Source organism: Ceratotherium simum, chromosome 8 (assembly GCF_057802395.1).
Source record: "Ceratotherium simum simum isolate JZ-2026a chromosome 8, ASM5780239v1, whole genome shotgun sequence".
Taxonomy (NCBI): Eukaryota; Metazoa; Chordata; class Mammalia; order Perissodactyla; family Rhinocerotidae; genus Ceratotherium; species Ceratotherium simum.
The window spans coordinates 83,759,292-84,336,007 of NC_141907.1; the positions used below are offsets into that span (position 1 = coordinate 83,759,292).

The following is a 576,716-nucleotide window of genomic DNA, read 5'->3' on the forward strand; positions in this document are numbered from 1 at the left end:
TTCCAAAGAAGTATTCTACTTTATTGCTGAAATTTGCTTGCTTCAGTCTCTCCCTCAGAGCAGTGAGCTTAGAAGGCAAAGTCTTAGGCCTGGACTCCTATTTTCGTGATTGCTCTGATCATCTTTCAGATAACCAAACTTTTCTCATAATTAGAATGGGGCCGAGTTATACTTGGTCATGTGAGCAATTCTGCCTTCTGAGTTATTTGTGTTTATAAGTGTACCAAAATTATTGTAGCCAAAAATGTTGTGCTATGCTTAATAACAAAAATGTGGGTGTGAACATGTAAATATTATAAAGAACCAAAAAAAATCAAACCACAGAAGAGCACCATATTATGTCAGCAAACAGGTAACATACAGAAAGTGTAAGTCGGGAGTGTACATGATTGGTAAGGGCTGGATGTGGTGGAGTTGAGGGAAGGAAGGACGGGAAGCAACTGGAGGAAACTGACCTCAACAGAGAACCCAAAGGAAAAGAAAAATGAGACGTCCCAGAGCAAGAACAATTAACTCCGTGTTACCAGGTGACTTCCTAAGTGCAGTAGGATAATTAATTTTTTTTAATATTCCTTCTTTCAAAAACCAACAAGCTTGAGGAAATTGCTTTAATCACTGTGGTTGTAAAACAAGTTATAGATGAGAAGTTAAATGTGCTAAATTAAACAGAGCAACACATCATTTTTTTCAGTTACTCTATCTATGGACCTAAGTAGCTTAATTTACACACAACATCTACTCCTTGCGAAAAGCCTTGATAATAGGAGGTCAAAAACATTGTTACAAAATTAATTAACCATCTTCTAAGCGGGTTTCCCAAAGCATCAGCTTTGCCTTAGGGTACAGTCTGAGAGAGTTTAGAGCAGTAATGTTCCTTACAAGAGAAAAAGAATATTGGAAAAGAAATTAAAACTGACAGGGAAAAAAACAGTTTCAGCAGAGATGGCCCAGTTTGTGATGGGAAAAGAGGTCGGGTGTAATAGAGCATTCTGTTTCATTTCTAAAATGAAAAATGCCTACATATTGGCAGGAAAAGTCTGGTCTTCTGATTCAGCCAAGGAGGTCAGGTCAAAACTTTATCTTCTAAAGAAATAGATCATGTAATTCGTTGCTGGAAAGTAATTGAAAGTTGGCCCAATTGGAGAACCATTTCCCCTGAAGACTCACTCCTCTTAAATTGAGCAAATGTCAGAACCAGACATTAAAAAGCTAATGTTTGTCTTCTAATTCTCAAAGACTTTATTGTGTGTTTTCTGTGGACTTGTGTACATGAACTTTCCTAGGCTTGTGTAAATGGTTCATACCAGGCTGCCTCTGACCACTGATCCCTTAGATGGAAGCAACATTTCAGAAACTGTTAGTGGGCTCGAAATAGAAGGAATGGTTAGAACAGGGAATTGTAACTCTTTCAGACGCAATGCACTCCTTCTATAACGAGCGTCCTTTGTGTATTAGTATATGATTTTCGTAAATTTTTTATTTTTTTTATTTTTTATTTATTTTTTTTTTTTTAAAGATTTTATTTATTTATTTTTCCCCCAAAGCCCCAGTACATAGTTGTCTGTCATAGCTGCACATCCTTCTAGTTGCTGTATGTGGGATGCGGCCTCAGCATGGCTGGAGGAGTGGTGCCTCGGTGCGCACCTGGGATCCGAACCCGGGCCGCTGGCAGCGGAGAGCACGCACTTAACCGCTAAGCCACGGGGCCGGCCCCGTAAATTTTTTAAAAACAGAAACAAAATATAATACAAATAAGGACCTTAATCTCTTCAAGCCCCACTTTTTTCTTGTGTAAGAAAATTATATCTGTCTATATATCTATAGGTGATTGAATGTACCCGTCACACCGTTTTTTTAAAGAATGTTTGCATTGATACCATTTGGAGCTTTCTAGAAAAATATCACTAATTATGACATTACCAATGTCTTTGGGGGAATAAAGAGATTTTTTGTTATTTTTGGCTTTTGATCTTTTTTATAAAATATCTAAAGTGCCCCCATATGCAGCACTTTAAAAGTTTTAAAACTGTTAAAAGGCTTTCAACATAAGCAACATTATCATACTGTGTATCTTCCAACCCTCAACACTGCTCCTTAGAGATAACTATTTTCAACTCTTAGCTGTTTCTTCTGGTACATACCTCCATATTTATAAATAATATGTTTGTATTATTATTTCTTTTTTTAGCTTTATTGAAGTACAATTGATAAATATAATTGTAATATATTTAAAGCTTACATTGTGATTAGCTGATACATACATACATTGCGAAAGGATTCCTCCCCATCTAGTTAATTAACACATCCATCACCTCACACACTTATTTTATATATATATATATATATATTTTTTTTTTGGTGAGAACATTTAAGTTCTACTCTCTTATAAATTTCAATTGTACAATACAGCATTATCAACTACAGTCACCGTGTTATACATTAGATGCTCAGACCTTATTCATCTTAAAACCTTATTCTTCTTCTTTGTCAAAAAAATTTGTAACTATGTGTAGTGATGGATGTTAACTAAACTTATTGTGCTAATCATTTTGCTATATATATATATGTGTCAGATCATTATGTTGTACACCTAAAACTAATACAATGTCATATGTCATTATATCTCAATAAAAACATGAATAAAGTTTTATTAATTTTTTAATATTTTAATTTACATGCAGTAAAATTAGCTTTTGTTATGATGTACAGTTCGGCGTTTTAATACATGTATAGATTCACATAAGCACCAGCACAATCAGCTCAAAGAATAGTTTCATCACACCAAAAAATTCCTTCATCCTAACCCAACCTTTTTGTCCCCACCCTAACCCCTGAGAACCATTGGTCTATCTGTAACCTGTCACACCATCTTTGCCTTTCCCAGAATGTCATATGAATGGAATCAAACAGCATGAATAATCTTTTGAAACTTGCTTCTGTTGGGGGTCGATTCTCTGTTATGTTTCTACATGTCTTGTGAGGCGCTCTGCTATGGTGGTTTCAAGGCTGTTTGCTATGATAGAGGTAGCAGCTCCCTCTGAGGCAGAGGGCAGATTTATTTCCTGACATGGATCATAAAGATTAGTTCTCCCTATAAGGCAAAGGTTGGGCAGGATAGCTTACAGACTCCTTTATAAGACCGGGGTTTTCTAAGGTGGAGTTCCTCGGCTATGACAAAAATCCACTGTGTTGTTTTTTACCTGCATCTGCCTTGTGCCCATGGGTTGGGGGCTAAGGGAGCTGATTCGAATACAAAGCTCTTGTTGGCTGCTGTGCTGTGGATAATAAAGTCCTTTGTTGCTGCCTCAGGAGTCACCTGTCTTCTGTCCCCATCTATGAAGCTGTGGCGGGCTAAACTGCTAGCTCGCAAGCAGGGTAAGACCTCAGATCCTTCCCAATTCCTGACGCTTCCTCCACTTAGCATAATGCATTCTGATTCATTATGGTATGGTGTATGATCAGTAGTGTATTAGTCTCCTAGGCTGCTGCAACGAAGTATCACAAACCGGGTGGCTTAAAACAATAGAAATTGATTGTCTCCTAGTTCTCAAGGTTAGAAGTCTGAAATCAAGGTGTCGGCAGGGCCATGCTCCCTCTGAAACTTGTAGGGGAATCATTCCTTGCTCCTTCCAGCTTCTGGAGGTTTGCCAGCAATCTTGAGTGTTTCTTGGCTTGCAGCTGCATCACTTCAGTCTCTGCCTTTGTGATCACGTGGCGTTCTCCCCACGTGTCTCTGTCTCCACATGGCTGTCCTCTTACATGCGCACCAGTCATGTTGAATTAGGGGTCCGCCCTACCCCAGTATGACCTCATCTTCATTACATCTGCAATGACCCTATTGCCAAATAGGTACTGGGGGTGAGGACTTCAACATATCTTTTTTATGGGGGCACAATTCAACCCATAGCAAACAGTTTGTTTCTTTTTATTGCTAATTAGCATTCCGTTGGATTGGATGTATGACAGTTTATCCATTTGCCTATTGAAGGACATTTGGGTTATTTCCAGTTTTTGGTAATTATGAGTGATGCTGCTATAATCATTTATGTACATATTTTTGTGTGCACATAAGTAAGTGTTCATTTCTCTAAGATAAATACCTAGGAATGAGATTGATGGGTCATATGGTCACTTTGTCTAAAACTGTTTAACTTTATAAGGAACTATTTTCTGGAGTGGCTGTATCATTTTGGATTTCCACCAGCAATGTATCAGAGTTCCAGTTGTTCTGCATCCTCACAAGCACTTGATATTGTCATTTTAAAAAATTTTGCTGTGGGGGGCCAGCCCCATGGCATAGTGGTTGAATTCCATGTGCTCCACTTTGGCGGCCCAGGTTCCTGGGTTTGGATCCTGGACATGGACCTACACCACTCGTTAACCATGCTGTGGTGGCAACCCACGTACAAAATAGAGGAAGATTTGGCAACAGATGTTAGCTCAGGGCCAATCTTCCTCAGCAAAAAACAAAAAAAAAATTTTGCTGGGTGTATGTGTTGCCATTCAAATAGCCATATAGTGCTCACTGTGACTTTAATTTATATTCTCCAGTAACAAATGAGGTTGAGCATCTTTTCCTGTGTTTATTTGCAACCTATATATCTTGTCTGTTCAAATCTTTTGCTCCTTTTTAATTGGTTTGTTTGTTGTTGTATTTGGAAATATATATATTTATTCTGTACACAAGTCATTTGATAGAGATGTGATTTGAACACCTTTTCTCCCAGACTGTTGTTTGTTCTTTCATTTTTTCTTTTTTTGGTGAGGAAGAATGTCCCTGAGCTAACATCTGTTGCCAATCTTCCTCTTTTTGCTTGAGGAAGATTGTCCCTGAGATAACATCTATGCCCATCTGCCTTTATTTTGCATGTGGTACACTGCTACACGGCTTGATGAGTGGTGTGTAGGTCAGCACCTGGGATCTGAACCTACAAACCCTGGGCTGCTGAAGCAGAGCACTCGAACTTAGCCACTATGCCACTAGGCCAGCCCCTGCCCTTTCATTTTCTTAACAATGCCCTTTGTAAAGCAAAACCATTGCAATTTTGATGAAGTCCAATTTTTCTTGTTTTTCTTATGTAGCCTGTGCTTTTGGTGTCAATACATGTGAAATCTTTGCCTAACCCAAAATCATAAAAATATTCTCCTATGCTTTCATCTAAAGATTTAATATTTTGTTGAAATTTGAGTCTATGATCCATTTTGAGTTAACTTTTGCATAAGGTGTAAGGTTCAATTAATTTTTCTTGCCAATGGCTCTCCAATTGCTCCAGCATCATTTGCTGAAAAAGTTATCCTTTCCTCATTGAATTGTCTTTGCACATTTCTCAATTGACCACTTGTGTGGGGCTATTTCTGGACTCTATTCTGTTCCATAAATTTGCTTCTATCCTTTCATCAATACTATACTATTTTGATTATTGTAGATTTAAATTTTAAAATTGCATACTGTGAGCTCTCCTATTTTGACTTTATCAAAACTGGTTATTCTAGCTCTTTCTCCTTTCAATATAGATTTTAGAATCAACATGTCTATATACAAGAAAATTCTGCTCTGGTTTTGATTTGGATTGCATTAAATCTACAGATTCATTTGAGAAGAATTGACATCTTACGTATATTAAGTCTTCCAATTTATGAACTCCATTTACTTAGGTCTTGTTTGATTTCTTTCGTTAGCATCCTGTAATTTTACAATTTTTGCTTTCAATTGTCATACATATCTTAAAGAATTTAGAAGAACAAAAACCAGTCTATTATTTTAACCCAGATATTTATTGCTAACTCTTCAAAATTTACCTGATCACTCTTCTTGCTGTTTCTACCAATCTTAAACTATTATATGATAAACTTTGTCAAATCTTATCAAGATCCTGCATGGAAAGATCCACTTTAGCCAGAAAAAAAAAAAAACAAACCACTTCTAAATATTATGGTTTTGCCTTGCCTCTTCTAGATTTACTATGAACTCTGCCAATGTATGTTTACATGACTATGGTAATTTGCTTTACTTATAGGTTATTTTGCTGATATTTTCCAGAAGTCAGACACTGTTCTGTAAGGCAGTGATGCCAGGAGCTGTGACAGTCCTTTGCAACCATGAGGACAGAAGCCAACAGAAGAAGAGTATGAGAAAAAGTAAAGAGCGAGCCTAGGTCCTCGACAATAATGTTGAGCCACTGAACTAATCCTGGGACCACATAGTCCCAGATGTCCTTGTCAGTAACTGCAAATGTCTTCATGGTTTGAGAACAGTTAGTCAGGTACTTGCTTACTTGCAGCTGCAAGACCTCCTCATACAAATAACCGATTGGCTCCACACTTGCCTATCATTCTCCTTTTGTGCCCCACTCCTCTCATGCTTTAACCACAGCGGTCGACATATCACCATTTTTCTGGATCTTCTCTTTTGTTCTTACTTTTTCTCCCAGGCTGGAGGGCCTTCCACTCCCCTCCCCAACTTCCCTCCCTGACCAGTCCACCGTCGTAAGAAGGTTCCAACCAAATGCCATTTCTTCCAGGAGGATGTTCTGACTACATATACCTTCCCAACTCCTCCCACACTCACACACACACACACACACCCCCCTTCACCTCCCGAACAGTCGCTGTAAGCACTCACGTGACTCAGCACGCAGCTGACTACCCCAAGAGAAACTGCAGTTGACTGAGTGCTTACTTTGTGCCAGGATCTGAGACAAGTACCTTACTTGCATTGTCCTTTTTAATCCCCAGGAAAAGTTTACGAATGAATTACTCTCATTGTCTTCATTTTCCCAATGATAAAATGAAGTTTAAAGAGGCTTAGTAAGTTTCTCAAGGTCACACAGGCAACTGGTAAGCAGCAGAGCTGTAAAAATTTCAACTCAGGTCTCACTCCACACTGGAAATCATAGAGGCCACTACACAGACCTGAGCATGTGTGGCACAAAACATTCATTTATTTTCACTGCTATTGCATATTGTGAGAGGAGAGATTGTGTTTTGAACGTCATTGTATCCTCCTCTCTGCTGGCACGTGTGTAGCACAGGGAGCTACACAATAAACGCACCCAGTTGATCAGATGGGAATCCTCTTCTCTGAGGGCCAGAGCTCCCGCCTGCTCGCCCAAGTGCTGTCCCAGCTTTGGCCTTCCCTTCTCTATGAACACACCTACCTTTCTCAGCCTTTGGTCAGCGCCGTCAGGACTGTGGTAAGTGATTCTCACTAAGATCTTAGCAACTGACAATGCGGTTTCCTTCCCTAATGTAGATCTTTTACTAAAGGGCTTTTGGAGAAAGGGCTATTGAACCCAAAGGAATGACTCTCTCCTGGTAAAATTTCAGGTACATTATGAGACTCTTGAAGATAAACTGTGTTGAATATACATTCAAAATGCATTTTTTGAACAAATTATGGCAAGCCAGTGGTGATGGTGGGTGAGGTTGTTATAGCAGGAGGGGTGATGTGAAAGAAGCAACCTTTCCAATATGAAAGCATTTCATTCTCTTCAAGACACATGAGGTAGGGCTGGCCCAGTGGCTTAGCAGTTAAGTGCGTGCACTCCACTACTGGCGGCCCGGATTCGGATCCCGGGCGCGCACCAACGCACTGCTGCTCGGGCCATGCTGAGGCCGCGTCCCACATACAGCAACTAGAAGGATGTGCAGCTATGACATACAACAATCTACTGGGGCTTTGGGGAGAAAAAGGAGGAGGATTGGCAATAGATGTTAGCTCAGAGCCGGTCTTCCTCAGCAAAAAGAGGAGGATTGGTGTGGATGTTAGCTCAGGGCTGATCTTCCTCACCAAAAAAAAAAAAAAAAAGACACATGAGGCTTTTTCATTGATTCTGCACAGAGGAATGTCCAGACACTTTACCAACCTAATCTTTTCTGGATGAAGTCATAGACTCAAAAAGGCCACTGCCTCCTCCCCATAACCTGCCTAATTAGCGAATATTAAGGTTTACACAAATATTAAATAATTCCCATATTTTCATCTAAATTCATATTCATTAAGCAACTGTGAACAAAAATTAAATTCATTATGCATAACTCTGTATAGCAGCAATGTAGCAGTAAAATATTTGCCCATGCTAGAAAATTTGTTGAATTGGAAATATAGGACTGAATTTTAAATTTGCTACAGAAATAAACTAGGACATGGTTTCTCAAACTTGTTTGATCATAAGAGTTTTGGTGGATGCTCATTAAACTGTGTGCTCCACACCAGACCTGCAGGCCCTGAAGATGCTTATCAGAAAGAGTGGGAACTAGCGCACTGGGTCAGTGTTTCAGCGGTTCCTCAGTAAGGGTTTGCCACTTGGACTCTGGGGTAACCCATATCAGGAGGCCATCCATGCTGGAAAGCATTTTCGTTCTCTTTCCCTACCTGCCCTTCTTCCACGAAATGTTGTGCCAGGCACTGTTACATGCTGAGAAAACAAAGGTAAGCAACAATTCTCACCGAAGTGCCAGACAAAGACGATAAACAATTAAACACAGTGTATTAAGTGCTAAAATAGAGGTAGTACAGGACACTATGCACCTAGAGAGGAGAAAATGCCTTGTTCCAGAATTTAAGGCAAATTTGACATCTGCAATGGAGATGTCATTCCATACAGAAGGTGCAGGAATAAAGACCAGAAGTTTAAGGAGACCTGGTGTTTTCTGAGCATTGTTAAATGTCTGGCATGGCTGAAGCTCAGGGTCAAGTTGGAGAAAGTGGGGTGGATGAGACTGGAGAGAGTCAGACTGTGGCCCTACAGGCCACCTTGAGGAAGTTGCTCTTAGTCCTGCAGACAACAGGGAGCTGCTGGGAAGGAACCTAGATGTCTCCAACACTCGGTCTAAAATGATTTCAGAATACAACTTGAACATTGTAGGACTGGAGTTGAACTTTGTTCTGAGCTAGTATTCCATACCGTCAGTTCCCAGCTGTGTTAATCTAGTGGGGACTCTTCTCAGCTGGTGTCTTATATAGACGCTCAATGTGTGAAATAGAAAGAAGGGCTGCTTTGGTTGATGTCGAAAGCTCAGCCCATGGCAGTATTCCTGGAAACACAGGTTCTGGGGAACCGTTTGCAAACCAAAGTTCTATGTTCCCAAAAGCCTGAATTAAGTGAAGGATAACTTCAACGTTATCTTTGAAGAGAGCCCCTTCTACTGTGTCTAGTATAGCTCCTTCCATACTGCACTGCTCAGGAGATGATTGTGGCACCGAGTTGAGTCTGCCTGGTTTCAACACTTTCAGAGAAGGGGAGCCATCCACCTTCTCCTGCAGTTTACTTCTGGGTAAACAGCCTCAGCCGTTAGCAACGTCTACGTTATGATAACTGGGCATCTCTCTGATTGAAGCAAGGTCTTTTGGACTAACCAACACAATATTATAGCCATCATGTCTCCTGTTCACCTTGTAGCTTTCTTCAGTCTTCCTTAAAACAGACCCTCTCCTCTGCTGGGTCTCCATTCTCCCACATGCATTCCAATTTGTCCATGTTGCCTCTTAAAAATGTGATTGCCAGAAAAAGGCACGACATTTCTTTTGCTACTTCTTGCCTCCCGTTACTATGGCTGCATTTTTAAAAAATGAACTTAGCATGAAATAGCCTCGTCAGGGGCTTTTCTGGTTAACATTACCTTAAAATAGATCCGAAAGGAACCTCCATAAAACAGAGCAGAAGAATGGCCTTACAAAGCAGCTCAGTCTTAGGCCAGACACTGACTCACTGTTTGATGGAATGCTGACATTTAAAATCATAACGAAAACTGATATGCTGGCAAGACATTGCCAGACATTTTTTTGTGGAAAAAATAAGAACCTAGAACAGTGAGAGGAACAGAGGCTCAATGTTTGTGGAGTGAATAAGTGGAAGGCCACATCCCAGGAGGAAAACAAATTATCTTTAGTGTGGGGATCTCAAATCTGTCCCACTCAAGGGGCTTCTAGTCTTGAAAAATGTAGGCACTTAGGCAGGGCAAGCTGAAAAGTCCCTGTTTCTTAATGGAGTGTGACAAGAGGCGTCCAGTGAGTGCGAGACATGAAGAAGTCAAGGAAAAGCACGACACATTTAAGTAAGGCCATTGCCACTGCCCCTCCTATGGCGCCAACTTCATATACTGGCTCTGGTTTCTTGGCAGAAAGATGCATGTGTACTAACACGTATTATTTCACATGGATGTGGTGGGGTGGGAAGGAAAGAAACGTCTCAGGATGAGATCATTCTGGGGCCTCAGCATCACCATGACCCTTTCTGGGCTGACGTCACAAGATCGTTTCACTCTGACACTCTGCTCTAGGGCCTGCCACGTGATGCACACAGACGTTCCTCTGCTTTGTCCCCCTTATCATACAAGTTTAGTCTCTGAAGATTCTTCTTTCTTCAAAAAACGTTTTAAACAAATGTAAGTAGACGATATTTTAGATAAGAACAATTGCTGACCTAGGGTCAGTCAAATCTAGCTCTTAATCCTTGGACAGCTGGATGAAAATTCAGCACTGAGTTTGAACCCCATGAGAGGTAAGTCCCCTTGGGAATGGATGGAGGAGAGCAAAGGACATTGTTTCTATGTTTTTGTGTGTGTGTGTGTGTGTGTGTGTGTGTGTGCCCTCGTGGGAGAGCCAAGGTTCACTGGCATAAGCAACTCAAGAATTCAACAGTTTCTCCCAAGGTGAAGGAGACAGAGCTAAGAACTGATGATCTGGGAGTGTTATCCCTTTTGGAGGAATAACTTCAATTCTACATTAATCTCATTGCTAGACTGACTTATTACGCAAAAACATACAGTACTACTTTTCTAACTACTGATCAGAAAGACCAAGCAATACTCACATCCACTGCTTATTTTAATGTCAAATGTTTATTTCTATGCCATAGTTGCCTCAGCACAATTTGTAAAAGAAAGGACTCCAAAAAAATGAAATTTTTGTCAGGATATTTTCTCTGCAGTAATAAGAAAGAAAATAGACACCTTAGTACCAGAATTACCATTTCTTTCACATCATTGTAATAAGTTGCACCTAAATATTTTCCTTGGATGTAATTTTTTTAGGATGGAAAAATATCCACAGGAAAAAAAATGTTTGGATTCATTAAAATAAATTTGGGATAGTCTTTGTCAGAGAATATATCTAGAACATCTTTGCTTTGGTACACTATATCACTAATTGCCATATCCTTATTATTTAATATAACAGGCATACTTTATTACATAAACAAAGTGCACTAGAAACGAACAATGTTAGAAAGAGACCGCAATGTGGTGCATCTTAAATCTTCGGTGATTGGATATTAGCTGAAGCGCCAGGATACAAATTCCATATCAGTACAAACACAACTCTCTCCTGGGAGGAAAATGCACTTGGTAGCTTAGTTCTTTTTGCTTTAGCAGGTAGGGCATTCCATACAATGGAAAACAACCTGATAACAAATTAGTGGGTTTTTTTTTCTTCAATAAAAAGGAATGCTCTGGTTTCTTAACTGGCTTCCACTTTCAAGGGAGCCAGAAGATGGCATTTGCTTTTTCAATAGATTTCTCTTGTCTGATTTGAGACACAAATCCACCAAGAGTCTTAGAGTGGAAGTAGGCTCCATACCTGGTTCATGGCCCTCAGAGAAACCTGTGGAAGCGCGTCTGTGATGCGGGGTGGGGGGCCCAGCACCTTGAAGACGGCACGGGGTGTGTGCCCACAAAGCCCTTCAGCAGACTCAGGGAAAGGAGGAGAGTTCTTTAAGTTCATGCACATTTTATTGAGTAGTAATATAAAATGCTTTTTCTTTTTCATTGTTACAAGTGCATGCTTTGATTGCCAACATTTCAGAAGTCAAATTACAAAGGCAAGGCTTTAGGCTGTAGTGAATTACTTGGGCACTTATACAGTTGTTAAAAAATATGAATGGACTGTTGTTGTTTTCAGAATGAACCAGTTGTAACCCGTAACTGATATACAAAGGGAAAAAAGTGAAAAAAGTACATATTTTGTGGCACATGACAGAACAAAACAAAGTAACTAACTGTTATGACATTAACAGTTTCCATGCATTTAGAGTTCCAAGTGTAACTATAAACTTATTGAAATTTCACAAGGTTTGCTCAACATGCTAACCATCTATATGTGCACTGACAGCTTATGTTAAAAACTTTTAAGAATACTCTCCCCTTTAGATTTTTTCAAAGCTTTTTTGATTACAAAATTTCAAAGGCATTAAGCATTTTAGAGAATATAAAGTACGCCAGTATACATATATTTCCAGTATATGTCAGACCACTAAGCGCATTACAGTCCCGTAGAGGCCGATACAGCCATTTTTTTTCTTAAAAAACATGCATAGGCAGATTTTTTTTTTTACAGAATATAGATGCTTTATCACTGTACTTAATATGGTGTCTTGTTCACTATACTTAAAAATGCACCACTCATAAATATTTAATTCAGCAAGCCACAACCAAGACTTGATTTATCAACAAAAACCCCTAAATATAAACAGCAAAAAAAGATAGATGTAATTAATTCCAGTTTTTTTTAAACTTAAAGAAAAGATATTCATTGCCAAATTAATAAGATAAGTGTTATACGGAAAGAAGGGCATTCAAGCACACTAAAGAAACCTGAGGTGAGCACAGTCTATACAAAATTAAACTGTCCTTTTTGGCATTTTAACAAATTTGCAACATTCTTTTTTTTTCTTTTTCTGTTTTTTTTTTTTTTTAAGACTGCCTAATTCATTTTATAGCCATTGTCTGACAAGAGTAGCAAAACATTATCAATAAATAGTCCTTATTTAGTTTGTACATCGTTTTGTTAAAAATGTTTGATGTCATCCATTTTTAGTGCTGCAACTGTAAACGTACAATAGAGTAAGAAATTAGACAAAGTTTTCATGTCCAGTAACATAATAAAAGACCTTTCATTAACCTATCTATAGAAGTCCCCAATGCAGTAGGAAAACATGTTCATTCCCCTAACATTGCAGTATATACTAGCATTAGCTTTCTTTTTAAAACTTTTTTTCTATAAGCATTTTTAAAAGGCATACCCCAAAGAGGTGTTTAATAACCACTCCCACCAAAATATAGTTTATTATCTCTCTCCCTCTTTTTTAATGATAGTGTAAACTGAATTCGATTCCTGGCCCCCAGAGCAAACAAGCTACCGCCAGAGGCAAGAACATCCAACTGCTGATATGCAGCAATCCCCATCACACCCTGCAGCTCAAAAAAAAAAAAAAAAAAAGTGAACAGGAAGTGGTCACTGGATGTTGCTGCTATTGCTGCCATTGCTGTCCGTGCCGTTAGTCTCTGAGGTGAGAGCCTTGTGGATGGAGTTAAGGTTGGCGTCCGAGGGCATGGCATCTCTGCGAGGTGGCATCCTCTCGTTAATTCGGTCTAAGCCCTTGGCCTCTTCGAAGCTAGTGATCTTATGTTGTGGTGAAAATCCTTTGATAGCTAAACAGAAAATCATTAAAAAAGGAAACGTGGGTTAGGCGGAGGAAAACAAAGGGCACAGCTGCTGCATCAGGTGATGTTAGAGACTTCGCAGTGAGAGAGGGAATCCTTTAGTAGAGAACAAAGTGACGGGACCTGAACACAACACAACAGACTCCTTACCATACCCGAAGATAACCAAAAGGTTCGAAAGTAGCCAATGTCTCTTGCCAACCAAAATGTCCTCTTCAAGTTAGTGAGACGTAAACATTTCTCTTGTCTTCGTGAGAGTTTAGATCAACAAAATCTGAAGTGGCTATGTAAAGAGGAAAGCTGCTACTAGGGACAGGCCTCCAGACCCAGCATCATCTGGCCACATCACCAGCATGATTACTGCATCAATCACCTAACTTCGACCGGAACGTAGCCCTACTGTCCCTATTCCATTGTGCTAGTAACGGTAAATTCAGTGGAGTCAGGCAGACTGAGGCAGGCAGAGCTAAAAATCCAAGAAAGAGTTTAGAGCAGAAGCTAAACAGAGCTATAAAACGAGTTAACTTGGGGCATTTCCACGGCACCTCAGAATCCCAGAAAAACTTCTTTGGCAAACAACTCAATGGTGATGAAAAAAAAATTATAAACTCCTGCTTCTCTACTCAACTTTAGAAGCATGTGGAGTGGGTGACAAAGTAAGAGAAACTTGAAAAAATCAAGATCAGATCACTAAGTAGAAAACCTTTGTCTGCCCTTCAGCAGCGAACAGGTCAAACTGATGTTCATCCGGTACCCAGCACCGTCTACATCAAAGAAAAACTCTTAGTAGATCCATGTGGATGTAAGTGATGGTTCAAGAATACCAAGGGAAAAATGCCTTTCACAACTGTTAGCAAAAATGAATAGGACTGGTTTTGGCCATATTCAATGAAAATATGGAATTCTCAAAGGGGAGCATTGATATTTGATTTTTTTTCAGTAATCCTTAGTGTGCTCCAGAGATAGATAAGGTACTTGTGCAGGAAACCTAATAATTTTTTCAGTGAGTGCACCAAACAGTGAGCTGAAAATTAAGTACATACACGGGGAACCAGTGACATCAGTTTGCTTTACTTCTTGTGAAGTGCAAGCCAGATACTGAAGAGCCAATCACCAGCGCTGAACTGGGCTGCATCTCCATGGCTGATTAAGGACAATTTCGTGGTACCTTTATCCACCTCACCTTATTTGGGGAAAAAAGGAAAGCAGTTTCGAGCTGAAACTTTGCTAGCCACTCCTACACAAATGTGCAGTGCCTTTCATTAGTATGGATGAGATTCTTAAAAGATATACACAGTTGGTTGCACACATTAAACGAAGAGAAGTGGTTTGTCCCCCTCTGCATTTTAAAGGTGAGCATCATGGTGATCAGTCAACTGTGAGAGGGAGAAGATGGGGAAATGGGGAAAGACCAAGGCCCAAAGCAAAGCTTCTTAATTCTTCTCTAATTTAGTAAAAAATTGCAAAATAACAGAACTGTCGATTGAGCACCCACCCTGAAAACTAACTCAATTATTTTGAGGGACAAAATAATGGCATGAAGTGGTACTGTCTTCTTTTTCTAAACTACTGTGAATATCATTTCATCATAATTAATGAATATAAAAAGTTTGTCATCATGATAATTGATTAAGCAATTTTATTAATTTAAATGGTAAAAGTAGAATCTAGGTTTTAAAAGCCAATAGGGTGGGAGCGTAGAAATTCAAAATCTAGTTAGAACAATGGATATGTCCAGGATGGAGCTCCATTTCTAATCATTTTTGTCTATCCTGGTATGGAAGAACGTGCTCTGCTGTAGTTGCTGGTCAGACAATGGGTATTAGCAATTTACATTGGTGGTATACTTAACACAACACAGAGTCACAGAAACCACAGAAAACAGCCAAACTATCAACAAGAATGCACACTGCAGATTAGAATTTGCCAAGAGGAATAGAGAATTCCCACATAAATAGCAGTTTATTCACCGCTATTTAGGAAGCAGTTGTATTTTCTCTTACAGTTCTATCATTTCCCCTACCACATCCAAATCATGGACAAATTCAAGAGTCTAAAGTGGCACTTTATATATCGTATCAAAGGACCACAGGCACACAATTTTGGGAAAAATAAAAAGTTATCTTGCAAGAACAAAATACAACTGAAGAATTTTGTTTTAAAGGGGAACTTCAAATTATTCTTTTTAAAATTTCCAGAGGGTATGGTACGTATAGTATTAAAAACTATTTTGATATGCAGTTCTCTCATAACTACACATTTAAAAAGCACTCAATTCAAAAGTAATTGCTAAAGGGTCAACTCGCTTGTTCCGGAGCAGTGCTAGGACAGGGTCGGTGACAACATACTTCTCAATTTCCCCTGCAGCACCCAGCACAGGGCCTGGCGCAGAGCAGACCCTCGGTAAACATCACCGAGTGACGCCTGGGTATTCGCTCTGCAGGTTACCGGCCACCCCTACGGCCGCCTCGATGGTGTTCGCTGTCTTCAGACACTGGTAGGTTACAATTTGAAACGACTAGCAGAACTGTTCATCTCATATACATCTGTCTCATGTTGGAATATTTTTTAGAGACATTAGTGTTGAACTACAATAAAGCACTATTCAAATGAACATTTTTTTTCTTCTGAAAAACTTCTTCTGAAACTTCTGAAGACTAGAATTAACAAAGCTATTTTTATTCTCTCCTTTTCAGTGCTGACTTAAAGTGACTTGAGGGAGGGACATGGTTCAGCTCAAAGAATATTGTTTTATGTGTTATTTGTCAAAACAGCTGCCATAACCCCCACCCCACATCGTTCAAAATATAGAATCCTTTTGTTTTCTGTGATTATATTAGGTTCATTGTATACAAAGTCAAACATAGCTTTAAGGGAAAAAAAACAAACAAACAAACCATAAAAGGACACTTTCCCCTTTAAAGCAAGAACATTTCGGTTAATACTGAGCCACAACTGTTAGCCCAACGCCCACACACTCTGTACAAGCTACAGCAATAAAAAAAAAAAAAAAAAAAAAAAAAAAAAAGAATACACCCAGCAGAGCCCTTATCTGTTGCAGCACAACAGAAAGGGGACTGGCCAATTTACCTTCGTCAGCCTCAATAGCCTCAACAGTAGCTGAAGAGAAGAAAGGGGTGCAAAACGAATGAGAAAAATGAGCAGAGGGTTTTAACTCTACGAACAAATCAGTGACGATCAGGGAGCTACGAGATTAATGTTCCTGTAAGGGCTGGATCCTGGCACAGACAACAAAACAGAAATGCTAAAAAGAAAGAAAAGACACAACAAAAATGATAAGATTATTTTATGAGCGGGATGCACCTAAGTGATTTGGTTTGGTTTTTGCTCCCTAAATAAATGGCAGAATGATTAACCCTTTAAGAAAACACTTAGGAATGTTTTTGTTTTGCTTAGATTGAACTGATAAGGGACTAGGTCCATCTAAAACGTGCATTTGACTCACACCAAGTATGACAAAACCACTGCTGTGCTTGGTGATTTATGGTTTTACAATGTCAGACAAAATGGCAGAACTTGTCAGTGGCATAATTCACACTATTTAATACTGAATAGGACAGTTTCCTAATGCAATGGAAAAGCAGGGGGGTGCAAATTTAAAGGAAGAAGAAAATCAATGTATCTGAGTTGATATTGCAGGTGACTCTTTAAAGACAAACCCGGAGCATGTTAGAGAGGGGAGGGAGAGAAGGAAGAGGAAAGGAAGGGACAGACATGGTTAGGACTTCTTTTGCCAGGCAACCCTATTTAGAATTATTTTTCCTTACTGCAATACCATTTTTGGAAACAAAATTCTTGACATGTTACAATCAAGTGGTAACACGCCAGTAACAGCAATAATTCTACGGGAATTTTAAAGAAAGGCAGCCTAAATACTGAAATCTCAGCAGATCAGAGGCAAACTTGAAAAGCCCATTGCTTTATCAGTAATTTTTAAAATAAGGTTAGGGTCTATATTCTCACTATACAGGTGTATGAGTCTTTCTATGTTATTAAGCCTAGCTGATATTTCCCTAATTAAGTACTAAAATGCAAAACTTCTCTGTAACTCCAAAATGTTTAATATTAAAATTCTACCCCTTGACTTTAATTTGCATATTTCTTATAATTTAAGGTTTTAAAACTAGAGCAACTGCCATATGTGCACTATAATTTACTTACAGTGCACTCTAAATCCCTATGATAAAAATGTAGAATGGTTACTACCATGGCGAAGAGCTCAAGAGTAAAGCTTTAAGTAGTGTCCCTTTTGACAAACGGAAGGGCATCAGACAATGAATTCTGAAAATGTATTAATGTACATGGTTTAAGATATACACTGAGTTTTCAGATTCTCAGGACTAACGAGATTCTAACTCTATGTCTGCTATGGGTGTACGTGTTTGTGTGAGTTCAACACAGAATAACACAAACCAATGAACTTAAAGTAACAGAAAAGGAAACTGAAGAAACCTAAGTTAAAATATGGGCAAAGTTCTGAAAATCAAATAAAGAACTATAAGAACTTAAATAACTTAAGTTTAAAAGTAAAGCAAAAAAATATGGAACCACACCAGCACTGACATATTAGAACTATGTACTGCCCATTAGTGCATGTATCCTTCTAGAGCAAATGTAGTCCATAGTTTCTGATAATACACTTGATGTACCTTAAAATGTGCTTATCAGAAACTATGCAGATTTCAGTCAATTAGGAGGTTGTGCATTTTGTGCATATATATGATTCATTTATGCTAATGTTTTTAGAGAGCATGTTTACTTTGGTGGGGAAAATTCTGTGTTTTCTAAAAGTTATTAAAATAATTTTTAGCTATAAATTAAAGGGGGAATTTACTTCAATACTATGTATTTTCCTACCACCATTTAGAAATTTTTCTCTTTTTGTGGAAACTCAAAGACATTGATTTTGGAACAAATTCATACAAAATAAAGAAAATTATAGTGAGTCTACCAGGATGTGATCACTTAGCACTACCATATTCATGAAGTTGGAGATCACTTTCTACGTAGAAAGAGGTGTGTCTAAATATTGTAACCATAATAATACTGGAATCTTCTAGATTGAGAAATAGGGATAAAAAAGAAAACACAAAAAAGATCCAGGAAAATAAGAAAGAGGCTGAGATTGTTTTGAAAATGCTATAGTGTATTTTTGTTTTCATTTTTTCCTGTTAAAGTAAAATTTCCATAAAGTATTGTTAAAATTGGACTCTAATTAATGGTAATGTTAGTTAAAATAAATAACAAAAGTAACCAAAGTAAGAGTCTACAGCACTGTGCTGTCTAATATGGCAGCCACTAGCCACATGTGGCTATGTAAATCAAATTAATGAAAATTAGATAAAATAAAACATTCAGTCTCTCAGATGAACTATATTTCAAGTGCTCAATAGCCATATGTTGCCAGTGGCTTCTGTACAGATATGGAAATTTCCATCATGACAAAAAGTTCTATTGGACAGCATGCATCCAGAGAGCTACAAATTTTAATACAAAAATCTCTATCTCAAAGGAAACATTTTCATTCTTTTTAAAAAATAAAATATGGTTTTACTCAGTCTCTTCTGTTCTGGATGGATAAATCAGAGAAAAGACACATATGACTCTCAATTTGTATTCAAGTGGATAATGAAATCACCTTTTATATTCTTCTATTCTCCACCAAATTCTAGGCTTAGGGATGTATATTTATGTGCGTGTGTTTATTTCATCAAATAGAAAACCAGCACATTTAGTAAAAAATGTAACGAAACAGTTGTTTTTAGCAACTGATTGGCTCCAAGTGGTCAAACCTATTGTGCGTGCAGACAACCTAAATGAGTCGTCCTACAGGGAGGCCCGAGCGTGCCGTTCCCAGGTAAATGAGGGGACGGGGCGGTGGGGTCGCGATGCCGTTCCCGGGAATGGGGGAGCTATCACGGCGGACGGGACTGGCCCATCTGCGGGCCTTCAGCCCTTCTTGCACTGAGAAGAACTGAAGACCAGGGCCGAGCTCCGCGGATGGGCGCGTCAGGGCCCAAGCCCAGCGCTGACTGACATGCTCCGGGCACGGGCATGCCGGCGGCCCGCTTACCGCTCTGCAGCGTCTGCTTCCCTCCAGAGAGCACTCCGCTGGGGAGCATGCCCGTCGGGGTCAGGCCCTTCAGCGTCAGCACGCTCTCGCTCTCCTCTCTGCCAAGGCACAAGGGGGCGGCCGTTAACTTGCATTTCTTTCAGGAAAGAGACGAGACTAGGAGACAGTGCACATCGTAACTCACATTGACCTCTATCTTGGCTCCCGGAATTTTTTTTTTCTGCTTAAAACATACCATATTTTGATAGAGAAGTAATGTTACAGAAATGACATGACTGCTGTGGTCACGTTTCAGTCTCTTCCGAGTACTGAAGAACAGATCACAGTTCCGATCCTGCGCGCGCCCATCACGGGGCCGGCGACCGCGGGCAGCCTCCGCGACACCCTGCCTGCCTTAGAAACGAGCCACGGAGACCGCCGACGGCAGTTTCCAGCCACGCGCAGCAAAAATCAGTGGGACTGACTGGATTTGGGAGAGAACACCCGAGAGTGTACGGGAGATTAAAAGCCCATCTCCAGATTCGGGCACTAGGAGTTACAGTCGGGGCTATTAAGAATTTTCGACATTGCATAGCAAACACGCAAAATGGCAACTAGCCAAAGCAACTGGTAAAAATTTCCAGCTTTTCTTTTTCAGCCTCTTTCCCCACTGATTTGCTAATATAAAAATTATTGTATTACTCATTGTGACAACTGTTTTACAATCAGTTTTATGTACCTCATTACATTTCAATTATATTTGTTAATCACAGCACATTAGTCATTATTAACTAACCATAAATAGGAATAACCTCATATCTTTCCACAAAGCAGGCACTGTAATCTACATAACTAGAAAAAACAGTTACAATACATTTTTACATATATCTGGTGTCTCTAGTGTGTACAACTACCTACTCCACATTTTTATGAAGAGGTTTAACACGACGCAAACAGAATTCCTCAACTCTCCCAAAACCTGCTACTTCCACAGTCTTTCTCCAACGCCATCTTTCAGGTAAGCTCTAAGCATCACCTTTGACTCCTTGTGCCCTTGCTCATTCCACACCTACCAATCAGCAAGTCTTGAGGGCTCTACCCTCAAAATATTTCCAGTACCTTACCACTTCTCAAAATATTACCACCTCAACTCTTTTTAAAACAGCTTTTTTTTTAAAGATTTTATTTATTCATTTTTTTTCCCCCCAAAGCCCCAGTAGATAGTTGTATGTCATAGGTTCACATCCTTCTAGTTGCTGTACGTGGGACTCAGCCTCGCGTTGGACGGAGAAGTGGTGCCTTGGGGCGTGCCCGGGATCCGAACCCGGGCTGCCAGCATCAGAGCGCGCACACTTAACCGCTAAGCCACGGAGCCGGCCCAAAACAGCTTTATTGAGATATAATTAACATATTATACAAATTCACCCATTTAAAGTATGTGATTCAATCAATGGTTTTTAGCAATACTGACAAGAGTTGTGAAACCATCACCACAATCAATTTTAGAACATTTATTACATGAAAAGAAATTCTGTGTTCATTAGAGGTCACTCCCCATTTCTTCTGGCCCTACATAACTACTAATCTACTTTCTGTAGATTTGCTTCTTCTGGACACTTCAATAAATGGAATCACAGAACATGTAGCCTTTTGTGACTGACTTCTTTTGCTTCCCACCAGCCTCTTACTTGAATTGTTCCAGCGGCCTCTTACGTGGCCTCTCTGCTCCACCCTTGTCATGCTCCTGCCCCCGCCCCTTCCTCTCATGTCTATTCCCAGGGTAGCAGACAGGCTGAGCCTTTTAATACCTATTCAGAACCTGTCACTCCCCTATTCAAAACTCTCCAATGGCTTCTCCTCTCATTAAGAGTGAAAGGCAAAATCTTTAGAAGGTTTGACAACAGCCTTAAAAAACTAGCCCCCACCCCCCACTCTCCCATCCTCACTCATCTCTTGGACTACATTTCCGGCCAGTGTCCACCTCCCTGAGCATTCCTCAAACACCCAGCACCTCAACCTCAGGGCTCTGCAGGTGTTGTGTCACCCTCTTCCCCAGTATCTGCATGGCTCCCTCCTTCCCTCCATCGCCTCCTTTGTGAGGATTTTGAGGTTGTGATTTAAAATAACATGCACCTCTGTACTCCCTATCTCCCCTGGAAGCACTTATCACCCCTGGAAAACTATACAGATGATTTGTTTCCTTGGTTTTGGGGGGTGCCACTGCCTACTACATTGCACCCTGGCTGGAGAAGCTTCCTGGGAGCAGGCGTTTCTGTCTGCTTTGCTCCCTGCTGCATCCACAGTCCCTAGACCAGAACAGCACCTGGTTCAGAGTTGACGTCCAAAAAACGTTTACTAAACAGAGGAAAATAGAATGGAGAATGGCAGTGTTAATCCAAATTTTAGGTTTCTCTATCCTTTACCGCAGAGTTGACTTAATAACATTAGGTTTGAGATGGCCAAGCAATCATTGTTGACTTGCATATGCAGGTATTTCAACCTTTTCAGGCTTCTGCTGTCAAACCAGTAGAGATCACATAAAGAAGAAATGTCTTAAATGCTAATATATAGATTTGGAAAAACTAGAAGTATCTCTAAAGAAATGAACATATTTTTCCTTTACATTCATATTCACAATCAGGCTTTAACCTCAAAAAGTGACTATAATTCCTCTGCACAGGATCCAGGTATCAAATCCCCTATTAAACATGGAGCTGCTCATGCAGAACAGTGAAAACCGATGATGCTCAGACAAGGTCAACTGAATTATTAGTTTTTTACCTACAAAAATTTTCTAGTAATTTGAAGTATTTTTTTTTTTTAATCTTTAAAATTTTTATTTTATACCAACTGTGGAAAGATCTTTTTGGGGAAATCACAGCTTTGGGGTCAGACTCACCTGGGGTAAAATCCTAGTTATATGACTGAGGTTGGGTTGTTGTTTAACTTTTCTGGCCTTCAGTTTCCTTGTCTATAAAATCACATCGATAATTACAAGGTTTCTGTGAGGATTAAATGATATACTGTAGGAAAAAGGCCTCACACAGAAGATGGCCATTTTCCCTCCTTCCTTCCTTGCCCCCTTTCCCTTTTCCCTCCGCTATTTTCCTCATCTCCCTAATATTGTGGCTGCCGCTCCTGCCTCACATAGACCCCAAGCTCTCAAAGGTCCTGGCAGCTGCTCCATTCCTTAATCCCAACCATGGCTGCTGAGTTCTCACTCAAAGGGACACCTCTGTCTTATTTCCCACTGACGACTTTGCCCCCCTTCTGGAAAGACTCCTTGCCCCAGGTCTGTGACACTTTCTTTCCCAGCTCTCCTTCACCTTCCTTGGTATCTCCTCCTTAGTCCCTGGGTCGACCTCTTCCTCTGTCTCCAGACCTGTGACGTGGTAGCCCCCAGTCTGTGTGGCCATTAACCCCCGAAACATGACTTGAGATGTGCTCTAAGTGTAAGATACACGTTGGAGTTCAAAGACTTAGCACAAACACAAGAATGCAAAACATCTCTTTAAGGAGTTTTATATTAACTATATGTTGAAGTGATAAAATTCTGAATATATGTGTTAAATAGAATATATTATTAAAATTAATTTCACCTGTTTCTTTCTAGTTCTTTTACTGTGGCTTGTAGAAAATTTAAAATTATAGACGTGGTTCACATTCTATTCCTATTGGAAAGCACTGTTCTGGGGGATCCTTGTCTTTTCTCCTACTTTCCCTCTCTCCCTTAGTAAGAACATCTGCATAGGCGGCTTCAGCCTTGTGCTCACTCCTGTGTTTGCATTTCTAATCCTCACCTCACTCTGCAACTCCAGGGCAGAATTTCTAACTGCATCTACATGAATATCCTGCCAGCATCCCAGAGGAAAATGTGCCAAATTCAACTTATCATGGTCCTCCCAATAAACACCTGGTAGATATTTAAATGGAGTAATACTTCCTCTTTCTTGGATAATAGCACTATTCTTTTATTAACTGCACAGGCTAGTACCTCTGTGGAATATTTTTAGAATACTTCTTCTCCCTCATCACCCACTGCATAGGTCAGGGTTCTTTTAGCAAACAACAGAATCTACTCTGGCTAATTTTAACAGTAAAGAAAGGTATTCAAGGACATTAGAGAGCTCGCACATCCAGAGAACCAGACCCGAACGCTCTGTAACCAGCAAAAGTCCCAGTGCCTGTGCCCACTGTGGGATGCGCCTGCACAGTGCTGCGGCTGCTGCTTGGAGCCAACACCTAAGCCTGTGCTAACGCGTGGAGCTAGCCTTCAAACGCAAAAGGAGCTCTTCTACTGCCAGGCCCTCAGACTCCACACCTGACAGGAATCGCCGTCCTCGCTTGCTGCTTCCTCGTGAGGCTCATTTTGAAACAGAAGTCTTATGCGCATTCCTTTGATTGGTGGATCCTAGGCAACATGGCTGCACCTCTCCTGCAAGAGCTGATGAAAAGACAGTTTTCTGGCTCCTTTATAATGTTGCAAATTACCAAAAGGTAAGGAACGTGGTGGACAGCTATACCTGACAAATCTGTGCCACCATCCACATTCATTCATTATATGTTACAACTTCTAGCTTCACAAGTTCCTTATATTTGTCTCTTCCTTTGTACATTTCCTCCCAAAGCCTAGTTTTGCTTGGATTATTTCAATAGTTTCCTAAATGTTCTTCCTAACACCAATAAGTCATCATGCTATCTAATCTTCACACTGCATTAACACGCGGTATCTAAACACGGATTAGAGTGTGCCTCTCACCCTAGGAAGATCATTCCAGGACTCTCATTGCCTACACACAAAATGAAACGCTTTACCATGGTATTCAAAGCTTTCAAGGATCTGGACTTGAATATATTTTCAGCCTCATTTTGTACTAGATTCCTCACTCACCTTCATGTCTTACTACTCAGCTCTTTCAAATACTTAGGTTCATTGACTACCTGAGTTCACTTTCAAGTAAGACTTGCATTAGTGCTGCTCACTAACTGAGTCTGGACACGCTGCTTAGCCTCTCTCAGTTTTAGTTTCCTCATCGTAAAATGAGGCCAACCTGACCTTGCAAGTGTGCTGTGCGGATTACTGTCAAATGTGTCCACCACGGATCAGGGCACCCGGCACTTGGCAAGCACCACAGAAAACGCTGCTCTCAGGACCATGTGACTGTGTTCTTGACAATTTCTCAGCTTCCAGGAATGCCTTCGCCACAATTCTCCACCTAATGGAGTCCAACCCAACCTTCACAGCACTGCTCACGTCAACCTCTTCATGAACGTTCCTGTCAGGCAACAGAAGGGCTCCTTCCTGTCTTCTTCCAGAGGCAAGCATCTCTAAATGTATTTAGCACACATTTCATTGTCTGTAATGAGTTTATTGTCTAAATGTCTGTCATTCCAATTTGGTAACAGATTGCCTAACTCGGTATGTGGTGCATATTTAATGGTCGATTATTACTTACTAGGCTTAACTTACTTGTCTCTGGATATTGAGCCCCTGTACTCTGCAGATTTACTACAGATGCTTTATTATAGGAAAGCAATAACATCTACTTCATTTTTACTTTCTATCAATATGTGCACTCTTAGTCAAGTCATTGACCATCATGGGGTTCAAATGGACTATTTCTCAGCTGGAAATAATTACATCTTACATACCAACAGGCAGGGGCCTGGAGGGATCCTCCAATTTTAAGACCTACCTATGATTCTATAGCACTGCTCCTACACCTTCATGTGGTCTGAAGACTAACATAGATGGAAATAATTTTTTTTATTAAGAAAGATTTTTCCTTTTTCGTAAATGTACTTTCATATGCAAATTCTGGAGCTGTTTTTACTTCTTCTTGTAGAGACTCAGATAGAAAAAGAAGAAAGAGTGTTTACTGGTAAACTGGAGGCACGATAAATAACTGAGTGTTTGTGCAGAGGGTCCAGCTGAGCTTATGAACTTCACATAGCCTTTTGCCCCACAGGACACTTTTCTAGCCACACCGGCCTCCTTGCTGTGGTCCTCAAAACTGTTGCCCTTGTTGCTATCTGAGAGCTTGGCACTTGCTTCTCCCTTCGCCTTAAGTGCTCTTACTCCCTATCTTCCCACAGGTCAACCACACTGCTCAAGTGCCCGTACTCAGAAAGTTCTTTGCTGATCATGTACTAGAATAAGTGTCTCTTCTCATAATGCTTTCGGATATAGAACTTTTTTCCTATGGTAGCTCTTAATTCCTTTAAAACAGTGAAAATATTTAAATCTTGATTTCCAATATTCTGTTACAAAAGACTTTCATTTAGTCAAATTATTATTTTTCTGTGGCTCTTTGGTAATGAACTAATTCAACTTAATTGTTGGGATTACATGGTCACTTAGGCAACTGATTACCAGGATTTTAAAACTTAAAGATTTGTTATTCTAAATTTGTTGACTGTAGGCAAGTGAATTAAAAAAATGAAAAAGTGGGGCTGGCCCGGTGGCGCAAGCAGTTAAGTGTGCACGCTCTGCTGCGGCGGCCCAGGGTTCACCGATTCGGATCCCGGGCGCACACCGACGCACCGCTTGTCAAGCCATGCTGTGGCGGCATCCCATATAAAGTAGAGGAAGATGGGCATGATGTTAGCCCAGGGCCAATCTTCCTCAGCAAAAAAAGAGGAGGATTTATAGATGTTAGCTCAGGGCCGATCTTCCTCACACAAAATAAATAAATAAATAAATGAAAAAGCTCTATTTTTAACTGTATTTTACTATGTCTTACATATGTACTAATGCTCACAGAGACTGATAATTTAAAATGGATTTTCCCAAGTAAAAATAAATAAATAAAAAATAAAATTAGGGCCTCACCTCCCACTTGCTATCCCCCTATATTGCTTTACTTTTTTTCTTCATGGTACATAATCAACGCTTTAAGTGTTACTATATTTATTATTGAATGAATGAAGGAATGAGTCCAGAAAGGAATGTAAATAACTGTAAATTCCAGTCAGGAATGTAAAGCATCAGAGCAAAGGCTGCCTCACTCATCAGGCTGTAGGGAGCACGGTGCTCCAGTTTCAGCTGTCACAGGACTTTTCCACACCTGGCAGGCTACGCACTGCTCTCACTGACCTCCACTCGGTGTCTTTGGGAAAGGATGATAATGCTTTCCATCCTTCTCATGGCTCCCTACTCTCAGCCTCAAGTCATTTAGTTACTCTTCAGTGATTCGACCAGGAGTAGGATAGAAACAGCAAGAAGAGAAATCAAGAAAGCCAGTGTAGCTACTCTATGAGAAAGAGGTGAGGCAAAACTTTGGCAAACATTAGCTTCTGAAATTATAAAATATGTAGATGGACTATTTCCCAAGGCATTCCTATTTACCCTTGTTAATGTGTGATTGTGAATTGACTATATACTCCTCACATATAAACGTGCCATATTTTAAAGTAATTTTTTTGAAGAGAAATATAGTTATTTTGTATTATCTAGGAATAGATAATTGAATTTAAGTAAAAAAAAGTATAGTTAATTCTCTTCAAGAAAACACTTGTTTTCTAAATCCAGGCTTACTAATAACATGATTCACGGTCTATTTAAAAAATAACTACTACAAGGGAATTGAAACATTAAGAGACTATTTTTTTCTCTCAATGATTTATTAGGATAATATAGATTTGCATAAACAAGCTTTATGGTTGATATTCATTTCCTAGAAATCTAGTGAAATGTACCTGATAAATTCGACTTTTGCCACAGGGCCAGAATGAAAAATAAAAGGATTAAACAGCTTTCCTCTTTCATAACATGTTCAAACTGTTGTGAAATAAATGTTTTAAAGTCTGGCAGCAAACAGAGGGATAGAATGTGAAGCAGTCCATTTAGAGCCTTTCTCTACAGAAATAATTTAGTATATTTTAATTTGACTAAAATAGTGAGGAACTGACAATTCCATTTAAAAGAAAAAAGTAATTAAGGAAAAGCAAATATTTTCTAGTAAAATATTTAAATTACCAGATTAAAGTATTAAAATGTTTATTAAATGACACATAATCAAATTCAAAACAGAAATAGAGGAAAAATGACCCCACCTGAGAACGGAGAACACTCTGGCCATTTTGCCTATCGCTCGGATTTTGTTCCTTATCACCTCCTTCCGGGCGGCAGCTGTTGCTCCTAGATTTTAAAATAGAGAGTTGAGCAGTCAGTGATTTTTTATCTACTTAATTATTTTAAAAATTTACATGTATAATAGACCACTTATTTTTCCCCCCCAAAAGGATTTATCTGCAAATCAAGTTTAAAAACCTAACGCTTCTGGCCATTAATACTCGGACATGATTCTTGAGATGTCCCCAAAATGCCAGAGTGAGTTTTGAGATTTCCACAGGGCTGTGAGTAAGCTAGCTGAGGAATCACTGAGCAGATGGGTGTGTTCCAACCCGTGTCTTCTAACGGAGCTCCCTTCTCTCTGCTTCTACAAAGAGAGCCTGCACTGGCAGACAGAGTGAAGGGAGCCACCGGGATCTTCTACTCAGCCCCGTCTCCACTCGGGAGGAAACCGCTTCAGGAAACCGCTTTCTCAAAAGTTCTCCCAGGAAGGGATCAAAGTAGGGAGTCTCTTAGCTTCGTAAGTTCCGAGCAACATCGTGTATATTATTTCACGGCCATAAAGCATTTCTTTTAGTACTTGATACTTTTTCATCTTCTGATGGGTTCACAAGTTCTAGAGGAAAAAGTGGAAAACTACTGAATTGGATTTAGTGAGAGATGGGGGCACGTGGTTTGTATTTTGGTGCTTACGTAAACAAGTTACACATAAGATCTGTATGGATACATCTTACCACTTACTACATTTTCCAAACGGAAAAAACAAATCAATCTACATAGGTTATTGTCATTATAGATGAAGTTTCCTTTTTTATAATATTTAAAAAATAATACATGATCTTTAATGGATCCATTTTAATTTTTTCTTAAATTCCCAAGGTATGTTTGGAGAACTGCAAAACACAGGAAAACACCTCTCAAGATTTTTATAATCCAAGGTAAAAGGAATAAGATGTCCTCTTTATACATCAGACGGGACTTCGAAGAAAGTGTTAAAACAAGCAGATTGTCTTTCTAATTCTAGTGCCACTAATAGAAATACAACAAATATTCTTTTCAGATAATATCAGAAATGTTCCTAATCCCAATGAGCAGTTTAAGTCACATAATTTGCTCAGAGACTGCAGTCGACAGACGATAACTGGTGTAAATTTTGGTCTTTTAATTCGTGATAAGAACAAGCTTTCTAATCTTTTGGAAAGGAAAGATTTCTGCTGTTTCCCTTAGAGAGAATGCTTCCCTTTTTAAGAATGTGACTTGGAATCTTTTTCATTGTTTGATAAGGGTCAAACAATTAATCACCACCCTAAAACTTCTATAAGAAAGAAAACTCACAACAACACTCACATAATTTTGAAATGCTGGAGAAGGCCTCTGCTTTTCTCTATACCCCAAGAAAATAAAAACACATGGGCCCCTTTCTTCTCCTAGGTGGGTTAATCTTCAGAGGTGGCGCTAACGCACACCCATCGATATGCCCGGAGTGTCCCCAGAAAGTGCCGCAGGGAGCTGGCTTCCTCCACCTCCTCTCTGACCTGAGGGCCTCAAATGGCCCATATCTGTGTCCACTTCTTTCTCTCTGTGGCAATCACACCATGACAGGTATCTCCCAACACATCTGACTGGCAGGACTTACTACTGCCAGCCATTCTGCCTGAAAAGAATGGAGTCAGTTTAAATGCATACGGGAGAAAGCCGTTCTCCAATCCAGTCTTTCTGATAATCAAGTGCAACTGGTTCTTTGAATTATACTCTCTTCGCCAGAACACTGGAGGGAAAAATGAGCTGTGTGTAGACTCTGCCTCAAACTTTATTCTGAGTTTCTAACAATATTTCTTATCTATGATTTGTAATTAAGATTTTTATACAATAAGTTCTATCCTAGAGACCATCTAAAAGTCTGAAGTTTCCGTGCTTGGATTTTAGATGATTTACGATCAAGAGACTAATGAAGGACAGTTGTTAAGAAGAAAAAGTGGAATGGCAGTTGGTCACTTAAGGTGGTTTTCCTATATATTTTTTTTCAGTTATTCAGTTAAATCCTGCTTTCAGTCTAAGTGTAGAGTCTGCTATTTCTAACTCTGAGCTTAATATTCTCCAGTCTGATGGACACAGTCACTCAGAGGTCACCATGTAGTACATGAGGGAAAAGACACTGACTCTCTCCCAGACTGTAAAATCAATCCCATAGACGCAAAGAGTGGAAAGTGTGGGAGAGCTCCAAAAATGGTGACTATATTTAGAAGCACAACAAACAATGCAGCAAGAAGGAGTAGTTAAATTGTATATATTTTGAAATAAAATTGTATGTATTTAAGAGAAATGAGAAGGGGAAAACGTAAAATCAGTGAAAAATATATAAGAAGAATAATCTCCCAGAAAATTCTCAGTAAAGGACTTGTAAAAACCACAACCAGAGCAAAGAAAAGCAAGAAACTAAGTTGCAAGGGGAGGGAAATAAATGACATAGAGCCGTCCTTCTCAGCTCAGTATGAGCTGACGCTCAGAAAAACGCCCAAATAAACACTGAATGTTCAGTGTAAAATGAACATTCTGATAGTCAGAGCCAGTTTAGCCTTCCTTAGTTTTCAGATCGAATGACTCACTGGAGAGTTGTTGTTAGCACTGTCGAGTCGATTCCGACTCCCAGCGCCCCTGTGGACAGCAGAGCGAGCCCTGTCCGGGCTGTCTGCGCCATCCTCTCACCTTATGGAGAGTGGGTAACAGACGCCCTGCTTTATGTATTCATAGTCTCGTTCCCAACAAACGGTGACTCACACAGTACAGCACTTCTCTAAGTGAAGAAATGCCGTCCCTTTTTAAATTCCTCAATAACCCAGGAAAGTAAGAGGTTTTACTACCCCTTTTATAAAATTAGAATATATTTACTCAAAAAGTCAAATAACCTGATCATAAGCAGTAAGAAGAGACATTAAAAACTAATGCCTCTTAAAGTTTTATTCTGGAGATTGCCTTCAATGTTTTCCAAATAACCAAAGTCAAAATTAAATTAATACCACACATTTATAACCTCACAAAAATTTAAAATATCAAATAAAATGTCTGAATTTATATGTAATTGAACTTAAAGGAGCTGAACAATAGCAGGATAGAATTAAGTTCAGATACAAAGGTCCATATTTTAGTATTGCTATTCCTGGTTTTCAACATTTTCCAGAAATCATTAGAACTCTTTAAAAGATTACATGGCAAGTCGTCACAGTCCATATTCAATAGATTAAGGAAAATGCATGTTTTTCATAATTTTACCAGCTGCAACATGCAAATATAATGTTATATCCAACATCCTTGGTACTTGCTCTAAGTTGTGGAAATGTACCCCAGTAGCTCAACTGGAAATTCAGTATATTAAATAAGGAAGGCACATGAAATACTTTTTACATTAAAACTGTGGTAACTATTTTTCATTGAAAAGAAGATAATCTCTTATTTTAACTTGAAAGTCCAAAACGGAAAAGCAACATTTCATTAGTTTAAAAAAAGTTAGTAATTTTAAGTAAAATTTCATTTTGTGTTTCCATCAAATAATTATTGGCTTCTTTTTTGGGCTTCTCTCTCTCTTCAACTTTTAAGTTCTAATCTTCTTTTATGCCTGGAGTATTAGGCTACCACATCCAGAATCTAGGCAACCCTGCACACTCCATTCTCCTCAAAGTGGAGGAGTCTAATGTACAGACCGAGGGGATCTTGCAAGATTTGCTTCAACCTGTGTGTGTCTGACCTTACGTCCTGACCTTAACTCAGCACCTGGCTGCTTCTCATGAAGTCATGAGCTGTCTGTGCCGAGCGGCCTGGCGAGTGAGTGCTGCATTCCATAGGGGGATTCTGCCTCTGAAGGAACTGGAAAACGCAGCAGCGTCCCTGAGATGAGGGCCAGTGCCGGGGTGCAGAGATTCCGACCACGCGGGGCAGCTGCACGCACTGCGGACGCTGGCTCGGCCATCCGCTCACAGCTCCCCCCACTGAGCTCCTCCTATACATTCCTCATTTTTAACTGAATTAGGGGTGTGTAGAAAGTGCTATACAGAATACAATTTATTCCCCAAATCATTTATTCTTGACGTCTTCCTGTGAATCCCATCCTATATAGCCAGCCACGTGCTAACTGCTAGCGACAGAAATAGAATACAGCAAGGTCTCTGCTGTAGGCGATTGTGGGAATGACAATGGACTGTGACAGGCATTACAGGGGAAGCTGCAGTGGTGTGCAGAGCAGGCTGCTGTCAGCCAGGGTGCACCCAGTGCGTCTCTTCACTCACACTCAGTAACTTCACGCTGGGAGCCTGAAGTCACCTGCAGGCCAAGAGAATCTACGCCATGGAAATCTGCAAATGCTACAAACGCAGGCCATTTTCCCCCAGGTGAACAGGTTGTTGAACATTTAGCAGCCTGCCACTGCAAGTAGATGCTAATTGCTCGGAGGTATGACAAAAATGTTCACCGAAATAGTGATAGTTGAAAGATTAAAGGATAAATGAGTCAAAGAGTAAGCAGAAGGGGTATTCTCTGTAGAAGGAAGAGAACTTTCAAACATGTGGAGGCAGCAACATCCGTGTTTTGTTCAGGTGATGGGTGAGAAGAGAAGTCTGGTGTGAATGGTGTTGGGTAGTTGGGGTGAGAAGAGAAGCAAGAGATGCCTGGGGCTAAACTGTGAAAGCGTTAGCATAGAAGTATGTGCAAACAAGAAATTTACACACCAGCATGCTCCTAATAGGGATAAATAGAACCTACTTGTCACTTACCACCCCCCGGCCCCCCCCGCCCCCCCATCCCCCACCCCCCACCAAAAAAGAAAAAACTGTATTGATAGATGGGTAGAGAGACAGATATGTGACAAAGCAAATATAGTCAAATGTTAATTGTAGAAAGTATTAAGTAGTAAGTGATCAGTATCAACTATACAATTCTTTCAACATTCCTATATGTTTGAAACACTTTGTAACAAAATGTCAAAAAACACTTGGAACACGCTTGGTTTGGAGGGAAAATCGAGACAGGAGCTTTGAGAAGAGAGGTCTCCCTTTCTTTGTGGCACGTGGGGGATGCAGGAGCTCGCCAAAGGAGGCACGGAAGGAAAAGTCGCCATTCGGTTACTTCCAGCCTTCCCTACTCCAACCGGCTCCAGGAGAAACTGGGCCAGTAAGATTTTGTTTTATAAGCCCAACCCAACAAGTTCTAATTGCTTTCAGTATCTTTTTGCAACTATAAGAAATGAAGATGATCACCTACAGAAAAAACTTATATTCAAACATCTTATAAAATAGGAATATTTTCATATTATTAGAATATGAAAAAGCAGCTTTTAAAAAATTGAGTTGTTTACTCTTTAATGAAAAAGTAGCAGAAATTTTCTACTTCATTATTACACTGGTTTCAAATGTTTTGCTATTATTCAGGCTTCTTTTTTTAAAGAACTTTTCACTAATACAAGTGTATCCATAGCAAATGTTTTTAAAGGAAATATATAAAAAGCTGTGCATTTACTAACATTTCACACTTTTTCAAAGGAAAGATATATTTTAAGAACCCAATTTTGCTGGTAGGCTTTAAATCTCTTTAACTTTTTAGTTCAAATTCTAAGAAAATAATACAGGAAATTCACCACTTTTCCAAATATGTTAAAAGTTAACAAAGTTCATCTCTGTAGGAAACCTATTCTGCTTGAAAGTAAAATTTTATCATGGTTCATTATTATTAAGCAGAGTTTAGACATGACTCCAGATTTTATCTTTCGTCAAATAGAGCAATTACTGAATTTAAATAAAGGCTATTGATGGAACGAAGCATAAGGTGTTGAGATAAGAAATATCTTTTGTTGTGTTATATTAAAGACAAAAATTAGTTTGGTTTCCATCCAAAGTCAATACCTTTGAAATACAAGATATAGTGGAAAGACAGAATATAATTTCAGACGCCTCTAAAAGCCTTGCATAATTGGTCTTCATAGCTTCTTACAGATGATGATGAATTTATAAGGATACAGACTGTCTTTTTGGGAAAAGAAATGTCCCAAATTGGCCCCCATAGCGCTGCAAGGCCAACCACATATATAATCCCTAAATCTTACCTGTCCTGTCTTTTCTCTCCCTGACCTAGTTTAACAATAACAAATCTTGAGCTTCTATACCCTACCAAAGTGATGCTCTCCAGAAATTGCTTACACATCCGCCCAGTGATACCCCTGGCTATGAGTGTGACAAGAGCTTCACTCCATTTTCCCCCACCACCAGGTGCTCGTGCTTGGATGTACGGACAGGACCATATGCACTGAGTAACTGTGTTCACTCTGATGGACTGGTTTTAAAACTATAGCCTTTAAATTTTTACTCACACATCTGCAAAAGAATATCCTCCAAATAATACTATTCCCACCTCCAAGTTTAAATAGCTGTAAAGAGTAAAATATTGTAAACATTGTCATTTTACAATGAAATGACTACATTACTTTTTTTTTTTACCAATGGTATATAAATATCATAGCAATTTCATCCCACCATCATCCATTTAAAGAAAAAAATCCATGAACAAGACATTCATTGATATTTAGAAACCTCATGTTAGTTCTTTTTTTCTTTGAAATTGTATTTCCATTTCAATTTCCCTGATTTTTACTCTAGTGAATTATATATTTATACTTTAAAGCATTTTTATCACCACATTATACTTTGCTGTCAAAAATACATTTAGAAATGTAATGTATTTTTAAAATTTCCTGAGACAATAAGGCCTTAAGTGTTCAAAAATTCCTTTGTAATCAAGATCACAATTATTAGTAGCACATAATTGAGCTAGACAACACAAACATATGATAAATGTTTATAAATATTTAAAAAGCATAGTAATAAAATTTTATTAGAATGCATTCCTTAACGATAGAGATGGGAATAAGGTTAAACTGCCTTGATTAAGGAGACCTCCTAGACGCTGAGTTTTTCCAACCTCTACCTGTTTAGTATTCCAGCACTAAACATCTCAAGGCAATGTTCATAGTGATGCCATCTAGGGAGACCCACACCTTCCTTCCAAATGGGAGAAGGGCAGACGAGAAAGAAGAGGGGGCAGAGGAGGAGCTGCAGCGAGGCCTGCAGCCGCCACAGGCTGACCCCTTCCAGGAAGCAGGACGTACGGAAGCTGAGCACGTGAACACGGACTCTCTCAAAACTCCCCGTGAAACGTCTTCGGGTAACCCCAGCAGTGCAAATACTCTGGCATGAATATTGCTGCTCTACCAAGAGCGAGATTGCTTAGTTTCTAGAGTTGATAGCTGTTGGAAGATCTCCGTGACTAGCCATAACTTGGGAATCCTGTGTCATCCATTTAGGGTCAGTGCTGGTGAAATCCAGTCCAAAGGGATTGGTAGGTGCTGCCACTCACAAGGTAGCCGTGTGTGTGCTTACGGGGGTTACTCTACTAGGCAGAAGAAAGACCTTCAGGACAACAAATTTTAAAAATCCGTCTTTTTGAGGATTACAACCTAAGATGTCTGGAATACCTTTCTAATTTTGATTCTAGCTCTACCATATTACATATCAACAGGCAATAAAATTGGGACGTAATGGCTACTCACTTCAAATCACTCCAAACCACATATTCTGAATTTCTTCCATATGTTTTTTAGCTCAACTAAAAATCTCAGCAAGTAATAGAACCTGCCATGGTGTGATATTTGGCATAAGGCTATTCTGTCTCATATCCCAGTTTGAAAGCAACAGAAGATCCTTTAAAATATATTTTTTTACATAAAAAGTCTCTCCTGGGTAATGGATTTTAAGAAACGCCAGTATAGCCTAGACTGTTTTTTTCCCACTTCCCTTGTCATAAAACATAACTGAATTCTTGGGATAGGAAGTCTTAAAAATGTACAGACTACTCCCAAATGTCAAATAACTGTCATTATTTAGTTATCTTTCCACGTAGTTAAACGTTACTTTCATTTACAAGCTCTAATTTGATTCCCTGGACTTTTGTTCTCTGAGACATTGTGTTCCATCTGTTCAATGACTCCTCAGTAGAATCGCAGAAATTGGCTATAAGCATAATTCTAACTTGGGTAAAAACTAAAGGCTTTAAAGTCAATTAGGAAGCTTCCATTGATTTTTCAAGAAACTATCACATATTCAGCCTAGGCCTTACAAAGGACATCTCAGTTTATTTATATTTACCAAAGAAGAAACTAATAGCACGTGATATCCTACTTGGATTGACCTCTATCACGACAGAAACACATAAATTTTATAAATTGACAACTGAAAATAAAAGTAAAATGAAATGAAATAACAAATGTCAAGTTAATAATGTAGATTTATGGTCTAAATGAGAAACAATCATAATGGCTGGATCTTTAACTTATCAAGGATTATTCTGGATATAGATGAGGATATTACGGTTAAAAAAGGTATTTATTAAGGACCTAATTGTACATACATGCTAAATGCTGGAAGAATGCATTCAGACTAGAACTTAATTCTGGATTCTTATGGATGTATAAATTTATCAAATACTGAATGATATTTAAATGTTACTCTGAAATTATACAAATTGAAGGGAAAAAATGGACAAATACAGTAAAATATTATGTTTGATTGTTCCATGTGTTATACCCTAGATAGAAAGTTAACTGAGTACCATTTGACAGCACAATAACAAAGAAGACTGAAGGAAGTCATGCGGCTCCTTCATCTGGCAGCAGATGACGGCCGGGGCACCCTAGCATGTATTGAGCTTATCTGAAACAAAGCCACTCAAAGGTCTTCTGATGCTATTCAAGACCTAGGCAGAGTGTTTTGTCAGTACACAGGGGACGCAGTGAGGTTCTGCTCGACAAGGAGAAACAGAGACACGAGCATTAGGTTCTGGCCAGTGATCAGTGCACAGGCATGCACAGGCAACTTGAAGAGGCAGAATGGTTCCTAGGTCATAAGACTTGAACATCACCTAAATATATTATAATCCTATCAGCAGAAAGTGATATGCCAATCAAAAATGTACCGGTCAGCCACTGAGGCATAGTAAAGAAGAGAAGTTGAGGCAAACATCTGAAATGTCTAGGCAAGTACTGTCCAGGGGCCTTCAAGTGTTCTGGCTCTACTGCAAGGCTTCAGGTCATAAAAACCTGGCCTATCCACCTCTTGTAAGACATATGAATAAATTGGCATGTGAGAGGCAGAACAGCACCATGGTGAAGAACTTGTGCTCTGGAGTAAAAGACCTAGGTTTGAGTCCATCGAGTCTGCTTCCCCGTTGACTAGCTGCGCTACCTTGGGAAAATTACTGAGCTTCTTTAAGTCTCACCTTCCTCAACTGTAAAGTGAGGAATGTTCTAAGTGCTTTATTTGCACTATTTCACATAATCCACTCAACAACCACATGAGGAAGTACTGTTAGTCTCCATCGTCCTTTCTTTGCCTAAGGTCAACAGCTGGAAAGTGGTGATCCAGAGCCGGGGTTCATTCCAGTAGCAGGCTGACTGATCTTCTTCATAGGCAGGTGGAAGAATTAAAGAATGTGTTCATTCATTGCCAACATTCAACAAATGCACGTGCCAGGTCCTGTGCTCCCTGCTAAAGCATGTGGCACAGACCTCTGGTACATGATAAGCACGTACTCAAAAATGTTTGCTATTATTATTAAGAAGAAGGAAATGCTTGTGCAGAAGTGAATATTCCAGTTCTTTTAACAGTTACATTTCTCACTGTAAATTAAAAGATTGATTGAGTGATCTTCATTAATATCAAACTGCTAAGTTGGGGCGCCTCAGTCGTGTTTTGTGCCAACCAGTCTAAAGGCTGGACCCCAGATGATGGCAGATTCACCAGGAAAGAATGCTAGCAGCCAGGACGCTGCTGGCTTTGCTTTGAGAAAAAAATGGACCACTCCAAAAATATGGGCTGACCAAATCAAGTCAAGACTTCTATTTCTACCGAGTTCTGAGAAACGCTGGGAGAAAAGTTTTATAGCTTCTCATGAGCTGCGAGTCAAGATGAAAGAGCAAAATAGCTTTTTAGAAGAGTGAAAATAAACTACTTAGAAGACATTTCTAAAATTTAGATTTTCTGAGCCTTTATTTAACTTTTTCATATAGCCTTGAACCTGACTCTACAGAGAATGTTTACAAACTGGACTCACAACAATAACTCTGTCCGCAGTTCAGTTATGCTCATAGAAGTACAATCTGCAGGTTGAGAACTTGGACCGAAAAAATGCTTTAGTATAAAGAGAATAGTGAAAGCTCTGCCAAAAATAGCAGAAAAATATGTCTTAATTTCTCATGGTATCAATTTTCAACAAGCTGATGTTGCCCGCCATAATTCCCTCTGTGAAGAGCGCCTGTTCACGTGCCAATTACTTTAACCTGTGTGTGAGAAGTGACGTCTTTCCACAATATGGAGATACCCATATACACAACATCTCTGTCTTCATTGAGGAAAGAGAGCTCTCTAATTCAATGCCTTTTAAATAAAGAATACATAAAGGTTTATAGAGCACTTGCTTATTTCCCTTTTAATTATGCAACATGGATTTCCTTCTCAAATAAATTTTATAATACATTTAATTGAAGTATATGCTTAGATATGCAATAGCTAATGCTTAGTGTAAGTTGGCCAGTGTCATCATTATTTAAGGGAAGGCTCTAATGCTACAAAAATTAATGATTTTTAAAACTGTGTAAAAATACTGTACACATGTATAATGCATGTGTCTATGGAAATACAGTATAAAATCTGGAGTATTTTCTAGAGTATTATTATACTGTGAGCATAATATTCTAGCCAATGGCAGATATTATCCAACCAATTAGCTATAATAGCGACACGGCTGTTTTTTAACATTTAGTTTGTTCTGCAAAGTCTGCACTTTCACACAATGTGAAAATTATACCAGGTAATAAAGAAACACATTTGTGCAAAATCATGGTAGCATAAGAAGAGAAAGCAGTACTTTTGATACCTCTACTGCTGTATCATTTTAATTAGTAACTTAAAAGGATTTTAATTATTGTAACCAAATATGAAGAGCCAGACTCGATGATACTGATTAAAATATGATGGCGAACCAGGCACCTTGTGTGATCATCAGGGCCCCAAAACATCAGTAGCCATAAACAGGATGGGAATTTATACCCCACCACCTAGCAGATGCCTCTGCATGTTTTAACCATGTTTCAATGTTAATGATATACTGGATATAACGATTTGTTTCATTTTTATGTCATAACCGTGATGAAAAAAAGTAGTCGCCTATACTATAAACGGCACAAAGCACAAAGGATACATTCATTCATAGTGACAAAAATGACTTAGCTTCAAATTACACACTAAAATACTAGGTAATTGAAAAAAGTATAAACTAAGAAGATAATTAACAAAAGTCTCAGAAGAAATTACAAAGCTTTTTACAAATTACTGAATAATCTTTCCATGTCTTTCTTTTCACTTTCCCAATTACATCATGCAAACTCAGTTATTATACAAATATAAGAGAACTTAAAACTGGTAAACTGATATCCATCTTTGCATATAATTTCCTGAAAAATTATATGGATTTCTCATATGGCCATACTTCCTGAAGCAGGAAAATACATAAAGCGTTCTTTTTCTTGTTAGAAGTAGAAGACGGCAAGAAAGACGTTCTCAATGTTTCCTCCTTCAGTTATCAAATATTTCATCCCAATTCGTGCTCCCTCCCCCACCCTCTAAATCCTCTGTAAGGCCAGCAGACGTAGGATTGGGCTCTTGTCCACGAGACTCTCAGCCTGCTGAAGGCCGAGACCATGTGTTTGTCTGCCTTTGAATATGCAGAAAAAGATAGTCCATGAGAAAATATTTTGACATAGAAAGAAAAAATATATAAAAATAAAATAGAAATATAACATTATTAAAATTGAGGTACTGTGAATTTTATTTTGTCTTTTGGCCTTTTTTCAATGATTTCAATTTTCTTTTTATGCTATTATAAAAATAAAATAAATTTTGCTATTTGCCTCTTTTCAATAATCTGATACCTGACAACCAAAGTTACAGTCCTAATATTTCATTTTCTGGCCAGACTTATATCTCACAGTAACTTTTCTGCACTGGGTGCACTATGTTTCAACAGCTGCCGCCTGAGCTGCTGCACGGATCCTGGTTCTGGTGCGCTCTGCCTGCTCGCTCCTTCCTTCTTCTCCACTTGTCTGTCTCCCTTCTCCAGCTCCATCAAGAAGGGTTAATTTTAAGGATCAGTCCTCAATTTTCTGATATTTCCTTGCACATCGGCAACTTCAGAGGCCCGTTTCACTCTTAATAGATTCAACCACGACTGCTAGCTCCAAGCCTTTGTCACCAGCCCAGATTTCGTCCCCACTTCCAGCACTCCATTTCCAAATCTCGCATGGACACTTCCAGAGTTCCACGTGTCACGCTTACTCAAAACCCTTGTCTCTAAGTGAACTTGTCTTTCTCCTGAAACCCAGTTTTCCCTTAAATGTTATCATTCTTCCAGGCACCTAGGTAAGAACCACCCAAATCGACTTTTGTTTCCTTTGCCCCTTTCTCCGTGTTTCACTGATTCTACAGTTGTACGTCCCTGGACAGCTCTTTGGAACCCTCTAGCTCCCTTTTTATTTTATTCTTAACACTATCATTGTTCAGATGTAGTCATCTCAATTTTGAGATACTTTATTACGCTCCTAAATTATATCCGTACTCATCTTTTACTCAGGTTCCAAGTACCTTTCCAACCTTGGAAAAAGTATTTGCTTTTTCTCAAATATTGCTTTTGTTATGTGATTCCTCGGCTTACCAACTCCAGGTTATGCTTCAGTGCTGACAGAACAAGAATCAGATCACCACTGTGCTCCTCAGAGCTCTGTTTTCTATGTCTAAACATTTCTTTCTATTTTTTAAATTGAAATGTAATATTCCCCCCCATATTGTCAATTATTATAGAACATACAACTTTGTTTTCTGATTGCGTACCTGAAATATTGGATGCTAAAATGAGTTACTCAGAATGACAATAATTACACACCCAAGAAGAGGTCTAAGTTAATGGCTCTTAGTACACGTGCTGCCAGATGCACAAAGCGCGGGGGGTGGGGGGGTTAAGATGAAATTCATCTCAAACATCCATCATAACAAATAAATACAGTTTTGATAGAAAATAATAAGACCAATTATAGAGGTATTCCCCAAGAACAAATAAGATGCCAGGTTAGTCCCACTAATTCCCAACTTTGCACTTTTAAAAGTTGGGTATGACTTTTTAAAGCTAGACAGAAAGAAGCGGGGAGACACTCTGGAACCTATGATATCAGATATCAAGAATTATCTAATAATTCAAAGCAGATGATGGTAGATAATTTTCTTGTATACAATTTAGATGGTTTTGTAGAGGCATGCAAAAAACTGCTCTGATTCCATATTCAGTGACTTGCCTGTGGTTAAATTAGGATAAGGCACAAACGTGGAGAAAGGATATGAGTTCCACCATGTGGGTTGCTCTTCAGATGACAGCAGAGACATAAATTCTAGTTTAATATTAAGTCTTTCCAGTGCAGCCTGAAACTATATTTAGCTTGAAATGTAGTTTTATTATTAGTTTTATTATTTTTTCTTTCCCTTCTTATTCTATAGGATTTCAGTTTCACCTCCACAATTCTTTCATTTTAGCCAGATTTATCACATATTATAGTCTCAAACAAAATCTGTATATATATATATATATATATATATATATATGTTCAGATATATATATGAACTCAGAGTCTAAGATTTAGGACCTAAAAGAAAGTTTCAAATAAATATTTCTAAGTCATGAAACTGTCATTAGGTTTCTAATGCTTACCACTATTGCAGACTTCCTTATTATAATAATTAACAATAAAGAAACCTTTGTGATGCAGATTGCTTGATTTCTATCAGCTTTTCCCCCCACTTGGGGATCACTTACTAATCCTTGGTCTGAAATGAGTCTTCTTCATTAATGAGAATTAACTATCAAATGAGATACATCTACTCGGATTTCTTCCTTCTCTAAAATGTTCTGGCGAATAACAACCCCAAATTGAAACCAGACTACCATTTTATCATCCAAAAGCAGCAGTGGAAACAGGACACAAAGACCCCAATACATATAAATTAGGTCCTCAAAAGACATTCACCAGCATCAAACTGCTTCAAAACTTTTACAAGATAACAGAAGTTTTGTATTTTACTTTCCACATAAAAGAACCACAAACCAATTTAGAACAGCAACTTTTTTTCTAGATGGACTATCAGATTCCCTTATTTGTAAGGCAGAAGCTAAGGAGGGGAGATTCATGAAGTGATTTCCACCCCGCAGAAAACTAGGTGAGCCAGGGGACATTCTGGCTGCTCAGAAACACCTACATTTTTAACATGATGCAACACTCATAACTTCTTGGAGTAAACCAAGGCTAAAGAAATAGAATTAAACTATTTTATTTGCATTTATTTGACTTTCATGGGCCCTATTTCTTTATTTTACAGTATATTTAATAGAACAAACTAAAGTATATGATGTTTAGTTATTAGTGTTGTTTTGTTAAAAAAAAAAAAGCATCATGCTGTTTCAAAGAAGAAGATTTCAAGCATTGCAATCACTGGTTGTGGAAAGTTCATGAGTCTGATAGGCAGCCAGGCATCCATCTGAACCCAGGTCTATCACTTTCCTAGCTGTGTGGCTGGAGGCTTTAACTTCACCTCACCAATCTCAATCGCTTCCCACGTCAAATAGGGATAATCACAGCTGCTGATCAACAGTTGTTTTGAGGATCAGAAATAATATAAATCATCTAGAAAATTTACATATATATACTTAAAATGAATGACAGTTAATAATTATAAATTTTTGTTGGTTAAAAAGGTAAGATTAGAATGATGCCTAACACGTAAGTGTCAGCTGCCGTCATCATCATCATCTCTCAAGGTGAAGGGGAGCTGACAGAATCTGAAGCAAAAGAAGCAAAATTAATCCCACACCTTCCATCCCTCAAGGAAAGGAGAAGACTCTCTATTTACTACAGATTTTATGCAGACTAAGAAGTCAGCCTGATCAGACAAGAAGACAGTTATGGATTATAAAGGCCCCATTACCATCTTTGACTTTTCAGTTGACATTGGATATGGAGCAAAATATTGAGAAGGGTTTGATAAATGATTCATGAAGAGACGCCCTCTCCCTTAGAACAAGCAGCAATTTGAGGCCGAGCTTTAGTTAAGTCCTCCAAGGTCTCCTGATTCCTGCTTTCTTTCACCTCTGTAGCCAACAGGCCCAGGAGCCTGGTAGGCAGAGCTGAGGGCCAGCCCCCAAAGAGAGGCAGACCTGCAGGCTGCATGCACAAGGGACAGGGTGGGAGAACTGGAAACTTGATCCTTAGGGTGAAAATCATATTACCAAAAAAGAAAGAAACTATGTTCTCAAAAAACTGTAGTCCAAAGAGAGTCAGAGTTCTGGAAAGTTTTACAAGTTGCTCTTTGAGCACCTTTGAAGAACTCCATAGTTTTTGCATCGTGTTAAATAAAGCACTAAACAAAATTTCTGATTGTTTACTCTGAAATGTATAATATCCTAAGTTAAACATACTTTTAATTAGTACTTTTATTTCTGCTTTCTTTTTTTTCCTTAGAGGGCGTATTTATGAGATCTGAGCTAAAAGATCACGTTTAGAGGTCTTAGCTGTTTCTCTGCAGGTCTGACCTATGATTTAAGCATCATAGAGTGAGATTTCAGAGGTCTACCTAGAAAGGAAAAATTCTTCCAAATGCCTTGAAAAGGACATGCACTCCTATAAGTGGAATTAACAGGCCTAAAAGCAATTGCTGCTGAGCAGAGCACATTGATTGGAACTAATTATTTTAAAGCAGAGTAAGTCACAAAATACATCCTTTCACATAAGTGACTGAGAGAGTGAGTAAAGAGAACTCACTCTACGTGAAGTAAACACTGAGTTAGTCTTGGTAATGTTTAACTGTGCAGGAAATACCTGTACTGTTGAAATGTGCAGGCATTTTTCGCTGTAGTACCTGGTACACAGTAGGTGCTCAATATATGCTTGTTGAGCGAATGGATTAATGTATAATTACAAACCTAGGAAGGTCTTCTTATTCTATACAACATGTTATATTTTTATTATATTGTCTAAATTATAATTATTGGCCAATGAACTTGACTATGACAGACATTTGTTAACACAGGAGTATCACTATATTAATGCTAATTAATCCTTCTTTTAAGGAACAAAAGGAACATAGTGAAAGACATCTATTAAAAACGTTTGTTGACTTTTAAAATTTAGATTCCACCAGATTAGTATTCTTCTTTTAGAAAAAAGTCTCTGCCAAGGGAAATACTACTATCTCTTAAATGATATCACTATCCTCAGAAAAGTTAAGAGTAGCAAACTGTGGCTATAACATATGAAACATCCAGAATGTGGATAAAGCACAAAATATCTACTGATCTCCTGAATATTTCACAATATTTCAATATATTTACTTAAGTAAGTTCTTACAACTATTCTTGATGTAATTCTAACCTAGTAAAAGTTTTTATATATATATATATATATATTTTTTTTTTTCTCTCTCCCTAGATTGAACATCCCCTTGCCATGTGATATATTACTAAAGAATAGTATATGGAGACAAGTAATGAAAACAAGAGAAGTTACAGAAAGGAGAAAAACTACGAGACGGTAGGAGTAATTATACACTTTAAATTTACCTAAGTATATAGACTATTTATATGAGTGTACGGACACTTTTATTTTCCTTTTGCTTGCAGTATTGGGTATTTTGCATTTATAAATGTGACCTGTATTAAACCCAAGTAAACACTAAATCATGCTGCTCGGATACTAACTTTCAGAAAGGGCCACATTCTCTTTTCATTTTACGTAAGTGCAATTTTTAAAGGTAAAAATGTTATCAATTTAAATTTGCCACAATATCTAGTTTCCCCTGCCACCTTCACCCTTTATTTTATAATTTGTCTTCTTTTATTGATACTATCTGTTTACACATCAGTCTCTCTAACCAGACTGCAGCTTCATCAAGTCGCAGGTCTGTAATGCACCTAAGAATCCTAAGTGCCCTACACAGGGTACGACTTACTAGGTATTTATGGGAGTGAAGTTTGCTCAGGCACTTTCCTCCTCTACGGTTTTGTTAGCTTCCAATCATTTTGGGGTGCTTTTGTAAGACACAGAGTAATTTTTTCTCTCCATCTTTAATCTCATGGATATTTGTCTCTTATAGAGAAAGTGTACTCTTCCAGGGTAACGAATACCACATAATATCTTAAAAAACAACAATAATAAAAACTCATAGCATATTCATTACTTATTATCACAAATATGAAAAAATATGGGATTGATAGAAACACCAACATATCAACGTGTAATATCAATGTGTAAATATCTTTTTTTTATCACAGACATCAAAATTTGAATAATTGACAGGAATAACCTCACTAAAGGGCACATTTAAAAGTTACTCAGTAAACGGTAACATCTGATAAAAAAGAAAGGATGACATATTTTTTTTTTAATCAAGGAGCCAAAAAAGTCACTTAGCAACATGAGCTATTGAAAGATGGTTATTAACATAGTTCACTACTTCAACAATGTTTTCAAGGTAATGGAAAAACTCTCTCATGGTTTTTGATTCTTATATTTCTTCAAAGCAAATAGAAAATATAATAATATCTTTCATTCTAAATAGTATGTTATGATTTAAACGTAATCCAAATCTTAGAAATTTATTCTTAGGGTCACCTATGAGATGCTGGCAAATAGCAACAAGCACAAAGGCTAAGCCTCTTACCATCAAACCCGTCTTCTTCCGACCCTAGTTCATCATCAGAGCAGATGTTGAGGACGTTTACCAGCATCTCAGTCACTAAAGAGAAGAAGGAAAGAAAGAAAACAACGTTCAGATCTTCTATTACAACCTTAATTATTACTCTGGCACTGTGAACGAGCAAGTTCAGCAAATACATTTCTTATCTACAGTGTATACAGACTCTCCTGCGAAGCAGCTCCTATTAAATCCAGATTATAGAAAACCTGTCTTTCAGGCTTTGTGATTCTATGCACACTTTATGTCTATAAGATTATTAGCTCAGGGGCTGGCCCGGTGGCGCAAGTGGTTAAGTGCACGCGCTCTGCTGCGGCGGCCCGGGGTTCGCTGGTTCGGATCCCGGGCGCGCACTGATGCACTGCTTGCCAAGCCATGCTGTGGCGGCATCCCATATAAAGTGGAGGAAGATGGGCACGGATGTTAGCCCAGGGCCAGTCTTCCTCAGCAAAAAAAGAGGAGGATTGGCAGATGTTAGCACAGGGCTGATCTCCTCACAAAAAAAAAAGAAAAAAAAAAAAAGATTATTAGCTCATACCTATGAAATCTAATGGTAACATTTACTAGCTGTAGGTCAATAGACAATGGAAAAATCAAATATGTGAATGTGAATGAAGTATAACTCTAAGAAGGAGAAAATAGTTACTTTTGAATTTTTATTTATTTGTATAATGATGCTGCTAGATCTAGACCAGATTACAAACTTCTGTTCACAGGGACTAAGCGAATGCTGGATCTCTTTTTTAATTTTTTTAACCCCCCAGAGAACCCAGCACAATGATAGGCATGTGGTTTTGTGCTTAATAAAAATTGTTGATTGATGAACTAATATATTTGAAGTAGTTTTGAGAATAGAGATTTAAAAAATCAATGTGTTGATATATATATCATTAAATTTTATTTTCAAAAAGGTTTTAAAAATAAAGCATAGATAAGTTTAATAAGAAATTTATTTGAGTAAATAGATTACAATAGGATTATATAAAAGTGTTGTACACAGAAAATTAGTACTGCACCACTTTTACACTAAGGTGCATGCCATTTTCATTTAACATTTTTTAAAATTAGGTAGGGTTCTATCGTGAATGTGAAAAGGAGCCTGTCCACTATTTCTTCAAAAGCTCCTTTTTAAAATCAAGGTTCTAGAATTGAAGACATACGATAGAAAGTAAAACTCCAGTGGAGCTAACGTTACTCCAGAGCCTCAGTTTACTTTTCAAAAGTGAATTATGTATGTATACCAGTATGTTAATACGTTCTTCTAGAATATATGCTCAAAGCGGAATAGTTACTGGAAACGACTCAACGGAAGGGTGTTCAGAGAGTGGCCAGTAGCGGTCAGGGTCTGCAGCACTTCTGTCTCCAGAGAGGCCCAGAGGCGAGACTAGCACGTGTCAGGATCTGACAGTGCAAGGAGGGGGAACAGTTATCCGGACTGCGAAAATCTACTTGTGGCTTATTTTGGAATCCACAGGGAAGACTTCTTCATTGACAATTCATAACTGCTTGGTTTAATCATTTGAGGGCATTTAAAGAAAAAAAAAAGAAATATTGTAGGAAGATAAATATTACATCTATTAATATTAATATATTACATATTTATTAATATAAAAATATTTCAGAAAAATGTGTAGCTTTTCTCTAACCACTCCCCCAGGACATAATTTTTCTGAAACATGTGCAAACTCGTATCTTACTACGGTGCCCATCCCCCTCCTCCTGCGGCGCGTGAGACGGTGCACGAGCAGTGATCCCGTCTACCACCACGAGGCCTCCTCACCCAAAACCTCAAGCTCAGTGGGTGCAGACATGTCCGTGAAATTTTTGCCGAAGTTTAGGTCAAAATATAAAAACAAAACGAAGAGGGAAGGAAGGAAAGAAAAGGCCAGTTCTTCTGGAAAACTGGGGCAAGTGAATAGGCAAGTTTTAAACGTAAATTTGTCTCACTTTGGAACACACTAATGGCCACTATATTTGTAATGAACTGTTTTTGTTGTTGTGCGTGTTGTCTTTCAAAATACTGTAGCCGTTAGTCACTATCACACAATGACTATTATTAACATCAGAAATGTGAAGAAAGCACGGCTATCTCAACCTTTGAATTTGAGAGGTAGTTTGTAAAATAAAATACCACTTTTGAATTACGATACAAAGGGGTAAGAAAAAAGGCAGCCATTATAGTTTGAAGCTAGTTAAAACTATATATCTGTTATTTTTAAAAGAGCTGTATTAGTCTAAGGAGATTACATAAATTCTTCTAATATTCCTCATTTCTTTGGTTTCCCCTTAATTCGCTCTCTGTATTTCCTTAATAGGATACACAGTGACACACTTTCAAAACACTTCTCTCATGGTGCACCCTGTGAGCTTCACTGGTGAGGCCACAGTGCTCTCTTCCTGAGTGTTTCATGGTACGACAGCCCACATCTCCGCTCCTCCCTCCTGCAGCATTTTATTAAGAACCTCTCAGGGCTCGACAGCACACCTTTCTCCCCGACAAAGGGCAGGGACCACGTGAAAACGTCCATGAAGTTCGGAAGCCAGTACGGGTGTGGAGAACAGTTGAACTGCCGGATATTCATGACGTTGTTCTCATACTTCAAGACCGCAGCTGAGAACACAAAAAGAAGGACGTTACGCTCACAAGCTTCTACACGTGGCTTTAGCTGATCAGGAAAATTCAGCTCTTTGACTTAAGTTCCAAGACATCAAGGCATATAGCTTAAATCAGTCACGAATGTTTATATTACTTATGGCCTTCAACTTCACTCGGTGGAATATGTAACTGCACACTATATGGATATTAAATATGAAATGGCGTTATAATTCGGCAAACATTTACACAAAATAGTTAACCAAATGTCTGTCAGAAACTGGAGCAAGCTCCTCTTGCAGCCATAATGTTCCAGTCTTGTGTGATATCTGACGACACTAATAAAAGTGACATAGCTAAGTTAGTTTGATATATTTAATAATGTCCTCAAATATTTGAATAGAATTTATTTATATTTCTTTTAAAAAGCACACTTTTTTCCAGTAGCCTTCATAATAGTTATACAAAATAGTTTAAAACAGATTGTGTTCTTTGACTTAATAAAGTGAAATGTTTGAGTTGAATCTGCCAAAAGTAATATGTTAGTATCTCATTCTACCCTTGTCTTCTGCAAAGGATACACTACCCAATCTGCCTGCTTCACTCTGCTTTGTGTGGTGTCTGTGGATTAGATTCATAGCCACGTGGAACGCTACGGTTCCAGAGATCCTAAGAGTCTCACTTCTAACCAGATTCAGAAATCCATTCTAAGGGCCGGCTCCGTGGCTTGGCGGTTAAGTGCGTGCGCTCTGATGCTGGCGGCCCGGGTTCGGATCCCGGGCGCGCCCCGAGGCACCACATCTCCGTCCAACCCGAGGCCGAGTCCCGCGTACAGCGACTAGAAGGATGTGAACCTACGACATACAGCTATCTGCTGGGGCTTTGGGGGGAAAAAATGAATAAATAAAATCTTAAAAAAAAAAAAAAAAAAGAAATCCATTCTAAGCAATCCTGATAGTGGGTTAGCAGTTCTCTGTGAGTACTTTCCATGAAGGAAAAGCTATCTGTTTTAATGGGGTCATCTAGTCTATGGAAATTTTAAGTTGTGCGAAATTCTCAGGTTGAGTTTAAACCTTCTCTACCACTCACTGATTCTAGTTCTGCCTTCTGGGAAAATACAAAACAAGTACACTTCTAGGGGCTGGCCCCGTGGCTTAGCGGTTAAGTGCGCACGCTCCGCTACTGGCGGCCCGGGTTCACATCCCCGGTGCGCACCGATGCACTGCTTCTCCGGCCATGCTGAGGCGGCGTCCCACATACAGCAACTAGAAGGATGTGCAACTATGACATACAACTATCTACTGGGGCTTTGGGGAGAAAAAGGAGGAGGACTGGCAATAGATGTCAGCTCAGAGCCGGTCTTCCTCAGCAAAAAAAACAAAAACAAAAACAAAAGAAAACAAAAAGTACACTTCTGTTTCTGAATGACAGTCTTTTAAATACTAAGAACAATACTCTCATATCATACTTACCTGAGCTTTGGCAAGATTACACTTTTATTATCCTTTCATGGCATCATTAGCATTACTTTAGTGGAGATTATTGAACAGATCCTAGATGATGTCAAATGGCTTTTTCTTGTTTTTGTTTAGGGGTTTAAAATATAGAATAAATTAATCATTTCATTACTTTTTTATTTTTAGACTGATTTTTACATAAGGATATATTGTAGCATATGATTACGCATAATAGAACAAGCCCTTAAAAATCTACTTTTTGAAAAGTTGCTGGGTTTCAGGTTTTACATTAATGTCTGCGTTAACATCTTAATGACATCTTTAACAAAACATTGCTTTCATAACTTTATGTTTTCTCCTCCACCTGGAATATTTTCTCAGAAATCTCTGAATATCCAAATTCTTCCCATCCTTTGGTGCCCAGTCCAAACACTATCCCCAGTGAAATCTTTTCTGTTTTCTTCTGGTGGATGTAATCTCTCCTTCCTCTGAATTCTGGACTTAGATCTCCATATTGCATTTATTATTCACTTTTGCTCATAGCTATTCTATGTCTACATGTATGTGCCTAACTTCTCTCCATGTCTTTAAGGACAAGTACCATACAATAGGCTTTATATTTCTTTATGCTTCACGGATACAGATGCCCAGAAGCTAATGATACATCTTGATATTTCCCCTACAATCTTTTTCAAGAAAATTCTTCCTAATGCCTTTGACTCCTCCCCATATGAGATGGCTTCTAGAGCCTTTTCCTATCCTGCTCATCTCTCTTCTGGAGGCATGCCACACTGGCAATGCCACTGCTCAAGTGCTGCCCAGAACTAGTACAGTCTTCTTGGTGGGTTTGGTCAGTGCTGAGGACGGGGAGCATATGTAGTTTTCTGTGATTTGGCTACTACATACATCGTATTGCAACCTAAGAGTATGTTGATGTTTTCAACAGCTTACAGTTAACTAAAATCATACTTGAGAACAGTCTTTGCTTTGAATCATATTTCTGGCTGACCACCCAGTTCCAGGGAAAGGAATCACAGACACTTTGGGGATGAGAAATGCACACAGAGCAATCAACATTGACATGAAGGGATTATTCTCTTCTTCCCACGGAATTCTGTATCCTGCATACATTTCCGCAAACTCATTCTTCTTTACATTATCCTACCATTTATGCCATATGTCATTCGGCCTAAGGATACATTCATGCCTGTAAGTATTAAACATTTGCAAATATTAAAAACATGCAAATGAAAAAATCATGGCAAATTACCATACCAATACTTCTGATCTGCCAGATGAGAAAGGCAAAGTATCTCTCACCTTTGCTAAGTACCACCTGAGTACTGCCTCCGTCTAAAAGGTCTTTACTATTTTTGAATACTGCATATTCATAGCAGAAATGCATCCTCATATCTTCAAAAGAATCTTTTAAGGTTCTAAGTTGTCTTTTTGAAGAGTAATTTCTCCTTTAAGTTTCCCCCACTTTTTATTAGCATTAGGTTGGTGCAGCAGGAGGAAGGAAAATAAGTGTTCTAACTAACAGTGCTCTGGAGGAAAGGGAGAGGCTTTATGTAAGATGTCATTTCATCCTTACTGCAAAGCTAAGAAGCAGGGAGACTGCCCTTACGTTACAGACTAAGGAAGTGAGGCTGAGAAATGAAGGGACTTGCTGGCGATCATGCAGCCAGTAACTGGAAGATCTCACTCATATTTAAACTCAGCTTAAGTTACTGACACCAAACCCAGGCTCTTTCCACCATTCCGTTCTGTCTCTCATAAATAATAAACGTACAAATTCTAGTCCTAGCTGTTACGCTAATTTAACTTTGAATATGGTATTTACAACTAAAGAGGTTTAAGCTTTTTCCAAAACACATGTTTGAGAAAAATGAAATAGGATGCAAATTCACAAGTGAGGGTAAGGCTTGTCCAATAGATAAAACAGAAGTTCTGTTTTGCAGCTGGTGAGATAAAGCATTTATTCATTCAACATTGGCTCAACACAGTTTATCTGAGTGCCTACTGATAAAGCAGTTTTCAGAATTTATTTTTGTTTCTTAACAGCAGAAATAATAAATTTTAATAGTAGCTATATTTACTAAGCACCTGCTATACGCCATCACTATATTTGGTCCTTTACAAATGTAATCACAAATCTTCACAATATCCCTCAAAAGAGGTTCTTATCATTTGCATTTTGAAAATAATCAAACCCAAAAGTTAAGTTTTCCGCCAAGGTCAAATTTGAGAAGGAGCAAACCTCAGTTTTGGCCTGAATCTGAAGTCCCTGAGCTTTCCAGTATTCCATGATTCTCACCCTAACTGCATAAATCACTGAATGTCTACCAAGTTTTGGACACAGATTCTCCTTCCACATTTATTCTTTTAAAAAAAGAGCACTGGACTGCAAGGCCAGGAGCCCAGACTGCTAGATGGATTCTGTCATTAATTACTCAGGAGCCCAGAGGTCACTTAACATCTCTAGGTCTCAATTACCTCACCTAACTACTTGGGTTTATCTAGATAATTTATAAGACCTCTTCCAGATCTGAATGATGTTAACAAACTTCTGGAACAAAGACCTCATCATCAACACAATGATTAATTAATACTCTCAGTAATTCTAAAGGCTATTAATAGAACTTTCTTATTTTTCTATAGACTAAAAGAAGGAATAACTTAAAAATGCAAAGACACCAATATGTATTGTTTTTTCTTCAGTAGCATAAAATATTTATGCAAAGATACTTCTCGAATAACCTTACATTAATAAGTTACTCATGAATTAATAACCTTACATTAATAAGTTACTCATGAATTAATAAGTTACTCACAAAAATACACGAAAAAAAATTAAGCCAAAACAGCTCCAAATATCTACAGTCACGAAATTCACAGTCGACATTTCATCTCCCACTTCCCACACCCTCTGCCCCTGCCGCCTGCCTCTGACTGTCACTGGCACTACAAAACTCACTGGAACCCTGACAGTGTGCTCTTCTCCAAAGTCCCCGAAAGACGTTTATCTCCAGTGCAACATAAACAACACAAATGGCAGTACTTCAAGAATCACTCGAGACCACCTCTTGAGACCTTGTCTGAGAAATTGAGAGAGAAAAAAAGAACAAAGTCTACCATCAAGAAACTCCTCTGTTCTGCTGGCAATTACACATGACCGCATGTCATATAACAATTGTATCAGAGGCCTGGAGAGGGATTATGACATATATATGAGCCTTACCTTATTAACCATAATTTAGAGCAGACCAGACAGCACAGATACAAATGCTTTTCTGTTGCACATGCAGTTGTGAAGAATAGCCAGAAGGAAATTCGGTATAATAGAAAGAATACTAATCCCCACAAATCTGGAGGCTGACTGCCAGTTCTTTCTCTGATGTCAAAATTATGGTCTTAAAGTTATGCAATTACTTAGTCCAATCATTTTTATTGTACCTGCAGAACCCTACATTAGCATGTAAGGACGCTTATGTACAAGATATAAAATCAGTAATCAAGGGACTACTCCTACTTGGGAATGGGGAAGAGGCCCTGGACCTCTATTATTTTTAATGACACAACTAGGTTCCCTGAATACAGCGAAACCCAAGGAATAGATGCTAGATCTTAATCTGTTCTTCTGTCTACCAAACCCTGTGCTAAAGTGCTAGGCCATGTCCAAATCTGTAAATTAAAGGGGACTCTCCTACTTTAAAATTTGAAATTTTGATAAGACACAAAAACCAATATTTCATAAGAACCTGATAACATTTTTCAACATCTTTACAATTGCCATCACCAGGAAAGCTCATCAGAGTAACTGACAAAAATAGAAAGATCAAAAGAGAGCTTCTAATTTAAGAGACGTTATCAAAATATTGCTAGCAAGATGCATTCACTAGCTCCCCAAACCATGAGCTCAACACATTCCAAGTGGATTTCAAAAGCTCATTTTCTGAAAAGGACATTAGACTAGTAACTGTCAGCTCCCAACATACCTCAGGCATCCTCAACACCAGTAGGGCTGTTTTAAGATAGGGGAGAGGAGAGGCCAAAAGAATGGAAAGGACACACTTTATTCTCTTTCTCACCCTTTTACTAACATTTTTCATCTCCTTAACTTTAATTGACTATCCACTCCCATCTTCAAAAGATGGGACAGAGGGACAGAAAAGAAATGAAGATGAGAGGGAAGCAAACAGGGGCACTCCAGAATCATTATAATCCATCCAGGAAAAAAAAAAAAATGCCTAATAGACCCAGGATGTTTTTTCCTTTCAATTTTTCCACCTGCAGATACCCTAGCAAAAAAACAGTATCAGTATGTTCTTTCAGCAAAGTTCTACCAACACAGGAGGAAGCATGATGGTTTGACAGATAAAATTTTTGAGGGAGGACCTACATACTCACAATGTCCTTTGGCAGTATTTTAACATTATGTTGGTACACTGCATGAAAGGGTTTTCTGATTCTGGGAGAGATGCTACAGAATTTTTTAAATTTGTATTTTCCCATAAAGATTACGTTTTTGGGGTACAATTTTCATTTAAGATTTTGGGAAGATATACATGCTTATTCATATATGTGCAAAGTTTTTGTAGTACATATTATATAATCTATGAACACAATCTCTACCATTCTTCCCATTTGGAAATCTGACTTCTAATTCTTGCCTCCTTTTTCTTGTTCCCTCAATATCCTGTACTTGCCAGATGGGTTGTGTTTTAAAGATTCCCTTTTTATTATTATAAGTTACCCAGGTAAAGGGAAATTGACTAATTCCTGAGGGTTACTGAATTTGGTGAGCAAGGACCACACTTTCACGCCACAGCTCAGAAAGTTAGGCCCAAAGTAAGTGTTCAAGGCATTAGGAAGATGGACTTCAAGTTTCAATTTTTAGGTAATTTTGTCATAATCTTCAGCATGAGTTTCTTGAAAAATTTAGTGCTTAAACTGCTTGATTCAGTACTTAACACAGGGTCTTTCACCAGCAAATTCTCAGTAACTTCCATTTAATGACCTAATTTCAATCACTCTGAAATATTTTATTATTAATGGATACAAACAGTCTGTATATAGAATTTCCTTGAAGCTATGAGCTAATGCTTTTGTATTTATCAAGATACACACACTTGTTACTATACATAATCCATTATGCTCACATCTAGCCCTCGGCCCGCTCCTCTTACCTGGGCCACGCACCCTTCACGGCCCCCATAACACCTTCTTTAACTTTGTTACAAGTCTCCTACATAAAATGTGGATGATATTATCTTCCTTACATGAAGGAAAGAGACCGTACCAGATATAACCGTGAAATAATATGAGCCAATCTTACGAATATATGTGTGTGCATTATGTGTTTCCCTTCTTAATATCGTGTTAGAAAATTCTGACCCAGGTCATTATTCAAACATAGAATTTTTGGTAAAGTGAGTGGGAGGCAGATGATAGAAGGGAGGAAGGAGGCATAGATCTGTTTTGTTCTTTTATAGTGCTTGGTAACATACCTGGCACATGGTTAATACTCAATAGCGCTAGGTGAAGAAAAGATCTAAGGAAAGGAAATAGAGACAGGAAAGACAAGATGGAGAAAGAGAGGAAAGAAAGAACAAAGGCAAGTAGGCAAAGAAAAAGTAAAGAAAATTTTCAAAATCATAAAACATATAATTTGTCAGGACACTAATGATGTAACTAACCACATATGACAGAAGTCAGAAGGGAGCATGGAGGAATTTAGGAACAAGGTGATATGTTACTTGGAGGCTCAACTCTGTTTTAAAATTGTAAGAGTCTCTAAAATAGGTAAGAGTGCAAATAATATTGGCTCTGTCACATAGTAGCTGTGTGAACTTAGAAAACACTGCTCTTCTTTTGAGCTTTAACTTCCAAAGTTGTTAGATAAGAATAATAATACCTGCTCTGTCATTTTCAAAGTATGAAGATCGAATAAAATAATATACGTGATTAATACACAGAATCAGATAAAATATTTGGCACCTGAAAAATGTCAAGTATCACGACTCAGTTTCAAATTCCTCAAGCAGGGGAGGGCTACCTATTTTTAACAGTTTGCCATTTTATAATTCCCATCTAATGTGTCATGTCTAAATACTAGGGTCCATAGAATCTTGGCCAAAAACCAAAAAGTGACCGTTGGAATTAGCTCAAGTCCAGTCAAACATTTCAATTTCACATAGAGAATTTGAATTTCTTCCATTAAATATTTTTTGCTAAGTCAACAAGAATGAATTAGTTATGAGTTCCTTACCAGTTTTAGCTGGTACACTCCTTTAAGTTCTAACCCATATCATCACAATGCTAACACAAGGCTTAAGCAACCCTAGACTAAATGGGAGAGAGAGATTTGGCTGCTGGAGGCGATGGCATGCACACAGTGAACGCTGTGCCCGTGACTTGCTCTCACTCAGTGCAGCTGATACCAGTCCCAAATGCATGCCAAGGGTGACCACACCCCAGTGGGAGGCACCCCGAAAACTGGCGGTATCTGTGTGCAATCACAGAATCCCCTTTTCAACCTCAAGCTTGTAGTGGTGTCAGGCCTTGTGCTGTAGCTTGCAAGGGTCTAGGTTGCTATCTCCAAGATATCCTTGGCACTGACTTAACATTAAGCCCGTCCACTTGATATCTACGTTATTCTTCATGAAAGTAATGTCACTGCAGACTGTCTGACATTGTCAGGGTAAAGTTCAAGAGTCTCTTGAGGATCTAGAATTTCTAGATAACCAATAGCAAGTGATAACCCACTGAGCCATGTCTTTACCATTATATATATTGTCCCTGCTTTCCCCCTGTTAAATGCTTTACAGAGAATTAGATTTCTAGAGAAGCAGGTTTCAGTGCAGTGTAAGAATCTTCTAACCATCTGTCAGAAAGCGCAACGCAACACCTCAAGATGTATCCCCGACCTGATCCTGTCCACCTGGCAGCAGAAGAGCACTGACATGCATCTGTATGGAGGACTCAGCATGGCCCAAGTTCCTGTCTTCATCCCTATTTGAGGTGTTGTATAACTTGAGATCTGAAATCCTGTAATTATATGGGCAAAGCTTTGTGAAAAGCAAGGATTACCTCACCCACTGCATTATTACTTACTTTGTTGAAGTTCCACAATTACTTCACTGCTGAAAGTTACAATTATGTAGTGGTGATGGTTAAGAAATCAAGAAGGTCATTTGTTAGAACAAAGACACATAGATTATGTGTAGATTAATTTAATTAAAATATATAGAGAGTAATTTTTATACATGAAATATTGATACATTTTCTGTTTTCTATTTGGCCCTCTATCCCATTAATTAAACGTTCAAATGTAAGCCAGCTGACAACTGGACTGAAACTAATCTGTTTAGAAAGTGGCCTCCAGCAATGACACCTTCACAGTGGAGCTGAATAAACAAAAGCGAAAGTGTCAGCACTTTAGGGGATACGTTTTAAAGAGAGAAATTAATTATTTATTTTAGCATAATATACAAGATCCGCTAACTTTATTCTGTTGATAATTTATATATTTGAATGTATAACACTCATGTAATTTTAAAGTGATAACAAGTAACTCTTCATTTCAAAAGCTTTTCTTCTCTTACTGAAGAATAGTCACCTACACATAATGGAGCCATGAGCTGAACAGGGATCAGTGCAAACATGGCCCTGAAAGCTTTCCCAGAACAAAGCTGATGCAGAAGAGCACAGACAGGCTAGCCTGCGGGCTCTGGAGTCAGCCTGCTGAGTTTCAATCTCAGCGCTAGTCCCCAACCAGCTCTTATGAACCTTGAGGAAAGTGTGTAATCCTCTGTGCCCTAGTTTCTCATCTATAAAATCAAGATTGTAATATAATTCATAGAGTTGGTGAAAGATTAAATGCATCTACACATGGACACGTAGAGTAGTGTCTGGCAGTGGTAAGTGCTCAATACACGTTAGTTGTTATTACTGTTGTTGCTATAATACGCTACTTGTAGAAATAAAGCAAACAGCATTCGCAGAGCATGCTAGTCCATCTGAAGGGAAATATTCACATTTACTATTATTACCAACCTAGGACTTCAAAGAAAATATACCACGCTATATCCCAAAGTGACAATGATAATGACAATGGTATAGAAAATTATAATTACAATTAGATTGAGTCCACATATTGCAGAGTCCTGGATATAAAAGGCAATGAAAGAGGACATTCTGCTGAAACCTCTCTGCAGTTAATTTTATCCACTCATCTCAGAGCGGTGATTGCCCTGAAAACCAATCAAGACTTCCTAACCTCAAGTTCTCTTCCATCTTAAATGTCTACATAATTTTCTTTTCTACCACCTTATATTGATAATAAAAGGAGTTACTACTAAGAATTTTGTTTATGGTTTCTGCTTTGCACCTTCATAAGTTCTTATATTCCATACATTTCTCAGTAACTGCCCTAGGTTTAATAATCATTATGAAGAAGTTATCTTCCTAGTGTGCGTAATTCTATCAATACTCATCAGGCTAAAGAATAAAAATGTTTATTAAATAAATGAAGGGGAATGATTTTTTTTTTTTTTTGGTGAGGAAGATTGGCCCTGAGCTAACATCTATTGCCAATCCTCCTCTTTTTGCTTAGGAAGATTGTCCCTGAGCTAACATCAGTGCCAAGCTTCCTCTATTTTGTATGTGGGACGCTGCCACAGCATGGCTTGATGAGTGGTGTGTAGGTTCGCAACCAGGATCTGAACCCGTGAATCCCAGGCCGCCAAAGCAGAGCACGCGAACTTAACTACTATGTCATGGGGCCGGCCCCGGGAACGAATTTTTTTTGTGGGGGGGTATCTTCCTATTGTTTTGCTTAAGTATTAAAAAAAAAATACTTGGCCTACAGTGTGTTAGCAAATATCAAATAACAAAATGCTACCATGAGTATGTATTCACATTTCCTATATTGAAATAACCGATCTGGGCAAACAGCTGCTCAAGACCAATTAAAAGGATCTTTAGATTTGAGAAGAGGGCAGGAAAAAAGTAAGGGCTGGGAAAATTATTGCCACTGGACAAAATCTCTGGATTAATTTTATCTGACATGTAAAGCAACCAGTGACTATATACATGCCTGTGGCTGTAAAGACCCCCAAAACGCTTTAAAAATGTTTATGTCAATGCTAAAGAAAGCTTTATGTTTCATGCTTAAGACAGGCCTCAGACTGTACAGAAATGGCCCCTTGCTGTAACACATGGGCAACATTGTAGGGAAGTGAGCTTTTTGATATGCTGTAGAGAAAGACACAGATGCTACTCAGGGTTGCCTGGGCACTGACTCTACCCACTTCCAGAGACCACATATCTCCCTCTCCCATCCAGGAGGAAGATCTGATCTAGTTGGTTCTGCATTTGGCTCCTGAACCAGGCAGGTACCAGATATCTCTAAGTTGGTGAAAATCATTCCTGAATGGTGAAATAAGCTCCTGATGTGAGAGAACTGTGGTGCAGTGCGGAACGAGACCTGGGCCTGAAAACACCACACCGTGTTGATGGTGCCACCAAGGGCTGAGCGCTCCTGCTAGAAGGCAAGCTCGCTTCAGACGTGTTGCCTTTGCTCCTCTATGCTCACTCATGACTGTCAATAAGATTCCTACCTTGGGGTTCATTACAGTAGCAATTCAGTCCTCCCTTGGTATGCCAAGCCATAAATTATTTTTTTATTTATAAATGGTATTTTCCTGAAGTCCATGACTACTTTTTGATGGAAAATATTTGAGGATGTTGCAAATGTGAAGTTTGGTAAGACTAAAATGCTTTTTCAAAGTAATTCTCTCAAGTTGCCTACTTTAAAAGTCCAAAACATCATAATACATTTTCTTCTATCTAAAGGGGTATCTCAGAATTTTACCAAATGATGCTTTGCTTGTTCATCCTCAAAACCTGATTTTCCACCTCATTTTTCTTTAACCTACTTTAACATTGAACAGATTTGTTTCCTGGTTGTCATTTTACTCTCTGGTCTTGACTGCTAAATTAGTTTGGTTGCCATTTAGATTTTCCTCTCAAATCCAAGACACATTTTATGGAATTACTTAATTTTACTGTCAGTAGCTTTTCCTGGAACTGAGGTATAGACCCCTGGCACGTATATTTACATTTCTCTACGTCTATGTCATATATTCCTCTACCCATCTACTCACCACCTACATGACAGCTCATCTAGACTACAGAGCAGTGGCACCACATGGAAACCCACTGTAACTTACTGTAGGTTTTTTTTTTTTTTTTTGTGGGGAAGATCGGCCCTGAGCTAACATCTACCAATCCTCCTCTTTTTTTGCTGAGGAAGACCGCAGCAGAGCGCGTACACTTAACCGCTTGGCCACCGGGCCGGCCCCCTACTGTAGGTTTTTTGAAGCACAGGTGTATCACTAGAGAGCTCTACTTGTTTACAACAAGGTTTAAAACACATTTTCCCGGGCCGGCCCCGTGGCTTAGCGGTTAGGTGCGCGCGCTCCGCTACTGGCGGCCCAGGTTCGGAACCCAGGGCGCGCACCGACGCACCGCTTCTCCGGCCATGCTGAGGCCACGTCCCACATGCAGCAACTAGAAGGATGTGCAGCTATGACATACAACTATCTACTGGGGCTTTGGGGGAAAAAAAAAAGAGGAGGATTGGCAATAGATGTTAGCTCAGAGCCAGTCTTCCTCAGCAAAAAGAGGAGGATTAGCACGGATGTTAGCTCAGGGCTGATCTTCCTCACAAAAAAAAAAAAACACATTTTCCCAAAGATTCATTATAGTTTTCAGCCAAATTGAATTGATTAAAGCAGAGTTCACACCTGTCACTGTATTTCTCGATACTGAGATATTTTACTCCAAGGTTGCTTAAATGTAACTTTGTCAGTTAAGCTTTTGTCACCATAGACTAATTTCTAATCTCATTTTCTACCACTTTTCTTTGCAGTATTTTCCAAACATATTTAAATAATTATTGGTGGAATAATTTATTTAATGTCTGTCACACTACCAGATTATACACCACTAGGGCAAAGACCATGTCCGTCTTGTGTATTTTATGTCCCTAGCACCTAGCGTGGTGCCTGGTAAATACTAAGTTCTCAATAAAGGTTTGGTGGATTGGTGAGTGGATGAGGTTGAAGTCACTTTTACAGGTGGCAAATTATTTAAAAAAAAAAAAAAAAAGAAGAAGTTACGTTTCATTACTGCATTTGTCTTTGGTGAATTTGGGTAATTATGAAATAGCTTTTCCCTTAGGGCTACAGATTCACAGGAGAAAAACAATTCAAATTTGCAAAGTGCTCAGCAAATGCTTAACTCCAATTTGGAAAGGGTATCAGCATTGGTTAGAGCAGTCTTTTAAAGTGAGATAAAGCTCTGTGGGTCAATACTGACAGGGTACTGGGGGGCACTGCCTTGCTATTAATCCCCAGAAAGAAAATGCTTCCATCAATGCACGTATTGACTGCCTACCAAGTATAAGGCACGCTTTCTGGCTTTACAATGTATATCAAAAAGCGCCTGCTTCAAACCAATTATAATCTGGGAAGTTACAGAAATCCTAAATATAGGAAAAGCTAACTAGAAAAAAAAAGGAAATGATAAGTTCAAGGGCAAATGATTGGGATTGCAGGCATTCAGAGAAGGACTACCAACAGAAGTCTTCACGGAAACACAGCCTGGCGTGGGTCCAGTCCATTTGGATGGGCAGAGAAGAGTTAGACAAGTATTCCAGATGGAAAGCAGTGTGTGGGCAATGATGCAGAGAAAAGGAAAGCCACAGTTGTTCACGGCGATGAGTAGAACAATTTGGCTGAGGTGAAGGGCTCACCAAGAGAAGTGGAGAGAGCGGTCGTAAAGGCAGATCGACCCAGGGAGTGAAATTATAAGGAAGAAGCCGAGGAGGAAGGGTATTCTCCCACAGCTTCTGCGAAGCCCCACACTGACACGGGGCATAACAACAGCAACAGAAAATATTCAATGATGATGACAGCTTTTCAATACTGCACAGAATTTTGTTTCAAAGCTATTTCATCTACTATTCACAAAAGAAAATTTTTTTCTCATTTTACAGAGATGTCACCTCATGTCAATAAATTTAGATAAGCTAGTTGTTTAATGGCAGAGCTGTGATACAAATCTACATCTCTTCCCCTGGCATCTTGCAGGAGTCAGCAGGAGCTGTCAGAATGAGTGAACAGAAGCACGGAGATGGGTGAGTTGTTGGCCTGTGTTCATGCAGACTGGAAAGGATAAGAACTGAGTGAATTCATGTCGGCCACACCAAGGGATGGGGCACGGACAGTCCTCATCACTTTCTGGAAGCTGCTTCTAATTGCAGGCAAGTACTAACTACCAATCAGAGCTACCAGACATTTAGACGTAAAGCTGATCACACAACCATTATCGGTTTTAAGATGGCAGAATGCGCCTGTTTTTCTCATTCTTTCATTTTACTAGAGAGCTATTACTGCTGCTTTAATTCACAGGAGATGTAAAAATCACATGGTACCATAACTATTAGCTTATAATTCCAGAGGCCTTTCTGGTCATCTGTTTCTAAGCATCAAATGGTTAACGCACAGATTCTTCACTGCTATCTTTCTATTGATTGTGTTTTGAAGGTGCTTGCAACACAGTTTTATTGCAGTGCCTTTTGAAATTCTCATTAACATTTATTTTATTCAAATACAGTAATCCTGCCTTCAGCAGGGAATAGCTGACTCCCACCTGCACAGACAGTAGGCAGTGTCAGCATAATAGCTTTAAAGTGCTTCAGAGAATCACACAAAAGTCTTTTGAAATTATGCTCAAACCGAAGACTATATCTTTCTTCTTCCTATCAGTTCATCTTTTTCTCTCGGGAGAACTTTTTCTTCTGTGAAAATGTTCCCAAAATGAAACGCTTCTACCCTCTTCCTGAGAGACTATGATCTACCCTGAAGGCAAGAGACCCAGTGAAGGAACTACGACCCTCAGAGACAGCACGCGCTGATGTCTGCTGTGTTTTTAAGTTGGTACCTTGTTAAATCAGAACCACAGACAAAGAAGCAATGCACGAAAAACAGCTATTGGTCTGAAGTACAAGTCTGCTTTCATGGAGTGAAATCTCAATTTTCTTTCTTTCTTTCTTTCTTTTTTTTTTTTTTACTGTTTTGACTTTTTTACTCATTTAAAACCTTGCAAGCATAGTACATGCTACTTAGCAATCGGTCTCTGTCAAAAAAATTACTTATTTGGGCACTCCCTACACTAGGTAATAATAGAAAAAAGTTTTAATGCCACAAAACAATAAAAACATAAGTGTTCATATTTTATATACTTTTGGTAAATAAGAGGATCATGGCAGGACACGCAAGATGCCCTGCTGGGACATTCTTGCATTTCTTGCAGGAGCCACAGGGGACCTCTCTCAGATGCAAAATGAGGAACCCTCATCCAATCAAAGGGAATTAGCTCTTATTGGTTTTATACAAAAAGCTTCAAGATTCAGATTTTGTCAGGAAAAAAAAGTGTTTGTTGCTTAAAAATAAAAAAGTTTCAAAAACACTGGCCTTGACTTTATTTTTTCCTCTTTCAATCGAACGTAAACCATTCTTTAATGTCCAGATCATATTTCACCTTAAACAAGGCCACAGAACGACCATTCTAGAAAATCACTCCTTGTCTACTGTACTCAGTGTTTGCCTCTCTTTAGTTTTACTTAATAACACTGTGTCTTATATTTTTATTAAATCACCTAAAAGTCTTACTTTGTCAACTGCAAGCACTTGGCAGGCCAAGAACATGTTTTATTTTACTTTGCATGCTTCTTGCCACAGAGGACTAAAGGCAGCACCTCTTTCCTGGAATGAGGCAACTAGAAAAGTGGGGACAACTGTCCCTTGCTCCCTACCATCCAATGACCAATGCCAACTAGGGTTAAAGGCTTTTTGAACATTTTATCACCAATTCTGCCACACTCATAACACTTCCCGTCATTTCTGAATAAAGAGACGACCTTGATGAAAGAAGTTAACGTGGCCCTCCCTCCTCCTCTCTTCCCCACAGGTAGGAAATGATGCCCTCTTGTTTTCTGGTGTCTTGAGGCACACACGTATGGAGTTTCAGAAAGAAAGCCCAGGACTCTGAACCAGAAGAGCTGGGTTTGATCACAGTTCATCACTACCTGATTGAGTGACCTTGGGCAAGGCAATTATCCACAGAGACTCACTCTGCATACTAAAAGGGTTGGAGGGATAAGATTTACCTTGAAGGTTAATTCAATTTTTTAAAAATAAATGAATATGTACTTGCCTCACACAGGATTTGACTCAGGCTAGGTGCTCAGTAGATGCAACTTGAATTTGAATTTCAAGCCATGGCTTCTTTTTGCTTATTCTTCTTGATCTGTTATATGCATGATCGCACTATTCTTATTTAAATCCACAACCCTCTTAAGGAGCATGATTTTGGATTACTTCCAATTATTATTTCTCTTAAAGCCTATCTCTACCAGAGCAGTAGCTGTCAACCCTGCTGTACATGAGAACCTCCTGGAAGAACAGCTAAAATATACCAGTGCCTGGGTCCACCTCCGACAAGCTGAATCTGTTACTCTGAAGATGATCACAAAATCTGCATCAAACAATAAATGAAAAAGTAAGTGGAAAAAGAATGGTTAAAAACGCTTAATTAGGGGCCAGCCCAGTGGCATAGTGGTTAAGTTCGCACGCTCCGCTTCCATGGCCCAGGGTTTGCAGGTTCGGATCCCGAGCGCGGACCTACACATCACTTATCAGGCCACGCTATGGCAGGCATCCACATATAAAGTAGAAGAAGATGGGCATCGATGTTAGCCCAGGCAAAAAGAGGAGGATTGGCAACAGGTGTTAGCTCAGGGCCAATCTTCCTCACCAAAAAAAAAAAAAAAAGAAAAAAAGAAAAAAAGCTTAATTAAAACCAAACCAAAATAAAACAGCTTAACAATTATTATACATATTACACAAGACTGCCAGAAGGATTTAAAACACTCACCTTTGTTATTGTATACATCTAAATAATTTGGTGCTGAAAAAATCGTAATTAGAGAAGGGAAGCCTGTTGTTTGGCTTTTCCTGTACATGCGATACCTAAAAAGAATAAACACACGTTAAAACAAGGCTAGTGTAGAGGAAAGATGATATTACATTATAGATTTAGAAGTGGAAATTTAAATGAGTTAAGTTTTATCATTCAAAGAGGATCCAATTACATAACATTAAACAAATTTTTTTCTCTCTAAAGTCTGTTATACAGAGACATTAATTCATTTCCAGGGTGACAATGAAAACCTACAATTATATGTACAATTTCCACATAGGTCTTTCCTAAGTTTAGGAGTCCTAGGGGAGGGTGGAATGCAGTGAAAACTCATATCTCGTTTCCATGTGTTCCCCAGAGAGGACAGAGGCTACTTTTTGCACAAAGAAATCCTGTATCTACCATGTTTTTCAGAAGTTGACCAATATTTTTGACATAAAAAGAATGAATTAGCAGAGTAATATATAAATCTTTACCTGATTATTCTATGTATCCACAAGGTTCTGTCCTGGTTATATTTACTCATTTTGCCTAGACTGAGTGATCTGCTTTTCAAAGAATGTCTGGTTAAATCTATTGGTTTTATGAATTGAAACTGTTTCTACTTTAGAATTTTATCTAGTACCAATCTCTGCTGATGTCTGCAGGTCAAAGACTATTGTTTCAGCACGGCAATATTAAATCAATCAGTAATGAAACAGAACATCTGCCGGGTCTTTGGAAACAAACCAACAACCCAGGGACTTTTCTCCTACTAAGATAAAAACAGGACTCTAGTCCTCAAATAATCAAAAAATACAGGAAATTCTGGCCCTTTTCTATCAGGGTGAAAATATCTCATGACGTCTATGAAACAGATTTCAGGAATATCATTTAAGAAACGTTCTTATAAAGTGCAGAACAGAATTTTATCATTCCTTGGGCATTCTATGTCAGTTATTTCTGGCAGGCTAACCACACCTAATTTAGCTGGGTTCTAAAGATGCCTCAAAGAGTACCGTTAGATGGACACATAGACACCTTAAAATTTATAATTTTATAAATATTTTGATACCACTTTCTCACAAGAAACTATCCCCTTAAAAACCTTTTGAAATGTTCTATAAGTGTTTACTCTGCTTATGGGACTGGGCTTTGTTGGTGGAAAAATCAGAATGCAAAAGACATTAATACTCTTAATCCTAGCACCTTGACTTTATAAATTCTGGCTGGCTATGCCTGCTTGACAACAAAGAGAAACAAAGAAATGGGATGACATAATCTCAACTTTCCCCGATAATCAAGCAACTGCTCATTTTAGACAAAAATACTTGTTGATTTTAATTGATGCACTTAACATATTTTCAAATAAGCAGATGATTTCAGGTCTGTAGTGGAATTAAGATAAATCTGCCTAAAATGTTCAGTTGGAACAGTCAGTCAAAAAAACATGGGGACACCACTGCCCTGAAGAGTGAAAACAATGATTCCAGGACCTGACTAGTTGGGTGTATCAACAGGTTACTTCAAACATCAGCGGCAACATCACTGAGCACATAACACTGGGTCAGTTCAGACGCACTGACTGACTGCTTGGAAAAAGCTAATTCTGTAAGGAACTCAGGACCTGCCTTGATTCAGGGGCACTACAGACAGAGGCCCATTTCAGAACACAGGCATCTATAGTCCCAACTTCAGCACACAGGTTATAAAAGGAAGTGCTCCTCCTTTTTAGAAAATCCAAAATATAAAGAAATGAGTTTAAACATTTGAAGGCAAACAATGTCTTTAGGTGGAGCCTACTGGGAAAGTCATTGAACTTCAAATCTTAAAATTATTTATGCCTACTTCACCCTAACGCAGATTTAACGCACCATTAAAGAGAATATCTGATGTGTCTTAGGGTTTTCTAAACCCTTAAAATTGGTCTATGTTTTCAAAATTTACCAGATATTAAAAAACCATGCTATGCATTTGTTTATTAGAACATAAGATTTTCCCCATCATTTAAATGTCTGTTTTTGCCCTTTAAAACTTTACAGGGATCAGGAACGATATTCTTTAAACAAGAGTACAACCTGCAATATGTGTTAAATATTTATGTGTAATTCTCATTCACGTTGCCAACCAAGACTGAAAAGTAGCTGGTAATTACTCACTTATGAACGTTGATAAGAGGAAGAATTAAAGAAATAAGAGAAGGTGCCCTTACAGTGCTTAAGAAAGCCAGCTGAAAATTTACCTGTTCAAGCTGAAAATGGAACAACTTACAGGGACTTTCTAGTACATCTGCAGCCACTGATTCCCCAGGACCCTGCCAGATCTGTGTCATCAGGAGACAACTTTAAGATCTAATTCCCTCTGGGATAGAGCCTGGCAAAAGGGAAGCTTGACAGCCTAAGCAGAGTGAGGGGCTGTGACCAAGGGGCAATGCACAGTTTTCATAACCCACAAAACTGCTCACCCTGCATCCTGGGCTTCATGGGCTCGGAGGATAGATAACAAGTTATTGTGCTGCAAGAATTCACACACAGCTGGGTAACTGCCAAAAAAAAAAAGACAAGAGAAGCATCTGTTATGAAATCATCAGGAGTAGCACATTTATCTCTAACTTCCAGACCTATGTGATTTGATCATGCACAATCATACATCATTCACAAAACAAGCCTCTTGGCTCTAAGGACAGGTTTTTCCCGGTGGCAGAAAAAGCACCTAGAGCTGTACTTTTTACATAATCAGAAAGGAATGGAGGTGTGTGACCTGGATAAAGAACACAGGCCATTATATCACAACACCAGAAAAGTGTCCATTCTTAGAGAAACTCAATATTATCAAGTCTACATTTAAACACAAAGTGCATAAACACAGAAGCATAAATACAACATGAAGATGGAATTTAAATTATAAACCTCAATTTTCTCAAATATAGCACTATTTGTGTTTGTGCGCATGTGCGTGCATGAGTGCATGACAGAGAGGACTGAGCAGGGAGTGGGAGAAATTAAGTCTTCTGGGAAATCAAGTTGTCAACTTACTTATGGAAACATTAACTGATTATATCATGCAAAATCTAAACAGAATTCTGGAATTCACAAGGTTTTAAAATGTGTACTTTAAATAAGATCAGAACTTTATCTTAAGGTTTATTCTTTATCTTAATAAAAATATCAAATATACAAACAAGATGATTTTGTCTGTTAAGAAAGTCTCAAACCCAAAGATATGAACTTCATTAAAAATGAAATTTAAATTACAAACTAAACTTGAAAAACCCTTTGTAATCTCCTTGTCTCTGCTCTAAGAATTGTTTTTCCTTAAATAAACCTCTTCTATTTACTTATCTGGTGAGGAAGATTGGCCCTGAGCTAACATCCATTGCCAACCTTCCTCTTTTTGCTTGAGAAAGATTGCTGGTGAGCTAACACCTGTGCCAATCTTCCTCTATTTTGTAGGTGGGATGCTGCCACAGCATGGCTTGATGAGCAGTGTGTAGGTCTGTGCCCGGGATCCAAACCCGAGAACCCCTCAGCGGAGCACCAGAACTTAACCACTACGCCACCAGGCCAGCCCTCTTTTTTTTTTTCTTCCAGGGGAAGATTCACCCTGAGCTAACATCTGTTGCCAATCTTCCTCTTTTTTTTTTTCCTCCCCAAAGCCCCAGTGCATGGTTGTTTATCCTAGTTGTAAGTTGTTCTAGTTCTTCTATGTGAGCCACCACCACAGCACAGCAACTGACAGACAGGTGATGTGGTTCCGAGATTGGGAAGTGAACCTGGCCGGCTGAAGCGGTGAGCACCGAACTTTAACCACTAGGCCATCAGGGCCGGCTCTAAGAATTTCTAATGAGATAAATGTATGTCATAAAAATGAATAAACTTTATATAGTTCAAATCAAAGGACAGCAAACCAATGCTCGTTATAATATAAACAAACTGCAGATACGCACTAGAACCTAAATTACATAACATATAGGAAGCAATCCAGCAATTATAAAAACAGCACTTTGGGGAAATACTTAAGTATACGTCACTCAAATAATTTATTATAAAAGAGAATATGAAAATAGTTTCTATGCTGCAGATTTTGTAAGAACTCCTGGATCAACATGAAACACATATCATTAAGATGGCATACAGTTGATCGTGAAAAAGGACTCAGTTTCAATTCTTTGGCAAAAATAGCATCTGAAACCAAAAATAGTCTTTGTGCATGTGCACATTTGTGTGCGTGTGTTCTGAAACATTCTAGCAATTCGCTAGGGAGAGAGAAAGAAGGGACATACCTGAAAGAAGGGACATAAAGGCAAGGTGTGCTTTCTGTCCTGAGCGTACTTATAATCTTGGCAGGAAGGTAAAACATTTTTTAAAAAAAACTACATTAAAGATAAAATAGAGGCCTCCACTTCCCCATTGTCTCAGGTCAGCCCTGTAAATAAACCGTCTAACTGATGAACATTAGTGTATCTTATAATCCAGAGAAGATGCCTAGAGTGCCTCCATGGAAATGTGTCCATATGCTCCCTAGATCAAGAGCTGACCAACATGTGTCTTCACAGGCTTCTGCACTATTTTAGGAGAAGATGAGTAGGCGACCTTTCCAGATCAGTGTGTGTCAGCAAAAGAAACCTTAACTTCAGAGACACTGGTTGGTCTCTAAAAAATAGCACATTTGTTTGGTACCTATTTAGCTATAAGGTGCCTGGCCAAGGGGTGACAGAGCAGGGCTGCACTCAATCAATTCTCCTTCCCTGTCTCTTTAGGCCATTGACTTATACTTCTTGTGTCCTCAAAATGCCTCTTTACAAAAGTCGGTTTACCCTCCTGTCGTGCCTCTGTAAGACGGAGGTTGTTTGTCTACGGGTGTCATGTTTTTGCCCTTGGGCAAATGTCTTGGCTGCTCTTTTTTATTTTTTTTCTTCCTTTTGGAAGAAAGGAAGAGCTTATGTTTAAGCCAAGTCTTCCCCCATGGAAATATACATCTGATTTTTAATAGAAATCTGAAGAAAATAAATTAAACTAGCAGCATTCTGCTAGGTTAATAGCATTAAGTGAGGAACACCTGTATTATTACTTAGAGGAAACTCATTTTGAAGAAAATCTGTAGAAATTTAAAAGTATACATAATCAAACTTTCTAAGAATTACAAACATTTTTCTAAATAAATTTAAAAAATATTTGAATATCATCTAGATTCCCATTACTGGTGAACTACCCGCCGAGGATACATTAAAATCTCTAATAATGTTAGGAAAAAAGCCTCTGCAACACTTTAATGCTTTTTAATGGAAATGAGGATAAACTACAGTGTTCAACCTGAAAAGCATTAAAAAAGATCTATGTAGAATGGTAGGAAAAGCAGAGTTCACAACAACCTTAACACTAGAGAGAGAGTTGTAAAATCATTTATTCACCAACAGTTTATCAAAGACTCATGGTGATCATCTGTTCCATTTGTTCCACGATTGTATGAGGGGTGGCAGGAGGGGTGGCAGGATGAGGGCAAGGTGTGCTTTCTGTCCTGAGCGTACTTATAATCTTGGCAGGAAGGTAAAACATTTTTTAAAAAAAACTACATTAAAGATAAAATAGTAAAGTTTTTTTTTTTTAACTTTTTGTTTATTGCAGTAACACTGGTTTATAACATTGTATAAATTTCAGGTGTACATCATTATACTTCTATTTCTGCATAGATTACATCATGTTCACCACCCAAATACTAATTACAACCCATCACCACACATGTGCCGAGTTATCCCTTTTGCCCTCCTCCCTCCCCCCTTCCCCTCTGGTAACCACCAATCCAATCTCTGTCTCTATGTGTGTGTTTATTGTTGTTATTATCTACTACTTAATTAAGGAAATCATGCAGTATTTGACCTTCTCCCTCTGACTTATTTCACTCTGCCTAATACCCTCAATGTCCATCCATGTTGTCACAAATGGCTGGATTTCATCGTTTCTTATGGCTGAGTGGTATTCCATTGTGTATATATACCACATCGTCTTTATCCATTCATCCCTTGATGGGCACTTAGGTTGCTTCCAAGTCTTTGCTATTGTGAATAACGCTGCAATGAACACAGGGGTGCATGTATCTTTATGCACTTGTGTTTTCAAGTTCTTTGGATAAATACCCAGCAGTGGAATAGCTGGATCATATGGTAGTTCTATCCTTGATTTTCTGAGGAGTCTCCATACTGTTTTCCACAGTGGCTGTACCAGTTTGCACTCCCACCAGCAGTGTATGAGAGTTCCCTTCTCTCCACATCCTCTCTGACACTTGTTGTTTCCTGTCTTGTTAATTATAGCCATTCAGACGGGCATGAGGTGATATCTCATTGTAGTTTTGATTTGAATTTCCCTGATAGTTAATGACGTTGAACATCTTTTCATGTGCCTATTGGCCATCTGTATATCTTCTTTGGCAAAATGTCTGTTCAGGTCTTTTGCCCATTTTTTAATTGGGTTGTTAGTTTTTTTGTTGTTGAGATGCATGAGTTCTTTATATGTTTTGGAGATTAAGCCCTTATCAGATGTATGGTTTGCAAATATCTTCTCCCAATTGTTAGGTTGTCTTTTCGTTTTGTAGATGGTTTCCTTTGCTGTGCAGAAGCTTTTTAGTTTGATGTAGTCCCATTTGTTTATTTTTTCTATTGTTTCTCTTGCCTGGTCAGACATGGTGCTTGAAAATATGTTGCCAGGACCCATGTCAAAGAGCGTACTGCCTATGTTTTCTTCTAGAAGTTTCATAGTTTCAGGTCTTACATTCAAGTCTTTAATCCATTTGGAGTTAATTTTTGTGTGTGGCGTAAGGTAAGGGTCTACTTTCATTTTTTTGCATGTGGCTATCCAGTTTTCCCAACACCATTTGTTGAAGAGACTTTCTTTTCTCCATTGTATGTTCTTGGCAAAAATAGTAAAGTTTTATAGAGACATTATAAAGCCAAAAACAAAGCACATGGGTCTGAGGAAATCTTTTTGAAAAATATCTATGTTGTGTTAGCTCTTTTTTTTTTTTTCTTTTTTCAATAGTAAGGTGAAGCTCCTGTGCCCACCAAGGAGAAAGAGCCCCTCTGCCTCCAGGCGGGTCAGCCCAAGCCCGGTGCCCTGCCCCCGGCCTTCAGAGCAGAGGGCCCCGGATCTCAGTCCACTCATAGCCCTCCGTGGGCAGCCTCGGCAGGCACAATCTATCCGGATGAGGTGACCCTGGAAGGGCTTGTTTAACCCAGTGTCCTGAACAAGAAACAAGACTTGCCGCAAGGACTCGCGGAGGCCAGCGGTGCTCTTGGCTGTGCAGTGTTCATTTACCAGCATGCTCCGCAGTTTGGAGAAGTTATTGTAGTCTCTGAAAACGTTCTTTTCTTTTGGAACATGATTATTCCTTAAGCATTAGAGAATGCATCTTCTCTGAGTAGAAAGACAGAACATTTCCATGGAATAGTGGGAATCCTTAGATCTGGATTCTTATTCCAATCTCCTGCGTAAACTTCAGAAAATTGTTTAACCTCTTTGAGTCTGAATAACCTCATTTGTAAAAATGCAGACAGTATCCTTTAACTCATGGGCTTGAGAGAAAGATGAAACGAATTAGTAATGCATGTAAACTTTCTAGCTCAGTGCCGGGTGCCCAACCCAGCAGGAGACAGTTAACAACACTTCATTTCCTCCCACCACCACGGCATGGAAGAAAGAAGGCAGCGCAGCCCAGACTCCAGGAGTAGTTGCTAAGTTTATTAGTTGTGACTTGTCTTAGATCTTAAAGGCAATGATATACGGGGATTATTAGGTAGGAAAGGAGTTCGGACAAGAAGCACACTGAGCATGAACTAAGGGAAAAAAGGTAGAAAAGACAAAAATGTGAGAAATGGCAGAAGACTGGCTTTGCACTAGAGAAAATAGCTATCATTAGACTCATTCTGTTTATTCTCTTATTTTTGTTTCTTGCTACATTAAACTGTATTTTAGACCTTGAATTACATCTCCCAGATTCCAGGCTCTTTAATGATGATATAGCCAGAGGGCATTATTAAAATGCTTTGTTATACCTTCACATACACTTCCCCTGAGTATTTTTCCTCCTAGAAAGGCCTACTCTTCGCAAGCCTAAGCTAAACCATCTTGTGAACCCTTGCCTTCAAACCTACCTCACCTTGAGGTTACAAAACTGCTATATCCACCACGTTCCCAGAACATATGCATCTACTACATTACTTATGTTGTAGTGTAAATTATGTTTATACATCTGCTCTCCAGCAACAGAGAATGCCTTAAGAGACGGACACTATTTTATTTGTCTTCATATCCTAATCTAATTGTCAGCTTACTGGAGCTCACACTCAGTTGCTGGAGTAGCCTCAACAGGGGCGGTTAAGCAGGTGAGAGACGCAAACGTTTCTGTCCCTCATTGGCTCCAGCAAGGCAGAGGCAGGCAGCCTGCAGTCCCCTGCCAGGGACCCGGAGGAAGACTCCGCCTGCCTCCTTGGTGTCCTTACCCTCTCCTAGCCCAGCAGGAGGGAGGACTCTGCCTAAACATCCAGCTCCTCTTCTGCGTCTTGGGGCCTGGCTATGGGTACTTAGCCCTGGGGTGTCTGGCGTTGCTCAGATGCTGTCAGGCCTATCTTTTCCTAAGACTTGCTGTGTTTTTTTCTTTCCCCTAGGGTTCTCCAACTTATCTCATTTTACCCGTGATCAAGTCTGGAAGGGCTCCAACTGTTCCTGCCAGAACCTCACCAGAGCTGAAGTCCTCACTTGCACCTGGCTGCCGGCTGCCTCAGGAGCAGTGAGCAATTTTTAAGGCAAACTTTTTATTGAAGTACAACATGTATACAGAAAACTGCACAAATCAGAAGATTACAAATTGATGACCTTTCACAAAGTGAACACCCTTGTAACCAGCACTCAGATCAAGACACAGCACATTACCTGAAGCCCAGCAACTCTCCATATCTCCTTTTAGTCACCATTGCCCCCTACTAAGGGCAACCACTATCCTGGCTTTAACATTAGAGATCAGCCTTCTCTAATGTTGAACTCTTATTTCAATGGAATCATCCAGCATGCACTCTTCAGTATCTGGCTTCTTCTGCTCTCATTACACTTGTGACATTCATCCATGTTGCTATGTACAGTTTTGGTTAACTCTTTCTCATTTGCTGTATTTAGTTGAATAAATGTACTACAATTTATTATTCGTTTCACCAAATGGACATTTGGGTTGTTTCCATTTCTTGGCTAATATGAATACTGCTGCTATGAACAATCTTGCATATGTCTTTTGGTACACTATGTACACATTTCTAGTGGATATAAAGAACAGGAGTAGAATAGCTTAGTTATATGTGTGCTCAGCTTTAGTGTACACTGAAGCATCTAACTGTAATTTGGGATTAGAGGTAAAGTGAGACCATCTTTCTAGAATTCCCAGAGTGTTATGTCCCCTCATATTTTCATGAACACCATGTTCCCTGCCTACAAGAGCCTTCCCCAATGACTCTGGTTGGATATGCTCTAGTCACCCGCTAAAAGTCAGGTCTAATAACACTTCTATTGTGAGCAGTCCCTTAAACCCCAATCCATCCCTGTTTGGGTTAGAGCCCTCAACTCTGTGTGTGTGTCTGAACCTCCACATTTATCACAGCACTACCCACCTTGCATTTTATTTGCCCATTTCTGCTCATCAGTCTCTGCCACTAGACTGTCATTCCCTGGAAGGCAGGGACTCTGAGTATCTATAAAGCCTGACAGAAGGCATACATAGTAGGTGCTCAACTAATGTTCGTTAAATAATTGAATGAGTGAATGAATTCTCGAAAGGATGCCCATGAATGAAACAGTGTGAATTGTGGGGAGAGGGTGGGAAGGATGTTGTGAAATCAGGTGTGATTTCAACAGACTAAAAATGAAGGTCTTGAACTCAGAGTGGGAGGGAGGGAAGGCAGGATGGTCTGGATGCTGGTGATATTATAAAGAAAGAGTCAATAAGACGTGATGACTGATTGGTGGTGATTTTAAGGCCAGAAGAAAAAGCAAAGATATTTGCTAGTTGGCATGACTTGGAGAATGAACTGCTAATAGAAACAGAAAACCAGGAGGAACCCCCGGTGGGGATTAGGCAAGCGGCGAAGTAAATAATAAGGCTTTTCAGGCAAGGTGAGTTCAAGTTAAGGTGACAATGGGACATCTAAGATAAGAAATTCCAGCAGACAATGAGAAATAGAGACTTTGAACTCAGGAAAGACAGAGAGATGAAGAGAGTAGACATAGATCTGGTAACAAACCATAGAGTTTCTAGTTTACAGTGAAGCCAAGGGAACAGATGAGGTTCCTGGGACAATCATGAAGAAAAACATGTCAAAGGAGGAAGACAAAGGAAGCGGCAGCAGGAGAGGCAGGCATCTGCCTGATAAGTTAGAGGAGAACTGGGCCATGTGAAAAAGGAGGAGCCAGAGGGTCTCACGGGGCAAGGGGCTGAGAGGAGTGTCAACTGCAGAAGGGAAGCTGGCTCCCCGTGTGAACAGAAGTCAGGCTGCTGCTGTGTGACGGAAAGACCAGTAGCAGCTGCAGTGAGCTGCACTGGGAGCTTCAGGAACACTATTAAAAGGACTGCCAAGATGGTCTCCAAATCGCACAGCTTCGAGGAACTTTAGAATGTCTGATCTAACACACTCCTTTTATTTATTTATTTATTATTTATTATTTATTTTATTTTTTTGTGTGTGAGGAAGATCAGCCCTGAGCTAACATCCATGCCAATCCTCCTCTTTTTGCTGAGAAAGACCAGCCCTGAGCTAACATCTATTGCCAATCCTCCTCCTTTTTCTCCCCAAAGCCCCAGTAGATAGTTGCACGTCATAGCTGCACAACCTTCTAGTTGCTGTATGTGGGACGCGGCCTCAGCATGGCCAGAGAAGCGGTGCGTCGGTGCGCGCCCGGGATCCGAACCCGGGCCGCCAGTAGCAGAGCGCTGGCACTTAACCGCTAAGCCACGGGGCCGGCCCCTAACACACTCCTTTTGAAGCAAGCTAAACCAGAACACAAGGCTTCCATGATTCAGCGAAGGCAGACAGACACACTGACAACTCAGCACTGAATCCAGTCGACAGTTTTCTTTGGTCTACACGAAAATGAAATTTTTACCTCCAATTTGTCACGATCCTCACTAATCTTTACAATCTAACACTTGGCCTACTTCAAGTATCTCAATCACCCACCCAGATGTTACAGGCATATGCATACGCAAACTCTGGTGTAAGGTTGTAAAGACAGTGCAGAGTTCTTAGGGACTCTCTCCTCGCTGTCACATTGCCTAGCTTCTGTAACTCATGAACAGTAGTAATAAATTCTTATGATGCATTTTTCTGTATAACTTGTCTTTATTTAAATCATGGCCCAGACAATACGTTACACGTGGATAGGCTAGCACAGCAAACTCTATACAAACACGTAAAATGAAACACGAAGTTGTGGATCAAATAACTGCCAATAACTGAAACAGGTAATTGTCACCAAGTCTCTCTACCAATTTATCCTTCCCTTGCACTCCCTTAGGTCAGCTTTATAAACCATGACCACAGAGGAGGCCTCGACACCTTCAGAACGACACCTTCAACAAAAGGATCAAAAAGCCCTAGCAGAATGAAAGGGTCATTGTTCTCTTCCTCAGATACAAGACAATCTAGATAGCTTTGCCATTAGTCAGACTGTGGGTTGCAGATTTAGATATTCAGCATTTGTCACGGCCAAAGATCATTATCTATTAAGAACCTCTAATGAGAGGAGTTAAATAATCATTTTGTTCAGAACAAAAGTGTGAAAACATGCACAATCAATCCTCTAATTATCTAGTTGATGGACATCATCTCTGACGTAAACTGTGTCTATATTCACAAAACAAAAATACCATAACTGTATATAACCTCAGTACAGGACCCTATTTAGAATATGATTTATTTGAAGAGCCGACCCAGAAAACTAATAGAAGAACGTGATCCTACGAAGTAAAGAAAGATTAATGCAATATGGTTCAATATCAGAATCAAGGGGTTTGGATTCTGTGTGCTATTGTATTACTGAAGCACAACTCAGTGTTATCAGATAGGTAACAAACACTCACGGTATAATTAGGGATTTAACACCAGATTTGAAAAATTGAGCACTTGGCTTTGATATATTTCAACAATACTTAATTTTTCACTAAAAGTTTAAATTTCTTTAATAAAAGATTACTCCCAAATTAACAAATTACTGAAAAGAAACCTTAGGCTTTTCCGAAATACTATATCATGCTTTTTCGTTTCAGCCAAAATAGACTCATTAGACTTGGTGCCCAAATTTGGAAAACACAGAAATGAATTGTAAACTTTATGCTAAATAAGCCTGAAAGAAACCTCTTTATTAATATTCATGACAAAAACTATTCTTTGAATGATGCTTTACAGTGTACACAAGACTTTCTGCTCACAAACTTCATTTTCTCAATCACATCAACATACGAACAAAGGAAATCTTCTTTTCCCTCATGAGGAAAACAACGTCTGGAATACAATGTTCCACCGAGGAATAAAGTGATCGACGTTACGCAGAGGATGCTATCTGTTGGCTCAGAGACAGAAGACACACGGCTGGACGCGTTGACAGCGTTCTCCCAGCCTGGCTGCCTTCTGAGCTGCCAGGGCTAGAACTGAGCACACAGTTCAGTGAACATCAGGTTTGGTTTTTAAGTTAAAAAAAAAAAAGACTGTGTGTTCTAGAATTTAAAATTCTCAACTTCTCCATAACCTCTTTCCTCCTGTCACTCTGGCCGCTTTCACTAAATTGCGTTGTCTGATGATAAGAGAAACTAGTGAGACCGACAGTAACCAAACGCAACAGACTACAATTAAGGTGAGATGTCAGGAAAATCGTGAGGACGTGCAAAAACCCAACTGTGTTGCTGATTTCTTTCTGAAGTGCTCTAAAATGATATGGAATGGGCAAATCTCCATACACTGGCAAACATAAAAATTACCATAACAATTTTTTCAGTGTGGCTTGTCAAAGTGCTAAAAATAAATTTACCATGGTACCTACATACTGGGTTGCTAATTTTAATTTATCCAGAAAGTCTGATAAACTTAAGAAAATTTAAGAATAACTTGAATATAACTTAACCAATTTATAATTGTTTTTCCCATTTAAGTTATGAAAACTGATTAAAAAAAAAACTTTTAAGTCATTACATAATTGAATGAAAAATCAAGGCTGGCATTGGATTTTTTTCTACAGCTCTTGAAACCCAACAAATTTTCCACTAAATCCAGCTATCTTCTCCAGCTGCCTTGCCACCCTAACACCACATGCCTTCTCCATTCTTCACAGATATTATGTCTACATGTTTGTATAGATAGATTTCTTATGTATTTATGTTTTCATTTTGTAAGTGCTAAGAACCCATGTGAACCAGGCTTTCAAAATGAAGCTTTCAATTATACTTCTCTCCTAGAGAAGTTATACAAACATCATAGATAAATCAAACACATGGACTGATAAATTACAACATTTATGAACCAACTGTGCTCCAGACAGCGAGCTCCTTCCTCACCTGTAGAAGTATGAACACCCTCTGACTGTGTTGTGAGTGAAATGTTCCTGAGTCTTCTCATTGCCAAAATCCTCCAGGGGGTCTGACCACAGGATATCACACATAGGTCCGTAAGCTGGTGGTTCTTTGAATCGGTCTAACTAAGAAAAACAGAAGACAGAGAGCAAAATACTAATCTTCAGAAACTTGGAATTCAGAAAATAGAAGAAACCAGCATTTTGCAATACCTGACGTCCTCTTCCCACCAGAGAGAACTGCCCTCTCCCACTCTCTTCCTCTCTCCCTCCTCCCCATTCCTCACTCTGCCCCCTCTCCCTCCTCCTTCCTTCCTCCTCACTCCTCTCTCTCTGCCCTCTCTCCCTCCTCCTTCCTTCCCCCACTCCATTCCTCTCTCTCTGCCCCCTCCCTCCTCCTTCCTTCCTCCATTCCTCTCTCTCTGCCCCTCTCCCTCCTCCTTCCTTCCTCCCCACTCCTCTGTCTTCCCATCTCCCTCCTCCTTCCTTCCTCCTCAATCCTCTCTGCCCCTCTCCCTCCTCCTTCCTTCCTCCCCACTCCTCGATCTTCCCCTCTCTCCCTCCTCCTTCCTTCCCCCATTCCTCTCTGTTCCCCTCTCCCTCCTCCTTCCTTCCTCCCCATTCCTCTCTCTCTTCCCCTCCCTCCTTACTCCTTGCTTCTTCTCCATTCCTGTCTCTCTTCCTGTCTGCTCTCCCTCCTTCCTCTGTCCTCCTCATTCTTCTACTCTGCCTCTCTCTCCAATTATCCTTCCTTCTTCCTCCTGATGAACTCATTTATGATCGGCTTTCATACCTCCCTCTTGCCTCTTTAATTCCTACTCTTCACTCCTTTTTTCCTTTCTCCTAGTTTGCTTTTTCTCTTTCTTTCCTTCTTATTTTATCTATCCAAGTGTTTTGGTCATTACCCTTTGGTGAGACTCTGTCTGTGTTTCATTTCTTGAGGAGGAACTTTTATCTTATTTTATCTTTGGGGAAATTTCTATTACTGCCCCCATTAAAAATCTGGATGGGGAACAACTTATGCTGTTTGTATATAACAATATGACTTTGAGAACAGATGGCTTTCATTTTCAGAGTTGCCACTTGCTATATGACATTTTGGATATTCACTCATTAGGGGCTATCCAGGTTTCTAACTAAAATACACGCCTATTGTAGTTTATCTTACTGGGTACAAACCAAGAGTAATGGTAAACAGTAAAATAAACCCAAATTTAGCTGGTCATTCTTCAGCTCACAATTCTAAGCTTTATAGTTTTACCTGAAGCCCTCATATGAAATCCATTTTCCAGCCATAAATGTTTAGCAAAGTCATATTTCAATTTAAAAAGATGCATCAAGAAAGTATGAGCAATATAACAACTGGAAATGACATTTCACCAACAATTTTATAACAGTCACTTTCCTTAGTTTATCCTGATTTAACTTCAATTAAAGGATCTTTGGTGAAGTTAGCAGATAATATAGAGTCTCTCAAACAAAGGCATAAAATAGCTATGAAAATCCATTAAGAATTGATACTCTTCCTACTGAATACTTTAGTATTTTAAAAAACCACATAGGGACAGCTGAATATATAAGGCTGACAGCCAATCTAATTCTCTCTTTTTCCTGAGACATAAAAGGTGATGTAAATAATGGTTTTGCCACATACTATTTTTTACTAATACTGAAAAAGAATGAAGCAATATTTCACGTTTTCAACACTCAATGAAAAACTTCAATGAGACAAGACCCTCTATATTTCAACCACTATGTTACCTATAAAATATTCATTGCAAACTTAGACTTGATTAAGAGATTTAAATAATTTATGCTTTTGGAACAATTCATCCAAGAAAAATAACGCTTGTCCATAAAAATACAGATTTCTTTGTGAGAAACAAAAACTTATTATTAAGGCTAAAGCAGCAGAGGAGGAAAGACTTTCTGATTAATGTGAATTACCAGCTAAAGGTTTGATAAGGCAACTATAAGATAGAACTTATTCTGGAAAAGTTACAAAGTGCATTCTAAAGTTAATACCATCTATATAAGAATAACAACTACAAAATTAACTAAATAAAGTTAAGTGTGGTGGAAACTCTAATTGACATATGGCAAAATGCAAACCTAAAAATCATTTTATGGCTAAGTCTAGAGCTTAATGACATATATGAAAACTGAACATAATATCTGAAACATGCCCGAAAGTAAGCCCTGGGGATAGCAGATAATATTTTAAAAATCTACTTAAATTATGATGAAAAGTTTAGTTATTTATTTGAAGAGTCCATCAGATTATAGGGAAAAAAAACTGGTTACATTCATGCAGAAAGCAAACCACTCTATACTTGAACTCCATGACTACAACTCAGTGTCATGTCTCTATAGCATTTTAAATACAGAGCAAACACCAATGCTGTGTGTGCTACAGAACACCAGAAGCAGATGTGTAATAGTGTCTTATAAACAAGACACAGACACACAGAGCAGAAAACAAAGGCTTATTTAATGTACTTTTGTTTGATTTTAAAAATAAAAATTATGCATTTCCTTTCCAATAGGAAAGTAAATACAATATTACGTTTACCCTTGAAGACTTGAACCTTAATGAGTATTAAGGCAGAATTTGAATATTTGACTTCCCTAAATATAGTTTTTCTTTAAAAACCAATGAACTTTTAAAAGAACATTGAGCCTAACCAAAGAAATAAAAAGTCTGCGTCTTCCACTACATACAGCTATATCCCATATTATTACATTTTCACATGAAAAAGATACTCCCACATTCAAACTAACTTATCTTTTTGTTGGCTAAAACAACAGTAATACCCAATATTAAAATAAGTGGAAAAAATCTCTTAAAAAAATCAACTGTTTTTCACCTAGCCACTCAATACAATCAAATAGAATATATCATCATTGCCTTCGTTAGATTCTTACTTTAACGTTTTAAGCTGTAAAAATAGTAAATTTTTAAAAATGATAATATGGACACATTTTAAAGGTCAAATTGTGATATTTTCCTAAAAGCAAAGCAACATTTTCTAACTATAACATACTATGAATACACAATGGATTGTTTGAAACAAGCCCAAGGGAAATGAAGAGGCATCTGTTTTCTAGCGATCAGATATTTTATATTTCCAATGACACATGGCACATGGTAAGATGAACGGTGAAGTTTTACAGATGAAAACTCTTTCAAGTATAAATATATCTTTCTTTCTAGATGAAAAATGAGTACAAAAAAGAGATTAATGACCACTTTAAATAATTTTAATTCAAAAGGATAAAGTTAGTGATAAAGGAAGGGAAATGAATGTCTTCTATTTATTACCAAAGCACACAGAATGATGAGACTTGGAAAATAACAGGACTTACTTTTCTGATGTCATCTAAAGTGTTAATCTCTGGAGACAGACCGCCGTGGACGCACAGGAACTGCTGGTTCATCAGGGCAGCCAGCGGCAGGCAGTCGAAGGCATCCATGCAGGCGTCGTACACGCGTTCCGAATACTTGATTTTACCTTTCAAAACGTGATTAAAAAACAAATATTTCCTCTCATGATTTCATAGCTACCATCATGTCACTGAAATAGGTTGTTTTTTTTTTTAATGTTTTCTTGCCAGAATTATATTATTAGCATATAACTACACACTGCAAAGTTCCAAAATATGATTAAATAAGACTTTTTTAAGAGTTAGACATTAATCTTTATATCTACTCTTTTTTATTTTTGTTGTTCATCCATATTTTATAGTTTTTAGTAACTTTTGATATAGCAGAGGAGAGAACTTTTGTACACATCCTTGCTATTTATCTGCAGATGTATCTCAAAAAAATATACACAAACACCTAGGACACCAAGAGAAAGACGGCCATAGAGCTGGCTGATTTTCCTGAATGATCATACAGAAAAGCAGACGGCAACAAATTTTCTGAAGTTGTTTCTGTATCACTGCACATTGCTTTTCCCTCACTGACTTATAGCTGATATTTTGAGAGAAGTTTCGATGCTCCTTTGAATACAGGACTCAATGAGAGAGAGAAATTTAACTTTCACTGGACAATGGGGGAGGGGGAGGAAAGTGACATTTATATGAAGTGCTCCTCACTCCTCCTATTTCCGTCTAAAGGAAGAAGTCATCTTTAATCTTGTAAAATCCACTAGAGGCTGGTAAATCTACTGGGTCCATAAAGAGAGGCACAAGGTTGAACTTGCCCTCATTTGTTTTTCTTGAGTGATTTGAGATTAAAGGGTAGATTATCCCATTATCCCCAACGGTAGTATTCTAGCTATCTTTAAAAGGTTGTTTAACCACTTGTTTCTTAGGATAAATTCCATCAAATACTAATTCAAACCTTTAGATCACTTTATAGAGAATTTATAATTTAAAAAGAAATTCAGAATTCTCTTAACTGTCCATGCTTAGAAAGAACTATAGAATGACATAAAATAGTGTCATTTTTTGTTTACGACTCTTAAGCAGTGGATCATATTGTAATGTGCTCTTAGTATGGATTAAAATGACTATTTAGCACATATGATGTTAAAGGAAGAAGCCTGAAGTATACTTACATTCTTGTTTAAATGTGAAATATTCTGTTAGATGTCTACATTCATGATTTCCACGAAGTAAAAACAGGGTTTTGGGGTAAAGAATTTTCAAGGCCCACAAATACAGCACACACTGAGGAAAAAAAAAAAGAACAATATAAAAATAAATACTTTCCCATCATAGTTAAGCATCCCATTGCTCGAATATCAGGAAGACATGAACCAAATGTGCTACTGTGACCCCAAATACCCCAAAGGCTAGGCCCTTTCAAAAGGAGGATATTGAAAGTCAAACAGAAAACACCACTTTGGTACACAGCCAAGGCTCGTCTACACTTAAAACGCACCACTGCACTGAGGGTCCACACCCCAAGAACACAGGGGACTGCCCATGGTCTGCTGGAAGAAGCCTGAATGAAAATATACCAAAATGAAAATACACTGGTGTGAAAGTATGAGAAGAAATGTGGGGGGCCGGCCCAGTGGCGCAAGCAGTTAAGTGCGCGTGCTCCACTGCTGCGGCCCCGGGTTCGCCGGTTTGGATCCCGGGCGTGCACTGACACACCGCTTGGCAAGCCATGCTGTGGCGACATCCCATATAAAGTGGAGGAAGATGGGCACGGATGTTAGCACAGGGTCAGTCTTCCTCAGCAAAAAAAAAAAAAAAAAAAAAGAGGAGGATTGGCAGATGTTAGCACAGGGCTGATCTTCCTCACAAAAACAAAACAAAAGAAATGTGATTAGCAATTAATAAATAAAATAAAGATACTTCTCTTGAAAAAGCTAATTACTTTTTAAAAATCAGGTAACAGAAATGGAAGAATTGGAAAAGAAAGGCAAGACAAAATTTGGGAGCAAACACTGACAGGCTCAGGTTGACTTGGATTGTGTCTCTATTTCCTGTAACGTTCTCTCCTTCACTAGCCTCCTTCTCCCCAGTTACCTTGTCTTTTCTTTCAGTGCCTTTGGAACATAAAGCCTTTACCTTTTTTTGTTTTACATATTAATATAACTCAACTGAAGGCCAGGGAATCTCACTAAACATGCTGTTAACATTAGGGGAAACATTTCATATACCTTAAAACTCTCAAATTGGGTATTGCAGTTTGTGTAAAAATGAGGGCCCACTGTGAATTCACCAGGCCTGGAATGAACCTACATTGAGACAGTCTTCCCGGAGTGTGCACTAAGATAACAGGGCTATTCAAAAATTACCATCAATTTCACTATCCTCGACTGGCATTTGTTAAGAACCCACAGGGAACAGAAAACCACTCTGAAAACAAGTATGCTTATCTCATTAAGTTTATGCTTTGAAAGTGAAGCTAAGAAGCTACAGAACTACAAAAATACTGAGACAAGTCTTACTTTGGTTACTAAAATCTGAAACTAAAAAACACAATATTTACATTTTAATAAAGAACTTTCCAACATATAGTAAATATGCTAGATCATGTCCATAGGGAAAAGCTACTGGCAATTCATTTGTTGTGCTATGTATAAAGTATAATCATCTCCACCAGCTTATGTGATAGTTTATTAAATGAGTGGAAACAGTTATGTTTGAATACACAGTCCAAGTTTTGAAGAAAATACTAATTATCATAACAAGTATATATTATTGTGTTTTTCAAGGAAGATATTGTCTCCAACTATGTAATTATGATTGAAGTAAACAAAAATAATGGGTTGACATCAAATTATATATATGTTACATTAATTAATTTTCTAATTATAATTTTCTGATTGTATTAGCTCAAGTTCATGTGACAAATGATATTAATTTTTCTGAGAAGTTGACCAAATGGCCTATACAAGTGATCCTTGAAGCCCCACCATCTGTTGGTACATATACAAGCTCCCTATTACCTCAGCAGGTGGGATGGTGGCTCAGCAAGTGTCTGAGTGCTATGTATCAGGTTTCATAGGCACACTTACAGGTTTTCATAAAAAGAGTCTGTATTACTCACATTTGTCTCACATTTCATAGAAGATATTTATAAACCATCATTAATGTCAACGAGAGGACTATTCTCAATTAAAATTATAAGGTTGTACCTTAACATGAAATACACACACACACACACACAAATTCGTTGTTAACTTTAGATGTCTATTTTGGAATGGGAATGTGTTGTAGAGTCTTTTAAAAATTATATTTACTTGTTGAAATTGCTATATTTAATGTATTCTATTTATATATTGAGGGAAAGAATATATGTTTTGGCTTTACTGTACCTACTTTTCAAAAAGGTTTTCTCTGTTTTTTCTTTTTACTAAAGTGTAACTTACGCACAACGAAGAGCACATATTCCAAATATACAGGTCATGAACTTTCCATAAATGGATGCTCCCATGAAATGACTACCCAAATCCAGTTACATTTCAGCACACAGAAGGCTCCCCTGTGCCCCCTCCCAATCAATATCCTTTTGGAAATGTAACCACAATTCTGAAGTCTTTAGATTACTTTTGCCTCTAACAACGTATTTTAAGGCAAAGCTATTATCTCTCCAACTAAAATCTAAAATCAATTTTTTAACCCCACACAACTACTACTAGAGAAATCACATTCTAGGACCCATATTCCTTTTTTGCCATCTATTGATCCAGTTTTGACACTAGCACATGGCTTCATCACCTCTAGTCTTAATTACTACAGCTCTTTCATAACTGAAACTTCAAAGAGCAATACAGAAATAGTCTGTGATATTCTTATCGTCTGTATGTACCTTTTACATGATTCAATACACAGTTAATGTCCCTCACTATCTAGTGGATGTATATCACCTAGTATATAATAGGAGTTTAGGAAATATTAGCTCCTCTCTTGTAAATGAGAAGGAAGACAGGAATACAGAAAGGAGATGGAGGAGAGGAAAGAAAGAAGGAAGGAGGGAGGGAAGGAAGAAGGGAGACAGGGAGGGAAGGAGGGAAAAAAAGGAAAGGAAGGAAGGCAGGAAGGAAAGAAGAGAGAGAGATGAAAGAAAGAAAGCAAGAAAGAGAGAGGAAGAGAGAGAGAAAGAGAAAGAGAGAAAGAAAGAAAACAACTCAATTTCCAAATTCTTGGCTCAAAATACACTAAAAATAAGAGTCCTGTTTTCACATTTTATTTCCTTCTCCCCAGTGGCAAAAATAAAATATCTTCCCAAACACTGAATGAACCACAGATGCAGCCACTATGGAAGACGCGGCACAGTAAATGCAAGGGCAAGGGTGCACTGGAGACTGGAGCCCTGCGGCCTCCACCCTCAACATCTGGTGGGAGAGCTGCCAAGCACAACACTGTCTTGCTGACGTCTGTTTTGCCGTCTAAAGTTCTAACACTCTGGAAAGCTGAAAATCTTAAACAAAATCATAACCTGACACTATTTTTAAAAAAGAAAGTTTCTTGTAAAAAAATTGTCACAATCGGGGCCGGCCAGGTGGTGTAGTGGTTGAGTTCGCAAGCTCCACTTCAGTGGCCTGGGGTTCAAGGGTTCGGGTCCCGGGCGCAGACCGACGCGCCGCTTGTCAGGCCGTGCTGTGGAGGCGTCCCATATAAAGTGGAGGAAGGTGAGCAAAGATGTTAGCCCAGGGCCAGTCTTCCTCAGCAAAAAGAGGATTGCCATCGGATGTTAGCTCAGGGCTGATCTTCCTCACACACACACAAAAATGATCACAATCAATAAGCAATGAAACACAAGTTAGTTAAATGGTTATTTTCCTCTACGTGGTATCAGATGGTTAATTTGAATAAGATTTTCACTGAATTAACTGGTTAAGGTGGAAACAGAGAGGCAAGTTAAGACTGGCCTTTTTGCATGGTGAGAGGTAAATTAGTTGCACTAATCATTTTCAACTGGACCTCGACTGTCTTTCCAGTCTTACTCTCAATAATTAAACAAATATTTACAATTTAAAATTAGTTTGGATTACTCACTATGAAAGATTAGCATCCTCTCCCTTTTTATTAATTTTCATCACAGACATAGTTTTCTCCTATTTATCTATCTTCCCCAATGAAGCAGCACTAAGGGTATCGTTTTCTTCATTAGTTGAATTAGTTCATTAGTTCAAATAGTAGTGCAATGATTTACTTCATAATTCATGCCTTTTAATGATGAGTATTCTTGAAAATTTGCTTGGGGGGTAAAGAAGGAGGTAAAAGAGGAAGCAAGGAAGTAAAAAAGAAAATACATAGCTTCAGATACATATCGATCATTTCTCTAAAATAACTACCTGTGCTGTGAAACATTCCAATCAAAAGTGTTGTCTCAAGCACAGGACAATTGGAGTGAAGGATGTGCTTCGCTTGGGAAAAGATCCAACCTCGGCAAACGACAAGGGCAGCTCATGACTTGCCTGGTCTGATGAGCATGCAGGGCAGCAGCAGTGGAACAGCAACGCGTCACAGAGACGACGGGCTGCCGGGAGACGGGCAGACGTGTCTGCCCCGTGTCTCACCATCTCTCTGTCACCGAACATTGCTTGCCGTACCGTTCGCTTTTTATTATCAGGCAGAAGCAGGGAACATTGCCTGACTTGCTGTGGTTCACTGTAGTCCATGAGTTCACAGCTAATAAACACAACAACTCCTCCTGCTTAAACGTGTCTGAGGCCTGGGCTGAGATCTGGATGGGAGCATCGCAGGAGGGGCCAGCCTGCCGCTAGGCTCGGGGCAAATGCAGTGCGGTGTGGCTGGAAAGGGAGTGTGAGGAAGGGAACAGGAGACGGCTCTGCATGCCTCTGCAATTATGAGCTCTCCCCTGCGTTCTGAAAGAAACACACTCAGACATGGCCCTATATATACACATATGCTTCATCAAAGAGATGAGGCAGCATAACGCAATAATCAGAAAGAGGATGGTATGTGGTACGAGACAAATTATTACCCAAAACAAAATTACCTCTTTCATCACTCCTCAAAAGCCTGCTTGTTTTATTTGGGCCAACTTTGTGGGGAATGATTTCTAACCTTGCCAAAAAGGGAAGATGTGGGGGAGAGGCGGGGAGGGAGAGCATAAAATGCGCTCTCTCTGCTTCCCAGAGCGCACGACCTAGTGCCTGTAAATACCACCCAGCAGAGAACGTACGAAATCTGAACCTACTCTTTAAAGCTAATTTGGTAAAATTAAGTGCCCCTCTTTACCCAGAGGATAGCCAAAGCAGATACCTGCAGCAGAGCCCTGAATTATTGAGATGAAGCAAGACACTTGAAGCCTGTTAGCACAGTACATGCTGGAAAACTGAGCTCTTATTTTAGGATTTTTCTTAAACCAACAGTAACGTATTCAAAGAGAATATTTTATATTTAATGCTGTGACCTTCAGAATATACAGGTGTGGGAAAGGGTTGCATGTGAGTGTTTGCACATGCATGAGGGAATGTAAGAGTGTGTATCACTTTCTGCATTACTGATGTGTGCATTTTTTGTGGTTCGTTTAGTGAAAATATGGCTAAGGCATGGGGTGTAGTGGAAAGAGGACAGACTTTGAATCTCAGCACTGTTATTTCCTATGTGTGTGACTCTCTCTGAGCCAAGGTTTCCACACGCATAAAAGGAAGACATTTACATGTTCCTTGCAGAGCTGTGAGGAATAAATGAGATCATTCATACCAGGCAAACAATAGCATTTACGAATGCAACGTCAGTTTCTTTAATCCATAATAAAAAGCCCTAAAGTATTCTCAGTAAGTATATTTTATACAAATGTTTGTTCTATTTTAAAGATGACGGTATCACTGAGCCATCCCAAAGGCCTGACAGGTCACAGCTGAATCAGAATGGATCACTTTTACATATGAGGGCATCGCATCTGTGTCATTTCTATATGCATGTGGCGAGTCCCTAGGGCTGTACCCTCAGACTCTCGGAGTTTAATTCAAGAGCGGGTTTTAAAGATGGGGACTCTGATCGGTGAATCTCAGAACTTTTAATGTCCTATGATACCTACATTTGATACGTTACAACACTTGGTTTCATTTTTTTGATCCTTTGCTTGAAGGTGCATATTACACAAAATATCTCAACTTTCATAGTTCAAATATCTAGATTAATTGTGGACTAAAATAAAATCTGCTGAGGAACAAGTGAGTGATGACTATGCTTCTCAACTTCTTCACTTTGAAAAAACAGAGCTCTAAAACGTTCTAACTAGGGAGAGTTTAGGAAGTTTCAAATGGTTTGAGGCCAAAGATTCAGAAGCCTGAACTCTTTGAGTAAAAAAATCAAAGGAAATAAAGACCAATAAGATTAAGAAATATTATCCAAAGATGGAGTTGGTGAGATAAAAAGTAGTCAAGCTGTGTTGATTGTTACACAAGCAACTCATAATTTAGTGCTTTATCTTTATCACTAAATTAATAAGAGAGCATTATTGTCTTTGATTAGATTAAAAAGATGACAAATTAAAAGTTGTTAAAAATCACAAATATGTTATTAAAGAAAAAATTTCCAAGGTAGCACTCATCACTTGGCTGATAAAAATAATCACCCCAACAGGATAGTCTTCGGCTTTCTTTGCTTAGAACGTGAGCTTCAAGGAAAGTAGAACACCCATGTCACTCATCCTCAGAAACTTTCACAGGCACGCTACGTGTGTTACACGAATACGATGAAGTGAGTAGTTACTCAAAGAATTTTTAAAAATATTTACTTAGACTCCACACAACTGCAATTTAAGGGAAGTAGCAGAAACATTCTACCTCCCATTGCTGTTTTCTGCCTCCTGCAGTCTTTCTCAAATCTGGCTACACACTGAAATCTCGTATGGCCAGATCAACAAATTCTGGCCCATGGGATGCAAGTTGAAGTCACTGTGCCACTTCTGGGAAACATCCTTCAATCAGAGGACAAGCCCTTCCCTTTCTCCTTCTCCTTCTAGCTGAATGTAGCGTGGGGGCATGATGGCTGAAGCTCGTGCAGCCATCTTGGGTCATGAGGTCGACTCTGAAACGAGGCCATGCACATCAGAGCAATAGGGCAGAAAGAGCCTGGGCCCTGGTGCCATGCTGGGTCACACCGGCCCTGGTCTGCCCAGCTGCGGGCTTTTACTGCAGAGAGAAACAAACTTCTATCTTGTTCAACCAGCATTATGTAGGGGTTTGTTTTCTCTCTTTCTCTCGGCAGATACTAGCCCTAGTGTGATACAAACGTCTTACAAATTTTGTCCTTGATCACCCTTCCCTGCGAAGCTGGTCCAGTCAGCCCAGGAGTGAGGTTTACTAATTTCTTCCTCTGTACTTTTCTCGCTTCAACTTCTCTCCCAGCTAAATCTTACCGTTCTGCGATTCTGTCTCCTTCAGCCACGTATGTTCACAAAATTCTCCCACTTTCCCACATTCCAGTTGCAACTATTTTCTGTGCTTCCTTTATCACGAGATTTTAATATTCAATTCAAATAACTGAACCTAAATGACCACCTATTCAGGCTTCTGATTCTATATAGTTTTTCATAGTTATATTTTTCTACACAGATTTAGGTTTCTAGAAAGCAAGGATGTATATTTCTTCAAAGTCTCCATAGTCCCAATCATAGCGCATATACATCTTATGTGCTCGGTAAACTTTTTACCAAATGGAAGAAATACTAAAAATTTACCTTCTCCTTTTGGATTTATATACCAACATTACCCCTCCCTCCCTCATCATCATGAATAATTAAGAAAGGTGTGATCCTTAAATGCAGAAAGGATTAATATATTGGTGGAAATATTATGTATTTATAGTCAATGACTGAACAACCAAAAACTAGAGTGGGTATGATAGTTTTAAAAACAAAAGCCGTGTAAGAGGGACACGTTCTCAACATTAAATATTCCTATAGTAAATAAAATAATATGATGAAAATTTAAAAACCTAGAATCTCTTTTATATGACTACTATGAATATGTGATGCTGGTGTGAGACTTCTGTAAATTTGATTTCTCTCTTAATTAATTGTTTTCCTTTTTAAATGCTTTTTTCCCAAGAGCACATATAATGTCAGCTCTTACAGTACAAGCTCTGATTCTTTAAAACTTATTCTTATTTCAAACCATTTCTTTTAATAAATATTTAATGAGCCCTTTCTATGCATGAGACACCATGTTAAGCAGCAGCAAGAACAAAAACATGAATAAAACAAGGTCCTTGCCTTCATTTTGAATGTTAATTTCTACTAACCTGAAGCAGCCAAAGATGGGACGCTGAGGAAGAACCTCTACTCAAACGCTGTTTAATTAATGAGCTTGACAAATTACCCTAGTTAGTTGACAGGTATCAAACAAAGACAAAATACAGCATCTGTAAGTGTGCTCACACATACTCACACATACAAAATGCAGACACAGACACACACGCACTTGACTCAGTTTACAAAGATAACTTACACTCTCATAATTATAAGGCACAGCCATGCAAACACATTCCTGCTTATTTAATCACTTTTGATTAGTTCTCTCAACAGGAAACAGAATTGTCTAATGTAAAATACGATGTAATTTTTGCAAAGTTGCAGATATATAAAAGGTACAAAAGGCAAAATCATCATATTAGCCATGTCCTTGGCATCTCTATGCATTAAAAAGCATATGGGAATCAACTAAAAAAAGGCTATGTAATACCCCAAGAATTAAGTGTATTAAAGTTTATTGTTAGAGACTAGATATTTCCTTAAGGCAATAACATTTACCACTTTTATTTTACTAAGATATTGTTGATCCATTACTGCGCAGCTAAGAAGAAACAATGTGGACTTACTTCAATACTGAAGTACCCTCTGTCAACATAGTCCCCTAAGAAGAGGTAGCGAGTGTTGGCAGGAGAGCCCCCCACTTCAAAGAGCTTCATCAAGTCAAAGAATTGTCCATGGATGTCGCCACAAACTGAAAGAAACAAGGAAAAATTCATTTTATGGTTATACTATGTTAAGACTCTGAATTTGATAATAAAATTATAACATTTTTGAGCGAGAAGGAATTCTGAGGTCATCTTAGCTAAAATATTCTTTTGCAAAACAGGGAAGTGAGACAGAGATTCCAAAGTTAATTAGTGGCAGCTCTGGTTCTAGCATCCAGGTCTCCTAATTCACAGATTAACCAGAAAAATAAAGATAATAATAACAGTAATGCCTATTATTGTTGTGCATTTAACCATTCTCCACCAGACACTGTGCTAAGGAATTTAATTTATACACATTTTCTAATTTAAAACTAACAATGTGTGGGAAAGATGTTTCCTTCTGCAGATAAGAGATGAGGCAAAGAGAGGGTCAGGAACCCGGCACAATCCATATACAACAGAGGTCTGAATGTACAATTACTACGTTATTGCTCCTGAAGAAAAAGAAATGTAGATACGTATCATAAAAACTGTGTTTCGTTGAGCCTAAAATGCCATCAATTATAAGACACATCATTATTTTATGCATCATTAACAAAGAAAAAAACTTCAATTAAATTTAAATTATAAAAAAGCTTTTTTTTTTTTTTTTTTGGTGAGGAAGACTAGCCCTGAGCTAACATCCGATGACAATCCTCCTCCTTTTGCTGAGGAAGATTGGCCCTGGGCTAACATCCGTGCCCATCTTCCTCCACTGTATATGGGACGCCACCACACTTGACAAGTGGTGAGTTAGTGTGCGCCTGGGATCCGAAACTGCGAACCCCGGGCCGCCACAGGGGATCGAGTGCACTTAACCGGGACGGCCCCTAAAAAAGCATTTTTATAAGATGTACTCTAATATTAGATGTTACAACAAAAAAAAATGTGAAATAAAAAAAAAAATGCTGTAAAGCATAATACAAAAAAATCACTGGTAATTGATATATTCTTTCACTTTCTCACCTTCTCTTTTAAGCCAAAATTCTTGAAAGAGCTATGTACTCAATGTTTTTAAAAACCACTAACTCAGTACTTATTACTTAATTTACTACTTTCAAAGCCCTAAAAAAATAAATACTTCCTCCATTATACAGATGAGGAAATAGTGTAGCTAAGAGAAGTTATCTGGCTAGGCAAGGTTACTGTTAAAAATGGATGATACAGGATTTAAGTTCAGATTTGCCTATTTCAAAGCTTTTGCTGTCAACCACCATATTATATCTTTGATATTTTATATGTTTTATATATGTATATATATTTAATATTTTAAAATACTTTTATACTTGAATGATGAACCTGCTGTGGCTGTTTCTTGAATACTAAGGTTCACAGAATGAATGCATCAGTGAACAGGAAATCAGGAGGCCAAAGTATGTTATCTTAACACATTCTATGCTGCAATCACAAGCAAGTTACTGAAATGTTTTAAATTCATTCCTTTATCCGATGAAAGTTGATAGAAGGATGAGTCAAAGGAGTTCATTGATAAGACAATTGTGAAACAATGGATGAATAACAATGCCATATAAATTCCCATTTTTACCATCACGGAAGAGCTGATAGGGACTCACAGCACTACACGGCTGAAACAGGTATAGGTGGCCTCTATTTTAAAATGTCTGCGCTTGAAAATCTCAGAGCCTATCAAAAGACGTAAATTACAAGGAGCTATAATTGCTAGTGCATTCCTTTCATCACATAGCTGCTTCTCTCCATGAGCAAGAGGCACACTGTAGAAATATCAGAAACATATTCTTTCATTTTTGAAATATCACATTAGGAAATTGTTTATAAATAATTTTTTATCAGAGTTGAGTATTTTGCAAACCAGTTCTTATCTTGAACTACAGTGAGGAATTTGGTTCGTGACAAACATATCATGTACTTTCTTGTAATAACACAATATTTAACCAAAGGGAAAGAAAGAAAGAGCATCGAGTGTCACGGGTCAAATGTTGCTGGGCACAGACGCCAGGACCCACTTTAGAGGAGACATGCATTATATATGTAGAGCTGTGAAAACTGACACAAATAATAAAACAATTTAAAGCTTAAATGAGGTAATAATAATAATAAACAATTATCCATTTAAAAGACTGAATTAGCACATCTTGTATTACCAAATTTTTAAAGAGGCAAGGATAAAGCTTATTAGTTAACAAGTAATAAGATCATTCATCTTCTACTGATTTACCCTTTGAAATTACAGTTGGTGTGGATTACTTATCACAAGCACCAGTTGGTCTCAAGTTGTAGAAATTTTTATACCTGTCATGTGTATGTTTCAAACCAGAAATTACAAACAAAGATTTGGCCAGAAACCATGCCTTTACATGCCCTCCACTGAGTTCAGAAGTTGAAGGAAGGAGCTTCAAAAAAAGAAAGTATGAAGCAGGGTGTGTGTTACAACTGATCCGACGCAGCCCTGTGAAAGGTGAATGCCTGTGCCCATGACACTTCCTATAGCCAGTGTCAGGCCACTGGCCCTCTCTCTCATGGATCCTCTCGGAGGCACAAGGGTCAAGTATGGTGTAAGCCTCAGGTAAAACATAAAGCCAAGTGATGGGGTAGAATCAAGGCTTCAAACATTATTTGGAATTTTTATTATAGTGACAAGTTTAATAATCATATTTTAGGCTATTATTAAAAGGTTCCCAAGTCAAAATGGTTGTATCAAAGCCATAAGAGGCAGTGTGGGGTAGCACACAATGGCCTGGGGTCTGGAGCCAGACAGTCAGGCTCCAGTCCCTGCTGTTCTACTTACTATCTGAGTGACTTTGGGTAAGTTACTCAACTTCTCTGAGCCTCAATGTACTTATAAATAAATGGGGTGATATTGGTACCTTACCTTATTGGGCTATTGTCAGAATTAAATGTGTTAATATTGTAGCAGACTTAGAAGAGTTCCTGGAACCTGATATGAACTTGATAAATTTTATATCAAAGTGGCGTTTCAAAATAGTTGTTTCTGAAATATCAAGGTCCCAGAGAGAATGGGATTCTGGTGCTTGGGGCTGGGGGAATGAGGAGTGGTAGGCATTCTGGAGCATCTTCTTCACCTTTGCCTCCCTCTCCTATCTTCTCTTTCCTTTTTGATCCTTCCTTTTCAATTTCTGGCCATGGCTGAAAATTCAAGGATAATTATTTTTTATTTCTTCATGTCAATGATATAAATACCAAGACATTAATTCAAGTTGTGGACTGTGGATTAGGAATTAAGTGATTTAGCAAGTGACATACAACTGTAGCATAATCTGGCAGCCATAATTTAAAAATTTTATAAATAAACGGGTTCCAGATAACGCAAGCATTAAGGATACCTTTTCTTTCGCTGGAGTATAGAAGTACATCATCATGAATGCAATTTTATAAAAACTGAAAAGTAAGCTGTTCTTTCTGGCCTATAATAACTTTATGATAAGAGATAATCTCAATGATTTACAAGATCAGTACAATTATTGGATCTTGGCTTGATGATGTAAAATAGCAGAAAGCAATTGCTGTAAACTCGGTGTGGAAAACAAAATACCCTGAAATCCAGTTACTGGTGTGATGGCCACATTATCACTGACTGGACCTTAGAACAGCCACGTAATTCAAATCATGCTTTCACAGTAAGGACCACTTATGATAATGTTCAGCAAAGGAAAACAACTTGCACACAAAATTAGAAAAAAAATTCCAAGCCCAAAGAAAGAAAGTAGTAACTCAAATAAAATATACCTGAAAAATGGAGACATTTTGTTAAGAGATTTAAGAAGATTAGTTAAAATAAAGCCATGTTAGTCACCATCCCATCCCCCTTCTCGTTCACTGATGCCAGTCTTCCCTGTCTCAAATAAGCCAAGTTCCTCTCTTCCTTGGATTTCATAGGCTGACTCCTTTCCATTACGTCTCAGCTACATGCCACATGCGCAAGGTCTTTCTTGACCACCCTATATAAAGGGGCTACCTCTCTCCAAAATCATTCTTCATCTCATTACCTTGTTTTACTTTCATCACTGTACTTATTATATCAGGAATTATCCAGTTGATTTATTTGCATGTTTGTTTTTTCCTTGATTCTTCCCATTGGAATATAACCTCTGTGAGGTTGAGTACCTCGTCAGTCTTGTGCACTGTATCCCCAGCATCGAGAACAGTGCCTACCACCCAGTAGGTACACAAGCTACATGTGCTGCCCTAAGGTTCTTTCACTGGGCCTGTGCTGTGCTTAATTTGGAAGTCCATTACCTAAGAAGTCAGAGATTTTGCGATGCCCTTGTGAGTGACAGAGATGGACTACAGGTCTGTGGAGGGTGCTTTGGATGGAAGCTAAAAGCCCTCAACTTGTCTCAGATGGTGCTTGTTTTCAAAACAGTGTGCAAGACTGTGGTAGACGGTGGGACTTCCACGCATCTCATGGTGGTTTCCTTACCTTGTTCTACATCAGAAACACTTGGGGAGGGTTTGAAACTATACATTCCTGGGCCCTGAGTCAGAATCTCCAGAGAGGCAAATTTATGAGAAGCTCTTAGATGATTCCTATCAGGTCAGTTAAGACTAAAGAGACCTATTTGAGCCTCTGCCTCGGCACACTCTGCCCTCATGCTGCATGCTTATGTGGTTCCCCTCACAGGGATACACATTTGAAAGGCCACTTCTTTCAATGTTAATTCCAGGTGAGTGTGAGGCTAGGATTTCCTATTATGTGAAAGGATAATATTGAAGTGACTCTCTGATGGAGTCTAGGAGAGAGGGATGAACCTAAGAAAAGTGATAACAGAGCAAATTGTGGGGGGCATTTGAATGTGGCTATTGCTCTGGCCTTGTGCATTTCAGCTTTAAGATAAAGGATTTATCCCAAAATCTTGATATCTGGAAACATTTAGTATTTTGATATCAAACTCAGGAAGAAAGTGGTCACCATACTGAGGTACCCAAGTGGATGGAGGTGGAGGCCACGGCATCACAAAGAGGTGGCCTTACTTCTACTTCTTTGTGATGCCAGGGTCCCCTCCCTACATCTTCTTGGGTACTGAAGACACTGATGTCCAAAGAGAAGAACAGAATGAGAAATGCCAGCCAATGAGGCAAGCCATCCGCTTGGTTGCTCACAGCCTCCAATTCCCTAGAAGGCTAGGTCCTTTCATCTTCAATGTCACTTGGTTTTAACAGCACTTCGAGAACAACCGGCTTTGACAAGTTCTATTATACCTTCAAGGCAAGCTCATTCTTCACTAACAGACCCCTGCTTCCCACATTCTGATGCTTCCCATTATTTGCTTCTCATTTCCAACGGATCACTGCTGGCGGGCAGGGTACCCAGCACTGACAGAACTATGATGTTGAAAAAACACCAAAAACATAGAAACACAATAAAGATAATAAAAGCACTCCTAGTCGCTATGAAAATATTCATCCATCTGGCTGAACATTCCAAAATATATATATATTATGTCTTCAATAGATTATTAACCGAATTGTACATATTTCCATCAGAAATGTACAGAGTTATGGCATTTAATGACATTAATACATCAAAGATAATGAAATTAAACATAAGGGTTTTTTTTCTGGTCCACTGCTACCCTTATCCATTAGCAACCTAATGTGCCACAACATGATGGTTATTTTCCCTGTGAGAAGCAGTCTCCATTTGTTTTTGTTGTTGTTGTTGTTTTTTGTGAGGAAGATCAGCCCTGAGCTAACATCCGTGCTAATCCTCCTCTTTTTGCTGAGGAAGACCAGCTCTGAGCTAACATCTACTGCCAATCTTCCTCCTTTTTTTTTTCCCCCCCAAAGCCCCAGTAGATAGTTGTACATCATAGTGGCACATCCTTCTAGCTGCTGTATGTGGGACGTGGCCTCAGCATGGCCGGACAAGCAGTGCATCGGTGCGCGCCCGGGATCCGAACCCGGGCCGCCAGCAGCGGAGCGTGCACACTTAACTGCTAAGCCACGGGGCCGGTCCTCCATTTGTTTTTATACCAAAGAAGGAAGAACTACCAGGCACACTGAGCAGTTGAATCTATCTGGTGAGACAGTGGCAATGTCATCTTCATCTTCTTGGCTTTTCCCTAAATGGGGTAACTAAGTGGTTTTGAATGCGGGTTACTCCAACATCCTCAGGACAACCAAATGGTGCAAGAGTGACCAATGTCCTGTGATGCTCACACACTTACTACTTTTCTCTCTTCTACTATCAGGAAAGACACAAATAATGCCTAAATAATCAACTACTAAGTAATACCTAAGCAAACAATTACTTTTGAGTAACTGCCTTTTAATATTACTTCCCTCTCCCAATGACTCTTAGCCCACATTAAATAAAACTTTATTGGAAATGATTCTCACACTTGAGTGGTGCCAACAACTTTTGTTCTGAGCCTTCTAAAGGGGAAGACAGAATTTTGAAGTAGGAAACAGAAAATAACATACAGAAAGGATCTGTCTTTCTTAGGGAAGGGATAGCCTTTATTTTTAATATTATTGCTGGAGAGTTAGTTATTAAGCTTTGAAATCACAGGCTTAGGGGGTTCAAGTATATATAAACATAAACACAAATATCAATGTGTGGTGCGTGTGTGCATGTGCTCCTGTGTGTGCGTGTGAAGCCACTCAGCAGAAAGCAGGAATTATTTGCAGATGAGTGGTCAGTGTAGCAGTTAGGGAGTCATTAAACAAGTTCAAGACTTGACCCACTGCAGATTACAGCAAAGTAGTGCTAAAGAGAAGCAGCAATCAACAGCTGCGGCAGGAACAAGGGGCTCTTTGTGGTTAGCTGAGTAGGCTCCAGTGATCTACAGACTGGACAATGAGCCAGTCACAGGGCAAGTCTAAGAGTCCCTAAAACAAGCACGCTGCTAAGGAGAGAAGATAATGATCAGTATATGGAGGACAAACAGACCCTTCAGCAAATATCTCAGGCAGAGGAAGGAGGACAAGCTGGAAAGATAACTATGACCAGGACCAAGCCTTTGCCTTGCATCTCCTGACTACAGAAATGCTAGTAATTCTCTATTGAGAAAGGATCGGGGTTCGAAAAAACAACCATGCATATATTATGCATGTAATTAGGTATGCATGTCTAAATTAATTTAGTGAATCTGCAAATAAGCGTATCCCTATTATAACAATTATTTTTTTCCTAGAATTCCATTGTTTCTAAGTTCACATTGGCAATTAAATTACTACATTAGAAAATGTAAATAGCAGACAGCACTGAACACGTGAGGATGAGGTCCCAGTACAACTGCTACACAAGTGACAGCTTGACAAGGACTCTGATAGGGCTGCCAGCCTGAGTAGAAGACATATTAACAAATGGAATATAAATATTGACTTTCATGTAAAACTACTTACAACAGCTTTGAGTTGTAAGCTCAGACTTACACACCTGCTCCTGCTTACTTGCCTATGTAAAAGGAAATCCATCAAAGAACATCATTGGGTCAGCTTCTTACTGATACTAAGCAAAAATTTTATAATGTCATAGAATTCCAGGTTAAAGAAAGCTTATACAAATTAGGATGCCTGGGGACAGAGGAGTAAGTTGTTAAAAACAAACAAACAGAAAACTGTTAAACAATAAATTGAAAAATAAGATTTTTAATGGACCAGCATTTCAAAATTGCATAACTATTATGATTTAGAAGTCAAGCGCTTTTAATTCTTGACTCACTATCTTTCTATAAAGATCTTTTAGTTCCTCCAAAATACTGGCTTTTATCATCTTGGAAAACTTGCATGAAGTAGAATAACATCTTCTGCAAGTTTTTCTAGTTCATACCAAACTAACAGATTGTAATTTTTCTTTTAGAAAAGACATTACTGAATCGCCAAGCAATCTTCACGGAATTCCACTCTACTTTCAGCTCATTTCCTGCAACCCAACTGCATTTTTTCTGTAACAGCCACATTCTCCCAAGACAAGACAATTTCTAACATTAAGGAACTAACTAATTCTCAGCATGAGGAGATTAACATATTTAATTTATTGGTTTGGTTTTGAATCCTCTATTTGCTATAACTTTTTCTTTTCCAAAATCTGCAATTTTGCAAAGAAAAACCTTGCATTTAGAGGTTTTGTTAGAGGTTAAACACAGTGGGTATCACAAGTACATATCTGACTCCCCCTGTTGATAATCCAGGCTTATATAGCCTTTAGTGGATGACAAGTTCAAGGACAATTCAGCCAGCCGAAATATACGCAGTTCAGTAGCAGAACGTGTACACTTTTGAGGCAGGCAATTGCTGAGATAGAAGTGAGCTTCATTACAGCATTCACTTAGATCTAGAGATTTTCATCAACTGTAAAATAAACTAACCAAGAAATAACAGGGGTCTAATTCACTTCAAAATAATTAATAATTTCCCCATAGTGAATATTATTTTTCCAATGTTAAACATGTATTAGGTAACTTATAAAACATAAAATATGAATTTTTAACCAGAGCACTCAGGTTTGATAGTATAAAACAATAATGAAAAGTCTCTAAATCAAATCAAAATTTGCTACACACTGAAATTTCAAGAATTTTAAAAGAAAAAATAAAGCTATGAAATTAAATACAAAACAATAACAGCACCAGCGCAGATTAACAGCAATAATTTCAAACATTTTCTTTCTATTTATGATGCTGTCTTACAAACAAACAATCTGTTAGTCAGTGTTAATGAGAAGTATAATAGGACAAGTGAAAAAACAAGAGCAGAATATGCTGTAGATTACAATAGCTAATAATCACAACAACTCAGTACTAAATACTTCATGAATCCCTTATGTCTCAGTTTACAACTATAATCAGATGGAAAGAAACTAGAATAGTCTGCATTTTTAAACTATTTTATAGAAGGACCAAGCATACACAACATCATAGAATGTCCACAGTATATTCCAATCAATAGAAAAATAAATTACTGACACATGTTTATTTTTTCATCCTAAAGACAAGTGTTCTCACTATCGAGATTATTTCTGAAGTTTTTTTTTTCCTTCATGGGTTGAAGGCTTTACAAGGTTTTGTTTACTGGAAGAACTTAATTTATTGAATAAGAATGCATTTGTTCCATCTGTTATCACTGTTTTTGCATTTCAGCACCAATCTAGATTTTAACAAAATGCCTACCTATTAAGGATTCATAATAATATTATGGAATTATTTAAGTCATGGTCATGGCTGTGACTAATTAATAGTAACAATAAGTACATATGTATAATACTTATAGCATTATTTAATTAAATTTGGTCATCACTCTGCTCATGTGTCCAAGTTTGGTCAGTCCTGGAAACTACTGATTATTTGATATGTGGATTTATTTACATTATGTAGTTCACTAAACTCTTGATTTTAATCACCAATCAAGAGTATTGAATGAACTCTGAGTTGATGTAATTTCAGCCAAATGTAAATAAATTTGATAACTTATGTACTTATATATATTTATTAATAAATGAACAATTGTTCTCTTCACCTTTTGAAATACTGATCTCAGGTTTCAGATCTCCATGAACCCCCTCCAGGACCCTGAAAGATGGGCTCTCATTAGTGTAACCAGATCTGGGGGTTACAGATCTACACCTTAGCGTTCCCATTTTGGTTCTTCCAAACCTATATTTCTGGAGGATTTTTTTTTTTTTTAATTGTTTGGTAGCTGTGGCCACAGTATTCTTCCAGTTCTGGCTTTTTGCTTTTTCCTGGAAGTGTTATTATTTCTTCCTTGGGGAGAGGCAGTATAGTATAATGGTTAAGAATGCAGACTATGAAGCTAGACTGCTTGGTTTCACAGTTGCTGTTTGTTAGTTTTCAATTTGTATGTATATTCCTCTTGATTGACCTTGGTCAGTAAGCTGTGGCTTCTTAGGTAATCATTTTCTTAATCATTCTCTCTGAGTCAGTGTTACCACCTACAGAATGCATGGACTCTTCCAATTTGCTTTTCCTAATTTCTTCCTTTACATAGTCACACTTGGTTCCTTTTTACTACGTTTCTTTCGACTTTGACCATCCTACTCCGTAAATCGCCACTTGTGTAACTAGGACAAGATACTCAATCTTTGTAGGAGACCTCAGAGGCCTCATCTATAAGGGGCTTCATAACAGATCTTTTAAAATACTTTTCTAATTAAATGAAATAATATCTGGGAGAAAAAGCTCAGGATGCCGGCACACGAATGTACTGACACCACATGCAACGGTAGGCACGGCAGCTATTCCAGAGGCTGTCTACCTAAGACACATCTTGAATGTTTCGCCAGATTTAGATAGATGATCTAAGTACCTGTAATCAATGTAGCCATAAATAAAACACATAAAAAGTTTGTTCTATTTTTTTTCCACTTTTTATCCAATGTATGCTATCATACGTTGAAAGCTGTTAAGGCTGAAATCAAATAAACTAGGTCTCGTGCTCTGCAATTTACATTTTCTAAGAATGGAAATATCTCCAAATGGCTTTAGTGATACCACCAATCTTTCAGCGAGCAGCAGCACCAGGACAAGTTTCCACTTAGTTTTATTTTCTTTTGTAGCAAAGCTCATTTACAAGACCACTCTGTTCCATGGCTGTGTAATCGTAGTAATGTTTTAAAAGCTAAAAGTGACATAATAAATAGAAGAAATGTAAGGTATTTTCACCAAATGGATAAAAAACAAAATTCTTACATTTCTGGAAAACTCAGTTAAGAAAATTTTCCAAATAGCAAAAAAGTGAGTCATTTCTTATTCTTGTCATGATATTCCTCAAATTTTGACAATTTAAAAGATTATTTTGTTTTTAATATTTCAAAAACTCAAGGAAAGCAAGCTAATGATATTTAATTCTAAAACCTACATATTCGTCATTAATTTGGCAATTATAGACAGTGGGGATATCAGTAAAAGAGTTTTCCTCTACCACTGACTTTCAAGTAGTCAGCTGTATTCATGCCTACTAGTAAGTGAACAAAGCTAATAAGTGCAATTCCTAAAAGACAATACTAAATGACTTAATAGAAAGCAGAATTAACTTGATTATACGCTACCACTTCCACAGTCAAAATATATGTTTATTTGTTATATGAGGAATACTTGGAACTTTTAATTCTTAATTGAGTAGTTATTAAAAATATAATAACTCAGATGTGTTAGAACATATTCATTTGAAAATTAGTTGAGAAAAAGTATTTTCTGGAAAATAATTGTGACAAAGCAATAAGCCTATTTCTTTTTTGTTTTATTTTGTTTTTTGTGAGGAAGATCAGCCCTGAGCTAATATCCATGCTAATCCTCCTCTTTTTTTTTTTGCTGAGGAAGACCGGCTCTGAGCTAACATCTATTGCCAATCCTCCTCCTTTTTTTTCCCCAAAGCCACAGTAGATAGTTGTATGTTATAGCTGTACATCCTTCTAGTTGCTGTATGTGGGATGTGGCCTCAGCATGGCCGGAGAAGCGGTGCGTCGGTGCGCCCCTGGGATCCGAACCCAGGCTGCCAGTAGTGGAGCATGCACACTTAACTGCTAAGCCACAGGGCAGGCCCCTGCAATAAGCCTATTTCTTAATTCTGCTTAGTTTTCCTTAATCTATCTATCATTTCCTTATCTATCTTTCATTAAGTACATATTCCAGAATTATTTACTCAGTTAAATATCTAAAAAAAAGAATAAAACATTAAAATATGAATTATTTACTAAATTTGTATTAAAAGGATGCACAAACAATATCAGACTGATTACTTTTTTCTTGTGTTGGATTATATTGGGACAATGACGAAATGGAAGGCATAAAACTTGATCTCAAGAACCTTAGAGCATACTTGAGGAGACATACGTATATAAAATGGGATTAAATATTGGCTTCCTGACATCAAAGTGTTTCCCTCTCCATTCTGAAACTTCTGAGTGCTGGCTAATGGTCAAGAAATAAGGGTTTAGACTTAGGTCTCCCATTAACATCTTATATGGGCAAATCATCTCATTGTCTATTTACCATCTGTCAAAGTTCTTAACAGAGGCAGGAGCATATACAGTTTTTCCGAAAATAATTGTCAAATTATAAATACTTTACATTTACTTTTAGTAATGATCTTTTTATTTTGAAATTTCAAATTACATTAAGAAAAGGTATGAGATTGTTTGGTTTATCCAAAGGGGATGTCAATTTAAAAATCTAAAAACTTGTACTAGGTTATCTCAAATTTCCATGCCAGAACTAACATTGGTTCAGTTGAAGACTCCTCTTATGGAGTTGATTATATTCCACAGTGATACAAACCATCAACTTTGTTACCTCTATGAATAAAAAGAGGGGTCACAGTTACCTATATTAACTTAAATCACAGCATCCATAAAGTCTTCGTAGATTTTGTAATTTACATATGTGCTTGTCTCCAATTTGAGCATGAATTATGTTTTATGTTTCCTGTTTCTTCAGCATTTGACAAATAACTAATTAAATTATGCAAAACCATGTTTGCCTAATATGTTATATACAGCATATGAACTGAGTGATTATGGCAAATTAATGCAGGTGTTTGGAAAACAGAAAATAGCTGCTGATAACTCATCATAACTTGTGATTCATTAGTAGTCATAATTTCAAATTTAGTTTAATTTTCATCAATTAAAAATGATGAATGTTTGTTACATATTTGAATTGCTAAAAAGACCAATCAGGATTGTCAATCAACTCTTTCCTCTCCCTTGACAAAATATAAAAAATTGAAAAACATGTTCATAATGTGTTTGGTGAGTTATTAAACTGATTTTTACTAGGGAAAATGTGTTTTATAAAATCACATAATTTCAAGTTATATTGCCTTATAGACCTACTTCATTAAATTTCCAGAACCCTTTCCATCTTCTATATTCCTTGTGTAATGTATTTTAAACAAAATTTTTAAAAATGTTCTTAATACATATAAGGCTGTCTCTTTAAATATGAAATCACTTTGTCATTAATCACGTCACAAATTGAAGTACATTTTACAAAAGAACACTAGAATTTTCCTAAGATGATTTGATACTTTACACAGAAAGTTCACGTCAGAGTGGCCAAACTGTCTATAATCCTAAACAATAGCTAACTTCATAAGTCAGAATATTTATTCAGTCTTAATTAGCAGGTAGTTATTAAGTACCTCCTATGTGATAGATGTTATGGAGAATTTAACAATAGTCATTCTTTCAAACTGGTGGGAAGACAAGCTTACATAAATATGAAATAATTTTAAAATATATAATTTTGTAGTAAAGGAACAGAAAGACAATTAATTCCCTTAAGAAACATAAAGTATACTTGGGATATAACACTTACACATATGAACAGGGACCAGATGGGGCTTCCAACCTGCTTAACTGCTGCTGGTTTGACCTTTCATCATGAGGAGACACTGACCCTTGACCATCAACTTCACTCTGCGGCCTCTGGACATGTGAGATGTGGATGGTTACAAACATCTCAGAGGGTCAAGACTAGAGGCTCCCAAACATTTCAAATGCCCCCCAAGTTGAGAAAGGGATAAAATCAGACTCTACTCTCTGTGTCCCACAGATGTTTCCTGGGAGGTAGCAAGAAGCCAAAAACATGGGGCTTGAAATGTTTGCTGTGGCAGGCACGGCAAGTATGATCCTTTCCTTCTGTTTCATGAATAACTCATTTTCCTCTCAGCAGTGCTAAGTCACCCTGACTGCTTTTGACCTTTCCCTTGCTAACAGGTAAGACCAAGCAAAGACCAGCGCAGCTGAGGTTGCACATTAGCTTCAAATGTGTTCTGCAGAGCCAAAGGGTAAATGAGGAGTGTTAGGGGCCATTACTACAATAAGCTCTACTTTTATCATTTTTAATACCTTGGAGTTCCATGTAAGGTTTCTTTCTTTGTGTGTGTTGGGGGGGCCGGGGCGCAGTGTTGGAGTTGGAGTGAGAGTTCTGCTGCTTAAAACTTATTTACGAATACTACTGATGTAGACAGAAGTCTTACAGGAAATCAGAAATTATGGAAATGAAGGTTGGTTGACATTATCTAAGAAGACATAACCAAAGGAAACTGACTTTCAGTGTTGATAAAATGTGTAACAAACCGAGAATAAGAGGAAGGGATCTTTAGGTAGGAAGGCGCAAATGAACTAGAATAACTGGATTGCAAAAAAAAAAAGGATTGATTAGAAGGTCTATGTGAAACAGCAGGAGATAAATTAGAGTAGGAAGGTGACACTAGATCATGGACTTGGATTTCAGTACGAAATGTTTAGAGGAGAAGGAGAGCAATCCCAGTAATGCAAGCAGAGAACTCTGGCAGCTCCATGGAGAACCCAATGGTGTGGGGAACTTGAGAGCAAGGTTGCTTTCAATTAGAGGTTCACCACAATAATGTGGTCAGAAGACAATAAGGTCTGGTGCAACAACGGGTGAAGTGAAAAGATAGAAGGGGCCACATAGAACATTCTTATACTTCTATATGAACTTTATAAATTAAATAGTAACTGAAGTCATTCATTTTTGCCCTGATTCAATAAATATTAAATCCCCTGTATTAAACCCTAAGAAATGAAACAGAACAACTTAGACATAACCAATGCTCTCATGAAGTAGCATCTAATGAGGGACACTGAACTAAGGAAGTAATAACACTAGAGTACGGGCTATAAAGACAGAGATTTTCTCTGCTTTGCTCACTGTTGTATTCCCAGTGCCTAGGATAGTGCCTGGCACAAAGGAATCCTCAATAAATAGTTGCTGGATGAAGGAATGAACAACGCAATGGACATGGTGGACTTGGAGCAGTTCCTGGAGGATGTGGTACTTGAGCTGAAACCTGAAGAATAAAGAGCAGTTAGTCACAGAATGGTGGGAACAGGGAACATTGCACACAGCAGAAGAAACAACCTTTGGTAAATTTTAGAAAGCAAAAGAAGATCTGTAAACATGGAGTCTAGATAAGGACTGAAAAGAGATGAAGCTGTCAAGATTCACAAGGGCCAGAAGAAAGGTTTTGTCATCCAAGGTAGGAAGTCTGACCTTCATCCAAAGAGGAGACATTGAAGGGATTTGGGTAAGAGAAAGATATCTTATCTCGCCTCTGGTAAGTCCCTCTATATCTCCCGGCCTCAAGTTCCTAATGTGTAGAATAAGGACAACAGCAGCTACTATGCACAGTGGTCGTGAAGATTAGCTCTGACAATGCTGTAGACCTGGCACCGGTTAGTCACTCCACTGAGGTAAGTTCCCTATGTCTACGACAGCACAGCTCTCTTCCGCTCCACTTGACTGCAGCTGCTCCCTTAATGAATGATTACAACAATATTTCAAAGTTAAAATATCACTAGCATCAGTCTGGATAAAGAGTTTTCTATATCTTACATTAATATTTTGCCTTCTTTTATTTAATGCTAGGTAACGGGTAGCTGATGGTCCCAATTTTACATCTGTAGATGCAAAGTGCAAGCAAGGTGACACTGGCTTTCTTATTCACCTCTTTTCACACAACACGACTCAATCAGAAAAAAATACCTGCAGAAATATTTAAAATAGAAATTACATATGAATAAATTATATGGAAATTATTTTGGTGTTGAGTAGCACATTTTTATTACCACAGTTTTAAATTTCCATCATTCATAAAGCCCCTTCACTAATATTCATTATTAAAGTAGCCAAACATTCACAGGTTTCCGAATTCTTAATTGATGCACACAATGCTTTCCACTGTTTGTAAATATAATATATTTAAAATGAAGCAAAGAATTTCAATGTGTCTTAAAACACAGAGAATTAGAATTCATCAAAGCCTCAAAGACAGCAGTGAAGTCTACATGCTGTTAGCATACAGGTGAGAGTGTATAAGCTACCCTAGAACCTGAAGCCACATGAAGGATCTACTCAAAAGATCTTTGAAAATCCTGTAATTCACAAATATTACTAAGCATATTACTCCCCCAGAAAATGTAGTAAAATGTAAGTTCTGGCTTCAGGCACAAATGGATCTGGGCTTAAACAAAGCCTCCCTAACGTTCACTCTCCTATCAGCTTCTCTCTGGATATCGGTCTGATTTTCTCCCAGTGCAGTTAGACCTACTCCTAGTATCCTCAAATCACATTCTGCCAGCACGCTGACTGAAGAGGTAGATCCACCAATTCCAGCAACACTGAGCCATGGAATAACTGTGACTGGCTTCCTGCAGGTCCCCTCACGAATTTCACTCGTCAATCAATCACCGTGTCCAAGGAACGGTATGTGCTGACTGGCTGGTCCTGGGTCATGTGCCCACTCCCACCAGTTAGTGGGAAGGGGGCAAAGTCTATTGTCAAAAGGAATGGGGATGGGAAAAATATTCCAGGGGTTTGTACACTTAAGAAAAGAAAAGGTTGGAATTCTTGTACTTCTGTTTACCTTAAAGATCATTTCAGTAACCATTCCCGGGCTTTGCTAGAGTTTTAAGGTTTCATTTGAGCAATGTTGGCAAGACCCGCAAAACTCACTGAAAAACAGTTTAATGTTCACTTTATCTAGTATCTGCACAGCACTTATGATGACTTCATTTATAGTACAGACCCAAATTCCTGAAAATATGACATTCCACTCCTTAGTTACCTACAGCCTTTCTTTCTGGCAGTAAGTCATCACCTCCTCACTTCTCGCTTTAAGGAATTGGCTGTCTTTTCATGGACATCTTTTTTCACAGAAAATATACCCACATATTACACATACACACACACACAGACATACAGGTAAACATATGCACACAATACTTAAATAAAGAAAAAAGCCAACATGAAATCCAGACACTGAGGGGTCTGCTAGCCTAGAGCATGAGCTCAATTAATACATGTAATGAACCACTGAGAAAGGTAAAGTCTTAGAATGTAAAAATTGTGAATGACATGACTCCACTCTTCTCCTACTGTATCCTATGATGTCTAAAATATGGTGAAAACATTTTAAGTACCATGACTCATGTCTCTGAAGATGGCAGCCGATTTCATACAAAGATCAAGTGTTAGAAAGGCATGGAAAACTGGAAATGAAACAACGACATAAAAACCCACTTAGGGGATGATCTAATCTTAGTTGATTCAAATTCCTGTAAGGATTAGAAAATTCTACGTTAAGCACACTTTCCGTATTTCTCTTTCCACAGTTGTCATTAATATGGTATTTACAAAAGACTTTTTGACTAAGATACAAAAGAGATGAGTTTCTCAATATTTCAGCCATATTGCTTCTTACTTGCAGTCAGAATCCTCTACTATGGAATCAAGACTGGTTACTCTGGAAATATTGATGGTATAGACATGTAGATGATCATAATAAACCTCTATTTATGACGCACCTTTCATTTATAGCATCCTTAAACACTTTACAAACCTAACACACTCACGCTTATCCACCAGTAAAGAGCTCTCAAGAGCAGACAATGCCTAACGGCTATACAGAGCAAATTCTTAGTTAAGTGTTTCAACCAGAAAATGAACACATTCTCATCCCTAGGAGACTTCAAATGCATGTCACATAAGCAAAATCTATGTGTGTTGGAAACTGGCCAGGCAATCAAAATCTACAATGCTGCTTTTATGAAACCTGTTAAAACTATATTAACACTTCAAAGTTGTTAAGATGTTATTTATTCCATGTTTGAGGAAAGGCACTTCCAAAAGTGAACAGGTTGCTCAGTGCCAACTTTGAGTTTACAGCTTCTACCTTGGTAACCAGCATGCAGGTGCTCTAGGATGTAGGTCCAAATTTGTCCCTACAGGGGACTGAAATCTTGTCTCCCCCTATCTTAGCCCAGGGGTTTGTTTTGGGCTGTATTACTTATTCACAGAAACCCCTGGAGCCTATTCACTGGTTAAATCTCAAAGCCATCAACTGTTCTTAGATCTCCCACTCCCCCACTGCTGTCCTTTGAGACATCCAGATCTTCTGTTTTGAACTTCTCTGTTACCAGATATTATGAGTTGAATCGTGTCCCCCAAAAGATATGTTGAAGTCCTAACCCCTGGTACCTACGAATGTAAGTTTATTTGGAAATAGGGTTTTTGCAGATGTAACCAGGTTAACATGAGGTCATACTCCACTAGACTAGGCCCTAATCCAATATGACTGTAGTCCTTATGAGAAGAGGAAAATGTTCACACAGAGACACAGCGGCCACATAAAGACAAGAGGCAGAGACTAGAGTCATGCTGCCACAAGCCGAGGAAGGCCTGGGCTACCAGAAGCGGGAGGAGGTGGGGAGGGCTTCTCCCCTAGAGGTTTCAGAGGGAGCCTGGCCCAGCCTACACCCCAATTTTAGACTTCTGGGCTCCAGAACTGTGAGACAAAAAATTTCTGTTGTTTTAGGCAACTCAGTTCTTGTTTTAAGCAACTCACCTTAGTGGAACTTATGGCAGCCCTAGGACACTAACACACTTGATTTATTATTCAATTATTTGAATTCTACTCACACACACACACACACACAAACATTCTGAGTTCTTAAAATATGTCAAGCTGTGTTTCTAAGAATTTTAAATGCTTAAGTTCAATTAATCTTCAAATAACCATAAAAGTAGGACTACTGTTTATCATCATTTTCCAGACAGGGAATTGAGAAGCATTATGTAACTTGCCCAAGCTGATAGGTGGCAGAGGTGAGATTCAAACCCAAGCAGTCTCCCTCTGGCACCTGTGCCAGCCAGGATCTCTGGCCCCAGACAGGACTTCCTGCCACCATGAGCATCTGAGTCTTTATGGTGAACCATTCTCCACACACACATGTCCAGGCCACAAACCTTTCCAGTCTGTCTTGATAAATAAATGGCAAGCAACAGGACATATTGGAGTACATGAGGAGCCATTTGGTGTAAAACTAATTCGGCCTGACCTAGTTTTTCCAAAGGGCCAGACGTGGCCTTTGAGCATGCATTGTATATCTGCTTTAAGCATTTACTATGTCCCAAAGACAAGAACAAATGCCCTTAAGATAAAGTAACTTTCCCCATATCCACATTTCCTTAAGGATAAGCATCTCACTCTCTAGGCTAGGAATTGATTGCTGACCTGCTGTGACCATCCAACTGGAGGCCACAGACCTGCTACCTACTGTGTTCATCAAGTGCCATGTGAATCGCTGGGCCAGTGAGGCAATCTCATGACTGTTGTAAAACGGACATTCCAAACATATGTGATACATGCTCTTTGACGGTATATAACCACTCTGTACACCCCACTTCTTTGGTCCCCTTCCTTCCCAAGGCCCTGGGTTATATGGGCCTCAAATTTGGCTCATAATAAACTCACCCCAATTTTGATTTATAGATTGGTTATGGACTATTTGCATTGACAGCCCTATCCCAGTAAGGGTTAGGCTATGTGTCCTGAGAAGTGACATAAAAATCCTTCTTAAACATCAGGATGAGGGGAGCATGGGTTGATAATCGTTACCTTGAAAGGGTCCTGGAAGTTTCAGATGACTGCAGACTCAATATGTCATGACTGTGCTGAAATTCCTAACACAATAGTTCATTCTGAACTCTGTGTTTTTAAACATACACTAACAAAATAGAATACCCTATCCTATACTCTATGGAATATGAGCAACATTATTTTGGGCCTTGAAAACACGTTTTATGAGAAAAACAGGGGCTATCCGGTCCAGAAAAAAAGAAGACATCAACATGATAACTGTTCTCGAGTGGATGAGACATCAGACTTATTTTCTGTTTGTTTGTTGTTTTTTGGGGGGGCAGGGCAGAATAAAGGCAAATGAGTGCAAGTTAAAAGGAGGCCTATTTGTCCAACATTTTTTAAAAAGTATTCATTTCTAACAAGAAAACCATTCAGAATGGAACACCTGGTGTTGTCGTATCATGAGCTCACCCACACTAGAAATATTTAAGTCAAATGAGAAGCACCAAGTTGCTATTGTTACTTCATCATATCCCTGTGTCCTCCTTTCCTTTTCTTCTTTTTGATTAATGATTCTCATCACTTGGGGCAACTTACTGTGGGTAAAGAGCTTGAACTCCAGTTCAAACGGTAGCCACCACTAACCAGCTATTACTTTCCTAAGCACTATTAGTTTTCTAAGATGTTGAGATAGTCACTTCAATATTTTCATCTGTAAAACTGAACTAACAATATCCCACCTTGGAGAGCTGCCTGAGGATTAAAAAGCATATTGCATTGTGATTGTCACTATCATATTTAATGATCTTCAGACACCATTGACCATAAGATACAGCAGTATTTTATGTATTACTAAATTAAACAATGAAATGTTTTCTTATGGCTTAAAATTTTTATTTTCTTATCACTTAAAATCTTCATAATTTATAAGAGAAATATTGATTAATATATTTCTAAATCTTCTTTCCACTGAGTTTGACTCAGCAGAATCCTTTTTCATATCAGTCATTGATGTTTTTTCGCCAAATTTCATTATCTGTGCTACTAAAAGTATTCATGATGCAGTGTTTTTTAAAGGAGTGCTCCAGTATTATAACCAGGATGTTGTTGCTGGATTTTCTTGTTTGGTGTATGACAGGCAATCCTCTGCTTGTATGTTGATAAGAAAATATAATGGGCTTCATCAGATTATGGTAATCTTTATTTCTCAGGTCCTGTAAAGCAGATGGTTTTTGATTCGCATGAAAATAGGAAATTGCAGACAGTCCTCCAATAGTGAATATTTTCTTCCCTAATATTAAAAGTGTATATATTTCACTGCCCTGTTTCTGTGCCTTTCTATACAATAACATTTAGTTTCAATGCCAAACAGTATTTTTGAAGACGCTGTAAACAGCAATTACACTCAACACATGGGGTTCCAACAATGCATACAACTAAAAGAGACAAGAATGTGAACAGCCATGACCAAGTCTGCGCAAGCACAGGCAATGACAACTACATAATGACTATTGTTTGACCAGTGATTGCGAGGTCCTGGTGAATTTCAGTGAAGTATATTTTAGAATATGAAAAGAGAGCATTTTAGAATTGGTAATGATACCGGCTCAAGACAAGGCTGACATGAGGGAAGGCATATTGTAGAAAAGAAACCCTGTTGTAACTTTGAATGACCTCTGACTAACTAACCCAGCTGGATATGCACCCTCCAGGAGATCTAACTGCTCTGTAGATTTTACGACCCCTGCTTGTGCATGTACCTCCCAGCTGCAATAAGATGATAACTTTGTTCTTTTGAGTTCCTTAGGAATGTGATGACCCCTGAACAGAGAGTCTATGCTTATAGCCATCATCAATGAAAACTGTGGGGCGACTCCCAGTCTGTAACACCAGAGGGTCAACATTCCTAGCCCCCTCCTCTATAATCCACCAGCCTACATAACTGCTCTAAGATTTTGTGCCCCTTAAGGTGGTTTTTTCAGACATTAGTCAGCCATCTTCCCTCTTGCTGGCAAGCTGTGATAAAGTGCCCTTTCTCTGCCACCGTCTTGCCTCTTGATGATTGGCTTTTGTCTCACGGTGAGAAGATCATGCCTTTGTGTTGTAATAGAAATCTGGCGACTCTGGTGGGATGTTAAGTCCTGCTCACGGCCAGCCGACCTCAGATGGGCGACCTGTTGGGTAAGTCCCTAGCAGCTGCTGAGGCTCTGTTTGTCTCAGGGATCTGCCCTTCCTGCTCTCCCATGCCGACGCAGGCTTCCTCCTAACGCTCTCTATGGTGGAAAGAGAAATGGCTATTTCTGGTGCGTCAACAGGCTCACATATGGAGTAGGGTAAGTCACCTTGGGGGTCCACCACTGAGAACTTTCCTTCCCCTCCATCTGGAGTCCCCTCTTTGAGAGGGGGGACCATCTGGTTAATAGGCTGCCCTGCCAGAGTGGGAAGAGGTATAGGACTTCACCCAGGATCTAGGAACCAGTTCAATGGTGTATGATTTGTCTGTGTCTGTAAAGAGCTCCAGGATCAGACTTCTTTTGGGTCTGGGTGAGTGACCTCACGAAAATGGGCGTGTACCTACAACTGTCTAATATCTCACCAGGACAGTAGGTTAGAGGCCCCACTGATGAGACTTGGTTGCTGGGTTAAAGTCCCAAGGCTAGAATTGTGGGAGACAATATAAAGGTCACAGTTGCTGGGGCACTCAAAAGGATCAGGTTAGAGTCCTGAGCGCTGGGGTAGGGTGCCAAAGTATTGGATTTTGGTGTCTGTTCATGTTTGTCTATGTCTGACTGTTTTATTTGTTAAAATTGGCTGTTTTGGAACTGAGTTTATCGGTGATCATAACGATCTCTCTTTAGAAATTACCTTGTTCGTTATGGCCACCTTGGGAAAAGCCCCCTAAAATGGGAATAACTGTAAACAGCTGGCAAGATAACCCAGGATAATTTAAAATTACAGTGGCCATTTTGGGCTCTTTTTGAGCCTCCAAACCAAAGAACAAGGAAAAATTTTTAATCTTTAAAGAGTCAAAGGCTCCACCTTTTGACGGAAAGTTTCCAGAAGCTGTAAATGTGTGCAGAGAACAGCAGAATCTTACCAAGCTAATTTTTGTCCTAAGGGCTTGGCTTGATAATTGTCAGATTGTGGGGGAGAGTCCCAAAATACAGTCGGACAAAAGTATGGTTGCACCTCATTCTGCAGTCAGAGATAGTCAGACAGAAATGCACGTTGCACTCCCGTCTGTGGCTAAGAGTCCTACCAAACCACCATCAGCCTCAGGGGAATTATATTGGCCATCAGAAGAAAGCCTTGACTGGGCCTTCATTGTAAGGGTCTTGATTCCAGGGATGCTTGAAATTTTCACGATCTAATTCTAGCTGCAGTATAAATATACTTTTGACCAGCGATGTCTACATTCTGAAACAATGGGAGATGCTAATTCGATCTCCACCTGAAACCCCTTGGGCTGCATTCTCCTGAATTGGGCGACTTTCAGCTACAAATAAGCAGGACGGGCTACTGAGTACTCACTGGCTTATTGATCCTTCTCCACCCAGAGATAACGACTACATTTCCTTGTCTCTGTTTTTTGTGTCATTCATCATAAAGGAAAATCCATAGAGCAAGATCTCCATAAGCCTGTTGTCTGGGGCGGGGTCCACAGCAGACTTTGCCTTAGGGCCTGCCTATGGAGTATGTGCATAATGTGGAAGCTATTGCTAAGGGTATATTGGAAGCCAAAAGAGCCAGAGTACTGGTGGGTCCAGGTCAAGCAGTTAAGAGACATTAGGGTGCTTGCCACCTCAAGAAGTCTCCCATGAAAGGATAAGTTGGGTCACGGAATGGAGTAGATGACACAGGTCCCCCGCCAACTTCAAGAAAATGTCTGTGCAACGATGAGGTACTCTGTGAAGCATACACAATCCCCAAACCTGCGGCACCTCCCCTCTAGGTATTAGTCTGGCTCCGAGAGACCCAAAGCATAGCTAAAGCTGTTAATGTGCTTATAAGATGAGGTTTTTTTTTTTCCCTCTTTTTGTCTTGTTCTATGTCTTGAGAGCTTGGCTTTGTGACCTATTTGGTCATGAGGGGTCCCAGTCCATCGGGGGCCTTTGTCGTCTCAATCTTTGTTGTTTGTTAGTGCACTACCACCTGTGCGTGGAAGCCTTTGCTTTCTTGGGCTATTTTTTTGGAGTGAACACTCTGGATTTTGTGAGGGCTACTCATTTTGCACTCTCTTTTGGGGATGCCTCTTGCATCCACAGTTAAGCCATAAATGCTTGTAGATTTGGGGACGTTAAAAACTGACAAGGCAAATATCCCCCCGAAACTCCATCTTGGAGAAAACTTGAGTGGTTTCTCTGTGCCTTTGTGATGTAGTTGGACAGGTAGATCAAACTATAATGTCATTTTAGTTACAACCCAATTTCTGAGAAATTAAGAGCAACTGTCCTTAAAAAAAAAAAATCCTTGCAAGACTGGAAATGCAGCTCTAGAGGCAGTTCAGAGTCCACCCAGTTCCTTTATCCCAAAAAGGATTATCATCTCGCCTCTCTGGAAACCGTTATCTGGCCCATCACTAATTCCTAGGCCTGAACAAAAACAAGTAAAAGGGCCAGAAAAATGGCCATAAGGGCACCCTTAGCAAAAATCTAGCAACTTGAGTGTCTTCTCCAAAAATATGAGTAAAAAAGCCTTAAAACAAAATTTGGATTTGTAACTAGGGAGATTTATATTACTGTACCTGATTCACGGCAGTAATTTTTAAAACAATAGCTGTGGAAACTCCGTGTATGTGTGTCTATGTGTATGTTACATATGTGTGGTATTTTACCTCTGGATGGTATGGTCAAAATTAAGAGCTCTGTTTAATTGGCTTAAAGTAAGCAGTTACATAAATTCTAAATGTAATAAAAATTAACCTGAATGTCAACATGATACAAATTAATCTTTGGTAACTGAAAGCTTATTTAAGATTGTTGGTTTGATTGAAATCAGCATTACTCAGAGTTGTCAGTATTTGGATATGATGTAGACATGCAGTCTACATTTACTGGTTAAATATGCTCATGTTATCTGTTACAAATTTGTCAGCAAAAAATAGCTTAAAATGATAGCTAATTTTGTCCAATGTCTCATGAAGTTTTCTTGGGTAATCTAAACATAATTGCTGGGAACAAATGATTTAGATGTAAGTGATTTAGAATTTATAGATAAACTTTTAGCAATAATTATAGTTTCTGACATGTGTACTCAAAATAACTTAAAAAATCTCTTTGGTAACTTGAAACTTGGAAGTTTTGCTAAGTTAAATTAAATTAAATGATAAAAATTCATTGAGTATTTAGATCATTTTGAAATAAGATATTAAACATTAATTACTAAATATAAATTTACCTGCTTCTGTCTTATTACAGAAAAACTAAAAGGTGTTTTAGGTCTATTGGTAAACATGTTTTCTGTTTTATTAAAAGTACATAGTAACATGTTTCCAGAAATTATGAAAAGTATTTATAAATTTGTCAAGTATTTATAAATTTGTCAAGCCACAGGATGGTAATGTAAAAGAAATTTTATGACTGCTTACTTATTTTTTACTTAGAAGTCAAAGTCTATAAGGGTTAAAAATTCTAATTAATATATGTGATTAAAGTTACTAAAAATTAATAAGGGAAACATCTTTGTATTCTAGGAAAGTAAGATGTATATTTTCAGTAAAGAAGGTATAAATAATGGAAATATTTTGTTTGGTTGGTTAAGAAAGATAAATTTGTCCCAAAGTACTAGCATGGAAAAAGAAAGGCATAGGACAAATTCTGAATGTAAAAAGCAAATTATACAAGGTTTGTGGAAGAGGAATTCTAGAAAAAGAGTTTTTTGCATGGTCAAGTTGGCTAAGATTAAAATCAATTTAATTAAGTAAATAAGTTTTAATATCAATACGAAAAGTAAGCTGGTGCAAAATTAAAATTTGGTCTTCTTTCTCTTAAAAGGATAATTCTATTGAACTTGATAAAGAGGTTATAAAAGGTTTTTCTTTACCTATGAGTAAGTCTACCTGAAAGATAGAAAAACTATGTTAAAATAATTTCCTATGTTCCAAAGACTGAGATCTCTCTATTAAGATCCTTTTGACTGTTGTAACTCTTTGTTTGCCCTTGACTGTTTCTGCTGTCACTTTAATTGAATGGATAGCTAAGCACTGTTTCATGGGGACCTATGATATCGCACAGGTGAATGTTATTGATACAGGTGTTTTGAAATTATATAACATTACAGAAATTCTGATCTGTCCTGCTTATCAGTCTGGTTCTGGTTATTATTTTAATTTGTCTGGGGACAAATAATCAATAGTTGGCTTTTGACTAAATGACAAAATCCAAATTTCTTGTCATGGCACTGCCATATCCTTTCTTCTCAATCCAATCTGGTTCTATCCATCTCTCCAGCCTCCTTTCCAGTCAATTCCTTTGAGAAGAAGTTGGTGTTGTGGTTAAGTGTGTGAGGTTTAGTGTTTATTAGACCTGATTCTAATCCTGGCTTGACTGCCATTAAATGCATAATTTTTGGACAAGTAACTAACCCCAATGGACTTCAGAGTTGTCACCTCTAAAATGGGGATAAGACATCTACTCATTGGCTTATTGTGTGGTATGATATTTAATCACCATGCACACTATCTGACATATAGTAAGTGTATGTAAATGGTAGCTATTACTTTGTTAACAAAAGCATTCCACTAAGACCATCACTTATCTGAAATCTTATTTGGCTTGCTCTTTCCCCTACTCATTCCATACTTGTAATAAATACAAATGTATTTATACATAGTTATATATAAGGTTACATATGTAACTTTATACATGTAAAAAAGCTCCCACAATGGGCAAATACAAGGCATAATATTGGATACTGTTGAGAACACAAAAAAAGCTACCTTATACCTTATACCTTAAGGTATACATACATATAGGGTTACATATATAACTTTATATGGTTAATAATTTCATATTATATGATATGAAATTGAAATGAAATGAAGTTATATATGAATGATACGAAATGATATAAAAATCTGACATGAAAAGAATTTTTAAGCAAGCTTTCACAGTAAGCAGTCTATCTATTTTATAAAACTGGAAAGTAAGTCTTAAATTTAGATGATCTGTTAAAGGTGATTTGGCTGGTTAGTGACAGAGTCAGGCCCAGGACTCTTCTAATTCCCAGTATAGTAGTATTAACAGAGCCCAAATTTGATTAGGCAATTAGAGGACAAAGACAGCTTTTTTGTGTTCTCTACAGGATCCAATATTATGCCTTGTATTTGCCCATTGTGGAAGCTCAATAATACTTTGCTTCATCTCTACAAAGAATATGGCAAATGTATAAACAGAGCTTTAGGTATAAACCAAGAGAGAGTGAAAATGAATAGAGTCCTGATGTTTTTACAAAGTGGAATGGATTCTCTACCCAAAGCAGATTTTTCATTTGTTTTTGTCCCATAACGATGGAGCAAATAAAGGCCTTTGAGCAACTTTATTCTGTTTTCTACCTGCTTTGAGTTTTCACCTGTTTCAACAACTCCTACTACTTGAAAAGATATGCTAATATAAACAGGACAATACCATTAATGCTCTAAAGTCTTCAACATTTCATTTTCTCTTATGGTATTTTTAAGCCTTTTGGAAAAATGACATTACTATATAATTCTAGGTTTTTGTCACAAATTATGTCTTTTGCACTGCTTTTCCAATGAATTTCACACTTTACTAACATAGTTTTCTGACTGGAAGTGAACGAGTAGAGTAAGAATTCCCCATTCCAAGCTATTTATTTATTTATTTATTTATTTATTTACATAGTAGTTTTTAAAAAGCTAATTGATAATTACACAAACCTCATTCCATCTCAATTTACTGAAGGAGATTACTTATAAAAATGTTTGTCTTCAGTAAAGTGGAACTCATGCTATATTTCTCTTTGCAGTTTACTTTTCAAACTAACCTTGATTTTAGTGTATATTATACCATGCTGAGTTCTGGGTGCAGAATTCAGCACTAAGGACTTAATAAGATTCTCATTTGCAAAATACTGCCCTTTCAAGACGTAGACCTCAGCAGACAAACACACGTCCCACGCAGATACCTGGGCATGTTAGTGGCAGGTGCGTGCTGGTGGCCTGGAGCCACTCTCCTCGGTGGGACTTAGAACAGTGGTCCTGCACTACTGGGCATGAGGACACTTTCCTTACCCTCCTCTTCCCTTTTCCAGCACTATCTTCGCTGAATAAGAGGCATTGCCTATGTGATTCAGAATAACTTGAAAAACTGTGCTCTCACTTTTGCTTTTATTTGGAAAGGAAAAAAAATTCAAGTTGCCCTTTCCTTTTAAACTCACTTTTAGTAAAAATCAAACGTATCTGTGACCAGAGTGTAAACACCGTATTATGGAGAAAGAAAAATGATGCCAGCATTATCATGCAGGTAGTCTGCAGTTCCTAAAGTATTCCAGCACGTGTACACAGCTCTGGAGCTACGGGTCCGCCTGTCTCTCTATCCTCAGACACACATTTCTTTAAAGCACGTGATTAGCTTTAACAGAAACAATATTATCTGTTTCTAGCATTCTACTCATAGGAAGTAAATAAAAGTGGGCAGACTTAGGGGTTTGAGCTTAAACTGTCTATGAGACACCATTCCCTAGCAGAACATTTTCATGGAAGACTCAGCAACTTTGATCAGTTGCTCATGATTTAGAAAAGAGGCTACAACATAATGGGGACAGAAACAACACAATCTTAAGATGTCATAGGACCAATATTTTACTTCTCTGCTCAAAACCCTGCGGCACCCTACTTGAATTCGGTAAAAGCCAAGGCCCTGAGTGTTCTGTCCCCAGCTTCTTGTCTCTCCTCGGCTTCCCTTTCTCCTGGACACTAACGTTACTCCAGCTACACCGGCCTCACTTTCCTAAGGACACTAGGCCAACTCGCACCTCAGGGCCTCCGCACTTGCTATCCCACCGCTGGGAGAATTCTTTCCTAGACAGGTGCTCATCTCTCCTCTCCCTTTACTCAGTACCGTGCTGATGTGTTATCTTCTCAGAGACACCTTCTCTGATATTCCATCTCACATTTGCTACTGGACACATTCCATCCCTTATCCTTCTTTAGTCTTCTTCATAGCACTTGTTATATCATCATATAGTATGTATTTTTTAAACTTATCTATCCTTCTTGGTTTTTGTCTTAAGTCTGTTAGGGCTGCTATAACAGAACACCAAAGACTGGCGACTTACAAAAACAGAATTTTATTTCTCACATTTCTGGAGACTGGGAAGTCCAAGATCAAAGCACTGGCAGATTCAAGTCAGCAGCAGATTCAGTGTCTGGTGAGGGCCCACTTCCCGGCTCTTTTGGATAAATCAGATGGGCTGCTCCCATCTTCTCGCTGTGTCCTCACAAGGCAGGAGGGGGCAAGAGAGCTCTCTGATGTCTCTTTTATAAGGGCACTAATCCCATTCATGAGGCCTCTACCCTCATGACCTAATCGCCTCCCACAGGCCCCACCTCCAAATACTATCACATTGGGGATCAGGTTTCAACATAGGAATTTGGGGGGCACACAAACATTCAGTCTGTAGTAGTTTTCCACTTACTTTTCTAGCTGTAACTTCTCAGTCTCTCTGTGGCCCCTCTTCCTTTGACTGTTCCTTAAATGTAGGCATTATCCCCAGCTTTCTCATTACTCTTCTACTAGCTTTCCCTTAGTAAACTCACCCATTTTGATGATTTTACCACTGCCTATGTAATGATGCCTCCACAGCAGCATATCTAATCCAGATCTCTCAGCTGAACTTTAGAGAAATGTATGCACAGCAGCTAACTGGGTAACTCTGCACAGACGTCACATAGACGCTCACATTCCACCTGTCTAAAATGAATCCACGTCTTCTCACAGAAACCTGTCCCTACAGAGACATCCTACCTTGGATGGTGGCATTACTGTCTATCCAGTCACATAAACCAGAAAGCTGAAAATCATCCTAGAAAAGCACCCTAACCCTAACCCTAACCCTAGCCCTAGATATCACTTCCTTCTTCAGACACCAAGTCTTAAATATTTAATTAAAGTCCATCCTCTCTACCACCGCTGTTGCTGCTGCTGCCGCCGCCGCCTCTGGCTTGATTTGGACCCTCATCTGGACCATTATCATGGTGTTTTAGTTGGTCTTTGTCCCTTCAGCCTTTCTCCCTCCAGTGCTGCCTTCAGAGTGATGTCCAAATGATTAAACCATCATGGCAACACACACTTTATATAAACAAGTCTTTTCCTTACTAAACACCCTTTGGAGTGTCTGCACATAATACAGTTTGAACTACTTATTCCTAGTGTATAAGACTTCTTGTTGCCAAACTCTTCAGTTTCTCTCCTGGTACCTAAAAATTCTCCAGACACACTAAGACACACCAAGCTAAGACATCCCTCTGCTCCTGGGACCACATGACTCCTTTGTCTAGAATGTCCTCTCCGTTTACCCCTATGTGCCTGATAAGCTTCTATTTGTCCTTCAAAACCTAGATCAGAAGTTACTGCCCTTGACCTGTACCCATAGAGTTACTCACTTTGTGTCCTCTATCCTTTGCAAATAGTTCTTGTTTTACACTTACCATATGTTTTATATCAGGTTTATTTCAATAAACCGTTGAAGGAGACTACTGTCTCCTCTAGTAGCCTATTACATTATCAAGGGCAGAGACTATATATTCATCAATACTGTGCCTATAGATCCTACAAACGTAAATGCTCGATAAATATTTCTGAACCAAATAGAAGAACGAATATTCTATTTAGTTCACTTTAATCAATTTCTAGACATTCCCTGAGGTTAACTCTTCATGCTTACCTTAAAGAAACCTCTTTCATGGTATATCCTATCCCATCTCTCTCTGAACAATGGGAAGTCTATGCAAGGTTCTGTGTTGTAGGCAGTGTTTTCTAAAATTATTTGATCACAAACCAAGGTTAGAAATATATTTTACATCATAAGCCATTATAAATATACATACATACAAAAATTTTATGAATAATTCCCCTTATTTTATATGAAAAGCTCTGACATTTTCTTTCTTATTCTAGTATTTTGCATTAAATTAAAAAAATACTGGATTGAAAACAATAAATTGCTATCACGTCTCATGGACTGTGACACACACATTTTGAGAAACACTGTCGTATATATAGTGTTTTAGAAAAAAATCTTACCTCAAGGAATTTAAACTTCTGAATTAGGTAAGCATTTCTCTTACTTAACATTTAACTATAAATGTTATTGGAAAACATTTATTATTTGTCCAAACTGTAAGAACATCCATGTAAATAAGTGGAAAAATTATAGAATATTTAAAAAGAAATAACATGCTACTTCTTTGAAGTTCACACATTGCAGCAAACTATAAAAAATATGTGAAGGTCCTGGCTTTAATGAATATATACACACTTTGTTTATAAGCTATGAGCTTAAATTCATTAAAAATATCATGTTAAATGCTGATCATCTCCCTTTGAACTATGTTTCACATTTTATTTAGTTTAATAAGCCCTTTAATGCACAGACATTTTCAAAGTAAACTTCACTCTGGTCCAGATCTAATTATGAGGAATCTAAATTTAGGAGGTTTCAAATTTACAAAGTTTTTCTTCATTCACATTTAAAGCTGGAATATTCTTACCTACATATATGTATTTTCCATGCTTAATTTTCTGCTACTGTACAAAGTTCCTAAGGGCATAAAATCCATCTTCTCTGATTTACCCAAAACACATCACAGAGTAGTGGAAACTGGGCAGGAGCTCCGCAGTAGAGCTACCAGTCACCAAATGTTTCTGCATGTCAGGTGGTCTGCTAGGCAGCTTATGTCATTCACAATTCTCACAACAATCCTGAGGGCCGGTGTTGTCCTCTGCTTACACAGGATGAACTAAGTACCATGATTCAGAACATATGGTTAGGAAGCACAGGCATCAGTATCAATACCAGAGAAAGAAACACATTTTACTATGTATTTACTATCTGTCATTACTGTGATTCATGTCTAGTATCTCCTTTAATTGCACAACATCCCTCTGAGACAGGTGCTATGTTTATGCCCATTTTTCAGGTTAGGAGACTAAAGCAGAAAAAGATTAAATGATTAGTGCAGGGTACAAAGCTCCCCAGTGGAGAGCTGAGGCTTGAACCCAGATGTCTCCCAAAGTCTAGACTATTCCCATCGGACTCTTTGCTGTTAAGTAAATATAGTGAATTGTCAAAAAGTGCTAAGGTGCTGGATTTAGAGCTCAGAGTGTTTCCTTTCTGGCTGATAATTTCCCATTTCTTCAATTCTTCTTTAAAGCATACAATAAAATTCTGGCTTAATTTCCTTGACGCTCTGTAAAAAAAGTCACTGTATTATTAAATAATTTAAAATGAATTTGAAGAATACGAGTATCTTTCAAAGGTGCCATGAGTGAGAGTTTGCTGGCTTCCTGTAGTGTATGATCAAAGAATTCAGAAGGATGCCGTTTATCTGAAAGTATCAAAGGTCATGAACTATAAAAAGATACAGAGTTCCTATTACACTGAGGAGAAAAAGCTGGATCCACTGAAATATAATACAAGAATGCTGGCATACAGGTAATTCATGGCTATTATTACCTTTGCTACTTGAAATTGGACCAATCTGGATTCTTTCCAAGAGCTCTTCTTTTAAAAGTGCAATACACTCAAATCATCTGTTACAATTGCTACTTTTTTCCCTTGGTACTCTCCCACACTTCATCCACACCCTATAAATACACATACACACAAACACAAATTTACAGATTCAAATCACACATCCATATATTATGCTCCTTTTCCTCTGTGGCTAACAACAATCTGTACTGTAAAATGGCTAGTATTTATCATTTTTAAAACTACAAGATTAAAATTAACTGAATTATTTTTCCAAGTTGTCACAGTTCTTTAGTCACTGTGAGGGCAGATGGACATTTCCAAAATCTAGTCAATTAAGTAATTTGGTATCTTCAACTAAGGTCTATGTTTCTGCCTGAAATAGACATAATCAGGTAATTTCACTGGTTTTGGGCATATTGCAGGCAATAATAATCACTCAAAATACTTATCTCAACTCTCTTATCCAAAATATAAACAAAAGAACAACGTTTTTCCCTAGGATACATCAAAAGCAGAATTATTACTGAAATACACTAAGAGTTAAATCTCATTATGATATCAAAAAATCAGGTCTTACAGAATTTTTAAAACACAGCTAGAAAAAAACATTCCCTTTGAGCTAGATATGAAATAAAGTTAAGGGCCAGGAAAGGTGAATATGATTTACGAATTATCTGGCTCCTTAAATTAAATGTATAGTTTTAATAACTATATCAAGGTAAGTATTCCTATTTACAATTTGTCTTAGTCTGCTTGGGTTCCCATAAGAAAATACCACAGACTGGGTGGCTTACATAACAGATTTATTTTTCACACTTCTGGAGGTTGGGAGTCCTAGATCACGGTACTGGCTAATTCCACACCTCTCTCTTCCACCTCATATAAAGCCACTAATCCCAACACAAGGGCCCCACTCTTATGACCTCATCTAACCCTAATTACATCCCCAAGGCCCCACCTCCAAATATCATCACATTGGGCATTCGGGCTCCAATATATGAATTTGGGGGGGATACAAATATTTATTACATAATTTGTGACATTTTATAGTTACTCAATATGATTTTTTTCATGTAGAATTATTTCTAAACATTTAACTCAGTTGCCCCAGTTAGGCTGTTCATAAATTTATTAAATGTCTCGATTGTGATAGCTAATTTATCTTTCTAAACACAGGAATTTCAGATGTCATAGAAAGAAACATTACCATAATTTATTTTTTATACTTACAAATAATGGATTTCTTAGAGATAGTAACCTCTTGATACCCTCTTCAAATGCAGAATCAGTAACTTAGTTTTGTTGGCTGAATCAAATTTGCAGAGACATTTAAAGGTAACAAGAAAGCAGTTGGACTGCCACCAGTTAGGATTTTGATGGCGCTTCCTATAGTTCCGGGGAGCCTGGTGCCTGGGTATGTCTTCCGCCTCAGGCGGGAAGTGCATGACCAGACCCAGGAGGGGAGAGGAGAATGAGGCTGTGTGTGTTAAGGGTGGAAGGTCCTCATGAAGGGGACACCTTGACTGTGCAAACTTGTATATTTAATTGTTAAAAGGGGTAAAGCTGAATACTCTCTCAGGATATCCTGTTACCAAACTCCTAATTAGAAAAAAAAATTTTTAACATAATATATTCATATTTTTTAAAAAAGCAACCTATCAGAGCAATGGTTCTTATTTTCTTTACTAATATATCATGTTAGTGAATAAAGATAAATTTTAAAAATGTGTCTCTTGTCGAGGTTTCCTACTATATTTTAAAAAGTGATGAAAAAGTTTATTTTCAGAAATTGATACTTTTGAAAATGGTGCTATTGAAAACCGCTGCAATTCAATATCTTTGAAACCATGAGCACATATAAAATAAATTGTTAAATCCTAAAAAAGTTATTTAAGGCAAAAAAAATAAATACTATGGAATTAGGAATAATGGTAACATTTTTGAGCACTTTCCTTACACACAGCGCATCAGACCCTTACAGCAACACCCGCAACTAGATGAAACTACAGATCATGCCTGCTGAATGTGACTCAGGCTTCACACACTTTCTTACATTATCCTCCCGCCTTAGAAAACATTGCTTTTTGAGATATTACCAATGAACACAGGTTATAAGCCAACCAAGCATGTATTAATCAGAAAATAAGGAGAGAAATTGGTTTCATTCGCTTGCTTGTATAACTAAAAGATTAGCATTTGAAATAGTGTGTTAATTCAACCCCAGGGAAAGGAGAAAGTCAAACATTAACCAAAATGAAAGATTTTTGCTATAAGTTCTAAGTTCAGTATCAGAATCAAAACAATAGCAATGTTTGTTTTGCCTTTTCTTGTGTTTTTCACTCCATTTAAGGATTAGGCGTTAACCATTCCAACAATCACGTGCTCCTCTGCACCTCAACTGACAGGATCTTCTCTAACCAACAGGTAAGAATCGAGCAGAGCAAACTCAATCCTGATCTTCTCATTCCTAAAACAGTTCTCGAACACTGAGACTATCAGGCACAGTTGCTAGGTTATCATCTAGACCTTCCGTGGTTGATGACGGCAGTATCTGCGGGACTCCTGAGATCGCAGCTATCTCATCAGATCACTACCTACCAGTGCTAGGTCACTGAGTCTGCAGAGTGTAAAACCCTGCAGTATGGTCTTCACATAAATTATCTCATTTAAACTTCACAATAATTCTATTACCCACATACAACTCTTACTCCACACAGACGTGAGTAAACTAAGGCTGGGAGAGACAGTGTAATGGCCCCCAAGTCACAGGACTGCTCCTGGTGGAGCCAGGACTTGAAATCAGGCCATGTGACTCCACAGGTTGTCTAGCCTATCTACCCACATCCATACTTTGGGTAGAGTGTTAGTGCACATACACTTTCATATAACTCCACTATACAGAGACTGGAACAGAAGGAATAAGATCACCAGAATTTCAGAGGAGGTAAAAAGATTCACAACAGGCCCATAGTTATTAAAAATCCAAAGGTCAAAATATTATACTTAGCAGACTATTCTAAAAGTTAAGGAGTCCTTCCTCAGGTCTGACTATCTGGAGATATGTCCAAATTCTGTGCCTACACCCGATAATGCGTGAGCTTTCCCTGTGCTTTGAAATTTGGAGGGCTGCCAGCAGCGTCATGTAGTATGAAGAGAGCTCAACATGGTGACAGAAGGCTTCAGTGTAAGACTGCTTTTGCTCTTTACTAAGGTAATACCTCTAACTTACAGGTGTCTCACTCACTACGTGAAGCGAGCTCCCACCCTGCTCACCTCATGTACTAAACTGCTTTGAGAACACAGCTCTGGACGTGACTGTTATTACCACTACTAGAATATAACACTATAGACTGAGAGAGGAGTTGAGATCTATCATTTTTTCAACTAACTCACTAGAATCAATGTACTTTTTACTGGGGTTAAAATATTGCTAAATAAAGCATTATGCATGATATATAGTGCATAATAATAAAGCAGTAAAGAAGCAAAATACAGAAAGTCTACACAGTTATCACAAACTGCGAGTAAATGTAGATGAATACAGATAATAAGTCAATTTAATTTCACCAAAGCTCTGGAAAAAATTTAAGAGTTTGTTTAAAGAAAAAAACACAAAACCATAAAGGAAACACATGTGAAATCTCTTCAGTGGGAAAAGTTTCAGAAGTTAAACGAATTTAAAAGAAGTTCAGAAGTTAAAAGAATTTCTGCTGGAAGCAAACTTCAGTTCTCCTCTTACACTTCCCCTCGTCCAATCTGTTAAGCTGTCCTGTTGATCCTTTCTCCACCACACCTCTCAACACTATTTCCTTCTTTCCACATCCACTGCCATCGCCCGACCTTCAGTATTTCTTTGTCAGGATCAATCCAACAGCTCTTAAGTGGTCCCTTTACCCCAGCTATCTCTTCTTTTCATGTATCTACTTGATGCTACCAGGACTGTCTCCATCCCCGCATCAGTCAGGACAGGATAGACTGGGGTGTACCAATAAACCACTCTCACATCTCTGTGTGTAGCTTACAACAACAGAGGTTTAGATGTCTTGCTCAAACTATCCATCCATCGCTGGTAGCAGGGGCGCTCTACTCACACGGGGCAACCACTACCTCAAACATGCCAAAGGAAAGAGAGAGGGCTCAAAAGAGTCTTTTATAGGTCATTAAATGCTTCTTCAATTCCAGTACCAGTACTCTTCTCAGAAGTAGCTACATGACCCCATCAAACCAGAAAGAACAGGGGAAGTGGGCTGTAAAAAAGTGCAATTTTACTAAGCGTCTGGGAGGGAAGAAATATTTGGTGATCATTATCAATGATTATTACCTAGAGTCTCTTTTCAGTTAAAACAATCTTTAGTGGTAGCTCCCTATTACCTACCTAACAAAGTCCAATTCATGTAAGGCTCTTTTCACTTTGGACATAATCAGACCTGCCATTACCACCTCTAAGACCTATCTCCAAACATTCTCTGTCCAGTCCCACTGGATGGTCCCATTACCTGAAAACAAAGTACACCAAAATTTGCTCCAGCGGTTCTGTTCTACCTGGAGTGTTCTGTCTCCCATGATCTGCCTGTTGAAATGGTATTCAACCTGCAACTAGCGTCTTCTCTACGGAGTATTCTCTGATTCTACAAATTCATATTAATCACTTCCTCCTTGGCATTCTCATATTATTTTGTTTTTCATTTAATTTTTGGAATCTATCATGGCACACAACACATTATTTGGGGAAACATTATTCAGATTCCCCAGAATCCCAGTCCTTCAGGACAGTGACTATGCCTCTTTCATTTGTGTATCTTCCAGGCCTAGCCTACTAGGCTATATGCAGCCAATGAAAGTTGCCTCTATGTGTAGTCAACATATGAAGCTGAAGTATATCCAGTATAGATATATGTGTGTGTGTGCGTGTGTGTGTGTCTAGTATAGATATGTGTGTGTGTGTGTGTGTATGTAGTATAGACATATATATGAAGTATATGTAGTCAACACAAGTTTGCTTAAAAAAAGAGTTCTACAATTAAAGTTTAAAATGATGATAACTAACTACCATGCCACAAAATTAGAAGAGTTTAGAAGAATGTGCTTTTATTTTTAACATTAGACATTAAATATTACTTTTAACATTAGTAGTTCTCCACAGAGCACTACTTCACCCATAGAGAGCTACTGCACTGCTGGCCCACACACCAGGACCAGGCACCTTTGGTCAGGATTTGAATATAAAGGTGGAAAAATACTTTTCTGACCAAATACTCATCTATTAATTTATCTTGATGAGGCTCAACAGATTTATTTCTACATAGAAATGTTTACTCTCATTTTTCTACACCAAGGAAGAAGACATACAGATTATTCTCAAACTTTAGTTAGGGCAAAATTTTATATCTTTCTACATATATTCAAATATTCTAGTGTTCAGGAAATACAATGTAGCAAAACTTCACTATTTCAGCGTAACTAGAACAATGGAGTATATTTGAATTGCTAAAAATTTGAAACTTAAAAATATTTTCCAAATATTTTTAGAAGGTAGAGGTAGTATTTAATATTTCTTTTCAAATACTTATAACTTAAACCTAGTATTAACGTTTTTTAAATTAATTAATTAATTCATTGTTCCACTCAATAAGCACTGACTAGACAGATCAATGATTAAATAGATATAAAAAATGTAATTAAATACTTGGAAAATACATATGGTACTTTGATCTAGGATGAGATATATTAGTAGACGTCATTATGGGGCTTTATAAGGAATAGATAAGAACAACTGAGAATTACTGGCACAGTCGTTTAAAAGTAAAATAACATATCTATAATGCTCTTGAGTACTTGAAAAAGATTTTTCTTTTCATGAGCTATCTTTAAAAATTGTTAATTCAGACTGTCTAACTGATCAGTTTCTAATGTAGTAGGTGCTTAATGAGGATATTTTACTTAATAAATCACAAAATGTTATAACACTATTATACTGTTATAAACACTATTTATAATTTAAAGAAAGAAGGCAATTGTTAATCCAGATTATGTAATGGAAAATAAAACGCATAAATATAATGAGTTAATTTCTACTAGAAACAGGTTTTCTCATCATGTAGTAAGCACTTGCACAATTTTTTTTCTTATCAATCAATCAGCAAGTATTTCAGATAACCGGCAGGCACAGTATTACACACTGGGGAAAGAGACAAAAAGAGATGGATACAGTCTTTTCCTTGCAAGAAATAAACAGTCTAGAATGGGACACAGATAATACGGCCCTGAATGCTTGAATAAAACTAAATTTAGGTGCACTAGTCTCAACAAAAGGAAGAGTGTGAAGGCAGAAGATCGACTGCTTCTGTGGATAAGGAAAGGTTTCCCGCAGGAGACACATTTAAGTTGAGACCAGAAGGGTGACTAAGACTTGTCTGGGTTAAGGGGGAGCTTAACAAATCCCAGGAGATAGAAAGTATCTAGTACTATGGCTAGGACATGGAGAGGAGGGGGAAAGGGCTCAGAGGGGGCCAGAGAAGAAAGCAGCCCTCTGGCCATCTGGTGCTGTAAGGAGTCTGGATTCTATCCAAAGGGTGAAGAGAAGCTTACTGAAGGGTTTTGTGCAGGAACAGGAGACAGACGAGTATGTGCAAAACTCTCTGTGCGTGGATCTGAGTGAGGCAGGCATTACGTGAAGAAAAGAATTCAGGCTTTTCCCAATATGGAACCTAAACAAAGCACGATATTGTACCAAATAAAGGAGCACCTTCTGTTAAGTTCAACCATTAGCAAGAAATAAAATACTTTGTTTCTTTTTAAAATAACATTCATTTCAACAGCACACATACAGCAAAAGATTTCTGAAGATATCCTACATTAGTGGCAAAAGAGAATTGCATGTTGGGCACATGGAATACAAAATTCTAGACATCACCCCACATTTGTTTGTTTACCTGCTAAAAGATCTCTGAACAAAGAGTCAGGTCAACAGAGAGAGTGTCAAAACATCAAGAGAGAGGGATCTTGTTAGAGCTTAATTAGGGCTTCCAATTAGGAAACCAAAACAAGGATCGTATTAGCACTCAACTAGGCATTCTCCTTGATGTGAAGAACCAAACAGCACCCACTTCTAATCCAGCTAACAAAAAGAAACTTTTTGCCTGTACAATGACCTCTTCCTGGTGGGCTTCAGTCAACAAAGACAAGCAGCATGAGAATCATCCTCTCACACCACAAGAAGAGACCCAAGGTGTGCGCTTAGGCACACCTCCTGCAGTGCCCGCAAGCTCCCTCGCAGTTCATTCTTTAATACTAGAACAGTTTGGACAAGGCATGGCCTTGTCTGCTGCTCTTTGATAGAAATTATTAAATAAAGCCCATGGCCACTTTTAACAGCAAAATAATGTTGCAAGTCACAAAGAGGAAACTTCCTACCTAACAATGGAGTTAACTCAATTTTTTGTGAAGTACCATATTTACTTGTATATTTCATCTGTATCATGACTGCTGCTTGCCTGCCTCCCAGTTTTGAAGAAGAAATAGTTCTTTCCTCCTCTCCAAATTATTTCATGGCCAGAGTGCTTTAAGAACTGTAAATGGTCCTACTATATAGTAAGAAAAAGTTAACATTGTTGAAATAGTGTTTGCTGCTCTGTACAGAGACTTTACCAATGAGTAAATAAAGGAAAATTCTCCAACTCAAAAAAACATAGTAACATAATTCTAGGTAAAACTTACAAACAGGATCAAAACTTAAATTAATCCCAATAATCAAGCAGCATGTGGCTTATAAGGCATAGGAATTTGGAAATGGTTCTTTTCCTAGGCTGGCGGAATGGCTGGGACAAATGCTCCAAAGTTACGCTATGGGGCAATAAAAATATTTTCTACACATCTAAAAATTATATGGCCTGGGGGTAACATTTAAACTCCAACATCTCATCAAAGACATATAGATGGTCTGGGTTTTAGAAATTGCTCGTTAGGGCCTACCCCAGAGGCATCTGATCGTCATGACTCCATCTCTGACGGGGTTTCTTCACCTCAAGAAGAGATTCTCAGCTGCTCAAGTGCTTCCATTTTATGAATTTTAAACACGCATTATATTTGTTCCACCTGGCACTGAGTTTAGCAAATGTATATCCGTTTCATAAAGTATTCATTTTCAGAAGAAATATTTTAAGATTTAATCTGACTTGCTATGTTAAAACACACACTACCAAAAAAATCTCCCTAACCTCAAGGCAGAAAATGAAATCTCATTCTTTTCCTCTAAATGTCCAATACCTGGCACAGTGCTCATCATCAGGTATGTGCTCAATAAATGGTTGATGAATTAAATGAATAATAAAAGAGTGCACGAATAAACGAATGAATCAATGAGTACATTCACATGTGTAGGGCACCTTCATTGGCCCTTCTTCCCTTGAAGAGCTCAGGCAGGCGTTTCTCTCTGGATCTTAGGTCTCAGACTGGCTTCAACAAAGAGGAAAGGTCCTTCTCGCTCTTGCTGCCTCACCTATTCTGCTTTCTCATGGGAGACGCAGGCAGGCATTCCAAGATCGGGGAGGCAGCCATGATCAGAGGGTGGATAGCCTTTGACTCAAATCTTTCTTCAGCCAGGAGAGAGTTCCTTTCTCCTGGGAACAGATCCATTTGGCCCCAAGCTTCTAAGAGAAGGGATAATTACATGACTAATATAAGGAAGTTAAGCTTAAATGACTCCTTTATTGTAAGTTCCCACTTTGGGAAGCACATAAGTACCTCAGTGCACTAGATGCTTCATTATTGCTGAAGGGTATATTAGACGAATTTTTATTTTAACTTGAAATGGATTTCATTTGCAAAGCAGGAAATATGTTTGAACTCAAAATTAAATGTGGTGAAGTAAACTGCTGAAAGAAAAAATATCAAATTCATCAGAAAATAGCTCTATAGGGCCGGCCCCGTGGCTTAGCGGTTAAGTGCGTGCACTCCGCTACTGGCAGCCCGGGTTCGGATCCCGGGTGCGCACCGACGCACTGCTTCTCCGGCCATGCTGAGGCTGCGTCCCACATACAGCAACTAGAAGGATGTGCAACTATGACATACAACTATCTACTGGGGTTTTGGGGGAGAAAAAAAAAGGAGGATTGGCAATAGATGTTAGCTCAGAGTTGGTCTTGCTCAGCAAAAAGAGCAGGATTAGCATGGCTGTTAGCTCAGGGCTGATCTTCCTCACCAAAAAAAAAAAAAAAAAAAAAAGGAAATAGCTATAATACTAACAGCAGCAACTAATATTGACTGAGCTCTCACCGTGAGCTGGGTCCTATTCTTATTCTCCCAGCCACCCTAGGAGGGAGGGAGGAACCATTATCATACCCATTTGGGGGCATGGAAACTATGCCCAAGATTAAACAGCTCAGAGTCAGAGTGAGGTTTCACCTGGACAGTCTGATTCTGGTATCTTGTCTGACTATGGCTTTTCATATGAAAAGATGAAGCCTGCTTTACTAAAGCAAGAAGGATTACCAAAGATAAGCAATTGTGGAATGGCTTCAATTATAGAATTATTGAGTGGTTCTTTTCAGTGTGTGGTCAATCCCTCAATCCTAATTCAATTAACTTTTTATATCAATAAACATTAATAATTGAAATAATGACATTCACTTATGTCATGGAATTCTCCCACATTTCAACTAGTGTGGCCTTTACAACCACCCAGGTCCCTGGCCAAGCCCAGAGGGCCTGAACACAGACACAGCAGAGACTCGAGGAAGAGAATCTGATTTGAAATCTATTCTAAAGACAACTCAGAAAAAGGCAGAGATAGGAAAATATATAGTAAAGGGACAAAGACCAAATCCATTTGGCTAGATTTGAAAGGTTTACAAAGGAAAACAGAAGATAGCGGGTATGGGCCAAATTGTGGGAGGCCTGAAACCAGCCTCATTAAGGCCTTTGAATCGATTTCTAAAACTAATGGTGAGTCACTGCAGGTTTTTAAACAGGAGATGAGGAATGCAAAATGGTATTTTAGCAAAATCAATCTAGCAGACTTTTAAAAAATGAATTAGAAGAGAAACAAACTACAGACGAAATAGGCAGGAAATAAAACAGCCCCTTAGCAATCACAGATTTAACATCCACAGTTTCAGCCATTCCCAAGCGATCTCCAAACGTTGTTCTCACTTCTAAGTTTTCCAGGGCAGAGTCACGAGGCCGACTGTGAAAGCGAGTTGTCAGCTCAGCACCGTGCTTCTGCTTCTCAGGGAGGTGGTGTTTTCTTCCCCTGAACCAGGGTCCTGGACTCAGTCTACCTCACTGAGTGATGGACTATGTCTCTCCATGCAAAGCGCCTCCACGTAAACCACAACTACAGGTGTGGAGGTGAAGAGTGAATCCTAGTGAGGAGACTGGTGCTCGGACTGTGAGAGCTCCACACATTTAACCCCTGGGGAAGGTCGAGGCACTGTGGATTTGTCACATTCCAGGTACTGACTCAGGAAGGAGCAACAGGAATAGTCAAGGAGAAGAAGGAGAGACACCAGAAAGGAATGGGAGGACTTAGTGGCTGACAGTGGTGGCAGATGAGGGAAAAGAGGAAATGAAGTCGAGCCCCAGAGTTTCAAGTCTCAGAGACAGGGAGCACATCAGTCCTGGAGCAGAAATCAGAAATCCTCGAGGGAACCCAGCACCTAGAAACACCCGACAGGTGTCTGGGCGCACCGGATAAAGACCTCAAAGGCTGATGTAAGTGAACTCTTGTGTGGAAGAGGGACTTTGCTAATTTTGGGGTTCTCTGAAACCTGTCCTGCAGGATGGGAGTTTATTGAACACTGTCCCGCTCTTTTAATGCTGCAGATTTGGGACACTCTAATTTCTTGATTCTTCAAATCAAAACTGTATACTAGTTCTGCCTCTCATTTCAGAACACACTTTATGAACCCCGAACGGCTCCCTGACATGCACAAGAACTCCCAGTTTGGATGACCAGTTTGTAGAAAGTTCTATTTCCAATCAGTATCTAAGAGCTACAAGTGCTTCAACTCTTGTGCATTTAAATAATGACATACATCATAAATGGAGAAAGAAAGGCCACTGGGGAAATAACTTCACTATGTTAATTTTTGTCTTTGTTTTGCAAGAAAAGCTTCAGGGTGACAAACATTCCGTGAAATAATTAAAGATAGATATACACCAAGAAGGTAAAAAAGAAAAAACGGGAGGGAAAAAAAACCACCAGAAACTGGGTTAATTGCTGAGAATTCAACTGACAGAATTATTCACAACGACAAAGAGTCATTATCTCAGTGTTCCCTGGCAGCTCATGGGGGTCTCCAGCCTCCTCTGTGTTCCCCACGGGAAAGAGTAGCAGCGAACAGAGAAGGTGTGATGTGGAAATGGCTATTTCAGATGGATCACAAATGGGAGCCCGGTGAGAAGAGAAGAGCCGGAGCAGTGTGCAACCGTTTTAAAAAGCAGTCCGTAAGAGGAGAGGGATTTTTTTCATTTTAAAAAATTTTTGGAGCATCAAATGAAAGATGGATGTCGGAAGCAACTGTGCAATAAGGGAGCTCTCCTTTCAGTTTCAGTACTTGGGACTTCAGGCCTATGCACAATATCATAATCAAGTAAGACGTCTGAGAAACAGTCCGAGTCCTTAGAACCAGGGGTCACACAACAGGTCACAGTTCTCTGGGGCTTAGGGACGTCACCTGCAGCCTCTGCTGCCAGTTCCCGTGGCAAGTGCTTGATCAATAATGTCGGAACAAACCAGTCAACTGTAACATTCAATAACCAAATACCCAAACCTGCACATCCTGTGAATAAATCGCAGTTTACTAAACACAGTAAAAGCTTGGTTATTCAAATGTTTGAGACAATGGAGAATGCAAGTTAGTAAAAGCATTTTAATCAGTTAAAAGTCAATTCACTTCTCAGTAATATTTGCTAAGTACTTTTAACCAATATCATCCATTTTATTTAATCTTCACACTACCCATGATATTCCATTTTATGAATGAGAAAAACTAAGGCTCAAGGGGTTAAGACATTTAAACCATGATAGTAATATCTGGTTTGGCTTACTCTGGGGTTTGGCTCATTTAATCCTCACAATTCCCCCAGGAATGTGCTATTATTATCTCTATTATGCGGACGAGGAAACTGAGGCTCAGAGAATTTTAGGCAACTGGCTCAGATTCTTAAGGCCAGCCAGACTCATGGTCAGCCAAGATGGAACCAACCCTGGCAGTCTGGCCTCATGGCCCAGGGAGAGCTCGTGAGGAGGGGACATTTGAAACTAGGAACAGGCATCCTGATTCAGAAGTCAGTGTGCTTCCCAGCCCATGCTGACCTAAGGAGGCACTCGATGGCTTCCTCACTCCACACTCACTCGCTGGCCTCGCCCTCCCACCCAGGACACGAGCTCCGCCAGCCCTGATTTCATCTGGATTTACAGGATCTCAGGGGATGAGACCAGGGATTTTACAGATTTTATAGGAAGCCAGCCCTTCTACTCAGGAGACAGATTTAGTCTTATGAGAGGTTTTCTTTTTTTTTTTTTGGTGAGGAAGATTCACTCTGAGCTAACACCTGTGCCAACCTTCCTCCACTTTATATGTGGGTCGTCGCCACAGGATGGCTGATGAGTGGTGTAGGTCCGTGCCTGGGATCCAAACCCACAAACCAGGCCACCAAAGCGGAGTGCGCGAACTTAACCACTAGGCCATGCAGCCAGCCCCCCATCTTGGGGGAGGTTTGTTACCAGAAGTTTTTTTTTTCAATTCAGTGAACAAGATTGGCTTTCTTTCTAATGTCAATAGAAAGACAGCTTTGTTTATTAATAGTCAATAATGCTCTAAATGAACAGCTGTATTTTCATTAAGTAAAATGGATTTAGAAAACCCCACAATGACCCGTCTTAAAATTATTCCTATAGTATATGCTGTATTGTCACTACTTAAAAAATTCACAAAACAAAATTTAGTCTTATTACAAGACTGCATAAATCCAGAACTAAATCTTGCAAAAATATACATTTATGGACGTAGGGCTAATTCTAAAATGGGTATCAATCAGGACGGCCTTTTTCTGCATTGCTCCAGATACCTGAAATATACACATCAAGACCATCTGTACACAGAAATGGGGCCACTGCTGGGAGCAGTACTATTCTTAGCGTTACAAAAATTGGAGTTATCTATGAAATGTGCTGTCTGGTTCTAATGGAAAATAGCCTAACAGAAAAGAATACTCACGTATACATTGTTATAATAATCAAGATAGGATAAGGCAACAACTACCTTTGGAAAGTAGCAAAGGAAAACATAAAAGAGAAAGCAGAACAGAAAAGGATGGCTGCTGCGTGCACATTCCACCCTCTATGCTGAACTGCTACGTGCCATGGAATTTAACAGTGTGGTAAGCATCAATCCATACAGCAATCGCAATGATGAAGTGGCTAACAAAACTCTGAAATACCTGTATCTATTTCTCCACATAAAACCCACTGGCAAAGACCATTAACAGTCAATGCTCCCATTCCTTACAAACAAGGCTTGGCTCGCCTTAGGCAATAATTTATGCTTTCCCAAGTATTTTTTTTTTTTTTAAAGGTTTTTGTCCAGCTTTATTGAGACATAATTGCCCAAATAACATTGTACTATTTAAGATGTACAACATGGGGCCGGCCCCGTGGCTTAGCGGTTAAGTGCGAGCGCTCCGCTACTGGCGGCCCAGGTTCGGATCCCGGGCGCGCACCAACGCACAGCTTGTCCGGCCATGCTGAGGCCGCAGCCCACATACAGCAACTAGAAGGATGTGCAGCTATGACATACAACTATCTACTGGGGCTTTGGGGAAAAAAAGGAGGAGGATTGGCAATAGATGTTAGCTCAGAGCCGGTCTTCCTCAGCAAAAAGGGGAGAACTGGCATGGATGTTAGCTCAGGGCTGATCTTCCTCACAAAAAAATAAAATAAAATAATAATAAGACAGGGCCGGCCCTGTGGCTTGGTGGTTAAGTGCGCGCGCTGCAATGCTGGCGGCCCGGGTTCGGATCCCGGGTGCGCATCGAGGCACCACTTCTCCGTCCATCCTGGGGCCGAGTCCCACATGCCGCAACTAGAAGGATGTGCAGCTATGACATACAACTATCTGCTGGGGCTTTGGGGGGAAAAAATAAAATAAATAAAATCTTTAAAAAAAAAAAAAAAAATAATAAGATGTACAACATGATGTTACCCCAAGTTTTTCACCTCAAGAAGCAGGAGAAGGGCCAACCTGATTTATTTAGTCTCTTCAAACATATATTCATCATCCTGGCAAAAAAATAATACCCCCAAATTTATGTATAAATAAAACACGTGGGAGTCAATCGCGTTAATGCAAAAAGAAAGCTCTCTGTAGGATGACCATGGGGAATTCTTTAGAAGCAAAACATGTCTTGCCAGAGGGTCCAGATGCCCCATGCTGGTTTCCGTGATGGCTGGTTTATTTGGGTGCCTCCAGCAGGCCCAGCAGCCCCGCAAGCCGTGAACACCGCTCCACGACTCTGCTGGAGAAACGCGTGGTGCACTCCCGACTCGCAGCCGCCCACAGACGTTGCTGCTTCTTGCACACCCAGAATATATCTGTTCCTTAAATATATTCCGTAAATCAGAGAAATGAGGGCGTTCTTAGAATACGTGTGAGGGGGAAAGTATCCAAATAGGTGCTGAGGGGCAGGCATTAGGAATATACAGAAAATGAGCTGGGACACTTAGACCCGCCACCATCAAGAGTAAACCTGAATGCTTGCGGAAGTTCCAAATAATGACTCAGCTTTCCAACGTTTCTTTCTCTCTTACGAACAGAGAGACTAATATTTTTACTGATTATTTGAAAAAGTTCCCCTCACCCCACCTCCCCATCACAATGGATTCAATCCCCCATGAGTCCCCTCACTAGTGCTATAACATGGTATATACAGTATACATTTTCTCAGGCTATACTTTTAGTATCTAATGAAACTAAACAGATTGCCTAGTGCTGCTATGGGAACATTTATCAGATGGGCGGGGGCTGGTAGTGAGCTCTCTGCTGCCATGCCAAATGGGAAAGGATTCCTTAGCTCCAGAAGACTGGCAGCCCCAAAAATCACTTCAATATAGAGATTAAGGAAAAATGCTGAATTGACAATTTGGTTACATAATCCTAACATCTCTTTTAACACATAAAGGTGAAAGCGGTGTAGATCCTGCAATACTTAATAAAGGATTCTGAACCAATTCAACCACAGTTGCACATTTCTGAAGAATCTAGGAAAAGGAACAGATGGGGCTGGCAGAAGAAAACTCATTTGCTCCCCAAAGAAGGGGCAAGTCAGTGTCTTCATCAGCACACCATAATAGGAATTGCTCTGAAGCAGGCGAGCTGATATCTTTTTCACAGGCAGAAGTCTGTAAGTGACTTGGCTATACATTCATTCTGCAGGAAAATTCTACCTTTACAGTCAGTCCACATTTCTTCAAAAAAAAAAAAAAAAAAGTGAACTATATCAGTTAGCTGTACAACTGATTTCTACTCTTTTGACAGTTTGTAGAAAATAAATGGGACCCCCCCGCCCCCAATCCTTGAAAATTACTTTCTCAGTCAGTCAATACACTCATATGAGGGGCATTCCCAGGCACACACGCATGAGTGCAATTATATACACAGTTCACAATATCATGTCCTGGGATTAAAATTTCTCACTAGCAATTTGATTCATCCTCTCCCTTTGAGAATTTCAACGTAGCTTTCACTTCTTCCTTTAGAAAATGGACATGCCTTTGACAAACTCCTTATTGTCAGTCAGCACTCATTACCACCCCCTTCTGGACTCTCCCCTGTATTACAGGGGCTGGAAGACCAAGAACTACATTTCCCAGATTCCCTTGCCTTTAGGGTTCTGGGTAAGGCTTCGATTCAGCCCAAGAGATGTACTCCTGTGATGCTCACAAGTGAAGGAAGGTAGAAGTCATTCTTACCCCAGCACCTGACGCGGCTATGCCTGTGGGCTTTGGTAAATACTTTACAGGGACTGACAATTCCCTGTCCCACTCCCCGGGACCAGTCTAGAGACTGTGGAGCAGTCACAGCTGTCTCACGGTTTCCTTCATTTGCAGATGCAGCGGTAGTTTCCTGGACGCCATTCACAGTTTGCAACGCAGTGAACAACTACAACAATGGGAAAACTCTTACTGATACTCTATCCTTTCCAACAATTTTGTAGGTACTTAATTCATTGTTTTAAATTCCTTCTCAGTTAGAAATATCTAGCATTTCTGTTTCCTGCTCTAAACCCTTTCTCCCAAGAAAAACTAGTGATTTGGACCTAACAAATTTCAGGATATTTATTAGCCCACAAGTCAAGGTTGTGGGGTTTTCAAAGAGACCCCACAAAAGCATGTAGGATAAGCACGTGTGGTCTCTGCAACTGTTTGGTGGGGGCTTTAAAGAGGACAGGCCACTATCCTCTTGTCCAAGGCTTGAGTGACCTGCTGGACAAGGTGTGTCCTTCTCATTCCTAGTCTCCCCTGCCTCTCCCTGGCTACTCCTTGCACTGGTGAAAGGCCGAGGCTGGCTTATGGAAGCACAGCTCAAGGTGTTGGGAAACACACTTTGTGCCTGATTTTCTTCCTTTTTCTGGTTTGTCTCTGGGTAGATATACTACAGGGTTGAATTTAGGGATGGAAATAGGTAACGCAGATCTACACTGTGTTAAGTCCACTGCAGGGAACAGAAAAGAGTTCTCCACTTGGCTGCGCCCAGCTCTTCAGGCACTACACAGCTTTAGGCCAAAGGCTCCCCTCCCCTACTTATCATCAAGAAACGGACTTCTCTCATGGTCTCAGGGAAAAGCTGGCAGGTGGCAGGATTTTGGTATTTGTAATTCCACATCCAGGCCATCATTCTTTTTACCTAGACATGTCCACTGAAACTCAAAAACCTCTATTTGGGGGGGAAATATTGATAAAAGTGTCGTTCTTTTACACGTAGCATATTATATAATTTAATCTAAATTCAGGGTTAATAAATATTCAAGTTTCCATTTTTACCAAAACAAATAAATTAAATAAAAGTAAAGTAACTCAGGATGTTTAGGCTGACAGACTCCTAAGGACGATATCAGAAGAGTCGATGGCCGTGCCTACCGTTGGCTTGCTCCCTGCGTGAGGCATACTTGCTGCCTGCTGTTCCTGGACCACGCGGCGTCTTTCCACCTTCGAGCCACAGGCGAGCCATTCACTCCAGGAGGAGCCTGTGCTCCACAGGCCCCCTGGGCCCCTGCTCACCTGTTTCAGGTCTGCTCACACCGCACCTTGCCAAGGAGGCCTGCTCTGACCCCGCTCACAGCGCCGCCTGCGTGCACCTGGCACTCCTTCATCCCCGCCTTTCTATCTCTGTGGTGCTTGCCACTCTTATGACGTACTCATTCATACTCGGTTGCATTTATTGCTCTCGTTTTGTCTCCTACTGAAAGGACAGTAGCGACTGGGTGTGGCTACGGTCATGTCCCCCTCCTGACTCCACGTTCCTCTTGGCTTAAGGGCAAAATGCTTCTCCCAAACATGTCGATTTTGAATTCTACAACATGAAATTATGCCATTCATTAATACAGAGTAAATATTCTCTATACAATGAGTAAAACAACTGCAATGTCAGTTTGGTATCTGCACAATCTTTCAAATAGCTGCAGAAACTTGATGCCATCAACCCTTTAATGTGCCTCTTGCAGTTCCTTATGCCTTTATCCACTCGCCTAACTCTTAACTTTTTAAAATTTGATATTAAGCCTTTTCTCCTACTGCTTTACCCCAAAATAAGGAAAATCCTTGAACATCTGAAACTACTTCCTTTTTTTGATATCTGTTCTAAGCTGCCAAAATATTAAAAAATTTATACATGTATATCAACAAAATTTACCTAATCTCAAGGTTATTGGCCATATAGAAGCACATAGCAGTCCTTTATGAGACAGTGAGCATTTTCACATTAAAATAAAAGGACTCTATCAAGTGACATTACTGAGATATAAAAACTGGCACTAGCTTTTTTGGTAATACCACCCAGGCAAAATATAAATATACAATTTTCTAAATAACACCACCACAACAAAACGATTTCTATGTTAAATAAGACTCGTGTCACCTGGTTAGTTAAGAGAAAGGTGATGGATGATAGAATGGTGGAATGAGCAAAGGCAGCGGACTGCAGAGCTGCTAAATAAGTTAAACGTGAAGGGTAATAAGAACACAAGCAGGCAGAAGCTGGAACACATGCTCATTTAGCAGACTTCAAAAAGATGAACTTGAATTTGTACACGTATTCTGACTTAAAAGTATTTTAGGATGAGATATATGCAACAACCATTCAGACATCCTAAGGAAGTACTCCCAGGCAAAGAAATTCTTCTCACTACAGGTAATCAAACACCACTATTCCCTCTTCCAGACTCAGTCGAGTTTCATCACTTAGATAATCCTTTCACCTCAACCAACTGTTATCTTAGCTTTTCTGAAGTACACAATCCAGGTGACTCATAACCCGTTTTCACACCCAAGTCCTATGCAACTGCCCACAGGAGCAGCACAGCGCTCAGCCCCCAACTCCACAAAGCAGCTTTCGTCCTGCGAAACCCAGTCTCAACACAGACTTTCCATCTTTACTTATTTTAGACAATTGCTTTTGCTTCCTAAGGATATTTTTTCCTGAACACTCTCCCTCCCCCAGAGAAGAGCTAAAAAAGAGAAAAAAAGAAAAAAAAAATTTCCTAAACTCAGTGTCTCATTGTCTAAGTCATATTTGCAAGTAGTACTTTGTGTGGCATGCCATGTCACACCCTGCCACCCTGAGTCCACACTGGGCGGTTTCTTTCCCAGGAGACTATCCTCTGTTATTCTGGATTTTCATAGTGTTCCCTTCTCCTAAGTCAATCACCCGAAAGTACCCAGTCTAGCATTTAAAAGCTAGATAAAAAAGGGGCTGGCTCGGTGGTGTAGCGGTTAAGTGCTGGTGCTCCACTGCAGTGGCCCAGGGTTCGTGGGTTCGGATCCCGGGCACGCACTGACGCACCACTTGTCAAGCCACGCTGTGGTGGCGTCCCATATGAAGTAGAGGAGGATGGGCAGTGGACATTAGCTCAGGGCTGATCTTCCTCACACACACAAAAAAGATGAATAAAAAGATGCTATCTCTAAGGATTCCTGAGCAAAATTAGTAACAGGAACATGTTTATTGACTGCTACTTACATTTTATATCTCCTTAGGGTACACTGATACATTTGAGAGCCTGCTCCATTGTGTCTAAGCCAAAACACTATGACTTGTGTGCCCTGTACTATTGATGTTAACAAGAACTAGATTAGAGAACAATAAGACAATTTTAAAAACTGAAAGCACATAGCCAGTCTCTTACTCCTTCTGGCCCCTCCTTTTTAATTATACCTGCAATTAAATAGTTTAACCTGAATTCAGGAGAAAATTAGGTGAGAAATGATTTGCCTTAAGTCAAACTCTAAACTTCCATGCTTTCAACTGAATAAATTTAGAGTATCATTAATTGAAGTACAATGCTAACTGAAGTACAATACTAAAGTACATCCATGTGGGAGAAATAACTTGGTAGGCTCTGTGGACAACTGTTACTACGATAGCCTGAGTAGCCACATTCTTTACTGGGCAGTAGAGATGATGATCCCTGCCATCACTCCAGGGGCTCCTGGTTAAGGTAACTTAAGATCAAATCACTTCTGGATACACATAGAACAGCATGCTTTTTGGGGTAAATCCCAGCCACATGGTTTTCAGACAGACAATTTTGTTCAGCTAGATAGTTCTAGTATAAAACATCAAAAAAGGGCTTAGTAAATATATAAATCATTATTAATTGAGTAAACAAGTATTTGCCAAGTGCCAAATATATTCCAGATACTATTCTAGACACCAGGAATAGAGCAATGGAAAAAATAAATTAAACATTCCTGCTCTCCTTGAGCTTACATTCTAGTGAGAAAGAGAGGTGATAAATAAAAAACTGAGCTACAAAATGTATCAGTGGCTGATGAGTGCAATGGAGGAAAATAAAATAGGAGTGCATGACAGCAAGCACCTGAGCAATGGTGAGGGTGGGGAGAGGAGCCGCCACTTCCCACAGAGCAGTCAGGGAAGGCCTCGCCGAGAGGGTGACTCTGGGGCAAAGATACGAAGGAGGAGAGGACTGCACGGACGAGTGGGTAGAGAGCTCTCCGGCCAGTACCGAGCACATGGGAGGAACAGAAAGGAGGCCAGTGTGGCTGAGGTGAACGAATGAGGGTGACGGGTGTAGGAGCTGTAATTAAAGACAAACCTGGGCAGAAGGCGGGGACGGGTCAGAATCCGTAAGGCCTGAAGGATGAAGGCAAGCAGCTGTCCTCTTAATTTCTGCAGTGGGAAGGGAAGCCACTTGAGGGATTGAGCAGAACAGCGGTATAATCCTACTTATGTTTTACCAGGATCACACTGACTGCTGGGTTGAGAATGCGGGGCAAGGGAGAAGCTGGAGATATTTACATACAGGCCACCACAACAATGCAGGGAAGGTAGCCCAGGCCACGGTAGAGGTAGAGAGGACAAGACGTGATCCAAGTCTGGACATACTTTAAAGACAGAGCCATAAGAATTCTCAGACAAGGGCCTGCCCCGTGGCTTAGCGGTTAAGTGCACGCGCTCCGCTGCTGGCGGCCCGGGTTCGGATCCCGGGCGCGCACCGACTCACCACTTCTCCGGCCACGCTGAGGCCGCGTCCCACATACAGCAACTAGAAGGATGTGCAGCTGTGACATACAACTATCTACTGGGGCTTTGGGGGAAAAATAAATAAATTAAAAAAATTAAAAAAAAAATTAAAAAAAAAAGAATTCTCAGACTGATTCTACACAAGATGTGAAAGAGAAAGAGATGTCAGGAATATAGTTGTTGTGTACTGAGAGAAAGGACAGAAGGAATGGCTGATTTACGAGGGAAGTTCAGGAGTGTGGTCCTGGACATGTTTAGATTTGCGATGTCTCTTGCACAGACAAATGGAGACAAGCAACCACTTAGAAATAGGAGACTGGACTTAGAGGAAAGGACTGGGCTGGAGACGCAATATTTAGGAAGCATCATCAGACAGAGGGTGGTTTTGAAAGCAAGAGAACAGATGAGATGTCCAAAGGGACTGCCTGAAGACAGAGGAGAGAAGCAATCTAAGGACCAAACCCTGGGACACTCTTAAGAGGAAGGAGAACCATTAAGGAGACTAAGGAAAAATGGCTGTGAGCTAAGGGAAAAACAGGAGACGGTGGTATCCTGAAAACCAAGTGAAGAAAGTACTGGAAGGAAGAGGGAGGAGGGTCAGCTTGCCAAGAAGTCCACTAAGAGGAGGACTAAACATTGGCCAATGGCAAAAAAATGTCCAGGTACTATAAAACTGAATCTTATCTATTAAGACCACAGATACCATTCTTTGGAAATTGGCTTTTAGGAGCTGTGCCATCCTATCCACATGTCTAGCATGTAAAATCTCCTAGTATTATATTAAATACTTACCTAAGTCTTTTGTATTTGCTACATCTGCTTATACAGATGCAATGATACATCTGCCAAATCCACCATCTTAGCCTAATAAAGCAATGGCCAACTCCAGGAACTAATTCTCAATAATTCTATCTTCTCCTTTACACTTATTTGCTGGATGATCAATAACATGCATTAAATGAAACAGTGATAAAGCTATCTCATAGACTTTAATAACAACTGCAAACAGGAAACTGAGACACTCACTTTTCCACAAGGGCAACTAATTATAATAAGGAACCACAGATAAGCCGCTACGCAATTATATCTAGACACAAGAGTCAACAACCAGGCTTCCTGCTCACTGAAGATCACACTGAGTGTCTGGTATGGTAATCATGTGTAGGCAATTTAGGAAACTAAATATTTTACCTAAATTCTAATAAAGCTGCTAGGTGAAATTCATCACTCCTACTCTCTACAAGGATTTAGCACAGTGCCTAGAGAAGGCACTCAATGAGCAGTGACGACGACACTGAACCGTGTGGGTGTGCATGCCCAGAGCTACAAGGACCCTGTGGCTTGTGCCCCATACCACTGCAGAGGGCGCTGCTCACTAGGCTGCCATCTCATGACATGCATGGTGCATACCTGCCCAACCACATGTGGCAGCCCTGGGAAGCATCAATCAGCTTTTAAACCAAAGCTGAAAAGCAATCATAGTAATGGCACACACATGCTAAATTTCCTTTGCGATCAATATAAACTGAAAACAGGCCTACAAAGATGTGTCACGCAGGAAGAGACAGTTACTAAATGCCTACATATGGGTTTGATGATTTTCACCTTGCTATACATGAATATAACTTGTTTTCAGTATTTGATTATGAACAGCTAGAAGGCAGGGACTGATCATGCCAACGCCATATGCCAGAGGCGGCAAACACCTTTTCTAATGCTGACTGCCATAAGTGATGACTGCAACCTTAAAGCAATTCATAACAAGCGCCTTTAAGAAATGCTAATTCAGAAACCACTTAAAAGCCCTGTTTTTAAGACATGCTGGTCATTTTTATCCTCTCTAGGGAGTCAGTGTTGATTCTGAAGAGAAAAGACTGTTCATTTTACCGTGATCGCCATGCAGCGTATTTTGATTAAAGGCAGTAAATTATCAGGCAGTGTCTGGTATGGTAATCATGTGTAGGCAACTTGATGTGTATCAAGTTGTTGGCTTATTTCCCCTATTTCTATAATTTTCCATGTAAAATCCAGTATTGATTTTCAAGCATTTTCTAATCTGCATCATCCTCACCACAGCCAAATTAAGAACCACAACACAAGACACAACAGTGACTTTGAATTACCTGCAGACAGTAATTTAAGATTTCTGGATTACCAACCGAAATCACAAAAGAATAGTGGCCTTAAAACAAATGACACAAAATCTCAGTTATTTAAAGCCTCAAGGTATTATTTGTCCCATAATTATATAAAACTACCTAGAAAAGTGGAGAAGATACCCTCTTGATTCTTATTGAAACTCACACATCAAGATCAAAAGCCAGAAGAGACTGGGAAGTATCCGAGGTGTGCGGCTTTATCTCCCCGCCCCTCAAGGCCAGAACTCCTGTCGCTACTCAGGCCACACCTAACAACGCAATTGGAAAACAAAAGCAATGAACATTTTATATGTTAGTTCAAGTAGTTAAAAAGAATGTAGCTAACTGCAAAGGAGCTAAGAGCTGGGAAGGAGCACCTCGGGGTGAGGTGAGTGGTGGAGAAAAAATGAGACCTTTGTATTTGCCAAGAACTCCACCACGCTGGAACCAAGCTTGCACCTGGCATCTCTTCTGTCTCTGCACCTTTCTCAGACATATCTATACCAAGATTTTACTCAGGAAGATAACAGACTAATCAATATTTGTTTCATCTACCCTCATCAGAAAATTCCCACACAGGCTATACTTCATCCTTCTTATCCCTTCCAAAATATCTTGAGGCTTTAAAAATCCACTCAACTCATTTCAGCTCTTACTTCCTGAGCATCTACGATATATCAATATACCAGTGACATGGACGAAAAAATCCCTGAGCTCCAGGAGCTCACATTCCAGGCTAATCAAACTTATTCGGGCAATTAATAAATCACTTTGAGGGCCGGCCCTGTGGCTTGGTGGTTAAGTGTGCGCGCTGCAATGCTGGCGGCCCGGGTTCGGATCCCGGGTGCGCATAGAGGCACCACTTCTCCGTCCATCCTGGGGCCGAGTCCCACGTGCCGCAACTAGAAGGATGTGCAGCTATGACATACAACTATCTGCTGGGGCTTTGGGGGGAAAAATAAAATAAATAAAATCTTTAAAAAAAATAAAAAATAAATCACTTTGGTATTTTGAAAAAGTATTAAAAATTAAATCCCATTTGGAAAAACAATTAACCAGAGTCTACAGAATTCTTAAATATTTATTGGTTTCGCTTACTGATGACATTTTTCCAGGTGCCTAGCAATACTCACTCAAAGGCAGGTACACAGAGCAAAGTCCTGAGGTGGCTGTCAGCAGTTGACATTCCCACTCTGCTATGTGTGTCATCTCCTTTCTGTGTCATTTTAAAACCATCAGTTTTTACCTTGGGGTGTGAATCAGGGTCACCTGTGAACCTTTCGGAATTCAGAGTTCCATCCAGACTTACCGAATAAGAACCTCCTACAGTGAGGAGTGAGGCCTGGACATGTGTCTTCTTTAGAGCCTTATAGTTGGTTCTGATGCACACTCCAGTTTAAGAACAATCCTTTAACAAACTCTTAGAAGAAGGTTAACAGCATAGGAGGTGAACACTATGGGTGGGTAAAAGAGAATTTACTTATTGTATGTCTTGCACTCTTCTAAACCGTTTCCTGATATTCCTTCATTCGGCCCTTACAACAACCATTATTATCCCTATTCTGCAGGAAACCGGAACATGGGGAGGCTGAGTAACTTGCGTAAGGTCCCAAAGCCCAGTCAGCAGCAGGGTTGGGTTCTGAACCCTGGCATGACGACACTCAGGTCCCTGGGCTCAGTCGCCACTTTGTACAGCTTATTCTAACCATTCATTTACTAATTCATTTGGTAGGTAGGTGCAACTTTAAGAGAGACAGACATGTATCTACTTTTCTTCTGTAATACTTATCACAAGTATAAACAATTGTGTGATTTGTGTAATACCCATCTCTGCTAGGAGGTAAGGATCATGTGAAAATAAACATGTCTCTCATTTACCAAGGCACCCCCATATTTAGCACAGTGCCTAATGCCTGGCAGCATTCAATAAATATTTGTTGACCAACCAACTGATGGAATGAAGGAATGGCAGTCTGTAGAATGCAGATGTGTATTTTCTACTGGAATAGTCATAGCTGTAAACAGATTTACCCTGGAGTGTTAATGCTCTATCAGAGCATCAATAGAAAGCAGTGGGAGACATGGAAAAAGAAACTAAACCCACCACGTCCAAAGTACCCCTTCATTCTCACAATAAGCCCAAGAGATAGGCACAGATGTATTGTCAACTGTATTTTGTAGGCAACAACACTCAATAGGAGTGTGCCTAGCAATTTATGCTATATTCCCCATCCTTGGACTGTGCAATCAGTTCTGTGCTCAAATCCCATTTCTGACACTACCGTCTGTGGCTTTAGGTGAGCTACTTAACATCTTTGAGCTTCAGCTACCTCATTTATAAAGGGAGGTATGTACTGATTTTGCCTTCTGTTCACTGATAGATTCCAACACTTAGAATAGGACCTGGCACATAATGCTAAATTTATTACTGAATTGCTGTGCTGCTGAAAGCCTTAAACATCAAAAAAGGTAGAAAAGTGCCTAGCATTGTGACTAAGACACACTGTTAGTCACAGTGCCCTTGTGACTAAATGTCCCTAACCCGTATTCCCACTTCCCCTGCCCTTTAAAATCTTGAAGGAGACTCTCTGTCCCCCTTCCCTACTTCATATTCCTTCTAAGCCATGTGGCCCCCTCTACACGAGTTTTAGGAAGTTTACACCTATTTCCATGAAGTCACCTGGTTCACTAATGCAAAGGAAGGCAGATTTAATCTTTAAATCAGGACAGACTAACTTACACCAGGAGTTCATTTGCTTTCTCATTCCCATAAGACATACTAAACATAAGTCTCTTAAGTTCTCCTTCTTTCTAAAAGCCATGACATCACTTTAATGCAGTCTATAATACATTCTATAATGCAGTCTATAATACAGTCTATAATACATTCTATAATGCAGTCTATAATACAGTCTATAATGCAGTCTATAATACATTCTATAATGCAGTCTATAATGCAGTCTATAATACATTCTATAATGCAGTCTATAATGCAGTCTATAATGCATTCTATAATGCAGTCTATAATACAGTCTATAATACATTCTATAATGCAGTCTATAATGCAGTCTATAATGCATTCTATAATGCAGTCTATAATGCAGTCTATAATACATTCTATAATGCAGTCTATAATGCAGTCTATAATGCATTCTATAATGCAGTCTATAATGCATTCTATAATGCAGTCTATAATGCAGTCTATAATACAGTCTATAATGCAGTCTATAATGCATTCTATAATGCAGTCTATAATGCAGTCTATAATACATTCTATAATGCATTCTATAATGCAGTCTATAATGCATTCTATAATGCAGTCTATAATGCAGTCTATAATACATTCTATAATGCATTCTATAATGCAGTCTATAATGCAGTCTATAATGCATTCTATAATGCAGTCTATAATGCAGTCTATAATGCAGTCTATAATGCATTCTATAATGCATTCTATAATGCATTCTATAATGCATTCTATAATGCAGTCTATAATACATTCTATAATGCATTCTATAATGCATTCTATAATGCATTCTATAATGCAGTCTATAATGCATTCTATAATGCAGTCTATAATGCAGTCTATAATACATTCTATAATGCAGTCTATAATGCAGTCTATAATACAGTCTATAATGCAGTCTATAATGCAGTCTATAATGCAGTCTATAATGCAGTCTATAATGCAGTCTATAATGCAGTCTATAATACATTCTATAATGCATTCTATAATGCAGTCTATAATGCAGTCTATAATACATTCTATAATGCATTCTATAATGCAGTCTATAATGCAGTCTATAATGCAGTCTATAATACATTCTATAATGCATTCTATAATGCATTCTATAATGCAGTCTATAATGCAGTCTATAATACATTCTATAATGCATTCTATAATGCAGTCTATAATGCATTCTATAATGCAGTCTATAATGCAGTCTATAATGCATTCTATAATGCAGTCTATAATGCAGTCTATAATGCAGTCTATAATGCAGTCTATAATGCAGTCTATAATGCAGTCTATAATGATCCTATAAAAAGGGTTTACAAAGTTGCAGCACTGCTTTTTCATCACCATTCAGACTAATAAAATCAATTCACTACATATCTATGCATTAGATTTCTTTGTGCTGAGGCACAGTTAGCTGGACATTTAAATTCAACATTCCCAGATTTGTGATAATCCACTGAGCTCCATGCACCCACTTCCCTCCTTGGACTCCTCTCTACCACCATCTCAGCCTCTTAGTGCAGGAGCAGAGCCATTGGGCCAGTGCAGCAACATGGCTGAGATGTTGAAGACAAATTCTGGGCACTGACGATGGCTTTTAGGGATGAATGGAACAGGGCTTTTGTTTGGTTGGTTGTTATTATTTTGGGGGGGTGTGGTATGTGAAAATGTCCCGTAGGCCCAGCCACATCGCTATGAGTGATACATGGATGTGTGGTGGGCAGGGTGTTTATTCAGCCTGTGGTAGGAGGGAGAAGGCAGGGCTTGCATGGACAAGACTTAGCGAACCTGGTGTGCCAAGGGAAAAAATCCAAACTTTAGTGGGCTTATTTTCCCAACAGTAAAATGAAACACCAGGTGATTTCCATAGTTATAGCCAGCTTTAGCAATCTACATTTTTATTAACAGCTAAAAAACAACATTGTTTTATTTATACCACACACTTATTCTTATGCATCAAGAAAGGGAGTGATGTCAGGATTTATATAGATCAAGATATGGATATAGATACAAAGAAGATAACCCTCTGTGAGCATAAGTTTTAAATAACGGTTTGGTGAAGAGGTTTTTCATCCAACTTAATTTATAGTAATTAAGCTTCATTTTCACTTTTGAATCAAAATAATTCCTGATTTAGTAATTAGCCTACTGAATATAATAATATTAACAATAACTACATCAATACTAATAACAGATGACATTGATTGATGTGGCAGCATTACAAAAACCCACTGAAGTATATGCCATTAGCATCACTCCTTCACAGATTAAAAAATCCTATCCATAAGATAAAGTGCAGAGGCTGTAGGTTGTTTAAGTGACAAAACAGGCGGATCCAGAATTTGAACCAAGATCAATCTAATCACAAAGTCCCAGCTGTTACAATCTTCCAAACCATTATAGGTAACTGTAACACTAATGTCATAAGGCAAAAGAGGAATGACGGATGGAAATCATGTTTACATAGGAGTTCAGGCAGCCGATTTCTACTCCCATTTCAGCTGTTAACTAGCTGAATGTCCTTGTAATGAAACAAATCTCTCTGAGCCTGTTTCTTCAGAGGCAGGAGAAGTTTAGCAGAGCTGACATTCCTCAGCTCTGTTTCTGTACAGGCTTTGTCTGGTCACAGAGAAGGGAACGATCATCTGTTAACCAGGGCCTCTCTGTTTTAGATTTGGAGTTTTGCAAAATATTTCATTAAAAAAGACTTGTGTTGTTAATAGTTTGGAAATCACTAAATTCGATGAGCTCTAGGTCTTCAAACTCTTGATATTCTATATCTCTATTAAATACTATGTTTTTATCAATAAGATTGGCTTCTTCAGTATTACTTGTTTAATACTAGCTCTTTTAAAACATGAACATAGAAGATTTGTATTCAAAGAACCAAACCACCAAACTATTTGGTGGATTAACTTTTTCCAATAAGATATCACAAAATTAATTTGAGTCAGGGAATAAGTCACCAAAGAGTAAAGTCTTTAGGTGTCTTTTAATTTTAAAAAAAGAACTTAAGTCCTTTCATATTTACATATTCTTGTGATCTGGCTTAAATCTTTTCTAAAACATTTGCTTGAATTAACATTTATATATACATTATAGGTATAACATTTCCTCCCAAGACCATGTGAAAGCCGTAAGTATCGTGAGAATGACTTTTAGGACTAGAGGAATATGAAGTATACATGCTCGACGCTAAATGGGAGATTATACACAATTTGAACTGTGTGAGGGCAGCCTGTGGGCCCTAGTCGATGTGTCCCTTCTGACCTACAATACCACAAAAGGACATGCAGTCCGAGTGTGGCGAAGAGCAGACCCTCGGCTGGTCCAGAGGAAGAGCACGGCAGAAGGGGCAATGCCTGCAGTGACACGACAACAGCCGGCAATCGCACAGCACCTACTCTGTGCCAGACAGAGCCTTATGAGCTTTACAGATACAATTCACTAATCCCCACAGCAATTCTGTGAGAGACACTGAAGCACAGAGAGTGTAAGTAACGTGGACAGGCACAGAGCTGGAAGGTGACAAAGCTGGGAACCGAACTGGACACCACGTAGCTGTGAAGGGGTGTGCTCTGTGAAACAGCAGTGGAGGGGAGAGCCAGAGGATTACAGTAAGATTTAAGGGCCTGAAAAGTCTTGGGAGACATGATAAAGATCTAAGAACTCTATAATGATGGAAGAAAAGGAGATGGGAATGCTCTGGAAGCAAAGATTAAAAGAAAGGAAATAAAGACTTTTTAGAAGAAGCTGGAATGATACTCTCCTTGTTTTTGAAGCCATAGAAATCAGCAGGGGCTTATAGAAGAAAAAAGTCTTACATCCGAGAAATGAAAGGGAGCATTCAAGGTGATAGCTTAAATTAGGATTTAGGAGCTGACCTGTGGAGACTCCTGGGAAGGAGGAACAGCCAATTTTAAGTGAATAAAACCAAAGAAAAGTGATGACCGCGTAATTCTTGTACCTTGCAGTCTGGCTCATTTTATTAATGAGAAAATTGAGGCATAGTGAGTTGAAGTGACTTGCTTTGAGGTTATTCCAGCTGATTAGTGACAAGTCCACCATTCTTTTCACTGTACTACTTGAGTGGTTTTTTTCCTGAGTGTTTCTTCCAGATTTAGTACTTTTTTATGATTCTATCTGAGTGTTTGCTAAAGGAGTATCTAAGGAGACCAAAAGGAGTTAAAGCCGTTTATGATACATACACATTGACTTTTTTGTAATTCCACAGCTGTACGCAATATTAAAAGACGGTACACCTGAATCTGCTCTAAATGCCAGATGAGAAAGAAGAAACTAGGAAGTAATGGTCTTTGGTGTATGAAACACCTTCTATTTTCAAATTAAGAGGAATGGCCAGGAAGAAACCTCAGCAAGGAGTGGGGAAGAATGTTGTTTGCTCTTTAGGCAGAAATATAACGAATAAGGTTCATTCTACCACACAGAGGAGTGAGTTTGAGAAACTAAAAACATTCTATTCCATTTTCCACAGGAAATAGAGAATGGAGATCTGTGGTAGACTCCCATTAGCATTATGTGGTCTCCACAAACCCAACTTGCTCAAGTCCAAAGAGGTTTAAAGGTAATTATGCAGGAAACTGAGAAAAACTTTCCCAGCAGTTAAATAGGGATGGTCATGGAATGGACAAACATCACCCTTGCAGGTCATTACCTCTGCCCTGCTGCCAAATACGATGTCAGAAGCAGAAGCAAGCCCCCAGTCAAGGGCAAAGTGAGAAGGACATGAAGGGCTTACTCTATTTAAAGGTTAGTGGAGAAAAGTGAGTCAGCGTGGGAGCTACAGGGTATGTAAAAGTAGAAAACCTCAAATTTATTGCTGAAGTATGACTGTTAAAATGCACTTAATGTTTATAAATATACATTAAATTCTACTAAAGGCAATAGAAACCAAATCGCAAAAATAACACTGACATGCTGCACAAGTAAAATCATGAATGTTCTCTATTGTTGTTCAGAAAGAAACAGATGACAGAACAAACAAGGGCAGTGGGACATGAGGGAGGAGACCAGAACTCCGGGCCTAACTCAGCAGTGACCAGCTGTGAGGGACACTGCCGGGACACGGCCAGACCACGCCAAGCCCTGCTCCTCAGCGTCCTCACCTGTGAGGCTGGTAGCGGGAGGGTCTCTATGTCTCTTCCAAAATAAAATTAGATGACTATTCACAGCAGGAAAATAATCACACACAAAAATTCAAATATTTTTTAAAAGTCAAGAATTTAACAATAGGGATTGATTAATAATAGGGATTGATACGATCAGTTATCAGATATATGAGCAAATCATTAACCCTTAGAGGAATAATGGAAGCGTACATTAAATTACTACTATTACTAAATATACAACTACTATGAAACCTCCCTCCTTCACCCCAAAAAAACATAGTAAGAGAGGCCAACATCCAACAAAACATAAGTAGCCGTGGGATTAAAGGAAACTGCTTCTCTCCTCACACACTACTGATACCACGCGTACGGGGTTTTCTTCCTCACACTAACCGATTTCCCAACCCGCCAGACATCAACTAGGTGCCCGGCAATTTAACTCAATTCTGATACTAACTACCCAAAGTTAGTGGAGTACTTCAGATGCCAGTTCCAAATAATGGGTCCCCAGGGTACTCACCTTTTGTCAGACTTGGTCACAAAGTCGGGAGCTCCCACAACCTGCCATTCCCACTCCAAGTTGAATCATTTGCTGAAATGGCTCACAAAACTCAGGGAAACATTTACTTCTACTTACTGGTTTATTATAATGGATATTATAAAGGATGCAGATGAACAGGCAGATGAAGAAGTACATATGGTGAGGTCTGGAAGTGTCCTGAGCACAGGAGCTTCCAGGAGCTTCTGTTCCCGTGAGCTGAGGTGTGCTGCCCTAGCAGCAAGTGGATGTGTTCACCAATCCAGAAGCTCTCCAAACCCTGTAGTTTAGGAATTTTTATGGAGGCTTCATCACATAAGTGTGATAGATTATCAACTCAATCACCAGTCCCTCTCCCCTCCCTTGTGGGTAAGGCTGAAAGTTCCAAGCATCTAATCATGGCTTGGGCCTTCGAACAGCTCCCAGCCTGAAGCTATCCAGGAGCCCACCCAGAGTCACCTCATTAGAACACAAGATGCTCTTATGACCCAGAAAATTCCAAAAGGCTTTAGGAGCTCTGTGTAGGATACCCCTACCCCCCATCACTCAGGAAGTTACAGGGTTTTAGGAGCTCCGTCAGGGATCCGGGGCAGGGACCAAAAATGTGTTTCCTATTATGTCATAGTAATATATCAGAATATTTTACTTAAAATTCACAAATCCATTCCCTTTTACCATGCTTTTTTTTCTATAGCCACAATAAAATTATTCAAATAAAAAGAAGTTGATTCACTTGTTATTTATATTAGAACAGTGTAAAGAGCATATACTTAAAAGAAGAAAAAACATTTTGGTGAAATAGCCTTTCTATATGTTAAAGGAAAAAAGAAAGCCACGTGCAGAAGAGTGGGGAAGCTCCAGCTGCAACAATGCAGATCACACTGTTAACGACAGAAGTCATCTGATAGTGAAGAACTAACAAAATAAAACTAGTGGTTCTGAAACATTCAGGAAACCATCATACAGTGGGAAGTGAAATCACACAATAACAAAAGTTGGGTTATCTGCTACTTTGACACAGAGGTGTTTTTAAAGGGTGGCAGGAGGAAACCCTGATAAGGTTAAAGAAGTATCTAATCAAGATACTTACTTTGAAGTCATGTGATATGTACTCTAAATAAGAAACAGATCCATAGAATCAAAACTGCAAAGGGCTTTGAGATCACCGAGAACAATCTCCTCATGAACTGCGGGAAGAAACCGTCGTCAGAACTGGTACCTCGTCTCTGATCCCTGACTCACAGTCCTGTACTCTTTCTCACTGGTTCTAGACAATAGTTTTCAACAATATTATTATTTTCATCTTAGGCTCAGAAAAAGGTATTCTTTTAGTATAATAATGACACGTAGATCCTAAACAAAACAACTATACTTTTACTTGGAACCAAAACAAATGCCAAGTAACTCATACGTGAGTCAGATGGAAAGTGGAATTTAGGTGATAAGAAAGCACACCAAACAAGACAAAACAAAGAGTTTATGGTACATTCTCTGACTTGAATTTTTGACCATAAATTATTTTAATGATTTCTGATTTGCACCAAAAGGGCAAATATGAATTAAGTGCTTAATAAATCAGCAAACGTTTGATGTTTCTTACCAAACATGATTGTTAAGTTTAGCAGACAAAATAACACAATCCCTATAACCATGACTATCATTGTCCAGGGTAGGCTACTACATAAGGAGAAATACAATTTTTGTTTTCTTACTAAATATGAACGTAGTTATCCATCTATGTACAGAGGGTTTGTGGGTATGAGTATATATGCATCAATGTTAATGGTAATAAATGATAATTTTTTTTCACTGAGTTCCTACTACATGTCAGCATTGGGTAAGGAACTTTTCAAACATTGTCCCAAGTCTCACAGCAGTGTAAGGTAGAAATTATTTCAACTATTTGTACAGATGCGTGAATGGAGAGGGATGTGTTAGGTAACCTGTCAGCAGCAGGAATAAACTTACGTCCATTTGACTCTAGAGCCAGTGATCTTTTCACTTGGCGACAGAGCCTTATCCTGACAACACTCCCATTACATATGGAATGCAGATGTTACCTGAAAAAGTCCAGAACACAAGATCGAACACATACACAAGTTCAAATTTTATTATTTGCCAGTAGTATAGTGAATACTTAACATCTTTAGCATTAGGCCTTACTTAAACATAAAATCAAAATCTGCTCAAAAAGAAACCTTATCTTTACATTTAAAAAATTTAAAATCATGATCATTACTGACTCTTTAAATCATTTACTCTATCTGACAAATACAGTCACACTGTCTCCTATTGACCTCTGCTGACAGACTGTGGGTACTGTGCTCAATTCCCGGGGGCACGTCTGGCATTTCCGATTCCTTTGATCAATCAGAATGCTTATTTTGCTATCACCCATCCTCTCTTTCCCTCCACCATTCTAAATCAGACAATTACCCATTGTGAGTCAACCTCCGAACCTATTCCAGTCTATCCTCGCAAGGGTCACGAATGTTTCCGTTGAAATTTTACCACCAGCCCCTTTCTTGAAATGAGCATTTGTCATTACACTTATCTAGCCATCAATCCAAATTCAACACAAAATCCCCAAGCCACTATGAGTTCCCCAGACAACCCTCATATCAATGGAAATGTCCCCATTGGCCCTCCTGGCCTAATTCCTCAGACTCAACCCAACCAAACATGAACCACCTCTAACAAGTCCTTTCTCCATCCTCAAAATTTGCATTCTTTGGTCACCTTCACAGCCAATAGATAATTATTTCTATGACCCCTGGCTAGCTCCTGATGATTCTTGCTTTGTCTGTGGAACCCAAGCCTATTGGCTGTTCCCAGCCAACTGGACTGAATCTTGCTAACTCACCAATCCTGCTAATCCCTTCATCATACTCAATCCTCCAAAATTTTCTTCCTATCTTTAACTATCTCTAAAACAATCACCCACTCTCTCCAGTTCACCTTATTCTGACTGTAGAAACCAAAAAGGTGTCCAGGACATTACAGGTTCCCTTGTAGGGAGGCACGTTAGAAAAAACAGCTACAGAATTGAGCCTAAGTTCCACCCATGACCTCACTACTTTTTGGGAAAAGTTTGCCAACTTTTGGATACCATCCCAAAGAATCTATCTACTGGCTGAAGAAGTTTGACTCAACAACAGTCATCTATTCACTGCTGAAGCAATTCACCTTGTCCCTGGACAACATCACCACTGGCCTCGAATGTGTGACTTGCCAATTACAAGAAACCCAGCGTACTGTCCTCCACAACTGCATCTCCCTGGATACGGATGGAAGCGACTGCAGCACCTTTTTCCCAGTAATTTAACTGATATCTTTGTCACAAGCAGGAAGGTTCAAGAGGCGAACACAGAAATTCCTTGTATTACTGCCATAGAGCTGATACACTGAGGAAAGATAACAGGTTCTGGGACTTCTTCTGGAGAATCCCTGAAGGCCTACGAATTGGACATGTAGATTGATGCAGGCTCTAATCTCTTTCTGTTTATAGGTATCCCTCTCACTAAATGTCTCAAGGTTGCACAGTATAGCAACTGGCAACTATCGCCAAGTCTCAACAGATGGTTCAGCTGGTCCTTAATGAACAAAAGGGTAACCAGACAAAAAATGGACTTACGTTGTTCAGAGAGAAAAAGGATGCTTTTTCTTTCCTTGAACAAGAGGAGAGAGTGAGAAAGATGCTCTCCTTGACCAAACTTTAGACAGGCTCCTCTGAGCTGTCTTTTCGTCTAGGCCTCGTCCTTTGGGCCATGTCTTCAGCCTGCCCAGTCCAGTTGTAGCAAGAATCCCCCATCCTTGATATCTGATCACTCCCGGCCTGCCTTCAACAGGAATCTCCCTACCCTTGACGTCTCCTCTTAGTAATTTTCCACCCACTGACCCCCTCGCCCTGCTCTTTGGCTATAAATCCCCACTTGTCCTTGTTGTCTTCCAAACTGAGCTCAGTTCTCTACTGGTCTCTTTTCCCCTAGTGCAATATTTAGAAATAAAATGGAATCACTTTAACTGGTGCCTGGTTCTCCTTCTCTTTGACACATGCCATGTGTGGTCATAAGAAAAATTAATAAACTTTATAAACTGAGATAATGCATGTATCACTTCATTGGACAAATATTAATGAATATCCATTAAGAGGAAGTCACTATGCTACATAGGAGGATAAAATGGTGGGCAAAGCAGGTAAAGGGTCTGCCTTCATGAAACTGATAGTCTAGTGAGAAGAGAGACTTTAATACAAGGATCACCCAAATAACGTAATACTATTCCTATGATAAATATTTTGAAGAAAAGGTACATGGTACGATACCGGGGTAGCCAGAAAAGACTACCCCAAAGAACTAATGAAGTGACATGTAAGCTGAAATCTGACTATTCAAGATTATTGGGTGTGTGTATGGGGGTATGGGATAGTCTAGAAAGAAGGAACAGCATGTGCCAAGCCTCTTATTGAAAAGGAAGGTGACACATTCAAGGAACTGAAAGAATGCCAGTGTAGACAGGTCACAGAAAAGAAAGAGATAGTAAGGGAAACAGTTATTAGACAAGACTGAAGACATATATAGAGAATGGAATATGCAAGACTTTCTAAACCATCTTAGGATTTGCAACTTGATGCTTGGAGCAACTGGACACCACTGTATGTATGTGCTTAGCACAGTGCCCGTATCAGGGTAAATGCCCAATAAAGGAAAGCTTTAAAAATATTTGAATCATCTTAACTGATGTCAATGTATGTTACTTGTCTTATGCATAAGACAAATTCCATTTATCAGTGATTTTTGGCCCTAGGATGGCCAGTGAGAGGAAAAAAAAAAAACCACTGGAAATCCCTGTCACATTTTTCTGATTTAAATGCCAGAGAGCAACCTCCAGTTGCATGTTACTTGGGAAATGTAAAATCTAGATAATGTACGCTTTGTTAGTAGTTCCTTGAACTGTTCTTTAAAAAGTCAATTACCCAATTTGAAACAAAAAGGTATTTGCGTCAGAATGATTCTCAGCCATCAAATATGAAGAATTATTCCTTGACGTGGGAAGCTTGAGGAAGGCCCACCCTCCCATATTTGGTTAATTACTTCTACCTTTAAAAGACATCTTAATAGCTCGTGTTTCAGTTTTTTTTATTTTTTCATTTTCTTCTTTCTAATTGATATACTGACAGCATGAAAAATGTCCACAGAAACAATTTATTTTTCTTTAATTAAAATTGAAACTCATTTGCAATTTAGAAAGGATGAGCAGTAGAGAGCTGTCGGCATAAGGACCTGTCTTGCTCCCTCTCCCATCCCACAGCCCTCTCAGTATTTATTTACATCCACGAAAGGGGAAATGCAATGTCTGCTACATCATCCAAATTAATATGGTTAAAAGCTCTCTCTGCTTCTCATCACCAGACAATTGGAACTCATCACCAGAGTTGGAATATTAGCTACACAACAACAATAACAGCCATGACAAAAACAGCTGTAGCAATGACAACAAAGCAGCTACTGTTTCGCAGGCACTTACTCTAAGTGCTGTGGCCGTGCATTTCACTTCATCTGAGCAGCAGGCGTGCGACTAACGCCATCTCTTCACAGAAGAGGAAGCTGAGGTTTACAGAGGTGAAGTAACATGCCCAGCGGCAAACAGCTAGAAAGCTGCAGACCCAGAATGCTAATCTAGAGATGCATGATTTTTAACATGATACCAAGCTACATATGATGGAAATAAAGTTATTGTCACACTGTCATGAGGCAAGGGCACTGTCATTAGGAGACGCAGCTCAGGTGACCAGCACAGCAGGGACTCTATCACACTGCCTTTTCTCATCTCTTCTCACTCCATTCTTTTATTTTTGTTTCTTTTTAGACAAACTGGCTGGACCAGAAGTTTGAGTATAATCTGAGAATGTTAGACCACAGGGGAAAAGAATCTATAAATTGGCTCACTGCCACCATGCCCTTAATAAACTAAGCAAACCAGCCACAAATAATTTTGAAAGGGCCTAAGAAAAATCTCATGTATTTTTAACATTTCCTCAATTCAGATTCTCAAGTGGAACAGGTATTTTATATCAATAATGCAGACAATTAACTTCCTAATTTTCACCTGGCTTTGATATATATTTAATTAAGTGTTACCAGCTTATCTCTTGAAGAAGGCAAAGAAAGCAATAGCTAAGATTAAGCTAAGGTCCACCTTTGAAGGAGTTGGTCTTTAATGTTTAAAACATGAGGAAGAGAATTTCAAATGAAAAATCTCTGTTTCATATTTATGGTTATCTGATAATCTCCTATTCATCACATGATATTCAAACAGCCAATCAAATTTTACAATTTAAAAACTAAATGAAAAACATATGCAATTAGGATTTTAAAGGGGATGCTGAATATCTACAAATTTCTGTGAACTAAATTGAGTTCTTAACATTGGAGCTTGACTTTCAAAGTCAATGTTTTTTTAAGAAAGAATCAGATTATGCTAATAAAGACCAAAGCAAACATGCATATTACTTTCAGAAAACAGAAAGTAAGGTACAAAGGATCCTTTGTTTGAAATGGAAACAAATGGCTGCGCAAGTTATTTCAAAAATATTCTCCTTCATAAGCAATAAAGGATATAAGACTCTGATGGCAGACAGAAGTACAACTGGATATATCAAATGCATACCAGCAGATGGCACCGGAAGTCAGACAGCACATTCAGAGACCGTGAGAGACTTTATAATACTGCATTTCTGAAATGGAATCAAATTCTTGAATTCCAAATAGATTTTCTATTATTAAAATGTCTGACACCAATCATAAAATCCAAAAAATGCCAACAACAATACTGTCTTGAATATAACAAACAAATATGAATCTAAAATGAAAGGCACTGTAAATAAAATGGGGATCTCGACGTCAATTTTTATTTAAAAAAAAAAATCATTACAAATGGAGCCATAAGAGAAAAAGAAAGTTCAGTTAATAATTTTGTTTCCCCCATTTTTACCTATAATTTTCCTTCCCACTAATGCTAATTTTACTCTGTCACAGGGCTTTGTTTATCATAAACATGAAGAAAGACAGTTCAGAGTAGATAGAGAGTATTAAAAAAAACTAAGAAAAGTTTATAGAAAGAAAAAAACAGGTCAAGTTTCCTTGTACCTACACATATGAGACTCATGAAGTTGAAGTTCAAAAGCCGCAGTGTCCAAACCTTAAATTTTTTAAGGAAAAGAATGAAACAATGCTGCTATGTCTAAGCCTGTCTGTTACACGGGCCACAATGTCAAATACGAACAGAAATCAATTACAGAGAAGCAGATTAGACACCAAACTGGAGTCAAAAAGTAACCATATGATAGCAGAAATTGAAATCTTGTTAAGAATGTTAAAATAGAATGTTGTTTCATAAAAATGAAACAGGGTAAAGGAAATGCCTCAGGGCAGAAGACCTGAATAGAGATTTTTCCAAAGAAGATAGACAGATGGCCAACAGACACATGAAAAGATGCTCAACATCACTAGTCATCAGGGAAATGCAAATCAAAACCACCTCACACCTATTAGAATGGCTATCATGAAAAAGCAAGAGATAACAAGTGTTGTCCAGGATGTGGAGAAAAGGGAACCCTCGTACACTGCTGGTGGGAATGTAAATTGGTGCAGCCACTATGGAAAACAGTACGGAGTTCCTCAAAAAATTAAAAATAGAACTTCCTTATGATCCAGCAATTCCACTTCTGGGTATTTACCAAAGAAAACAAAAACATTAACTTAAAAAGATATACGCACCCCTATGTTCACTGTACTATTATTTTCAATAGTCAAGATAGGGAAGCAACCTAAACCTCCATCAATAGATGAATAGATAAAGGCGATGTGGTATATACATACAAAGGAATATTACTCAGCCATAAGAAAGAAAGAAATCTTGCCATTTGCAACATAAATGGACCTAGAGGGTGTTATGTCAAGTGAAATAAGTCAGACAGAGAAAGACAAATACCATTTGATTTCACTTACATGTGGAATCTAAAAAAACAAAAGAACAAACAAAACAAAACAGAAACAGATTCACAGATACAGAGAACAAACTGGTGGTTGCCAGAGGGGAGGCAGGTGGGGGATGGGCAAAACAGGTGGAGGCGATTAAGAGGTACAAACTTCCGGTCATAAAATAAACAAGTCATGGGTGTGCAAGGTACAGCATAGGGAATATAGTCAATAACAGTGTAATAATTTTGTATGGTGACAGTTGGTAACTAGACTTATCCTGGTGATCATTTTATAATGTATATAAATGTCAAGTCGCCATGCTGTACACCTGAAACTAACATAATATTGTATGTCAACTTTACTTCAATAAAAAAAAAGAAAAAAATCTCTGAAAAAGACTTGACTATTCCCTGGATGTAGGGTTTGTTGGCTGTTTTATTCTACCATCATAAAACCAGTAAAATCTTGTGTTTTTTTTTTTTTTACTTGAGGAAGATTTGCCCTGAGCTAACATCTGTGCCAATCTTCCTCTACTTTTTATATGTAGGATGCCACCACAGTGTGGCTGACGAGTGGTGTAGGTCCGTGCCCAGGATCTGAACCTGCGAACCCGGGTCACAGAAGCGGAACACGCCAAACTTAACCACCATGCCAGGGGGTTGGCCCCCAGTAAAATCTTATTTTTACAAAATATATTTCATTAGAAATGTTATTCTCATACGATGAAAGCAACTTAAAGGAGACTTGTGACCAGTTTGTAATTCTTCTTGGATATGCATTTATGTATATATACAGTATCTTGCATATACCTTTTAGGGTTGAACATGAGGAAGAGAACACTGAACCTTTCTGAGAGGTTTTCTCCCCTCCTCGGCAGACTCACTTAGGTCTCCAACCCCTCCATGGACTTGCACGTTCCTTCACGAGGCAGTGCTCACTCAGCGATACCGGGGGAGAGCCGGACAAAACAGCAGGAGAGGACAAGCTCTCCGACCCCCGAGACAAAAGTAAAGCCAGGACTGAATTGCCTCAAGGCCTTCTCTCAGGGAATGTATTTTAACATTACAAGATGTGTGCATGAAGTATTTAATTAATATTTTAAATAACACATTTTACATACCAAGATAGTCATTTTAAGTAGTGCTAAAGCAGCTGCCTTCAAATTTAATATTATTTTCCCTTACTAATCCACTAATTAAACTACAAATTCTTCTATAAGAAACTATGTCTCACAAATCCATGTATTTTATTTATCCAGTATCTCACATGTCCAAAATCCTCCACTTAAGACAGAAATCAACAAATAGCTATTCAGGAGAAAAGAAGAGAATAAAAAGATAACTGCTTTTTAAATGATTACACTGACATCCACACATCCACACATATATATAAATACATACTCTGTTTTAGAGGTTCCTACATATTGCCATTATATTATTACCATAATGTACTATGTGCAAATAAGCAGTGCATTTACATTAAAATTGTTTTGAAGTAGGAACATCCACAAAACCAAAACACAAAATCCATGTCCTCAGATGTTAACATTTAAGAGTATGATAGCATGAAACAATAAAAAATCATCAGAACAATATTGTTAAATGCCGTGCTATATGATTACGACCAGATTTAATGATTTCATGGACCTGTAAAATTAACTTCTACCCCCAAATAAAATGGGAACAGATATGGTTGAACCACCTAGGTTTTAATACCAGTCCTGGCACGTCTAGTGGGGTAACCTTAGATATCAACTTCTCTGAGCTTTAGTTTCCTCATTTGTAAAATGGAACTGATAACAGAACATCCTTCATAGGATTATGTGAAAACTAAGAGTGAAACAATAGTTTATAGCTTTATAAAAGTTTATAACTTTAATAAAACAAGAACTTAAATGTTAGTCTTACAACAACAACTCATTAATTTGTCCCCCAAAAAGCTATTAAAAAAACAATTACCATCTACTATCACCATTGTTTCATATACTAAAAGAAAGCCTTCTCACTAAATGAAAAAGATAATTTCTCTCTGGACCAGTGCAAACTTTGCCATAGACCAGTACCAGTCTGTGGCCAGTATTTGGTAAACATCTGTTAAAGCCCATGAACTTTACTGGATTTCAAGAGAATTAAATCAATGACTCTGAAATTATTAGGGACACTTCAGTGAGAACATGGAACATGAGATGAGATGGGGAACATGGATAGAATCTGGGGAGACAAAGGGAAGTGCCCCTACATCTTTCCTTTCAGGTACCTAAGAAGAATGCTCTTTCTTCATCTGGAAGCATTTCAGTATTATTTGAAACATTACTTCTCTTAAAGCCACTGCAGCATTAATTATAACATATTTCAGTCTTCTCTAAAGCCATCAAATTATTATTACTGCAAGTGACAACTTTCAGATATTAAGAATAATAGTTTTGGGGCATTTTTATCTTCCTATGAAAACAACCGCAGGCGTTGCCTTACCAATGGTGCTTAAACACTATTTGTGAAGAGTACCAACTCACAGCAAATTGAAATCGTCAGGTACACTGTGTCTTAAAGTAAAATATCTGTTCACGTAATTATGATGTTTCCTCTGGATGGTGGTATATGTTTATTAATGTTAACAGATTATTATTGACTTGTATGTTACACACAGTGCCAAATTACTATGGCTCAACTGTTCTTAATATAATACTGTATTCTTTACCACATAATTCACTTAAAGATGCTTTTGATCCCAGTCTTCCTTTTTTTCCTTTATAAACTGTCCCAGCAGTAGCTTTCTATAGTCAACTCTCAAAGAGCTTGTAAACAAAAGCATCGAGAAGGTTTTTCACTGGAAAAAACTATATAGACAACTCTGTGCCCCAAGTATGCTAAGCACTATTGTTTTGTCTTGCTCCTTGTAAAACAGCAATACATTTTTGTTGTATACAATTATCTTTAAAACATACTAAATTATAATCAACAGTCAAAATAATTTGTTCCTTGTATTTCTTGAGAACCTTTAACATTCTTGGTGTGTTTTCTTCAGTAACAAGCAAGAACAAATTCTAGTCAAATGAACAGAAAACACCTGATTTTTTAAACCTTCCTACAGAAGCGTGTAAACAGTACGGTGTAAGAGCTAAGCGTGTATTACGTAGATGGACGCCCATCAAAGCAAGGCGTTCAGCTTACTAGCTATGAGACCTCAGAGCAGTTACTTAAGCCAGTGGTTCCCACAGTGTGTTCCCCATCAAGGGTGTCATCACGACCTGGGGAACTGCTAGACATTCCAATTCGCACGCCCAACTTCAGACCTACTGAATCAGAGCTCTGCAGGTGGTACTCAGCAAGCTGTGGTTTACGAAGCCCTCCAGGTGATTCTGATCCAGGCGCAAGACTGAGAAACACTGACTGAAACTCTGAGACCAGCCTTGCAAAACCAGAGTGGTAAACAGCTCAGGGAAAAGGACTTGGGCTCTCATGCAGTAAACTTTTATCAGCATTATCTTTTTTTTTTAATCAAGGGCCCAAATTAAGAAGAATAAGGACATCAAAATGATGTGTTGCTGCCACAGGCTGGGACTGAAATGTGCTGACTGCCAGCAGTGGGCCTGGTACCAAAATAGGCCTCTGGCTGCTGGGCAGGCCCTAAAGATTTGGTCTCTGAAATCACAAGTGGGCAAAATGTCCCAGAAGTAATATTTTATCCCCTTATAAACCAAAGCTACGTTGCTCTTAAGTGACAAATGATAGTATGGGGAGAATGAACACTGATCTTTAGCTCTCAAAAGACACTGGATTCTTAGCCCCACTTAACACTCCCCAGAGGAAAGGCATGGGGAATTCTCCTAATTGACGTCAGCTGCTGTAAGGGAAGGAATGCCATGACCTTAAACTTGGCCACTGGTCCACTCTCACACCCAGGAACGAAGCCAGAGGGTTCTCCTGGCAACTGCCTGATGTGCTAAATGGCAGGCACAGCCACTGAGGGAATCCTTTGCTGCCCCAGGGACAAATCCCCCACTGCAGGAAACAGACAAAGCGGAGAGATCAGCAGTCTGCCTAAGCTGATGCTGGCCTATCCCCTCTACCCGGAGACCAGAAAATGAGCTCTAAATCACTCTGTTCAAAAACCTAAGCTCCTGCTCTGCATTTGCTTTACAAATGAGGGAGATGTTCCTCTGCCAGTCACAGGGAAAACAGGAAAATATGAGAACTTAAGGAAAAATGTAGTAAATTGGATCCCTGCATAAAGCATCCTACCATATTCCAGAAGACTTTAATAGAAATCAAGTACAAACGAATCAGATGTTTTAAGATCAATGTTAACTACTATTTTTTAAAAGCCCTGTAATCAAAATCGAACCCAATCCTCCTACCCTGCCAAAGTCCTCACCATGGCTCCCCTGGACAAGCAGAAAAGGTTCTCAATCAACTCCTCTCCCCACTCCATTCTACTCATTTCACCCAAGATGCTATTCTAGCCACAAACTTAGTTAAGTAATTCCCCTGCTCAAAGACCCCCTTGACTCCCCAGTACCTACAGAACAGTGCCAAATGTTTACATGCTGCTACGAGAAGGTCGTATCCAATTCTGACCGTTCGACCTCAGACCTCAGGCTCACCCCCACCGCTCACACCCTACTGAGACCCTGTCCTCCCACAGAAAATCTCCAAGAGCATGCCTTGCCACTGAACAAAACATACCAGTGCCTTTAATATGCTATTATCTCTGCCCAGAATATCCTTCCCTAGCTTTTTCACATAAAAAAATTTTACTTATCACATATGATCCAGTTCAAATATCATGTAATCTGTTAAGACTTTTCTTGGCTTCCCTGCATTCCTTTTTCTGAGTTCCCACACTAATTTGTGGGCGCCTCCACTATAGCTCTTAACAAATTATATAGTAATTCTCTGTTTATGTATCTGACTCCCCAGCTAGACCTTGAGTAGTCCAGCCAAGGACTACGTCTCAGGTGTTTTATCATCCCTGGTTCTTGACCTTCTGAAAGAGTTCTCAATCCATGATCAGGACAGGTAAAATCCCAGCTATTTAACAGTTTCTTTAACTCAAAGATGGAATATAATAATCGTGGGCACTCGCAGGAAAACCTTAGCCATTTAGAAGACAGGAAAACTTTTTGGCTTGAAATTACCTATATCCAGTTGGACACTTCTTAATTTGCTTGAATAAATCTAGGTCATATCCTTAAATTAATCAACAATTTGATGTACATATCTTTGGGTAAATATCTGTTTCAGCTTTCTTGTTATATTCCGAGCTCTTGGAGAGCAGAGACCAGGTCTTACTCACCTGTACATAACCCATACCACCTGTGCCAGGTAAACATTCAATAAATGATAGTTAAATCGAACTCCCAAAATGAGTTGTGTCTTAGTTGGGGCTGCCATAACAAAATGCCATAGACTGGGTAGCTTAAACAACAAACCTTTATTCCTCACAGTTCTGGAGGCTAGAAAGTCCAAGATCACAGTGCTGGCATATTCAGTGTTTGGTGAGGGCCCTCTTCCTGGTTTGTAGATGGCCATCTTCTTGCTGTATCCTCACATGGAGGAGAGGGAGGGGGCTCTCATCTCCTCCTCTTCTTATAAGGTCACTAATCCCATCATGGGGGCTCCACCCTCATGACCTCCCCTAAACCTAATCACCTCTCAAAGGCCCCACCTCCAAATACCATCGCATGGGGGATTAGGGCTTCAACATATGAATATTAGGGGGACACAAACATTCAGTCCATAGCAAGTTGCCACAATGATATCTGGCCACATGTTTTAATGTTCCATTTGTATGTCTGCAAGGAAACCAAGATAAATTCAACTTGATTTTCAGAAAAGAATCAAAGAGGGAAAATACTTTCCCTGACAAAATGCCTCCAACACAGAAACACATTCTGCAAATTAAATCTCTGAAACAGCTACCATTCTAATCAGGCAAGTTAATTTAGAGAAAAGAGCAGAACATGCCTCATACCTCCCTTGTTTTGACTGGGGACCCAGAATCCTCATCTCACTCCCATGAGGATGATTCCTGGCTTATCTAAACCACCCCCCAGGAGGGCCAGGGACACACTGCTATATCTCCTCCTCCAGAGGGACACATGCGGGGAGCAGGGACTAGGCAGATCCCTTGTCCTTCTGTCCTCTCCAAAATAAAATGTACAGTATTTTAAGGGAAAAAAATCCTATATGAACACAAACTTTTCACTACTTTATCAATACTTGAAGGGGGTGAAAGGGAGTGGGGCAGCTTTGTACATTTAAACATTAAAGAAATGCCCATGGAATGAATCAATGTCCAGATTTCAAATAACTAGAACACTAATTTCCAGGTTTTTCTTAAAATGGCTGCAAACCATGGTACAGATGTTAGCATAACTTCTCTATAAACATTTAAGAGTGAAACACTTTTATTAATGAAAAGTAGGAGGGGGAGGAGTGGAGGGAAAGCTGGTGAGTGGATTTTGTGCATAATTATAGCATACTTGCCACTGGCTTCATTTGGAGAGTTAACATATTCCACACAAGGATTTACTGGCCAGTTTCTACCCAGACAGACACACCTTGTCAGTTTTAGGAATCTGACATCTGCAGGTGAGAGACTATTTCTAATACACTTGAAAGCCACCATATAGCCAGGCTTCAGGCTACATTAAATTCCTTGCTTCCTTCCTCTTAGTCTTTTTTCTCAGGTTTTCATTTGTAATTGTATTATTTCCTTCTTCTTCCTCTTCTTTCCTCTCCTCTAACTGTTTATTAAGTTTTCCATCTTTCTTCAGCATGGAATTCTGAACTCTATAAAGAATACTCTACCCTCAAGACTTTCAGTGTAAACTATGCGTATTATTGCATAGCCTAGTATCAGTAACCCAAACAACAAATATTCTGAATTTAAAAATAGATATTACACTGCTGGTTTACCTGTCCAGATATAATAAAGTCTCAGATCACAACCATACAAAATTTTACCAATAAATTTTAAGAAGTTTAATACAAAAATTAAAAATTAAAATTTGAAATACAAAAATATTGTAATTTTTTCTGATCAATGTACCCTGCTTTTATTTTGCAATCTTCCATGTTTCAGCTTTTTCTCAGAAACTCATAGGTTAAACATGAAGCTATGAATTTAGCTTTCTGGTGAATTATATGCAAAAGGTTTTTTTTTCTTTTCCATTTTATCCAAATGTCAAAATAAATATTTTTTTCCATTCCTCTGCCACTATTATTCCATGTCCTTACACTGCCAGAAAAGGGGGTAGGAGGTCACTGCAATGGACTCTACTGGAGGCTCCTTAGATCCTGCCTTCGTCATGAAATATAAGCACTCCTCTAGAGAAAGGTTTTTCCTGCTTGGGTTATATTCCACTAGTGTTACATATTCTGTGATATCTCCATAGCTGCTTCTGTCACTATCTAAAATACTTTAGTTTTTTTCTCCCCCAGGGAAACTTATACATAATTGAGTCCTGATTTCCAAAGTCTCTTTGTATCTATATCCCAAAATTTGCCAAAATGTCATCTGGGATCTTACTGGAAAGAACAGGTGATCTGTACTGAATATGAGGGCAATTGCTCTGGACTCCAGAAAGGTTCCAGGATAAAACGTCATAAATCTCACTCTTCTAGAATCCTCCCTACGTGTTCTTTCAGGACAGAGGCTAATTAATCAAACAGAAGAGCTGACTGCATCCCAGAAAATACACTGCCCTAAATATCTATCTTACATGTTTCTTTTAAGTTAGAATTATCACTTTCATTAACACCAACTGGGCTCATTAGTGAATTTAACATGAATTCTTTATTGGAAGTCACACATTATCATGTGAAATGAGAAAAAATAAACTCATAATAAAATATCAAGCCATGCATTCTTACTAAAAACAAATAAGCTTAATGAGAAAGATATCATTTACAGCTAATATTTTACCATTAATTTATAAGTGGAATTTATACTCAATTTTTTTTTTTATTTTATTTTTCCCCCCAAAGCCCCAGTGGATAGTTGTATGCCGTAGCTGCACATCCTTCTAGTTGCTGTATGCGGGACTCGGCCTCAGGATGAACGGAGAAGTGGTGCCTCGATGCGCACCCGGGATCCGAACCCGGACCACCAGCATCGCAGCGCGCGCACTTAACCACCAAGCCACAGGGCCGGCCCTATACTCAATTTTTTAAAGTAATTTGTTTTTGCTGGTGGATGCCAAACTAGTATTTAGATACTAGAAAATTTTAGTATTTTAGTATCTAAGAAAGCAAAGCGTGTTCACATTTGTTTTGTTCTTATATTTTCACAGTGTCCATGAGTTAGAGATAATAACACGACTCCATTTTAACACATGGAAAACGGGGTTCATCATGAGAGACACACAGGGAAGTCTGGGGCTTGATTCATTCACCACTGGCCAACACCAAGTTAACACCACTAGAGCCAATTTCTCCTGCCGCCTGGTCCCAGACACATTCTGAATTACAAACGAGAAAAAGAACATTGCCAACCAAAAATAAAATGTAACTAATGTAAATTTCTTTGGAATAGGAATCATCAGGGACATTTTGACCAAAGAAGGTATAGCCTGAAACTCAAGAGAGCTTATCTCAACAGTAACATTCAAATACACAACTGAAGGCCAGAAAGATAAGTAATGAAGGTTTGGAAGAAAGAAGCAATCAGTAGTATATATGAAATATTTTTAAATGTCCCATATATTTTGAAAAGGACAATATTCTGTGTCTAAATTTTTTCCCTTTGCCAGAATGATAATAATTAAAGAGAAAAAAAATGTTTTTTAGCTTCTCTAAAAATGAAAACTTGCAAGTTTAGCAAACTCCACAGAGGGTAGATCAAAAGTCTCTAATATTTGATACTCTGCACCATACAAAATTTTTTGACAAGATGTAATTTTTATAGTCTAAGAGACTTAACGCAAAACACGTATCTGCCCACAAGAAGTAAGAGAACAAAAAAGCTCAAAAAGTAAAGACATTTTTAGACACAAAATACTATAGGAAGAAGAGAAATGTGGACTTCTTCCTAAAATTCAGTGGTTCTCAAACTTTCATATGCATCAGAATCATCTAGAAGACTTGATAAAACAGATTGTTGGGCCTCACCCCAGAGAATCCGATTCAGTAGTTCTCGTGTAGGGCCTGAGGATTTACATTTTAACAAGTTTCCAAGTGATGATGATAATGATGATGATGATGATGCTAACCTGGGGATGACACTTCGAGAACCACTGCTTTAAAACTTAGTCACTTACTCAAACACTGTAGCAGTCTTAGTATACTTTGTCTAATCTCTCCCAATGAATATCTTGTATTCTTTGTGTCAGCTAGTGTTTCTACTGACAAACAACATCACTTCTTAATTAAAGTATTACTTCAGAATATCCTCCTCATCATCTCTAAGTTGCACACCACTTTTTAGAGCATCACAATCTCATAGATAATTAATACACAAAAATAAAAATATTGTTACATATGTATAATAACTTTAGTTCTCAATGTACAAATTTGACAGTAAAAGAGTAAGATGAATAGGGTATTTGAAGACTCATTGGTAGCTAGGACTTTTGATTTGATGCTAGAAACAACAAAGTTTGGGTACAAGTGAGCAGCCTCCATCCTCGGGGCTTACCTGTGACTGGTGCATCAATATCCAGCAAATTTTTTTCCTGTCGAAGGATTGAAGCCCCCTCTGTTATTATTCTCAATGCAACACTCTCTTCCAGCCTGCCTTCCTTCATGAGATGTGCCTTTAAGATATCCACACGAGGTTTCCCATCATTATCAAACACTTCTTTTGCTGTAAGCCGGTGACTTGGAGGAAATGGGACAGCTGAAAGAGAAAAAGACAAATTATTACTTTAGCCAAAATTCAACAACAAAAGATTCATTAATAACCACCAAAGGGCCGGCCCCATGGCTTAGCGGTTAAGTGCGTGCGCTCCGCTGCTGGCGGCCCGGGTTCGGATCCCGGGTGTGCATCGACGCACCTCTTCTCCGGCCATGCTGAGGCCGTGTCCCACATGCAGCAACTAGAAGGATGTGCAGCTATGACATACAACTATCTACTGGGGCTTTGGGGGGAAAAATAAATAAATCTTAAAAAAAAAAAAAAAATAACCACCAAATATCTATTCCTAGCACTAACCACGTTTTGGAGTATTTCAAAAGTTCCCACATTAAAATATGATCAAGGGCTATCAAGAATTAAAGACTGCCTTCTTCCTTTGATTCTAGACATAATGTGGTTGCTAAAAGGACATTCATAGTTCTTATTCATCCAGTATCTATCTCTTGCATCTAGAAGATCCTGATTGAGTTAATAAAGAAAAAAGAGGGAGATATGTTTCTGTTAGGCAATAATCAATTCAGCACAGAAAATACTTCCTATACATTCACCCATAACTGACTCGGGAGAAGATGTTTCTCCACTAGAAAGCAGGCTCCTCTACTTGGATTAGAGCAACGGGAAAAGGTCTGCCAGACCCGATTTGTCCCTTCAACTAGAGTAACGTCTCTGAGTAACCTGATTGCCTCACTGTTTAAGGAGAGAGCAGGAATCTTAGAGCAAAAGGCAAAAACACACTGAATCTTGGACAGGAAATCAGGATTTGTGTGAACAGGGAGGGGCAGTACCTGGCAGGGAGGAGACACAGGTATTTAGGAATATGATACAACGACAAACTCCCTGTACTGCTCAGACTTAGAACCAACCGTTCTCTCTTGCACCCCATGCCTTCCTCACAGTAAGGAGCTCTCTTGCAGCTACTGTCATTCTTTACATCTGTTAATACATTCATTCACTCACGCAGCCAGGGGATAGTCACTAAATTCATACAGTGTGCAGGACATCCAAAGGTCCACGGTCAGAGATGGCAATCATGAATGTTACATTTCTGATAAATAGCTCATAAGCCCCTTCAGTGAGGGAAACTCATCATTTCTGTTTCACCTGTGAGTTCATTTACTGGACAACTCAGATCTATTAGAAATATCTGAAAGCAGCACCAACACAGTTTCACATAACTTCCATCTACCAGATGCACCACGCCATATGCATGAGAACATCTCCACAGGATGGTTCCTCTCTTAAAAATAACACCTGATGTTAAATAATAAACCTAGCCCTCTCACTTCCTAGAAGTGTCTCTCAAAGAAGCAAGATTTATGGTAGACCTATGCCAAGAAATTTGCAATCTAATAGCACAGATTTGTTACCCAAGAGAAATTATAACTCTTTAAGGAAAAAGAAAACTCAGGAAGTGAACCTGTGCTGATGGATGCACGCTTGATTGTCCTAACAGTCCAAGCGTGTCTGTTTAACTACGCTGCCGAATGAGGCAGCCGTGGCAGACTCAGGGCATGAGGATGAGGCCTGCGTAGTCAGACGAACCTGGGTGCAAACTTGGCTCTGCACACTCACCAGCTGTATGACCCTGGGCAAGTCAAATAACCTCCTTTGGCTTCAGTTACCTCACCTATATTTATCTGAGGAGTGTCATAATAACTAAAATAAATAGTAACAGTAGTAGGTAACATTTATAGAGTGTTTATTTTATGCCAGGCATTGCTCGGGTAATAAAGTCAGATACAACAGAAAAGCTGTAAGATGAGTAATGCATAGGTACACGTGTTTATATATAAACGTATTTAGTCCCCATAACGTTACTGTAGAGGAGAAACTTGAGGCTCAAAAACATTACGCGCCTTGCCCAAGATAATCACCTAGTGATTTATATGCAGACCCAGTGAGCGTAAACCCCGGCAGTCTGGTGCCAGAGCACCTGTGTTAACAACCACACTACACTGCTCTCCAGAAAGCACTTCAGACATTGCTTAATAATTAAAGAGTGATGGGCAAATTATTTTTTAGAATTGAAATTCTAATACTGAGATGTGTTTCTTATAAAAACCACTTTTATTTTCAAAAATTATTTTAGGAAGCTTATAGTAGAATAGATACTATAACACAAAAGCATGATGTAAAATAGCAGACAAAACATATAATGCCAAAGCATAGCGTGAAAAAGAAAATTTAAGAATTAAACAAAGAGAAGAAAAAAGAGGAAACAAGCCCGTTAGATTTCAGGCATTTGGGGATCATCTTGTTCATTTTGTTTCCCTGCCCTCCCTGCTTTCCGTGGCTAACATATACACTTGTTAAGAAAACATGGAAACATTTCGATAGCCACATTTCTTTACCTGGGTCTTTATGTATGGTTTGAAATTAGAAAATATCCTACCTGGCAACTCTTCAGAATTCCCCAGATACAGGATGGGGGATAGAGCAGGGGATGCCAAAAGGACGCCAGGAGCGGGGCCAGGAGCTGACTGTTTTAGAATGATGTCCTAAAGTACAGGCAGGACAACTGTGAAGGTGTAAGTGGTTCTGCACAACTGCCAGGCCAGAGTCCTAAGAGCCTGGAAGGGAAGGAGGCTGATTTATGGTCAGACAGATAAAAGCAGTGGGTCTCTGCCACCCACCATAGCTGGCCTTATGAAACTGAAGACAGATCAAAGGTTAAACCTGAAAGAGCCCAAGTATTGACAAAGGGGAAAGGCAAAAGGAGAGCACCACAGGGAGGGCATCACCTTCATGGCTGGACTCTCTCCAGGTCCCAGACTCCCTCCAAGCCAAGATCACTGCAGTAACAGATGCTCCACCCCCGCTACAGATCCTCCTAAGGTACCTGGCTAAGGTAAAGCCACCTGCTGAGATACTAGAGCTGGTTCCCAATAAACAGGGGCCAGAAAAGAGAGGAAAAATGCCAGTCAGAGGGCTCTGTTTTCAATTGGAGGATGGGGACACTGATGAAATGGGGCCCTTTACCCATTGAACAGATGGCAAGGCCTGCAGGGAACCGAGATGGGCAGCACCGATGCCAAAGTTTGAACACAGAGATGATATCATCAGAGGGAAGTTTTCTGGGACAAAAATAAAAGTGGGCTAATATTTGTGTATTTGTGCACCTTTCGGCTTCATAAAGAAAATACAAGCCTTACAAAGGTCACATTTATGCACTTTCTCTATTCACCTGGAATCCTACATGCAGACCTATGCCAAATCTTGAGGAAAATCTGCTTGGATTAAAGAATTCAATGTGCTCAGAAAACATTTCTTTCATTAACTTGTTGTAAAAGTGGCTGTGCTCAATACGATAAAATTGGATTTCTCTCCCTCCTTTGCTTGAAGTATTACAGGTTGCCTTCATTGATGCATGAGCAGGCCAGGACTGGAGGAATTAAGTGTGTGCGTGCTAGGAAAAATTCAGAAATAACTGTTGATATCTCAGCTGACTCTTTCCAAAACAATTTACTTACAGTTGCCTATTAAGTACAGAATATGGTGTTATAATAGACTTCTTAGAAGCATCCTAAAAATTGAGGTATTTTATTTCCTCAGCTTTCTCCACTTCACAATTCCCACTCAATGTCACTTTTTTCCCCCAAATGCAACAGCAAAGTAGCTAAAATCTGGGACACGTAAGTCCTTGGCTGACTCCTAACACAAACCACCACAGAAGGCTTTAACAGTGAACAACATGGTGGATTGGGATCACGTTCCCCTGGCCTGGACTGCGGAAATCGGCAAAGACTGATTTCCAGTGAACAAGATCTGATGTTGTTTCTTTTCTATTTGTTGTTGCCACCAGAGTTCATCTATCTGATATGGAGAAAGGTTACTACTCTGGGAACCAGAATCACGTGCAACTAATACTGCCATCTCTATAACAATCATTGGAGTTGTCAGTTACGCATTCACCGGTAGAGAAACACATTTCCCGTCAGAAAAGCCTTGTAGCCAGAGGAATCCCAGCCCTCCGGTCTGCCTGACTACGGGGACCACACCTCAGAAGGAGTCAGGGGTCTCCTCTTGAGATTTGGGCTGGGTCAGTTTTAGAAGACTGCTAGGTGCCTCGGTAGCCGTAAGTGATCTGTTACCACTCTGGGGTGGATCCAGGTATCAGAGATTTCTGTTCCTCAAATCTGAGCCATTTTAGCCACTGCTATTTGATAGGAAACATCCAAGAGTCTTGTCATGGTGACACATTCACTGGAAAGAAGGACAGGACTCCTGCTGCCTGACCTCTTCCTGCAGCCGTCTTAGAAATGCTGACAGGAGAGAATCACAGACTGAAGAAAACACTTAGCCTAGCGATCTTTTTCAAACCTGTGTTTTGCTTTAAAAAATTTTTTTTTTGTTTTTATCCTCAAACAAAATGACACCTGAAAACTCAAGTACATATATCCCGAGGAAGAAGAGCCTAAAGCAGCTTGCTTGCCTCTCCTCTTCTCTATGCTGGCTGTTCAGGCGTGCTCACCAAGGCCTGGGGCACTTGGGAGCAAAATCAGAAAACTCCCAATTTAGACCGATTCTTGACCCCCCTCACATTAAATGAAGGAAGCTGAAATCCAGACCGAGGATAAGTGCAGCGTCCACGGTCAAAGCATTAGTCAGTGGCAAGACCAACAGTACGGCCTCCCGTTTCTGCTCCAGCACTTCGCCCTCTAGATCTGCTCCGTCCAGCACAGAGGTGACCAGACACAGGAGGCTGTGGAACATCTGCAAAGTGGCTGGTCTAAACCAAGACGGCTGCAAGCCTGCAATACGCCCTGGACGCAGAACACCTGATACGAGGAAAAACAGAATAAAATATCTCCTCAATTTGTTTATACTGATTACAGGTTGAAATAACATGATTTAGGATATATTGGGCTAAATAACATTTATTATTAAAATTGTTTCGACCTATTCCTCTTTACAGCTACTAGAACATTTACGATTACATAAATGGCTTGTATTAGATTATTCATGGACAGTGATGCATCCTTCTCAACAAGTAAACCAGAACAAAAGGAGTGGAAATCATACCCTTTAATCTTTCTTCTCTTCCAAATTTGGTTCCTACAAAACTTCAAACTATCTCAAAACCAGCTCTACAGCGGAATTGTTTTTAAAAATGAATGATGCCCAGGCCCAACCTGCAGAGATTCTGACTTGACCTGTCTAGGGCAGGGCCAGGGCAGTGGCATGTTCTTAAAGAAACCCAGGGCAGACTAACGTGCAGTCCAGATTGAGACTTGCTGATCTACACCATAAGGAAAGGCACACCAAACGCCAGGCAGTTCACTTTTCCCCCAAACATGCTCCACAGTGTCAATCAACTGCAGCAGATGCAGCGCCTTTGCAAGTCCAGACACGTTTATTCCCTCCCTCTCTGTGATCAGAACGCGTATAGGAACAGCTCTTGTCCCACATTTCATGTGGCTACTGTCTGTACAAGGGCTGTCTAAAATACTCATGAGGATATCACATGTCAGACACAACTTAAAACACATTCTGGCCTGACCTCTGCAGACTGCCACTCCATCTATTACCTCCCGGACATCTGTATAATGTCACAAACTACTATTCTAATCAAACCACATCAGTCAATCAATCAATCATCAAGCACCTATTAGGCACCTACTATGTGCTATATTCTATGCTAGGTAGTGAGAAGGGCCGGGGAGAAGCGAGCAACCAAAAACAAAGAATAAGCAGATCTAGACTCTGAAAGGCTTACTTACCATGTGGTATAAATATTAGCTTTTGCTTGAGATAGATGGAAAAGTGTTAAACTGCAAAACTAAAGAATAAAATTTGAAGAAAATGAGAGACAACATAAGCAGCGAGAAAAAAAATGTCTTTATCTACCTTAAGGTTATGTCTGGGTTCCTAGAAACTCTTAGATGCAGTGGCGTATCTCTTTTATCTACAGTATATAATAAATATCTCAATTTTTCGACGATTCCAGAAGATGAGATTGTTTTTAAGGTATTGAAAAATAGGATATGCTAATTTTAAGGTACAATGTTAGCTAAAATATACAAAAGTAGCTCCATCATCAGTAATTAAAATATGTGAAATCTGATCCTACTTCTGAATAAAGAGTAAAGGGATACATAAAAGGAAGAAGAACTAGTGACTTTTCACTCAATTTTACTTGGGTTCTAATATTGAACAATTAGGTTTGACTTATATTCTTCTGGGTTTAAAAAAATTCTATGAGTATGGGGATACAGGTTTACCCGTGTACCTAATGTCTACATGCAAAGACATACAAAACATGTTGTGTGGGTGAGAGAGCTCAAAAATTAATCATAGCTAGCCTCTAAGAAAAACTGTAGGAATTTATTTATTCGGGTCCTACTTATGCTACTCTTGTAGACACTCATCACTTGTTTGTTTGAAAGTCTCTGGCTTTCATTATAGATATTAACATCTGTCAAATTAATATATGCTTGCCCATCTCAATTGCGGTTGAATATTAATCTTGTAAACAGAAACATTCGGTCCCAGTTAAGCTAAAAAAATTCTTCACAGTAGGTCTATAAATAAAACTCCAATTTATTAATTTACTGGTGTTTTTTTCCTGCTGCTATGATGACCTCGTCTGTCCTTAGCAGAGACCTCCTTACCCACCCCTCTGAATACAACCACACAGATGCTGAGCCTTAAAATGCATTCAATTACTAGACACAGTATGTGTACTGATTATTTCACTAGCAAACTGAATACATCATGTGGTTTTCCTGAATGTTTACATGCAATATAGCACAACAGTATTTTATGTAACATCCCAAAAGTGTTAGTAAAAGGGCACTATGGTACTTGAAGCATTTATGAAAGTAAGCAATCTTTCTTCCTCCGGCTTGCAGACTGTATATTATACACAGTACTTTTTGAACCTAAATCTGAATGTACTACAAGCAATTCTTTAATAAAGATCAGACACTAATTACAAGAATTACTGTTTCAACTACAAGGGATTAATAATTAATTAGTGAAAATAAGTACCTTCACAGTACAATCAGAGCTCGTTTCATTATCTGAATTTCAAAATACTTTTCATTTAAGTATGTTTATTGCTATGTAGCTACTCCTTATCCTTTCCATGTACAGCTTTTCTCATTCTCTGGCCACCATGCATTCTTGAGTCTAGGATTCAAGGGCATAGAAATGGTGACAGTCTACAACCCCTCCGCATGTAGTCTTGGGTAGGTCTATCACAAAACTCCTTTGAAGTTTTGATATTTTGGTTAGTTCATTTAATTACTAGAAAAATTACAAATAATTCAATATGAAATATTATTTGACAAAAATTTTATTTTTAGAGTTTCAAAATATTTCAGCATTACTGAAAAATAAAATCTGATTTTTTTGCTGTTAAAATAAAAAGTTATATGCACAAGTCCAGCAATTAACATGGGGGCCATGCCAATCACAGATAATTTTATACAGTAAATGATAAAAGCAAAATTATATCTACTGGTTTTGATATATGATATTAAACTAAGAATGTTAATTAAATACTAAATGTTTTAATTTAAATATTTAAGTTAAATGCTTAAAATTTTTTAAATCTAGAATTAAAGATGTGTTGTTTCATAAGAGTCTACCGGGTTTTTTTTCAATTAAAAAATACATAGGCATATTCTGTTATATCAGGAGGAACCCCAACTATACTGGATCTCAGTACCTGAGGAAGTGATTACAAGTGATTACAGCAATATTTTCAGGAAATGCTACTTACAGTAATCTCTAAAATACAAACTCACAGTAATGCATAAAATTCTACTCACTGGGATGAATTTACGCAGAGGGCTTTTTATTTATTTATTTTTTGCCTTGAACATTTTCTTTTCCTCTGGAGACAGATGTCACAGGAGGAAATTAAAATCAAGAGACAAACAAGATACTTGAAGACAAGTGGAATTTATTTCCCAAGTGAGCAGGTCCCTCTGAACATGATAATTATCCCTCAAAAATGACGAGTGTCCAGGGATTCTAAAACTTTATTTAACCCAAGACACACTCTACCATTGAGAAATCCTCACCTCAACGGCCTAGACATGAAGTACGAGCAAGGACTTTGCCTCCGTTGGAGTTGAACTATTGATTAGAAACTCTTTAATAAATATAAACTTTAAAAATCGCTGTATTAAAAATAGCAAACCTGCAAAATATAATATGTGCCTTCTTAGTCTTCAATCCTAAACTTGTAAGTTAATAGGAAAAAATTAATCTATGCCCACACACAACTCTTTCCTTTCAAGTTCATCATTTGGCTCTAAATGCCCACACATTTTTTATGCCCACGTGCTCACCCATGGTCCCCATGAAACACCTACAGGCGTCAGAATAATTTTTTTTAAATGAATAGACTTTCTCTTTTTTGAAAGGTCTTGATGAAAAGGCAAATCTATGTCCCAAATGACATCGAATAATGTAAATCCTACCTGGCAATTTAAGGTTGTTACCGTCTTACTACTTTTGCATATAAAGGGTGATTGTTTAAAAAAATAATAAATTTGGCATACAGCTTTATATCTACGTGCCACAGTGAAGCAAAGATGGAAATATTTTGCCTCAGAGTCATCCCTCCAGAGAGCCAAGGGCAGGCTAAATTCCCAGGTTTGCATTTAATTCCCCCTTGCCCTGGCTCTGGATTCCCTACTCCCCAAAGGCTCAGTAGTGAAACATCAGGTCCTCTGGGCCTCTCGGTGTTTCAGGAATGCTTACACTGTTGGCTTCACTCTGATGACCAGACCTGCTCCCATTTCTAAGAACCACTCAATCAAATAAATAACACAGAAGCATACAGGAGGTCCCAATTCCCAGCACCTCAGATGTGTACTCCCCAAATCATAATCTTCACACATCTATTTAAAAATTAGAATGCTTTAGTGAATATCACCTATAAATGCACCTTCTTAAACTCCATTTTCATCTGTTTCATTTATCTTTAAAATGTACTTGTCAATTTTGATTTTAAATCAAACATGCATTTCCTAATCTATCAAATGGGAAATGGCTAATTTCATAACAAAGCTACAACAGATTGCACTCCCTTCATCAATAAAGAGCCACTCTTAACAGAGATTCTCCATTCTTATATGGCATATTTTGGGCATAAAAGAAATTCTCAAATAACCAACGAAGCAGATTGCTGGGATTATAATGCCACTTGCAAATTTATAGGTAACAGCAAGTCTTACAGATCTTTAAATGAGTCAATCAATCATCACTACTCAAAAAATATCAGAATAGTTAAGTAGAAAGTTGAACAATCAAGTTCCACTGAGCATTTGATAGATATTCCATCAATGTTTTTGAATGAATGAAAAAAATGAATGAACTTATTTTTCCTCCTTGCTCACTCAGAATTTGAGTAAAATTTCTGTGCTACTAGAAGCAGTCTAAGAAGAGAGAATAGGCCTTGCTCAGATCTAAAAGTATGTAACTATAAAAAAAATAGTCAATAGCCAAAATAACTCAGAAATTGAAACCTTCATTTAGTAAATGTCTCTTTTAAAGTACTCATTACAGGAAAGAGACCAGGGAAGCCAGATGGTGGGGTGGGAGCTAGATGAAACAGACAGGTGGGAGAGCTAGACAAACTACCCAAGATGAAACAGACAGACAGGGTCAAAGTGAGAACAACACAGAGAAAACAGAAAAAGGAAGGGGAAAAATCACTACCAAAAGTTTGAAGCACTAAATGTTTTTAATCCCATATGTGAATATAGGCTCATAGATAAAATTTGTTATCTGTGATATAAAACTGACCCAATAACAATAAAAATAATACTTTATCAGTACAATAGAGCTTTGGTGCTTCTAAGCTCATAAAGTGCTATCCCATGGAGTTTCAGAAAGCAGTACAAATAATTCCTTTAAAAACATTATTTTTCTAGTTTGTAAGAATGCTATTAATACATATTTATTGAAGTATGCTTCAGTAAAAAAGACATTTCTTTAATTGTAAAACCTAAGAAAACTGAGACTTATTAGACTAACCCTTTCTCAGCATCCCTAAGTGTCAGAAGTTCAGAAGGAGAAAGGCCTCTTTTCCCCTCTTGTTAGTATCTGCTTGACAAACTATCCCTCTAGGCAGAGCGAATCCAAATCTTACTAGTAGGCACAAATGAAAAATTTATTGTGAAATGCAGCTGTCAAGAATAGCAAAAAACTAGGTTATCTAATGCATTCTAAACACATACAGAATGACAAACTGAACAACATAATTCCCATAATATATGACTTTGGGTTATGATTCCCCAAAACATCCAAAAAGCTTCAGTTCCATAAATTTTTCACCGTCCAAGTTAAAGACACTCCTCGAGGCATGATGGTAAGTCATTTAGGCAGCACTGTGAGTGCTTTTCTCTAGGTTACATGTGCAGAGTTCACAACTGGCAGACTAAAAATATAGTACTCTTTTATTGTTGCTGTTATTAGTGCCATAGAGTGGATTCCAACTCGTAGTGATCCCGAGAACAGCAGAGCAGACCCTGCCCGGTCTTTGTACTCTATCCTCTCACCTTCTGGTGCTGTGTCAGACAGTGCTCCGCTGCTATTCGTGGGATTTCCATGGCCAACTGTTTCAGAAATGGGTGGCCAGGTCCTTCCTCCTAGTCTGTCTTAGTCTGGAGGCTCCACTGAAACCTGTCCACCATGGGTGACCCTGCGGGTATTTGAAATCCCAGTGGCATAGCTTTCAGCATCATAGCAACACGCAGCCACCACAGTGTGACAACCAACAGACCGGTAGTGTGGTCCCCTGACTGGGAAACGAACCCAGGCCATGGCGGTGAGAGCGCTGGATCTTAACCACTAGACCACCAGGGCTGGGTTCAATTTTTTTATTACCACATCATTTAAAATCAGTCCTTGCCTTAAATTCCCACTCAAGAAATAATCATGATTAAATGCAGAACTACCAACAGGTTAACATAAATGTAAGACACAGGATACGTCCAGTGAAAAGTAATCACACACACACAAATCAAATGGTGTAATAGTGTATATTAATCTAACAATGGACTTGTGTGTATGTTTTTCAAGTCCCTTCATACGTGATAATTCTCCACTTATTCAGAGCTCTGGTGCCCATCATCCTCACCAACCACAGTGCAATCACACACCCAGAGGTAAGTGAAAACTGAGCAGGGTTGAGAACACTCACCACAAAATCTATGCCCCTTACTCCATAGGACAGGAATGGAGCCATTCTCAGTACACTACATAGAAAAGGAGGGAGCATGGTGTAACTGAGCGTACATGTGTACAGCTCCATACTTCACAACCCCCCGGGGATATCAGGGCAGATCCAGAGTGTTCATGATGGCGCATATTCCACACTTCATAAATATCTCTTATTCCAGAGTGTCAGACAATACACTCTGTAACAAACAGGCAAAGGCATAATATAATTTTGATGTACTTTCATTAAATAGAATTTTAAATGATTTAATGTTTAAAAAAGATATGTCTCAGTTATATGATCACTTCACTTTCAGTGAAATGTATCCTTCCCTGATCATAGCACATAAATGAAGGTTTATATATATTGTCAATTCTTTTTTAGAATAAAATTCAAGTCATGAAAAGGTCCTCATTCCCAAAAGCGTGCATTCATTCATTCATAATGAAACTCAAAATCATCTTTGATTTGCTAATACTCTATATATTAGAGTACATGCATTCATTAGGTATTAGAAAAAGAAAAATGTCCTAAAGATTCTATCCATTCCACAAATCTAATACACTAAAAGCCACTTTCCTTTAAAGCCTAAAATCTGAAAAGATATAGAAATCTTTAAAGTTGTTTTTCTGATAACTTCCTTCTTCAAAACTAACTGGTCAATAACATCATGATTTTTCAGGATATTTTCATTTATACAAAGAAATAATTTTACAAAGAAATAATTTATACTTTTGCAATGGGGAATTTAACAGTCCAAAGTGCAGTAGAAGTTCAAGGAAAAGAAAGAAAGAAAACAATTGGTTTTCATCACCTGAGGAATATAAATTTGAGTTCAGCTCACCAAATTGCCAAGTTAGATTGTATTTTAAAAAACAAAACAAAACAAGATCCTAAATAGCATGTGAATTTTACTAGAGCAGTTTCCCACAGGTATTGGCAATGCTTAGTCCCCACACAGCCAAGGGGGATCCAATTATTACTCTCACACCAAATGATAAACAAAACAAGCGATAATCAGTCACCCAACCTCTTCTGAACTCCCTTACCTCCAGACTTTAATTACCCTAAGGGTTTCCACGCTCAAGAGACAAAAAACGGTGTCCTAGAAGCAAAGACAGAATCTTGGATCTGATTCTCCACAAGAGGCCATTTCAGTGCATTTTGGAAATAGGATTGATCTTTTTATTTAATCACCGTTATTTTTTTTATTGTTGTGACAATAGTTGATAACATTGTGAGATTCCAGTTGTACACTGTTAATTGTCAGTCACCATATAAAAGCGCCCCTTCACCCCTTGTGCCCACCCCCCAACTCCCTTCCCCCTGGTAACCACCAAACTGTTCTCTCTGTCCATGTGTTAGTTTATATTCCACATATGAGAGAGGTCATACAGTGTTTGTCTTTGTCTGGCTTATTTCACTTAACATAATACCCTCCAGGTCCATCCAGGTTGTTGCAAATGGGACAATTTTGTCTTTTTTTATGGCTGAATAGTATTCCATTGTATATATATGCAACATCTTCTTTATGCAATCATCTGTTGGACACTTGGGTTGCTTCCACATCTTGGCTATAGTGAATAATGCTGCAATGAACATAGGGGTGCATAAGCCTCTTTGGATTGTTTATTTCAAGTTCTTTGGATAAATACCCAGAAGTGGGATAGCTGGATCATAAGGTATTTCTATTTTTAATTTTTTGAAGTATCTCCATACTGTTTCCCATAGTGGCTGCACCAGTTTGCATTCCCACCAGCAGTGAATGAGGGTTCCCTTTTCTCCACATCCTCTCCAACATTTATTTTTTTTCTTGGTGATTATAGCCATTCTAACGGGTATAAGGTGATATCTTAGTGTAGTTTTCATTTGCATTTCCTTGATGATTAGTGATTTTGAACATCTTTTCATATGCCTATTGGCCATCTGTATATCTTCCTTGGAAAAATGTCTGTTCATATCCTCGGCCCATTTTTTGATCAGGTTATTTGTCTGTTTGTTGTTCAGATGTGTGAGTTCTTTATATATTGTGGATAGATATAAAGATTAACCCTTTGTCGGATGTAACGTTTGCAAATATCTCTCCCAGCTGGCAGGTCATCTTTTCTTTTTTTTCTTTTTTTTTTTTGTGAGGAAGATCAGCCCTGAGCTAACATCTCCCAATCCTCCTCTTTTTGCTGAGGAAGACTGGCCCTGGGATAACATCCATGCCCATCTTCCTCCACTTTATATGGGACGCTGCCACAGCATGGCTTGATAAGCGGTGCGTCAGTGTGCGCCCGGGATCCGAACCGGTGAACCCCGGGCCGCTGCAGTGGAGCCTGTGCACTTAACCGCTTGCGCCACCAGGCCGGCCACCTGTCTTTTCATTTTGATCCTGGTTTCGTTTGCCTCACAGAAGCTCTTTAGTCTGATGAAGTCCCACTTATTTATTTTTTATTTTGTTTCACTTGTCCAAGTAGACATGGAATTTGAGAAGATCCCTTTATGACCAATGACAAATAGTGTACTGCCTACATTTTCTTCCAGGAGTTTTATAGTTTCAGGTCTCAGCTTCAGGTCTTTGATCCATTTGAACTAATTTTTGTGTATGGTGAAAGTAGATGGTCTACTTTCATTCTTTTGCAAGTGGCTGTCCAGTTTTCCCAGCACCATTTATTGAAGAAAGTTTCCTTTCTCCATTGTATGTTCTTTGCTCTTTTGTCAAAGATTAGCTGCCCGTAGACGTGAGGTTTTATTTCTGGGCTTTCAATTCTGTTCCATTGATCTGTGTCTCTGTTTTTGTACCAGTACCATGCTGTTTTGATTACTATTGCTTTGTAGATGTTTTGAAGTCAAGAGATTGTGATGCCTCCAGCTTTGTTCTTTTTTCTCAGCATTGCTTTAGCTATTCGCGGTCTTTGTTGCCCCATATGAATTTTAGGATTCTTCGTTCTATTACTGTGAAGAATGTCATTGGGATTCTGATTGGGATTGCATTGAATCTGTAGATTGCTTTAGGTAGTATGGACATTTGAACTATATTTATTCTTCCAATCCATGTACATGAGATATCTTTCCATTTCTTTATGTCATCATCAATTTCTTTCAATAATGTCTTATAATTTTCATTGTATAGGTCTTTCACCTCCTTGATTAAATTTATTCCTAGATATTTTATTCATTTGTTGCAATTGTAAATGGGACTGTATTCTTGAGTTCTCTTTCTGGTAGTTTGTCATTAGAGTATAGAAATGCAACTGATTTTTGTAAATTGATTTTGTACCCTGAAACTTCGCTGTAGTTGTTGATTACTTCTAATAGTTTTCTGATGGATTCTTTAGGGTTTTCTATACATAAAATCATGTCGTCTGCAAACAGTGAGAGTTTCACTTCTTCACTGCCTATTTGGATTCCTTTTAGTCCTTTTTCTTGCCTAATTACTCTGGTCAGAACTTCCAACACTATGTTGAATAACAGTGGTGAGAGTGGGCACCCTTGTCTTGTTCCTGTTTTCAGAGGGATGGCTCTCAGTTTTTCCCCGTTCAGTATGATGTTGGCTGTGGGTTTGTCATATATGGCCTTTATCATATTGAGGTACTTTCCTTCTACACCAATTTTGTTGAGAGTTTTTATCATAAATGGATGTTGGATCTTGTCAAATGCTTTCTCTGCATCTATTGAGATGATCATGTGGATTTTATTCCTCATTTTGTTAATGTGATGTATCACATGATTGATTTGAGGATCACTCCATTGATTGATTTGAACCATCCCTGTGTCTCTGGCATAAATCCCACTTGATCAAGGTGTATGATCTTTTTAATGTGTTGCTGTATTCGGTTTGCCAATATTTTGTTGAGGATTTTTGCATCTATGTTCATCAGGGAGATTGGCCTGTAGTTTTCCTTCTTTGTATTATCTTTGTCCGGCTGTGGTATCACAGTGATGTTGGCCTTGTAGAATGTGTTAGGAAGTGTCCCATCTTCCTCTATTTTTTGGAATAGTTTGAGAAGAATAGGCATTAAATCTTCTTTGAATGTTTGGTATAATTCTCCAGAGAAGCCATCTGGTCCTGGACTTTTATTTTTTGGGAGGTTTTTGATTACTGGTTTCAATTTCTTTACTTGTGATTGGTCTATTCAGGTTCTCTATTTCTTTTTGATTCAGTTTTGGGAGGTTGTATGAGTGTAAGAATTTATTCATTTCTTCTAGATTGTCTAATTTGTTGGCATATAGTTTTTCATAGTATTCTCTTATAATCCTCTGTATTTCTGTGGTATCCGTTGTGATCACTCCTCTTTCATTTCTAATTTTATTTATTTGAGCCTTCTCTCTTTTTTTCTTGGTGAGTCTGGCTAAGGGTTTGTCAATTTTGTTTCTCTTCTCAAAGAAGCAGCGTTTTGTTTCATTGATCATTTCTACTGTTTTTTTGGTTTCAATTTCATTTATTTCTGCTCTAATTTTTATTATTTCTATCCTTCTGTTGACTTTGAGCTTTATTTGTTCTACTTTTTCTAATTCTGTTAGGTATAGTTTAAGATTGCTTATTTGGGATTTTTCTTGTTTGGTAAGGTGGGCCTGCATTGGGATGAATTTCCCTCTCAGGACCGCTTTTGCTGCATCCTACATGAGTTGGTATGGTGTATTTTCATTTTCATTTCTCGTCAGATATTCTTTGATTTCTCCTTTAATTTCTTCAATGATCCATTGGTTGTTCAGTAGCATGTTGTTTAGTCTCCACATCTTTGTCACTTTCCCAGCTTTTTTCAGGTAGTTGATTTCTAGTTTCATAGCATTATGGTTGGAAAAGAAGCTTGTTATGATTTCAATCTTCTTAAATTTACAGAGGTTTGCCTTGTTTCCCAACATATGGTCTATCCTTGAGAATGTTCCATGTGTGCTTGAGAGGAATGAGTAATCTGTTCTTTTTGGATGGAGTGCTCTATATGTATCTATTAAGTCCATCTGGTCTAGTTTTTCATTTAAGTCCACTATTTCCTTTTTGACTTTCTGTCTGGATGATCTATCCATTGATGTAAGTGGGCTGTTAAGATCCTCTACTATTATTGTGTCATTGTTGATATCTCCTTTTAGGTTTGTTAATAGTTGCTTTATATACTTTGATGCTCCTGTGTTGGGTGCATATATATTTATCAGTGTTATGTCTTCTTGGTGGAGTGTCCCTTTTATCATTATATATTGCCCCTCTTTGCCTCTCATTACCTTTTTTATCTTAAGGTCTACTTTATCAGATATAAGTATGGCAACACCTGCTTTCTTTTGTTTGCCATTAGCTTGGAGTATCGTTCTTCCATCCCTTCACTCTGAGCCTGTGTTTGTCTTTAGAGCTGAGATGTGTTTCCTGGAGGCAGCAAATTGTTGGGTCTTTTTTTTTAATCCATCTAGACACTCCGTGTCTTTTCATTGGGGAATTCAATCCATTTACATTTAGAGTGATTATTGATATATGAGGGCTTAATGCTGCCATTTTATCTCTTGTTTTTCAGTTGTTATGTACTTCCCTTGTTTCTCGTCCCATGTATTTTGGACTGCTAATTCAGTTTGGTGGCTCTCTATGATGGTTTTCTCAGTTTTCACTTTATTTATCATTTGTGTCTTTGTTCTGATTTTTTATTTAGTGGTTACCGTGTGGTTTGTATAAAAGATCTTGTAGATGAGATGGTCCATTCCCTGACAGCCTCTTGTTCCCTTAGTCTAAGCAGGTTTCATACCATTCCTCTTCCCCTTCTAAGTTGTTGTTGTCACAACGTATTCCGTTATGTGTTGTAAATTTGTGGTTAAAATGAAGTGATAATATTTATTTTTGATGTTTTCTTTTCCTTTATCTTTAGAGTTATAATTAAGTGTTCGCTAATCCGTTCTGATAGAGAGTTGCAATTTCTGATTTTGTCTGCCTATTTATCTGCTTGCTCAAGGCTTTGTAAACTCTTTCTTTTTTTTTTTTTCCCCCAGCTATGAGAGCTTTCTAGATCAAATCTTGTAGCGGGGGTCTTCTGGCAATGAACTCCCTCAGCTTTTGTTTATCTGGGAAAGTTTTTATTTCTCCAACATATCTGAAGGATATTTTTGCTGGATATAGTATTCTTGGCTGAAAGTTTTTTTCTTTCAAAATTTTGAATATACCATTCCACTCTCTCCTAGCCTGTAAGGTTTCTGCTGAAAAATCCAGTGAAAGCCTGATAGGGCTTTCTTTATAGGTTATTCTCTTCTGCCTTGCTGCCTTTAATATTTTTTCTTTATCGTTGACTTTTGCCAGCTTTCCTAAGATATGCCTTGGAGAAAGTCTTGTTACAGTGATGTAATTAGGAGTCCTGTTGGCTTCTTTTACATGTAATTCCTGCTCCGTCTCCAGGTTTGGGAAGTTCTCAGTTATTATTGCTTTGAATAAGCTCTCTGCTCCTTTTTCCCTCTCTTCCCCCTCTGGAATATCTATAATCCTTATGTTGCATTTCCTAATTGAGCCAGGTATTTCTCAGAGAATTTCTTCATTTCTTTTTAGTCTAAGTTCTCTCTCCTCCCCCATCTGAAGCATTTCTGTGTTCCTCTCCTCCAGATTGCTAATTCTATCCTCCATATTATCAGCCCTGTTGTTTAAGGACTCCAGATTTTTCTTTATCTCATCCATTGTGTTTTTCACCTCTAACAATTCTGTTTGGTTTTTCTTTATAGTTTCTATCTCTTTTGCGAAGAACTCCCTCTGTCCAGTAATTTGATTCCTGATTTCATTGAACTGTCTTTCAGAATTCTCTTGTAGCTCATTGAGTTTTCTTATGATGGCTGTCTTGAATTCTTTGTCATTTACATCGTAGATTTCCATGCCTTCAGGATTGGTTTCTGGGTGTTTGTCTTTTTCCTTCTGGTCTGGAGTATTAATAAATTTCTTTATACCAATTGATGGAGTGGATTTTTGCCGGCACATAGTGATAGTTTCTGGATGCAGGTTTCACCTACTGCCACTTGGGGTGGGGGGCAGGAGCTGTGTAATCTGAGCCCACTGCCGTGATCCCTGTCAGCTGTGCCTGCCCAAGCCTGGATACTCCTTGGGATCACAGTGGCCCTGTGGGGTCTCCCACCGAATGGGAAAGTAGTCACGTGGGAGGCTCAGGGCCACTGCCGCCTGGTCCCAAAGACCCAGGGGGTTGTGCTCCCTGCTTGTGGGCCACAGCAGTACTAGGGGTGTTCACAGCAGCCAGAAGCTTGTTCACCTGGACTGGGATCTCAGCTGCCCTCTGCTCCTAGGTCGCACCAGCCATTGTGCTTGGTGGGCGGGATTTCCCCTCCAGGACTGAGCCAAAGCCACTCCCTAGGACCAGGTGGGATTGTGGATTCTCCCACCAGACAAGATTGTGATCACACAGGCCTCAAGGCTACTGCCGCCAGCTCCTACAGTCCTGCCGAGACACGCTTCCCCCACTTTGAGGCGGCAGCAGTACTGTGGGTGTCCATGGCAGCTGGGAGCTTATTCACCTTAGCGGCAACTCAGCTGCCCTCTGCTCCTAGGTAGCACTAGCTTTTGTGCTTGGTGGGCAGGGCTTCCCCACTGGGTCCAAGCTTGTGCTGCTCTCTGTGGGCTTTGTGGCCCTGAGGGCTCGCCCACTAGACAGGGAAGTGAACACACAGGGTGCTCAGGGCTGCCGTCACCTGTTTCCACAGTCACACTGAGGTACACTCCCACCCTCAGGGCCACAACAGTGCTGTGATCACTCCAGCCGGAAAAGTAGTCGTACATGTGCGCTGGGCTTCCTGGGGTCCAGAGGGTGCTCACCTATCTCCACCACCTCCTCAGGGAGGGGTAGGGTAGTCCATCCACCTTCAGATATACAGCTGCTCGGGTCTCTCAGGTGTCCTGGTGTGCTGTTTGGGTATCCTCTGCTGATCGATGAATGTCTGTTTAGTTGTAGTTCTCAGGGGGAGAGACACAGGAAACAGCTCACTCTGCCATGTTGCTGATGTCACTGAACTTTTTCTTTTTTTAAATGCAAATATTCTTCCCATCTCAGATATAGCCATTCTATAACAAACTGTTCATGAATAAACAAATAACGATGTGGCTCACTGTAAAGACTGGCTACTGGCAACAAGGCCCATCACCACTTTTGTACTCAAGTAACAAAGGAAGAAAACTACAGGAAATTTCACTGCAATCATTTATTTATATATATTCATGCAGTGGGGATACAAAGTTGATTAAGTCACCAAGAACTCTCCAAAATTATATTTTGTGAAAGTTAGTAACAAAAGAACAGGTATCTAAACAAAGTGAAATACTAAAAAAAACAGCATTACTGAAAGAAAACATGTAACACAAAACAAACACAAAATAAAGAAAACTGCAGACTTTTACGAAAATATACAATTATTACAAAGGAGGAAAACCAAGCTGTGTAAAGCATCAAACAAATTAAAGGGTTTGTGAAACTGTTGAAATTCTGTGGTGATGTTGTATGTTGCACAAATTTGGGGGGAAAAAGTCCACAGTTTAATAGATTCTCCAAAGGGTCCTTAACCCAAAGAGGCTAAGATTCCCTTCATCAAGGTTTCCTCACCATTACTATGGTAACCATTCTAATCTAGAGAGTCAATTACACTCTTCTCTAGATTATTAAGATAATGGTCAGACTATTTGTTCAAGTGCCCAGTTATCTCCCCTTAATCCACCTTACCCCAAACCCTGTGGTCTGGTCACGCCCAATCACTCACTACTCCAGGTATCCCACACCTGTCTTCAAGTCTTTCTGAGACAGTAGGGCAAGAGGGCCAAAAGCATCAACTCAGAAGCCCACTTCACCAACTTTATGACTTTGTGGAAGTTATTTAACTTCTCTATGCTACAGTCTCCGGGTCTGTAAATTGAGGATTAAATAAACTAATATTTGTAAAGTGCTTGGAACGTTACTGGCACGGTAAACTCTTTGTAAGTATTTGTTATGATTAACAAATGCCTTGCTCCCTTCCTTAAGCATGCAGCCTCCTCCTCATCCCTATTCACAAGTCACAACTTCTGAAAAGACCCAGAGCCTGCTTTCCACTTGAACCTCCACATCCTTGAGTACCGAATACTTAATAAAATGTCCTTTGATTGCCAAAACACAGGTTTTTTTACTTTGTCTTTGTTTTGTGTGGATCTCTTTGCCCTTAAAATACAAAGCAATTGCTGCCTGTATTAATTTTCATATGCTTATACTTATACCCCATAAATCATTAGAAGAGTTCTATGCTAAATTCAATAAATGTGTACAAATCTGAAATTATATTCTTAAGTATCATTTACTTTCACCCCCTAATTTTCTAGTTGAAGAAACTAAGGCTCAAAGAGAATAAGAGTAGTAGCGATAATAAGTAAAATAATAATAAAACAATCACTAAGACATAGCACTTCCTACATCCCAGACACCATTTCAACTCATTGAATCTTCATAAAAATCCTGTGACGTGGATACTATTGTTCTATTTTTCATATGCAAAAATTCAGGCACAAAGAAATCAAATGACTTTACAGAGTTCACATAGCGAATAAGTAGGGGACACCAGGGCTCACACCAGATCCCCCTGGTTCTAGAGTTGTGCTTTCAATCCTTGCTACAGTGTCTCTGTAGATAAGAGGTGACTCACCCAACACTCCACAGGTAATTAAAGGCTAAACCTGAAGGACACACCTAGTTCTCTGGACTCCCTGAACAACGCTCTTTCCTTCTGAGTTCGCTATTCCCTACCCAGAGTGATGGACACAGCAAGCATTCAAAAACATTTCTCCAATGATTCACTCATCTACGATTCACATCTCATCACATAATTCGCTAAACGCAATAATATTTATCCCAAATGCACAGTTTGCTCCTTGAACATCTTACTTCTGTTTTCTTATTTAATTGCTCCCAGCTTGAAAGAGACAAAAATATTACAAGGAACAACCGATTCAGTATTCAGCTTGTAAAAGGCACAAGGTTTCTGCTGTAATTTGGTTTCTGATGGGTTGGCCCAAAGGCAAGAGAAGCCTCCGATATGTTCAATATGAACATTGAGCTTGGGTTCTATCCAAAGCCCAAAAGTTTTCCATCAATGACTATTGTCCTCCTCTCAGACTGGCCTGTGATTTTGTGTAAAGGGTGCCTCCCCAACTTTTACTCCTTACAAAGCCTGGTTAGTTTACCTCAATGACAATTTTCAGCAATATGGAGCATAACGTGAGCTCTAAATGCCACAAAGTGTAATGGTTATGAGTTTTGATTGCCTATCTTCACATTCGCAGTTTAACAGCAATGTGTCCTTAAGAAATCCTTGAGGAGCCAGTGTCCTCACCTGTAAAATGTAGATATTTACCTCAAGAGGCTGTTGAAAGAATTAAATGAGACCATACTTGCAAAAGTGCTTAGTGTAATATTTGGTGTGAAGAACAAACTCAAATTTGTAAAGTATATATATATTTTTATTATTACTTATTATTGCATTCAGTGAATTTCCACAGGATTTATTTTGTGCTGTATACCAGCATTTTGTCATATCACCTGAAAACTCTCATTTACACTTGGCATATTTATGCCTCAAAAAAACCCAAGTATTATGTAAATGTTTGTACCATATATGCAATCTAACAGGAAGGAACTTATCTTGCCAACTGACATTAACTATGGCCCCAAGATGGCTGTCTAATCAAGGACTGCCTTCATCATCAAGGGCATATAAAATTCTTACTATGAGTATAATGTGACCTTAGTGGAAGGTTCAGAGGAACAATACATATAGAAGCCCAGGGACTACCGGGCTTTCCAAGAACATCAGATTTTATGAACACAGCAGCATTTCCTCACAATAGTTCTGGGCCAATAGATGTTTTATAAGAAAGCATTTCTGGGGGAGAAAAAAGCTCTGCAATGTCTATCTTAAACATGGTTAAATGGGCTTTGGCAAGTTTTCTTAGAGATCTGAATATGCTGTTATGCCTTGTGAGTATCTAGGAGGAAGATTAATCACACCTCAACTCCCATTTTCCTATAAAACCCAGTCTTCTTGACACATCATGTTTTGTAAAAGCTTACTATAAACAAATAACCAGTTCAACTATTTTGACAAAGTGAGTCAGTTCATACAAACATGAATATTCAACAGTAGAGGACAGCAGTAAAACCGGCCAGCAATTTTAATCAAAGTCATAAACACGTTAGTCTGTGTAAGCTGAAGATATACTACATTTGTCTATCAATTTCCAAAAAAAAAAAAATAGTGGAAGCTTACTTATTTTTGATTTCTATTTACTCATATATGCACCATACTGAACAGTGTCCTACCGTGCAGTAAAAGTTAACATCTTTTAGTCTATAATGCACATAGTGTCTGCTTTAATGGTACATGACTACGGCAACATAATATTGGCTTAAGTCAAATATGATTTGAAGATACTAAATGCTATTAGGTACCTCAAATCAATAATGGATAAAGAAATTCCTAATATTTTATCTCAATTCAAAACCACTCTAGCTGTCTTAATTTGACTGCTCTACTAGGCAGGGAGAAATGTTATCATTTGAAACAAAGAACTATTTTATATAAGATTTTCAACTGTAAAAAATTAAAATTATCAAACCTTAAAACAAAATCAGTGCATGCTTTACATTTTGAAACACTTTCATATACGTCATGCATCGCTTAACAATGGGGATACATTCTGAGAAATGCCTTATTAGGTGAATTCGTTGCTATGTGAACATCACAAAGTGTACTTACACAAACCTAGATGGTACAGCCTACTACATACCTAGGGTATACGGTGCAAATCTTAAGGGACCACCGTCGTATGTGTGGTCCATCATTGACCGAGACATCGTCCTTATGCTGCACATGACTAAATAAGATTTCATTCAATCTTCATAATAATACTATGTGATAGGTATTGAAATGTTCATCATTTTATAGATCAAGAGAATAAGAAAAATGAGTTTCCATTACATGTTAAAGATAACACAGCTAGTGTGTGGGACCAATACCTAATCCTAGAGTCTGGACTTCAAATCCCATGCCTTCTCCACTAAAGCTCAGGACATTAATCTGAGAATGCCTGCAAATTGTAGGTTGTCAAAGGCAGTTCCTATTTCTCTTTAAAAAGCTAATTAAGGATGAAAGAAACCAAAGAATTCTTAACCAAAGGAAAGAAAACTTTTGGTTTTTGACATTGACAGGATTGCGACAGCCACAGGCATCTCCCCTGTCTTCCTTCCCCTTTCAAACCCAGTGTTTGGCATTCTAGATCTGTGATCGGACGGCCAGACAACCTTTTAACATATCAATTGGATATTACAAAGACCATCAATCATTTAAGTGTCTACTCAAATCAATTACAATGGATTTTTGCTCTCAAATAAAAGGTTTGCTTCTTCCTATTTTACCGGCTGATATTGAACTGTGAGTAACGCAGTTGTGCCTGCCCCAGGGCTCTGGACCCCCAATATCTAGGTGTAGGTCATTTTCTGCTACCTGACAGGTCTAGGTCTTCGGTGATTTATCTAATCTCACTGTGCCTGAGCTTCCCCATGTGTAAAATGCGGAAAACAATAGCATCTATCACACAAGGCTATCCTGAGGATTCTATAAAAACTGAGAGCAATGCCTGACATGGATCTACTAAGGGTTCAATAAATGCTTACCGTTATTATTACAAGACTTGTTAAAACGAGATGAAAAGCAGAAAAACACAGTAGCTCTGAGTTGTGATTTGCCAGGAAAGAGACAAGAATCATTACAAGCCTTCATTCAGAGATGACCCCTATTCCATAAGATAGGCTGGCTTTCAGCATTGATAAATGTCTCCATGGAGGAAGTTCTATTTCTACCTATTAGATGAACAAAATCTAAAACTCAGGAAGGCTACTCCTCCAATAGCAGGATGATCTGTAACAGCTCCCTATACGAGGTTGATGTACTATGGGGAGTTGTTCACGTAAGTTTACTAATATAAGTAGCCAGCAAAACCACCTAGGAGAGTTCACTGAAATAACCAGTGATCAAAAGCAAAGGACCAAATTGTGCTATGAAAGTCTACTTCTGATAAACTGTGACTGCAGAGAAATCTAAAATTACTGGCGCACTCATTAGGCACATGCCTATAATTAGCCCTAGCGATTTTCCTCCTAGTCATTTCCCTCATTTTCATTTAAATTTATATAATTCCTTAGCTAAAATGAAAGAGAAAAATGTTAGAAGAACACAATTTATTCACCCTAATAACAATAATGAAGAGTTTTTATCCTTATGATGTAACAGTATAACCATGTACCTCTTTGCTAAGAAAACTCTCATATCCTTTCATTAGATTTTATCCTGTATATATCCACTAAATTGAGTCTGCATTGAGGGATGTCATTTTACTCAATGTAATATTTACATTTGTAATGTTTACAATAATAACATTTACAATTAATAACGTAAATAATAATGTACAAATATAATATTACATTTACCAAATCTAATATATGCCTCCAAGCCAAGGAAGAGAAAACTGTGTCTTGAAAATTTAATAAATGCAAATTACTATGAAACTAAAGAAAAAAAATTATTCAGCTATTCAAGATATATTAAGCAAAATATAAGAGCATATAAATAGACTTCTCTTTCTAATGAATACTTGTATGTAACCGAGTAAGGTTATTACCAAAACACAGAATGCTTTTATTAATATACATTGTATCGGTTTCCTCCAAATTCCTCATTTCTAATATTAAAAAGGGAATCAAAAGTTTTCTCTACTTATTTTCTCTTGAACCTAATGACCTATTAACCATCCAGTTACCTATTAAGCAAAATATACTTCCTCCTTAATTTCTCACAGTGCAAGCATTTCCTTCCCTTTGGTGAAGACAGATAAACAACAGTGAAGAGAAAGTTAGTTCAGTTGTGCGTTCAGAAACAAGGACTCATTCACCATTCTAATCCTAGTGTCCCTTTTAACTAAATAAAACTAACCTCCAGTTTTTTTCACTTAAGCATTTTTAAAACTCTTAATTTAATAAAGCTAATGTAATTTGCTCCAGAACAAATCCCATATTGCTGATACACCGAGTTTATTCTAAAATATTTAAATTTAAATATTTAATCTATTTAAAACTTACGACATGGTATATACTGTATAGTATAAAAAATGCTTGTTATTTAGCAAAGATTTAGAAACGTATCATGATCAGTTTAAGATTACAGCTGTGTCACCACAGGTCAACAAAAGCAGCACTGAGCAGTGGAGAAACAGAAGACATATTCCGCAGATGGCAGGCAGACTGCAACATCACCGGGTTGAGAGGATCTTTTATTTAAAGAAGCATCTGGCTCAATTAAAAGAAAAAGTCCCTAGGTCTTGAACTTTTGTGCCAACAATGAATATCTAATAGAAAAATCTAAGAATTAAGGTGCTTTTTGAGGTGAATTTTTGGCTGACCTACATATGAATGGAAAGGAAAGACATTTCAGTATCATTAAATTACACAGCATTATGTATGATTTCTGACTTGGAAACATTATTTAGCCATTGTACCATATAAAGGAAAACAGTAACATGGTCCCCAAATAAACTTCAGTTACATCAAGTATTTTCCTCTCATTTGCAGAATGAAGGGCACTGTCCCAGATTAAGGAACTAGTGGCGATAACAAATAAGTACAATCACACTGCTGGGAATCCCGAGTTTTCATTACTGGTCGCAGTCACAGTGCTATGAACTATATTTCACCAGCTGATTACCAGACTGGGGCCCTGTTTCCAGAAACCTAGAGTCCTTCAAAACTACCTTCTAGAACTACTGACTTGCTATAAAAATGCCCTGTTGATTATAAATTATAACAGCCTACTTGTCAGAATTAAATAAAAGTGCCACATGCATCTATGGTAAATTATATCAGAAAACATTTTGAAAGAGAAGCTACTGGAAAATCCTTTTCCTAAAGTGTTTTCCAAATATTAGTAATATACCTTCAATGATCAGGGAAAATAAAAATGTTTCAAAATTATATAAGTAAAGAATGCTATTCTGGAGCACAAATCCATTAAATGGTGCTAGCACTTAACCACTATTGAAATTTGTTGAAGAAATGAGCTGCACTAGTGGGTAAATTGAGGCTGGACATTCTACATGGATTTCATTTATCCGTTGGTCTGGTGTCAACAGTTTTGAATACTTGGATTTGAGACCTGGTTTTACCATAACCATATAAAATAACTGTTTATTGTCCCCATTTGACAGATTAAGAAAAAGAGGTTCAATATGCCGTCCAAGTCACCTAATATTAAGTGGTGGAGTTTGGATACACACTGGTACAGCTGGTTTCAATTCTGCACACTAGATCATGTGAAAGTACCTAATTTATTACATAAAATCGGTATTCTAAATAACTTTCAGAAACATACTCAACTTTTAGACTATCAAATCTAATTTTGTCTACAAGCTGAGTGAAGCCGTGTGGTATAACGACGACTGGTCCTCAAGTTAGCAGATGGAGTCAGGCAGAGCTTTGCCACTAAACGGGGACAGAACTTCACTTTTCCATTGCTCGGTTTCCTTGTTTGTAAAATGAGGGAATAATACCAGTAGGCTCCAGATCCTTCTCCATTTTGAAAATACAAGCTGCATAGGGGTTTCAAGTATTCACCTCTGATATACAGTCATTTTACCTCTTTAACAAATCCCAGGGGCATTCACCAGACCTACAGTTTTGGAATGAACTTTTGTGGGTGTGTGAGGAAGACTGGCCCTGAGCTAACATCTGTTTCCAATCCTCCTCTTTTTGCTGAGGAAGATTGTCACTGAGCTAACATCTGTGCCCGTCTTCCTCTGTTCTATATATGGGAGACCACTGCAGCCTGGCTCGATGAGTGGTGGGTAGGTCCACGCCTGGGATCCGAACTGTGAACCCTGAGCTGCTGAAGTGGAGCACAAGAACTTAACCACTATCCCCCTCCCGGCCACCCCCCCACCCCCGGGCCCCTGGAATGAACACTTTTAAAAACAGGAATCAGCATAAGGCAGGCAGGTGTGCTCAACTATACAGTGTAAATATTGCACAAAAGTGTCTGGATGAGTCAGACAGTGGGGGCCAAAGTCCTGTCCGCACTGAATGAGTCGAACACTGTGCCTTTTCTACTTCCTGCATGGGATGGGCACAGGCCAGCCAGAGATCCCGAGTGATGCTAAAGCAATCTGCATATCAGCAAAGGATCCCTTTGTCCAGGTGGGACCAGAAAAGAGAGATGCAACATTTCTACCAGTCCTCTCCACCTTCTGGAGCTGAAGGACGAAGGGCCTGTCTTGAAGAAGAGCTCAGAAGGAGCAAATTCTTTTTTTTTTTTTTTTTGTGAGGAAGATCAGCCCTGAGCTAATATCTATGCTAATCCTCCTCTTTTTGCTGAGGAAGACCGGCCCTGAACTAACATCTATTGCCAATCCTCCTCCTTTTTCTTCCCCTTTTCTCCCCAAAGCCCCAGTAGATAGTTGTATGTCACAGTTGCACATCCTTCTAGTTGCTGTATGTGGGACGCAGCCTCAGCATGGCCGGAGAAGCGGTGTGTCGGTGCGCGCACGGGATCCGAACCCGGGCCGCCAGTAGCGGAGCGTGCGCACTTAACCGCTAAGCCACCAGGCTGGCCCCAGGGCAAATTCTTAATAAACACTGAGGGAAGGAAAAGGGGAGAAAAGAGAGGAAGAAAACGACAGTGTTATGCGAAAGGGGGGAAAAAAAGGGAGGAGGAGGAAGAGAAAGAGATATTAAGTGGAGCTATGAAGCCTATAGAGTATTCAAGTTTTCCTTCTCAAAGTTAATGGAAGAGGGCCAGCCCTGTGGCTTAGCGGTTAAGTGCGTGCTCTCTGATGCTGGCGGCCCGGGTTCGGATCCCGGGCGCACACCGGCGCACCGCTTCTCCGGCCACGCTGAGGCTGCATCCCACATACGGCAACTAGAAGGCTGTGCAACTATGACATACAACTATCTATTGGGGCTTTGGGGGGAAAATAAATAAATAAATCTTTAAAAAAAAAAAAAAAAAAAAGATTTGTCAAAGTTAATGGAAGAGAAACCAATGCCCTCCACAAAAGAATAAGATTTACCCTCAGCAAATCCTGAGTTGAATCAAAGGTGTTTGATCCTTACTAACAAATATTATTTAGATAACATCAACTACTCTAAGAAAAATCCCTTAAAAACTGCATTATTTTATTGAATAACTCTTTTTATTTTTTTGAACTTAAAATGTGGAAAAACTGAAGCAAACTCTCCCGCCTTCACTGTTGAATTTTTTTCCCTTCACTTTTAAAAAAATTTGTTACACCCAAGTTTTCCCAGAGCTCTTCACGGTATAAGGTCAACTTTTATTTTCGCAAACACTAGGAAAGTTGAATAATAATTGTTCACAATTTAGATTCCTTTCTAGAAACAATTCATTTAGAGAAAACAAAGGAACAATCATGTGTAACAATGGAAAATATAGTTCATCCATCATCCAGATAAGATAGGAACACAAATAATAAGACCATTTCAGCAGTAGGATAAACTGTAAAACAAACTGCCCTCTGGATGAACCAGAGAACTAATGGAGGAAATGGATGTGAGGGGAAAATAACAGGTTCTGAGGGCTGAAATAGACAGAAACATACATTTTTTTAAATGTATACATATTTTTTAAATGTATACATTTAAAAAAAGTCTCAAATCAGACATAAGCAATCAGCAACCAATGAAGAATGTTCTCTACCACTACTTATCCTCTACAGTTTTTAATGGACATCCATATGCTCCTTCACATCACAAATAAACACATGGTCATTTGAGAACATCTGCTGAAGATCTAAGTTTATCTAGCCATTTGAAAAGCTTTTGTTAAGTGCCTATTATGTGTCAGACACTGAGCTAGGCGTTACGGAATCAATGTTAAAATTCCTACTCTGGGGCCAGCCCAGCGGCTTAGCGGTTAAGTGCGCGCGCTCTGCTGCTGGCAGCCGGGGTTCAGATCCCAGGCGCGCACCGACACACCGCTTCTCCGGCCATGCTGAGGCCGTGTCCCACATACAGCAACTAGAAGGATGTGCAGCTATGACATACAACTATCTACTGGGGCTTTGGGGGGAAAATAAATGAATTAAAAAAAAAAAATTCCTACTCTGCTCAGAGCATGAGAATGGGGAATAATGGAAGGGTGGGATTGGGGTGCTCAGATGCATGGCCCAAGTCTGACAGGCTACCATTTTATCATCTTGTGCTCAAAATTTTCCTACATAGTTCATCAATACATCTGGAAAGTATAATATTTAAAGAACAATTTGAAAATCCATTAATAATGCGGGCTCACAGAATAAGGAGGAGAAAATAAATTAGGAAAAATGTCACACTAAGAAATAGTTCAAATATACCTGATTTAATGACAAATATCCATGTACACAGCAGGCACAACCCAGCTCTTAACAGAAAGGTACAGAAATGCCTAAAATCACAGTAAGATATTTAAAGAAAATCTAAAAGTAAAATTAGTAGTTAAAAAAATACATAGAATATTTGATGATATGATTTCCATAAAAAAACTATTATTATTGCCTCAATGATGGTCATTAGATATATATATGATATTTTCAAAGCATACTTCCTTAATGACTTCATCAATATTTTATACCCAGATTCTTCTACTTATAGAAGAGACCACCCAACAATGAACAACATATGCATGAAATTTTAATAAAATCTTTTCTCTCCTTGAAAAGCATTCTACAGTACTATGAACATTGCGGATAAGTAAAAACACAATTAAAAGTAAAGCTCTAGTAATATTATTTTCGAGACAGCTTCTGAATCAAATCTTAAGAATAATATTAAAAACTAGCATGGAGGCAAAGACAGTAGAGAATTCATCTCATTTTAAAAATAATTAGATTGTCATAAAAAAAAAACCTCATCATTGAGTTAAATACCTATTCTCTCTTTCGTCTAGCTTTCAGTAGACCAGCCTATAAGGAAATGTCATTTATAAGTTATGCAAAAGGGAAATAAATCATATTATTCTGAACCACCCATGGTGAACAATAAAACTTTTATTCCTAGGAGCTCTGTTTTCTTTAAATTAAAGCAATCTTAAAAGTAGTCAACACCTATAATGAAATGAATATTCAACACATATTATGGTCTTCAGTACTGTCATCTTGGGAGAGGCCAGTTAACAAACTGTATACCATATAACAATGCAGACTGATTTTCTAAATGTATTATTTAAGTTGCAAAATGAAATGAGAGAATTCAAACTCAAAATCAGAAGATTTCCAAATTTCCTTTGTTAATGAGATACACAAATGCATACCGTTATAGCATTTATACAAATGCATAACTTTATAGCATTAAGAATGGAACTAACTTTACTTGAAATGTAGCCAAATGAATGTTATTGAACATCCATAATGATCATTTTCCATGAAGTTAAATATTTATAATCATGAGGTTTGATTAACATGCTCTGGTTTCTTGCATGCCATGTTATCATTATAATCAGAAAACTGGAAGAAATTTTCTCCAATTAAATATAAAACAGATGATCACACTTAGGAAGAAAACATTTCACTGCCACTTACACAGTTAAGATTACAAATACATATGAATAATTTCATCATAAAGGAAATCAGATTATTTAGTATCTTAATTTTTACAACAGACAAAGTTTCAAATCTTTTGAGATAAGTTTGAAGAATACATTCTTAAAAAAATACTATGTATACCCAATGCTTTGTTTCTCACAATTACTGGACAGCACGTTTTGGGGTTTTATTCCTTCTGTTTTGTTTCTTTTATTTGTTAAAATAATAGTCCAATGAGAAAGGGAAAATAACCTATTCCTTTTTCACCAGAAACATTCATACTTCTATTTTACTCCCTTTTTTATTATCAAACTAAAATATAATCTCTTAAATAGTACTGATACAATTTTATTTAACAGAATTACTGATGCTTTCTCAGTTGGAGATTAATAGGTTTTAATAAAAAGATCTAGCTTTTCTGATACTCAAGGAAAAATATATTTGTCTGGGTGCAACTAGCACTATGAAAACAGCTTTTTTTTCCTGGTGTAATTATTCTTCCTTCCTACCACAGGCAAATGAAACACCTTGGTTATTTTCCCTCTCTAGTTTCCCAGTTTGCATGAGGATAGTGTCTGGGATCTATCAGCTCTCTTGTACATTCTCACCATAACTCACATACACACATGCACACACTCGAAGGTTCATTCATATTAAATTATAGCGTGTATGCTAGTCACTTCAGTAAGTTTGATAAACTTACCAGTCTTACCTTAAGGTCTCCACTATAACATGTTGGCTAAACACAAATGACCCCCTTTGTCTTAAATTCTTCCTGTGATTTTACTGAAACAGATGGTCCCGTTTGAATTAAACCATGAGTAAGTCCAAGTATTCTATTCCAAATCACTCCACACCCATGTTGTATCAGAAATTCCAGTGAACAGGAAAAGTTTATTATCAAAAATACTATCAAATAGAATTCAACAACTCTAAGCTAAAATCATTCATATGATAAGAGAAAGTCTCCCAAATTCCTCCTATGAAATGACTTGCTTCTATAGATTCAAGGTATCACATATATTTTCCATTAGTTACTAAGTGCTACAAAGCACTAATTTCAACTGTATATTGTATAAATATGAAGTGCTGTGATAGAAAGGCTATCTAAGGACCATAAAAAAAGTCACAATATAATGCCTCTTATCAGGGGCTCATGCGGACAGCTGCCTCTGTAGTTGTTGTGTATAACAGAACTAAATAAGTCTGTTATTATTAACATGCTTAGTCAAATAAAACATCAATGTAAAAGATTTCTAATTTTGTCAGATCTGATATATTCTAGGTCACATTACTTAAAAGTTCGCTTCAAAGAGAAATCATTTTTTGAGAATTAAAAGGCATTCTAGTCAGCATCCCTTCACAGTTGCAAAAAACAAACAAAAAAACCTCACAACAATTCCAAGTTGGAATTCTAAGTCTTATCCTCATTTTGCTAAAAAACAAGAACGTATAGGAAAATATTTCAATCTGCCTACTTTTTGAAAAACCACATCCAAAATCAAGCCCCATATCAGCATCAGGCACATGGAAACGTAAAGCACATTTGTGTTCCTGAGTGCCCAGTTTTAGGGATGACTGCACACCACCAGAGCAGACACATATGTAGCATATAATAATGTCCATAATTCCAAACATATTTATTGTAAAAAAATAATATATAACAGCATCAGCTAGTAACTTTTTAAACGCCTTCAAGGAACAAAACACACTTCCCTCTGAAAGCAAATGTATGTCTTAATCACTACCTGGTAGCCAAGATAATTTAAAGTTCACACATGCTGTCTCTTCTAGATGGTGCTCTTAACACTATCAAAACACATTTAAAAATAGGAGATACTCAACCAAGATGAGATATCCAACTAATTTTTAATTTGTTTTGGCTTTCTTTAGAGATCTACCCTACTGAATTTTTCTTATTCCTTCTCACAGATATAAAAAAACCTGCATTTAAATTTAGAAGCCCAGATTATAAGCGAATTCTGAAAGTACCTTAAATCATCATAAACATTTATCAAACTTCTTAGGCCACTTGGAAAATCATTGCTCTGTTAGTTTGTATTACTTGAGGAGTCACCTGAAGTAACAGTGGTACCCTTGTGGCTAGCACATTGTTCCATAACCCCTGGATTTCTACTAGGTACCTAAGATGAAAAGAGGGCCAGCATTACTGGGCTCACCAGCCAGGCACAGTGCTGCTGCTTCAACACGCATTATCTGATTAGATTTTCAGACAACTGTATTAGGGAAAGCTGAAAAATACATAGTAGGTCAGACAAATCTACTTTCTAAATAATGGGATAGCAGATACCTAAAATCAATCTTTTACACCCAACATAGAGATCTAGTTTTAGAGCATTTTCTGGACAACATTGGGCAAAAAAATAAACACCCTTGTATTATTTTCCATAAAAATGAACATCAGTTGAGAGAATAATATTGTAAGGCAAATTATTAAAATATCTATATATTAAAATATACAAAATGCTTAACATTTTTTACTTTTCTCAATTCAATATGCTTTTCAGACAATGCACTCTTGCAATCATGCATATGACTTTCTGTCTGCTTGGTTCAGTGATATGTAATATTAAGGATGAATTGTTGAGAATTACAAAATCTTTACCTATTGAAATCTTCACTGTTAAACCACACCACCAGGATCAGTAAAACAAAAACCAGATCTGGAACAAGCCAGACCAAAAACCCATCCCTTCAGGAGCTTTTGTTGATTGTTCCCCTTCTTTCTTTTTTCTTTTCCTTTTTTTATTTTTTCTTCTCTCTTAGCGTCAGAGAGAAAGCCATTTACTTTCAATAAATATATAGGAGAAACACATCATAATATAAATGGAGAGAACTCACTTCCACACTGAATCAGGTATCCCAGCTTGTAAAACTTTCCACCCCCAGCCCCACCCCAAACACATATTAAAAATACACTCATTAACAATGGTACACCATAATTGCCCTTTTCAGTCGTTGTTTTTCCAGTCCTTAAAAATAATATCACACAAAAGATTAACTGCATTTTTCCTTCATCTCTGTGTGTTTGAGTAAATGTGCACTAGAGAAAGGGCACACTTTATACTCTTTACACTGCCCAACATCACATATGGAAATCTGATTATTTTTTCCCAATTGTTATTTTATCCCAAGGTTATGACTATCTATTGGCAGATATCCAGGAATGGATGATTCATTGCACTGATGAAAATGTTGTTCATAAAAATATCATTTATATCAACAATAGGCCAATTGCAGGAGGATAGAATAAGGATCTACTCTTAATCAAACAATAAAAATATGAATGAACATTATTAAAAAGGAATATGCTTAAGCCTATTTAAATACAGTCATTCTTGTTCCAATCTCTCTGATGAAAGCTGTGTCCTACGTTGAAACACAGATATCAAGCTGGAATACCTGTAAAGACACAGTCACAATTTAATTATCTATGCCAATCGTGCAGGTCTTTGGTGCACATAATCCAAAAAGTATTTGGTGTGAAAGACAGACATTTGGGTATCTCTGACAGCCTATTAATGCACATTATTTTCAATAAAGTAATGAAGTCATTCTGAAGCTATTCAGCCTATTTGCCCAGGCTCCCAAACTTGTCAAACTGTTCGTATGAGCTCCTGCATCCCCTCCATGCTAGGGATGAACTGAGTAGTCTCCTCTACTCATGGAAAGATTGGTTTAAATTTGACCTTGGCTCTCTCTCTGTAATTAGCTGATTCATTCGCTAGGGGAAAGAGGTAATTAACTTACTGGTTCAGAACTTCCTTAGGAAAGAAATGTAACTGTCTCACTTAAAAGGGCTTTCCTTTTTCCTGCAAATCTAATGCAATCTTAGATTTAGATAGAAATGATAATTTATAAAATTCTTTCAAACATATTAGCTCCTTGGCTCCGCACAAGAGCCCATGACTTCATTTAGGCCAGAGAGCCTTAAGGCACAGACAGGATAAAGGATACCGGTAAAATCATAATGCCACTTACTAGATAAAACAAAACTAGAATTCAAGTTTCCTGACTCTCAATGTAGCTCTCTTCCCCTGACTCCACAATGCCATGTCCACAAGAATGTTACAGCAATATTTACATTGTAGTGACGTTTCCAGTTGAGATAATGTATTAGCAAAGCAAATCTGGACACACATATAAAAGCATCCATTCCAGAAAATTCCCTTTAAAATCAAACCTTTACTTTTCTCCTCAATCTCCTTCCACAAACCAAAACTCTAATGCTTTTAAATAATACATAAATAATAACATATCACAATTTTAATATATAATTATTTAATATTATTTTAATAGCCACACTTCAGTAACTACACATAACTTTGAATCTAAAATAGTATCTCATTCAATAGATAAAAATGCAAAGTAAAATAAAGAAATATTAAGCATCTTCTAAAATAAGTGCATATTTTTCTGAATTGCCTCAAAAGTGGACAGTCTCCGACATCTTTAAACACAAATCTATAAAACTATTCCCATAGAGGAAAAAATTTTTAAAGAGAAGACAAAATATTGAACTAATGAACACTAATAATACCCCAAATCAAACTAAAATTACGAAAATACCAAAAACTGAAATGATTTAGAATAATATAAAAGGTATGAAGCACAAATACTTATGGACCTCTAAGTTGAGTGACCACATAATTTAGCATCTAAATCAGGACACTTTGGGGAATGGAAGAGGTGCTATTAATAATGACACTGGAACGACAGGCATAAATGGGATTGTCCTGGGAAATAAACAGCACATATGGTCACTCCAATTTTATGTCTTCACCAGCTGGATTTTTTCAAGGATTCCCAAGCATCTTAAATTTTTTTTTTAGGTCAGAATTAGTTTTTTCCTTCATTCCCTCCTACCCCTACTCCTCTTTTATAATCCGGGAAAATATTAGTCAAGCCACTTAACTCTTTCTTCTCTGCATGTCCTATTTTGTCTATTAACTAGGGCAAAAAATGTTTATTAGTCTCAAAAATCTCCCTTAAAAGTTATAACTTCTACAGTCTCAGCTTTACGACCTCTGTGTTTCCATTTCAAAACGTCACGGCCAGAGCCCTGAGGAGAAAGCAGCAGGCTGGTTTCCGCCTGTATGGGCACACTGCTCTGTATTTAAGGCACCTGAAACTGGACTTTGAGACATCTGCTACAGCTAATTCAAGCTATGTGTATACATATGTAAAGTCTTCTCAAATTCAATATTTGGAATAAATAAGGAAATTTGGGGAGGAGGGGTAGAAGAACTAGTCAATATTATAAACAAGAGATTTCACTGCACAAAGTATGGTCAGGGTTTCTGAAGATTTTTTCATAACTCCGCATGCTTAAAGCCTTCCAACATTTTCTCATCTTCTGCAGAGAAAAGCCAAAGCCCTCACACAGTGTTACAAGATTTTCCCCATTCCCCACACTCAGTACCTCCTCTTCTCCTTCTCTCCCACTCCATTCACTCGCACCAGCCAACCCAACCCTCTGAGCGTCCCAGAACCACTGGGCATGGGGCATGCTGCTGCCTCAGGGGTTGACAATCTGCTCCGGTTGGAACCCTTTCCCCCATGCAAGCACTTGGTTACTTTATAACCTTCTGCAGGTCTTCCTCCAAATGCCACCTCCCTGAGACCTTCCCTGAGCACTCTATATTAAATTGAACACCCCCTAGCACTCCCTGTCATCCTTTCTAGCTTTATTTTTCTCCATAAAATCACTATATATTTTACTTATTTTTTTCTGTCATGTCCCCACTAGAATGCCAACTTCATGAGGACAGAGATGTTTTTGTTGAATGTGTTCACTACTGTGTCTCCAGAGCCTAGAAAAATGGCTAAAAATGGCTCAATATAAATTTGTTGAATAAATAAACAAACTAATGATACAAGAAATGTAACCCTCAATTTGTGTAAACCCACAAAAATGGCTGGCAATCTGGCACATTGATCACAAATCATTCTACAAGCCTTGGTTGCCTAAAGATGATTTAAAATTCACAATTAAAATGTTGGCCATTTTGTCAGTGTCCCCTTAGGTGTCTCTGAAAAATAGAATTCTTTGGATTTCAAAGAATTTATTGGTTCCAGAATGTTTTTATCATAACAGGCACAGCAAATTAGATTTTTTTTATGTGTTCAAGTATATTTCTAAAAGCAATATTAAACATACATTTTATGACAGCTAGGAGGAATTTAAATTATAAAAAAATAAAGATTCCTTTATGTGTCTTACATATAAAAAAATACTCACAGGAAATTATATATAAAATAATAATAGGAAGACAAAGACCTTCCCTTTTAGTCTCTAAAACATCTGGGATAGATGTAGATTTAACAGTGAGCACTTTGTGTCAAACTATATAAAAATGCAAATATCAATAATAGAAACATTGGCAATCAAGATTTCAGTTTTTTCCATCAAAATGAATGTTTGTGTATGAGTGTGGGGAACAAGGAAAAATGGTGATGAGCATCACAAATTTGTATTTGCTTTGAATAGAAAAATACTTATGGAAAATAAACTGTGCTATATAATACACTCATGACATTGATGTTGAAATATCTGAAATGTTGAAATTCAAACATTAAAGTAATATTACTCTTATATGAAGAAAACCTTATAGATATAGAACCTGAGCTTAGAAGGATTTTAAGGTTTAGAAGGTGAACAAATTTGTGCTGAGACAGCTCTGCCAAGACCTGAGTTGTAACCTTTCTGATAATCCAGGCTCCTTGCAGTCAGCTCACACATACACACACACACACAGACTCCTTCCTTTCTCCATCCTACTTGTTATCACATCCAGCACCTAGGCAAAATTTCCCAAAAGAAGTAACGAAATTAAAAACCTCCTGACATCCTGTTTGGTATTAAAACAAAAACAGATATTTGGAGGAGAGTGAAATGCCTGCACGACTTTTTCATATAAAGCCTAAGACTTCAAAATATGTTCCCACTTACGAAGCCCTCTCAGAGCTCTCTCTCTCACGCAACCCAGAAGAACACCATCATTCACATCACCCACCTCTACAGTCATGGTGTCTTGTGAAAGAAGTGTTTGAGAAATATTGATGTCATGAAACATTCTCACTTCAAGAAGAGAAAAGAAAGTAGACAAACAACCATGAGCCTGTCCTGGTTCAACGGCATTATTTTTGTATGTGACAGATGGCACATAGTATTGAAAACACAAATGTTTACAGTCCTGTATAATTAAACAGGGCCTACGATACATAAGCACCCCAAAAATAAAATAAATGTGGTCCTATTGATAAGTTCAATGTTGAAAATACAGATCTCTAGCGTAATGGTATATAGGTTTGTACATTCATACATACACACACAGACACACATTTACCTATAATATAGATATTATACACACACATAAATGATATCATTTAATAAAGACAATACACTTGTGGAGGAAAAGAAACTCACATCATACCAAAATTCCTCTTAGGAAAATAAATGTTCATCAATCTTAAGAGATTCATTGGGTTATGTATAATTTAAAATTCAACTAAATCTTTCCTTTATGTCTAACCCCTGCTCATAATCTGTAAATTCTCCCCTCCTGTTTTATATGCAGGACTGTGTAGTTTTATCATACATAATGGTACAATTATTCATTAATTGTCTTTCTCTCACTCTACAGCGTAATTGTTGAAAAGGCAAGAAATACTTCAGGTATTGTTGACTATTTAGTGTAGTACCTAGCACATAGAAAGCCGCTCAATAAGCATTTGTTGGATTACTAAGTGAATAAATGAAAGAATAAAGAAATACTCAATTGTAAATTCTCTTCCTCATGTTTCCATCACACCAGTAAGGCTTCAAGGAGAGTGAACAGAATTCCTTTCATCATCCAACAGGCCTTTTCAAGGGGATTCTCTCTTCAGTGATTCAAGCTGTACTTGACCAAATAAAGTTAAGTTCTATAGCACATAAAATTTAATATGATAATTTTAAATAAACCTCCTTTTCCTGAATAAAGAACAAATATCTAAAATACTTGTGTTTCAAGGGAGCCAGAACACACAGTTTCTTTTTCATGATATGAATCCTCTTGTCACCTCAACACCAAATTATCTCTGAAATTACCATGAGGCTACTCTTTCAGGGTACATCCCAGAGACTCTGCCTCAGAACTACAAAAATCTCAAATTCTAAGTGAAAACTGTTGAAATGCTGATATGTGGAAAGTATTACGAGAATTAAATCACAATTCAAAATTATGAACAGATAGCATCCACAGTGACTGCAGAAATCCTTACAAAGTAATGAAATTTAATTTAAATAAAAACTTAGATATGGAAACAAAAAACAAACACTTATAAAAAAGCCTTGATTAAAGACACTATGCAATAGGGAATTTTACATTTTATCTTTTCAAATTGCTTTAATTTAGGACTCTTTCATTTGGTTCATGAGAAATCAAAACAAAATCTTTCCATGCATATCTGAAAAAAAATCTTCATGCCAAGGGACTATTTTTCAAAGATGCTTCTGTGAATTAGAAGCATTTGCTGAAATTCACAACGAGCCAACTATTAAAGATTTAAACTTTGGAACCAGAATAGGGCCCGGCAAGCCTAACAGAGGTGAAATTTATCCCTGGTAAAATACTTTCCTTTATGAATTGCCAAGAAACAATGGCAAGGGCAAATAAACTGCTGTGAAAGAGAGCTATTTAATTAGAAAAGATCTGGAAATAGATATAAACTCTACAGAGATAACCTCTCCCAGAAAGTCCTGTCAGTCCTGTCCCATTAGATGTTGTTTTTGATTTTCCAACTAACGAAGTGTGAGGGACTCCGTAGGGAATTTACTTTTGATTGGACAGAGCATGTAAACTACCCCTCCACTTACCAGCACTGAAACAATAAGCCCGTTTCTACAGTAATATTATATTGGCTTGCAAAAGACCAAAGCATAAAGTAGAATGACAAATTGAGTCTTATAAATAACTGTATCTCTCCAAATATGTGCTGCAGGGTGGTACAAAACACAGAATTTTTTTTTAGGGACCAACCAAAAAATAATTCAAGACAAACTGAGAAATAAAAAACAGAGAAGCAACACTTTCAAATATTAAAAATGTAATATAATTTTTAGACAAGATTTTTATTCACTATTTTATGTACATTATTTACATGGACACAAAAACAACACATCTGGCATGACGTCTGGAGTCTCTGACTGGAAGTGCAAAGGTCCAGTCCCAGGGAAGACAGAGCTCGAGCTTCTGCGCCAGTTCTCTCTAGGAAGCCAGCTACCTATTCAGAGGTCTTGCTGCTGCAGATTCCTCTGTGCCAAGAAACAGAATGTTCAGGATTCATTTACCAAGTATACGGGAAACAGATAAGCCTTTCTAGCAAAACTGTGTGATTTTGTGATGGCCCCTTCTCTCTAACTGGCACTTTCCAAGTACCGTATTTGTTTCCTCTTTTGATCTATTCATTCTTTGCAAAGGTAAACCTTGACTTGAATAAACAACTAGGAAGTTTGGCAGTATGCTACCAGGTGGAGAAAGGCAGCACTAATATAAATTGAGCCCTTAGGAGTTGGGCAAAAACTAGTCAGTCTCCACTAGAATCCCTAGGCCAAATGTTGAGCTAATTGTTCCCTTCGGTATTATAGATTATTCCCAGTGCTGTCCACAAGGCAGTGTGGGAAAAGGACAGCAGGAAACGGGAGAGGGAGTAAAGGAGGGAATTAAAGAGTAGGTAGGTGGTGCTTTCGCAGTAAAAGTTGTTTTTTCAGGCAAAGGGGACAAGAAAAGAAATTGAGAAGATAAATTGGGGAAGGATAGAAGAAAAAGCCCAAGGAACGGGAAAAGATGGAAACATGTTCAAGGATATTCGAAGTAGGGGGAAAGCCTATATCTGAAACCATTTATATGTATTATGTACATATACGTTATATATATTATATACATATATTCTTCCTCCATTAAAAATTTTTCAGCTACAAAACTGATTTTTAAAAAATCCAGCTCCCAGGAAATCATATTGATCTGAGTTATAAGAGACTTTAATCAAAGTACTTTGATAATTCTTAAACATTAAATTCTAACAATCTTTAGAAACCTTTCAGCATAAGTCAAAAAACAAATTTACTATATCAGTCAGATTTTTCTCCTCCAGAAATGGGTTTTAAATTCTATTATCCCCATTTGCAAGTCTCACAGTTTTATTATTGTTAAAATAAAATTTTAAATGAGATCCTTTTTTTTGCCCATCAGATTGGCAACAAATAAATAAATAGCATCCAGCACTGCTAAGCGTGTAAGGAAAGAGCCAATTCTGTACACGGTATTTAATGCAAAATTTTAAATATGCACAGCCAATGACCTACCAATATTCATCCTAGAAATCAGATGGAGGTCCTGCTTCTAAGACCAACATCACCTCTACTCGAATTACAGTTTTCACTGACTTTAAAATATATCATTATTTTGTGTCTAAGAAAGAAAAAACAATGCTGACAGTTTACTTATCACTTCCATTAATTACAAGATGCATTCCAATTTGAGAGATATGTGGTAGAAAAAATGTTCATTTTAGAATGGATGAAATCTCCCAACCAGGTATCTGCTTCCTATCTCATCTCCTAACTTTCCCCACCCCATCCTTCTACATGTAATAGCACTGTCCAGCTAAAAAGCCACTGTGTCTCCCTGTGCCTGCACATATAAGACCTAAATTAGATATATTAATATGCACGCAAAGTTTTTCACAAACGGAACCCAATCAGCTCTCCAGTCTCATCTTCTGCCACTCTCACAACAGAACTCGATCCCGAAGTCACGATGAGGAGCTCTACTCTCCATAAATACAGCATGCTCTTTTCAAGACTTTCTCTGTACTATGTGAACTCTTCATTTCCATGAACTGTCTCCCCTCCCCACGTTCCTCAGCTAGGAAAATCCTACTCACACTTTATAATCTGTCTCTTACGAAGCATTTTCAAAACACAAAGTCATTCCAGGGTGCGCATGGGTATGGATAATTTTATAAGAATCAATTTCCAGATCTTTAATTCCCAAATCTCTTCGGTCTTAAAACTATCTCCTTAAGAACACTCCAGTTCTTCTTTCCCACAAACCCCCCTACACCCCTTTTCTTTCACAAATGTCCTTCCCCACTTTACAAATCTTACAATGATACACTGCCCAGGGCTTAAAAACCTCCAGAGCACCCAGCAACGGGAGACCACTTCAGATCTCTAGTCTGGAGGGCAAGTCCCGTAAGAGCAAAGCAAGAGATGTGGAAGGCAGAATCTCAGTTCATCTAGCCGTTAAGTCATGGCCAGACTCCATGCCTTTATCTACCTGTAGGTCGGACTATTTCTCTATCAGTCCATCTAACTCAGAATCAGAAATCAAAATGAGATGCTTGGGGAAGGAGGTCTGGTTCATTTAAATTGAAAAATAGTCATACTTTTTCTTACCAGAAGTTAAGTCTGATTTGGCTTATTGGTTTGACAAATCAAGACTAGCTTTACTTACTAGATAATCTGTGGTGGACATTTTCCAGTTTGAACTAAATCTAGTGTTAGAGGCTTTGACCAAAAAAAATATAGATATTTGAAGCACATATATAACATACTCTAAGCAAGAAATTATATCCTTTACAGATGCATTATAATACTCATCAAATTTTGCTATAAATACTTGTTATCTGTCTCCCTCCATTGAGCCATGACTTATTTAAAAAATTTAAACTCTGTGTTAGTCACCTTTTATTCTCTTAAATATCTCATTTATTCTAGGTATTCAATAAATTTTTGATGGAATATTGGATCAATCAGAGCTGCAATTAAATCTCCTTGTTAAAAATTCCTACTAGAACACAGTAGTCATTACAGTGTTGAATAAATAAAAGAAGCCCTCCCAACCAGGAAGTGTTCATTCCCTCCTCTGAACTCCCATTTCAGATTACCTGTAACTCACACAGCATTCTATGCTAAAAAAAAAGTTACTTCAGTATATTCATATTTTCTACAAGATCAAAAGCTCCCCAAGGTTAGGACCCATATTAGATTGACTTTTGTCATCACCTCAAGCACCTTAGTCAACATTTTTGAGTAAATGACTAATCTGAAGTAAACATATCACCCTTCGCTCTTTGGAACACTGATACCTAATTTAATTTTACTGCCATGTGCTTTGGCTCAGCATAGACAGGGTAATTCCTAAAAAGAAAAAACTGCTGTCAGTATATGAACATGATGCCACTGACTCACCGTGAGCAGGGCAGGCAGGCTGAGTTATTTTTTCCAGTAGTATGATTAATTGTGCTGACTGAGCCACTTGGCTCCTCCTGGGACCAATAGCACAAATTTTTCATATAGTTGCCAGGATTTCAGATATAATTTTTGGCCACTGAGTAGGGTTGGCATTTTTTTTTTCTTAAAAATATTGTGGCTATTTCACTCAAAGTGACAATATCAAGAGCAAAATAAAATAACCAAATGCATATGCGGTAGCAATAAAAGCTTAATCTCTCGTTGGGAGACTTTAAGACCTTCTGATCATCTCTAGTCCCTTCATACATGAGCCAGTTTTGGGTCTCAATATCTTATGACTGACCACATGTAAATCAAATATTTATAAGTTGAATTTTACATGCTTTCCTTTCAATTGCTTACTGGTCATACAGAGATCAGCTTCATAGAAAAAGGAACATCTCACTGCTTTCTAATTTCTATATAAAATCTCCTTCCTAACACTCAAGTTTTAAATTAGTTTCATGACCTTAAATAAAAAATACTATTACTACTTGTTCATTTATTCTGAAAATGTCAATTTTAAAAACGGATGTTATTCCATTGTTAATAGTTTCTTTTTTTTAACTCTATGCCTACTTTCAAAGGAAAGGCCACCTTCCAAATCAGTAAACTTAAAGAAAACACTATATTTAAAGTACAAATGAATCTGTAAAAATTTATATTAGCAAGAATTTAAAAATATACAGACATGAAGAAAGGCTATCTAGAAACATGAATCGAACAGTGTGCAGGCAAAAAAGATTTTAAACTTGACATCAGAGTAGCCAAACATCCCGGTTTGCCTGGACCTGAGGAGGAAGTTTCCTCAAGGCAGGTCTTTCCAGGCTAGAACCAGAGAAGTCTTTGGGCACACTGAGAACAACTGGTCTCCCTGGTTGACACACAAGCCACAAGAGGTCTTCAGTTTCTCTTCATACAGCAGTGAACTAAAAGTAAATCATAAACATTTTAAACAGATGCTTTTAGCAATTTGATTTTTTATAACATTTGAGAATAATGCTTGTTTTGTTTGCATATTTTAAGGAAAATGCAAATAAACCCTAAAAGGTTTTTGAATATCCACTCTGTAAATTAGGGAATTTAGCCTACAATGTTCACTTTTTGCTTTCTATTATCAAGTTAACTGGCCTTTATGTGTAAGTTTAAAAGTCAAGAAAAATAAATAAAATGAACTAAATTATTAAGTATTTAACTCAAAATGAAAACTTTGTGAAGTCCTAATCTAGGAATTAACAGGTCCTTTTTATTAAATGCTTTAGGTTATGTGAAGTACCCATTAATCAATTTTTATCTTTTGTACCACGAAGTGGTACTAAAATGCTTACTAAATTATTAAAAGTAATAGAAAGTCTGTCCATTTTAACATGAGTTAAGGCAATGAGAAACTTACATGTTCAAGTGAAAAATGTACAAAGATAAACACTGGCGTGGCATGATCACCTGTTACTTAGTCATAAATTTTTGTCTGAAAAACAAATTCTCCTCTGGCTTGTTTTCTAACCATAAACTCACAGTCTGAATATTATTCTAAAATTATTAAAGAAGCAAAGGACTAATCTGCTTAGAAGAAATATAAAGACTTCAAAAGAGTTACGAATAAACAGGCAAACAGGCTTCCTTACAACAAACTTTTCAATCATACGTATACTACAATGAATGAAACACAGGGATAGTTGGCTTTTTAACTTATAATTTATTAACACATGAAAGATATTGTTTGAGATATTACTTCTAAACAATAAAACTTTTTTTATTGATATACCTGAATTTTAACTGCCCAAATTATACATAATTTATACAATTTAAGAAACTAAACCCTTTTTACAACAAGCCAAGTCTGTCTAACTCATTGGGCTTGTGGGGCTGAACTGCCTTAGAAGAAAATTTAAATGAAAGTGGCTTTTAAAGGCATCTCATTTAAGGCTCAAAGAACATTACTGAGGTTGACTATTCTCCTTACCAGTCAGCTTCCATCTGTCACTTCAGACTTTTCAAAGTGTTACCAGACCCATAAGTATATAAACAATATCAGAATTCTACACACACCCAATAAGGATAAATAATTTGTGCATTTGCATCAAGGTTAACACTGACATGAATGTAAAGTCATGTGCAATGGAAAATGATTGCTAATTGAAACATCTTCCCCTCTCTGGACTACAAGCTTCATGAGAACAGGGGTTGCTTATGTTTCTCTGCCATTTCCCTAAAGCCTATACAAGTGCCTGGGCACACAGTAAATGCTCAGTAAATATGTTTAATTAATATACAGCATATTATGGCCATTGAAATCTTGTCTTTTGGAATAATCATAAATGGCAAACACTTTAGAACTTTAACAACTAGTTGCAAGAATCATTTTTTTGGGTAACAACTTCTCATATAACTAATATTTGAGATATTAGTATAATAATTTGACAGCCAGCTTGTCTAAAAATTGTTTTACCTCATCTTTAGACAGATGCTTCTCCCACTGATATTACAGAAGGTAATACATAAACTTTTAACTAAAATGAATATTAACTCTTTTAACAGTAATACACGCTTTGCACTGTGCCAGGCCCACATGACTTTCCAATAAAATCAACAATTTTTTCTATATTTAAATTTAAATCTATGTTCTACATTTAAAGGATCTAAAAAACGAGAGTGAATAAAAAAGTCAAATTCACTGTGGCTTGACTAGAAAGACCATCACAGTACCACAGCTGATGGCTGATTCAAACAACACAGAGCAGCACTCTGCCAGGCACTGGGCCAGGCTCTAAAAACACAAAGGGAATAAGAGAAACACCAGCCCTATCCTCACAGAGTTCGTAGTATTGCAGAGGACCTAGACAACAATAACCAAAGGAACAAATAAAATAATCACAAATGATGGCAAAGCCTATGGGGGAAATGGGCACAAAGATAGAGAGTAAAACAGGAAACCAACTTTCAACAGTAGGGTCTGGAGAGGCTCTGCTGAGGAAGTGACAATTCAGTCAAGATCTGAAGGATGAGAAAAACGCAGTCATGTGAAAAGCAGAAGGAAGCACATTCGAGGCACAGAACACAGCAAGTGCAAAGCCTGAGGTGGGAAGGAGCTGAGCATTAGGAGAACTGAAAGAAACCTTGTTGACTTGAGCAAAGAAGAGGAGGACTGGGGTGGGGACACATCTGTAGCTGAAGGAGTAGCACCAAAGAATGCACAATCAAGTGTAAGAGGAAGCCACGAAAGGATTTAGGGAGGTGGGTGGTAACATCCAGCAGACTTCTGTCTTCCCATGTGAAGCGTGAGTGGGGAGCAAGCATGGGAATTGACGATGGCCAAACTCTCCCCACATACATTTACTGTTTTACCATCTCTATAAGGCAAGGGAGCACTTTTTTTTTTTTTTGGCATTTTGTAAGAAATTTTATTATATATAATTTACAAGTGGTTGTTGTATATAAATGTTATGCTGAAACATATTTGTACTTAATTGTTTTAACTAAACGCACCTGTTAAAGTCAGAGTTTTTTGGATGTTTGCTGTCTTGTTTTAAATTTTAAGGTGAAATAAACTCCCATTTTTTTGCTTCCTATGTTTTTTTTTCTTTTAAACCAGCAGAAACAAAAATATCCACTCTGAAGCAGAAGTTTTTTGAAGTGGGAACAACGTGTTTGCCCCCACTGGAAGGCAAGCAGATCAATTTTCTTTCTTTTTTTTTTTTCTGGTTAAAAAAAGATATATATTTTATTTTTTTTTTTTTTGCTTATTGTGGTAACATTGGTTTATAACATTGTATAAATTTCAGGTGTACATCATTATACTTCTACTTCTGCATGGATTACATCATGTTCTTATGTTCACCACCGAAATACTAACTACAATCCATCACCACACACATGTGCCTAATTATCCCTTTCACCCTCCTCCCTCCCCACTTCCCCTCTGGTGACCACCAATCCAATCTCTGTCTCTATGTGTTTGTTTGTTGTTGTTATTATCTACTGCTTAATGAGTGAGATCATAAGGTATTTGACCTTCTCCCTCAGACTTATTTCAATTTGCATAATACCCTCCATGTCCATCCATGTTGTCATAAATGGCTGGATTTCATCGTTTCTTATGGCTGAATAGTATTCCAGTGCATATATATACCACAACTTCTTTATCCATTCGTCCCTTGATGGGCACTTAGATTACTTCCAAGTCTTGGCTATTGTGAATAACACTGCAATGAACACAGCGGTGCATGTATCTTTATGCATTGGTGTTTTCATGTTCTTTGGATAGATACTCAGCAGTGGAATAGCTGGATCGTATGGTAGTTCTATCCTTAATTTTTTGAGGAATCTCCACACGGTGGCTGCACCAGTTTGCACTCCCACCAGCAGTATATGAGAGTTCCCTTCTCTCCACGTCCTCTCCAACACCTGTTGTTTCCTGTCTTGTTAATTATAGCCATTCTGACGGGAGTGAGGTGGTATCTCATTGTAGTTTTGATTTGCATTTCTCTGATAGTTAATGGTGTTGAACATCTTTCCATGTGCCTGTTGACCATCTGTATATCTTCTTTGGAGAAATGTCTGTTCAGGTCTTTTGCCCATTTTTTAATTGGGTTGGTAGTTTTTTTGTTGTTGAGATGCATGAGTTCTTTATATATTTTGGTGACTAACCCTTATCAGATGTATGGTTTGCAAATATCTTCTCCCAATTGTTAGGTTGTCTTTTCATTTTGTTGATGGTTTCCTTTGCTGTGCAGAAGGTTTTTAGTTCAATGTAGTCCCATCTGTTTATTTTTTCTATTGTTTCTCTTGCCCAGTCAGACATGGTGCTTGAAAATATGTTGCTAAGACTGATGTCGAAGAGCGTACTGCCTATGTTTTCTTCTAGAAGTTTCACAGTTTCAGGTCTTACATTCAAGTCTTTAATCCATCTGGAGTTAATTTTTGTGTATGGTGTAAGGTAAGGGTCTATTTTCGTTTTTTTGCATGTGACTATCCATTATTCCCAACACCATTTGTTGAAGAGACTTTCCTTTCTCCATTGTATGTTCTTGGCTCCTTTATCAAAGATTAGCTGTCCATAGATGTGTGGGTTTCTTTCTGGCCTTTCGATTCTATTCCATTGATGTGTGTGTCTGTTTTTGTGCCAGTACCACGCTATTTTGGTTACTATAGCTTTGCAGTATATTTTGAAATCAGGGAGGGAGTGTGATACCTCCAGCTTTGTTCTTTTTCCTCAGCATTCCTTTAGCTATTCGGGGTCTTTTGTTGTTCCACATAAATTTTAGGATTCTTTGCTCTATTTGTATGAAAAATGTTGTTGAAACTTTGGTAGGGATTGCACTGAATCTATAGACTGCTTTAAGAAGTATGGACATCTTAACTATGTTAATTCTTTCAATCCAAGAGCACAGAATATCTTTCCATTTCTTTGTGTCTTCCTCAATTTCTTTCAGCAACATTTTATAGTTTTCAGTGTACAGATCTTTCACCTCTTTCATTAAGTTTATTCCTAGGAATTTTATTTTTTTTGCTGCAATTGTAAATGGGATTGTATTCTTAATTTCTCTTTCTGCTACTTTGTTGTTAGTGTGTAGAAATGCAACTGATTTTTGCATGTTCATTTTGTATCCTGCAACTTTACTGTATTCGCTTATTACTTCTCCAAGTTTTTTGCTGGATTCTTTAGGGTTTTCTATATATAAAATCATGTTATCTGCAAATAGGGACAGTTTCACTTCTTCCTTTCCAATGTGGTTCCCTTTTATTTTTTCTTTCTTGCCTGTTTGCTCTGGCAAGAAAAAAGTATTGGAAGCTAGGACTTCCAATACTATGTAAAATAGGAGTGGTGAGAGTGAGCATCCTTGTCTGGTTCCTGTTCTTAGACGGATAGCTTTCAGTTTTTCTCCAATGAGGATGATATTAGCTGTAGGTTTGTCATATACGGCCTTTATTATGTTGAGGCACTTTCCTTCTTTACCCATTTTATTCAGAGTTTTTATCATAAATGGATGCTGTATCTTGTCAAATGCTTTCTCTGCATCTATTGAGAAGATCATGTGATTTTTATTCTTCATTTTATTAATGTGGTGTATCACGTTGATTGATTTGCAAATGTTGAACCACCCCTGCATCCCTGGAATAAATCCAACCTGATCATGGTGTATAATCTTTTTAATGTATTGTTGTATGCGATTTGTTAGTATTTTGTTGAGGATTTTTGCATCAATGTTCATCAGTGATATTGGCCTACGATTTTCTTTATTTGTGTTGTCCTTGTCTGGTTTTGGTATCAGGGTAATTTCGGCTTCGTAGAATGAGTTAGGGAGCTTCCCCCCCTCCTCAATTCTTTGGAAGAGTTTGAGAAGGATAGGTATGAAGCCTTCTTTGAATGTTTGGTAGAATTCACCAGGGAAGCCATCTGGTCCTGGACTTTTATTTTTGGGGAGGTTTTTGATTACTGTGTCGATCTCCTTACTGGTGATTGGTCTACTCAAATTCTCTGTTTTATCTTGATCCAGTTCTGGGAGGTTGTATGATTCTAAGAATTTATCCATTTCTCCCAGATTGTCCAATTTGTTGGCATATAGCTTTTCATACTATTCTCTTAAAATCTTTTGTATTTCTGAGGTGTCCATTGTAATTTCTCCTCTTTCATTTCTGATTTTACTTATTTGAGCCTTCTCTATTTTTTTCTTGGTGAGTCTAGCTAAAGGTTTGTCAATTTTGTTTATCTTTTCAAAGAACAAGCTCTTGGTTTTATTAATTTTTTTCTATTGTTTTTTCAGTCTCTATTTCATTTATTTCTGCTCTGATTTTTATTATTTCCCTTCTTCAACTGCTTTTGGGCTTTGTTCTTCTTTTTCCAGTTCCTTCAGGTTCATTGTTAGATTGTTTATTTGAGATGTTTCTTGTTTGCTGAGGTAGGCCTGTATTGCTATAAACTTCCCTCTTAGAACCGCTTTTGCTGTTTCCCATAAATTCTGGCATGTCGTGTTTTTGTTTTCATTTGTCTCTAGGTATTTTTTGATTTCTCCTTTGATTTCTTCATTGACCCAGTTGTTGTTCAGTAGCATTTTCTTTAATCTCCACATATTTGTGGCTTTTCTGATTTTCTTCCTATAGTTGACTTCTAGTTTCCAACCGTTGTGGTCAGAAAACATTCTTGGTACTATTTGAATCTTCTTAACTTAATGGAGACTTGTTTTGTGGCCTAATATGTGATCAATCCTGGAGAATGTTCCATGTGCATTTTATTTTTTAATTTTTATTTTTTTTTAATTTTTGTTTATTGCATTAACATTGGTTTATAACATTGTGAAAAGTTCAGGTGTACATCATTATACTTCTATTTCTGCATAGATTACATCATGTTCACCACCCAAATACTAATTACAACCCATCACCACACACGTACCGAATTATCCCTTTCACCTTCCTCCCTCCCCCCTTCCCCTCTGGTAACCACCAATCCAATCTCTGTCCCTATGTGTTTGTTTATTGTTGTTATTATCTACTACTTAATGAAGGAAATCATATGGTATTTGACCTTCTCCCTCTGACTTATTTCACTTTGCATTATACCCTCAATGTCCATCCATGTTGTCACAAATGGCTGGATTTCATCGTTTCTTATGGCTGAGTAGTATTCCATTGTGTATATATACCACAGCTTCTTTATCCATTCGTCCCTTGATGGGCACTTAGGTTGCTTCCAAGTCTTGGCTATTGTGAATAACGCTGCAATGAACACAGGGGTGCATGTACCTTTACAAATTGGTGTTTTCAAGTTCTTTGGATAAATACCCAGCAGTGGAACAGCTAGATCATATGGTAGTTCTATCCTTGATTTTTTGAGGAATCTCCATACTGTTTTCCATAGCGGCTGCACCAGTTTGCACTCCCACCAGCAGTGTATGAGAGTTCCCTTCTCTCCACATCCTCTCCAACACATGTTGTTTCCTGTCTTGTTAATTATAGCCATTTTGACGGGCATGAGGTGATATCTCATTGTAGTTTTGATTTGCATTTCCCTGATAGTTAGTGATTTTGAACATCTTTTCATGTGTCTGTTGGCCATCTGTATATCTTCTTTGGAGAATTGTCTGTTCAGGTCTTTTGCCCATTTTTTAATTGGGTTGGTAGGTTTTTTGTTGTTGAGATGCATGAGTTTTTTATATATTTTGGAGATTAAGCCCTTATCAGATGTATGGTTTGCAAATATCTTCTCCCAATTGTTAGGTTGTCTTTTCATTTTGTTGATGGTTTCCTTTGCTGTGCAGAAGCTTTTTGGTTTGATGTAGTCCCATTTGTTTATTTTTTCTATTGTTTCTCTTGCCCGGTCAGACATGGTGTTTGAAAAGATGCTGCTAAGACCGATGTCGAAGAGCATACTGCCTATGTTTTCTTCTAGAAGTTTCACAGTTTCAGGTCTTACATTCAAGTCTTTAATCCATTTGGAGTTAATTTTTGTGTATGGTGTAAGGTAAGGGTCTACTTTCATTTTTTTGCATGTGGCTGTCCAGTTTTCCCAACACCATTTGTTGAAGAGACTTTCTTTTCCCCATTGTATGTTCTTGGCTCCTTTGTCAAAGATTAGCTGTCCATAGATGTGTGGGTTTATTTCTGGGCTTTCGATTCTATTCCATTGATCTGTGTGTCTGTTTTTGTGCCAGTACCATGCTGGTTTGGTTACTATAGCTTTGTAGCATATTTTGAAATCAGGGAGCGTGATACCTCCAGCTTTGTTCTTTTTTCTCAGGATTCCTTTAGCTATTCGGGGTCTTTTGTTGTTCCATATAAATTTTAGGATTCTTTGTTCTCTTTCTGTGAAAAATGTTGTTGGAACTTTGATAGGGATTGCACTGAATCTATAGATGGCTTTAGGAAGTTCCATGTGCATTTTAAAAGAACATGTATTCTTTGGTTTTTGGATGGAATGTTCTATATATATCTTCTAGGTCCATCTGTTCTAGTGTGTCATTTAAGGCCAATGTTTCCTTATTGATCTTCTGTTTGGATGATTAATCCATTGGTGCAAGTGGAGTGTTAAAGTCCCCTACTATTATTGTGTTACTGTCTATTTCTCTTTTAATGTCTGTTAATAATTGCTTTATATATATTACATGCTCCTACGTTGGGTACAGAGATATTTACAAGTGTTATATCCTATCCTCTTGTTGGATTGTTCCCTTGATCATTATGTAATGCCCTTCTTTGTCTCTTTTTACAGTTTTTGTTTTAAAGTCTATTTTGTCTGATATGAGTATTGCTACCCCAGCTTTCTTTTCATTGCCATTTGCATGGAGTATCTTTTTCCATCCCTTCACTTTCAGTTTGTGAGTGTCTTTAGGTCTGAAGTGTGTCCCTTGTATGCAGCATATATATGGGTCTTGTTTTTTTATCCAATCAGTCACCCTATGCCTTTTAATTGGAGCATTCAGTCCATTGACATTTAAAGTAGCTATTGATAAGTATGTACTTACTGCCATTTTTTAACTTTTTTTTCTTGGTGTTTTAGTAGTCCTTCTCTGTTCTTTTCTTCTTCGCTTGCTCTCTTCCCTTGTGATTTGATGGCTTTCTTCAGTATTATGTTCGGGTTCCTTTCTCTTAGTTTTTTGTGTATTTATTATAGGTTTCTGCTTTGTGATTACCATGGGGTCCACATACAGTAACTTATGTATATAGGAATCTATATTAAATTGATTGTCTCTTTAGTTTGACCTCTGTCTGAAAGCTCTACTCTTTAATTCCCCCCCTTCCACATTTTATGTTTTTGATATCATATCTAACCTCTTTTTTGTGCATTTGTATCCATTACCCCCTTATCATGGAAATAGATAATTTTTTCTATTTGTGGTCTTCTCTTTTCCCCTTAAATAAGTCCCTTTAGAATTTCTTCCAGTACTGGTTTCTTGGTGACAAACTAAGGGAGCACTTTTGAAAGGTGTTTCTTGTCCTCTGAAATGCTGAACATGTATTTTTTTCAACCATCCCTGATTTTCCTACTACTAATACACTATTTCAAATAAACATAATCACTATGTCCCTAAGAAAAGCTCTGCACTCAGAATGTCCATTTTTTAATCTTGACTTTTCTGCTTCCTAGTTTTGTGAAGACTCTAGTTTTAGTGTCCTCACCTCTAAAGTGGGGATAATAATAGAACCTGTTTCCTAAAGAAATTATGAAGATGATATCCGATAATCTGTGTAAACCTCTTAGAACAGTAGGCTAATACGAGTTAAAAAAATAATCCATATAAAGCACTTGACAACTAGATCATTATAATTAGAAGTAATAGTTATTATTATTTTAATTATAATTATTAAAAAGCAGCCTCAGAAGTCTTCCTTTATTGGCTATCCTTTTTCTATTAGTTTGAAAACATAATCTCTCCTGGAAATTTCAAGTCCAGCAGAAAGTATCACAACTGCAATGGTGACTTCCCAAGTCATTCAGTCTAATGTTCACATAGTGACACTTTTCTGTGAGTGGGTGAATATGACATTATCATTGTGTCAGCTGAATCATCTGAATTAGATTTATCCAGCATTCTGGGGAGAAAAGGGTTTGGGTGTTAATGGGGAGATTCGGTTACTAAGTATTTCAACATGTCCACACAAAAAAGCATGAAAAATATAATACAGGATAAGCTTATATTAGAGAAGGTAAAACAGTAACAAGCTTGCATAAGGATTAGGTAGACTATCATCAATATGGATCAAAAATGTATTTTATATTATATAGCTTCATAAGAGATTCTTAGCTTCTTAATCTAGCCTTTCCTAATACAATGTATTAGCATCTGTAACAACTATAAGTTTGTTTTCCTTTGTGTAGCTTTTGAATAATGTCTCTTCCCTATTAGACATCAACTTCTTAAAAGAACAGAGCATGTCTGCTTTTGCTCAATATGGTGTCCCCAGTGCCTGGATCAAAGTGGGATTCTTGGTGGTCAGCAGCAGTAGATGCTGTGGTGCCCCGCCCAGAGGCCCCAGTCAGGACGCCCTTTCAGAGTCAAGGCTCTCCTCCCTGCCAGCTTCCAGGAAGACTGGCTGCTGACTGCTCATTACTGAACCACTCAAAGGCTGCACCACTTCCCTGGTCAATGTAGACTGCAAAGGCCCAGTCCCCTTGCATCCATTAGGGACAACCCTGAAGGGCCATCCTAGCCTCAGAGCTCACCATAGAATCGGCTCACACCTCTACTGCAACTGCATCACAGATCAGCTTCTCTTTCCAATCCCCACTCCCTTCAGTTCCCCGTAGGTCCTGGTCCTGAGAGCTCACCAACAGACTCCCTGCACACAAATATCAGCAACACCCCTAAGACATCACCCACCAAATCCCTGTAGAATAAAGGAATGATTCTGCCACTAGATCCATATATACCTTCTTCCAAAAGAAAAATACATTCTTAAAGCTTATATAAGCCAAGAGTTAACTTGATAATAAAAATGTGTGAATAAGCTTTATATAATCATATCATTTCATTTCACCATTTATTTTATTTAATGTTAAGTTGTCAAATAAAAATAATTACTTCTTGAACTAATTTAATATCTTGTCCTTCACTCTGAGACCACAAACCAATTAAAAGGCTGATGACATTAGTTCTATAGGAATCTCAAGAAAATTATTTTTATTTTTATGGAGAAAATAATGTATAGTTAAAATAGATATCTTAGACCAGTCCATTTCTTTTAAATTTCCACACTCAACTACTTTTTTTATAAGAATAGACCTCATATTTACTTACAGGCAAAAATGGTTTAATTCAAGAAATAAAGAACTCAGTTTCTTTAAGACAAGTTAATATCCTATTTTTAAATAAAAAAGGAGCAGCTTGCAAACTCTTTAGTATAATTCTAATTTTATCATACAAAGTGATGAAAAAATTGAATATATAAGAAAAAAAGTTTTAGCTTGACGATCAAAAAATAATGGGAAATATGAAAAATGGAGGTGCGGGAAATACATTCAAGCTTATTTTCATCCATATAAAATACCAAACTCCCCTGGGGCTATTTACAGTCTTAAAGTGCATAGCTTAAAGAGTTGGGATTCAAAAATTAGAGTTTTTCTACTTCGAAAATCAATACTTATCTCAGACCACAAGGTAGAATCTTAATTGTTTTGGTGAGAACCTCTTCAATTTTAATGGATATAAAAAAAGCACTGACTCTGTTCATCAGAAACTAGAATTATGTTCTCAAACCTATCCTATCACCTATCCCTCAACTAGCCTTCTGAGACTTAATTTTCTCTCTGACCTAAGATGTTTTGAATGTCTTATACAAGTATTGCTTTACTGGCACTTTGATGACTCATAATTATTTTTAGGATCAAAACTCTAACATAACCATCCTCCTGTTTGCCAGTACTCCCTAGTATAACTGAAACATACACATCTATCGCCTACAATTAAATTAACTTCCTCTATCTACAAACCCTGTTATTCAAAGAAAGTTTAATGAAGGTCAGAAAATAGATTGTGAGGAGTTACTGAATCTCATTAGCAAACTTTAAACACAAGTTTATTTCTGTCAATAACAGCAAGAAGTTATATATGTAACTGAGATTGCTCTGTCCTCCCTTGCACCTTATAGAAACATCAGAAGCAAATAAATGAATCACTTTCTTAAAAAATCATGGTCTCACTGAATTTTACTTTCCAACAAAATTTAAGCATCTTGTTTAATATTATTCCTTGAAGCACTAAAGCTCTTTGATGTTACTGTTGATTACTCCCCTTCTCTTTCTCAGTAATGTCAAAATCTCAATAGTCTAATTTAAAGCAAACAAACCAAGAAGCAAAAAACTGAATTTAAAATTCTGTCTTTACAAACAGCAGAAAAGCAGTTCCAGAAGAAAACAATTCTACTCACCTATAGGAGAGGATCCATCCTCTTAACTGTCCTTAAGTATTGCAATTTGGAAGAAAGCAGCAGCAATGGAGAAAAGCAAGTAGAGGGTAAGCATGACAGTAACAGTTAAATACAAACTCAGGAGTAGACAGGAAACATGCTAAGAAGCACGGTCATTTTAATGATTCATCTCTGCTTTCCCAACTCTTCTCCAATCACACTATTAAGATAAAATATGAAGACATACTAAGGCTGCCCTGGGCCTTGTACACAGAACAGGCACTCAGTACAAGAAGCTGGTAGCCCAAGACTGGCTAAAATTGACTCATCAGACTCATTCCTTCCTTCTTCAGGTAATCAGTTACCACAGGGAGTCTACATGCATGGCAAGCCAGGCCAAACTTCCACTCTTCAGACATAATAACAGCTGAAATGCAGCTCCACTGTGGCGGTGGTGGTGGGCTCCAACTGTATGCTGATATCGGCTGGATCTTAAGCGAATGTAATCTTCTAGAAGAGTTTGATCTGGGAGGTTTAGGGTAAAAGGAGGCTACAGCAACCGATTTTGGGGTAGCTGCTGGAATCCAGGAACAATTGGTTTGCACATCATTTACAGTTCTATACACACTCGTGTTCAGAAATACAGCCGAGGAAAGCATTTCCAGAGCGAGAGTAGAAGCAGGATGACAGCAACAGTGAAGATGGTGAATGCTCTGAAAATCTTTTGGCCCTTTTAAGTATATGTACACAACAGAGCTCTCCTCTCTCCAGAGAACATCACTACACAAAACCAAGGGGGACCACAGGCATCAGCAGCAGCTACTGGGACTTACTAAACTACACAAAATTAATGGGACGTTGCTCTTCGCAATGAATAAATTTATAACTAAATGATGAGTTCCTTAACGCATTTTATTCCACTGGTGAACCGCAAGAATAATCCATTCAATCAGGTCTACTGGAGAGGCCCATTACATGTCTGACAGGCAGCTTTCCTTTTTTCCCCTCCTTATTCAGATTTCTTTCTGTGACAGAAAAATAACCAGGTTGGTCTCTGAATTTAAATCTGGAATGCTGGGAAGTCAGATATGCAGAGAGAAAAAAAAAAAAAGGAAACTAGGATTTGGATAAGTCAAAGACATAAAAGGATAGAAAGAAATATCAGAAATATTAAAATATTTTATGAATAAATCAAATATTTTCAATTTATTAAAAAATGCAAAATTTGGTAATTTTGGAAACTCTTTCTAAAAGTTAAAAAAAAAAAAAAAAAAAAAAACTTAAGGATGGAATTACTGGGCTCCAACCTTAGAAGAATCCAAACCAATATGGATACTTGCCCCAGGTCCAGGTGATCCACATATAAACTTGCAGAGGTAAGCTCTGTAGGAATGTAAGCAAGGCTCCTCCAACGAGGAGAGGGTGGGGTGGAGTGAAAACAGAAACGACCCAGGCTTTACTTCCTGTAATGGGGCAAATCTTTGCACCCCTATAAAAAGTTCTTCGTCTATAAACTGGCAACATCATTTTCTTAGCTACCTCATAGTTTTGATGGGAAAGCCACATAAGACAATACACGGAAGGGCTCTGTAATGTTAGAGCACAACAGATAAAAGGTGGCACTGATACTGGGGGCAGAATAGGTGCTATGGTCTGTAACATAGAGCAGGTGCTCAACAAACATCTGTTGAACGAAAGAATGAACACTTTAAAATAATTTTTAAAACCTAAGATCAAATCACCACGATTCTAATATGTAACATTATATTAATAGACATTATATTCTGGAATGCTCTAGTTCTCTATAATAATTGCCAATATTAATCCAGTGCTTACTATTTGACAGGCCCTGTTCTAAAGACTTTAGAAATATTAACCTGACAACAACTCCATGAGGTGGAATCTACTATTAGAATCTACTTGATCTATAAATCTTTATTTACAGATGAAGAAAATTAGGGCTAAATAATTTATCAAAATCAGAGTCTGTAAGTGGAGGATTCAATTCAAACCTAAAAAAATCTAGCTCTAGTAACCAAGTTTTTAAACTAAAATGAATCCATTAACACATATACTCAGTGGCAAACTGTAAGAGTATCTCTGCAAATGTTACAGTACATGACTGACACAGTATCTTCAGATAAAGCCAACACAGGAACACTGTTAACTGTGCTCCACAGTCATAATCATTTTATATTCTGGAGCCAACGCAATGGCATCATATCAATTATATGGCCTCCTGCTTCACTCTCTTCTGCCTTCAAAATACTTCCCCAATCGCCAAATATACTCATAACTGCATATTTTAAGCAGTTTTGTAAGATGTGAAAATGCTTAAACATGTGGAATTCTTAAAGAATCATAGTAGAAACACCTAGATTATATGAATGTTTACAGACAGTCATTAGTTCATTGACAATTTATTTACTACTGACTGCAATGAGCATTATATTAGGTACTGAATGGGGACAGACTAGCAATTAAAGACATAACCTCAATCAATTATCTTTAAAATCTAATTAAGACACAAAACATACTTATGTGAGATAGCCTGGAAACAGTATGTTTTAAAAACCACTTATCTCCAATTGAAAAGTGATATGTGACTAGGTGAATAAAAAAGTTCTGAAGAGAAATAGGCAGGGTCAGACTCTGGGGAGACAAGTGCCAGAGAAGAGAAATGAAGTTTAATTATTCCATGTGCTTGAGATGGTTCAGTAAGAAAAATATACTTAATACAAAATAGTAAAACTGCATTCTCCACCTATTTCTTGCATCGTGGATGCACATGACTTCCAGGCTATCGGTATGTGTCATTATCAGAATTAAATTAAGAAATCTGTGTTTCTGATCCCTTGAGCAAGGGCCCCTGCTGCCCCTGAATCTGTACTCTATTACCCACTAACACAGCCGCAGCTCATGCAGTGGAATAACACGGGGGTAAAGAGAGCAGAAAGGTTGATGTGACCATGGTAGTGGCTCTAAACCAAGAATGGTTCAAAAATGTGGAAAACATTTCAAACAAAACCATGTTCTCTTATATCCTAGCCTTCACAACCTACAAACTAGAAGAAGCTTCTTCTGTTTTTTCTTTCTGCTCATCTTCCTAAAACTGCCCAACTCCCACCCCTGTCAATTTATTTCAGGCAGCTGCTTGACCCCCTGACACCATACATATGCACACACACTCATACACACAAATGCACACACGCATGCACACACATCTCATAAACCAGACATGCTCCATTCACACACCTAAGGATATAGACAATACTACCCATTCTGAACCACCTATATAAGCTCTAGGCTGAGAAACAGCACACTGAGTTACAGAACAGAGCTGTGAAAATAAGTATATGGTTAACCATTCTCAGCCAGGAGTTATACATCCTGAATCAAATCCCAGATCTTTCCCTCATGCCTGTGTGGTCTTGGGTAGTTATTTAATCTTTCCGACCCTCACTTTTCTCATTCACTGAATCTTGGATGAAGAAACAGCTAACATACTTTCCAGTTCAAAACTCTTAATTCTTGAAAAAATAAAAGTGAATTCAAAGGGAGACAGAATAGTTTTGATTTATATGATAAGGTTTTGGTATCTTTTCTTATAGGATCAAAAATGTTCTATCTCATGATGGTTGGATCACAGTCTCTTACTGAGTAACACGTTGGCTTCCCCACACCAAAGGCAAGATAACATTTTCCAAATACTGCTAACATTTGAAACCCTAGAGGAACACATCAGTCACTCGGCCTTTAAACTATCTGATTTTTAGTTCCAATGTGCTATTTTAAAACACGCTTCCTATATACAAGTTTATTTCTTAAAACATCTTTTGTAGAAAAGTCATACCAGGACCAACGTCTTATTCTCCACCAGACAATGTCTACTCTCCAAGACACAAAAGTAAATTAGAGGCTACACACTGCTACAGGATCTCCTATTTGTGTTGCTTAATCATTTTTGTCATGTTAATGAGAGAAGAGTGAAACAGTGAGGCTAGATAACTAACCTCTTCAATCTGTGAGTTGAACAACCCAGAAACAGCACACAAAGAAGTCAGCACACAGAGTATTCTACTGATAGCACGCAACATACTGATTTTAATCTAGTTCATGGAAGATGAGTAAGTGAGAAATCACTTTCTCACCACAGTGCTGACACTAAGAGCACAGTTACAGAGTATGCTGCCCCCAGGCAGACAAGGGAGAGGCCAACAGCTCCCATACACAGGGACATACTAAAGCTATGCAGGACAACAAAACAGAATAGATCCTATTATTTGATGGGACACACACTTCCTATATTTTAAAAGTTTAAAATATTTTAGTAGCTGCTCCTTGAAGAGGTACCAGACATGATCCAGTTTAGTTAAGTATAGAATGAGCTAATATGGAATTTCAAGTCAAACTAGAGCAAAGTCAGAGCTCTCTATTCTGCATCACAGCACCGCCTGTAAAAGGTGAAATGCCAAACACATGGCTCTGTAAGAAACAGCTTTAAAGGAAACTATTTAAAATCATTTCCAAGCTATGTCATAATTTTACACATGTCACTGACAAAAAAGAAAAGAAAACGTTGAAAAATTGGTTCTACCTATGGAATCGGACTATCGTAACTGTCAGCCTGCATATATTTCAAAGAAATCTAGTGAAATTTAATGAGATTGGTGAGGAGCTTCTCCGTACTTGTTTGAATGGATTTTTTAAAACTGGTTTCCCAACAAGGCTTTTACAAAGATAAAAAGAGATGCAATCTGATTACACAAGAGAAAGAAGGCTCCCAGACTGCACAGGACTATCTCCAACCCTGAGCTGCACATTCCCCCCGGTCTCACCACCTAACTGCACTTGCTCACCTCGTGTTGAACTCACCTCTCCTCCCATGCAGCACCAGCTCCTCTTCACCACTAGCTCAGTCTTATCAGTGGTGCCACCACACCTGCAATATCCTTGAATAGAACACCTCGGACTCTTTTCTGATTTTCACCGTTTTATCACTAATAGTAACAAGTATTGCATTCAATCACTATATACCAAACACTTTTACCACCATTGTATTTAATTCAATTCACTACCACATCCTGTAGGCTGTTTTGTTTGTTTGTTTGTTTGTTTGTTTGAAAAAAGTCTTAAACTTACCTCTCATCCTCCAATGTCATTGCTACACCCTAGACCAGGCCACCTTCCACACTCTCTTGAAGTACCTCAAGAACATTTATCCTTGACTCTTCTATTGATCCAGGTTATCTGTAGAAGACTTAGCTTCCTAAAACACTATGCAATATGTCCTCTAGAACCTACACTGCTTGTATCTATCTTCTATTACAATATTTCCCAAAGTGTATTTGTCACAAGAAAAATAAAAAAAGCACCCAGGGCCAACTAGGTTTGAGATACTCTGCTTGCTCTGGCCTCCACCTGGAATTTCACCATGTATAACAACATATTAAAATCTCTTTAGTCTTGAGGTGCAGAAATCAGTTTACCTTTCTTTAGCATATTCCATACTTGTTTAATTAAGGTGCCCTTCTTTCCCCTAGGATATGCATTAATGGAGCAATTTGGGAAATGCTATTATCATGTATCAATTCCAAACACTTCCCTGGCTCTCAATTCCCTCCTCCATCCTTGTGTACCAGTGTCCCCCATTTCCCCTCAGTTTCCTTTGCCTCTGATGTAGACAGCCCAGTTTCTTTACGTATATCATACTTCTCTCCTTCCCAACCCAGCTGCTCACGTTGTCTCTCCGCCTCCTCCTTTCTATGCAGTTAAATCCTGCTTAGTCTTCAAAGCCTGGTACAAGTCATACCTCATCCATGAACTCGCCCCCAACTCCACATCCCACATCTGCCTCCCTTTCCCAATTAGAGCACAACCTCCTGAGAGGAAATACTACGATTTATGTGTCAGGTTTTCGTCACTTCCAGCAAATGCACATGTAGCAGGGACTGAATGAGTTTGTGTTGATGGCATTATTATTGACTATCTGACCCAAAGAAATGCCCAGTTGACAGTGAGGTATCAACTGCAACCCACTCACTAGAATACTAGTATGTTTTTAAGAGAGGAAGAGGCCAGTGAGATGCTATTTTTTATTCTGATCCTCTTCGGCCAGTGAAGTCATAAGAAGTACGGCAAATCAAAGTGACGTGAAAACAAAGCTTTAGGCTACTTTTGCACAGGAGAATAAAAAGCACATCCAACACCACCAGAAGGATTTTCAAAGAGAAGAAGCAAGACATACACATACAAACATATATATATATGGCCATTTCGAGGTCTCCTGCTCTACGTATAGAGGTAAAGGGCTTTGTCACCTGGGATTTATAAATATATTTAGTTAAACTGTGGTGCTAATGAGGCAAAAGTAAAAAGGGTAACTCTTCCTAAGCCAATTGGCTTAACTTTGAATTTGCAGCCTTTTCCTGTAACCCTCATCTTGGTCTTCCAGGTCCCCCATAAAATAACAGAATGAGAAAAATTCACCAATCTTACCAGAAAAACGAAGTATATATAGTAAGCACAACATATGCACGTCCTTTAAGCAAAAATCAGTTTGCACTCAACTGCAAACCACACACAAACTCACTAGCTAGAACACAGTACTCCCTACCACAAGGCCAATTTGTGGAAAATTGGATATTAAATCTTTTCAAAGCCTAGATGCAAGGAGGTGTGGTAATCTCCTCCTTATATCCTGGAAGAGACGTACGGTCTTAATATACTTCTGACTCCTTGCCATCACCAGAGCTCTGTCCTCACCAACCCTTTCTATGTTACATCACAGTATTCCGCCTTTTCTAGTAAGAACAGTATGAGCATCATCTCTGTAATTATCAGGAGCAAAGAATTCAAAAAATTTAAGTGAGCCAGCTTAATATGTTTTCCCCATATTTAATATTTTCCCTCAGTGATTTATTTTGTATTAGGATATAGTCAAGAAACTAGAAACTATAGTAGATACTTCAACAAAAGAAATTTAATATAAGAAATTGGGTACAGTTGGAGGGCTGAAAGAGCAAAACAGCAACACTGCAGTAACAGGGAAACAAAACAGTAGTAATCCACTAATCAATATTTATCGAGTGCTACTATATATCTGCCACTTGACTAGGCATTGCCCAAAGGACAAGAAACTCTTCCTTGCCTTATAGAAGCTTACAATAAAATGAGAGTGACAAATACACACACACACACACACACACAAAGTTGAATAATATAAGCAATATCCCAAGTAAGTATATGATTAATTGCTCCTGAATGGTATTGGAAAGGAGCTCTGAAACAGCAAACACTAGGAATTAGAAGACTAAATTTCTAATCTAGCCACTATCTAAGTCCTCGAACCTCTTTTGGCCCTCCCAAAGACATAAAACTGAAGATTTTGACTACATGACCAATAACATCCTATGATACTTTACAATTCAGACTACAGGAGAAAACATAGGAAGGCAGTACAATGTGAAAAGAAGTTGAGTTTTAGAGCCAGACAGAGGTAAATGTGCATTCAGCTTCTACATTAGAATTTCTTCCTTGTATTATTCTAATTAGAATTAGAGATGATGCATTTAAGGCATGCAAAACATAATTAGTACTGCAGAAATGGCAATTAGTGAATTAAAAGGAAAACACTGTTCTTCAGAGACAGTCTGCTCTATCACAAAATGTAAGATGAATTCTCATCTCTCAATGTTTAAATGTATATATTTATCATTGCTCTTAGTAAATAGTAAACATCCTGTCAAATGCCACTAAACATCCCACTGCTCTGGGGAAAGGGTTTTGTCATCACCACTTACATTGACTGACATATAAGATCAACTCAACCAAGGCTGTTGATTTCACAAAGATATGTGCTGGATGACCTTTTGTATTTCTAGGTATTATCTGTCCTTGTTTTCCAAAGGCACTAATGATGCAGATCTGGATGTCCAATGGCCACAGACTGACCAAACTGTCAAACTTCTCATTAATGACATTCTATTCATTTCCTTCTGTCTGTCCCTCATTAATAGCTACTCTTTATAATCAAAACCTGAATTGAAATATCCTGAAGACATCTGTCAGAGATTCTTAAGTGGTGAGTAACACTTAGGAAAAAAATAAAGAAATACATTATTGGTTTTTTGAGTTTTCGTATATTTTAAAACAATGCAGGCATTACTACAAAGTTATATGATTTCAATTTCTTCTTTTACAGACATTTTATCTGCCTTTGACATAACTTTAATACACTGCTAGCAAAAATAAGACAAATAAGTTTGGTTTTACATTTTTATTTTATGTCATATAATATAAAATATTTTTTAAATATTGCCTTTGCTATCATTTAGGAAAGATGAGTGTTCTTTTTTTACTGCATTCATTCTTAATTGAAATCCCAAGGTTAAATAGAAAGACGAGTAAGCACAGAACTTAAGGAGCTACTACTCTGTGAGCGGGCAATATGTTACCATTCCCAGTTCTTGACGCACTCACTTCAGTTATCAGATCTGAGTTTTAAGAACATGATAGAGAACTTGTAGCAGACATTAGCTTTTAATTTCATTTTATACAGATAGACTTTTCAATATTTACAGGTATTTGCCTTATTTTTAGCGTAGGACAACGGTGACATTATACTATCAACTTTCTCTGGTAGCATGATGCGTTAGCAAACAGAGTTTTAATATGACAAACCTAAATTATCACAAAGCAAGTAAGTTTAAAACATTTTTATATTATATCACATTTTGAAGAGTGTCCCCTCAATACAATGCAAAACATAAACTAATTTTCTAGTTAATTTTTCATAAATTAAATAGCAAATTACTGTTTCTCATTTTTCTCAGTGCTCAAGTACAACTGAATAGCCTTTTAATTGGATTCTGGATAACTGTGGACTGTGATTCTGAAACGCTGCATAAGGTATCAAGGTAACAGTTACTGAATATATTATTTAATATATAACCTTGGCAACACTTCACGGTCTCAATTTTAAAAACAAGGAAAACTACTGAGTTAGAATTTAAGAGGCAATGAGATTTCTGCTATAAATAGTCTAAATCTTCTCTTCATAGATGAAGAAATTGTCCCCTAAATAATCATGCCCCTTGGTCAAAGTCACACAGTTAGTGAAGAGGCCTAGAATTCAGAGTCAGACAGACCTGGAGACTAACCCAAGCTCTCCCCTAACTGTGCATGTTCCTGTATCTTTCACGGCCTTAGTTTCTGCATCAGTCAAGAGGACATATTAATCAGCATTTCATATACTAGTGTGATGATTAAATTGAACAGACCATTATCATGGAACAAAAAAGGCTGGTAAGCACACGTGAAGTCCTGTCCTTATCGAAGAAACAGCTACATACAGTCCAGGTTCTTGTCTTCTTGTCTGCAACTCACCAAGAGGACATTCTGCTTAACTTGCTAGTGCTTAAAATTTAAAATTCATACAGTTTTGAATCTCATCCTAATTGTGTGAATCTCATGAATTCAAAACTGTACCTTCTGCCACCTACAAATTAAGTTAGCATAATTAGCTAATCTGAAGTGACTTTAACAAAGCTTTTTCATTCTATTCATTAGCCTCTGCTTTTTTTTCCTAAGCGAGGGTAATATTTTTTTCCAACTGCAAAATTTTTAATAAGGTTACAGAGTGGGTGTAGTTCTCTCTGTAAATACAAAGGACTGCTAAGCTTTATATTAAGGGGAAATAAAATTTTTTAAAGTCAAGTAAAATGTCTCAACTGTGATTACCAAGTGTCCTTTTTCCTGAACAATTAGTTTAATACACCAATTAGAAAGAAAAAAAATAAGGTTGTTCATTCTTTCAAATAAGGTATCTTTAACTACAGCCTATAAAAGAAGAATGCTTTTAATTTTATAAGAGAAACTGTACTTCTACTTAATTCAAAGAAAATTTTCATACTACTTATCTTTAACTTCCTTATTATACATTAATATTAACTTATGAGAAAGAACTAGCAATGATGCTCTTAGTTCTCAAACTATCATAAAGTTATGTCTATATGGAGACAAGTGTGGAACAGTGAGAAGAAAATGACAGGAAATCCTTCACAGTTTCATATATCAGAGAAAAAGAATATGCATAATAATATATAAGAATATGTATACATACATACGTATATATTTTTTTGATTTCTCTCTATGTTCTCCCAAAGATAAATTTCTTTCATTACATATGGTACCTATAAATGAAGGGCCTTAGACATTTTTACTTATGTTTTTCTAACCACAAAACTCCATTACAGAGATTTTTCTACTGTGTGAAAATGTGACTGACACAGAGTATTCCTAGTTGCTGAAAGTAAATGTAAAGATCTCCATAAGTTACACAGGACAAACATGAAGTTGGCTCCAACAGTGATCATTCGTTTGGAATACAGAACACTGACATCCACTCTCTAGAATCCCAGACCATTTTGTTACATGTCCTATAATCGCTAACCATCAGCATTTTCTAATGCTCTTCCTGAATAATAGAAAACAAAAATCTTGTAGAGATTAAAAGCAACATGCAAGTCCCAAATGAACTAAAGGTGTACAATAACAATTTCCAATTCAATAAAAGTACATTCTAACATCTTCTTTCTTCTTTTCCCAAGAGATTCAAAGATAAAGTGTACATCGATTTTAACCAGCTGGAAGAAACTTTTGCCATTCCCAAAAGAAAAAAAGCAAAATAGGATCTTAATCTCTCGTATGAGCAAGCTTGTGTGTGAATACCAAGGGTAGTGTCTGTGGAGGTAATGAGAGTCACAGGACAGTCATAAGTCAATTCTCTACACCTCCTGGATCAAAGGATTTAACAGGTGTCCCTTCAGAAACTCAAAATCAGATTTTCCTGCAAGAAAGGTGCTCCTTTCAGAAAGGAGCATGCCCATAGTACAACCCAGGTACATACCCATATCCTCATTTCTCACTCCTGAAACTATGGTTTTAAGACAAAATGGGTTCTGAGGAGTAAATATTATTGTCCCCAATTTCCAGATAAGGAAACTGCCTACATGTCCCATTTTGAAAAGCCTGCTTACGTGTCCAATGACAATCAGTAATGTGCAGCTGAATCCATACCCAAACCCCAAACGTCTGATTCCAAAGTCCATGCCCTTAGCCAAAATTACCATTCCAGTCTCCATATTACCAGTACATCGCCATTTTAATCTGTTCTTATTTTTCCACCTTAGTCTCAAAAGAATTAAGGTAAACATGAATTTTTTCTTGGTTTGTCTGTCGTATAACTAAGTATAGACTTTGGTAGGGTTATAAATACAGTAGAGAATTACTAAAGGAATATCAACGTTCACTCAATTGAAACATAATTATTTCTTACCTTTTTTTTTGATTTATATATAATTTTTTTCCTCGGTTATCGATAACTCAACAATGAAAACTAAGACACACCACTATGGACCTGATGAAAGAAAGGGTCTGATGGAAATTCTTCTCCTCACACGTGTAACTCCACAGTAATGGTTTTACCTGTGAGCACCTATATAAAAAACGCTGCAGGGAATTTTAGAGTTCCCAGACCCTCTAAAGACCACATATTGGCTCCATATAGCTCCAAGTATAACCCTGTTTAATGGATACCTGAAAGTGCAAAGCAAATGATTGTTACTATTAACCTATTTTTGTACATCTGCAGCCTGGCTCAGAGGCTCAACTCCTCATGTCACTTTTTCCCTCCTTCGAAGTGCTTCTTAGCGATATACCTCCCCTGCTTGTCAGACAGCTGCTCTGACATCAGTTTCACTCTACCCCTCAAGCTCACACTTAATGTCCGGGGGAGATGACACAGTGGGGGCAAGGCTGTCCCCGGCGGCTGACTCCAGGGCTTTGCCTCTTGCTAAGGCATGTGCTACCCACACAGAGAGAAAAGGATCATGAGAGACCTGACAGAGGGGCAGCTCTCTGAGGAACTGGAAAAGCAGCCCTGACTAAGAGGGTAGGGTCCAAGAGTGCATCTACGCTCTCCTCACCCATCCCCACTTGTCCTATGTTAGGAGGACCTGGGTTTGTTCCTGATCAATTCTGAGATAAATGTGTTCAGAAACCTCTATTGTTGTACTACATATTACGTGTAAGAATTAACTGTTGTTTAACCCAAACCCATCTTTCCTTTCATCCCAGCTTAAATTAAGCCTGGAAAAAACATGCTTGCTACCAGTCTAGGGCAAAGACACTACGCATCTGTAAAGGCATTTGGTCAAATGCAACCAACTGTCAAATATACTAAGATTCCTGGTCTTACATCAAGTTTTCATCAAAAACAACAATGAAGTTTCATACATGCAAATAATAGACAAAATCACATACTGAGACTGATCATCAAGAAAAGTTATTTTGCTTATGTTTATTTAATGAAGTTATTCAAGTTGAAATATGATTATCCCAAATGGTACAGCTTCTCTAACCAACACCACTAAATAGAAGATTCCTGCTCCACTATCTCTTAGCCTACAATATTACACATGAGAGGCAGTCAGGGAATGTCAACATGGCACCTTTCCACCATCTGCTCTTTGTATAGCTGGTCAGGTTCAGAGCGTTACTTAAAGATTAAAGACAGACAGCAATATTGTTGAAGCCAAGAGCAGCCTTCTTCCTTGAGCTCCCCCAAAATGTGAAACACATATACCCAAGCAACTTCAAGAGTAAAAACTTATGTATGACACATAAAATCGGTTTTAATTTCATTTTATTAAATAAAAACATTTATTTCTATACTGCCCCACAGGTATTTTCTGGACAAGAAAAAAACCAAAAAGAGTATTTTCAAAAACCTGCACTAAAAAGAAGATCTAGAACACAGACTATATATACTGCAGGAGGACACACAACAAGAAAAACAACAAAGCATAAACACTACTCTTACTGAGTCTGTGTTTTATTTGCTCCTAGAAAGCATAAAGCACACTAATGAAGAAAAATCTTTGCAGCAAGCTGGCTTCATATCCAATTATAGTACAAAGGTGGGTAATTTTGCACCATCACATAACTTATATCTTATAAATATTTTTTACAGTTATTGTACTAAAAAATCCAAAAATGAAATCTGTAATACTTACTAGACCTCATATATTTTATATAAGACCAATTAGAGTGTATCTTTTATTTCAAAATGATCTATTTCCATCTGAATGCAATAAATATTCCTGACATGTACAAAGAAATTATACTAACTACTCCTTTTTATAAAGTTATGTTATATAAATGTATTATACTACATATAATTAGTCTTATAAATTAACTAAATGATATGCTAGATACGTAAATATGCTAGATACTAGTGACAGCAAACCTTTCCACAGCACCTACTGTATGCCAAGCATGGTTCTAGTTGCTTTACATCTATCAGTTCTTCAGTCCTCAAAGCACCTATCCAGAGTGGGCTATGTAATTTGCAGGGCCCAACGCAACATGAAAATGCAGGGTCCCTTGTCAAAACTGCAGGATAAAAGCTTTTTCCTTTCTTCCATGTTGTCTCTCAGATATATCTGCAGGGCAAAGGCAGATCATAAGGTATCTGCAGGGCAAAGGCAGATCTTCACAGATGCTCGGATCCTCTCCTGTCCCTGATGCTCAGCACATGCATCCTGGCTGATCCGACTGCCCCGGCCCCCAAACCCAGGCCCCAGTGGAGGCAAAGAGAGGCAGAGGAGGCAGGAGAAGGGGTCGCCAGACCCCCTCCAAAGAAGTGGGGAGGCTGTAGCAGGAGGGACCTCATGTGAGCCAAGGCTCCAAGCCCCCAGTGCATGTTTCACTGTTCCATCTGACTTCACTACAAAACATAAATCCAAAGCTAAAATTGTGAAGAACGTCAAAATGGTAACTACAGAGCATGAAACACGAGGCACAGGGCCACATTCCAAGTGCCAGGCTATGTGCAATGTCACTGGCTGCATGCCCATGAAGCTGCCCCTGACCTAAACGAGAAACACTATCATTATCTCCATTTGACAGATGAGGAAACTGAAGCACAGAGAAGTTAACTAACTTCCCCCAGAGTTGCCCAGCATATAAGTGGCAGAGCCAGGATTCAAACTCAGACAGGATTCAAATGAAATACTGACTCTAGGATCTATGTTCTTTATACGACACCAAAAGGAAATTTAAAGACATATATCTTTTAGTCCCTAATAATCTATCTGGTCGACTATTTCTAGTCTGTCTATGTCTAGAAGGCACATATACAATTATTAGCTATGAAATCATATACTAAAATACCAGAAAAAAATTCTATACCTCATTCATGTATGTAAATAAGACCCAGATATAAAAAAGGGGCTATTTGCTAATTTTAATTTCCAGAAAAGAAGAAGGGGGGCCTATATTATATGTATGAGCAGTATATACATGCCTTATATAGTGATACCGGCATTTCAAAGATCTGATAAGTTATATTTAATGTCATATTTACATGAATACTTGGGTCCTAAAACAGCATTCTAACTATGACTCCAAGATTTTCAGAAACATGAGAATAACTGTCACTACTTGAACCTCAAGCAATCATATGACATCTTTGTGACACTTTCTCATCTCTTTTCTGTACACCTTTCCTCTTTGCTGGCCACTATCTCCCATGACCCTGAACACCTGTTGTCATCACCCTATCTAATTATAAAAAGAGTTTTCTCTTAAATTTCCCCATCACTTATAGCAATAAAAAATTCCACTGTCCCAATCTGTTCGTTCATTTTAGTGAATATTTATTGAACAAAAATCTGATTTTCTCTGTAGACTTTAAATTGCATGTTTGCAGACTGTCTGATTAAGTTAACACATTAACTGACAGGTTATGATTTAAATAAGAGCTCTAGCACTTACTCCAACCCTGACCCCACACTCACACTATTCTGGGCTTTCCCATGAATGAATCACTCTTGTATCATATCAGTATGCAAGGGCGAAAGGAAGAGGGAAAAAGACACCTCTCTCTCAGGAGTCACCTTAGAAAAAGAGAAATCAATTCCAGTTTCCTTGGTGGGGATATGGCAAAGAACATATCCTAGAAAATTTTAAAGTACAGACAGTCACTTTATCTCTATGTTTACACCTGGCCCCACCCCCTCCAATTTGTAAGCATTAGACTTAATTTCTACAGTAACAGGCATTTTACAGTTGTATCATACCCAGGCCAGATAAGATAAAAAATCATTCTGTCTTTCAAGCTATGTATCCAGAGACCTACTCAGCATGACTCAATCTCCTCCAACTCCCAGTAGAGTTGGCTCTTCCCGTTCAACTTAGCAAACTGCACTGAAACTGTTGGTTTACATACCTGCCTGAAGCACCAATACTGCAAGGCCAAGCGCTGGGTCTCTATTATCTCTGCACGCAGCAAGAGAACCTAGCACGTAGGAAGTACCTCATGAGTAAGGAAAGAAAGAATTATCAGACATAATTCATAAGTTCATCATTTCAATTTCTAAACTGGGTCCACACCTGTCACTAGCAAATAAACCATAAATATGCTCCAAGTGGGGAAAAATAATTTTAATTTCCATTAAAAAAAAAAGTCTTGCATTTTAAATTTTTAAAAAGCAAGAGACATTGCTTTGATGATTGTGCTATAACTTTCTTCAAACTCCAAAATGTTAATTACTATAAGAGTTAATGGCGATAGTTCTTGGCAAAGGCTCTACGAATAAAGATTAAATAATATAATTTGTATTTGAAAGGAAAAGTATGCCCTCATACCACTAGAAAACAGCAACAGTGTTCACCGACATTTCATACAAAAATGATCAGACAGAACATTGTCTAAATGGACTTTGAAGATCAACTTCACTTAGTAAATTTAATGCGATAAATCAATATGCATTAATGGACTGTTCCCTCAATTAGGCTAAATGTTAAATATCGAGTCTTGCCCTTTGCAAGTTTTGCTCCTATAACCACTATGATTGTCTAGGAATTTTGTCATTCAGTCACTCAAACAACATTTAATGACCTCAGCTTGTTTCTCTCTCTAAATTACACCATTCTTAAAGACAAACCCTTTGTCCAACTAGTCTTTGTATCTTCCATTATGCAAAATGCAGAGCCTTATGTGTAATTAACAGAAGATGAGCAGTATGGGAATGAACAAATGTTTCCACTCCACAATTCGTGAGTCCCAGGATCAAGACAAAAAGTTATACAGGAAAATGTTTCCTTCATTTTTTTGAGGAGCCAGAAACCTTCAAATTTTACAAATTTGAAATCACTTAAGTGGAAAAGCCTATCTCTGGGACTTCTGATTTTGCTTCTTCCTACCCTGTTCCTCTGCCCTAACCCACTGCACAGCCATCTGCCAAGGCCGCTCCTCCAAGACAGCTCTCATAACAAACCTCCCAAGACACCCTCCTCTTTACTTCTGATCAAAATATCCACCTCTTCAAGGTAATCTAAATCACTTCTGGAAAAGAAGAACTACCTCACACCACACTGCAATATTTAATAATCAGTAACCCAGGTATTTGTGTTTATTAACTCTTGTAAAACATTGAGGCAGAATATCTTGCTCTGTAAAAAAAAAAAAAAAAAAGTGTGGGGAGGATGTCAACAATTTAAAGAGATGGTGCTTTGGGGAAGGAAAATCAGCTTTGGGGAAGGAAAATCAGCATTTACATGTAATTTCCAACTTGACACCTCTATAGTTCCTCCCATCTCCCTTACCAACTCAGTAAATAGTTCTGATCCTATTTCACCAGAAAGCAGAGGTTCTCTATTGTCACTGCTATTTTTAAAGAGGCAAAAATACAATGTCTCTATCTTATATAAGCTGCTCTTAAGTGAAAATTATATTTTTCATTTTTTAGTTATTACATTTTTCAGTGTGACAAAACAGTTCACCGCGCACTTACAAAATACAAAGGCAGCCCTAGAAAAGCAACGATGGGGACAGAAAGTGAGTCAAGACACAGACCCTCTTCTCCAATATCTTATCTATCATTTTTATAATGATCAGTTTTATTTTTAAATCAATAAAACAATAATTCTAACATCTTACTATCAACTAAAAGTGATGAATTCTGCAATTATAAGAATAGTCTGTTATTCAAATGTCAATCCTCTGAAGGTAAAAGCAAGCTTTTAAAAATGTTAACTGAAGATTTATTTATTCCCTCTCTTCTTTTTACATCTTACACTTCTGTATGGTGCCACATGTATTGAAATACTCTGTTCAAAAGTGTACTGATACATTAGAGGTATGCTTAGTTGGCCCTTAGTTTTGTTACTGTAATCACTGCTGGTACTGTGTTAATGTTACTTTTTCATAAGGAAATCTACTTTATTGTAATCACATCTACTTCATTGTTTAACTTTCTCTTCCCCTGCTCTTTTTTTTGAGTAGAATAATCAATCTTTTTAAATCATTTTCCTTTCTCTTTTGTCTACACTATGGTCATGAAATGGTTAAAATAACTGGTGAATTACCAATATGTCTAACAATTTATATTCTTTTCTGCCCTGGGGACTGCTACTGATCTTCTATGCACCACTCTTGCTACATCAAGACTTTTATTGAAAACATGTATTACAATTTGTAACAAAGATATACGCACGGATTCTTAATAGAGATTTGTTACTAGCCCAATATGGATACTGTATTATTTTGCTATCAAACCAGAGTCAGAACCGATAGAGTTAACCTTTTCTAAATCATCTAATGTCAGAAGAGTTTCACACCAAGCAGGAAAAAGGATGTTATTTTTCAGGTTACAATATTAAAGTCAGCAATGCACAATCTCAGCTATTGTTCATTCTAGCAAATCAGCACTAGCTGGATGATTTACAACAGGTTGCTAATTATATGACAGCACATAAACATTGCTGGAAATTTGAAATGTCCACCTGCTAGAAGTGTAACTGAGTGTGTTGTAAAAAGCAGAGCTGTCATGATTCCCGGCCGACTCCAAAGGCAAATACTTGGCTAGCAAGGCTGCCTGTTCACTGGTGCTAGTATTCACTGATATCAAATAAACCATATCCACAACAGAAATTTCCATTTAAATGACTGCTAAGAAGTCGGATGAAGTTAAACTGAGATATGATGATTGCAGAATTTTAATGATGGAAGGAGTCAAAAGACCTGTTATGAAACAGCTGTGTGTGTTGAGAATGTCTGCCCGTGGGATTGTTTGGTCCTGTGAGTAGCATGGTAATCGTAGGCTTGTGTCCTAGGTTAGCAGGTTAAGTCATAGAGAGGAAGAGAGACAGCGAGGACAAAGGAAAATTGGCATTTATTGTGTGCCTACTACGAAAGAAAGCACTGAACCAGACACTTTCAAGTATATTGATTTGTTTAGTACTCTCATTAATGCTGTAAAGCAAATTTTATCATCACCATGTTTTTCACACTTAAAGAAAGAGAAGCTGTGAAAGATTAATTTCTCGGGGTCACTCCATTGGGGAAGGGGTGGGATTTGAATCTCAACAGGTCGGACTACAGACCCACGCTAGCACTGCTGTGTGCCCTTCCACGGGTCGCTTCATCTTTCTGAGGTTCAGTTTCCACATCCGTGCAAGGAGCTCTAAAGATACTTCCACGTTATCCTTTACTCCTGATTCTTTTAGTTTTGTTGTCTTCTTTCTTATTCCTTCATAAATGCCTGGTGGAGGGTTGCTCATAGAGATAAGAGTATTAATGTTCCAAAGGGAAAATCCTTAAATAAACGGGTTGGTTGGTTAGCTTCCCACAAGTCAGCGAGTGAGAGGGCTCCACCTGCACACAGAGGACCTGCTGTCAGTGCTCGGGCTCACTGGCTGCATCAGGGGCAGATCTTTAGACATTTCCTCTGATATTTAGAAACTGTTATCAGTTTGTTGTGAAGGCCACATATATTTATTGTTTGTAGGCTGTGTTTACCTTGCCTATTGTGTGCAAATCAGCGACTACTGGTTTAGTACACAAACAGTATTTATCACACAGGGTTATTCTAATAATTAAATGAATCAACATACGTAAAATACTCAGAACAGTGTCTGGCATGCAGCATGCTCTATAAAGTACTATTTATTTTTAGTAAGTTGGATAATGTATCCTTTCATCCATGAAACATATGGAACATTACATAACTCCGGACAGACAATTTTAATGGTTGTGTAAAAGATTGATGATTAACCATAAACATACCTTTTATTTATTTCTTTATTTTTGGTCTAAGAGCATTAATTACTGATTATGCATTATTTGTATTTAGAATGCATCCAGGAACATTTTCAACCTTTTTTCTCTATCTTCTATCTAGAAAATTCAGAATGTATCATCGTTTCCCAAAGGTGACCAGAAATAATTCTGCTTAAAACCATATAAATAAATGTAACAATGTTCAAAACAAATTTATTAATATCATGTCCTCCTTGCACAGAGGCAGGAAAGCATACAAAATGGCCTGCAGGGAATAGGTATTTGATAAATATTTACCGGAAAAATAAATGAATATCTAAACGAACATATAATTCTTTAAAAAGAAGGCATGATCCCAGTAGTAGGGAAGCATTCAAAACAATACAAATCAACTGGAAAAACAAAATCCCAACTTTAAACAAGAACACTAAATCTGAAGTACCAATACTAAATTCTCATAAATTTATTGGAAAAAAACACTGTAGAATATAGTAGCTAAGGAAAACTTCACAAAATTTCACTAAAGTGGACACTGAAGGGGATACTTAAGGAACTACCAAAATGAATTATCACTGAAGTGAAGGAACTGTGGCCTACACCTCCACAGTCAAGTTGCCCAAATTTTCTGATGAACCAATGAACCCCCAGCAAACAAAGACCAGAGGGGAGGGATGCCCCGCCCACACAGAAGTCTTCCTCTTGGACAAGAAGGGAATCTGCGTGTTCCCTCACATCTATCATTGTTTTAGACACTAACTTCCCAAGTGGAAAAAGTAAATACCACATAAATCCCTCTGCTTTGAAGGGAAAAGTGTGATTTTGACCCAGAACCATTCATCTCTCTCCCTGGGGAACTGTTCATTCCTTTGCACTTTCTCTGTCTCTCATTTACTTACCGTTGAGCTAACCCATTTCTCTGCCATCACTCATTCTCAGGTCTCTTCCTCACCCCTCTCCCCAAAAAGTCATAGTGAACTCTCCTTTGATAAAACTCAGCAAGGAAAAAACTTGGCTCCTCTCTCAAGCTTGGCAATGAAGTCTTCAGTTTCCTTTCTTAAAAGAAATTAAATCTCTGAGAAATTAAGCCTCTTTGAAAAGAAACCAGACAAACATACTGTTGATTCTGGAAACCCAACAAACCACTCCAAATTAGCATTTTCACCAGGGTCTTCCCAGTGCTCACGGGAGCATCTAGTATATGCCCAGAGTCAGAAGATCAGGCTTCTGTTTTTGAGACTTCAGCTGACTCCATCTGGAGAGTAGATTATAACTTTTAATCTCTGCTCTGGGTTTCCCCATCTACCCAAAACGGGAACCAGAGGTTTTCTTCAGTTTATATTTAAATATTTTTATGACTCTCAACACTTCCTTCTCTTTACTCTGAGGAAACAACACTACAAGTACTGCCCTCCTCTTCTACCATCGCTCTCCACCACCTACATGTCAACTCTTTCCTCTCACGTGTCCTGGAGATAAATTCAACTTTGAAACTAGTCAGAACATGGGTCATGAACCCAGCTGTCACGAATCCTACTGCTGAGCATTTTCTTTTCCATTTCATGGTTTCCTTCTTCCTCTCCCAGTTGACACGTAGGCAATCATTCATTCAACAAACGTCCACAATGAGCCTGGATACATACAGACCAGAACCACCAGGGAGAGCAAGAAATCCCAGCAACTTCCACCCCCTCCACTCCCACAGACCAGTCCCCACACTGCGGACCCCACGCTCACAGCTGCAGGCTTTGTTATACCAGGTAAGAGTTTTCTTTCATGAGAGCTAAAAATGAGGTATCTGAGTAGTAGCTTAATAAATGTACTCATCTGAGGGTATTTGGCATGATATAAAAGTAACCTGGTTAGGATTATAAAACACATCACTACAACACCAGATTTATTCACAGTGCTACACTGAAAGCATTATATACATAACAACTTAGAAATTCTGAAAGGTGTTTTAGATTCCTTGGATAAAAAACAATCACACTATCCTAACAGATGCTGACATTTTACCCAGGCTGTAGATCTAGGCTGGCAAACTAAAATAAGCATGTGAATCTCCTGGCACATGCTCCCTTCTCTGAGACTGTGCACTCTGCGTACGCTACCCATCTACTAGCCTCGCGTACCTGAGATCTTCTATGTGATCCACACAACCTGTCTCCAGAGTGTATGCTAACAAAATGCTAAGAGCTGTCAAGGCACAGAACATGAGAAACTTCCTGACCAATTTCAATACTAATTACTCTTTCCTTTCAAGGCAGAAACGGCTGTTTTCAGCCTTAGCCAGTTTTAGCTAGATGACCAGTTTAGAAAGCATTATTGTAAAAATGTGTTCAACTGGTGCCAGTTTCTTGTAATGACTCATCTTCAACTGCACAGGCTTCTGAAGACAGGGCAAATCATCCCAACAAGAAAAGTGCAAAACTGCTATTCTGATAAAGATCTTGGCATCATGGGATCTCATACAGTCTCTAATTTAAAATTTCTCTTAGATAATTCTGAATGACAAAGAAATTGTGGCCTGTGTGTTGTTCTAGAAATGTAACAACTTAAAACTTCCTTAACGAGCTGGCTTCCTTTCTGGTTTTACAGAGCACTTCATAATCCAAAAAAGAGAATTCAAAGTCTAATACAAAATTCAAATGACCTAATAAACTCATTCCTCAAAATAGCATATCTGGCTTCCCAGGAAATCTTTTAGTTTCCTAGTAATATTCTGGTCCATATGGGACTACCCAAGATCTTTCTAATGATAGGTATGTCATCTAAATAAACTTTTATACGAGAACTTTCAAATGGTCTTTCATCAGTACAGGCAAATTCTGTTTCAACCATTAGGTATGACTCCAATGAGCCAAATTATTAACTAAAGAATGAATGCCAGCAACACACCATAGCTTCCTCTCTCTCTCTCTCTAAATGTAAGTCCAAACTCGCTGCCTCTTCCTCTGGAACAACCTCTGACCATAAAGAAATTCATTCTATAAACTGCCCTCTGACGATCCTATAATCACTTCTTAATTATTGTCATCACATAAGTTATCCTCATAAAAGATGTTAATTTCTGTTTCTAATTAACACTGTCACCTACTTTCTGATTATTCCTATCTAGAATAAGCTAGAAGGGAAGATCCATTAAGTAAACCACTTAATTACTTTCACTGTCCCAGGGATACATGCGATTTTAAAAGAAAAAATTTTTAAAAAGGTTGGAGGCATCACTTTCACAGAGAGAGCACCAGCCAATAGCAAAGGAACAAAGGATTTTTAGCACACAGGCAAGATAGCAACAACATTATCACTAACTTTTACTGATTATGTATTATAGAGCAGTCTCTAGCTTAACACTTTATGCATACTGCTTTACTTAATTTTCATAAAACTATATGAGGTAGATACCATTAATTATCTCCAATTTAGAGACAAGGAAGTTGAGGTCTGGCAACCTAAGTGACTTAACCAAGATCAAAACAGGTCAAACTGGTAGAGTCAGGACTCGCTTACATAGTATTGGGGGTAACTCCTTCAAGAACGATAAAAGTCTTATAGTCAGTATTCAGTCACAGTAAGAGGATAATGTGGAAAACTCCATAAAAGGAGGTAACAGTGCACATATCTAGCCTTGAGCACTCCAGAACTAAATCCTTAAATTTGAAGCCATAATATGACTCTTTATTCTTGAGTATTTGTTACAAGATACTCTATCTTAATGTAATATTATACCTCCACAATTTTTACAACTGTTTCAGACTTTTTAAAGGCATATCCCAAAAAATTGCCTTTCTTCCAAAGCATTTGCAAACATCACATAGTAATTGCTTTTAGTACATCAGTCTGAAAAAAAGCATACATTATCCTTTATAAATTACTGATGTAGCACAATTCTTTTCACTTAAAAAAAAATCAGAATTTTATTTTCTGCACACATATTAATGATCCCATTGCAATGCATTGGCCAGAGATTTATATATTAGTTTAGAAATACCTAATTAACTATGGGCTCTGCAAATTCCTAAATTAATTATAGAATCACCATGAGTTTTCCCATATATTCTTCTAAAGATCTCATTTTAAAAGCACTTAAACTTTACGTGTGTTGTTAATCTCCCCAAAAAGATATCAAAAGAAAGAATCAAGCAGTAATGTTTATTCTCCACAGAATTATTTAAATCAATCTAATCTAACTACTTATATCTTTCTATAGGATTAAAGTATGAAATATGCAAGGAAGTTATTAACCTTGCTATATAATAACAAAAAATGATTTCAAAGACTTTTCTAAAAATTATTCATTGCGTTTAATATCGACCATGAACTAAGGCAGAATACAAAGACTGACTTTTTAAAATAAGTTTTCATATTAAATTTTCCTTTTTCTTAAGTAGAAGAGGAGAAATCCACCAATCCCCTCCCCATTTCATTAATAATTACCCTGCAAATGGGCAATCAAAGGTAATATTATCCATATTTTACAGAAATACTTTAAGTCAGGGCCGGCCCGGTGGCGCAAGCAGTTAAGTGCGCATGCTCCGCTGCAGCGACCCAGGGTTCGCCGGTTCGGATCCTGGGCGCGCACCGATGCACCGCTTGGCAAGCCATGCTGTGGCGGCGTCCCATATAAAGTGGAGGAAGATGAGGCACAGATGTTAGCCCAGGGCCAGTCTTCCTCAGCAAATAAAGAGGAGGATTGGCAGATGTTAGCACAGGGCTAATCTTCCTCACTAAAAAAAAAAGAAAAAGAAAAAAAAGAAATACTTTAAGTCATATATAAAGAACTCATGCATCTCAACAACAAAAAAACTAACAACCCAATTAAAAAATGGGCAAAGGTCTGAACAGACATTTTTCCAAAGAAGATATATAGATGGCCAACAGGCACATGAAACATCACAACATCACAAATTATCAGGGAAATGCAAATCAAAACTACAATGAGATATCACCTCAAGCCCATCAGAATAGCTATAATTAACAAGACAGGAAATAACAAGTGGAGATATCATACATTGCTGGCAGGAGTGCAAACTGGTGCAGCCACTATGGAAAACAGTATGGAGATTCCTCAAAAACATTAACAATAGAACTACCATACAATCCAGCTATTCCATTGCTGGGTATTTATCCAAAGAACATGAAAACATGAATGTGTAAAGATATATGCACCCCTATGTTCACTGCAGCGTTATTCACAATAGCTAAGACTTGGAAGCAATCTAGGTGCCCATTAAGAGATGAATGGATAAAGACCTGGTATATACACACAATGGAATACTACTCAGCCACAAAAAAAGATGAAATCTGGCCATTTGTGACAACATGGATGGACCCTGAGGGTATTATGCTAAGCAAAATAAGTCAGAGGGAGAAAGTCAAATACCATATGATCTCACTCATAAATAGAAGATAAAAACAAGAACAAATAATCACATAGAGACAGAGATTGGATTGGTGGTTACCAGAGGGGAAGGGGAGAGGGAGGAGGGCAAAAGAGATGATTAAGCACATGTGTATGGTGATGGATTGTAATTAGTCTCTGTGTGGTGAACATGATGTAATCTACACAGAAGTCGAAATATAATGATGTATACCCAAAATTTATATAATGTTATAAACCAATGTTAGCACAATAAAAAATAAATAAAAATTTAAAAATAAATTAAAAAAATAAAGTTTCCATCTTGCCATAAAAAAGGAACATAAATTAGTATCATGAATTTAAAATTGAGTTCATTACTATTTCGGTTACATTAAATAACTTGGTGTGTTAGCAATCATTTCAAAAAAATTAACATTGTACCCAGCAAAGATTTACAGATCAAAAAGAAAATACTTTAAGTCAAGTCAATAACAAGAGTACACACATACACCCACAGCCTTCACCCTCACCCAGATTATAAAAATATTTCTAGACTGATATAGTCTTAATTCATAACACTAAGACATATTCCAATTAAAATTCCCCCAAATTAAGGGTATGTATGAAATTACATAAATTGTTGAAGTCATTAATTTTTATTTAGGTTTTGCTTGGATATTTTGTAAGATTTTATTTTTTAGAACAGTTTTAGGTTCACAGAAAACTGAGAAGGTAGAGAGCTTTCCCATATACCACCTGCCCCCTACACATGCATAGCCTCCCCCATTATCAACATCACTCACCACAGTGGTATACTTAGCTGGATTTGCTTTTTATGTTGGGAAAATAGTATTTAGCAACAAGTGGATCCTTATTTTTTAAACTAATAACAAAAATAGCACTTCATATTTTAAGAGCTAGAAGGAACCTTCATGATTGCCTAATTTGAGCTTCTCATTTTACAGAAAGGAAAATGAGGCAAAGGCAGGTAAACTTTGCACAGAAAGTCACCAAGTTAGGTGGCCCCTAACATCTGAGACCATGATACAGGTCTCCTGACTCTCACAGTTTTAATTTCCTGGGACTACAACATGCTCCATAGCTTTCAACTATACATAATGCCCTCTAAGAATAATTAGAAAAATGCAAATCAGGTTGATGTTAGCTATAACTATGCACCTGACCACCTCACTCCCTTAGTTAGTGGGCCAGCTACCTTGCTGAGAAGAAAATTTGCATTAAGCTCTATGCCCATGGTTGACCCAGTGGCCCTGGTAGGCTCTCAGGTGGTGGGGGCTCAGAGGACCCTGAAGGGAGGGAGGGATGCTGGAGAGCAAGCAACTGGAGAGAAACCAGGATGAGAATGCACCACCATAATCTACAGCACACATGAAGTTAACGCGTTTTTGACACACAAGGCACACTACCAGGTGTGCTGTATGTCCTTGGGAATACACATTTAAGCTGCAGACTTATACCACATATTCTTACGGATATTTTCATTTTCATCAGCTCTCAATCTTATCAAGAAAAACCTTGGGACAAATATATATCACTAAGCAGTAGTTGCTGCACAGGATGTGGGAACATGTAATCTTCCTTCCATCTCAGAAAATCTTAGACTTGTACACGACTTAACTAGTCCAGTGGCTCTTAACCCTAGTTGAACATTCAAATTATCTGAAGAGCTTACCCAAAACACTAATGCCAGGACCCATCCAGATCAATTACATCCAAATTTCTAAGACTGGAGCCTAGGCATCATTGTCATTACTGTCCCAGTTACTCCAAAATACATGTTACATCTCATTCAGTGGTAGAACCAACAAACGTTTCTGAACACCTCCTTCACAGAGGGCAATATGACAGGCATCAAGAATATTTTTGAAATAATAATAATAAGACAGATAAGATATGTTCCTTACCTTCATGGAGGGGAGCTTTCTAAAATCCTGGTTCTTATTTTCCTCTCTCTATTTCTATTTTGATGTATCTTAAGGTTTTTTTGTTTTTTGTTTTTGCCACGATTAATGGCAAAAATGCCAACCCTCCACCCCCAATACACACAAAGCTCAGAGCCCTCTGCTCACCATGAGAAGCATCTCTCCAGACTAACAGTGATCCATTAATTACACTGTCAGCTCCTTCATTCTAACAGGAAAAATCCATTTACCCACATTATCATCTAACTTGCATTAGCTTCACTGTATATTGTGTCCATTAAGGTACCATTCAAGGGTTTTATACAAATGGAACAGAAATCTAGACGTGCTATACAAACTTATCTTCTTCTGATCACTCTCCTCACTTTACTAAATTATTAAGTGAGGTCAGTGGGTGGACACAGAAGGCGGTGAAGAGTGCTTTATTCGGTGTGACACAACAGCTCCCAGGAAGAGTCTCGTGCAAAGCCATCTTCCCACAAGAGTGTCTTCACATATGGATGCTCATACTCATTAGCAGTTCTGCCCTTAAACACAGACTTTGAAACAGGCAGAAAAAAATTAATATACCTTCACATAAAGTATTTCATTTACATCAAGTAAATCAAATAAAGCATAAATCTCTTTTCACATCATTTGTCCATACAACGAGTTCCTGTAAGGGAGGTACTGTTTCTGTTTGTTTTTTTGTTTTTAATGACCCAGCACTTGCTTAGTAAATGAGAAGTTACTGTAGTTCACAATTACACTGGAATTCTTAGAGCTTTTACTTTCAAGAGGAATTGAGCTTTTTTAATCTTTAAAGCAAAAACTGAAATGCCTTCTGAGGGCTCTGAAGGAAAGAAAAAATTTCCTTTCGAATTTCCTTCTGGAACTACTTGTCGGAAACCAGCAAGCAATTACTATTCAGCACATGGAACAACGCACAACGCACACAGAATTCAGTCTGCCGTGCTGACCTTCGTCCCTCAGTCTCAAAGCTAACCTAGATTCTGAATGCCCAGGTGCACAAGCCAGCAGGCCAGTGGCCCTCAATTTTGCACAACGGTTTGTCAAATGCAAATAATCATTAAACAAATGTCTCACTTAATCACCCAACAAAGGGTAGCAAACTCAAAACACCTTTCAAGTCGGGGCAGAGTAACTGAACGTGTATATGGAGGGAGGAGGGGATGGAGGGGGCACAGCGGGCTTCTGCCAGTACACACCCTTATTAAAGGAGGCAGCTAGGAAAAGTCAGATTGTACGTGAAAACTTCTGAATCCGGCATGTTGGAAACTAATGCAAACTACTTAAATCTCTTTGAAGGCCAAACAATTCTCTCTGAGCTGAGAGGCAGCCTTCACGTCTCATCTGATGATAAAGAAAGACAATTCAGGAGAGGAACAAAAAGCTTACATTCCTACTGTTTTCCATAAGCATTCCGCCGAACCTTATTTTCTCCTGTCTACAATTTGTCAACCCAGATGCCATAACACATTAGAGTCTGCTTTCTTCAAGATATTCAAGACGTTTCATCTTAAGTTTTTCTAACTAATTTGGCCTGAACCCCTAAGAATGTTCTAACAAATACAGAACATAGGCAAAAAGAAGACTGAAGCATTTTTTTTGACGAATGGTGACTCAGGCAATGGATAACGGAACATGAATCACTTGGAAACACAAATAAATATAAACAGTGAGTTTTTGCTCACGCATGCTCTCTCTGTTTTTGTCAACATTTTGGAGGAGGAGCGGAATGAAAGATAAGGAGTGGCTAAATTCCAATGTAAAATGATAAGTCAAATAAAAATCACACAAGATTAACAACAGATACAGGAACACTGCCTCAGACCAAACGTGACCCATTTACATGATTCCAAAAGCAGGAAACTGAACTATCTGACAGACTTCCTTGGTCATCTGCTCACAGAATAGAGAAGGACTTAATTATTCATACAGGTGAATAAATGAAGAAAAGTGACATAGATAAATGTCTCTACAGTAACACAGTTTGCATGTTCTACCTGGAAAAAAAAAAACAACGTATTTTTACAAAATGTATTTCTGACAGCACAATAGAGAGAACATGGAATTTACATGTTACTTCTGCCTGTGGATGAATTACCTTTATATATAAAAAGAGAAAGTAGAATGATTTGATACTTCTACTATAAAAAGTCTACTTTCTTACCAAGTGCCTTAGATAGAATAACTGATAATTTCACATTGTTTTTAAAGCTTCTTACTTCCTCCCATTTACCCTACTTTTCACCAAAACTCTGTATTTTCTTTCATCAGTCCCCATACGCTTATTCCTTTCCTTAAACTGTCAAAATACGTAAAGCCCGTCATAACTAAAAGGAAGAAAATAAAAATAATGGTCACATACATTCCTATACTTTTATGATTTATATGCAGCATCAAAAGTATAAAAAATTAGACAGAATTACAAAGTAAATATACTTCTTCAATGAAGTTATTAAATGCAGATATGGCCCTGGCTATGTGATGGTTACTAATAAATTATAAAAATTAGTTTCACTACTATAATTAAGTGACTATCTAACGTCTCTCATTTAAAATCATGGTATTATTAACTCAGTCTACACCAATCACAGGTTAAGGACAAAACTAAAACCCTATAACTAAGAATTACCTAATAAAATCTCAAGGAAAAGTCAAAGTTGCAACTAACACAAAGACAATGGCTTAACATCGATAGGCTCAGAGACGACATGAAGAGGAATAAGGGCACAGTCCACACTGAAGTCTCCCCGTTGAACCTGAGTTCAACTAGTGAAAGAATTTTAAATCAGGGGTTATTCGTATCAAAGACAAACACATTCACAGACGAAAGGTAAGAGAACAGACATTCTGAAAGGAGAGAACAGATCTAAATGCTCAGTAACTGCTGATTACTCACGTTGTCCTCGCCCACCTATGGAATCCGACCAGCTAGCTCTTGTCTTCAAAGAAGCCAAACGCTCTAGGAGCACCAGGCACCCTGCACCAGATTACCATCCTGGCTGGCCCTGTCGGAACACTGACAGGACTGTGGTGCAGTCAGATAAACATCTCACCACCTGCCCAGGCCCCAGGGCTTCATCGGTCACCTAGGCATGAACTAACACGTATGAGCAGATCTCCACACCCTTCGACTGAGTGAGAGGACTGCGAAACGGAACTCAGCTGCCTGACTGGTAGAAAAAGAAATGTTAATAGATAACTCACGTACTGCACAGAATATACATTAGATATAGAATAAGTTAATGGTTCATTTAAAAGTTGAATAAAATTCTACTCCCATTAAATCAAAAGGTTTTCATATGTCAGTGTAACACGAATTATCCATAAACGCGAATAAAGATTTTCTTCAGCCACTATTTATTCAGGGCCTAGGAACTGCTAGGAATTGTGTTACATATTTAGGATTACAATGCTCCTATACTCCAGGTGTTTATAACCTGGTGGGAAAGACAATCAACGGGTCAAACAACTACAGTACAGGAAGCGTGCCATGGTGCCTACTCAGAGCCCACAGACATCAGGCTTCACGACGGAGGTGCCTGCAGCCCACACCATTCTGAGTCTGGAGGAGGAGGTGTGAGGGCTTGAAGGAATGGTTTCTAAAGGAGGTGACGCTGAATCTGGCAAAGAAGTGGAGGGAAGTGTGTTCCAGGCAGACGTAAGACCACGTGTCAAGACTCTGAAGCAATAGTGGGCTTGGTAGAGAAGAAAACAGGGACCCAGCAATGGGGGAGCACAGACTTTGTCCTCTAAGTAAGAGAAACCACCAAAAGATTTTAAGCATAGGAACACTGCACAAGACTACTTTCAAACGGCACACTTCAGCCAGTGAACTGCCTCAAAAATTGCCTTTTCATGAAATACTGGCCTAACAGTTATATCCATACAACATCTAAAATCAGATTCCAATTAACCTCTTAAAATCTTACCCTCATCTCTTATTAAATAATTAATTGACTCAATCAAAATTTTCTGAAAGTAGAAGTGTGTTTTGCAGGGGAAAAAAAAAAAAAAACTTTGAGAACTGGGGTGGGAGTGGGCAGTCAAGATGAACAAAGGCCCCGACACGGGGACAGGGCAAGCACGCGGCAGTTCTGGGAGAGCCCACAACCGAGGCTCCGTCTACATGCAGCAGGATTCAGTCTCCAGCAGAGTCAGCACAGGGAACGACAGGCAGACAGGCAGAGGCAACGCCTTTAATTGAAGTTAGAAGCTAATGGAGAACAACAAAAGTACTGTAAACTGAAGACATGACGATCAAGAAATCTTACTACATCTGCAGACAGTGTGTAGGGAAACCAGAATTGTATAAGAAAATGTTTAAGGTTTTTTTTAACTTTTTTGGTTTAAACAAATGATTTCCTCTTTTTTAAGGATACACTAAATGGCCTGGAATAAAATCAATATGGAAAAGAAAAAAATCTATAAATTCTCATTAGTTAGTCTATTTTTGACTAAAGCAAATGGGAAGGAGACATTATTCCTTTCCTGCAAAAAGAAGAAGGCACAACTCTCCCGTTTTAATGATGATGCTCTTCAGGTGGCACACACTGATCAGCCGGCCATCAGCAATGCGAGGAGAATTCTGACCCCTCAGCTCTCACTCGGACTCTATCATCTATGGGCCCCCAAGGCTGGAACCCACTGGAACACACAAAGCCATCTTCATCTCAAACGGCACCCTAGACACGTCAGCACCACTACAGAGAGCTGCAGGTCAGACAGGGAACCACTGATGACACTGCAATCACGTCACTCCTCATGAACTAAACAACACTTCAGTGTCATCTCCCCTCTGTACCTAGACATGCCTGAAGAAGATTCAAATCCCACGACATCCCAATAGCGTATCATTTAAAGTGCTGAGACACGTTAAGATTAGCATTTTAGTCACACATGGAAGGAACATATCTATAAACCAAACGTCCGAGACTTGAGTGTATTCAAGATAGGCTCCTTAAGCAGCTACAGGGAAAAAAGCCAAGGACATTATCATGATTTGATTTCTATGTCATATTCATGAACCCCATCTTGGCATTTGATCCTTTAACTGAGTTGGCTTATGAGACTTACTGCTATATATGAGCTGCCCAAAGTTCATAAACATTATTTGTTCAGCCCAGGAGAGAACTGCTATAAAAATTATAGAAGGGCAATCACCAAATTCATTTATTATGTCTACTACCACCAAATTGGTCAGCATTTTTCATTTTGATTGTTACTTTTTAGCAAAGCTGTATCCTGCCTTCAAAACCTTTGCCAAGAAGATTGAGCCCCACTGCTGTGGGATCCTACAGTGCCATCCACACCAACTCAACATCCCTCTGCTTCCTCAAGTCCCTCTCCATTCACTCCTTTCTCTGATTTTTAAGCATCCCTCCTCTTTGCCAAGGCGAATCTTCCACCCGTTTTCCTGAAAGTGCCTCTTTGCCTACTCTAGTCCATTGTTTTATCAATTATGCAGAATAGTTCTCTTACATTTTCAGCTTCTCCTGTGGATTGGCTCTTTTCCGTCTTCCTGCAAAAACACTTAGGTCTCCTCTATGCTAAAAAAAGAAAAAAACCTTTTCTCTGCTCCTGTTCCTCTCAACACAATCCCTTTCCGATTGCTTCCCCTCCCCTATTAATGTCTTAAAAATGAAGACTGCCCCAGCAGGCTCTACTCCTCACAACCCACCCACCTCCTTTACACTTTGCTTAAATACTTCTCCCAACTCCTTACATCTCTGTTTTTCCACACACCCACTACTCTATCTGCTGGCAAGTCAGCAACTTTGGGTCATCCAAGCCCCATCCAGTTCTGTCACCTCATGCATGCAGTCAGTTACTGAGTGCCCATGCATATGTGATATTTCTACTATTTGTCTCAAACATATCTCTTGGTGCCAGTATGTTGCTTTGGGGGCTTTTTACTTCCACCTAAAATATGGTGATGCCCTCCTAACTGGTCTATCCACCTTTATCAATCCATTGCCTACAACAGGCTATAATAAATCTTTCCAGACATAAATTTGACCATCCTTTACTTAAATTCAGACCATAACTTACCCTATACCCTATACCCTATACCCTCCGGAACAACCCAGTAGCAATCACACCACTGGCCTGCTCTAAATCTTCACTAGCTCCACATTTGCAAGTGAATCAAATGCAATCTTCTTAGTTTGTAACTCAAGGCTTTGCACAGTATGCCCCAAACCATCTTTTTAAATCTACTTCTAACTTATATCCTAGGAGTCAAATAAACAACATTAAATTGTTATCTCCAACCACGAGGGCAGAGATAAAATGCTATTCACTTTTGCCTTCTCCTATCATATACAAAAGTGTCATTATACAAAAAAAGTGCTCAGTAATAATCATTCAATGGACCACAAATAGAATTAATAACCTAACCAAAAGAAAACCATATATAAGTTCCATGCAAGCAGGAAGTTTTGTATACATATATATTTTTTTACCTGCTGTATCCTCATAACCCAGAAAACCTCCTGGTGTTAACAGACATGCATTAAGTTGGACTGTTGGAAACACAGGTGTGCTGTGGTGCTATCTACTTTGTTTTACAGCTGTGACACACAGAAAGTCACTGCTGTCATAATTAAGCACTTAAACATGAACATCATGAGGAAGATAACACACAAGTATTTGCAAGATAAGAGTCTAAATATGGCAGTCCTCCGGAAATGTACGATCAGTAGAAGGAAGGCCGTTACTGAGCCAGCCTCTATAAACTGGCCATAGGTTTCTACTGGAACATGTAACGTTTCATAAATTTTCATTTTTCTCATGGTAATCTCTGTGGCAGAGAGTTGGCTGCTGAGGACTTCATTAAATGTTAGGAGGAGTTCCTACAAATGGACTTTAAGGAACATAACACTTGAGACAGTAATGAAAATACAGTTCACATGCTACATTGCAATCAAATTCTTTAAGGAATATTGTGCAAATACAGAAATTTTCAAGAGGCCAAATGAAAGAGAAGGTGCTGAATTTACAGCATTTCTATTATCTAACATCTGAAACTTTCAAAGTGGCTATAGTTATCGCTTAAAGAGAAGCATCTACGAGACCCATGAAGAACACAGGCAAGTCATACACACGCATATGCACCTACACAACCAAACACACATTTTACAAGTAAAAACTTTCTAAGTTGTTGTAAATGTCTATCTCAATCTATTGTTCTATCACAAGGCAGTGGATGATAAAGGTGGATTAGAGGAAAGTCTAACACCAGTACTAGATAAGGATGTTCAAACTAAGCTCCCTTCAAACTCTGAGATGCAAAGGAAAGGCTCACTGCACAATGTGAGCACACTACATACAAGTATGTTTAGAGACACAAAACAATCGCTTACCAATTATTTGAGATGCACTATGCTACAAGAAATGAGGTACCGGGGCCAGCCCGGTAGCATAGTGGTTGAGTTTGTGCTCTCTGCTTCCCAAGGTTTGAGGGTTCGGATCCAGGGCATGGACCTACACACTGCTCATCAAGCCATGCTGTGGCAGCGTCCCACGTACAAAATAGATGAAGACTGGCATGGATGTTGGCTCAGGGCCAATCTTCCTCAAGCAAAAAGAGGAAGATTGGCAACAGATGTTGGCTCAGGGCCAATCTTCCCCACCTCCCTCCCCCAAAAAAAGAAGAAATGAGGTACCAAAAGCTGTTTTCAAGGAGACCTTCTTGATCTATTTAAATGGTTATATTAAGATATCCCAGAAATGGCATATCTGCATAATAGCAAAAAGGACCCATCCAACTTCTTTTATACTCATTTTATTTAACTTGATTGGTTTTTATCTCTTAATTTATAGGTTGGCTGGTTCGGTCCCTGATTCCCTACATAAGCTTTAACAATTGGATAAGATCCATTTTTAATTAGCAGTGTCATTATCATTTGCATTCAAGTAAAACACGGCCTAAAAGTCCTTTTTGTAAGTTCGTACTTCAAACATTAAATATAGTGTGACTCTATGGACTTTTAGGAACAGTTCCATAAACCACATGTGAAAATCATTCTAACAGTTTTTTGTTAAACCCCTGTATTACATGGACTGCCAATTCCCTGGCTTCCAAAACAGGCAAGACCTGTGGTTCTACTACAAAATTTACTCATTTTACCTATATCAAGCCACACTTCCCTCTAAAATAGATTTTGTTACTAAGTTTATAAAATATAACATGCAGGGGCCGGCCTGGTGGCGTAGCAGTTAACTTTGCACGTTCCTCTCCCGGTGGCCCAGGGTGCCCCAGTTTGGATCCTGGGCGCGGACCTACGCACCGCTCATCAGGCCATGCTGAGGAGGCATCCCACCCAGACGAGCTACAACTCTACAACTATGACACACAACTATGTACTGGGGCTTTGGGGAGAAAAATGAAAAAGAGGAAGATTGGCAACAGATGTTAGCACAGGGCCAATCTTCCTCAAAATAAAATCATAAAAAAATATATATAATATGCATTATATTATAAAAATCAAACGAAGAAATTCTGTACCTGAAGCGTACGCAGATAGGGGTGATTCTGTCAGGATGAGGGATGGCAACTAGTTTTAGCCACTGACAAATCTACCTACTTCATATATGTGCTCCTCAAGGTGCCTCAGGGAATTAGCATCACACAGACACTGTTCTCCAATTATCAGTGCTCCCTACCCATCTTTTCAAGTCCCCTCAATTTCCCCTTACAGGACTCCATATGTTTTCTAAATCTCAGTAATTAAAAAGCAGCATTTAGTCAACAGCATTGGTCAAACTCATGACAAATTCTAACAATTCATGCATTTAGCTAGATTGTTACAGCTATATAATTAAATCCATTCAACAATTATTTCTTTCATTGAACCAATAATAATTTATTGGTGCCAAGCACGACTGGTAAGTGTTAGTAATCTATTTCCCCACAAACACACCACTAATTAGAAGTGGAAGTTGATATTTTATGTGTAAACACAATATTCCCCTTTCACCTTCTAATTGGAGAAAGCAACCGTAAATTTAAAAGGCAGTAAGCATCAGGAATTGTTTCCTCACCGGGAAGCCAGCGGAGCAAAAACGAAACACAAATAAAAATGCTGTAAATAAAAACAAAAACTTCTGACCCTTGGCTTACTTACTATCATACACACTGCTTTGTAGCTCTGGCCTGAATCTGTCCCCTTTTGCGGGGAAGGGGATCCCATCCTCCCCTTCCCACTGCAGGCGTCCTCTGTCTTCCTGTGGCTGCAGGAGTCACTGGCACTGGAAGGGGACAGCTTCCTGCTATTTAGTGAGAGGAAAAGTCTTCTCCCCACGCAATGACACATGCAGCTAAGTCACAAACAAGGGTAAAGGATGGGCCCAAAAATGTGGTAGGAAAAATTAAACACACACACAAAACACAAATAACAAAAATGCTATTGCTAAACAAATGTCATGTTGCTTATTGATACATTTACCTTTTTAAAACACAATTTAAAATATACTGCTATTATCTTAGTCATTCCTAATAATAAAACAATGATATGATTGTTAATTCACTTAATAATTGGGAATAAAGTCATTGTCTTTACTAGTAGCTAGGCCTAATTTGCTTCAGAAAGACTTCCCTGACACCCCACTCCCCACACCTGCAAGTTAGGTTAGGCTATCTTGACATTGGCCTGTAGAGACCTCACGCAACATCCTTCATTGATAATATGATAATTTTGAAACTCTGTTTTTAGATTTATCTCCTCCACTATAGGGCTTCTAGTCTGTCATTCTACTTATAGCACTTAAGACTACACACCATTTAGTGAATGCCTTCAACATACTTGGCCTGCCACATTCATTATCTCATTTAATACCATAACTACCTTATGAAGTATTATTAGTTCCATTTTACATTTGAAAACATGTACCTAGAATTACAAGGAATTATAAGAATTATAAGTAAGTAGCAGTCAGGATTTAAACCCAGTTCTGTTAACCACCAAAGCCTGGGTATCTTCCAGAGATGGACTGCCTCACCCTACAATATACAAGTATAGGATAATACATAGGACAATAAGGTAACCACATCAAAATTCATTTATCTATTCAATACAACCTAATCCAAGAAAAACGTTTTCACCATCACAGACCATTGGCATACTTCTCTTTAGTACTGACACTTCTCTCACACTTAAGAGAAAAAGGTAACCAATGCAGAACAAAGATGATAGAGTCCGACAGCCTGGGTTCTGATCCCCATTCCCCTACTCACTTCTCTGGACCTCCATTTCCTCACCTGCACACTGTCCACCTCCTAGGAATAAATGAGCTGATATCTGTAAAGTAACTGAAACAGTACCTGGCAGAATAGGGACTGGGTAAGTGTTTTTTAAAGAAAAACATTCTACGTGGGTAGAATGTTTCAAATCTGCTTAATGGCAAACTCTGTTGACAGCACCACATGTACTTTATTTAGAGAGAAACACCTTGTAACCAAAACATTTTAAACATTCCCTTAGGGCAAGGGAGCTAGTGGAAAGGGTGCACAATGAGCAAACTGTTCCTAGTCGGAATGAAGAGCTACCAGCTGGAGGGAGAAGGGAGCAGAAGAACAACGAAAATGGCTTCAGACCTTCTCCAAAATAACACTTCTCAGGTTAATTTTAGATCATCTGAGGTGGTATCAGACCTTCAGGTCACCCTCATTCAAAGTAGGTGGATTTTGTATATTTGGACTATGATCCTCCAATTGATAACTTAATCAATAGATTTACGCATAGTATGTATTAGTTGATATTTTGAAAACACAAACTGGTATGTGTTACTTTCTAAATCAAGATTATTTTTTGTAACTTCCCAACACTTGCATACGGTTTTCTATTACTCTTATTTTAAAGAATTAATATTTTTCCCCTCTAGATTCTATTTTTAATAGAGAAAAATAATAATTAAAATCATTTGCTTATTTTATTAAGACAACTCAGATTTATGAAACTGAATACCAAGTGTAAGTAGTTTTACTTCCCCTCTTTTCAAAAATGAGCTTAATATAGACCAATCCTCTTGGGCCAGAATGAATGAAGGAGCAGAATGGAAGAACTCTTTCAGAAAATGGCTAGGATGCTCCCACCTCCACAAGCATGACAATACCTGCCAACACTGCTGGCTACAAGGAAAAAAGATAAAGTAGGAAAACATCCTGGACCAAGAAGCAATAGAAAATTGGCTATTATAGCTTAAATTTTTTCTTAATTTATTTGAGCAAGTAAGACACCTGAAAAAACCTTTATATAAAGAAACTGCAGAATAACTCTTTAAATGGCACAGAGGAGATAACAGGAGAACACTAGAGATGAGAAAATAGATTCAAGTTTCAGTCTGTTCTGTAGTCTTTACTCAATTAATATTGAAGGGCGTCCAAGCTCCAACTTCCAAAATCTTCAATTATTTTATTTCAACTAATCAGATCAAAGATTTGTTGAATCGTTTAGTAATTTAGGGCATAATTTATTCTGCAGGAATACTAACCCAACATTACTTTCTGATTTCCCAATTTCTTCTTTAGAAATGAGATTCTTCCAGAGTTCACAAATATGCCTTCTTTCTTTTTTCTTGTAATCCCTTCTTCTCTGTACTATATTATGGCATGAAAGTCCTGGACTATATGAAAAGAATAGTTGATGCATTTTCCACATTAGTAAAATCTTTGGGAATTTTTCTGCCTTTAAAGATAGCCCTCCTTCCCACAAATCTAGTCTACATAATTCATTTAAGGTTTCACTTCATAAAACACTTTAATCAAGCTCAAGTGAAGTTTCATTCAGATTATTACAAATCTAACAGGTGATTTATTATATTCCAAGTCATTTTGAGTAATAAGACAACTTATATCAGGTAAGATGTGTGAACAACAGCATTTAAAGCCTTTAAAAATCAAGCACTAATATCTAATTTTTATTTCTTAATCACAAGACGTTCAAAAGTTCAAAAAGAAAACTGAGTGGCTTTTAATGATTGGGCTCCAAAGGTTAATTACTTAACATAGCTTGCAGGCCTTGCATCTGACCCTATTTCCTCATTAACCTCATTATTTCCTCATAAGCCTTTCACCTAACGGTACATATTCCAGCCACAAAGACATCTTCCTGTCCTTCAACCTCGCCCCGGCCGTGACTCTAAGCATCTGCACAGGCTATTCCTTACCTGTATGCCCCTTCTGTCCCAGCACCTCCTCATTTGACTAACTGCCTCAGGTCCGTTCAGTTGTCACTTCTCGTAGGACACCTTCCCTGACTCCCCAGGGCTGCAGGTAAGCATCCTCCCTCTGCTCCTACAGCACCGTGTTCTTCTCTGCACAGCCTATGGGAAGTTATACCTGCTTTCACGTCAAATCCTGCAGAAACACGGGCAACATGTTAACAAGCTTGCACTACCCACATTCGTATAGACCACTGCAAAGAAGAGATAAGGCTGGGAAAAATATATTTCTACCAAAGAGAAATCATTACAAAGCTATTTCCACAATTATTTCCACATACAAAAGGCTTACTTGAAAAAAATAGGAATACACCTTCAACATATTTGCACTTAATATTATTGAAGGTAAAACCAAAAAACCAAGGTCATTCCAAAACTTACCCAGAACTTAACAAAAGAAGCCATAAGTTTTCTTTAGACCAAAGACCCAAAATTATAAAATATTAGCAAATGATAGTCCACCTATCTATTTCTTTTAATTGCCTTTCAACCTTCTTTGCTGGAAGCTTGTTATGTAAAGAGGTCACTTGTACATCTTATTGCGGTTTTATAGCAAGGTTATGGAAACCTGACCACATTAAACAATAAAGGAAACAAAAAATACCTCCAGAGAAGGGCCCCCTCTGAAACCTGTAACCTGAAACCTCTAGAACACAATCAAATACAGAGCAGTAATTTCAGTCCTGAGGATGTCTCTACTTCACACAGTCTGGAAGCACAGGTATCAATCTTTATTTAAAGGAAACTATATTAATAATTTTTTTCTGAAGATTAACCTTTTTAAAATAGTTTCAGTCTTTAATTCAAATTTAAATTCCTCTCACGCCACTTCAATCTTTTTCACTGAATTTTTTTCACAATTACACTTTTTCATTTTTCTTTATTACTTCTTTTTCTCCACATTTATGAAGTAGTTTATTGTTTCTATGGTTCTTTCACATACATTATCACTTGGTTCATGTCTTCATTCATCCCATCTTGCATTCATGTACCACGTATTAATTAGACATCCACTGTGTACTAGGAAACAGGATTTTCCCTTTTTAAAGACCTATTAAGACACTATTTTTAGAGCAATTTTGATTTACAGGAAGACTGAGCAGAAAATACAGAGTTTCCATACATCTCCTGCCCCCCTAACAGTTTTCCCTATTATTAACATCTTGCATTACTGTGATATACTTGTTACAATTGAGCCAATATTGGTACATTACTATTAACTCAAGTCCATAGTTAAGATTAAGGTTCACGTTTTGTGTCGTATAGTTCTGTGGGTTTTGACAACTGCATAATGTCATGTATCCACCACTAAATATCATACGAACAATTTCAATGCCCTAAAAATTCCCTGTGTTTCACCTATTCCTCCCTCCTACTCTCCTATGCTCCCCTGAACCTCTGGGAATCACTGAGGTTTTTAGTGTCTATAGTTTTGCATTTTCCAGAAAGTCACATAGTTAGAATCAAACAGCACATAACCCTTGCAGATTGGCTTCTTTCACTTAGCAATAAGCATTTAAAGTTCCTCCACTTCTTTTCCTGGGTTGATAGCTCATTTCTTTTTAACTCTGAATTATATTCCACTGTATGGATGTTTCAGTTTGTTTATCCATTCACTTACTGAAGGACATCTTGGTTGCTTCCACGTTTTGGCAATTATGAATAAAGCTGCTATAAACATTCGTGCGTAGGTTTTCACATGGACGTAAGTTTCTAATTCATTTTGGTAAATATCAAGGAGCGTAGTTTTTTTAAATAACAAAGGTAACGATTTTTTTTTAATTTCCTAATTCGATAGGACTCTCTTTCATTTGCATTTAGTTACCAATATTTAGATAACTAGGTATGCAAGAGTTGAAAGGTTCTCATCTCCTCAGAGGTTCATCCACTATCCGGGACAGAGTGGGGTGCACATTCAATTCACACATGCACACAATTCCTGTTAGACAGAAAATCAGCCACCACTTCCGTAGAGGAGATGTACACAGCCTTGCAAAATGGTCGCCAAAGATGAAACAGATTGGGAACCGTGCACTGGCTTCATCTTTTTCCAGTGACAACCCTCAACCAAATCAAGTCAATAGTATTTATTGGGGATCTAATATGGACAAGTCACTGGTTGGCTGCAAACAGGGTCCCCAACTTCTACAGCTCAGTGGCTAAGAGTGGTCAGAATTCTGTCTGTATCAATGACATCCCACGTGTTCCTTACACAGAAATTTCCATGAAAACTGAAGCGCTGAGTCAGAGCTGTAAGACAGTGACTACATTATAGTTTTGTAAGTTCTCCTCATAATCTTCCTAGGATCCATCTTGATTTCTCTTAAAGCCTAAAGAAATCAGATATTTTTCCCAAGTCACAACGTGGAACCTGCCTAATACATAAAAACACATTTTTTTAATATGAAGAGAGATCTACTTCTTAATTCTTACATGGCAGCAAATATAAAAAATGAATAACAAGTAAAAGCCATTACTGAAAAATTAAGAACAGTTCTTTTAACTGTGACTTTAAAATTCAATGTTTTGGAATAAATTTAATACTGCATTTATTTCATCCTATACTGTTTAAAAAGAACCATAAGCTTATAATGAGGTAAGAATGTTTTTTAAAATGTATTTTATTTTATTTAAAAATTATTTTGTTTATGATCTCTTTGTCATTTGCCAGCCCTCTGCTGTTACCACACTACTCCAAATTTTGCCTCTCGCCAGCCCTCAGAATAAGCTCCATTAACTGCCCAAGGAGAAACCCAATGCCTCCACAGCATTCCCTCCACCATGCTTCCATCCGCTGAGGCTTAGGATTAACGCCTGCTCAGAAACGAACCTCTCCCTACTGACCTCGGGGCTCCTGAACCGCCTGCTTCCTGAGTGTCTCTCTGCTATAAAGCAGATCATGAACACCACGCAGGTGGGGTGTCAGTTTCATTGTGTCCTGAGAACCTGAAGGCCAACCAGGCCTACCCACAATTCTGATGCGTGCTGGCAACGTCATACGTCAGGTTTGCATAAGGCAGCCCCGGCCGGCTTCTGCATGTGATACTTTTATCTTCAAATCACCCTGATTTAGACAATAAATTATATGGTCACCTGGTCATATAGAGGGTCACCTCCTCCCTCTACTCATTCACTTTACCTAATTTCACCTAATACCTACCATCCCTTTAAACAACCACCCTGTCGACACCCAGCCCCTTCACAGCGCTGACTGTCAGAACTCCCCGAGATCTGACTACAAGGATTCTGCAGCCACTGCTTTGCACATACACTACATTCTACGCAAGACTGTTTTAAAATATAACAGGTTTTTTTTCACGAAAACTGAGTGGTTTCCCAATAAAGCATTTTTTCAAACTGAAAAATGTAATTAAAATGTCTCCTCTCAGACTTAGGAGCATAACACTCTGCTTCAATGAAAGAATCTCAAGCCAATCACCGCCTCACTAAGAAAAGTTTGTTCAAGGTTCTAAAGTCAAAATAGGAATTATTATAGGGAACCCAAGACGAATAGTAAAGATGAGCACCTAGAATTCAAGTCAATTTAAAAAAAGAATAAAGCCACAAAACACACAACTCCATTTCATTCTACAGATGGAAAGCCCCAAAAAAAATATGTGCTCCAGGAGCAGCAGAGGGATGAGTAAGAACAAGGCGGGAAATAAGTTTTGGGTAGCTTAATTAAGGGTCTGAAGGATGACACGTAGGGAGCAGAAGGAAGTAAGAGCAACAAAAACGCTTTAGGAGCTACTGGAGGGGTGGGAGCAGGGAGACCAGGAAGCAGATGCACAGAGCATCGGACACCTGACCAAGCCGCACGTGTACGCACAGCCAACCAGCATGTAGAATGTCCGTCAGTAAGGAGCAAGTTCCTGTGACTCGCCTGTGATAAATGCTCAATGGTCAGTGCTGTATATAACTTGTTGTTTTGTGTCAGAACTAGTCTGGCCCCGCAAAAGATGACTTGCAGAGTCACTCACCAGCTTTAGCTGTGCTCAGTTAGAAACCTGATTGAAACCAGCTGAGCCAATGACATCACCACAGGCTTCTTACTATAAAAAGGGCAAGCTCTGTGAGGTCAGGAAGAGAACTAAGCCCGGGGAACGGAAGCCAAGCTGGCAGAGGGAAGGGCCAAGTGAAGTTCAAAGGAGGAGAGACTCATTCCAACAAGAAGCCAGGATGAGATCCGCTCAGAGACAACAGCAGAAGAAAAAGACACACAATGGAAACTTCCCTTTAAGACCACGATGTGTTGTCTCTCACGAAGACGTAAGTTATCTAAAGCAAAGGCTCAAACAAGAAACGGATTGCAGCTCTATCAGACTGTCAGTTCCTGGAACTGGATTGAACTGTGGCATCACCATGGTAACAGTATGCACGTAGTCTTTCACTCAACATGTATTAACTGAGCACCTACTCCTACTACAGATCAGGCACTACTGTAGGAACAGAATACATTAGTGAATAAAATGGACAAAAGTAGCTGCCCTCAAAGAGCATATATTCTTGGAATGAAAGACAATTAGTAAAAGACATATACAGCATGTCAAATAAGCCTTACAGAAAAAATTAACAAGAGAAAGTGGGTTGAGCGTGGTGATATTTGAGCAAAGACTTAATGAGGTGGGGAGACAAGTGTGTGGCTGTCTGGGAGAAGAACACGGCAGGCAGAGGTAACAGCACACGCAAAGGCCCGAGCTGGCTGCGTGCTCTCTGTCTCAGAGGAACATCAAGAAGGCCGGCGTTGCTGGTCAGAAAGAACAGAGGCAAGCAGCAGTTTGATCACGGACGAGTTAATCTGTACAGACAAGCAGAGTGTCAAGCAGTTATCTGGATATAGTATGAGACTAGTGGCTCTGGGGGAAGATTCAAACAGCAGACAAAAATTAGGAACCATGATGCATGCACGACATGACAATGGATCATGTCACTCCACAGTGCATATACACAGAAAAGAGAAGGGGACATCTCCATGGTTAGAGGCTAGACAAACGAAATAAGAACCAGCAAAAAAAGACAGAGTGAGAACAGCCTATCAGGCAGGAGGAAAACCTAGCGAGTGTGCCATCCTAGGACTCAAGCACAGAAAGTGCTCCCTGGGAGACGGTGGGATGGATTGTGTAATTTTCTGCTAATGGGAATCCTCCTATAAGGAGCGAAAACGATGCAGAGGAGAGAGGGACTTGCTGGGGCAATGCCCTCGAAGAAGCACAAGGGATGGGGTCTGGTGAGGAAGGTCAGCCCTTCCCTGGTCCCCGGAAAACTGAACGTGTGCGGTTACAGGGTAATTCGGTTTGTTCAGATCTTTTTTAACGAAATTATATTGGCTATGAGTGGGAATGGGTGAAAAAAAAACTTGCCACAACTTTCTGAAATTCTTAAATTATTTAGGCTCTCCACAGCTGGGCTCTAAATGAATCAAATGTAATAACGAGAATGTGGCAAAACAGAACGGCACCCAGCTCAGGTGGGAAGACAAACTACTGTTTGTATTTAAATTTCTTTTCCTTTTCCCTTCCTTCCATAACTTCATTTTAATTTTATGTAGTAAAATAATCTTCTGCTCAGTTAGTGAAAATGCTTGACTTTATATAACAAAGGCAGGCTTGCCAGTTACCAAGGGCATCTCTTCTTGTCCTAGGTTCCCAAGCGACAAATGACAAGGAGGAGGGAAACAGGAGACGACTGTCATCAACACACACTCAATTAGACCTTAGAGGGCCTATGAGCACATCTTCATGCAGCTTCCACATCTACAAAAATGGATATTTAACTTGCATAGCCCTCCACGCCGTAGCTCTTCCTGGGAAAAGCTAGTCTGGATAACAAGAATATTTGATTACCTTCTCATCTATGACAAGCTTAAAATTGACTTGCTGTTATTCTGGATGAGCATAGATAATCCCACTACCAAAATCACTTAAATCTGGCTAAACTGCTAAAACCTATCTCAAGGAGGGGTGTTTTTGACAGTCTGCGCACTGATAACCACTTCACACCCATCTGGTGGCAGCAAAGCCAGAGCCAGGTGGTGACAGAAAAACAGCAGTTTTTCTATCCTATCTGTGAAAACCAGAAGATGGCAAAGAAGATTAGGATGGGAGAAATGTGATGGATCGACCTGAAGGGAACGGAAGCGAGGACTTAAATCTATGAGGTATGTCTCGAGAGCTCTTCCCAGATTGCTTCAACTTGGTATAAACACACGCAGAATCCAGCCCGGAATTCCCCAAGCCCTGTTCTAAATGGGAGGGTGTGCAGCGTCTTCTCTGTGATCCCACTGACCTCTGGGCTTCTAGGGCTGCCCTCCCACCTAGAGCTAGTGCGTGACTCACACTTCCTTTGGATTCTTCTCCACTGAACCTCATTTCTTCTCTGACCTATTTATCTGTTGATTTTGCACCCCAAATAATTCCACTGTCAACAGATGTCCATAGACTGCTATTAGGATAATTTAACATAATGGATGTAAGTACTGAGCACCTGAGCAAGCTTCCCTCCCGGAGCCTGGTGAGGTGCAGGCATCAAGCAAGGCTCCCACCCCCCCACTACAGAAACACAGCCGATCCACAGAGAGGGCGGCCCGTCCTGGGGGAGCCCTCAACACATTCACCATGGGCTTGTCAACAGCGACTCAGACTCAAGACTCTCATGCACACAGGACAGTCATCTGAAGCAGGTGCCTTGCCTGTCTAATTGTCCTTGGCTTAGCTGGGTCAAATTACTCGGTTCAAATGTGTTAAGTAAGAAGAGGTCATTTTATAAATTTACATGACACAAATATCACATTTTCAACCAAACCTCTTTGTACCTTAAAAAATTAGAAAAACAAAAAACTTGAAAGTCAAAACAGGCACTACTCAGGTTTCTCACAAATTTCTAGCATTACCATTTTACAGAAAAATAGTAATTTTCAGGAAAGACCTGAATTTCAAAATGTGGTTTGCAAACACCTGGCTGTAACATTTCACTGGTCAACAACATAGTTCAGAGGAAAGGGAGCATCTGACCCCAATGTGGCCACTCGTCGTGACTTGAGGCAGCGCCACACACGGAAGCCTGGGTCCCCTCCTCTGCAGAGAGCGCACTGGCTGCTGACTCATACTGCTGCCCACAGCTGTGATGGCCCATGACTTCCTTCCACACAATGGTATCAATTACTAGTCTCCCAGGGTAGTAAATTTTATCAATATACAGTGGAACTATTTTAATTTGTAATAAAAAAAGGAAATAGGTGCAATACGAGCGAATTAACAAAATTAGAGTATTTTAAATTTGGAATATCAATGCTCGCAGAGAAAAGAAGATTTAAGTAACACAGTAGACAATTCTGAAGACTGCTGCCTGCCTCACTGTCCCCCTCCCCTGAGGACTGTCATCAGCACCCCATATATACACTGTAATTCTGCAACCCAACTGGATTGACTCAAGGGAAGACACCAGACCCAAGCCAAGACAATCAGATTGTCTCTCCCTGGAAGTTGTCATTTTGATTTGATAAACACAGGCTGCGAGCCCTAATATCCAAGTCATGGTAAGAGCAACTCTAACGAGCCCACCACTCCTGCTCCTAAAGACCCCAGAGCAGTCCTGAGTCCCTAGCGCCACTCTGGCTCCTTTCTACCCTTCTTAAGATTGATGGCCGTTATTCCCAGGATTCCTTTAAATACTGAGGATATTAAATTTAAATTAATTAAAACTAAATAAAATAAAAAATCCAGTTCCTTAGTTAACTCACCATACATCAAGTGCTCAATAATCACTATGGCTATTGGCTACCACACTGGACAGCCCGGATTTACAGAACATTTCCATCATCAAAGAAAGTTCTGTTGAACTGCCCCAGACCCTTCTAATAAACTTCCTCTTTTCTTAGGCTGCTAGGATCAGGATTTGTTCTGGGGGGTGTGTGTGTGTGTGTGGTTTTTGTGTGTTTTGTGATTTGTTCGGGGGGGGGCTGTGGTTTTTGTTTGTTTTGTACTGACACCCGTAAGAATCTTAACAGGAGGTATCACGGTAACTGTCTGGAAATCTTATAAAGGGTTTCTGGGTACTCTCAAGGGTTCTGAGTCTTGGAGTTAATGTCAGTTCAAAACTTAAAGTTTATTCACATCACCCCTGGACTCCTCCTGGGTCATGGAATCACGGCATTTAAGAATTTGGAAAAATCTTAGAAATATCTAATTCAATTTCCTGTTTTTTACACATGAAGAAATTAAGATCCAGAAAGCCTGTAACTTGCTTTTGTTTCTGAACAGCACTTACGTTTGGTTTAACAGGTTATTTAAGACAAGATAAATAAGATACCAACAAAAATGTAATATACAACACCACTGCAAATCTCATGATTACACAAGAAACCAGGCATGAAGATATTTATTTATTCACCAAGCTGTTACTATACCAACTCCTTCCCACTCCCCACCCCCATCTCTTTTTTTTCCATTTATTTTCTAAGGTACATTCGCCATGGTTACCATTGTTTTCAATGTTATAGTTCCCCATATCTAAAAGGCACAGAAAACATTCTGTACTTTCAAATCAGGGAGCAGACAAATACATTTTTATTGTAATTTTTACTTTTCACTAGAACCTTATGTTCAAATCTGCCACATGATTAGTCATCTGTACAGACTGAAATCTGGATAGCTGGAGATATTTTTATTCAGTTGCTTTCAAACAAACATGGTTTAAAATATGTGGATTAAAATGTCGTACCTACACATCAATAGACTTAAACTTGCTAAAGCAAGTTCTCTCGGCACCTTCATAAAGCAATGTGTTTTTTCTAACCAAAAAAAAACTCCTCGAACCACAAATCCAAACACTGACAGTAGACAAGTATTCTGATGCTCTGCCATACTCACTGTCTCACGCCTAACAGCAGTGAAATCTGTAATCACCCACCCAGCAGGGAGAATTTACAGGTTGCTTTCAGGTAAACATAGAATTCAACATTCATGTAATATTAATTTTGACATCAAGGACTATTTTTATACAATTCTTATACTGTACTTGCTTTCCTGAAGTCAAGTGCTGCCAAGGGTTAGAGGAGTCCATGACCTCCCAACCATCCCTTCCATTAAAGATAAACAACTTACACGTTTTCCCCTATATAGATCTGCAGCTAATGTGAGTATCAAGAAATAGAGTCAAATGGTTACAACCCCTGCATATATCAAATCATTGCAGACCCATATCTTTGTATGGCTTTTCCTTCTTAAATGTACACAACCAAAGATTTCCCCCTACTCGTATCACATCACATAAAACAATATTCCAAATCTTCAGAAACAATAATACACATTTCAAAAAATTAACCAGGACTATTTCCTTTTCCCTTCCCTTTCAAACACCAGAGTGTGTGTGTGTGTGTGTGTGTGTGTGTGTGTATTTGTTTCACAACATTTTCTAACACACAGGGATGTTGGCCATTACTATCTAGGGGAAAGGAACACCTCTCCCCAAATCGTCAAGCATGACCCACAAAGTCAACAAGGGGAGGTCCTGAACTTAGCGGCTGCTGCTCTGAACCGTGCCATTGATCAGCGGTAGCATGAATCACTGAGAAGCAGTCCAGGCAGCAAAGACCAAAAACCTGCACTCCTTCAACAAAGGTTTTGGCAGATAACTTACACAACAAAAACAAAAAAGCAAAACAGCATAAATTCCAATACCTAAATCGCATGGCTATAGTACATGCTCTTCAGAGAAAGTGCGCTCAAGTCAGTAAGTATATCTTAAAGCAAATTAACACAAATGCCAACCACAATCCTGGCATGGCTTTCATTCAGACACCTGACTCCTTTGAAACACCTGCACATCCCATGGGAGAGAACTATGAATTAGTTAGGTCACAAAGTTTTGCACCTGGAAGTATTTACTATACTAATAAGTTACCAAGAAGGTAGAAAAATCATGGTGTCTTATGAAGGGAAGTTACGGAGTTGATTATTTTAATAAAAGTTTAACTTCATTAACCACTGATTAAAAAACAAAACCTTCCTCACACAGCTGAAGGAGCTCTATAACCAAACTCACAGCATCTTCATTTTGAAATGGAACTCAAAGGTGTCAGAATTTTGCCAAAGGTTCATTTTAACCATTACTCCAATACTGATTAGTTACACTAAAGCTACAAAAAATTAAGTAGAAGAGATTCAGCTTCGGCAGCCCCAGTCGGCGACAACAGGCCATCGAGGGAGAATCCAGAGACCTACAAAAGGCACCTGGTCCTTTAACAAGGTCTGAGTAAGTGGGTCAGCTGTCACCTGCGACCGAGTGCAGCCTCTCGAAGGAGTGTGCATTAGCTGTGGCAGACCAGGATCAGTTTTCAACAGCTGGGCCTTGAACCTCTAGGCTTTTAAAAGTGGTTGCTAATTTTTTTTCCCGTGTAAAATATATTTTTTTTATCGATTTTAGGTTGTACACAGGGAGAAAAAGTATGTGTGTGTGTAATATTAATATTTCTTTTTTCTTAAAATAAGGGAAAAATACTTTAAGGCTATGTTTACTAAACATTTAATATTTAAAGATTAAATAAAAAGGTCATTCTCAAATCTTTTGCAACTGCAGGGAAAAAAATAGCTACTAGCAGAAATACTTTAATTTATCTTGTTTTAGCAAAGTTTAAAATTTTTGGAATAGCCATAAGCTTTACATCTTTGATTAAACATATTTAAACATACGTACTTAAGCATTAGAAACACAACTGAAAAGTTACACTCAATTTTCTACTCTCCTTTTAACGTCTACATTTAGTACTGCACCACCAAAAGAAATAAAGGTAAGAGTCTTTAGGAAGAGCTAATGTTGACCTTTCTTCTTGACACAGATCTTGTTTTGAAAGTATTCAGCATGGAAACATGAGGTTCTGATCAAAACAGTGGCAAAGGCCTTTAATTTTCTTAGACAGTCCAGCTCTCCTCGAGGGAGGAAGAAGCTCAGATGCCCCAGGCAGCCTCTTGGTCAAGTGCAGAGTCTTCTGCTGAAAGGACCCTCATCATTCTACATCCAGGCAAGAAAGGGGCTCACCATGTCAATTAGCACACGCACAGAATTATTTTTTTGCCTTAATTGAGGTGGAGAAAGTACCTAAATGGATTTTCAGTAAATTTGTCCAAGGACAAACTGTAAAGTTATTTTGCTAATCAATGGTTGATAACAAGTTCTACACAATCTCAAAAAATGCAGATGAAAACAATAGTTTCCAACAGCCCAGTTCCTGCCGCCCTACACTGTTGTTTCCCTCATTGGCCTGGACTGTTGAAGTCAGACACGTTGAGGAGACAGTCACCTTCAAGAAAGCCCTTTGCCCTGCCAGGTTAAAGCCATGCCAGCAACCCAAGTGGAATCTGATACAAAAATAGGAGTCGAAGGGATCCAGGGAGAGCAGAGCACAGAGTGCAGCCAACAGTGCAGAGGCCGGCCACGCAGCAGAGGTGACGGAAGCTTAAGGCTGCATCTGGAGGAGCTACAGAAGCAACCTCTCCCACCCCAGCAGTCGGCTAAATTAACCGCTAAAATGGCCAGGTGCTAGGCTGAAAAACCAGTGAGTGGATTGTTCAGTGTTGCAGGGCCACAGGGAACAGACATTAACATGCTACTTTTTTAGCTGTCTTAGTTTATAGATAAAGACCACTTATTTTACTGAGGTAAAATAATGGGTACTCCCCCAAAAAAGATTACAAGTCTATCAATATAGAATACTAAATATGAAATCAATACCATTTAATGTCAACACAGGATACTAAGTACAAAATCAATTACTCTTATGTCCTCTCAATTTTCAGGCACCCTAAGGTCAAACAAATTCATAGATAACAATAATTTTTTAAAAAAGAAGACTACCAGAAGATGAAGAAGAAAGGGATTGATATCAAAATAGTGCTACTAAAAGCAGAAATCAAGTTAAGGAGTTTACAGGAGTCAAAAGCAGGCTGGTTACAAGGGCATAATGTTGTCTGTGAGGTAGTAAAAACACTATTTGTATATTTTTAAAAAATAAAGGAAGCAGCTGTCTAAACATTTTATCTTTTTTTCCCCAAAAAAATGTTTATACACTTTTCTGAGGATAGAAATGATCCAAACTGAGGCAATGTTTTAACCCATTAGAGCACACAGGCACACACAGTGGAGCGCCTGGTGCCCCTTTCTTCTTCCCCTTTTTGATCTGAGGCACTTCCTACCAACCTGGCTACAAGAAGGAACTCTCGCAAGTGAGGGTCATCAACAAATATCTGTCACTCCACAACTGTGCACAATAAAAGAAAAGAAAAGCTCTTACTGGCTTTTTGCTAGAAAAAGAAAAATGATGTAGGAATGCTATCTTTTTGTGTGTGTGTGTGAGAGGAAGATCAGCCCTGAGCTAACATCCATGCCAATCCTCCTCTTTTTGCTGAGGAAGACCAGCTCTGAGCTAACATCTATTGACAATCCTCCTCCTTTTTTTCCCTTTTTCTCCCCAAAGCCCCAGTAGATAGTTGTATGTCACAGTTACACATCCTTCTAGTTGCTGTATGTGGGACAAGGCGTCAGCGTGGCTGGACAAGCGGTGCGTCAGTGCACGCCCGGGATCCGAACCCGGGCCGCCAGTAGCGGAGCGCACGCACTTAACTGCTAAGCCACGGGGCTGGCCCCGTGGGAATGCTATCTTTTGTAAACCACCATTATAAATTTAACACCAATCCAATTTCATTAAAGAGATATATCTACATTAAAATAAACTTACAAAGTAAAATTACAACAAAAATAGCTCCAATCTAGAACATGCATTTTTATTTTGTGTATTTCCTTCACCTTGATTCAGAACACATACATACTGGTTGCATAGCTGTAATCATGGTTCCCTTATAATTTTCTATTCTGCATTTGCACATTTTATCATAAACATTTCTATATGCTCCACATATTTGTAGTTATAATTTCATCAAGAATTCCAATTTTTCCTCCCATTGTAGCTAAACCTGCAACGAGCAACTCCATGTAACACCAGCTCCCTTTCTCAGTTGAATTATTTCTTCCTCATGAGTCAAAGGTTGTAAACAACTTCTTAGTAACTGTAATGCCTCACTGCTTTACAGAACGTTCCTACCCACTTATAACACCACAACTGGTGAAGTAAGACAAAATACCCAGCAACTATTTCAGTACTGAGATAACTCCGGGGTCAATTTTTAAAACACTTTTTTCACTCTTTAGAATAATGCACGCTTCTGGATAAACTTCAAAATGTATCTGCCAGAGTCTAAAGTCAATATTCTCCCGACTCCTAAACCACTCTGATGTGAGCACTGTTAGCAATCTGGTGTGTATCTTTTCACACTTTTTCTTTTATATATATAATTGTATATGTATATATGTAAAATTCCTAAACATCTTTCATTTTACAACACTAAATATCTCCCTACCTTCAAATATGAGCTCATGATATGACTTCTATAATATGATTCTGTCTCATTCAAAGATCACTTGATTCCAGTTATATACTCAGTTTAGCAACATCACTAAGTACTGTGCCAATTCTTGGTTAATTACCACTCATGGATTAACCTAAAACAGAAGATAATCCCCAAATTACTTTAAACACTGGTGTGTGTATGTCTGTGTGTGTGTGTGTGTGTCGGAATTACCTTCCCAATTATGTTTAAGACCACTACTAAAATGGGCTTGCATGCCCTAAGATCATGTTGCTGGGGTGGTACAAGGAAGCATTTAGGAAGAAAGCTAGCCTGACATCATAAATGTGTCACCAACATGTGGATAACCAGGACTGTATAACACCGACATTGTACCTAGCAAGACAAAAGTGACCTACAGTTTTAAAAGAGAGGAGTGACATAGAGTTAAAATTCAAAAAACCTTCATGAGACTTGCCAGGAAGAAGCTAGTAAAAATTGTGGTTTCTCTAAAGGGTGTAACTGTGTCCCTAATCTGATGAAGCCATAAGACACCCTCCGTAAGGAATACCATTTTTGTTATCTCTGTATCAGTCTGACGCTTTCTGGTGCGGTTCCAGGAAATCTCCCTTGGCAACCCTACCTCTTAGGTGCCTTTTGAGCACCTAAATATGCTGGACAAAGGGGTCATAGTAGTGACCAAAACAGGTCACATTCCAACAAGGAGAGAGAAAGAATCCACTACCAGAGTAAAATATACAGGATGTTAGAAGGTGACGTGTGCTGTGGAGAAAAATACAAGAAAGGAACACGGCGAGTGCCAGGGCGAGAGTGAAGGTGGGCAGCTGCAGTGTGAACACTATCTCCAGCACCCACAAGAGAACATGCAGGCAGTCAGTAAACCCTGGCTCAGGGGATGGGGCCAGACTGGAGAAAGCCAAACAGCATATCCCCATTCTCTGGATACGGTAAGTGGTTTTGAGATGTGCAGAGAACAAGATCCGAGTCACTCGGATGCACGAGACCCTGGGGCAGGCAAGCTCCACAGTATCTGGGGCTGTGAAGACGTAAGGGTTGGCACTATGGTAGCCATCCTGCAATCATGAGAATAAAGCCACCACAGTAGGAAGGCAGAGCCCGAGAGAGCAAAACAATCAGCACTGGGTCACACACCATGTGCCTGCCCAGCTCAAACGCTGTCTGAAGACCTGCCCTGCCTGGGCTAGTCAGTTCCTGAGGGCAGTAGGAGCCTCTAAAGCAACGAGACCCGCTCCTCCACGGGAGGCTAGACAGCTTTCTGCCTCGCTGTCATGAACACAAGCTTTCTTGGGGCCACTTCCTCGTTTGGAAGAGTCAGAGTTACTGCTGCGGTGTTATTTAATCCACGTTGAGCTGCGTTTCCTATTACTTGCAATCTACTGAGTCAGTGCTGATGTGCATTCCAATTTATGACATAAATCTAACACAAACTGTCTTCCCAGCACATGTTATGCTCATCACTATGACCTCGTTCAGGTCTGGAATGTTTCCTCTGTCTTCCATTCCCAGCTCAACTCTCTACCAATCCATATCCTACTTCTCCATCTCTTTCACAAAGCTTCCCCTAGTAATCAATTAGTTATTCACTCAGTCATTAAATCCAACGCATGTTTAGCAGGCACTGACAGGCACTGAGAAGAAGGAGACTAATAAGGTACAGTCCCTTGTTCTCAAGGACATTTCAAAAAGGAAGGGAAATACTTGAATAAGAGCTGCAGAAGCAGATGCAGGCTAATGCCTGCTTGCACAGTGACGTGTAGGAGACAATGGCAGTGTGAAGGGTAGGGTGATCAAATACACTTTTCAGATGGCCCACAACTTCCCCCTACCTCCTCTAGACCCATGACAGTATCGACTTACTGTCCTCCACACAGAGGGCCCCCACCTTGGGAGTCATCTCATCGCTAAACACTCTTCTAAGGCCCTTGAGGGCAGGAACTGTGTCCAATCCTTCTTTTATATCTTCCCAACTTTCTAGCATACAATACAGAATAAGCCTCCAATAAATGTTTATTAAATTCAAACACGAGTGTTTTGTACTCAAACTTTTGAAAAGGACCATAGATGCTATTTCTAGCCCTAGTTACGTTTCATTGCTTTTTGACAGACTACTAATTTTCTCTTATCTGTTCTGACAGCCGAAAGCTTACCAGAATCACTCATCCTGAACTCCAGTGCAGGCACCTCTTCCCATGGCATCGCCACGTGGCTTCCAAATCAGCCTCTTCTTTGTGGGCTGACATAAATTCCTGCTTTGCTTTACTAACAGGAGTTCTCTTAGGAGCCAAGGACACAATTACTCTAGAGTGTTACACTTTTGAGCACCATATACAGGAGCCACCATGCTATGGCAACGAATTAGAGAATTTCTACTGCCACAATACTCCTTAATCAGGCTGTTCTCAATTTAGAAAAAAAGTTTTAAAAGAGTGATGAACTAAGTGTAACTAAGTACAGCTTTTAGTCCTTATGATAAAGCAAACAATTAACCAAAAAACAAAGGGAGGGGGGAGGACATGTTTCTGAACAAAATTTTATGAATTCTTAAGAGTTGATGTGATTCAAAGGGAAAAAAAATGTTTTTCTCATACGGTGAATAGTAAATCTAGTTTGTGTTCAAGTGTTTTTCCATATGATAATCTCATGTATCAGATCATAAATTTAAATATTTCTAAAATCTTTTTCCAAATCTATCAGGTCATTTACAGGCTATCATTTATAAGTTTCAAAAGTCAATTTGCTAGCCATACTGCCCAAATCTCACCCACTATTTCAAAATGTTATAGTATTAAAATTCTGGTACTATAGTGCTATAGTTAAAATGCATTATAGGTGACGTAGGCTACGGGAAGCTGGCCTAGAAACGAAATCCACACTTACACCACGGGGATCTAATGTACAGCATAGGGAACACAGTCATCAATACTGTGGTGACAGTGGTAACTAGTCTTATCAGGGCGACCATTTTGTCATGTAAATAAATACTGAATCGCTATGTCGTACACCTGAAATGAATACAATACTGTATGTCAGCTATACTTCAAAAAAATAATTACTTAAAAACAAAAACAAAATCCACACTTATTATGCCTGTGGACAAATGCCCTCGGAAGCTCAGGGCAGGAAAAGATGAGCAGCGTGGAAAACGTGTCCTTGTCTTTTCTCCCTTCTAATCCACTAGCCTTGTGTGTTCTCCTCCTTCACTTCCCGGCTCCACCCCAGGCAATATTATAATCCCCCCTTTTCCACCTCCCCACGTTTCCCCTTTTCCATAAGACAATCTGGGCAGCTACTGACTACCAAGAGCCCAGTCCAAGGAGGGAGACAAGCTCAGGAACGCTTCATTCTTCGGACCACCAAGGGATACCAACCAGCCCAGCTGTGGCTGTGTCTCAGAAAGGAAGAGGCACTGGTCACTTCCTCTTCGCAGTACCTACTCCTACTCCAGCACATTCCTTCACATTTTTCCAGAGCTAGAAGATGCACCTGTTCCCAACCTTCTTGTCTGCCAGCGTGGAGTGGGAGAGTAGAACCGCGTCCAGAGGTCCACGCTTCCACCCCCACCGCGATACGTAATTAGGTGACCTTGGGCAAGTCACTTCACTTCAACTCCTTGGGTTTCAGAGGATCCAAGTGATTACTAAGTCCCTTGCAGTTCAATATTTTTGTTCCTATTTGTTAAATATTGCTACATTTTTGCTTCCATTGCATTTGCTTATTTTTCTTCTGTCTCTCTTCTGCTCCATGAGGGCAGGGAGAATGTCTGTCTCGTCAGACACTAACTGCTGGGCCTGGCAGGCACCTGGGAGGCATTCTATAAACAGAAGAAGAATAAACGTACACGGATAGGAAAATCAGTATTTCAACATTTTAAAAGCAAGTCCATTAAAGCAACAGGGAAAGAACAATGATCTGCTTTTTTCAGTTCAACGTTCACTAATTAACTAGTTATCTGCCAGATGCCAGCATCTTTGAGCATCCAGGTACCATGGGGTAGAAGAGAACAGTGGTTCTCAAAGAGGAAGTGGAGTGGGAATGGGAGTGAAGTCATCACAACCACTTACAAAAAGCACCTAGAAAAATCGAGTGAGCTTATAAAATGTACTCAGAGTGGGACTCTAAGCATTCTTTTTTTGAGGAAGGCCTCTCCTCAAGTAATTGTGAAGCATTGATGGTTATCGCCTCAACTATGAACCATCAAATTAGATGACCATTAAGGCCCCTTCCAGCTTTAGCAATATGTAAATTTAGGACTCATACTAAATTTTACCAAATCTCTATTTATTATTTTTTCCAGGTGTACTTCAGTATTATAATTTTATTTTCACATGTCAACCAGATGCTCTAATTTTTTGCCCTATATATAGCTGATTTAATAATTTATTTCACTAAGGGCTAAATTTTAGTCTCTAATACTACCGAATTCTAAGAGTATATTTTGTGAATTTTAATGATGAAAAAATAAATACATTATATATGGCAAGGAAGAGCGAGAGACAGTCCCTTCCATCTAGGGTAGGGTTTCTCAACCTCAGTACTACTGACATTTTGGGCTGGACAATTCTTTGTTGCGGGGGCTGTCCTGTGCACAGTAGGATATTTAGCGGCAACCCTGGCCTCTACTCACTGGATACCAGCACCTGACCCCCATCCCTAGTTATGAAAACAAAAAATGTCTCCAGACATTGCCAACACCCCCACCCCTGCCACATTGGGAACCACTAGGGGAATAACATTAAAATAATGTAACTAATTATCTAGGGTCTCAGAACACAAATCATCCATTATACACAAGGTAGGACCACGGTACCAATAGGCAATTACTTAAAGGAAAGAGCTACTTATCTGAAAGAATATTCACTCATTTCTTAGTGGCTTAGAAGCCTTTATGAATAATCAGACAAACGAGTTTTATCAAAATAGGCAACTATTTTCTAATTTGTAAATAAGGCATACACAGGTGGAAAACCTCAAACAGGAACACGTGCGAGTTCTAAGACTATTAAGGAATTCTAAATAACAATTCTTGAACATTTCTGGAACTTTCCTTTTGGAAAACTGGACACCCTCATTCAAAATCCCATTGTAGATCTCATGATTTAAGACCACCTCTAAACAGAACAAAACAAAATGGAGGTTTGGCAATTCTTTCGATATGATTACTTTGCTTCAAACTTTTCTCCTTGGGGTCTAAATTATACCTTTTTGCTGTCAACACTAATAAATTTAACCAGATAGTTAGTAAATCTACAAATAACTTTTTGCCATGTAGGCATTACCTACTGTAATGATTTAAAGATGTTTCCATATCTTTCCATGAGTCCTCTTAGCTGGTTCTGAATCCCAAAGGAAAGTGTAAAAAGGAGTCTCTTAGCTGGTTATGAATCCCAAAGGAAAGTGTGAAAAGAAAATTACTCAAATTCTGCAAGTCTAACACTAGATAGTGGGATCTTTCGCTTTGATGGACCAGACCCAACATCTTATGATGTTGAGATCAACTTCTTTGCAATTGTAAGGCCTCAAGAATAGCTCCTTCTCACTGAGTTTTCCTTTGTGACAGATTTGAAAACAGGCAAAGGTTTTTTTAAATTTGTTAATGAATATTATATGTCTTGCAAGCAAAATGTGTCAAGAGGAGAACATATTGACCATTTAACCTTAAAAAAATAAAATTATGCATTTAAAAGATGTTTTTACATGGTAGCATGAGAGGAATTTCCAAACTTTGTTAAGAATTACTAACCTTGCTAAAGTGGGTAATTTTCTCAAATAAAATTCAATTGATTTCAATTAAAGTAAACTTTAAATCATTTTAAATTCTATTCGTGTCTCACTCATAGTGGAAGATAGGAGTTAACCATTATCTATAGGCTAGTATGCTTGTTTCTACAATTAAATATAGGCATTATATATATGCAAATTTTTAAGTTTATTATTCATCTCAAGTCTAACATAGTACCAATTTCTCCCAGCATCTACTTTTGTTCACTTTATTGCTCCTTAATAGCTGTATGAGAAAGCTAAGGAGGAATAAAAGGAAGATGAATGAACTATTTCATTAGTTCATACTTCACTCCAGGTTTTGATAAAACCAGTTAATCTTTTTTTGCTTTAAGTTAAACTCCTCAAAAATAATCAGAAGGTAATTAGGATAATATGTACATTCTCTCTTTAAAGATGAAATTCCACATATCCCTATCATTCCTATAGACTCTGGTCACTATGTTATTTTATTTAAGAGTTTTAGTCACAGGCTTATTTTCCTGAGAGTTTCAACTTGATTACTCTGTTTCCCAATAACGTTTTTTAAAAATAAGGGATAGCTTTTCTGAAGTTTATTTATTATTGCAGACATATGAAAAAATTTACATTTATGCATAGGTGAGTAACACTGATAAAGTAAACAATCATATATCTAAAAGTTAGGAGACTTAAAACTATAGCCGAAGTTAGTCAGTGACTTGTAGTGAAACAGTGGTAAGTCATTTAATGTGTCCTTCTTAATGGGCCTTCTACAACACAAGTCTGCAGTCAAGCCACTGTAAAAATGTTTTCAAGTTACATAAGAATATATGAAATAACAATATATTTAAAATACTGAGAGCTTCTTTAGAAAAACTGTAATATTCGCACAATTGGACACAATATCATTCCAGGAACTTATAAAGTTCACATCAAGATATCACTGGTTCAGAGGCAAGTAACATAATAGATAATGGCAAAACGGAAAATACTTATACATTGCTGTCTTCCTCATTTCCTCTCACTGTAAGTGAAATCTGGTTGCCTTCTGTCAATGATACTGGCAAGTGACAAGTTCGCTGAGCCTCCCTCATCTTCTCTAATCTATTTCTTTTAGATTTGCAATGGGATATATTCCAGATAAGAAATACTATCTATTTTAGCACAGTGCCTAACACACAGTACGTTCAAGAATAACTATAAGCTTCCATTTCAAAATGAAGAGCCCAAGGCATAGAGCAAAACCCATCATCATCATACTTTTTCTACGTCTTAAGTGATTACTGTACGGCCATCAGGAATTGGCTTCGTAATACAGGTCACTGCTTAACTTAACCAGGATAACATCAGCAGATCTATACAGAGTGACTGAAGCTGGCCCAAGGTCTTTTAAGAACCATACAGTATGACTACGCAGAAGGCATACTGGCCAACTGCCTGGGTTGCCAGGAAAGAGAACTCACTAGGTGACCAGCCCTGGGAAAGGGTCAACCATGCCAGCCTCCACACACACAGCCAGCTGTTAGCAGAAAATTCTGAACATAATCTACCATGACAGAAGCTTTTACAGGCTTTTCCTCCTGTTGTTCTGTGTAGGAATACTGGTCTAGGCAATGAGGATAACCTAAATCTCAGATACTGAAGGTCTGCTGCATACTATTTTAGTCATTTTTAAGTAAAACCATGAAGGTAGTTTTGTTTGATTCGTTTTTCATGTCTTATCATAATGTTTTGATTATAGCTCCTTTTGTTCGAATAGTTCAGCTGTTTTTACTTTTATCTCCACCATTTCAGGAGTGACAGCATACTGCTCCTGATGCAAAGCAACAGGATCAGGAATCAGAGAACCAGCTCTTAAAGGAACTGGCTCTGCTGAGACTTCTTTGTGTGCCAGGGGAAATCCCTGCTGGGCTTCTCAGCAGGGACAGGCCAGTTCCAATGAGTGACTCCAGAGGTTCATGCAGGTTCCTAGGTTCTAGTACTTCCCCTCCAGGTCTTAGAATCTGCACAGGCCAGTAGGTCTCACAGCTCCTGCTATGCCAGCATTACAGAAAGGTGTTCCCCCAGACAGTTTCAAGAGTCCCTAAGGTGCAACCCAAAGTCATCCAGCACCACAAAGTCTCGTGGACTGGACTGAGGCAAAGAAACCTTCACTCAAGGTCACCTAACAACTGGTTGTCAGTACCTACCCTGACCAGGGGTTGTTTGTTTTTTAATAAATTTCACATATTAGAATTTTATAGTTTTGTCTTCTATGTCTCTGAAACGCTGGAGGACAGAGACTTCTTTTTTTATCTTAATACCCCATTGTAACAAACATGTAGTAAGCATCAATAAGTGACACAGTAAATGATCTATGATTTCTATTACAAAATGTCTAACTTATTTTCACTAGGTCATAAGCATTAGTAGATAAAGACATCTTTACACTACTGTCTCCCTGACCATCAAGCACTGGCATCCTACACATCCCTACCGCTACTTTACACGGCATTCTGGCCACACACTGCCGTAGCATACCTGTGTGCCCAGCCCCGTGCTTGGGTCTAGGATTGTAAAGTCGATTAAGACAACGGGCTCTGCCCTCCAGGAACACAGCCTACTAAGGAGGAGAAAAAACGTAAAGTGAAAAGACAACAGACTAACATGCTGAATAATTTGGGTCATAAGGACAAATAAGCTAAAATATTACCAACTTTATTTAACAGAGAAAAACTAATAAGATTAGTGCACATGCATATTAAACATTTCAAGCTGTCAAGTCAAACTACCCATATAAATACTTCGTATCCAGAAGATGTGAATCATAGGAATATTACAAACATGTTTAGTCAGAAAGCCTGTTTGAATCAAAGACTGGCAAAGTCTCACATCTTGGCTTAGGTTTTCCTGACACATAAAGGGCAAAGATCAGATCGAAAACATAAATTGTGATGACAATCTACTAGGGAGAAGGCATCAGTGTTACCAGAGTAATGAAACAATTTTTTGTAATTACTTTTTAAGTTAATTTTTTAAATCATTTGATGCCACATAAGACAGTATTTCTTGTAGAGGTCTTGTTATTCCAGACTGCACTGTATATCCACCTCCCCCAAAGTAATGTATTTCTGAGTAATTCTGAATTTTCTCCATACTGAGAATATCATTTTTATCACTATTCATGGATAATTTGGCAGTAAACGAAGAGAAAAAATAAGGGGAAAAAAGTATTAAACTAAAAGTATCTCAGTGTTAGGAAACAATTTAAGACAGAGGATTTTACTTTAAACCATTTCAAAGGTCCTTCACATAGGTCACCATCATTCATCACAAAGAGAATCATCTCAAATGCCAACACAGTAAACATATTTATACACACTCTTATCTATAAATTTACATATATACATACATTTATATATAAAATATCTCACATAAATAAATATCTATATAATATAAATTTATACATATAAAATACACACACAAACTCTGATATCAGGCATATAAAGCAAGCATCCGTGCCTTCACATGTTTAAAACATACTGAGACTAAAAAGCTCAATTCATTTAATATCAAAAACATGACACTCACTGCTTGTTACACAGTAGGGCCTCCCTACTCAAACACTTCCAACAAAATTAGTGTATGAGTCACCCAATACTCTGGATCATTCTTCACACAAGTAATGCAACAACCATGCCCACTTATGGGAAAAGTAATCCTGATCAGGTTTTTAAAGAGTGGCTTACATATTTTAAAAATTACCTTGAACTTTTATATATACTTAATGACATGGTGCTTACATCAAATAACAAGTTTCTGTTTTTTAAAAAAATATTTATATGTATTTTTTAAATCACATATGAACTCAAAGGAAACCACCAGATAACAGTCCAATTAAAATAAAACATGCAAATAATTAAATATTACTTTTGTATGTTTTCTGCAATAATTGGTCCATGTAATATAGTTTATAGAACCTCCTAAAGAAATTTCAGTTTGAAAGAAAAAAGGTAACAATGAAAGCAAAGCTACTCAGCTTCTAAAAGGGTACACCTTTTCTTTTTGACAGTAATTGTACTGGTCAAGATTACCTAGATTTCTGAATAATATTCATTCCATGTATGATAATAAGGACATATTAAGTAAAAAGTATAAATGCTATAGAAAGAGCCCTAGATGGAGAGTAAAGAGACAAATTTACTAATTCATTTACGCCAGAAATACTTCCCAGCATGTTGCTCAAATGAAGTCCCAGCTCTGTCATTAACCAGCTGTGTAACCACGAACAAGGAATTCACCTCACTTTGATCATCTTTAAAATGGAGTTGCAGCCTCATCTTCAAGGTCCCTTCTGGCTCTAACACTATGAGAAGATCAAGCTGTAATGATATATTCTTATAAGCATCTTAGTGTTACATAATCCCATAAGCAAAGACAAACTTTTCTAAGTTAGCATACTACCAGAGAGTAATAAATAACTCGATTTGTAATCACAGTTTGTTATAGCATTCACTAATAAGAAGATAATTAACAGAACATGCCGTCTCTAAGTCTGTCATTACCATATACATTTACACAGAGCTCCAAATAATCTAAAAAACTAACCAGTTAATTCTCAAGATTATCACTCCCATTTGACAAAAGGAGAAACTGAGTCTCAGGGCCATGCATGTAATCTGGCTCTATGTCAGCAAAACAGAGCCCACGTGACAAGTCAATATTCCCGGCACCGGCGCTCAGCCACCACCTCTCACGAGACACACAATAAGAGCTTCTGGAATCATTCGAAGGCAGAGTTATAAACCAAACGCAGCAATCGGGTTGAAAAGTTTAGGGCCAAATTTATGTCTCACTTAAAAATTGGGAGTGGCCATTCAATTTAGTTTGAGTGTTATTCAAAGCTACATCCCACTTCAAAACTTATCCCTTCATTAAGAAACCTCGGAAGGATGTTTCATAATCAAGAAGGGCTTCCATCTCCCCCATGACTATGTCAAAATGAGAAGGAAGCATAATGGCAGAATCTATAGTTCTGTATATTTGCCTCTAAATTCAGTAATAATTTGTTCATAAAATGTGCAATCCTGACTTTTTTCAAAATAACATGTTTCCTTAAAGTGAAATGGTCAAAATTTCTACTTAAAAATTTTATTCGTACTTTGAAAATACGAATGTAATAGACACGAATATTTCTCCACCTCTCCAACAATCTCACATTAACCCACCCCAAGAGAAATAACCACACTTTCTCTACGTGCACCCCAAAATATACAAATGTATGCATTTTATAGGATAATTGTTTTTAATTAACAAAAATGATATAAAATACATGATCATATGTTTATATGTACATAAATATCTGCAATTTCCATTGTTGACTTAAAAAATATAATGTACGTTTTCCCAAGGATATAGCTATCTACCAATGATTTTTAATATAGCTGCATGATATTCCATAGTTTGCATGTACCATATTTGATTCAAAAAGTTTTCACTGATTTTTTAATTCATAAAAATATATTTTTAACGACTGACTGACAGTAACAACATATAAGTTGTTACTTATATACAGACGTCCATGTACTCTCTCCTCACGTACTGATACTTTCTGTAGGACGGACTCCTAGAAGGACAGAATCACTGAGACAAAGAGTAATGACATCTTAGGTATTAAAAAGTCACAGTCTTTTCAGCAGTATATAAAACTGTCAATTACCTCATATCCTTACTAGCGTTAGACACTATAAGTCCTTTTAAGATTACCAACCTGATGGGATAAGAATGACATCTTATTGTTTTCATCTGTTACCCTGACAACTCACGAGGTTGAGCATATTTATCAGTCTTCACTGGTCATGTCTGCATTTTGCCTACTGTTCATCCTTTCCAAATTACAACTCACAAGGTTGAGCATATTTATCAGTCTTCACTGGTCATGTCTGCATTTTGCCTACTGTTCATCCTTTCCAAATTAAATTGTTTTTCTTTTTATCAATGTGCTGAAGCTCTTTACATAATAATTATATTAATTTTTTGCCTACCAAATTTTTTGCAAATATTTTTCTGCCTTTGTTTATGGTGTCTTTTGCAAACGAGAATGTTTTACTTTTTATGTAACCAAATCTGTCAATCTTTGCCTTATGGATCAAAGTTTCTCAGCAAGTTTACAAAGACCACCTTTATCAGGATATTTTACTACACTTCTCCTGTTTTCTCCTAAATTTTTTTATTTAGATTGTTTTTTAGTTATATTTATGTTGTTAATATATTTGGAATTTATTTTTATATAAGATGTTGAATAAAGCTAAAAGCTACGCCATATTTTTTTTAATAATCCACGCCTTTTCTATTTAATTGAAGTGTCATGTTATCATTTAAGTAAGTTTCACTATGCCCTAGAACCTGTTTCTGGATTTTGCCTAATTATGCCCATTTCTGTGCCAATACTGCCCTGTAGTTTCTAAGTTTTAATTCTTGGTATAAGGACAACAATCTCCTGTAGTTTCATTTTTACTTTCATTTCTACAGGTGAAAAAGTTTTCATTTATGGTTTTTAAAATTCAAGCAATAAAATCTAAACATAGAACGTTGTGTAGAGTGTTCAACTTTGCTCCTCTAGATAAGGAAGCCACTGATCCATCTTCCAAATTCCTCATGTGAAGATTTTAACCAGCAGTATATTCAAAAATGAATAAAAATGTATATATTTACATATCTAGTACATTTTAACATAAAAACTTCCAACTTCTACAGGTTCTAAACTCTATACCCTGTTATTTAATTTACCAACACAAGTAATTAAAGAATATGAAAAAAAATTCTCTTTGACCTTACCTTTTTTAAATAGGAAAACAAATTTAAAAATCTCTAATAAACGATCCTCACTTTTATATGCTACAATTTATATGAGACTGTCTAACTTTAAACAGGCCCAGCAGTCTGGCACAATTTAAGGAAAAACATTGAGGCCATTGAAAACTAACTGAAATGTCAACCCACTTTAGAAGAAAGCTATTGGTAAGACAAGGGTGAGGTTACAAGCACTTGTGAAAAGCACAATAAATAAACAATGAGACCCATTCAAAGACGTCGGGGAGACATTCAGGCTGTGCAAAGCTAGAACAAGAGACAGCAGAACCAGTTCCCACATGGGCAAGAGTTTGTTTATTTTATTTTGCTTATCTGAAATCAGACCAAATGATCCCAGAGGTTTGGAATGGCTTGAAAATGTTTCTCAGCATGTAGGCGAAAAAATCTGCCTGGTTTTCAAGTAGTTTAACCGCTTTGTACTAATAGTTTTGCTCCTGTGAACCCTAAAGCTCATGTTTGAAAACTGAACTATTTGAGACCACAAAAGGTGTTATTCTTCCATTCTGTCATCCTCTACCATTTTTAGTCACATTTTAAGAGGTGATCAAAAGAAATAAAGAATACTTTCTACTACAAAGTACTACAGTCTGCACCAGTGAATTACGGTTTATGGAAATGATTTTACAGAATTAGTGTGTTTCACACCTCAGGAAAAGATGTGAAACAAACTTAAATGGCTACTTTTAATCATAACTGAAGTTTTCTAGAAAAACAACAAATGTTTAAAACATGAATTATAATGATCTGTTCCCATGATTTAATTTGGGGCCAGGCGAATTGATGAGAAAGCCTAGAATAAACTTCTCTTAGAGTACAAGTATGGAGAGATGATAAAAATGATCCCTTGTTCACATAAAAGGTGGAAGGTAACTATATTGTTTGAATAGGATAAAATGAGATTAGTAATACCAAAATTTTCTATTCAAGTGCAATTTCAGAATGAAAACATTTGTCATAATCTTCCTACTTCAAAAGCAGAAAACAGCAGGTTATCAAAAGTTTTGGGGGAAGTTTAGGAAAAAAAATCAACGATGATAAAGTTTTTAATTTCTATACCTATCTTCTTCTAGCATCTGTAACAGTATAAAAAGTATTTTTAGGAACATATACTTATCACTAAAATATATCTAGCCTAACAACCAAATAGTCTTCTAAGTGTTTTCCATGGTTCACAAAAATGATCACATATTCAGTAAACCTTAAATGATGGAAATACATCCATCTCCAGTACCTGAGAACTTGATTACAATTAAACAAGTTAATTTCAAAGCTTTACATGATGCTTTGAGAGCCTAGGATTTACTGGAAAGGTACATCTAAGTAACAGACTTTTTTTTTCCCCCAATGAGACATCCTCAGGAGGAAAAAGTTTTAACTCAGCCTCCAAAAAGGAGAACGCACTTTGCCTTCATCAGGCCATGAGCCAGTCCACCGCTAATATAAGAGGTAAAGCTACAAATTCTTTAGTGCAGGAAAATTAGCTCTTTGTCGTGTCCTTGGAAGAGCTATTGTTTGGTTAGCTTACTCTGGAAGAGGTTTCTAAATTGGTTGGCTGTCATTAATCTAATTGTATATTGGGGCAGCTAATTAGAGAGGGCACTTTCCTGTTTAAAAAACACTGCCCCAAGTGAGGCTTGAATTAGCAGCCAACTTTCACCCCGCAGCCCCACTTACTCCAGAATCAGCTCTCTGTCTGGAACGCCGACCATGCCACTGCTGGAACTCAGCCTGCCTCCTCCACCCGACCACGGAGCTTCCCTCTCCGGAAAGCCACAAATTACAGTGCGGAATTTCAGCCAGCAGAAGGCATTTGGAGGTAAAGCCAAAATGAGGGTGACAGAAAAATTTCCACTAAGAGACCAACAGAAATAATTGATATATGAGCGACATAAAAAATAAGTGAATATGGGCTATACACCCACTACCATCCTCACTTCTCAGAAGAAAGAATACAAAAAGACTAGTATTCTGATCTGAAAGGAGAAATATTCAGCAGAAGCAAGAGTAAACAAGCTAACAGATTTCATTCTCTATTGCTCTACGTTTTACGGTAATTCTGAAGTTGATATGTCAAGCATTATAGAATTACTGACTAAAGGACCAAATCAACTCCCTTACTTCATATATGCTGGTTTTGTGAAGGTGTACTCTCGTTTCTTTTCTTTCGGTTTAGTCACTGTCACCTGCTTTAGCTTAAGAGGTGAGAATTACGGCACAGATAAGCAAGACAGAAACAGTGAGTGAGGGCCGCAGCCTGCGGCCGAGCGTTCAAGTTCCATCAGCTTCACTTCGGCAGCCCACGCTCACAGGTTTGGATCCCGGGCGCGGACCTACTCCACTGACCAGCCACACTGTGGAGGTGTCCCACATACAAAAAAGCGAAAAATAGAGGAATATTGGCACGGATGTTAGCTCAGGGCGAATCTTTCCTAGTAAAAAACAAACAAACAAAAGTGAGTGAAGTCTGAGGCTAGAGCAGGGCGGAGGTAAGGTCAGAGCTCTTTCCCTCTAGGTTGCCTTCACCCGTAAGGATGTGTCAAGGGTCTCGGTGAACCCACCACCTCTTCTCTCAAGTACTGACAGGGGCATGGCACCGTGGGCATCATATAATTTTTCCCAGCAAGCACACTAAACTTAGATCATGGTGTACACTCAAAGAATCTAAAACAGAATTAAAAGAAATCACTGCTCTAATTTCATTTTAAATCGAAGAAAACCAGATTTTGTTGGCATACAATCTTTATACAAATGACCCCACATTACATGGAAGACAAGCAGGTCTGAGGGGACAGAGTTCTGCCTCATAAACTTCTGCCCCAGTCAACACTGTGATTACAGCTTCACTTTTCCTGGTCCTCCGGAACTCGAAAACAGAGTATGTTGAAATGAGGATGAATAATTGCCATATTTCCAGTGTTTCTGGGCTTTTACCTCTGTGAAACAATCCTGAGAATGTAGTTTGGCCGCACAAACCTAGGAAACCAGATAGGTCACCATGGTTAGCTGACTTATCAGCTGACAACGAACCTTCTTTAGTGGAACTCTAATGTCTGCAGAGAGAGAAGCTAACTCCTACAAAAATTTTCTCCTAACAAATGACTTGCCTCGATTACGTGACAAACGGTTACTGTCTTGATTATAAAATGTACTTATAACTGGTCCAGTGTAAGAAAGTTAAAACATGGTCAAGACGTGACATTTTCGGTTGGCACGGTCTCTTACATTTCTAAATCTCCCAGATGTGCCCTAGGGCTAGCACTTGGACACTCCGTGCCTGGGATGCGAAGCCTTCCTTTGGAGCAAATGCTATGCTCAACGTTCTTTCACAGACCAAAGTCACCAGCGAGCTTATAACCAAAGTACTCACTGGTCTTTTAAAGATACACTTCTCTTCTTTAAAAACCTTATTTATACCGCAATTTTGTGATGTCTGTTTTCTTTAAAGCACACAAACTGCCACTTCACAATGTGAATCCTGACAGTCAATGATAAAGACGGCACAGTGGTTACTGAGTACCCAGGGAGAATTTCCTAATTACATCTCACACATTTCTCAGCCTTTTCATCTCCTGGGTGTGCCCCAACAACTTAACAATACATCTTGTAATGACTCACGTCTGTATGTCACGAGGACGCCTATTTGTGCCCTTAACGACTCATACCTCAAAGTCTGGCCTGGAATGCAAAATTAAAAGTAATTTATCAAGATTTTTATGTATTTCTCACACTGAAAATTCTTCATGCTATGCAAATGGAATTTTTAAAAATTATTTTCTTCCAAGATGACTATACCTGAGCCAACGTAATCCTAGATTTTAAAACTGGAAGGGAGAAACGGCTCTGCAGAAGCCTAATATTTTGTGTTATTATCATTGTCCAGTATATACAGTGTACTTAGATATAGTTTTGTTATCATGATACCTGGCACATAGAATGTTCACAAAATCCCCTTGAATGTAATATTTCAGAATTATTTTTAATAAAAAATATATTAGTCAAAACTTTATTTTGTATTCACAAAATACTTCATTATTGAATTAAAGCCTGCTTTCTGAAACGTGAAATTTTATACATATACACACGAGATTAAAACTTTTATGTTAGTGAGAGGAGGTCATTTCCCAAAAAAAGAACTCCAAAGATTTATATAAAGAGCTCTCCCAGCCCCCAGCCCCACCTTGCTCTGTCATTCTCTTTCTACACCTTGAGAGCAAAGCCTTGTCGTCTATGATTTATAGAACTAGGGACCAGAAAGGAAAAATAAGATACTACACATCAGGTGTTATCTTGCTACTTCCTGTGGCTTCCAGTTGTAAGGGGCTTTATTCCTGGGGATATTTTAAACTGACAAAGCTTTCTACTTGACAATAATCCATAAATAATAGAATATAAGAAACATCATCCTTCTGAGTGGGGGCAGCCAGGCTCTGACGCGGTTATGTTGTGATGTAGGTTTCATATAAACATTTGAAACCCAAAAGACAAAGTGTGTGTGGGGCGGGGGAGGGGGTACTTCACAGTCCCACAAACTTCATCTCGTTCTAGGGCTCAGGAAAGCTTTCTTAAATATAGTTAGCTGGAACGCTAATTATAAAGAAAGAAAGATGGCCCTGCCTGAAGAGAAAATAAAGCACCTAAGAGAAAAAATGCATATCTGCCATGTAGGGCCCTGGGGAAATCTCAATTGCATATGTTTAAAAAAGAAATCCAGATATACCTGCACGAAAGGCATCGACTCCACTCTGTTGACTGATCTTCTCCGGCGTCTACACAAGGAGGGCAGCAGTCAGGTGAACCCAGAGGGATCCTGTTATCCAACACGTGAGGCAACTGAGTGTTCTTATAGAATATTCTCACACTGATCCAATAGGAAAAATACTTTTACAAATGCTACATATTACTCCAATTTTAAAAAGAAAGCATGTATTTATCAACTTATCCTAATGATTCAACAGACTCAAACACCTCGATTCTGTAGTCCATGTCCTACATAAAAAGATCAATATATGGGGCCAGCCCGGTGGCATAGCGGTTAGGTGCTCGCGCTCCACTGCAGCAGCCCAGGGTTCACCGGTTCGGATCCCGGGCGCGCACCGATGCACCGCTTGGCAAGCCATGCTGTGGCGGCATCCCATATAAAGTGGAGGAAGATGGGCACGGATGTTAGCCCAGGGCCAGTCTTCCTCAGCAAAAAAAGAGGAGGATTGGCAGATGTTAGCTCAGGGCTGATCTTCCTCACAAAAAAAAAAAAAAAGATCAATATATAAATAAAGATTTGCTTAGCTAATTACAATTATGAAACTCACGCAATTATAAAGTTCCCTAAAATCTACTTAAGTTTAACTAAAGTATGCCAGCTGTACTTTCTTCAACTGTAGAATTACTGATAATTGTATTTGTACAAGTAAAAAGAAAAGCTTTCCATGATTAACTTCCTGTTTTTCTACATACTAGTTTGTTTTTCATTGCCAAGGTTTTTTAGATCTCTCACAACTAATACAATGCTACAAAAATAAAAATAAGGCTTACACCAAAAAACCCACGAATTCTTAGTAGCCAATAATAATGATTATTAAGCTCTATTTTAATAGGGATCAACTTGGCTCACAGGAATTATTAATGTAATCATACAAGCCCTCAAACTTTTTCAAAAGGAGTGATACTTGTCCTGCAAGGATAATATTGAAAGTAACTATAGAAACTCCATTTTAAAAGAAAGAAGGAATTTATGTTTGATTTTGTAAATTAATAGTATGTACTTTAATCAAAAAGAAAACAAAATTACTTGGGACTAATACATGAAATCCACGACAAAATTCAGACGGTAAAAGCATGCATAAACATTTTTTGATTGAAGGATCTTGTTCAAATTAAATAAAAATTATAGATTTACTCGGCAAGATACAATTTATATTAACGTATTTGAGAGGGAATACTAGATTACTTGCAATTCATCATCCTAAAGATGTGAGTAGAAAATTTAATTAATACTAAATGGAATGGTAAAAAATACTGAAATCTTTTTTTAAGCGAAGGATAAAATCACAAAAAAAATTAAGCTTTATGAAAAGCCATTAATTTAAAAATCAAGAATTAGTCAGATCTCACTCAGGTTAAATAAGTCATAGCACTGAAACAGAAAACCCATCATCTCAGGATTTCCTATTTGCCAGTGAACCCAAGTTCAGCTAAAATTCTAAGAGATCAGTGTATATTTTTTAAAAATTATGAAAACATAGTACCACGTATTCAATTTTGCTCTTCTAGTACATTCCTGCCATTTTTCTCCTCTCTGTCCTAGGAGGAGGAGAACCGAAAGTGGTTGAGTGCCTGCTGTGTGACAAGGCACTGCGCCTGCTCTCCACATGTTAGTCATTTCAGTTCATCTTTACAGCCAGCCCTATCAGCCTGCTGCTAGTACTCCTATTTGTTTGATGAGGAATTTGAAAATTATAAACATTGAATAAGTTACCTAAAGCCACGCAGCTATTTATTCAATGTTCTGGTCCCCAACCCAAGCTGCATTTCTATATTATAAGGCAGTGCTGACCACTGAGACACCATCTCTCAGGAGGATGCCGCAGTTTTTCTGCTGGTAAAGCCCAGGTTCTGAACAAACACATACATGTATGCCTTGTCTAAGAGCCAATTTGTTGTATCTTTTTAAGTTTATCTCTTTCCACTCAAGGTGGGTATGGAGACACGCAGCAAACCCACTCATAAATTACTCAACTCAACCCTCTACCATCTACTACATACCATTTAAATATTAACACCATAATAATAGTTGGCATTTAATGATGCTTACTCTTTGCCACGTGCTGTTCTAGGTGGCTCACACAGATAGCTCATCTAATCTATAAGCAGTTGAAACAGACAATCAGAAGTGAAGGAGGAAAGTGTAAGAAGGTCACGTGTCTTTGATTTAAACTACACTCTCTTGAACTAAACACATGATAAAGGAGGGAAACATCTACATATTGTGTGATGCGAATACTGCAATTATGTAACATGGATCTCTACAATAAATTCTATTTCATTTTCATTATAAGTGTACACATTATAACTTTAATTATGTGATATGAGACATATAAAAGAAAGCTAGAACTTATCAAATATTATTTTGTGAATAAACCATTAATGGAAGAACTGACCTTGGAGAAGAGACTTTCTCTAAGATGAAAAAGCAAACGGCTGACATAAAGTATGCAGAACCCTACTTTTACATTCTTACAGAACCACCACTCATGAACTACTTCAGCTGTGGGACTGGACGGCTGACCACTCACTTTGTTAATGTACAGAGATTCTGTGTAAAATGAAAAAGTTCAAATAGCTCCTCCTTTAGTAAAACGTTTGGAAAAATTAAGCTGTATAATCCTTTTCTAAAGAAATTTCTAGTAATCTTTAATTATAATTTTAAAAAAGAAAATGTATAGATTAGTACCACAGAGACAAAAAGCAAACAAAGAACAGAATGTATAAAACAACCAAAATGTGAAACAGGTGAGCACGAGGCTGCACCACGGCCGCGCTCGACAACAGCATCGGAGACCACGCAGCGGTCACAGGAAGGCCCAAGACGAGACACTCTGGCTGCAGCAGACCGGGAACACACACAAAGTACTGTCAACCAAAACCAAGACAAGTCACTGGGGAGAGCATTCTAACACACTTTCAAAAGTTTATTTCTTCTTTCCTTCTCTTCTTCCTATCTAACCAAATCCTTCACCTTAGACCTCTCAAATTTCTGCATTTTCCTGAAGTTCCATCATTCTTTATTACAAAAGATCCCACAAGTGGGAATGCATTTTATTCTATTACAAACATCTCTTAGTTTTTAATACTAAGATTAAATTTTGAGTTCTCAGAGGATCCAATTAATCTCTGGGACATACCAGTGAGGTTCTGACCTCAAGCAAAGGGAGAGGCATCTTCCTGTCCAAGATGTACCACATTTTAGAAGGTCATTTTTTTGTGTGTGTGTGAGGAAGATCAGCCCTGAGCTAACTAACATCCATGCTAATCCTCCTCTTTTTGATGAGAAAGACCAGCTCTGAGCTAACATCTATTGACAATCCTCCTCCTTTTTCCCCCCCCCCAAAGCCCCAGTAGATAGTTGTATGTCATAGCTGCACATCCTTCTGGTTGCTGTATGTGGGATGCGGCCTCAGCATGGCCAGAGAAGCGGTGTGTCGGTGCGCGCCCGGGATCCGAACCCGGGCTGCCAGTAGCGAGCGCACGCACTTAACCGCTAAGCCACGGGGCCGGCCCCAGAAGGGTCATTTTTTGAAGGTTGAAATTGATGTTCCTATTTGTATAGCTGACACCTGCAAATACGGGAGACATGGATATTTTATACAACTTTCTCTTCATTTCAGTTTATGCTCTGAGTTGCAGCCCTAACCTCCCCAGCCCACCTCTTCAGCAGGGTGTGGGGCTCAGCACCCATGTTGGTGGAGGCCTACATGTGAAACGTTTTCAGAGTCCAGGGCTGCTGAGACGGCATAGCTGTCTACTCAGGAGTCCCACTAAACAGACTTTAAAAATTCCCAAAAGAAGGCATGATTTATTATAAACAAATAGCTATGCTGGCTTTTCAGCAACAATTTTAAATGAAAATAAATATAAGATACACCTTGTTTGGATTTTTTAAAACTCTATTAAACTTAACTTTTGAATGGCTGTGAATATGAGGGCTGGAATAATTAACTGTCAACCCGAGCTGATTAACGAACACATGAAAACGGGGGGACTGCTCCCCAAAGCTCTTCTTTCTCAGCAGAGCCTCCTGAGGGGCAAACAGCAGGAGCACACACGCTGTACCATGGGGAACCCCAGTCAGAGGCTGTCGAGCAACCGCGAGAGAACACAGGAGGCATCTGCGGTTCCTAAGAGCACTTCATATGCCCAGCAATTTCATCACCTACCCTACATTCAAAACCGGGACACAGTCCAGAAACTGAAGGGAATCAGATATTTACAAAAATATGTTTGCACTACACTATCCAACGCGTATACTGGCAACATTACTGTAGATATTGCAACATACATTGATTTTAAAGAATAACTTTTGGAATTAGGCTTCTAATTTATCACATTTTAATTAAGGAGATATTAACAGCCAAGTTACTGAAAGATTTAATTTTCATAATAGTAACTCTTAAGTTGCTTGCTGTGAAAACTACATGGCACTGTAATACCCCTCGCCATTTATCATCTTAAAGAATTTAATGAAAAATATCTAACTCAATATAGTTTTAAGAGAATAAAAGTAATCCCTATGAGATGCTGTCTACATTTTTCATGTGAACACAGGAGGAGATTGGAAGCAAAATACAGAAATTCCTCCCATCCGTTTCCTCAAGCTCTCTGAATGGCCCGCTTCCTTCACTGTAAGAGTCACTGCTTACTTTTTTATAAAAACTGCTCTGCAGCAGAACAACATATTTTATTTGTAGTTTTTCAAAACATAATTAGAAACAATAGCTCTTGATTTGATTGAATTTTCATCTACGAGTCACAGTCCTACTTAGTGAGAGAAATCTTAACGTACATCATTAAACGGCTGTGCCCTGTAAATTAAGCCCTGAAACTCGCCTTAGAACGTAAACATTAGGTCTGAAAAGCCCGATTTTCCCTCCACATTGCCTTCTGCTCCGTCCCCACTGGCTGTCTCAGGTGGAGGCCCCCCCATCTGGCCTAAGTTTTTGTCACTTTTGTTCCTGCCAATAACAGCCTTAACACGTTCCATTTTCTGGCTTCTTTATTTCCTCTATGCCATTAGAGGAAAACGCCATTTGACATGATCTCAAATCCCCTCAGATAAAGGAACAATGGGAAGTAACAAATGTAAATTCTGAGCCCACCATGTGCTACACTTTGGGCCAAATATTTATATTTTATTCAATAATAACCTTTGGACAACACTCCAACTCTAGTTTTACAGAAAAGGAAACTGAGACTCAATGTGGTTAAATAACTTACCAAGACAACATAATCAGGAGAAGCTGCAGTCAAGTTCGTGCTCTCCCCTATGTGTACTCTGCTGCTTCTGATTCTTCACTGACATTAACACGTGGGAATCACAGTCTCTCAGTCACGATGCAGAAATAAGCCCATGAGAATACAGTCAATCAAGTATCCAAGAAAGATCCTATTCTCTGGCCTTTTTGTACTGGAAGGAAATTATATCTGCTAGAATTAGATTCAGCTGCATATGACAAACCCAAAATACCAATGGTTTAAATAAGATAAAAGTTCAATTCTCTCTCACAGAAAATAAGTCAAGGTGGATAATTCAGACTTAGTATGGCAATTCCACAGAGTCTTCAAGGACCCAGACTCCTTTTAGTTAACTACTCCATATTCTCTGGAGTGTAACTCTTATCCTCACAGTCCAAAATGGCTGTCAGAGTTCCCGCCATCACATCTGTGTTCCAAGAAGCAGGATGAAGGAATCAGGAAAAGAAATGTGTTACCCTTCCTTTTTAAGGGTATGTCTTAAAGTAACACTGAGTACTTCAACTTCTGCCCACTTGACAGAACTTAGTCACATGAACTCACCTGGCTACAAAGGAGTCTGGGAAATGTAGGTTTTCTGCCTGGACAGCCAAGTGCTGAGCTGAAAACCCGAGTTTTATTATTACGGAAATGGAAGGTAAGAATGGATATTTGGAAGCAATTAAAAGAACCTGCAATAGAAATTTGCATACATTCTCCAATTTATTCATTGTATTATCAAAGTTTTCAAGCAAATCAGAGATAAATTGCGACTGACAGACCCAGGGTTATTTCCTAGGTACACTATATTACCCCACTGGATTCATCTCATTCTAAGCAACAAATGAGTAAAAGCGGTTTGCATTTTTGGAAGTTACTTTCAACATTTACATTAAAAAGAATCACGGGGTCTGTCACACAGAAGCAAGTGGGATTTCTTTCACACATGGTGATCGTCCCGAGTTGGGACACAGGCACTGGATTACATGACAGACCCCACCAGTGGGAGGGCCACTGGGTTTAAACGGTCACTTAGCTTCTAAAACTGTTCTAACACCCCGAGGCCAGGAGCGCAGAACAGAGAGCAGGGGAGCGCGCAAACGCCGAGAGGGAGCGGATCCGAAGGCGCGGCCCGACCGCAGCGCCCGGCCCGCCCGAGGCCTGACGTCCGCGTGCAGCTGCGGCCCGCGCCGCGGCCGCCACAGGCCAGGGCCCAGCGGCGCCGCCGCCAGCAGCGGGATCCGCGCCCGGCCCCGCGGCCGCACGCGGGCCGGCCCTAGCCCCGGACGCCAGTCTCGCGCGAGGCGGCGTCTGAGACACGGCACCCTAACTGCGCACGCGCCGACCACAAGCCAGGCCGCTGCCACGCGGGCGCCGGCCGGCCGGAGGAGCCGCCGCACGCGCAACACGGCAGACGGCCCTGGAGGTCGCGGGAGAGCGGCCGCCCCCGCGCGCCACCCCACGGGCAGCGTCCGCCGTCCCTGCCCCGCCCCGCCCCGCCCTCGGAGCGCGCCCCGCCGCCCGCGCGCGACCACACACCACACGCGCGACCACACACCACACGCGCAACCACGCACCGCACACGCGCGACCACACACCACGCGCGCAACCACGCACCGCACACGCGCGACCACACACCACGCGCGCAACCACGCACCGCACACGCGCGACCACACACCACGCGCGCAACCACGCACCGCACACGCGCGACCACACACCACGCGCGCGACCACGCACCGCCCACGCGCGACCACACACCACGCGCGCAACCACGCACCGCACACGCGCGACCACACACCACACGCGCAACCACGCACCGCACACGCGCGACCACACACCACACGCGCAACCGCACACACGCAACCACACACCACACGCGCAACAGCGCGCGCGACCACGCACCGCACGCGCGCGACCACACGCCACCGCACACGCGCGCAACCACACAGCACACACTCGCGACCACCCACCGCACACGCGCAACCACACACCACACGCGCAACCGCACACAGGCAACCACACACCACACGCGCGACCACCCACCGCACACGCGCGACCACACGCGCGCGCGACCACACACCGCACATGCACAACCACACGCGTGCAACCCTTCAATTCCTCAGTGGTAAAGTGATGTTATTTCTAAGTCAATCCATAATCAAGACAGTAAAATTTCTCCTTCCCTTTCATGTATTGGTGAAAAGTTATCAGACAAATGAATTTCCTTATCTCCCCATAATCTTAAACGATAGGTGACACATTCCCTGCCTCTTCAAACTCTCTTTATATGGGTTTAGTTTATGTGTTTTAGTATATTTTGTCATTCTTTAGATTTCGATAGATTTCCACAGATCCTAACTAAAATACAAGGCTCAAAATTAAATATAAAAATAATGGCATATCATGGGACCGGCCGGGTGGTGCAGCAGTTAACTTTGCACGCTCCGCTGTGGTGGCCCAGGGTTCACAGGTTCATAGGATCCCAGGCCGCACCGACGCACCGCTTGTCAGGCCAGGCTGTGGCAGTGTCCCTTATAAAGTAGAGGAAGATGGGCACAGATGTTAGCCCAGGGCCAGTCTCCCTCAGCAAAAAGAGGAGGATTGGGATCGCATGTTAGCTCAGGGCTGATCTTCCTCACAAAAAAAAATAATAATGGCATATCAAAATACATGTGATATAATGGTATTACTTGTCACATCAGATAATACTTGGATGCTGACAATATTATTTGTTCACTTTTTAAAACATCAGACAAAACTATTCAATAAACTGCATTCTTGTGGATCTAGTCTCGGCAATCTTACAGTCTTTTGAAATGCACACTGCACACTAAACAGTGGCTCACGAACTACAGTCTCTGGGTTGAGATGCCAATGTCACCATTTACCAATTGTGTGACCTCGGGCAAGTTACTCCCTCTGGGAGTCAGTTTCTTCATCGGTAAAATGGGGATAGTAACAGTACCTATCTCTTGGAGCTGTTCTGAATATTAAATAAACTACTACATGAAGACTAGGTTGTAATAGTACTCGATACACATAACCACTTCACAATTGCCTATTATTCTCACTTTCTAAAAAAAAAGTTTAGTGTAGTAAAAAACACCATGCAATTTTGGAATATAAATAGCCCACTAAAAATAATAGTATACATGCATGCTTTGGAATAAATACTGGATATGTATTTTTAAGAAATGGATTCAGAAAAACTTAAACCATTGAATGGTAAGAAAAAAGTTCAACTACTGAAATAACCTACTAATATTTGCTTATAAAAGGCCTAGCCTCAGAAAACCCCAGCAGTGATTAAATTATTCCTTTTAAATAAGTTTACAGCATACTTCAGAAAAGGATCTTCAGGTATTAAATTTTTTTTAAAAAGTAATGATTTTCCCATGATAGAAAATACAGAGAAATGTGTATTCTTCCTTGAATAATGAAATATTTTTGCAAGAAATCATGGAAGTGGTAAGCAAATAGGCTTTATTAAGAACATGCTTAGATTCAGGTTAGATCAATCGATAAGAGGCAGGCATCAGGCTTACCTAACCAATCTTAAAACAAACCATTAATCTCGGAGCCTTAGTACAATTATTAGGCTTATTAAAATTATATTTTTAGGACTGTGTATATACATTGCACTACAATAACTGCTGTTTGTACATCCAGTACATAGTACTAACATAAAAATACGCAGTAGATACCAAGAACAGAAATATGAAAGATGTCTCTCATCCACAGAGTCATTAAAGTATTTATTTATAGCTAAAGAGGCAAGAGGTTAAGATTTGGTAGGTTTCTTGAAGTTAGGGTCTAAAATCTTATGCTTGAGTCTAACTTAGCATTCTCTGACTGTTTTCAGTGTGAACATAAAATTCACTACAAATTCAAGAGAAGTCTGACAGTCCCAAGTTCTGCCAACTCTGCATCACCACTTGCATGTAACTTTGGAATCTAATTTAAAAGCTAGTGATATGTGATAAAGAAGATGTGGTGTGTATATATATATATATTCCATTGTGATATACACACCACAATGGAATATATACTACTCAGCCATAAAAAAAAAAAAAATGAAATCTTGCCATTTGCAACAACACAGATGGACCTTGAGGGTGTTATGCTAAAGAAATAAGTCAGATGGAGAAAGTGTATGATTTCACTTATATGTAGAAGATTAAAAAACAACAACAAGCAAACACATAGACACAGAGAATAGACTGGTGGTTATCAGAGGGCAATGGGCAGGGCGGGCGAAGGGGTAAAGGGGCACATGTGTATGGTGAAGGATGGCAATAAGACTTTGGGTGGTGAACACGATGTAATCTACACAGAAGTTGAAATATAATGATGTACACCTGAAATTTATATAACGTCATAAACCAGTCACCTCAAAAATTAAATAAAAATTATTAAAAAGTTAAAAATTTTTTTTAAAAAGCTAGTGATATGCTATTTAAAATGTGACTAAGGTTATATTCTGACTATTGATTTTTAGCTGTTTGGCATGCCTCCAAGGAAAGGCTACAAATTAGCAGAGGTGCCCCAGCTAAGGTTCACTCACGCTCATAAGCATCTGTTTAGTGTTCATTAAGTTCCACAAATTTCTAGACCAGCTACAAGTTGTATGAACTAGTCTTACTCAAGAGTACACAAAAATCATTAAATCAGGAAATGGTATTCTACCTTATGGAAACTACTAAGAATTTACACTCACAACACTTGCAGTATATTAAAAACAAATCCAGAAGTAACCTATCCCAAATTGTGATTAAAAGACTTTACATTTGAGGTTAGGTATTAGCATTAGGGAAGCACTCTCTGTAAGCTACCCAAAACTGCTACCCTGAAATGTAATCAATTAAAACTAAATTGTTCACTCACACATTATATTGATATTAAAAGAGTATAGGTACTAAAGGAAGATATTTTAAAAACAGATCAGCACAGCCATAGAATAGCTTCAATGGCATATAAAAAAAAAAGACGTACTATTTCAACGTGTTTCCTACAGTGGAGCGGGCTCAGATTTCAGGTGCTTGGTCAGGGTTAAATATACTTGTGGTAGAAAAAGGACAGCGCCTCAGGCTACAAGAGCTTGACCAAACACGACACAATCACAGCTATTCCTTCATCTACTCGAGTTCAACATGCAACACTCTCACCTGTAATCAGACTGCCATTACTTTGTAGACAGGCCAGCCTACGGGACCTGGACATAACGACTGACCCCAGAAGAGTGGGCATGTGATGGAGTCGGAATCTTGAGAGAGATCAGATGGATTTTGATGGATCCTGAGTCAGGCCCATTCTGAGATCTCTAGGGAAAAGATCATGTAAGTCTAGATTTGCTCCAACACAGAAAACACCTGCGTTGATTGTAAAGCCAACTAAGCAAACCACCACAGAGGGCTGAAGAGGAGAACCCTGCTGTGTGTTTACAGCAAATCCATCCCTTGGACTTCCAGTCACATGACAAGCTATTTTTGATGGGATTTCTGTTATCTGCTCTCAAAAGACTCCTTTCCAACACAGTAGACATGACTGTGCTTCTGTGTCCATCAGTGTGACCTGTGTGCTCCAAAGCTGTGATTCAGTTTTCTCACCTGTGTGTCACAATGATGATGCTTATAGCCTCCGGGACAGCAGGTCTACAGAGAGAAAGCTGTCCATATGTGTTTATTTGTTATGCATTTTTAACTCTGAAATAAAAAGTAGAAACACAGGTCCTCTGGTACAACTCCCTGAGTTACGTTTTTTTAAAAATAGAGTTGAGAAACCACATACGTTTATTTGAGAAAACAAACACAAGAGCATTTCAGAGTAAATTAGTGCTGGGTGTTACCTTGGCATGCATTATTACATCACTAAGGCAAGGAAAAGCAATCCTTACCCTAAAGGCTTAAAAATATCAGCAGGGACCAAGTTCATCGTGGGAATGAAAGGCATTCCACCTTCAGTGTTGACAGGACAATTTTTTTTTAATTTTCTTTCTCTAAATGTTCTTCCCAAAAAAGGTAACTATACAAGGACCAAGGAGCAGGATTCATCTGTTGTTGTCATCTGGCATGAAATGAGGGAACCCTTCCAAGGATACCAAGTACCAGTGAACAACCCCCAAGATGGGAATAACAAGACAAAAATAAAGCCAGCAGCTTAGGACCAAGGCTGCACAAAGCCCCACAGGTGAGAGCAAGAAAATGTAATCATACGCAGGAAACAATAGAAAACCAAAGAGTCAAACAGCAGAGGTCAAGTGCTCAGAGAAAGGTGTTGTTAGCAGCAGTACTCTGTGAAGAAAGGGGGAAAACAGGCCACCCAGAACGGCAGCTGTTGCAACAGAGGATGTCTCAACTGTCACAACCATGTACAGTCATTTCCCTGCATAAGGGGGTCCTTTCCTCCAGCCCTGATGAGGAATAAAATTCCTGGCTTCGTTTGTCCTTTAATACTTCTGACTCAGAACCCTTGTCAAACGAGCTCTTTTGAATACATTTTGACTTTCAGGTTAAATGTTAAATAAACAATAGTCACTCTCTTCACATAGTGACTTTTTCTATGCCAACAAAAACACGCCTAATCTTGCCCATAAAAAGATACCACGGTCTATTCCAAAATGCATGCAATCACTGTGATAAAGAAGTAATACATTTTGTTGACATCACAACTTGGAAGAGAGATATAAAAACGGATGTAAAAATATTTTATTGTAGAAAAATATTCAGTGTTGCTATTACATTATTTTTTCTACACTTGACATATATATGTATATATGTGCATAAAATGTATTAATGAGAAAAGTATCAAAAATAAGTAAAAATAGAATGTGCATTTCTCATGAGAGCATTAAAACCCTCCCATTTCAGCCACAATTTCACCATCTGTGAAATACAGGCACTGGGCTAAAATGTCATCTTTAGGTCCCCGGAAGCATCCCTATTTGATGATTCCAATATTCGGTGCCTCCAGGCCTACCGTGCTTGCCTCCTCATCTGTCAGCCACATTTCCTCTATGTCTAAAGCCATTCCTCAAATGAAACCAAACTATAAAATGCTACTAATCTAATGAATAGCTTTAAAATTACTCAAAGGTGCTACTACAGGGCTTTGGGGAAAGCAATAATTTTAAAGACTAACATTTGAATTTCTTCAGTGCCTCTCATTCAAGGAACATAAAGTACTTCCACAAACTCAGGTTAACTGTGCCCGTGTGGTAGTGTTACTCATCCCACTTCAGTCAAGGCTGGACTGACAAACCCATTTACCCAAAGGGACGAGGAATAAATGGAGTCAGAATCTCTGTCTAAACATCTCGTGTCCCTGCTCTAACCAGGGACCCAAATTACCCTGAACAAAAATCCTTTTTTAAACTAAAGAATCTCTCAAATAGTAAAACCATTAGGTTGAGTCTGTGTGTTCATATATAAGCCACCTTTTCTCTCTGAGGTAGGGAATATTTAATAACAGTAATACTATCAGCAAATACCTACCTAGCACTTAGTGTATGCCAGGCATTCTTCTAAGTGCTTTACACACAGATTAATTCATTGAATTGCCACAACTCTACAGGTAGGTGCTATTATTACCCTGTTTTACAGAGTTAAAAAAACAAAAACAAAAACAGAACAACTGAGGCACCTGATTAACTTGCCCCACCCCCACCCCACGGTCACACAGCAAAGCCAGGATTCAAGGCAGGGAGCTGGGCTGCAGAGCCCACGCGCTAACCACTCCACCATATGCAACTCAGGGGCTGGGCCACGGCTATCCATTTCTCTCCACTGTTCCATTCCCTTCTTCTACATGTTCACATGGCTGCGCTGACTAAGCACTCAGTAACTGCAGCTGAGTGAACAGAATATATGCCTGGAATTGAACTCACTGACCTCAAGGAAAGCAAATGTCCACGTACACATAGAAAAACAAACTAAGAACAAAATTAAAATACTTAGACTCCTATTCAGTGCAATCTCATGAATGTATTTAACGACTCCTAATCCAGTTTTTATCCATCTGGTATTCCATATCTCCCTGCCTCCCTCTGTATAAATCCTTCTTCACCTGAAGGAAAAAATGAAACAAAAAAATAGGCAATGAATTTTGGCGGCATTTTTATTCCCTAGTGCCAATGAAGAGTAAGAACAATGAGGAAGTCCAGTCTGCATAAAAGGGAATTACTGTCTACAGAGTTCTCAATGAATTACCATCACCAAAAAGATTAAGTGTAAGCCCAGAATTTCTTTCATCTTCCATTCTCATTTATATTGATAGCATCATTTTCAATACAGGATTTACAAGTTCAGGGGTAAGTAGCTGAAACAGAATGGAAAGATACTCTAGTCCTATTAAACCAGTACATTTTACAGCCTGGCTGAACTTAAGAATCACCTGGGAGACTTAAAAAAAAAAACCGATGCCAGGTCTAGAGAGTCGAATTTAATTGCTCAGGGCTAGGCGCTGGTAGCTGTGAACGTTTTCCAGGTGACTGGAATGTGCAGCCATGCTTGGGAGGCACTGTTGAAGTGCTACCCAGGGCTTCTCAAGCTTGAACATGCACCAAGATCGCCTGAGGAGCTTATTTAAAATGCAGATTCTGACTCAAAAGGTCTGGGGTATGGCCTGAGATTCTGTAGTTCTAACATGCTCCCAGGCAATGCCAATGCTGCTGGTCTATGGGCTACACTTTTGAGCAGCAGCCTTATATCCCTCCATTAACACATTATTATAACTAGTATTAAAGGTAAGAAGAGTGGAAAAGATATTACAATTTAAGGCAATGTAGAATATTTCACTTTTATGTAAACAGATACTTATTTTTAAAAAGAAACTTGAACCCCCAAGAAATGATTATAGAACACAGGGTTATTGTGAACTAAAAGAGTTAAGATGCACGATGCACGAGGGTGTGTTATAGCCCAGAATCAGTACTCAAGAAGTATTAGCTATTTCATTACTATTTCATTAATAAATTAGTAAATTATGACCACCCAGGTCAAGAAAACTGAATGTGGATACTGTATATATAACTTGCTTTCTAGAAAAATATGATCTCTACTGGTTTACAGTCTTCATATTATGTTCTCCTATAATACATTCTCTCCTATACTTAGAGCGTTTGGTATAGAGAGAAAATGTTTGCCCCAGAGTCTAAATTTGCACATTTGATAACATGATGTCTGGGATCTGCTTTATAATACTTCAGCAAAGAAAAAAGGAATAGATACAGCAAATGTAGTGAAACCTGACTATCTCGATGATTAACCTGTGGGATAGGTACATGGGGGTTAATTGTCCTCTTCACTCAGCTTCTATGTATGTTTGAAATTTTTCAAAATAATTTTTAAAAGCTCAGTTTTTGAATCTCAGCTTGACCACCAGTTAGCTCTGTGATTACAAATTATTTAATTTCTCTTATCCACAGACTACTCTTCAGTAGAACAAGTTTTCATATTAACCACCTCAAAAGGATTACCGTAGGGATTAAAGGAAACAGCATTTACAAAAATAACTCACACCAAACAGGTCACATCATAAATTTAATTTTAATCCAAATGGGTCCAATTTAAAAGAAGCAAAAAGAATGGTCAAGTGTTTCTAAAACAGAAACAGGTGGGTCTGTGAAGACTGAAGATGGTGTGCCCTCATCCTGCCATTTCAGCCCTTTCTATTGCCTTTCTTAACATTCCAGACCAGATTCCCCCAGAAACAGCAACAAGTAGCATATAATGAATTCTCTAGAAAGCCACATCCTGGGATAAATGCACAAAAGGTTTCTTGCATGACAACACAAAACAACTATGGGTGACCTACAGACAAACACCACTTCCAGCTGATATACTATTGCCCGGACTACAGGTAACAGCTTCTCTTCCCACTCGCTCCCCTCACTATGAACCTCTCTGAACAGTAGCTGGGGACAGCAGTTCAGAAAAAAGTAATGTCTTGGATACATGCCACATAACCAAAAGCAAAATATCACTTCTGGTGCTCTCTCTTCAAAGGACAGAAGTTCAAATAAGAACAGATGGTACCTTTATTATCTGTAACATAACAATAACATAATTATATAAACATTTAAAAATATATGTTATTAGAGACAATTCCATCATTCCAGAAATAAATCACTCACAAAGCCTCATAGTTGGAAACCTTGCACAGAAGGAAAGTGCACAATTTCATAATACACAGTTTAGCATAAGAGTGAAAGGGAAAAATTACCAAAACTAGTGGATGTACAGAAAAAAAGAAAATGTGCATAAATTGTTACGAATATGTAGGAGCAATGGCACACTGCATCTCACTTATGTCTGTTCTAACTGAAGTCTAATCAAATGTTGTGACTGAATGGGACTCCAAGGGCATACATCTGTTCCATTAGAAAAAATTCTAAAACCTAGAATGTACTACAAATATGCCAGCCTCCCTCATTAGTTCAAGAAAGAGCAAAAACAGTGAAGTGACTTCAGAAGCTGTATTTATTAGGGGAATTCTTGAAAGACACACTCTCCATGCTAATCTTTTGCTTTACAATTTCACTCTTAGGACACAAGTTATTGCCACATTTTAGAAACGGTGTCCGAGCACGTCTCCCACGTATTTCTCATAAGTTCACACATGGAACGAATGGAATACTTAGTCACTGGTTATTGCACTTAGATATTCCTATCTGAATACACACTTACCTGATATTTTTTCCTATACTAATAACATGCAAATTATCTATGTGTGCAATAGTAAACACGAGGCATAATCATATCTCAGTATCAATTTCCTTAAAAGGTAAAGCTTATTTCAGGCAAGGTCTGGATCAAGGATTAAAATAAACACAAACAGGAGGAAAGTTGCAATGTATATTTTGTCTTTTCAGGCCATGAAATACTTTACATTTGTATACATATACATAAATTAACAAAACAGGAACTGTCAAGAAAACACCCTAGTTGTACTCCTATTTAAGAATTAAAGTTATTCAAACTTTTTCTTCTGTGTCAGTGAACACCTTTAAACCACCACCAAAAAAACATCATATTTGAAGTCCAAGGTTCACAAAAATGTTACAAGGGGAAAAAAAGAAAGGAAAAGGAAATACGAACCCAAGCTGATGCCAGCAGAGAAGAGTTTCATGCACAGAGGTATTAACCACAAAGAAAGGAAAGCCCGAGCCCCGAGGATGAAAGTGGGGTCCCGGAACGTACCGACTTGGGGCTCAGGCTGAGGGCCAGCCCCGCTCCACCGGAGCCTCTGACTCACAACTCCTGCACCCCCAGGGCCTCCCCAAGTCGAGTAGACCAGGTTCAGCGGGACCAGAAGTGTGTTGAGCAATCATGTAAACAAAGAAATAAATTTCTCTAATCACCTGCCCACAAGAAGTATTAAAATTCTGAATCTGAATCATCACCCTTTTCTTTTAGATAATCAGAACATCAGTTTAAAAGTGCAACTAGGCTGGTCCTAAACATTCGTCTTAGCACGGCATAGTTACAAGCAGTAAGTGAAAAATTCTGATCTCAAAACAATTCACATTTGCATCTAAAATGTTACGATGAAACCACATAACTCCCTCCTCAAAATGTTTCATGTGACGTCTCCTTGAAGTGGCTTTCACTTTAGCTATGTGTGGCTTCCTTTATTTGCTTTAGTGACAAAAATATGAAAATGAATATAAAAAAGCAGTCTCTAAAACAAAGGCCAACAGTATACACAAGAGCCAGCACTAGGATTTTTTTTTCAGTTTTAACCTAGAGGAAAAATTCAAGGTCCAATAAAAATACCTTCTTTATGTAACTCATAGTTAGCACTTCTTTTTCGTTTTAGATTAGTTTTCAAGCGCTGCTACGTGAGGTCAGCAATGCCCAGCAGCGCCTAGCTCACAGCCAGTCTCCCTGCTTGTGAGCCTCAGCTACAGACTTCTAAAAAGGAAGCACAAACACTTGCCCCAAAAAGTGCTAGATTTTACTCCCACAGAAAAGTCCAAGGATGTTCCACTAAAATGTTGTCCAGCAGCAACAATATTTCTGATAAAAACAAATCCCCAATAAACTCTACTTTTTTTTTTTTTTTTGCAAAGATCAGGCACATGCGTGGTGATAGACTGTAATTAGTCTTTGGGTGGTGAACATGATGTAATCTACACAGAAATCGAAATATAATGATGTACACAAGTCCACTTCCTATCAATCCATTGATACTACCTAAGGATTTGGCCTGGCGTGCACGTCAACTTAGTGTTAGGTGGTGACAGTCCAGCATCTGGAGTCCAAACGTCTGTTCCACCACCCACACGCTGTGTGACCTCGGACAGTCGATGACCCTCCCCAGCCTCAGAGTTGCTGGAAGGATAAAATCAGGTGATACGTGCGCAGGGCACAGACATTAATGTTACTAACATTTTTAGAACAGAAAGCTCAAAAAAAATATCAAGGCACTTTACTATTTATTTAGTTAGTTTGAGCAAGATCCTATGGAGAAGTAAAGCAGCTGACAAGTTAACGAAGTATTCTCTTTAAATGTAATCGTGAAATAATGCATTACAAAACATAAGCCAGTAATATAAAATACCAACTCTCTAATCATTATCCCTGGAAAATTCATTTCTTCCACTCCCTGAAATGAAAAAAGATTAAAATAAATCTCAGGGTAGGCAAAGGCATTGAAGATTTTTAGAAAATGTATCATTCCCAAGTAGAGCTATAGGAAAATACACCAATCAGGTAAGGAAAAGATCAAGGACAATTACTCAAGCACCTCCCTTTTTTCCTACAGAGGCCACAGCTTCTTATTAACACAGGTGGGATTTTTCCCCATGTTACAGATGCAGAACCTAAACTAAAGGTTTGTGAACTCACTCATCCAAATTGACTGGCTCTAAAAATTCATTTGGTTGCCAGGCTCAGGTAAAGGCCTGTGCAGATCTACTAAGGACATAAATTGGGGCAAATAAATAAAGGGAAGAGGTAAAAGAATCCAGAGATTTAAAATAAAAGATCTAAAAAACTAGGAGCAGATGACAGCGTAAGCAAGATTAAATCAAACTGAGGTGTTACTTTAAATTTGTGCTTAGAATTATATAAAATAATTACAAAATCCAGAGTGAAAGAGACCTGGCTTATGGTTTTACATGAAAATACCTACAGAGGGGGATGAGGAGGTCAGATATTCCAAGAGTCAAGGGTACTATAAAAAGAATTCAACTTGGGCTACATTAATAAAAAGCATGATACTGGAGGGGGAAAAAAAGGAAGTACTAATATCATTAAGTTTTTGTGATGAATAGGTATCTTTTCCACCAATTCTGTTTGCTGCGGGGGGCATGATTAGTTAGTTATGTGCCAGGCATCATGCTGAGCACTGGGGAGATGAAGTGGATAAGGCCTTGCCCTGGATGATTTCACAGTTACAGAGAAACTGTATTGTGCTTATTTGTGATACACTGTATGTACAAAGTATAAGAAGTAGCGCAGACAGCTATACCTGAGGGCTCAGCGTTTTACCCAGAAGACAGACACAATAATGAGCTGGAGTGTTCCATGCAGAGGTAAAGCAAATACAAAGCCTGCAAGGTATGGTTGGGATTTTTAAGAAGTTCAGTTTAGTTCAATCAACTTTATATAGACCAAACACAGATAAGCATTCAGAATACACATATGAATAAAAAATGTTCTCCCTGTTCTCAAGAACTTACATCATAATAAATTGGAGAGACTTAAATTCAGTACAATGTGACATACACTATATTATAAATATTTTCAAAATTCATGCAGTAAGGGTCAAATTCCACAACATCTGAAGAGTTCCTACAAATCAGTAAGAAAAAAAATCAACCACCAGACATGGGATTAGTATAATCAGATGTTCATTTTAAAATGATCACTCTAGTGACAATGTGGGAAAATTCATGTATAAGAGGGGACAAGTTTGAAAACAAAGAGACTAATGTTGGGAGGCTACTGCAGCACTAGATGAAGAATTTAAAAGACCTGAACTGAATGACAGGTTTAATTAACTGATGGATGGAGGTAACATCACCCAGTAGGAAACACAGGAGAAAAGCACCTCACTTTATTTTCACCATACCCATCAACAGCAACTGCTGTAAATAGGGTTTCAGAGAAAGCTCCAGAGAAAAGACGAGGTTGCAAACACAGGTGTGTTAGTCAGCCTATAAGCAGTAGTCAATCCTATGAGTGTAAGGAGATGAAACTGCCCGGAAGAATTTGTAAGGGGATAAAGGAACATCAAGACGTAGGATTCAGTCAAGAGGAGGTGGCAAACAAGTCAGAGAAAGAGGAAATCCATGCAAGACAGTGAGAACAACGTTTCAAGAAGAAAGAGATGGCCCCTCATGTCAAATATCACAGAAGCCAGCAACTAGACAGTTGCTGGTGACCTTTGCCAAACTGTCTCACAGGAATGGCAGAGGCTCCCAAACTACAGTGATTTGACAGTGAGTAGAAGGTGAGGAAGTGTATATATTAATCCAGGTTACTTCCAGAAGCAGAAAGCTTTGCTTTCAAAGGAGCTGTCCAACAATTAAAAAACAATACCTAACCTGTATCGAGGACTCTTTTTGAGCAGGCAGTAGGCCAGGCATTTCACATACAATTTGTCTTATGGCTACAACAACCTTGCAAAATTAGTATTATCATTTCCACTTTTCAGTAAGACAAAATGGGTTCCGGGTGCTTACATGACTTCCCCATGCACACACAGCAGGCACACAGAGAAAGCAGGATTTAAGTGCAGGTTTTGTCAAACTGCAAACCACTGTTCCTTCACACTCGGATGCTGCCTCCCTATCACTGGAAACACTTGGAGGAGTCGCAGGGAGGCTTATTAACCATTTAACAAGAAGGTCTTTTTTTTTTGGAAGACAGTTCAACTAGTTGACTTTTAAAGCTTCTCCCACATTCAATAGCCCAGGATTCTATCTCATACACCTTGCTGGCAGGTGAGCTACAATAGCTACAGAATTCCAGGTATCACTGGTATCACGCCTTTTGCAGCACCTTTTATGACATCTTCATTTAAAAATAAGCCCACATCCTAACAATGTGCCTATATATACTATACACAGAGAAAATTAATAGTGGTTCCATTTATTTTTGCCAAAAAAATGAAAAACAGTCTATGAAAACAGTTAACCACTCCCTTTTCTGTACTCCACAGCATGCTGCATCTTCTGCTATTAAAATAATTACAACTTATATTGCGATTTGCTTTCGCACCCCCAATGCTGGACAGTAACCTTCGGAGATTGCCTACTTTATTTTAAGCCTCTAGAACACAGCCCAGAGCCAGGCAAGCAGACAGCACTAAACTCTGATGCACGCATGGACAGGATGGAAGGATGGATGGGTAGATGGATGGTTTGGTAAGTGAAGGAAAGAGTATTTTTTCAACAGCCATTTTACACTCAATAATGGATTATTTAATCTATTTACCAACTGGGATATTACAATTATATCACGCTTGAGGGGAGCAGTATGGAAATTGAGTGATACTTACAAGAGGTACGGGATATGGATTTAAAAAGAGACACGAAACTTCACTCTCAAAAAGGCTCCTGAAATACAGGATTTTTCCTGGATTCAGTATCACCCAAAGGTAAAAAAGTTTAGTCGATTCACCATTTTTTAAAGATCAGTTACTTTTGAAACTTCTTTCAAAGAAGGCCAATCTTATCCTAAATAAATAACTAATGATGGAATTTTAGGCACGGCCCCTGGGAGACGTCTGAGGCCAGAAAACTTCATGGCATACTTTGAAATCTCCCCAGAGGTGCCAATCTGTATGTCTCAAGATCCAGTCAATCCACAGATCTGGCTGGCAAAGGCGTATTCCCTACTCAGAGGCCTCTGCCTTTTTTTCTATCAAGATGCACATGACATGACATTCACTTGCACAAAACACTAGTGTGAGTGAATCCAGACTCGAATAGACTATCCCCAAAAATGTTCAGCGAAATAAAGCAAACACTGCCACAGATTACAAGAACGTATAGTTCCCACTGCAATGAAAGGCCTGTGGGTCAGATGGAGAAGACCGCAAGCTCTGCCAGACACCCACCACGAAAGCTCAACTCCACCCCATCCTCTCCCGCGTGAGAACACGCATCAGAACGCACGCGCAAGCAACATTTGACGGTTGAACTTGAATCCACCCTAGTTTACATACAGATATTTTAAAATAAGTCATTTGCAAACTTCTGTAGGTTGTTATCAGTAGCTGTTAATACTGCACAGCTGAGTGTAACACAGAACCGTGTTGTGACACCATAGCTGGAAGTCACTGGCTTCTTTTAGGCCTCAGTGAAACTCAAACTAGTTATCCAATTACAATATGAACTCACCGGGTTAGCCACATTCCATGGCCTTATGAGCTGTTCATCAGCCTTCAAAGACCAGGTGTCAGAAGCAAGAGCAGGCAGAGGGGGCAGGCTGGGCTCTGGTCAAGTGGGGTGCCTTCTGAGCTGCCTTCCTGGTGGGATTTGAAAAGTGAACAAGGGACTTGGCCTGTCCTCAATGACCCCCGTACCTCCACCATGGTGTCATGCTATTATGCTGTCTTTATTACTTGCCTGTACTACCAATAAAAGCAAGCAAAATGAAAGCAACGCCTCTAGAAAGTCACTTAAAATGTATCTGTTATCCAGGTTTTCTGGAAAGCTCCCCCTTATAGAGCAGATTACATATTTCACACCTTAGAACTGCAGGGGGACTGGGAGAAGATACAATTAAAGGGAATTTCATTAGGAGGGGCATGAGGAGCAAGCTTCATGACGGTGACAGTCCTCATCCAGCCAAGTGACATCACGGGAGAGATGCTGGACTGGGCCTGCCAGTGAAGGACCTGCTTTCCAGGAAGTTTAAAGGTTAGCATCAGGACACAGGATGGCAAGGCACAGTACTGATGCAACCAAGCCCAAGGTGCTGGAGGTTCCATGGGGGCAGGTGAGCCAGAGTGAACCTGCGCTCACTTCTCCATCTTCAAGAGACCCTAACAACCTAAAATGGTTTTAAAGGAAGGCTACTGGGATGGGGAAGGACCCATAAAACCACGACATGTGGGGAACAGCTAGAAGACTTAAGAACAGGAAAGCAGTTTTTACTATTATGGAATCTCTCATGGAAGACACATAAGGCTAAGGCTCATTTTATGGAACTCCATAGCGCAATGCTAGAACAAAGGATGTGAACATTGAGGTCAAACATAAGGAAACATTCTGGCAAGCAGAAATGGCCAGGACAGAGCAGGAGGTCTTAGGAAACAGGGAGCTCCTCCTCACGAGATGTGTTCACACAGCAGTGGGATTGCCACCCATCAAGGAGGCTGGACAGGGCGTTCACAGTGGGGATGGCCTGAGCTAGACTTCTGATGCACCCTCCAATTCTAAGGGTCTGATTTGGTTTTTTGCTCAGCCTCAGACATGAGCAACGGTAACAGATGAAAGGTTACCCACATCTCCCAGGCCCTCTCCCCAGGACATCATCAGAGGACTGGCTCTGGGCCACATGGCCACACTTCCAAGGTTTCTTCCAACTTCAAATTACGTAATTTTAGATTTAGATCACATTTATAACCCAAATAAATGAGACTCACTTCTTCTCTCCATTCAAAACATCCCCATAATCCATTCCCATGTTAAATGTCCTTGACTGGTTAAAAAAAAAAAAACCCACCAAATCCATGATGCTTCCAAACAGCATTTTCTCTCCTTCAGTTGATAGTGGTGAACACCTGAGTGTGATCCACTGCAGAAAGAGACTTTTGCAATACTTGAAATCTATAGTTAAATCACCAGTCAACCTCTTCTTATTCAGACTGAATCATCTCTCAGATCCTGTCACAATTTTAAGTCCTTTAATCACTCAGGGGGGAACTTTTTTTTTAACATACTCCAAATTTTCCACATCTGTTTCTGGAAATGCATGTGGAATGAGACAGAGTACTCAAGTAGAATTCTGACCAGAGGTGAGGGCAACAGAGAGATTCCCTCCAAGCTGCTGAAGGCAAACTGGCAGAAGTTGACAATGATGAGATTTTTTGTAGGAAACTACAGTTTCCCTAAACTCCTCTGAAAGAAAAGTATTTCTACACTAGCGGGACAGATTAAATCCTGGCCCATAAACCAGAGCTTGGAAAGCCCCGGCCGGCCTCCTTTAATGGTGGCCATACAACCAAGTCTGGGATAGTGCAGGTCCAGTGGTCCCCTGTAAGAACCGGGCTGAGAGCAGGTGCCTCGCTATACTGCCCCCCCACCTCGTTGAAGTGGATCCCAGGGCTGAGTCTTCTAAAAACATTCACCACGAAGACATGCCATCAAGAGAGCTGACTCACAAGCAGCCTGTACTCATGTGATTAGCCTGAAGATCTCTGATCTGGGCCTGCAGTATGTTTTACATCTCTGTTTTGATTCCTAAATGTATTACCTTTATTCATTTGCATTTGTGCATTTCTCTAAGTAAGCAATGTAACTGTGATGTCAAATCCGGGCCTCCCAGATGCTTGTCACAACAGCTGTCTCCCAACCTGGTACCATCACCAGTCCTCCTGAGGAAAAAACCACCACCCACCTTTGAGAAAATCGACCTGTATGCCCTTTGACTGACACAGAGCCACTGAAAACCAAGCACCCCCTGGGTAAGGAAGCCACTCCTCCAGTTATGCTTCTGCAGGCCGGCTACTGGGCAAAAAGCATATGATCCCAATTAATGACACAGAGCATTTCAAAAACTCATGTGAAAAAACCCTTCTACAGGACTGGCACCTACAAATCAAGACATTCATCAGATGTTTGTGGGGTACCCATGATCTAAGATCCACAAAACTTGAAAAAGAACTCTATCATTTAGAAATTTAAATTCCTCTTATCCTCTTATCCTTTATCTGTTATTTCATGCATTTAACAACCATGTATCAAATGCCTATTCCATAGTAGAAACTGTGCTAGGGCTAAAGACAAAAGGTAAATGGAACCAGGCCCCCTTCCCCTGGACTCTCCACTTCCTGCGGAGGAGAGGCAGACAGGTAAAGAAATTGTCACAGAACATGCTGTATTCAAGGTGTCCTCTGTAAGAAGGAAGAGGCTGAGTCCCTTTACTCCAGCTGGAGATATCAGGAGATGTGGATCCCAGGGGAGGTGACATTTGAACAGAAGCTTGAATGATGAGAATTAAATGATAAGATCTGTTATCACGCAAGTAATCAGACCCACACAGAGAAAGTATACACATACTTTATTAGCACTGAATATGCAAAACAGACCAAAAATGCCAGTTTAATAATAAAAAAATTTTTAATTCCTTTGTAAAAAGCAAAAAAAATAACTCAAATTTGAAGTCCTGACTCAGGTTCTGTCATTTTAAGAGAATGTACTGTGCTTTTAATTTAATTTGATAAAATGGCATAGCCTACAAGATGCTTAAAAACAAATGTCAATGGATGGCTTAAAGCCCACTTAGGAGACTATAAGGAGTCAGCACAGTTGGTGCCACTTAACTTCTCACAGCCCGTGTATCTTCCCACTGGATAGCATCCAATGACATTTTGGGGGCCAGCGAAGGGCAGGAGGTTACATTGGAGAAGGCTACATTTCTGGATTACAAAAGCATTACAGAAAATGATAAATTGAGATGTAAACAAAGGAAGAGGGTTTTGTTTGGTTTGGTTTTGTTTTCATGAAATTTGCCAGGTCATTTTCTCTTCAAGTCCCAGTCTGGACAATAATTAAAATATATAAATCACCCAACAAAGCAAACACTGAATGATTAACATATCTTTTCTCATTTGTCAAAAACTGACCAGCCTAAGTGGAAATACAACAAAAACTGAAAGAAAGCTTTCAAGTTCAAGCTAATATGCTAAGTTGAAAAGGATTTAGCCTTTTAAACTCAGGTGGCATAAAGCCAGTCCAAATGACCAAACAACAGAACTGCCGTCAATCTAATTGTGTCACCTTATTAATGCCTCCTTCTCATACTCCATTCTCTGATATGGCTGGAGAAGAAAGCATTCCAATTAACCAGTCACCATACAGACCCATTTACAAAGAATCAGAACTTAACATAATGTACTCAAAATAAACATAACTTGTTTCCATTTATTGTTTCAGGAGTCATGTGAGAACTGCAACGCCCACATTATTCAACAAGAATCTATTCACTGCATAATAATCAAGGCATTAAGATAGGCACCACTGACTCAACGACCATATTTTTCAAACTAAAACTGTGAATACACATATTAACAAATAATTTTATGTAACTTCCAAGTATATGCAGCAACCTGGGAGCCATAGTTTAAACAGTGACATACTAGAATTTCCAAAACATTCCAATGCTACACAAAGACAACCAAACATTTTAAGTCAGAAGTAGTAGCTCCTCGCAAAAAAAGAAAAACTGGAGCTATACAGTCACTGTAGAAAGAGACTCTTTAAGTCTTAGAATCTTAGAGCTGATGGGAATTTTTTTAAAATTTAGCTCCATATGAATAAAACTCTTTGAACATCAACCATCATTCTGGTGTCATCACCACAGAAAGTGCCTGAGGCTTGGGCCGGCTCCGTGGCTTAGCGGTTAAGTGCGCGCACTCTGATGCTGGCGGCCCGGGCCCGGATCCCGGGAGCGCCCCGAGGCACCACTTCTCCGTCCAACGCGAGGCCGAGTCCCACGTACAGCAACTAGAAGGATGTGAACCTATGGCATACAACTATCTACTGGGGCTTTGGGGGGGAAAAAATGAATAAATAAAATCTTTAAAAAAAAAAAAAAAAGAAAGTGCCTGAGGCTGACAGACAACGTAAGGTGCTGTGGACATAAACCTCTGACATCTCCTTGTTTGCTTTGCTCTTCTGCAGACGCGTGCAGAATTTCCAGTTGCAAGGGATAGAAGTTCATAGAAGTCAGACAGACCATCTTTTAAAAGAGTTGTAATATACTTTACTGTGAGGCAAAAGCATGGATTAGGGGAAGCAAAAAACCAAAAACGGGCCGGCCCGGTGGCGGAGCAGTTAAGTTCGCACGCTTTGGCGGCCCGGGGTTCACAGGTTCAGATCCCAGGCGTGGCCCTATGCACCGCTTATCAAGCCGTGCCTGTGGAGGCATCCCACATATAAAGTAGAGGAAGATGGGCACGGATGTTAGCCCAGGGCCAATCTTCCTCAGCAAAAAGAGGAGTATTGGCAACAGATTTTAGCTCAGGGCTAAGCTTCCACACCAAAAAAAAAAAAAAAAAAGAGAGAGAGAGAGAAAAAGCAAAGAAAAACAAAATTCTATTCCTCTCTAGGATGGTCTCAAAAAGGAATAAATCTAATTCCAAAAACAAAGCATTTTAATAACTGATTACTGCTTCCTTAGTCAGGGTTTGTATTTTTTAAACATCTAAGGCTTCAGCTACCTGAGTGTACATTTATGAAATGGATGTGAGATCCCAGCAACAGGTCTAGGTCCACAAGCTGACAGTCCCTCTTATTTAAGCCACCATTCAGAACACCTAACCATGGAGGAATATGAAATTTTTTATTTTACTTCTTACATGAAATATAATTGATGGCTTATCAATGAAGACGGCCTTATGAATACAGAAGATGGAAATATTACAAAATAAAATCGGTTAAAAATGCTGAAAATGTTCAGACTACTGAAGACTCAGTTTACAGACCACAATCTTGTTTCAGTGCCTACATCATTCCCACCTGATGACTGTATTTTAGAAAAGGAATGGAACACCTAAGAAGCACTAGCTGATATTTTCTCTTGAGCTTTCTCCACAAATTCAAAAAATCCTCAAACCAGAGCAACAGCATAAGCTATTATCTGTAGTTCAGACAAAGAGACCTACCATAATACCTTTCAAAATACAAGTAAATAAAACTTAGCAGGAGAGTATGCTATTTCTATTTCTCTATATATATTTACATGAATAGAAAACAATGTTTAACAGTTTTCTTTTGGTAAACCTCACGCCAAGATCAAACCAGATTACAACATTTATCATGAGAATTTATATTTCTGCTAAGTACAGAGATATAAAAGCTTCTCCTAACAAAACTGTTTTATATAGCTAGTAATTCAGTAAAGCAAAATTCGAAACAAAATGTGATACCTTAAATATATCAAAAGAAGTGACAGTTTCAAACAGATTTTCAAGAGAAGAGCATCTCTGCTAAAGGAAAGATTTTGCTTACACTTGGCTGCATTCTAGTCCCACCCGTGACTGACCATTCTAACTACTGCCTCCTTTTCTTCATCTATAAAATGAGTGTCACCATAAGCCACTGTTGTGGACACAAAGTATTCATCGATTTCAAGATTAATGGTTCTGACTATTCTTGAGTGACCCTGAAAATACATGAACATGTTGTCACTTGTAATTCTATGTCAGCAGTGACTGAATTGCCATTCCCAAGCGATAGGACCAAGTGTAACGACTCCGGCTCTCAAATCCCATTTGATGATCCTCTGGTTCTCACAAGTGAGTAGTGAGTACAATGATTACCCTTTCATGTATGGGGAAAGTAGCGTGTGACATTACGATATATAACAGTGGAATTATAGCAAGTTAGAATTCAAAATCTCACTATATTTCTCTTGAATATCAAGAGAATGTTACACCAGAAAGTTACTGAAAAAACTGACAAAATGGTCTTTTATTATTTATCAAAGTTTCATATTATGAATCATCATCATTCTTTCTAGTTCTGGAAGTATGCAATAGTTTCACAAAACTTTCAAAATGGTAATTTAACTGTATTTGCTAAAAGAAGAGAATGTCTAGAAAAATGCTGTTTTCCAATAAGGTCACTCTAAACGGATTCTTTATTTGGTTTCATAATTAGTTTCAACTTTACACATGGCTGACACAAAAAAGATAAGGAAAACATAAGAGGCCAATTATAAAAGGTATAAATGCACAGTTTATCAAAGTCATATTTCATATCTCTAAAATTACAATAAAAACAGGTCATAAAGAAACAAATAGATTTAAAAAGGCATATTTTTAAACTAATATAAACAAACGTTAGAGTAAACCTCTAACTAGATTCTAAGGTGTTACTTTTTTCACATTTTAACTGGGTGTCTTCAAATAGATTACTCATTTAAAGTAGAGGTTCTTCCCCACAGTTCCCCCAAAACTATTACTTTTTAAATGTTAATTCTTCTAATTGATGGCATTTTAAAGATTTTATTTATTTATTTTTCCCCCAAAGCCCCAGTACATAGTTGTGTGTCATAGCTGCACATCTTTCTAGTTGCTGTATGTGGGATGCGGCCTCAGCATGGCTGGAGGAGTGGTGCCTCGGTGCGCACCCGGGATCCGAACCCGGGCCGCCGGCAGCGGAGAGCACGCACTTAACCGCTAAGCCACGGGGCCGGCCCTGATGGCATTTTAGAATCACTGGAATTTCTCTGAATCCCAGTCTTAATTGTTGCCTTAAGCCTTAAGTTTACAAAATGTTTTGAAAACAATGCACTTGTGTTACATTTACTTTATAGTAGAAATCCTGAAAGGAAATATTAGTAAACAGATCAATCTAATTTGTAATTACAGCATTAATTCGCATGCTGTTCACTAAGTCCTAAAAAGAATTTGTTCTCTCAAGTATACTGACCATGCTCCAATCGTGCTGTGCATAGTACTAAAAACCAGATTAGCAGACCCCTTTCTCCACATCCAGCGCTGACATAAACTTCAGCATCAACAATGACGTTTAATCACTGTAAGTTTCAATTAATGACACTGAATTAACAAGGTTTTATTATACTCAAATGGAAAACCAGATACATGGAATAACTCAACTGATGGTAACAAGTCAGTAAAATAAATTCACAATGAGCTCTTCTTGACACACCACAAAGAAAAGGCATTATTTACTACACCATTTCAAGATCCAAACACCACTCTTATTACTGATGTAACATATTTTTGTTTCTTTTTAAGTAGTGTTACCAGTCTCATTAAGCTAGAAACACCGGTGGCTTGAATCCTTATTTACTTAATATTTTACTTAGCTACCACCTTCTCGCTTACATGTTCTTAGATATCCTTCCTGAATTTCCCTACATGTAGTTTGTCTACACAAACAGTATATAAATTGACAATACACAGGAAGACAGCTCCTTTTTTGCATTCCCTGCAGCCAAAAGCAACCTGACACAAAGCACTCGAGTTCCCCACCTAGAGTTTTTGAGAAATTCCCAGGAATTTATCCCTCTAAACAACCTGCCATGGTATCTAGAACTTCTACCATTAACATCAGCTTGCGTTAAGGTGAAACGCCCATTACAAAATATTTAGAGACGGGAACACAGGGAAGGGCAAGAGACGTAAGGAAGCAAGGCACTCATCACACAGTTTGATTTCCTCCAAGTATTTCACTGTCATGTAGCAAAATCCCATGGCCAGGAGGGAAGGCTAGGGCCAGACGAGGAGTTAAAGGCAGGGAGAAATGAAGAGAGGCCGAAGTTTGGACCGAGGCCTGTGGAGCACCACTGCAGAGAAAAACCAGACTATGGGGTGCATTGAGGGGAGGGGAATAGTTATTCTTCCATTTACGGCCCTAGGTCTTTTGTCTTACAGTTATGCAAGACTGCTTTAAAAGAAAATGTAAATGGATCAAATTATTCTGATTTCCAACAAATGGCATTACCAAGACATTTTCTCTGACTTTTTATGCTTTCTATTGTTTTTATCCAAGAACAGTGAAAAAGAAACAGCACCAATTTTGCTAAATAAAGTAACTTTTTTCTGAGGTAAACTAAATGAATGCTTTTCATCTCCAATGCTGTCATTCCCTTTCATTTTTAAGGTTTAGATAACTGATTAGGGTCTCTGAACATATTCTAGAAGAAACTGCAAGCCTGAAAAATTACATAGTTAGTTGAGAGACTTAAACTCAACCTACCTTTCTAAAGCTGCATTCTGGAAGCACAAACCAAGAAAGCCATCACATCATCATATTACTACAAACAAAACCACAAGCACAGCTTTATTTGTAAAGAGCAATTATTAGACAACAAAGGCCAGATCACACTAATGACAATGACTGTAAACAAACACCATGGCCTGCCATGGTAACGACCATCCAAATACTTCTCATTTCTGTACGTAAGCAAATACTACCTGTACTTTGTAAAAGGAGAGAAAGCTTAAAAAGCACAAAAATCTCCTGAAGGATACCTTTTCCTGCACTAAAGAACGAGTCAATTTCAGACCAGTGAAAGGAAGTTCTAACAAAATTTAGAGTAAAGTCATGTTTTCATGAACTATGTCTTGTCTAATTCCTGTAAAAATGAAAAATCATTTGTTAATCTCTTTTCCATTCACCATACATATACTTTCTACTCGTGTGTCTACATATCCAAGGGGAAGTGCTATTTCACAGAAGACTGACCATCAAAACAGATTATCACCTCAAATAACTAACTGTAAAAATCATACATATGACAAAATGTTGAATCCAATGTTTGATAAAGCCTTTTAAGCCAACAACATAAAGTTTATAAGAAAGCATAACAGAAATAGCAACAGTGTGTCCACCTTAAAATGAGAATTCATCAACAAACCTTTTTTCTATAAACAAAATTTACATTTAAAATTTCACATCAAGATCCCTATCAAAACAAATACAAAATTTATTTTTCCTATTTTGAGTATATTACCCACATTTGCAATTCAGTTCTGCAAAAACTAACGTAAACCAAATTTTTGGAATTATGGGTGGGTATGCATACTTATAATGAAAAATCATTTATAGTAATATATATAATACAGCATTGGAAGAAAGCAAGACAAAACAGCCATGGGATGGTTGAACGGGCTCTTGCACTTTAACTGGTAAAGACACCAAGCCAGAATGTATGAACAATTATTTTTACATTCTTCACTTGATAACAATTTTACATTTACTTTAAGAATCCACACTTTGTAATTTAAAACAGGGAACATAACCTTATGTGCACACATATGAGTGATTATTGCTGTCATCTGAATTGCAAGCTTTACATTAATTGTTTTGAAAATAGGTGATCTTAACATACAGATGGGGGTTACACCTAACCATCACACATTAGATAGATATTTGTTATTCTCTGATACTTCAGCAGAGTCTTAATTTTTGAAAATGTCAACAGAAGCCCTTAATGCAAAACATAGTTTTTCTGAATGACTCTGAATTCACTGTTTACATGAGGATCCATGCCTGCAGAAAGAATAGCTGTGCATCTGTAGTCCTATTTTGAGTCATTTTTGCAAAGATATTTCCTCCTTATTTTCATGGATCTATGAATACTGCACTGAAGCAGGAATGATTCTAATACAACCAAAACAAAAGAAGATATTTTATTCTTTCTTAAAAAAGAGAACACAATTTCCCCCATCATCACGAACACACACAAAACACACACACACGCATTACTTTAAAAACTGAGCAGACCTGACTGGAACCGATGAACAGTTCTGAGCCCCAGAAGAACTTACGATTCCTGGTCTTCAGGCTGCGGGGTTACTTCACCTAAGTGCTCATGGTGCAAATGACTTTATTGCCTCGCACTCTACTTGCAATCTCTGGCCACATCAGATAACTATCTCTGTTCTACATACAATAAACACATACACACACTCTCTCTCTCCCTCTACACCAGCCAGCGCTGTTTCCAATTTCAGAGGCCCGCTCCGCACCTAGCCCATGTCCATCCCTGCTTTGCTCCGCGTTCTGACCCCAGGAATGAGGAACGCTACTTAATCCTGGCTGATCTGCTCTGTTGTCTCATCCTTCCAGGATTCGTAGGATGCTTCCTCCCCCACCCAACAGGGAAGACGAGACGACTGCGGAGTCCCCCGTGCAACGGAGCAGGAGACCACTGCCTGTCCCCTTCCTCACCCCAGGCCCCCGGCTTCTCTTCGCCAGAAACCCCAGAGCCATCTCTGCCAAGGGTATGTGATCCGCGGCAGGGGAGAAGAGCCAGTATTAGGAATCAAACAGCCCGTTAACGAGGGGGTGCCGGAGGCCCGGAGGAGGCGAGGCTACCGCCGGGAGGCGTGCTCCAGCCGGGACCATTCAAGAGCGTGACAGGCCGGCGGGGGAGGCGGCGGGGGGAACTGCCTCCCGCGTCGGTCTCAGGCCTGCGGGGGAATCCCGGGGCGGGGGCGGGGGGCCCCGGGAGGCTCCCCGCCCCGCGCGCCCCCTCGCCGCCCCGGCCCCGCGCCCCAGGGAGCGCCCGGCTCCCCCACGCTCTCCCGCCCTCTCGCGAGTCCTGTGCAGGCCCTTCCAGGGCAGGGCGAGGCGGAGGGGGCGCCGCCGAGGGAACTGCTGCAATGGGGCGCCGAGAGAACCGTGCCCGAGCAAGGCAGTCGGTGGAAAGCCACGGCCACATAAAAATGCCACATTAATTTTTTTTCAGCCATAAATCACCCCTCCCTCTGCAAAAGAAAACCATAAACCCGATCCCATGCAAGCCTGCGAGCAGCCACCCACTTCCTATTTCTGTCACAGCAGCTACACCCTGCCAGCAACCACCCCCCGGGCGCCCCCTCCCGCCACCGCCACCCCCGCCGCCGCCTGCCCGCGGCTCAGCCATTTGCCAACTGACGCCCCCGTCAATAAAAATGCCCCAAGTGGGCAGGGTGGGAGGCGTGGGGGAAGGGGTTTCAGGGTTGCACAATATCCTAGAAGGTCGGCGGCTGGAGCAGGAGAACCCGGGCGGGGGAGGGGCAGCGAGCCGCCCAGGAGCCTGCGGCACCCGGTGCACCCGGCGGCCGCGGCGCGCCGCTTACCTTTCACCACCCTGTCGGTCGTCGACAACTTGGGATCAATTGCCTTGGGCTCGGACATCTCCAGCCGCCGGGGGACAGCGACGCGCTGCTCGTCCGTCCGACTGCACACCCCGACCGGACCGGCGGGCCAGACACTCAACGCCGCCGCCGCCGCCGCGCTGCACGCCGCTCGGCCGGAGCTCCGCGCTGTGAGCTGGCTTCAAAGTTGCTGCCTCTCCGCGCGTCCCCGCGCCGCCGCCGCCTCACTCCTCCGCCGCCGCCAGCCCCGCCGACTCCGCTCCGGGCTGCGCGTGTGTGCTGCTTATTTATTTATTTTCTGAGCACGCCTCTCGGTTCTTCTTTTATTCTCGGGGGAAGGGGGATGGGGAGGAGAAGCGCACACCGAGCACCCACCCTGGCACGGAGACCGGGCACCGCGGAATGGAGCCCCACGCGCGCACACTGCCGGGATTAAAGCCGATCACATGGGGAGGGCCGGGGGCGAGGGAGGAGAGGCAGGGCCGCGATGTCAGTGCCACCAGCCGCGCCTCGGCGTCCCCGGCGGCGGAAAGGCGGCCGCCGCTGCTGCTGCCGCTGCTTCCCCACACCCAGCGCCGCTGTCCGCGCCGCCGGAGACGTCCCGCGCCGCGCTCGCCGCGCTCCCCTCTGCCTCCCGCGCTCCTGCACTCACAGGCACCGCCGCGGAGCTCGGCAGACAGTCCCGGCGCAGCCTGCCCTCCGCCGCCTCCGCCGCCGCCGCCGCCTCCTCCCCTTCCTCCCGCCGGCCCCCGCCTCCCGCGCCCGGGCCGCCGCCTCCTCCCCGCGGAGCCCACCCGCTCCCGCCCCACGTCGGAGCGGCGGGCGCTGGTTGGCTGGCGCGCGCGTCACTCACTGCCTCCCGCGCGCCCCGCCCCTCCTCCTGGCCGCCCCGCCCCCGCTGTTTTCTCCGAGGCCAGGCCGGCGGGCCTGCGCCTCCACCGCCCGGTCCCCGCTCAGGTGCTCGTGTGGCTGCAAGGCCGGGATTAGGGGAGCAGCGTGGGCAGGGGGTCGCGGCTGGGAGGAGAGGGGCTCCAGCCCAGCCCGCTGGGCTGCCGCCCCTGCGCCCCGCACGCTCCCCGAGCCGCCGTGGCCACGGTGCCAGGTCGGCCGGGCTAAGCCGCAGTGTGAGCAGCCGAGTGCCGAGGGTGTCCCGGCTGTGTGCGTGGCCCGCGAGAGGGCAAGAAGGGAGGAGGCAGGGAGAGGGGAAGAGGTGGGGGTGCGGCGGCCGGAGAGGGCGGAGGAAGGAAGAGCGCCGAGCTGGCGGCCGCGCAGCTGCTGTCGCTGCCGCAGCTGTCCGGGGGAATCGCCGCCTCGGCGGCGAACGAACAGCTCACCTTGGCGCCGGGCCCCGCCTGCCATGGGTGTACAGCGGTTTTTGCTTTGGGGGCTTTTTTGTGGGCGGTGTGGTGGTGGTTAATGTTTCCCACCCGTGCACCCACACCTTCCGAGGAGGGGGCCGCCCCCGAGCGCCGCGGGCCGGGGACGTGGCGGGTGTGCGGGGCGCTGTGGGACGCGGAAGCAGGCTATCCAGGGAGGATGGGGACGGGCATCCACGCGACCCCGGGCAACTCTGAGTCACCCGGGACAGCCCTGGCAGTGTCTAGGGAGAAATGAGAGGCGGGAGAAACACGGGAGACCGGCGCCTTTTCCCTGTTCACGCGCGCGCGCTGCCACTGGTCGGGACTGGTGACACCACATCTCCCTTCCCCACTGCTTCCAATCACCCGACACCCACTTGGTGCTCCCGATGCCTGCAGGACCTTGAAGCCCAAGGTGGATCCCCACTCCCCCCCGTTGGAAGGAGACCAAAAGAGAGAATTCGAGGCGCGGGAGGCCAGAGAGTGACAGTGGCCCAAATCTCCTTTCTGACCTGCCTGCCGCGCTGCAGAATGAGGAGCGGGTCTCCCTCTCCCAGAAGGTCACCTCCGCACAGCCCCTCTCTCAGAGCAACCTCAACACCAAGGACGGGCAAGGAGGTTGGAGCTTCTTGGGGAATAATGAAGAGAGCTGAATAAATTTCTCACCCTTCATCCTTCCTGTTTTATTTCCAAATTCCTTCAATATCAGGTTTTTCCTATTTCCTGAATTGGATCATGAGCCCAGTAAAAGGCCTAATAAAAGACTTAAGGAGCTAGGAGGTGCAGCCAGAAGTGTTTTGGGGACAGGGATTAAAGTTCAAACTTGAAGATAAGTTTTAGCAATTAACTGATGCTGCTGGTGTGGCCTGCAAAGACTAGGAGCTCACCCTAGAAAGCCGGTGAACCTCGGTGGAGGCCTCCTAGCAAAGGAGACCATGCAGGGTGTGTGCCACTGGCTCCAAGATTCTGCTGCCCAACTCACAAGCCCAGGATAGCCTGTAGCAATTAGGCTGACAGTACATTTAATATGTATTGTGCTCCTTTTATGTGCCGGACACTGTGGTAGGTAATTTGTGGGGGGTGGGGGGGTGGTTATGAGAGGGTGGTATTTGAAAATGGCACTTGCTCTCAGTAAAGCCTAAAGTCGAGTAGAACTATCATAAAATATGAGCTCTGAGAGGCCACTGTATCGCCTCAGGAAGGGGTTGTTGAAAACAGCCTCCTGAGCACTGCAGAGCTAGTTGCTAAGGCAGATTTGGGAAGTTGGTCCCTAGCCAGATGGCACAGAGCAGAGCGAGGCAAGGATGCCAAGCCCTGTGGGTGAAGAAGAGGGCCTGCTTGAGGCAGGACCAGGAAACCCTGTTCAGGGATGCCCACTTCCTGGGCCAGGAGGTTCTCTCCCACACGTTGCAAACAGAGATGCAGTTCCCACCGTTAGTTGGACTCACTTTTCAGGTTTAGGAAAAATATCTTTGAACCGAGATCAGAAGGCTTACAATGTCAGCACCATAGAAAAGTTTTATGATACAGATAGGAAATAAAGGCACACCTTTGAGGCACGCCCTTCAGTCTGTTGCAAGTCTGTGACACCTCCTAGCTGAGGTATGTGTGGGAAAAAAGTCATGAATTATAATCACTTTACAATACATCTTATTATCACCAGGTGCGTGTAATGTGTGTGTGTGGTTCCATACTGTTGCAACACAAGCACATCTTAAACAAAATGGGACCTAGGGACTAGTTACGTCCACATACGTGGCCTACTGCAATAGCCAAATCATCTTTCTTATTCAGGTATTTTTTCAGATGTTCTACTATCTGCTACTGCCATTTTTTTTAATTCTGTTAGACTGTCCAAGTAGTCCTTGATTATATTAGCATTTGCATAAAATTACCTTACACTTTTCAAGAAATTACTGCATTTCCTGATTGCTGACTTTGACAATGTCCTCTGCTTATGAACAAAAAGAAAGGAAAAAAACCTTGGTGAAAAACAACTTGCTGTACTAAGAAACTGTATTTCCCCTTTCTTAGTCTACTCTCTGGCAAGCACCTGCCCAGGTGGGGATTCCATTGTCTGGCCTGTGCCTGCTTGTGTCTAAGTAGGTCCGTGTAACTAGTTCTGGTCAATGGGCTGAAGTTTTCATCACATTCGGGCCAAGGCAGTTAAGCAGCAAAGAAGCATTTGTCAGCCTATGGGCGCCCATCCTTTAGCTCAGTGCAGATGCTTCTAGGGCCCAGGGAAAGGCATAACTCCAAATGGAAAGAGCTGAGTGTCTGAATTACCACATAGAGGAATGCTACCCACCTACTAGGAAAATCTGCGTTAGACTTTACACCAAGAAGAAATAAACTCCATTGAAATTTGGGGACATGTTTGTTAGTGTAGCTAGTATTACCGAATGAATACACAAAAGTTATTTATTATGTTTGTTCAAAAAAGTAAAATCCAGAATTATTGTGTATCTGTTATATAACAAAACTACCAGAAGATTAAAAATATTTCTTTTCATACATGAGCATTGAATTTTGATTTTTTTGTAAATGAATTATTCATTTACCAGTTGTGTTATGAACACCTATTCTGTGCAAGGTACTGTGCTGGATGGTGCATAAATGTATAGAGTAAAGGATTCAAAGATTTAGTCGTTTCATTAAAGGATCTCAAAGTCTTGTTTTACAAGAATTGTACATATATTATCTTTGCGAACATTTAGGTTTAAGGTGCTACTTCCTCTCACTATTGGAGAAAGCAAACTATTTTTACTATTTATTTCACCAAAACTAGTTATGACAATAAATATATGTGGAAAAAAAGAAAACTGAAGATTTGGAGTCATCTATGCATTCAAATGCTCCAAGTCACAGCTTACCTCCATTGGTGCAAATCATAGTATATGAACAATATTTTAGTTTGCTATTGGTGCTCTGCTATATCTAGAGGCATTTTCTTAAGAAAAGAAAATAAAGATATTGTATTTTATGTCCTGTTTTCAGAATAACCTGCTTTTGAAATTTTGGACTTTCCTTTGGTTCTTGGATGAATTTACTATTATTGTGACATTGAGTTGAATAATAACTTCTGGTTTTGGCTCTTCTGAGGCAGCTTTTTATTGTTTATCTTTTGGATTGCTCTTGAAATTTTATTGACTTGTTTTTTCAGAAGGCAGTTTTACTCATTTAGAAAAATTATTTCTCAACGTAAAAATTGTTATACCAAATGTGTTCAGGAATAAATTTAATTTTTTTTCCATCAGGGACCAAACTATAACTTATGGAATTGTATGCTAAGTTTAATATGGAGAGGATATGTTTTGTATAAAATTTGGCAAGACTATGTGTGATCATTTTTCATTTCAATTTAATAAACATATATTCATATTGTTTTATTTATATTTGTATCTTCATTTCATATCCCAGTTCTGGGCACAGGGTATTTGCTCAAAAAATTTTGTTGAGTGAATTTTAAAATTTAAATTTAAAATTTAAAAATATATTGGCATCCATTACATCCATTACTAGGCTAAGTACACAGTCCCTGCTCTCAGGGACATTTCAGTATTACATACATATATACATATCTCTGTACATATATATACACACACAGGAAAGAGCTCTTATTAGCCCTTTCTGGTAGATAGTTTGAATTCTGATTTTATTATTAATTTTAAAATTATGAATAGATTAAGAGTGCCAAGTCATAAATGTTTACATTTAAAATAGCTATATATATGCTATTATATTGAACATCCAAGAAATATTCATGCTGTAAAACTTTATGTATTTTGGCTTTTCTAAACTCAGAATTTCAGAATATTTGATCTGAAATGAGCTGAAGTTTACATTTGAGGTGCTTTGAGAACAACTTCAACAACAACAGCAAAAGGCTTAGTAATCAAACTAGAAGGACTACCAAATTGTAGGAGACCTGGTAAATCAATTTAGGAGAAAGTTTGTCAAGCCCTTTGAAAGTACATTTGCATATACAAAATCAATATATTAATTAGAAATGAATTTCATTCATCAAAGCTAGCAGAAATTTAACTTTACTGGAAGTAAGTTTTGCCCATTATTGATTGAAAATTCATGAATTTGCAAGTAAATATTCTTCAATTAGAAAAGAATCTTGCTCTCAGACCAGCCATCTTTCTATTTACTTCTAACTAGTGAGGTTTTCTTTTGCTAGTATTCATGGTTACTGGAAAGCATATATTCGATAGGCATTTATTGAACACCTACATATATACATATACTGGGAATATAGCATGAAAAAACCAAAGTCTCTCCCCTCATAAACCTTACATTCTAGGGAGGAGAGACAGATGATAAAAAGGAACAATTAAAAACAATGGCACACATACACACATACACATGGCGTGTCAGGTGGACTAAGTGATAAGCATAAAAATAATCTTCAGTGGTGAGGGCGCTGGAAGAAGCGATGGGCAAAGGGGTGCTACTCACTGTCGTACACAGATTGTTTAGGAAAGACCTCTCCAAGAAGGTGATATTTCAACAGAGATTCAAATGAAGGGAGGGCGATATCTATGCAGCTATCTAGAAACAGAGGGTTCCAGGTTAAGGGAACAGAATGTGCAAAGGACCTGAAGTAAGAGTCTGTTTGACATTTTTAAAGAATTGTCAAAGGTCAGTATAGCTGGAGTACAGTGAACTAGAAAGAGTGGTACAAGATGGGGTCAGAGAGATGATGCAAGGCCAGGTCGTATAGGGCCTCGTAGACCATAGAAAAGATTCTGAATGTTATTCTGCTGAAATGAGAGGTGTTTTATTAGGAAAGTGATATGATATGATTTAAGCTTAAAGAAAATGGTCACTCTTGTAAGAACTGACTCTGGATGTCATGATGGGAAGGGAGAAGGGGTAGAAATGGGAAGACAACGTAAGAGACCATTGTCATAATCCAGGCTAGAAATAAGGTGGTTTGGATTACAGAGTTTGGATGGAAGTGGTGAGAAGTATCTGATCCCAGCTATATTTTAAAAGTCGAGTTAACAGATTTGACAATGGATTGGATAGAGGGTGCGGGAAAATAAAAAGAGGAGTCAAGAACTCCAAGATTTGAGATCTGAGCAACAGAAGATGGAGTTACGGTTTTCTGAGCAAGGGAACGTCGGAAATAGAGAGCATATTCTGTGGAGAAGATCTAAAACTAGTTTTAGATATGTGAACTTTGAGGTGGATACTATGCATGGAAGTGGAGATGGCACTTAAACGTAGTTGGATACATGAGTTGGGCCTCGAGAGGAGAGAGCCAGGCTGGTGATGTACAAAATCGGAAGTCATGGCATCTGGGTAGTACTTTGTTTCAGTTAGGGGGTAGGGAGAAGAGGAGGGCCCAGCAAAGCCAACTGAAAGGAGCAACTTCTGGGGAGGGATGGTGTGTCTCTGAGGTCAAACGAATAAAGTGACTTGTGTCAACAATGCTGATGGATTGAGTAAAATGACAACTGAGAATTGGCTATTGGTTTTGACAAAAGCGGAGTTCACTGGTGATCTTAACAAAGCAGTCTTTATACCTACCTGAAATAGCACCTCCTCATTTTCTGCCCTTTTATACTGACTTAGCTCCTTTTTTGTGTTTATAAATACTTGACATTACATGTGTGGGTGTACTATGTGTGTGATGTGTTTGTCTGTCTTCCTGCAACTAGATGATATGATTCTTGAGAGCAGCGGCTTTGTCTTGTTCCCACTCGAATCTCCAGTGCCTATAATATGCCTAGCACAATGAGGTGCCTAATAAATATTTGTCAAAAGAATGAGTATTCACTTACAATGCTAGCCCAGGTTAGTTTTTCTGATTTTCTCAATAGTTGAAATAAGCATTTCAAGGGGGTGAGGAATGGGGGAATTAGGTGAAGGTGGTCACAAGATACAAACTTCCAGTTATAGGATAAATAAGCTCTGGGGATCTGATGTACAGCACGATGACTAGAGTCAACAACACTGTATTGTATATTTGAAAGTTGCTAAGAGAGTAGATCTTCAAAGTTCTGATCACAAGGAAAAAAATTGTAACTATGTGAGGTGATGGATGTTAATCTTATTATGATAATCATTCTGCAATATATACAAATATCAAATCTTGTACACCTTAAACTTACGCAATGTTATATGTCAATTATATCTCAATAAAACTGGGGGTAGGGGCAGAAATAAGCATTTCAAAGCATTTATAGGAAAAAATTAAAATTCATGCTTATATTTTTTTAAGTTACAAAATCAACTTTTATACAGTAAAAAGAGTTGACTCAGGCCTTCCCGGATAAGAAGTGGGATGGGAATTCAGGAGCACACGTTTAGCATGAGCTGTGTCTCTCACCTACCCCACTGTAGGAGTAATTACCTGTGTAATCCAGGGGAGGGCACAGTATTACTCACAGCTCCTCGCTCTCCAAATACACACAGTTCTATTGTTCGCAACATCTAAGTTATTCCGTGGTGATAAATTAGGCCAGACATTAGCAATTTTTAGGAAGGAGGTAGGCAGGGTTTGGGTTATGGTTGTTTAGAAGCAGTCCCTCTAAAGAGTTTCCTTCTCTTTTTCAGAGTGTCCCTGATGCCCAGCCCAAAGAAATCAAGAAAGTCACGGAAATTGTGCTGGATATGCTTTAGGGCACCTATCCCACCCAGACCCTGTTTTAGATAAAATGCCCCAGCCACAGCATCTGCCGAGTGATCGTTAGGTCACAGGTTCAACTGCTGCCATCGCAGAGGATTGGCCCAGGGTGGGTGAACATCTAAACTAGAGAACACCCAAGGACCAGTGACCTTTAACTTCCCTGACTTAATTTGCAAAAGTTAACTAGGCTAATCCGGTACCCTGTGGGAAAAGCTTGGCTTAAAAATTCAGAGGCAAGTTGGTGGTGGTGGTTTGAATGAAAGGTCTTGCAGGCTGGGACTTAGATGGCCACTAGCAAGTGATTCATGTGCAAGGTGAGTAAACAGATGAAGCCATTCAGGCCCATAGGTCAGATTTAGCAGGAGTGAAGTGAGAAGAGAGGAGAGAGAGAGATTACTAAATCTGTTTTCCTTTTTGTCCTTCCTAAGGCTTGGTTGTTTGAATTTTTCCTGGGTTTATGGGACCCCTCAGTATCCTTACAATAAACCCTGTTTTCTAGAGCTGGTTTGCGAGTTACGTTCCTTACAGCCCAAAGACCCCCCACTAAGTCATACGGAAGATAAGAAGAGCAACTAAGATTGTTACTCCATGCCCTTTGTAGGTTTTTGAAAGTTTACACCTTCTGATTCTGGTCCGTAGAGAAATCCTTTTCTTCATTCAAAAAATGCTCCCATCCTTGTCCATCCAAGTTTTTTCTACAGCACACCCAATGCCAAAAATAAAAAGAGCAAAACAGTATAACTGGAGAGAGAGACTGGGGAGTCTTGGTAAGTTTTGGAGCTATTTGATTGAATATTCTCTATGCCTGTTTCCATGTCACCATCAGGCAAGTGGATTATAGGCTATGCTGCAGTAAAAATGGAAAAATCTCAGGAGCTGAACAAAGTTTGAAGTTCTGTTCGGGTCTCAGCCACCCTCCAAGGCAGCCACCCTCCATGTGCTGACTCAGCATTCCAGTCTGCTTCAATCAGACAGTCAGAGAGCGCCACACCAGCAGGTGCTTTCCCAGCACAGAAGGAGAGCCCCAGGGAGCTGAGCTCCAGCAGTCAAGGGCTTCTGCCCGCAGTGACACTCGGGAAGGACCACACTCACATTTCATTGGTGGGAACTCCGAATTTGGCCACACCTAATTTCAAGGAGGACAGATCCTCCCATGTGTCCAAAATTAGAGAGAGGCCAAATATTTATAAAGGGTAATAATGCCAATTAGCATTTCTAAATAACCCATCTAACCCTGTGAGACCTCCATGCGACTGTTTGACACCAGTGACTAGAGCCTGTGTCTCATTTCTGTCTTAATGCCAAGATCTTCCTGCGTGACCGTGGCTCCTGGTCTGCTTCTTGTGGTGAACCTCTCCTTCCACCCCTGTTGCATGGACTCTGCTGGACTGAATCGGATATACGCCACTTGGACTGATTGTGATGTTACTACAATTTCCCTGGGCCCTGCGGTCCTATGCCGGATTCCTGGTATCAGTACTACTTCTTGGAATCATGCTAGCTCCCTCGGAGGCCAAGGCTTAGTTTCTCCCTCCGCCTCAGCACTCTAGTGCCTCTGTAAATGGGTGGTGTAGGGCAGTAGTTCACAATTATTAATATTGTACAATCTGGACTGGAAAAAAATGCCCTCTTAATGTGTCTTAGCTACAACTAGAAGCACTAAGTTCTTTTCTAATGTTCAAAGATGTGAGCAGATTACCCAGAAATATGAATATGTCTATATATAGATGTACAGCATATATAGTTTATTTTTGTCAGTCAAAAATAGCCCTTTGTAAGAAGTTAATATGACCAGTTTAATAATATGCAAACTTATTATGCTGCATAACTGCCAAGCAGTTTCTGTGAAGGCCATGTTTTGGTGCTATCTTGACACAGCAAAACAAATTTTTTCTCTTCTTACTTTGTCAGTCCTCCAGTGTGATGGGTAGTCTTTTGTGTCAACCTGACTAGGTTATAACACCCAGCTATTTAACCAAACACTGGTCTGGGTGTTGCTGTGAAAGTATTTTGTAGATGTGGTTAAGATCTACAATCAATTGACTTTAAGTAAGGAGATTGCCCTCAATAATGTGGATGGGCCTCATCCAATCAGTTGAAGGCCTTGAGAGCAAAAACTGAGGTTTCCTGGAGAAGAAGGAATTCTGCTTCAAGACTGCAGCATCAGCTCCTGCCTGAGTTTCCAGCCTGCCAGCAGTCTGTCCTACAGATTTCAGACTCACCAACCTACAATTTTGTGAGCCAATTCCTTAGACAATTCTCTTTATAGACACATGCATACACACACATAAACAGCAATATATAGATATATATTTATATGTATTTCTCCTAATGGTACTGTTTCAAACCCTAACTGATACCTACAATGTATATTTTTCTTCTAATTCAAGGTCAGCAGTTATTCTAAATATCATGAATGAATGTCTCTCTATGCATCCATCTCTCTCTGTCTCTCTCTCACACATGTGCGCACATACACGCACACACACACACGTGCACAACACACCACATAGGAACACATCATATATTCATTAAAAGATAAAGTCTCTAATTTAATTCTCTAGGGTAAAAATTCACTTTGCTTTTCTCACTCATGGCCTGGATGAAGAATTTCTATTCTCCCAAGTACACCAACTTCCCAGGTAATTCTAATGGATAGTCGGTTATCTAACGTTGGGGTCCCAGATGTAGACCCTGAGGTGAAGATTCATATAAAAATGATTTGTTAAAGAATGTTCCAAGGATAAACCAAAGGAAAGTGGGGCAAGTGGCAGGGAAGGGAAGGAAGCCAAGCAAGGGTGAGACGTCAAGCGAAGACCCAGGGATGGTGAGTTTGGTGGAATCTTGCACGGGATGTCTGCAGACCTTTAGACCACACCTCCAGGCTCCCCAGCAGGCACCAGGGAGCTGCGTATATATGCACCCAGCAGTCATGGGTGGAGATGTAAATTCCTAGGCACTGCCGGCTCTCTCCTCAAGCAGGCAAAGGCCGGAGAAGTCTGAGGACAGCACTCCAACAGAGCTGCAGGTGAAAGCACACGGGGAGCTGTTGTGCATGGAAATGGAAAAAGTTTGGAGAGGATATAGGTGGGCACTGAGAACATCTACTAGACAGGATTGAAACCACTAGGATAGAGGGATAGTGCAAGCAAAACAACCAAATCACCTCATTGAAGGTATGCAGTTTTAAAAAAAGTGCATACATCTCTTCTCATATCACTTCATGTTAGTCTCCTTCTCCTACCTCCACAGTGGACTTTTATCCTAGGAGTACGGATGATGTGATTTCATAGCAGGTGGCCTCACTCCTGCCCCATTTCCAATCCCCAAATAATGTCCCTTTTGTTGTATGAAATTCTTACACCTTGGAATATAGCATTTAGTCCTTTTAGAATAGACTAATGTGAAAATATTCCTAAGACAGGAAATACATCGACTCAACTCAGAAGTGAGATCTGTCCTGAATGTTTGTGGCTAGGTCCTCTGCCCAGCCTTGGAAGGCACTGGGTGTGTGCTAGATGTTTTATCTGTTCAGAAGCCTCATTTCAAACCTGACTCATCCCCGTGATTCTACGTGACTCACAGGGCCATGGTTCCATGGATCAAGATTGGGGACATGATGCCACCTTCCCCCATCAGATTCCTTTCTTTAGAGAATTGGATTCAGTCTTTCTCTTGAAGACAGGTCATATTTATCCTAAGGCATTTTGAGCAGCCATGTTATTCCACCCATTAGATCAGGAAAGCAGAGAAAGAGTTTCTACAGGAAGAGAGAAAGAAATACAAATCAGACATGCAGAGAAGAGCAGAGATGAAAGACAGAAGACAGCTAGTATTCCATGTCCTCATTTCACTAGGTTCCTGAAGCCCAGCTGCATGATGGCTCTTGGGGTCCATGAGGCCCCAATATATTCTTATCATTTATTCCCATTTTGTGCTGAAATTGGGTTGAAGCTCAGTTATATGCAACCAAACAGTAATAAATAACAAGGGGAAACCCAGAGTCACAAACGTTCTCAGCTGTGGGCTCTGCATGGGTGGAAGACTGGGTAGAGGATTCTGGAGCAGCGGCAGGTGGAGATCCCTTACCTCCACGCGTCTGGCTGGACGTGGGGTCACCCAGTGGTTAAGGTGTTAAAATGCATAGCCCTGGAGATATAAGAAGGCTTTCCGGATGTTACTTAGGTAGGAACACTTTTCAGAGGACTGTTTTCCAGATCTTCAAAGTTCATGCTTTTTATTAAAACCTATCTGTCAGAGAATCTTCTGTGATCTGCCGCTTCTCCTTTCCCATATCTCTCTTCACAGACCCTTTTGCCTTCCCCTCAGTCATTTGAAATCAATATGGTGCATTAACCCAGGGTGTGAAAACTTCTAGGGTGCCAAACAAAGAAACGATCTGGGAAGTGACACTAAGGGAGCATCACAAGATGGGGAAGCTCGAAAGGCAGCGGTGAAAACACTGGAGAGCAAGGCCCTTGCTTGTTTCGCTGAAAGACTGATGGTGACGCTCCTGTGACTTTGTCTGTCGCCCGAAAACCACGTATTACTTATGTATCTTAGAATTCAGAAGTGAGGTGATAGTGGATACATATTTACATGTTTATTGTGATTTAAAAATAAAATCAGCGTATTTTTTTCCTCAGAGAAAACCTAATTTAGATTATTGGTTTCACCATCAAGAACTGGCTTCGCCAATTAAGTTCTTTGGCAGATAATTTTTCTCTAAATTAAATAAGTTAAATTTGCCACTCTAATGGTTTGATGAAAGCTTCTATGTAAAACTTCAGTTAACAACTGAAAAATGTAACTTTAAAAAATTGTTTTAGAAGATACTCAAGCAAAAGCACTGAATACCCCTAGATCAGCGAAATACACTCACCCGGATTAAACCACTCTGTCCAGGGCAGGCTGGCCAAAACCACCGTTTCCCTTCACGCTCTCGAACGCCTCGTGACCAAAGACCACACACCGCGACTCACCAGCTGACTGACCAGGGGTAAAAGCATTCTCTAATTTCTTGTTTTGACCTGTGAGAGAGAAGAGAGGACAAGTGTACTAAATATGTGAAAAGCAGTAGTTTTGATGTTCAAGGGAAAAAGGAATAAAAACAACGAAGTTTACTTGTTTCATACTTCATGAAATTAATATCAAACTTTTATAGTACTCTCAGGTAATAAAATGTCTCCTATCTATTTATTTCATTTTAATCTCATACTGTCTGAAAGGATGTTTTTGTCTTAGGTTATCTAAAAGCAAAGCCTGAGCCGGAGATTCTTTTCAAATGATTTATTGAAACAGTGCCCTCAGGAGAAGGGGGAACGAGGGAGGCAGGGCCGGACAGGGATTAAAAACTCCGCAAGAAAGAAATCTCAAGTGGCCGTTAGCTTCAGCCTCACCTCCTGAAAACCGTGAGCACCACCTGCACCCAGAGTTGGACCCCCTCGATGCAAGGGGCTGGCCTGTTGTACCCGTCAGGCATGGCCTAGCTCTCTGGGGACAGGTGGGGTTGCTGTTTGACCAGTACTCTGGGGCAACTCTCTGGAGAAGAGGCCATTGTCAGTCAATACTCAGCAGATGGGGGGATGGGTGTTCTGGACGGTAAAGGGAGCTGGGAGGGGCTCCAACGTCATCTCCTGTCTTCTGTTTTAGAAATGAGGAAAGGAAGGCTTAGAATGGTTAAGTAGCTTGCTCCAGGGTTCTGCAGGCAGTAAATGATGGAGTTATGGCACAAGTTCCAGTCTTTGGACAATAAAGGCAGACAGTGAAGTTCAGATCTTTCCCGTGTCACACTGTTTCCTATCCAGTGTACACAGTCCGTGGAGCTAAACAACCTGATATGAAATCAGACTCTGACGTTTACTAGCTATGTCCTTGGACATATATCTTTTGGATATATGACCTTAGGCAGGTTATTTAACATTTATGAGTTTCAACTTCTTAATCTGAAAAATGTGAACAATAACACCTACTATGGTATTCTGATGATTTAAAAAAACATGTAAATCACCTATCGTTGTGCCTTACATAGTGTATCTACTCCAAAATATCCATTGCCTTTACTTTTCTCTTTTACCTATGAATAGAAACATTAAAGCAATGTAGAGAATATATTGGGTAACACACAAATATTTACACATGTCACTAAGAGGGAACATTATCAAACTGATTAGATTTTCTAGAAAGTCCTTCTAGTCCAAGTTGCCACCAGAAAAGCTTTAAAATTGCCTTCTATAACTTGGTGATCACCTTTTTCCTCTGTTTGAATCTGTGTAATTAAAAAAAAGCTGTTGAAGTATAACATAACATACAGAAAAGTGAAAAAGTCGTAAGTGTATAGTTTAATGAATTATTGCAAAGTAAACACATGACAGACACAAGAAACATAACATTACCGGCAGCCCAGAATTGCTTACGCTCCGTCTCAGACCCCCTCCTGATTATTAATCCTTTCCTTCTCCCTGAAGGTAAAGAGTCTCAGGGCTTGTACTACCACAGATAAGTTTTTGCCAGTTTGATGCTTATGGAGATAGAATCAAACACTATTAGCCTGATGTGTCTGCCTTCTTTCACTCAACTTATCTGTTTTTTGTGTGTAACTCTGTTTTTTTCATTTTCACTGTGGAATAGTGTTACTATGTATGTATATTTAAATATTTTATTGTTGGTGACCATTTTGGTTGTTTACAGTTTGGAACTATTACCAATTATGCTGCGATGATTATATATTACTGATTTTTTCATTTGATGCACGTGTGCATTTCTTTTGGCTATAAAGGGTAGGATTGAGTTGTGGGATTAAAAGTATGTTTATGATCGACTTGAGTAAATACTGGTGAGCAGCTTCCCACAGTGGCTATAATGATGTATACTCCGTGCCCCAGCAACTTAGAGCAGCTCTGGTAGCTCCATATTCCCACCAACACTTGGTTTTCTGTTTTGTTCTGTTTTTACCATTTTGGTGGCATACCACTGCACACCTACCAAAATTATGTTTTTGCTTTCCGTTTCCGTGATGTCTAATGATATTGAGCACCTTTTCATATGTTTTTTGGCTATTTTGATATTCTTTTTTGTGACTGACTTTTCAAGTTTATTGTCATATTTCTATTGGATTGTCTTTTCCTTACTGATTTTTGGAACTTCTCTCTATATTTTAGATACCAGCCCTTGTTGGTTATATTACCCCCCACTCTGTAACTTGCCTTTTTGCTCTCTTAATGGTGTCTTTTGATACAGAGAAGTTCTTAATTTAAGGTAGTCCAATTTGTCAATCTTTTCCCTTATGGTCAGTACATTTCATGTTTTCAGAAATCTTGATTACCCCGCATTTATGACGATATTGTCTATGTTATCTTCTAGATATTTTATTCTTTTACATTTCATATTTTGTTCTATAATCCATCTGGAATTGATTTTTATTTATTGTGTGAAGTAGTGGTTAAGCTTTATTTTTTCCGTATGGAAAAATAACTCTATTTATTGAAAAGATGTCCTTTTGTCACTGTTCTGCCATGCCACATTAGACATAAATCAAGTATTCATAGATATTCAGTCTGTTTCTGAATACTCTCCTCTGACCCGTTAGTTTATTCATTTATCCTTGCAGCAATACTGCACTTTCTTTATCATTGTAGCTATTGAAGAGAGCAGGTTGCCCTAATTTGTTCTTCTTCAAAGTTGCCTTGATTATTTGCATTTCAATATATATTTCTACAAAAAAAAAATTACTGGGATTTTAATTAGGATTGCATTTGATTTTTAGATTAATTTTAGGAAAATCTTTACAGTATTGAGTCTTCCAATCCATGAACATGGTATATTTCTCCCTTTGTTCAGGTCTTAATTTCTGTCAATATTGCTTAATATTTTGGGGGAAAAGGCATTGTACCTATTTCCTTAGATTTTTTAAAACTAGATTTTTGAAATTTTTTGGTAACCATGTGTACTTTTGGGGAAGAATTAACTGACTTGGAATTTGCCCCTGATTTTCTTGAAGCCACAAGTCAGGCTAATGCATTTGCACACAGGTGTAAGGTAATAAGGCTACTGTGAATGTGCTAATTTCCTGGCATTTATCATTTTAATTTTCTATGGTAATAACTTCAATGAAATACAAGTCAGTATTAATTCAGTATTATGAAAGGTACAGAAAAATGGTTCTATGAAGAACACTTCACATGTTCAGTCTATCATATTCAGTGTATTTTAGGTGAGAATTTATTCATGCAATAAATTGTTTCTAGAACTTAGTGTGAGGACAATATTCATTTTTGTAATGAAATGATATGCTACCTATATTAGTCAAAGTTACTTCAGGAAACAGGTAGCAAACTTAATTTGAGTACCTTGAAGAAAGGTTAATAAGGAAACTCTTTCAATGGTGTAGGTAGGATGTGTGCTCTATCGTGAAGCTAGTAACAGCAAAGCATTATTACCGCTCCTCTTCCTGAAATGACAAGAAGAGGGAATAATTACCAAACCCTGAGAGACTGGGCTCCCTGAAGGTCCTGGGCCCTTCAGAGCAGATATAAACCCCATAGGAATGGGGTTCTTCTTGCTCATTCTTCTCCTTCCAGTGATCCCGTTGGCCAGACCCAATGAAAAGCCAAAGATCAAGAGAACATTTGATGCAGTTCATACATTCCTGCTCTGCTTTGGGCTGTAGAGAAAGATATAGAATGGCTCCAGAAGGTCAAACAGAAGACATCCAACATATTACTTTAATAAGTCAAGAAAGACTTTAAAACCCTATTTTCCTTGACTTCCAGGAAGCTAAACTATTAAACAGTCGATTTCATCACCAATAGTACATCTAGACCTCTTGCGTGTATCTCACCTCTGCTCTGTATGTAGTGCATGCTGTTGGTGTAACACTGAGGTTGCCTTTACCCGTCTGTACCCATCACCCTCTTGCTGGATTGTTGACAATAGTAATTCACCATCACCCCTTATCCAGAGTACTGCTCTTGGCCAATAGGGAGCTTCTTTTTTAGGGGGCTGACTGCCCCTCTTCCTTCCCTCAAGAAGCCCATAGTGACGCACTGACACAGCGGTACCATGGCTGGCCCACTCACCATAATGTGGGACTAACTCTGTGGTGCAATTTGTGCTTAGAAATTTCCCCAAGGAATCAGACTGAAGCTAGTGTGTAACTAAGACTCCATTCTTGGTTAGTCTGTTCCACTCCCCAATCCTGTTTCCCTCCCTCTGCTCTCCTGAGAGCACTGCCCCCACAGATCACTGAAACAAGAATCCCTGTCTCAGGCTTTACCTCTAGACACCTGACCTAACATGTTCTGTACTATGATACATATGTGCACATGTAGCATATGACAGCATATCTGGTGGTGTCTTTAACCCTTTATTTCAAAATAGCTAGCATTTATTAAGCACTGAAAAATAGACTGGCACTTTAATAAGTACATTACATGCATTTTACAACTTTATCATCTCAACAAACCAAAGAACAGTTATAATTCTCACCCTATAAATGAGGATATACTTAAAAGTTAAAGAACATCCTGAGGATACACAGATAGTAAAAGGCAAAACTGATATTCAAAACTGACTTGTTCAACTCCAAAAACCAAGCTCCTAACCAGTAAAATATATTGTATGCTTTTTGAATTAAAAAAAACTAATATTTATTGAGAACTCACTAATCACTTTACCTGTATATTATTAAATCGTCATAATATTCTATAAGTTGAGTACAAAAATTATCCTATTTTACAAAAGAGGAAAACAGAAATAGACAATATATAAAAGATATACAACCTGGAAATAAAGGTTCCCATACGCAGGTGTGGGCCTCTTTCCTCAGTGCCTCATCTATGTGGATGGCCTATGTTACCATATCACAGAAGATCCCACTAAACACGCAGAGGACAAATAATTATTTCTGTATTCCTAGCACCTCCTACAATGCTGGGCACACAGTAAGTGTTCATTAATTTTACATAAATGAATGACTGAAAGAATTGATAGAATGGGAGAATTTACTCTTGTTTTAGTCAGTTCAGCCTTCTAAAACAATACCATAGACTGGGTGGCTTAAACAACAAACATTTATTTCTCACAGTTCTGGGGACTAGGAAGTCCAAGTTCAAGGTGCCAGCAGATCCAGTGTCTGTTAAGGGCCCAATTCCTGGTTTGCAAATCGTCATCTTCACATTGTATCATTGCATGATAGAGGTCAGAGGGAGCCAGCAAGCTCTAGTGTGTCTTCATATAAGGGCACTAATCCCATTCATGATGGCTCTACCTTCATGACCTAATCACCTCCCAAATTCTACACCGACCAACACCATCACTTTGGAGGTTAGGATTTCAACATTTACATTTTGGAGGACACAGACATTCAGCCCATAACCACTCTTTTTTCAATTATATTATAATCTATTGTTGAGTCCTTGTTGCTCAGTGAATTTGGCTAGAGAAACTCTCTTTTCAGCTTGTTGTTTTCCTTTCTTGAGAGTCACTTTAATCTATGACTCCACATACTCCTATTTGATACTATAGGTATATTCTAAAATTTAAAAAATGAATCATTGACTATTAGGACTGGATTGGAACCATAAAAATCCTCTCATCTACATTCTCATCTTACAAATGGGAAAAATGAGACGTGGAGAAGCTGAATTCATCAAGTCACAAAGCCGCTGGTCAGAAAGCAAGCCTGGACCTTGTCCAGTGCTGTTTCTGTTGGTCCAGTTTGCTTCCTTAGCACAAACAGTGAGATGTGTGTGTGTATATATATGCGTATACACACACATTTATGTGCATATATAAATATAATGTATCTTTATATGTATACAAATAGTATATGAATATACATATTTATACACATATATATTTATACCTTCATCATCTGTGATGGCCATTTTTAGACTACATCATTTAAGAACAATAATAAGAGCTAGCAATGATTGAGTCTTAATACATGTCCAGCATTCTGTTGGGAATTCTACACACCTGATCCCATTCAGTTACCCAAACAGTCCTATGAGCGCAGTCCGGTCACCCTCTCCTGTTAGAGATAAAGACTTTGAGGCCTGGAGGGGTTGGGCAGCTTACCCGGGTCACAGGACGACTGAGTGGTGCTTTGGAATCACGGTGTTGATTCTGGAGCCTTTCCCACTGTAAACGCTAATACTAAGGAGGTTTGTTCTACCTTTTACCATCCATGGAACTTCTCATAGAAGATAAACGTTTCTATTGTTTAGCAAAAGAGTCATTAAAACCATGAAATTTCAAGTTCAACTTTCTCCTTCTTGCACTGAAAACCACTGATGGCATAATATACTCTGTGACAGTTTTCATACCAGCAGGGAATCCAAAACGAACAAATATTATGTATAAAAACAAAAATCACTGAAATTTTGCTACTTAATAAGAGAAAATCATATTTTCAGTATAGTATAGTTCTAACCATTTAAAATCAAAGAACTCTTACTTATATCTGTAACTTATCATAGTTGTTTTTCTAACACAAGAACTTTTTAAATTTAAAATAAAGTAGAATTATTTCTACTAATTAGACTGTTCATAAGAAACAGAATATAAGGCAAAGAAATTGTTTCATTGAAAATTATCATCAACATACATGCTTGATGTTGTTGAAATATTATCAGTGTGAAGAGTAAGAAAATGTTTAATAAAAAAATCTTCGAAAGTAGTACACACTTTATTTACAGATGTTGCTTTCATTAAGAATCACATATTACTATCTACATTTCCTAAGGAGAGAGTCAAAAACAGACGTGTATTTGCCAAAAAGCATCAAGCCATTCTCAGTACATATCTAGATGTAAAAATGAAATCGATATGGGAATTTGTCTTTAATTCACTTTTTTCTCTAAGAAAATATTACCATTTTTCTTTACCTAAAGCCAAAGTAGAATGTATGCAATTAAATGTACTATTTGAATTTGGTTGCTCTGAAGCAACTCTTCTGAAAACAAACAAACACTGTATTCCAATTTTATTTATAAGCGATATTGAAGGGAATGGAAACAGATAAGTCGGTTTTAAGCATATTGAATGTAGTAGAGATATCCACGGTGGTGCCTCTTATCCTTTGGAAATTTGAATAAACGTGGCCTGGCTTCTACTTGTAAGTCTAGTAGTAGCCCCCAAGCTCCCTCTAAAGTTTATGTGTTTCTTCACTGTGTTTTCTCACAGTTCTCTATGCCTCTGGGCTTCTGTCCACGTGTCCACATGTGCTATTCTAGTTCTCTGCCATGTCAAACTCTGACGTGAATATCCCCTCCTTCACTATTTCCTCAAAATTTCAATCTCAGTCAGCATTTTGTGATTTAGTGAACTTGCTGAATATTTTCGAGTTTCTGAGGGAGGACCGTTTCACACGATCCACAGCATTCTACCATCTTGCCTACTCCTTTGTTTGCCATTTTATTACCTTGGGGCCCCCTGATTGTTCCCCTCTTCTGTATCATGTCCCGTCTCCGGTGGATTTTCACCAGTGGAGCAGCCCTGCCAGTTGCTCTGCCTTCCCACTCACCACCTAGAATTCCAGTAAGCAAATATTCTCAGTTTTTTTAACATAAAGTATAAATCCTCTAAATCCTTTTGAGTAAATGCCTCTTTCTTTTTATTTACATCAGTTCGAAAATAAGACATTATTTGAGTAGAGAAAAATAGATCAAATGTAACCAAATTTACTGAATAATATAAAAGTCACAAACAGAGATAACATTATCCAGTTAAAAACATAGAGTTCAGCCTTAACCACACCTTCAAAACCGTAAAAACAAACCCACAGCAAATGCATATGTGGGAGTTTCAGACAGGTGCTTTAAAATAAATGATTAAGATATTTAAGAAAATAGAAGAAAAGAAGAAGAATTTTACCATAAAATTAAAATTCATGAAAAGAAATATAAAGGAAATTTTGTAACTGAAATATACAATAATTACATTTTAGAACTTAGATGAGCTTCAAACTGATGAGCACAGATGAAAGAAGGGTTAGTGAATTGAAGCAGCAAGAGAAAAATATGGAAACACACAGAAAAGAGACACATGGAGACATAGTGAAAAGTTATAACACACATGCAAATGATGGTCCAGAAGGAGAAGAGAGAAAATTGGGAAAGAGTCAATATTTGAAGAGATAATAGCTGAAAAATTTGCAAAATTGGTGAAAAATCTGAAGCTACATATTTAAGAAGCAGGACAGATGCAAAGCAGGATAAATACAGAGTATATCACATGTAGAAACGTCATAGTCAACTTACCGAAATTCAAGGGAAAAAATTCTTAAAATCAGCCAATTTTTTTTTTTTTTTTGCGGTTTGAGTCTTTCTATTGCCCTGCTCCCAGAGGCCACCTTCTGTCACCTCAGGGTTATGGGCCAGGGGCTAAGGAGCAGCAGCAGCAGCAGTGACAACTGGCTTAGTTGGTTCATGGCTTGACCCACTCAACACTGAGGATGAAGTAGTCACAGCCACATGGGGATGCCGAGGGGGTGGCGCCTGCGATGTCCTCAGGGCCGTGAAATCTGATGACAGCAAAGGCCTTGGACCGGCCAGTGGTCTTGTCCTTTGCCAGGTAGATGCACGAGATGGAGCGCAGGGGCCGGAAGAGCTCCTGCAGGTCGGTCTCACGAGTGTCTTCTGATAGGCTGGGGACGAAGAGGATGGCATTATCGTCACCCTGTGGTTGGGCTGCACGGACTTCCCACAGCGGCTGGCCCTGACCCGCAGGCTTGGTGGCACATACTTCCCTGTCTTGTTCTGGGCAGTAGGGGAGCAGCAAGAGGGCCAGGGCCGCTTTCTGCTGTAATTCTAGATGCTGCCTAGGCACCAGCAGGAGTTCCCTTAGGCAAAAAGCCACATAAATGCTAATTTGCCCCAGGGCAGATTCCTTCTTTCAAAACTTGAGATTGCTCCAGATTTCTGTTTTTCATCTCTCTTTAAAAGATAGTTTTTATTCTTTTTTCTCAGGATTCCTTTAGCTATTCGGGGTCTTTTGTTGTTCCATATAAATTTTAGGATTCTTTGTTCTATTTCTGTGAAAAATGTTGTTGGAACTTTGATAGGGATTGCATTGAATCTATAGATGGCTTTAGGAAGTATGGACATCTTAACTATGTTAATTTTTCCAATCCAAGAGCACGGAATATCTTTCCATTTCTTTGTGTCTTCTTCAATTTCTTTCAGAAATGTTTTATAGTTTTCGGTGTACAGATCTTTCACCTCTTTGGTTAAGTTTATTCCTAGGTATTTTATTATTTTTGTTGCAATTGTAAATGGGATGGTATTCTTAATTTCTCTTTCTGCTACTTCGTTGTTAGTGTACAGAAATGCAACTGATTTTTGTATGTTGATTTTGTATCCTGCAACTTTACCATATTCGTTTATTACTTCTAAAAGTTTTCTGGTGGATTCTTTAGGGTTTTCTATATACAAAATCATGTCATCTGCAAATAGTGACAGTTTCACTTCTTCCTTTCCAATTTGGATCCCTTTTATTTCTTTCTCTTGCCTGATTGCTCTGGCTAGGACTTCCAATACTATGTTAAATAGGAGTGGTGACAGTGGGCATCTTTGTCTGGTGTCTGTTCTTAGAGGGATAGCTTTCAGTTTTTCACCATTGAGGATGATATTAGCTGTGGGTTTCTCATATATGGTCTTTATTATGTTGAGGTACTTTCCTTCTATACTCCTTTGACAAAGGAGCCAAGAACATACAATGGGGAAAAGAAAGTCTCTTCAACAAATGGTGTTGGGAAAACTGGATAGCCACATGCAAAGAAATGAAAGTAGACCCTTACCTTACACCATGCACAAAAATTAACTCCAAATGGATTAAAGACTTGAATGTAAGACCTGAAACTATGAAACTTCTAGAAGAAAACATAGGCAGTACGCTCTTCCACATCGGTCTTAGCAACATCTTTTCAAACACCACATCTGACCAGGCAAGAGAAACAATAGAAAAAATAAACAAATGGGACTACATCAAACTAAAAAGCTTCTGCACAGCAAAGGAAACCATCAACAAAACGAAAAGACAACCTAACAATTGGGAGAAGATATTTGCAAACCATACATCTGACAAGGGCTTAATCTCCAAAATATATAAAGAACTCATGCATCTCAACAACAAAAAAACTACCAATCCAATTAAAAAATGGGCAAAAGACCTGAACAGACATTTCTCCAAAGAAGATATACAGATGGCCAACAGACACATGAAAAGATGTTCAACATCACTAACTATCAGGGAAATGCAAATCAAAACTACAATGAGATATCACCTCACTCCCGTCAGAATGGCTATAATTAACAAGACAGAAAACAATATGTGTTGGAGAGGATGTGGAGAGAAGGGAACTCTCATACACTGCTGGTGGGAGTGCAAACTGGTGCAGCCACTGTGGAAAACAGTATGGAGATTCCTCAAAAAATCAAGGATAGAACTACCATATGATCCAGCTATTCCACTGTTGGGTATTTATCCAAAGAACTTGAAAACACCAATTTGTAAAGGTACATGCACCCCTGTGTTCATTGCAGCGTTATTCACAATAGCCAAGACTTGGAAGCAACCTAAGTGCCCATCAAGGGACGAATGGATAAAGAAGCTGTGGTATATATACACAATGGAATACTACTCAGCCATAAGAAACGATGAAATCCAGCCATTTGTGACAACATGGATGGACATTGAGGGTATAATGCAAAGTGAAATAAGTCAGAGGGAGAAGGTCAAATACCGTATGATTTCCTTCATTAAGTAGTAGATAATAACAACAATAAACAAACACATAGGGACAGAGATTGGATTGGTGGTTACCAGAGGGGAAGGGGGGAGGGAGGAGGGTGAAAGGGATAATTCGGTGCATGTGTGTGGTGATGGGTTGTAATTAGTATTTTGGTGGTGAACATGATGTAGTCCATGCAGAAATAGAAGTACAATGATGTACACCTGAAATTTTTGCAATGTTATAAACCAATGTTACTGCAATAAACAAAAAATTTAAAAAAAAAAAGATAGTTTTTAAAAAAATATATTTTTTCCAGAATTTATAATTGTTATAAGTAAAAATGGTTAGTCCAATACAAGCAACTCTAGCACTATTAGAAACTTGCAGTTAAATTTTTATCTTGATCTTATATCAAACAACTTTGCTAAGCTTTCTTGTTATTTTAGTAATTTTTTAACATGCTTTGTGAAAAAATGTATAATGGATAATATCTGAGAAGTAGAACAATTGTAGTTTCTGCTTTTTAATCTGTATGCCTTAGTTTTTAATTTTGTTTTTGTATTACTTTGCCTAGAACCTCCGGAAAAAGATGTAAAAATAATCACCGAAAGCAAATGTCCTTGTCTTGCTCCTGACTTAAAAAAAAATTCTAAGTTTTCACCATTCAATATTATGTATGCGGCAAAATTTGCTGTTGTTTATTAAGCTATGGAAATTTCCTTCTATTCCCAGTTTGCTAAGAGTTTATTTATTATCACATATAGAGTATTGAATTTCATTAAATGTTTGATCATCTATTGTGATATTTATATGATTTTTCTCCCTAAAATTATTATTATAGAGAATTATTATATGGATAATCTACAGTTAAAGCAACCTTGAATTCCAGGGATAAATCCAGATTTGTGATAATGTATATATGAATATATATATGTGTGTGTGTGTGTGTGTGCAGTAATTTATTATTTCTGTATTCAATGGCTAATTTTTTAAAAAGCTTTTAATATTTATGTTATACATGAGCTAAATCTTAATTTTATTTTTTTATGTTTTTCCAGTTTTGGTATCAAGATTATCATAGTCTCATAAAATCAATTTGCAATTTTTTTTCTTATCTTTATTATATGGAACACAGTACATAAGATCAAGATTACCTGTTATATAATTCTTGGAAGAACGCCACCGTAAGATCATGTGACCTAGTGTTTTATTTGTAGATTTTTAACTACTCTTTAAATTACTTTAATGGTTATAGGTTTATTCTCCTATAGATCTATGTTTTCTTAAAAGAACTCTGATAAAGTACATTTTTTATAGCAATGTGTCCATTTTGTGTGAATTTAAAATATACTGACATAAAATATATTATTATTAAATCTTTTATGTGTATAACTGTCTCTTTTTAATGTATAATATTTTTTGTGTGTGCCTTCTCTTTGTTTTCTTGCTGTGTCTTGCTATGAATAATGCCTCCCCATTCTTCTTTTCCTTCCTTCTGTGGCGCCTCATTAGATAGATATTGGTCCTTCTGTCACCAACTAGGCACCTCGAGAAATTCAAAGGTGGGTGTGGAGGCAATTAACTGTTTTTCCAAGTTGTTTCTTTTCCTTTGGAATGTTAAGGAGAGGTAACCACCAACCATCCTGAAACCGACCAAGACTCACCACAAGAGCTAGGCGCATGACCTTTGCCTTATCTTTAATGCAAAGATCTCTCCAGGAGGAGCTTAGGCCTCATTATGTGGAAGCATGTTCCTCAACTGAGCCTGTGCAAGTGAATACCCGCCTCTCCCTTTTGGAAACTCGTTCTCCAACCAAATAAAAGTTCCTGCTTCCCTTTTTTCCGGGACGCCATGACTTTGGAAATGATTCCTCATGGCCTCCTATTTGCCGCAGATATACTTTACTTTGTGAGACAACTTGCACTGGTGTCGAGTCTTATTTAACTCACCAGGAGCCGAGCCTGCTTGGTTTGGTAACATTTCCACTGTATGTTTCATGCAACTTTTTGTCTCTTTCCCCTTTCTTTTTTTTTCCTCACGTGTTGCATCAAGTAATTTCTCCAGGTATATATTCTTCTTCATTAGGTTCTTTTCAATCTGTTTTTAACCTAATCCATGCCTCTAAATATTTTATCACCCATTATATTTTTCATTTCTCACATTTCTGTTTATTATTCCAAACTGCCCGGTCTTTTTGGATAACATCTTATTTGTTTCCCGTGTGTTTAATTTCTTCTTTTATGTCTTCAGTAATTTTAAACATTGTTATATGACATATCTGATAAGACTTGTATCTGAAAGTTTTAGGAGTATATTCCTGCTATTTGTTTGTTTTTTGTTGACTTTGGCTCATTGTGGATTTTTTCCTCCTATGTTTTGTAATTTTGAACTGGGAAATCATGTTCAACTGGCCTGATCTGTTAGAATCCTGGAAAGATGGCTTGACATTTTATCCTTATAGAGAAGTTTTGGGTTTGTATCTGCAAGGTTTAGAAACATTACCACTTTGAGAAACACTTTTTATATTAATTTTCCAGGCCATGAAAACTGTGTGAATTAAAATCCATAACCTTTTTAAAGCAGGCCTATGGACACAATGTTTTAGGCGGATTTTTTTTCCATCTAGAGCTGAGGATGATACAGAGTTCCTTTGTCATATTCATTTTCAAGTGGAGAGATTTTGACGAAGTTCGAACTTTCGTGGTGGATGATGCCCATCAAGGGTTGTAGTTGTCTGAGTCATCTTCATTCCAGCTCATCAACTCACAGGTGCCCAGGGCTGCCTGCGGCCTTTAAAGGCCGAGCCTCTTGATTGCTCAGCCTAAAGAAACCTCTAGGACAGCCAAATCGACAGTGCCTGATTGTAACACTTGTTACAATTTCTCCTACCTTGTGAGACACTAGAGATTTCCTTTAGTTACTTGTGAACTCAAACATTGATGTTAAAGAAACTTATCCAGAATTTTGACAGATCTGCTTTTTTTCCCACCATCGAATACACATAATCCTTGAAAAGAAAAGTTTACCTTCTCAAAACTCTTCAGTGAAAAACCATAAACTAGGTTTTTCAGTAGCTGATGATCACTGCTAAGAAATAGAAAGTATTGCTCGGTTAAGAAAATGGCTTAATATATTAAACTATACTATACTAAACAAACTATTGTTTTCTTTGGATAAAAAAACAAAATATCATTTATGAAGAAATTATACTGTTCAAAATTATGGAGGATTTCAAAGACCTTTTATTTTTGTGGGTTGTAACTATCATTGTTTTCTATGTTATAAATTAAAACTAAGAAATTTAAAATGTTTTATTTATTAACTTATTTTAAAATAGTCATAATAAGCACATTAAATTTTAACATAAATAAGATATTTTCATTAAAATTATATTTTCCAAACCAAACAGTAATGGGAAGAGCAGCATTGTTTCATATTTTGCATGTCTCCTTCATGTCTGCTTCGTAGAAACAGAGCTGGATCCTCGTATGTTTATGCAGTCAATGTGCTGCAATGTATGGTCACACATATTAAAGAACTGGTTGCATATATTGCAATTATATGAAGAAAATCCAGTCTCATAGAGATATGTAGTTGGAAAGGGGAGGCATAGCTTAATAACTTTCACAGATCATTATGGAGGTTCTTCTTTGATTCAACATCTTTCTGGCCTGCCAAATTTAAAGGGGCATGGCCAAACACTTGGCTACCTACTTGGAGTAGTGTGGAGTAGAGGGGCAGAGATGGAAAACCACTGTACCATCCATCCCTGTGGTCCTGTAGTTAGAGACACAACAGGGAGTGCATAAGTTTCCAAAGCTCCTTCCTTACCTCAAGGCTTCCTCTTCCCTGCCTTTTATTGTAGTCCCATTTTCTTCCGCAACTTTCCTCTCCCAGAGAATTTCCAAAACCTCAAATTACAAGGGTTGAGAGAAAATCGGAGGGAAGAGAAGGTGCAGTATGGCTAGAATACTGGAGATGGAAGGAATTATGAAGAGCAGAACTGAGAGACAGGATGACAAAGAGGCCTAGAACACGCTGCTGGGGAACAGAAAATGAAACACATTGCGAAGAGAAGAGAGAGGGAGGGCGAGCAGAGGGACAGCAGAGAAACCAGAGAGGAGACGAGCCCAGAGCCCAAGGGCCAGAGGCAGAGGGCGAGGCACGTCGAAGGAGAATTGTTTCACTAATTTATCAGATCGAGAGCTGCTTTTACAGAACAGTAAGAACAATAACATAAGAAAATAGCATGGTATATCCAGCTTAATATTTTGTTGGTAAACGAGGCCCCAGGAGACTGTGGTGGTCATCCACGGCTGTCCTAGCCCAAAGATTGAGGAACTCCCTGTAAAAACCTGCTCCTCCCCGTTTCTCTTTAGAAAGAAAAGGTCATCATGTGACCACTGCTCATGGTGGTATAAAAACCTTTCAGAATGTTTTCATTTTTTCTTAACTTATAACTCTCAGGATACAATATTAATTTATTTCCCCATTGTGTAAAATAACTTTTATTCCCATCTTATATCTTTACTTATTTCACATTTCAAAGAGTTCTATCTCGTGCCAGTATCTCATTTTTGCAGGTTGAAAAATTTTATCTTTGGGTTCTAATATAATTAATCAGTTCTGCCACTCCTTAACGCTCTGAGATTCCCATTGTTGGGTTTCATTTCTATTGTGTCCTTTTTTTATGGCTTTGTGCAATATCCAGGCAAATTTTTATACTTTAATTTTCTTTTAAGAATAGCTAACTTTTGATTTTTTTTCCTACAATATCACAGAGAACCAATGTCTTCAGAAAAAGGTTTATAACGATTGCCTAGTCCTTTACCTGGACTGTTGCTGTCTCTGAGTTTGCCATTCCATGAGTAAAGTCTGGATTATCCTTCCATAAGCAACTTTTTGCGTTTTGTTATATAGAAGCTCATTTGCCATTTTTATGCCCTCTTGTACCAAAAGAGATTTCTGCAGTTTATCTCCTTTAGCTTTACACTGTAATAAAATGTCTACACCACTTACAGACTTGGAGATTTGACTATGGGCTGCTTCCTCCAAATTATTTATAAATTTATAGAAGAAGACTACAGAGATGAGTTTATTTAATATCCTGTAATTCCAAGTCACTGTAAAACCGTGGCTCTCATCATTAGGTGACTCAATGCATTTTAATAGTATCTAATATAGAAAAATATCTGAAAATCTAAATAGATTATAAAACTACTCATTCTCATTTTTCTCATATTATTGCAACTAAGCACCAGTTCTCTTAAAGAAACTGTGTTAGCTTTTGCATAACATATATATATAATATAGTTACACTGTATTGTCTTATATTTTCAATGCTCCAATCCCTTATTTTAAATTCTAACAACCTCTGTGAAATGGAAGAGAGACTTAGTAATTGGTACTTCTCAGTATTCCCTCTGTAGCCCTGTTATGAATTATTATCATGTTGGAAAATCACTAGCTGTCTAGTATAAAAGCTTGAACATTCTGAGAAATATTCCACAATTGCACATCTTAAATTTTTCTGATCTTATATGTCAGTGACAGCCAGGTGAATTATTAATGTTTTCTTAGTGATTTGGTATAGAATAACCTGTAGTTTTACTTTGATCGAACTTAGAAGTTCCAAAATATCAATTTCTAAAACAATTTGGGAGTGAGAAGCTCCTTAAACTTTTCCCCAGTAAAGACCTAGACAACTAATTTATTGTTCTCCAGTTGCTCTCTCTTTTCCAACTCAAATTCTCCTTTTATACCATGATCCTCAAGTAATTCCACGGATTTCTTAACTGAGTTTCTCTCTTTATTACATTATTAGTTTAGAAGCTCCTATAATAGACTCTTCAAAACATATTTTGTCCCACCTTGTTTGTAATTGTGAACATTTCAGTTAAATATGGAACTAAAATTATCCTATGAAACTACCTTATTAGAAGAAACAATGGCTTAGATAGCCGGGTAAGGGCAGGGATCCCAGACACCCATCCCCATGTCCTGCCCTGTACATGCTGCCTCTCGTCAGCTCACAGTTTCTCCTCAGACAATAGCTTCATAGAACAACTTCATGTCTGAATCACTGAAGAGGAATGGTCTCCCTAAGGCAATGTAGGGAGAACTCACAACTTTCCAGAGAAGTTTTTTTTTTTCATCTTTAATACAATATCTTTTTATTCTAGAAAGTCTTTCTTAACAGAAGAATTTGAAGATCTAAAATGAAGTCTTCAGCATGAAGGATAAAAAGGCGAGTGTACAAATAACTTTTCACCTAAGTCAGTTCCCTAGGAACTGATCTTCACAATGCAAGCTTTGCTGTCTTCAGTGTGTTTGGAAGGCATGATGGATCTGGGCAATGTGGCTTTACATAGACTAGGTCTGCGTTCCTCCAAAGGCACTTATATCTACTTCTTTCTTGGTCTGCTGCAGTCTCTGTAAACTAACTTTGACTAGTTCTGTTGGAACACACAGGAAGGTAAATTCCTAGAATCTTTCAAGTCTCTTAATGGCCGAGGCTTTCCATTGCTCTTCAACAATATTCTCAAATCCATCCTGCACCACTTTGTTTTTATTTTTTTGATTATAAATTTTGTTTATTTTTGAAACAAATATGTTTTATAGTTTATTTTTGCAGCATTCAATTCCTACTCCTCATGTTTAACATAAAGTTTAACGGAAATATTTTTTGTTGTCGTTGTTTTTTAAGCCAAGAGTTGACTAGCTAATTCATTTAGCAAATATTGTTTGCTCACCCACTATGAAAAGCACAATTTAGTCCTGACAATACAGCAGTAAATCAGTCAAACCATCCCTGGTATTGCCTTTCTTTTCTTTTTACTTTTGACTCCCTTCACCCATTTCTCCCACTATCCCCCACCCCTGGCAATCACCAATCTGTTCTCTGTATCTATAAGCTTGTTTTTTTTTTTTCAGATTTCACATATAAAAGAGATCATATGGTATTTGTTTTTCTCTGTCTGACTTATTTCACTTAGCATAATGCCCTCAGGGTCCATCCGTGTTGTCACAAATGGCAAGATTTCATTTTTTTTTTTATGGCTGAACAATATTCCATTGTGTGTGTGTATGTGTGTGTGTGTATCACAACTTTTTTATCCATTCATCTATTGATGGGCACTTAGGTTGTTTCCATACCTTGGCTATTGTAAATATTGCTGCAATGATCTTAGGGGTGCACATACCTTTTTGAGTTTGTGTTTTCATTTTTTTCGGATAAATACCCAGAAGTGGAATTGCTGGATCATATGGTAGTTCTATTTTTAATTTTTTGAGGAACATCTATACTGTTTTCCATAGTGGCTGCACCAATTTACATTCTCACCAACAGTGTATGAGCGTTCCCTTTTCTCCACATCCTTGCCGACACTTGTTATTTCTTGTCTTTTTGATAATAGCCATTCTAACAGGTGTGAGATGATACCACATTGTGGTTTTGATTTGCATTTCCCTGATGATTCGTGATGGTGTGCATCTTTTCATGTACCTCTTGGCCATCTGTATGTCTTCTTTGCAAAAATGTCTATTCAGATCTTCTGCTCATTTTTTAATTGGATTGTTTGTTTTTTGCTATTAATTGTGTAGGTTCTTTATATATTAGAATATTAGTCCCTTATCCGATATACGATTTGCTAATATTTTCTCCTATTAGGTGGATTGCTTTTCATTTTGTTGATGGTTTCCTTTGCTGTGCAGAAGCATTTTAGTGTGATGTAGTCCCACTTATTTATCTTTGCTTTTGCTGTCAGATTCAAAAAATCATTGCCAAGACTTATGTCAAGGAGCTTACTGTCTATATTTCCTTCCAGGAGTTTTGTGGTTGCAGGTCTTATGTTCAAGTCTTTAATCCATTTTGAGTTAATTTTTGTGTATGGTGTAAGATACTGGTCGAGTTTCGTCCTTTTGCTTGTGGCTGTCCAGTTTTCCCAGCACCATTTATTGAAGGGACTGTCCTTTCTCCATTGTATATTCGTGGCTCCTTTGTTGTAAATTAATTGACCTGATATGCATGAGTCTATTTCTAGGCTCTCTATTCTGTTCCATTATTCTATATATCTGTTTTTATGCCAATACCATACTGCTTTAATTACTATAGCTTTGTAATATAGTTTGGAATCAAGGAATGTGATGCCTCCAGCTTTGTTCTTCTTTCTCAAGATTGCTTTGACTATTCAGTGTTTTTTGTAGTTTCATACAAATTTTAGGATTATTTATTCTATTTCTTTGAAAAATGCCATTGGAATTTTGATATGGATTGCATTGAATCTGTAATTGCTTTGGGTAGTATGGACATTTAACAACATTCATTCTTCTAATCCATGAGCATGGAATATCTTTCCATTTATTTGTGTCTTCTTGAATTTCTTTCATTAATTTCTTGTAGTTTTCAATATATAGGTCTTTCACCTTCTTGATTAAATTTATTCCTAGGTATTTTATTCTTTTTGATGCAGTTGTAAATGGGATTGTTTTCTTTATTTCTCTTTCTGATAGTTTGCTATTGGTGAAGAGAAATGCAATCGATTTTTGTGTATTGATTTTATATCCTGCAACTTTACTTAATTCATGGATCAGTAATAACAGTTTTTTGATGAATGGTTTAGGATTTTCTATATGTAATATCATGTCATCTGCAAATAGTGACAGTTTTAATTCTTTTTTTCCTATTTTGGTGCTTTTTTATTGCTTTTTCTTGCCTAATTTCTCTGGCTAGGACTTCCAATACTATGTTAAATAAAAGTGGCGGGGCAAGCCCTGTAGCTTAGTGGTTAAGTGCACGCGCTCCACTACTGGCGGCCCGGGTTCAGATCCTGGGCACTCACTGATGCACCGCTTCTCCGGCCATGCTGAGGTGGCGTCCCACATACAGCAACTAGAAGGATGTGCAACTATGACATACAACTACCTGCTGGGGCTTTGGGGAAAAAAAGGAGGAGGACTGGCAATAGATGTTAGCTCAGAGCTGGTCTTCCTCAGTGAAAAAGGAGGATTGGCGTGGATGTTAGCCTAGGGCTGACCTTCCTTGGAAAAAAAAAAAAAAAAAAGTGGCAAGAGTGGTCATCCTTGTCTTATTCTTGATCTTAGAGGAAATGCTTTCAGCTTTTCATTATTGAATATGATGTTAGCTGTGGGCTTGTCATATATGGCCTTTATTATGTTGAGGTACATTCTCTCTCTACCCACTTTGTTGAGAGTTTTTATCATAAATGGATGTTGAATTTTTTCAAATGCTTTTTCTGCATCTATTGAGATGATCATATGATTTTTATCCTTTATTTTGTTAATGTGGTGTATCACATTGTTTAATTTGCAGATGTTGAACCATCCTTGCATTCCTGATATAAATCTCACTTGATCATAGTGCATGATCCTTTTGATATATGGTTGAATTCGGTAGTAAGAGACAAAGATGGTGTTACATAATAATAAGGGGTCGATCCAACAAGAGGATATAACATTTGTAAATATTTACACACCCAACATAGGAGCACCTAAATATATAAAGCAAATATTAACAGACCTAAAGGGAGAAATAGACAGCAATACAATAACACTAGGGGAATTTAATACCCCAGTTGTATCAACAGATAGACCATCCAGACAGAAAATCAGTAAGGAAACATTGGCCTTAAATGACACATTAGACCAGATGGACTTAACAGATATATACAGAACATTCCATTCAAAAGCAACAGAACACACATTCTTCTCAAGTGCACATGGAATATTTTCTAGGATAGATTGTATGTTGGGCTACAAAACAAGTCTTAATAAATTTAAGAGGATTGATATCATATCAAGTATCTTTTCCAACCACAATGGTATGAAACTGGAAATCAATTACACAAGGAAAACAGGAAAATTCACTAATATGTAGAGATTAAACAACATGTTACTGAACAATCAATGGGTCAAAGAAGAAATCAAAAGATAAATTAAAAAATACCTTGAGGGCCGGCCCCACGGCTTAGCGGTTAAGTGCGCGTGCTCCGCTACTGGCGGCCCAGGTTCGGATTCTGGGCGCGCACCGATGCACCGCTTCTCCGGCCATGCTGAGGCCACGTTCCACATACAGCAACTAGAAGGATGCGCGACTATGACATACAACTATCTACTGGGGCTTTGGGGAAAAAAAAGGAGGAGGAATGGCAAGAGATGTTAGCTCAGAGCCCGTGTCCCTCATCAAAAAGAGGAGGATTAGCATGGATGTTAGCTCAGGGCCGATCTTCCTCACAAAAAAAAACCTTGAGACAAACAAAAATGGAAATATACTAAAATTTGTGGGATGCAGCAAAAGCAGTTCTAAGAGGGAAGTTCATAGCAATAAATGCCTACCTCAAGAAACAAAAAAAGTCTCAAATAAACATCCTAACTTTACACCTCAAGGAGCTAGAAAAAGAAGAACAAACAAAGCCCAAAGTTAGTAGAAGGAAGGAAATAAAGATTAGAGTAGAAATAAATGAAGTAGAGACTAAAAAGACATTTTTTTTGGAAAGAAAATAAATAAAATAGAGAAGATCAATGAAACAAAGAGCTGGTCCTTTAAAAAGATAAACAAAATTGACAAATGTTTTGCTAGACTCACCAAGAAAAAGAGAGAGAGGACTCAAATACATAAAATCAGAAATGAAAGAAGAGATGCTACAACTGATATCACAGAAACACAAAGGCTCATGAGAGACTTCTAGAGAAGTTTTGAATACAGAAGAGGAGAGAATCCAGGGAGAATTAGAGTAGTGGTTTTCAAAGTGTGGTCCACAGGTCAGCAGCAGCACCATCTGGGAACTTGTTAGAAATACAAAGTTTTGGTCTCCCTACCCCAGCCCTACTGAATCAGAACTCTACAAGTGGGATCCAGAAATTTGTGTTTTAATCTCCAAGTGATTCTAATGTCCACTAGAGTTTGAAAACCACTGCATTAGCGACTTAAGTCCATTCATCGAAGGGCAGACAATGTCCTGGAGTATGCTTCTCAAACATGAGGTGGATAGGAATTGTAGGTTTCAGGTAGGACTGAAGAGTCTACATTTCTAAGAAGCTCCTGGGTAATGCTGCTACTGGTGCTGCTGCTGTTTTGTAGACTACATGTTATTGTAAGGCTGCTGATAAAATCTAGGGAGAAATCATATAAGGAGGTACCAAAAAAACCAGGCTAAATGGAGTGATTTTGATGAGTTTAGCCTAAAACTGAGGGAGATCAACTAGACTTGGCTTTATTGGGAATCTTGATAGCTGACACAAAGGAAGGCCTTATCCTAAGCCCAGCATTTTAAGAAAGGTGATCTGACATGAAAGGTTAGTAAGTAAAGAAAGGAGTGTAAAGCTTTAAACTTATGCCAGATTAGGTTGTATGGTTTGAAACTGCATGATATACTATATCTCAATTCTGTATAGTAATTTTTGGAAGAAATAGATGTACACTTGAACTTTCCAGAAGCTATACTGAGTAGACACAGTGGGGCAAAGTGTACCTATAAAGGACAGGAAGCAGGCCCATGTCATGTTGGTGGAACCCAGCTTAGAAAGCCTATAGTTTGGAGACTGCTGTGTGACCTTGGGCAAGTTACTTAATATCTCTGTTCCTCTGTTTTCTCCTATTGTAAATGTGAATAAAAATAAAATCTATCTTACAGAATTCTTGTGAAGCTTAAATGAAGATTTGCAAAGCACCCAAAAGAGTGCCTAGCACATAATAAAACTCTATAAATGACTTCTTCTTCATCATCTGTATTTTTGTTTTCGCTTTTTAATTTTCATTATTGTTATTATTACATCTGCCACATTCATCTTTCCTCGAACAATAAGGCTGAAGAAATTATGAGCACATCAGGATCATAAAAAGCTAAGTAGTGGAGAACAAATTAAGGTGATTGAGAAAAGGCTGTTTGACAAAGGGGAACATTAGCCACAATAACAAATCTTTATGGCAAATGTTTTCATATAAAGGAACCAAAAGTCTCCTTATTTTATGACTAGGTCCCAAAGGATAAATACTTGATGCAAAGCTATTGTTATTCAAGTTACCTTCAGAAATGTCAAGACAGTAATGGTTAATGATACCTGAGAGGAGTAGCAGGTCCCAGCATCAGTTCACTTCCTTTGGCTTTTCTGAGGTCACCATAGATCAGTTTCCTGTCCCATCAATCCTTTGGCATGGTGAGCTGGTGAAGAAAATGGAGAGCTCCTCTGGGGAGCATATCTCTGGGTTTTTGTTTTTCCTTGTTTTATTTTCATTCTTTCTAGCAAAGTCATAAATGTGTCAGTCTGCTGCAGGAAAAAATTGGTAAAATCCTTTCTGCAACCATCTTTCAGAATATGAGACTAATGTTTTGGGCTAAGAGGCAGAGGAAGAGAATTTTTCCTAAAATTTTGTGCTGATCACTTAATGTATTCTCATGATTATTTATTTAGTATTGGAGTAATTTGATTTCATTTCTGAGAATACAGATTGATTACCACAAAATAAAACTTAGGAATTTTTTTGTTTTTTTTTGTTGATCTTAATTTTTTTCTTCTGTTTAGAAAACACTTACTGTCTAAAAATGACAAGCTAATTTAAAATACCTTAATACATATGCATGTGGCTCTAGTCCCTCTCTCTCTTTTCCTTTCTCATCTCTCTTTCTCTGTCACACACATATACAATATTATTGATTATTCTTGGCAGTAATTTTGATTCGCATAAATTTTTGACACTCTACACATTCAAATTCTCAATAAAAGAAAATAAAACTAAAAATCCCTGAAAAAAATATAAATCAGTTAGGATTTTTCAGGATTTACTAAGTACTCCAAAAAACAGGCCTTTAGAAATGATTTTCAGTATTTAATGTTGTAGAGAAATGTACCTATTTGATGCATAATTAGGAAGAATTTCTTTATAGCCCTCAATGAAAGCAGTGCGAGGTAACAATGTACATAAATCTCTTTTACTCAAGCAGAGCTGTTATCTTATCCAGTGGTTCAATCAGCCACTAATATTTAACTCCTATGCTTCATGTAGCAATAAAACAAATAAACGGCCCTCTCAAAAGTTACATCCTGCATTATATAAATATTCCATTATATAATACAATATTAGTACTTTGTAACCTGCCTAGCTACAAAGTATTATAGCCTTCTTACACAAAGCAAGTACTCTCCTTATTGAGGCCTAGACATCTTCATTGATTTTCCTCACATCACAGTGAAATAGTCTATGCCAACAAATTAAGTAACAACATTTATTTAAGATTTCCAAAACATCTTATTATCAACTAGTATCTAACATAGCCAACAATAGCAAATGCAATGGATCTTCGTAAATGAATCAATTATTTTGTACTTCAAAAGTTATTTGGCAATGGAGTAGTGATCAAAGAATCTGCTCTGCTGGATCATCATGTATCCAGCTGATGTGCAAAGCTCCCAAAAATTAGGCAGAGGAATTTTGAGATACTCATAGCAACCTGGCTATGTGAAATAGGCTGGCTTCTGCCTCCCGTCAGTCATGCTACAGTGTGAGCAGAAGTGAGCCCAGGAAGCTCAAAACCAAGAAACTATGGTCATTTTTCTTTCTGAAGGGAGGCTGATGAGAGTGAAATTATTCAGGAGATTCTCCACGTGGATAACAATGTAATCTGATGACAAAAAAAAAGGATGGGTAATATCCTGCCCGTAATGTTGACCTTTTTGCAACTCACTTTTTTTTAAACTTCAGTTTATGCATGGAAATAAATCTACAAACCTCCTCCCATTCTGAAAGAACAAAGTGAAGCCCTTTACCATCTCTTCCTTTGGTAATTAATAAATAAATCCACTGTAAGTAAAATGGCTTAAACTTCTCAGAATATAGGTAAAAAAAAAAAAGAGTAAGTCTTGTCCCTAGAACTGATCTTTGAATTACGAATATAAGCTGTTTTGTTCAGACTTGATATAGATGGCTTTGGATCTGCAAATAACTAAGGTGCTAGTTAGAGTAATAATACTATTCTAGAATATCGAGAACACATGCAATTTTATATACCTAGGGTAGGATCAAATGCCTTTAAGAAATCATTGAAAATGGGAGAAAGAAAGTGTGCGGTTATTAAGTCACCAGGTTCAGGTTGATCACAAGCTTTCAACCTCCATATCTACCTGCAGCCTCAGGCTCACTGGTCCCCAGGCTCTACTCGACAATGCCGGCTGTTACTCCTCCTCGTGGTAACCAGCTTATGCCCTGTTCCAGAACTGAAACTGGGGCTTCTGATCGGCTCCTGGGTCTCATATCTGCATGATACTCCTTACCTACGAGCTGTGCGAGACTGACATGAGCTGGGACCGTCAAATGTCTTTGGATAGTCACCAGCTTCAAAGTTGGATTCACATTTTTGCTTCATTTTTTCTTGTAAGATGTCCCTCACTTTCCAGCTGCTTCAGGAATGCATTTTAAAAATTTTCAAAATATTTTGCCCATAATTTTTAGAAGTTTTGTGACGGATGAAACTGTTAGCTTGTTTGTTAACATGTTAGCTTGTAAGGAGATTGTAAAATCTGAGAGTCTTCACAGTTCGTATGTATATTTTATATTATTATTTGTTTTCACCTCATCTTTTTAGATTATCTGACCAACTACTGCTCCTAATGTTATCAGATACTAGTGCTTTCACTGTATTCACTACGGTGGTATGAGGACTTTTCTTCCTTCCTTCCTTCCTTCCTTCTTTCTTTTTAAATTTTTCTTTCTCTAATTGGAGTGAGAAGGCATTCAGAATGCTTTGAGTACTTCAGTAACACTCCTCTCCACTGACCCCCATTTCATGATGTACCTTTAGGCTACGTGATAGCTCGTTTAGTTGTTTGATAGTTCCTGTTTGACAGCTTCTATCCACTTTTCCATTCCAGAACCCCCAACTTCAAATACTTCTCCAAAATCAGTTATTAAAACAAACACTGTTGCATGCCCACCACTCGTGGCAATTTATATTTTAAATTTGTTTGAGCAGATTTGTATCATTCCAGAGGTGGAGACTTTAATTGCAATCGTATAATTATTGGGTCAATGAAGATGAGACATTGTGGAGAAAACAAGGAGAATGAATAAACTATACATTTTGAAATTTAAAAGTCCAATTATATTATAGAGGACTTAAATTATTTCTTTGAAAATCTGTGAGAATGAACGCAAATAGGGACTACTTTTATGTACTAGACAGCGTGTCTTTAGCTCTCATGTTAAGTCACGTTTCAACCTTGCTTTGCCGTCGTGCAACTTTTTTTTAATCCCAAATCATCTTTGAAAGATTTCCTGGAAAATTATTTATTTTGAGAGGACACTTGGTTTAAAAAAAGTTATTTTTTGAGAAATACACACATTAAAATGTAGTCTTCCTGTGCCATAATCTTTATTTCCTCTCATTTCCCTCACCTCCAATACTTTTTTCCCCTGTCCACTGTCGTATTTTACCAACATTCTCTTAATCTATCTTCTCAAATAATCACATTCCTTCTTTCTCTGGGAAATTTCAGGCTGTTTTTCTAGAAAATTTCATCCCACTTTTGTTTTTCCCTGCCTACTCTATAAATTTCCAAGAGACAATTACATGACCAGGAAGTGGAGGGAAATTCCATGCCAGTGACTGAGACAATGTCACAGAGAATTAGAGAGAGCATGTGAGGTGTTGATGAATGGAATGAGTCTAATTTATGAAAGTGAGAGGGTCAGAGAGTAAATATATTTGTCCAGGGAAGACAAGCTCAGCTTCAAATTATGCAAAAAAGGGTGGAAATATTCAAAATCTTTTTTTTAATTAATAAACGTTATTTTTTAGAGCAGCTTTAAGTTCATAGAAAATTGAGCAGAAAGTACAGAGTGAGTTCCCATTTACCTTCTATACAGAACATATACACAATCTCCCCTATCAACATCCTCTACACGGTGCTACATTTGTTACAATCTGCAAACCTATACTGACACAACATTATCCCTCCAAGTCCATAATTTACGTTAGGGTACACTCTTGGTGCTTTACATTCTACGGGTTTGGACGAATGTATAATGTTATGTATCCATCATTAGAATATCATACAGAATAGTTTCCCCACCTTAAAAATCCTCAGTATGCTGTCTATTCATGTCTCCTTCCCCAAGCCCTGTCAACCACCGACAGTTTTAATGTTTCCATAGTTTTGCCTTTTCCAGAATGTCACATAATTGGAGTCATACAGCATTTTCAGATTGGCTTCTTTCACTTAGCAATATGCCTCTGAGTTTCCTTGATGTCTTTTCACGGCTAGATAGCTCATTATTTTTTTAGCACCAAATAATATTCCATTGTCTGAACATACCACAGTTTATCTATTCACCTACTAAAGGACCTCTTGGTTACTTCTAAGTTTGGCAATTATGAATAAAGATACTATGAACATCTGTGTGCAGGTTTTGTGTGGGCATTAGTTTTCAACTCATTTGGGTAAATAACAAGGAATGTGATTGCTGGCTCATATGGTAAAAGAATGTTTAGTTTTGTAAGAAACTGCCAAACTGTCTTCCAAAATGACTGTACTATTTTGCCTTCCCACCAAGAATGAAGGAAATTTCCTGTTGCTCTCTGTCCTCACCAGCATTTGATGTTGTCATTGTTTTGGATTTGGCTATTCCAATAGGTATGTACTGGTATCTCATTGCTGTTTTATTTTATTTTATTTATTTTTTGTGAGGGAGATCAGCCCTGAGCTAACATCCATGCTAATCCTCCTTTTTGCTGAGGAAGACTGGCTCTGAGCTAACATCTATTGCCAATCCTCCTCCTTTTTTCTCCCCAAAGCCCCAGCAGATAGTTGTATGTCACAGTTGCACATCCTTCTAGTTGCTGCATGTGGGACGCAGCCTCTGCATGGCTGGAGAAGCGGTGCGTCGGTGCGCGCCTGGGATCTGAACCCGGGCCACCGGTAGCGGAGCTCACACACTTAACCACTAAGCCACGGGGCCGGCCCCTCATTGTTGTTTTAATTTACAAATCCCTAATAACATATTATGTGGAATATCTTTTTGTATGCTTATTTGCTATTTGGATGTGTTTGGCGAGGTGTCTGTTCAGATCTTTGCCCATTTTTAAATCAGGTTGTTTGTTTTCTTCTTGAGTTTTAAGAGTTCTTTGTATATTTTAGATAACAGTACTTTATCAGATGTATCTCTGCGAATATTTTCTCCCAGTCTGTGGCATGTCTTCTCATTCTCTTGACAGGATCTTTCACAGAGTAGAAGTTTTTAATTTAATGAATCCCAGCTTATCAATTATTTCTTTCATGAGTCATGCCTTTGGTATCTATTGTATCTAAAAAAACTCATCACCAAACTTGAGGTCACCTAGATTATCTCCTATGTTATCTTCTAGGAGTTTTATAATTTTGCCTTTTCCATTTAGGTCTATGATCCATTTTGAGTTAGCTTTTGTGAAGGATGTAGCATCTGTTTTTGATTTATTTCTTTTTTGCACGTGGATGTAGAGTTATTCCAGCAGCATTTGTTGAAAAGACTATCTTTTCTCTATTTTACTGCCTTAGAACCTTTATCAAAGATCAATTGACTGTATTTATTTGGGTCTATTCCTGGGCTCTCTATTCTGTTCTATTTCTCTATTCTTTCACTGATATCACAATGTCTTGATTACTGTATCTTCATAGTAAGTCTTGAAGTTGGGGAGTATCAGTTCACAGACTTTGTTCTTCAATATTGAGTTGGCTATTCTGGATCTTTTGCCTCTACATTAAATTTTAGAATCAGTTTGTCAACATCCACAAAATAACTTGTCGGGATTTTGATTGGGATTGCATTGTATCTATATATCAAGTTGGGAAGGAAGAACTGACATCTTGACAATATTGTGTCTTTCTATCCATGAACATGGAATATCTCTCCATTTATTTAGTTCTTTGATATCTTTCATCAGAATTTTGTAGTTTTTGTGGTATAGATCTTGTACATATTTTGTTAGATTTATACCTAAGTATTACATTCTTTTGGGTGTTAATATAAATGATAATCTGTTTATTATTTCAAATTCCACTGTTCATTGCTGGTATATAAGAAATTAATTGTCTTTTGTGTATTAACCTTGCATCCTGCAACCTTGCTATAATTGCTTATTAGATCCAGAATTTTTTTGTTGATTTTTTTGGATTTTTTACGTGTTTGATTATATCATCTGCAAACAAAGAGTTTTATTTCTCCCTTCCCAATCTGTATAACTTTAATTTCCTTTTTTTTTTCTGTTTTGGTCCCTTTTCATTAGCTAGTATTTACAGTATGACGTTGACAATCAGTGGTGAAAGGAGACATCATCCTAGCCTTATTCCTGATCTTAGTGGGGGAAACTTCTAGTTTCTGACTATTAAGTATGATGTTAACTATAAGTTTTTTGTAGCTGTTATTTATGAAGTTGAGGAAGTTCCCCCTATTCGTAGTTTGCTGAGAGGTTTTATCGTGAATGGGTGTTGAATTTTGTCAGGTACTTTTCTTCATCTGTTGTATGATCATGTGATTTTTCTTTGTTAGCCTATTGATGGATGGATTACATTAATTGATTTTTGATGGTTGAAACTGTCTTGCATACCTGGGATAAATTCTACTTGATTCTGGTGTATAGATTTTTATATACATTGCTAGATTCAATTTGTTGATATTTTGTTGAGAATTTTTGCATCTGTGTTCATGAGAGCTATTGGTCTGGATTTTTTTCTTGTAATGTCTTTGTGTGGTTTTGGAATAAGGTAATCCTGGCCTCATGGAATGAGTTAGGAAGTATTCTCTCTGCTTCTATCTTTGGGAGGAGTTATTGATATAGACTTTGTATAATTTCTTCTTTTAATGTCTGGTAGAATTCACCAGTGAACCCATCTGGGCCTGATGCTTTATATTTTGGAAGGTAAGTAATTATTGATTTAATTTCTTCAATAGATATAGGCCTATTCAGATTGTCTATTTCTTCTTGAGTGAGTTTTGGCAGACTCTTTCAAGGATTGGTCCATTTTTTCTAGTTTATGAGATTTGTGGGCATAGATGTCATATTTAAAGCAGATTCTTGTAGGCAACATATAGTCAGGTCTTGTTTTATGATCCACCCTACTATCTCTGTCTTTTGATTGGTTTATTTAGACCATTTGCTTTTAGAGTGATTATTGATATAGTTGGATTAATATTTACCATATTTGTTATGATTTTCTACTTGTTGCCCTTGTTCTTTGTTCTTATTTTTGTCTTCTATACTTTTTGTGCCTTTTGTGGTTTTAATTGAGCATTTTATGATTCCATTTTCTCTCCTTTTTCAGTGTATCAGTTATAACTTTTTTTTACATTTTATTGGTTGCTCTAAAGTTTGCAACAAACATTTACAACTAATCCGAGTCCACTTTCAAACAACACTATACTTCTTCACAGGTAGTGTAAGAAACTTATAATAACAAAGTATTCCTAATTTTCCCTTCCATTCCTTGTATCATTGCTGTCACTCATTTCACTTATATATAATCATATACTATATATACACACACACACACACACATACGTAATCAAATATATTGTTGCCTTTATTTTGAACAAACTGTTGTTTGTGATCAATTGAGAATAAGAAAAATAAAAGTTTTTATTTTACCTTCACTTAATTGATTCTCTGATGAATGTAGACGCAAGATTCTTTCTTTATGTATCGAAGTTTCTGGCCTGTGTTATTTTTCTTCTCTCTGAAGAACCTTTTTTTATATTTGTTGCAAGGCGGGTCTACTGGCAACAAATTCCCACAATTTTCTTTGCCTGAGAAAGTCCTTATTCCTCCTTCACTTTTGCAGGATAATTTCAAAGGGTACAGCACTCTAGGTTAGTGGGTTTTTTCCTCTCATTACTTTAAATATTTTACTACACTCTCTTCTGGCTTGCATGGTTTCTAAGGTGAATTCGGATGTAATTCTTATCTTTGCCCCTCTATAGTTAAGGTTCCCCCGCCCCGCTACTGGTTTCTTTCAAGATTATTTCTTTATCTTGATTTTCCAAAGTTTAAGTAGAGTATACCCAGATGTAGTGTTTTTGGCATTTATTCTGCTTGGTGTTCTCTGAGCTTCCTGGCAGATCTGTGGTTTGGTATTTGAATTAATTTGGGGAAAATTCTCAGTCATTATTGCTTCAAATATCTCTTGTGTTCCTTTCTTTCTTTCTGGTATTCCCATTACACATATTTTACACCTTCTGTAGTTGTCCCCTGTCCTTGGATATTCTGTTCCATTTTTTAAGTCTTTTTTTCTCTTTCTTTTTCAGTTTTGGAAGTTTCTATTGACATATACTCAAGCTTAGAGAATCTTTCCTCAGCCATGTCCAGTCTACTACTGAGCCCCTCAAAGGCATTCTTCATTTCTATTACAGTGTTTTTTTTTTTTTTTAATCTAAAGCATTTCTTTTTGATTCTGGCTTACCATTTCTCTTGCTTACATTATCCCTTTGTTCTTGCTTGCTGTCTACTTTTTCTGTTAGAATTGCTGGCATATTAATACAGTTGTTTTGAATTCCTGGTTTGATAACTCCAACATTCCTGCCATACCTGGCTCTGATTCTGATGCTTGTTCTGTCTCTTTAAACTGTGTGTTTGACTTTTAGTACACCTTATAAAGATTCCTTGATAGCTGGGCATGGTGTACTAGGTAGAAGGCACTGTGACAAGTAGGCTTGCAGTAATGTGGTGGTGAGGTATGGGGAAGGGGGCACTTTCTACAGTCCTATGATTGGGTCTCAGTCTTTTGGTGAGTCTGTGCCCCTGGACTGTGAACTTCATGATTATTTCTCAGTCGTCCGTGACCCCTATGCCCCCTGCTTCGGTGGAGAGAATGGCTAGAGGGCCTGGGGTTTGGGATTTAGTTCCTCTACATGGAAGGATAAAGGGAAATGGCATTGAGTATTTCCTTTCCCCAACATGGGAGGGGGAAAGGGTACTTCCCGTTCCCCAGGTAGGTTAGATTTTATTATAATGCAGCAGTTTAGGCTATGGCAAAATAGTTTTATCTGAGGGCAGACCTTGTTAAGAAGAACAGAATGCGGTGGTATATTTCAAAATGGTTACATTTTCCTCCCCCTGCAGGAAGCAAGAGAGGATTTTCACTGTGAGGACCTAGTAGTGCTCCTGGAGATAAAACTCACAAAAGCATGGGGGCCTCCTATGACTGTGTCCCCCTGGAGATTTAAAAAATTTTTTTTCAGATTTTATTTATTTGTTTTTTAGAGAAATTTTACGTTCACAACAAAATTGAGAGGAAGGTATAGAGATTTCCTGTTTAGCCCCTGTCCCCACACATGTACAGCCTCCCTGATTACCAATACTATCCACCAGATGGTACATTTGTTACAACTGATGAAACTACACTGACACATCATTATCACCCAAAATCCATAGTGTGCGTTAGAGTTCACTCTTGGTGTCGTATGTTCCCTGGGACCCCTGGATTTTTTAACCCTCAGACTTGTCCACACTGAGCCTCCAGCAGTTCATCAATTACAGTCAGGTTTTCCTACCCAGCACTGGTTCCTGTGGAGGTTTCTGCTGGTGGGTTTCTGATCTGTTAAGTTGTGATTTTCTGTCCACCTGTCTGTCTCTTCAATTTTGGGGGCAGTAGTTTGCCCTGCAACCTCACTTCTCTGATGAATCTAAGACGAGTTTTTGATTTTTCAGTTTGTTCATTTTTCCACTTGTTGTTAGGACAGAGTGGTGACTTCTAAGCTCCTAACTTGCTGGACTGAAAACGGGATTCACCAACACTTTTTATTGTCTGTCTTTTTAAATTTTAGCCATCCTTGTAGGTGTGAGGTGGTATGACTGTAGTTTGATTTGCATTTCCTTAATTACTAATGATGTTGAGCACAGTACATATAATTTTAAGTAGTATTTACATAATTTTTTATTGAACTGAATTTCATTGTTTTAGGATAAGAAGATGGAGTCGTTCAATGATGAGATTATCCCCCATTAATTTTGCCAGCTGGCTTCCATTCAGATACTTTTGAGAGACTCTTTCCTCATTGGTTTTGATTAGGTTTCCAGCTTGAGCCTTTCTTCACAAAACATGTTGCATAAGGAATGAACAATAGATGCCAAAGCTTGTATCTCACTGGTATCAATACTCTTTTTAGCCAGGCAAATGTTGATGTCATGTGCTTGGGAAAATCTGGATCTAATAGTGAAGTTGATATTGTAAGGGTATCTGTCATGTGTTGTTTTGGGCTGCACAGCCACTGTTCCTTGGGGAAACCACTCCTCCATCAGTTCATGTAGTCCTGATGATGCCCACAGTCACATCCACTCCTTGTCCACCTAAAGCCTCCCTTCCCCAGGCCACAGGATGAGCACAGAGCACATAACCCTGACATGGCCAATCACAGTGTCTTACGCATATCTTTTTCACCATATTTTCCTGAGATCCTCTCTTCTCCATCCAATGTACAGCTTCTTCAAGATCTTTGAGAAAAAAATATTGGCTCTCTAGGCAAGCAATAAAAGCAAAATATTAAATTCAGCATGATTTGAGGGATACCACAAATACTTCTCAGTGAATACACACATGCATCTCCCATTCAATCATGCCTTTATTTCTTTTCAGGTGAGTTGTGCCTTTTGGTGAAGATGTTACCTGAAAGGATACTGCTAAAATATCATCTCAGAGAAGTGATTTGTTTTCACTTATCAACATGTCATATAGACAATCCAGATTCCATGGCCTTGACTGACCAATATTGGAGATATATATCATTTCTTCACTTCTGTCTCAAGGTGAGAGAAAGTAATGTGACTTTAAAGCATACTTTAACATGCACATGTGTAAGGCATTGAAAAAAACCACACCATGTCAAATCACTACAAGAAAACTGGTGATTTAAAAATATCAGGAGCTATTGAGACGAGATGTCTACATGAGAATGAGGTACGTGCCTTTTTTGTCTCTTTGAGGATAGATAAAGGCCTTAGTGAGTTAAGCTCATTTTGATGATCTCCCATGAAATCAATTGCTAATGAGCAGTGTAACACAGGGGATCAACGTGTGTGGAGCACCAGTCCTGAGCACTTAGTGCCTCCAAGCGCATGATTTCATTTCATCTTTAGAAGAACCCACTGAGGAAAGTATTATGATACTGTTTTTTATAGATTAGCAAACTGAGGTTTAATGACGTTAAATAAATTGATTAATCTTTTTCCTCTCTACCAGAGTCTCCCAAATGCCCGTCTGTGAACAGGTGCATGGCTGTGATAATCATCCTGGTGAAACTGTTTAAAATATAAAATGTAGGACCATCACTCCCAAAGATTCTAGTTTGATAGATCTAGCTTAGATCCAGGATTCTTCTTTTATCCCAAAGTGATTCTGTTATACAGCCAAGTTTGGAACATCTCTTCTATACCCCATGTTCATGGCATTAACTAGGTTTCAACTCTTACACCTAATGAAATAGATTGGAAAAGCCTGCTCAGAGTCCTGTGTTGAGAGGGTTCTGAGGCTGCTGGGGACACATTCTGTGATCCATCAGTGACGGCTGTGATGGCCCAGAGGGAGCGAGTAGGGTGCCACTGCCAAATGTCGGCCACCTGTGATCTAGATCATGACAGTTGGTAGGTGGGTGAGGAGAAAAAAAAGGAAATTAGAGAATATCAGTTACATTTTGATTAAAAATTGCCTGAGAATATACTAAATATTTTATACAGCTATATAACCCTCTTAGCTATACCAGAAATCTAAATGTAGCTCTTGGAAAAATACTAGTGATGACCATAGTGTGGAGAGCCAAATAACGGAGAGGAGCCAAAATATTCTCTCAAATCTCCAAGATGCTGGATTCCTGCGCTATCCCAGTCCTGTGGGAATGCTGTGCCAGGAGTACTGGGGACTCTGTATAAGAGCAGCTGCCCCGTGCCCGTGTTCTCTCTGTTGCAATCTTATTTCTTGTGGCAGAAAACAATGTGGCTCTATGTATTTTAGCAATTGATCAACTATTTCTTATTATTTCAAAACTTTCAAGGAGAAAGCAAATGTATTTTGTAGTTCTAAATCGTGTGTGCTTATCTTTCGTATTTTAAATTTTAATATTAATGTTTACATTCTATTTGGAGAAACAGTTTAGAAGGTGGATCTATAAAAAAATTTATGTAAGTAGATACGACGGCTGTCATTGCTTAGATTATATTCATAGAAAGAGGTGGATAAAGCTGTGCCATCCAACAGAAAAAGGCTTCCTTTTACGGTTTAGTTTTCCACGACAGTGTAGCCTTCTTTACGGGAGAATGCCGTCCTTGGGATTCACTTAGTCCAGGAGAACTGTGCACACAGCTCCTTGCTGTAACACCAGCAACACGGGTTCCTGCAATCCTCATTATTTCCGTGACCATCAGCAGGTAACCTGTGGCAGATTAAATAGAATCTTAGGAGCCTTCACTGATTCTTACTTTGCCTTCTACTCTTGTGGACACTGTTATTTCCTTTTGTCCACTTAGAGTTGAAAAGAAATGATGCACAAAGTCACTTCCCACAGTCAGTGTCAGGGAAGACTTTTGAACTGCTTGTTACCTCCCTGCCTTTAGAAGAGTTGTGAAAGAGACACATAGCAAATATAAAGAGAAAAGTGTTGCAATTGATTAGTGATATCCATCTTCAAATCAGAATTGGGAAGCTGCAACACATGATTAGTATATTTATCATCTTTGATTCACATCAGAAATGGGGCTATGTGAGTGGGGACAAATAAAAACATGTCACGCATGATGTCACTTTATCAGCATGAAGGTAGGAAAAGGAAAGAACTGGATAAGAGGGGTGGCATGAAGCGTTTGGATATAATTTCCACAAAACTCAAACTGTGACTTCACAAATCTCTATAGTGCCAGAATTATTGGAAATAGAAAAAAACTGTCTCAGAAACAACTGCTAATGCATTTAAAAAATATAATTGACTTTGAGTTGTGCATGCATTATTTGTTTCTGTTAATAACAATGTTCCCCATTTCAAAAGTCATAAGATATGAGTTCTTAGAAAAATCAAATTGGAAAAATACTTTATTACTTTGCCATTCATTCACCATGGCTTGGAAATTGGTCATTACTTTGGTTCACAGTCTGAAGGTCTGGCATTTCTCCCATTTTATCATTGTAACAACTGAGTCTCAGTGTTTTAAAGATAATTATATTTATCATAAAAGCTAACTGAAAAAGTGCTGAATAATTGTCACTGTTTCAGAGATTAGATTTTTTTTTTATAATTTTATTTATTTATTTTTCCCCCAAAGCCCCAGTAGATAGTTGTATATCATAGTTGCACATCTTTCTAGTTGCTGTATGTGGGACGCAGCCTCAGCATGGCCGGAGAAGCAGTGCGTCGGTGCGCGCCCGGGATCCGAACCCGGGCTGCCAGTAGTGGAGCGCACGCACTTAACCGCTAAGCCACGGGGCTGGCCCCAGAGATTAGATTTCATCCTGATATTTTTCTACTAGCACTGCATTGAGGGGCTTTTGATTGAGGGAGCTACAGTGATGGTAAAGGCTTGTTGACAGCTCCTTATGAGACAAACTTTTACATTTGTAAACAAAACCTGACTTTATCAAAGCAAATGTCAAGAGGTTATGTCACCCTCTGCTATACCTCGTAATCAGTTCTGATATATTCTGGGGTGGGGGGGGGAGTTTAATGTCATAGACTGAGAAAATCCTAGTGTTTGGCAGACCAAATGACAAGGAACTAAACAAGTAAGGCCAGACAATAAAATATGTTTTTTGTGCAAAGATACAATGGGATTTTTAAATAAGAGTTCCCATTTGCCTCAAACTCCAGGAAACACATTCAACTCTCAATAATTGCTGAAGGCAATGAGAATTTTTTTTTTTTTGGTCTCTTTGAGAACACTATCTATGAGGCAATGAGCAAAACAAGGAAACCCTGTAAACAACTGGTTGGAAACCTAAGCTGAAGCCAAGGCACCTTGAAATTAGAGCCATCATTGCTTTACCATGGCTTGATTTCTGGTTTTCTCATTAGTTGTCATACATGTGTTTCCTGTTGTGCTTACTAACAACAATATCTTATGTCAGATCACATTTCGCACAAATACCAACTAAGAACTATACTTCCAGCTTGCAAATTAACTTTTAAATGTGATTGTGCATCACATTTTAATAATAAAAGGAATGGTTATTTAATAAATGGTCCTGGGTAATTAATTAACTAGTTGGGCTTCACTTCACGTTGCATAAAACAAGAAAGAGAGAGAGAGAGGAAGGAAAGGAGGAAGGAGGGAGACAGGGAGGGAGAGAGAGAGAGACAGAAAAAGGGAGGGTGGGAGAGGGAGGGAAGAAGGAATGAAGGAAGGAAGGAAGAAAAGAAAGAAGGAAGGAAAGAAGGAAGGAGGGAGACAGGGAGGGAGAGAGAGAGAGACAGAAAAAGGGAGGGTGGGAGAGGGAGGGAAGAAGGAATGAAGGAAGGAAGGAAGAAAAGAAAGAAGGAAGGAAAGAAGGAAGGAAGACAAATTCGAGAATGGTTAGGGAAGCAAATCCTAAGCATAAAACCATAAGAAAAAGAAAAATTGGGGAAAATATTTATTTTATGTTTTATTTTATTTTTTTTGTGTGAGGAAGATCAGCCCTGAGCTAACATCCATGCTAATCCTCCTCTTTTTGCTGAGGAGGACTGGCTCTGAGCTAACATCTATTGCCAATCCTCCTCCTTTTTTTTTTTTCTCCCCAAAGCCCCAGTAGATAGTTGTATGTCATAGTTGCACATCCTTCTAGTTGCTGTATGTGGGACGTGGCCTCAGCATGGCTGGAGAAGTGGTGCGTCGGTGCGCGCCTGGGATCCGAACCCAGGCCGCCAGCAGCAGAGTGCGTGCACTTAACTGCTAAGCCACGGGGCCAGCCCTGGGGAAATATTTAGATTAATTTCAGACTCCTATTTGCTAAGTAGCAAAGTATATCATACAGAAAAATGTGATTTGGCTACATAAAAATTGAAGAAACAGGGGCTGGCATGGTGGTGTAGTGGTTAAGTTCAAGCGCTCTGCTTCAGTGGCCTGGGGTTCACAGTTTTGGAACCTGGGTGCAGACCTACGCACCACTTATCAAGCCATGTTGTGGCAGGCGTCTCACATATAAAGTAGAGGCAGATGGGCATGGATGTTAGCCCAGGGCCAATCTTCCTCAGCAAAAAGAGAAGGATTGGCAATGGATGTTAGCTCAGCACTAATCTTCCTCACCAAAAAGAAAAAAAAAAAATGAAGAAACAAAACCACTCTGTAAAAAAACAGCAAATTAATAAAGCGGCAGACAATCAAGTGAGAAAATGTCTATGGCAAATATGACAAACTAGGGATTTATATCCTGAAAATATAAAGGGTTCCTAGAAATACACAAGAAAAATCTTAAGATCCCAACAGCTTGAAGAAAGCAGCCATGGAGTTTTGTTCACAGTTTTTTCAAATAGATATTGAAAATATGATGAAATATTTTACTTCACTGATAATCAAAGAAATGTAAATTGAAATAAGATGTTATTTTGACAAAATACTTAGAAAACATAAAGATACTGCAGGATAGTGTCAAGATGGTGGTTTAGGAGGACTCTGAACTTCCCTCCTCCCACAAACACAACAAATCTACAACTGCTCTTGGAACAATCACCCCTGAGAGAGAACTGAAGACTGGATAGAAAGAACCCCCACAACAAGGGACAGTGCTGCCTGAGGTGGAAGAGGCAGGAACTCCTTCTGGAGAGAAAACAGCCACCTTTGTGAGTCACGGCGCTCCATTCCTAAGGTACACAGCCTTGCCTAGAGGAGTGGGGATCTGAGCGGGGAGTGTTCCCGCTATAAGCAAGTTTTAGACTCAGCACAACCGAGATGAGTGTCATAAAAATATGGCTTTTCTGGCTACTAACTATAACCAGGAATATGCCCAGAAAACCTATTGGACATACGGGCAAAAATGCTGGCTCTTAAAGGACCCACACACAAATTCACCTGTTTTGGAAGGCAACCTAAAATCACCAGAAAGAAAGGTGCACAGTCCTTTGGTGAAGGGACTCACCTGATAGGCTCTGGGTGCATCTTGGTGAGAGGTGAGACCTCCCCAGGCTGGGACCACCTCCCCAGGGCCTGAGACATTGGCAGCAGCCATTATTGTGACCTAGTACAGGTGTGCTGACACAGACACTGGCAGATGCCATTGGAATTCTTCCCCTGGCCTGATAGCCCAGGGTCTGTCCCACCCACTAGAGCACTGATTTAATCCAGCTCAGCCAGGGCAGGCAGCCAGCTGTAGGGACTGGCCCCACTCACCAGCAGGCCCTCGGGCTACTTGTCAGCCTGCAGAGGCAGGGTGAGTGGGTCCACATCTGAGGGGCTGGGCGTGTATGAGGAGCATGTGGAGCACGTGGGTCATTGGTGGAGTGTGTGGGGCCTCTGCAGTGGTGTGACTGGGTCCACTTCAGTGGATCAGGAAGCGCACATGGGGCAGAACTCTGTTGACAGTGTGTGTGGCCTTGTGGGCAGTGAGGTTTGTCAGTTGCAGCAGACTTCTGCTTCTCAAATAGCCACACAGGGGATCAGTCCCACCTTCCAAAGCCTGAAACAATTGAGTGCTCCCATGCCTGGGGCCCACCGCACTCAGCTGCAATGCTTGGAGAGCTGAAAACAGCCTTGCAGCCTGGAGGCCTACAGCGATTGTAAGCCCTTGAGCCTAGCAAGCAGCCACGCTGGTGGCCTACTAACTTAACAGAAAAATTGCAACAAGAATGTGCTATTAGTCCTTGCAGCCAACTGTGCTGGGGCTCCCCATGCCCGATAAGTGACTGAAGGGACCATAGCAGCCACACACAGCTGAGTATTACAACCAGCCAGCCAGGGGGACAGCCCAGCCTCCCCAGGCACCTGCAGCAAGAACAGCCCTGCCACAACAGAAGGACACATGTAGCCCACACAGGGGTCACTTCTGGAACAATTGGAACTGGTGATGGGAGGGAACCACAGCGCCAGGCCTCATAAGGCATGTCTTAAATAAGGTCACGTCTCCAAGATCAGGAGACGTAGCTGACCCACCTAATACATAGATACAAGCACAGAGAAAGAGGCAAAATGAGGAGACAAAGGAATATGTTCCAAGTAAGGGAACAGGACAAAACTCCAGAAAAAGAACTAAATGAAACAGAAATAAACAATCTACCTGACAAGGAGTTCAAACAAAGTCATAAGGATGCTCACTGATCTGGGGAGAAGAATGGATGAACTCAGTGAGAACTTCAACAAAGAATTGGAAAATACAAAAAAGAACCAATCAGAAATGAAGAATACAATACTGGAAATGAAAAATTCACTAGAGGGACTCAAAACCAGAGTAGATGATACAGAAGAACAGATCAGCGAGCTGGACAAAAGACTAGAGGAAATCACCCAAGCTGAACAGATAAAAGAAAAAAGAATTAAAAAGAACAAGGACAGTCTAAGGGACCCCTGGGACAACATCAAGCTCACTAACACCTGTATTACGTGTCCCAGAAGGAGAAGGGAGAGACAAAGGAGCAGACAATCTATTTGAAGAAATAGTAGCTGAAAATTTTCCTAACCTAAGGAAGGAAACAGACATCCAGGTACAGGAAGCACAGAGAGCACCCAACAAGATAAACCCAAAGTGGCCCACACCAAGACATGTTATATTTAAAATGACATGTTATATTTAAAATGTCAGAATTAAAGAGAGAATCCTAAAAGCTGCAAGAGACAGGCAACAAGTTATGTATAAAGGAAACCCCATAAGGCTACCAGCTGACTTCTCAGCAGAAATCTTACAGGCTAGAAGAGAGTGGCATGATATATTTAAAGCGCTGAAAGGGGAAAAACTACAGCCACGAATACTCTACCCAGCAAGGTCACCATTCAGAATGGAAGGAGAGATAAAGAGTTTCCCAGACAAGCAAAAATTAAAGGAGTTTATCACTAAGAAACCAGTCTTACAAGAAATGCTAAAGGGACTTCTTTAAGTGGCAAAGAGAAGACCAAAAATAGCAATAAGAAAATTATCAAAAAAAAAAAAGGCAACACAATCACTGGTAAAGGCAAAAATACAGTAAAGGTAGCAGATAAACTACCTATGAAGATAATATGAAGGTCAAAAGACAAAAGTATAAAAACTATCAATTTCCATGATAAGAGGGTAATGGATACACACACACAAAAAAGAGGTTAGATATGAAATCAAAAACATAAAATGTGGGAGGAGAGGAGGAAAGAGTAGAGCTTTTAGAAAGAGGTCAAACTAAAGAGACCATCAACTTAATATAGATTGCTATATACATAGGTTGTTATATATGAACCGCATGGTAATCACAAACCAGAAACATATAATAAATACCCAAAAAACCAAGAGAAAGGAACCCAAATGTAGTACTAAAGAAAGCCATTAAAACACAAGGGAAGAGAGCAAGAGAAGCAGAAAGGAACAAAGAACTACTAAAACATCCAGAAAAAAAGTAACAAAATGGCAATAAGTACGTACTTATCAGTAGCTACTTTAAATCAATGGACTAAATGCTTCAATCAAAAGGCATAGGGTGGCTGATTGGATAAAAAAACAAGACCTATATATATGCTGCATGCAAGATACATACTTCAGACCTAAAGACACTCACAAACTGAAGGTGAAGGGATAGAAAAAGATACTCCATGCAAATGGCAATGAAAAGAAAGCCGTGGTAGCAATACTTATATCAGACAAAATATAATTTTGTCTTATATCAGACAAAATTTTAAGACAAAATCTGTAACAAGAGACAAAGAAGGCCACTACATAAAGAGAAAGGGAACAATCCAACAAAAGGATATAACACTTGTAAATATCTAAGCACCCAACATAGGACCACCTAAATATATAAAGCAATTATTAACAGACATAAAAGGAGAAATACACAGTAACACAATAATAGTAGAGGACTTTAACACTCCACTTACTCTAATGGATAGATCATCCAAAAAGAAGATCAATAAGGAAACACTGGCCTTAAATGACACGTTAGAACAGATGGATTTAGTAGATATATACAGAACATTCCATCCAAAACTCACAGAATACACATTCTTTTCAAATGCACACAGAACTTTCTCCAGGATAGATCACATATTAGGCCACAAAACAAGTCTCAATAAATTTAAAAAGATTGAAATAATACCAAGCATATCTTCTGATCACAATGGTATGAAACTAGAACTCAACTATAGGAAGAAAATCACAAAGGCCACAAATATGTGGAGATTAAACAAAATGCTACTGAACAATGATTGGGTCAATGAGGAAGTCAAAGAAGAAATCAAAAAATACCTGGAGACAAATGAAAATGAAAATACGACATGCCAAAATTTATGGAATACAGCAAAAGTGGTTCTAAGAGGGAAGTTTATAGCAATACAGGCCCATCTCAACAAACAAGAAGAATCTCAAAAAAACAATCTAACAGGGCACCTAAAGGAAATGGAAAAAGAAGAACAAACAAAGCCCAAAATCAGTAGAAGGAAGGAAATAATAAAAATCAGAGCAGAAATAAATGAAATAGAGACTAAAAAAACAATAGAAAAAACCAACGAAACCAAGAGCTGGTTCTTTGAAAAAATAAACCAAATTGACAAATCTTTAGCTAGACTCACCAAGGAAAAAGAAAGAAGGCTCAAATAAAATCAGAAATGAAAGAGGAGAAATTACAATGGACACCTCAGAAATACAAAAGACTACAAGAGAATACTATGAAAAACTATACGCTAACAAATTGGATAATCAAGAAGAAATGGGTAAATTCTCAGAATTATATAGCCTTCCAAAACTGAATCAAGAAGAAATAGAGAATTTGAATAGACCAATCACCAGTAAGGAGATCGAAACAGTAATCAAAAACCTCCCCAAAAATATAAGTCCAGGACCAGACGGCTTCCCTGGTGAATTCTACCAAACATTCAAAGCAGACTTAATACTTATCCTTCTCAAACTTTTCCAAAAAGTTGAAGAGGAGGTGAAGCTTCCTAACTCATTCTACAAAGCCAACATACCAAAACCAGAGAGGACAACACAAAAAAAGAAAATTACAGGCCAATATCACTGATGAACATCGATGCAAAAATCCTCAACAAAATACTAGCAAATTGAATACAACAATACATTAAAAAGATCATGCACCATGATCAAGTGGGATTTGTTCCAAGGATGTAGGGATGGTTCAAGATCTGCAAATCAATCAATCAATATTGCAAAGAATCAATCAATATTCTTCATATTAACAAAATGAAGAATAAAAATTACATGATCATCTCATTAGATGCAGAGAAAGCATTTGACAAGATACAGCATCCATTTATGATAAAAACTCTGAATAAAATGGGTATAGAAGGAAATTGCCTCAACATAATAAAGGCCATATATGACAAACCCACAGCTAATATCATCCTCAATGGTGAAAAACTGAAAGCTATCCCTCTAAGAACGGGAACCAGACAAGGATGCCCACTGTCACCACTCCTATTTAACATAGTATTGGAAGTCCTAGCCAGAGCAATCAGGCAAGAGAAAGAAATAAAAGGGATCCAAATTGGAAAGGAAGAAGTGAAACTGTCCCCATTTGCAGACAACATGATTTTATATATAGAAAACTATAAAGAATCCACCGAAAAACTTTAGCAATAATAAGTGAATATGGAAAAGTTGCAAGATACACAATCAACATACAAAAATCAGTTGTGTTTCTATACACTAACAATGAAGTAGCAGAAACAGAAATTAAGAATACAATCTCATTTACAATTGCAAATTTCAAAAAGAATAAAATACCTAGGAATAAACTTAACCAAAGAGGTGAAAGATCTGTACACCGAAAACTATAAAACATTGCTGAAAGAAACTGAAGAAGACACAAAGAAATGGAAAGATATTCCGTGCTCTTGGATTGGACAAATTAACAAAGTTAAGATGTCCATACTTCCTAAAGCAATCTATAGATTCAATGCAATCCCTATCAAAGTCCCAAGAACATTTTTCACAGAAATAGAACAAAGAATCCTAAAATTTATATGGAACAACAAAAGACCCCGAATAGCTAAAGGAATCCTGAGAAAAAAGAACAAAGCTGGAGGTATCACACTCCCTGATTTCAAAATATACTACAAAGCTGTAGTAACCAAAACAGCATGGTACTGGCACAAAAACAGACACACAGATCAATGAAACAGAATCGAGAGCCCGGAAATAAACCCACACATCTATGAACAGCTAATTTTAGACAAGGGAGCCAAGAACATGCAATGGGGAAAAGAAAGTCCCTTCAATAAATGGTGTTGGGAAAACTGGATAGCCACATGCAGAAGAATGAAAGTAGACCATTATCTTATACCACACACAAAAATTAACTCAAAGTAGATTAAAGAGTCGACTGTAAGTCCTGAAACCATGAAACTTCTAAAAGAAAACATAGGCGGTATGCACTTCGACATTGGTCTTAGCTGCATATTTTCAAGTACCATGTCTGACTGGGCAAGGGAAACAATAGAAAAAGTAAACAAATGGGACTACATCAAATTAAAAGCTTCTGCACAGCAAAGGAAACCATCAACAAAACGAAAAGACAACCTAACAACTGGGAGAAGATATTTGCAAACCACATATCTGATAAGGGGTTAAGCTCCAAAATATATAAAGAACTCATACATCTCAACAACAAAAAAACTAACAACCCAATTAAAAAGTGGGCAAAAGATCTGAACAGACATTTCTCCAAAGAAGATATATAGATGGTCAACAGGCACATGAAAAGATGTTCAACATCACTAACTATCAGGGAAATGCAAACCAAATCTATAATGATATATCACCTCCCTCCCGTCAGAATGGCTATAATTAATAAGACAGCAAACAACAAGTGTTGGAGAGGATGTGGAGAGAAGGGAAGTCTCATACACTGCTGGTGGGAGTGCAAACTGGTGCAGCCACTATGGAAAACAGTATGGAGATTCCTCAAAAAATTAACAATAGAACTACCATATGATCCAGCTATTCCACTGCTGGGTCTTTATCCAAAGAACATGAAAACATGAATGCACAAAGATGCATGCACTCCTATGTTCACTGCAGCATTATTCACAATAGCCAAGACTTGGAAGCAACATAAGTAGTGCCCATCAAGGGACGAATGTATAAAGAAGGTGTGGTATATATACCCATTGGAATACTACTCAGCCATAATAAAGGCTGAAATCTGGCCATTTGTGACAACATGGATGGACTTTGAGAGTATTACGCTAAGTGAAATAAGTCAGAGGGAGAAAGTCAAATATCGTATGGGTCTCACTCATAAGTAGAAGATAAAAACAAGAAGAAACAATCACATAGAGACAGAGATTGAGTTGGTGGTTACCAGAGGGGAAGCGGGGAGGAAAGAGGGCGAAAGGAGAGATTAGGGACATGTGTGTGGTGATGGATTGTAATTAGTCTTTGTGCGGTGAACATGATGTAATCTACACAGAAATTAAAATATAATGTTGTACACCTGAAATTTATATAATGTTATAAACCAATGTTACTGCAATAAAAAAACAAAAGAAAACAAAGATTCTAAGTAAGAAAAAGGATTTGGTAGAACAAGAGCATTCATATACAGTATAAATTGGTGCAGGATCAGTTTGGCTATACATATTGAAAGTGTTCAAAAAGTTCATAACTTTTTTAGTCAGTTAATTCCATTATAGAAACCTATCTTATGGAAATTGTCACGTACACAAATTGTCGCTCTAGTGTTATTTATGATGAAAAATCCAAATATCCAATTATAAGAGAATGTTTATATAATCTAGTCAACACTGCGTGGTCCCCAAACCAGCAAGATCAGCATCACCAGGCAAATTGTTAGAAATGCACGTTCTTGGCTCTACCTGACACCTATTGACTCAGAAACTCTGGTGGTGGGTGCAGAATACACAAAGCCTTTAAGATTATTTTGATGCATGCTAAAGCTTGAGAATCACTTCTGTAATGGAATATTACACAGACGTTCAATGTATTTTCAAAGAACACTTAACACCTCCACTTAACATGGAAAAATTCTTACAACCTAATATTAAGTGAATAAAAGGAGAATATAAATTGTTCATATTTAATATGATCATGGGAATTATGTATAATATAATTTCCATTTTGTAAATACATATGAGTAGATATTGTATATTTGTAAACTCAAAATCATTCAAGCATATTTTATATTCACATATACATACATACATATATACTAGCAGAAAAAAATGCTATTAGTATATCACAGAGGTGACTTTGAATTACTTCTCCTTTGTACTTTTACATCTTTTTCCAAATTATCTTCCATTATGGGGTATTTTTTACTATCAATAAAAGATTTTGGCTGCAAACATTTTCACATTTTATATGTAATGCTCAAAGCCCCAGGGTGTGCACAAGGAGCGGGTGGAGAGTGTGGGGTGGTGGCGGAGTGTGTGGGGCTCCCGCCGTGGAGAGACTGGGTCCGCTTGGGGAGGTCGGGGCGCTCACACGGGGCAGGACTGTGTTGACTGTGTGTGTGGACCTCTGGGCGGCAGGGCTTGTCAGCTGCAGAAGACTTGTGCTTCTCAAAGACCCACATAGGAGGTTTGCCCCACCTTCCAAAGCCTGAAACAATTGGGTGCTCCTGTGCCTGAGGCCAGCCCCACCCAGCTGCAATCCTCAGAGAGCTGACAAGAGACCTAATAGGCTAGAGGTTTACAGCAATTCTAAGGCCCTGAGCCTAACAACCTGCCACACTGGGGGCCTACTCACTTAAAAGAAATACTGCAACACAAATGTGGTATTAGAACTTACAGCCAACTGTGCTGGGGCTCCCCACACCTGATAAAGAGACTGAAGGGCCCACAACAACTACAAGCAGCTGAGCATTACAACAGCTGGCCAGGAGCATAACTCAGCCTCCTGGGCGCCTATAGGGAGAGCTAACAGGCCACAATAGAAGGACACACGTAGCCCACATAGGGGCCACCCTGGAACATTGAGAACTGAGGGAAGCACACTGGAAGCCTCCTAAGCCATCACTTACATAAGGTCACCTATCCAAGAGCAGGAGACGTGGCTGACCTACCTAATACGTGAGACACAAGCACAGGGAAAGAGGCAAAATGAGGAGGCAAAAGAATACATTCCAAGTAAGGGAACAGGACAAAACCCCAGAAAAGGAACTAAGTGAAACAGAAATGAGCAACCTACCTGACAGAGAGTTCAAACTAAGAGTGTTAAGGATGCTCACTGATCTGGGGAGAAGAATAGATGAACTCAGTGAGAATGTCAACAAAGAAATGGAAGATATAAAAAGAACCAATCAGAAATGAAGAATACAATACTGGAAATGAAAAACTCATTAGAGGGACTCAAAAGCAGAGTAGAGGATACAGAAGAACGGATCAGTGAGCTGGAAGAAAGACTAGAAGAAATTACCCAAGGTGAACAGGTAAAAGAGAAAAGAATTAAAAAGAGTGAGGACAGTCTAAGGGACCTCTGGGACAACATCAAGCGCACTAACATCCGTGTTATAGGTGTCCCGGAAGGAGAAGAGCGAGACAAGGGGGCAGAGAATCTATTTCAAGAAATAATAGATGAAAACTTCCCTAACCTAAGGAAGGAAACAGACATCCAGGTACAGGAGGCACAGAGAGCCCCAAACAAGATAAACCCAAAGAGGCCCACACCAAGACACATCATAATCAAAATGTCCAGAATTAAAGATAAAGAGAGAATCCTAAAAGCCGCAAGAGAATGTCAAGTTACATACAAAGGAAACCCCATAAGGCTATCAGCTGACTTCTCAGCAGAAACCTTACAGGCTAGAAGAGAATGGCACGATATATTTAAAGTGCTAAAAGGAAAAAACTTACAGCCAAGAATACTCTACCCGGCAAGGTTATCGTTCAAAATGGAAGGAGAGATCAAAATTTTCCCAGATAAGCAAAAATTAAAGGAGTTTGTCACCAAGAAACCAGTGTTACAAGAAATGTTAAAGGGACTGATTTAAGGGAAAGAGAAGACCACAAATACGAAAAATTATCTATTTCCACGATTAGAACGGAATGGATACAAATGCACAAAAAAGAGGTTAGATATGATATCAAAAACATAAAAGGAGGGAGGAGGGTAGTTAAAGAGTACAGCTTTCAGACAGAGGTCAAACTAAAGTGACCATCAATTCTGTATAGAAGAAGTAAGGAACAGAGAAGGACTACTTAAACACTGAGGAAAAAAAAATAAAAAAGTTAAAAAACGGCAGTAAGTACATACTTATCAATAGCTACTTTAAACGTCAATGGACTAAATGCCCCAATTAAAAGGCATAGGGTGGCTGACTGGATAAAAAAACAAGACCCATATATATGCTGCATACAAGAGACACACTTCAGACCTAAAGACACTCACAAACTGAAAGTGAAGGGATGGAAAAAGATACTCCACGCAAATGGCAATGAAAAGAAAGCTGGGGTAGCAGTACTCATATCGGACAAAATAGACTTTAAAACAAAAACTGTAAAAAGAGACAAAGAAGGGCATTACATAATGATCAAGGGAACAATCCAACAAGAGGATATAACACTTGTAAATATCTACGCACCCAATGTAGGTGCACCTAAATATATAAAGCAATTATTAACAGACATAAAAACAGAAATAGACAGTAACACAATAATAGTAGGGGACTTTAACACTCCACTTACACCAACATATAGATCATCCAAACAGAAGATCAATAAGGAAACATTGGCCTTAAACGACACCTTAGAACAGATGGACCTAGTAGATATATACAGAGCATTCCATCCAAAAACCGAAGAATACACGTTCTTTTCAAATGCACATGGAACATTCTCCAAGATTGATCACATATTAGGCCACAAAACAAGTCTCCATAAATTTAAGAAGATTGAAATAATACCAAGCATCTTTTCTGACCACAACGGTATGAAACTAGAAATCAACTATAGGAAGAAAATCAGAAAAGCCACAAATACATGGAGATTAAACAAAATGCTACTGAACAACGACTGGGTTAACGAAGAAATCAAAGAAGAAATCAAAAAATACCTGGAGACAAATGAAAATGAAAATACGACATGCCAGAATTTATGGGATACAGCAAAAGCGGTTCTAAGAGGGAAGTTTATAGCGATACAGGCCTATCTCAACAAACAAGAAAAATCTCAAATAAACAATCTAAAAATGCACCTAAAGGAACTGGAAAAAGAAGAACAAACAAAGCCCAAAATCAGTAGAAGAAGGGAAATAATAAAAATCAGAGCAGAAATAAATGAAATAGAGACCAAAAAAACAATAGAAAAATTAATAAAACCAAGAGCTGGTTCTTTGAAAAGATCAACAAAATAGACAAACCTTTAGCTAGACTCACCAAGAAAAAGAGAGAAGGCACAAATAAGTAAAATCAGAAATGAAAGAGGAGAGGTTACAACAGACACCTCAGAGATACAAAAGATTATAAGAGAATACTATGAAAAACTATATGCCAACCAATTCGACAATCTGGAAGAAATGGATAAATTCTTAGAATCATACAACCTTCCAAAACTGGATCAAGAAGAAGTGGAGAATTTGAATAGACCAATCACCAGTAAGGAGATCGAAACAGTAATCAAAAACCTCCCCAAAAATAAAAGTCCAGGACCAGACGGCTTCCCTGGTGAATTCTACCAAACATTCAAAGAAGACTTAATACCTATCCTTCTCAAACTCTTCCAAAAATTGAGGAGGGGGAAGCTCCTAACTCATTCTCTGAAGCTGACATTACCCTGATACCAAAACCAGACAAGGACAACACAAAAAAGAAAATTACAGGCCAATATCACTGATGAACATCGATGCGAAAATCCTCAACAAAATACTAGCAAATCGCATACAACAATACGTTAAAAGATTATACACCATGATCAAGTGGGATTTATTCCAGGGATGCAGGGATGGTTTAACATTCGCAAATCAATCAACGTAATACACCACATTAATAAAATGAAGAACAAAATCACATGATCATCTCAATAGATGCAGAGAAAGCATTTGACAAGATCCAGCATCCATTTATGATAAAAACTCTGAATAAAATGGGTATAGAAGGAAAGTACCTCAACATAATAAAGACCATGTATGAGAAACCCACAGCTAATATCATCCTCAATGGTGAAAAACTGAAAGCTATCCCTCTAAGAACAGGAACCAGACAAGGATGCCCACTGTCACCACTCCTATTTAACATAGTATTGGAAGTCCTAGCCAGAGCAATCAGGCAAGAGAAAGAAATAAAAGGGATCCAAATTGGAAAGGAAGAAGTGAAACTGTCACTATTTGCAGATGACATGATTTTATATATAGAAAACCCTAAAGAATCCACCAGAAAACTTTTAGAAGTAATAAACGAATATGGTAAAGTTGCAGGATACAAAATCAACATACAAAAATCAGTTGCATTTCTGTACACTAACAACGAAGTAGCAGAAAGAGAAATTAAGAATACCATCCCATTTACAATTGCAACAAAAAGAATAAAATACCTAGGAATAAATTTAACCAAAGAGGTGAAAGATCTGTACACCGAAAACTATAAAACATTTCTGAAAAAAATTGAAGAAGACACAAAGAAATGGAAAGATATTCCGTGCTCTTGGATTGGAAGAATTAACATAGTTAAGATGTCCATACTTCCTAAAGCCATCTATAGATTCAATGCAATCCCTATCAAAGTTCCAACAACATTTTTCACAGAAATAGAACAAAGAATCCTAAAATTCATATGGAACAACAAAAGACCCGAATAGCTAAAGGAATCCTGAGAAAAAGAACAAAGCTGGAGGTATCACACTCCCTGATATCAAAATATACTACAAAGCTATAGTAACCAAAACAGCATGGTACTGGCACAAAAACAGACACACAGATCAATGGAATAGAATCGAAAGCCCAGAAATAAACCCACACATCTATGGACAGCTAATCTTTGACAAAGGAGCCAAGAACATACAATGGGGAAAAGAAAGTCTCTTCAACAAATGGTGTTGGGAAAACTGGATAGCCATATGCAAAAATGAAAGTAGATCCTTACCTTACACCATACACAAAAATTAACTCCAAATGGATTAAAGACTTGAATGTAAGACCTGAAACTGTGAAAGTTCTAGAAGAAAACATAGGCAGTACGCTCTTCGACATCGGTCTTAGCAACATCTTTTCAAACACCACATCTCACCCGGCAAGAGAAACGATAGAAAAATAAACAAATGGGACTACATCAAACTAAAAAGCTTCTGCACAGCAAAGGAAACCATCAACAAAACGAAAAGACAACCTAACAATTGGGAGAAGATATTTGCAAACCATACATCTGATAAGGGCTTAATCTCCAAAATATATAAAGAACTCATGCATCTCAACAACAAAAAAACTACCAACCCAATTAAAAATGGGCAAAAGACCTGAACAGACATTTCTCCAAAGAAGATATACAGATGGCCAACAGACACATGAAAAGATGTTCAAAATCACTAACTATCAGGGAAATGCAAATCAAAACTACAATGAGATATCACCTCACGCCTGTCAGAATGGCTATAATTAACAAGACAGGAAACAACATGTGTTGGAGAGGATGTGGAGAGAAGGGAACTCTCATACACTGCTGGTGGGAGTGCAAACTGGTGCAGCCACTATGGAAAACAGTATGGAGATTCCTCAAAAATCAAGGATAGAACTACCATATGATCCAGCTATTCCACTGTTGGGTATTTATCCAAAGAACTTGAAAACACCAATTTGCAAAGGTACATGCACCCCTGTGTTCATTGCAGCGTTATTCACAATAGCCAAGACTTGGAAGCAACCTAAGTGCCCATCAAGGGACGAATGGATAAAGAAGCTGTGGTATATATACACAATGGAATACTACTCAGCCATATGAAAGCACGAAATCCAGCCATTTGTGACAACATGGATGGACATTGAGGGTATAATGCAAAGTGAAATAAGTCAGAGGGAGAAGGCCAAATACCGTATGATTTCCTTCATTAAGTAGTAGATAATAACAACAATAAACAAACACATAGGGACAGAGATTGGATTGGTGGTTACCAGAGGGGAAGGGGGGAGGGTGGAGGGTGAAAGGGATAATTTGTTACATGGGTGTGGTGATGAGTTGTAATTAGTCTTTTGGTGGTGAACATGATGTAGTCCATGCAGAAATAGAAGTACAATGATGTACACTTGAAATTTTTGCAATGTTATAAACCAATGTTACTGCAATAAAAAAAAATAAATAAATAAAAAAAAAAAAAAAGAAAAACCTAAAAAAAAAAAAAAAAAAAAAAATGCTCAAAGCCCCAAGTTTTCGATAAACCTAAACATTTAACCTTTTGTGATGACATTGGTTTATTGCAGAGAGAGACCCCTTCTTCAAGAGCAGATGGTATTTTATCATTCAAGAAAACAGTAAGATGTGGGACTTGGGTTGACCTAGCCACAGGCAGGATGTGGCTGCCAGAGCAGAGCTGTAAGTCTTTGAGCAATGAGCCACATCCTCCTCCCACTAGTTCTTTTTTTAGCTGATGGCAACTCCCAGGATTCTGACGTTAACCAAAGTTCACCTCTTCTTTGTATTGCTCTCAGATCCCCCTCTTTCCTCAGCAATTGTCACAAAAATCTTAGTACAGAGCACAGGGTATAGAAAATAAGGAAATATTAGGTATTAGAAATTTCCAATAACCAAGCTCATTTAGCCAAAATGTTCTAGTAGGGGGGAACCAAGAAAAAGTGATAATCAAACAAGTTATCTTCCTATGTTAAAAGTGATCTGCCCTTTGTTATCTCAAAAAACCATCAGAATTTCTTCTCTGGTTGACTTTAATCCGCAACTATCTGAGCGCATGGAAGGTTCAACCTGTTCTGCTAGTACTTGGACAATGTAGTGAATCTAACATTGTTTATAATCATATTAAAAGCCCACAAGTGTTGGAAACATTTTAAATGTCATAGAAAATAAGTATTGTAGCATGTGTCTCTTTACTTGTCTAAATCACTGGAACAAGATAACTTCTTTTTGCTTCCTGCTTATGTTAACGTAGATTGTAAGAAGATTGGCGGACAAGCCCCAACTGCTCCAAACTGACAGCTGCCCTCAATTAGGGTACTTCGGAACTAACAAGAGTCATCATTCAGCTTGTGTGCTGTGATCGCCTTCAGCCTCTGTAGTTTCTGTTGGACAAATTCTGTGGGCAGAAATACAGTTCCACTGCTTAAGTAGGTGCAGAAATTGCTGCGATTTGAAGGAATAGTGGTCTGTAAAAGAATGGTGATATATTAAAAGAAATATCACAAATTCTTATAGAAAGTGGAAATGAAAGAGTATAATTTTATATAGTGATCTTAAAAGTTAAATACACTTACTGAGTCTACTTAATGGCCTACTTAAGTCTTAGATTTCCTATTATCTGTTATTCATAATGTATCGTATATGAGTAGGATCAGAGACTGATTTTGAAAACCTAAAATTCCTCGGTTGATGGTTGATATTTTGTGGTGTGTAGATGCTGTCACCTGAATGCTATGGTCACTCCATCAGGTTTTATTACCAAGGTCATTTTTATGACTTTTTACAAATGTGCTTTGTGTCTCTGAGATATAAATATTTAACTAAGTTTGGAAATAGAAGGTTTTTAAAAGAAACCTACGTGATGTATGGAAACTGAATACAACATGTAAATGCTGAAGATAAGATGATTTTACAGAAAATAGAACAAAGGTAAATACAGCAAGGATCTCAATGGAAAGCCCAGTCAAAAATGAGAAACTTAAAACAAGTATGTTTTGTCAACAGTGGCTTGGCAGCTATAATAGGAAGGACAGAGGAAATTAAACCCATGCTGCTTCCAGATGTCAGCTACAAAAAATGAACCTCTAGAACCAGATGGTTTTATGGCTTTAGTAAACAATAGATTTGCATAATGCTTCCTCAATAATTCTGTCAGGAAGAGTGTTGAGCTAGAAAACAATGTACAATTGTGCCTTTTTTGAAAACCAGCTCTCAAATGGCCAACTGGTAATTAGAGAGAAACTGACATGTTGAGAAGGACAGAGTATACAAAGGACTATTATCAGACCATCTTGACTACCAGGTAATAGTAAATACCAATATGTTTGGAAGTACCTGGTCTCGCCTGATGGTCATCATACAGGAATGAGGGCATCTCTGATTTTGGGCACCATCTCCCTAAGGTTTCCTCTGATTTGTAGCTTCCTTTGACTTCCGTTTCTAAGGTTTGGGTGACTGCCATTTGGTTTTTCTTCAAGAAGAATCAACAAACCACTTAATGTTGAATTCTTTTCTAGTATACACATGCATGGCTAGTCCCTATTGATCTCAGGATGTGGGATCCCCACATACCTTTTGAACAAAATCCTCTGTTCCAGCAAGTGGATGGGAAATCTCATGTACTTCATTCATTCAACTGATTTAATTGACAACAATTATTCCCACAAGTGACTTCTCCACATGCAAATACAGATTTCTACCTTTTAACACCTGAATCAGAAAATAGGCCAGTGGAATCCCACCACCAAAATCCCCCTTTCCTCCCTCCAAAACACAGCAACAGCCCCCTCCCCACTTTTAAGTTGAATGCCAAAAGATTGGTCTTAAACAATAGGGCTTATCAATTCCAAAGCCTCCCCTGCCCAGGTAGGTCCCATAACTAGATATGCCGGTGTGGAAGGCGGCCGGGACTACCGACGGGGCGTGCTGGGGACAGTGCCGAAGCGGCAAGCCTGGCCTCAAACGAAGTCACTAGCTCGCCAGCTCCAGCCTACTGTCGCCACGTAGTGAAGTAGTCCAAGAAACGCCCCATCTCCTGGATTTTCAAGAAAAGTAAAATTAATTAAAAAAGAATCTCAACTTTATGAGAATACTGATGATTTTTCCAAGTTATCAATAAAGTTTAAATTTTAATAATATTGTCAGAGACTTCTGTGAGCACTGCTGTGAGCACTGTTTACCTTACAGAGCACAAGGCAGTGAACCCTACCTTAGTTCCTAAGGCAGAGCTGCCCAACTGAAATACAGTGAGTCACAGGTGTGATTTAAAATTGTCCATTAGCTCCATTAAAAAGTAAAAAGAAACAGGCAAAATTAATTTTTTATGATATACTTTAACCCAGCTATTCAAAATATTGTCCTTTTAACATGTAATCATTACAAAAATTATTAATGAGCTATTTTACACTCTTTTCTTTATGCTGAGTCTGAAATTCAGTACGTACTTAACACATACAGCACATTCCACTTTTTACTGGCCACATTTCAAATGCTCAATAGCCATATGCGGCTAGCGGCTCACTGTTGGACAGCACGGCTCTGAGGCTTAGGGTGCCTGCTCCTACTTACATATCAACAGCGAGCAAGTCTTTGTGCCATGGTCTTCAGGCACCAGGGCTCTCCCTGTTCCTGCCCAGCAAGCTTCTGCTGCCATCGCGGCAACATCCAGTCGCAGCCGCCAGAGTTAGGTGCAGGAGGCAGGCGAGAGGGGCTGTGTTTATGGGATGTGTTTTCCCAAGGAAATAAGTGTAAGGAATTTTGAATATTGCTTGAATTATGTGAAATACAATCTTAGAAGTGTCTTGGGAAATCATTTAATGTATATGACCTTCCATAGCATCATGAAAAATTATAATTCACCCTCTACTTGTGCACATCTAGTAGGAGCCTACTACCTAGTGAATTAGCCTTTCTGATTACTGGATTATTTTAAGTTACAAAGTATTTTGTGTTAGGTGAAAGGAGGATTTGACTCGTTCTAGAACAAAATTCAAGTTGAAAAAACAATGAAAAACAATAATTAACAAATACTAATTGAAAAATAAAACAAATCAATCACAACAAAACAAGAAAAAGCAACAACTTTTTAATTCTGAGTTGTTCAAAGACTGAATAGATTTCCCTGAGTTGCTTATATCTAGAGGTATCTAAGCAATGATTGTACGGATAATTGGTGAGCTTATTGTAGCACATCCATTGCATGACTAGATAATTTTTTCTGTCCTGAGATTTGAGATAGGCATAATAATAATAATAATGTGTATATAATACACACACATAGGTACATTCATAGTTTCAAAATTCAGATGAATATTACATGGTATGGGTTATTTTAAAATTTGAAATGTCATGTTATTTTAGTTTCAAAATTCAGATGAATATTACATGGTATGGGTTATTTTAAAATTTGAAATGTCATCATGTTATTTTAATCTGCATTTTTCTATCACCAGTGAAATTGAGCATATTTGCATGTTTTTAGCAATTTAGATTTTTCTCTTTTGTGAGTTGCTGGTTCATATTCTTTTCCCATTTTCCCATTAGGTCTTTGTCTTTTCTTATTGAGTTTTATATATTTCAGATACAGGTAATTGTGGGTTATACGTTTTGTGCGTATGTTCTCCCACTTTCTGTCTTATAGTTTTACTCTTTTTAGGTGTCTTTTGAGGAATAAAGTTCTTAATTTTAATTTAGTCTAAATTATCAAACTTTTTCTTGAATGGTTATTGCTTTGTGTGCTTGTTTAAGAAAGCCTTCCCTACTCTGAAGTCATGAAGGTATATCCTATATTAATATTTTATTTTTTTGTTTATTTATTTATCCTTTTGTATTTAAGTCTTTCATCTACTTGAAATTGATAATCATGTATGGTGAAGGCAGGAATCCAATTGTGCTTTCCCAGTTGGATACAAATTGTCACAATTCTGTTTACCATTCTTTCTCTACTGAACTGTCTAGCCAGTGTCCACTTGTGTACATATCCTGGCCTCTCTTTTATCATCTTTTGATCTATTTGTTGGTCCTTGCTCTAATACAAAACTTTTTAATTTCTGCAAATTTATGTCTTGATGTCTAGTAAGGCAACTTCACCCAGATGTTTCTTCTTCATGGATGCCTTGGTTATTCTTGTACTTATCACTTTCATATAAACTTTAGAATCTGCTTTTTAAGTTCTAGAGTGGGAGAGAAGGGTTGGGGGTGGGATTTGGATATGGGTTGCATTGAATCTATGGACCAATTAGAAAGGATTGAACAACTTTATATTAAGTCTAACAATCCATGTTTATGGTATGTCTCCACTTATTTAGGTTCTTCTAATATTCCTTAAAACAGTTTCTCCATTGAGGCTTTGTAGTTCTCTTACAAGATTTATTTTTAAATACTGCATTTTTTAAAAATTAATAGACTTTAATTTTTAAATTCACAGTAAAATTGAGCAGAAGGTATAGAAATTTCCCATAGACCTCCTGCCCCCGACATGCAGAGCCTTCCCCATTGTCAATGTCCTTCAATAGAATGGTAAACAATTGATGAACCTACATGGACACATCATTATCACCTTAAGTCCACAGTTTACTTTAGGGTTCACTCGATGTTGTACATTGTATTTATCGCATATGTGTTAATGTAATGGTAAATGTTATCTTTTGAACTTTCATTTTCTAATTGTTTGTGGCTGGTATAGAGATGCAAATTGATATGTATTAATGTTTTTGTCTTACGAACTTGCTAAACTGTTAGTAATCCTAATAATTTATCTACAGATTATTTTGGAAATTTAAAAAATATATACAACCATATTATCTGCAAATAATGACAGTTTTGCTTTTCTTTCTCATTCTTAAACCTTTATTTCTTTTGTTTGCCTGACTGTGGCAGTCATATGGGGGCCAGCACAGCTTGCCTGTTAGATAGAAGTGGAGATAGAGGCATGCTTATCTTGTTCCTAATCTCAAGGGAAAGCTTCTAGCATTTCACCCGTAACTATGTTGATTGCTGTAGATTTTTGTAAATATCCTTTATCAGAAGAAAATCCTTCTTTATTCTTAGTTCACTAGAATTTATATCATAAAACAATTTTAAATTTTATCTTTTTTGTCATTTAATGATAAGATCATTTGATTTTCCTGTTTCCCTGTCTATATGGTGGATTACATTAATTGATTTTCAAATATTAACCTCTGATTCTTAGGATACTTGAAATTTGGTTATGATTTATGGTCCTTTTCTATGTTTCTGAGTTTGATTTGCTAATATTTTCCTTAGAAAGTTTTTCACTCACTTTCGTGAGTTGGCCTGTCATTTTCCTTTTTCTTCCTGCCATTTCTGAGATTTGAGATTGAAGTTATGAGCATCAAGGTATGAAGTAATGCTAACACTAGGAGTGTGTTAACTCTTTATTTGTCTTTCAGATGAGTTTATATAAAATTGGAATTTTTTTTTTAAAAACATTTTATTTTGAAATAATTTCAGTCTTCCAGAAAACTTGCAAGAATAGAACAAAGAAATCTTGTCTATGCTTCACCCAGTTTCAGTTTCACTTGTTGTTAACATGTTGTCACAGTAGCTTTATCATTCTCCTCTATTTTTTCCTGATCTATTTGAGAATAGGTTGCAGATATCATGCCCCTTTACTCCTAAAAATTTCATCACATATTTCATAAGAAGAAGAGCATTTTGTTATATCACTATAGTAGAATTAGCAAAATTAGGAAAATGAACATTGATAAAATACTATTGTCTAATATATAGTCCATAGTCAAGTTTAGCCAATTTTTCCAATAATATCCTTTATAGTATTATTTCCTCTGTGAATCAGGATCTGGTCAAGTATTACGAATTGTATTGAGTTCTTGTGTCCCTTTAGTCTCTTTAATCTAGGACGGTCTCTCTGATTTTCTTGGTATTTTGTGATATTGATAATTTTGTAGGGTGGTGGTCAAGTATTTTGTAGAATCCCCTATAATTAAAACAGGAATGATTTCTCCCTTGAATATCTATAGAATTCATCGATGGAGACCTAAGTCTGGGTTTGGAGATTTCTTTGTGGGATGATTTATAATGACTAATTCAATTTCTTTAAATATCATAAGACTATGAAAGATATTTCTCTCTCTTTTAATCATTTTGTTTAAATTTTCTAGGAATTCATCCATTTTAATTATATTTATTACTATAAAGTGGTTCATAATATTCTTTTTTTCTTTCTTTCTATTTATTTATTTATTTATTTATTTATTTATTTATTTATTTATTTATTTATTTATTATTTTTGTGAAGAAGATCAGCCCTGTGCTAACATCTGCCAATCCTCCTCTTTTTTTTGCTGAGGAAGACTGGCCCTGGGCTAACATCTGTGCCCATCTTCCTCCACTTTATATGGGATGCTGCCACAGCATGGCTTTCCATGCAGTGCGTTGGTGCACGCCTGGGATCCGAACCAGTGAATCCTGGGCCGCTGCAGCAGAGCACGTGCACTTAACTGCTTGCGCCACTGGGCTGGTCCCCATAATATTCTTTTTATTATCTTTTTAATGCCTACAGAATATGTAGGTGTGTCCTCCTTTAAATTTTCAATAATGATTATTTGTGCTTCTCTTCTTTTTTTCCTTAATCAACATTGCCAATATTTTTCTATAATTTTTAGTCTATTTAGAAACTCAACTTTTAAATTTGACAATTCTCTATATTTTTCATTTGTTTTCTATTTAGTTAGTTTTTCATGTTCATATTTTCCCTTCTTCCCTTCTTGTTTGTATTTCTTTGTGTTCTTATTAAAAATTTCTTTACCTTCTTAATTTTTTGCCTTTCTCCTTTTCAATACATGTAATTAAAGAATAACTTTTCCTTAAGCCAATATTTGTTTGCAACTGACAGATCTTGATATAAAGTATATTTATTAGTGTTTTGTTCAAAATATTTTCTAATTTCTATTATGATTTCTTCTTTGGCCCATGGTTTAATAGCAAATGTTAATTTTCTAGTTACGTTTTATGTTATTGGTTTCTACCTCAATTCATTACAGTTAGAGAAGATAATTTGTATGTTTTCAATCATTTGAAACTTGATGAGACTTGTGTTTTGGCTCCCAACTTAGTCAATGTTTGAAAAATTTCTCCATATTCTTGAAAAAAATGTGTACTCAGCAGGCATGCAACGTTTTACATGTACCCCTCAGGTCAGGTTTGTTATATATATGGATAAAATATTTTATATTCCTATAATATTGGGTAAATTTTTTAAATCATGTAGCCAAGTATTTTATATTCCTACTGACATTTTGTCTGTTTGTTTTGTCAACTAGAAAAGTATTTAAAATGTCTATTTCTTTTCCAATTTTGTCTATTTTTGCTTTATGTATTTGAAGCTATGTTATTAGGTGAATTCAAATTGAAAATTTATTATATCTCTAGAGAATTAAACTCTTTATCGTTATAAAGTAACTTTCTTTATACATAGTAATGCTTTCTGCCCTTGATTCTGTTTTATCCATATTGCCATTTTTCTTTTTTGATAGTATTGTATAGTATATCTATTTTAATACTTTCACTTTTCTTAATCATTTGATTTTTTTGTGTGTGCGAGGAAGATCAGCCCTGTGCTAACATCTGCCAATCCTCCTCTGTTTTGCTGAGGAAGACTGGCCCTGGGCTAACATCATGCCCATCTTCCTCCACTTTATATGGGGCGCTGCCACAGCATGGCTTGCCAAGTGGTGCGCTGGTGTGCGTCCAGGATCAGAACCGGTGAATCCCGGGCTGCTACAGCAGAGCGCACGCACCCAACCACCTGTGCCACTGGGCCGGCCCCAATTAATCATTAGATTTTTATTTGAAACACTTTAAAATAGCAGAGTTGAATTTTAAAAAATCTAGTCTGGCAATGTTTGTCTTTTACTACAAGTATTTAGATCATTAGTATTTAATGTAATTACTGATAAGTTTGCATTTCAATCTATCATTTGGTACTGTGTTTTTGATTTTTTTCTGCGTGTTTGCTTTTTCTTTTTCTCTCCTTACCATTCTTAGATTGATTAGGAATTATCTAGTCATCATTTTTTTTCTCCCTTGACTACTTTGTAAATTGTACATGCTATTTGTTTTTCTTTTAGTAGATATCTTAAAAATTACAACATACATATCTAACTTATCACAGTCTAAAATTAATCAATGCCTTTATCTTTCTACTAAAAATATAAGGACCTTGGAACACTTTAACATCACTTACTTCATTCTGACTCTTTGTTACTGTTATGTTATTTAATTCTATCCTTTTTAAAAACTACGTAATACATTATTATTATTTTATATAGGCAAATTTTATTTCTATTTACATCAATATTCAACAATTCTTTATTCTTGCTTTCTTTTTGAATTCCAGACTTTCTATAAGAGTACTTTCGTTTTGTTTGAAGTTTCCTTTGTTTAAGAATTTCCTTCAGGGAGAATTTTTATATCATCATCATCATCATCATCATCATCATCATCATCATCATCATCCTTGAAAGATAACTTTTCTGGGTATAGAATTCTAGGTTGATAGTTATTTTATCCCCTTAAAGAAATCTGCCCAAAGTTGATCCATTTGTTTTGTGGGAAGGGAAGTCACATTGCATGGGGTCTTATCCATGAGCACTCCTGACAGATTGGCTATATCAGACCTTTGAATGCTCTTGGGCGATTGGTGGTGCCTCACCACTGTTGATACTTTTTCAGATTATCATCCAAACCTGTGAAACAAATCTGTGCCATTTGTGTCCTGACAGTGGTGCACTCTTTATTGCAAAAGCTACTCAGTGAGCCAATAGTCAAGGTATCTGATAGATATCTTTCACATTCCCCACCATCTACAGCATCTCATATTGTTGTCTTGGAAAGGCTTCCTCAAAATTTGACTCAAAAAGTTTTCTGACTCTACCCTCCTCATCTCCTCCTGGTCCACACCCCTTAGTAAAAGAGTTTGATCACTGAGTAAGGCTGTTCCCAGAAAGGGATCATTTCCTCTTGTCTGCTTCCCGGTTAATGATCAGGATAAAAACTTGAGATTCTGCGTTGACCATTTCTGGGAGTGACACTTCTTTATTTTCCCAAATGGTAACCCCAAAGTCATGATATGATTGTGTATGTAACAATTCAAAAATAATACAGATAAATTATTAGAATTAATAAGTGAATTTTGCAAAGTTGTGATAATGTGATATAGAAAATGGATTCAGTTACTATAGTTTTACTAAGTGATAAAATAAAAAAGTCAAATAATACCCTGTATTGGTAATACTACTGGTGTATGCATAACTTGAATTTTCCTCTTTGGAAAATAGTTTGGCATTATCTACCAAAGTTGAAATCATGCATACCATACAACCTGGCAATTGGACTCTTAGGTATATATACCCAAGGGAAATGCATCCCTTTCTTATCCTGTTTATTGGAAATATTCTAAACACCTGCAATTATTTTCCATTCTGTTCCCCCAAATAATATATTAGTAAATATAATCTACTTTTGGCTAATAGAGTGATATAGAGCCACAATCCCTTAATTATAATTCTAAAATCCAAAATTTCAAAAACAAAACCTTAAATTCTTTGATGTTTAGCGATAAAACTTACCTTGGACTGAAATGAGGATATTCATAGTCCTTTCTTATCCCACTGCATGTGAATATTCATATATTCCACTGCAGATGTATTAATGTCAGGATATGGGCCGCTGCTTCAGATCCCTACTCGAAATGTCTTCCCGTACATGCTATGTGCCCAGCATTAGACTTCTAAAATGGAAAAACTTTTAAATTACAAAACACATGTTGCTCTAAGAATTTAAGATAAGGGATTATGGATCTGTATTTACATTTTTTTGTTAGTTTTTTGACTTGCTAAGTATTTGAGATTGGGACAAAGTATTTACATGCTAAACAGTGCCTTTAAAGTTTCAATGCTGATTTAATCTTTCAATCCACAAACTTTAGATACTTGTCATTTTTATAAAGTAAAGTCATTGTTAAGAACTATGACCACTGTTACATGGTGTTCTCTCTTTGAATATGAGATATTTGTTTTTGGTGTTTAAGTAGGAAAAGCTATTATTACTCCTGAAGATTTAGCCTTGTGCACTTTTCCTTGTTCATTGCTAGAAGTTTACAGCCATATTTGGTTCCAAGTATACGGCATATTATTTTTTTCTAATGGTCTCATTTTCTTATTTCTGACTCCATGTTATAGTTCTTTGCTTTTCCATTCTATTTTCTCCTTCGAATTTACTTGATCTTAATTTTGGGCATTTTCCTGTTTCCTTACCTCAATTATAGAAACAAAGTAGGACCATAGATAAATAAAATAGACAGATAAAAACTACATGAAATGTTAAGAGTAATGTTAAACGGGGATAAATTCCCACAGAAAGGAACTCTGGTATGTACATGTATGTGTGTGTGCTTTGACAACTTCATAATATATTATTCTGTCATTACCCACATTTTGTGAATAGTCCTCTTATTACCACCCTTAAATTATTATAATTTTTTGTGTCATCTATTTTTTGCCAGGACCCTGATTAATAAAGTAATTGGTACCAGAAGTGGTCCCAGAAATCAGACTGTCAAAATGGTATCTAAGATTGGGTTGCCCAAAAAATCAAGAAACGCAGAGATAACTTTCTTGCAAGGGGAAAATGAGTCACAGATACATCTACGATATACAGTGGAGTCACAATTACTCAAACTAGCAAGAGTGGTAGTGCCTAAGGAAGGCAAGGAATTAGAACAGTGCTTCTGAAATTTTAATGTATGTACAAACCACTGCAGTTTCTTGTTAGAAATGCTATTACTGATACAATAGGTCTGTGCTGGTGTCTAAGAGGCTGCATTTCTAACAAGCTCCCAGGTGATGTTGATGCAGCTGATAAAACACCAGATGTTAAGCAGCAGGAATTAGGAGATCAAGTGGCTATAGCACTCAGCTTCTATGGCAACAATAGTAATGATAAAGATTGAAGAGTCAACTGGCTCCTTCTCGTGTCCCTAGAGATGTAAGTAGGGTAAATGGAGATATGGAGAGCTATGAATATACATTTGAGAAGAAATATGGAGACTATCAGGCCTCCTTGCGGGTCTGAAGTTATCAGTTGTCTGTCATCTGCTGTAGGTGCAGGGAAGATATGGCTCAGGACCACGCCCAAGGTCTACATGACAATAAGGATTACAGAATTGTAGCAACAATTAAATGCTAAGTTTTTAAAAGCTAAAGTAAAGGTGCTGGTGGCGAAGGAAGAGGCCTCAGAGATGAGATGGGGACTTTTCAGCAGACATGGATGAGGCTGAGAACTTTGAACCTTCCAATTCCTCTGGTGCGTCCTATTGGCCGAGGCAGGCCATCTCTGCCATCTGAGGGAACCAGCCCTCCTCAACGTGAAAATCTGTTCACTCACTCTCTCTGGGACAGTTTTCTCATGAGGTGATGTCAGTTCTTCTGGCTCACCTTCATCTATTCTCATCGTCTCCAGGATGAGTATAAGAGTTAGATTCCAAGGTAGCCTAGACTGGGAGGTGTAAGATCTTCTTTAGGAGGAGATAAAACTATACACCAAAAACTGAAAAACATCATTGACCTTTATCAGAAAGAGCCCGGACAACATGTGTGGGAGTATTAAACCGAGGAGGTGAAAACATAAGTGTTGATTGGGCCAAATTCATTGCCAGGAGTGCACTCACCCTGCTTTTGGCATTTATTGCCTTTTTAAAATCACCAGGGTAATAAGGTTACATTACCAAAAACTAACTTTCTCACAGTAAAAAACACATGACAAGAAATTTACCATCTTAACCATTGTTAAGTGTACAGTTAGTAGTGTTGAGCGTATACATGTTGTCGTGAAACAGACCTCTGGAACTTTTTCATGTTGCAAAACTGCAACTCTTTACCCATTAAACAACAACTCCTCTTTTCCTCTTCTGCCCAGTCCCTGGTAAACGCAACTCTACTTTCTGTTTCTGTGAATTTGACTACTTTAGATACCTCATATAAGTGGAATTAGACAGCTCAAGGACTTTCTTGGCACGGCATCTTTAGAGGAAATAGTTCCCACCTCAGGAACCTGTAAATGTTGTAGTGGGTCTGTGGGTGCAGCTCATTCAGCACCCGCCTCCCTCAACCGTAACTCTGTGAGGGCCTGGAGGACTGCTTGTGTCAAAGCACTAAAAAAACGCATTGGAAGGAGGACACCAGCAATCTTGAAGAGTTTTGTGGTGGCTAGCTTCTATAGGCCAAGGATAGAGTAGGACTTGCACCACTGGAATTAAATTTCTTGATTTCAAGGGGAATAATTCAGAGAATGTTAGATGTTACATGTCAGTGCTTAATCATTATAGACTATGTGGGCCCCATTACTACAATAAGCCATTGAGATGGAATTTAATCAGAGTGTTTTGACTCACAGAAATCTGTGATCACAGTGTACATGGGAGGATATGTACTAGGTATTGTATAGAAATAAAATGTTGGTAAACTAATAAGATACTATGTAAAAGAACTTCTAGGACTACTGAGCACTTGTTGTAGGAGTAGGAAGATCATATTCTGTCGTCAGTATCCTGTTTCCAGTACTTGTTGTTTTACAAATCCATACAGCCTGGACTGAGAGGGAGGCCAGACTTTTTGAGGAAAAAACTCTGCATTGTGGCTACAGATGTATACTGTGAATCTTCATCCATGGCTGAGGAACCTCAGTCATGACCCTAAGTGACTGAGTGCTAGGTAGAAGGAAAGACCTGGAATTTTTAGTATTTATTAGATTCTGGCTTTAAATTTTTGTTGATACTTAAATATCCAAGATGTAACTATGAACTACTGGACACAGTAGGGGCTTATGCAGGTCAAGTGACGGACGGAATTTTGGCTCTATTCCATCTCACAGTATGTTCAGACAGACTATAGATCTGTCCTACTGTTATTTTCCCAGCCCCAGAACGAATGGTGGGAATACTTATATTTAATATCTGTCGGAATCACAGCAATGGTTCCCTGGCCCATGGAGCGAGGGCTAATAGGGCAAGAAGGACCAAGTCGAATTCCCTGCAACTGTCCCCAACCACCCTCTCCAAAATTGCGTATTAAAAGCAATACTGCGTCCCTGTGGAAATAACGGAGATTAGTCCCATTTTCAAAGACTTGAGAGATACACAAGTAGTGATTCCTATGATATCCTACCATATCTACTTTTAACTCAACTATTTGACCATTAACTGAAAATTTAACTCAAAATCTGATGGTCCATGGAAAACCAGATTAGATCATCACATATACAATCAGGTAACCGTGGGGGTCACAGCCGAAACTCCAAATGTGGCATCTTTACTGGAGCAAATTAACACGATCCCTGGAAATTGGTATGCAGTTACTGACGTGGCAAGTGCTCTCTTGTCAGTTCTCATCAATTAACAAAATCAGAAGCAGTTTGCATTTACACGGCGGAGACAACAGTATAATTTTTCTGACTTGACCCAGGACAGCAGCATTTCATTATAAAATGGAAGTAGTGACGCAGGTCTAGAATGTAACAGTAAACTACACGAACGTTGGGTTAGACTCTTGCTGCATCTGTTCCTTCACTGTCTCCTTCTCAGCTTCACAGGAAGTTTCCTGTTATCAGTTAGTAGAGGAGAAAGAATGAGGAGCCTGGTTTATGGATGGATCTGCATGGTGGATCATTGTCAGGTGGAGGTGGATAGCTTCTGCATTGTAACTCCTTTGGGGAGTGGCCTGGACAGAGTGTGGTGAAGTAAAATCATTCAAGAAATTAGGGTCTATGGAAGTACATCTAGTTGTCCACATTTTATGGAAGGAAAGATGGCTTGAGGTATGTATCTACATTGACTTATGGGTATTGGCTAATTGTTTAGTAGCCTGGAACAAAGAATATTAGAAATTGGTGACCAGGAATTGTGGGGGAAATATAAATGGTTACATCTCTTGTAATGGGAAAAGTGAGAAAATATCTTTGCATCTATGTAAGTGCTCACCAGAATTATCCACAGTGGAGGAAGTTCTTAATAATTAGGATCAGAGAATAACTTGGCCTCTTGTTGTCAGTCACTTCCCCCCCAAATCTCCCAGTAATGCACAATGGGCCCATGAACAAAATGACATGATGGTAGGGATGGAGGCTATGTGTGGGCTCAACCACAGGGTCTTTTCACAAATTTGATGTGACCGCTGCCATTGTTGAGTGCCCAAACTGACAGCAACAGACACCAATGCTGCGTCCCCAGTGTGGACCATTTCTGGGGTATGACAGCTGGCTGGTGGCCATTGATTATATTAGACTCTTCCCATTAGAGGGGCAAGCACTTTTTCCTCATGGAATTAGACACATTTTTCAGATTTGCATTGGCCTTCTCTGCCTACAGACTTATCCCAGCACCTTGATTTGTGGACTGGCAGAATGTCATTATATCCTGAAAAAAAAAAAATGCCTCTGACCAAGGCACACATTTTACACACATATGGCAACAATGGGCTTACGCCCATGGAACTCACTGGTCTTACCAGGTGCCACATCATCAAAAAGCAATTGGCTTAATAGAGTGGTGGAATGGCCCACTGAAGGCTTATTTATGGCTCCTGCCATTGATCAAATCTTGCAAATTTATGGCACATGTCTTAAACCAGCAGACCATACACCACGCAGTCTTTCCTAAACCAGAAACAAGGGTTTGACATTAAAATAGCCCTTCTCAGGATAACATCTAACAACCAAGATATTTTACTTCCTGTCATTGAGATCTAAAGCATGGTGGATGTGGAGGAACTAGTACGTAAGGAAATTATGATTTTGTAGAATTGGAAGCCTTCGGCCATTTTAAGATCCTTATGCCATTGCACTAACAGTCAGCCAGGGTATGACCATGCAAGAATTCGATCCCAATTTTTGAGAGAAATTACTTTTTTTTTTCTTCTGTCTCTTCTCAGGATTTTTTCTTTACCTTTGATTTTCTGTAATTTGAAAATGATATGCCTATGTGTAGTTTTTTATACTGTTTGGTGTTCTCTGGGCTTTCTGGATCTGTGGTTTGGTGTCTAACTAATTTGGGAAAATTCTCCATCATTATTGTATCAAATAATTCTTCCGTTCCTTTCTCTCTTCCTTCTCCTTCCGGTATTCCCATTACATGTACATTACACTTTTGTAGTTGTCCTACAGTCCTTGAATATTCTGTTCTGGTTTTTTCCCATCTTTGTTCTTTTTGTTTTTCAGTTTTTGAGGATTTTATTGATATATCCTCTAGCTCAGACATTCTTTCCTTGGCCATGTCCAGTCTACTAATAAGCTCATCAAAGGCATTCTTTTTTTCTGTTACAGTTTTTTTTTAATCTCTAGCAGTTCTTTTTAGTTCTTTCTTAGAAGTTCCAATTCTCTGCTTACATTGTCCATCTGTTTTTGCATGCTGTCTACTTTATCCATTAAGGCCTTTAGCATTATAATCATAGTTGTTTTAAATTCTCAGTCTGATAATCCCAACATCCCTGCCATGTCTGGTTCTGATGCTTATTCTGTCTCTTCAGATTGTGTTTTTTGCCTTTTGCTATATCTTGTAATTTTTTCTTTCTTTTTTTGATAGCTGGACATGATGTACATGGTAAAAGGAACTGCTGTGAATAGGCCTTTAGTGATGTGGTGAGGTGTCACGGGAGGGGAAGCATCTATGGTCCTGTGATTTGGTCTCAGTATTTTAGTGAGCCTGTGCCTCTGGGCTGGGAACTTCACAGGTGTTTCTCAGTTTTTTTCTTTCCCCTTAGGTGGAACAGGATGACTAGAGTGGGTTGCAGTTGGGTATTTCCCTTCTCCCATATGGGAGGCTAGTGCTGTCTGGAGTTGCCTATTTCCCTTCCCCAGTTCCCTTAGGCTCTGGTTAACTAATTTCCCCTGAGGACAGGCCTTGTTAAGAAGAACAGAGTGCTCCGGTGTATTTCCAAATGGTTACTTGTCCCCTGCCCCTCCCAGAAGCTCAAGGGAATTTTTCTCTGGTATTTACTGTGGGAATTTGGTGGAGCTCCTGGAGGTAAATCTCACAACATTGTGGGAGCCCCCTATGACTGGGTTCCCTTGGAGTTTTTAACTCTCATCTTGTGCACACTGAGCCTTCAGCAATTCATCAATTACGGTTCAGATTTCCCACCCCTGGTTCCCAAGGTGGTTTCTGCTCACAAGTCTCCGCTCCTGTAAGTTGCAACTCCCTCTATTCGCTGGTTTGCCCTCTTCTCTCTTATGCATCCAAGAGGAATTGTTGATTTTTCAGTCTGTTCAGCTTTTTACTTGTTCTTAGGATGGTGACTTCCAATTTCCTTACATGCAGAATTGGAGACTGGAAGTCCCTCTCTAATACCTCTAAACTTCAAGTATTAATTTTCTTTTTGTTCATTTTATTAGTATGTCTATCATTGAGTTTTATACAGTATTAGCTCTTATATTAATTCCAATTTTGTCTTTCTTTATGTTGGTTTTGTTTTCTCTTCTCTGCTTTTCCTGAATTTACCAGCTCATGTTCTTGGGACACGTGCATTTTGTGTTTGACTTGCAGAGTTTATTACATCTATTAATTTAAGCTCTGTTATTGTATATTTGAATTTTATATGTTGCAGCTTATATTTTTGTTGATGATTCTTAAATTCCAAAAGAAGTGTTTTAAAATATACTTGGTAATGGTTTTGTCAGCTTCTCTTTGTAATTCTAGAAGCATTCTTTACTCCTTTTCTTGGGACACAAAGGCTTATGGTTGTTATGCCTTATTGGTTATATTATTTATCATTAAAATATTCATCTTTTTCCAATTCAATGCTTTTTTGCTTTAAACTCTACTTAATGAAAGAGTAATCTAGCTATTTCTACTTCTTCTTTTTAGCATTTGTTTGAAATATTCTTGACCATACCTATATTTTTAATCTTTCTTGGCACTCTCTTTAGGAATCCTTCTTATCAGTGGTAGATAGCTGGATTTTCTTCATTTGAAGCAAACGGCAAGTCCTTGAGTTGTGAAAGGAAAAATTAAACTATTCAATTTAATAATGTTAACTGATCCAAATGGTTTTCCTTTTTTGTCTTATTTTATGTATACAACTATGCAATTTTATTGTTTGTGTCTCCCCTACTTCCCTTATTTTTTTCTATTTTTTATTCTTTTATTAAATTTCACTAGATTTTTAGGAAGAGGTCAGAATCCACATGCCTTTGGTTATCATCAGTAATTGGAAAGATTTAAAAGCGATTAAAAGTGACATGAGCACTATGATCTAATTCTTCAACACATATCTTTATGTATACATAGAAAAATTATTGGCATTTATAAATTAGGGACCATTTCTGTTAACAGGGATTATTTCTGTGTATTGGAGTTTAGGGTGACTTTTACTTTTTAAAAATACATTTCTCTATCAACTATTTCAGGTTTACGATAATGTTTTATAATCATCAGCAAAGACAAAACTATATTTTCTCTTTTTTAAAGATCTGGAATACTCTTATTTAAGACATATTTTGCTTTGTCCCAATGATTCAGACCATCTTCTCAACATATCTCTTGATCCTGTCACTTACCATCATACATTTCCTGAGTTCTTTCTCAGCTAGCTTTCTTCTACTCTCGGTGGTATTATTCTTTAGGTATATGCTATATTAGACATCTGTGGGTTAAAATAGAAACTAACTGCTATCTTGAAATACTTTTGAGGGCATATATATCCTGTATATCTATATCTATATCTACATCTATATCTATATCTATATTCTATGTATCCGATCTAAAATGCATTTTAGGACATAGTTTGTCCCTAAGTTAGGGACTCCCTTTAGAGTAAATTTAGTCAAAAGTATTCGAGGGCTTGTGTTCCAGGTTAAATATTGTTGGTTTGACCTTGAAACTCAAAGAAAACTTAATGATGTTCTGCTAAGGAAATTAACAGCATGGATTTCTAGGATATTTAATTTAATCTTGTTTTAAACATAAGAGTTATTATTATCGTTATTATTTTCAGATGACATTTATTTAGATATTAATGAAGTTTGCCACTATTTTGGCTCCCCATCTGTCGTTATGGTTCTCAGTTCCAAGCAGAAAAATTTCTTTTCTAAAACTGCACCAGAGAATTTGCCTCATGACCAAACTGCTGAGTCTCTGCTTCCCCAGTGTCCCTGGAGGGGAGAGCAGCCCTTCCTTGCCCTCCCAGCCCCTTCTGCACTGGGAAGACCACCTTGCAGCTGCAGAAAAGCACTCATGCTTCGACCACCACCACCGAAATAGCACTGCTGCCTCTGCTTCTGCCAGAAAAGATAGAAGTTGCACAAAGAGACTCCTTCCTTGGCTTACTTTCAAATCAAAATCTCAAACGGATGTATCTGACTAGTGGAGTCAAATGTATATAAGTGACTACAAACTTCAAGGGAGTCTGGGAATTTGAGTTCTGACTCTGTTTGGGAGGAGTTTCAACTCCTTGGTCTTTCTGTTCTAAGTGACTTCTTAAATTCTAGTTTGAAATACACTAATTCTGTGTTTAATTTTTGTGACTGCATTTTTCCCCCAGGATTTTCAAAGGCTAGTTTTCAGCTCTTCCATTCATTAAAGAAAATAGTCTCCTATTTTTATTTCAAAGATATTGCTTCTTCCTTATCCCCGAGTATTCTAAATATACTCATTTAATTTTTTTTTTTGTGAGGAAGATCAGCCCTGAGCTAACATCCCATGCCAATCCTCCTCCTTTTCTTTTCTTTTTTTTTTTTGCTGAGGAAGATTGGCCCTGGGCTAACATCTGTGCCCACCTTCCTCTACTTTATATGGAACTCTGCCACAGCATGGCCTGACAAGCCATGTGGCAGTGCTCCCGTAGGACCTGAACCCGTGAACTCCGGGCCACTGCAGCGGAGCACACGCACTTAACTGCTGCGCCACCGGGCCGGCCCTAAATATACTCATTTTAAAAATCCTTTTCAGGTTATTTCGTTATTTTATTTCTTTGGTTTGAATTCTTCTGTTTGAGGTATCTCCTGAAAGCTGCCCAGGTGCTGAATTTCCTTGTGAATGTTGTAATTTTTGTGTGTGAGCTCTGTGGTAAACTGGCTGCTGGGAATTACCGAGAGCCTCTCGGTCACTGAATACCATGGTGCTTTGATATCTGCGATCCTGAGGGCCCGTTAGCCTCTCCATTCACAGAGAGAAGGTTGCCTTCACATTCTAAGCAGGCACAAGCTGACTTTCAGCGGCAGACGTTTGTTCAGAAAATGTTACAGCCTTTTTAGAAATAAAAAGCAGAGTTCCACTCTTGCAGAATGGAACTCAAAGAAGTCCTGTATCCCTCGTTTCTCATTTACATTCATTTGTATTAATGTTAAAAGAACAGTGATTTCGTTAATAAGGTTATTTATTTCCTGAATGTAGCACTTTTTGTGGGTCCTGTCTTTGCAGGCTCTGACTTTCCGTACTCGAACTCTCCTTGCCACCACTAGACGTGTTCAGTTTGGTTATTGTTAAATGATTGCACGTGTGTGATGCCTGCTCACTCTGTAATAATTAGCAAGTCATTAGTTTACCTGAAATCCAGGTGATAAAGCTTAGTATTGTGCCTTATTGAAGGCAGTTTTTGCAACATCTCGAATGACTATGCTGAAGATTTAGGTTGATGTGGTTGGGAGTATACAGAGCTCTCTTAGTCCCCTCACCTGGGCTTTCTGCAGCCTTACAGGGCCTCTCCCTGAACTGGCAGAACCCTCAGCCAAGCACACTCACTCAACATCTTCCAGCCTAGCACTGCTTGTTATCCTTTACTTGAAAAAGATATCCTTTCCTTTGCCTTGTTGCAGGAAATCTTTCACTTCTGTGAGATTTATGAGCTAGAGAAGGTTTTTTCACAAAGACCCAATCCAAGTCCTCAGCAGGACCACCAGCTGTGCCCCAGACCTTGTAAGATGAAAGTAAGGCAGGACCGTTAGTGTCCCTGCCCTAGTGCCTACCCAGTGCCTGCTCATAGTGATGGATGAACCTTGTCTATCAAGTTTCCACTTGACACAAAGTCTAGGAAGTGAGAATGCCATAATGGATAAACTCTCCATGAATTTTGGCTGAGCTGGAATGTTTAAAATTTGTGGGATCTTTGACCCCTTTGCGTTTTCTGTATAGTGAATTATGAAGAAATTTAATTTTTTGGCTCACATTTCACTCTACTACAAGTGTGGAATCATTAAGCATGAAAAGATAGGATTGTGTAAAAGAATGTAGCAATGTTTTGATTTTTCAAATTTCTACTCTTACCTCTTTAGCTCTAGTTCACAGGCAAAAAATAAAAACAAAACAAACCTTTTGATTCCTATTGTAAGCATGTTCCTCTTGACAACAGAGTAATACAACAATTGTTTTTCTAATAGAGCTGGTAACTGATACACGAGGGTTCAGTAAAGACTAAATAAAATAGATTTGTAAATGGTATCTTGAAAAATGAAAAACTCATTTTACATAAATGCATATAGAAAGTTAAAATTGATCTACCTATTTGGCGATCTGTAAAGAAATCTATTCTCATTTTTACCGTTCATTTAGGGAAAAGCAGAGGTTGTTGGTTTTGCTTGGCTATAGTGGCTTCATGATCCTTCTTTATTCTTATTCTATGCCTGCTGGGAAGGGAAAGTCGCTTTTCCCCCCTATTTCCATCCCTCATTACTAGCTACTCTTTCTTTCCCAGCTGGGTTTAAGGGCAGGGTGGGCATAAAGGAGGAGGAATGGCTAGTTAAAGGGGAGCAGAGAAGTTCTTATGTTGACAAAAGAGGGCTCTGTGCTCTCTGATCTCAGCGGATGTTTGTGGCTGATTCTTTCTTTTGAGGATCATTTTTATGGGTTATGTGGAAGTCCTCCTCCATTTCTGGATCTCTCTTACCTGAAATACCCTCACAGTTTATTTTACCTGATTGCTTAATTCCTCTGCAGCTCCAAAGAATTTTATCCAAAAAACTTTCCTACAAGTTCTTCACATAACCTGACTCGTTCATCACCTCAGCGTGGTTGACAAGTCCAAGAATCACGTTAACTTTTTTTTTTTAATTTAACTGCTTTATAAACTTGGCATTTTGTCTAACACTTCCTTTGTTTCACAACATTTATCCTACTTTGGTGCCCCAGCTTAATCACATGCTCCCCATTGGGACAGTACATTTGAAACCTATATTGAGGAATGGCTCTTTTTACAATTAGCACAGCTTTGAGCCAATGAGGCCCCGTAATTTCACTGAAGATCATAAGGCTTCTTTTCTGATTTACCTTGGGGCCTGCCAGAATCATAAAAATGCTCTGCTTCTTGTTTCCTAGAGAGTGATTTAGGTCTTAATTATGTTTACTTAATTCATTTGTTCTCCCCTGAGGTGGGGGGTGCACAGTGAAAAGAGGTTTAGAATTTGCCATTTATTGTTATCACACAAGAATATTTTATTTTCGGGGCCGGCCCCGTGGCTTGGTGTTAAGTGCGCGCGCTCTGCTACTGGTGGCCTGGGTTCGGATCCCGTGCGCGCACCGACGCACCACTTCTCCAGCCATGCTGAGGTCGCGTCCCACATACAGCAACTAGAAGGATGTGCATTTATGACATACAACTATCTACTGGGGCTTTGGGGGAAGAAAAATAAATAAAAAGAAAAAAAAAGAATATTTTCTTTTCAACTGTTGAGGAAAAAAAACATGCCCAATTCTTCAATGTGATAATAGTTAAAGATTCTCCATAATTAAAAATAAATTCCAATTAAAATATATTTCCTATAAAGTTACACATAATTCACTTATGATTTGGCTATTTTTCTTAGAAACTAATCTGTACGTAATTTTTCCCCCTCATATTTCTTTCAAGTTGCCTGAATAATTGTTTTCCCAAAGGATCTTCACTCATTCAGACTTCTGGTCTGCACCACGTTTTGCCTCATGAGAACAGCAGACATTGACGAAAATGCAAGCCAACCATAGCTTTTAAAACTGCCTTTTGTTTTAAAAAATGTCAAAATGACTTTTCACTGTAGGACTAGAATATTAAACATAAGATGTAAAAATAAAATTCTCATTGGACTGGTTTATGTTCAATTTTCTCCTACTTCCCCAACTGAATGTTGATTTAAATGTATGTGGAATGACTTATACTTTTCTTTTTGGTTCAGAGTTATTTTATATTTATTCACCTGCTATTTTCAGTTTAAGGCATAAAAAAACTGCATAAATCTTTGAAATAGAATCAAGAGTGTTGTTTGCATAAAGGTAGTTTCTACCGATTCTTTAGGCAGAGGCCCTGGTGGTCAACGTTTCCATTTGTAGCAACAATGGATTTGGCGATGGGAAAAAAAGAAATTTTATTGGCCTTTTACCACTTGAATTTTTTACCTCTGAATATTTTAGCCTTCTTTTTACTGAAATATACCGTGGGGACTTTCTTCTTTCTTCTCCTTTCCTTTCCTTCTCCTTCTCTGTTCTGTTCCATTCTGTTATTTAGGTTTAAATTCCATTTCAATACTTGGTAGCAATGCCTCAGTTCCCTTGTCTACAAAAGTAGATAATAATATCAAACCTAGACATAAGTATAAAACGAAGTAATACGTGTGAAGGGCTTATGTAGCACAAGGCCTCACTTTACATAGTTTAACAAAATTATGTAGGCAATTAGGAATACTGTCAAAAACACTGGGTATGGTCAATCTCATTTTAGTTTTATTTTTGTAAGCCTCTGGTCTGGCGTTCCCTGTCAGTGGAGCCCAGGCAGTACACTCACTTTCCATTAGTATTCTTACTTCCACGCTGGGCCAAGTCCAGCGTTCTTGATGGGGACCCTGCCCAACCTGCTCAGACTCTGTGAGCACTGCTTACTGGGTGCTCTCATCTGGACTCTACTTCAAACTGTCAAACCTCCTGGAATCGCAATTGTATTATCAGCTTGGTGAGATGGATGAAGACCGTTTGATGACTCCTGTCACAATTTTCTTACACTAAATAACGACTCTGGCTTAGATCTGATCTAAATTTCCATGTGACTTGTGTTATCTAAAAAAAAAAGTTTAACAATTACTAATGTTAGAATTATGAGGAATATCAAAGAGCATAAACAAAAAACCATGAATTATCTATAACCCAGATTTAACAAATGACAAGATTTGGCCACATGTGCTTCAAATTCTTAAAAAGACTATTAAAGGTACTAATGAAATTTCTTCTCTCCCATCCTATCCTCTTCTTCCTTACCTAGAAGAAACTTCTTTTCTAAAGTTGGTATGTGTCTCTTCTTTCAATGTTTTATAATTTACCACACTCGCATGCCATCCTATGCTTTCGAAATTTGCTTATGTGATATCATATCCTATATATCTCTCTGAATTATACTTTTGTCATTCATTAGTCAGATTTATGCTTAAGGATAAATCTAGGTTATTCATTTTACAGTATACACACAATAGAATCTTCTTATTCTGTGTGCGTGTGTGTATGTTGGAAATTTGAGTTCCTTCTAGCTTTTCTTTATTACAAATAATGCTGCGAGGGACATCTTCACACCTGCAGGTTTTCTTGGCATGTATACAAGAACGTATATCCTGAAGTGGAATTGCTGTGTTATAGGACATGTATATCTTTAGACTCCCCTCTGCATGATTTCAGACTGAGATTTCTCCCTACCATCTGGACTGCCATGCTTGGTTCCATTCCAAACGAAAAGAGAAATCACGTGAGATAAGGGGTACCTGGCGTGTCTCACTGGGCCAACAGTGTAGCATGAACTCTGTCCTCATCACCACTTTCACAGCACATTCATCCCTAAAGTGCACACAGAACTAGAGATTATTCACATCCTGCACGATTAATTTACCTTGTAAGGGTTTATAAGTCTGACGGGATACTAATTCTACTAGATTAAAAACACCGTGACCCAGTAGGCTCTGAGAAGATAAAAACATAATCTCTTGTTTCCTGTGAGATTAGAAACCAATGAATAGCAGGTTGTTGTCTAAATAATGAATTTTGCTAAAGTCATGAAAGCAAGCCCTAAAAATAGACAAAAATCCACTTTATTGGGATTTTGTTATCTAGTTTTAAAATCTAGTTGGGGATTAATATTTCTTGCATGTAATAAAGCCGGATCATAGCTAATAACTCACCCATTTGGATCTCAATGTTAATTGTTTATTAACAGATAAATCTTTCTCAAAATGAAAAGAGTACTTGAATTTTATGCAAAAACAAAGAAAAAACCCTGAACAAATGACTTGTTGGATTTGAGTTTATAGTAGCAGTTGAATGAACATGATTAAAAAGGATTGATCTTGGATTAAGGAGCTAATGAGTCATATGTTCATGAATGCTTGGGAGACAGGAAAATAGTCAAAAATAATCTTTAAAAATTATTAAAAATATTAAAAATATTTAAAGAATAAATAAATAAATAACATAAAACATCTTTGAGACAGAAGTCCATGTCCAATTCATCTTTGTCTCCTTTGTGGCCTCAAGCATAGTACCTTGTGCATGGAAAATGCTAAATAGCTATTGCTGAGTGAAGGAATTAATGAATGAACAAGTGATCCTTGAAGTGATGACAAGAGATGCACAGATTCGTTTGCTTCTTCATTAGGAATAAAATCAGGCAATGGAATATTAAAATTAGAAAATAATCCTAGTGTCACAATTTACTCTAACGTTAAAGGCTATTTTTTTTTTTTGGTAGTAGATGTTTTTGTTGATTCAAAATTAGAGGGGATATCTATTCTGTAATATTTAAAACCCAATTCCCAAAGTAGTATTTGTTCATTCAAATTAAAACTTTTAGCAAAAGGCCTCCTTGACATTTATAGCATCATTTAAAAAAATGTTCTGGGGACTTTATAATTCTCTTTTAAGATTTTTTGAGCTTAAGACTGAGCTCAAAGATTAAAACTAAGACTATGACCTCCTCTCCTGGGTTTTGCCACCATGTGTGGGTACCTGACAGATGTTTGGGAGCCGTGACCAAGCGGACTGGTCACTTCAGGGTTTGTTGGAACCACGTGCAAGAGAAAACATAATGTCGAGACAGAGTGCTGAATATATGTAAACTGGGAAGTTAATATGATGACTTATGACCAACATTATTATTTTTAATGAGATAAAGTAAATTTATCAGAATATATTTGCACATAATAAGAAAGTATTTTTTCATGAAATGATACAAATGTTCTTGAATACAGATTTGTGATTCAAAATATATTTCCTCCCATGGTTACATTACAAATATTTGGAAGCCAATCTCTTAAGGGACACAGAGAAATAGGAACCTTAAAAAGTGACTACAATAAGCAGACAAAGGCAAAAACCAGGAGAATGTGATATTATGGAAACCAAAGATAAAGGCATTTTTAAGAAGGTGGGCATGGTCAACGGTATTACTTGCTATACTGAGATCAAGTGAGATAAGGTGAGAAAGGGCTAATTTGATTTAGCAATAAGGAGGCCATAGATGATTTTGTTTCATTTCAGTGATGAGGCGAGGCTGGATTAGGTTAAGGAGTCAATGGTATTCAGGAAGTAGAGTCAAGTATTATACAACACTTTAAAAACTTAACTCTGAAGGTCTGAGAAAGAAGGAGGTAGATGCGGTTTATAAGGTAGATCCAGGAATACCTACATCAAAAGGCGAACGTGTAGTTTGGGCACAACGCCTGGACAGCATGTGGTGCACAGTAAATGTGAGCCACTGCCACCACCACTGCCGCCATCAGCATCATCTCTGGAGGTGGCTAATTTCCAAAGGTTTTTTATGCGTTACCATCTCATCAGTCACTGGGAGCACTAACTTCGTTATTCTTACCTACTACTGTATCATTTTGAATATAAGTTTTAATTTTCCAGACCTTTCTGTGTCTGGAAAAAGGGTGAGCAAGAGTAGGGGGGAGGCTATGGTATAAATTACCAGTTCACAAGAGGACCAGGGCTAGACGATGTTGCATATCGATCTAAATCTTGTGTAAAGATTTATACGCACAGATAGCATGTACTGAATGTTGACTACATGTCAGGCACCCTTCTAAGCATTTCACACTCGTTAATCCTTACAATCACCCTATAGGGTAAGTGTTCTGAATACGTCCTTATTAGATGAGGCACAGAGAGGTACTAAGAAGTTGAGTAAGTATGTAGCACGTATTCTTTTATGGTAGCTGTGGTTTGGCTCCTTTTGGGGAAAAAAAGGTTGAAAAAAGTCAAAAGCAGATAGGGAGTGGGAGAGAGAGAGACCACATTTATGTACTTTCTCTCCTGTTTCTCTCTCCTTCCTCTGTCATTGAAAAAGAGTGAGGTTCATATTTAAGTCTTAAGAATCAATCTATTCCTGTAGTGCTTATCAATCATTCTTTTTGAAATTCTTCAGGTAGGGCTTAGAACACTTGGTAAACACTTTGCACTATTCCCCGTGAACTGGGCAAGGGAAAGAGCTGTTGCAGCACTGTGTTTACACGAGTGAATCAGAAGTGGCTGCCCGACTTACCCTTCACCATGCCTTGTTGATATAAATTGAAGTGATCACGTAAAGGAACTGAGTTAGAAGCTAGTGCATGTTTGGGGAATGCGAAGGAGGTGGTTGGGATGACTATTGGCTGTGGAATTGGAAATACAATTTCACTGTGAAACATTTCCAAAGATACTGCAGGCTAAAATTTCAAAGTATCTCCAGAGGATTTAGTTTTATTGCTCACACTGATGTCAGTGGGAACTGGGCAGTTAGAGCCTTGGCTGCTTTCTGGAACTTTGCCTGACTACTCCTGTTTCAGCCATTAGAAATTATTTGTTTCACAGTCTCTCTCTGTCCACCATTCAAATAAACTAATCTCAAATAATTGATGTTAAGGTAATAGCAGAAAAGTAGTCCCAAAGAATAGCTAGTAGCTATGAACTGTCAGCTAGGGGACAGATGACCCTCTCTTTGTGAACAAATATTGCCCATGAAAGCAATTCTCTACATGTGAAAGCTGATCTTCCTGCTGACTTCCATTATAAGATTGGAGACTTGCTCCCCCAGAAAATGTCTTACAAATAAAATAGAAACACATTTAAAGGCAGCAAATTTAGGACATAGTTCAAACTGATCAATGCAATATATATATGAACATTTAAAAAATGAGTTTGAAATAATAAGAGTTATTTTTGTGTTTCTTAAGTTGGCTTCCGTTTGGAAAACAAATTAATCAGTTCAAACAGGAAAAAACACATTTGGATCAAAGTTTTTTTCAACTTCTCTCAGTCTCCTTTCCTTCACATTCTGTAACAGAATGTTGTTGATGGTTCCCTTTGATTGGACACACTATGACTCCTGGTTGTTTAAAAAAAACTCAAAGTTTAGCATTATTATTCTTTAAAATAATAAGCATGCTTACCTGGTTGAAGGGGAGGGAGAATATCTAGAAGTGCAACAGGAACAATTTAAATTACAAGAAATGGAATTAACCATCTTCATATTTCATAATTCAATTTCATATTCTCTAAAAAGGCATTTTGCTAAACGCTGTATTTATTCTACAGGGATTTCACTTAACCGCAGCTGAATCCCACTTTATGGATGAAGTGTCACCTTCCAGATTCGGTGAGGTTGGACCTAGGAGCAGACTCCCTGGACTCAGTGCCCTGAACTCATCTCGTCTCGAGCATGCATTGCCCTTGCCGCGTTTCATTCTGTACTCTTCCCCTTGCGCACGCTGAGTTACAGTTAATCAGTCAGCAAGCAGGCAGCTGTCCCCAACTCCTAACTGGTTGACAATATTGGCCCATTAACAATACCTATTGCCTCTCAAGGTCACTAGATAAAAGATACTGGCTTCTGCAGAGAATGCCTGGCCACTGCCTGCACCACCACCTCACTACTGTTCCTTACTTCATTCCTGGCTGTGCTGATAGGAATCGTTATGTTCAGGGATTGTAGCGAACTACACAAGACTGGGAATTCTACTTCAGTTTATTTTCCTTTCTCCTGAATCTAGGCTAGCCCTATGACTTCCTAACCACTAGAATGAGGTAGAAGTCACACTGTATCTGTTCTAGGCCTAGACTTTAAGAACACTGGCAACTTCAAATGTATTCTTGAAATGCATGCTGCGGAATGCATTCTCTCAGACACCAGCCGACACGTGTGAGAAGCCCCAGCCACACGGAGAGGCTGCATGCTGGTGTTCCAGACTCAGCCCCAGCTGAGCTCCCAGGCAACAGCTGGCATCAACTGCCAGCCACATGAGTGAGCTCTCCTGGTTGCTCCAGCCCAATTCAGCCCTCAAAGACTGCAGCTCCAGCAGACTGCAGCTGTGAAGAACGGCCCAGCTGAGCCTAGTCAACTTGCAGAATTGAGAGAGAAAATGAAACCGTGGTGTTTTAAGCCATTAGGCTTTGGGGTGGTTCATTACATAGCAATAGATAACAGAAATGGGGATATTTGTTCAGTGATGGTACTGGGGACTGGGAATATCAAGATGAGGAGAAAGGGGGTTTATGTCAATGGACCCTGTCAGTGTAGCTGTCCCTCAGGTCTACAATTGGTTTCTTCTGGTCTAGTATGTTATGTCTAGTATGGTGGTGTGACAAAACACTGAGCTCTCCTTCCTTTTGGGAGTTGCTAACTACTCCATGTCCCTCACCCCACTTGAAAATCAATTCTAGATACAAGGAGGACTCTTAGGCCTGCCTAGCCTGGGCAAAAGAAGCCTCATGAATTCTGATATGCCTCTAAGGTTCTGCAATAGCGTTTGTTTGCCAAAGCTTTCAATAAGGTTTTTCCTCATCAGCTGTCCTTTATCCATAAGTGTCCCTCAGGGAACTTGAGGAAGGTGGCTGTGGCCACCTTCTATCTACTTCATAGATACTCATGATTCTCAGCCCTGGTTATTTGCATGTTCTTCCCATCTCAACACAACCATTTTCAGTTGGGCTTTGTAGAGAAAAAGATTATGTATCTATGTGCACAGTTCCCCCCAGTAAGCCTCCCAGAGGGCATTAATCATGGCTTATTCATCTTTGCCTTTAGCTTCTGGAAAAGCGTCTGTCACATAGCCCTCAGCAGAAATTTATGGAGCTAAACTGGAAGCCAGAACATTGAAGAACACACTCAATTTATTTGTCTTCTAGCTTCAATTAACTAGGATCCTGGCTATGTCTTGTCCTCTAACTCATGACTAAAACTCATTAGTTAATTAACCTGAACAGATCTTTATGTCAGGATCTGCCTTTCCGTGACTTGAACCATCTATTGCTTACTTTCAGGTATATTTTAGGTATAGGAACCTTCACGTGCAAACATAAGAACTACATATTTATAAACATCTTTGTGTTAACTGCCCCCATTCTTTTAGTGTCCTGACCTTACCTCCAATAATTTCTTGACTGTTCCCTGGCTGCTCAATCAGTGTTTGTTTGTATTTTTTTGTGAGGGAAACTAGCCCTGAGCTAACATCCGATGCCAATCCCCCTGTTTTTGCTGAGGAAGCTTGGCCCTTGGCTAACATCCGTGCCCATCTTCCTCTACTTTATATGGGACGCCGCCACAGCATGGCTTGACAAGCCATGTGTCGGTGCACACCCGGGATCTGAACCTGCAAACCCCGGGCCACTGCAGTGGAGCATGTGCACTTAACTGCTACGCCACCGGGCTGGCCCCTTGATCAGTGTTTTGATATCACTTCATAAAGACATTTCAGTGCTTCATCACTTTGCAAATAGTAAATCTGGCTAAATTGGATGTAAAAATATTAGTTTTCTGGTACTTTTGGTTTCTAATCAGTATTGGGATTATTGCAGAGTTCTCTATTACCCTAGATTCAAGTCTGACACTTGTTAATGTTCTCTCTGTGCCCATTCTATACCAGAGTAATTCATTCTCACATTGAAATTTTCATTTTATGTCATTGTTTTGATTGTAGTATAAAAATGAAAGTGTCAATCCACACTGCAAAATCCTCATTCTTTTTAATCATCCTTTTTATCTTTGGAGCATTCAATCCTCCATTTTTTTTTTTTTAACATACTTACCCTTCTATAGTTACATACTGCCAATTCACCTCTCTCATTATGTTGGTTAGTTATGAACAATGCAAAGAATAAATGATAGACTAAATGAACCTTGTTTTTGCCAAATGTTTTCTTGGTTCAGCAAACCACTGAAGCGACTCTGGAGATGTTTAGAATGGGCAGTTTGTGATAGATGTTCTCCACTTGACTCTTTGGATCTGCTTTATACTTTTGTTCCCCACCCTGCTCTGTGTGCAGGTAGGCTGCCCTCTAAAGACTGAAACAATGGACCCCATTGCCCTCTGGTTTCCAGTTGGGTTCAGCCTATGGGAGGTACCGGTAGGAAATCAGACAATGGGAAGATACAGAAGCCCTGGGATATCCCCCCCTTCTACTTCCCTCCACCCTTGCTTCAAGATGGTTCTGCCATGGCTTTGTTCCTACACCCAAGGCCAGAGCTGTTAAGGTGAGTTTCTCCTTGACAGATGTGCATCTTGCTATTTTTGCTAATCATGTGTTTCCCTCTTTAGGAGTTGCAATGACTTCTTACGGTTTCTAGCCCTGCGATTTTTCATCATTTCTTCTTGTTTCATTTAAGCTTGCCTGTGCCTTGTAAATTGTTTCTTCAGTAAATTGTCTTTGATCACCCTACTGTGCCATTTCTTTCCTGCCAGGAATCTTAAGGGTTAAAACTGCAAGTGTTTGCAAACTATCCTCAATTTTTTGACTACAGAGAATTTTGAATGGTGTATTCCATAAGAGTCAGAACCGTACTGTGTAAATTTAGGCAAGACCTTGGACAACGTGTATGCCTGATAGCGAATATTAAAAAGTCATTACCTCACCTCTCTCAGTATATTTATAATTTTAACCTCAGGATGCTCCTTTTCTAGCAAGTCTTTTTTGAACTTAGTTCACCTGTTACTGACAAAACTGTGTTTTCCATATGGCACCTGTGCCATTCATGTTTATTCCTCTCTTCCATGATATTTTCTCTCCTTACTGCTTCATTTACATTTCCCTTGTCCCAGCTTTGAAGATCTCCTGCAAGCGTGACTATAATTATTTTCCCTTTTTAAAAATGCTTAGGACCTGCTGCAGACTCATACTGTAAGTCTCAGCATTGTAACCAGTCATTTGTACACCTAAATTGTCTAGGGCTTCTGAACTTCAGTAGTTATAATCCATGTTTGAGGAACTATTCCCTCTTGTTTTTTTTCACTTGACGATCAGAGCTTTTCTTCTTTCTCAAAGTGTTTTCTTTTTTTTTTTTGAGGAAGATTAGCTCTGTGCTAACATCTGTTGCCAATCTTCCTCTTTTTCTTTTTTCTCCCCAAAGTCCCAGGACATAGTTGTATGACCTAGTTGTACGTCCTTCTGGTTGCTCTATGTGGGACGCCGCCTCAACACAGCTTGATGAGCGGTGAGTAGGTCCACGCCCAGGATCTGAACCCACGAACCCTGGGCGGCAGAAGCAGAGCACACGAACTTAACCAGTATGCCACTGGGCTGGCCCCTCTCCAAGCTGTAACATCCTTTTATGGTCAGGTTGCACTTTTCTTTGTTTTGCTGTTTTGAAGAACTTCTCTCACCCTTGTTTTTTTCTCCAGCTGTTAAGAGCCTTGTTACCATTGCCTTTATCAAAGAACAGTGTTTCTATCCCTTTGCTATTTATTTTCAAAAATTCAGTGTGTAGGACTTGTAGCAACCTGTCACTAGATATACTACAACATATTTTAAATAAGTTACAAAATGACTTTCATCATCCATGGCAGAAGCTAGGCAATTTTGTTAAACCTATATCATAATCAGTGAAACTGATAAAAGAGGAATTTTTAAGTCCAGTTTATCTAGTTATAATAAGATGATAATAAATTACATAGCGCTGTATCTCTTTATCTGTCTATGAATCTATGTATCTCTCTATATCTTGGTCAGCTCGTGGGCCATCTCATCTACTCAATGGAAACTCCAGATTCCCCTGTTGTGGTTATGAACTTAAAAATTCACAGAATTCCCGGAGAAGAGAGTTAAATTTTGATGGAAACCTAGTCCGCCCTGGGTGTTACCTTTATGTTTCTTTTTTGATGAACTTCTAACGCTTTTCTGGTCCTTTGATGAGTTTCTCTAGTTCAGACTCATTCTATCAGAAAAACATATATCTTTTTCTTATATATATGAAGGAAAATGAAAATTATAGTTTCTATTATTATCTTTAACATTATTCTTCTACTTGATTTCAGTAATTTATAAGACTTGCATTCTTTTCCCTCATTAAGAGGAAAGAGATATTTTGGATACCCTAAAAAAATGGCGAGTATTTGATGACATGCTATCTTTATAGCAATCCAAATTCTTTGTATGATAGTCATTTCTAAATATAAAGGATAATATTATTATTCCACCAGAATTATAGAAAGAATTTTTGCTACAAGTAACCATTTTCACAACTACTCTTTAAGTTAGAACCTTTAGTAACAAAATGCTGGACATATATTTAAGTGTCTTAGATCCATTTAAAACTGTATTTTCCCCAATTTTTGAAACTCCTATTAACACAACAGGCTTAACATTAGAGACATTCCTAGGAGAAACGTGATTCTATGATACAAGTGGAAGAAATTCATTTTACTATTCCAAGACAAAAACATAATGTCCATAGATTCCCTGCTTTAGAAGACTAACAAGTGAATTAGCATACTCATCTCAAAACAAGTCTCCTTCTTTTCCTTCTTCTCCTTCTTCATCAAATGAGATGTGTGAATTTTAATTTAGAATGTAAAAAAGGCTGTTCATGGGCGTTTCCCCCCAGCACTTACATGCTCTTCCTAGGATCAACAACTCTGCACAACACTGTTATTATTACTCCCTTTAGTTTAAAGCTGCATTCCAAACCATGCTGGCTGACTGCAAGGTCAGTGATGTTCCCAGCTCACCGTAGTGGACATATGAAGAAGGACTGACCTTTTCCGTAAACCTTTCATTTTCACAAGGGATTCTAAAGAGAATAGGCTTCCTAATTAAGCATAATTTATAATAGAGACAACTTGGGTGATGGACAATTGCACTGAGTTTCAACTTAGAGGTGGGGAGTCATGCCCTCCTTTCTGAATACTTGATTTTGGCACTTCCTGGAGAAGCAGGGTGCCCCAGGATTCCCCTGTGCTTTATTGCCAAGTTATGCTTTTGGTACATAGTGATACTCCTGGAATACTTGTTTGACCTTGTTGATTTCTTCCTGATTGTAGTTTTATTTTGTGATATTGTCTTTTTTTATTTTTTTTTTTGTGAGGAAGATCAGCCTTGAGCTAACATCCATGCTAATCCTCCTCTTTTTTGCTGAGGAAGATCGGCTCTGAGCTAACATCTATTGCCAATCCTCCTCCTTTTTTCCCCCTTTTTCTCCCCAAAGCCCCCGTAGATAGTTGTATGTCATAGTTGCACATCCTTCTAGTTGCTGTATGTGGGACGCGGCCTCAGCATGGCCGGAGAAGCGGTGTGTCGGTGCACGCCCGGGATCCGAACCCGGGTCACCAGTAGCGGAGTGCACGCACTTAACCACTAAGCCATGGGGCGGCCCTGTGATATTGTCTTAAGCTGATTTTTTTTCCTGTTTCTAAGTATTTCTATGTTTGGTTTCTATGGGCCTATATTTTAGAGTTAGAGAGATATTGGAATGTAAGCCTCAATCTGAAGAATAAGGCTTTCTTCTGTTGATTCCTTTTAGCAGTTTTCTTTGTCTTCACTGAATCTCCATTTTCTATTGGCTCCTCCTTTACCATTTCTGAATTATCTCATTATATTTAATCATAATCTCAGGAAATAGATAGATAGTAAAACCCCACATATTATACTAACTCTACGGGACTATAATCTAGAGATCTTTATAAACCAAATTATAAACTTTATGCTGAAACATATATTTATACTATGAATCACCATGCATCCGTTAATATGATTTGCTCTGTGTACCTGATTTCCTAGAATACAAGAATTTTATTCTCCAAAACGTGGTACTCAGCTGGTTACTAGAGTCTTCAAAGTCCTTATCTCAGTTACCTTACCACCTACCTTTTGAAGTTGATTTCAGCCGTATTCAATAGTGCCCCAACTTTCATTTAACAGTATCATATCTTCAACTCCTTTCCTACATGGAGAGTTTTAATCCTAGCACTCACTGTTGATTTACTAACTGCTTCTTTTGGATCATTTCTTTGGCCCCTCTCATCCTCCAAGAATTTATTTTCCCTCTAATTCTAGAGAACACAATTTCAAAATAAAATTTTAATATAAAGTAGTTCTGAGCTCTTAGGCATTCCATTTCTGGATAGAGAAATTAATATATTTCTACCATAGACTCAGTCTCCTAAATTTTGTTTATGGTTAGAAAATGCAGAGCTAACATCTCAGATCATGAGTTCGGAAGCTGAGTAGCTCCCAGAAGGGATTTAGATTTGTTCAGTGCATGATAGCAGGCAATACCAAGAAATTTTATTGGCGATAATTTGTTTATTCTGGGATGGGGGCATCCCTCCTTTCTTCTAGCTCTGTTCCCGTCACCCAGGCATGAATCCCATCCTTACCCCGAGTACTTCCAACCAAACAACAGCACCAACAACAGCACCCCAAACTTGTTCAGAGAGTCAAATATTGATTTTAAAGTATAAAATACATGATAGAAAACAAAGGATGGTGAAAGGACACCTCTGGGCCTCCTCAAGGTCCTGCACGTAGGGGAGGAGAAGACTCTGAGATTTAGCACATAACTTGAGACATACATCACGCTCAGCCTGGCACCTCCAGCTCTTTTCCACTTCCTAAAGACTCAAAACTAGAAATTCAAGGCAAATCAGAGAAAAGGAAAAAGAGAGAGGGTGCTATAGAAAGCAGATAATGAGAAAAGCTAAGCTCAGCATAGCACAAAAAACATAAGTTTCTCATATCTTGTTTTAGAGACATGAGCTTAGCGAGTACCTCAGTTCTCACTTTGATTTAACTAGAATTTGACTTTGTTAGTGGGGTTTTTCCACGATTTAGGCAAACATTTTTTTTCCGATTTGGTGTTCCTACAAATACCAGAGGTTGGTTTTTATACGTGCTCTAAAGAGAAACTTCGTTATTCAACAAGAATCTTTGCTTCCAGCACCAGTAAGAACAAGAAATATCGCATGAAAACTCTCTAAGGATGCTGCCTTGCTTGCCATGCTTCAAGCCTGTTTAGGCAGACGCTTCATCTTCTATTTCATCTGTATTTTCCATAAAGTCCTGTAAATTGCAGTGGCCCTCTAAATAGTAGGAGATCAAAGAATCTGACTACTGAGAGAATTGATCATTTCTAATCAGCTGAGCTAGGTGAAATGCATTGTACGAGGGTGAAAAGGTTTTTTTCCTTCTCTTTCCCAGTTCTATAAATTTAGCTTGGTAATAGGGCAAAATATACTCCCCCAAATTTACCTTTGAGGACTAGTTAGCTTAGTCATATCCTGGTAGTACCTCTGGTCTGCTCTTTATATAAGAGCTTAAATTCCTGAACTCATGCTCTTAATGCTTAGTTTTGAAGGTATCCGAAGCCCTCCTCTCCTAAAATGTTTTTTAGTTTCTGGGATCTTCTCATTTACTCACAGGATATTTGAGTTTTATGAAACCTCAGGTATCGTTTGGCTTAAATTCCTCATAATGTAGATGAAGAAATTGAAGTTCAGAGTAATAAAGGGGCAACAGAAAATTATCATCTATTGTAAACCAAATACATGCTGGACATTAGGCTATACTCCAAGTGTACATTATCTATTTTACAATCTCAAGTTAACCCTCATTTTATAGACAGATGTCTATTTAACCTTTTATTCCCCTGGCCAGGAAAAAAATATTATAAAACTAATTGGCATACTTTCATTGAGAATTAGTTTAATCACCAGAGAAATTAATACACTTTTTTGGAAACCATATAAAAATTAAAGGTGATTAAAAGCCAATTAAGAGAGTCAGATTTTGATTGATGCACTATTCTTTTCCCAGTTTCCTTGATCCAGGAGGCAGTCTTAATATTCTTTTTACTCATAAAACAAAATGGCATTTTAAAATTAATATGTAGAAGGTAATTGCCTAGCATAACCCATTCTCTGCTTCAATAGTAACAGAACCTTTATTTAATTCCAGGTAGAAACACACTCAATTTAAGGATTACAGATCCCACTCTCCTCTCTCTCTAGGGATGAATATTGAGGTGTTAACACAAGATGTTGAGTGAGGCTTATTAGAAAGCTGTTTTTTCCCCTTTCCCTTTCCTGTAGTGTTCTTTCTGGATCATGAACACGATGACTGGCACTCCAGAGGACAGAGAGTGCAGTTTTCTGAAGGCATTGGAGAGCTGCCACACACGCCTTGGCTGCCCACTGCTCAACTTTTTCCAGATGAGAGAATCAATTCTTATATGTTTAAACCGTTGTTGTCAGATTTTTATTGCTAGCCACAATTCCCAACTGATACACAAGCTATGACAGATTTGGAAGAGTTCATTAGTGTTTTTAAACTGTGTTTCATCACTTTGTGGTTTCTTGATGTTGTCCAGGGGGTCACCTGGGAAGGGTTGGAAAGATGGAAGGCATGATTCTCAACTCCTCTGTGCCTGACCAATGAAAAATCTCTAATTCCATCTGTTTTATTATTTAGATATCTAAGTGGCAATTTATTTGAACCAAGTTTCCATAGCTTAAACTTATTTGAAAACCACTGAGTTCTAGATCAAAGTTCTCATCATATAATTGCTAAAACAATTACTGTGTTTCAGGCGTTCATCTTAGTGCTTAACATATAATAAATCGTTTAACTTTCTCAATAACCCTGCGAAGTAAGTGCTATTACTATTCCCATCCTGCACACAAGGAAACCAAGGTGCAAAAATATTAACATGTACAAGATTACAGATCTTGCATGTGGCGTAGCTGAGATTCCAACCTGGCAGCTTGCTCCAAAATCCCAGCTTTGAACCACCACACTGCCTGTATACATGATTACTCTATTAATGCTCCTGGGGTGTATTATCTCAAGTTCAAATAGAAAGTTTGTGGGACACCAGAACCAAGCTCTCAGATCACTTAACTCTAATGTTCTTTCCAGAACACCGAGCAGGATCTTCCTTCTGGTCTTAACAATTTCTTCCATGTGACACAATAAAGAAATTTTAAGTTACTTTTCCAGCTGCTGCAGTTGCAAATGAATGACACCCATCACCAATAAATTCAACTTTCAGGTTCCTGCTCCTTTTTAAAAAATAGGTCTCCTGAACAGTGTAACAGTGACACCACCCTTGGATGAAATTTTTTCTACCTCCCAGATTTCTTTTAAACGTTAATCTCATCTCTTTCTATATATCTATAGATATAGCTATCTTTCTATATCTCTCTTTCTACTTCAAACCTTCTATTAATCCCAGACTTTGAAGTTTTAAGAATTCTAGAATGCAAGTCTAGTCTCAGACAGCTGGTAAAATCTGTCTCAGCGCACTAGTTCTACTTAAATCGAATGAGCATCAATTAAATGTGGCTCCACTGCTACCATTTCTGTGGCTAACACCTTAAAAAAAAATCTATCCTCATGACCATTTCCTTATAGAACCACTAATGCACAACATTAAAGAGTATATTTTCTATTAGAATTTAGAATTCTAATTCTATTAAAAATTATGGCTGCATACAAGGAAAAGAATTTGGTTTTCTCAGGACAATTTCTGCATGCAAACATTTCTCCTAGATGCACATATTATGCCTCATTTAATTTTAACCCACAGAATTTTATGAGCGCAACAAAAGTAATCATTTTTTCTTTTTTCCTTTTTTTTTTTTGGTGAGGAAGACCAGCCCTGAGCTAACATCCAATGCCAATCCTCCTCTTTTTTGCTGAGGAAGACTGGCCCTGGGCTAACATCCGTGCCCATCTTCCTCCACTTTATATGGGATGCCACCACAGCATGGCTTAACAAGCAGTGTGTTGGTGTGCGCCTGGGGTCCGAACCGGCGAACCCCGGGCCGCTGCAGCAGAGCGCGTGCACTTTACTGCTTGCGCCACCGGGCCGGCCCCAGTAATCATTTTTTCTTGATTCAGCAATTAAGATTTCTCTTAGGCCTTTCATTCACACTAAATGTGGAATGTAATTTTCTTACAATATAAAAAATTCCAAAATAAAAGAAACAATCTACTTTTAGAATAGTATAGATGTCAGCTCTTGGCTGTTTTCTCCACAAATGGTCAAAGGCAGACTTTTGTCAACACTTAGCTCTATTCTAAGAATGTGAAAGAAGGATTCTTCTTTATAAAACTTTCATAGATTTGGGGTTAGACTATCATCATAATTCTGCTGAGTAACTTTTTTAGAAGATGCAAGCTATTTAGAAATAGTGATAGATGACTTCATAAGTTTCCTTTAGACCAACTTAGTTTCAATTATGTAAGTTTTCAAAGCTGCTCACTTCACTTTACAATTTGCCTTGCTACAGGTGTTATTATTCATAGGTGAAAGGTGAACTGAGTTCAAAAAATGAAATTATGAATCACCCAAAGCTGCATTTTCCTAACCTGGCCTATTATAAAAATCATCTGAGAACTTCTTAGAAGTACAGATTTCTAAATGGGCCCCAAAACTACTGACTTAGAACATCTAGGGGTGGGTCCAGGGCCTGTAATTTCAAACGTTCCTCCAGTGATGTCCAGTTGTTTGCAAACCCAGATTTAGAGAAAAAAGCTCCGTTAGTTATGAGAAATGTAAAATATTCCAAGATAGAGAAGATTAATTTTATTTAAAAAAATCATGCTTTAAAAATCAGGGATTTGTGTTTCATAAATTTCATTACTGTAAATAATTTGTAAATATAAATAACTAGAAATACTTATATGCAACAATAATATAAATGTGTGTGTCATCTTCTCTTTTCCAAAGAGTCCTTCATTTTAAAACTTAGCAATGTATCTATGAAGTCTTTACAATAGGAAGGAGTGGTTGAGAGGGAAAGGCGATAGAAAAGGTAGAGTATAAAAAGGAATGATGAAGAAGGGAAAATGTGGAAACCAGTTTTCTTTATGTATCAATTCAATAATTTTTTCTTAATTACAAAAAATTACAGGTTTATAGTTTAGAACATATAGACATGTACAAAAAGGTGAACCTATGTAATCATTGTTACTATTTTATGAATATATTTCTAATCCTAATCCTTCTCTTAAACATATTAGTAAAAAATAAATTTGGAATTACACTATATATGCTATGATATAATTTCATTTTTTTTCATTTAGCATTACAGAGACCAATTTTTTAAGTCATTGAAGATTGTTCTATGGCTTCATTTTTAATGCCAGCATAATATGCCATTCATGAATGAATCTTTATTTATTTGGCCAATCCTTATTTTAGAACCTTTATATTTTCCAATTTTTAATATTATAAGCAATTTTTTTTTTTTTTTTTTTTTGCTGAGGGAGATTCCATCTGTTGCCAATCTTCCTCTTTTTTGCTTGAGGTAGATTAGCCCTGAGCTAACATCTGTGCCAGTCTTCCTCTATTTTATATGTGGTTCACTGCCACAGCATGACTGATGAGTGGTGTAGGTCCACACCTGGGATCTGAATCCCAGGCTGTCGAAGCAGAGTGCACAGAGCCCACCCACCAGGCCACGAGGCCGGCCCCTATAAGCAATGTTTTATAGATGTCATTGCGTGTAACCTTTATATTTATTATTACTTGCTTAGAATAAATTCTTAGAAGAGCAATAATTGGATCAAAAATGTAATATTTTTAAGGCTTTTGATACATATTTTCAGATTACCTTACAGAAAAGTTGCACCAATTTACACTGTCAGCTGATATAATGAGAATGCTGTTTGCCCTGCATCCTCGCAGAGTTTTTAAAATAAACACATTTCACAGATTGATAGATAAAAAGGATGCCTTACTATTTCCTTCCTTCCTTCCTTCCTTCCTTTCCTTCCTTTCCCTCTTTCTTTCTTTCTTTGCTGAGGAAGATTGGCTCTGAGCTAACATCTGTGCCCATCTTCCTTTATGTTTTGTGTATGGGACGCTGCCACAGCATAGCTTGATGAGTGGTGCGTCAGTCTGCACCCAGGATTCGAACCAGCGAACCCTGGGCCACTAAAGCAGAGCACGTGACCTTAACCACTATGCTACCAGGCTGGCCCCTCTTTATTTTTTAAGTTGCTTATTTTTATTCTTTACCTATTGTTTTCAACAGGAGTGCTTATCTTTTGCATATTGTTTCTAAGAATTTTTTTTGATCAACAATATTAAACCCTTTTCTTTCACAGGTGATGCAATTAGTTTTCTAGTTTTCCTTTTTTACTTTTTAAATATTCTTTTCTTTATGTATATTTCATTTTTATAGGGTCATATTTACTATGTTTATGGCTCTGCTTTTGCTTTTATTTCCTCTCCACATCAAGATGAAATATATTCACTATAGATTTTTAAACCTTTTTTCTTTGTTCCATATATTATATACAACTTTTTAATATACCTGAAATTTATTTTGGAGTATAGTTTGAGATATGGCTCTAATTATATTTTGCTCCCAAATAGTTTGCATGTTGGCTCATCAGTTTCTGATGAATAATACCTATTCTTTCCCCACAATACAGTATGCCAACTTGAGAGAAAGTGTAAGTCATCAGAAAGCTCCTCCAAGTGCAAATGCAACTGTTTTTGTTTGCTTCCCTCCTGTAATACCACAGAGGAAGTGTCCATGGTCCTGTCCCAGTGTCGTCCCCCCTCATGCCCTATAACCTCCGTCTCCTATCCCCACAACACAAAACAGCAGCAATTTCTTCAACTCTTTTTCCTCCGTGTATCTACTATCTGTCAGCTTCTCTGCTCTGTTGCTGTCTCATATAAGCCACCAGCATTTCTTGCCTAGACTACTACAGAAGCCTCATAACTGATTTTGTACCTATGATTGTCTCTCTCTCTCCAAATCATTATCTACAGAGCATGTCTATTGCATTAAATATGGATATATTTATTTATATTTATTTAGGAAAGTTTGTACTTTGGTTCTAATAGTCACCTTATACTGCTACCTTTAAAAAATACCCCTAATGCCCTCATTTGTTTTTGCTATTTTCTATTGGTGTCCTACTGAGAGCGTTATTGAAGTTAGCTACCATCATCTTATTCTCCCTTCACTTCACCTCACTCAGGATCTGATTCAAAGAAGGTCCCAGAAATTACTAGCAAATATTTACTTCCAGAATGAGAGTGTCCCTCCCTAAGTTGGAATTTCTGTAAGCAGAATTGAAAATAAATAGGTCATGAGTACTTGGGGAAGCAGAGAAAGAGTGAAAGAAAAGTCTATAGAAACATCCTCAAATGGCAGATCTCAGAGAGCACCTCTCTCTAGAAGAAAAAGAACACATTTGAAGGAAGTTCCATCCCTTCACAATGTCCTCCAGGGAGAGTGCCAGGGAAACCAGAGGGATGAGAGAGGCCGTGGGAACTAGGTTAGGTTCTGGGATGTAAAAGTGGCATGGCATGGCATGGCATGGCCACACAGAAGATATATAATATTTATACATTAAAAATATAACAAAAATATATTTAAAGATATGTAAATAAATATATATTAAATTTTAAAAACTTTTAGTTGTAACATACATATAAGATAAAATTTACTGTCTTGACCACTTTTTTAGTGTAGAGTTCAGTAGTGTTGAGTACATTCACATTGTTGCACAATCAATCTCCAGAACTCTTTTCATCTTGCAAAACTGAAACTCCACACCCATGAGACAACAAGTCCTCACTCCCCACAGCCCCAGAGGGGTTATATCTGAAGGAAACTGAAGAGAGACTCTCAGTCAGTGAAACCTGGGGGCCTACCTTGGCCCTTCCCCCTGTTCCAGGAACTTCGTGCTAATAGCTGGTTTAAAAGAATTCGGCTCTTTCAAAGATGAATTTTATGAAGGGAGAAATCCAATTTCTATATGATAAAACTTTGAACAAAAAGTATTTAGAAAAACTTTTCTACATGTGAAGAAAACATGCCAGAAAAATATTGCCACAAGGTAGAGGAAAATAATAACCTAATTCTAACTGGAATAAGAAAAATGTAATGAAGTAATTTCAACTATGAAGGCAGACTGAAAATATCAATACAAGAGCTCAGCGGAAGATCTGGCCAGACGACGGGAAGCAGTGACCAGACAATAGGAGGAGGGAAATGAGAAGTGGCAGAATCCAGAAAAGAAATAGAAGCAAATGAGAAAACCATTTCAGGAATGAGGACTAAATTGCAAGGACATAAGAGTAAATAGATGTCACATAAAGCAAAGCAAGAATGAGATGGGTTAATGGCAAAAAGCAAACGAAATGAGGCAGAAAACAAGAAAGAGATTTCAAAAGATTAGAGAGAAATTTCATCCTTAGGAGACAGACGAAGGAGATTTAATATATACATATTTGAAATTCCTAAACCAAGAAAACCAAAACATGGAACAGAACAAACATTTTAAAATATAAATTAAGAAAAACTGTTTTTGGGGGCAGCCCAGTGGCGTAGCAGTTAGGTTCGCGCGCTCTGCTGCCATGGCCCGGAGCGGTTTGGATTCCAGTCTCGGACCTACCCACAGTTGATCAAGCCGTGCGGCGGCGACGTCGCATACAAAGTGGAGGAAGATGGGCACGGGCGTTAGCCCAGGGCCAGTCTTCCCCAGCAAAAAGCGGGATTGGCAACAGATGTTAGCTCAGGGCTGATCTTCCTCAAAAAAAAACCCAAAAAACTATTTCTGAAGTAAAACAAAAATAAGAATTTATATAAAGAAACACTGTAAGCGAGCAGAGGAGCTGAGGAGAGCGGTGGCCAGCAGGGATGAATTGGAAGAATGGGGAGGGTGGGGACAGTGTGGGAGCAAGATTTCCCTGCTTATATCTCTTTACATGGTTTTGATTTTGAAACATTTGAATATATCACCTATTAAAAATACGATAAAATTTAAAAATGCCTGTCACATGGTAGGTCTTTTAGATTATAAGTTATTTTTACAGGCCTCATGTTTTTTCTATTTATGTGATGAAAGTTCTTTCCAGGCCTGATCTCTGTACTGAGTATATGGTTTGTCTTTCATCTGCCTGGCGCCTGTTACAATTTGCACGGTTGTTTACCAAATAGCTATTCTCTACTACGCGCCAGTCATCATTCTAGCCACTGGGCTGCATCACTGAAAACACAAAAAAGACAAATCTCCATCCCCTGGAGTTTATATTCTTGCTGCAGGGGAAGGGGAAAGGGAATCAAATGTAAACAAATGCATAGTGTGTTGGATGATGGTAGGTGTTCTAGGAAAAAGTAAAGTAGATAATGGTATACGGAGTGGGGGGAGGTGTGAAGGAGCTTACAATTTTTGGCGAGGTCATCAGGAAAGGCCTGCTGGGGAAGAGATTCCTCTTTGATTTTAACCTGTAGGGCCCCTACCCAGATTTCTGCTATTTTGTTTGGATATTTTGGCAGAATTTAATTTGGGTATTTTAGGCAGAAGGAAGAATTCCTGGTTTTATTTCTTGAGCTTCTTTTGGTGAGAAATAAATTTTATTTTTAAAATATTCTTTAGCTCTTTGTGATTCTTTCCTCATTAGAAATGGTGAATTAAAAAAAAAAAAAAAACCCCAAAACGAACCAAATTGTAATTTCTCAAGTCCTCCATTCCATGGATCTTTTTGGGTCAACCAGATACCCCCAAATAAGTGCCTTTTAGTGCAAGTGCATTATTGGGAAAATGATTTCCAGAATTGGTGCCAAAAAAGTTACTAAAGGGAAGGATGGTGGGGATCCTGAAAGAGTTATGATCCTGCTAGAGAGCAGGTTCCACGCCATGGGGGGGAGGCTTCTCGCTTTCTGATGAGTCCAGGGAATCTGCGTCCAAAATGTAGAAGGTCTCCCATGTGTTTTCTACTCCTGCATTTTGAAATTTTGGATCTTAAAAAAAAACTGCTTTCACAACCATTTAATGAGAAGTTGAGGGTGGGTTAATTAGGTATTGCTCACTTTCTGTCAAGGGAACCTAGAGGCTTTTTTATCTTTTATTTTAAATTTAACCTAATTTTATTCAAAGTATTTCATGTATATAATTTAAAAAGTCAAATAGTTCTTCAAGACTTATAATGAGAACCCTCTGCTCCCTTCTGATCATCATACCCCAGAGGAAAGCACTTCCAGTATTTTGGCTTTTTTTTATTTTTGTTTTTACCTCCACATTTCTAAATAGCATGCTCAGATTGCTATTTTTTGACCTTTGAAGTTCAGATATTATACATAGATTCCTATTGTGAAAGATGAATATTTAGCTCTCTTATATCTAAAACGCAGCCCAAAACATTTTTTAATTAAATAGTAATTTAAAATAGTAATTTAACTATTCAGTGCTTACATTATTATGACATTGTTAATATTATGTATAATTGATACATCCATTGTACATTTCTTTCCTCTGTCATCTGTTTATTTTTTTGAGTTGATAAGTGATTCATTTTTCTTTTGCCTTGTTTTCCTCTGCACACCTATTATTAATTTATCCCCAGATTCTCAGTGGAAATAGGGCTCTCTTCTCAAAGTGTCCAAACATATTAGGTAATCTATCAGTTGTATTTATTTATTTTTTGAGATATTGCTTCTGGGAGCCTTCCACCCCCTCAATTTGATCTTTTGTGTATTGGCTTTGCAACAGTGTGGTCCGGAGCTGCCCCTTCATCATCATTATAGAGTTCTAAGGCTCTCTTTTGTCTGGATCCCATGTTTCTTGGATTTCATGTCTTAGTGTGGATTTATTCCCTTGACTTGGCAAGAAACATCTTCCGGTAATATAAGAAATTAGTCATTGAAGTGAAATTGTTTGATATTTGCACATCTGAAAATATCTTTACTTTATTCTCACACTGAGCAATTGGCTTGGTGTAGAATGCTAGATTGGAAATAATTTTCTATCGGATTTGTGAAGACTTTGCTAAGTTAGTTCATTGTCTTCTAGCTTCCAGTGTTGCTGTTGAATTGTCTAGTCCTATTTTTAGAGCTTTTTATTTTGAAACAATTATAGACTCAAAGAAAGTTGAAAAAATTGTACAAAGATTCCCCTGTAGCCTTCTTCCAGCTTACCCCAATATTGGGAAGTTGGTCCATCCCAAAGGGAACAACTATGTAGCTATGGGACCTTATTAAAGGATGCTATTTTTATTCCCATTCCTGTGCAAATTACATTTTGTTTTCCTTCTAAAAGTTTTTGGACATATAAGTTTCCCCCTTCAGATATTCTGAAATTTTATGGTAAGTACCTTGGTATGAATTTTTGTTTTTCCTCACTCAATGTGCTGTGTATTCAGTGGGTCTTTTCTACCTGAAAATTTTATATAATTTCTTGTCATTTTCTTTCCTCCACTTCCATCGTATCTGCTCTTTTTTTCTTGAACTCTATTGTATGTATAATAAACTTTTTGAAAAATAATCTATTTAAAAATATTTTTCCTCCTACTTTCCATTTATGTACTTTTATGAAAGCTTTTCTCAAATGTATCTTTCCATCCTTCTATTTATTTTCATTTCTTTTATGCTATTTTAAATTTCCACAAGTCTTTTTGAACATCCTCCTCTTCTTTTTTCAAGAATACATGATCTTTTTTTTTTGTGAGGAAGGTCAGCCCTGAGCTAACATCCGATGCCAATCCTCCTCTTTTTGCTGAGGAAAACTGGCCCTGGGCTAACATCGGTGCCCATCCTCCTCTACTTTATGTGGGGCGCCATCACAGCATGGCCTGACAAGCCGTACGTATGTGTGTGCCGGGGATCTGAACCAGGGAACCCCGGGCCACAGAAGCGGAGCGCGTGCACTTAACCGCTGCGCCACTGGGCCGACCCCAAGAATACATTATCTTTTTAAAAAATTTCTCTGAGGATATCAATTATACTTCCTTGAAAATTCTACCTCTCCACCTCCAGTTTGTTTTTCCTGGGTTCCATTTTCATATTCAAGGCTTTTCTCACATGCATAGAAGGATGGAATGCATAGGAGTGCACATATAGGACTTTACCTTTTTTTCTAGATAGAAATGCTGTCAGACCCATTATTGTCTGCACTGCTCACTCCCCTCCAGCACACCTGCGGCCCTCAGTTCCTGGCTGGCCTTAAAGAGTGCCAGGCCTTGTTTGTTGGCTTCTCTTCCCAGGGGCACTTATAGCTTTTTATCTTTTTTGTGTCTGATTCATCTGCTCTTAGGGTTTTAAAATTCTGTGATTTTCTTTGTCTGCTTTCATTTCTCATTAAACCCATTCCTTGTGTCCTTATAAGTTAATGCCATAAACTTTTTAATTACTGACCTTTTGAGGGAGCATAGAAGTAAACAAGCACATTTAAACAGTATGGTTTACCTGAGAATTTCTGCTGTAATGTTTAATAACTAATTATTGCAGGTATATAGAAAATGTTTGGATTTTGTGTGTACATCTTTTATTACAAATCATCTCACTAAATTCTCTTTGTAAAAATATTTTTAGTCAGTTACCTTGGATTTCCTAGATAGATGACGATTTTTCTTTTATAAATTTGAAAAAAATGTTCTTACTTCATTCATTAGTGCTTATAAAATTATTTATACGTAATTTTAGCCAATTATTTTTTGTTATCTCACTTCATTGGCTAATATCTTAAAATTATTTTAGCTAATTTCTTGGATTTTCTCAGCAGGTGATAATTTGACTATCTTAAATTTGAAAATTTTTCCTTGTCTTACCTCATTGGCAAGACACTTTCAAAACACATTAAATAAAATTGTGAGCATTTTTTTAGGATTCCTCGACTTAGTGATATAGCCATAAATTTTTTTTCTGATATATACAGTTTGGTTGTTGTTTTTACGTAGATATCCTGGATTGTGTTAATGAAACATTCTTCTATCCTTAGTTTAATCTTGTTTTTCTGAAGTTGGCAATGAATATTTAATTTTTTCAAATCCCACTTTGGCATATAGTGTTTTAATTGTGTATTGTTCTTTACTCAGTAAAGACATATTTAATAAATTCTATTCTCAATACTTATTTCTCAATGCTTTTTATAGTTAAATTTTCTAGATTGCTATGTTAAAATAAATGGGTATTGTTATTTCTGTTGTGTGGTTTTTTAAAAAATTTAGTGGGTAGTTTAAATTTCTCCAGCAAATCCTCAGCTTACTCCCTTAAAAATTGCACTGCTTTCTCAAAAATAAAAGTTTTCAATCACTTTCCAGTGTCTTCTTTTCTTTTGGCTCCCTTAGCGCTGATGTATTTCTTGAATTTTATGATGTGAATAGCTCTTGCCTATTTCCAGTGCTGGCCCCTTTTATTTTAATTTTATATTTCTTTTATCATTTTGGTCAGAATCTTGGAACAATCAAGTATGTTACTTGTGTTTAAGTCCCATTTTATGCCAAATTTTGCGTATAAAATCTTCTTATGTTATATTTATTTCTATAATCTGCCTTAAATCCTTTAGATGAATATATAAGTATATACATTTTGAAGAAGTTAGAAAATTCCATTATAGATTTGAGAAGTAGTCATACTAAACTTGAGAACTGTGGTAACTATATATTTCACAGAGAGTGGTAAATGGCAGATGGTATTCATCTATTATCAAGATTCTGATAAATGTACTTAAATTTCCATGTACTTTCTGGACAACAGGTCAATAAAAGCACGTACAGCTTTTATATAGTCTGTAGTTCTCTACCTAGATGGTTTCCATCTTCACTCCAGTCCTACCTATAACACTGTAAAAGTAGTATCAGGAAATAGTAGAAAAGAAGAACTTTTCTGTTTTGATAATATCATTTCTTTCTTGGAAGATTCTTCTACACATATCCTAAACCCTCTTATGCAAAAGGAACTATTTTCCTTGAGGAAAAATTATAGCTAGCTTCATTTTTTTGTAAAGATATGTTATAGCTGACTTGCTACCATTACTTACATTTGAAGCCACCTGCCTGAGTGAGGGCACAGTGAATAATGGCAGAAAATTAGAGAATTTTGCAGTTTTGTTAAAGATTTAATTTTCTTTTTCCCTCCTAAATTGACCGAATGGTTACTGGGCAGCTATATAGTATTTTCTATATTATTCTTATTTCAAAATGGGCCAGTCATCAGAGAAATGTAAAAGATATGCATCAGACTTCAGTACTGACTTCTACTCGACAATCCCTGGTGGAAGAACACACATAACCATCAATCAACACGCAGGAATGGTAAGCAAATTAAAAACAGCTCTGACCCTCATTACTCATAAGGAAATGTTCATGTTGCTGTGCTAGGAACCAGTGGCCAGCTCAGGAGCCTGACGACTGTACCACATTTTCAGGATGCGTTCTGCCCCCTCTCGTGATAGGTTGTCTCTAGGTTCTCTTTATTCTCTGTGAGTTGCCCAAATGAGAAAATCGACAAGACGTAGAGAAGGTAGAAAAAGAAAATGCTTGGGTCACAAACTGCTTTGTTCTATATGCATTTTATCTTTCCACGAGAAAATAAATTCTCCAGACCTCTTTAAATAGAAACATTCAGTCTGAAGCATTCATTTTCTTTTCATTCCCTTCCTTCTATTTTATTCTTTTGCATGTTGTGCTGGTGCGTTTCCACGATGAGGAGGATTTAGGGCTGGACTGGGAAACATACAGGCAGTGAGCGAGTACAAGCCTCGGCATGTTACAGAAGGCACAGGAGAGCCGGCGAGCGCTGAACACACTCCTGTGGTTAGTGAGGCTGCCGCTGCCACAGAGAAATCTCACGTCCCCAGAGCGCCAGTGTACCCTCATCAGCTTTGAGGGGACACTGTGATCAGCAATGTGTTACATTAGCACGCTGTGCTCTAGATTAAAAATGCACACGTCTACGCAGTCTCTTCCAGCCTGCCACAAAACTAAAGAAAACATGTAAAAAGCTCAAACTTCATTACAGAACTGAAAAGCTCAAACAACAAACAACTTATACTTGGGAGCTCTGAAGTCTTCCTTTCCTATGAGGCAGACAGAATTAAAGTTACGAAAACCCAATCTGGCTTGACATCATAGCATGCTTAGATGTTTGCCTCACTGCTTACAAAACGCAGAAGGATAATTTATAACTTTCCCACTATGTCGATAGACTCGGAAATTCAAAGTCTGAGAACCAAAAGAAAGTATTGTCCTTGCTCTATTCTGCTACTTTGATCTGCACAGCACAAATACTTTTTGCCTCCGCCCTTTGGTTTTTCTCACCTTCCTTTTCACTACCAATACCCACACCACCATGCAGATAGAGACTCGCAGAAAACAACCAGGTAGGAAATAGTCAGAGACTTACGGTAGCAGGTTATGTTCCCAGAAAAATCAATGAAAATAAATCTATACTTATATTCACCCTGGGAAACATTTAAACAACAAAGATAAAGAAAAAAATACCATAAAACATCTAAGTAAACAAAACAAAACCAACAAAGTTACCTACAGAGAAATAAAACTGAAGCTTCTTTCTTTCCTTCCAACAAAGGGCAGTAGACAGTTGTGGCAGAGAATTGACTGCTCCACAAACATCTACGTCCTTCTGCATGTTTTCCAGCCCCTGACAGTTGGGCACAGGCATGAGATTGGGCTCCGAGTGGAAGTGACGTTTGTCACTTCTGTGTTGGAAATTTTACAAGCTCAATTTTATCTCACAAAGGGCCCAGTAGGCCCACAGACCCAGCCTGCATATTTTCTCAGATCCTGAATGCAGAGCTGGACTAAACTTTCTTGGCCACTGAGAAATCTCCACATTGCCTCCCTGTGTGTGGAGAGAGCTATCATGACAGCAAAGAGGGATAAGAGAAACCCCTGGAACTGCCCCTTCTCTCCAAAACAGTAAAACGAAAGGGTGTCATATCCCTTGGTAACATTTTTACGGCTTCTTCACAAGTCAGACTCTAGGTAGAAAGAGAGAGCAGAAGCTTCAAGGCCTGTTGAGGCTTAGATTTAGAAGTCTCACAGCATCACTTCTACTACATTCTGTTGGTCAAAGTAAGTTACAAGGCCCGTCCAAGTTCAAGGGGTGGGGAAGTATATGCTACTTCATGTGAAGGATGGCAAAGTCCCATTGCCAAGAAGTGTCTTACGGAGATGTGAGGAATTATTGCATCCATGTTTGCAAGGAATCTACCACATTACAGGAATTGGCAAGATGATGAGAAGCATTGCATTTTCACCTGGCACAAACAGAAGTGCATCTTTGTTGTTTTACCTCAAGGTTATGCCTTCTCAAGTCTCCTTACTTGTGTAGCCTGCTGAGACGTTCATTGTTGGGAAGGGCGGTCTCCTGTGCACAGTCTTTTGACCCCCCCCAGCCACATAAGAATGGGCCTTGGGCTTGGAACACTTCCTTACCAAGAGATGAAGAGCCCACATGGCCTGTGCCAGGCCTATCACCCTGTGTGGGAATATCTTCCCCCATTTCAGGCTCCAAAAATGCTCTTTTATATTTGCTTGAAGTCTATGCATCATATGGTACCTGGCCAACCCCACTGTTATATCTGTCCTCTGTGGGAAGGGGACGGGGTCTTTGTAGTGTGGCGCAAGAGGGGTGCATGTAGGCAAATTGCCCTGCATCACCACTGGGAGATGATACCCGCTGGCCGTGGGGTACCAATGCCCACTACTAAAGCTGATCTTGCTCTGTCTTTTCTCTACATAAGGAAAGCATGATTCCATCCAGTGCTTCTCTGTGTTGTGTTATTTTTGGTGACTCTGATACCAAGATGAAATGGGCAGAAGTATTTAGAGTCCTTCCCTGATTTGGCAACCAATGCATAGTAATCTGCTCCAACATTGATCACTTGAACATCCTTCAGAACTTCATGCTACGAAGCACTGTATTGATGACATCAAGCAGATTGGACCTGTTGAAATATAGCAAATGTACTAGATGCTTTAGTTGGATACATATGTGCTAGAGTTTGAGAGATGAATCCTATGAAAATCTGGGGTCTTGCCAGCTCAGTAAGTTTTGAGATTCCTGGGGTCTTAGGCATGTTGTGTGCATGGAAGATAAGATGTTGTGCTTTGCACTGCCTACCCTTAAGAAGGTTGTACAGGGGCCGGCCGGGTGGTGCAAGCGGTTAAGTGCGCACGCTCCACTGTGGTGACCCGGGGTTCGCTCGTTCGGATCCCGGGTGTGCACTGATGCACTGCTTGTCAAGCCATGCTGTGGTGGCGTCCCATATAAAGTGGAGAAAGATGGGCACAGATGTTAGCCCAGGGCCAGTCTTCCTCAGCGAAAAAAAAAAAAAAAAAGCGAGGAGGATTGGCAGATGTTAACTCAGGGCGGATATTCCTCACAAGAAAACAAAAACAAACAAACAAAAAAAGAAGGTAGTACAACACTTGGCAGGTTCCTCTGGAGACCTTTTTGGAGAGATGCTCTGATCCGTTTGTTGAGTTACCCATAGTGCTGCATGTTTTGAGTGGGAGCAGAGCAAAAGCAGGCTCTATAAGAAGTTCAGACTGCTGCCAGCTGCCCTATCATCCATCAGATTCAATGGTGCTCCAAGTATCAATGGTAAAAAAGGATGCCATATGGAACCTTTGGCAAGCTATGTTAAAAGATGCATGGCACAGTTCCCTAGGGTTTGGAGGAAAAGTCTTCTGCTGATAATTATTTCCTTTTGAGAGCCACTCATGACTTGCTACTGAGACCTGGTAGAGGCTGAGTGCTAGACCTTGGGATGCCATGTAACCTGAGAGGTCCACCATGCGTTAGGTGTTATCAGATTGATCCAGAAGATAGTGCAGGATTGATTATTACGAAATGGATGTTTTATGGTCTAGGTTAGGCTTAAGAAGGTATGAAAGGAACAAGAAAACTGCATGGACAGGTAGCTCAGGCCCTTATGACATCTACTTATGTGACATTGTCATAATGTCTTCTATCCACACCTATGGCCTCACGGAGAGTTTCTTGAGAAAAAAAACCACCTCAGGCTTTGTTCGTAGAGAGTTCTGCAGCATAAGCTGTTGCCAACAGGAAATGATCTATTACTATATCACATGACCACTCAGAGGTGACCTTCCAATGAAGGGAAAAACCAAGCAATGTGTATAGTTTTCCACTTGTTTGGAAGGAGGCATGGCCTGAAGCTCCTACTCATGGGCAGCGACTCAATGGCTTGGAGTTTTTGTCAGGAACTTGGAAAGAACAAGATTGGGTGATTGACAGAAAGGGGGTCTGGAGAAGATCTACGTGGATGGATCTCTTATAAAGAATACAGAGAGAGAGGAAATTGTTTCTCACAAAAATAAAAATATAGCCGTTACAAAGGAGGCTTTCAGGAATCAGATGAACTAGCGGCTCATCTTATGAATGTTGGCTAGACTTTTTTCCCGGGCATCCTATAACTATGTGTAAAGTGGCCATGGTGGCAGAGACGGAAGCTTTGCATGGATTCAACAACATGGCCTCCCCTCCTCGAGGCTGACATAGCTACTGCCTCTGCTAACCGGCAGACCAGTTCTGGGGACCTGATTTGGCTCCATTCCCAGGGAGATCAGCTGGTCTTCCAGTGGGCAATTAATTACATTGCCTCTCTTTCATCATGCAGGAGGCAGTGATTTGCCCTCATCGGAATGGATGCTTATTCTGGGTTTAGATTTTTCTACCTTACTCGTAATGTTACTACTGCCACCAACAACAACTAAGGACTTAGAGAACACCTATTCACCATGATGGTGTTCCACACTGTTTCTGAACAAGGAACTGATTTCACCACAAGAGTTATGTGGCAGTGAGTTCTTTATTCCCAGGGTGGAGTGTTTCCAGTAGAAGAAGCAACAGTGGTCCCATTAAACTAGAAGTTCAGACCACCACCCAAGTATTTGAGGCCCTTCAAACCACAGAATTAACAGATAGAGAAGGAACTTGGATTACAAAGGGGACATTGGATTGCTTTTACAAGTGGGAGCAGTTGGGATTATGTCTGCAACCTAGGAATTAAGTACGGCACATCTTAGTACAGTAGTCCTCCCTTATCGGCAGTTTTGCTCTCTGTGGTTTCAGTTACCTGTAGTAAACTGAGGTCCGAAAATATTAAATGGAAAATTCCAGAAATATACAATTCATAAGTTTTAAATTGCGCACTGTTCTGAGTAGTGTGATTGTCCAGTGTATCCATGCTGTATGCGCTCCCTGCCTGTTAGTCACTTAGTAGCATCTCAGTTATCAGGTCACCTGTGGCGGTATCACAGTGCTTGCGTTCAAATCACCTTTATTTAACTTAATACTGTACTGGCCCCAAAACACAAGAACGGTGATGCTGGTAATTCAGATGTGCCAGAGGGAAGCTGTAAAGTGCTTCCTTTAAGTGAAAAGGTGAAAGTTCCCAACTTAATAAGGAAAGGAAAAAAAATCGTATGCTGAGGTTGCTAAGATCTATGGTAAGAACGAATCTTCTGTCCATTCTTCGAATGGAGTGAAGAAGGAAAAAGAAATTCGTGCTAGTTTGGCTGTCACGCCTCAAATTGCAAAAGTTACAGCCACAGTGCATGATAAGTGCTTAGTTAAGATGGAAAAGGCACTAAATTTGTACAATAAACTATTTCGAGAGAGAAAGAGAGAGAGAGAGAGACCACATTCATATAACTTTTATTACAGTATATTGTTATAATTATTCTATTTTATCATTAGTTATTATTGTTAATCTCTTACTATGCCTAATTTATGAATTAAACTTTAGCATGGGTATGTATGTATAGGGAAAAACATAGTATATATAGAGTTTGGTACCATCAGTGGTTTCAGGCACCCACTGGGGGTCTTGGAACATATTCCTCACAGATAAGGGGGGAGTACTGTAATTCCATGACTTATAGTAAATGTCAGTGGAAGGATAGAGCAGCCCAATAAAGGCAGGGCCACAAAGGACTCGGACTCGTCAGGAATTAAGATTTAGATTATCCCACCAGTTAAACACACCAACCAGCTGAGGTATGATGAGGGCAAGGGAAACAAAATGGGAAGAGGAAGAAGAAACTTATCAATACAGCCTGGGAACTAGGCACAGACTCAAGAATTATAGCAGCTATGTGTACATCCTTGAGGGATATGTTACTCAGTGACTGTCCCTCTTCTCCTTCCGTTATTATTTTGTATGAGATGTGATGTTGTGCTGAAATTAATTCATAGTTTGTGGTCCATAAGGAACCATATCCAGAACTGAATGGTAAAGACTGGTTATCTTGGAGATCCTAAAATTGAATTTGACTGAATGACTGATGGTTCTTAGTGTCTCCCATTGTTGGGAAGAGGATGAGATTATGTTATATTTGTACAGTGGATAGATGCTTCATGTTAGGTGAAAATATGTAGTTATTAAATATGAGTAGAATAATGAGCATGGGTGCCGAGTCATAGAAGGAAGTGACAGTGAAACCCCTGGGCCTCTTGGCCCTCAGACCCATCCCTTGCCCTCTCCTTGCTCTGCCACATATCATACGGGTCTAACCTTGTCAACCCCTCTTGTTAGCTGGCGTCTGGCTGAGGTTTAGCCAACAATAGGCCTGAGGGGAAGAACACAAGAATGGAGGAAAGTAGCTTCCTCCACAGTATAGCTGTGGCGGCTGCATCTCCTTGGCGGCTCCAGCCCTCGCTGGACAGACCTGCCGTGACCACCACGGGTGACCTAGGCCCGTATCACTGCCTCCTCCCTTGTCCCTCAGCCTTGGGACAGTAGTGGCTCCTTGCTTTCGCTCATCTCCGGGTTACTTCGCTGTCTTTTTCTTGGCTCCTCAGCCTGCTTCAACTGTGCAGTCAATTCCCTGCATTGCATTCTCTGTGTCTTAAGGCAAAGCGGTTTCTCCTTTTTTTCTTTTTTTGTTTTGGTTGTAGTCTGACTGATAACCTAGTTAAATGTATAAAAAGCAAATTGTTATCAATCTGTTTAAAGAGTGAATAGAATCCACAAAAATTATTCTCAAAATAAAAACAGACATTATATAAAGGAAAGATGAAATAAAAATTACCTGGATTTAAAACCCTAGATTAGTCTGCCAAAGATCAAGAGGAGGTTGGTGGAAAAACTGGGCACTTGTGGTCATACAGGAATTTAACATACTTGAAGGAGTGAGGCAACACACAAATTATATCACTTCACTCTTGGCTCTGATTTTAATTACAACACAAATTTAATGTGGCGTTTCAAAGTCTGTAATAAACAAAGAATGGAAATAAGATACACACTTTACAGAAACATAACATAGAGGCAAAGAAAATATATTTGTATATAAGGAACTGGCAACAAAAGTAACATTGTGGCAGCATTAAAAACATGCATAAAATAATATTTCATATGTAAGTAAGGCAAGATAAATCACTTCTTAAAAAAAGATAAATGAATTAAGCCAGCATGTAAAAGGAAAAAAAAAATCTCAATTCAGGTCAAATCAAATATATTTAAGCACACATGTATATATTTATTAGATAAATTCAAATAACAATAAACCAGAAGATACAGTAGTGTCTTAAGATCAAGGTTTCATATAAAAGCAGTTCGTAGTTCTCAGCACTCACAACGTGAACAGTACAGCTCCTCTGTCCTCAGCAAGGCCTGGTATTTCCTGGTCTAGAGGCCTCTGCTTTACCCTCTGCAGAGAATAACGCTCAGTCTTCACTGGAGGCCCTGGTGGGACATGAAAAGTTGGGAGGGACGGAGAAAGCCAGGGCATTCCCTGGGGATGGGAGCAGTTGCCCACCGCGTGAAGTGAGGGAAAAGACTAACTGCTGTTTCCTGAAATGACTTGTAAGGAATCTTCCGTTTTAACTCCTCCTTTAGCCTCTCCTCCTGAGCCACCTTCAGCTGCCATTCTTAAGCCTTTCAGTGGTTTGCTGCATGCGTAGTGATGCTTTTCTATTCTCCCCAGTGCTCATTTAGGATTCAGTTTACTTAGGATCACTGTATCAGCTACCCCTGTCTACGGCTTTCCAGCTTCCCGAGTACTGTTGCTAGTCTCTCCTCTTGACCTGTTGCCTTTTTCCCTCCTCTTTATCCCTTCACTCTTGTTTATTTGATATTGTGGAAGGTGAGATGGGGAGTGGGAGGGGAATTCAGTGGTAATTCGTGAGTTCGTTTGGCTGCCTTGAACCAGAAGAGCCCCGCTTTTCTATTGAATTGTTCTTTCTTTATGCTTTTGACTTTTAAAAACTCTCTATAGACTCTGGATATTAATCTTTCGTGTACTGTATATGGACAGCTATAATTCAGGAGTTCTGTAGTGAAAGAAGGGAGGAATGGAAATTAGTGGACGACTAGCTGTCCCTGCCAGAGTTGGCTTCACTTGGTTCCCACATATCCAGGCACATCCTTCTTTCCACAACTAGAACACACTCAATTCTCCTCAAGGTAAACAACCTAAAGTCCTGTACATTGATTGCTTCCAGATCAAAGTATTGCTCCCTGTGGGCCTGTGATGTATGATCCAATAGATGTGTTATCCGCAGCCCTCCTAATACCCAAAATACAAGGGTGAGTTTGAGCCAGTTAACTGAAAATAATTCTTATATGGAAGAGGGAAGAACAAGAAGCATACCGCAGTCACTGCATCACAGCTGTGAAGAAATCTTGCTGGGAAGGACTTGCATTGACTCCCTGCTCCGATCATGGAGAAATTACCTCCTTTCAACATTGATTCTGCTCCCTGAGCAGAACTTCCTAGTCCATTATTTAGTGTGGGCTCTGGACTTGCCCTCTGAGGGCAAACATTCCATTATCTTTTGTAGCCACATCAGAAGTAGTGCTGGAAGTCAAACAGCTTTTGCCACCTGCTTGCTGCTGATTTGGTTTGGCTCTTGGGGATTATTTCAGAGGATGAAACAGTCACATGATTTTTAGGGTCACGCATATGATTTTTTTGTAATATAATTGCCCTCTTTGACTTAGTAATGTTCTGGTCTGTATGTTCAAAGATGCCCTTTAGGAAAATTGTTCAGATTTCCAGCTTACCTCCTTTATTAAATTGCCTTTTGCCCGTCCCGTCATTTTCTACTTCAATTTTATTTTAGCTACCTTGATACCATCTAGAAACTTGGGCTTCAGTGGAAACACAACACTCTCAAATTGATTTTCAATGCTGGGTTGCCTCCATTGCCCCCAATTGTCTTAATTTGAGGTTAAAACTCACACACATACACCGGTAAGTTCTTCTTAAATTATAGAACTCTGTGGGCGTATAGTCCACCTTTCAACCTACTGAAGATGGCAATTTATCACAGCACAATAAACATCATCAACTTTCCATCATGCAATATCTTTGCCATCACTACCTACCAATTAATAGCTACTCTAATGCTCTTAGGTTTAGATTTTGACCTCACTCCTCTTTCAGATACCTATTTTGTGTTACCTACGGTAGAGGCTAAATAGCCATACCCAAGGCAGCCTGAAATTCAGTGGCTTATACATGTGACTTGAGGGGGGCAGATCTGAAGAGAGCTGAGGTGCTCACCTCTAGACTACTACAACTCTGGGTCTAAAGTTTTCATCCTCCCCCAGCCAACAGAGTACATAAACATTGAGAGGCTTGATCAGTATGTGACACACATCTTCTGTTTTCATTCCATTGGCCAGAACTTAGCTATATGTCCTCATCAATTTGCAGAAAAGACTTTGGAAATGTAGTGTCTAATTGGACATCCATCTCCCTGGTAAAACTAAGGAGGTTTTATTAATTTTTAACTCTTATTAAAGAAAGGGAGTATGGATATTTGTGACAATTGGCAGTCTCTGCCAAATAGAGGCTCAGTCATTAGCATATTGCCTGTGACCTTCTACCCTTCTCGCTCACTCCTCTCTTGGGGAGCAACTTTGATAACTGATGATTCAGGGATGAAGAACTGAATACACACAGTTCTGCCCCTTCCTTTCCCCTTTTGTTTCTGCCCTTTCTGTAGAGATTGTGTGTGCTCAGTTGCTCACGGGTGTGTGATGAGCTTGCTGGTAAAGAACCTCCCCTCGCAGGGTGGGCCTGCAGCGTCTGATGACACTAGTGACTGACTCTGGTTGAGTGTCTGTTGTCGGGATTCACTAGTCCCCGTGTGCATGGAAAAAAGCCGTTTTCCCCAATATCAGCTTTGATAATTTAGTCTCCATTTGTCTGACTCTTTTTCTGTTTTTGACCTGGTTCAGAACACGGATGGAGAAGGAAAGTGCTATATACTGGGCAATCTTGAACCTTAACATGTTGGTCCAAAGAGAGCAGAACTTAAATGATCTCATCAAAAAATAAAAATAAAAATAAAAAAAAGATAAACAAGTTGGTCCATACAATTAAATTATTATTATTTTAGTAGACTGTACTTATCTTTCAACGTACAATTGCTCTCTTGTTTTTGCTTATTTTTTTAATTGAATTCTATTTTGTTTTACGGTCATAACCACCACTCTTGCTTTCTTTGTCTTAGTATTTTCACAGTATATCCATTTACTTAAAATTTTTTATTTGTCATGTTGTTTTAAATAAATCTCTTATAAATTATATAAAATGGATTTCTCCCCAAACTTGTGTGTGCTTACTGACTTACCTAAAATTATTGTCATATTTTTTGTGTTTACTTTTACCTGACTTTTTAGACTCCTCTCTCTATTATTTTTTGTTGGATTTAAAAACTCTTTTTCTTCCCACCCTGGGGTTTTCTTGTTCCCATCCTATAGGTGTCTACCTTATTTCTATTCTAAAGGTGGACTTAAAAATTATCAACATTTTTGACAGAAAAATGCACAAATCATGTTTTACCACTCGATAAGTTTTTACAAAGTGAATTCCTGCTTACAGCTGTATAACAGCATGTAGATGGAGAAACAGAATATTACCCCAGAAGCCATCCTCATAGCGCATTAGAACTGCTCTCCACCCCCACGCCCAAGATATAATGACTTTTCTGACTTCTAACACTGCCATGTCTTTTTGTGACTTGATAGCTCATTTCTTTCTATTGCATGTTGCCTGACTTGTAAAACATTTTTGTTGATCTTTTGTGGGTGTATATTTACATCCAATTGTGGTTTTAATGAGTGTTTCCTTGATTACATGGATGAAGTTTACATGAATTACATTAAATGAGGTTTAGAATCTGTTTCACATGTTCACAGACCATGGAATTTTGTTTCTTTATGAAATACCTATTTAGGCCTTTGCTCATTTTTTTCTGTCAGATTCTTTGCCATTTCCCTATTGATTTGTCAGTGTTCTTTATATTTTGGATACCAATCTTTTGTCAGTTATATGTATCAGACATATTTTCTTCCAATTTGTTATTTTCTCTTTAGTCTATTTATGCTGTCTTTTTGTTCCCGAGCTCTAAGGGGTCCTTTTGTCTGGGGTTGCTTGCACCAATAGAACAAGACTGGGTTTGGAGTAGCAGAGCAGAAACTGTTGATCAAGGAAGGGAGAAGGAGAGCTCATGCTCTGAAACACCTTCTCCCGAAGGGAAGTTGAGCAGGGTTCTTATGGGATGTGAAGGGGGCAGGGTCTCCGCGTGATCACTCCAGGCGGGGGCACTTGGGGCGTGCACAGATCTTCGCTTCTTGCACACGGCACCATTTGTACACATTTTCTTTTGTGCAGGCACTCCATTGCCACCTTGGACCTTTCCGGTTTGGACCAGTTCGGCAGTTTGGCCATCTGGCAATGTTCTGCCTCGTTTCCTGTAAGCAAGCACAACTTAAAAACAAATCATTAGACATGGAAAATGTTTTAGGGACTTCCATGGGTGACATTTTCACGAGAAAAATTCTTAAATTTAATGTAGTTGAGTTTATAAATCTCTCCTTGTATGGTTTCCACTTTGCTGTGGACTGAATTATGCCCCCTCCACCACCAAAATTCATATGTTGAAGCCCTAACCCCCATGGTGATGGCATTTGGAGACTGGGCCCTTGTGAGGTAATTAGGTTTAGATGAGGTCATGAAGGTGGGGCTCTCGTGGTGAGATTAGTGCCCGTACAAGGAGAGACACCAGAGAGCTTGTTTTCTCTCTATCTTTATGTGAGGGCACAGCAAGTAGGCATCCATCTGCAAGCCAGGAAGAGAGTTGTCACCAGAACCTGACCATGCTGGGCCTCTGATCTTAGATGTCCAGCCTCCAGAACTGTGAGAAAATTAATTTCTGTTGTTTAAACCACCCAGTCTATGGTATTTTGTTATGGCAGCCCAAGAAAACTAATACAACTTCTTGAGTCTTGCTAAAGAAAGTCTTCCATATCCTGAATTCACACAGATAATTGCCTGTATTTTCCTCTAAATATTATGGATTTTATCATTAAAATTAAGATAAAGAAATCTAAGAGTTTCAGGCTCGCTAGGAGGCAGCAACCTACGTTGGAATCACCTGAAACTTCCCATCAAAATCCACATATAGTAAAAGAAGAGCAAATTAAAACTGTCACAACTTACTTCTATAGTGTAACTCGGAGACTGAGAAGATTATAAACTCCAATTTGCATGTAATTAGGGAAAAACACACAAGACAGGCAGAGTTGTTGCCAGAGCCCCTAATATTGCATAGAACCTAGAGAAAAATTGCACAGAAAATTGTGAAGTACAGAGGCATGCTGACAGTGGCAGAGGCCAGATAACATCAGTATAGGAGTTTACCTTCAGGACAGAGTCCCACCCTAAGGGAGCTGCTGAAAGTAAATGTGAGATGGGGGTTCAGAGGGCTCACAATGGGAGAGTAGAATGGAACAGGGTTCAATGTACATGGGACTGTAATTGGCAGTCCTAGGAAGTCACCACTTCTCAGGTAGAGAAAGAGAAGCAACCTGGAAATTCGACGTGTCCTTTGGAAGCAACAGCCAGTAATTAAAAAGGTAAGTAGCCTTTCTAGAATATGATAGGAATGGAGAACCAGTGCACGGCTGGCTACAAAAAGGTGCCATATAATAAAACAACTTCCCTTCATTGTTGCAACAGAAGAGGGAATCCTCAAGCTGAGAAACCAAAAACCCACTTCAATCGCTTCCTGTGCCTCATTCCACAGGATCTCCCTTCTAACGAAATGCTAGAAATGTCTAACATCTTTACAAATAAGAAACAAGCAAAAATCAAGGTGCAAATCCACACAGAGACACTATAAGAAAACAGTAGATAATGAAATTCAAAATTGTTTTGCAAATAAAAGCATATGAGAGAAATGTTTTCATAAAGCATAAGAAAAATGAAACTAAAATAAAACTTAGAAATAAAAATGAAGCATTCAAAAATACAAAAAAACACTATGAAGCAGAAACGCCAAAAATCAGAAGAAATGGCTTAAACAGCAAACAGACGTAAAAGGATATCTGAGAGAACTTAAAAAAAATTCAAAAAGAAGAAAATAACCTCAGAAATAAAGATAAATTATTGACACACAGGAATAAACAAATATGACTACACAATAAAGCGACATAGATGGTGGAAATCAGGAAGGTCAAGAAAACTATGCAGTTATAAGGAAAGAGAACCAAAAACTCTGAGAAAAATTGATGGGTATAGAAGAAAGGTAAAGTAAACCTAATAAATATATAAATAAAGACTCTAAAGAAGAAGAAAAAAAAATAGAATGGACCAGAACTGATGTTTCAAAATGTAATTCAAGAAAATTCTCCTGAAATTACAGAAAACACAATCTATACACTAAATTGTCAACTTGGAGCATATCCCACCATTAATTAGACACTAAAGATAAATTTCTCTGGGCTTCTGACAAAAGGACAAGTTTCAGGCCGGCCCCACGGCGTAGCGGTTAAGTGCGAGCGCTCTGCTGCTGGCAGCCTGGGTTTGGATCCCAGGCGCGCACCGACGTACCACTTGTCAGGCCATGCTGTGGTGGCATCCCACATAAAGTGGAGGAAGATGGGCACGGATGTTAGCCCAGGGCCAGTCTTCCTCAGCAAAAAGAGGAGGATTGGCATGGATGTTAGCTCAGGGCTGACCTTCCTCACACACACACAAAAATAAATAAATAAAAAAATTAAAAAAAAAGATTAAAAATAAAGGACAAGGTTCTTTCAAAGGAACTCAAAGCAGGTTTGCACCTGACCTCTCAGCCAGATAATGATATCATTCTAATGATACAATATCTAGCCAAGGTATCCTTCAGGGATCAAGACTAGAGAAAAATGATTTTGAACATGCAGCATCTAAGGGAATATTAGGCTTGTGAGCTTTTCCTGAGGAATCTGCCAGAGTAATAATTGGGGAAGCTTTGATGAAAAGTTGGTGTTGAACATCGAATATAATTAAAGGTCTAAAACAATTATTGGCATAAGGGGTGAAGTATGGCATGTTAGTATTCCTCTGAAAATGTAGAAATAACAACTTATGAAGAGAAGAAAGAGAGTGAAGGAGAAAAATAGGATAAGATAATTGATTGCCATATAGGTAAAAATTGAAAATCGACTTTAAAACTGGCAAACTAAATAGTGGAAGCCTAAACATATTTCAGAGTGCAAAAATAAAAATCAAAACAATGCTGTTGTTTCAAATGGATGTTTGATGGTTGATGACGGACAAAGGGAAGGTAAGTAATAGAAAAATTTTATAAGCTGATTATTTGTTTTTCTTAGTAGGGAACTAATAAATATTGTGTGAAGAAAAATAGGTCTAAGGGTATTATATAAAGATATAGTTGTAAAAATAACTTTATTTATACAGTCTTAGTGAGATAGAGGCTAAGAACCAAAAAAAAAAAAAAAAAAAAAAAACCCTCTAGAAAATTTAAACTTTGAAAAACAGTTTTATTATTTGTAGTAATATTAGTATTATTTTTGGAAAGTACTTTATTTTGTAGGATAAGGCAAGAAAGTAGTTATATTGATATGGTTACAAATAAATAAAATAAGAATGGTATAAGAGAAAAGTTATTCAAATATAAAAACAAAAAAGTCAAATTTGAATTGGAAATATCAATATAAACTCATAATTTTAAGCATATAGATTGTCTAGTTCTGTACACTGAGAAGGCTAGAGAAGTGACACCTCAATATCAATGAGCACTACAAGTGCCCAGATTTTGGTTTCTAGTTACCATGTTTTGCTAAATGAAGTAGAACGTTTGTAAATTGACTGATTTCAAGTTTGGGCCAGGCAATGTAGACAGGGCATCTTTTTGTGCAGAAAAAAAGGAAGCTTTCCAAGACTAAAGAGTTTCCATCAAAAGGGATGCAGGACCAACCTTGAAGGGGTTCAATTTGAGTAAGAAAATAATATAGACAAAATGTTAGGTACATGGAAATCCACTAGTCTACAAGGAGACTCAGAAAAGGAAAACTCTGAAAACAATAGCAAATAAACAACCAAATCCAAATTAAAATTTACTTTAAAAAATTATTACATATTGCTGTTACATTAATTCTTTACTCAAAAAAATGGCAATTAAAGGGAAATCAATCAGCGTTAGTTCAGACTTTCTGATAGGAATTCTATTTTAGAGTTACCAAATAGCTCCAGTGGATGACAGTGCACGCTCCTGTAAAGGAAAAAGTCAGCTGAGAAATGACAATGTCAACCCGGCAGCATGTACAACCCTAATGTTTAATTGATTCAGGCAAGAATCCTCAGTGGATGCAAACACTATTAGGTGAAACTTTGATGGAGAACTGCATAATTTCCCGTTTCCAAAGTAGCAGCCCACATGTTTCGCTGGATACATGGGGAAAAATAATTCTACAATGGAAAGAACAATCACTGTCTTAAGTGCAATCAAGTGAGACAAGTGACATTATGAGTATCCTGATGTGATACAAAATGAAGTTCACAGCATCACTTATGAAGTGTTTTTGCAAAAGTATTTAATCTGAACCAAGTCAATCACTAAATCTAACTTCCATTTTACAGAAAACAAAGGCAACAGGGGAAGAAGTTAAAATGATAGCACGTGGTTCAAGCAGTCAAATTTTGAATGTGGGAAATCCTACAGAAGTATTGCTCATTTCTTCAATGAGGAACATGAGACGGGGTGAGTGGACTGTCTGGGTTAAAGGAGGTTGAAGAGGAGTAACAATTGAATTCAATGTGTGGTTTTTAATTGGATCTTGGTTTGAACAAACCAGATATAAACACCATTTTGAGACAATTGGGGAAAACTGAATCTTGACTTAGAATTAAATGTTATATATGAATTATTGATAATTTTGTTAGGTATGACAACTTTAGTGTGGTTATGGTTTTAGTGTGGTTTTATAAAGGAATGCTGAGGTATATAAGGTAAAATATCATGATGTCTGTAAATTTACTTTAAAATACTTCAGCCCTAAAAACCCAGGTGAAGCAAATATGGCAAAATATTAACAGTTGTTAAACTTACATACCTAATGGCTGCTGTGGTGATTCATTCTACGTGTCATCTTCGCTGGGCAACAGTGCACAGATATTCAGTCAACCATTATCATGGATGTTTCTGTGAAGGTGTTTTTTGGGTGAGATTAACATTTAAATCAATGGACTTTCAGTAAAGCAGATTACCCTCCATATTATGGGTGCACCTCATCCAATCAGCTGAAAGCTTTAATAGAACAAAGACTGACCTCCCCTGAGCAGGAAGGAATTCTGCCAGCAGACTGCCTTTGGACTCAAACTGCAACTCTTCCATGAGTCTCTGTCTTCTGGCCTCCCCCATCATATTTTGACCTACCAACTCTCCACAATTGCATGAGCCAATTCCTTAAAATAAATCATTCTCTCTCTCTCTCTCCATATCCTGTTGGTTCTGTTTCTTTGGAGAACCATGACTGATACAGAGACATAGCTGATCATTTTGCTATTTTTTATGTCTGTTTGAACATTTTAATAATAAAATATTTTAAAAATTTAGAGTTTTTAGGCATCCGATACCCTTGTTCTTGAATAACCCATCCCTTTTCCGTTGATCTACAGTGCCAGTTCTTTTCATAAACGAAGTTTCCGTGTACACACAACTCTCTCTTCCTTGGTCCTCATTTTGTCTTTTGCTTTGTCATCTGCCCTGTCCCAATACTACACTGTCTTATGCAACACAACTCGAAAACGGGCCCTGATGTCTGGAAAGAGAAGTCTCCTCAGATTATCCTTCCTTTTTTTATGAGCTTCTTGGTTATTCTTGGATATTTGCTTTTCTGCATTAATTTTAATATTTTATTTTCAAATTTTGTGTAAATCCTGTTGAAATTTTAACTGTATCTTTAGATCAGTTTGGGAAGAATTGACATCTTTAAGATATAGACCTTTTCCATCCTGGTGTATGTTATGTTGTTGAGTTTTTATAGTGCCTTCTTAATGTGCTTCAATAAAGTTTTATAATTTTCTCCATGACAAGCATGAATATGTTTTTGGTGGATTTATTTCTGATTACTTTTTATTTTGTGTTATTTTTAAAATGGCATCTTTTAAAAATGATATTTTCTAAATGATTTTTTAAGTTATATAAAAACTTAATTGGATTGTATACATTGCTTTCATATCTAGGCAACTTATTAATCCTTCTTTTTTATTCAAACATTTTCTCAGGTTCCTTTTGGGTTTTTACATTACTGGTTGTATCTTCCAAAAATAATGAAATTTTTCTTTGTAATCTTTATACATTTATTTCTTCTGTTTCTATTTTTCTGGCCAGGACCTCCAGTGCTATCATGAAAAGGGTGGTGTAGTATTTAATGTATTCCTAATATTAAAGAAATGTTTTATTTAAAAAAATTTTATTATTAATTATGATGTTTACTGTGGGAATTTTATAAACATACTTTTTAAATTAGGAAGCTTTGGGGCCTGGCCCCATGGTGTAGTAGTTAAGAGCGCGCACCCACTCCTGGTGGCCCAGGTTCGGATCTGGGTGCACACCATCAGGCCATGCTGTGGCAGTGTCCCATATAAAGTGGAGGAAGATGGGCACAGATGTCAGCTCAGGGCCAGTCTTCCTCAGCAAAAAGAGGAAGATTGTCATGGATGTTAGCTCAGGGCTGATCTTCCTCACAAAAATAAAAGAAAAAAAAAGAAATCATATATTAGGAAGCTTTTCTTTCTAACTCCTAGTTTACTCAAAGTTTCTATCATGAATATATGTTGAATTTCATCAAAATTTTTTTCCTGCATCTGTTGAGAATGCCAAGTTTTTCTCCTCTAATTTGTTAACGTGTGAATTAAATTAATCAATTTTTTAAATATCTAGCTGCTCTTAAATTCTTGGCTTAAATCTAAATTAATCATGATATATTTTCTTTTATATGGAGTCTTGGATTTGCTTTAGAATATTCTGGTTAGGGTTTTTGTACCTATGTTCATCAAAGTCAACTGCCTGTCATATTCCTTTGTTGTGCTTTGCTTTTCAAATTTGGAGTATCAATAAAACAAGTTGAGGCATTTTCCTCTTTTTCTGGTTCCTGGCAAAGTTTGTTTAAGACTGGGATTACCTATTTCTGAAATATTTGGTTTAGTTTGTTTTATAAACTTGTCTGGGCCTGGTGTTTTTGTTGTGAAAATACTTCAATTACTCATTCAATTTTTTAACAGGGTTATGAACCAATTCTGATTTTCTTTAATCAGCTTAAAAATTTACTTTCATTGGTGGGGGGAATAGAATGTTTTGTCTGAGTACAAAAAAAGGCAAAACTGGAGGCCACCCTGGTGGTGTAGTGGTTAAGTGCGTGCGCTCTGCTGCAGTGGCCTGGGGTTCAGAGGTTTGGATCCCGGGCGTGCACCGACGTACCACTTGGTCAAGCCATGCTGTGGCAGGAGTCCCACATATAAAGTAGAGGAAGATGGGCATGGATGTTAGCCCAGGGCCAGTCTTCCTCAGCAAAAAAGAGGAGGATTGGCATTGGATGTTAGCTTAGGGCTGATCTTCCTCACACACACACACACACACAAATAGGCAAAACTGTAATCTTAGAATCAGGATATTGATTTCTCCTGATGAGGGCAGTGATTGAAAGGGAACATGGAGGGACTTCTCCAGTGTCAGTGCTGTACTCTTTCTTGATTGGGTGCTGGTTACAAGGCTGATGTGATCTAAGGAAATTTATTGAGCTGTACACTTATGAACTGTGCACTTCTATCTTCATATGTTATTCTTTATTATACATTTTAAACATATTTAATTCATCAATGTGGTTAAAGAAAAATAAATAATTGCAAAGTGAGATTCGTTTCAAAATATGTAAAAATGATTAAATAATAGGATCTGACTTAATATAACTTATCACTTTAATAAGTTAAATAAAAATATAACATTATCTTAATGTATGCCAAAGGCATTAAATAAAATTCAACGGTGATTCTTAATAAGCTCAGAAAAGTAGAAGAATATTTCTTTAACATGATAAAGAAAAAATCCATAAAAGGACAGATTTATTAGACTACATAAAAATCTAAAACTCTTTTCATAATAAGTAAATTAAGGGCAAATGATAAATTGTGAAAAATACTTACTGCTTTAATGTTAGATAACGGATCAACATCATTATGATAAAGAGACATTGTACAAATCAAAAAGAAAAAGTTGGTGTGCCTAAGATATTCACAAGAGAAAAAATTGAATATTTTTTCATAGTATTATTATCATTTATAATCTTTACATTTATATTTTATGTTGTTTTGATCAAAGAATTAAACCTTAAAAATGGAGCCTATTAAAATTTACCGTGTGTGGGAAATACCTTTTTTATGTACTTTCTGTGGGCGTGTAAATTGGCGTAAACTTTTTGGAGGGTAATTTGGCAATATAAGTAGATCAAATGTCTAAAAACTTATTTCTGACTTAGCAATTCTATGAATAAAGCCTAAGTAAATAATCATTAATGTGTAGAGACATCTGTCAATTGCTTTGCTTGTTATATTATCTTTATAATGGCAAAAATTTGGACTCCAACCACATGTCAACAATATAGGATTGATAAAATAATTCAAATTAGAATCATACACTGGGATAATAACTAGACATTAAGATTATGTTGATGAATACTGAATTAGATGAAGTAAATTTATATCCTATTGTGAAGAGAAAGAATAGGTTAGCAACAGTATACATATTCATAAACATACACATATGGATATATTCTTATCAAATTTTTAACAGTGGTGGTCGCCTCTATGTGATAAAATTACAGGCTATGACTTTATTCACCGGTAACTTCTATATTTTCTAAAGTGAATATTTATTTTCATTTGTAATTAAAGGAAACAAAATGTATTCATACGTACTGTAAGAAATTGTTTTTAAATTTGCAGAAAGTAACAGGGAGCGAAATCTATTTCTTGGATTTTTGTATTGGACACATTCGTAACAGGGCCACCATGTCCAGCATCCTTTTCTACCTGAAAGTGCACCTAGCCTCCACGTCTCAGTGAAGCAACGCCGAGCTTCTTTTGTGCACAGATAGGCACGGATTGGATTGGAAATGCACCTGATTCTAATGTGCTCAACGTGGGTTTGTGAGACTCCGTAACTTGTCAGAGTACTCAACGGGAAGCAGAGACACTAAGAAATAAACATTACATGAGAAGGGAGGGAGGGGGTAGGGGAACAGAGGGAGAGAGGCTTGAGTCATCTCCTTGCCCTGTCAGTTTGCCAATTCTAATTGATGTATATCCTCAAGGTGGCCTGTGTAAATCTTCTAACCTTACAGCCGAAAAATGCTGAGCGGTCCTTTTCAGTTGTGAGGAGGACAGTCGCCAGAAACAGCCACTCTTGGCTACCACGTTTACTTCTTTCCTCTTCAGTCTCCTGTTGCTGAGAGCTCCTGGAGACCGTGACAGCAAAGGAGGCCATCCTGTAGACCTTTTGCTCTACATTCTCTACTTTGTGTGTGTGTGTTTGTGACACCTACATATGTCACTAATGTAGAAGTTATTTTTAAAAGCATAGAAAATCAGGGAATTGGGAGCTTCTAGAATTTCCTGATTCTAAATTTTTTACCCCTCTTTCAAACAAACAGGCTAAGATTAGAAGCAACCCTGAAAAAGAATACGTTGAACTCATTGTAATGTATTGTAATGAGGGAGGGTTGCTAAATAAAAATGTATTAATGCTGTTAGAAAATTTCTCTAAAACTTGGAAACAGGCAAAAAGGGACTGCCAAGTGAGCTTTCAGGGCAGAGCCGGCTGGGCTTGCTAGAGGTTAGGTGATTTCACAGCTCTGTAGGGCTGAGGTTATCTTGTAGATTTTTGTCTGGTAGAGATGCAAATAACTTCTTTCCTGTGGAAGTGACAACCCCAAAGGATGTGGTTGACTGCTCTGTAAGACATAAACCAGTTTTGTTTCTAACCCAGCTATTTTATTCCAACAGTTCCATATTTAATTGCACAGAAGCCTAGCTTCTCAAATGCTCTTTGACCTGGTCATACATTTTACTGGTTCTCTCATTAATTAATGAATCTAATAAAATTCTTGACATGTGTTCATTTCATATTTGCATGAAAATTCTGATTTTATCTTTTTTTGAAAATTATACTTTAACAGTACTCTTTTCCATAATCCTCTTTTTCTTTGGGGGAAAATATTCAGAATGGTACAAGCTAACTATTGTAATTCCTAGATAGGAGGTTTAAGGGGTTGTAAAATTATTTCCCCTTAAAGACTGACACAAAACACTACATGTTCCCAGAATACTTCTTTAATCCCAGGTTTACCAATTTCTGCCTTACTATGACTACTTTTATATTTAAACAGAAATATTTTATTAGGTTTTTGGTTTTGTTGCATTTAACACGTTATTGTTATGTATGTCTTGCCATCTCAACTAGATTTTGTTGGGCACGCAGCAACCAGTTCTTTCAAGCTTCTTTTCACAGTGCTTTAAAAACAGTAGATGGGCAAATCCTGGGTACAGACCAACGCATTGCTCATCAAGTCATGATGTGGCGGCATCCCACATACAAAATAGAGGAAGATGGGCACAGATGTTAGCTCAGAGCTAATCTTCCTCAGCAAAAAACAAAAAAACCCCACAATAGGTGGTAAATAAATGCTTATTAGTACAAGCATTTAAGAGCCAATATCTTCTTGATGTTTACTCCTTCAAAGTCTCTTTTAAAAATTCAGTTTAATCTGCAGGCCACTCTGTATCATCTACTTTCAGTCACCTGTAGTGATGAGGGATTTCACTGAGTTTTCCTCATTCCTTTACTTAGAATTCCCACATGATAAATGATGACATAACAGATGAGGTCATTTTTTATAGACCCCTTTATTCCTTTTTCCTGTTGACAAATATTTATTAAGAACCTCCTCTGTGCTGTGCACTGATCTGGGAGTTGAATACATATATGGATTCAGGAAATCAAATAATAACTAAGAAAGATGGTTTGCTAAATATAGAACTGAAGAAAAAGGAGTTACCTGCTACCTTTCCAATTTCTAGTCTAAGATCACTTTTGTTCAAGAATCAGGATGAAGAGTATGGAATAAAACATCTTCCTCATTCAACAGTTCTCTTGAAAAACTCACAAATTCCTTCTAATTCTTCTCTTTCATAGATTCTATGGTGATTTATGCCTTAAGATTTCCTATCTCACTGTGATTTATTAATAAACCACACAATTCCTCTGCTTGAGGTAAACAATCTTGGTTAATTTTCATTGCCATTTCTCAAAGGACCTGCCTCTCCCAGTATTAATCTTTGCTTTTCCTAAATAAAATCAACCAAAACAAAAAAACAAACCTATTTATACTAACATTTAAAAAAGGGCAGCAAATTTAAAGCAAGAAGAAAAGTGGGAGTGAGAACTTGAGGAGAGATGTTATACTTTACATTATTCTTTTGCTGTAATACAGTAATGGAATTGGTCATTCACCGTAGATGAAATGCACTGTGAAAAAGAATGAAAATAAAAAGTAAAATAAAGTCATCCAATATTATGTTGACACACCGATCACTCCTTTCAATCCAGAGACTGACAGTGGAGTATTCATATAAATTGATGAGACATGGTGAGTCATAGACCAAAAAGTGTCAATTAACTTGTATGAGTTCATACAGCAGATTAAACTGTGCCTACATACAGCCACTGACTCAAAGATTTTGGGCAGACATGTCTTTTGGCAACCATTTAGAAGACGGTAAAAATTATTTGCAAAGTTAAGCAAACACTGTGGGTGGATCCATCTACACGCTGAAAATATTGAAGTCAGTGGTCATATTTCCATTGGCTTTGTGTGATTTCTGGGGCTAGCTGGGGGCAGAAGGGAGGTAGGGCTAGAGAATATTGCTGGGATAAAATGGCAGGGACTTTGGAAATGACACCCAGAAAGGAAGCACAGAGTATCCCCGAGTATTGAGAGAGTACTTTTTCTGGTAGTGGTTAATCCAGAAGTTGTTCTTTTCCTATTAAAATCCTGAGTGGTGTAAAAATATAATTCTCACTGCTGCACGAGATACACAGCAATTGTGGCATGCAATTTTGCACGGTTCACGTTGATGGAGCATCAGATTCTGTGCAGATAGGGTGACATATGGGAGATGAGATTGTTACAGCTTTCAAAATACAGTTGAATTGAACCATTCTTTTTCAACTCTGAACTTTGAGTAAATAGAGTATCAATTCTAGTATGAGAGAGTGAGCATTGTTCCCAACTCGTGTGCAGTGTTTACCAGATAAAAGCACACAGGATAGTAATGATGAAGCAGAGATGACAAAATAAGTGGTTCCAGCATAAAGGAAGAGTCTATTATCTTGTCACATTCAGTCTTTATAATAAATCTTTGAAATAGGTATTATTATGCCCATTTACCAGATCAGGAAATTGAGGCTTAAAGAGATTAAAATATTTACTCAAAACTTAAGGACTATTACTATTTTCTTTTTCACTGCTGAATCCCACTTGACTACTTGTAAGCCAAGCATTGCATCAATTCTCTAGTGAGGGGGGACTATATTTACCAACAAAACTGTTCTGTAATGACAGCCATATATAATATAGGATACATCTGTGCATGTATATGGGTACATGGCTCTGTTGAGGAGTTCTGTTTGCAAGCAACAAACTGACTGTAAAGAACCTAAGGGAACCACAGAATGTATAGGCAGGATGGCCAGGTTTATCCAGAATGGGTGGACAAGCTGGAGAAACCAGTGGGGGAATTAAGCCTACTCTGGGGACTTCAGCATCAGAGGCTTATGTATTTCTCCTTAGAATTTCAGTCACTAAGGGGGGCCAGATGGGTAGAGTAGTGGTTAAGTTCGTGTGTTCTGCTTCAGCAGCCTAGGGTTCGCTGGTTCGGATCTTGGGTGAGGACCTATTCACTGCTCATCAAGCCATGTTGAGGCGGCGTCCCACATAGAGCAACTAGAAGGATGTACCACTTTGACATACTGGGGCTTTGGGGAGGAAAAAAATGGAAAAAAGGAGGAACGTTGGCAACAGATGTTAGCTCAGGGCCAATCTTCCTCAAAAACAAAAAAAGAATTTCAGTCACTTGTATTTCCATTCAAATTTTCACATTTGCTAGTGAGAAATTTTTAATAGCTTCAGTCATTTTATGTGAAGGTCAAGTAGGTTATGAAATATGTGAGAGATGGTGTCAGCAACACTGCTAGGGTAACTGAGGGAATAATTGTTACTTCCATAAGTGATATGTATGTACACGTGTAAGTAAACATAAACACATTTAAGTACATAGCATATATTATATTTGTATTTGATTTTGGTGAACTATAAATACTGAATTACAATGGATAGGTCTGATTATTCTTGGCTTAAGATTTTTTTATGTCTTTTTGAAAATCTAGGATTTGTCCCTTTAATTATTATTAAGAAGAGGTGTATGAACTAGATGGGATAAAAATAATATTTTTCAGTAAAGACTTTCTGCCCAGAGTGAGCAAATCTAGTCCTTAAAACTTGAACTTGAATCATAAACCTGAACAAGACCTAACATTTTTCAGAGGTTTTATACTTAACACTTAACTATACAAAGTGCTAGACAGACTGTTAATTTCCTTCACATCTATTCATCAGTTTTTCCTCATAAAATGAGCCGAGGAGCTTAGCCCAAGAGAAAACACAGAAGTAGTACTAAAGTTTTTCACTTAATGAGGCTGGATTTTTCAGTAAAAAGCTTTTGGGCATATTAACAACCACTGTGTCTTTGCTATATGTTTCCCTTTTAAAATATTTCAGTTATATGATAGACATAAATGTAATTGCTGCCTCAGATCTATAACTTCAGGGCCTCTTTGAATCTCTAGGAACAGCTGGTCACCTTTGCACAAAGGAAGAAAGCAGCATAATTGACATTAATATCAACTTCCCTACGCACTGGGAGAGACCACATTTGCCAGTCTCACCATCTTCTATTGTTTGGTTGCCTCTTCTTGTACAAGAGTAGAAGGATAGGTGCAAAACCAAAAGTGTCTGCTCAGAGTACATACTGTGAGTTTTCTCCCAACACAAAATGATTTGAAGACAAGAAAGGAGTGGAAATGAGTTAGTGTTCCCTCACTCTCTTGGGTTTGGGGAGAGATGGAATCCTGTGGAGGGGACATTTTCTCTCCTCACGTGCAGGGGCACCCGGCTTTGCTCATCCGAGCTCCAAGAGGAGAAATCACGAGTAGTCGACTTCTCTTCATTTACATATTCTATGCTGACTATCAAAGCAACCCTCAAAAAGAAGCAAGAATTATGATGTATCAATTTCATGTTAAGGAACCTGAAAACACAGAATTCTGTGCCCCAGAAACAATCATCCAGCATGCCGGATGCATGGATGCCTAGAGCTTGAAGCCTGTAGGCAGAATTTTCCTGGATACAGCTCCTGCTGCTTTTTCCTACTTGCAATTCTGGAAAACTGCAATAAAGCAAGATGCCAGTCACAGGGTAACTGCCCTTTGAGACACCATGTCCCTTGAGGCTCTCCTTTACTTTCTAGGAAGTGTTTCTGATGCATGTGGCTACATTTTATGATGACTTCCAAGTTAGTTGCCAGTAAAAAATAAGTACTAGTCAAGGCAAACCAACAGAATTGATTTCTGAGAGCTGCGTGGGCTGTGTGTGTCTGTGTATGGGGGGTAAGGGAGGAGGTGGGTAATTCCCTTAGCCAAGTTTTACAGTTGTCACATGTGGGAGTTTCCAGAATCTTGAAAGTCAGTAAAAGCATCCTATATGTAAACCGTGTTTTAAGGAGGTGAAGACTTACATCATCCATGAAGGGAAATGGAAGAAAATATCCATATTCTTTCTATCGCAGTTGAGACTACAAAATATCCAGAAGCCCAAGAACTTCCCCCTTGATACGCTCTTGCCAAGAAGGCCGGCCCTGGATTATATCTTTCTTCTCCAGACAATATCCCAAGTAGGAGAGCTGTCCTTGCAAAGGGCTCAGCCTGCTGCCTCACCAAAGGAGTAGCAGACAGTGTCTCTATTTTGCACAGTCCTTTTGTCTTTCCACATGGATATGAGTTATGATCTAAGTCCCAGAGATAAAAATAGTATATTTATGATAGGTTTTTATACAATCTGGCTTTTTACCTTCCAAAGGGTGGGGGTGCAAACATTTCCACTCCCAGAAGAACATCTCCATGGAAATGGACTCTGTCCATTGGTTGCCTATATGACGGCCTGAAGAATAAAAGGGCATCTCTGAATCGACTGTAACATAGTCACTCTAGCACAGAGAAGAAGTCCTATAAATACAAGCAAAACAAATGTAGCTGCTGTACAGAAACCAATAGTATAAATTAGTTCTTGCGAGTTCAAACAGGGAATCCAGCAACGTCTGTGCTGCCACCTACTAGCTAGCTGTGCAATGCTAGGCAATTTAAAATTTGTTTCCCTATATGTACAGATGATATCAGGTATTATGTAGGTATTTGGGGGGAAAAAATAAATAAAACAAATAGCACTATGTCTAGCATATAATAATGTTAGCTAGATAGATTATAATTATTGTTGTTGTTACCAGCATGACTGTAATGGCCCACAATACTGGCCTCTCCATTATGCCTACACGCATGTGTTCTTTGTGTGCATTGTACAACAACGACATTCTTCACTCTCTAAGTGATTTGTCCAACCACAATCATCATCTATTCCACTACTGTATATGTTCTTATCTGGTTTCAACTGAGCATGTAATTAGAATGTTTTATAAATTAGCTTGTGGCTCTATTGATTTCTGTTCTTAAAAGCATGGATCATTATTTGGAGGACACAAAATCTTTATGAAACATTGAACTGTTACTTTACACTATTTTTTAAATTTAAAATTTTTAGGTATGCATTGTATATCATGTTAGCCCTTTGGGAAAACAGCCCGTTGAATATTACAACTGCCTGGGAAATAAAGAGGACAGATTGCCGTCTCTGTAGGGAAAATTAGTGTGGGAGTGGCAGGTCAACGTACTTGTCCACAAAGGAAGAGTTGGAAACAGAATTACTAATAGTTCTTAAGGCCCCAGACTAGGTTCAGTTTTCCACGCAATAAAACAATGATCACCCAGTTTTTTCTCACAGATATCTTTCTGCATTCTATTAGATTCAGTGGAGCAACTTCCACCAAACATTCAGCTTCTCTTTCTCAGTTCTTGCCACTAAATCCCAGGAATTAGAGCTTTGGTTCTTTCTCAAAACTCTTCAGTAGTTACTCTAACGAGGCATTGCTCCTCCAATCTTCCCTAAACTTTGGCCTGGATAATTACTAAAAACTACCGGATGGAGATGGGAAAGGAATGGCAAGAAAAGACATGAATTGACCAGGAAATATTGGAGAAAAGATATTCACCAGTCAGAATGATAAGAGAGAAAGGATGGGTGCAGCCGTCAGGCACTTAATTATAATAACATGTTTCAAAATTCAAAAGCTATAAAGAAAAGCATAGTAAAAATTCTGTATCCTATCTCTGTCTAGCCACTTTAGATTTTTTTCCCCAGAAGCAAATAATGTGATTAGCATCTTAGTATACTTACATATTCTTCCACATCTGTATCTTTTTCTATATCTATATTCACAAATGGTGGCATACTATATACTCTGCACTGCACCTTGCTTCTTTCATTCAAAATATGTAACTGGGAGATTATGCCAATACATATTAATACATAAAAATCTCCCTATTTCTCTGTACAGCTGCAATGATATCTATTTAACCAGTCTCTGCTTATTGATCTTCAATCTTTTGCCATTACTGACAATGCTGCATTGAACAACCTTGAACACGTCTCTTTGCACACATATGAGTATGCATTACTCAGTGTTCAGTTCTGAAAACAGAAAGCACTCCATTTTGGGGAGGCAGAGGTTTAACACAGCCAGTTCTGTACTTATGAATCATTAGAGGGTTGTTGGCACAGCTGGAACAATGGGCTCTTAGGATGACCCTTGAGTAACATCTCAGAATTGCTGGTCTATGGGAACTCTTCTGCAACCTCTGAGGCTACCCCAACAACACCGACTTGAAGAACATATCTCAGCTGTGATTCAGGGATCAGGAAGCCAAAATCAAGACAAAATTGCCTCCACTGAAATCGCCTTTTCATAAAACAGTCAAAAGTGACAAGATGTGGCTCCATTTGCACTTCTGCCTCCTAAATCTTACTTGATTACATATAATTAATGGCACATAATTTGCTTTTAGAACCCTGATTCCATAGGAGTCTGGCAAGTATCAATTTTAGCTTTCTAGATGCTGTAGGAACATAGGAAGACACTCTAGAAAAAGCAGGAATAGAGGTGTGGGAGTCAATCCAACAGAGAATACAACTGTCAGGTTAATTGATGATATTATTCTAAAGAATTCAGAGAATCTCTACATAAACACTGAAGGTAAAGTCCCATTACTGTGACAAACTGAAATGAATGATTTTTATTGACAGGGAATATTTGGGTCAGTGCAACACCCACCTCCATTCCCTCTCCCTACCTCCCCAACATATTCCCTGCAGCCAAAGAAGATGGCCCCAGAGAAGCAGAAAGGGTTTCCTTCAGAGCAGATGGGCAGGGGAGTTTACACCTACACATATACATTCAGCCTCTGTATCCACAGGTTCTACATCTACAGGTGGAATCAAATGCGGATTCAAAGGCCTGCAATGGTTATGTCTGTACTGAACATGTACACACCTTTTTCTTTGCATCATTATTTTCTAAACAATACAGTAGAACAACTATTTACACAGCATTTCAGAAATTAATAAACAGAAACGTCACTAAAACACCTTGGGAGGCCAAAAGGTGGAGATTTCATATCTGGGGCCATAGCAGAGCCCACAGGAAGAAGGACTTCCTTTTCTTGAGGGTAAGAAGCTCAACCAATGAGAGACTGTCACAACTCGGCCAATGAAAAGCTGCTATACTTCAAACTCCCAGTCTCCTCCAATGGACTCTTTGTTTACAATAGCACCCCCCCATCCACTTCCTCTTCCTCTGGAAAAGAATTTCTCCTTCCTTTGCTGCTGGGAACCTGCATGTGGCTTGCCATGGTTGCCAGCCCCAAGTTGCAATTCTTTGCTGATCCTGAATAAACTCCTTTTTGCTGGAGAAATAGCTGGCTGTCTATTTGTTTAAGGTCAACGTTTTGGTGGCTCTTACAGAGAAACCCCTGATGGCTTTGAGGCTAGTGAGCAAATGGGTGCTGTGCCCACTATAGAGCCCACTGCACTCGCTGCTTTTCTTGCCGACCCTGGAGTGTGAGGGTGAGTCTTTCTCCTGGATCTGAGCTTCCGCCTTCACTACGTTTGAAGCTCTCAAGGCTTTATTTGAGATCTATTCTAAGGCTTCGTCCTTTTCTGGTTAAGGCCTTGTTTGTCTGTGAGTAACTGGTTGACATTTCTGCCTGGTTCTTTTGAAATCAGGCTGTTTCTACCAGAACTATGCTGAGCCTTTGGTCCAATTCCTTTGGAAATGGACTCTTCCTACTTGGAACTGAGCTGGCACTTCGGCCTGACAACTTTGGGAGCAGGCTGTTCCAACTGAAATCTGTGCCAATCCAGCCTTTGGCCTGACTCTGGGGAGCAGTCTGTTTCACTGGAATTGTGTTGATCAACCTTCAGTCCAATTCCCTTCAGAACTGGACTGTTCTTTGGAACTGTGCTGATTCAACCTTTGGTCCACCTTATTGAAATCCTATTGGAACTGGCTGGTATTAAGCCTGCAGGCTGTTTGAGCTGTTTAAGCTGTTTGAGCTGTTTAGGCTGTTTGAGAATTATTCCTTTGCTTGGGAGAAAAACCTCTAAGAAATGGGATCCTAGTCATCTAAATATTTTGAGGGTGTCCCCCCTGCCCCACAGGGACCTTGGCAGATTTTATATTTAAAAACCGTGGTCCTTCCTCATGCACATTTCTAACTAAATGGACTGACTTAACCAAGAGTAATTTAGAATACCAATGGCCATTGTGGGGAACTTTTGAACTTCCCAAACTTACTTTTCTTAAAACTGAATTGGACAACCATAGCTCTGTAATTTCCAAAACTGAATTTTGGAAATATTTTGACTGGTATTTTGAGGCTTCCATAGGCTATCAGGAGTCTAAAATTGCCTCTTTGCAAAATAAAAATTTAAAATTAGCTAAGGCAAACAATAATTAAAGAAAGATAAATTGGCTTTCAAGGCCTCGTGTCCCTCTTCCCTGGCTTTGTCTCAGGCCCCGCCTCTGGCACCATGGTGTTCCTTTCCCCTGGCTCCTTGTGCTCAGGCCCTGCCTCTGGTGCCATCTTCCTCCTTCCTGTCTATGCCACTGACACCTTCTCTATATCTCAGTTCCCCCATACTAACTCTCTCACCAAACCTCTCCTTTTCCCTGAACCTCTCCTCCCTCTGTCTTCCTCTAAACCTTTGAGAACCTGTCCCTTTAAAATTAAGCCTTATGAGGATCCAAAGGCTAAACTCTTAATTTCCTACACTCCGTGGACTAAAGCTGAACTGTAAGCCATAGTCAAAGATTTTTTCCAAAGTAACTGAAGATACTCACAGATTTGCTGAAGAATTGAATATAGTCATTCAAACTTATCAACCTGGTTTCTTTGACATATCAGCTAGTTCATATGATTGTTGGTGAAGACCAGGCCCGGCATTGGATGAAAACTGCTAATTGGGAAAATCCTGACAGGTCTCTAGAATTACAGCCAGGAGACCAGCCTGCTGACCTGTTGTATGATCAGGCTCAGGCAATCGCTAGATGACTTCATCTGGCAATTCCTAGGGCTTTCCCAAAGCCTGTTGACTGGAACAAAATTCAGGCTTGTGCACAAAAGCTGATGAATCTATTCATGACTATTATAATCAATTTTGGATTGTTTTTAAAGAAAATTCTAGTCTTCCTTCAGATGTTGATTTCACCTGGGTAGCTTTTAACTCTGTGTTTATTAATGGGCTGAAGTGAGACCTTTCCTTTCTAGTAAAAGGGACCAGGATGGAATGGGAAACCGTGTCCACTCCAGATTGAGTTAATCTGGCTAATCAGCTCTCTCGTTCTCCAGATGAGTCGCCTAAAAGAAAGACCACTAAAATTCTTAAATCTTCAACTCCAGCAAATGAAGGCCCCGAAACAAAACCAAAGTTCTCCTAGTTTTTGTTATTGCAAAGATCCAGGACATTGGAGAAGAGATTGTTATGAATTTAAGCGCTTCAGACACCTTCAGCCCTCTAACCAGCCTTTCCAACGTCCTGCAAATTCCCAATGGCTGGGCTCTGAGGAACTACAGGGGTTCCCCCCAGTCCTCCCTCTTAATTGGCTTGGGGAAACATTTCTCCAAATTGGAGATGAATCTCTTTCTGTCCCGACACTGGAGCCACATTCTCAGTACTCAACTCCACTCCTATAAAGTAGGCCCTTCCTCAGAGCACTAAAACAGTTCAAATAGTGGGGATTTCTTATAAACTTCAGCAGGTTCCTGTCTCTGAACCTATTCCTTTTTGTTTAGGCCCTTTGAGAGACACACACTCTTTTTTCCTTAGTTCTTCTGCCCCAACTCATTTATTAGGCCAAGACTTCTTGGAAAAGCATCATGCTGGAATTTCTTTCTCCCAAAAGGGGGAAATAATTCTAGAATTTGATAGTAGCCATCAAAACAGCCAACCAGGTGAATTAAATGACCCTTTGACATCTTCTATTTTGATCCTTTGTCCCTATTGAATCAGCCACCACCCTCCTTATGGGCAAAATCTCCAGCTGATATTGGTAAAATTCACAGCGCACCTCCCATCAAGATTCCTGTAGATCCCTCAAAACTTTTCCCCAGAAAGAGTCAATACTCTTTAAGTAAAGAAGCCCTTCAAGGTATAAAGCCCATAATAAAGGATTACAAGGCTCCGGCCTCATTATCCCTGTGCTAGTCCCTGAAATACTCCTATTTTACCTGTGAGAAAACCCAAGGGCCGAGGATGGCAGTTTGCCCAGGACCTCCAAATGATAAACCACATTGTTATCCCTCGACACCCTGTTGTTCTTAACTTTCATGCACTACTAATATCCATTCACATTGGGAGCAAATTCATTATGGTAATTGATTTATATAGTACATTCTTAGTATTCCAGTTGACGAAGCTAGTCAATACCTTTCTGCCTTCACTTGGGAAGGAAAATAATTCACCTGGACAGTAACGCCACATGGTTTTACTGAGAGCCTTTCTGATTTCTCACAAATCCTGAAGGCTGATCTGGATGATATAAAGTTCCCTAGAGGTTCTACTTTGTTGCAATGTGTGGACAGTTTGCTTCTTTGCTCCCCCTTTCAGGCCTCCTCACAGGAAGACAGCATCCACTTGCTAAATCTTTTAGCCTTAAAGGGACATTAGGTTGCCAAGGAGAAATTGCAGATTGCCCAAACCAAGATTTGATATTTAGGGCATCTGATATCAGAACAAGGGCTACAGTAGATCCAGGTAGGCTTCATGGTGTCCTAAGTCTTCCAAAACCCAAAACTAAGCGTCAACTGTGAGGTTTTCTTAGGCTAGTTGGTAATTGCTGTAATCGGATTCCAAATTTCTCTCTTATGGGCAAATCTCTGTATGTTTTATTAAAGAACAACAACCCCAACCCAATTTTATGGGAAGAAGCAGGCAAAATAGCCTTTAAGGCCTTAAAGCAGAGCTTGACAAACCTATCTGCCTTTGGACATTCCAATTATCAGATTCCCTTTTTCCTTTTTGTATATGAAAAGGAAGGGTATGCCCTTGGGGTACTCACTCAAAAACACAAGGGAACACCATTGACCTATAGGGTATTATAGCCAGCAACTGGACCCTATGGCACAGGGATACCTCCCTTGCCTTAGAGCCATTACTGCCACTGCTCTTTTGATTAAGGCCACCGAGGAAATCATTATGGGATCTCCTTTAGGCATCTTTGTACCTCAAGAAGTAGAAGCCCCCCTCAATTCTCATGACAATCAGCATTTTTCAGCCAGCTGCCCCACCTCCTATGAAATCCTTTTGTTAACTGCTCCTCACATAACTTTTTCACACTGTAGTAACCTTAACCCTGACACTCTTCTCTCTCCCATTATTGACGAAGTCCCCTACGACTGCTTACTGCTGATGAATCACCTCCTGACTCCTTGTGATCTGCAGGAAACTCCTTTGGGTAATGCCAGCTTCTCACGGTTCACTGATGCTTCTTATTTAAAAGGTGACAATGGGAAATACTATGCTGGGTATGCTATTGCAACTCCTTTTGATATTATTGAAGCAACACATTTACCTATAGCTACTTTGGCCCAACAGGCTGAATTATATGCTCTTACACAGGCTTGTACTTCAGCCAAGGGCAAAACTGCCAATATTTATACTAACAGTAGATATGCTTTCAGAGTGGTTCACGATTTTGGAATGTTGTGGAAGCAACATGGCTTCCTTATTTCCAGCAGAAATAAAAATAAAAATGGCCCTCATGTTCAGGAATCATTGGATGCTATACTTTTACCTGCTGCTTTAGCTTTACTAAGATCCCAGGGCATTCTAAACTTGACTCTCTGGAAGCTAAAGATCACCTTGCTGACATTCCCACAAGGAATGCAGCCCTTAAGGGAACCGACAACAGCCAAACCTCTGTCATGGTCCAAAGGGATATTTCCCCAGACGATAACTTAGAAAAACTGGCTAGAGAAGCCCAACAATTGGCCTCAATAAAGGAAAAACAAGAGTGGAAATTCAACAATTGTTGGTTTGATAAAAAGAGAAAGCTCAGGTTCAAACCAAATAACAACGCAGTCCTACTGGAGACTCTAAAATTCCCACTCCTAACCACTGCACATGCATTTAACCATTGGTCTACTGACAAAATGATACCATTCGTGAGTCAAGATTGGTGGGGAGATACATAACAAGGCCGCAAAAATGCCCATCTCACTTGTCCCACTTGTGCCAAATACAACCCAGGGAAGCCTGTTTGTACTGCTCCTGGATATTTTAAACTGCCCAATGGACTATTCGAGGTTTGGCAGATGGATTTCATACAACCTACCCCATCTACTGGATATAAATATGTTTTAGTCATGGTTTGTATGTTTTCTCACTGAACTGAAGCCTTTCCTTGCAGACAGGCTACTGCCTCTTCTGTGGCTAAAGTCCTTTTGGAAAAGATTATCCCACCTGGGGAACTCCTCTTGAGCTTCATAGTGATCAAGGAACCCATTTTACTGGTCAGGAACTTCAACAAGTCTGCACTGTTTGGCCAGTTTCACACTTTCACTGCACTTAATCGTCCTCAATCCTCTGGTTTAGTCAAATGCACTAATGACATTATTAAGACTCAATTGGCAAATTTGTAGAGACCCTACAAATACGTTGGCCAAAAGCATTGCTGTTGGTCCTTCTAAATCTCAGATCCACCCTTTTTGGAACTCATAACTCTCTCCTTTTGAGATAGTCACAGGATGCTCAATGCATTTGGCTCCTGCCTCTTTTGACCCACAGCTGATAAAAGGAGATATACTCCAATATTGCAACGGCCTAATTGCTTCCATTACAAATAACCACACTTTGGTAGAGCGATCTTGCACAGTGCGCTCTCGAGAGACAAAGACCTTAAGCATCACACCTTGCAACCTGGAGATTTAGTTTATTAGAAAAGAGACCTCTGGAAGGACTCTCTTCAACCTCACTGGAAAGGCCCGTATCAGGTACTGCTAATTAACCCTTGGGCCACCAAACTCCAAAGAATGGACTCTTGCAATCACTTGACACATCTAAAGAAAACACCAACCCTGACTGCACCTGCACACCATCTGGTGACCTGAAAGTAAAGATTCCCTGGAATTGAAGTAGATGACATCTGATGGGACAGCTTTCCCAAGATGTCCAGACCAGGCCTGTTGGAAGTTTGCCAAACCTTTGATGATGACATAACGCTTCAGATGATCTCCAATGTCTACGATCTTGATGACATAAGGACTTTAGAAAAGAAAAATGCCTAAGAGTTCTTCCTCCTATCCCTCCTATCCAAATGTGGCCACAATAGGTTTTCAATCTGTGCATTTCCCCTCCAACATGAGACATGACTCCAAGGAAAGGTCCTTTTGGTATCCAGGGACAAAAGTCTGCTGAAACTGGAAAAACCTGACTCTTGATCAGCAATACTCGCAGAGAAAGATCTCGATCAAAAGGGGAAAATGTGGAAATTAATAAACAGAAACCTCATTAAAGTGGAGTTGGGAGGCCAAAGGTAGAGCTCTCACACGCTGTGTCGATAGCAGAGCCCAACAGGAAGAAGAAAGGCTTCCTCTTCTTGACCAGCAAGAAGCTCAGCCAATGAGAGACTTAAAATTCAGCCAATGAAAAGCCACTACACCTCAAACTCCCAGTCTCCTCCTATGGATTCTTTCTTTACAATAGCCCTCCCAACTTCCTCTTCCCCTCCGTAAGAAAGTTTCTCCTCCCTTTGCTGCTGCAGACTTGTATGTGGCTCCCCATGGTTGCAGTCCCTGAGTTGCAATTCTTTGCTGATCCTGAATAAACCCATTTTGCTAGAGAAATAACTGGCTGTCTATTTGTTTAAAGTCAAGAACATTTACATTGTATTAGTTATTATAAGTAATCTAGAAATTATTTAAAGTATACCAGAGGACGTGCGTAAGTTATGTGCAAGTACTACACCATTTTATATGAGGGACTTGAGCATCTGTGGATTTTGGCGTCTGCAGGAGCTCCTGGAATCAATCCTCAGCTACTGAGAAATGGCTATAGCTCAAGCCATGGTGATTCACACAGAAAAGTAAAGTGGCAGTGGGGTTCAGGTGTGATATCAAGGCCACGTGTCCCAAGTGGGAGAAAAACAGTGGAGAAAAAGGGAGAAAGCAATACTAAAAGGCTAGCTACTTGATAAAATGTTTGGCTGTTGGAAGTTATGATGCTAAAGTGATTTTCTCATAAAAGTTGTCAAGAGTCACTATAATGGGCAGAAGATGCAGTGTAAGCAAAAGGGCATTATAAGCAATTGTTTGGAATATAAGGTAATGACCCACGATGTTAATAAGCAATCAAAATGTCGAAATAGAGCATAGTGGTGGCAGTTATGCATTTGTAGAAACTAAGAATTGCGTGATAAAGCTGATATTAAACTAGCATGGTTAAGACAGGAGCATATATTTGCTCACTGTTTGCATGTAGAATTCAACGAAGCATGATATAAGCAGGAGCACCGAGGAGAAATTCCCAGAAAGAATATATGTTAAACTCTCTTCTAAAAGGAAAATTTTACTACAAGTAACAATACTATGACTTTAACAGAGAATCAGCATTTTTTGAACTGTAGAGAACCATGGTCTGATTTTTTCTGAGGATTTCTTAGAGGGAATAAGTACTAACACCTGGGCTAGGTTTTATCTAAGGCTGGCAACTCCATTCTTTCGTTGGCTCAGGCCCAAGTACTCAGAGTCATCTTTGGCTTAGAGTTAGCCTCCTTTAATAAAATTTTTTTTTAAATTCTTAATTGTGGTAAAATCCACATATCATAAAATCTATCATCCTAACCATTTTTAAGTGTACAGTTCAGTAGTGTTAAGGACGTTCTGCCTGTTGTACAACCAATCTCCAGCACTCTTCTCGTCTTGCAAAACTGAAAGCCTATACTCACGAACACTAACGGCTCATTCCCCCTCCCCTAGCCATGGCAACCACCCTTCTACTCTCTGTCTCTGTGAATTGGACCACGGTAGGTACCTCACGGTAGGTATTCGTCTTTTTGTGACTGGCTTATTTCACTTGGTATTAGGTTCATCCAGAATTTCTTTCCTTTTTAAGCTGCTTGTTTTCTTCCTTTCGGATTTACTTTTCTCTCTCCCAATGCACATCCAATTATTATGAAATCCTTGGAATCTATCTTCAAAATTCATGCAGAGCCTGGCCACTTCTCACTGCTGTCTCTGCTACCACTGTGGCCCTGCCACCACCACTTCTCGCCTGGATTTCTGCGACTCTTCCTCTGCCTCTTCCCTTGCTCCCTATCACTTCTTCCAACCCAGCATCCACAGCGATCTTTTAAAAATAAGGTCACCCTTTTGCTCAAAATTCTGCAATATCTCTTCATTTTGCTTAGAGAGGAAACCAAAATCCAAGCCTCAGCCTATAAGGCCTGGAAAGCATGCTAGCTCTATCACCAGCTTTGGCCTCCTACCTCTGTCCCTGCCCCACCCACCCCTCCACCCACATCATACTTGCTTCTTCTTTGTTCCTTAACTGACAGGCACAATCCAACAGCAATGCCCTTGCACTGGCATTTCTCTTGCCAGGTAGCTCTGTATGCTAACTCTATTATTTCCTTTAGGCATTTTGTCAAACCTAACAAGTCCTAACCTGGGCTGGCCTGGTAGTGTAGTGGTTAAGTTCATGTGCTCTGCTTCAGTGGCCCAGGGTTCACAGGTTCAAATCCTGGGTTTGGACCTACACACCACTCATCAAGCCATGCTGTGGCGGCATCCCACATACAAAGTAGAGGAAGATTGGCACAGATGCTAGCTCAGGGACAATTTTCCTCACCAAAAAAAAAAAAAAAAAACCTAACTGACTACCATATTGAAAGTACAGCCCACCCTCCCACACACTCCCTTGTCCTCTTCACCATTCCTTTTTCTCCCTGACAATTATCAGCTTCTAAATTGCTATACAATATACTTATTTATTGTCTTAACAGTTTATTGTCTGTCTCCCCCTGATAGAAATGTCTTGTTCATGACATGTCCCAAACATGGAGAGCCGTGCCTGGCACCGAGTGGGCATCCAACAGACGGATGAAGAGTGCCAAGACCGCCTCTTCGCACTGCTGGCAGGTTAGGCCGGTGCTCCAGTAGTCTGTGCATGCTGTAACAGTCTGTGAGTACAGAGGGAAGCCGCCAGAGGGTCCCCATCTCCAGTCCCCCTCCACCCAGATTTGCACACCACCAGAGCTTGCTTTTCCGAGTCCACCGGGAGGAGGGTGGTACGAGCTAGGGGTTTGGAGTCTGACACTCTCCAAATTCCAACTCCATTGTCTACTGACTGAATGGCCTGGGAGAAGCTAGTCTTTTCATACTTCAGTTTCCTCATCTATGAAATGGGGATACTACCAATTGGGTATTCTTCATAGGTTGTGAGATTTAATGAGATAATGCATGTAAAATGCTGAGCACTTGATGAATTACTCGTAGGTAAAAATAATTATAAAGTACTTAAAGACAATGCATTTAGGATGTTATGCATTCCTCTGTAATCTTACTTATGGTTTTAATTTGCTTAACAAAATTCTCTTTATATAGGCAGAATAAAGATATACTTCATCCAAGCTCAGATCTGAATTATCAAGAGCTTTGAAATACTAGTATATAAATTGTGTTACCACATTGTGAATTCTAAGAAATTAAATCCATATTCAAGTGAAAGTACAAAGCATAATATATTATCAAGTATGAGAACATTTTAATTGTCTGCTTAGTTTTCCATAGTAGTGATTATCAAGATATGACTCACTTGACTTCTAACACAATGGTATTGTCTCAAAAAAAGTTATTACAAATAGATAATGAGCTTTTCATAGGTTCACCTTTCAAACAATACTTTATTATTTGACATTGCTTTTCTGTTTCTAACAAAGCTTTTCTTTTAGCTAGGCCATCTGGAATATAACCGTTTAATTTCTAAAATTTGATATTTTCAATTAGCTTCAATCTGTCAGTTGCACATCTGAATTAAGCACTTGTACTAGATTTTAATCACCTTTGGGAACAAATTTTGCATAATTGATTAGTAACTCTTGATATTGTAGTAATTTCTTTAAGAACATCCTTTCATTAAATGTGGAGGTTTAAACCAATTGGAAATTACCCTTTTTGTTATATAAATCTGGCTTCCAATTTTTGAACCCATTACCCTAATGTTCAGTGTTATTTCCCATTTTGAAAACTCCTTTTGTGTGTGGGTGTTTGAAATGATCAGAGGTGTCACCAAGAAGATGACCAATAATCCATAAAGCTGCTCAACTCATTACTAGTTCAATTTATCTGTTACTGGGAACGTTTCCATTTAGATGACTGTGGAAAAGAGTATGAGTGTATATGCAGCAGTTCCCTGAGCGTAAGGACTTATTGTCCCGTCCATAATTCATTTAGAGTTTATGCACTAGCTGTTAAATAAGTGTGAAATTAGGGCCATTGTGTTTAAAAATGTAGTACGGAATCTGAGCTTTCAATGGAATCAGATAAGAAACCTGAGAAACATGCACAAAAGCAAAGTCTTTATTTCATTCTCCCTACTTGCATAAGAAAGCAGTCCACCTCTGAGTAAGATGTTCCCATCCACAACTTCACGGGCTTATGGAACAGCATGGAAAAATACCCAAGAAAAGCCATCTGCAAACAGACTTCCCCAAACAGGATATGCTAAATCTCTCTACCAAGACTGGGTGAATTAAACCCAAACCAAGAACTTAACAAATTGTGCCTAACCAGGGTAATTTCAACCTGAATTTGAACTTTTCATTGTTCTCTGATACCTGCAGAGGATGTTGAATCAGTTATAGAAGATCTTGGTCAGATTCTTCTACATAAAACATCTTTTTAAAACTTGTATGCGAAGAGGAACAGGCGCATGGTACAGTAGCACTCTGTGGCCTGTATTGGCTGGGAAGGAAAGCCCTGGCCCTCGGTCTTTAGAAGGCATTGGGTAACCACCGAGACAGATTTCAGGCACCACTTCAGAGTACATCTATTTTCACTTCTGCCGACAAGTGGCATGATAGTATAGCCTATTTTTCTTTGTTTTTCAGTGGGATTAAAAGTTCTTCTGAATATTTCAAAAACTTGTAAGAAGAAGGTGTTTTAGAGTAGCTAGTAAGATATGTAAGACTATAGCTAAGTTTAGATAGTTGTCTTTTTAGACACTTTAAAGATCTTTGGATCAAAGGAGCAATCTGTGGAAAACATTTTTAGTTGTTAAACTTGATGTGTTCATTTCTGGATTTTCTTTATTTTTATTTTAGTTCATAACTACTCTTTGTGGTGAATAAGGGAAAAACAAAAGATAAATGTGAGATGTTCCCTTCCTAGAAAGCAAGTGCTGAGGAATGAATAAGGTATGGAGGGAGTAGCAGGCCTTTGAGTCGTTTAAGCCCTAAGCCAGTGATGGTTGTCATTGCTAACTGTGGACTCACAGGGCCTGTGCAAATAGGATATGGCTCTAGATTATGTAAGAAAAGGTGTTACTGGATGATGAAAACACAACTCTTGGTCCCCACAAAAGAGGACATGAAATAGTCTTGTTACCAGGGAAGTTTCTCCATGCTACTGTTACTGAACCCAAACACAGGTTCTTTTACCCACCGTATAGTAGGGCCAATAAAGAAAAACCTGAAACACCAGGATTGTGGCAAGGAAAGAGGTTTACTATTATCAAAAGGCAGCCAGATGAGGAGATGGGAGTTAAAACTCAGATCCACCTCCCCGAAGGAAAAAAGGTAGGGGTTTTTATTTGAAGTGTTAGGTAGGGGAGGAGGAACTGTGGCCTTGCTGGTTGGTGCCTTCCCACCAGCCTGCGTTTGACCTTGTGTGGCTGCTGACAGGGCCAGGGGATGGCGAGATAAGAGACTCCGCAGGTGGGTGTCCTTGGTTGTCTGCCTCCGTGGTGGAGGGTGGATTCTGGTGCCAGGAAGCCAAGGAGTTGGGGTCTGGGAAGCCTCATCTTCTTGATATCCTCTGGATGTCAGTTTCCCTGTAACAAAACTTCAAAGGACTCCTAACTAGCCAAAATGTTAGCATGAGGCCACCTGGGCTCTAACAATTTGTAACTTCTATTTGACTTCTGAAGTTCAGGGATACAAAGGTTTAAAAAAATGATATTTGTGTATGAATATAACTTAGAGAAGCAGGGGATGGGTGCTTTTGGTTTTAACCCCATATATACCGGGTTTAGTGTAGGGGAACTGATCGCAGGGCCGGCATCACTACTCAGGAAGTAGCAGTGCGTTCAAATGTCTCATTTCAGCTTTTGCCTCAATCAGTAAATTATTCTTCCTGACAAAATTGGTGGAATATAATCCTTTACCTCACTGTAGTGCAGATAGAATAATATAGTAGAAAAGACATGGGAAATAGAATTATCAGTTTGCAGTGTAGGGAGAGACACAAAGCACAGCCCCCTGGTAGAAACCGAGAGAAAAAGCATTTCCCAGCATAGGCTGCAGATTTTCTTGGAAGAAAAGGCACAATATAAGAGTTAAGAACAATGATTTTAAGATCAGGCAGACTTGCATTTACATTCCAACTTGTGGATGTAGGCAGGAACCCTGAGCCTCCGTTTCCTCTTCCATAAATTGGAAATAATAAGAGGATAATAAACTACCTCTTCCAGTCCTTGTGAGAGTTAAGTAAGGTAGTGCATGTCGAGGGCTTTTTGGGATGCCAGGCATCTAAGCGCTCAGGAGTTTCAGCTGCTTCATTGCCCCAGGCTAACCATTGACAAAGTCTGTAGTTAAAGCAAACTTGGAGCAAGTACATGTGCAGGACCCGAAAGCAAAGCCTTTACATCTGGAGACAACATTGAAGTATGAACCACTAAGAGAAAAGAAATGTGTGGCAAACAAGAGTGTCATCAGATTTAGGAAGAAAAACAGCCTGGACTGAACTAGAGACAGGATTAAAAGTATTCACAATTTTCCTAAAAATTAATATAAGATTTGTCCTTACTTTGTCGTCCAGATTTATGACAAAATTAACTGAAGAGTGGCCTACAGATGGTTCTTATTCTAAAGTATGTGTTCATTTATTTTCAGTCTTTATGTTTCATCTGTCTTGAATTAATAACCCTCTCCAGATCTGGAAGAGCCATTCCGGTTGATTTCTGTATACTTGCTGCAGTCTAGATTTTGATGCGTAGAGAAAGAACTAAAAAGTAACTCTCTTTCATAGGAATTTTGCCTTAACAAGCCTCTATTCTATCTCTCTGTGTTAGTGTTATATACACACATTTAAATGGATTGATCTTAAAATGCTCTGCTCTTAAACATGGCTAAATATGTTATTTTGGACTTGTCATGAACTTTCATTCAATATCACGGATCTCCAAGGAAACAAAAGAAAAAAGACACCCTCTCTCTGTTAGCTCTCATCATCTCTCTGACCAGAGGAATTGGAGAGAGAAGTGTTAGATTTGTTTCTCTCTGATGGCTCACTTTTTGGCTATAGAGCCCCTTTTGAGGGAGGAAACGTTCTTGGATCAGTCAGGTTTGGTTGGGAAAGCAGAAGCCACTCTAGGTGCATTTAGTGGAAAGAAAATTAATATAAAGAATTTGAGGCTTAGATAACTATTGGAAGAGCTGCAAAAGCAAAGATCAGAAAAGGCCCTTTCAAGAAATCTGGAAGTGTAGGATTTCATGGAAGCTACCAGCAATGATTCTAGTTGCCAGCAAAGCTGAAATAGGAGCACAGTGGAATGTCCATAACACAAGTGAGCCAGACCTCATCTATTTTCCTCTCCAGATCTTGTCTTCATCTTCCCTTCCCTGCCTTCTGCCTCAGGAGGCTGAGTTGAATGGACTACATTAGTGATCTTTCTCATCCTCTAGCTTCCAGATGGGTTTGGCCAATGAGGAGTACCAACAGGAGATGGGGGTGGGGAGAAGAGGGAGGTTAAAGTAATTATTGTCCTGCCTCCCTTCCTTAAAGGTTACTGCAGGAAGTCTGTGTCTCTTGATGGTAGGTATTTTAAAATTAGCCTCCTCTCCCAACATACTCCTTCCAGGTTTTGGTAACTGTTCCTTTTCATCTTTTCAGGCTGAGGGATGATAGGAGCTCTTATCAGCCCCAAGATCCACACTATCCCTTGTGCTACCATTAAATCCTGCAATATCTTTGTAAATAAACACTTCTCCAGTTAGTCTAACATGAATGTGCCAACTGATTCCTGTTGGCAACTTGACTGATATAATACTTCATACCATAAATGTCCCCCAAAAATGCACCTTACAGATGAGTGTCTGGAATTGGATGGTTTACAATGAAAAGAGCTTGGGGATAACATCCTTGCCAGGATGGAAGGGACATGAGTAATCCATGGCATGTGGTAGAATCTCCCTTTCTACATTGTCATGCTTGATAGCATAAGATAAGGTATGAGTGAGGGGCAAGGCATGGAGGGATTAGCCGAGGAATTTAGTTGTTCTGTAAACAATAGAGATTATAAGAATTGAGGAATCACCCTTTTTTTCTCTTTGGCCTAGGAGAGCATAAACAGAAATTAAGAGCCATAAGCATATAGTTAAGAATATGGGATTGGAAGGCTCCTGGCAACTTTGAAGGCCATCCTCCTCCCCTGAGGTTGACTTCTGGGAGTGTGAGTGTAAGAACCGCAGAGGCGCAGCCCCAGGGAAATGCTCAGTCCTCCAGATCTCTCCTTCTAAAGCAGGGACACTGCTGGAAAGAAGTGGGGCCTTGAGATCTGGGTTGAGGACATTTGGGAAAATGTGGGCTGAGGTTGAGATCTTTGATCTCCAACTTCCCCTGAAATTCCCTTGTTGTGGGGGGAAGGGCCCCCTCTCTCCATCAGCCTTCATCTGAGTTAAACTTTCAGTTTTTACACCACAGGCAGCTGCCTCAGCTAGTCCTGCTCCCCCACAGGCCCACCCTCACGACTCCATACTGCCTTCGATTTGCCTTCATCATCATACAGCAACAAAGCCCTAAGAAGTAAGAATTATCAACAACTGTTGAGTAAAATATTTTGAAATATTTGATAGAAGTGAAATAAAATTAAGATCAAAATGATTAAAAAAAAAAAAAACTTACTAAGATGTCTTTTATGCCTAATCTGTCTTTGAGTTTCCCAAAATGACTTTTAGGTAACACAATAGTTTCTCACTCTACCCTACAAAAGAAAGGATCATGGGAATAAATGTTTGTCTAAAAATTCTGCAAAGGTTAATTAATTCAAAACTGTTAGTGAAAGTTTTGTCCACCAAGTGTAATATATATTAAAAAAAAAAACCCACCAAATCATGGAAAGTTTGTCTTCCTAGTAAAGGTGAATATAAGTGATCTTTTAATAATCGAAATTTTTCAAATGAAAAAAAACATATTCCTGTTTCAGCTCAAAGGTGGGTACAATAACTGTCACCAAAGTGATTTGTTTCCAGGATTATATATCCATAAAACTTTTTTTTTTGGTTCATTTAAAGTTTGGACAGGTATTTGTGGTACCTGTCAGAGGCCTGTCGCTTGTTTCAGTCTTTCTTTAGATTCAGTAGCCAAGACATATCCTCTTGATTAAGAGCAGTACAGCACTAGAAAAACTTGTGAAAACTTCAGTTGATTGGGTTTTAAAGTGCCAAGTAAGCTTAATGATTCCCCATGCTATACAAACTCTTCTATCGCTCTGTTGACAAAATAGCCCTAGCACTCTTCAGCCAGTTGTCAGACCATGAAATAGTGTTGCTTTCCCCATTCACATGTAGTTGTCCACCACTGCAGTGCTCTGAAACCAGCCACCTCTTTCCTTTACTGGAAGAAGGAGAATCCCATGAGCATTCACCTCTCTGAGGGAGCTCTCCATGCCCCATACAGACCTCCTAGACAGAGACTCCCTTGGATAATCCTGAGTTACTCATGTTTGTGGACACTTCATTCTTCAAAAGAAAAACTTAAAAATTTCCAAGTAGGTTATGCTATAACAGACATGAATTTATCCTTAAAATTTAAACTTCTCACTAAATTAATGCAAATGGCTAAATTTTTTTTTTTAAATTTTTTGTTTATTGCAGTAACATTGGTTTATAACATTGTAAAAGTTTCAGGTGTACATCATTGTACTTCTATTTCTGCATAGATTACATCATGTTCACCACCAAAATACTAATTACAACCCATCACCACACACATGTACCGAATTATCCCTTTCACCCTCCTCCCTCCCCCCTTCCCCTCTGGTAACCACCAATCCAATCTCTGTCCCTATGTGTTTGTTTATTGTTGTTATTATCTACTACTTAATGAAGGAAATCATACGGTATTTGACCTTCTCCCTCTGACTTATTTCACTTTGCATTATACCCTCAATGTCCATCCATGTTGTCACAAATGGCTGGATTACATCGTTTCTTATGGCTGAGTAGTATTCCATTGTGTATATATACCACATCTTCTTTATCCATTCGTCCCTTGATGGGCACTTAGGTTGCTTCCAAGTCTTGGCTATTGTGAATAACGCTGCAATGAACACAGGGGTGCATGTACCTTTGCAAATTGGTGTTTTCAAGTTCTTTGGATAAATACCCAACAGTGGAATAGCTGGATCATATGGTAGTTCTATCCTTGATTTTTTGAGGAATCTCCATACTGTTTTCCATAGTGGCTGCACCAGTTTGCACTCCCACCAGCAGTATATGAGAGTTCCCTTCTCTCCACATCCTCTCCAACACATGTTGTTTCCTGTCTTGTTAATTATAGCCATTCTGACGGGCGTGAGGTGATATCTCATCGTAGTTTTGATTTGCATTTCCCTGATAGTTAGTGATGTTGAACATCTTTTCATGTGTCTGTTGGCCATCTGTATATCTTCTTTGGAGAAATGTCTGTTCAGGTCTTTTGCCCATTTTTTAATTGGGTTGTTAGTTTTTTTGTTGTTGAGATGCATGAGTTCTTTATATATTTTGGAGATTAAGCCCTTATCAGATGTATGGTTTGCAAATATCTTCTCCCAATTGTTAGGTTGTCTTTTCGTTTTGTTGATGGTTTCCTTTGCTGTGCAGAAGCTTTTTAGTTTGATGTAGTCCCATTTGTTTATTTCTTCTGTTGTTTCTCTTGCCCGGTCAGATGTGGTGTTTGAAAAGATGTTCCTAAGACGGATGTCGAAGAGCGAACTGCCTATGTTTTCTTCTAGAAGTTTCATAGTTTCAGGTCTTACATTCAAGTCTTTAATCCATTTGGAGTTAATTTTCGTGTATGGTGTAAGATAAGGGTCTACTTTCATTTTTTTGCATGTGGCTATCCAGTTTTCCCAACACCATTTGTTGAAGAGACTTTCTTTTCCCCATTGTATGTTCTTGGCTTTTTTGTCAAAGATTAGCTGTCCATAGATGTGTGGGTTTATTTCTGGGCTTTTGATTCTATTCCATTGATCTGTGTGTCTGTTTTTGTGCCAGTACCATGCTGTTTTGGTTACTATAGCTTTGTAGTATATTTTGAAATCAGGGAGTGTGATACCTCCAGCTTTGTTCTTTTTTCTCAGGATTCCTTTAGCTATTCGGGGTCTTTTGTTGTTCCATATAAATTTTAGGATTCTTTGTTCTATTTCTGTGAAAAATGTTGTTGGAACTTTGATAGGGATTGCATTGAATCTATAGATTGCTTTAGGAAGTATGGACATCTTAACTATGTTAATTCTTCCAATCCAAGAGCATGGAATATCTTTCCATTTCTTTGTGTCTTCTTCAATTTCTTTCAGAAATGTTTTATAGATTTCGGTGTACAGATCTTTCAGCTCTTTGGTTAAGTTTATTCCTAGGTATTTTATTCTTTTTGTTGCAATTGTAAATGGGATGGTATTCTTAATTTTCAAATGGCTAAATTAATTGCTATTGCTCAGACCAGCCTTCTGAAAAAAAGTAAAAGACAAAATATTGTATTGATAGGAGATAAATGATTTTGCGTTAGTCCAGGACTTTGAAAGGCTTGGGTTATAGAGATTTCCCAACTGCTGCAGGAACCCCTAGGAAATGGGCGACAAATTAAAGACACTGGAGCTTCTTTGCTGTTACCTAAGGAGATTGTCATGATAAGGTAGAATGTACCAAACATGCTTCATGATATTAACCACAATAGCAGAAATAAATTAGCCATGATGCTGAACCAACCTTACAGATTTTTTAAGGATACTGTTGAGCGTGTTTCCAAGGTATGTTCTACCCACTGATAGCACAGTCTTGGTGAGCCCATCAAAGTAGGACATGGTCAGGAACGTAAGCCTCGGACCCCTTTTGAATATCTCCAAATGCCCTACGAGTAACCTCCAATTATTATTATTCATTCTTCAGGTAGATTGAGGCTTTCCCTTGATGGAGAGCTCCGGTTGTAATGATAGAGAAAAAACAGCACATGATTTTGTACTCCTGACTTGAGGAATTCCAACTTATCTTTCCAGTAACAGGGACACACGTTTCATTGGCACCATTATTTAAGAGCTTTGTAAATAATAATTACTCAGAATCTCCACAATCCTTATCATCTCAAACTTCAGGAAAAATAAAGAGAGCAAAGGGAATTCTAAAACTATAATTAACAAAGCTCTCAGGAATTTAACTATCAAAGCCCAAAGTACTGCCAACTGCCTTGATGACAATAAGATCAATCCTTTCTAGTATCCACACATTATCTCCTTTTGAATTAATAACAAGCATGCCTTATACATTTGAGAATTACTTAAATCCTAGATTCTATGCTATCACAAGCTGATATGACTAATTATTGCAGGAGACTCAAGTGATACCTCTAGCTTTATCACCAACAGGTAAAAGGTGTATTTCCAAAATGCCTACCTAAGCAGCCTTTGCATGATCTGAAACCTGGAGATCTGGGCTTCTGAAAAAGGCATCAGAAAAAACCTGCTCATGAGCCTCAATAGAAAAAAACCTTATAAGGTACTGTTAACAACCTACACAGCAATAACACTCCAAAGTGTTGATCTTTGGGTTCATGTTTCCCAAATGAAAAAATATGCAGCAATTCCTACTGACTACAGGACATCCATTCCACCAGGAGACTTTAAATTGATGATTTTTAGGAATTCTCCTGAAGCTGCTGACTGTATGAGTGAACAATTTCTGCCCAGAATGACAGAAAAAACTGCTGACTACAGAAGTAGACAGGTTCTGCTCAAGACAATGGAATAGGATTAATTTTCTGACTTTTCAGCATTTTTTCCCCTTTACCACTAACCTTGCCTATGGTTGTTTTTGTCATCCTCCATTAACTAACTAAAGCTTCTCAACACGACTTCCTTTATCTTTATTCCGTTACTTTTGACCCCCCCTCTTCTGCCACTTTAACAAAACCAAAACTCTGTGTATAAATACCGGTGTATTTTATCAGACCTGCTGCTCTGATTTAACTAATTCCCGATAAAATTTAACAACCATTCTTTTAAACACTTCAAAATAAGATTCACTTTTATAGGTACCTCTTGGTACTTATGTTTACTTCATATATCACAAACTTCAATCTGATAAAATTAGACTTCGACCTCCTGTCAACCAACGCTTCTGCTGAGGTTATTACAACCCTCTCAGTGAATGGAGCGTATCAGGAATGGGGTCTCATTTAGGGCCATTCTCGCTATGAGAGCCAGTTTCTTCTCTTGAGAGAAGCTACCACCTGTTTTGCAAGAACTCTCTAACTAACTCTGCTCAAGGAATCTGCCCATCTTGAGAGACAAAACTTGATTTACTTCTTGTGTGAAATGATGTTATTACTCCCCGTACAGTCTGTGTCCCACCAGATTACTACTGCACATGTGGACCTCAAACTCACTCCCACCTTTCACACTAACCTATCCTGTGTACACAGGATAACTGTCAGAGACTTTCAAATGTTTGTAATTGCCAAATTCCAGTGGATCATGTTTCTCTAAAAAGAATTCTCAGACACCTCCCCAAAGAAGCAAACACAGGCTACTTAGGAAAACCCCTAGGAGGGATAACTGACACTCTCTTTATGCATACTGTAGGAAAATACAATTGGAAAAAGTATTCTGACCCCAGAAGACATAATAAATGACACAGATTTTGTCTGGAAGCCCAAAAATCATTTTAAATTTAAATTTATTACTCAGAGTTATCATGGTTAAATACATAGGCCTTAATTTCTACTTACCTAGAAAAGAAAAAAATTTATTCTACAGCAAACACTTCTTGTTGCTCCTCAGTGCAACAGGTCAAGTAGAATAGTGCATGACTAGACTAAAGAAAAAAAAAGTGCCACCTGGTTCTCTAAAACAGACCTAGCTGGATTCTGCGAAATGCTTTTATTGCCTGGGTTTTATAATCTTGCCCCTGACTTTGAGATTTTTTGCAAAGAGCAATATTAGATTTAGCAATTTTTAGGGGGAAAAACGTAACCGTATTGTAACTGAAGTTGGCGGCGTAAGCCATACCAAATCCAATTCTGCTCAGAAATAAGAATTCATCGTGAAGACACTTTAGTTTGTTGTGGTGAGGACTAAAGCTAGATGACAACAGTTTGAGGAGTCTGGGAAGTTAGAAAGTGGAAATCATATTCTAGAGCACTTATTCAAAAAATGTCATTTTGAAGGAATGTGAGAGAGACTGAGAAATGTAGAGATGTGAGTTATGGAGCTGGAGATGCTATCCAGTGTCCTAGGGGGCGATTAGCCATCAAGGAGAGAACACCTCTGACAGCACAGGAGGAAAGGGGTCTGAAGGCCGGGGGATGATGTGAGCAGGCTGTAGGAAAGCTAGGTGGAGGAGGAAGTGGGTGCTGTAGGACATCACGGTCTTCTCTGTGAAGTAGACGTGGAGTTTATCTGGTCAGAGTGAAGGTAAAAGTAAAAGTAGAGAAGGTTGAAAGAGCAAATGGAAAACATGTTCAGGGGAGTAGACGGGGTAAATGAGGGCACACAGAGATTTTTCTGAGGAGCCTCAGGCACTGTCTTATATTGAAAGCTATGAATTCGTAAGGGAATCAATCTGCGGGATCATATAATTCTCTCCAGTAGGACTCAGAAACAGCTATCATTCAGAAATGAAGAAAGTGAGCTGCTGGGTTGACACAGCTGAAATTACTTTTTATATGTGTGTGGTGAAATGATAAGGGACAAAGAAAGTAATTAATTAGACAAGAGTGTATTTAAAGAGACAGACCATAGGATCTGAGGTCTCAAGGGCATGGAGAGCTTGATGACTCATTTAGGGAATGATGCTATCTCTGTTGGGCCTCCAGCAGAAAGTCCTGGTGACCAAAGGAATGATGACCTAAAGAAAAGCAGAGTTGAAATGTCCTGTAGTTGAGAAAGTCAAGAAATTCTGAAAGTACTATGAAAGGAAGCGATGCACACATAGGAGTAAGTGGGGAGGTGAGGGAAGGAAAACAGTTGATGGGAGAGTGACATTTCAGATAAGGAAAAGAGGTGTTAAGAAGTTATATGGTAAATTGTATTCTATGAGACACAAACATTGAAACCCATTTTTTTTAACTGAAAAACTCTAAAAATATAAATTGTTTTATTAATAGTATTTTAAGTATCTTGTGCACACATTGTGACTTTTAGAAAGTTAAATAATTTCCTTTAATCTCAGTTTCCCTGCTTATAAAGTGGTGACAATAATGTCTGCCTTGAAAGATTTAGAGTGACGATTAAATAATATTGTAGGAAAGTGTGCATCATAATGACAAGCATAAAACCAATGTAACTTTTGCTGTGTCTTTTCCATAATTAATACTCAAGTAATGCTGGTTAAGTATTTAAAAAAGCAGTTGATCCTACACTAGAAAACATTCAGGATCATCTTTTCAATGTGTCACTGTTGACAGAACCTTAAACTTAAGTATATGATGATTGGTCTGGGAATTACGTAGCTTAAAATGTAGAGTCAACAGCAGGAATAATTTAAACATGGTACATCGGCTTTGCCTGAAACAAGCAGGGAGTGAGCCACTCACTGAATCTCCAAGCTTCCTCATACCTCTCTTAGCTAGGCAAAGAAGCTGTGTGACTGTGCGTGGGTGTTAAGTCAGAGCTTTGGAGGGCGTGGGTTTAACCATTCTGTTACAGCCTGGTCACTCCCACGGCAGACATCCAGACGCAAGCCCACTTCAGAACTGCTGGCTGCACCTCTCCACCTGGCTGTGCCTGTACATATATCTGACATTGTCCAGAAATAAACTCAACCCCCAAACATACTTCTCAGCTTATATTTCCTGTTGTTTTGGGGAACACCACCATACAATTAGGCACTCCAAGCTAAAAAAATCTCAATTTCATTCTTGAATATTTTTTCTCCCTCACCAAATATCCAGTTACCTAAGGTCTCCTAAATCTTTCTCAGTCTGATTACCCCCGTTTCATTCCTACCACCAATACCTTAGCTCTGGCCTCAGAATCTCTCACATTGCATGTCTTTGCTGCTCCAAGAGCCTCAACTTCAACCCATATCTGTGGCTGTGTCCTTCCCCCATCACACTATAAAAGTTTATGTGTGGGGTCCTAATAATGTGCCTGCTTCATGGAGCACTGGGTAAACATTTGTGCAAGTAGACAGAGTTGAGGGAGGTGGATAGTCTCTATCTGCGGGGACTCTGTGGGCTATCATTGCAGGGGAAGCTCATCTTGATAGGCTGGCCCCAGCCTGCATACTCCACCTTACCTCTCACTCCTCTCTTGTAGCTGATTCTAACTGGACTTGTCACCAGTTGTCTTGTCAGACAGTCCCACTACAGCACAGCAGAATAGAATGATTCCTGTCTTGCTTTAGAATGAGACACACATGGATTGCAAGCTCACTTTAGCCAATTACTATCTTTGTGTGCTTGAGAAAGCTTTCTGCACACCAGTTTCTTTAGTGAAAATGGGGTAATAATAACCACCTTATGGTGTGAATGTGAAAATTAAGTGAGATGATGTGTTAGAAAAATTGGCAAAAAGTTACTGCTCAATAAATTTTAACTATTATCACTGTTATGCCTGCTCCCGTCCACCTTTCTGCACCCTGTCTTCTCCTTTTCCTTTTTCTGGATGGCTAATTCCCAGTTTTATAGTAAAATCCTCCCTGTTGGGAATTAATTTTTCTCCTTCATTCTCTTAATAATTGCTCCAATAGTGATATTAGCTACTTAATATATTAAGAATTCTTTGTATATTATTTTATTTTAAAAAGTAGATATTATCATCTGTATTTGACAATTAACAAAACTGAGAAATAGTATAGTAAAGTTGCTTGCCCAAAGTCACATAAGAAGTGAGGGACAGTGTGATAATTTGAATTCAACAAATACTATATTCTTTTCTAAAGCAAAGGGACTCCATCACCTCAAACTAATCTGCTTATTTTAAACTTATAAACTCTATTGTATTTTCCATTATAGAGTGGTAGATAGCTTAAATATGGCCACAAATTTTTTTGCAGCTCCTCCCATCAGAAGGACTTTATTTCTGTGCATATCTTGAATTAAATTGGCCTTCTGACTTGCTTGGCCAATAGAATATGGTGGAAGTAAAGATGTGTGAGTTGTGGAGCTGAGGTCTCAAGAGGCCTTGTAGCTTCAGGCTTCACCTTCTTGAAATGCTCCCACCACTATCTAAGGAAACCCAGGATAGCATACTGAAGGATGAGAGGCTATATGAAGAGAGTGGCCCTGGTGACAGCCCAGCCCAGTGCCCAGACATGTGAGAGAGGCCATCATGTCCTCTGCAACTGTAGGAAAGCTACCAGTACACTCAGCCACATGAGAGCCCAGCAAAGAACCTGCCCGTCAAGCTAAGGATCATGAGCCATGATAAATTGTCATTTTAAGCCACTAAGAATTGGGGCGATTTTTAATGCATAAACAGTTAACTGAGACCAAAATTGGTACATAGAGATAGATTGCAGTTATGACATAGACCTAAAAACGTGGCACTGGCTTTGAGGCCAGTGATGGGTCAGTGACAGAGAGTGAACCACAGGACTGTTACAGGAGGCTAGAAGAGCAGTGAGGACATTGCTATTGGAGGCTGCAGAAGGGGCCCCTGTGCCATCTAATTTCCCTGCAATTAGCATAAATACTGCTTGTGGTAAACTGGAAGATAGAGAACATACCTAATGAACTTGTGGATCTAGCAAAAGAGGCATATAGACAGAACGTTGACTGTCCCAGGCTGCTACTCTTAGTAGAGTATGGTAGGATAAGAGAAATATAAGATAGAAAGAAGGAGAAATATAAGCTAGAAGGACTCGTTAGTTTGCATGCAGAATTTAAAGGAAACAGAGAAGACCCAGGACTTGCTGAGTTGGAAGATAAACCCGCTTTCATTCCCTGCCTCCCAGCTGGTAAAAAAATTCTCAATCAAATGAGGCCTGTGGATAAATAGCCAATTGTGTGTGTGGCTATGCAACACTTTGCAAAAGAATTTCTAAGCCAGTGCCTAATAAACTCTCTCATCTGGACAAAAAGGGCATCTAAGAATCTTAAGAGTGTTCTCCCACAGCAGTCACCCATACAGACTAAAGTAGAAATTTGGGAGTCGTCAGCAGGTAGATAGTACAGCAAGCCACAGAACTGGATGAGATAGAAAGGTAAAAATGGAGGGGTCAGTGAATAAGAGGAACCAACATAGGCGAGTGTTATAGCGGTTAGGATTCTACAATAAGCAGGAAAATTGAAGATGGTAATCAGTATTGGCTTGTCATTGAGATTTCAGAGGTAATACTCTAGTTATTGGTGATGACAACGAAAGTATGTGACAAAGGGGAAGGGAGTAGAGAAAAAGATGGGTGGATGTGAGAAGCAGTGCTTGATGACTTCTCTGCAGTGGCTGACATCACCAAGAATGACAGCAGGTGTAGTGGGGAAGCCCACACTCTTCTGTTTTCATCCCTTGTTATATCAAGATTGAGGTGTTTTTTGTGTGTGTGTGTGAGGAAGATCAGCCCTGTGCTAACATCTGCCAATCTTCCTCTTTTTTTTTTTGCTGAGGAAGACTGGCCCTGGGCTAACATCCGTGCCCATCTTCCTCCACTTTATATGGGACGCCACCACAGCATGGCTTAACAAGCGGTGCGTCAGTGTGCGCCCGGGATCTGAACAAGGAAACCCCAGGCCGCCCCAGCGGAGCGTGCATACTTAACCGCTTGTGCAACCAGGCCGACCCCTCAGGTGTTTTTGTTTTTGTCTATGTCTCTTTCAAAAGTTTTTGATTCTGTAGAGAAATAGAATAGATTAAAAAAAACTAAGTTCCTAAGCCTTGGCAACCCATCATGGGTTATTTTGTAAGGAAATAAACCCAAAGGAGATAATGAGCAGAGAGACCTGAGCTAAGGCAGTCAGCGTGGCAGAGCTCTCATTTCATCAAGTATCCCCTGGAAGTGTGAGCTCTTCTGGAGGAGGAATCTGAGAGCAAATGTTGGAAAATATCAACAAACGATTTGTTGTATGAGACCACATTCTCTGCCGGATGCATGTGTTTTAAGACTTAGCTTATTCTCCAGAAAACAATGGTATGCATTAAAAAGAGAGGGAAATAAGATATCGTCTATTCAGCTCTTTTTCTATCACTAGAACAAAAGCTTTTCCAGGATCACTGAGATCATTTAAATTCAGTTGCAGAAGCAGTTTGGTAGGAAGAATTTTTGACATAGTTCCATACTTAATACTTTACGAGCCTACATCTTTACGCTGAACAGAATAAAGAAAATGATCTGACCTCTATTACTCAAAATACCCATTTTTAACATTCCCAAATTGCACAGATTGCACAAATTGTACAGAATTGCTCCATCTATTGAGAAAATACAAAATATATAAAAGCTACTTAAAAATTTAGTAACGCTTTCGAATAAATTTGTATTTTAATAATCATAATGGCAACATATATATTTAAATGTATACTTAAATACACATATAACATAAAAACCAACCTTTTTTTGTGGTTAGGACACTTAAGATCTACCTTAACAACTTTCGAGTATACAATACAATGTTGTTATCTTTATTTACACTGCTATACATCAGCTCTCCAGAACTTATTTATCTTGCATAACTGAAACTTTGTACCCCTCGGCCAACATCTCCCCATTTCACTCTGTGAGGTGATAGATACGATAATAAGCTTGATTGTGGCCATTATTTCACAATGTATATGTATCTCAAAACATCAAGTCATACACCTTAAATATATATGATTTTTATTTGCCAATTATACCTCAACAAAAGATGGGAGAAAAGGAAATAAGACACCTCCCAAAACATCAGATTTAGGCACTGGAGCGTGAGGCAGTAGAGGAGGTCTTGGCTGAGTGTCCACGAATCCATGCTCCAATCCCAGCTCTGCCACTAGTCTGTCCGAAGAAAGTGTTGGATAAGATCAAGTAGCAGATCTACTGCCAATTGAGTTTGCACCTGGGAATTCGGCTAAACATTTTTCAGAATTTACTCCATCAACTTCCACATCCTGGTTTGCATGGGATGACTCCCTCTTCTAGACTTGACTAGTCAGAGTCTATTCGTGACTTTAGCAAGTGGTCACCTGGGATACAGGATGTTCCTTTTGCTATTTTATTGATCACCTCTGCCTCCCAGCCTAAGTCTGTCTTTATGCCAGTTAAGCCCATCATCCAGGATGCTCAAATCTCATTCTTCAGTTAAGAGTTATATGCGAAGACACAGCCCCAAACTTTAGATGAACATAAAGTCACTTACAATCTATAGTTCCAGGTTTTCTATGTCATAATGAATATAAAGCAATCACTTTTTTCTTTGTTGAACATCATGTGAATGAGAAGAATCTTTGGGGCACTAAAAATTCCTTTGGGACCCTGTGGATAATGTGCACAAACTACTGCCTCCTCAGTTCTCCTAAGTCTTCTTGAGGTTCTACCTTGAAAATTTTTCCCCCAGCCTTGTCCAATTTGCTTCTCAGTTTTGACTTTAAACAGACAAAAACAAGAACAGTTTTTGTATGACTATACATAATGAAGAGAAGTCATAAAAGAGATACTTATTACCTTTCAATGTAAAGATTGGGTTTAGTTGTTGTATGTAGACAGAAGGAGACATTGAAAAGGCTGGTGTTTCAGTTCACGTGACACACTTCCAAGGATGCTGGCTCCATTCCACTCCAAATGGTCAGCGTTGGCTCTGGTCAGCTAAGGGAAAGAGGTGTGCTCAGTGGCGATTAGACCGTTCTATCATGCTGTATTTCTCCTTCTGCCCTCCCTGCCCCCTTGTCTCTTTTTTTCTGTACTTTTCTCTCTCTCTTTCTTTTGTCACTGTTTATTTGGTGTTTTAGTTGGTATGACACTTAGATAGGTGGTTGCATTGTTTATATGTAGATTTTTCTTTTTACATTATGTGGCTATGTACACTACTCTGATACACAGTACACAAAATAAAATCTTTTAGAATAGTTACGCACAAGACATGCAATACCGGATGGCTCTCTTCCTTTTTCTCCAACACACACATCTATCTCATACTAGCATCTTAGAGATTTTGGAGGAGTTGTGCTAAGAAAAACGCTTGCTGAATAATATCCTCTTTTAGCTGCTGCTTGAAAATCCACTATTAGAAAATCATTGAATAGTAAAAAAAATTAAGTATTTCTTATGCTAATGATATTGAATTTTTATTGCTTTCAGGTAAATCAATATCCTATTTAGATTTTGGGGGACTATTTACTTGGTTTTCTGGCTAACCTCAAGAAGACATGAAATACATTGTATTAGTTTTACAACCAGAGTTGAGTGTTCTACTTTGTAATCAGAATTGATCAAACACAACTGCAGCACCCATCACCAACATAACAACTTTTGTAAAAATTGGAGAAGGGAAAGATTCTTTTTACTTATTGTTTCTTTATTTCTTCATTATTCTCCAGACTACAAGCCATTGGAGGAAAGGGATCACGTCTGTCTTGTTCACTGCTATATCCCTGCATGTGTATATCCAAAATAAAGAGAGAATGCATATTAAAGAGTGAATTGATCCCTCAATTCTGTGTGTATGTATATGTAAACATGTATATACACACATATTACATATACACATATTTATGTGTGTGTGTGTGTATATATATATTTGTATGCTTATTCCAACAACACATTTCATTTTTAGGAGTTTCTCTTATAGGCGAGAAGATTGATGGTGAACCATATAGGGATAGGAAATAGTTGAGGGCTAGGAGTAACATGGTTTAATGAAATGCACAGATATTCCCCAAATCTTACTGTAAGCAATAGTTTCAACATCTTTTTATCCCTAAATCTTTATTTAGAATATTTAAAAAATAGCATATTCTCTAAATATTTCCACATTTCCTCTTAAAGGCAAGGACGTTCAGTTACAGTGGATCAGGGGAGGGGAAGCAAGAGCAAATAACCGTCTGTGTGCAGCAGACGCTAGGTTATCATCCCCCAATAAACACCAGCCAGGTGGAAAGGAAAGTGCACGTGCTTTGGAGTCAGATAGATTCGGATTTAGATACTGGCTAGAACACACGTTCTGGATGAAAAGCCTTGGTCAGATCACTCTGAGCTTCAGTTTCCTCTTTGGTGAAAGAGGCATGATAACACCATCTCAGGGGATGTGGCAGGGGTTAGTGGGATGACGTAGGAAAAGCACCCAACATCATTTGTAACATATGGTAGAAGGCCAACAATTGTTCCTTTTGTCTTTCTCACCCTCATCAAGGAGGAAGTGCTTTTCCTTTTTTTTTTCTTTTTTGTGAGGAAGATTAGCCCAGAACTAACATCCGATGCCAATCCTCCTCTTTTTTCTGAGGAAGATTGGCCCTGGGCTAACATCTGTGCCCATCTTCCTCTACTTTATGAGACGCCACCACAGCATGGCTTGACAAGTGGTGCGTCGGTGTGCGCCAGGGATCCGAACCTGTGAACCCTGGGCTGCCAAAGCGGAGTACATGCTACGCCACCAGGCCAGCCCCAGGAAGTGCTTTTCTAAATAGATCCTGTCACGTTGTTCACGTGTCCAGAAAATTCTTTGAACACAGAGGGTCACTATATTTAGCAGCTTGCAAATATCTTATTAAAGTGAGTATCACTCTCTGTTGTAATTGTTCATTTGAGTACTGGCTACAGGTCTTCACTCTGAACATCTCCAGAGCCACACTATGTCCTTTTAGCTCTGTATCCCGCTAGCTCCATGCCTGGCAGAATGTGGGTGCTTGTTAAATGTTCTTTAAGAAAATTTCTTATAAAGAGAACACAGAGTATAAATAGGACTGAATTGACATTATTATGAAATTCACTAGGGTTCCCTAGGCAGTGGTCCCAAACTTGGTTGCACATCCAAATGATGTGGAAAACTTGTGAAAAATAGAGGTAACAGCTACACACAATCCGCTGCACCCAACCAAGTTAACAGAATTTAAACCTCGAGGTAATGGGGCAAAAGAATTGTATTTTAAAAAATATCCTTGTTCATTCTGATGATCTTCCAGATTTGGAAATCACTGTCCAGTGACTTGTAGTTTTCAAGTCATGTTCCTTAGACTATTTGCACTAGAACTGTCTGGTGGGCAGGGAGTGCTGTGTGAAATGCAGATGCCCCAAGACAGGGAGCCAATGGCTCTGGGAATGGAGCCCTGGGATCTGCATTTTTTATGTGCCCAAGAAATTCAGATGTTCACCAGGAAATTTGTGTACCTGTGCACTAAGTACTTGGAAGAGTTCTTTATTTCTTAAAATTGAGAACTGGAAGAGAGTTAAGAGATTGCTTCTTTAATGAAGAGTGGGGCCATTAGAATCTCCTGGAGAGGTTTTCTTCAAAATAACTGAATCTGGGTCCCTGGGGGTTACTGTAAATATTAAACCAATTTGCTGTTTTTCCTGTTTAACTTGAGGGGTGACTCACGGGTCTCGAGGATTTGTGAGCTTGTTTTGCAGAAGAAAGAGAATGCCTTTGGAGAGGTTGCAATTGATCACTGAATGGTGGCCCTCAGCCACCCTTGAAGCCCAGAAACCAGATTGTCCAGGGCTTTATCGGAAGTGACCCCTTTGTTTCCCTAAAGCTCCTCCTGTCAAGCCCCTTAGCTCTGTATCACCCCCTGCTTTCTGTTCTTGGGGAGGAGGATGTGAGCGAACCCAGGCTCCCACCTACTCGTTTTGGCCAATTTGAATAAATCTTTCTCATCTCCAAGCACCGATGTCTCAGTGTTTGGCTTGCTGGGCATTGGGCACACGAACTTGAGATTAAGAGGGTTGGTATCTGTCATAACCAACACCTCCCAAAATCTAATATGCCTTTGAACGGGGAGAGGGGAGAGTCTCTATGTTGAATTGTAAAAGCCTTTGAGAAGATTATGATAATCTGCCCCACAACACTTGAGCAGCGACTTTGTTTGAGCGTCTTCTCATATCTGGGAAAACATCATATGACATGTGATTCAGAAAGTTTTGCCTTTTTGCTAATAACCACTTTACCAAAGAAATGTTACTGTCTATTTTAGTTTGTCACTAGTGTGTAAATGGGATAAATTGGCAGCAAAATATGTTCCCCAAAGACTAATGTTTTATATCATCTAAAAATGCTGTATTTCCTAATAAACAATGCAAAAAGAAAGCCTCTACTGATTGATTCAAAAGGACCTGCAGTTTTCTATACCCAACTGACTTTTTTAAGACCTAATTTTTCCCAGTACTCTTACCTATTGGCTTAGAAATGAACCCACTGTCTCTCTTTGCAATGAAAACTCAGTCCTGGGTTGGTGGAGAACAGTGGAGCAACCCTACGCTGTGCATTAACTTAGAAAGTTCATTATGAGACTAAGGGGCTGGTTGCCTTTTTCTCAAATACCATTTAAATAAGGATCTGAAAGTGCTGCTTAGCAGCCGCTAAAGGTAAGGGAAGAGTATAACGTTAAGTAGTTTTCCTTCAGAAGGTCAGTGTAGGTGTTTGCTCCAAACCTCTCTCTGAGAGCAACTCTTTTATCTTTTCAGTTATTCTCAAAAAAAGTTTAGGAATAGAAATATGATATGTGTTATAAACACAAATGTTAGTGATAATGCATTATCATGGCTAATAAATTTAAATATACATGGTGTTACTTCTTGGGATTATGAAGTATTTTCAAATCAATTGATATATTGATATATAAATATATGATGAAATCAATTATATATATTTATATGACTTGGTATATATATCAGGGATATATATCACCAACATTTTTGGAATTTTGATATTCCATGGCCATTTCTTCATATGAAATTCTAAACATATCACAAAGAATTTATAAACATTGAAGTAGGTTAAACTTATTTTTGTTTTCAGAATGTGGCATTTGATGATGACCTCCTAAAATAATTGGAAGCATCCTAGGATATTCAAGACAAGCAAGGACTGCATGGGTAGAGCTCTGCACTGGGAATTGTTCCTGAAACTAAACATTCAAATGACCTTCTCTGCTAGCTGCGGTATCTGGTCTGGTAATTCGACAGCAATAAATGTTGCGTAAAGCCTGGGCTTGGCTTCACTCCCACAACCTCCTTGTAGGACCTCGCATATAAGTAGGAGTATATTGAAAGAGGGTTTATTTCCAAATTCTAGAGTAAAATTTACTAAACGGTGTTCGAGTGGTTGAAAGATCTGAAAGTGGGTTATTTCTTAGAGATCTATCTGCTACTGTTCCTCGCCTTCTCTCTCTCTTTCCAGGTACATAATCTTAGGTAGATGAGAGTCAGGGTTTTAGGATCTGGGAAATGAAAGGTAGAGGAGAACTATTTAATCTATTGAGGAAATGTCTTGATATCTGGCTGCTAACCTGAAGATACTGTTCGTCCCAGTCTATAGCTTGTCTTTTCATCCTCTCAACAGAGTCTTTCACAGAGCGCAATTTTTAGTTTTAATAAAGTCTAATTTATTGACTTTTCTTGTACAGATTGTGCTTTTCGTGTAATGTGTAAGAAATCTTCACCAATCTCTATTTCCCAAAGACTTTCTCCTATATTTTATTCTTAAAGTTTTATGGTCTTATATTTTAAATTTAAATCTATGATCTATTTCGAATTAATCTTTGTATAAGTTGTGAGTTTTAGGTTAAGGTTCAATGTTTTGTTTTGGTTTTTTTTTGGCCTGTAAATGCCCAATCTTTCTAGCACCATTCGTTAAAAAAACTATTTTACATCCTTTAAATTGCTTTTGCATCTGTGTAAAAAAATGAGTTGGCCATTGTATTCTACTACTGCTGTAAGAAACCACAACAAACTTATGGCTCAAAATAACACAAAATTATTATTTTATAATTCTGGAGGTCAGAAGTTCAAGATGGATCTCATGCGGCTAAATCAAGGTATTGTCAGGGCTGCATTCTTTCTGGAAACTCTAAGGGAAACTCTTTCCTTACCTTTTCTGGCTTCTAGAGACCACCTGCCCCTTCCTCTATCTTCAAAGCCAGCAACATAGCATCTTCTAATCTCTTTCTGACCTGAATTCTTCTGCTGCCATCTTCCACTGTGATTAGGTTGGGCTCACTTAGATAATCCAGGATAATCTCACTCACTCAAGATCCTTAATTTAAGGGCAAAAAGGGCAAAAGTGCTTTTTGTCACACAACCAAACATAATCACAGTTCTTGGGATTGGAGGTGGATATCTTTTTGGGAGCTAGGGGGTGGACATTATTCTGTCTACTATAGCCCTACTCTGTGAATCTATCTCTGGATTCTCTGTTTTGTCCCACTGATCTGTATGTCTCTACCACATAGTTTTGATGACTGTAGCTAGATAATAAGTCTTGAAATCAGGTGGACTGATTCCTCCCACTTTATTCTTCTGTTTCAAAATTATTTTAGCTATTCTGGTTCCTTTGCCTTTCCATATAAATTTTAGGATAATCTTGTCTATATTTACAAGTAATCTTACTGAGATTTTGACAGGAATCTGTTAAACCTGGATATCAATTAGCTGGAGAAGTGACATGTTTAACATGTTGAGTCTTCCAATCCAATAACTAGATATGTCTCTCTATTTGTTTGGAGCTTCTTTGATTTCTTTCCATCAGCATTTTGTAGTTTAGCATTCAGGACCTTACATGTTTTGTTAGGTTTACACGTAAGTATTTCATTGTTTTTGATCAGTTATAAATGGTATTATATTTTTAATTTTGGTTTTCATGTGTACATATCTAGTATATAGAAATCCAATTAATTTTTCTATGTTAAACTGATATCCTGTGATCTTGCTGAACATGCTTATTAGTTTTAAGAGTTTGTTTTTGGTGTTACTTCCTTGGGATTTTCATGTCATCTGCAAACAGGAACAGATCTTTTCTGATCTGTATGCCTTTTATTTCCTTTTCCTGCATTTTTGCACTGACTGGAACTTCCTGTACTATGTTGAATAAGGAAATTATTCAACAGGAGGATTTCCTGAGACAGGAAATCCTTGCCTTTTTCCAGATCTTAGGGGGAAATTTCCCCTCTGCTCCCAGTTTTCTGAGAGTTTTTATCACGAATGGGTGTTGAATTTTGCAAAATGCTTTTTCTGCACCAATTGATATGGTCATGTGATTTTCCTTCTTTACCTGTTAGTGTGATGAAACATATTATGATTTTTAAGTATTGGACTGGTTTTGCTTTTTGAGGAATTGGTCCATTTCATCTATATTGTTGAATTTATGTAGCGTTATTTTTAAAATACATTTATTTATTTACTTTGACTATATTATTATATCATAAATATCTCCTTGGAGTACCTGAGCTTTGCATAACTTATGTGATCATTCTCAAACAGGTGTCATGGAGTACTCAGTGATGAATAAGAAGATGAAAAGCTATTTGACTCTATCTTTGGTATAGACAGTACAATTAGATAATGGCAAAAAATTTGTTGCAAGTCCTGATTTTTACTAGATTACATTTTAATACTTTATACATAAGATAATCAGATTCTGTTTATAACATATAGTGCATATATGTTTACTTCTTACCTTTGTATTCCAAATATCCCAAATATATCAACTTAATATTTCCCTTCAAAAAGTTATACCCCATCTTATTAAAGATGAAAATATATGTAGTATCAATGATTAGAGGTAGCTGTGTTTTTTGGCTCTACAGAAATTCTATTTCACAACAAATCACAGGCTGACATAGTTTCATGTTCTGTAGAATTTTGATTTCTTATTATCATTTACAGTCATTTTTATTGTTGCCGAAGGCAAAATTGTTGCCTTGGTAGCACAAACAATGTACACTTTTATTCTGGGACAGAAAAGCTGAAATTCTTTTAACTTTATACTATGCCCGTTTCGGTGAGTATCTCAGGATGGGGATGGCAGATACACGGCGTTCATGCTCCTGCTGCCCATTTCTGCACCCGCAGAGACATCATTAACCACCCAGGGCAATCTATTCCAGAGAGTAAGGGAAAAGATTGTTATCCTTTTAACATAATCTCTTAGGCAACTATTTCCTATCTGGAAATATTACATACAAGATGAAGCCCATCAGTCTTCCCTATCCTAGATGTTTTATGAGGAAATTATTAAAAAATAAAACAAAATAAAAGGCTTGACATTATTAGTTTCTACCCATAACTTACAGCTGCTCATTCACAGGGAACATTTAAACAAAGGATTATTTAGAAATGAAAACTTCTTTTAAAGTAGGTAAAGGACTGACAGCAGAAAAATATTATTGCAACACCATTAGTTTTATAGCCATACTGTACAAAATATGCTGAAAACTGGATGTTGCAAACTTTCAAATTAATCTGTGGTTCTCTATGGTTCGAAGTTGATTGATTTTTTTTCCATTCTAAATTTTTTAAATAAGTGAAAGCACTGTCTTCTTTTTATTGCACTGTAAATTTAAAAAGGTTTGTTTTAAATAGGATATTGTACTCATCGTTTCATTCACTCATTTCACAAATATATGTTGAAGCCTAATAAATGTCTGCCACTGTCTTCAGCTTAAGATAAGTGGTGAACAAGAAAGCCAAGCTCTTCCCTGCAGAGGGAAGACAAAGGCTGACAGCTGGGAGTGTGTAAACACTCCAGTATGGCCTCATGCAGAGTGCTGAGATGGGATGACTTGTTAGGGAGCACTGGTGCCTAATTGAGATTGGTGGTGAGGGGTGGTTTCTCAAAGAAGCTGATAATTTGATTAGAGACATGAATGACATAAAGAAGTCAGCTTTGCGAAGTTGGGGACACAGGAAGAACATTCCATGCAGGCAGAGCTGGCTACGGAATTTGCAGGGCTCCTTATAAAAAAGAAAATGTGGGACCCCTGGTTCTGAAAACAGAAAAAAGTGCCATTAAAGGTATTATAAAGCTTTCTCATTTCTTCTACGATCTTTCTCTGGACTTGTCATGGTGTTTTTTATTTGCTATATTAATGTTATTAATATATAAATATATTAATGTTATTCTAAACAAAGAAAATCAAAATTTCAAATTATTAGATGAATGTTACTCTTCATCTTTATATTGCATAATGCCAGTTTTAAATGCAAAAGTAAGAGCGTTTACAGAGCCGGTCTTCCTCAGCAAAAAAAGGAGGATTGGCGTGGATGTTAGCTCAGGGCTGATCTTCCTCACACACACACACAAAAAAAGTAAGAGCGTTTATCTCATAAGTGGCATCACCCAAATTACATAAGCTTTAGTTTCATAGCTTGTACATACATACAAATTTCATTCTTACCAGAAACATTGTACAAAACTGACAACTGTTTTTATTTCACTTCATGATAGGCACCATTCTATCAACACTCTCTACCTTGAGCTTACTTACCAGTAAGGAAGAACTCAATGAAAATGAACTATGTGTTGCCCTATCTTTCTCTTTCTTTCTGTATCATTTTCAGCGTAGGTGGTTAGCTCATACTGGGAAGTTACATGAGCAAGAAAGGTTATGACAGGGCGCTATGATCATTCACATTTCTTTGAACGCCATTGCTTCCTTTCGACACTTGAAGTAAGTTCCGGTTCTCAACAGAAGGCGTGGCCTCTTAGAGCTGTTCAGTGCCCCTGCTTACTCAGTTCTAGACATAACACGCTTACTTTGTACTCATTTTGAGTCATGATGAACTCCTACACCTTCTAGGTCCACTGGAACTCTGTGCTTATGGGGCACTGAAATTGCCACATCAAATGAGGTGGCAACCGATGAGCGAAATATTGAGCGTGTGTCCTCTGCTCACCTATATGCACCACGGTCCCACTGGATTTCACTTATTGAACACAAGTTAAAAGATGAAATTATTAAAAATTTTGAGTCGGCAACAGTAGAGCACTAAACCAAGTGTGATAGCAAACCTGACACCAGGCCCTGAGTGACGGTACAGGGCCTTAAAGCAGAAATGAACTTGGCACTTGTTAGAATGAGAAAGAAGGCCATTGAAGCTTGGTGAGTGGGGAGGAGATGAGGTCAGCCAGGAAGGAGGGAATAGGTGACATAGGGCTTTGTAGGCCAAGGTAAGGGCCAGCCCCCTGGCTTAGCGGTTGCATGCACACGCTCTGCTGCTGGCAACCCGTGTTGGGATCCTGGGTGCCCACGACCCACGCCTCTCCAGCCTCAGCCCATGCTGAGGCGGTGTCCCACATACAGCAACTAGAAGGATGTGCAGCTATGACATACAATTATCTACTGGGGCTTTGGGGGGAAAAAAATAAATAAATAAAATTAAAAAAAAAAAGAATGATGTTTATTCTAGTTTTGATGGGAAGCTATTGAAATATTATAAACTAGGAGCAGCATCATCTGATTTACATTTTTAAAAGATAAACTAGTCTCAGAGAGTGTGGTGGTCTGAATTAAGTTGGAAATAGTGTCGATGGAGGGATGTGCAAGACTCAGGACACATTTTGGAAGTTGAGTGGACATGGCTTCTGTTGGGTTGGGTGTATGGTATAAGCGAAAGAGAGCAAGAAGAGATGATTGGGGATTTTTTTCCTTGTTCAAGGAGGTGAGGAGGGTGAGTGGTAGGGCAAGTTTGGCTGAGATAGGAAATCAATAGTTCTCTTTGGCGGAGGTAAGTCTGAGTTGCCTGCTAAACCTCCAAGTGATCTTGCCAAGTTGGCCATTTAGAATTAAGGACCTAACAGTCAATGTGTAAATAAATGTAAATTAAAGCAACATATAGAGCAAACTTGTAAAGAATTATAGGCCGTTTGCCATTTTTTGCTGCAGAAGAGGTGATTGGCTCTTCTTCAAATGGTCAGTTTCAGTGCGTAAGCTAAGAAGATCACAAATAAAATCTTTCTTGTCTTCCCTCCTCTTAATGACAGGTCACTGTACAGACACCCAGGAAGGTCTGTAGGTTCTTCCATTAGAGAAGAAACAAGATCTTCTTAGCAGCAAATCACATAGATATTTGAATTCATGAGAGTATTATAAAATTTTATTTTAAAAATTACTAGCAGCTCACATATTAATCCAACAGAAATAGCCTCAGATGAAGTTCCACAGTTTCTTTACTTTCGTTAGTCTCTGTTCTTTCCATTTTATTTCTCTGCTCTTGAGGTCTCATTTAAGTAGTCAAAGTCAATGAGTCAAAGCTGACCCTGGAAGGTAACAACCAGAAGACCAGCATCCTGACTCCATCTTTAGCCCCTCAAGTTGTGGTGGTTACTCATTCTTGGTGAGAGTTTGCTTGGGCTATTTGGAATTCACAGGAATGTCATCTAAAGCAGTAATGCACCATTCTCTTACTAACAACCATCATGGGGGCCGGCCCCGTGGCTTAGTGGTTAAGTGCGTGCGCTCCACTACTGGTGGCCGGCGTCGGATCCCGGGCGCGCACTGACGCACCGCTTCTCCAGCCAAGCTGAGGCCGCGTCCCACATACAGCAACTAGAAGGATGTGCAGCTATGACATACAACTATCTACTGGGGCTTTGGGGAAAAAAAAAAAAAGGAGGAGGATTGGCAATAGATGTTAGCTCAGAGCCGGTCTTCCTCAGCAAAAAGGGGAGGATTAACATGGATGTTAGCTCAGGGCTGATCTTCCTCACAAAAAAAATAAAAATAAAAATAACAGCCATCATGTCTCATCTTACAGTGTCTATGAACTCTTATGTGAAAAAGCACTTTGCTGCCATGGGTGAAGATGTGAAAGAATGACGGGGTGCTGGGGAAAAGCACCCTTTTATGCCCCAAAGAGCTACAATTATTGAGCATCTATTATATGCTAGCAGTTTCTATATCTTGTTTTTAAGACTTATGACATGTATGTAGGATAAATCGTTTATTTCCTCATTTTACAAGTGAGGTCAAGATCAAATAGCTAGTGAATTTCATCTTTGGGAATCAAATTCATATTGTTTCCTTTTACATTCCAAATATCTGTTTGCTTTTGAATTCTAACTAGAACCACTAGAATGTTACTTTTATAGACTTATTCAATATCTAGTCTTACAGATGAGAAAACCAAAGCACAGAAAAGTTAGTAGACCTGTCCAATGTCACATAATACATTTAATTGTAGTAGCTTAACAGTGTTATATGCAAATTATTTAATAAGGTTTGCAATTTGTCCTGGTTAATCAGCAGTGAGTTGTCTAATAGATATAATAAGGGAACAAAGGTTAAACTTTACTTTTCTCCAAACCGCTAGGTAAAATGCAGACAAAGTTTTTATTTTGCGTAGTTTAAATGCATCCTGATGGGTAATGCAATCATAGATAGAACTAGATTGTAGTGTGTCTTCTATTTAGCCAAATTCAACATCTTGGGAAAAATACAATTTCGTCTTATTATTTATGAAAATTAGTCCAAATGGAACCTCATTATGTTTGTTCTCAAATGGAAGCAAGCATCAGAAATTACACATCCAGCATGCAAAAGGCATTTTCTTTTTGAACACAAAACGAGAAAAGGGTAACAAGGAACTCTCCCGTAACACAGATTAAACTGACATGATCTACTTGGGACCACAGCAGCAACCACAAAGATGTGGATGTTCTCTAGTACCTGCAATTAGATACAAGCTTAGCCCCTGGGTGAATGAGGCTAGGAAGGAGGGCTTTGCAGATGTTGTACAGCCTGGAATAAAATTAGAATCTGCTTCATTAAGGAAAGAGCTTAAAAAATTACCCTCTCATTTTTTTTTCAGTGTCTCCAAAGATCTCTGAGATCTAGATAAGTTGATAAGACTGTTTCAAAGCTTTGTAATATTCAGATGTAAACTCTACAGGATGCGGACTACTTGCTTAGAAAATTAGGAAGAAGAGGCAATATTTTGCAGCATTGTAAATTTCATCCAGGACCAAAGTGGCCGAATACAGCTAAGCATAACACAGTTTTAGTGGCTTATGTAAAATATATTGCTAATTTGTCCAGATCTGAATTGGAAAAATCCACTGTTCTCTGAGAGAATTGATTCTGTTCAAGCCAGAATGCAAGAGGTAGATGGAACATCGAGTAATGATGCCTGTTCTACATGCCAGGGGAGCTGTGTGAAGACTGAGGAGCAAGTAAAAATTGGAAGAGAAAAATGTGCTCATACGGCATTCTTCAGTGAATAAAGGTAATATATATGCTTCCATCAGGAGAGACATACACGAAGTACTTGAGACCTCCACTAAAAGTATTTAAACAAGCAATTAGGCCACAAATATATCTCAAGAATCTGTGTGCTCGTGACAGTCATCAGGCCAGTGGAGAATACAACGGTTTACATATGCTTCCTGCCTTCAAGGAGTGCCCCGTGTGGTCATAAGTAAAAGATGCTGCAACAGTCAGCCGGAAAAGGCTTTTGCGTGGTCCAGCCAACATGTACAATAACATTTTTCCATTAAGTCCAGATGTGAATCTAAGAGCCACTTGTATTTAGCTTTGTAATCTCCACCATGGTCACTGTTTTGGAAAATGCTCTGAGAAATGCCTAGAGCACGTTGTATGGATGTGGTAGCTGTATGGTTGGGCAAATACTTAATCCGTCTGGGCTTCACACGTGTAAAATGGGGATAATGATAGTACTTGCCTGTACTGTAGTGAGATTGAGAAAGGTATGTGCTGAAAATGCTTAGCCTGGACATAATAAGTAAGTCCTAAGTCAATGTTAGTTATTTTTGTTGCTGTTGTTGTTATCATCATCATCGTCATCATCACCATCATATTGTGAAGCTTCCATAGAGATTTTTTTAATGGCTAGAGTTGAATGGGAATAAGAATAGAATTTTCTTCCTTTTTTTGCAGCGGTTTTTCTTTTGGGAAAAATTGCGACTGTGTGCATATCTTAATAGGGAGCACCAGTACCTGACATTTTAATTCCATTCACTCCAAATAAAAAAAACTGTTAATGATTCAGTTCAATAAACAATCATTGAGCATGAGAATATGCTCGGCGTGGTGTTAGGCATGGGCATGGAAGATAAATAAAGTCCATCCCACTCTCAGGGATTTTAGAGTATAGAGGGAGATTCCAACAAGTAATGACGTTCAGTCGACTGTGATCAGCGCTCTGATGCAGCCATCACAGGGAGTTATGAGAGCAGGTTGGAAGTAGGCCTATCCCAGTCTGGAGGAGAAGGGAGCATCTGTGAAGTCTTCCTGGAAGAATTATGCATGCGGTGAGTCTTAAAAGATGAGTTATATTTAGATGAAGAAGGGGATTGTAAGAACAAAGCAGGGAGGCTTCCATGGGCATGGTGTTTTGAGGGAACTGTAATTAGTTTTGAGTGCCTGGACTAAAGTGTAGTGTGGCAGACTTGGAAGGAAAAGAAGCTGTAAATGTAGGTAGGATCTAGGTAAGAAAAGATCTTCGATTAGACTAGAAAGGGCTGATCTTGATTTGATGATTGATGAGAATTACCATTCAGATCACGTTCAAATTTGCTGTTACTTCAATTTACTACCAATATCAGCAAATAACTCATGCAAAGAATACATGAGATGAAGACACAAATATGTAACTAGCCTCTGATCCCAGACCCATCCAAATTGATAGGCAGCAGGGGCTGTGGAGGAAAACATCAGAGTAGCAGATGGAGGCTGCTAGCTTTTATCACATTGGGCTGGGAGAGAGAATAAGTCACCACACAAGGGTTTATTTACTTCCATGTAAAGCAATCCCAGATGAAGCCTGAGTACGTTCTTTAGGTTTCCATTTCTTCTTGAGTCATCCGAGTCAGAGAAAGACTGGCCATAGCCTAGTACAGCCTTCTGTGCCAGGATAAGGAATTTAGACTTGATCTGAAAAATAATTTGGAGTAATTAAGTTTTAATTATAAAAACAATATGATTTCTTCATTTTGGAAATCATCTCAGCATGTTTTCAGATACCACTAAAATGTGCAGAAGATTACAATAGGAAGATGCTGAAGGCTTCAAGCACAGCGAGAAGACTTGCTTGAGTATAAGAAGAGAAAATGAGCACCTGAACCAGGTCGGCTGCGGTGGGTGTGGATTGTAGGCAAGTCTGAGAAAGATACTTATGAGAGAATTCATCAGGACTCAGGACCGATGGAATGGACAGAGAACAGAAGAGAGATTATAGGTTATATGTGCTTTGGCTTATTTCTGAGCTTTTGAATATTCTGGAAATTTCAATCCAATTGTCTTACTCATTTAGGATCAAGTCCATCTCTTCAAAGTGGATGTAGTTTCTGCAGCTCTTTGAACTGCCCCATCTTCCTGTTAAGGACGCTCCAGTGGCTCACAGGAATCACCCCAGCTTTGCATCTCACTGTCGCGGACTGTAAGAAACCAGTGTTATAATACTTGACTGTACTCTGTATTTTATATCAATCTTTTTGCTCTGTATCAGTCTCCATTCTCTATTTTTTATTAGTCTCCTTGGCCATAAGGAAGAACAGATCTTGGATGTAGGAATATGACACAAATTCATGACAAAGACTGGAGAAGATTTGAAAATCAAGGGAGTACAAATAAATACAGAACAATTCCATCATCATAACTAAATGCTGCAAGGACCTCAATCAAGCACATAATTATTGACCAACGAGGATCTCTGCGCAGCGCTGTATGTTTCCATATAATTCATGTGCAGTATGAAATTCCATTACAGGACTTTCAAAATTATTACAGTTTTTCTATTTTTATATTAATTTCTGTTCCAGTGAGATGTGGGAAGCAATAAGAGTTCATGCCTGGATTTAAAAAAAGTAAAGCAGCCTTCCTTGTAAATATTCTGATTTATTGGATCTGGAGTGAGACTTGGAAGATTCTAATTTTTTAGAAAATTTTCTCAGCTGGTTTTGATGTGCATCCGGGTTTGGAAGGACACGTTTCCCGGATAAAATTGGAATTCTTCAGTATGACATATACGGTCCATCTCTGACCCTCCTGTGCCACCCCAGCCCCACTGCCGCACCGCAGCCTGCATTCCACTTGTGCCAAGCAGCTTGCAGTTCTCCAGGCACATCAGACTGAATTGTGCCTACCTGCTGTGTCAGCCTGCTAAACTCAGAATGCCAGAGGCGAGGTTGGAGTTGGTTACTAGCCCTCTTGGTTTCTCCTCTGTTCTGCAGGGACTCCCATCACAGCTTAAGAGCACTTCATATCAGGATCAGAAACATGCCATTTGAAAGTGGTCTGCAGGCTACACCTTTTGCACCAAGACTGTTGGCAAATTTAACACTCAGGAAAATTGCTCCTTTGTTTGAGGAAAAATTCTTTAGCAGAACTTCTGTTTATGCAAAGGAAAGATCCAGACCCTACTCTGAAGGGGAAACATTGAGCAAAAGGAAAGTTAAAAGCCTCGGGATAATAGGGCTGAAAGGACTCTTGGTTTTTTGGGGGAAGAGATGTTCTGCCAAGGCAAGGACAGGCTCAGACTGCAGAGCAGAGGCAGAGCCCTGGATTTCAGAGTTCTTATAGTGTCTCGAAGCAGCAGACTGATTTCTGATCCCAGAGCAGAGGTTCTGAGCCCTCCGGCTGGATTGGGTGCTCGCTGATGGGTCTAAGCCCACAGGGGTTTATTGAAGACAGAAGGAAATTAGGTGCCTCCTCCTTCCCTTGAGTCGTAGACCAGCAGTACTAGAAAATGTTCAAATAACCATTCATGATCTGAAAAAACTGTAACAAGTGATTATTATCAGCTTATCTAAAACTTCTAAAAATCTCTGGTGTGGAAGGTGGAGTAGGCTCTGTAACCACACAATGAATTGTAAGTAGAGACATGTCATAGGGTGGGTTTGGTTGATTAACAATTGATAACCTTTATTAGTGCTAACTATGTGTACTAAGGGCTTGTTGTGTCTTAGCTCATGTAATCCTCACCACAGCCTATAAAATTAGTCCTATCTCAGACTGAAAAAAGGATGTAGAAATAGAGACACAGAGCATTTAGGGTCAAAACATGTAGCAAGTGGCAGACTGAGTTTTGACCCTAGCTGTGAGTCCAGATGGAGCCCACTCTTTGAAACACCATGCAACTTAAGACAATGTAGTCTACAATGACAAAGGCAAGAAGACCTGCTGAAAATATTTATTATGAAGAGGAAAGAAAATGAGACCAGAAGAGAAATTTTACCAAATATACCTTTAGGTACACCACTGGCCGCTAAATAAACCCGTATGTGATACAAAAAAAGAAAAAACAAAAATCTCACTTATGACCTATTTCAAAGAAATAGCAAGCTCTTGTTCTCTTTGTGGCTAAGCTGGTTTGTGGTAATAAATTTAGTTTCAATGGAGTCAAGTTTCTTAGTACTTTACTTGCACTGCTATAGATTTTTATTTTGTTGAAATATATCTTCTTCCCTGTTCTGTTTTGTTCCATTTAATGATGTTTTTCAGCTTTAAGTATGTTAAAAAACCTCTTCCACTCAATTAAGTCAAACTTGAGAGTTCACAGAGGAAATTCTTCTTTGATCCTAAGTAATTCATTTTTTCTATTTTTAGGGAAGGAAATATTTCAGCAACACTTTTGAAAAGAATCGACAATGGGATAGAATTTCTTCTAATTTTAAGAAAACTAAGTACTTTCCATACTGAAAATATAAATTTTCATAAGTATGAGATAGTACAGCAAAAGCCATGTTATATAAAGCCACGTACATAAAGTACAGACACCAAACTCACATTAATATTCCTTTAAGAGATATTCTTGCTGTAATACTCATAAAATGACCTATCTGGAGAGTAAAGGCCTTTTGCTTTTTAGGCTATATAATACAGGTTAAATTTGAATAACATCTCATTATGTTTACCCGTGAGTTTCAGTGGCTGCTGCTAGCCACATATTCATTTGACAGAGCTGTACAGCTGTAGAGTCCACATGGTGGTTTTGGTGAAGAAAAACTATCAGAAGGTACAGTGTTATCAATGGATTTTAACTGACAAAAATAAATAAAAGTTACCTGTGACCGACTCAGAGCCGCTGGAAAATGGTGTGTAGATTTCTGAAGGGCAGGATAAGGGAGAAGAAGGTGTCCCTGTTTCCTCACAGATCAGGATGTTGTGAAGCATTCTTGTGCCGGTACGATACTCCAAAGGTTAGCTTTTGGTGACTAAAACCATTCACCTTACTATTAAAGTTTATCTCTACTTAAAATCTGAAGTCAGCCAACATTAAGAGCTCAAATCATAACCAGTTTAATATACTATCCAGGGAGGCCATGTGATCTAGCAGAAAACACTGAAAATCAACAAGATGGGTCTTAGTCTCAGCTTTGTAACTGAGACCTATGCCTTACTCCAGGCCTCGACTTACCCTCTGTACAACAAAGACAATACTCATCCCTTCATCACAGGGTGGGCAAGACACTAGTAATCCAGCACCGACGTCTTCACCACTGATGTCTGGCCAACAGTCAGTGCTGTTGGCAGTGTGTTTGGGTGTGTCTTCTGCTTGCCCTAAGGCTGGTCTTGCAGTTTTCCCTATGGACACGTTACCGTCCCACTTCCCTGCTACTTCCCATTTTCCATGTGGGCCAAACTCAAATGGCTTGGCATGAATTATTTTACTGTTGGCAAAAAAGTTTGATTCACCTTTAAAGATGTTTAAGTTGTTAATGTATGGTCTAACACTTGTCCTTGCTTCCCAGAGCTTGCCACGTATTAATGCTTTTTGAGAAGCTGAGCATTCTCGGGCTGATGCTTAGTTAACTATTTCATCTTACTTTTATTTAACCTTCCTAAATATGTATTCTCAGGTTAGTATTAAAAGAGACTTATGATAGATCACATCTCCAAATACCCAACTGCTGGACAGATACAGAAGGCGGCCGAGATCACATTGAGTCAAAAAGTGACAAATTTAAAGCTGACATAAATAAAGTGGATGATTGAGAACAGACTTCAATTCTCAGATCAGTAAATAGTGGATCAGTAAAAAAAAAAAATCTGTCTTTCTGTTGGTTTATTTCTTTCAGTTTGTCTTTTAACAAACTTGGATATTAAGTACCTCTAAGCCTAATTAGTGCAAAGATTACTGATTTTGGAGTCAGACAGATTTCAGTTTGAATTTCACTTTTGCTTTTTATTAGCTATGAGACCTGGACAATCTACTCTTACTAATTCTTCTAGCTGTTTTGGTGAAATAAGGAAAATAGAAGGTTGTGGAACTTACTTTTGACATATAAACATTCATTAGTTGCTGCCCCACTTCCTCTCCACTCCTATCCCCCCCACCCACACACACAAAGGTGTCAGGGAAACAGAAATGAATACGACAATAGCCACCAGGCCGAAGGTTCTTCTAGGGCAGACACTCTTTCCTAATCTCTTTTGTTTCTCCAGTGCCTACCTCAATGCCTGACATATTACATACTCAATAAATGTTTTTTGGGAGAGTGTGCTGTGTCTGTGTATAGGAACTCACAATCTATACTGGTTAAAAATAAGTGCTCCTGGAAAAAGATAGGAAAATTAAACTGAAAACCACACAGGAAGTAACACATGTAAATACTTGCAGGAGAGGCAGCTCGGTGGAAGCTTGGCTTCTCTGAGAAGGACTGGGCCCAGATGAAGAGGCTCCGGGGCAGGTTAGGAGTTAACGTGAAAGAAACAGAGAAAGAATAAGGCACTCTTTCACACTCTCTGTCAGATCTTAATGAGGCTTCGGGAAAGGAAAGTTTTTCTTTTGAATTAAAATTTTGGCTTCTGTGGAGGAAAGATTTTTATCGTGCATTTTTGGTCACTGCTGAGAAAGATCTTTAGACTAAACACCAGACACAGAATCTAGGGAGTCTGTGGCCTGGCCCCGTCCTGAAGAAGCCAGGGTGTGTTCTTGAAATGTTCATAATCTCAGGCCTCGTTTTCCCGTCTGTGAGCAGAGACCAATCATTAGGGTTTGTTTAAAGTTATTTGATTCACCACAGTGATTTTCTCCAAGAGCCCAAAGCCCTTCTTTACTTGCTCTGAGAGAGGGGGGAGTTCTTCTAGCTGTTAAAAGACTCTTGAAAGTACTACTGAGAGGACAGACTTATCACTACCCTAAGTTTAACTGCTTTAATTTTCATCAGGACAGAATTTGTTCTCAATATGTTAAATAATGTTTGTGAATGAATTTTAGGATTGTAGAATGAAAATTAGGATTCTTTTCCAGTATGGCCTTAGAACCTAAACATAAGTTAGCAAAGCTAAATTATTAGTAAATCGTTTGAGAATAGAGACACGGTATGTTTAAAAATGCAAGCTGCGCCACTTCCTTGGTACCTTCCATTATCTACTTTTAAATAATTCTCCAAAGGTTTGGCTTGACATTTTAATCATTTCACAGGCATTGACCAGGCCCGAGCACAGAGGTTGACTGCTTCTTGCCACCTTCACTGCTACGAAGGTTGTCTAAGGCACCATTGTGCTTCACCGAGATTTCTGCAAAAAAAGGCCTTAAGTGGTCTCCTTTTCTCCACCTTTGCCCACCTCCGCCCCTACTCTCTTCTCTATAGAGCAAATAGAGAGAGAACAACAAGTTGTGAGTCATAGCATGTCACTCTTCTGCTCAAAACCCACAGTGGCCCCCTTTTCATGCTTTGTAAAAAGCCAAGGGCATTACGGTGGTCCATGTGAGAAGGGGTAGAATCTGCCTGCCTTTTCCTCCCCTGTATTCCCCCTCATTCACTCTGTTCCGGCCACACTGGCTTTCTCGCTGTCTCACGACAACATCAGGAGTATTCCCGCTCAGGGACTTTGTGTTGGCTGTTCCCTCTGCCTACGATTCTGGGTCTCTGGACATCCTCATGGGTTTCTCCTCCACTTCCTTCATGTCTGTTCCAATGTCATTTTCCGTTGGAGCTCAGCCCCGACTCAAACCTGTTTACACTTGTGAGCCTTTCTCCTTGGCACTCCCATTCCTCCTATTTTGCATCTTTCTTTTCATGGCATTTACCTCTTTCTAACAAACAAAAGTTACTTTAATTATTACGATTATTATTTGTGTCCCTTTAAGCAGATATAAGCTTCATGAGGACAGGACTTTGCTTGCTACTCGATCCTCACTGCCTGTAATAGTTCCTGGTGCGTAGTAGGTGATCAATAAATACTTTGAAATGAATGAATTAAATGAATGAATGAATATCTTAAATGAATGAATATCATATTATATATGGATAATAAAGTCCCAAATTGTGAAGTACCAATAATTAAAGAAAAGGACTATATATTATTTACCGATTACAGAAAATGATAGGTTCAAAACGATCTAGAGAAAAGAGAAGTCAGTGTAAGATCCCCTGTAGAATATATACATTTTCTTGTTTACTACTAAGAGACTGAGTATACAAATGGACAGTGGCCAGACCATATATAAAAACAGAACTTTGACCTACAGCCTGCAGCAAACTGCCCAGAAAACCAATCCCCTTATCTATAATAAACAACCAAGGAAGCCAGCCAGGTATGTCAGACTTGCAGGAAGCCAGATTGCTGTCTCTAGTGACAGTCTAGGAGGCTAAACAGTAACTTCTGCAACAATCAGCCCAAAATGGCCAGGACTTGATTAATAACTGACAGCTTCCCTAATCTTTGTCCCTGCTTCCAACTTAGGACTAACGGGAGAAAGTCAGATATGTACCCTAACCAATCATAGGATGCCCTGCTTCTAGTTAGCTCACCTATAGGATCCCATGCCAAGAGCCTCTAGTCAGGGCACACCTGGAGCCTTCCGTATGTTCCACTATAGAGCTTTCCCATTTGCCTTTGAATCTCTGCCAAAATGCATGTGACAGTAGCTGACTCCCTTATCATAGCAAGCTCAGAATAAATAGCATTTGCTTTTCTCATTTGGTTGGTCTTTGTTTATTTCCACACTACCATATCCTGAACTCCTAAAACAAGACATACACATAGTAGGTGCTCAATGAATACTCATTAAGTGAGTAAATGAGCATAGGACTAACATCATCAAGGAAAATTTCACTTAATGTGGTGACATTTTTTAACTTGCCTTGAAGGAAAAACCAGGAATTGTTCCCAATGCACACTTCCTTCTTGAGGTTGTTCAGGGCTATCTTATACCTTTCTGTTGAAGAAAAAAAGAAAACTGGACACAGTAGTAGAAGATAAATCTTTTGATGGGACTTGAGGAAGGATGACAAAGTATAGCATCTGAGGGCAAGCTTTCCTTTGCAATCTGCTTGCTGATTTACCTTTGATAACCTACACTTTAAAGTAGTTTATGTGGCGAAAAAGCATCTCCTTCTCTCCATCCTTATCCCACCTCTCAGAGGAGTTCTCATGATCTACACTGGTCCAGGCCCATTCACAGGACACTAGGGGACTAGAGTCAAAACTCCAGTTAGTGACAGAATGGGACTGCCTGCCTGTGGTCTCTGAGAACCAACCGGACACGTGTATAGAAGGGGCGTCTGCGGCCATAGGAGGTGGCTGGTAGTAAATTCAGGGGCTTCAGAGATATCTTTTTATTACTTTCCACTACAAATAGCATTTATGAAGAGGTACAGGGCTGGAAATGGAGAAGGTGACTGGGTATGAACATTGCGAACCACTGAAAAATGTGGTCTGTAGATTACCATCAGATTTTAAAAAGAAGTTTGAATATAATACATGTATGGTAGGAAGCAGGGAAACACGTTCTTAACAAAGAAAAGAATACAATATAGTGGTGTTTTAGGAAGACTAATCTGGCAGCCAGTGGCATTTGCTTTAGCACTTGTAAGATTTCAGCAAAATTGAATACGTGGAACAGGTGGCATTACCTCAATTTACTTTATCTTAAATAACTTGCTGGGAACTGTTTTAAATCAAATGCAAGGAGACAAATTTCAAAGAAGACAAAAATAAGTCAAACTTTTATTTTCAACATCCATCTTTTCTCATAAAGTATTAAGAATTTATTTTGTATCACAATGTAGTTTAATTTTTTGGTAATGAATTAGGGAAGGCAACTCATGTTGTATCCCTAGGAAAAAGTGAAGGTGTACTTCAGACTATTAGGGAGTTTATATGGTCCACAAAGTGAGCTTTTCAAATAGTAAGTGTGTGTGTGTGCGTGTGAGAGAGAGAGAGAGAGAGAAGGGCGAGGAATGCACAACTATATTTACTCTGAAAATTCAGTTAGAGATAATTAATGGCTTAATGGGGAACAGAGTTTTAGATTTGAGAAAAGCGATGTAACTCAGCCACCATATCCTTTTACATACATTCAGAAAATGTCTATATAACTGAATTTTAGGATCTCTGTTCATATTTTTAAGACACATTTCAATGGCAAGGTAGACAGAGGAGCTCACTAGATGACTTAGCAAACCTAATTGCACTAAAATTTGGAGTTAGAGTCAAAAGGTAATTCTCCTTTCACAGGTGGTGATTAACAACTATCTTCACAAGCAAGCAGAAACTCAACCCAGATAACTTTCTTTATAAATGTTGTCTAGGGGCCGGCCCCGTGGCTTAGCAGTTAAGTGCGCACGCTCTGCTATTGGTGGCCCGGGTTTGGATCCCGGGCGCGCACCGACGCACCACTTGTCCGGCCATGCTGAGGCCGCGTCCCACATACAGCAACTAGAAGGATGTGCCACTATGACATACAACTATCTACTGGGGCTTTGGGGAGAAAAAGGGGAAAAAAAAAGGAGGAAGATTGGCAATAGATGTTAGCTCAGAGCCGGTCTTCCTCAGCAAAAAGAGGAGGATTGGCATGGATGTTAGCTCAGGGCTGATCTTCCTCACAAAAAAAAAAAAAGTTTCCTGGAGAAACTATTATAAAAAGGATATTAATTCTTTAATTTACTATAGTTGGTTTTCAGATATTAAATTGCTGTTCAGAGCTTTTGGGTTGCTGGTAATCAAAATACTGAGAACTGCAAACAGTAGCATTCTCTGTGCCCAGAACCCCTTGGCAGCTCTTCTAGGATTGAGAAGAGCCTTGAAGACTCATTTATCAGGATTTGTGGTCAGGTGGAGTTAGGTAAAAACATTTTAATGATAGTGGAGATTATACTGTAATAAGAATTTCTTGGGAAACCTGAAGTTTCATGTGGTATAAAGCCTGTTGAAAAGTATGTGGAACTGCTATAATGTCTAAATTTTATTTTTACTTCAACATTTGTGCTATGTATTTCTAGGAACTAGTGATCAAAAGAACTAGGTTCAAGCTAAACCATCTCACCTTCCAGCTGTTTGACCCTGATTGTATTACCTTCCTCTTTTGGGTTTGTTCCTTAAGGGCAAGACCTATGGCCCAGGGCAGTGGTAAGCATGAAATAAAGCATTTTTTTAAAGTACTGAAATAGCATCTGGTACATAATAGCACCTTAGTAAATGAATTGAATAGGATAAATAAGATGAAAATCTGAATAAAGAATGAATCAGGGGCTGGCCCCGTGGTTTAGCAGTTAAGTGCACATGCTGCCCTATTGGCGGCCCGGGTTCGGATCCCAGGCACGCACCGACGCACTGCTTTTCCAGCCATGCTGAGGCCGCGTCCCACATACAGCAACTAGAAGGATGTGCAGCTATGACATACAACTATCTACTGGGGCTTTGGGGAGAAAAGGGAAAGAAAAAGGAGAAGGATTGCCAATAGATGTTAGCTCAGGGCCGGTCTTCCTCAGCAAAAAGAGGAGGATTGGCATGGATGTTAGCTCAGGGCTGATCTTCCTCCCCCACCAAAAAAGAAAAAAAAAGAATGAATCAGCAAGTCTTTTGTAATGAAGGTGGGTAAAGTGCCAGGCTCCCTTCCTTCATGACTGTGTTTGCTGACACCACTTAAGAGCCTCAGAGTAGACTTTAAAAGTGCACAATCTTTGGGGCTGGCCTGGTGGCATAGTGGTTGGGTTCGCGTGCTCCGCTTTGGTGGCCCGCGGGCGCAGACCTGCACACTTCTTGTCAAGCCATGCTGTGGTGTCATTCCACATAAGGGTAGAAGAGGATGGGCACGGATGTTGGCCCAGGGTCGGTCTTCATCAGCAAAAAGGGGAGGATTGGCAACAGATGTTAGCTCAGGGCTCATCTTCCTCACAAAAAGGAAAGATAGATCTGGAAGCTGGACATGGATTGGATGTCTGAGTATAACATGAATTGATGCTCCCTTTGATTTGCTCTCTCAAATTTCTCTTTCCAAGAACTCAGATGTGAAAAAGGTCTATCTTACCTTTATAAAGTGAGAGAAGAATGATTTGTGTCAGGTGATATGGGAAAGGACAATTGGCATGACTTTGACCATTTTTAGAGAAATTATTTTTAGAAATAGGAGCAGTTTTAGAGAAATTATTTTATGGAAGAGTTCATAGGAAAACTAAGAATCTGAGAGTTGATTCTTTTAAAACTCAGGTGACCATACTATTTATTAGCCAAGGTAGGACACTTGGAGAGTAAAAGTAATAATAGGTCAATAATAACAGGTGTAAATCAGGATGGTGCTGTACAAAACAGGATACATCTGGCCACTTCACCTGAAACTCTTTATGCCCATGCAGCCTTTGGAAAGTCTTCATGTACCCCAAGAGGTAAATATATCCAATTTGAAGACCGCTGCCCAAGGTTGTAGACTTGGGAACATCTGCTAACATTTATTTGGTGACTACCATGACCCAAGCACGGTATTATGTGATTTCTTTGCATTATATGAGCTAATCCTATAAGCCCCTGTATATAGATACTTTTATTATCTGTTTTACAGATAAGGAAAATGAAGTATAATTAGATGAAGAAATGTGTCCAAGTCTACAAAGCTAATAAATGATTGAACCTAAATTGGTCAGTCAGCAGAGTTCTGAGATTGTGCCCTTTTCTTTAGTGAGGAAGATCAGCCCTAAGCTAAGATCCATTGCCAATCCTCCTCTGTTTGCTGAGGAAGATTGGCCATGGGCCAACATCCATGCCCATCTTCCTCTACTTTATATGGGACGCCGCCACAGCATGGCTTGACAAGTGGTGTGTTGGTGTGTGCCCAGGATCTGAACCTGCAAACCCTGGGCCACCGCAGCAGAGCGCACGTGCTTAACCGCTGTACCACCGGGCTGGCCCCTGGATCTATCTTTCTTACAGTTGGAATTCAGAAGTGAAATGATTTTTATGGGGGTGTGTACTAAAATGTTTATTTTAACTGAAAAATTGAGCCATACTTTACCTGACTGAAAATGAATTTCATTGGCTTGATAATGAGGACTAACTTTGCCTATTATATTTATAGCAAACATTTTACAATTTTAATAAGCTAAGTTTCCAGTTCCAACATTTTTGAAAAAATACTTTTAAATTACAAGTTAAATAATTTCTTTAAAAAGTAACATATTGGCAACCGTGTATTAAAATTGACAACATTTTGATATTTCCAAACTTCTCTAAATATATCATGTTAATAAGGCATTTTAGCAAAAGAGTTATAAGTATAATTATTAGTCATTTGGTATATCTTGATAAAGTTTTTTTGATATATTTCCCAGAAATTGGGAAAATGAATAATTCACAACTGGGTAAGAAATTCTGGTGAGTCAGATTGTTTCTACTTTGCTTTAAAAAAAAAAAAAGTTGGGTTGCCCAGTGGTAACCACTAAAAATACCTTTTGGCCAGGGCCGGCCAGTGGTGTAGCAGTTAAGTTTTCACCCCCTGCTTTGGTGGCCAGGGATTCACAGGTTCGGATCCCAGGCGTGCACCAAGGCACCACTTGTCAAGCCATGCTGTGGCGGCTTCCCACATCAAGTAGAGGAAGATGGGCACGGATCTTAGCCCAGGGCCAGTCTTCCTCAGCAAAAAGAGGAAGATTGACAACAGATGTGAGCTCAGGGCTAATCTTTCTCACACATACACACAAAAATACCTTTTGGTGAATGCTCACTATGTGATTTGTGCTGTGTAACTCTGAAGGCGTTCAACAAATTGAGTGACATTGCTCTAATAGACTTCTTCAATTTTCATCAACTTATTCAGCTAAGCTACTTTTCTCATTGCTTATGTGTATGAAAAATTATTCTAGCAAGAAATAACATGCATTCACAAATCCATAAACAAATTGAAAAAAGCCCCATTCATTTTCTTATGGGTTGAATTGTCAATAAAAATTATTTTGCATATTTAATATTTTTCAAAAGTTAGAATATAGTCTTACTTGAATGAATTTACATTAGTAATGATTGCAATAATTCAATCAGAAGAAGATTGAATATATTATTGTAATAAGCAAAAAGTGAAACATTTTTAATTATTCAAATTATGATGAAAAATTTAAATGTGTATGTGGGGAAAAGTTTAAAGAACATTGATCTAGAGAATCTATCCCTGCTTCACCCCATTTTTCTTAGTATTTCTCCTTAATAACTCACAGGTATTATTTTTAAAGAATATAAAATATGTTTATTGGGGCCGGCCCCGTGGATTAGCGGTTAAGTGCGCGTGCTCTGCTACTGGCAGCCCGAGTTCGGATCCCAGGCGCGCACCGATGCACCACTTCTCCGGCCATGCTGAGGCTGCGGCCCACATACAGCAACTAGAAGGATGTGCAGCTATGACATACAACTATCTACTGGGGCTTTGGGGAGAAAAGGGGAAAAAAAGGAGCAGGATTTGGCAATAAATGTTAGCTCAGAGCTGGTCTTCCTCAGCAAAAAGAGGAGGATTGGCATGGATGTTAGCTCAGGGCTGATCTTCCTCACACACACAAAAAAACTTTATCTCATGCGTGAGATTTTTATTTGTAAATGTCTTATTAATTTGTAATTATAGTACCTAAAGAACTCATAGGAAAGATTACCAGCTCTTCAGTGTGGCATTTATGATTTCCCCCATCCCATCTTAATCTTTCACCACCTTCCCTTTCATTGTTTTCCAATACAAATGCCAGGGGACCTCTTAAATATGCTCTAGCTTGACCCACTGCCTTTGCCTTACTACTGATCATTGTTTTTTTTTAATTGCGGTAACATTGGTTTATAACATTATATAAATTTCTGGTGTACATCCTTATATGTCAATTTCTGTATAGATTACATCATGGTCACCATCCAAAGACTAATTACAATCTATCACCATACGCATGTACCTAATCGTCCCTTTTAAAATGCTCTCTGTTTGCTTCTTGCTCTGTTCAAAGCCTCTTTTCCTTAGAACACAGCCAAAGTCTCACCTTCTCAACAAAGCCTGTTCCTACAAATTTCTCTTCTGGGTCATTCATTTTATTCTCAAATAACTTGCATTCATGCTCATCTATTTCACTTGTGCACATCTTGAATCTACAATTAGACTCTAATATAAACTTTCTGCCTGCTGTCCTACCACACTCCACAAGCACATCATGTTCCAAGTATGTGCTGATACTAGCTGTTTCTCTAATCAATCGCTGTTCCCTCCATCTCAAATGCCCATTCTCTCTGCTTTCCATTTCTCTAGTTCTCATAATTTCCATTCACTATCGTCTAGCTCAAATATTATCTCTTTTGTGAAGATTTCCTGGATTCCCTGAAGTTTTTAGTCCCACCTTTGTGATCTCACTGAATGAACTTACATTTATACCACTTATCAAATATTGTATCTACTTGTTTATATTATTTTCCTCTCCCATTAGAATACCAGGCAAAATTGTTAATAAACATCTGTGGAGTAAAATATCTTATGGCCCTGATCATTGAGCATAGTTTGAATCATATAGTAGGAACTGAATACTTATTGAATTAATATCTCACAGGTAAATAGTAATTAACTGAATGAATAAAAGTTTTTGTTTGTGAATTTATATCAGGTAATTAACTCAAAATATGAGCAACAAAAATATAAAGCTTTTTCTAATGGGTATATATAGGAACTTAAATCTGCAGAATATATGGAATATCTGCAAATTGTCTCATTAGTTTCAAATGACTGAGAGCATCTAAACCACATTATACGATCACATGGAAATTAATTAAAAAATAACCAGAAAAAAACATTTATCTTTAAAATTAAGAAAAGCTTTACTTGTGAGTAAAAATTTTAATGTAAGTTATAAAATATTTATAAGTAAAAAATAATGAAAAAGATATTTATAAAATCTTAGAGGGAATATATACTTAGAGGGAAATATAAAGTCTTAATACTTATATTAGAAAAGAAGAATGCAGGGATGGTTCAACATCCAAAAATCAATCAATGTGATACACCACATTAACAAAATGAAGAATAAAAACCACATGATCATCTCAATAGATGCAGAGAAAGCATTTGACAAGATATAACATCCATTTATGATAAAAACGCTGAATAAAATGGGTATTGAAGGAAAGTACTTCAACATGATAAAGGCCATATGTGGCAAACCCACAGCTAATATCATCCTCAATAGTGAAAAAGTGAAAGCTATCCCTCTAAGAACAGGAACCAGACAAGGATGCCCACTTACACCACTACTATTTAACACAGTATTGGAAGTCCTAGCCAGAGCACCCAGTCGAGAAAAAGAAATAAAAGATGCAAATTGGAAAGGAAGAAGTGAAACTGTCACTATTTGTGGATGACATGATTTTGTATATAGAAAACCCTAAAGAATCCATCAAAAAACTTTTAGAAATAGTAAATGAATATGGTAAAGTTGCAAGATATAAAATGAACATACGAAAGTCAGTTGTGTTTCTATACACTAACAACGAAGTAGCAGAAAGAGAAATTAAGAATACAATCCCATTTAAGACTGCAACAAAATGAATAAAATACCTAGGAATAAATGTAACCAAAGAGGTGAAAGACCTGTGCACTGAAAACTATAAAACATTGTTGAAAGAAATTGAAGAGGACACAAAGAAATAGAAATATATTCCGTGCTCTTGGATTGGAAGAGTTAACATAATTAAAATGTCCATACTTCCAAAAGCAATCTACAGATTCAATGCAATCCCTATCAAAGCTCCAACAACATTTTTCACAGAAATAGAACAAAGAATCCTAAAACTTATATGGAACAACAAAAGACCCCGAATAGCCAAAGGAATCCTGAGAACAAAGAGCAAAGCTTGAGATATCACCTTCCCTGATTTCAAAATATACTACAAGGCTATAGTCATCAAAACAGCATGGTACTGGCACAAAAACAGACACGCAGATAAGTGGAACATAATTGAGAGCCTAGAAATAACCCACACATCTATGGACAGCTAATTTTAGCCAAGTGAGCCAAGAACATGCAATGAAGAAAAGAAAGTCTCTTCAATAAATGGTGTTGGGAAAACTGGATAGCCAGATGCAAAAGAATGAAAGTAGACCATTACCTTACACCATACACAAAAATTCACTCAAAATGGATTAGAGACTTAAATGTAAGACCTGAAACCATAAAACTTCTAAAAGAAAACATAGGCAGTATGCTCTTTGACATCAGTCTTAGCAACATATTTTCAAGCACTATGTCGGACCAGGCAAGAGAAACAATAGAAAAAATAAACAAATGGGACTACCTCAAACTAAAAAGCTTCTGCACAGCAAAGGAAACCATCAACAAAATGAAGAGACAATCTAACAATTGGGAGAAGATATTTGCAAGCTATACATCTGATAAGGGGTTAATCTCCAAAGTATATAAAGAACTCATATGTCTCAACAACGAAAAAACTAACAACCCAATTAAAGAATGGGCCAAAGATCTGAACAGACATTTCTCCAAAGAAAATATACAGATGGCCCAGAGGCACATGAAAGGTGTTCAACATCACTAATTATTAGGGAAATGCAAATCAAAACTACAATGAGATATCACCTCATGCCCATCAGAATGGCTATAATTAACAAGATAAGAAATAACAAGTGTTGGAGAGGAGTGGAGAGAAGGGAACTCTCATACCCTGTTGGCGGGAGTGCAAACTGGTGCAGCCACTATGGAAAACAGTATGGAGATTCCTCAAAAAATTAAGAATAGAACTACCATATGATCCAGCTATTCCACTGCTGGGTATTTGTCCAAAGAACATGAAAACAGGAATCCATAAAGATATTTGCACCCGTATGTTCATTGCAGCATTATTCACAATAGCCAAGACTTGGAAGCAACCTAAGTGCCTATCAAGGGACAAATGGATGAAGAAGATGTGGTATATATACACAATGGAATACTACTCAGCCATAAAAAGATGAAATGCAGCCATTTGTGACAACATGGATGGACCTTGAGGGCATTATGCTAAGTGAAATAAGTCAGAGGGAGAAAGTCAAATACCGTATGATCTCACTCATAAATAGAAGATAAAACAACAACCAACACCCGCATAAAGACAGATTGGATTGGTGGTTACTAGAGGGGAAGGGGGGAGGGAGGAGGGCAAAAGGGCTGATTCCCACATGTGTATGGTCATGGATGGTAATTAATCTGTGGGTGGTGAACATGATGTAATCTACACAGAAATTGAAATATAATGATGTACACCTGAAATTTATATAATATTATAAAGCAATGTTACCTCAATAAAAAAATTAAAAAAGAAAAGAAAGAAAATTTAAAATTAATTAGCTAAGCATCTAACCTAGGCATTTAAAAGTTAATAAAAACAAAAGCAGAAGGAAGACAATAACAAATATAAGATCTGAAATTAATGAAGGAGAAAACGTATAACAGAAAAGATCAGGAAAGCCAAAAAATTAAGGAAATTGACAATCTTTCTGGGAAGATACATAAAGAAAAAAAATAAAGGCAGAAAAAATTTTTTAAATATTAGGAATAAAGAAGAAAACTAACAAAAAATATGTAGACTGAAAAAATAAGAGATAGTATGAACAATTTTGTCAACAAATTTGAAATCTTAGGTGAACTTTGCACATTCCTAGAAAAAGATAGCTGATAAAACTGATTCAAGAAATGAATATCTGACTGTGCTATAACCTTTAAAGAAGTTAAATCACCACTTAAAAATCTTCTCCCAAAACAAACTCAAGGGCAAGCTTGGTTTTACAAGAAGGTTCTACCAAATTTTCAAGAAATAACTAATTCCAACATTAAGCTCTCATATAACAGTGAAAAAGAGGGAATTTTGTCAAATATTATAAGTTGACAAATGACAAATAATATACATAATTGATGTATATTTTACATCGTAATAGTAAAATAAACTTCTGTGAGCATATCAGTGCATTTAGAACCTTAAGAAGTTCCAGTACTGGGCCGGCCGTGGCTTAGCGGTTAAGTGCGTACGCTCCACTACTGGCGGCCCGGGTTCAGATCCCGGGCGCGCACCGACGCACTGCTTCTCCGGCCATGCTGAGGCCGCGTCCCACATACAGCAACTAGAAGGATGTGCAGCTACGACATACAACTATCTACTGGGGCTTTGGGGGAAAAATAAATAAATAAAATTGTTAAAAAAAAAGAAGTTCCAGTACTGTTGCCGCTGAATGTTCCTTCTCTGCGCTGTCCTGCTGCCTCTCCCAGGGGTAAATAGTACCCTGAATTTTGTATTAATCATAATAGACTATAAAAAAATTGAGGCATTTAGTAAAATGCACAGACATTGATACATTTTGACAAGTAACTACACATATATAAACAAGATAAAGAATAATTCCATTCCATCAAATAATTCCCGCTCCTCCCACCAAGACGGTCATTGCTCTCTACTTTTCTGATTTCTAGCACCACAGGTTACTTTTGTCTGTTCTTGGCCTTTATATCAGTGGATTTACAGCATGTATTCTTGTGTGTGTGGTGTCTGTGTGTTTACTTTGAGACCCACCCATCTTGTCTTAGTAATTCATTCCTTTCTTTTTGTTGCTGAGCAATACCCTGGTGTATAAATATGCCAGTGTATGTTTATCCATTTTCCTGTTGACGGAATCCCGAGCTGTTTCCAGTTTGGAGTTATTATGACTACAAATGATATGAAAATCCTTATACACAGCTTTTTGTGAACATATTTTAACATTACTTGCGTAAGCATTTAGAAGTAGAATTACTGTATCAGTGGGTACGTGTATCTTCTTTATAAGAAGCTCCCAAATTGTTTTCCAAAGTGCTTGTACAATTTTACATTCACACTAGAAATTTATGAGAGTTTCAGTAGCTCCACTTGCAATGAAATTTTGAATGTTGCCAGTCTTCTTAGTTTTAGCCATTTGAGTGTGTGGGAAGTGGCATCCCGTTGGAATTTTGATTTACATTTCCCTGATAAATAATCAGGTTGAACAACTTTTCATGTGCTTGAATGATTTGGAAAAGAGATGGCTTCTGAAAGAGAGTTTTGCTTATTTTGTATATAAATTTTAAAAATAATCCTGAGTGTTTTTGGATCAAAGAGGTGGCTTCCAGCTTGTCTTCTTTACTTAGAAATCTACAGATTTCTGAGTACATGGCACTTCCTCTCTAAAAAATAAGGAAATCCCATAGAAATATATAAATGATTCAGATCAAGATGTGAGGGAAAGCTTCACGTGCAAACAAAATATGTTAGTAAACTTTAAATTGTACCCTTGGCATGACCTCCAGTCTGACCGAATCAGTGCTGCCCAAAGCAACACTTAATGTGTTAGGGAGAAAAGAAACTGTCAATTCCAACAGAGTTCCCGCCTCGCCTGAGAGTTTGATGACAAGACTCCAGTATGTGATTTGAAATATTTTGTAAACAAACAGAACGATATGTAACTGCCTGTCTGCAAAGACAAATTAATGAATTAGATTAGAAATTTACTGAAATTAAATAGAGCTCTTGTAGGCCTATATAAATTTAAAATGAGAAAATTCATCAATTTCCAGAGACAGAAAAAACAACTTTAAATACTTGTTAGGCTATCCCGTTTTTTCTTTTTTATTCTTTTTTCAGGAGAAAAAAAAGAGAACTTGAAAATGATGACCTTGATTGCTAGGTTACAAGATAAGAAGCACAGAAACGCAATTGATATCAGACAAATAGCAAGGAAAAAAAAAAAACTAAGAACTTCAGTACTTCTAAATACATTTAAAGGTGAAATCCAAAGTCTATAATTCAGTTAATAGTGACTCACCAATGTTACTACTCACTTTTGACAACTGAACAGAGGCTATATAAGATGCTAACATTAGGGGAAACTGAGTGAAAGGTGTGTAGGAACTCTGTCTGATAGATGTGACTTTTCTGTGAATCTAAAACTATTCCAAAATTTAAAAAAAGTTTATTTAAAAAAATTATGTATATTTAGAGAGAGATAAAGCAAATGTAGAAAAATGTTTACAATGGGTAAATCTGGGGAACAGTATATATGGATGTTTACTGGTCAATTCTTTTAACTTTTCTGTAGGTTTAAAATTTGTCAAAATAAAGTGTTAAAAGAAAAAAAGAAAGAAGAAAATCACATTAGGAAAAACAAAACAAAAGAATTTGAAAAATTTATTTAGTATATAAATGTTGAAAATAGTTAAGACCATATTCCATACGCAGATGAATCTTTGAACAATTTATACTCATTTAATAATTTTGATTTAAAATAATACATGCCATCTCCTTGATTTTATCACAATGTGAAAAAAATGTTAACATGTTTTATTTTCTTTTATTTAGCAATGTTTTAGTCTATGTAAGACATGTTTATTTATTCATAAAAAGCTTAATTCTTCTGAAATTTTTAATTTCCTAAACTGATTTTATGAGTCAAATAATTTATCATTGTTCCCATAAAATGTTTAGGTAAAATTTAAATATACAACTAAACTAAATTATAATAGTATTACCTAAAATGGTTTACTATTTAAACTCTTTATTATGCTACAAATCAATAGAATTAATTATTCCAAATACATTATCTGGATAAAAATTTTGTACAGTAAAAGGTGGCTATCAGTTAGTAGGTTGAAAAGGATATATAATATTTTATATTAGTATACATGGTTATTATTAACCTCCACAAGTGTAAAACACATAAAATGACTGTACTATGATTCAGACAGGTATTGCCACAATAATGCGGCATATCTAACTACCCCAAAACTCAGTGTATTAAAAGAATAAATATCTGTTTCCCTGCTTGTATGTCTGCAGGTAGTCTGCACATTAGCTGGGCCAGTCTGGACTCCCAACTCTTGGATTCAGGCTCCGGGCTTCATGACGCAAGTGTATTTGTTCTGGGGTATAGACTGAAGGGCATTGGCTACCTCGGGCTGTTTCTCTGGTGGCAGATCACTGGAGTGGACGAGGGCATGCCTCATTATGAAAGAGCATTTCAAGCCCCTTCTGCCTCATGTACTCTAACATCCCAACAGCCAAAGCCAGGCACGCGGCCAATCCCAAATGAAGGGGCAAAGAAATACACCTCACCCACCAGGAGGCCATGGCAAGTGTGTGAAAGTATTACAACACATCAGTGAAGAATTCGGCCCAATAATTTAGTCTACCTTATGTGGATGTGTGTAATGGTGCATAGTTGTTTCTGGAACTCTGCCACTCTGCTAAAATTCTTGTATGTGACAGACAGTTCTAGGTTTATTCCCCCGTACTTTTTGGCCTATAACGGAAGTTGGTAACTTCAGTTAAGAGCTGAAACTAATATTGGTGACTGAGACTCTAATAAATTCAAAGGTTACTAAGAAGTATAAATGTGTATGGAGAATAATAGGTATGATTTTTGTCTATGAAGAGAAAAAGAGGGGAAATAAGTAAAATGATTAGTTGTGCTAGAATGTGAAAGACAATAGACTAAGACAAATTGAGGCTCTACAGTAAAATCTAGAATATCTGAGGAAAAGTGAACATTATTTGTCTTGGTTTATAGTACCTGCAATAGTGAGTTTAAAAATGAACAATAAAATTTATTTAACCAAGATGGCCAGTATTGATAAGTTTATTTTACAGAAAGTTTTGGTTCTCACCAACAACTGGTCTCCTTCTTCCCTCCCTTCGTCCTTCTTCCCCCCGTTGTCTGCCCCTGGGTGACTCATCATCCCTAACTGACTCCCTTCACCCTGACTACACCTCCAAGTGTGGTCCCTCATTTAATTCTTCACAGTTTAAACCTTTGCAGAGTGACATCTGTTTCCTTCTGGGATCTTGACTGATACATATTTATCTCTTTGTTTTGTTTTGTTTTAGTTTTGCCACATTTTAATGTTTAGATTTTACTTTATATCGGTCATTGTTAGTTGTTTAGAGCATGGGAAAAGCTCAAATTGTAAAATTATGATATCATCCTTTAAATTAAAAAATTATATCATCAGTGATTATTTTGGAACATATATCTGTTTAACCAAAAATTTCTCAATGATTTTTTTTCCATCTTGTCATTTAAGAGATGGAGAGGTGTTTCTGATGTTGAAATAGAAATAAATGTATTAAAAATGATTCATCTGTCTTTCAGAAGAAACAAACAAAACTCCCCAATTTTCTCACAACTTAGGATATTTTAATGAGTGTTCTCCTCGCCTTGTCCCTTTCTTTGACTCCAGTGCATTCCTCTGTCTGTACAATAGGGTATCCGGGAAGAGGGCAGTGGAAGTCCTTGAGCATAGACGAGAAGAGAGGTCACACTTGGTCTGCAGCTTCAGACACTTGGGGACCAGTCTCAGACCTAATGCTAGCACTGATCTAAGGCGTCAGGGTCAGTGGTAAAGGAAATGCTTCTGCATTTCCTGGGAGATGCTTTGATAGCCCTTCACTTCCTTGCCTTGAAGAGAGAAAGAAATCCTTAAAGTAAAGGAGATATTTCTCAGGATCATTTTGCTATCTGTCAATCAGAAACATGAGGGACTAACGAACAACCCCTAATTTTGACAAATTAATATAGTGGGAGGTGCCACTGTATTCTCCACTTAAACAGACCTGGGTTCAACTCCAAATGGAATGAGTTATTTGTTGGAGGAGGTCATGGAGAGGGCGTGACCGCCAGTGGATCATGAGAGCTGGACCCGGGCAATTGGAGGCTCCTCACCCTCTCCCCTGTCCTCGGAATGTACGTTCCACCCACCGTTCCAATAGCTAGAGCCCCAGTGAGAGTAAGGTGCTGTTGAGACCATCTGGACGGTATACGTACATGCTTGAACCCTGTTAAGGCCTCTACGTCAACTCTGAAGATTCTGGCAGGCACGTGCGGAGATCTACTCGGCTTGTGGCCACCCAAGACAAGCCTCATATGTAAGTTCCCTTGCTGATTAACCCCGCCACCTACCATTTGGGAGTGGCCTGCCTCTTTCTTCACTCTCTCCTTGCCCTTCATGCACTGGGCCAGTTTGTGAGCCAACATTATTTCACCCTCCCACAGCTCTTCTTTCGCAGAGTAATGCCTATTTTCCCCCACTGTGTCATGTAGGAAAGGATTACCAAAGAACATTTTGTCTAAACTTCTTATTTACAGAAGAATTTTATTAAACTAGACTGAATAGAGCTTAAGAACTCCCTGTCTCCTGATCGTCTTCAGCCTTGTTCCTTGCTACCTGAGAACCTTGAGCAAGTGGCTTAAACTTGCATTGCTTTAGTTTCTTCCTCTTATAATGGAGTTAACATGTGCCATGTACCCAGCACATTGCCTGGCTCATAGTAGGCACTCAATAAATATTATTGTTACTATTTTTGTTGTTAGAGAAAGCATGTATATGAGTGATATTTTTGAAACAGTGAGGACAGGGAAGAGGGGCCCTAAGAGAGAGTATTGGGAAGAACTCATGAATAAAATAACCCAAAGAAGAAATATTTAGGAAATAAGATGTTACATTTTGGCCTTAGTGTAATTATTTTTTCTCCTTTAAGATTCCATGGTGCTACCTCAACACGGAGTTCACCTGGATAAAACACCTACAAGGTGATGATTTGTCCTCCTCCCAAATCCCGAGGGATAAGCCTGTGCTGGACAGTCAACGAGAGGGGAGGCCATTCTACCCTAATAAGACTTGCACTCTTATGTTCACTGTTTTCTTCTTCTGGATAATGGAATTATAATATTTATCTACCTCATAAAGAGGTTGACAAAGTAAAGTAACTTATTTCTTCTTAGAAATACATATTAAAATATAAGTTCCTAAAATTATTGCAAGAAAATCAATCTCTTCCCCTGAAAACAGACAAAAAGATAGATTTTCCTGCATCTCTTGACAGTGATTTTGGGCTTTTCATGAATTTTGAAAGCTTATGAATAAAGAAAATGGTGTAATCTCAGCAGTGAGTAGGAAGTTTATGATGAAGGATGACATATGAATGGTTGTCAGTAAGTATCAAGAGCATTCAGGCAGAGACAAGGGAAGACATTGTGTGGGAGGAGCTGGTTCAGCTGTCTCAGGGTGCCAGAGATAGACCATGTTAAGTATCACCAAAGTTCTGTATCCTGCCATATATTTTTCATATATTAACCACGATAAAAAGTCCCTTAGGGATTTAATTTTAAAATATTTTTTATTCTGATAAATTGAATCTCCCCACTTCAAGTAGAAGAATTTTAGTACTACCATGAATAATAATAAAAACAACAGCAGCAAAAAATAACAATTAACAATAATTTCAGCTTGATGCATTGCCTTCCTGTGCCAGGGCCTACTCATCTCATTGAATATGACAGCAAACCTGTAAGGAATATATTATTATCCTTATTTTACATATGTGGAAATGGAGGCTTGTGGAAGTTAAGAAATCTTGCCACGGTCACATAGGTTGGAAAGGAAAGAACTAGGACTCAAACCCAGATCAACCTCTTTTCAAAGCTGACTTTTTAATCCCTCTACAATGCCACATACAACTAGTTTATTTCTTCATAAAACAATAATTTTATAGTGCTGTGTATAGTTAGCACTCTGGATTGTCTATCAGCAATAAAAAGAATGGACATACAACTCATGAACTATATTAGCTTTAATTGCTGCTCAGTGTTTACCCTTTTGGATACGCTCCAAGAAAATCCACCAAGAAAGCCAGGCTGCACGAGAAGTAATTTATACACTACAGAACATTGGCTAAGGGTGATTACAAAGCATTTCTCTTTTATGATAAACAAGTCACGATTTTTTTGGATGGTACAAATTATAAACATTTTGAAAAGAAATTATTTGTTTTTAACATTTCCTGAAGTATAATTAATTTTCAAAAATTCTGATACAAACCCCTGGATCTTTAATTAGAAGATAAAGGATATGCTGACATGACATATCCAGGTTAAATTATTAATTATCTTTTAATTCTTTTCTTTCTTGTTTTCCTCCCAGCCCCATGTACACCCACTTTTATACCGTTTTGACCCTAATTTCTAAAATACTTGGCTGTGACTTTCCTTGATGTAGAGAAGGGCAAGCTTGTAGTGGCAAGGCATTCAGTTTAGAGTCTTAAATATGTCAAGTACATACAAGCATATGCATGGTGAGTGAGAAATTTCATAAATAATTTTGGTGTCATTATGATTGGTCTCAGAAATCCTTCTTAGTTGTAAGAATAGTTAAGATATAAAAAGAACCAAGGGGCTGGCCTGGTGGCATAGTGGTTGAGTTTGTGTGCTCTGCTGTGGTGGCCTGGGGTTCGCCAGTTTGGATCCTGGGCACAGACTTACTCACCGCTCATCAAGCCATGCTGAGGCGGCGTCCCACATAGAGCACCTAGAAGGATGTACAACTGTGACATACAACTATCTACTGGGGCTTTGGGGAGAAAAAAGGAAAAAAGGAGGAAGATTGGCAACATATGTGAGCTTAGGGCCAATCTTCCTCAAAAAAAAAAATACATAACAAAAATTAAAAAAAAAAAGAGCCTAATTAGTTCATGCGCACTTCACTTATTTAACTCTCAAAGACCTGTGAACAAAGATTATGAACACTGATTCACTCTCAATTGAAATTTTAAACTTAACAGAGAACACTTTCTACTTGATACCTTTTAATTTTACTTTTTAATGTTCAGTGAGATTATTATCACCATAACTATATGTGCAGAATAACCTCCCCTTAAATAATTACTCTTAAAAGTATTCAAATATTTGCCCTATGTCAGGTTTTCTGCTAATATCTCAGGAAAGATCTTCCTTTAGAATAGTTATTTTGTCTTAAAAATGCTTTAAAAATGATCTAAATGAGCTTTAATCAAATGAACAAATTTATTTTTTATTGTTGAACCACTTAGTCAAACTGCCTCAGAGTACAAGCAAAATCAAAAGTGAAATAAATTTGAATAACAGCATGTAAGGCCATCTGTAATATCAATCTTTAGGGTAAAAGTCACACGATTAAGCTACATTTTTATTGTTTTTGGAAGCCAACACACTTTATTAGGTGAAAAGAGAGAAGGCATTATGTAAATAACAGAGCACATGCTATATTATATGTTAATCCACATCCATAGAAAAACCTAGTTACTTACTAAAAGAGAGGCTTGAATATACCAGCTTCAAAAATGACATGTTTTAATGACTATTTTGCCCCCAAATTTTAGGCAAACCATATACATTTTTGACAATAATAATCCGGGGATGTAAGCATGGGTGTGAAACTGTGGTTCTCAACTGGTTCTTTTTATTTGTGAGGAAGATTGTCCCTGAGCTAACATCTGTGCCAATCTTCCTCTGTTTTGTATGTGGGACGCCACTACGACATGGCTTGATGAGTGGTGTGTAGGTCTGTGCCTGGAATCCAAACCTGCGAACCATGGGCCTCAGAAGCAGAGCACCCACACTTAACCATTATCCTACTGGGCTGGCCCCAGGAGACATGTCTGGTGGTCACATCATGAGGAGTGCTCCTGACCTCTATCCGGTAGGGGCCAAGGATGCTGTTTAATGTCCTACAGTGCATAGCTCCCCACAAGAAAGAATTATCCAGTCCAAACACCAATAAGTGCCACTGCTGAGAAACTCTAATGTAGTGATATCTCTAATTAATGTGATAGAATATTAAAAGCATCAATAAGCAGAGAGTCTAGAGTTCAAGATTCAAAGTTAGTGTATTTTGGGAGGATTAGAATACAAAAAGGTATATAAGAATAAGGAGGAGTATTAATAAGGCATTGAATATATAGACATCATAATCAGAAACAATACAATGAAAAACTAAACTGAGCCAAGTTACCTGAGTAATAGTTATCAAGTTACAGAAAAACTAGAGAAAAGTAGGAAAGCATTAATTATATATAAGTATTTTCAAATTTAAAGTGATGAGGCAATTCAATGGGAAAAGGAAAGTCTTTTTAATAAGAGGTACTTGAACAACTGGATATGAATATGAACAAAAATGAATGTAAATCTTGACTTCACACCACATACAAAAATTAACTGGAAGTAGATCAGAGACTTAAATGAAAACATAAAACTATAAAACTTCTAGGGGAAAACTTAGGAGGAGATCTTTGTAACCTGGGTATGTGCAAAGATCTCTTACATAGAATACAGAAAACAAGAAGCAAAAAAAAATTGTTAAATTTAAGTTCATTCAAAAGTAAAAAGTTGTGCTCTTTTAAAGATATTATTAGGAAAAGTAAACCACAAATTGGGAGAAAACACGCAAAATTTATATCAGACAAGGACTTATATTCAGAATATATAAAAAAACTTTGTTATAGGAAGACAAACAAACAACCTAACTAAAATACTGGCAAATATTTGAACAAACATGTAATCAAAGTAAAACAGCCAATAAACACGTGAAAGGATGATTAGCATCCTTAGTCATTTGGGAAATGCAATTTAAAACCGTGGTGAAATAGCACTATATATCCATTAGAATGGCTAAAACTAATAAGGCTGAAAATACCAAGTGTTAGCCAGGATATGGAATGACTGGAACTCCCATATGCTGCTGGTAGGGATGTAAAATGGTGCAACCACTTTGGAAAACAATTTCACATTTTATTAAAAAGTTAAACATGTTTATTATATAACTCAAGAGGAATGCAAGTGTATGATTCTGCGATGACTTATACTTGAATATTCATAGTAGCTTTATTTGTAATAGCCCCAAACTAGAAACAATTCAAATGTCCATAGATGAAGAGATAAAGGAAGTTGGATGTCTAAACAATGGATGCCATTAACAATTAAAGTGAAAAAAATATTACATGCAGCAAAAATGATATATCTGAAAATGATTATGCTGAGTGAAAGAAACTAGACAAAAACAGTGTATACTCTATGATTCAATTTATATAAAATTTTGGAAAATGCAAACAAACCATACTGACCTAAATATGTCAGTGGTTGCTTGGTGACACAGGTAGAGGGAGGAATGGACCGAAAAGAGACATGAGGAAACTTTGGGGCAATGGAATGTTTAAAGTGATGATTGTGGTGAGAGTTTCATGGGTGTATATATATATATCAAATTATATACTTTAAATTCGTGCAGGATAATGTATGTAAATTATCTCAATAGTAGTAAAATTTTAAAAAAATTCTATAGGGTAGCCCTTGACCAATGTGGTAGAAGAGGTGGTGAATAAAGTCTCCCCAGTTCCAACCACAGTGTAGAAAATTTGGAGAGTTCTACACATTCTACATACTGAGAGTTTTGATGTCCAGTTGCCTGGAGCATTGGTCAGCTTGATAAGATGCCCAAATATTGGTTTTCCTTCTTTCCCTATTACATTCTTTCACATCCCCTACTCCTGTTCCCTGGGATCACATCCAGAAGTAAACTGCTTACATGTAAGCCTTTTTTTCAGAATCTGCTTTCTGCTGGGTACTCAAGGTAAGTTCTATAACTTTCCTTCAAAGTCTCTCCATATTGTAAAAATGGCTGATGCTATATTTGGGGAAGGTCTGGCAAGATCTTTCAATACAGAAGATATTTTTAAATGACACCTTCAGGGAAGGAAAAACTGCCTTCTGTAGATTTCTGAATGCGTTTGATTGAATTATTCATTTGAAACTTCCCCAACTTGAAACTGTTCCTCAACTTTATTTTGTGTAAATAAATGTAGCATGATGTTAAGAGAAAAATTTGCAGCCTATCTGAGTGAAAAGATTCACTTGAGCTCCTGTGTTGAATGAGAGCGGCAAACTTGCAACCTACATTTATTGGGAAGTGAAACTGAGATGTGTTTTGTGAATTTTATTTAGGAATATTACTTTGCTCTTTTATTTCTCCAAGGCCCAAACAAATGGGTACTGTGTACCTTTTCATCCAAATAGGAAAATGTTCCTCAGGAAAGCTTTGGTTTGGTTTGTTATTAAGACATCATTGTAATGTGATAATGGATGTTTGTCACCTATAGCTTGAAACTAAGTGTTAGATCTGGAGAGTTCAGTCAGAGGTGTGCTGGAACTTGCTTGTGTCAGCTCCTGAGATCTGAATATGCACATTTCTTCCCAAGTTCATTCAGTGACATCACATAGGTAACTTAAAATTGGAAAAGGTGGGAATATTTACACCATGGAAATTGGCAATGCTACAAATCAGAGGTCCCCTTCTCTCGGCTGCTAGTCACTTTATCAGGCCATCACTGATACAATTAACTGGAAGGCAAATGGTACACGGTGACATCACCCTCAGCTTGTTTCCTCCAAGTGACTGAACACTGAGCTACTTATACAAAGCAACCATAATTTACAGGTAAAAGGGAATAGAGACTTCCTTTAAAACTTTCTTACCTGGTAGATGAGAGAATAGATGTCTAGAGAAGTTAGAGGCTTTACTCAGTGCCACACAGTTGGTTTTAGGGCTTGGGCTAGAAGCAGCCTCTTGGCTCTTAGCTACTTGGTGGAAAAACAATTTTCTAATTATTCGGATTTGCAAGGTACTCCCACAGTTGTGTGCATTGGGCTTGGCCTTAGGATCCCAACCAAAGCCTTAAACATATTTGGGTCTAAAACTTATATGCATCCTATTCTTCGTGGCAAACCCTAAACAAGCCTGTTGAGATTTTTTCTTTGTTTCATTGGCAATTTTAAGTCTTTTGAGAATTGAAGAGCTCCAAGTTAACTTTCTATAAGCACTAGGTGTACATATACAGATTCAAATGAAAGTTGCAGTGCTGCTCCATATATGTCTCTTGAATTTAGTTGTTTTTAAACTCATGTGATTTACTAGATCTAATAATAAAAGAGAGCTATGAAATAGACCTCACCTTTGAACATCTTAATGCTTAAAAAAATGATACAAAAGATATAATGATATAAAATATATAAGACCAAAAAGACACATTTGTAAATATATATAAAAATAAAGGCAAAATATTAACAAAATACTCTCAGAATCTTGGACTTATAGTGCTAAAAGAATTTTGAGAAGATCCATAGTACAACTTTATTAGTGATTTGCAAACTGGTATTTGTTGAATTTAATTGAACCTCAGAGGACATTCTAAAACTTAATGTAACAACTTTGTTAGCACACTCCATGTTTCTAAGTGTTTCACAGACATGGGAAACACTTGCAGTGTAGAATAAGAATGTTAATTCTCAGGATAGGGTTATGGAAAGAATCACGTTAGTTGGGGAAAGACTTCCTGAAGGGACTAGTTTGTTCCTCCTCCTCATCCGTGGACTGAAAGTTCTTGTCACTGCTGCCTGGGCGGATTTGGGAGGTCTGTGTCTCCTACCCTTCCATGGTGAAGTTTTGAGATGCAAATACTTCTTGGTATGTTCTAGGAAGAATATCCACGTTGTTTACTGGCTTTACAAAGAATTCTGTTAATCCTCCAAGGGGAAAGGTAAGGGGAAGTTAATTAACTTTTATTTGGCATCTACTATGTGCAGCACCGTACTGTGCATTTCAACACATGATTACATTTGTTTAGTCTTCACAGTTTGAAGAAATAATATTACCTGGCTCTGATCTGTCTGACTTGCCTTCCTGATCTGTTCCAGCAAGTTCTTAACCTCTTACCCCTCAGAGTTATTGCTGGTGGATTCTAGAGTTAATTTGTGAATTGATGTGCAGGATGGTAAATAGTTATTTTATTTATTTTATAAATCTTTATTATTCAGTTTGTTTCCTTGGATTTATTATTATTTACCCAAAGTGTTTTATAGAATATTGGCATTTTCTGTCAGGTGTTCCCTTGGGCAAAAACATATACAACTAAAGAAGGGAAGCATCTATCTGTATATAAAGATAAAATACTCTGTAAACTTTTTGTAACTGGCCTATGAAATGAACACGTAGAATTTTATGCTTAAGTGGCCAGTTTTCCCTTTGAGTGTTCAGGTTTTGGGTCTCTTTTGTTTTTGGTGAAATATGTGGCTGTAGTTTTCCAACATTCATTTAAAGGCTTTTGTCTGGACATAAAAATCAGTAAAAATATATACTGTTGTTTGACTTGAAGTTTTCATCAATGGAGCTGCTTGAAAGCAGGTGGTTGCAATGAAGTAGACAAGCCTCAGGTTGCTGAAGGCACGACTCACTATGAAATACAAGTGAGCAATATATGAAAGCAGTGAAGAATTGAAAGGATGGAATAATTTCATATTTCAACACAAAAGAGGAAATATGACCTTCTGTCCTGGCTCATAAACAAATCTCTTCAACATTTTTCAGCTTGCCTGCTCTTTCCTACATTGTTGAAAATGTATCCCACAGCCTCAAGAGAACACAGTGAGTTTAAACCTGACAAATACCCTAATCCCTCCCCAACCATTTGAGAAGAACCTGAGATCTCCAAGTTCAACTCTTGTTGTTGAAGCAGTTTTCAAAACCCAGCTGAAAGCAACTGGTTTTTTTACAAGGAAAACAGAAGGTGTACTGAGTGAAGTATGGGCACAGAGGGGGATTTTCATGCTGTAAATATGCCTGAGAAACTGGGAGGCAGAGAGTAGGTAACCTTGGTGAATTGAGTTCTGTCTTTGAATGTCAGGCCACTGGACTCTTTGTGGTGCTTCAGTCCCTTTATAATGAGTTAGATCATTGGGGAAATATGTTATCTTAATGACCTTTATAAATCTAATGACCTTCAAAGATTTACAGGCACATCACCATGAGTGTGAAGAAACTCTCATGTGATATGGCATAGCATAGCGTTTCAAGGCCAGGACTTTGGAGTCGGAAGACCTAAATTGACATGTGGCTCTACCACTTGCTAGTTGTGACATCTTGGGCAAATTTCATAACTTGAAATTTGTTTATGTGCCAGTTTCTTCATGGATAAGATTAGATTCATAATAGCAATTGCGTTTTTAAGGTTATTTGTAAGAATTGAGTGAATGAATGGATGCAAAGTTCTCAGCACAGGACTTACATCTAGGAAGCACTCTGCATGTTAGCTCTTGATACTAGCTGTCCTGTTGGCTGTAGGAAGAGGCTAGTGCTGGGAAGAGTCCTGGCACTTGGTTCTGCCAGTAATGCTGTCGAATTATCAGGGCGATTAACCTCTCTGAGTTTAGAGTTCTTGTGTGGCATAATGAAGGAATTAATTGGCTATAGCTCATATGACCAATAATAAAGAAGTCTTTAATAAATTGTAGTATAATAATAACTAATATTTATTGGTTAGTTTGTTTATGGGTTACTGTTTTGAGGGCTTCATGTGCATCAACTCATTTAATCCTTATAAAAAACCTATAAGATAAGGTCTAATTTTTTTTTTTTTGCTGAGTAAGACTCTCCCTAAGCTAACATCTGTGCAAATCTTCCTCTATTTTGTGTGTGGGTTGCCACCACAGCACCGCTGACGAGTGGTGTAGGTCCGCCCCCAGGAACTGAACCCGGGCCGCCAAAGTGGAGTGCGCCAAACATAACCACTAGGCCATGGGGCTGGCCCCTGAAAATAATTCTTTATATGATTTTTAGAAGAAAACCAAAGTCTCTATGGAAAAATCAGAAACTTGTGGCAATTCCTAATACTTATTTTATGGTTTATACTGGTCACGATTTGGATGTGTGTAGGGTATGTTCTCTTTACAGTATTTGGGGTCTCTAAAGGTCTTAAAATAGCCCTTAGCATCATCATATCGTATAATTAAACTCTTTGGAGACAGAGAATACAGAGTAATGACTGAATGAGAATATGGGCTGTTGCAAATATTTCTAAGCTGATGGCTGTGATATTTACTTAAGCATGACCACTGATTATTGATCACTGCATACAGCTCTTTACCAAAGATAAATGCCCTTTCTTTCTGGGCCTTCCTATTCTCATTTCTGGAATAAGAAATATAAATGTGATAGTATCTGAAAGTATGATTTTTTATATATACTGGAATAAACCTTCAAGTTTCTCTTCTTCAGAGCTGAGTGAAGAGGGAAGACATTTCTCATCTCAATTAAAGTTACTTGACTATTCACTTACCATTTTAAGCTTTCCCATGACCTCTCTTCTTTACCATCAGAGGGTAATCTAACCTGGACGATAGAGCCAAAGGGGAGTGTCTTAGGTTGTTTTGGAGAAAAGAGTAACTTTCCAATCATATACTTTAAACACAGAGCATTCCTCTTTATTAAATAAATGTATTAATTCCAGCCTTATGTATACAAGAACTAAAATTTTCCCACCTGAAAAATGGTTAGCTTATGTATAGTATTTACAGTCTGCTCCAATTGTTTAACAAAATAAACGTGCAATATTTATTTCTTTCTAGAAGAAAAAAGGACTTAAGAGTCAAGAGACATTTTGAAGTAGGACTCTAAGGAGGAACAGCATCCTTAGGTTAGAGGAAAAGGAGGTGGATTCAGTTTTCCTATTTCTGTCCTCTTACCTGATGCGTAGGAAGCCAGAAAACAAGGAGCAAGTCACAGTGGTCAACAGCCATTTCAGAGGAGGAAAGGAGTAGATGCTAGGAGACACAGGCTTGCTGCAGATGATCTGGACTTTGAATAGTTTATGAAACACTTGACAAATGTTTAAGGGTTAATAAATAATGACAGAAATGGAATCAATTAACTTTGTTTTAATTTGTATCATGGTGAATGATTTGCATACATTTTGGAGGAAGAGACTCTGAGCTCAGCATCCCCTGGGTTCCTCTTCATTTTCACTCCTTGGAACAGCAGTATTTGTTGCAAATATTTCTAAGCTATTGGCTGGGTCATAGTCACGGAGCACGCCATTCTTGCTTGCTTGAGAGAAAGGCAATGCATCCTTATCACAGCGTCCTAACCTCATCAGAATTTAGAAAGAATAAATTTAAAACGACTTAAATGCAGATTTAAAGAGTTGATAGAGAAAAGCCAATTAAGGTAAAACGGAGTCTCTCTGTCAATGATGCTGGTGATGGTTTATTTCATAAAGGAACGAAGCCCTAGCACGGCAATACCAGAGCACCAGATCCTTACCTTTTAGATAATAGCGTTGAGGTCTCAATCTCTGGTTGTTGGCAGTTCTTTGGCACTGCCCAAGTAAAAATACAGCTTTCTTAAAATTTTGGTCAAATATCAGCATGTCATGCATTCATTCAATAAATATTTGTGGGTACTTCCTGTATGTCAGGTATACCAGCTGTCTTTAATAAGGAATCAGGGAAAAAATAAGTGAGATTAATGTATCTCTAAATATGGGACACACATTCTTCCCTCTCTCTAGTTCTGAGGAACATCTCTGATTGGACTTCTTTTTTATATGCCTAATTGATGCCTGCTCAATTAAATAAAAATGATGGCACAATTTTTGTCAATTCTTGACCCTGCTATAATACAGGAATCTCTAAGTCTCAAGTTTCTTTCAAGTATCCGTTACTGATTGAATACGATTGTGATTTTCTTCTGAGAAATTCACTAAGTGAATGTCCTGGGAATGGGATGCTCCACAGTTGTTTCGCAAAGTAAGATTAATGACACCATGTAGGTGGTGCTGAAAAGGCCTTGCTGAGCAGTCATGGGAGATTAGTTTGCAACCATCTGCTTTCCATGTGATGTCTTAATAAACACCACCACCTACACTGAGGTGTTAATACAGTCAGCTTCCAGGGATTTGCAGATCAGGGCACTTAGAAACAACGAAGGAATTGTTGCATCTCCTTCACTTACCACATGGAATGTTTGTGGCATACATTAAAACAGTGGTCCCATTTTAAGATTTTTGGTTTTTTTTTTTTTAATTGCAAAGAAATTTGGTGAAGGGATGCTAGGCATAGAAGGTTAGGATGAAGAGTTTGCTTAGAAAGAGAGTAGAGACGAGAATTCAGAAAATGTAAGACAGAAGAAAAGGCATCTCCAATCTTTGACAAGAAGGAATCAAATAGAGAAAATCCTGGTTTTGTATTATACTTAATAGGATTATCATCATCATCATAATAAGGAATTCCTATGATTATATTCTAGTTGAAACTGCCCACACATGACAAGCAATATACATATATATGTATATATACATATCAGCATATCATTTTTCATTCAATAAATATTGATGACATTTATAGAAACCTACTACATGCCAAGTAAACCAGTTTTCTCTAATAAGAGATATCTGATATTCTCTGATAAGAGGTCAGGAAAAAACAAGTTAAATATATATATTAATGAGTTTAATATATACATTTATATCTACTGCTTTTTAAAATTTAAGATAGATTTAAACTGTCATAAGAATATATATATACAGCATATAAAATGCAATGAGTATATAAGATTCTGCTTCTTTTTTTATAGAGATAATAATAACTCATGAGTCCGAAAGCAGCTTATCTGGTACCTTACTTAACTAGTGAACATAGATGAAAAACCAGATTGAATTAAAAAAAATAAAAAGACCTGTGTGGGATAAAAGATATGTACTTGGGCCTAAGCTCATGGACCTTTTAACTTTACTCATAGAGGAACTCCTCAGCCCTTCATTGGTAACGTCTGTTTTGTTATTTTTTACGACAGACAACATTCTGACAGCTTTGATTAGCTGCAGATTAGAAGGGCAAACACAGGGAGAAGAAAAGGAAAGGGACTGTGAGAGCAAATAGACTGATGAGAGGGAGAACATGATTAAAATAGTCATAATAAGTAAAAAGAAATCAGCCTTGACCCATTCAGTTCAGGGGTAATGATCTTGCCTACTTCAGTAGTACCAAGGGTAGTATTATTTTTCTAGCACTGTATTATAGCTGCTGCTTTTCAAAATGAATTTGAGCCACCCACAAAATGTTAGGTTTATTTCTTTAGTAAGACAGGAAATGTATAATCATTTTAGCAGTATTTCTAACTAAAACTGTGAAGAAGAATTAAAAGCTTGATTCAAAAACTATTTGTAAAATTTGCTTATTTAGAAAATCTTATCTCTGACTATGCAAGGTAAGTGAGTTTTTACTGTGCACTATTCAATCATTAAAACAAATGAACAAAAACTGTTCTTCTGTAACCTGTCTTATTCTTCCAGATTAAATGACTTGCAGACACGACGGATTCAGACTTGGTCTTGCTGGCACACATCTTCTCACAGTGGATGAAAAGGAGACAGGTCCCTCTCAGAGCTTATTTTAAGAAAAGTCTGGGCTTGTTAGGTCCTGGATTTGGAGATGCTGCAGTTTCATGCCAAGCGGCCATTGGCACTGACCACTTTCTGTTCTAAACGTGCATTTCAAATGGGGAGTGCAGGGCAAGACCAGTGAGAAGTGGAAATTTGCTGTACCGCTACTTATGTTTACAGACACCCTGTATCTCTTGTAAGCCATCTTGCTTTTGGCAACTTCACATTTATGCACTTCCCTGTCATTTTTCTACTCAATTTAGTATCATGTAGCCTTTGCTCTAACTTGATACAATGCTCTTATAATGATTTAAGTCCATTGTTTTAAAGGACACACTAAGTGATTCACGCCCCAATAAGAAAACCCTAAATCCTTTGCTGGCTTCCTGGACCTTGCGTTCCACATTTCTTGACAGGCAAGAAACAGATCCTAAAGCATCGAACTCCTTTAGGGGATTGAGGGCATGAGGTCTCCTTCCTGATTAACAGCTGACTAATTGTGAGTTACTGTTATGCCTGGAGGGAAAGAGCCACTGTTTTAGCTTTTAGAAACTCTGATGTGTCTATGTGCCTTTTTGAAAAACCTCCTCTGAATTCCAGTGAAAACTCCTCCTCTCTTAGTCACTGCACAGACTTTTCAAGTGGGGAAAGGCAAAAGCAAAACCAAACCAACCAACTGGAAAAACAAAATTCAGTAGGTGTCATGAGGCTTTGAGATAAGCTAGAAATAGATGCACACTCTGTTCTCCATGGGTAAGATACACAGGAAAAAATGAGAACAACTAAACATTTTTGAGTCTTTTGCCTTTGAATACTCAATTTGTATTCAAAGTTTACAAGGCACAATAAATGCTGGGAAGTTCTGTGTGTCTGTGTGTGTTTTCTCTCTTTTTACATGTAGTTTCCTGAAGGGCTCTGGAAGCAAACTGGCTTCCTTTGCTGTTTGTGTTGAGCACAACCGCTTTCGTGGAAAGATAAGCTACAGGGCCTTTAGAGAAATGGGTAGCAATGTTAGTGGCATTTATAAGAAGGCTTCTGTATGGACGCTGGCGGCCTCAGCTGAAAGTCTGACTGGTGCCGAAGGGGGTGCTCACTGTGGAGGTCCAAGGAATTGCCTCCAGGGTTTGCTAAGATTTTAGTTCCTTCCGTTGATTATTTTCACCCTTTTCCCCTTGAGTACAATTCATAGTACTTGTAGAGCATTAGAATATTAATGCTCTCTAAAAAGATGGAAAGAGGCCTGATCATATAAAAAAGTAGTTCTCAAATTCAAAACGCCAGGAAAGCCTACTTGTCGTTATCCTTATGAAGTTATTTTAATAAACAAAACTCGTGATTTACTAGTACCTCATTTATGGTATTTTAAAAAACCACGTTTACAGGCATATTAGGAAGTGAAGATATCAATGCCTCAGCGTCTCTAAAACCTGGAATAATTTCAAAAATGTTGAAAAATTCCTGCTGGTTTGGTATTCTATGGAATAACAAATGGCGGCTACAATTCCCATTTTGTTTTAAAATTATTGAGAACCATTAAAAGTAATTATGGAGTGTTGATTACCCAAAAACGATAAAACATCTTGAGTGTTTTCGTTGTGACAATTTGTAATGAAATGACACACGTTTTATTTTTCAATGCACTTTATGGTTTTTAGTTCTGAAGTTTTAGAAAGATATAATTCAGCAGCAAGTAGTAGAAAAAGGCCATTTAATAACTATTTCAGATAAATTACTTACTTTAAAAAAAGATTGGCCCTAAAATGTTCTCCTTTGACTGTTATAAACACAAGATGTAGGTAAAACTTTATATGAGAAAGAGAGTGAGCAAAAGTAAACCAATAGTGATGAAAATAATGAAAAATAAAATATTCAGATTCATTGTGTTGTTAGATGTTTTAGAGGATAACCTTAGCTCTGAGTCAATTACTTATTAAAACAATCAAAATGGTCATCAAGTATTTAAGTATTACGTGTATGGCTTGCAATAACAACTTTGACTGTATCTATGCCTCTGAACTCACATTATAACAGAAATAAGAACAAGTTCAAGATCACCATTTATATTCCCCCAAATGTTATTTGAACCCAGTCCTGTAGGATATTAAAGGTGATAAAAGATAAAGAGTTCTGTGGTTAAATAAATTTTGGAAATGCTATGTAAAATTTAAACTGGTCCTTTAATATAAAGCTTCTCAGCTCTTTTTATGTGTTAATGTGAACTGTGGGTCTACAACAGAATGATCTTTTATCAAATTTGTTTGACAATTATATTAATCAGTGTTCTCCGGAGAAACAGAACCAATAGGCTATAGATGGATAGATAGATAAACAGAAATTTATTGTGTGGAATTGGCTCATATGATTATGGAGGCTGAGAAGTCCCACGATGTGCCATTTCCTGGAGGCCCAGGAAAGCTGATGGTGTATTTCCAGTTCAAACCCAAAGGCCTGAGAACCAGGAGAGCCAATGGTGGGAATCATTAGAAATACTTGTGGAGTGTCCCAGGGCCCAAGAACCAGGGGGCCTATGGTATAAGTACCGGTCTGATTCTGAAGATCTGGGAACCAGGAGCGCTAATATCTGAGGGCAGGAGAAGATGGATGTTCCAGCTGAAGCAGAGAGCAAATTTGCCTTTCCGCTGCTTTTTTGTTCTGTTCAGGCCCTCAGTGGATTGGATGATGCTCACCTGCATTGGCGAGGCAGATCTTTACTCAGTCTACTGATTCAAATGCTAATCCCGTCCACAAACATCCTCACAGACACACCTAGAAATCATGTTTTACCATCTCTCTGGGCATCTTTTAACCCAGTCAAGCTGACACATAAAACTAACCACCACAACAATGGAACTCTTTCTCATGACATTCTTATGAGAGTCTGTGGATGGTTTTTGTAAGCTTAAGCTGCTGGCATATACTATATATATAATGGAGCTAAACTTTGCAATTAAAATGATAGAAGTATTTCAATTGTGATATTTTTAGATAACCAAATAAAAATGCATAGTTCCCTCATTTTTAATAGAATATTTTTATTATATTTTATGTCATAAGATGTCTTTTCTTTCAGCAGTTGTTTGTTGACCACCTATTTAAACTGTTTAAGCTTGACCTTGATGTCAAAGAATATTTTTCTATAAGTTAAAAATGTAACCCTTGTTGACTGTTAATTACTCCAAGACCAAAAGAATAATGGATTGAGCTAGCAAAGCTATGTTTATTAGGCTTATTGCAGTGAGGAAGAATACCAACTCAACTGAGTCTTAGTGAGAAAGAAGACAATCTATGTCAACAAGACATAGTTATTGGCACTAAGAACTGAGATGACCTGTGCCAACCTGACTTCATCCCAATAAATCTTTATTCAGGAAAGGGAAGACTTTAGATCAGTAAATGCTTTCATTATTTGCTTTTGGAAATGCATGTAAGTCAATTTTTCTGAGATAACAACCTGTTCATCTGGGTAAACAGTTCACTTATCAAATAGGAATTTATTTATGAAGACTCACTTCAAGATATTCACCTCACTGCATCCACCAGCCCCAAACTATTACAAATTTTGCCCATTCCCGGTACATTCCTCTCCTTAGAAAACCTTGAAAGATCCATCTTAAACCACTTGAGCTCAGAAGCCAAAATTCTATAAATCTTTCCCCCACCTCCCATCTTCTGAGACACCGCTAACATGGTATTCTGCTTTACTGTAGTGAGTTTTGATAAACTTAGCTTTATTAATTTACTTGGTGATATTTTGGAAAATTCAACAGTGGAGTCTTAAGATAGGGGAAATTAAGTAAGACTATTTTTAGAGTTTTAGGTCCTGAGTAGGGTGATTTTAGGATGAAGTTTGTAAGGCAGGGAACTGCCTGGAGTTGGGCAGAGTTTATATGTAACAGCTTTGGATTAGTTTGGGTTTTGAAGCAAATCTTGATAAGCAAGCTTTAGTCTTAATACATATGCTCTTTTCATTGGTTTTCAGTCATCTCTTAAGAGCAAATACATTTCATTGAGCAGGCAGATAATTTTTTGTGTGTGTGTGAGGACGATCAGCCCTGAGCTAAGATCTGATGTCAATCCTCCTCTTTTTTCTGAGGAAGACTGGCCCTGAGCTAACATCCGTGCCCATCTTCCTCTACTTTATATGGGATGCCGCCACAGCATAGGTCAACAAGCAGTGCCTCGGTGCACGCCCAGGATCCGAACCGACGAACCCCGGGCCTCCGCAGCAGACTGTGTGCACTTAAATGCCTTGTGCCACCCGGCCAGCCCCTAGATAATTTTTTTTTAATTTGGACCCAGTGTTGTTTAATGTAGGGACAGAAAAGTATGCCTCATCCTTTAAGTGTTTAGCAAAAGGATTGGAAGTTATGTTGGTTTTAGTTCTCAGGGTCATGCAGGTATAGACTGAACATATATTTGTTCATTGGAGTAACTCATTACAATAGCACTTAAAGAAAATTAAATTAAAAGAAGATTGCTAGGTTAGCTATAAAAAATGGCTAATGTCCTACAGGACAATAAAACTGTAAGCTTTGTGGTTATCTTTTCTGCTAAACAGAAATTATGTAACTTTATAGTAACTGAATTTTTATTCACCTATAAAATCAAGTTAAACAAAGATACATTAACCTAGATTTATTAAATAATCCTTATTTGGATTTAAAAAAAATGTTCCAGGTGATGTCAGCAACATGGTGGAGTGAGTCATTCCCTTTGTTGCTCCCCTATAAATTATAACCAGTCAGACATCCAACGACCAATAAAGGACACCCAGCAGAGCACACCAGAATGCCTGAGTGATCCATGCATCTATACATCTGAAGGTGGATGGACTGGACCTCAGGGAAGCAGTGGAACTAGGGGAACAGCCCATACCCCACCCCTGGCGGGGTGATCCAACACATGGATCCTCATGCTGGCACACATGCCAGCGACCACATGCTGCAAGAGCAAACACAGCACTCATGGCTTGGCACCTGCCCCCTCCCCAGCAGTGGTGGGTTGCACACACATCCTGAGAATTCACGACACAGAGCAAAACCAGCCACCCACCAGACCCCACCCCCCAGCAGTGGTGCCAGTCTTTCCAGCAGCAGGGACAACATCCAAGGCATGAATTTCCCTGGTGAGGGCGGGGTGCCCTAATCCAAGGTTTCAGTGAATATCAGCGCATGCCAGTGCTGGTGACCAGAGGCTGTGACCCCTACCCCCTTCCCTGGTGTGGGTGATGCACACATCCTGTGGCTTCAGGATGCAGAGCAGAGCTGGCAACCTGACCCCCTCTCCCTCCCCTGGCATTGGCACCAGTCTTCCCAGCAGTGGGGACAAAATCCACAGCATGAATTTCCCTGGTGGGGGTGGGGTGCCCTAACCTGAGGTTTCAAAGCACACCGGGGCACCACCAGTGACCAGAGGCTGCATGAGTGGCAACACTCACTCAAGGCTTAGTCCCTGCCCCTCCAGTGGTAGCAGATGGTGCACATGTCCTGAGGCTTCAGGACAGAGAACGACATCAGTGACCCAGGCCCCTCCGCCTCCCCTGGCAGTGGTGCTGGTCTTTCCAGGAGGGGGGACAGCAACCAAAATGTGGTTTTCACTGGTGGGAACAGGGGGCCCTGACCTGAGGTCTCAAAAAGCACACTGGTGTGCACCGGTGACCAGAGATTGCAGAACCAGCAGCAAAACTTACAGCTTAGCCCCTGTCCTTCCCCTAGCAGTGGCAAGTGGCACTTGTGACCTGAGGCTTCAGGAACCACAGAAAACCCATGGCCCAGCCTCCAGTGGCAGCACCCATGCAACTGGCTCTACCAGCAGCAGGGGCTGCATACAAGAACCCAGGCCCCTAGGAACAACAATGACACCTGTGAACCCAGTGCCCCTGGTAGCAGTCCTACTAGTACCCCCAGACAACCCAGGAGCAGCAGCACAGGTGGTGCATGGGGCAGCAGCAGCCAAGTCGACGGAAAGCCCATGGAGAGCCAAGGGATGAATACGAGACCCAGGTGACCCCAACAGCAGCAGAAGTGCTCACAGATTGGTGACTCCAGTGGCAACACCTGAGACTGCAGTGATGTTGAAAGCAGCAAGGCATCAGCAACCCCAGAGGCAGAAGTGGCACAAAGAGGGTGCTGACCACGCCTCTAACAGAGGCAGTGGGGGATGGAAAGTGCAGGCTTTCAAATACAACCAGAAGCAACTCAGAACCAAAGTAACCAAAGCTGTACCCAAATAAGAAAGGTGGTTACTACCACAAATGCCCCCAGCAGAGGATCACTTCATCAAACACCATGAAGAACTACAGTAACATAGTAGAACAGAAGGAGAATGACAGCTCTCCAGAAGCCAAACTTGAAGTCATAGAAGATTACACTCTAACTGACAGAGAATTCAAAATAGCTATCATGAAGAAACTCAACTACTTACAAGAAAACTCAGAAAGACAGTTCAGTGAGCTCAGGAATAAAATTAACAAACACAAGGAGTACTTCACCAAAGAGATTGAAGCTCTAAAAACAAAAAACAAACATTAATACTGGAGATGAAGAACACAATGAACAAGATGAAAAATAAACTAAAAATCATTAAAAACAGAGTAGACCATATGGAAGAGAGAATTAGTGAACTTGAAGATAGGAATCTAGAAATGATTCAGGTGGAGGAGAGAGAGAACTAAGATTTAAAAAAATAAAGAAATTCTGCGAGAAATACATGACTCGATTAGAAAAAGTAACATAAGGATAATAGGTATCCCAGAAGGAGAAGATAGGGAGAAAGGAGCAGAGAGCCTATTAAAAGGAATAATAGCTGAGAACTTCCCAAACCTGGAGAAGGAACTGGACATGCAGGTACATGAAGCTAATAGAACTCCTATTACCTCAATGCAAAAAGACCTACTCCAAGGCATATATTATTAAAATTATAAATAATCAGGGCCGGCCCCCTGGCTTAGCAGTTAAGTGTGTGCGCTCCACTACTGGCGGCCTGGGTTCGGTCCTGGGTGTGCACCGACACACTGCTTGTCTGGCCATGCTGAGGCCATGTCACACATACAGCAACTAGAAGGATGTGCAACTATGACATACAACTATCTACTGGGGCTTTGGGGAAATAAAAGGAGGAGGATTGGTAATAGATGTTAGCTCAGAGCCAGTCTTCCTCAGCAAAAAGAGGAGGATTAGCATGGATGTTAGCTCAGGGCTGATCTTCCTCACACAAAAAAAACACAAAACTATCAATAATCAATGACAAAGAAAGAATATTAAGGGCAGCCAGAAAGAAGAAAATAACCTACAAAGGAAACCTCATCAGGCTTTCAGTGGATTTCTCAGCAGAAATCTTAGAGGCTAGGAGAGAGTGGAATATATATTCAAAATACTAAAAGACAAAACCTATCAGCCAAGAATACTCTAACCAGTGAAATTATCCTTCAGATAAGATGGAAAATTAAAAGCTTTCCCAAACAAGCAAAAGCTGAATCAATTCATCACCACTAGACCTGCCTTAGAAGAAACGTTGGAAGGAGGCTTCCTATCTGAAACTAAAAGGTAAAGGTTTATAAAGCTTTGAGTAAGGCGATAAATAGACAGACAAAATCAGAAAACTGCAGCTCTATATCAGAATAGATTAGTAAACACTTAATTGTAACATAAAGGATAAAGGGAAAGAAGGCATCAAAAATAACTATAACCACTTCAATTTGGTCACAAACTCACAACATAAAAAAGAATAATTTGTGACAACAAAAACACAGAAGAGGAAGAGGAAAAGGATTGAACATGCATAGGATAATAGAGATAAGAAACTACCCAAAAATGGACTATCTCATCTATGAGATCTTTTATACAAATGTCGTGGTAACCACAAAACAAAAAGCAGACCAAAGTCACAAATCATAAATAAGAGAACACTGAGAAAACTATCACAGAAAACCACCATCTGAAATGGCAGTCAGAAATACAAGAAAAAAGAAACAATGGAAATATAGAATAACCAGAAAATAAAAGATAAAAAGGCAGTATTAAGCTCTCCTATATCAATAATTATTCTAAATGTAAATGGATTGAATTCACCAATCAAAAGACACAGAGTGGCTGGATGGATTAAAAAATAAGAACCAGCAATATGCTTCCTCCAGGAAACACATCACAGCTCTGAAGACAAACATAGGTTCAGAGTGAAGGGCTGGAAGATGATATTCCAAGCAAATGGCAAGCAAAAGAAAGCAGGTATAGCCATACTTATATCAGACAAAGCAGACTTTGAATTAAAAAAATAATGAGGGACAAAGAGGGGCAGTATATAATGATAAAAGGGACATTCCACCAAGAGGACGTAACACTTATTAATATATATGTACCTAACACAGGAGCACCAAAGTATAGAAAGCAACTATCAACAGAACTAAAGGGAGAAATTGACACCAACACAATAATAGTAGGGGACCTTAACATCCCACTTATGTCAGTGGATAGATCATCCAGACAGAAAGTCAACAAGGAAAGTGGCTTTAAATGAAACACTAGGCCAGATGGACTTAATAGATATTTATAGAGCATTCCATCCAAAAACAGCAGAATACACATTCTTCTCAAGTGCCCATGGAACAGTCTCAAAGATAGACCATATGTTGGGAAACAAAGCAAGCCTCAAAAAATTTAAGAAGGTTGATATCATATCAAGCATCTTTTCCAACAACAGTGGTATAAAACTAGAAATCAGCTACAAGAAAAAAGTTAGAAAAGTCACAAATATGTGGAGACTAAACAGTATGCTACTGAACAACTATTGGATCAATGAAGAAATCAAAGGAGAAATCAAAAAATACCTGGAGACAAATGAAAATGAAAACACAACATAGCAAAACTTATGGGATGCAGCAAAAGCGGTAGTTTATAGCAATGCAGGTGTACCTCGAGAAACAAGAAAAATTTCAAATAAACAACCTTACACTATACCTAAAAGAACTAGAAAAAGAAGAACAAAACCAAGCCCAAAGTCAATAGGAGGAAAGAAATAATAAAAATCAGAGTAGAAATAAAAGAAATAGAGACAAAAAAATAAAAAACAATAGAAAGGAACAATGAAACTGTTGGTGGTTCTTTGAGAAGAAAAACATAATTGGCAAACTTTTAGCCAGGACTACTAAGAAAAAAGGGAGAAGACGCAAATAAATAATGAAATGAAAGAGGAGAAATTACAATGGACACCACAGAAATACAAATGATTGTAAGAGAATGCTATGAAAAGCTACATGCCAAAAAATTGGATAACCTAGAATAAGTGGATAAAGTCTTAGAATCATACAACCTTCCAAAACTGAATTGAGAAGAAATAGAGATTCTGGATAGGTTAATAATAAGAAAAGTTTAATAATAAGAAAAGAGATTGAAACAATAATCAAAAACCTCCAGGGGGAGAGGCCCCAGGGTGTAGTGGTTAAATTCGGCACACTCTGCTTTGGTGGTCCAGATTCCCAGGTTTGGAACCTATACCAGACCTATACCACTTGTGAGCCATGCTCTGGCAGTGATCCCACACAAGATAGAATAAGATTGGCACAGATGTTAACTCAGGGCCAATCTTCCTCAGCAAAAAATAAAATAAAATAAAAACCCCCCAAAAAACAAAAGTCCGGGACTAGATGGCTTCTCTGGTGAATTCTACCAAACATTCAAAGAAGCGTTAATACCTATCCTTCTCACACTCTTCTGAAATTTGAAGAGGAGGGGATTCTTCCTAAACTCATTCTACGAGGCCAACATTGCCCTCATACCAAAACCGGATAAGGACAAGACAAAAAAGGAAAATTAAAGGCCAACATCACTGATGAACATAGATGCACAAATCCTCAACAAAAGTCTAGAAAATTTAATACAACAATACATTGAAAGTACCATACACCATGATCAAGTGGGATTTATGCCAGGGATGCAGGGATGGTTCAACATCTGCAAATCAATCAACGTGATACACCACATTAACAAAATGAAGAATACAAATCACATGATCATCTCAATACATGCAAAGAAAGCATTTGACAAGATCCAACATCCATTTGTGATAAAAACTTTGAATAAAATGGGTATGGGAAGAAAGTATCTCAACATAATAAAGGCCATATATGACAAACCCACAGCTGACATTATACTTAACAGTGAAAAACTGAAAGCCATACCTCTGGGAACAGGAAGAAGACAAGGATGCCCACTCTCACCACTTCTATTCAACATAGCACTGGAAGTTCTAGCCAGAGAAATTAGACTAGAAAAAGAAATAAAAGGCATCCAAATTGGAGAGGAAGAAGCAAAACTGTCACTATTCGTGGATGACATCATTCTATGTATAGAAAACCCTAAAGAATTCACCGAAAAACTGTTAGAAATAATTGACAAATACAGTAAAGTTGTGGTGTTCAAAATCAACATACAAAAATCAGTTGCATTTCTATACACTAATAACAAATTGGCAGAAAGAGAAATCAAGCATACAATCCCATTTGCAATTGCAACAAAAACAGTAAAATACCTAGGAGCCAATTTAACCAAGGAGATGAAATACCTATACACTAAAAACTATAAGATATTATTGAAAGGAAACAAAGAAGTCATAAGGAAATGGAAAGATATTCCATGCTCACAGATTGGAAGAATAAATATAGTTAAAATGTCTATATTACCTAAAGCAATCTACAGATTCAATGCAATCCCACTTGGAATCTCAATGACATTCTTCATACAAATAGAGCAAAGAATCCTAAAATTTATATGGAACAACCAGCAGACCTAGAATAGCCAAAGCAATCCTGAGAATAATGAATAAAGTTGGAGGTATCACACTCCCTGAAAATTAAAAATTTACTACAAAGCTACAGTCATCAAAACAGCATGGTGCTGGCAGAAAAACAGACTCACAGATCAATATAACAGAATTGAGAGCTCAGAAATACCACCATACATCTATGGACAGCTAATCTTTGGCTAAGAAGCCAAGAACACACAATGGAGAAAGGAAAGTCTCTTCAATAAATGGTGTTGGGGGGCCGGCCCGGTGGCGCAAGCAGTTAAGTGCGTGCTCCACTGCGGCGGCCCGACGCACTGCTTGGCAAGCCATGCTGTGGCAGCATCCCGTATAAAGTAGAGGAAGATGGGCACAGATGTTAGCCCAGGGCAAGTCTTCCTCAGCAAAAAAGAAAAAAGAGGAGGATTGGTACATGTTAGCTCAGGGCTGATCTCCTCACAAATAAATAAATAAATAAATAAATGGTGTTGGGAAAACTGGACAGTCACATGTAAAAAAATGAAAATAGACCATTATCTTATGCCATACACAATAATTAACTCAAAATGGATTAAAGACTTGAGTGTAAGACCTGAAACCATAAAACTCCTAGGAGAAAACATAAGCAGTACGCTCTTTGACATCAGTCTTGGCAGGAACTTTTTGAATACCATGTCTACTCAGGCAAGGGAAAGAAAAGAAAAAATATACAAACAGGACTACATCAGACTAAAGAGCTTCTGCAAGGCAAAGGAAACCATGAACAAAATGAAGACAAACCACCAACTGGGAGAAAATATTTGCAAATCACATCTGACAAGGGGTTAATTTCTAAAATATATAAAGAACTCATACAACTCAACAAAAAAATGAATAACAAAATCAAAAAAATGGGCAGAGGAAATGAACAGACATTTCTCCAAAGAAGATAAACAGATGGTAAACAAGCACACGAAAAGATGTTCAACATCACTAATTATTAGGGAAATGCAAATCAAAACTACAATGAGATATCACCTCACACCTACCAGAATGGCTATAGTTAACAATACAAGAAATAACAAGTGTTGGAGATGACGTGGAGAAAAGGGAACTCTCATACACTGCTGGTGGGAATGCAAACTGGTGCAGCCACTATGGAAAGCAGTATGGAGATTTCTCAAAAAATTAAAAATAGAAACACCATGTGATCCAGCTATCTCACTACTGGGTATTTATCCAAAGAACATGAAATCAATAATTCAAAAAGATATATGTACCCCTATGTTCATTGCAGCATTATTCACAATACCCAAGATGTGGAAGAAACCCAAGTGCCCAGCAATGGATGGATAGATAAAGATGTCATATATATATACAATGGAATACTACTCAGCCATAAAAAAGACAAAATCTTGCCATTTGTGACAACATGGATAGACCTTGAGGGTATGATGTTAAGCAAAATAAGTCAGACAGAGAAAGATAAACACCATATGATTTCAGTCATATGTGGAATATGAACAAACACATAGATAAGGAGAACAGATTAGTGGTTACCAGAGGGGAAGGAGATGGGGGAGGACAAAAGGGGAAAGGGGCACATATGTATGGTGACAGGTAAAAACTAGACTATTGTGATGAATATGATACAGTCTATACAGAAACTGAAATAGAATGATGTACACCTGAAATTTACACAATGTTATAGGCAAATATGACCTCAATAAAATAATTAAAAATAAAATCAAAGAAATAAAAAACTGTGATTACACACACACACACAAATGTTCCAATATGATATTTAAAGTGTATGCCACCCTCTACTTGACTTATTTCAAGTTTTAGATAATTTAAAAAATATCGTTGATGTATAATTGCAAAGAAACAAATCCTCTCATTTAACTATCCACTCTACAAAGCCAAGGGCCCTGTCTCGTTCAAAGCTTTAGACTACTGCACATAGCACATGCTCAAGAAATTCCTGCTGAACTGCCTTCCCTTTAGTCTCCAAAATTCTATGGGCCTATGTATTTATTTATTTATTTTTGCTGGGGAAGATTGGCCCTGGGCTAACATCCTTGCCCATCTTCCTCTACTTTATATGGGACACCACCACAGCACGGCTTGACAAGTGGTGCATAGGTCTGCACCCAGGATCCAAACCTGTGAACCCCGGGCCACTGAAGTGGAGCATGCGAACTTCACCACTACGCCACTGGGCTGGCCCCTGGACCTATGTATTTAAATGCAGCCCTGTTGATTCTGAAGCTTATGATTTCAAAGTATTTACTATATCATTTCATGCTTTGCTTTTCTTTCTTCCCAGTGACTGCCATTACAGTTATTATAATCAGAATGCTTGAGCATAAACAAGTTAAAGAAAGATGAATGAATGCTAATGGTGCTCAAATGTGGTAATTTCATCTGAATAACTAAAGTACAATTTAAGTAGAGAAGACTGTAAATTAAGTGGATGGTGATCTAAATATTTTAAATTGAGAAGAAACACACATAGTTTTATTTTTTTCAGAGGATAGCCAAGTTTTATTTTTTTCAGAGGATAGCCACCTGGTATGGGTACAAAGTATGTGGTGTGGCTAACCTCTGTTAAACAAATTAGGAAGACAGTGAAGCAATAGAGGTAGAAATGGTTTGAAGAAGGAGAGATCTGTTTTGGATAGGATTTTGATATATAATTTTAGTCTGAAGAAAATAATTATAAAAAACTTGGAGACAACCTTGAGCATGGAATGTTCATGTGTGATGGTGGTGGGAGGAGAACATTAGGCAAAAGTTGGAGGAAGTGGTGAGAAAACATAGCTGGAGAGAGTTTTATGTCTTAAAACAATCGAAGTTTGGAGAAGTAAGTGAAACCACTTTTCCATAAACTAAAATGCCTGGATGAGAAATCTGATTTGATTTTGTACGCGCTGAAATAGGAATGTCATGTATTAGAACACTAAACTGAACACAGTGTTCAGGATGTAGAAGAAAGAGACTGAAATTAGATTGATCTGTTGAGAAGCCGTGGCAATAACTCAGACAAGAGGCTATGAGAGTTTGGATTAAAATGAAAGGATGCATCTTAGACATTTTGACGGATATGTTTACAGGATTTGATGACTGATTGAATACAAGAAATGAAAAGAATCAAAGATAAATCTAAGATTTTTAATGATCGTCTCTGAAGTGAGGAGTTTGGGGTGCAGAGGTGTAATGGGAACAGAAGTGCTAATCCAATTTAGACATACTGAGTTCATGGTTTGGAGCATTCAAATTGTGAGACGGAGGCTGGGGGGTAGGGCTCAAAGTTGACAAAGAAGTCAGAGCTTAAGATAGAGATTGGAGAATCAGGCATCATTCAGCCTGGGAAGGTAGGCGATATTTCTCATGGAAATGGTACAGAAAAATAAGAGCAAATGGCAAAGTTCAAGAACACAAGAGAAGATACAGGATCAAAAACAGACAACAGTTATTATAAGAGGAAACAGAAGAAAAGGTAGTGGGGAAAGAATATTATATTTTGTGAAAAGAAAGCCATTCTTGGCCTCAGAGATAAAAGTTTCATGTAGGGAAAGCAGATTGTAAATAAGTTAAAAGAAAGTGAAAAAGTGAGGAATAAAAGCAGCAAGTGTAGATATAGTCAATACATTCAAGAAACCTGATGGAGAAGTGATGGTAGTTGGTGCACGGGTGTGCAAAGGGGAGATGATGTTAAACTCAAGCATATTGCTGAAAATGCAAACAAGGAAACGATAGTTGAAGGAATGCATTAAATTAGAGAAAGAGGGAACGAGTTCCCTCAGCAGTAAGGAAAGAGTAGGATCTAGATAGTAGGATTAATTTTAGAGAAAAGATATTTTTCAAACTAGGTGGAAAGATAAGAGGATCAATGCAAATTTATATATTGATGATATAGATCATATCTATAGTATCAGAGAAAAATTATGTAGATTACATTTAGCTAAGACAGGATGTGCATTTATTTTGGAGGGATGCAATGTTTGGGAGGTGAAAGGAGGTGGGGAAACAAAGAGTATTTTGTAGCGAGAGTGTATCTGGACATACATCAGCATGGAGAAGCAACCCTATGCCCTTTCTTCCTACTCATTGCTGCGGGGAGCCAGGAGTTCTCGGCTCGGTGAAAAGCTACAAAGATTTGTTTTATGAGCATAGAAGTCTTTTGGGCAAGAAAGGGTCAAGACCTCAAGTACTTTGTCGGGAAGTGAAAAGTTATCAGAAAGTTTTGAATAGATCAGGAATCTTTCAACAAGGTTTTACGGCAAAGAAAGTAACAAGACTGCTGAAATAAGAGACAGAAAGAGGAACAAGGGGCTGGTGCCTGAACTGAGTGGGAAGGTTGAGGTCCCTTAGGTGGCTTACCCAGAACCTGCTTTGACTTAGCTGTCCTGTTGGCCACCTTATGTCCTAAAGAGGAGTCATGCAAATAAGTACGTAAAACCTCAAGTTATAGAGACCTCTAACATTGGCGCTAGACCTACAGGACACTTGGTGCTGAGCATAAAATTGATGACAAGTGTGTCCTCCCTGGCGCCTGAGAAAACACTGCAAGACCAGCAGCTGCACTGAAAGGGCTTGCACCAAACTGCTGGGCAGTCCTAGTTTTAGCAACGACACCAGCCCCTACTCCCCAAAGTGTTAGAGCTACATTGTGAGAAAGTGAAGCAGGCCGGCAGGGGCTGCTGCTAAATGCCAGGTCTGGCAGAGATTGGTCACAGTGGGCACATCTGGGTGAGTGCCATTGGTAAATCCTAGAAGCATCTATTCATATGGTTAGTTTTGGGGGGACTCTTTATAAATCTTTGGAGAGGAAAACAGTGAAAGATTGGTCTTCCTGGCAGCTTGGACATATACAAGCTGAGTTTTATAAGTTGAACATTGTAAGACTTGTGACCTGATTTTGTACCACCCATCACGGAGGAGTGGAACAAAGATACAGGAGTTTGCCCTGTGACAACAAAAAGATTGTATATACATGATATTTAAACCATAGGCTTTGTTTTGACAAATTGTGATTTAAGTTCTGGCTCTACTATGTACTAACAAGTTGTGTGATTTTATGTGAATTATTTAAACTCTATGAGAGATTAAATGAGAAAAATAATACCTGCTCTGAGATATTTCACTAAGTAATACAGATAGAGGATATAGCTCAGTGTCTGAATCAGTATATGGTCGTAGTGATAGTCGTGAGGGCTATTATTGTTGTGGTTAATTCTAACACCATGTCAATCATCTACCATACTGAGAAAATTTCTGTTTCAGATAGCTTGCAAATTTTGGAGTTGAATAGGTAGCGTTTTTGGTTTTTTTGTAACTTGTCTGTGTTCGTCAACTAAAATGTGTGTCCCAACAGGGATTTAATACATTTGTCAATGTTGAGTGAGAGAGTGCTTCTGTCCTCCTCTTGATGATATCCCTTCATGTGGAGAGATCTTTAATTTTGGAATTCTCCTGGCACCTCTCTACTCCCTTGCACACTTTGCTCCATGGAGGATGATTTAATGACTTAATTTGATGGGTGAGTTTGGTAGCAGGAATTGTGTATGCATATCTCCCCCATTTCTTCTCATTGGGAGTGAGCTGCATGCAAGGATCATGCATTTTCCTTTCCTCATGCATGCTGTGTGTACATCCTATGGGTAGCCCTGCAGGTGAGGAGGCCTAGCCAGGACCAGTGTTGGGGTACTGGGGGGCATGTCTATCTTGTTCTGGGTGTTCATTTTAGGTAGCCCACTTGCCCACACATTGAAACCACATTTTTCACTTTTCCTTGCTCGCAGAAATTTTAATTTCCTCTTGGAAGTATTCACCCTCATATGAAAGACAAATAACAGGTGGTTAGTTATCAAAGATTCACATACTTTGGAAATCAAGAAATTTTTAAAAAGCTGCAAGTGAGAGAGAAACCTAGGGCCATGAGAGCCTCCAGCCGTCAGTGCTTCTTCCGGGGAAAAGTGATTTATACCTAAGCCTGTGTCTCAGGTAACAGAAGCTAAAAACTCCAGTGAAGGGCAGCGCTACGCTGCCATCTTTGCCAGCATTTTAGAATTTACAAAGTTGGACCGTGAAGATTCTATCTTTTGATATTAACCATATTTGTTTTACATAGGCACAAGAAAGGTAAGGAAATTGATGTTAAGTAACTTAATCAGCTGTGGTTTTATACACAATATCTCTAATTTCTATAAAAATTCTGCAAGTTAAAGAGTATGGATCCCATTTTACAAATGTGGAAGCAAAGGCTTGGAAAGGTTAAGTAACTTCATTAAGGTAACAGATTGGTGGGTTTTCAAGTTAGGATTTTTTTCAACTCAGACCAGACTTGTGTTGTTCCAAAGCTCATGTTCTTTCCATTGCATCATACTTTCTCTTTAGAACTAACATATTGTGAATTCAAGTCGGGTTCTGCTTTCATTATGGTGTTTATGTTGAATTGGTTTTCATATTAGTGACATTTCTTTACTTTGATCTGATAGTACCTACAGAGTTATTGCAATTTCATTTCCAATTTTAACATTAAAGAATAGAAACATAGGATGCTCAAATATCTTCATTTCCTCAGCTAATAACTTTGCTTTGCATTGACCACAATGCTGAGCACACCAAATTTGAGGATCAAAACAATTTTAAATCCTACATACTTTAAAAACATACTTTATTTTAACCCAATAGTGTCATTCATGCAGTTAGCAGCATGACTAAGTGCAGAGGACTGTTTTAAGTTGTAATGGCTGCAATCGGTCCTTAATAAGGTGGGACAGTTATACAAGACAGAGAAATTATTTTCCAAGGGAATTATCATAAAAGGGGTGTGAACTAATAATGGTCCACAAGTAAGATTTGTGATGAATCTAGGTCTGAGGCTGCTCACATGCATGAGGGCAGTTTCTTAAAGGGAGTGTATAGACTAAATACAACATTACTCTGAACCGTAAATGTAAACTGCGTGCAAGAAGTAATAAATAAAAATAGTGTTTAACCATTTTCTTTAACTTTCATAACACTGTCATTTCTACTCTATTTCTACAACCTTATGGAAAATGTATGAAATGTAACTCTCCAGTTTGGTGAAGTATTTTGAAAAATTTGCCAACGAGAAATCTGATAGGTTGATCATTCTTGCTCTTATAAAATTTGCAATTCCCTTGCAAATTATAACTTTTGCTGTTTAATTTGGATAGCGTCCCCTCGGTGAGGTAGTCTTCAATAGCTGAGGAAACAGGCTTATACCATAGGCATGAGTTTTCATAAAATGGGCACAAATGTTTCCTTTTCTTGAAAAATAGAACTATATCTTGAACCAGGTGAGTTGAACATAAGCAGGAGGCAGTGGAGCACAGTTTCTGAGAGGACAGGCTGTGGTTCAGCTCAGGTGCCAGCTCTCTTGTTAATAACTATGCAACTTCAGACAAATTCTTTCTGTTCTGTGAATCTTGTTCCTCATCTGTAAAATGAAAACAATGATATTACATATTTGATATCTATATAGTTATTACCAAGAATAAATTAAACAGTGCTTTTAAACATCGGACACATTGTAATGACTCAAAGCTTGTTGGATATTATGATAGTAGCTATTGGCTATATTGTTCAATGTTACGTTTAAAACTATGTTATCATTTATCAAGCTTTTAAAGAAAACTGGAAAAATTGGGTATCTCTCAACGTGATCATTAACTTTTACCAATTTATCATGGTTGCCATTCTTATTTATAATCCTTGATTAGAATTTACTTTTACTAACCACACTGTGTGTCTGTATTTGAGTGTTTCTGCCTAACAGGAAATATTCTTGTTTGAATCAACTTCATAGCTTGCCTTGTTTTTCTTTCCCAGGTGTATAAGAAGCCTCCTGGTGGAATATAGTGATGCTACTGAAAGGATCAAACTCTAGGACCATTTTCCCCAACACGGATATCTTGGCTCCTTTACTCGTTGCGAGTTAAGTGAGAGACTGTACTGTGTTCTCACCTTAGCTGTGTCTTCTTTAGCTAGACGTTTGCCTACGATGGAGAAACTCACTGGAACTGGCTCATTCATCCAAACCCCCTGAATGTAGGAATCAAGAATGGAGGAGTAGGGCTCTAAGAGTCTTTGCCAAGGTGGCACAGCCAGTCAGGTGTGGAGCGGGGGTAAGATGCAGCCCTCCCGACTTTCAGTTGTGCAGTGCTCACTGAGTCCCTGATGCCTCTCAGCCATCTTGCCAGCACTCACTCTACTCCCAGACTTGGCTTGGGTACAACCTTTTCTGTTAAAACAAAACAAGCTAAAAACAAAAACTTTGTCTTATTCACAGAACTATTTTTCCTACCCCTCCCCTCTCTCTTTATACCATTGCCCACTGGATGCGAACATGAGTGGAGATGTAGGTCTTGAAGGCTGAGTTAATAGTTGTCCTTCCAAAAACCTCTTAATTAGGGATTTTAGGGATGCAAATGCAGTATAGTATGCTGTGGCTCTGAGAAATTTGCCGGATAGATTAGGTTCTCCTGTATCCCTTAGAGCCTTGGTCCTCTTCCTTCCCTTTCTTCACTATAAGAATCTTTTAAATCATTGATAAGGAGAAATTCTCCCAGCCCAGTCCAGTTAATTAAGAGAAATCTTTGCCCATGTCTTTAGAAGGAAGGGAAAGTTTGATATTCAAAGGATATATTTTTGGGAAATTATTTTTTAAGGGAAAATATTTTATGAAAGGGACCTCTGGTCATCCTACCATTAACCATTTTTTTTTTGAAATTTTTGTTCTTTATATTCTGTGTAAAAATGAATTAGAAAAAACAGATTGCTCAAAGTTAATGAAAATATTGAACTCAGCTTTGAAGTATTGGTATGGGTAGTTGAATTTCCTAAGCCAACTTTCTGAGTCAAAGCTGAAGGGTATTTCCCAATTCTGGCTTATAAAGTCTCTTCCTCATAATGTCTTCCTTCAAGAAGGGAAGCTACTCAAAATGAAAGGAAGGGAGGAGTATTGAGTGGAAATGATGATTCATTGCCGCAACTCCAGGCAATATAATAATCCATTCACACAGTTCACAGTTGTCTGTTTTTCTACTCCATTATGCTAATGAATCAACGCTGTTTACTGCTTGGGGAGTAGCACCGTTCAACAGCTGTAAGAAAGAAACACTGTTTGAAAGCTGGCTTCTTGGTTAGAATGCCAAAATGTTTTGTGACATGCTCTAGTTCCAAAACTGTAGTAGCAGAAAGGAGTACATTCATATTCTGAACTTGAAGAGACTGTGCTTCTCTTAGGGAGGGGCTGTGTTCTTCCTGGAAGTGTCTCCCTGGAAGGAGATCTGAACACGCTTGCATCACTGTCACTGTCAGGCAGAACTGGCTTGATCCGGAATTTGTCCATGTTGACTCTGGCTTATTTAAAACAGATAAGTACAAACAAGGAGATATAACACGGTTTTTGCATCTTACAGATAATTTCTTAGGTTGTGGATTCACTCCCTTGGCTTTGAACTTTCCAAGAAGTTTTAGGCCAAGATAGTAGTTACCTCTTTTCCTAGTCAATCTTGGGCTGTAACTTCAGACTTCTGAAACTACTTCTAAAAGCAGTCGATTTTAAAAGCATGTTGGAAAATGAAATAATTTGATCTCTGGGGATATCCCATTTAAATGCATTAACCTAGAATTTTTTTGCTCGGATGTTTTGTTCAATCATTTTGTTTCTTAATGCTGGTTTGACAAGGAATAAAATACTCCGTGTTCAGTTCCTTTGGAGTTGATACTTTCCTCACTACTTTGAATGTTTATCAGAGTGTGGTAATTCACTTTTTGTTTCTATAATAATGTATATTATTATTACCTCAGTAGAGCTTTCTGGTAAGAAACCAGACTATCATCATTTAGATATTTGAAAATTCCATCCATATGAAAGTAACTTTAAGTGATGGGATTCTCTTTTCGAGTACAGTGCAATCTCCCCAAAAGAAATAAAGAGGATTAGAATACAAAATGGGAGACCAGAACAAATACTATGTTTCTCAGCTGCTAGAGTAGCTGAGTTGTCCTAGAATCCTGGCCTCCCAAGTCCCATAACCAGCAGAAACAATTCCCCAGAGAGAGGCACTATCTCCAGTTGGACATGAAAAAGAGTAAGTAATACAATGAAATTGTTAGGGATTAAATGGTAGCTCAAATAATCTCTTTTCTTTTAGGTTGACTGCATTTGTTTTCTAAACAAATGGAAAATGGATCTTAGTAATATTATTTTAGCTAGTGTGGTGTTTTTACTTAAAAACCATTTTAAGCCTAGTTCCCGATGGTCAGAATAGAAATCACTAACTTACCGTAGAGGTAAAACTAAGATTTATTGCTGGGAATTTACCAGGATTTTGTTGTATTCTAGAAATTCAGAGTGTTTTAGGACCTCTAATATGTCTGAATATGGTGCAGAGATATAGTTAATAGTCATGATATGGTTATACTATGACAAAAACAATTTTATGCAACAGACATTGTCAAGTGACATAAGTATGAAAGACATCAGTCACATCAATGCTTGGTCACCCATAATTCAAGTGGATTGTATGGCAACATAATAATTTCTTCATTCATGCCTCTGGGGTGAACTCATTCTTTCAGAGAGTATTTGTAATAACAGTAATAATAGATTGAAATATTGACCATATCCATGGGGATATTACTTCCTAATCTATTGCTGTGGACTGTTGCTCCAGGGCTGATAAAAATATATGGAATTTTGTGGTTCTTGCTAGTTGCCAAAAATCAGTGATGACATGGAGACACATCTCAAATTGCAATAGTTTACCAAAATCTTTCTTTCTCTTACGACTTTCTTGGGGACTAACATGTGTCTAAATTTCTCATAATCACTTATCATTCCCAGACATATTAAGGTATCTAATGAATTACATTTGTGGATTGCATCCAGTCAGAATATAATGTTCCTGCATAGTATGAAGTTTGATTTTATTGAATTTAATAAATATTTATTTAGCAGTAGGTACATGGCAGGTATATGCCAGGTGCTGAAGACACCCGTAGGTCTTAGTAGTCCTTATGAACTTAGTAAAGTACAGAAATGAGAGGTGACAAAAGGCTTTTTTGTCTTCAGAATAGATGTCTTCATGGGGAGTAGGGGCTCATACAGTCTCTGAAATATTTTTGAGCTATGGGATCCTTAGCTTTGTACACTATGGAATATTATTTTCCTTCTCTGAGCCTCAAGTTTATGTGTAAAATGGAGATAACACCTACACCGCATGGTGTCTCTGAGGATTAAATTGAACATATATAAAGCACCCAGGATAGGAACTGACAGAGGATGCTCCACAAAAGGCATTTCTTCTTACTGTTACTCTAATGTTCTTAGGAGGACCCTTTTCATCTAGAAACACTGGGAATTTAGAAAAGCGCATCATGGCTTTGATTTGCTTGGAAGACTTTGGGCTTACTGAGTCAGATTATGCAAGATCTGTGGGGCAGAAAGAACTCTGGCACCATCCCAAATCCCTCACAAAAGGAAAGGGGGGTGAACATTTCCTGAATTCCTTTGGAGATTGAATTACTAAACAGGGAGATCCCTGTTGAAATAGAGAAGATGCAAAGAGATGTGCTTCCCTTTGGAAGATTCAGTGAAGAAGCTCTGCTGAAACCTAATGGAAGAGTGATACATTCTTTGCTTCTCAGTCAGCTCCTGAGGAATCATGCATCATTCATTCATTCTACAAATATTTATTGTACGAGTACTATGTGCCAGGCATTGTTTTGAGTGCTGAAAATAGAGGAGCGAAAAGACAATTGATAAAAACCACTGTTGTCATGGAACTTACATTATAGTGGAGGGAGAAAGGCAATAAACATGGTCCATAAATAGTGCATGAGGCATGTTAGATGGTGATAAGTGCTGTGAGAAGAATAAATCTGAGAAGAGGGTAAGGAGTGTTGGAGGTTGCAGCTTTAAATGGAGTGGCCAGGATAGGCTTCAGTGAGAATGTCTCCTCGGAGCAAATGTTTGAAAGAAATATGGGAATGAGCCAGGCAGATAATCAGAGTGAAGAGTATTGGAGGGAAAGGAGACAGGCCCAGTAGAAAGACTCTGAGGTGGGAGCACGCTAGTGTATTCCAGGACCAGGGTTGAAGACGGAGACCACAGCAGAGTAAGGAAGATGGAAGAGTATTCTGGGACATAATAGGAAACCAGATCACATAGGACTGTGTAGACCTTCTGCTCCTGGTTCCCGCAGCTATCACTGCTCTCCTCCCTAGTACCGATTGCTACAGTATAGATTTGGCTTTTGTCCCAATCATGTGGGGAGCCATTGGAAGGCTTGGAGCAGATGAGTGTCATGCTTTGACTTTGGGTGTGTTTTTTTTTTAAAGGTTCTTTTTTTTTTTTAAGGAAGATTGGCCCTGAGCTAACATCTGTTGCCAATCTTCCTCCTTTTTTCCTTTTTTCTCCCCAAAGCCCAGTAGATAGTTGTATGTCATAGTTGTACATCTTCCTAGTTGCTCTATGTGGGATGCTGCCTCAGGATGTTTTGATGAGTAGTGCATAGGTCCGCGCCCAGGATCGAAACTGGTGAACCCCAGGCCGACAGAGCGGAGCGCGTGAACTTAACCGCTACACCACCGGGCCGGCCCCCAACTTTGTTTTTTTAAGTCTTGCACTAACTGCTGGATGGGAATAGACTTCGGGGTTGAGAGGAAGATGCGCAGTGGGGTTAAGAGCAACAGTAGTGAGCTCTCTTAGGAAAGCATTGTTACTATTGAGGAAATTGTCCACCATGGTAGCTAGGCTATCCTGACCATCAGTATCTCATAGGTCAGACTGTTTAACATTGGTGGGAAACCTGTTCCACTTAAGCGAGAGAATTGCAACTTGCAGGAAACACTGTGCTCATCCTGTTTGTAGTCCTGGAGGGCCACTCTGAGCAACAATGGTAGCAGTGCTTCCAGTGCTAAACAGCCACTGTAGCAATCGCTATTAGGGAGGAGAGCAGTGATAGCTGCAGGAAGCGGGAGCACTGGCACAGCCTCCACGGAACCACGTGTCATCCAACGGGAAGGTGGTGGATGACGGCTGTAGGCAAGCACACTAGAAGAGTGGCTGTGGCCTTGGGCTGCACACTGGGTGGCCCCAGTACGAGGTGAGGCCCAGAGTAGCCTTGTGTTTGGATATATCAGTATAGAAGGTTTTAGAGTAATTGGGAACAGACACTGTGGCAGGATAATCTTTTGTAATATTAACAAGTTAGGCATCTAGGATTTGCAGCATCAATTGCCTTAGGGAAGAAATGTTGCAGCAGAAGCTCAGTGAAATTTCAAAAGTCCTATCCCCAAGAGAACTCAGAGTAGAGAGAAAGTTTGATGAGTCAGAACAAATCTTCCAATGCCCTGAGGCTTCAGGTTTGTGGGGTGAGGAGAAGAGGCAAAGGCGAAGCCAGAAGGCAGTCGCTGTGGGTGTCTGAGAAGGGAAGATCTCTCCCCTGTTCCATGAAGCTGAGATTCAGCAGTGATGACCAAAACCTAGAGAATTTGAGGAGATGTGATAGCAGAAGGTACTTGTGCCTCTTTTGCCAGGTAGACCCAAGATGACAAGACCTCTGAGAGGAAAGCCCTCAGTGGTTTGCCTGGGCAGATGTGTGTGACATAGTCATGAGTTGTCTGTATTACAGCATGAGGCGGGAGCAGAATGAATGTCAAAGTGTCCCAAAGGGGCCAGCAGATACAGAATGAGAGAGGGGAGGAAGGGGGAGAGAGAGAGACTGTGAGGAGAGCCCTGATGAACTCTAATGAGACCTACTGGGCCTTTTGGATTGAGATGGGAAAACATGCGTGGGACAATCACTGAGGTTCACACAGGATGGTGCACATCTCACACAGTGGTAACTAATGGTCTAATTTCCCCTACTCACCCAAAACACAGAGGCAAACTTGCTAAAAAAGGAATTACATGGGGTTGGGATGAATGTCAGGGACTTGTTGAACTAGACGTTGAATTTCTTGTATAATTCAATTTTTGAACTGAGACTTATATTTGTGAGACAATTTTAGACCCCAACTTCATTTTGACCCTCAAGGTTAATAAATACGGAAAGAGGGAATTTCTTTTTGCCAACTGTTCACATCCACTACTGGCTTCTATTAAAAATAAACAAACGACAAACAACAAAATTGGGTGAATGCTTAGGCGAAAGCTTTCTTAGATTATAACTTAGGCCCTTGATATTTTTTCCCAGAAGTGAAAAAGAAGAGTGGGGGGATGTGGGAAGAAAGTGTGACTCTGTTAAAGACAGGGGTTCAAGAAGCGCATGGATAAGGAAAGAGGGAGATGCTAGTGAGGAGGAGTGAAATGAGGCACAGAATGGCCCAAATTAGGGAGGAGTCTCTCTGGTCCAGTAGGACTTAGAGAGACTGAGGAAGAGAGGAGAGCAAGTGAGGAATTTATGCTGGATACACCCCTCTCTTCGGTGATGTAGGAGTCAGATCATCTGCTGAGAGTTGGAATGGAGTGGGAGAGGTGGACTGCGGGATGTGTTATGAAATCAACAAGGAAAGAAGATTTGCCAAGCAGCAGTGAAGGCTCAGTTGAAATTAGATAATATGAATTTGTAATATGCCAAGTTAGATGTTTGTCTCTTTATTTCCTTAATCAAATTTTGCTTTATTCTAACGGTAGTTATTTAACCTGTTTTGCCACAGGAGGAAACTGTTTTCTTTTTAAATATATTTTGCACTCTGTAAGAACTTTAAAACCAACTTATCTGTTTTAATTCATTTAAACAGCACAAAATATAGGCCTTAGGAACTTTTCATATAGTTTTATTGGCTTTTGTGTATAATTGATTTATATAGGTCACTTTTATCTTTTAAATATGTTTGGCATGTTATCTATGTTAGTAGTACTGCAAGAACCTGGGACAAGAAAGAGAGAGAGAGACAGAAAGGGAAAGGAAGAGAGAGGAGGGGAGGAGATGGGAGAGGAGAAGAAAGGAAGGAGAGAACAGAGAAGTAGCATCGTCTAAGAATTTGGGGAATCCTCCTCACAGCTTTCCCCTTGGATCCACAAATATGTGTACCACAGTTGAAGTGGCTGAGGAGTTCCTGAGTAAAGAAATGTCTTTAATTTATACTGCCCTACCTTAATTTCTTTTAAACCTATAAACTTTAAGAAAATATTGACCAAAACTAGTATATGCAGTTCAAGAGCACGAGCAGGGCATTTGGAATTGAATGAGACTGATGCTGGCACGTAGCAGGCTCTCAGTAAATAACTATTATTAACAATTTTTAACAGGATGTGGTTCAAGATGGCAGCACAGGAGAATCTTGAGCTTGCTTCCTCCCACAGACACACCAAAACTACCACTAAGTCTAGAACAAGTCTCGCTGAAAAAGACTTGAAAACTAGTGGAGCAGCTCTTCCACTATGAAAGATAGAAAGGCCACACTGAGACAGGCGGGAGAGGCAGAGACGTGGTCTCATCGAAACGCCCACCCCTGACACAGGGACTCACAAGCAGGGGGTGCCACAAAC

At 38.6% G+C, this 576,716-nt stretch overlaps 1 protein-coding gene across 2 annotated transcripts; it reads right to left on the reverse strand.

Annotated features, from left to right (window-relative positions):
• Window positions 1–10,820: 10,820 nt before the first annotated feature.
• On the reverse strand, window positions 10,821–331,699 carry PPP3CA (protein phosphatase 3 catalytic subunit alpha). 2 transcript variants are annotated; one of them, XM_004431001.3, is made up of 13 exons: window positions 331,103–331,697; window positions 172,514–172,714; window positions 91,405–91,529; window positions 82,704–82,815; window positions 81,505–81,650; window positions 78,125–78,264; window positions 67,011–67,088; window positions 64,523–64,617; window positions 47,952–48,077; window positions 45,434–45,508; window positions 27,569–27,653; window positions 19,535–19,632; window positions 10,821–13,428 (listed from the first exon to the last, which is right to left on the reverse strand). In XM_004431001.3, exons 1-13 carry the CDS (start codon window positions 331,158–331,160, stop codon window positions 13,232–13,234), a joined length of 1,536 nt encoding a protein of 511 aa, XP_004431058.1. In that variant the 5' UTR covers window positions 331,161–331,697; the 3' UTR covers window positions 10,821–13,231. The 2 variants fall into 2 exon arrangements, with proteins under 2 accessions (XP_004431058.1, XP_087290768.1); XM_087434642.1 differs by lacking the exon at window positions 19,535–19,632 and having other exon boundaries at window positions 13,259–13,428; window positions 331,103–331,699.
• Between the last annotated feature and the right edge of the window lie 245,017 nt (window positions 331,700–576,716).

Coding starts and splice junctions, on each gene's coding strand:
- PPP3CA (XM_004431001.3), bottom strand. CDS start 331,160: ATGTCCGAGCCCAAGGCAATTGATCCCAAGTTGTCGACGACCGACAGG. Junction 81,651..82,703: donor TTTCACATTTAAACAAGAAT/GTAAGTATACTT, acceptor ACGTTTTGAAAG/GTAAAATCAAGTATTCGGAA. Junction 27,654..45,433: donor GGAAGAAGACGGGTTTGATG/GTAAGAGGCTTA, acceptor TTTAAAATCTAG/GAGCAACAGCTGCCGCCCGG.